Source organism: Syngnathoides biaculeatus, chromosome 23 (genome assembly GCF_019802595.1).
Source record: "Syngnathoides biaculeatus isolate LvHL_M chromosome 23, ASM1980259v1, whole genome shotgun sequence".
Classification (NCBI taxonomy): Eukaryota; Metazoa; Chordata; class Actinopteri; order Syngnathiformes; family Syngnathidae; genus Syngnathoides; species Syngnathoides biaculeatus.
In genome coordinates this window covers 12,125,399-12,702,114 of record NC_084662.1, presented here as the reverse complement: position 1 = coordinate 12,702,114, position 576,716 = coordinate 12,125,399, and the positions used below count along the sequence as shown (strand labels likewise).

The 576,716-nt window shown below is 43.5% G+C and overlaps 16 protein-coding genes, 4 long non-coding RNA genes, 1 other non-coding gene and 2 pseudogenes across 45 annotated transcripts; 12 read left to right on the top strand and 11 right to left on the bottom strand.

The window, feature by feature from the left end:
* Positions 1-7,483: 7,483 nt before the first annotated feature.
* Positions 7,484-7,602, top strand: LOC133497074 (5S ribosomal RNA; annotated as a pseudogene).
* Positions 7,603-23,600: 15,998 nt separating this feature from the next.
* Positions 23,601-221,526, top strand: fut8b (fucosyltransferase 8b (alpha (1,6) fucosyltransferase)). 4 transcript variants are annotated; one of them, XM_061812713.1, is made up of 13 exons: positions 23,601-23,674; positions 25,804-25,905; positions 33,744-33,816; positions 34,403-34,529; positions 167,593-168,169; positions 181,217-181,335; positions 183,509-183,671; positions 192,737-192,851; positions 200,484-200,721; positions 209,183-209,429; positions 217,238-217,414; positions 217,489-217,639; positions 220,879-221,526. In XM_061812713.1, the coding sequence occupies exons 5-13, from the start codon at positions 167,967-167,969 to the stop codon at positions 221,215-221,217; spliced, it is 1,752 nt and encodes a 583-aa protein (XP_061668697.1). In that variant the 5' UTR covers positions 23,601-23,674; positions 25,804-25,905; positions 33,744-33,816; positions 34,403-34,529; positions 167,593-167,966; the 3' UTR covers positions 221,218-221,526. The 4 variants fall into 4 exon arrangements, with proteins under 4 accessions (XP_061668697.1, XP_061668694.1, XP_061668696.1 ...); XM_061812710.1 differs by lacking the exon at positions 23,601-23,674 and adding an exon at positions 24,784-24,945; XM_061812712.1 differs by lacking the exon at positions 23,601-23,674 and adding an exon at positions 25,376-25,493.
* On the bottom strand, positions 40,436-40,508 carry trnas-gga (transfer RNA serine (anticodon GGA)). Its single transcript has one exon. It is a non-coding gene; the product is annotated as a tRNA-Ser (tRNA).
* LOC133496760 (uncharacterized) lies at positions 77,293-80,836 on the bottom strand. The gene is made up of 3 exons (XR_009793850.1): positions 80,411-80,836; positions 78,335-78,509; positions 77,293-77,735 (listed from the first exon to the last, which is right to left on the bottom strand). It is a non-coding gene; the product is annotated as an uncharacterized LOC133496760 (long non-coding RNA).
* On the bottom strand, positions 87,856-101,188 carry LOC133496759 (uncharacterized). The gene is made up of 3 exons (XR_009793849.1): positions 101,010-101,188; positions 89,882-89,967; positions 87,856-88,927 (listed from the first exon to the last, which is right to left on the bottom strand). It is a non-coding gene; the product is annotated as an uncharacterized LOC133496759 (long non-coding RNA).
* Positions 221,527-286,273: 64,747 nt separating the features above from the next.
* On the top strand, positions 286,274-286,393 carry LOC133497070 (5S ribosomal RNA; annotated as a pseudogene).
* Positions 286,394-291,643: 5,250 nt separating this feature from the next.
* gphnb (gephyrin b) lies at positions 291,644-391,312 on the top strand. Of its 12 annotated transcripts, none has more exons than XM_061812264.1 (25): positions 291,645-291,667; positions 294,515-294,685; positions 330,265-330,343; positions 340,632-340,689; positions 340,778-340,870; positions 345,712-345,806; positions 346,290-346,356; positions 351,523-351,795; positions 352,714-352,848; positions 368,014-368,088; positions 372,293-372,349; positions 375,050-375,092; positions 379,302-379,439; positions 381,051-381,143; positions 383,499-383,554; positions 385,068-385,187; positions 385,432-385,490; positions 385,750-385,903; positions 387,173-387,294; positions 387,410-387,497; positions 387,640-387,713; positions 387,801-387,868; positions 388,000-388,103; positions 389,151-389,247; positions 389,915-391,312. In XM_061812264.1, the coding sequence occupies exons 2-25, from the start codon at positions 294,622-294,624 to the stop codon at positions 390,046-390,048; spliced, it is 2,346 nt and encodes a 781-aa protein (XP_061668248.1). In that variant the 5' UTR covers positions 291,645-291,667; positions 294,515-294,621; the 3' UTR covers positions 390,049-391,312. The 12 variants fall into 12 exon arrangements, 9 of the variants coding, with proteins under 9 accessions (XP_061668250.1, XP_061668248.1, XP_061668245.1 ...); XM_061812261.1 differs by having other exon boundaries at positions 385,420-385,490; XM_061812265.1 differs by having other exon boundaries at positions 291,646-291,667; positions 387,801-387,865.
* Positions 391,313-393,922: 2,610 nt separating this feature from the next.
* On the top strand, positions 393,923-409,013 carry pals1b (protein associated with LIN7 1, MAGUK p55 family member b). Of its 2 annotated transcripts, none has more exons than XM_061812939.1 (14): positions 393,923-394,199; positions 396,926-397,388; positions 399,183-399,391; positions 403,235-403,312; positions 404,034-404,153; positions 404,233-404,394; positions 405,424-405,501; positions 405,610-405,793; positions 406,705-406,773; positions 406,874-406,945; positions 407,798-407,959; positions 408,026-408,228; positions 408,339-408,449; positions 408,547-409,012. In XM_061812939.1, the coding sequence occupies exons 2-14, from the start codon at positions 397,070-397,072 to the stop codon at positions 408,721-408,723; spliced, it is 1,944 nt and encodes a 647-aa protein (XP_061668923.1). In that variant the 5' UTR covers positions 393,923-394,199; positions 396,926-397,069; the 3' UTR covers positions 408,724-409,012. The 2 variants fall into 2 exon arrangements, with proteins under 2 accessions (XP_061668923.1, XP_061668924.1); XM_061812940.1 differs by lacking the exon at positions 393,923-394,199 and adding an exon at positions 394,251-394,415 and having other exon boundaries at positions 408,547-409,013.
* Positions 409,014-409,536: 523 nt separating this feature from the next.
* Positions 409,537-413,554, bottom strand: atp6v1d (ATPase H+ transporting V1 subunit D). Its single transcript, XM_061811790.1, has 8 exons — positions 413,415-413,554; positions 412,495-412,612; positions 412,322-412,401; positions 412,141-412,253; positions 411,968-412,071; positions 411,797-411,863; positions 410,607-410,685; positions 409,537-410,540 (listed from the first exon to the last, which is right to left on the bottom strand). Exons 1-8 carry the CDS (start codon positions 413,453-413,455, stop codon positions 410,396-410,398), a joined length of 747 nt encoding a protein of 248 aa, XP_061667774.1. The 5' UTR covers positions 413,456-413,554; the 3' UTR covers positions 409,537-410,395.
* A 114-nt stretch (positions 413,555-413,668) lies between these two features.
* eif2s1b (eukaryotic translation initiation factor 2, subunit 1 alpha b) lies at positions 413,669-419,010 on the top strand. Its single transcript, XM_061811789.1, has 8 exons — positions 413,669-413,810; positions 415,088-415,330; positions 415,439-415,518; positions 416,170-416,321; positions 417,095-417,201; positions 417,278-417,375; positions 418,271-418,414; positions 418,593-419,010. The coding sequence occupies exons 2-8, from the start codon at positions 415,090-415,092 to the stop codon at positions 418,716-418,718; spliced, it is 948 nt and encodes a 315-aa protein (XP_061667773.1). The 5' UTR covers positions 413,669-413,810; positions 415,088-415,089; the 3' UTR covers positions 418,719-419,010.
* Positions 419,011-419,088: 78 nt separating this feature from the next.
* rbm25b (RNA binding motif protein 25b) lies at positions 419,089-433,720 on the bottom strand. 2 transcript variants are annotated; one of them, XM_061811787.1, is made up of 18 exons: positions 433,282-433,720; positions 432,756-432,856; positions 432,064-432,248; positions 431,907-431,964; positions 430,995-431,155; positions 430,734-430,916; positions 429,720-429,803; positions 426,079-426,326; positions 424,809-424,926; positions 424,630-424,719; positions 423,565-423,696; positions 423,394-423,467; positions 422,477-422,627; positions 421,877-422,315; positions 420,737-421,017; positions 420,565-420,663; positions 420,444-420,491; positions 419,089-419,595 (listed from the first exon to the last, which is right to left on the bottom strand). In XM_061811787.1, exons 2-18 carry the CDS (start codon positions 432,832-432,834, stop codon positions 419,503-419,505), a joined length of 2,523 nt encoding a protein of 840 aa, XP_061667771.1. In that variant the 5' UTR covers positions 432,835-432,856; positions 433,282-433,720; the 3' UTR covers positions 419,089-419,502. The 2 variants fall into 2 exon arrangements, with proteins under 2 accessions (XP_061667771.1, XP_061667772.1); XM_061811788.1 differs by lacking the exon at positions 423,565-423,696 and having other exon boundaries at positions 433,282-433,718.
* A 1,183-nt stretch (positions 433,721-434,903) lies between these two features.
* hsp90ab1 (heat shock protein 90, alpha (cytosolic), class B member 1) lies at positions 434,904-442,933 on the top strand. Its single transcript, XM_061812836.1, has 12 exons — positions 434,904-435,054; positions 436,200-436,337; positions 436,411-436,617; positions 438,561-438,720; positions 438,838-438,971; positions 439,037-439,345; positions 439,418-439,583; positions 439,666-439,856; positions 439,948-440,095; positions 440,181-440,449; positions 440,736-441,069; positions 442,364-442,933. The coding sequence occupies exons 2-12, from the start codon at positions 436,200-436,202 to the stop codon at positions 442,480-442,482; spliced, it is 2,175 nt and encodes a 724-aa protein (XP_061668820.1). The 5' UTR covers positions 434,904-435,054; the 3' UTR covers positions 442,483-442,933.
* Positions 442,934-443,513: 580 nt separating this feature from the next.
* Positions 443,514-445,250, bottom strand: LOC133496817 (uncharacterized). The gene is made up of 2 exons (XR_009793865.1): positions 445,057-445,250; positions 443,514-444,170 (listed from the first exon to the last, which is right to left on the bottom strand). It is a non-coding gene; the product is annotated as an uncharacterized LOC133496817 (long non-coding RNA).
* A 1,446-nt stretch (positions 445,251-446,696) lies between these two features.
* Positions 446,697-456,303, bottom strand: slc35b2 (solute carrier family 35 member B2). Its single transcript, XM_061812837.1, has 4 exons — positions 456,064-456,303; positions 453,899-454,092; positions 453,660-453,820; positions 446,697-452,135 (listed from the first exon to the last, which is right to left on the bottom strand). Exons 1-4 carry the CDS (start codon positions 456,081-456,083, stop codon positions 451,203-451,205), a joined length of 1,308 nt encoding a protein of 435 aa, XP_061668821.1. The 5' UTR covers positions 456,084-456,303; the 3' UTR covers positions 446,697-451,202.
* A 1,590-nt stretch (positions 456,304-457,893) lies between these two features.
* Positions 457,894-466,466, bottom strand: nfkbie (nuclear factor of kappa light polypeptide gene enhancer in B-cells inhibitor, epsilon). The gene is made up of 6 exons (XM_061812838.1): positions 465,703-466,466; positions 462,197-462,299; positions 460,009-460,219; positions 459,185-459,273; positions 458,810-459,058; positions 457,894-458,724 (listed from the first exon to the last, which is right to left on the bottom strand). The coding sequence occupies exons 1-6, from the start codon at positions 466,023-466,025 to the stop codon at positions 458,656-458,658; spliced, it is 1,044 nt and encodes a 347-aa protein (XP_061668822.1). The 5' UTR covers positions 466,026-466,466; the 3' UTR covers positions 457,894-458,655.
* Positions 466,467-468,872: 2,406 nt separating this feature from the next.
* Positions 468,873-475,979, top strand: tmem151ba (transmembrane protein 151Ba). Its single transcript, XM_061812586.1, has 2 exons — positions 468,873-470,035; positions 473,661-475,979. The coding sequence occupies exons 1-2, from the start codon at positions 469,841-469,843 to the stop codon at positions 475,104-475,106; spliced, it is 1,641 nt and encodes a 546-aa protein (XP_061668570.1). The 5' UTR covers positions 468,873-469,840; the 3' UTR covers positions 475,107-475,979.
* On the bottom strand, positions 471,570-484,331 carry tcte1 (t-complex-associated-testis-expressed 1). 3 transcript variants are annotated; one of them, XR_009793842.1, is made up of 8 exons: positions 484,235-484,331; positions 483,104-483,277; positions 482,466-483,031; positions 480,759-481,208; positions 480,277-480,603; positions 480,115-480,154; positions 478,535-478,671; positions 471,570-471,808 (listed from the first exon to the last, which is right to left on the bottom strand). XR_009793842.1 is itself a non-coding variant. In XM_061812587.1 (6 exons), exons 2-6 carry the CDS (start codon positions 483,249-483,251, stop codon positions 480,116-480,118), a joined length of 1,530 nt encoding a protein of 509 aa, XP_061668571.1. In that variant the 5' UTR covers positions 483,252-483,277; positions 484,235-484,331; the 3' UTR covers positions 479,417-480,115. The 3 variants fall into 3 exon arrangements, 2 of the variants coding, with proteins under 2 accessions (XP_061668571.1, XP_061668572.1); XM_061812587.1 differs by lacking the exons at positions 471,570-471,808; positions 478,535-478,671 and having other exon boundaries at positions 479,417-480,154; XM_061812588.1 differs by lacking the exons at positions 471,570-471,808; positions 478,535-478,671 and having other exon boundaries at positions 479,417-480,154; positions 483,104-483,274; positions 484,235-484,285.
* On the bottom strand, positions 483,300-493,621 carry rnf8 (ring finger protein 8, E3 ubiquitin protein ligase). The gene is made up of 8 exons (XM_061812589.1): positions 493,364-493,621; positions 493,062-493,190; positions 491,910-492,358; positions 486,638-486,845; positions 485,434-485,493; positions 485,248-485,337; positions 485,066-485,164; positions 483,300-484,973 (listed from the first exon to the last, which is right to left on the bottom strand). The coding sequence occupies exons 1-8, from the start codon at positions 493,535-493,537 to the stop codon at positions 484,716-484,718; spliced, it is 1,467 nt and encodes a 488-aa protein (XP_061668573.1). The 5' UTR covers positions 493,538-493,621; the 3' UTR covers positions 483,300-484,715.
* Positions 493,622-494,942: 1,321 nt separating this feature from the next.
* aida (axin interactor, dorsalization associated) lies at positions 494,943-503,754 on the top strand. Of its 2 annotated transcripts, XM_061811793.1 has the most exons (11): positions 494,943-495,366; positions 495,908-495,974; positions 496,057-496,110; positions 497,242-497,296; positions 497,384-497,447; positions 498,375-498,475; positions 498,634-498,642; positions 498,861-498,983; positions 499,076-499,198; positions 499,623-499,740; positions 500,885-503,754. In XM_061811793.1, exons 1-11 carry the CDS (start codon positions 495,260-495,262, stop codon positions 500,982-500,984), a joined length of 921 nt encoding a protein of 306 aa, XP_061667777.1. In that variant the 5' UTR covers positions 494,943-495,259; the 3' UTR covers positions 500,985-503,754. The 2 variants fall into 2 exon arrangements, with proteins under 2 accessions (XP_061667777.1, XP_061667778.1); XM_061811794.1 differs by lacking the exon at positions 498,634-498,642.
* Positions 503,755-503,891: 137 nt separating this feature from the next.
* On the bottom strand, positions 503,892-520,699 carry mia3 (MIA SH3 domain ER export factor 3). 2 transcript variants are annotated; one of them, XM_061811791.1, is made up of 27 exons: positions 520,332-520,699; positions 518,932-519,065; positions 518,771-518,857; positions 516,519-518,658; positions 515,796-516,239; positions 515,592-515,722; positions 513,093-513,224; positions 512,927-512,948; positions 512,760-512,848; positions 512,595-512,672; positions 512,398-512,508; positions 512,248-512,319; positions 512,064-512,168; positions 511,083-511,205; positions 510,915-511,002; positions 510,783-510,835; positions 510,609-510,699; positions 510,379-510,517; positions 508,797-508,959; positions 508,696-508,731; positions 508,552-508,619; positions 508,357-508,442; positions 507,883-507,996; positions 507,467-507,511; positions 506,561-506,607; positions 504,967-505,372; positions 503,892-504,252 (listed from the first exon to the last, which is right to left on the bottom strand). In XM_061811791.1, exons 1-27 carry the CDS (start codon positions 520,450-520,452, stop codon positions 504,032-504,034), a joined length of 5,346 nt encoding a protein of 1,781 aa, XP_061667775.1. In that variant the 5' UTR covers positions 520,453-520,699; the 3' UTR covers positions 503,892-504,031. The 2 variants fall into 2 exon arrangements, with proteins under 2 accessions (XP_061667775.1, XP_061667776.1); XM_061811792.1 differs by having other exon boundaries at positions 504,967-505,366; positions 520,332-520,698.
* A 1,768-nt stretch (positions 520,700-522,467) lies between these two features.
* On the top strand, positions 522,468-538,777 carry taf1a (TATA box binding protein (TBP)-associated factor, RNA polymerase I, A). 4 transcript variants are annotated; one of them, XM_061813001.1, is made up of 11 exons: positions 522,468-522,624; positions 522,858-523,025; positions 523,288-523,454; positions 523,541-523,654; positions 523,732-523,930; positions 525,080-525,201; positions 525,364-525,522; positions 525,651-525,717; positions 527,224-527,347; positions 527,447-527,601; positions 538,622-538,777. In XM_061813001.1, the coding sequence occupies exons 2-11, from the start codon at positions 522,899-522,901 to the stop codon at positions 538,627-538,629; spliced, it is 1,242 nt and encodes a 413-aa protein (XP_061668985.1). In that variant the 5' UTR covers positions 522,468-522,624; positions 522,858-522,898; the 3' UTR covers positions 538,630-538,777. The 4 variants fall into 4 exon arrangements, with proteins under 4 accessions (XP_061668985.1, XP_061668986.1, XP_061668984.1 ...); XM_061813002.1 differs by lacking the exon at positions 538,622-538,777 and adding an exon at positions 528,694-529,832 and having other exon boundaries at positions 527,447-527,567; XM_061813000.1 differs by lacking the exon at positions 538,622-538,777 and adding an exon at positions 528,694-529,831 and having other exon boundaries at positions 523,541-523,636.
* Positions 538,778-548,268: 9,491 nt separating this feature from the next.
* Positions 548,269-562,329, top strand: dusp10 (dual specificity phosphatase 10). 2 transcript variants are annotated; one of them, XM_061812649.1, is made up of 5 exons: positions 548,269-548,563; positions 549,357-550,186; positions 554,511-554,879; positions 556,015-556,319; positions 556,394-562,329. In XM_061812649.1, exons 2-4 carry the CDS (start codon positions 549,403-549,405, stop codon positions 556,278-556,280), a joined length of 1,419 nt encoding a protein of 472 aa, XP_061668633.1. In that variant the 5' UTR covers positions 548,269-548,563; positions 549,357-549,402; the 3' UTR covers positions 556,281-556,319; positions 556,394-562,329. The 2 variants fall into 2 exon arrangements, with proteins under 2 accessions (XP_061668633.1, XP_061668632.1); XM_061812648.1 differs by having other exon boundaries at positions 548,272-548,563; positions 556,015-562,329.
* Positions 562,330-564,241: 1,912 nt separating this feature from the next.
* Positions 564,242-575,275, top strand: LOC133496575 (uncharacterized). Its single transcript, XR_009793818.1, has 3 exons — positions 564,242-564,507; positions 566,528-566,646; positions 574,809-575,275. It is a non-coding gene; the product is annotated as an uncharacterized LOC133496575 (long non-coding RNA).
* The last annotated feature ends 1,441 nt before the right edge of the window (positions 575,276-576,716 follow it).

Genomic DNA, 576,716 nt, shown 5'->3' with positions numbered 1-576,716 from the left:
GGGAACAAAATATTTCCCTCCGTCAGAACATTGAAGATGGGTCGTGGTTGGGTCTTTCAACATGACATTGACCTGAACCACACAGCCAGGAAAACAAAGGAATGGCTCTGTAAGAAGTATATCAAGGTCCTGGTGTGGCCTAGCCAGTCTTCAGACTTAAATCCAATAGAAAATCTTTGGAGGGAGCTGAAACTCCGTGTTTCTCAGCGACAGCCCAGAAACCCGTCTGATCAAGAGAAGATCTGTGTGGAGGAGTGGGCCAAAATCCCTCCTGCAGTGTGTGCAAACCTGGTGAACAACTACAGGAAACGTTTGACCTCTATAATTGCAAACAAGGCTACTGTACCAAATATTAACTTTAGTTTTCTCAGGTGTTCAAATACTTATTTGCAGCTGTATCACACAAACAAATCATTAAAAAAAAATAATACGTTGTGATTTCTGGATGTTTCTTTTTAGATGATTTCTCTCACAGTGGACTTGCACCTTCGATGAAAATTTCAGACCCCTCCACGATTTGTAAGTGGGAGAACTTGCAATATGGCCGGGTGTTCAAATACTTATTTTCTTCACTGTATGAGTGAAATATCTTAGTGCAAGGCAGTTATGTGTTTAGGTATGTCAATTAGTCACAATTAAGACTTGGCTATTTCGCTGCGAGCGCCTCTCATGCTGACTCATAATTATGTCACAGGTGTCACATTGCGGAATCACTTCAACATCTTTACCCGGTGCGAGTAATTAATGTGCTAATTTTCGACACAGTCGGGTCATTGGTGTACATCCAGCACCTCGGTGATGAAAGCGCGTCGGGCTCACCAGGCTTTCATATCGCAATCTTTAGTAAGATCTATAGAGCGGGTATTAACTAATTACACGTCAAGTTGTTTGATGTAAACAGTCCTGCAAAGTCCCCACAAGCAGATGGGTCCCTCTAATGAACTCCTGTTCAATTTATGTTTTTCAAACAAGTCACATGCATCCATTTCGGCAATGTTGAGGGGTGCGGAGGCAGAATTAAGATGTAGCATAAAAATGTATGGTGGTCGTTTGACAGGAAAAGTAAAATATCCCATCAGCAGACAACCATATGCGCTCGCATATTTAAAGTCATAGTTTTTGGAATGTAGAAGGAACCCTGGTTTAAAAAAAAAAAAAATACTATGCAAGGAGATGGTGAACATGCAATCTCCACACAAGAATGGAAAAAAAAAATCTGAAAGTCGATCAACTTGAGGCATGTGAGGTGACCGTTATTAAATTCCTTGAATTTATTGGACCGCTATGAAAATAAAGTGAAAGTACGAGGGTAAAAAAAAGTTTACCTGTGTTAAGTCTCGAGGATGTTGTCAAGTTACATTTCAAGTTGAACAAAGGGGAAAATCAATAACAATTTTGGGTGATTGTACTTTCACTTTCTTTGTTGGGTTTGTTCAAAAATCTAAATCAATTAATATTGGCCAGAGAACCAAGAACCCTGTCTTGTAATTACATGACTTTTCTTACAAGAAAATAATAATAATAATTCCATCCATTCAAAACCAGCATTATTTCAATCAGTGTGGAAAACACGAAAATTATAATCATTAAACTGATTATGATTTTCTGACTGGTTTTGGGCCATAATATTTAAGAAACTGGGCAAAATGTTGATTATTCTTAACCAAAGTAAAAACAGGTTTGCAAAGTTTTATTTTTATTCAGCACAAACATCGATCTGCTTTAACAAAGGACTAAAGAAATCAGACAATATTTACTGTTGGGAGCTTGTACTTCCAAGGATTTGGACAATTTAAAATTCAACAAGATCTCTCGATTATGAATGATTAAAATAGTTATCGATTAATTTGACAATCAAACAGTTGTCGATCAATTGATTAGTTGTTCCGCCTCGAATAACATGAACACACTGACTAGCTTGATCCCATTTACTACGCCCTCCTCATACTGTTTATTTGAATGGCAAAAATGAACAAATTTTCTGCAGAACGATTATGTATTTTGCTGGAATCCATTTTTTTTTTTGGAGGGGTACGACAGATCGTATGCATATATTGGCTTAAAAGGGCGTTGTTCACGTGCTCTAACCCCTCAAAATGCCACAATGAGTTTATGTACATTTTCGATTCACTCAATCAAGTCTAAAATAATAATAACCTGTAGTGCCCCCCCCCCCCCCCCCCAAACATTTGTAACATCGTCTGACAGAAGCAGGGCCCGGATTAACTTCAGTCTTTGTTGACACGCAATTTACTTTTTGCTAATTATAGTGCACGTCGGTCATAAATAATTCTGCGCTCCTCTGCTATGCATCACCCGCTGGCTTTCATCATACAAGCAGAGACGCCCATATGCTAATGTCGACTGGGTCGCTTTGCATTGAAGGGAGAGAAAAAGCCGCAAAGGGACATTGAACATCGCATCGTTCAGGAAAAGGCCATTCATAAATAGCGAGCCTTCACTCTGTCCGGCGCTAACAGATTCCGAGACTCCCGTCCCTTAAGCAATGCTTTAATAACACAAGCGCTACCAAAAAGATGGAAACATAAAATGCGTCTCGACAAGAGCAGAGCAAAGCCGAGGGAGAGGAGGCTTAGTGTTAGCCTCAGACTACATAACGTGCAACCATTCTAATTATAAGAAAGGACTGTTCACATTTCTGCATTATGCAGATTGAAAGCACGTGAGAACCTCGGAGGAAAAATATGTGATGGGGCTTTAGCTAAATTTCAATGCCCGTATGACTCATGCGTGTGTCAGCGTGTCCGCTTGGCCATTACAATCAGGCCAAAGTCGGTCCCGAGAGAAAAATTTAACACAAAAAGCACAAAGTAGACTCATAACTTGAGCCTAAAAGAATGTTCCACACACAAAATCACTGATTCTGCTCACTCTTGTTTCTTGTCATTCACTTGTGATGGGGTCCTCAGTGGGAGCTATTGGAATTATTTTGGAGTTTCTAGGTTTCCTTTTTCTTTTCATCCTGTCAATATTTTCAACAGCGGAAAAGTTTCTACTCTCAGAATTGTGACATCTATACGATTTTAAATCCCGGGTGTCATCCCCATAAACATTCTAAAATAGAGATTGTAATGAAAAATACATATAACATTTGTCACTTCAATGTCTATACGAAAAAATAAATGTGAGCGGAGCCATATTGGCTGCGTCCTCCGTCCGTGATGTCACCCGGACATTCGCAAATGGTTCACCCTAACTATGGGAGACAAACGCGCCCCGTCTTACACGGTTCGAAAAGGAGAACACAACCGAGTGAAGTTGCCGGGGCAATATTACACTATTGTTTCGAGCCCTCGGGGCAATTTTACACTATTGTCTTGAGCCATATTCAGATGATATGCGATCACGGCCAAACCTCATCCCCGTCCGATCCACTTCCGCGGCGGAGATGAGCCATCGCGGCGACGCGCAGCATTCGCAGCAGCAGTGACCGCCCAACGCGGCACCTCAGCCGATGTAGCTGATAAGGTGGAGGTGGAGCCGAGCCATGCTGCTTTTAGGGGTATGTTCAAAGCCGCAGCAGTACTTCATGAACACCGTCGAGCCGGGGCACAATACTGCCTACCTGTTATTTGGAACCCACGAAGCTCTCATCCTCTGCACCCGTGCAATCCAGTTTTCACAACGAACCGGGTCTCTTGCAAACTTATGAAGGCTAAATCCATTCTACCGAGTGTTCAAGCAATGTCCAGCAATGCAATGAGCCGGCATTTTGGCTAACACGAAGGAACAACGAGCTACCTTCCCGGAGGAAAAACTAACGGAAGCAAACGTGTTCACGAGGGGGCGCCTCTGTCCTGTACGTCACTTCCTGTTTCTTTTCGATAACAAATCCCTCGAGAGAATTTTCATGGCAGGAGTTACAAAAAGCCGTATACGTCAAAATCATGTTTTGTGGTGAAAAAACACATGGGACCATATTGGCTGTGGGTTTTTCATTAATAATATACCAAAAATCATCCATTTCATGACACTTGACCTTTAAAGTCGCAAGAAGGTACTGTAAATCCACACAATAACTGTGGAAACATTAAGGGTTGAAGACAACAAGCTCTGGTTCTGCTTCGGAACAATTTTATTGACATTCAGGGCTTTGTTCATTTATGTTTTTTTTTTTCATTTGCTCCACCTCAATTCTCCTTTCGCTCGTCTATCTTCAGGTGAGCCCATTAAAGCTGATTCTGATTCTGAGTTTGCCCGATGTGTCAAAAAGACGTCTCACTCCACAGCTGTCCAGGTTGATAGAAATAAACACTGCAAACATTTGAATAGCTTTTCTTCTTCCCTTCTTTTCGAGCTCTCATAAATGCCGAGCAAGAAAATGCTCCCGTCTTCCCATTTCTCTCACGATCCCCCCCACCCCCACCCCGCCCCTCCCGCCATACGCTCCCAATCCTTCCTCCACATCTCAGCTGTCCCGCTTTCTCCCCTATCTCACCGAGCCTGTTTGACCCGCACTAAGGGGGATACGCCTGAGCCTTCCTCACATCCCACCGCAGAGCCGACAATCTTCTCCCGTGCCCTGTTATGCCGGACGTCTGCGGTACACATCTCCCTCGGGGTCGTACGTTCAAGGCTGAGCTCACACTCCTCGTGTTTACCTTGCGAGATAGCAAGGACAAACGATCTGAATCGGAACACATAAGTCACACTTGGACTCAAAAACACTGCACATGAATGGACGAGGACCGCTTGGATAATGCTGCCCGATTTTGCCGATTGTGGAGGGATAAAGCCTAAAGGGAGTCTGCTCATTCAATCTCAACTACTTTCTTCTTCTTTTCCTTTCGGCTTGTCCCGTTAGGGGTCGCCACAGTGTGTCATCTTTTTCTATCTAAGCCTATCTCGTGCATCCTCTCTAAAGCCAACTGCCCTCATGTCCTCCCTCACCACATCCGTCAACCTTTTCTTTGGTCTTCCTCTCGCTCTTTTGCCCGGCAGCTCCATCCTCAGCACCCTTCTACCCAAATACTCACTCTCTCATCTCTGAACATGTCCAAACCATCGAAGTCTTCTTTCTCTCTAACCTTGTCTCCAGAAGATCCAACTTTGGCTGTCCCTGTAATGAGCTCATTTCTAATCCTATCCAACCTGCTCACTCCAAGCGAGAACCTCAGCATCTTCATTTCTGCTACCTCCAGTTCTGCTTCCTGTTGTTTCTTTAGTGCCACCGTCGCTAATCCGTACATCAGGGCTGGCCTCGCCACTGTTTTATAAACTTTGCCCTGTTTATCGTTAATTAAAAGCTTAAATTTCGACACTCTTCCACTCTTCCAGGCTTACCCATGTGAAAAACATACTTGACAAATATATACGTCCTTGGCATTTAACGAGCTCACCACTACTTTTTTAAACTTTACCCTTCATCCTAGCGGAGACTCTTCTGTCAGATAGAACACCAGACACTTTCCGCCAACTGTTCCAACCCCGCTTGGACCCGTTTCTTCACTTCTTTACCGCACTCTCCGTTGCTCTGCATTGTTGACGCCAAGTATTTGAAGTCGTCCACCCTCGCTATCTCTTCTCTCTGGAACTTCACTCCTCCTCCTCCGCCCCTCACATTCATGCACATATATTCTGTTTTACTCCGGCTAATCTTCATTCCTCTCCTTTCCAGTGCGTGCCCAGTCGCAACTACTTAGCGGTCTAGAAATGTTGTCAGCTAAGACGTATAACCATGCAGACCACATGGCATAACTTCCAAGGACAGCATTATTCTATCATTTGCTGGCATGGAAAGTGGAGCTCAGAGCATTCAAAGCAGTTCAGTCGGGTACACACAGACAATCGGGACGGATTTGAGTCGTCCTCCCTTTCCGATCAAAGTCAGCAAACATTTGCCTCTGAAGTATGTTACGAGTGACGCGTCTTCTCTTTTCTGTTCCCAAAAACGTCTGGGCATTAAACGTCGAATATTACGCATTCAATATTTACAGTCGCAAATGTGTGTGTGGTCAAATACCGGGTTAAGCCGAGCCAGTGGCTTCTCGACCGTGACGTGGAATGGAACGATAGTCAGTTACACTTATTCACCTGGTACAAATCAAGCAGCCCCTAAAACAGCTAACCAACACGAAAGTAGATGTCCAACTCGTGACATCAAATGGAGTGTAATATTACCAAGTGGCGTTCCAATTAATATTATGCCACCTTGGAGAGACAGCACTGAGACAGCCAGTTTCACAGATATGGATTACGCCTGCCAGACTAAATTTCCCCATCGGCGGCTGTCTCTGTTGAGCAATATCTTTGCTTAAAGGCAACGTGTAAGCACTCCCCTGCGTCTCCACGCTGAAGCCTTCTTTAGTGCGACTGTCAAAAAGCTGACACGGACTTCCGCAGCGGTGCCGCCCTTTGCCAAATGCTCGACCTCCAGATTTAAGACTTGAGCAGACCCCACGAGTTGTACGGCTCCGTCTTATTCATCATAGCCAACATCTCTGCGGCTTTTTACTCGTGGAGCGTTATCTAAATGATGACTCCGCCATACCTTAAATTAGGCCCTTGACGTATCAGCTCATAAATAGCGTGGATGGAACGACAAGCCCCTCCAGCAAAGAGCCTCCTGATGTAGTACTATGTGCTACTCTTCCATTTAGAACATGCTAGTGGGTTCAACGTCTGTGTCAGCTGAGTAGATTAGAGTAATAAAACTTGGCACTCCGATGATGTGACATTTCACCTCGCCTGTAAAATCTCTGTAGGGTGCTCGCACTTTCTTGCCCGCGGTGAATGTTAATTGTCTGCATAAACAATATTGCATGGGCATTTTTCTCATAAATGAAACAAATCCGTGCCGATGCCTGCCACGGCGTCTGACTCTAATCATGCATATATTGATACGAGACAAATGGTGAACAGTAGAACCTTCAGAGTTAGACACTTAGGATTGTAAAATACAAAAATATATATACCATAAAATATGTTTGCACAACATAATGTGAGAGGGAAGTTTCTCTCAAAGTAAGCTAAGGTCCGATTGTCAGACGTCTTCAAGAATCTTCAGACTGATTATCCTGCGGTGTACGGTGTGGCCAAAGGTGTTTGTCCGTCCCCACTCTGCACCAAAATTAAAATATTAAACGTGTTTAATATTTACGATGGTGTATCCTTATGTCTATGGTCAAAACAGTTTGGTTGAGCAACGGAGTCCATAATTCTGACAAATTACAAAAAGAAAATATTTATAATCAACCTACAACTCTCACTATTTCAAATTTAATAGAAGAGCAACAGATCGTATGTCTCCCAAATGATACGTCACAATAAACAGTCGCCAACCAGAATGTAGTTATGAGATAAGATAAAGCTTATCTTAACCTTTTCTATTTCATCTTTTACAACCACTACTGCGTTTGTTGTATTTTCCCACAGTCTGCTGACAGTTTAGTGTTAAAAAGGGCGATTCATCTGCTAACTTCCCATGAGGCCCCCCACCCCCAAGTCATGGGTTGTTCGTAAGGCTTACGGCCGTGCTACCCCGAGAACACCCGATCTCGTCAGATCTTGGAAGCTAAGCGGGTTTTGCCCTGGTTGGTACTTGGACGGGAGACCGCCCGGGAATACCAGGAGCTGTAAGCTTCTCTCACTGGCTAAATGCAGAGGGGTTGCGTCAGGCATCCAGCGTAACACTGTGCCAAACAAATATGCGTTCATCTAAGATGAGACGCTGTGGCGACCCCTAACGGGACAACCCGAAAGGAAAAGAAGATCTGTTGTTTGGAAGTCATTTTTCCATTTCTGTTAGGAATATTGGGTTCGATGGAAGGAATCGGGATAATTGCCTCAAAATCCCAAAAATCATTAGGATTCTGAATTTGTGTCCATTCTGTACAGTATTTGCTCACTTTGTATTTGTGTCGCCCAGCGTGCACGCATTGGGGCAGCATTCATCTTGCTCTCGGGCTGTGTGTGTGTGTTTGCATCTGCGCGGCAGTATCTCCAGAACCAATCGGTAGGCGTGTCAGCTGGTTGTACAAGGAAAGAAAAAGGGGGACAATGAATGACATTGACAGGCGCCATGCGTCAGAACGTCTGTTGTAAGGACACTGAACTGATCGCTGATAGCAGATGTGTGTCTAATTGCGGTGGGGTTGGGCGCCCTGAATACGTCTGTCTCCTCCGTCTCTGCCTACCAGCGAGGCGCCCTCCGCAACTCCCAATCACTGACTCTAATTAGAGGCCTTATCTCTGCCAATCACTAAGCCTTTTGCTCTTTTCCACGGCCCGCTGCGCATTTAGCAGGGTAACAGGCAGAGCCGAGGAGGCGTGGTGGTCATAGAGGACAATAGACGGGGAGGAACAGAATGAAGTGACATGCGATGCAGGAGCCCAATCTCCGTGGAATCGAGTCTGACTTTGAATGAAGAGTGGTGCACTCCGTCGAGAAGAGGGACACAATTTCGGGTTACACTGGGTAAACCCGAAACCATCTCCGAACCCTAATTTGTTCTACTTTGAGCTGCTCGTCTGTCACCCTTAAGCAAGGCACACTGGCAGTTTTCCACTTTCTGTCTTCAGTGGGAATTAGTTCTTTGCGGTGGATTGCATGTACTAGCGATGGAGTGAAAATTTAATTTATCCGTTGGGATGAATGTCTCCAATGTTAGTCAAATGGGTTGTCATGGGGATTTGCACATTAGACACTGGGCTTGCTCTTGCTGAAAATGTGTTTAGCTTTCTTTTATGTGACTTCGTATTAAACAGTCACAAGAATAATTGGTGGCGCCGCACCTTAATTTTGACAAGGTTCTTCATTGGCCCATGTTCCCCCCATTTTCCTGAAAATTAGGAATGGTACTTTGACTGAATATAATCTATTGGGAAAAGTGGATGACCAATTAATTGATTGTTGCTGCTATTTCTTTACTTCTAATCCCCAAGCAAAACATTGGTACTGTACTTTGTCCAAAAAACCCTTGGCAAGCACAACAACACAATGAGACATTTCTCGCATTTTGTCACCAAGTATGCACACGGCTCAGGAGGGATTTGCGTCCGTTCCTCTTTACAAACCTTCTCCTAAGCCAAAGTTTATTGGCTGCCGTTCGTAAACTGGAAGCTTTAACTCCTTTCGCAGGTTTTGTACTTGGTTTAGGTCTGGCGATTGACTCGGCGACTCCATGATCTTACGTTTCTTGCCACATGGACCAAAGCTTATCGGTGGGTTGAAGGGGACTAAATGCTTATTTTTGCACTCAATAAAATGCACAAATTTTCATTACATTGATACTGTGCCATTCTTTTTCAAAAAAGACTTTCATGTCTTTTCATAATCAGTGATAAACCCTCACATATTGAAACTGATCTCACTGTATCGTTACTGAGCACGATTTCAAATTCAAAAGGGGACCAAATGATTATTTCACCCTCCTTTTGGCCAATTTTCTGTCACTGAAGTGATGTTTCCCTTCTTGAGAGATTCAACTAGGAGACTGAATTAATAGCACCTCTCTCCATTTTACCTCAATTGCTTCAAGACAATCAACAATTAATTCTTAACAATCAGTCGATTAGTACGTGCATCCGTCAGTGGAAAACTGTAGTAGTTTTTTTTAGTCATCCTGTTGATGATCAGACTGCAATGACAACACCACCTCCTTGTTGTAAAGTGATGCCACGTAACCAGGATTTTCTTATTTAGCCATTCATTTTAGCGTATGACATTAAAACGATAAACAGCACAGCCCGTATTGACATCAGGATAACAATGTGAGCTTTCCTTGCAATGCGATACACCAATAAAGTAGGTTATCAGGGGTTGCCATGGCAATGAAAGAGGAAAAAAATCTCTAATTTCAGGTGATTTGCAGTTATTATAAGGTCACATTGCTACGTGATTCTCCTTTTTTGAGTGGATTGTTATGATTATCTACGAAGCAGTTCGCAGAATTTCGACATTTTACATTTTAGCGCTTTCCATTCTTCGGTGTATTTAAGACAGTTGATGAAATTTTTGGAAGACGTGAACTGGCAAAGGGGTTGTGAATTCGATGTTAACAAGAAGGGGTTTAATTAAAGGGACGGTCATGAAACTGTCCAATTGTACTTAAAGTGTCAGGGTGAAAAGAAATGTAGACATTGTCTCCTTCCCCCGTCTCAATGTCTGTCTGTGTTAGTTAGGTCAGGGAACCTCTTCAAAATCAATTTAAGAAAATTACAATTCAGCGTAAGTTCCGTCGTGCGGCTTTATAATTTCATCTTCCTCCTTCAGTGCCTTTATCCCAGAGCCACTCAGTTCATCTCTGCAGCACAACCCCGGTGAATAATTAACCGCAGTCGTGAGCGGCAAGCCGATGAACGACACAAACGTTCTATCGTTCCCCACACAGCCGCACACCTGCAGCGGTGGCGGCCTTTAAAGCTTCTTCCTCCTCCTGCTCCTTTTATCCCCCTACAGTTTTACTTCGTACTGACGTACAACGTCTCGCTTCACTCACGTCGGAAGCTCTGACACACTGAGACAAGTTCTCACGTGCTGGTGCGCAGGGCAAAAAAAAAAAATAAATAAAATGTGGCATACATGCAACTTTATCGTCCACGTACAAACCACACTCTGCTGTCTCTGCTTTTGGTTTTCTCAGCTAAGAGCACTCAGGATGGACCGGTGTGGGAAGGTTATGATCCACTTTGGAGCTCCCGCTGTGACACAGTAGGTGACAAGCCTGCTAACCTATTTGAACAAAAGGAGGGAACCATGTAGCGACCTATTTGGGATAGAAGGCCGGACTGATGGGGGAAACTTGATGGGGGTGAGGGTGCTACTGAAACAGACGGCGAGTCTTAGCTAGGCTTTAGTGTTAAGACTAAATATTGATGTACGTGTTCCTGTGTGTTTAGTCGAAAGGCTCCTGTTGGATCCTCTTCAGCTGAGCGGTTGTCAGAAATGTAGGAATGCCGTCGTGCAGTTTTTAAGGCATAATGCAAACGTGTCTGCTAATTGTTTTGCCAAGAATACGTTGGCCAAAAATATCCTGCCAAATGAAACAGAATGTTGAATCTGGCCGACTCGTTCACTGGCATGGAGACGAGGCCTTGGAGGTGTATTTCACAGACTGAGTTGAACGTGTTTGTTCGGTTTGTCTCGCTCTCATTCATGCGTATTATTAATTTTTGTCTTTGCTTCATGTTTATTATTCAAGTCAGGACAGAAATTAATCAAATGTAAAATCCAACAATGATTAGACCCAACAGTCATTGGGTATACACTTTCTCTCGGTGAAAAGACAGTTGGGGAAAGTCTCCAGCTCACCTCCAACCCAACGTGAGGATAAGCGCCATATAAAAAAAAAAAAAAGTTGCATGGATCTTTTGCAGGATTGCATGAGAGGAAATACGGATGCTCTGGGTACAAAACATCCTACAAATAATATATGAGCAAAGAAAACAATTCGGCGCTACCAGTATTTCAAATTGCAACCTTTCCGCTGAGCGTGAAACAAATTCAGGGAAATAAGTGGAAGGGCGGAAAAATCCCATTTGCAGTTTTTAGTAGTTACTAAGGCTGTTTTACTGGGGAAAAAAACAAAACAAAAAATGGCCAACTCATCCATTTACAAGACAAGATATGGTTGCATTTGTCAAGTTCATCTCCCATTCAGGTATGTTATCGGTTCACCCCCCCCGCCCCCCTTGTGCATGCTTATTACCTTGAGCCAGGAAATCTCATTTATAGTCAAATATGGATACATTTTATGACAAGTCCATGCACTATCCTGTCTGCAGCAAAATTACTATTGTAGTGTTAGTAATTCACAGTTAAGGTCAATGCACATAAAAACAAAGGAAAAAATATACACATTAGTCTGAAGTGCAGCTTTTTCATCATTAAACCATGAGCCTCAGTGCTGTTGCTACCATGTGGCGAGTGTGTTTTTGTGTCAGTCTGTTCTCATGATGCATTTTATCAGCACTAGTTACCTGTAATGAGTTTGCTGTACGCCTGCTACAGTAATACTGAATGATTGGTCTGCGGGACGTGTAAAAACTGCCTGGCCGCATCTGTTTTGACCTGCCACTCCAAAGCAATTAGATTTTAAAGATTGGAAGTGGTGCACCATTGTTACAGATAAAATTGGCTCCCCCAAAGTGTTGACTAATCGGTGCCATTAAAAACTTGAAATCTGTGGGTTAATTATTTCCTATTGCTCTATGGCGATCATTTGTCCCTGAGATGAAACGCAAGATCATTAAGCGAGTGGATTTCACAGTAGCTTTGGGCCAAGACTGTTGACAAATGATTTTGGATCTTAATGGGAAAAAGCAAACCTGACCTTTTTTGTGAAATCAATTAAGGGGAAACAAGGCAACATCTTAATTAGTTGCCCCGGACCTTTCTTTTGATAGCTTTAACAACTCTATCTAAATGTCAATAATAAACTACTTAAGTGTAATTAGTTTACTGTACGATTGCTACAGTCATACTGATCTCGTTTTCTGATCATTCCCACTGACTCTGTGCGATAGAGGCCGGGTATGGACAGAGTTGGTTTGGGCCTTGTCCGATTTGGTTCGGTGTCACTATTTGACCTGGGTGAGGCTTTGTTTACTGGGTCACTGGACTTGTTGCTTCATCTAGGTGTTGAAGGGTCAGCGAGAGTTTCAGGATGTTTTGCTAATTTGTGTGGCTGAAAATCATCCCTTTTTCTATTTCACTTTAATAAAGAAAAAGTGCGCATAGGTTTCCAGCTACTCATGTTTTTTTAATTTTGATTACATGATGGATTTGACGCAGAAAGTCGACAATTTGTTTTCCTGGTCTTAAAGTATATTGAGCAAAACAATAATATGTGAAAGATAAATTACATTCCCAGAATTATTTTATGGCTACTTTGGTACTAAACGAGGAATTCTCAAGGCTTGACAGCAGCTGCTGTATATCTTGTTTAACTAGAATGAATTATTTTGATCTCTCTGACAGATTAAAAGAAAAAACATTTGATTGCAGAACATGTCTAATAACATTGTGTACCAATTCCGTTGCACGCGATGACAAGTACTGATTTAAACGTTTTTTTTTTGGACTATGTAAACATACGCCCCTTATCTGCCGTTTATCTCTGACTATACTAACAGACGAGCAAGAATATGAAAACAAGGTTGCTTCAGTTACCTTTTCAGGCTTCTGATTCGCTTAACAGCCGACACGGACTGGGCTGCGCACCGTCCTCATGCTGTCATATACTGTTGTGCCCTAACTTCAACAAAACACCTCCCCAAAATCACGTTTAGTCGCTAATTTAATTTGAATTCAAGTAAAAGCAAAAAAAAAAAAAAAAGTGGCCGAATTCCAGCTTGTATCTCCCCCCCCCCCCCCAAAAAAAACAACAACTTAAGATAAGTTTTCCCATTCTTAACTCAAGGCACTACTGCAGTGTAAAAATACTATTTATGTATTTGTGCTCCGGTATGTCGTGCTTTCTCTGTGGAGCTTCGGCAAAAGTTCATCAGTGCAGTGAAGAGTGTAGCGCGTCTTGTAGTTTGTCACCACTATTGACAGACATCTTGTATCACTCAGCAAACACACCCAAACGAGTCCGCCTTCGCCCGATTGACCTCTTTGACTCCTCTCGACCGTCTCGGGACGCAACACCGTGACCGAGAAGTACACTTGTTCGGCCATTATACAATACGTTGTCAGTGGGCTCTCGTGGTGCGATTCCCTGCCTCCCCAGTCGCGTGACTCAGAATCTGGATTGCGTCAAAGTGAGTGACCGCTGTGATCAGGAATCTGAGGATTTCAGTTCTGCCACTCTCCTATTATGGGTGAGAGAGAGCTTTGGAAGACACAAGAGATCTAATGTTTGTCCAGACAACCATTCCAAAGGCATTTACTGCGCCGAGCCACATACCGTCAGTTCCGTCAAATCCCCAATGAGATGTTGACGCAAGAAAGAAAATCTATTCCAACAAAGTTTTAGTCATTATGAACAGACGGATGCACAACATAGTTGATATTGATCTGAGGGTAAGAATAATGTTCAAAGGCATCACGCTTGTGGGACTCCGCTGGTCAGGTTTCATTAAGCGTAAACATTCTGAAGAAAGAAATCGCTTGAAATGAGAGAAATCGAAGAAAATGGAAATAAGGGAACCCTACAAAGCCACCAAAACAAGGATGTCGAGTTTTTACATCTCCCCCCCCACATCCTCGAGTAATCCCTTTATGTTGCAGCCAACTCAGGATAAATGAGCATGTTTGCTGGATGATGAAGCTTTCCGGCCTGGTGGTGACTGGAGCTCGTGTCTCTGGCTCTGACTTGAAACCGTGGGCAGCAGCTTTCGGCCACACTGCCAGAGAGCCGCGTGGACAAAGATGAAGCACCCAACTCTGCTTTATTTCCAGTTCCAGGAACAACACCCACATAAACGGCCAGTTTGAGCCTTTAAAAGCATCAGACGAAATGGACGCTTGCATCTACTCCTCTGAAGTGGTTTAAGCCTTGTTTACACCAAGCAGTATGATTTAGTTCTGTACTAATGGTCTGCATAAATAGTGCGATAATATTGCATCATTTTCCCTGGCGGTACCCATACACACGCATCAGTTATTGATACGACTGCCGTTCAGGCGACTTTTTAATGTGAACGCCGAATCTCGGTTTTCATTTCTATCTATTGCAACATGATGTAACCAAACAACCAATGGTAATACAAAATTTGCCCCGAAATCTGATTTGGGTGTAGGAGAGAAAGAAAATGCTGCAGTACATCCATGTACTTTAAGAAATCATGTTTTAATTTGTCATTTATGGTTAAAAGCGGATGTAATCACGTGTCTGCTAACCATCAATATTAAATCTAAATCTAGTACAGTGGTGCCTTGGTTCTCAAACACAATCCGTTCCAGAAGGCTGGTTGAAAACCAAAACCTTTGAAAACCGAAGCACGTTTTCCCATTTCAATGAATGGAAAATGAAATAATGCGTTCCAAGCCTAAAAAAAATATTTTTAAAGCAATTTTTTTTGCTTTTCCTGATAATAAACTGCATAGTAGCGATACATATATAGTTTACTTTATATAATTAATTCACCACCTTGTTGCCACATACAATCGAGTCATACTCATCTATACCTTACCATGGCTAACTAAAATGAACAGTTCCATTGAAAGAGTGTTATGAATAATGGGTCGACAAGTGTTGATGATAACCGCTTTGGATGGAGTGCTTTGTGTGACTGGCAAGGCGTGAATTGTTTCATCTTTATTTATCTTTGTTTTTGCCCGGGTTTCGGGCCAATTGTAGAGGAGAGTGGCTTGCCGAACATGGATAAACGCCCTGCTGTGTTGGGAGGCAGTGGAATGGTAGCAGGAAGACGTGGAAAAACCGTGCATGAGTGAAAACAAGGAAAATCACACATGTGCGCTAACATTTGTGTGTTGACACATTCCAGTCCACTTTGTGGACATAGGGAGTACGTTTAAGGACTACATGACTGCCGGGTGAGTGTTGATGTTGCTTTTAAGTGCTACAAGGAGAGAACGGGGAAAACAGGGAGGTGAGTTGAGGTTATAGGGAGTGATGGCTAAAGGGAGAGGAAGGGGGGGGGGGACAAGTGGGGGGAGCGAGATTGAGAGAGCGAGCGAGAGAGCGAAAAGTCCTCCACAGCCCAGAGGCAGTGACACACTAGCAGATGTTTCTGCCTCTCACCGCAAAGAACATGCATCTCCCCAGAAAGCGGCTGCTGTGAACTAATCAGTCCACTGGTGGTGGCTGGAGCCTGGCTGAGGGAGACTGACTCCCCCACCCCCACCCCCCTCACCCCTGTCAGAATTGATCTACGCTGATGCTGATTTACGTCATTGTTACTGCTTCTTTCGGGCCTGCAGCACGCAGGCAGCAATCCTGCAGGACTGGCCCCATACAGCAGGGTTAAAGCCCCCGCTACGGCAGAGTTCACCTCACGCGCTTGGCAAAGATGGCGAATTTGTGCCGTTTTCGCAAAGGCCAGCAAGTAACAAACGAGAGGGGAATGCAGAGAGCTGAGCAGCAGAGTGTGGGACACACACACACTTCTCCCTGTTGCCTGCCGCATGTGTGTTCATGCCGCAATTAAATCTCAAGAGCCTCGCTTGTCGAGCGCTGCAACATGGAATGTCGAAAGCCTAACTTCGAAGTCTTTGAGCCCGGTTTAATTACAAACAAACCCTGCAATTAAAACTCACCTGACACAGCACCGCTGGAAGAAAAAAAAAAAAAAAGATTGGCGTAGCAATGCTGTCGTCTTGCGCAAACAAGCAGTAACGCAAAAAACACTCTTTATTAATCACTGTATACTTTCTGCAGCGCTATTGCGTTAGTCGAATATCAATTTCAATCTTCGCTGCCAACAACGAAATATTTCCATGCCCCGTCGGCTGAGTCACATTGTTGCATGCGTACGCGCGGAGCAAAGACCGTTGTTTACTTATTGGACCATGCCATAATTAATTAACATCTACATCACTGCAGACAGCATAAGGAGATGCATAATTGCATGAACGCACGTCTGCTGCTCCTTCCCACCGTATAAATAATCAACATGTTACACAGTGAAAAATGACAACTGCAGGACAGAGTTGAGCAAGCCTGCTTCCTGACTAATGTCGAGATGCCCTTGAGCAAGGCAACGACACCCCCCCCCCAACGCCCCCGAAGCGCCCGTCGCTCCCACCAGGAGAGGACCGCAGCTTGCACACCCCTACAGCGTCTCCCCTTGCATGCCCGCATGCGTGTGTTGTGCAGGGAAACAGATGCAGCAGAGTATGATAAAATAAAACAAAACAGCGGGAGAGTTGTTAGCACGTCAGCCTCACATTTCAGACTTCCCTCTTGCCCACCTGTCACCGCCGACACTAATGAGCTGAAGCACTATCGAAAAAGCGTCTTGAAGAAATGTCGTTTTTCATTTGGACCGCCCATCTCACCCAAAAGTCTGCCGGGTTAGGCTCCGGCACACCTCCAATGAGAACAAGCGGTACCCAACATGGAGGGATGGTTCATTTTCTATTGGGGAAAAATTAGTTTTGGAATGCAGACAAATGGGAGGGTCATGGAATTAATCATGATTTGACTCTCAGGCAAAAAAAAAAAAAAAAAATCGGTCCATTTTTGATACGTATTTCTCACATTCCCCTCTGCATCAAATTTCATATTCCCATTTCATGGCCGTTCTGTAAAAGTTACTCGCTAGGACTGCAGAATGCTGAGACAGAAAGAGGCCTTATCTTCAATAACCTTGAATTAGGAGGCATTTAAAGCGCGACTGAAGAGATACAAGCTTGGATTTAGATTTATAGATTGCTGCGAATTTATAGTGAGCGTTATTTCATTAAGCCCCAGATTGCGCCTGACTTTTATTGGGCGACCAACCTTCTCCCAAATTAATGAAATATTTGCAGTCTAGGGCAAACGGAAAAAAAAAAAAAATTGACACACAAAGAGGCATGTCCAGGCATAAAATCATCAGACCAACATATGCTCAGCACACTTACACAAATGCAGGCTCATGAACGGCACACAATACACCATCGGTATTCGCTTCCATTTGCACATTTTTTTTTTTTTTTGCAGTGATGTGAGACACAAGCGGAGCAAAAGTAATGTATTCATTACACGACACATCAGAGTCAAGAGAAATACTCTGACAGCTTTCTTACACATGGATTGCTGTGTGCACTCGCAGGTTAGTAAGGGAATACGTTTCAGTCGGATGAAGCAGACATTTAAGTGAGCAAGATCTCACAGGTTGTGAGCATTTTTTTGGATGGTAAGTACTTTGCTCTAATGGTGAAAATACAGCATGTCTTCAAAAGTAATACACTACAAAGTCGGCTTTCCTGGCAAGACCGCAACTCTAATTTTTACAGGTTCCTATACCTGCTCGTAAATAATGACTCTAAGGCCCAAAGTTTCAGCCGCGACAATGCTGGATATAAGACATGGTAAAGTTTATAGATTCGGGACTCCTTTATACTTCCAACAACTTCAAATCACATTTCTCCTTGTTTTATGACTTTAACTTGAAGGCTTGTGTTGGGTACATGGAGACAACCACTGCCGAAAGAAATGGGCCAAGTGTTGGAAAATGTGCCCGGCGATTGGCTGGCGACCACTTCAAAGTGTACCCTTCCTCTCGCCCAAAATCAGATGGGATAGGCTCCGATTAGCAATACAGAAAGTGGATAAAAACATTCACGATTGTTTTCAAGATCAGCGAGTTGGGATTGAGTTGCAGCTACTCTTGATAAAGCATATACGTTCCATGACAAAAATGAAGTCAATTTAAGATTGTGGCAATTCATCTTTTTAAATGTCTCTTTTTCTCTCATCTCCCTCTACAGAGCTTTGAGACATTATTCTGTTCACTTGTGAAAACCTTTCAGCGATATGACACGCGGAAGGACTCACACGTTTACCGACTGACTTTTATTTTCTTCCTGTGATTGTGATGTTGACAGATCCAATTCACAGAAATCTGAAACCAGAAGCGCACAAATGAATAAAAACTGTTTTAAAGGTGAAACGACTTCCTTTGTGAATGTGGCTGTAGAGGAAAACATCCCTCCATCCATTCTATTTGCCGCTTATCCTCAAGAGGGTCGTGGGGAGTGCTGGAGCCTATCCCGGCTGTCACCGGGCAGGAGGCGGGGTACACCCTGAACTAGATGCCAGGTAATCGCAGGGCACATAGAGACGGGGCAATTTAGAGCGTCCAATCAATGTGGCATGTTTTTGGAATGTGGGAGGAAACCGGAGTGCCCGGAGAAAACCCACGGAGGCGCGGGGAGAACATGCAAACTCTACACAGGCGGGGCCGTGATTGAACCTCGGGTCCTCAGAACTGTCAGGCCAACACTTAACCAGCTGAGGCATCGTGCCGCCCCGAAAAAAAAACAGGGATACTTAATTTTCAGACTAAGGATACTTGATTGGTACAATTGTGGTTGGTGGAGGTCTGAAGATGTAGCGCACACGTGCCAAACTCAAGGGCCGGGGGCCAGATCTGGCCTGCTGCGTAATTTTATGTGGCCCGCGGAGGCAAATCATGTGTATCAACTTTTATGATTTTTTTTTTCCGTTCAAATCTGTACCAAAATTTCAAATGGTCATATCATAAATGATAATGTTGTGATATTACAAGCATTTTTGTGTTACCAAACATCAATAGTTGGAAAAACCCATTACCTTGATTTATGATTCCAAAACTAGTTCAGAAATTTCGTGTGTAAATATGATGAGGCGGTTAAAGATTTTTATCGCTTCACAGCCATAACGGCCCTTTGAGGGGAAACCGCAAGTACAATGTGGCAAAAATGAGTTTGACACCCCTGATCTCGAGTATGAATGCATAAATGTATGACTACAAGGGTGGAGATATTTTGCAAGCTTTCTTCTGCTTCAATCATGTCAATCACAACTTCATGTTGTGGACATCGCAATCATAATTTGCAAAGGCAACATACATTCCCCAATCCGTCCCATCCAACAGTTGATGCATCTCGAATCGTTCGCCGTGACAAGACATCACTCACGGGGTGCTTGTTTTGCTCACAGCTGGAACAGATTGATGAATTCATCGATGGGTGTTTGGACAGAAGGAGCTGAAGTCAAAGATTTGCGCCAATAGTGGCGGGAGGGGGGCGGGGGTAAGAAGGGAGAGACTGTTATTTGTACAAACCCGTTTTTCTAATATTCCCGGGATTAAACAACGATAGTGGTATGTTCCAATTTATCTCGTGGCTCTGAAGATTCAAATAAAAATGGGATTATTGTGGTGAAATTTAGCCAAACAGCGGCACCGGAGGTCTCGACATGGAATGTAAACATGGGCACACACCCACTTGTGTCATGTGAGAGCATCGTTAATACTACGCAGCGGACTCTTTAACACCGTCCACTTGCATTCCTCAGAGTGTGCTTTGCTGCTGCTGTTTTGGTTACCAACAGCATTTAAAGTCTGCATGTAAACAACAGCATCAATGTGAAGGTGAACGTGAAATGATTACTATGTTTGTTTTTTATCCTGATGGGGCATTTACTTGTCATCAGAGGATGACGCATCCTTTGACCAATTGTGGCAAGGCATCATCCCGAGGGACCGACATTATTGGAGGAAATAAAGCCTAAACATGATACGTCTCAAACGTAGACCAGACCGTGGCGCTTGAGCTGATGTATTTGCCCATCACTTGTGTACCTCTGATAACTGCTTGCCTGGAGGGCTGCAATTGCTCCAATATTTCACAACTATCCATCTTTTACTGGCACTCGCCGTGTTTTTCAATGCGGCGGTTATAACGTGCGGATCGGTCTGTAAATGAAACTGGTTCGCTCGGGCAAATTGTCCAAAAAGAATAGAGGGGGCGGGGGGGGGGGGAGACAAAAGATCATCATCCTTGTGTTAGTGGCAAGAAAACACTCATGGTCGAAACAGATGAGGTAACATCTTTAACTGTTCTGCGGATGGGACACGTTTTTATCGCACCATAAAAACTACCACTCTCACTCGAAATGGCAGTTATCATTATTATTATTTGTTTTCTCCTTTCACAAAATCAATAGTTCTTTAGTTTGCACTGGTCTAAAAATTTTAACGCTGCTTCATTGAATACTTAACACCTAAGCGACCATTTATTTACCCAAACCAACTTTTCATTTTGGTATCTTGGGCACATAATCGTTTTGACCTTCTCCTTGAATTTTTTTTTTTTCAACAGGCTGTATGATTAAACTGTTTATTTTAAGAAATGCACTTCAACTCTCCAAGGTATAACAATTGACATTTTTGTTGTTGAATAAAAACATTTTAAATGCTAGGCTGAGATAAAAGCTCAATTAATATGAAGAGTTTCCAAGCGCTACCAGAATATAACAAATCATCATGATTAATAGGCGCATGATTTACTTGCCTGATTTTGAAATCCTTCATGTTGTCCACAAATACACTGAAATATGGATAGCCAAATGGCCCTGAGATTGTGTACATTTTTTTGTAATGTGTCTGAATTTAACTTCCTATATTCAAACATAGTGGGACGGTGGATCAGCTGGAAAGCATTGGCCTCACAGTTCTGAGGTCCCAGGTTCAATCCCGGACCTGCCTGTGTGGAGTTCGCATGTTCTCCCCGTGTCTACGTGGGTTTTTTTTTCCGGGCGCTCCAGTTTCCTCCCACATCCCATAAACATGCAACATTAACTAGATACTCCAAATTGCCCCGAGGTGCGATTGTGACTGCGACTGTTTGTCTACATGTGCCCTGCGATTGGCTGGCGACCAGTTCAGGGGGTACCCCGCCTCCTGCCCGTTGACAGCTGGGATAGGCTCCAGCACTCCCTGTGACCCTTGTGAGGATAATCAGCTAAGAAAATGGATGGAAGGATATTCGAACATACATCATCAAAGGATTTAGCAGCTCTTGGGGCTATTTTTGCAGCATTTATTGCGTAAAATAAACATACTCACATTCAAAATGGTACAAATAAATTCTCATCTATGTTGAAAAAACTTTTTTGTTAACATTGTGTGGTGTTTAATTAATTCAATAAAGATTGTTTATAAATAACGTACATCACTTGTTTTTTCTTGTCGACCATCAAGCATTGTGAAATGTTTTCTTAAAAGTGCCGTTAATCAAGATTTTTTAACAGGTGTATGTTCCTCTCAGGGATATTTTTATGAAAATAAATCCAGGAGTTGAAAGTATGACGTTTACTCAGTGTCTTGTATGCGTGTTTCCACGTATGATCGAGGCGAGCAAAGTGCCAACAAATAAAATGGCTTGCTGACGTTAGACCAGATCACAACACGATCCATAATAGATGCCTTGTTAACAAGCGCTGGCATTTCTGATCTATAATTAAGGAGTATATTATATGCAAAGAAGTTTCAGCACGTGCTGTCTGGAGGCTGCTCTCTCCCGTTTCGCTCTCAGGCCACGTTATCTGACAGTATGGCTGTTATTGACTGACCGTGCCATTTGGCCATCGATCGGTGTGGACGCCATTATGTCAGGGAGATCGTAGCCCGGCAGAGCACGGACTCCAAAGCGGGGAAAAGCAGCAACAGAGAACCGCCGCGGAAAATAAACCGGGGTGCAAGAGTGTTTGAGACGGTGATGATGCCAACAAGTTTACAGTCAGCGTGACATGAGCGGGTGTAATGCAGGATAAGACAAAGCGCTTCCATTTTGCACGTCTTGTCCCTGCCAAAAATCCCAATTGATGTTCCGGGCGCACACAGCTTTCAAGAGCGTAGTTGGTTTTAGCCTTTGTGACGGCCGACCACATTGTCTCCACCCAGTCGTACCAATTGACCACCAGTCACTATGCAGTGGTGGTGGGGGCGGGGTCGGGAGCCTGGGATGATTGGTGTGGGGGCTGAGCGGCTGCGCGGTGCCTCGGCCGGGCTCTGTGGCTTTCCGCCCGTGTATTTATAGTAATACTGTATTTAATTGAGTTTCTAGCGGCAGGGCTGAATTTTAAAGAGTGCCACAAATGGAATTCGAGGCACGCGGGAAACACAATCCGCAGCGCAATAAGCATGCAAAGTGCGCAATCGTGAAAAGCAGCTCGGTCTGCAATCGGTGCAACGCAAAAACGTCTGAAATGGAGCACGCTGGCCTGCAGTCTTCTGGAAGCCACGGAGTGTGTGACTGACCTTAAGGTTGTTTTAAAATGTTAATCAATTCCAAGACTGGTTGGGGGTGTGGGGGGGGGGGCACCTCTGTATTGTTACTGATCTAGATGATTTAATCAACTGCAGGGAGTACCAAGTGTCGAGCAGGGCTAAAGTGTACAGTACCCAAGGGGGACGCGCACATGCGCTTTTAGAATATATTTTGGCAAGTTTACATAAATTTTTAGTGAGCGTGGCTTATTCAGCGATTGCGAAATGCATCTGTTAGAGCAGAAGCCACTTCAATATAGTGTTTTAGCTTTTATAGTATGAGACAGTTCAGAGTTCATGCCCCAAGGTAACAGACTCCTTTGCAACTCGATAAAACACTCGAGAAAGGCACGGCCGATTGTGCGGCCTGACCCCCTGCAGGGTCACCATTCAAATTCATAGTCTGTTTGTCGGATAATAAATTGAGCATGATAGATTAATTTGCATTTGGCTCATCATCCCCGCAATACGAATGAGGAGTCTCTATACAGTCGAGCCCGGAGTTTAATAACCCAGAGGAAAATCTGGCGCCTCCAAATGTGATTTCTTTCAAGGGCACTGCAAAAAGGAGGGCTGTGGAAACATCTCTGCGATGATTTGCACTAAACTCTCGTCATTCACAGCCCGAGCCGCCGTATCAGACACAGTTAACGCCAAGCCGAGCATTATCGTGGGCTCAATGTAATCAAAAATCCTAATTAGCGTCATTAAAATTGACGCTGTTAAATCTGGGACCTTGTAGAAATCACAATGGGTTTACACTGTCAGGGTTGACTGTGTATTCGGAGTTATCAAAGCCAGTGACAGTGCTGTGGGCTAAAAAGCAAGAGGGTGTTTGTGTGAGGGGGGTGGGCGGGGGTGACCTCTTGTCCAGAGCGAGCCTGGCATGTGCATTTTTTCCTTCCTTTATATCGTGTGAATTCATTTCTCAGTGCAAAACAGCTGCAGCACTGAAGCACGGAGGCAGCGAGGAAGTGGCGCTGGGCGGCCACGCCGCACAGCTTTCGTAAGTAAAAGGTCGAACATTTAATCCCGGATAAGGGACCGTGTTTAGTAAGAATTAAAGTACAATATGGCGATATTTTGCAGCATTTGAGTAGGACTGCAACTTACACTAACCAAACATTGCATTTATTTTGAAATGCCTCCATCTAGGCTTTGTTACTTACCATTTCTAATGTTACTGTGAGCTGTTCAAACATTTCGTCAAACTTTGTTTTACAGCTCATACCCTGTTGCTGAAAGTAAAGTTCCAGTTTGACACATTTTTTTAATGTAATAAACGTCACAAGGCGGCACAGTAATGGGTTAAGGTATTGGCCTCACAGTTCTGAGGACCGGGGTTAAAATCCTGGCCCCGCCTGTGTGGGATTTGCATGTGCTCCCCGTGCCTGTGTGGGTTTTCTCCGGGCACTCCGGTTTCTTCCCACATCCCCAAAACATGCAACATTAATTGGACGCGCTAAATTGCCCATAGGTGTGACTGTGAGTGTGACTGTTGTCTGTGCCCTGCGATTGGCTGGCAACCTGTTCAAGGTGTACCCTGCCACCTGCTCAATGATAGCTGGGATTGGCTCCAGCACTTCTGTGACTCTTGTGAAGATAGGCGGCTCCAAAGATGGATGGATGGATGGACGGATGGAACAGGAACTGAACTTGTCTGAAACTGGGGATCCCCAAGAATCAATTGACAGTTATTGTTCGTGTGCAGCAATCAACCACTACTGTCAAAAAAAAAAATAATGGGATTTTATTGGTGCAATATTTGACACATTTCTAAAATAATTAAAAAAAAAATCTCAACTAACATGACATGGGCGATGCTATGATTTGGTAAGCGAAACCCTGATAAAAAAAAGCAAGTTCCTCACTAATGATGCATGATACTAATCTCCTCCTGACATCATTGTGTCAAAAGTTTCACATTATTATTCAACATATTTGTAGACGCCACATAAAAAAATCTGATGCTTCAACAAGAAAAGAACAAACGTGCCTTTCTCGTTGTCTGTCAGCCGCTTTGAATTATGATCGGCGTTCGGGGGTTGGTGGTCGCGGTCGTATATTTTCCCGGTGGCCCTGCTTGTCGGCGTGCGCGCGCGCGTCCGTGTGAGCAGCAGGCACGCGCGCGCTCGCTCGCGGACTATCAAAATGATCGGCTGGCTTTTCACACCACAACTGGCGAGCCACCCGAAAACACTCGTTCTCCCGATCCAAGACGATTACAAGTCAATTTGTTTAACGAGACTTTCAGCCCATTCTCCACATTCCGACGAGGTAATTATTTCCCCCCCCCCCCAAAAAAAAAAAAAAAAAAAAAAAAAAGCTCAAAGCATACAAACGTGCCGTTCACCACTAAGGTAGACGCTGGAGCGGGTAGGAAGTGACAGCCATGATAAATACGATTATTATTAGTTATTTTTTTTTTTACAACACTTGTGTTTTTATTATATTCACGCTCAACAGTGTGTTTTATTTCTCCCCCCGCAGAAATCTGTCTACCACACAAGAGAACCTAACTCTGCTTGCTTACCGTCAATGGACGACTAGTCTCTGTCCAAAGTGTTGAATCTCATTGCGGGCTCGGAAGCCAGGTTTAGTAAATCCGTTCCGAAGCTGGCGGAGAAAAAAAAAAAAAAAAAAAAAAGTAAAATAATATGTAAATGATAGTAATTTAAAAAAAGAAAGAAAGAAAAAGAAACAACACCAACACCGGTCCAAAGTAGTAATATCGTCGAGTTACACGGAGGAACGTCCCATTGTCGGTCGTGTGTTCAGATTGTACATGGCGAGTCCAATCCGCAGACTACAGTCAACCGCTTTGGGTAAATCTCTCTCTCGCTCTCTCCCTCTCTCTCCCTTTCTCCCTCCCACCCTCTCTCACTAAACTGAGGGCATTTGGCTTCTTGGCAGTGATGTGATAAAGAAGTATTCAATTTGAGCTAATTGATTTCAAGAATGCCCCCCTCCCCATCCCCACTTAAAAAAAAAAATAAAAAAATCCCCACCCATGCATGTAAAATAGACTAAGCAAGAAAGTGTCTTCCCTTCCTTCCCCATTTCCCACGAATAACATACATCCTTTGCTGGAAAAAAAGAAAAAGAATTGGATTAATGGCCACTTTGTTTCTACAGGGAGAGCAGCCATCTGTATCAAGCATCCCGCTGCACCGTCACGATGTCCTGTAGGGAGCAACAGTTTGCAAGAGAACGCACCATAAACAACGGCAATATGCTGTAAGTAGCACTGGTGGATGGATTAGTGTCGAGACAAAAGAAGAGAGGTTCTAATTAATTTGGGACAGCAAGTTCGCAAGTATCAAAGCATCTCCCGGGGTGGTAATACAATAAGATGCAAATGTCACCATTCGGGCTCATCCTCGTTTGCAAATCTGTCTCCAGTAATTCCAGTATTTCAAATTGGGGGGGAAAAAAAACTAAATAAATTGTGGCCAGTGGCCAGCAAATGTAAGGTTCCGAGTTTGTCTCTTGGGCTTTCTGTATTGGGGTAAAATCCTCTCCCCATGCTTGGGTTGGTTTTCCTTGGGTACTCCGGCGTTCCAAATACATGCATATCAACTTCATTGAAGATTCTACATTGTTCACTAAATTGACCAGATATGTGTATCTCTTGGTATTTTTTCTGAATGTACCTTTCAATCAACCAGCGGCCAGCCCGTGCTCTAGTGACAAACGGCATAGAAAATGAATGGCTGAAACGATCATTTTATAAATAGATCTTGCAATTTTTACCTGCCTGTTATGTTGCCCTACTGGTGGAAACATTATTATACCTTGTCCTGGGCTTCTCATGCAAGGTTTCTTGGCTCATATCGATTCCTTATCGGTACGCTTTTGCAACCCAACCCCCGTCTACTTCACTGTGTCCTTGAATCCTTTTGTATTGATCTGTGGACCTCCCTGCCGTTCACTGTAGGTTTATCTTACAAGGATTGCATTCTTCCAGACCTACGAAGGCTAGTTGACGGAGTTGCTAACCAGGCTGCGATACTAGATAAGAGCAATCAGGTGTACTGTATTCTACGGTTGTTGTACAGTACAATGTGTCCACAAATATGATCATGGAACATATGGCGAGCACACCAGGCAGGAAGACTTGTAGAATATCTTTTCTGTTGTTAGGCCTTAGTCTGGTTAGCAAGCTGGTCACCATTAACAATGTTTTTCTCAGTTGGTCTGTTTTCGTACCTTGGTTTCTCAATCTAGCTGGTGCGGCTTTTACTTCACGTTGAATTTTAATTGGCAGAAATCAATTTCACCACACAAAAATAACTGTCAAGCTCTCTTTAGTTATGAATCTGTTTACGATTTAGCAGTGAGCAGTAGTGAAGATAAATGTGAAGAGAATAACTAGCCGAAGGTTTAGAACCGTTTCAACGTTTCAATTTCCCGTCGTTGCATATCAGGATTTAAAAGTGTTTCTGTAGAACTCGCATCAGAAATTGAAAGGGTCTTTGAAGCCAAAGAACAATGTGATCGATATAAGGTTTAACCTGATTTTGAGGGATTAAAAAGTCTGTTCCTTGTAATCTCGTGGTTAACATCTCTGCCTTTCATTCATTTCTGGTCGGTGGCCAAATTTGTGACTGACTGGTGACAAGCACAGGGCATTTCTCACCCTAAGTCATTTGTGATAAATGATATATAAAATGGATGGATAGGACCAGAATCATTTGCCATGCAACACTAACTCATGTAATCCACATTGAATTATGGGATTGGACATTAAAATCCCATTTTGCACGCATAGGTCAAAAGATTCCGATTGAGTGCTTCAGGCTCGAAAGTGGCTGCCCCTTTTGAAATATCCTGACATGTAATAGCAGTTACGATTGGCATAGTTGATTGCTTAGGCCATTATGCCAACAGTGCCACGGTAACATAATGCTTTGTGTAAATGTTGATGAACTTCTCCCAATCCTTTTCCGTGCCACTGAACACTTTCAACAGACGTATTTTGATGGACTGGCAAAGAAACAAATGATTGAATATAGAACTCACTATGGAGCCCATTGAAAGTGAATAGAAAAGGCTTTGCAGAGGAATACTGTCACCTCATGGGATTTTAGTAGGTATTTGCTGGAAGTATATCTGGATGCAGGCAGCATAAATATGGAACTAAGTACGTGCCACCAGGATTTGAATTTGAAATGCCACAGACAACAGGATTTGAATTTAAAATGTAAAGTGATCACATTTTCAATAGTTGTATTTCAGTGTTACTTTTGAATGTCGACAATTCAACCGGCGACAATTCGCTGTCTGAAATTCAACTGGGTACAATTAGTCGCTAGTCATGTACACATACTAAGAAAGCGTAACTGGATTGGCTGGCTGTTCGGTTCTGACTTGAAGTGACCTCGCCTGGTGGCACAGACGGTGAATTTTAGACAGCGAATTGTAGCCGGTTGAATTTCAGACAGCGGGTTTTAGCCAGCTAAATTGTTAACATTGAAAACTTACCCTAACATACAACTATTGAAAATGTGATCACTTTACATTTTAAATTCAAATCCTGTTTTCTGTGGCATTTCAAATTGAAATCCTGGTGGCACATATTTACTTCCGTACATAAAGAAACATTTTGAGCTTTCATGCGTACACGCTGTTTCAGTAATTCACGCGTTTAACCATTTTATTAGATAACCACTAAATGTCAGGGATCACATCACCGAAATATTTTCTTTCCCATTTCTGTAAAGTAACCACAGAACAGAGAAACTATTTTACATTAATTGTGTTTTTAATGCAAAAGTGGTCAAATTTTTCAAAGAAAATCAACGAGCTGGCTGAGATGTGTGTAAAAATGCGAACTCACTTCGCAATTGTGGATTCCAATTCACAATGCGAAAACATCGCGAGCTCACTGAAAATAAAATAGTCAGCATTAAAGCACTTCATGAGCCTGAATGTTCTCTTCTCATTTTTATGCAGGCAAATGGATCCTTTCCTGTGTCACAGTAAATTCTATTTCCTGCTTCATGATTATCACGTTTCTTCCTTCCACTGCTTCTGTGATGGAGTCACAAAAAGCTTAATACACTTGTGGCGTTAATTCTTTGGTTATGTATGATGGTTTGAGCTGTAAAACAAAACAAAGTTTGAGGCTTAAGGCATATTTTCCAATATATAAATGATAAGATATGGCATAATGTTGAGCTCACCTCCCAAATCCACATAAGCAGTCCATTCAGTTTATATTTTAAATAATATGGGAAGGCAATGAAATCTCATTCAGGCCTAAATTCACAGTTGTGGGTGGTTTGGAGCGGTAAAAAAAAACATCACCTGCTCACTATCAACCAAGAGATAAGGTATATGAGCTAATTAAAATATACAATATATATAAAATATTTTCAAGTTCACACTAAAGTCACAGTTGAAGGAGTATTATACACAGTGTGTAGGCTGCCTGTGTTCCTGTGGTGAGTGTCAGTGTGTTCTTCTGTCAGGGATTTGAGTCTCTCCTTTTCCCCGTGGAAAAGAGTCCGCGGCTTCTCGTCAGGTTTCCAAACCCCATCCATACAGTGACTGCACATAACTTCTTTGAATTGAGTTGGCACAAAAAAGTCCTCCTGCCTCTAGTTGCCTTTATAAAGATTCAGTGAAGAAAGTAAGTATTTGAACACCCTGCTGTATTGCAAGTTCTCCCACTTACAAATCATGGCAGGGTCTGAAAGTTTTAGGTGTATGTCCACTGTGAGAGATAATCTAAAAAGAAAAAACCAGAAATCACAATGTACAATTTTGTTAACCATTTATTTGTGTGATAAAGCTGCAAATAGGTATTTGAACACCAGTCGATCACCTAGAATTCTGACCCTCAAAGATTTGTTAGTCCGCCTTTAAAAGTCCACCTCCACTCCATGTACTGTATTATCCTGAATCAGATGCGCCTGTGTGAGGTAGTTAGCTGCATAAAGACACACCCACCCCTCCTCCCCATACAAGCAGCAAGACTCAAACTTGTAACATGGCTAAGACCAAAGTGCTGTCCAAAGACACCAGGGACAAAATTGTACAACTCCACACAGCTGGAAAGGGCGGCGGAGAAAGTTCCAAGCATCTTGGTGAGAAAAGGTCCACTGTTGGAGCTATCATTAGAAAATAGAAGAAGCTAAACATGACGGTCAGTCTCAATCGGAGTGGAACCCCATGCAAGACATCAGCTCGTGGGGTCTAAATGATCCTAAGAAAGGTGAGGAATCAGCCCATGTCTACACGACAGGACTTGGTCAATGACCTGAAACGAGCTTGGACCATCGTTTCCAAGGTGACTGTTGGGAATACACGAAGACGTCATGATTTGAAATCATGCATGGCACGGAAAGTTCCCTTGCTTAAACCAGCACATGTCAAGGCCCGTCTTAAGTTTGCCAATCACCATTTGGATGATACAGAGGAATCATGGGAGAAGGTTTTGTGGTCAGATGAGACCAAAATGGAATTTTTTAGTCATAATTCCACGAACAGTATTTTGAGGAAGACAAATGATGAGTTCCATCCCAAGAACACCATCCCTACTGTGAAGCATGGGGGTGGTAGCATCACGCTTTGGGGGTGTTTTTCTGCACATGGGACAGGACGACTGGAGCCATGTATTGTGAGATTTTGGGGAACAAAATATTTCCCTCCATCAGAACATTGAAGATGGGTCGTGGTTGGGTCTTTCAACATGACATTGACCTGAACCACACAGCCAGGAAAACAAAGGAATGGCTCTGTAAGAAGCATATCAAGGTCCTGGTGTGGCCTAGCCAGTCTTCAGACTTAAACCCATTAGAAAATCTTTGGAGGGAGCTCAAACTCTGTGTTTCTCAGCGACAGCCCAAAAACCTGTATGGTCCAGAGAAGATCTGTGTGGAGGAGTGGGCCAAAATCTCTCCTGCAGTGTGTGCAAACCTGGTGAACAACTACAGAAAATGTCTGACCTCTGTAATTGCAAACAACGGCTAGAGAGATTTTGGGGAACAACCTCTTTCCTTCAATCAGAGGGTTGAAGATGGGTCGTGGTTCGGTCTTTCAGCATGACAATGACCCAAAACACACAGCCAGGAAAACTAAGGAGTGGCTCCGTAAGAAACATTTCAAGGTTCTGGCGTGGCCTAGCCAGTCTCCAGACCTAAACCCAAAGAAACTCTTTGGAGGGAGCTGAAACTCTGTGTTTCTCAGCGACAGCCCAGACACCTGCATGGTGCAGAGAAGATCTGTGTGGAGGAGTGGGCCAAAATCCCTCCTGCAGTGTGTGCAAACCTGGTGAACAACTACAGAAAACGTCTGACCTCTGTAATTGCAAACAACGGCTACTGTCCCAAATATCAACAGGTGTTCAAATCCTTATTTGTAGCTGTATCACATAAATGAATTGTTAAAAAAAAATCAAACCGTGTCATTTCTGGATTTTTCTTTTTCGATAATCTCTCTCACAGTGGACATGTACCTACGATGAAAATGTCAGACCCCTCCATGATTTCTAAGTGGGAGAACTTGCAATATAGCAGGGTGTTCAAATACTTATTTTCTTCACTGTACTTCAGAACCGACACACGCACCCATTCGACTTCCTCCACCTAACTTCCAATTAATAGCTTTTCTTTGGCTCATCAGCGTCCATTAAATTTAGGGATGAATGAAGATGTTAGGTGCACTTGCACATGATTGGGGAGTGAGAGTGGGGGACCAGCACGATTACCTTGGCCAGGTTTAAAGAGAATTTAGGATGACATGTTAATTATTAAGAATTCCTCCAGCTCCTACTTTCAGAGCTTCGTGCTACCTAACCATTTATCTCATATTTCAGAGCACGAAAGATTCAGCTCTAGACTCCAAGGTGGGGGTTTTTACGGTAGATGTGTGCTTTCTTCATTTGCAGCCAAGGCTTTAGTTTTCACAAATCGACTTGTGGGGACTCGAGCAGAAAACGGTGTGCCTGCGAACGACAGCAACAGGTGTGTCCCAGGGCAAAATGGAGCATAGTTGTGCAATGATCCTTTAAAATAGCCTAAAAGAAAATAGATTTATATAAAATTACACATATGCATTGCATTACAGTGGAACCTGTTACCTCGTAAACCGCACAACCATTTCTATGCATGACTTTCGACTTCAGTTCACTGTGTTGCCAAAGGATTAACTCGGGGCAGGAGTGATTGCAAAGAGCAAAAGTCTAATTATAACTATAGAACCATAAATGAAGCTTATTGTTGCGTAGGAATGAGTTACACGCATCTCAGTCCTGGCTTCTCAGTACAATATCGCTAAGGCATCAATAAGCTGACATCGCTATATCTCAACCTGCACAAAGCGCACATCTTTAATTCATAAAATGGGGAGAATCTTGCACTGCAGTGTGAGCAATAATTCAGTAAAAGCTTGCCTTCCAGCGAGATTGACTGGGCTTAATTTAACATGAATGAAAAATAATCTAATTAAAAAAAGAAGGACAGCATGTACAGTACAATGCTGTGGAATTATCAACTGCCTTTTTAAAAGTATTTAAAAGCGTGATATAGATGATTTTGTTTTTAACAGATGGACTACTTTTTGGCACCGATATTTAGAATCTTCGGTATTTTTCAGCATCAGTATATATAATTTTTTTTTTAAACTGCCCTGCTGCTATCAATAAGCGAATTTAAAACTGGGTTATTTTGGCGCCCCTCCCTTTCGTCCCATTTATGTGTCCAACATTGTTTCAGACACGGGGCCATCGGATTGGTTAAGCAGGGACTTTACGTGCGAGGGGCAGAGCCCATCTGAAGCTGAAGATTACTTCACAAACACAAGCAGGAGAGAGAAAACGTTTTCTCGTATGAGAAGCTCCAAAGAACAAAACTCACGTGTCGAAGGCAAATGCAGAAAACTCACCGAAAATTGTAATAAACATTCCAGTGCTCTACATCTCACAACTACTATTAAAGTTACATTACAGCGAGCAGCAGAGTAAGATTAACAGCAGCTCTGCTAGCTCTGCGTCTCTCCCGACATGTCTGAGAATTACTTGAAAGAAGGCTGCTGATAAACAAGTGAAACGGTGCGTAATATCCAAAGCGTGGCGTGTGATTGAGAAAGGGAGTGTGCAAAAACATGAATTCATTTGTTTTATTGGAGGGAAGCACGCTAAGGCGGAGGCTGATTTGCTCTTACCGTAACATTAATTCACCGGTCTGGCGCTAAACGCTCAGCAGTCTACATACATATTAGCAGCGGTGTTTTTTCCACATGAAAAACAACAGAGCTCACGACGACTACAATAATGTAAATGTGGTTCCTACTGATGAGGGTTTTGGATGGAGATTCCTCCACGTGACAGGAATGTTCCTAGTGTTTTTCTGGGATCTCCGTTTGCTGCTTTACCACCTTCTCTGAAATCAATTTGTGATGTACACTTTCTTTTGTATTAATATTCTGAAGCTCTGGACAAATTGTTTGAATGTGGATTCTTAACGCTTGATTTTCACCAGCTGCAAGTTGCCCTGGAGAAAACCGAGCCGTTGAAGCCACTGTTTACTCTGCCTTCGATGGCCTAGTTGTAGCCTGGCTTAGAACTTTAAGTTGAACACCGGGAAGGCCAGCAAAGATTGGTATAAATGAGGTTAGCGTTCATTTCACTTTGTTTCATGTGGCTAGACGCTAGTTGCGCAGACGCGGCCTCAAACCATCTGTCAATGGCCGTTGTTTTGCCAAATCACCACTTGCAGTGTGTGTCTGCCCGATTAGGTGGTGACATAATGATTTGGCTGCACATTAAAATGATTTGACATGCTCTGTTTGCCTGTCTGCCGCATTCCGCTCTCGCATTCATTGCCTTGGACTTTGTCGAACCCAAAAAAAAAAAAAAAAAAAAAATGCATCAGTACAGTGCTCTGCATGATTCTGCATCAGTAAATATCTCCTTCATAATTTGCGTCATTCTCCGTTTTCAATGCAGTTCTAATGGGGAGTCAATTTGTCCTCATCTACATTTCTATCCATTATTCATGTTTTCTGCGCACACAGCTTGCAGTTTCTCGCTTTTAGGCTATTTCTCATGTTAACTTTTTATTTCCCCCCAGCTTCCCTTCTGTGTTTCCTCTCAGCTCTGCTTTGAAGTCCTGGTTACAGCCCAAAACCAGCCGCTCGGATAAGGTACGGATTTTTTTTTCTCTCCATTTTTATTTTTGAGTTTCAAGTCAAGTAAAAATTCATTTATCCCCAGAAGGAACCCACAAGTGGTCAAGATGTTTTTGTGTTGACTGAAGTAGATCCAACCAATTAGAACACTGTTGCAGAAAAGTCATTGCGACATAGTTGTTGTGAAACTCAAAACCATGAGAGACACCATCGACGCAACCTTATGAATATTTGGATTCTCAATTTTGTCCCAAAAAAATAAAGTCAAACGTTGCTTTAAATGTAACATTTTTCCACCTCTGCATCATTAGAACATATTGTATCTGCGACATGCTGTCATCAAAATAACCAAAGAATCAAGGATTACTTTGCATGTTACACAGCATATGTATATTTTTTGTCTTGTGACAGTTCTCATCATTCCCCACATACTGCTATGCCAATGGCGAGTTCGGCTTTTGTCAACATGACAAATCGGCCGTTTACAGAAGCTTCTTCTCCCCAGCAAGTGGATGCACGACTGCGGGCTGGATCTCACCAGCAAGTGTTTTTTTAACAGCCGGAATGCACTGTGGCTGATTGCTTTCTTTTCTACTTGCAGAAGCAGATTCCAGTGTGGGGGAATAAAGTATTTTTAACTCATGGAGGCATAAGTTCAGCATATGTCAACACAGGACCAGACTGAAATACCCCCTGCCACTACTGTGAAAAATTCACCCAGCAATCAAGTAAGTGGCCCTATCAAAAGCTAATGCATTTTGAGCACTCAGTACTTCAGACAATTGCGTCTCACCTCCCAGGTGAAACAATTCAAAGGGCTCTGATACCTTTGTCACATTTAAAGTCAATGTGTATGCTATTCATCACCCATGAATACTTTTCAAAAGAACCCCTGTAATTAAACATTACAGTACATTGAAAGGGGCAATAAAATTAAAATTTAATGATCCCGGAGGGTAGATTGGGCTGTGGAGAGAGGTCTAAAAATGTAGCAATTCAGTACAAGTGAAATAGGCTACAGTGTTCAGTTTTCCCCCCTCCTCTCTTTGCAGATACATACTGCGCATAAGTACACACTCATACATAATGATGTTGCCTTCCTCGGCCTTGTGTTTCTCCTCACTTTCATCTGCGTTCAGCGGAGCTTCTTTCCATATCAAAGCTTTAACTACAACGTCTCCACTCTCTCGCGCGCCATCTGCAGCGGCATCAGGCCAGGTAGCACTTGAAACGACAAAGACGGCCACACTGAGAATGGTATTCGGTGGGTGGACCTAAAAAAAAAAAAAAAAAAAAGAAGTTAAAATACCATAATTTCTGCATTTTTGATGCAGTAATTTTCCAGAGGTATGAGGAGCCTTCAGAAGACTAATGTGTGCTCTGATTGTAAAATTATATGTCTGCGTTTATAACATGATTGCACCAAAGATGTTACTTGATTTATTTTTTACTGTTATTTCTTTGTTGGAATTTGTGTTTAACACAAAGTATGTACATAAATTACAATTCCCAATTGTAGAAGAGTGAAAGAACAAATATTTTTTTTTTCCCCAATAGTCAAAGCATACTAAACCTTTTTCTTATCTTAATTTGTTAATTAACATGAGCAGGTGAGAGCAAATTACGACAGTGCTCGCATGCTAAGTGTGAGTGTAAGAATGTATGTCTACAGAGCTCGTGCACGTGGCTGTTCTCCTGTTGGTTGTCACAACAGACGAGACAGATATTCAAAGAGATCATTCTATGGAATACCAGCAGAAAAAAACAAAAAAAGATCGATGGATTTCGGCAATTAAAAATGATGGATGGTGCCCAACCAAAATATACACACACTTGTATAGCAATCGCTTCATTTCAGGTAAGAATTATTCTTCTCAATCTCAAATTACCAGGAAGTATTTTTAATGCCAAGTTGGCTCATTTGAGAACAATGGGTTTTTAAAAAAACCGTTGGAGAGGTTTGCGGGGGTTAAGTGTGACTACGTCCTCTTTTTTTTTTTTTTTTTATAGTTAGCGAATGCGAGTTTGTGTAAAACCAGGGGTCGTTTATTTAAATATTGGTATTTGTTTTGAATACTAGCTGAAAAGATCGATGGATTCCGGCAAAGGTTAACTTGTGGCCGAACACCCTTCCGCGTTCACGAGCCGTCATCCCGTCACTATGTGGGATTTATTCTTGATTGAGAACAGAGCCAGCAACGAAGTATTTGTATGCGTCCACACATTTATATGCTTTCAAATTTTTCCGTGTAAATCACGACGACTTACTCACCAGATCTATGTGTATATCCAGTTGTCCAAGACAAGCGGAAGCGAATTAACAGTCCAATTTCTTATCAGCGAAAGCATCGACTTCGGCATTAAATATGGGTCCTCTATGCCAGGTTTATCTAATTTTTTTGACGCACCTTGGTTTATTTTCACCTTCTAAATGTCTAACGGTATCGGGCAAGACACTGGGCGTCGTGCTATAAGACATATTTTCCTGTCGTCTCCAACCGACTTAGCATTGAACAATGCTTAGCTTGATCGGCAACATAGCGACGTAAACAAAAGTCATGTGACTTTACAACGTAGGTGCACGAACTCTATACAGTGATTGTTTATGATGGTAGAAGACAACGGTCATTTGAAAGACAGCTAAAGATTTTTACAAAAGTGTGTGTGCACACGTGTGCACGTGTTGCATGCGCACTATAAGTGTGCATGTGAGGTGATATGCGCGTGGAGATAGTAATGTGCAGTATAAGCCTGCCTGATACTCTTTGGAGAGTCAGGCGACAGGTTCCAAAATAAAACTACACTTGGATCAACATATTGGAATTAATTTTTCATCTGAATTAATTTTTGGGGGAAAAATCATTTGCATACGGCGTGCATGTAAAGCACAGTGCTAAAATAGCAACTCTAGCAAGTTAAATCCTTACTCGTATTTATTCCGTCCTCGTGTTGTGTTTTTTCCATTTACGTGTTTTGGCTCGATAAGCATTTGTTGTCCTGCGCTAATGATGGAACTGAATTGCACCGATGAATTAAACGGATGTGTAGGAGAGCAGCGGAACATGTGGGAGGGCATGAGATTAAAGCAAGTGGAAGTATGGGAGAAGACGAGAGAGGGATTATTAGAGTAGGGGGTGAAAGAGAGTGTATTGCCTTGCAAGGTTGTCATTGAGGTGAGCCAAGGCTTTCAGAGATTATATGCACTGGTCACACATCAATCACAGGGAACTTACTGTCAGGAAGTTGGAGGTCTTTCACTTCTTTCAGCCCGATCACTGTTGTGACCCATCGTCGGTTTGGGCCTCATTAACCTCCAGTTGGTTCAACATCTTGTGACACTGGTTGTGAAGCAGCAAAGGTTGATGGATGTTGTCAGTGAAGTGATAAGAGTGAATTATTTTGTACAAATTCACACACACAACAAACAGAAAAAGAATCATTTATTTTTATAACAGATGCCCTGTGAAAATTAAAATGTTCAACAAAAATTCCCTGTACGGTTAATGAAATTCGACCACAATGATGAGAAGTGGTCGTGCTGTGTGCCATACAACATACAAAGCAAATTGCAATTATTGGATGAGAAAATATATCTTTGATTCCTGTACCTTGCTGCAGTTCGAGGGAGAGTATTTTCAGTATATACAGACTTTGTGTACAAATATATAAGTGGTTCCTGGTGGTTATCCAGGACCCACATTTTCTTACATTCGTGTATAATACTTTGTACTATAATAACGTTGCTCAAAAGTTGAAAATTAAAAAATGGTTTCACATTGCAGAAACAAGTTGATACCTAGGGGTGGTGTACTTTCATTCCAATTTGATATGTACTGTCTCCTCCTTTTTCTTTCGGCTTATCCCGTTAGGGGTCAGCACAGTGTGTCATCTTCGATGAACGCATATTTGTTTGGCTCAGTTTTTATGCCGTATGCCCTTCCTGACGCAACCCCTCTGCATTTAGCTGGGGAGAGAAGCTTCCAGCACCTGGTATTCCCAGACGGTCCCCCATCCAAGTACTAACCAGGGCCAAACCCGCCGAGCATCCGAGATGTGACGAGATCGGGCGTTCTCAGGATAGCACGGCCGTTGCTGTTTTTTTGTGTGCGATACACTATACAGAGCAAATTGCAATTATTGGATGAGAAAAATATACCGTATTTTCTGCACTATAAGGTGCACCGCATTATAAGGCGCACCTTCAATGGATGCCCTATTCTCAAACATTTTTCATATATAAGGCGCATAGAATAGACGCTACAATAGAGGCTGGGGTTACGTTATGCATCCATTAGATGGAGCTGCACTAAAGGCTCAATATTGATCCATATATAAGGCGCACCGTTTAAATTAAACGCTTTTAGGTGTGCCTTATTGTGCGTAAAATACGGTACTTGATTGCCGTACCATGCTGAAGTTCCATTGAGAGTATTTTCAGTATATACAGAATATCTGTACAAAAGATGTGGTTTTTGGTACTTACCGAGGACCCATACTTTCCTACAGTAGTGTATAATACTTTTTTGGGGGGACCAGAACATTGATCAAAACTTGAAAATGGAAAAAAAAATAAGGTTTCACATTGTAGGCCCAGTATTTATGCTCTGGCACATCAGCACCTCCAGTGTAGAAAATGATGGATGTTTTTTTACTGTGGTGACATAGTACGTGCTAGCAAATATATAATATAAAGTATCAAGTGACCACACCACTGCCTTGTGTTGATTTATCTCGAAGAGCAAATTTAACCTAATTGTTCTTCCAATGGTTCCATTCTTTTATTTTTGCCTTTCAGTCTCTGCTTGTGCAATCAATTCAGTTTGAGTTTGAGCGTCATTGCATTTCCTACAATAATATAAAAGACTAATGGAGCCCACAAATGGGTTTCAGAGGATAAGACTGTTTAATAATAATTGTAATGAAAAGAATGAAACACTAGCAGACGATCTTTCAAGGACTGTGCACATAATCTCTTGTGTTCTATTTAAATAAAGTTCATTTCAACTCATTTCTTAAAAAGAAAAAATATATGGGCTTTGTTGGCGTTAAAATAAACATTAGCTGGAGTAAATCATGTTTTAGTGAGATATTTCCAGGCAATGACTTATTGATAATTTCAAACAAGCTTTATCAGGTTTCCAGTTTTCGTTTTAATATTTGATGGTCTTCTTTAAAAAAAACATCATTTCCATGTGTCCAACAAATTGGAACAGACTTTTGACTGCAAACCACCACAAAGTTGTCATCTACCAATTAGCACCGTCAGCTTCATGTTTATTTTCCCTGACGCACTTTGCACAAATGGCTAATCTGTCTGTGGTTGTCATCGTCGCTTTCCTCTTTGCAGTTTCTTCCCCCTTGTTTTTTTTTTTTTTTTTTTTCCGAAAAATTCAACGCGACACACTTGTCACTACGCACAATCTGCCATCTCATTATCATGGCTCACATTGCAAGGACTTCATCGTAAGTGACTACTGTAATGAACATGGTGGGAGCCACCATTCAATTTGCATTTACTTTGCTGCAAATAATGGATTCTGTTGGACAAGACAGAACCCCTCATTAAAACCTTTTCAATTGTGGCCAATAAGTCATACCAATAATATTCTGGATCTGCAGAACACTTTGATTGAACCAGCAAAACTTCCCCAGACGTACCTTCATTATAAATTTGCAACCACAGTGGAAAATTGAACCTCATTAAGGTCATTTAATTGCATTTCAACCAAAACGTCATCCAGGGAGTATGAAAGAAGGAATTCTCTGCATGTTTGTTTTCTTTGGCTTTTTTTTTTTTCCAAGTTATTGCAAAAGAAGGATTGGCCTCAATAAAGGGGTTTTGAGAACAGGAACATTGAAAGATAAAATAACCAATCTTGCATGCCATTAACTCCCCGAGCACACCACCAATTTTCACAGCAATCCACCTGTTTGAAGTCCATGTAGTTCAAATGTACCATGCACGTCTGAATTAATGTGGAAAGGACTTTTATGTGCGGTGAACTTTTGATTAAATAGGGAGTTTCATCATTATTAATACCAATTAGCTTTTCCTATCAGGATTATATTTTCAACAGATAAGTTTCTTTTGATTGACATTCTCTTAGAAGTCTGAACTAAAAAAACTATTTTATGTTACGGAATGATCTATACTCAGACTCTCCACCCTTCTGCCGGCTAAACAATAGGTGGCCTTCAAGACTCAAGTGATCAGAAAATTATCAGATTTGCAACAAAGGCTAGCAAAGATAAGAGCTAGAGGAATATACAGTAATTATCCTTGGCTTTGTTTAACTTGATACTAAGTTTTTCAATTGTGTTCAACCCAAGTGAACTTTTTAATAACACCTACTGTAGCTTCATGGTACTGGAGTCCTACGTTTCTGATGAACAGAATCACAATTGATCGATGTGTGCTCAAGTTTGGCCATTCCCTGCCCTTTGGCTAATGGTTCTCCTTTTCCCATACCCATTCGTTTGGACATACTCTACCTTGTTGTCCATGGTGTGTGTGTTTCTTTCGGCTTGTCCCTTTCGGGGTCGCCACAGCGTGTCATCTCAGATGAACGCACATATGTTTGGCACAATTTTTACGCCGGATGCCCTTCCTGACGCAACCCTTCTCAGGGAGTGGAGGCCCCAGTGGGATATGAACCCACAACCCCTGGTTTTCCAAACCAGTGCTCTAACCACTGAGCTACAGGGCCTCCCTTGTTGTCCATGGTGCACCCCCTTATTTTTAATATTCATCTTCTTCTTTTCCATTCGGCTTGTCCCGTTAGGGGTCGCCACAGTGTGTCATCTTTTTCCATCTAAGCCTATCTCGTGCATCTCCCTCTCCAACAAAAACTCTCCTCATGTCTTCCCCTCATGACATCCATCTACCTTTTCTTTGGTCTTCCTCTCACTCTTTTGGCTGGCAGCTCCATCCTCAGCTCCCTTCTCACTCTCTCTTGCATCTGAACATGTCCAAACCATCGACGTCTGCTCTCTCGTACCTGGTCTCCAAAACATCCAACTTTGGCTGTCCCTCTTATTAGCTCATTTCTAATCCTATCCATCCTACTCACTCCAAGCGAGAACCTCAGGATCTTCATTTCTGTCACCTCCAGTTCTCCTTTCTGTTGTCTCTTCAGTGCCACCGTCTCTAATCTGTACATCATGGCCGGCCTCACCGCTGTTTTATAAACTTTGCCCTTCATCCTTGCAGAGACTCGGCTGTCACATAACAAACCAGACACCTTCTGCCAGCTGTTACTCTTACTCACCATTTTAATACTCTCGACCACTTTGCATACTGTTGCCCCCTGGCATGTGCCCTACATTTTAGCCCATACTATGACTCTTTTGTCTGTACTCTACCCCTTGGCCTCTTGTATATAGGTTTTCCAGTAGTACACCTTCCATCTCATGTTATAATCTGTTTTACTCAAAGGGCTGCTGTGGTTTAGTTGGTAGAGCGGGTCATCCATCGATGGAAGGGTTGGCGGTTTGAATCTCATCTCTGACTGTTTACTGTTGAAGTGTTCTCAGGCAAGTGTTTTGGGATTGGGGGTTGTGTGATCCCTCAAGATTGTGTTTTTGATATTCTCCCGCTCTAAACTCATCAACTTGAGAAGGCATATTTAAAAATATTAAAACCCCCAATTCACTGACTACTTCTGTATTGGAATTGTCATTACAGTATATGGGATATATTTTACATTTTGTTGGCATCCTGTCTTCTCCTTCCTCCATTTGTGCCTCCTCTAGCACCTTTAAAAGTTTGAAAGAAGTTTAAACATGAATTAATTAGCCGTGTTGCCTGAGCAGATCACGGATCAAGGGATAGGTATTGTTCAAACTTCGACAATTGCCTTTTATGTGGAAATAGTTCTTGCTGTCAATGTCAACGTAAGTACAGCCTCTACTGTAAAAGACTTTCACTCAATACATTTCAATCTAATAAGGGTTGTCAAATACGGAAGCCAAGTTTTGAAAACTTCATACATGAGTGTCTGTCTGGACTACTTAAAGTCATCATTAAATTATTACAAAACTGTATTGTACTGCATTTGACAAGGCCCTTCCTTAAACTTGGCCCCCTACTGCGGCACAGTTTTCTTTTAAATGTTTTATGGGCGTGTCAGTCTGCAGGACCACATTTAATACAAGGACACACAAGCAGACTCGCAAGAGTTACAAAAAAAAAAAAAAGAAAAATACTTTATATACTTTCTGTTTAATTAATTATGGCTTGTTGCACTGCTATGCTCATGGCAAGGCACAGATCTGGTGACTTTTGACATTTTTCTTTTTACAAAATATGTCAAAAAATGTCAAAAAATATGTTTTGGGTAAAAACCAGCCCTAGTTCTTTTGCTGATTACTAAACAAAAGCATTTAATATATTATTTTCTCATGATCATTAAAAAAGAGAGCCTCACCTGGGTAGTTTTGTTCTCTACATTTTCACAGAACATCCTCTTCTGGAGGTTTTAAAAGATCAGGAAATGTTGGTGTCTGCCAAAAACCACAATGTCTGTAGTATTTTGTGTAGCAATCCAAAATGTATGACCATTAGAATTGTTAGTTACTTCAGCATTATCGTGACACAGACGGCAGGGATTTGGCCTATGGGGCCACCACGCACATTGCTGCCCAACTGAGAGGATTCCCTCGATATATAATCAAAGATGAACAAAAGAGAATAAATTCCCCACATAGACAGAATAGTGTCCCAAAACAGAATATGTAATTAAACCTTCATACCTATTTTGTGGGCGAGTTTGGGTAATCCCCCATCCTGCTGCCGTGTGTGTTGCTGAAGCTGATTTGTTGGGACAGCGGTGCACGTTTTCACCTTGATCGGCAATAGTTTTTCATGTTTCAGAAATTAGTTATACATGACAAACTGTGGTCGTTTAATGACATAGGAATGACCTGTTTAAAAGGAGAGGCAAGATTTAATATCTACGAGTTGGACAGACAGTGGATGAGAGATGAAAATGAAGACCATAATATTAAAATTAAAGGAGTGCGGAGAGCTGGAACATTAATGTTGTGAAAAGTAAGAGAGCCTGTCCTGTGATTTAGGTCAGCTTAAGGTTTTGAAATGATTCCACAATAAAATTTATCAGTAACAGGTCAGAGTTGTGGAAACGCTGTCATGTTTTCCACCGTATAGCATCTATATTTGTCTGAGATATGCATTTGTTGCTTTGAACCCCAATCCTAAAACTTTCAGCCTTCTTGATCAAGCTTTCCATTCACTAGCCATTAATTCACTGCCATACCCTAAGAGATGAATGCTTTTGAACTTCTCCCTGATAAGAACAGGGATAGTCCCTCCTTTACTCAGGAGGATACCACAACCAAGAGAATTTCAAATTGGGACTCATCTGACCAAAGAGCACTTTTGCACTTTACCTCACTCCATTCCGTTTGAACTGTGTTACAGAAAAAGTGTCTGTGTGTCTGTGATATGTTCATATAGCGAAGTAAGTTTTGCCTTTGTGCAATAGGGCTTTAAACTGGCATTTGCAAATAGTATTGTTTCTGATTTCTGGAAGTATTCTTAAACCTATCTAGTGACTTCAATTATGGACGCATGCCTGAGTTTTAACATGGTCACACACATTCAATAGTGATTTATCGCCTTTCCTCGTTGTTTTTTTTTTGTGAATAGTTTGACTATGAATTGACTATTTTGACTACGAATTGGAATTTGCATTAAAAATGTAGCTAGTGACAGATATCAGTGATCCTTTTAAATGAGGAACATTGTTATAAATTGGATTTACAATATGTAAACAGATCTGTGATCATCTGCATCTAGGGATGTGGCTTATTAACATCATCCATCTATCTATTTTGTTTGCTGCTTATCCTCACAAGGGTCGTGGGGAGTGCTGGAGCCTATCCCAGCTGTCAAGGGGCAGGAGGCGTAGTACACCCTGAACTGGTTCCCAGCCAATCGCAGGGCACATGGAGACAAACAGCCGCACTCACAATCGCACCTTGGGGCAATTTAGAGTGTCCAATTAATGTTGCATGTTTTTTGGGATGTGGGAGGAAACTGGAGTGCCCGGTGAAAACCCACGCAGGCACGGGGAGAACGTGCAAACTCCACACAGGCAGGTCCGGGATTGAACCTAGGACCTCAGAACTGTGAGGCCAACGCTTTGCTAGCTGATCCACCGTGCCCCCCTGATTAACATCATTGTGAAATGATTTCATTTCATTTTACATTTCTAGCTTTCTGACCGGAATGCTAATATTCCTGTAGTTTTTTTTGATTTTCCTGTCCGCAACCATAAAGTCTCCTGAACGTATTGTTTTTGGACAGAATGGGTGAAATATGTGAGATAAATACACACAGGACTTTTGTCCTTATGATAGTTCTTTGTACTGACGGAAGAGTAGATGAAATCGAAGGTTGTCTGTCAGCTTTTTTGACCATTCTGATAATTGATATTGATACTCAAGTGTATCTGACCTCAGTTGTGCAAGAGCACTAGAAAACGCCCACATAGCGCCCGTCTCCATCTTCCTCCATCTCTTGCCATCTCCCCTTTGTTTTGCAGTCACAGCCTATAAGTGGACTGAAGTTCGCTTCAATATACAACCCGTCTGTTGCACCATTTTGCGTTTAATGAAAGAGGGTTCAACGCAATATGACATAGGAGGACAAAAATAATAAAAAAAAGGGATCCCTGAAAGGGTCATGGATTTTTCCCAGGAAATTGACTGCAGGTTGGTACCTTTCACTCCAGCCTGGGCAGGACAAATCACATCACTGCAGCTTTTCTGGGAGGTTTAAAAAAAAAAAAAAAAAGAGCCAAAGAGCAGCTCATTTCTTGCCAACTGTTCTTTTTTTTCCTCCCTGCTCTATTTTTTTTTCTAGCTTCTATTTCACCGCTTCACACAAACAGAAAATCCTCATTATTTACCACTCACCCTTCTGCCTTCCTCTTACCTTTTTTTTTTTTTTTTTTTTTTTTGCAACGCCGTCTTAAAAGCATGGCTTGGTGGTGACCCAATTACTCTAAGTTGTCCCTCCCTGGTAGGATGTAGCCACGTCCCTCCCGGGAGACTCTCTTCTTGCAGCACAAAGACGATCCATCATTCTCTTCTGCCACCTCCCTCTTGTCACATTTGTTACTGTCGCACAATCGCATATGCTTCCAGGCGTACACACATGCGTCCTCATGCACGCCCACAGATGGTCACGAAGACACGTATGCAAATCAATAGTAAGACAAATCTCTTCAAGTTTGGACAGACGCGTGGATTTATTTCCCATGTGTGTTTACCCAGAAACACTCCTACACACCCTACTGTACTGTTGTGTAAATATCAGTGGGCGTGTGACACACCTTGACAATTCTTCTTCTTTGTTTTGACAGCTCATCACTCCCCCGCTTGTTAGTATAATCCCGGCTGCGTTTACCAACAATTTAATAATTAAAATGTGATAAAGGCAGTAGGTCAGTCATTCGTTTTCATTGAAATAAATCAAAAACTATTTCAACCAACTACATATTTAGCCTTCATAATGTGTCATATGCGTAAAATAACATAGCAAGTACAACTCTCCTCTCTTTTAGGCTCATATCTGACAAAGATATCTAAATGAAATAGAATGACTTAATTTACCACAGCTGAATTCAGGATAATACAGACAAAGTTGAACCTCTAAAGTTTAGCACAACTGTCCAAGTTGATGCTGTTACCAACTTTTAATAACTGTACAAACAACACTTTTAATTGTCATCCATCCATCCATTCATTTTCTCAGCCACTTATCCCAGCTGTCAACGGGCAGGAGGTGGGGTACCCCCTGAACTGGTCGCCAGCCAATCCCAGGGCAGATATAGACAAACAGCCGCACTCATAATCACACCTCGGGGCAATTTAGAGTGTTCAATTAATGTTGCATGTTTTTGGGATGTGGGAGGAAACCAGAGTGCCTGGAGAAAAGACATGCAGGCACGGGGAGAACATGCAAATGCCACACAGGCGGGTCCCGGATCCAACCTGGGACCTCAGAACTGTGAGGCCAATGCTTTGTGTGTCATGAACCATGAAAGTACTTTAAATCATGTTTTTGTGGGACTTTAGAAATTAAGTTCTAATGCTGACAGCACAACACGTATTTGAGAAGACATTTTAATATACGTTTATGCTCTTTCTAAATTATTTCTATTGGTTTCTTTTCCATGTAAAACGTAGCTTTTCAGGAAATACTTGCTTTGTCAGATTATTTGACTATTTTCACAGAAGCCTTTTAGAGCATCTCTGGTGTTGAACAGCATCAATATGGCAATATTCTGTCCATCGGATGTACGTTTCAAACACGAGTATAACACAGTCATAATGCATCTCTGCATGCATGTGACACCCAGTCCAAGAAACCACACCAAGTCAATAAAGCCTATCAGATTAATGGAGACCTCCTCTTTAATCTCTAGGAATTAGTTTAATGATAGAAGTGCAGAGGCAGCCTTCAAGTGAGGTGAGCCACTGCTTTGCGCACTGGACCTCACTAATGGATACAGACCAAGATTCCATTTTCATCTCTGCGTGTTTTTTTTTCTTACTTCCAATTTGTTCTACCCTTTTGGCTGCTCAACTTTTCCTGCTCAATGCGGATTTGTGGGGAGGTAGAAAGGTTATCAGCTCATCTGACAATCAAAGCCTTCTAAAAAGCACATGTACCAGGTTGGAAGGAAATGTACTGAAGTTTAATGGATTCCCCTCACCCCTCTCCAAAAAAAAAAAAATAACACACCATCCAAGGAGGATTTTGTGAAAGGAGGATTATCACTGATAATAGCTCTGCAACGTGTGAGCAAGTTTGAGTCCATCACGGCACAGCGACAACACTTGACAGTGTCAGCATGGAACATGGACACACCCAAAATGGGGTTGGAACTAACCATCTTTTCTTCTTTGGTGTGTGTACAAGCAGCTAGGCTGATATGACGCTCAAATATGTCCAACTGAGCCCAATTTGAACCCAAACAACTGTTGTTGGGAAATACATCTCCTTGAAAACTGCATGTTTCTTAGTATATTGTATGTAAGGTATACTTGTGTGGGTGTTCTCTGCGGAATGGGGCCTTTAGTGACGAATTGATCCCTCTGCAGTTGCCACTACATTTTCAATGTAGCATATGAGCTGTAAAAAGAACAAAAACAATTATACAGCATCTGTTCCAAAACATGCATGAAATCTTTGGTAAACCTTTAAATAAAATCTTCTGGCTGTTATTTAAATCTTAATACACTCTTGTTCCTCTACATCTTACTGTGTATTCCCCTTTACAGGTGTCATTAGGCCTTTTTTAATAGGTTTCCGTTCTGTATAAGCAGAACATACGGCGTGTTAAAGGCAAATACGTCAATGCACATTTCATTACATTTATCACGATGTTTGTGCAAGAGTTAGTGGCTTATTTTTTGTTGGTGCGCCAAGGTTCCACCCCAATCTTACTCAGGACTTCCCTCCCAACCCTGGAATTAAAGACTCCATTTGAAGGGTCTTCAATGAGTAGGGGAAAATTTATGATTAAACACGCAGCCTGTTCCATATTAGCAGGGCAATGAAGTCTAGCCTTGCCATTTTATGAAGGAAACCAATTTCACCCGCAGTGATGCCAGTACTTCAGTCACTACCTGAAGCGACTGACCATGAATGAAATATCAATTTCCTGCTACATTTGGTGTTCACCATCATTTCCTGCCAAGGAAGGATGAGTGGACATCCAATTTTTATGATTGTGTGCTGTTTTCATTCTTGAAACAGTGTTCAGATTCTTAAAGTGGTGAAATCACGTTAAGGGTATAATGACTTGGAATGAGGACTTTGGGGGGTATATGAACCAAATATTGTGAGTGTATCCCTTTTGAAAAAGAGGTCTGAATCTCACTGGGCCCGCCCCCACTGTCTTCAGTGGGGAGTGTTTTTTTGAAGAAATCGCCTAGCGTGAGGACGCTGTCTCCCAGCCCGATAATCCTCTCGGCGGCTTTTCAATGGACTGATTTTGGTGTTGGGAAAATGTCGCATTTGCAAACGTTTTATGTAATGCCTCCTGAAGGCACAGATGATCTCTCCAAGGTACAGGGGACTGGTGGAGCGCTATGTTCTGTCTGTAAACACCAGTAACAAGGGAGGGGCGCCCAATGCTGATTGGCTGAACTTCTCCTACAGTGTGTCGTCTGAAAGGCGCACAATCATCTGATAAAGAGAAAAGCCTTTGCACATTGCAGAACTTCTGTGTGACACAAATCAGGGAGATGAATTGAGCTCCATTTAACTTGCAGGAGCGATTATATGATTCCTATTTTCTCTCAAATAAGCCACATTGTGTTGTCTGTGTCTGAATGGATGCAGTCACCAAATTAGCCAGCTATTTCTTTTTGTATGTGTGTCACACAAAGTCACTGTGTACACTCTTGAAGTGTGCAAATACGAGATTTGTGTGCGTCTTGCTGTCAAGCAGCGTGTGTGCGTGCATGTGTGTCACCGTGCTCCTCTCTGCACAGCAAGACAAAGAATTCATAGATTCAATGAATTCTTGACGGGGTTGGAAACATTTGCTCCTATTTCCAGAGCCCCCTCGCGCGTTTGACACGCTCACACTGCATAAAAGAACATGGCTGACATTTAACCATTGTGCAGTGCCAGCGTCTTTGCTCCTCTGGACTAATTGACTGCGTTAACGGGTCGTTTAAAGACCATGTTAAGTGGTATAATATGACAGCCCTATGAAATCAGTCGAGAAAAGGAGGCTTTGGGGAAAGAAAAAAAAAAAAGAGCAAGTTGACACCGGCATGAAATTAGGGTGCAGGTTCACACAACCAATTTGAGAGCTTCTATCCCTGCCCGTGAGAACTGTAATTTCCCAATCACGTGGATGAACAGTATGTACAAACCATATCGAGTGTTGCTATGCGACTTCAGCTGGCTTTTAACATTGTTTTCCTCTTTCCTTTTAACAGGATTGTTCTTTCCCCAATCTGACTTCAGTATCATCAGTTTAGATATAGCCCGATATTGCGAGCTGTATGTCATTGTCATTTGTTTGGTGACATATTTATACTGGTTACGTCTACCCAAACAACAGAACTTCAGTGAATGATCATGGTTCCATCCATCCATCCATCCATCCATTTTCTTTGTCCTTTATCCTCACGAGGGTCACAGGGAGTGCTGGAACCTATCCCAGCTGTCAATGGGCAGAAGGCGAGGTACACCCTGAACTGGTTGCCAGGCAATTTCAGGGCACATGGAGACGCACAACAGTCGCACTCACAAGCACATCAAGGGACAATTTAGAGTGTCCAATTAATGCATCTTTTTTTGGGATGTGGGAGGAAACCCGAGTGCCCGGACAAAACCCCCGCAGGGACGGGGAGAACATGCAAACTCCACAAAGGCGGGGCCGGGATCAAACCCGGGTGCTCAGAACTCTGAAGCCAACGCTTTACCAGCTGATCCACTGTGCCACCGCCAAGGTTACATAAAATAAGGAAAACATTGGTTTTTGGTAGCTAAGTAAGATTGAATGTTCCCTTCATTGGGGAGCGGCGAGTCAGTCTATGGAAGCAAAATTGTTGTCCTTTGTGTTTCTGTACAAGCATACGGTTGTTAATTATTGGGATTTTTCTGTTTTTTCAGTTCATGTAAGATAAACTATCAACTATTGTGTACCGCAAGGGGGATGTTATTAAACCATCAATAACCTCAGCAAGAGGCCCTATAAATTGTTGGTTTTCATGACCTGCATTCTTAATCCAATGTCACAGGTCCCCGGACAATGCACATGATAACGGAGGCAAGATTTGTCCTTAGCATTGTTTTTAGCTTTAGCTTAATAAGTCTACAAATGGCTGAATATCTTCTCATTCTTCATTTGTCTGACACTCTGTAACTTGAAAACGTGCATCAATCTCACCCACAGAATTTAAACAGAGCAGCGCCGGTCTTATTGTACGCAGTGTCAAAGTGTCGCTCTCGGTGGGTGAATGTGAGCACTTGAATCTTTTCGACTGACTTTCCATTGTGTATTCTTTACGCGTGTAGTGTGAGTTCGGGAACACCGAGGCATGTACAGCTATGACACTAACTACAAAAATCTAATATCGGTAAGAGGTAAGAGTGTAAATGCTGAGTTTGCTGAGCTGATGAGTCACCATAGCAACTGCTTTGACACTCAACTGCCACATAGGATGTCATGACCAGTGTGGTACTTGTGCCTTTTGTCAACTTTATGTATGTATAAATTTTTGTTTTTTTTTACTATGTGTGGGAAGATGATTTTTTTTTCCTCCGGCCTGCCATCACTAATTAACCTTGAGTGCTTGCAGTAATTATGCCCGAGAGCGGCTGTTTGGCAGACACCGTTACTTTAAAAGCAGGTTTCCAAACACCTCACTCTCATAATGGCTTTAAGTTACTGCCATAAGTTTCAACCGAGGTGCTCTGGGATGTGCATATGCCTGTTTGTGACTTTTCCTCAGTGCAGCTCTCCCCGGGTAAGGCGAGGTTTCAGGAAAGATTTTCGACTCAATATATGTCTTGTGTTATGTTGGAGGCTTTCTTTGCTTGCTATCAAAGGTCTGCGCTGAGCTGTAGAGAAAGACAACGAGCTTGTGCCTGCGGGTGGGTGACATCTCTGTAGTCTGACAAAATGTGTCACACAAACAGACGCACACTGATTTGTTCCCACTGGGCGTTGCCTTACCATGAAACACACTCAGATCTCAACTCCCGCGCATTAAATCTCCCAACATTTGAAGTTAAACCGAAATATTTGCAGAAAAATTCTCATTTAGTGGGTTACACAGGTGACAACTTTTAACAACATTTTTTTTTGGAATGTAAGAGAGTTCCACACGGTTCTGTCTAGCAATATTTAGTGCCTTTCGCTGTTATTTTGGAAAGTAGTTGGTATTGCTTTGTTTCCATGCAAGCAGGTTTGATGGGACATTTGCAAGAAGCAAGTTTTGATAAGTTGGGAAATTTGGGAATGAAAAAACGTTCACTTGGATATTCTGTGACTTGTACTGGGCTACCTGTAATGTTTGACAAGAACGAGTGAAATTGGCGACTGTTAAATTCGTTTCCCACGTGAGCATCTGGCGAGCAACTGTCGACTGGCAAGCTTGGGGTGAATTGTTTCAATACTTTCCATTGCATTAGTGCCTGAATTGTTTTTATTCTTGCGATTAGAATTTTCAGATCCAGCAGATGTTACTTCAAACTTTGCCTGTACTATCCCCAGTTCCTTGATGTTTTAGTTGAATTGGGCTTCTCTATTATAGAAATATTATTTTGGTCTCAAGAGGTCCACGCACATTCTCAAATCGAACAAAAAAAAGCAGATGTTACTCAGGTTTGGGGGTGAAAAAGAACTCCAATAGGATTCCTCAAAGATACAAATGAATAAATAAGATTGCTGCTGTCAAAAACAAGTCTTCCCTTATATGCCTTTGTATTTTTTTTCCTTTTTTTTTATACATACAAAGCTACACCATCGTCTTTGTTGTGTCCTTCCAACAACCGTAGGCAGGCCTTCCTATCCCACTGATTCAATAATCCAGTATACCACAAATAAGCAGCCAGACCACATTATCTGGAAAAACTAAGCCTTTGGAACCGTAGGGCCTGGGTTCAACCCCCACTGTGGAAAAAAATGAGAGACAGCTGATACTCTGCTTTCCAGCTACTCTTGAGCAAAGCAATGTCCCCATCCTCCTACTTCAAGGGGTGCAGGAATATTTTCATTTAGTTGCTTAATATGGTGAACCTTTGATTTAATAAATTGCAGAAGATATGTATAAAAAGTGGTGACTAAAATGGTGTAGTTTGGAGAACAATGGAACCTCTAAAGCTAACTGAATTTAAGCAGACACCAACATTACGTCATCCCCAAAGCATCACCAAACAAACAAAATGTTATAATAGAGCAAAAGCTGTATAATTAGTTTTTATTTCAGTGACATCATGACCTTGTACCGCATTATATTGTAACTACTTATATTTCCATGTTAATGTGAACAAATCTGATATAAGTAGAATTTGTGTACATCTTGTACTGAGTAAAAAATGTGCTCAAAACACAAAAAAGCTCTAATGAGGCTGTGGTTGTGAAATATTTTGCTTCTGTTGCATGGATGCTGATAACCCTCCCTGGCTCAAATATCTCCATATTGAGCTTAACCGCGGTTGATTTTAGCTCTCTATTTACATCTTTTATATTGCATCATCATCTGCGGAGGTTGAAAAAGTACTCCTTATTTTGACAAATAAGGAAAAGAGATGAATTATATTGCTTTTCAATATCAGAAAAACAAATACTCGAGGAAAGTACATTTTCTGCTGAATAACTTCCTACCGCTGGTTAAAAGTATGTCATCATTGTTGAAGTCAAATCTAATTTTTTTCCATTTAAAAAAATTTTTTTTAAACTACACGCCAAGCAAAGAAGAGTTTGACAATCATTATTATCGCTTTACCGTCTAAGGTTTCAGATCGTGCTATTGGGGGTTTAAAGGGAAGGTAACATTTTTTTAACGTATTTTTTTTTTTTTAGGATATTTGAAAATATTCAAAAATACACACACGTCTATGTCACAATGTACTTATTCCTGAGGCTTTTCTGTTCTGTATTTGAATCTTTTGGTCTTTCATCTCCCGTTTGACAAAGGACTCAAGAGTAAAGACGCAGACAAAAAAAAAAAAAAGTTGAGTAACACAATATTTAAGTCTTAACTCTGACAGAATCTTTCACACCTCAGCCAACTTTAAAAAGTCATGATCGGAATACCAAATACGCATATCGGTATTCTCCATGACAAGCATGTGGATATCTTTCAAATCGCAAAGAGTGACACATTTGCCTGCTGTAATTGTTTGCTGACGCCACGATCCACAAAGTGAGACGGATAGTCTTGTCCCACCTCATTGCATAATGTCAATAGACAATCAGCCATTTACTGGATTCTACCCTCAGGGTAATTGGGCCCATGCAATTAGCGCAAGGAGACTCCTAAGTGTTCCCAAATGAAGCGACGTGGCAGACATAGCAGATAGTCACTTACGCAGTCAAGAGCTGAGCTTTGGCCAAGCAGCTCCAGTCCTGAAAACACTCAGACTACACTCAAAGTGCGTGATGTCTCATTGTGGCATTAAAGTCAGGAGAAGTGGTGCTGGAAAAATATTGCGAAAGGCTCTTGGTTCTGTTTTCTAATTGCACCGCTCGAATCGCCCGTCTTTGGTAAGCAGCGCCGATGGTCACCGGTGCTTAAGCTTAAATCCAACTTTTCCAAGTCAAGCATTCCTAGCATGCTCATCCCCTTGACCTCATCTCATCTTCCAGCTCATGGCTTATTCACTCCCCTGAGTTTACTTCTAAATAGCTCATCTCTTTTAGATCCAGCTGTGATGCAATACTTTCCGAGAGTGATGTGCCTCTTCGCATCATCCTTTTCTCCCTTCACATCTGTCAATCAAAACCCTCGTTGACTCGGCCCAAATCAACAGTTCAGTCACATCGGTGCCCCGCTCTCGATCTCCCATCCATTATTTGTTGTACCGCTCTTCATCTTTCTTTTTCCCACGGCTCAGTAAGGGGCACGGATGGCAGATTCAAGTCAGCCAAGATGGCAACCCATCAAGCGAGGTAGAAGGGTGTCAACTCTGAATGAAACGGACAGTTGGCTTGAGGCGTATTGGATTTGTAATCATTGCTTTAATTCTATAACAGAAATTCAAAAAGTTCCCATTTTAGCACAACATCTCCCTCATTTGGCTCAACTAAACTCACCTCAATTGAACTTTATTCATAGAGCACTTTGGAAAACAAATGCATCCAAAACAATGTCCTGTAAATAAATAAAGATTATAAATAAAACTATAAAAATACAATACAAGTAATTATTATATTAACTAAATACTATTACTTCTACCACTCCTGCCAGCTCCACTGCGTCTTCAGATTAAATTGTCTCATTCCTTATGCTGGCAGCCTCCTGTTCCAACTGTAAGTTGTTGGCGCTCTCAAGGTCAGAACCCCCAGAGGAAGAAGAGAACCGTACGCGTACCTCACATCCAGAGTTTTATTACGAACCGTTGCAAACCTTTTTCTACGATGATTTTAATGGATGAGAAAGAGGGACATGATTAAAGTCACTACTGATCAGGAAGGAACGGTTCAAGTATTCTACCGCATTCAGTTCTGTCTGTAATTTAACTTTGCCTTAGCACCAGCTTTCATCACTCTCCATATCATGTCCGCGATGAATTCTTCGCAGAGAGTACGTCGGCCAGCTCTTTTTTTTTTTTCGAGGCAAGGCAGTCGCTCCTCACAATTGATTTGTAGTGTGAACAATTTATTACATATTACTTAAGTACTTATTAAGACCAAAATTGGGATCATTTTAGGATTACACCTGGATCGGACTACAAGACTAATTTAGTCTTTCCCGATTGCACTGTGTCAGACTACTGCCATAGAATCTCGCTTTATCTCAGTCATACAATGGCAACGCTCACACATGTATTCCAAGACCACCGTATCTCATCTTTTATGTCTTGTCTAATCAAACCTAAACAAGATGGTGCTAGCACCGATGTTTGTATGTAAACAACTCTTCGTTCTGTCCAGTCATGGGCCTAAGCTTTGGTGAACATTGGTTTGTGCATGTGGATAAATGTTGACAGCAACGCCCAAGTATGTTGACAATGACAAGCTCGACATCAAGGTGCGCTGTTGGAGAGTTGTCGTTGATACTGTATGTCACACTACATGGAAGATACCCCAAAAAACATGCTGGACTTTTCATTTTGGGATCGTAGGGCTATTGTTGGTCCGAATCGTTGGTCGGGGATTGTGCCACGCTACAAGAGGTTTGTCGTTGCCGGGTGTTATCTGGGAAATCAGACCAATATAGAGGCAAAAATCCTATAGCCTGATCTGGAAAAACTGTTTGTGGAAATAAACACATACTTTCTTTTACTGCATTAGCAGTAGAACCTCGCTGTGAAAAAGATGCCCTCCAGCGTAAAATTGAAGCTGTAGTTGCTCCTGTTGCCGAGAACCGTTACCTTTTCCCATTGTAAAATATGACCTTATCGTGAGTTATTGCCAATGAGGTGATGAATAAAGCACTGAGAGGTCTTTTGAATTGGGAAGCATTTCTCAAGTTAAGACCAGTTACCATTTACCCGGGTCATATACCGTATAATAAGATAGAGCTGTCTCCTTTTGAAATCGACCTGTGATTTAGAATTGGTGCAATCTCAATAAAAGTGTATTCATTTGGACTGTTCCATCCAAGGTAAACCTGTCTGCTCCTGATAGAAGTCCCAAACGGACTCGTTATCACCTGACACTTCATAAGTGAATCCCAATTGGACACTCTCCAGAGCTGGGACCCAGAAATCAGATTTTGAGTGGCTGCGACACAACAGAGTCCCTTCACCAGTGTGAGTGTGTATCTTGTGTGTGTGTGCGCGCATCTCTCTTCTTGCTGCCGGACATTTAGTCTTTTAAAGAAGATTGCTTTGCCGTGATTCCTGCCTGCCCGCATTAGGCTCACACAGGAATGTCAGCGAACCTCTTCCGCTGTCAATTGATAGTCCATCAAAGCGGCGCTGTGCTGTTATTGCTAACGGTTAATTGAGGGAACGTCAGGAAATGGCAGTCAACTGAGTTATAGCTCTTGAGCACTAAAAATCTAATTAAGGTAGATCTATTAAAAACATTTTGTAACATTTACAAATGCATTGTGACTCTATCACATTAGCCCCGGTTTTTGAAAGCATTTGAAAACCAAAGGACACCAACCTTACCAATATACCGCATAATATTACTCTAATAACATTGTAGTTATGTAGTAACAATATGAACTCTCCTCTGACATTAACAACTTACCTCTAATAAATACCTGGTACTCTCCACAGTTGAGTACATAATGTCGTCAGCCACTTTTCGAGGAAACTATGATGTTTCTCCGACGGTTGGAGGGAGGAGGAATAAAACAACTCGAGTCTAAATTTAGTTCAAACTATACTGATTTCTCTAACATTGTTTGTCACCCCCTCTGCGCACTCCTCGACTTCTGCACTTTGTTTTGGCTGTCACATAATGAGGAAGGTGTGGTCGTCTTGCTGCTGCGAAACTGTCAGCTCATGGCCGCAGGAAGTAAATCTATCAAGACAACAAGACTGGAGTGTGTCACCCAGGACTTAACTGTCACATGCGTCTGGAGAAGACGTCACACTGCACACAAAGCATCGCTCTGATCCACATGAAATATAAATGCTCAAAATGCCGAGTATTCAGTTTTACGCATTAGTGACTGCAAATGCAAATAAGTAACTTTTTTTGTATTTTGTCTCGCTGGAATATTAGTCCAAGTGTCGGGTGCGTTAATTCAGGTGACGCAAAAGTGGTTTTGTGTGTAAATGATTGATTCTACAAGTAGAAACAAAAACATTATTACCTTGACTTACAAGTGTAATGTAATTAGTTCTGAGACCACTTTACCAAATATGTCAAATCAATTTAGCTCACTGAAATAAATTTAAATGCCACTCATCCAAATTGTTTAATAAAGAAAAGAAAAAGAATTGAAAAAAATGAATGAAATTATTCACTTATTCATTATTTAACTCATACATTATTGTAATTTCCAATCTGAATTTTTAATTTTTGCGCTTAATGCTGTGAACTCCTATTTTCATGACAATGCATTTGCCATCAGATTTAACCGACATGCATTTATGTTCGATTAGTCGTCATGTCGTGCGAAATGCAGTAAATTCAGTTCCTGCTGACTCAATGCGCTACTTAAGCAAGATCTACTTTATGGCCCGTGCCCTCTTGCTTGTTGCCACACGTGTGCTGTTCCTTTGTTTATGGCTAACATGAATCCGCTGTGATGCTGATGAATGGCGTTGTTCCCCGGGTAGCGGCTCTCTGAGATAAAAGAAAGCCCCTCCAAGCTGTCTGAATTTGTTGGTCTGGTTTGTTATTTATCTGGAATGTGACAAGGTGGAGCGCCCGCTTAGGCGTGGACAAAGACAATATCTGTGCCAGGCCTCCATCTTGTTATCTGGCTGCAACTTCCATGTACCGCACTCTTCGACTAGTGCTTTGGACTTTGGTAAAAGTTCCAGTAGTGATTAATCATCTTTGTTGTCCATTATATTTAATGTACTTGCATATGTACGCAGTAATCAGAAATTTAAGAGATTTAAATGACTCGGAGGAGTTTGGCTAAGGTGTAGCAGCTTGAGAGGGACAAATTGATTAGTCTATTTTAGGACAGAGTCTATGGTGAGCAGAAACCCCTGCATTGTTTGTCTGTTTATTCCACGTTAAAATGCTGTCAATCTCCAAAGGAAAATTCAACTAAAAAAGGCTGTTATTAAAATAATCTCCACACATTGTCGAGGTGTCATTGATAGTGTAGTAGTACACATGCCTGCCTTTGGTGCAGGCAGCGCGGGATCGATTCCCGCTCAGTGATTGTGTCGATATCTGCCCTGCGACTGACTGGCGACCAGTTCAGGGTGTCGTCCACCTTTCGCCCGAAGCTAGCTGGGTTAGGCTCCAGCGTTCCCGCAACCCTTGTGAGGATAAGTGGCTTGGATAATGAGATGACATTGTTGAGGCAGCTTTGTGATAATTTGGAGTGAGACAGTGTCATAAATGAAAAGGCTTTGAATTCTGCTTTTCGGATGGGTTTAAACATCGAGTCATTTAAATTGCCCTTGAAGATTAAATCAGTTTCTAAGTAACCTCCTTATGGTTTTGTGAGGTTTTTGTGGGCTCTATTTTCGTGACGATCATAAAACCTTCGCGGCGGGTGGTGGGTCTCTGCACCAGAGACGAGTTAGACCAGTGTTGATAATTTCATAGACCGCCAATAGCCAGCAAATCTAAGACTGGGAGGGCCCCGCCACTGCATTTACTGTAGCATTTAAGGTCGACTCCAGCCAGCGGCTCCCTCTGATTTCCTTTCAATATGGCACAACTGACAGTCTGGAGACATGGTGCGAATTCTCTGTGCGAAATAAGATGATGTGTAATCACAGCGATCTGCGCGGGAGTGGAGCATTTTCACCGCTCTGGCCGTAGTCTGGCAAAAGGAAATGCGAGCCACATATGGTGACAGGGACAACAATTACTGTATGACGGCAGAAGGTCTTTGCTTTCATGTAACAGAATAACAGCTTTATGGTCAGCGGGCTTAGGTTTCATTCAGATTTATGACATTTGTCATTACACCGAGAGCAGATCTTCATGATTGCAGTTCATAGCAGTGTTTTGTTTTGGGTGGTGGGCCATAAACATTTGTATCATGTAAAATATGTGCCTTGGCTCAGTCAAGGTTGGGAAACACTGCCTTATTCAACGTAACTCTTTTCCTAAACATACTTTGTGGATTGCTCAAAGCTTTGGAGATTTAGCATAATGTCCTAGTATTGCAACACGGGCCCTGGTGCTTGTCTGGCTTTACACAAGCGTTTATTCAAATAAAGGCTTCCTCTCAAATAGACTCTCAGTATTGCCTGCAGTTGAGTAAATTAATACTCAATGAGGAAATACGGTATTCCTGAAATTGACTACATAGTTAATTATTCTCCTGAAAATATCACATTTTTATGTAAATACAGTATTGGTATTTTGATATCTATGGAAATTAGTGGATTTTTTTTTCTCTCTGGTACAATTGAAGACAGTCAAAGTGCATTACTGAAACATAGAAATACATTAAAGATAAGACATTAAAGTTGCATTTAAATGACACAAAGAACACAAAAGCAAAAACAAGCAAATAGTTTAAACTTTAAAATGTGTACATATTTAATGGATCATAGAGCCACAATAAACAATGTTTTACGCTTGGGTACCAATGAAAAGTTTTAGCAGACGTCAAGCTTGACTTCATTCACCTTGTTTGCTCTGTGGTATATGACCTAATGAGGTCTGGGTGCTGAAGAATTATGAGATATGGTGAGGTAAAACTATTGTCAAATTCTGTCTTTCAAACACAAAATCATAACACACTAAATGGCGGGAAAGCGATGAGCAACAATAAATGTAAAATGCTGTGCAAAAATATCAGTAAGTAAAATATAGGGGCAACTGTTACATGAGCCCTTGTAGCTGAAGATAAATTAGTTTCTTGGTGCTTGTTTTAGACAGAGGTACGAGTATGGATCCCTGAGGAACCTCAGCAGGATTTCTGCTAGCTATTTTATGTGTGTAGTTTGCATGTTCTCCTTGTACTTGTGAGTGAGATAAATTACCCACAGATGTGAATCTGATTAGTTGTTTATATATATATATATATATATATATATATATATATTATATATATATATTTGCCCTCCAATTGACTCAAAGTCAGCCGGGACAGGCCCTAGCTCGCCCATGATCCGGTTAAAGCTATGGAAAATGGATGGATACTTTTCTATACTTTATTAGCCACATCAAATGCACTTATTTTGCGGGGGCTGTGGTAACTCTACAATCCTAATTGCAAAAGCCAGTAAACAGACAGCTAGCCAAAAAAAAACAAAAAAATGCTATTGAGGTTAACGATCCAAAAACGGCGCAGGCAGCAAATCAAATACAATTAACTGGCAAAGAATCAGGTAGAAGTTGAATTGGAAAGAAACACAAGTGAAAAGCTGGACAATAAACCTCAGACTCACTGGCACGCAATAAATGGATCTTGGCGTGTGCATGCAAGTCTATAGAAACAGTCAGCTGTGCCCCGGGTTCCATTCACTTAAGACAAATAAATTCTTTGCTCAATTTACCACTGGAAAAAAATAACTAGTAGCGAGACACTATCTTTCACTCACAGACATTTAGGAGTTGTTTTGGAGCCAATGGCCTGCTGTAAAATAGGTCCATGATAAAATAATTCTATTGATTGCCGTGGAGAATGGGTAAACGGCGGTAGCAGGGCCGTAGAAGCGGGTCGTTGATAGGCGGCCGGAGGAATGGAGGCCGTCGAGACGCGAGGGAGATGGCAAAAAGCCACACTCACTAGAATCTTACTCGCAACTCTCCTGCCGGAACAACAAAACCTCCCAGTGCTTCCACTGAATTTCACTCGTGCTAGTGACAGTCTTGCAAATTATATTTGCGGAGGCAAAAAGACACACGCTCAAATATTTTTTTAATTCTCAACAAGTATTAGGGGCAGAAAGAAAAGAAGATTGTGCAAATGTCTGAGTCATTTTCAGAAAAAGAACCACACACTCTGTGTGTTCCACCGCCCAACCAGCGTAAGATCCACTACTGACAAAAATGGAGCTATATTTGTCATTAGATTACAGATGAAATTTCAGGGTTAGCCTAAAATGTGCAGTGATGGAGGCCCGGCCCTTTAATGATCCTGATGACTTTGTATTCTGAATGCCGGCTACAAAAAAACTCAATTACATTTTATTACAGACAGTTGGGAGTCCTCTGAGTGCGCCATTTGGATCCGGCCACCACCGTGAAGGTTTTATTGAAAAGTCATTTGTTGAAATATGGATGTCACCTGAGTCAAATGCACTTATCCGGGAACTCCTCCGCAAGTCATCTAAATGAATCAAATTGGATGTCATAGGGTAATTTTCAGGTTGTTAATATTGCATTTTTACATTTGGAGACAGATAAACATGTCTGTCACCTTCCTCCCATCTTTTGATGACTTTTTAGAAAAATCACTCTTACGTGCGTGAAAGGAACACAGGATTTTCACACTGTCTGTTGTTTTAAAACAAGTTACACTCAAAAATACACGGAGTAACTGAGTGATAAAATATAGATACGTTCGGCTTGTAAAAAGCGAGAGAATGCGACGTGAATGAATTCTCTCTTTGGTACAGAACCGGATTGGGAGATGTGTGTGAAACATTCATTCAAATGTTTCTGCGCACACTCTCTGGCCCGCCGACGATGATAAATACTGCATGTAAAGAGGGAAAAACAAAGGATGAGCCGAGCAAGATGTGGATGATGTCGCGTCCCATCAGAACGAGAGGTAGGACCCAAATGCAGGAACTCGGAAGACGCAAGGGAGTTCAAGAAGAGACGTTTATTGTATGCAGAGGTCGGGGATCGAGCAGGCAGTCCGGTGCAGCAGCGGTAGTTGTGACGTCGAGCGACAGGCAGGAGTCGGTACACGGGGAAACAATCAACGCAGGCAGGAGTGTCAAGGAGTCAGGCTTACAGGGTTGGTCGGAGAACGGACGAAGGTCGGTACACACAGGTTCAGTCAGGAATACGAGAGTGCTGGAACGGGACATAAAGCTCAACGAACTGGCGGCTCACCAGTTGTCACTGGGTCCTAAATATACGGGGGATGATCAGCCCGCATGAGGCACAGGTGTGTGCCTCCCAGTTAGCGCACCCGCACAGCTCGTGCTGAAGCGGCAGGATCATGACAGATGATGATTTCATTTGGCTTTTTTTTTTTTTTTTTTACACTTTACCAACGACAACGTATGTAACCCTGTTCCTCTTGACAGGATAAATCAATGCAGAAATGTTGAAGGCCTTGATTTACCCCCCCCCCCCCCCAAAATACTTCAACTTGATGCGTTCAATGCGGCACGGTTTCCACTGCTGTATTTTGATGCGATAAACTGACTACCCGAGAATGATTTTCATATTATCATACTTCACAGTCATGACAGTGCACTGCCGCTAGAGAACTAATGCGATATTCAGCAATTGAATGAAAGATGAAAGACTGTCCATCACTTCTTGGCTCATTAGACAAACAATGGGGTGTGAGTTATGTTTTGTTTTTTGGGTTTTTTTTTCCAAGAAAATTGCAAGTGAAGATTTATGTCAATTTATCATTCTACCCAACCAGGATTCAGTTACTGTAATTTGACATGGGTTATGATTTCACTGGGGACCAATCTTACGTTGGGGGGGCTCATTTTAATGCACCTTCTGAAATGATGTGCCTCCCTCAAAATGTCTTGTTGCCTGGCAACAAATTTTTGCAGACTGTCAATGCCTTTTCAAGTGTTTCCTCCAAAAACATCAATAATGTCAATGACCGGCGATTACAACTGGTTCGAGGTTGTCACATACCTCCAGTGCAGGGCTGGACCCAAATGTAGGACTCCAAGACGAGGACATGATGTTACGCTTAGTTTTATTCAAAGCTGAGGTCATAAACTGTATAAGCAGTCCGAGAAGGCAGAAGTACAGAAACTCGAAGCAAAGGCAGGATTCAAAAACGTGAACCGATGTCTGATGAATTGGAGACAAACAATAAACTAGGACTTGACTATGGTACATAAACTAAGACAGGATTAAACTGAGGTGGCACAGAAATACTGAAGGTAGCTCAACACTACACTATTTTCAGTGGTGGAGATTCCTACCGTCAGTAAATGCAACGCACTAATTCAGGGCAGAAAACACAACGAACTGGCAAATGCCAGTGACAAAAACCCCAGCTCAAATACACCGTCTAATTACAGTCCCGACGTGAAACAGCCGTGAGCGGTGACAGGTGTCACCACGCAGAGCAGTGGCCCCGCCCCTCTTGGCCGTGATCGAGCCTTGCTCAAAGTTTCAAATAAATAATCTGGATCCAAGGATGGATCTATGCTAAGGCTTAAACTTTAATTTGTCATGCTTCTGTCAGGTTATAAAAGGAGTACAATTCAACGTCCAAAAAAACTGATCAAAAGGATTCACAACCCAAGTGTTTAACTTTCTTGGACATCTGTTTTCATACAAGGCCCACCTCAGAATGTGTAACACATTAATAATCGGGATGAATTCGAACATTTACCCCCTTCCCCATTTTCAAATGCTTGGTGTTCAGATATCTGCACTTTATCCTGACTTATTATCATGTAGTGTGATGTTGTTCTACCCCCCGTCGATGTTCTGATCAGCAAAGCGGTAGACAGTAATTAATGTGTAATATCTGAATCTTTAGCTTTAGCTGTAGAATATCGGAAACTCTGCTTTGAATATGGCTGTCGGGAATAAGTTAAATGTGTGTACCCCGCTCAGGGGGTGGCGTTCTCGTTTGATTCGATTTTAGATCTAAGTTTGAAACATTTCTAATAACACACTGAAGTGGAATAGACTGATCTAGTTGCCTTATCTTCACTTCTTCAGTCTTCATTTTAGAACTCAAAAAAAGATCTTCTGGGAGACAGCGGATACATAAATTTGTTTTATTATGGCCGTTTTTGGGGTCTTCTTCCTAAAAGATTTCCACAACGGGACACTTGGCTGCCAGTACTGGGTGTCTATGAGGCCAAACCTTTAGTGGCAGATAAATTGTCTTGCTGTGTGATGTGCTGTGGCACCATGATGCGAGGGTGAGTCAGAGGTAACACTGGGAGGCAACGCTGTGCTAAAGAGAACTTTAATGATTGCGGTAATTCGGAGGGAGAGGAGGGAATAAGCGCTTCGGTGGGCAGCAGCTGGACCTGAGGGCGCTTTCGAGGGGCATCGGTAAGGGTCGGAATGTGGAACAAACTCAGCAGACATCATTATGAGTCGTCAGGAGGCTTGAGCAGATTAAGGTAAATTACACATTTTTATAACGCACCATCTCCTTTCTTCAAGAGGAGAGCGGCAAGTCCTTACTTTTATCCAGCCCACCTCTCACGCACAATTCAGCAGGCGGGTTTATCATCTTCAGACAGCTCCACCTCCATGGCAACGTGCCCTTGATCATTCCCAAGCTGGTGTTACAGTAGCTCTTCGAGAGGCTTTCTTTGCTCAAAGGTGCTAAGTTATAGAATACAAATGAGACATATTTCCAGAGTAATTACCCTCAAATCCGACTTAAACGTCTGCACCCTGTTAGACGTTCTCATACATGTAAATTAGCACCATCATGAAGTTATTAATGAACCTCACAAACTCAAGTTAGCAGAGTGAAACTGCAATTACATTTTCCATTCAGCTTTTTGTTTGTTTTATTGGCATGTCCTATATAATTGTTGAGACTCAACACACTTTTATTTTTGTCCATCAGCTTGGCCACTTGTATGTTACTGTATGTATTAATCAGCTTATGCTATGTACAGTATGTAATAACTCCATGGTATTTCTGCTTGGGGTGGCACGGTAGTTCAGCTGGAGAGAGTTGGCCTCACAGTTCTGAGGTCCCGGGTTCAATCCCAGACCCGCCTGTGTGGAGTTTGCATGTCCTCCCCGTGCCCGGATGGGTTTTCTCCGGGCACTCCGGTTTCCTCCCATATCCCAAAAACATGCAACATTAATTGGACACTCTAAATTGCTCCTCGGTGTGATTGTGAGTGCGGCTGTTTGTCTCGATGTGCCCTGCGATTGGCCAGCAACCAGTTTAGGATGTACCCCAGGTCCTGCCCGTTGACAGCTGTTTTAGGCTCCAGTACGGCCCACGACCCTTGTGAGGATATGCGACGAAGAAAATGGACGGATGGGTGGATATTTCTGCTTGTTAGTATTGATAACAGCCGGAGCACTAACAAATATCTTGGCTAAGAGCTTTTGAGCTTTTGACTGAAACTTTGAAACACTGAACGGCAATTACTCAAAATGCAAAAACGTTATGCCAACTTGACTTCGAACAAAACTTTGTAGCCTTTCAGTTCAGTTGTAAATATGAAGGCTGTAAATGATGATTTTATCAAGGATGCACACAGGATAGATAGAATTTCCCAACTCTGGGGATGTTGAAGGGAGTACATGTTTTAAATGGTTTGTGAAAAGGCTGCTTTAGATGTTTACGAGATGTTATTTGCATATGCCACATGTGATAATGGTTTAAAGTCCAAGTTTCATTTGACTGTGAGGCATATTTTTTCCCCAAAATGTTAGTTGAAGTCAAAATTGAACTGCAGTGCAATGCTGTAGTTGCATTAAGGCTTGGTGCATGGTGTACATTACAAGTAGTTATTGAGCCTACTTTGATGTAATAAAATTACTTTGCAACTTGATATTTTGACATAAGACAATGCTGAACGGTGCAGCTTCTATTCATGCGAGTTTGTGCCACTTTGCATGTGCGGTCCCTTGGCAGATATGTTAACTGTATTCCCCGCAGCAATGTCAGACAGCCAAATATTTGCATAAGCTTGTCACACGACCAGTCCCCAGATAGGATGCCGGAGCATGTAATTAAAACAATATTTTCAACATTTTCCATAAATATGGAAATTTCAATGAAGTTGGCGGTTTGAACGGGACGTGTTTGAAGGTATTTGAGGCATTAATGTGCAGCGACTCCCCAGAGGAAACGTAGCGGTGCTTGTAGTGTATTCAAGGATGGAGGATTTGGAACACACGCTAAATGAGAAACCAACTGCAGACATTCACTTGTCGAATCAATTTTCTAGTTTTCTATTCCTTTGCAAAATGGATTTACTAATGAAAATGATAACAAAACTGATAAAAATGAGTGAATCCAACTTCTTACGTTGCGTGAAACACATAAATTGGCTTGATATCATATGCTTCTGACTATTTTGTGTGTTACTGATGCACCTTCATACATAAATAAATCACAATAAATCATTCAACGTCACTCATGAAGCAAAATAACACCAATTGGCTCCTGTCAGTTGTTGTCTGTCTTCAATATAAAATGAGTAGTGATACTCATTACAAATATGTTCTTATAAAGCATGGTGTCATTGGTTTTTGGCTCACTTAAGTTTGACACAAGAGCCAGAAGAAGACAAATGATCTTATTAGTCAAAAACTCGATTTGCAAGGTTTTCATCCCAAAGTCACAACATCCACACAGATACTGGGTTCCCCCAAATTACAATTTGGATGCTTTTCATTTGGACAATGCCCTGTAATCATTGTTTCTCAAATATATTTCCATGATATAACATGACACATAATGAGATCGTTTAATTGAAACAGGCTAAATGTGCAGTTATAATATGTGGGCCTGGCTGGTTGGAAGCTCATCTCATCAGCCGCTATTATTAGCCTTAGCTAATCTAGCCGGACATTGCTTTCATATCCCTCACTGGAACTTATTTCCACTGGCTACAATCCTGCTGAACAACTTTCGTACAGATGCTCCATCCTGCTTGCCCACTGTCTTCCTTTCTTTCACAGCCTTCACAAATGAAACGTTTGTTCCTCCCTCAGAGGGTTTTGTGGAGGAGAGCAACATCTAATGCACTCATGTATCTTGCTCTGGTTTGCTGTTCAAATCTTTTTTTTTTTTTTTTTTTTTTTTTACAGCAGAATGGCCACTTTGGGATGTACATTAGCTAAATGTCAGTAGATGTGCTCAGTCTTTGTTGTAGACTGGTCTTCAAACTTGCTGCGGTGACTGATACGATCATTGTACCGCCAAAGCCCTTTTTGTCCCCATCACAACAAATGGAGCCGACGTTATGAGTTTCTATGGTGACAGAACTAGGACAACTCCGTCATCACTAGCAGCTGAACTGCAACAGGGGGGAAATGTATTAATATGTAAACGAACGTGACAGAACAAGGAAGAGACCCGAATTTGCCCTTGGCATAGGAAGTCCTCAACCTGTTTGTTCCCTCGTTATTATTATTACATTTTTAATATTACTGGATTGGAAAGACTCTGATTTGCTCAAACTTGGTTTGGGGCATTTGTTTTTCAAAACAGAGGCTGTATGTTCACAGCGCCCAAGAATGCTGGCTTGCTTTACTGTAAATGCTGACTTTCTGAACTTGAGTTTTCTTTTTGTTTTCACTTCTTGATCCCAGTTTGAGGGCAAAAATCCTTCGGGTGCATCAAGTTACTCAAGCTAAGGCAAATCAGAGGATAAACTGTTAAGGAGGACTGACTAGCCGAAATCTGTGCTTTTTGAACAGGTAGGTATCGGATGGATAAGAACCGGTACCATTATCATTACTCGGGTTTCAGTGCTAAATTCTGGAGGAGACTGAGGGCAACAAGACAACAAATTGCTACAGCACAGTTGTCACGAACCTCTGGTACCAGGGTGGACCCAAATGCAGGACTTCGAGGCAGAGGCATAATGTTCAATGTGGCTTATTCCAGAAACTGGGTCATACACGGCGTAGCAGTCCGACAAGGCAGAGGTACAGAAACACTAGGTTAGGCGGGATCCAAAATACATACAGCAAGGTTTCGATGACTCTGAAGCAAACTAACTAACTAACTCAACAGGACAGGATCAAACAAAATGGCACAGAATTGCTATGACTAGGGTTACTCTAATTTACACGTAAAAGCAGAGTCCCACAGGCAGTGAATGCAACTCACTAACACGAGGCAATGAACTGGCAGTGACAAAAACTGAAATGCCCGTCTAATTACAGTACGAATGTCAAACAGCTATGACTGGTGACAGGTGTCACCGCCCAGAGCAGTGGCTTGGCGACGCCCCTTTTGGCAGTGGCCAAGCCTTGCTCATGACAGAAGTAGAGATTATGGAGTATAGTACTGCAGTGAACTGCAAGCATCTTTGTGTCTCCTGAAAAGCACAATACAGTGATATTATTTGTCCAAAGCTAAGTACAGAGCAACAGGTATGTTGAATTAAATGTGATTCATTGGATGGGTGGTGCAAGTAGCGTGGCTTTAGTTCAGTCTGAATGGTCTTAAGCAGTATGTGCTCAGTGATTGAGGAGCAGCTCGTCCAGGATAGAGTCTGCATTTGGTCCAGTCAGCTGGGACAGGCTTTCCCAGCCCGCAGCCCTGACTAGGATAAGCGGTTACAGAAACTGGATGACTGGAGGATTATTAATGTATTTTTTGCCACGTATCCCAAATTATTACATATGAAGGAACCTGCTAGACCAAAACACGACCGGGTAGTGGTCTATGTTACCCATTTGGCAGTGACTCAGCACGCTTCAAAACCAACTAAGCCGACCAGGTTCTCAAAGTACCACATAATAATACCAGGTTTTATTTTATTTTTCGTGCGCGATGAAAATAAGGCATTATACTGTACCTGAACCCTGTGCAGTTCTGAGCCGCTACAATCCTGGGAACAGCATGGGCGGAGGAGGTACGAGACTGGACTAAAGTTCAAATGAAATTTGAGGCATAGAAGAATTGTGAACACACACACGAACCCAGCATGCTGTTGTCCGTTATTCCAGTGATCTGTCACCACCCATTGCCGAATCATCATGGTGGCGCAGGAGGAGGGCGCCCAAGCACCAACATTCTTTCCAGTATGTATTTGATGAGGCCAGAAATGAATGGGAATATTTCAATAAGTTTGGCTTAAAGTCAGCGAGAGTGAGGATTTTTTTTGATGAGCTTTTTCTCTGGTCTTGCCTCCTTTTCCTTGGTTCTGTTGCCCATTTCTTGTCCTTTTTTTCCTGGTAATGGCCACCACATGTGGCCTCGCTGGAGCAAAAATCTTTTTCGTCCCAAACGAACAGTCTCAACGTGTTTAGCCGCCTGCTTTGACACACCGTTTCCCCACAGTCAATCAGAGAAAAGTCAGATATGATCTGGCATAGTGAAGGGTTTATCAGATGTTTATGGGGCATCACTGTTTATCAGTTACTATCTGTGTACTGATGTACAATTTTTATTGCACTAGTAAAACAGCTGTGAAATTTAGTGCGGCAGTAAGGTCACCCCACTGATGGAGTGTAGCAAATGGGCCCCGGCGATGGTCTCACCCGTCTGCTGCCGATGGACCTGCTTCACCGCCGCGTAACAATAATTCAGGCGTGGGATATAAACGGTATGCAATCTCATAAATGCAGAAAAGAATTTGTTGACTTTCCTGGCGTATCCCGCAGCGTCATAGGACAGGAGGTCTGAACCGAATACACAGACGTCCCACTCGTTCGCTGACCTGAGTGAGAGCGAGGGCTTTGCTTAATCAAGCCTCTCCCCACCCGACTCCATCCAGCCGGCCCACGATTTTCGAAGGATGACTGTGAGCTGTTGCTTAAGGCGAATATATTTAATGTCGTCTGCACTATCATCACACGGCAGCCTAGATGTCGTAAACTCCCGAACAGCACTCAATACACAAAGTTTTTGTGGAGGGATGTCTGGATTTGAGTACCACAGAAAGTCCAAGTGATAGCCTGCATCCTGATCCCATTTATCACGTCAAGTACCACATTGATGCTTGCTATCTGTCGGGGTGCATCTCCCCCCCCCCCCCCCTCCTAGACCCCCTAAAAAGAATTGTTTAAATAAAATTTTTCAGACACGTTTCTGTTAATTGATTAAGGTGAGCTGTGATTTTTCACAACAGTGATTCTTTTCAGGAGGCGGCGCTCAGAACAGCTGTAAAGCTCCTATGAATTTCTTCTGACATCATTAAATAGTCAAACTTAATTAGAATGTTGGATCCGAACTACAGACGGCAGCTGCAAAATGAAATAATTGCCCATTTGTGCCTAACCCTTGTTCTACATTTTCAAGTGTTTAGTCTTCCGTTTATTGAATCTGTTAGTCATTCCCAAGTATCTACAGTAGCGCCTGCGCTAACAAAAGTTGAACAGGATTCAAATCCCCCATCCTAAAACCTTTAACGATGGGTGGAATTAGTTGGGAACAAAATAATATACGAGAAGAACTATTAAACTCAAATAATTAACACACTGACAAATGCATTTTGAATCATACTCAAAAGAATAAAGAAAAAAAAAGCTGAAAAATGAGATTTGAGTACTGTGAAGTTTAAGACAACTCCTAAAGTGGGTCACATCCATATACGCTCACCCTTCAATGCCTGGGCATGGTCCTGATTAGATGACAGACTGTCTCCGGGGGTTTCAAACCAGTCATGTTGCTGGCAGCACAATGCTATCCAAAGTGTCCTCAGTCTGAACCTGCTTTCATCTGTTCAGAGAACGAGGAGCCACTGGAGAAATCGGAAAAATTCTCATTTTTAATCTCTCGGAAACGCTAGCGTTGCGTGGTGAATGTTGGACCATAATGTCACTCTAGCCTACAGCAGGTCAGTTGTAGGGCTCTGATGTTCCTTATCCTTGGGCACTTGTTACTTGGTTCTTGCACTGCTTTGGTCCTCCCAACCTCTCTTGGCACTGGTCTCTGTCTTGCTCCGCAGTCTTGACAATATGCCGCGAGGCAAAACAAACCTTCTGAGTATGAACCTGCGTCAAGTTTTTCCATCTGGGACGAGCAACTTCTGTGGGTTGCAGGTACCGGCTCATGATACTGTGAGATGCGAGGGCACTAGAAAAATACAAAACTAGCCAGAAATCACCCAGAAAGGAGGATGAGAGGGGAATGGTCTTTGGCCAACACCAACAAAACCCTTTGCAGTGAGGTTTGTCATGATACTGCTTCACATTTCCGCCTGTTTTCTGTACATAGTTGGATTTTAACATGAGAAACATGGTAAATTATGGACTATAGTGTTTTCCGCTGGTTACTAGGTATTTATTGTTATTCTCCAGAAAGCATCTCGCTGAAATTTACAAATCGTAGATTTCAGTATCATTATCAACATTATATTTTTGGTGAAAGCAATCAAACTGTACTATCTTTGGTAGGATTTTGAGTCATAGGGCAGAGAAAAAGAAAATGGAAAAAAAAAAACACAACCCAAGGTTATAATTTTGTGCCGCTTCATCTCATTTTTTTCTACTACTTTGTCTCGTGCTCATATTGTGTAATCTCTCTCTCTCTCTCTCTCTCTCTCTCTCTCTCTCTCTCTCTCTCTATATATATATATATATATATATATTATATATATATATATATATATACACAGTTGTGATATTACGCATATACCATATTTTCCGCACTATAAGGCGCACCTATGAGCCTTTAATTTTCTCAAAAGGTGACAGTATGCCTTATAATCAGGCGCGCCTTATATATGGATCAATATTGAGCCTTTAGCGCAGCCCATCTAATACATAAATGACATAACCCCAGCCTCTACTGTAGCATCTATTCTATGTGGTGCATCTTATATATGAAAAAAAGTTTTAAAATAGGGCAGTCATTGAAGGTGCGCCTTATAGTGTGGAAAATACAGTAATCTTATATTATTACATAATATACAATGTATTTTATTGTAAATTATAATAAAGCCGGGCGGAAAGGAAAACCATATATACATTTTTAAGAAAACGCTCAAACCACATGATCGAAAATAGCACATGAGCCAAAACAGCCCAGACATTATAAAATTGGTAGAGGTAATTATGACAAAAGCCTTTCAATTTTTTCTAAAACAAGCATAACAGATTTTTTTTTTCATGATGAATAAATCATTCCAATTCTTCACAGCCTTACTATTCTTGATTAAAAAAGTCTGCCATTGTGTTTTAAAATTTGGAATTCTATTATACTGTAATAAATTCATCAGGAATTGAACAGGGTTCAGGCCATAAATTAAAGAGTCAAGTGGAAAGTAATGAGTGGATTCTGTGTTCTTGACAAGCTTTATGTAGTTGCCAAATGAATGCCATATTTAATATGAACCGCGGATATTGTCTATACACAGGCAAAGGGTGGCCTTGATTAAAATGTCACAGCATGTTTTTTGTTGCACAGGAAACATTCTAGGGAGACTTTGGTGATGTTGCGATGTGTTGATTTTTCTCTCCAAAGAGCTACTGAGGTTGTATTTGTCCTCCTAATGGGCTCTGCAAGGGGTGTATTTTTTTTTATTTTTTTTTTTTTTGGAAAAGGAAGCACAAAGTTTTTTGGAGATTGAACCAGGAGAACCAAAATAATAAATACCAGACGCCTGTTTCCTAACTGTGAGGCGGTAGAATGAAATTATCCTGGCTACCAAAAATGTCAGCAAGACACCGTCAGCGGGGAAAGGAAGGACGGAATGCTGATTAGGAAGCTGCAAAGATCGTGTGTGACGCATCATGAATATATACAAAACTCAGATCTCCGTGTGTGAAAGAGAGAGAGAGAGAGAGAGAGGGATTTGGGTTTGACTAAATTAATGTGAAACATGATCAACGTCTTAGCTTTTATTGAAGCAATTTATTTTATTGAGCAAAAACATTGAACAGCATGAACAGAGGAGGAGTGAAACTCAGCAGCGGTAATGCCTTGGCTTGAACTGAGATGACTTCTTTTGGGACAAGCACACGAATGAATTAAACCTGAGTCCGGGATCATCATCTGGGATGATTATTCTCGTCAACGAGCTGCCGAAACAACAAAAGAGTTCATCGGGGGTTAGCAGTGGAAGATTTTTGAAGGTCCAAGTTAATCTCTGACTTAAACCTTACAAAGCATGCAGTTCGTTTGCTAATAAGGAGTCGAAAGAGAATAACGTTTTGGTGGGTTAATTATGTATCGGCCCCGGATCCGCCCGTGTGGAGTTTGCATGTTCTCCCCGTCCCTGCCTGGGTTTCCTCCGGGCACTCCGGTTTCCTCCCACATTTCAAAAACATGCAACATTAATTGGACACTCTAAATTGCCCCTAGGTGTGATTGTTAAGTGCGGTTGTTTCTCAATGTGCCCTGCGATTGGCTGGCAACCAGTTCAGAGTGTACCTGCCCACTGACAGCTGGGATAGGCTCCAGCACTCCCCGCGACCCTCGTGAGGATAACCGGCGAAGAAAATGGATTAATGGCTGGATGGAATTATGGATGGGCGATGGATGGAAATAGATGGAAAAAAAATTGAAATGATGAGCTTGGGGGGGGCACGGTACATCAGCTGGAAAGCGTTGGTCTCACAGTTCTGAGGTCCCAGGTTCAATCCCTGCCCCGCCAGTGTGGAGTTTGCATGTTCTTTCTCCCCGTGCCTGCGTGGGTTTTCTCAGGGCACTCCGGTTTCCTCCCACATCCATCCCCCCAAAAAACATGCATTAATTGGACACTCTAAATTGCCCCTAGGTGTGTTTGTGAATGCGGCTATTTGTCTCGATGTGCCCTGTGATGGGCTGGCAATCAGTTCAGGGTGTACCTCGCCTCCTGCCCGTTGACAGCTGGAATAGGCTCCAGCACTCCCCTCAACCCTTGGGAGGATAAGCAGCTAAGTGGATGGATGGATGGATGGATGGATGGATGGATAGATGGATGATGAGCTTGAATCTCATCTTTTGATGTAGAACCCAATTTTTTTTTCAATAAATCTAAAGAATTGTAGCTTCACTGAAAACAAAACTTTTGGGGTGTATAAATTTGTAGCTCGTAAGAGGGGGTGAAAAAAACTCGAATTTTGTGACCTCTTAGTATACCACAACCTCAGCTGAAAAATGGAAAAAGTGGAAAAAGATGAAAGCCAAATTGCAGTAATAACGGCCATGATATCCCCCTTGCTGATAGTCTTGGTAAAGAAAAAGTGCCCATGTCAGCCAGTGGTTACAAAAACCACAGAACCAGAAGAAGGTTAAAGGCTGTTTGTAGTGTCACGCTGTAAAAATCACAAGAGTGCATGTTACACTCTGGAAAATATACGAAGAGATAGGTGAAATGGTAGGTGGCGACACAAATAACGTGGGGCAAGAAGATAATTAAAGGAAGTTTGCGGTGTTATTTTGAAGTCTTTCTTGGAATTTGAGATGCGGGATAGCGTGCCAGTATTAGTTTTGCCTCAAATGATGCCAAATTCAGGTGAGATGATGCCAGCATGTAGTAAAAAGTGTGGGAGGTGGTAGTAAAAACAACACAAGTCAAAGAACAAGATCAAATGCTGCTGACGGTGTCAGTGAAGTAGTCATGACGGTGATAGGAGAGTGCGTCTCGCTGCTCGGATTACCCAATCAGGACGTAACCTTTAAACCAAAATATGCCAAAATCTGCAAACAGATAATGATGCTGTGTTGCTTTGATGTGGGGAAAGTGGGGAAAATGGTGAAAGAGAAATGTAAATCCGTGCATGCGATGCCGATTGTTGCAACATTTTCATCAGAATTTGGCTTAAGACCAAAATCCGCCCGAATCTACAGAAAAATAAATAACAGAAGGACAAGAAGATTATAGGTAATTATCAGTATTAGGGTGGAATACTGATGACTGTGAATGGTATAGTGAGAAGCTTTAAATTGAGGATTGTTTGTATGGATTGGAGCGTGCGCACACACACACACACACAATAATATCCCCAGGTTAGTGTTGTAATTGCAGACCAATTTAATCTTTCAGTAACGACATTACAGAAATGTTGCCACATGCTTGCCTGTCACTACACTTAAAACCTCAATTAAAACTTCAAGAAATTTCCCTTTAGTCTCAGATTGAGGAAAAAAAAAATGAAACCCACAACAATTACTTTTTTCAATCCTTTCGTCACCTTCGTGTTATCTATTGGCCCCCGTTCCAGTCAACCTCACCCCCGGGAAACTTCCGGCTTCAAAATTCACAACAACAAACCTGTTATTTGCAAAATATGTAACAAATCTTTCAGGTGACAAAACAAGGCGAAAGAAAAACTTAGTTAACATAAAAAAAAATTATAAAAGCAGTCACAGTACCAGCAGAACATAATAGTAAAAATGAATAGATGGAAATGCATTTTTAGCTTTATTACAATTAGCTGGGATAGGCACTTCCTTGACCCTTGTGTGGGTAAGCGGCGTGGAAAATGGACGGATTTTGAAGTAGTGTACAAGCATGCCTCCGACCTCATTGCTTCTCCCGTCAGCGAAACTAATGCTTATTTGCGGCGCCGTCTGTGCCCCTCTTCGTCTTTCTGTCTTTCTCTTGCTACTCTTCATCTCCTTTGCTGGTAATGGATACTGAGACGTATTGATTTTTATTTATTTATTTTTTTTATATTTTTTTCTCAACTAGACCTCTCTGGGCCTCAGGCCATCTTCAGTGCTGCTACTTGAGGTATTAGTGTTTTATTGTTATTGTATGTCAGTGTTAATCAGTTATTGTTTCTTTTTCTCTTAGACCAGGGTTTCCTAAACTTCATCACTTTAAGATTATTAGAAAATTTATTAAAATATGTTTTTTGTCAGGCGGGGTTGTCAAAGTTGCTGTTGTTGTAAAATGAGCGTGTTGCGCTAGCATTTGTGAAAGTATTTGTCTTGGGAGAGTCGGTTACTGATTGGATAAACCCCGAAACCAGGATTCGTTCTTGCTTATTACTAACTAATAAATGGTGCTGATTGAAATGTATATTTAAAAAAATAAAAAAAAAAACAGATCACAATCATGTAGTGCTGTGATGATCTTCGCTCAGCGTCACAGCTGTCATGATATACAGTACAATATTACCTCCAGTGTGATCCTGTTTAATTAAACATGTCAAAACCTTGTCATGGCAGGTGATAATATGCAAAGTGATTATATATATATGTGAGAAAAAAATGCGCAATTAGACTCAGCGTTGGATTATTACAGACAAAGAAAATCCTGTAATATTCAGCATTTCAACTTTTTGTTTAGAATGTTTTCTTTTCAGTGGTTCTTATCAATATTTGTCATGTTTTGATGTGGTGCATATTTACTTTTATTTTTATGAAATATTATGGCTGCAAAGTAAGCCTGTTTCCCTCATGGTTCTGAGGTTCAGTCTTCAAATAGTGGCTCCGGGTTCCTTTGTGGGTTTTGCATTTTCTCACAGTTGTTACAAAGGTTTCACATAAGCTAGCGAGCCTCCCACATTAAAAAAAAGTGGCATGACTGGTTCATTAAAAACTCACCTGCAATCTTAAATGTAGTCAGTCAAGTGCCATTGAAAATGGATGGATGAACTCGCTCCAGGCCCGTCAATAGCTGCAGGCCACAAATGGCACACAAGCCATACTTTGGACACCTCTGCAGTGAGCAAAAACTAACACTAAAGAAGATATTAATTTATTACAGTAAACATAGATCAAAAGCCATTTTCCAAACAACTGGCCTGCTTGGAAATCAAAAGAATAAAATTTGGGAAACTTTGCGAAAGAAATTGACAAAACACTTTAAAGCTCCTCTGTCCCTTTTATCCTTGAAGCTTTTTTCCAAACCACCCTAAATTTTCCACCTTGAGCTTGAATGTCCTTGAAAACACGGCCTCTCCTCTCTTCTACTTGTGCGGGTTAATGAGAGGAAAAGGAGCACAATGCATTTTTAATTAGCGTTGGCATAAGCAGCCATATTTGATGTGATACTTACAGTATATAAGAGGAATAAAGAAACCAAGAACAAAGCCAGCAAAGATAAACCTTGGGAGAAAAAAAAATGGAATAAAAGACATCAGCATGGAAATTAATCAGCCCCTCAGCGGGTGTCCAAAAAAATAATGATCAGAGCAATGCCCGCGATCTAATTTATTTCATAATGTTTGGCTTTTGGACCCGGAGACACAAAGAGGACGAGTGCAGCTGCCCCACTGCCTCGTGCCTCCAGGCTTCCTATTTGAACGCCATGATTTTTATTTCTTGCTGCGCTGCATCTCGCTGATCATTATTCACAATGAGAGCACGGCGCTATAGCCAAGCCACGGACTATCGACAGGAGTTGTTTTTACTGTGTAGTTTTGCTGGAGGGACAGCATAATGATTCGCGCACATACTTTTCAAAGTTTCTCTTTGGCATGTGCATGTAGCTGGTTTTTTTTGGGGGGGGGAGGGGCTGTCATACTTTCATCACAGGCTGTGGGTTGTCAATAGAGCCACCTCCAAATGTCACCTCCAAATCATAACATTGTAGAAAGTTATAGAGCCTGAAGCACTAGCGTACATTCATATGAAGTTTGAACTAAATTTAGTATTTTCTTTTGCTTTAAAAAAAAAAAAATCAAATACCACAATAGAAGCGTACTTTTGAGGCAATGAAACTTAAACGGATATATTTTATGCTGGGCGCCACAGTGGGTCGGCTGGAAAGCATTGGCCTCACAGTTCTGAGGTCCTAGGTTCGATCCCGGACCCGCCTGTGTGGAGTTTGCGTGTTGTTCCCGTGCCTGCGTGAGTTTTCTCCGGGCACTCCGGTTTCCTCCCACATCCCAAAAACACTCAAAATTGCCCCTCGGTGTGATTGTGAGTGCGGCTGTTTATCTCGATGTGTCCTGCGATTGACTGGCAACCGGTTCAGGGTGTACCCCGCCTCTTGCCCGTTGATAGCTGGGCTAGGCTCCGGTACTCCCGCGACACTCGTGAGGATAAGCGGCATGGAAAATGGATGGATATTTACAAACACAAAAAAACGGGAGCCAGTGTGAGGATGATAAAACAGGAGTCAACGACAATTTGTAGTTCACAAACAATTCACCATGCAGTATCTCATCTATTCTATCGAGGTTAAAAAAAAAAAAAAGAATATATATATATATATATATATATATATATATACACAATCAAATTTACTAATGAGGCACAGTTTTGACATCATTGTATAACTTATATTATATAATATTTTTGCAAGCGTAGATGCAATTTATGGACAGAGGCATACCCTTCAATTCATTTTTTTATTCCCCTTCAAGCACTAAAATGTCACAAGCTTCACACTACCGGCTCAATAGCGTACATGTTAACAGTGTCACAAGCACGGCACATTTGTGTCAGGACCACCCCCATCCCACCCCCCCCCCCCAAAAAAAAAAGGCAGAGATCATGCAGGAAAGCTTTGCCAGGAATCAGCATTAATAAATTGTCTCGGGTTCCTCAGGCATGAGGGTTAATAGCGAGATGTGCTTTGGGCATACTTAGACTGATTAAACCAATTGCTGGCCCATCATTTTGGATTCATTAATAGCGAGCCCTCTTTTTATTTCCAAGGGCGACCTGTTGAAATTGAACAGCTCGGAACTCTGATGCGGCGTCATTGCAGATCAAACCCTTGACTCCATTTGGTGAATAACCCGTGTGAGCGCTTCAGTCATAATTTCAATCCTTCCATTCATATTCATTGTCATTGGACCGTTGATGATGGACAATAAACACACAATAACGCCAGCTGACAGGATACCGCTGTATGATGATCCGAAATCTCCAGTTTGCTGCAGGGATCCATTGTCGTCTTTCCCTTCTGTCTCGCTTTCTCAAATTGGTCAAACACCAGCCAAATTCTGGGGAAATAAACACAACCCAATGTTGGTGTTCATATGAGTGAATTTGAATTACCGTAATTTCCGGCCTACAAGTTGCGAATTTTTTTCACACGCTTTCAAGCCTGCGGTTTATGCGGTGATGCGGCTAATGTCTGCATTTTTTTTCCTAACGGCCGCAAGGGGGCAGTCGAGCGGAAAAGGTAAGAATGAGACCAGTGGAATATATGTGCCGAGGAAGTGACTTTTACCGGCTCTGTTAGCGCTGCGCTCGCGTTAGCGCTGTGCTAGCGTGTTGCTGCTGTGTTATTGGCATGTCTCAGTGATATTTACCGGTAGGTTTTATTTTAGCATTAGCAGTGTATGTATGTACCAAATGGTATTTCCTTTACAAATGTACTCAGTGAAGCTTGTAACCAGGTGCGCTCTGTAGGCCGGGAATTACAGTAATGCCTTCAATGCAGTGTTTTTTTTTTTTTTTTTTTTTTGCAGCATTAAGCATTTTTTCTATGATTCTATTGCAGATTGGCCCAAAACCAACCTTCCCACAAGAAAATAGACTAATCACAAAAAGTAAATCAGATTAATTGTCGCTACATGATGTTATTCCCGGCGTGTACCTTTATATTTGAATGCTGGTGTTTGCTGGCTCGAACGTTTCATGGCTACTAGATGTGTCATCCTCGGGCCGTCGGCCATATCAGTGTAGGAGGAGTGAACAGTGACCTTTGGCTCCATTACAGCTGATTGGATTGGTTCTCCCAGTGCCGCTGGCCCGCCACCCACATCATCCACCTGCAGCAGTACGCGGAAACCTTCACTTTTGTGTACTCACTCTCCGTCCTTCCCCTCACTTCATATCTCTCAAGAACATCCCTGTCATTGTTTCATTCATCCATCTTTGGAGCTCCCCAGTCATCTTTTTTCTCCCTATCATGTTTTATGTGCTTCTCCAACCTTTTTCTGAAACTTCTCTATCGCTGTGCTCCTCCTGACACACTTTCAAACACATAATGTTTAAATGTCTTCAATATAAAATGGTTTTCCACCTAGAAAAACCTTATAATAGGCACTGCTACAACGACTATAACTGCTGCTAATAATGGATTATCCAAAATGTCAGCAAGCAGAGTGGTGCACATGGATTTGACACAGCTTTTACAATTTGTTTTTGACACGGCGTATATAAATAATGCTGTCATCTTAATCCTTGTTTAAGAAAAATGAAATAAATAGCTTGACCTAAAGCAAGTAGTTAGTTTTTCACTTTTATCACCACCACGCAGAAAAGCTCACAATCAGCGCCACTGACCCTTTGACATTTTGATAAGGAAACATTGTCAGAAAGTGCAAAATTAGGATTTTTTTTTGTTTTGTTTAGTTTTTTATTGAACAGTTGATAGGGAGTGGTAAATGGCTTGCTAGTCTATGCTCCAATTTGCTTAAAGCTGACCAAAATTGGTTGTTTTTCACTTTCAGGCCGAATAAAAATCTCCAAAATGCTCTGTTGGAAGGAGGCACAATACACGGGTTAGCAGTTTTTTTCATATTTTTTTGCAGGTTTGTTTCTTTCAAATCATTTAGCACAACCCACGCAGCGAACCGCATGATGGCTACATGAACAATTTGGAGCAGCTGTCAGGCAGAGCAATAAGAAAATCTTGGGATGACAAGTCATCCATAGATTGCTTCGTCTGAATTAACGGGTGTATAATAATGAATTATTAATGTACTATGGATTTTTTTTTTACTGTACAGCATTTGGCAATTTGATTTAAACTAATTTTAAGTTAAAAAAAAAACTGTACCGCCGCATGGATATATTTTCCCCTTATTATTAAAGAAAGCAATGTGTTGCACGCACAAACAATTTAAATATGTCAACGATTATCTCAGCAGAAATCTACAATAAATGTAAATAAATAAATACAAGTAATTATTTTTTGGGGTATTTAACCATAGTGTTGCCGGTATGGAAGTGACAAAAATAATTAATAGATAGCAGAGACCTTTTCTCTTCCATTAATATAATTTCCTGTGCAGGTTTTCATTAAGATTATGGAACCTGGCTGCAGATATTTTCTCCCATTTACCGGAAAGCATTAGGGATGTCGTCCATGGATGTGAGTCAATAAGACGTCGCCTGTATTCCAGTTTATCTCAGGTTGTTTTGTTTTGTGTTTTGGAGGGGCACAGTGCCAGTCTGGCTGTTTCGTTACAAGATGTTATCATGCATTATTTTAGAATCACCAGAGCTCACGATAAGAGGACCTTTCTTGTGTTGTCCCAAAGGTGATACCACAGTTTTGTTTTGTTGTTTTTTTTCCTGTGTACAGTATGCAGGTATGCTGCCTGTCCAGGAGATTTGCGCCTCACATTTAAAGTACTTGCAAAGACTGAGGAGTGAATCAAAAACCATCCCCATGCCTAGAGTTTTATTGAACTTTATGTGAGTGATACAGTTACACTCTTTTTCCACACTGCGGTAAAAATCCTCCACATTCTTCTGCCCACCTTCTCATTACAATAACAATCAAAGTTGGAATTCTGCCTATGCCATGAATACGATTAGCACTAGAATGTCTCCCGGGTGACAGTAGTGTAAGACAGAAAATATTTGTTTGTTTATCCATCCGTGTAGTAGCACACCACTTCCTTGATTCAAACAGACGTGACATAGGATGCCAGGAACATACCATTTATCTGTCAGGGGTGAGAGGAATGTGTCCATCAAAACGGCAAAATGAGAAAAAAATGGTTGTTTATTTGACGATCCACTGCTGTCTGGTTCTTGGAAGCGTACCACTTCCCATTTCCCCTGTGAAAGATCGTCAGCCAACTGCATGGCACATATAGACACACACCCATTCAAATTCACAGCTATGGAAAACAAAAAAGCCTTCATACGGATGTTTTTGGAATGTGAAAGAAAGCTGAGAGAAAGAATGCGCAAACTCGCTGGAAAGCTCGATATTCAAAAAAATAAACTCAGAACTTTGCGTCCGACCTAATCACTTCTACAGTATATATAAATTAAATGAATATCCATATAAATGGATTCAGGAAGTAAAAAAAAAAAAATAAAATCATCCGCTCTCAAATGCACTTTCTAAGTCTTCTCATTTCCGGTTCCAGTTAGTTCGGGCTGTGCGTCGTGGCTAAAGTCACGACATGCTGCCATCCATCACCCGAGCCGCGTCCTTGTATTCCAGAGCCACAAACAAATCGAAAAGAGATTAGAAAAAAAAAAAAAATTGTAAGGTGATGGGTATATCCGCCTCGGTGTAATGATGAATCATTGTACGCGTGTGACATTAACACTGAATAATCAAGATGCGTCTTTTTTTTCTTTTTTTTTTTTAAAGATATTTATCTCAAATGCTAATCAAGGCTGCTGTTGTCGTATTTGGCCTCTGGAAATGCTATTTATAGGTTAGCATCGTGCCTACCATGTCGTTCTCATCAAATGATGGGACCAGTGATGCAAAAATATATTCCTCACCATCCCTGAGGAAAAAATGAATCTTTACACTCGGGAAAGGGCATCCCGCTCAAGGGCACAAAACATTAGTATCCACCCAGACAGCAAACATACGTCACGCTGATGTCGGCCCATCATAAAAAAAAATAAAAAAATCCCTTACTAGGATGTTGCAGGAAAATCGTTTACTCACTGGCAATGTGCATTTAATCTGAAATTACCACCACACCGCATTTGAATGGTTAAAAGGCGGCACGCCAGCCAGGGACGCCAGCCTCTTCATACGGCTTTAATTACGTGACCTTGGTTCATTCAAGTCAGACCTTTTTGATTGTACGGTAATGTCTGAGGTTTGTTTGCTCCTTAAAGGAAGGCACCTCATTTTGTTCTGCACCATTCACTCCACTAGCGCCGTGCTGCATTCACTTGCCTCAGGTGCATTGAAACTCCTGCTACTATAGAAACATCAACCCATGGGTCGCTTCAGTAAAAAAAAAAAAAAAGAGTGAAAGAGAGAAATACAGTAAATTAACACCAGTAAACAATCTCTGTGTGATATTCATTATATATTTTCAACAGATGGCAAGAAGTCATATTCAATAAAAGACATAATCGGATCATGAAAAGCAGTGACTGAAAGGAGCGTTAGCAAAAGTTAGCAAAAAAAAAGAAGAGGCAGGCCAACTCCAGTACCTTTTGTTGTTCTCACAGTAGCGATAATATATGCCTACGAGTAACGTTTTTTTTACAGTAACATCAGTGCTAATTTCCATTAGCTCGTCAGTGGTGTTTTGCAATATCTGCTAGCATTAAGCTAACAGACTCATGTGGTTTTGGGTGAATATGCAGTGCTTAATTCTCATTTTATTTGTCAGTTTTACAGTAACTTGAAGTGCAATATGAAGTTTGAATCTGCTTTGCTTCTTCTTCTGGAGAAGTGCGTGAGCGAGTGTCTGTTTGTCTCCACCAGGTGACTTTGTACACTAGTTTCCCTTTTCTTGACAGTGTGAAAACAGGTGCCAAGGAAATCTTTGTGTCTTAGAATAAATTTCAATGTATTAAAGCCGTGTGGGAGGCTACAACTGGAAAAACAAATGTTTATACGTATAATATAGAAAGACTGTATTCTTTCTAAATTGGTTATTTTGACCTGATTATCATGTAGGATGTGTTCCAAAGCGACTTGCACAATGCGGGGGTTGACTATGGAAAATGTTGCTGCAGCAAAATCCAAATGCAAAACCTTACTAAAAGTCTTTTCAAATCAAAAATTGTCAAGTACAAACCCCGAAAACTAAAACCGCGCTAAACACGGCTCAACCGAATGCTTCTGCTCAGCTGTCCACATGACTCCCGGTGATCGCGCCGGGATGAGCTCTCCGCTTGACAAAACCAACCCTCGCTACGTATTTTTTTTTTTCTTTAATCACGCATCCTGCTCTCTGCCATTTTCCCCTTCACTTCTCTCTTCTTCGTCTGTCTTCGCTTCACATTTTGCATTTCCCCCGCCGACTTTGTCTTTTATCTTCCAGTGTCACTCCTTCGTGAGTAGTTTTGATTCCTGACTTATTTCACCCCAATTCATCAAATGTTATCTCTTCTGTGTGCGCGGGTGTGTTGGGAGCGCTGGGTGTTGGAAGAAGGTGCAAAAAGGGTGTCGCAGCGCCAGATGAATTCCTACACACCTTGTAATTGCTGTCAGCAGTCCCTCCGACAACTCACTTAATTGCCTGTCGTTCAAGTTTTTGGTAACCTTGAGGAGGTGATGGGGGAGTTTAAGTAAGTTTAAAAAAAAACAAAAAAAAAAAAGAAAGTAAAAGATGGAAAATGTAGTAAAGAGGCCAGGTGGGTTGAAAAGGAATCAAACTTGAAAATGTGGTTGCTTGGCAATACAAATCAATGCACTGTCAAATATGGATGAAGAAAATCCAACACAGTATCGCTTTTACAATTTAAAGACGATCTTTGTAGTAAAAAAAAAAATCCAAATCCACTATGTTTTCTCTATTTGTTCCTTTTAGGCTTTCCGTGCCTGTCAGATTCACAGATTTGCTGTCTGCCGTTTGATGTCAGATATGTCTGGGATTTGTAACCGGTAAATACTATCAAACCGGGACGGTTCTTTTCCCCTGATCATTTTCACTATGTACACGGTTCATGCAGCGTTGTTCTATTTCCAAATCGCAGGACGCACAAAAATATTTGCTGCAAATATGGCTCTCAATTATTGACTCCAACTGAGGAAACTAGTTTCCTTAACCACTTTTTCATCCCCTGCATTCTAATCAACTCCACTTTTGACGATAGTGTTCCTTTTATTATACCAAACTAGTTATCACTTTTTAGTGCACACCCTGGAGAATATGAAAATAAGTGGAATGCTGGGGCTACTTTCATTGGAGAATCTAAAAATACTCATTCAATGTAATATTAATTGCATATTTCACCTCATCAGTTGAATCATAGTGTCCACCTTAATGCTTCTGAGTAGAAGAGCAAATGCATATACAGTATATACAAAACAACGTGCATGTGCAAAGCAGTGCAAACATCCATAAATTGTAATTTTTCCCCTGTATATGACAAACTGTCCACTTCCTTGCAGTCCCCAATGCAGCAACATCGGGTTTCATGAATATTCATAAGCGCATGATTGGCATCCAGGCTGATGAGGTTACTTTTATTTTTTTTCCCAGCGACCAGTTGGAGGGAGGCGACTGTTGTCAGGTGGCAGCAGGCTGTAAAGAGAGTTGGATGGAAGTCGATGTGCGTTTGTGTGCGTCTGCTTGTGTACATGCGTGCGTGTTTGTAGACCTCCTGAGGGAAGAAGCGGGCGTTGGGCAGCGAAAGCTAAATGGGCACTCGCGTACAAATAAGGCACAGATGCCAAACCCTGAAGTCAGAGGTTATAAACAGAAAATGTAAACACACCGCTGAGTTCATTTGAGAACTGCAATTCGCCGTGACAACACCGAGCTTCAGGCTGATAGAGAAGCAGCAAAAGGGAAATCGGGATTCCGATCAGCGCTGACATACTCTGGGTCAGGGGTGGCTAAGACATGGATCTTTGGCTGTCCCGGTGCGAGTCGTATGTCGGCTCGTCAGTTTTTATCTTCAGAGGACTATTGGGAAGAAAGACTTGTTTGGAATATGATATGCTTCTTTTGTAGGTCTGCGCATGGTATAAATGCCTACCAAATGCCGCCAGCTCACTTACTGTCTCAATTCTTGGGGGGGGGGGGGGGGGGGCGTTACACCACAGTTGAAATGTGCTAAGTTATACACTATATAAAAATCCATCCATCAATTTTCTTTGCTGCTTATCCTCGCGAGGGTCACGGGGAGTCCTGGAGCCTATCCCAGCTGTCAACGGGCAGGTGGCGGGGTACACCCTGAACTGGTTGCCAGCCAATCGCAGGGCACATAGAGACAAACAGCGGCACTCACAATCACACCTAGGGGCAGTTGACGGTGTCCAATTAATGTTGCATGTTTTTGGGATGTAGGAAGAAACCGGAGTGCCCGGAGAAAACCCATGCAGGCATGGGGATAACGTGTAAACTCCACACAGGCAGTTCCGGGATTGAACTCGGGACCTCAGAATTGTGAGGCCAACGCTTTACCATCTGATCCACCGGGCCGCCCAATATAAAAAATAAATTACAATAATTGTTGTTTTGCTCAACGAAAACAATGTCAAAGTTACTGATGGTGTAATGGTACTCTTGCTTGAGTTCCATGCAGGCAGCACAAGGGGAGTACCCGCAAAATGAATGTGAGTGTGAATATTTGTACTGACCTGTATTTTGCTCGGCGGCACGGTGGTTCCGCTGGAAAGTTTCGGCCTCACAGTTCTGAGGTCCCGGCTTCAATCCCTGTGTGGAGTTCGCATGTGTGGGATTTCTCCGGGCACTCTGGTTTCCTCCCACATCCCAAGAAACATGCAACAATAATTGGACACTCAAAATTGCCCCGAGATGTGATTGTGAGTGCGGCTGTTTGTCTCGATGTGCCCTGCGATTGGCTGACAACCAGTTCAGGGTGTACCCTGCCTTCTGCCCGTTGACAGGCTCCGGCACTCCCTGCGACCCTTGTGAGGATAAGCGGCAAAGAAAATGGATGGCTGGATGGATGTAGTTTGTCCTTTGGACAAACAAAAAGGAAAAAGAAGCTTTTTCAAAAGCGCATTCTTACCGCGTGCTTAGGCACTAGTAATATTCTGTGAAAGCACAGCACAAATATGCAAAGAGGAGCCACAGGACTGCCAAATTAGGAGAATCGCTTTAGTTGAAGAAACCTGGGATGCCTGTGTTGCTTTTCAGGGTTTTAAACCTGAAGTGTCATTTCAAGCATCAAAGTGAACTTTGCGAGCACAAGGTGACTGTGTTGAATTGGAACTCAGAGAGACAATATTTTTTTTTTTCCCCCTCCACTTGATAAAATAACATTTCTGTTGTTGCAGACACTTGTAAAATAATTACATTGGGATGTCAGCTTCTGAAGTTAAGCCAAACCCCAAAGTGATTGTGGAAAACATTTTTTGATTACCCTGCCAAGTGGGGGGAAAAAAGTAAGAGGTAAAAGTAAGAAAAGAGCAATTAAAATTGTTCAGCTATGTTTGGAAATAAAGACAAACAAGTCACAGTAAAACTTAACAATCATCTGCCTTTTAAAATGATAATAATGCTCACTTTTGGTCGACGCTGTCAGCATTATTAATGTAAAACAATCTTTATAATTGTGCTCAGAGGTGGAGAAGGCTGTGCAGATGTGTAGCCAAATGGTTTAAGTTACAGTTTCGGTGGCGGTTTGGTCATCCATGAGGTGTGAAGCTCCTCATGCAAATTTCCTACATATCACATGCAGCAAATCCATAGATTATATGTAAAAGTACATTGTATTTTTCACTTAACAGAGGGCTGTCAAGAATATGATTTTGGTGTTGTTAACTCACTTGATTATTGGAGTTAGTGTGCTGCCTGATTGGATCACAAACAATTTTGCTACCAAAATGATGGTCCGCTTTGGAGATGACATCATTTGTACAGCCCCTGAATTCACTCTCCTCTTTACTGCATGTTTACAATACATTTTTTATCTTTTTTTTTTTGGAAGACATGAAAAGTTAGGAGAATTTGCACTCTCCAGGGACAATTCCGGTTTTCTTTTGTGTATTCATCCAACAGAACATCAAGAAAACAACAGAACACTAATTAGCTAATTACATTTCAGTCAGCCGGGAGATAGCTAAAGATGCTACACTCTTCTTCAAGGAGCTCACACTCAAGATATTTTGTGAGCAGGTGGTCTCATGGGTTTTATGGGTGTATGTAGCACCCAATTTGAATTACAATTACCGTAAACTCGTTGTCTGTAACTAAAAGAACCTTTTTTTTCTCAGTTTCCGACATCTTGAGGTGTCATACGAGTACCTTTGGCTCCATTTTAACAGATCGGGTGTTTGTTTTCATTCATGGTGCGGTTTTTGTTTGACCAGGTGTAAACAGGGTAAATGAGCTTGGGTGCGGAGCAAAGCGATTGGTTCCAAATAAACTCGCTGGAAGGAAGTAATCCAACGCTCAAAATGAACCATCAGATTTCATACTCAACGAGGCTGTGTCGACTTTAATACAGCGACATCCTTGTTAACCCATTCACACAGCTCATCAAAATTCACAACATTTGCATTTAAACCAGCTAAACATCAAGTTCTTACTCGAGGTCCTTACAAATGAGCAACTCGAGACTCCTGCCCATATTCTGCTTCGGTTGATATAACCAGTGTAAGTTTAAGTTTCCCCTACAAAGACAATGGAACCAGAATCTATGGCCCCAAATACAGAAGTATATCTAGTCTCAGTAGGAGATGTGATGAACATTCTTCAAAATCCTCATGAGCAGGGTCCCCATGAGAGTTCTCCCAGCAGGTGTTTTCAGACCCAGCTGCAAGCGACAGCATGTTTGTGTTGACAAAGCACGAGTCACAATCAACTGGAAAGGATTTCGGCGGTGACGGAGCTCACGGCCGCGCCCCGGGGTCGGATTGTGGGACTCGGGTTTAAGTGGAAATTGTCAATCTGAATCTTCATCATCGACCGGAAATCAATTTTTGATTTAACTCAGTTGGTGCTTGATCGGAACCTCCCTCGGGAACTGCAAAGCGCAAAATGTGAAGTTTCCTTCACTCATTGGATAAAGAAAATCTATTACACCAGAGGCTTTCAAGAGGTGGAATCTGGTCCAAGTCTGAACCTGGACAACCTTTGACAAGAATCCAAGCATATTATACTTTAATATGAATAAAACAGTGTAATACTTTTTATGGGTTACATTTGCACCTCTCTGGGAGCTTTTCTCGCCACGATGGTAGTAAATGTAAAACACATCATGAATACTCAGATTTATTGGATCAAATTGGCGTGTGTGAAACAGGGAAGTCATATTGTTGGAATTATTGTTTCATCATGTTTCTATCATCCTTGCCCGAATGATTCTCTTTGGAGTGGCTGTGTGACCCAGAGTATGACCAAGGGACATCTGGAAAGGCGATTCCCCCCCCCCCCTGCTGACTTCAAGCAGATATTCCTGAACACCATAAACACGCTTTAAATCAGATGCCCTGCTAATCTCTTGCAGGTTTATCCGGACACCACTGCATCTTTGAAGAAAATCTTTACTTTAGTATCTGTTAGTGTTGGTGTTGCCATCTGTTTCAGCATTTGTGCTTAGTGAACTTGTAACCTTTTGACCTGAGAAAGCAATAAAAAGTGGTACAACGGCAAGGCTGACTAAGAACATGGTTCGGAGGTACAGCTAGTCAGCCGAACCCGTCCTCCTCATGTGCCAAATTGAAGACCTCTTTTGGCTCTGTTATTTGCATGTTAGTCCAGCAGTTAGGTGATGAACCTGACGAGTATTTAGAGAAATCCAAGTGAGGAGATAAAAATTACTTGTGAATATTATTTGACTTGGCTCATTGGAGCAAAGAATGCAGCAACTTAAAATGCTCACACTCGGACCTCGTTTCTTTAATATTTATTCCATTTTCAAGCTGTTTTGGATGCCTTTATGCGCATTTTTTGAAGGCCAGCCGGCCACTTGATATCCATAATGATTTTCCAGCTCAAAATTTGATGAGACTCTAAATGACGAGGATTGAATTTGTGCAGTATTTTCCACACCAACTTATGCCAATGCTTATTTTCTCTATAAAATGTAAGTTTGACACTTCTTTACCTCTGCCAAAGATAGTTTTTCTTCCCCCTGGTAGATCCGTTTGTTTGCATAAATTGACTCAACCAATTTCGATTAAAGTTTGTGGAGCGGCGGTGCGTGGGCCCAGAAAGAACACATTTAATTTTGGTACAATTCCATTCTTCTTTTTTTTGACTAAGCATTGAGATGGCATATTCCAATACCTTCAAATTCTCAGTGTGTAAAGCCTGAAGCGTGACATATTTCATATTATATCCGTTATCGGCTTAAGGTTAGTCAGGTATTCCTCTTTTTAATCGCTAGTGTACAATCAAAAGGACTTTGAGGATGACTTTTAGCTGTTTTTAAACATATTTGACAAAGTATTGCAGATCTGTATGGTGATGCATAATTCTTTATAGGTCCGCCTCTTCTGTAATCCACACTGTGACCATCAGAACCATCTGTCAGGTTGTAGACGGTGATGCAGGTCACCATTTGTTCCAGGTCCAGGCAGGTCGGTTGTACTTTGACGAATCTGTAACTTACGCAAGCATTGTGTGGAACAGTTGCGCACCAAACAACCTTCTTGACACTCCCCTGCTGTGAATTTCAAAGCTGAGGCACAAACAATATGTCCGCCTTCTTTGCCATGTGCTCTGCGCTTATAATTCTTGAAAAAAAAAAAAAGCCCATTACTTTTCCCACAGGGTACAGGACATGAGACGATAATAGATAAGCCTTTCTCAAATGGTTAAGGTTTCCTGCGTCGGCGACAGCAAAAAAAAAAAAAAAAAAATCATAGCATATATCCTTATGTCCTTCAAAAAAAAGTTATGTGACTGTTTTTAAAAATGGTACATAGACATAAAAGACGATACACTAAACATTGGCATTCCTCATCAAAAGGCCTGGGAATAATTGCAATATATGTTTGTCTTTTGTATTAAGTGAATTGTACTACATTGTCTGGTGGCATGGCAGGATTTCTGCAATTATCATTAAACGAGAGAAAACACAAAAAATATGATGGTCAATAAGCATGGTATTAGAATATGTAAGATAACTGGCCTTCAAATAAAAGTTATGTAAATAATGGGGTTTATGCAAATATTAAATGAGTTTATAGGCATGGTAAATCAGTGTACAAGCATGATGTTTAAAAATTAAGAAACTAGTGTTATGAATACGTTGCATGTATTTAATGATCGGGAAACAATTATTTCCAGCTGGATCCCGACTTGCGTTTGAAAGCCTGCGGCTATTTTGAAGCAAATTATCACATACCGGCGATGCGTGCGGAGAATCGTGTAAATAAAGAAGGCAAACACTGGCACAGTAATTCTGTCATTGACTGTTGCTAAGTGCTGGTCGGCTTTTTTAGAAGTCGGTTCCGAGCGAACGTAGCCGTGAGTGCAAAAGGGCTGGAAAGACGCGTGAAAATAAACAGCAGAGAATCCATTTTAGCATGGCTGTCAGACTGTCAACGAACCTGCAGTTGATGGACAGTGCGGGTCCTCGTTGTCTGTCGGGGGTGTGGTGAGGAAGCGGACCGTGCCGGCCCTGAGCATGGAAAATCTGAAGAAGCAGAGAAAACAAATATCGGTTGTTGCCATGCTGGATCAGCATAAATGTCAAGCCACTTGGGGGCAGCCTGGGGGGAGAATGTCTGTCTTTAGTTGGGGTGTTTGCTGTGTTATTTCTACACATGGGACACGTGTAGTGAAGCTAAACCGCAGTTTACATAATAACTTGGCCGCGGGCTGTACTGTTTACCCAGCCACAGTACATTTACGCCAAGGCCAATTTTGGGTCATTCACCAAATGATCTTTTTCAAGGGCACTTGGCAAAATTTGGCCATGGGCTCAGCCCACCACCCAAAAGTACTCGACCTAGACTCACTGCTGCCAACACTGCATTTCACCCAACCTACTAATTGATGTTTGAGTTGTGTATGCTCATAATAGCTTTGCTAAATACAACAAATCCACATTTGTGTGAGTGCATGTAGCTCCCATAAGCAGCTGCTTGGCACTTTATTATTTCTGTAGAACAATATATTTTCGATCATCATGCTCCATCACTTTGGTTTTTAGGGCTCGTTTTGCCTCAGGGTTTTTGTTCCAGCAGAAACGCAACTGTAAATCTTGTCATGTCCTGGTAGATATTGATGAGGCACTAATATCCTCCTTTCCCCCCTCACCCCTCAGGAGGAAACAGTTCTGGTTTCAATTTTCTCTCATCCTTCATGTGTCCCCTTTTAGGATTACAATTCCTACAAGCACGTCATACCCATGAAGACCAGAATTTTATGTCAGCAATGTCGTGGCGGCGATACTTTTGTGGTGTTCCCCCCCCCTTCACTCCTCCGGCGATATTTAGATGACCCAGTGTACATGAATCATCAAGTGTTTCCCTGTTGTGGGCTTGTCCTAAAATAAGCTGAGCAAGTCTTATCTCAAACCATCAGCGTGACACATTGCAAATTGCTGAGTCAGCGTTGGCAGCGTACCCGCTGTCATAAATTAAGCAAGTCTCAGTGGAGTGAATGGCACACACAAACAAGTACAATCAAACAAAAGGTTCACGCAGTTTATATTAAAGCCCACTTCTTGTGCAAATGTCGACTGTGATAGTACTACTTTGGTGTTGTATTTGAGTTACAAATTCCAAATTTGTTGCTGAAAATGCACACAGCGAGAAACACCTGGACGAGACACGAGTGGCTGGAGGGATCTGATTGGTCAACACAAGGGAGGCGGGCAAACACCAATAGGTGGATACAACCGAAAAAAATCAGCACATAAAACATGCAACACAGGAAAAACAACATCAACCCAGCCAAGACTGAGAAAATGACAACTAATGAGAGTTCATTTCTTCAAGCGGCCATCTATTTAATTGGACGCCCAAGCCTGTCAGGGGCATGGTCACTTGCGCCTCATTCATGTTAATTATGTCATGTATTTAAGCCTCGTGTTTCATGTCATTAGTTGCCAGTTCATTGTGTGGGTTTAGCGTGAGTTTAAACTCTTGAGTTTTTTGCCTCGTTGCCACATTCCAGTGTTCTTGTGCTGCCATAGTCCAGTCAAGTCTTGTTTTTGTCCATGTTTTTCTCACCTAGAGGTTTCTGACCTCGTTTCCTGATTTTTGGATCTTGCCTTTTTGCCGCATGTTTTGGTGCTGTCGCTTGTTTGGACTGCTTACCTGTGTATAACCTCTACCTGGAATTAAACCACCCTCGAAAATCATGTCCTTCCCTCGGAATCCTGCATTTGGGTTTTACCGCATGCCGCTTGCTCATGACAAAGCCACAGTGTGAGGACTAATACACATAAGCTGAGAAACTAAACAAAATCACGTGAATTTAATCAGGGAGCAGACTAAAGATGGGTAAAAAGTCATCATTTGGGTCAAAAACTGTGTCTGACCTTCCTGAGATTGTAATAAGTGTTATAGAAGAAAATGTTAATTAGTTGGCTAATGGCATATGTTCCTCCATTATCGCAAAAAAACAGAAGTTATAAAAATTGCTACATGTTCAAAACCTATAAAAACGAGGGTCTGTGTGCAGTCTTCAGGTGTAGGAATTGTTGCGTTTTTCCACCCTCAGGGTGTTTTTTGTGTGTCTGCGGGAAGAAAACGGGGGGGGGGGTACTGCATAGTGAGTGGCTTGTGTTGCTGCACTTGTCTGCGGGTGCGCAACAGACGAAGAGATAGATGAATTGCATATTGAAGTTGTTTATTTAGCGTGCGAGTGTGAGGGATGCGTGCGTGTGTTTTCTTTCATGTGTGCGGTTGACAGCAAGAGAATTTTTCAGTCTGGCTGTGTGTATGTGACGGGAATGGTGATTACTGGCTGTGTTGGCATGAAAGCGAGCCAAAGGTTTGCATTGTTGTTTTGTTTGTGGGTGTGTGTTTACCTCAAAGATGTGTGTATGGAGGTCTTTCCATGAACTGGAAGACCGCCAGGGGCCTCTTTTGGATGTCTTTGTGGTGATTTAGGAAGCGATCGATTTCATAGTACTGCTTTGTTTCTTAGCTCGCAGTGCAACTCGCCATCACCCTTGTTTGTTTTGTTCTCTTTTGCCGGCGGGCATTTTACACTGACATTTCCCCGTCTTTTCATGGTGAAATCCACATATCTGCACCTCTCAGAACCATCACAGCCAAGGACAATGATGACAATTTTGACGAGACGAGCCCGAGGACAACAAACCGTCAGAATCGTTGCGACTGTGAACTGAAATGTGAGTGTATGCAAAGCAGACAAACAAATGGACTCTCGGAAGAGCGTCGACCTCCTACGTGGCCAAACATGTTTGTTTGTTTCTCCATTTGATATTCATGAGGGTGCTACTTCCTGGTTCTGGTTCAGAGTAACGTACAATTCGCTATTGTGATTGTTATATACTGTGGCATGATACAGAGTAAATGCGTGATAATCAATGTCGGGGAAGAAAACATTCCATGATGCATCACGATACTGTGGATGGATGGATGTTTTTTCATAAAATGCATTTTGCATAAAGATGAAATGGACTGACAGTCAGTCCAGGGTGTATTTTGTCCATCTCCGAAAGCCATCTGTTCAAGGCTCCAATTAACCCACGACCCTGAACGTGATCCTTGATAGAAAATGAATGTACAATTTATTCTAAAATTGCCATTGAAAAACAGATGTCTAATTATTGCACAACATACTTTGAAAATATTGTGGCCCGTTCCATAAATAGCTCAATTTACACGTTATGTACGTTACTCGTAAAACAGGTTCCCGGGCTTCCTGTAAAAGTTCCGTTAATGACTAGAACTGGGGGCTTTTGACGCGATGGTTTGAACCGGAACTTGCTAAAATGGTGTTTTTGTTGTCTTCGGACAAACGTTAAATACATATATATCTATGATAATGATGTATGTAAACATAATCGAAGCCTAAATATCAGATTGTCATCTTTGGTTGGTCTTGAAGTCATGAAAACATAAGGCTTTGTCCAGGTCTCCTGCCATAGGACTCTGGCTATCACCTGAACTGGAAGGAATTACTTCAACCTGTTTTGCCAAATGCGGAGGTTGGTTGTGTCAAACCCAAATCATAGGTTTTGTTTTACGTTCCTTTTTTCCGAGAAGTGTAACAGAAATTGCAAGGAGCTTATGGCCATGCTACCGTGAAAACGCCCGACCTCATCAGATCTCGGAAGTGGGTTTGGCCCTGGTTAGTACTTGGATTGGAGACCGCTTGTGGATACCAGGTGCTGTAAGCTTCTCTCCCCAGCTAAATGCAGAAGGGTTGCGTCAGGAAGGGCATCTGGCGTAAAACTGTGGCAAACAAATATGCGTTCATCCAAGACGACGCGCTGTTGCGACCCCTAGCGGGACAAGCCGAAAGGAAAAGAAGAAGGTAACAGAAATTGCAAGGCAGTCTCTGTTCAACTTCACAAATGTTCCTCTGAATAAATGGACAAAATTCCCACAGACGCACTCCAATCTCATTTCGCAAATATTCCAAGGAGAGTGGAAGCTGTCGCAGCTAAAAGATGCTAATGTTTTGTCATGTCTCCTGGTATCTCTTGACACTGCCCTGGGAGACCAAGCGAACCTTTTGAGTGCACCATCTGAGAGGAGCCGCGCTATCGGAGCGACTTCCGTGCATTGCAGATACTCGTGCTCACGAGTACCGCGTGCAACCAGCCAGGAATCAAGTGGAAAGGATGGGGAGGAAGTAATGGTCTGTGGCAGCCACCTGCTCAAACTTCCTTTCATACGGTTATCTTACTAACTGCCACTTTCCACCCGGACTTGTACTACGATGGCTATGAAGATCCGTTCCCTTTATTTTTAGAGTACTGTACATACAACCTTCACAATCACTAAAAGGTTCTTAGTCCATGAATCCAAAAGATCGATCATATGCAATATGGCGTGTCCCCCCCCCCTTTGCTCCCCCCCGCCCCAGCTAAAACAGCTCACTGCAGCAGGCATTCTACGACTCCATCTCGATAATGATGAGGACAGTTGCGGTATTAATGGCACATAGATTGATGCCGATGAGGAAGCGTGTCGTGACACAGTAATCATACTAATGTTATAGCATGAGTAATGATGTGGAACGTGCTGGCAAATGGGCTCGTTATCATGGGAGGGGTGGGGGGGGGGTTGATGGGCAAAAGGATGATATACTCAATTATGATGTCTAGTACTGAGATGATGAAGGGAACTGGATGAGTCGGGTTCCAGCTTTCATTCACCGTCATTGCTCACCTGTATCACTTTGCTATTTGGGGAAGGGAGATCCTCGGACAGAAAACCGCAGCATTATTTTTCTGGCATATTTTGAAAGGTTTTGCTCACAATGGTAGTGTGATTGAATGCACAATATTTTCTGTTACCTGGAAATTCAAGAATCAATTGCATGGGGGTGGGGGGAGAGAATCACTGTTGCCAGACTGTCAGAGGTCACTCGACGCATTTTATCAGCGTAAGTGGATAAGGAAACTTTAGGAGAATGAAGTATGTGAAACTACTTCATGAAAGAGGTGCTTGTATTTTTGCTTTATCGGGCAGAGTATGTGTACTGTACAAAGGCAGCCTTTACCGTCGGTGCCATTTTTGAATAGGTCAGTCGTGGTATATTTGCAATGTATAAATATATACTATATACCAATGAGTAGTCTTGAAGTTGTATCAGTTTGATCCTGAGTGTGATTGAAAAATCCAGTCCTTGGCGGTTCGCCGTTTACAATGGTATTTATATACAATAGTTCAAGTTGCATTACCAACGGCTTGCCATTGACTAGTTTGCGGAGGAGGATAATAATACAGTACATCAACACGCAGCGCAAGAAAGCATGCTTGTTACCGCATACTCACTGTATTCACTGTTAATTGCAGTAAAGTTCTTGATTATATATATTATTGATTTTTTTTTTTTTTTTTGGGGTGGGGGGAGAAACATACATACGTGCCTATTGTGGAACACCCTGCTATCCATCCATCCATCCATCCATCCATCCATCATCTACCGCTTTTCCGGGTCGGGTCGCGGGGGAAGTAGCTTCAGCAGGCATACCCAGACTTGTCTTTCCCCAGCTACTTCTTCCAGCTCTTCCGAAGGGATCCCGAGGCGTTCCCAAGCCAGCCGAGAGACTTACTCTCTCCAGCGTGTCCTGGGTCGTCCTAGTCTCTTTCCGGTGGGACGTGCCCGGAACACCTCACCAGGGAAGCGTCCGGGAGGCATCCGAATCAGATGTCCCAGCCACCTCATCTGGCTCCTCTCAATGCGGAGGAGAAGCTGCTTGCCACTGAACCCCTCCCGGATGACCAAGCTTCTCACCCTATCTATGAGGGAGAGTCCAGACACCCAGTCATGGAAATCTGCTCTCTATAAAAAAAAAAATAATAAATAAATCCCCCAGTTTTTTACAGTATTTATTTAATCTAACACCCTCAAAAGTCACTGATGGTGTCTTGGTCCGCATGCCTTCCTTTGGTGCAGGCAGCATAGGATCGATTCCCGCTCAGTGATGGTGTCGATATCTGCCCTGTGACTGGCTGACGACCAGTTCGGGGTGCAGTTTGCCTTCGCCCGAAGTTAGCTGGGATAGGCTACATCTCTCTCTCGAGATAAATGCAGAGGGGTTGCGTCAGGAACGGCATCCGGCGTAAAAACTGTGCCAAACAAATATGAGCATTCATCTGAGATGACGCGCTGTGGCGACCCTGAACGGGACAAGCCGAAAGAAATACATACATACATTTATTGTAATGCCCTTGCATGTGTTAAAGGAGAGGCACAGTCGCATATGCACTTTTATACGGGTTGTTGAACGTCAGGAGAACAGGAAGACACAAACACAATGAGCACGCTCACGCATTAGCTGCTGTTAGCCACAGCTCACATCGAGACACTCACGTGCACATTCGGCAACAGACACTTAAAAGTAAGTACACTAGTTTCTATATTTTCAATCACTGAATGTGTTTAACGTGTGCGTGTGGTTTGATGTAAAACATTTATGCAATGAGTTTTCCACCCATACCGGATAGTTCCAGAATGTACACCCCACAATGAACACAGTTCACTTTACTGTATAATTATGATTTTCCTACTGCGTTGGCATAGGTTAATGATAAACTACGGCGTGGTGTATGACTGTCATCTCGGCACAAGGTGGAACTTTCGTTTTTTTGTCAAAATAAAGAGCGCAAGCGAGCAGTGTCTCATTTCCATGTCAGGGCAAACAAAGAGTACGAAAAACCGAAAGGCGACCATTTATCTCAGTCTGATATCAGCGATTGTACAAGGTCACAGATTAGTTACAAAGTTTTAGTTCATGCTTGCTTTCACCCAATTTTCAGCTGAATCACCCATCCAAATGTATCTCTCTCGAATGACATTCCAATTTGTTTCCCCTTTCAGGGGAATGGTTGGAGTTTTGGAACACAGCCCTCCTGGCTGTGCATTTGCATCTCCAAGAACACAGATGCTCTGTTGTTTACTCCGCAGCGAGTCTTTCTGATGTGCTCATTTTCCAGAGAAGGGCTGGGGAGGGAAATGACATGCCTCCGTGCAGAATTTTGGACATATTCACCGCTAATGAAATGGAATGACGAAATTTTGCCCGGGACCGCCACATTCATCTGCGTGACTCACAGTGTGTCCTCACGCCCCTTTCAACTTCTACTTCTAATTAGTTGGCAGTCAAAGGAAAATCATCACCCCACGTTATTTGCGCCATAGCACAGTTTGAAATTTGAATGGAAATCTGACCAGGCAATCCAGTTGTAAAGATACTAATTTCCAATCCAACTGAATGATTGAACTCTGCTTGACACTAACTCATCCCTCTTTGATTGCGTCCTACTCTCTATGTTGGAATTATTTCCCAGAGAGAGACGATGGCCAAAATCTCGCTGTGGGGACACACTGCCTGTAGACGGATAATAAAGCAAGAGGAAAATTGAACACCGTCTCGTGCTCTTTCATTTCGTCCGGCAGGAAGTGTTAATAAAACCTAAATTAAATCCATCCCCTCCACACCCTCCGTGCAAAACAACCAAGAAAGGATAGAACCGAAAACAGCCCTTTGTGTCACCGGTGTTGATTGTCTGCACTGGAGGGCTTTCGAGGCGGCACTGGACTGAGTTCGAAGGGGATGAGCCACAGGATTAGGTGCGAAAAATGGGAGAGTGATAGAACAGCAAGAAAAGTTTGGCCAAGGAGCGACAAACAAGGATGAAGTGAGACAGACTGAAAAGGTGATTCAATACGTCGGGACAGAGAATGAATGTTTGAGGCCACGGCTTTTTAGAAAGTTCAATCAAGCCAAATGGAAGACGGCACAGAGCGTTAAAGCCAGCAACCAGTGGGCGAGGAGGAAGCCAGTTTTCCTACGTGAGCCAGACCTCATTCATGGTGGGAACAGAGAAAAAGATCTTCTGCGTTTCATCTGCAGACTTTAACAAGGCTACAATCCATCATACGTGTAATGTGAGACCGGCTATTATTAATGTGGGCACAGTTTTCCCCCCCGCTGGCGTGACTTGGTCACAGAGCAAAACGTTGACTCAAAGTAGCGCGAGATGAAATTGTGGCAGAAATTAGCCTGCTGGGCAGCGATATGACTAACAAGATACGCACCCCCCACCACCCCCAGTAAACATAAATCCTGTCTGGTCATGTGGTGGTAATGTCGCAAGTGTCCTGCTGTGGCCTTTATGCCGCTTCCCCGGCCTTCAAAGTCAACATCCTTTGTCTTTTGTCGTAGATATGGAGCTGCTGGTGGAGCAGGATGCCACACATTTACACATGGAACTTAAAGGTTTAGGTCATCATATTGTTTGCGATTTAAAGGTTAGTTTAAAAAAAAAAAAATTCATTTTCACTTCTTCTGGTGAGCTTTTCTATTTGAAACTTCCAGAAGAGTATGAAAATGATTTCTCGTGTCTCATTTGCTCTTTATTTCAAACAGCAACATAGCTTTATTTTAGGAATTTCCACTTGGCTTAATGCTCGCAAAAGAATTTTTTTAACTATTGTGACCTAACCTTGCCCCCTCTGAAACTCAAAAACAAGACACAAATAAAACAAAGCATTGTTATTCAGCTCTCATCCAAAAATGGCAGGATACTCAATATATCGAGCAAAAAAATATATATATGCAAAAACTATATATGCAGTATATAAACGCTAAAATTTGAACAGGTGATTTGTACAACCAATGTACATTATTATATTACTGATAAGTCCTTTTTGCCGGTTTATGAAATGTCATTTCTTCCAATACAATGACTTTTTAATGGTAAAATTAAAAAATTAAAAAACTTTTTTTTTTAATAAAAGTACAAATAAACTATGTACTGTATGTTGTCAACTGTTTTCATTAGGAATGTATTTCCTACAAAATTATATATTTTTTAAATATTTTAAATGATGACTTTATTAATGTAAAAGTAATATTGCAACTTTATTTTGGTATGAAGATAGAACTATTACTTTCTTCCCATTCAATAATTCTTTTGTAATTGTTCTGTGTTATTTTTGGGCCCTCTGCAATGGATTTGTAAATAAATAAATAAATGGAGTGCACCATGCCAACATTCTGTCAGGCTCGCATTAGCTCTTCTCAAATCATTTTTTTATGTCACTCAAGTCTGTGCAAATGGTGCCATTCGCTTAAATTTGTATTGTTTTACAATCGCCGGCGCCGCTGCAGCGGCGCTGTAAGAATGTAAAGTGCCTATCGCAGTTTATGGGTAGTGATAAAACCACAATTTCATACTCTCGCTGTAGTAGGGTGATGGAAAGTGTGAAATATGGGCAAATGACCGTCCCGCTGATCCCGCTGTAGCAGAGGTGATAAAATGGCGGGGATTGTGGGCGGTGGTTGAATGTCGAGTAATTGGTTGCAACAATAGAGAATTAACCAAACGGGAATAATTCATTTACGAGTCCCACATTAATGCAGTGCAAATTCAATGCGTCCAATTTTATTGTAGTGTTAGAACAATGATTTTGTCTGCCAAGAGCATCTTGTTCATTTTTCAACGGGCTTGATGTCTTCTTGGCTTGAAAAAATACGGCATAAGATTATATTAACTTGAGAAGGCGTGAGTTGGTGTATTTTCCCAAAACTACGAGCCTGCCCCTGCTGAAAGTTTTCCCTCCTTACTCTGCACTCACCCAAAATGCTCCCATTATCGAGAGAATTCATCTTGCAGAGTTCAAGTACGTGGCTGGATTTAGACTAGAGGCTGCTGTCAAGCTTTATCGAGCGCTTTCTTTTCTTAGTGGGAAGGAAGGAGACGCCCTTGCCAAACGAGGCTGGCGTTATGACAGCCGCTCTCGACATCTTTACTGCTTCATCCTCCGCTGACTTTTTGCATATGCTCGCAGTTCACCCGCAAACACGCACGCAGTGATGAGTTTTGTCGGGTCGGTCATTTGTTAATGAGTGACTTTAGAACACTTTAATTGGGAGTTAAATCTGCAATGTTGAACACCCAGATAGTGGTAGAGTTTAGATTTCAACTCAAATATACATATCCATCCATCCAATTTCGATAGCATTTATGCTAATTGGGGTCTGGGTGAGCTGGAGCGCCTCCCGGTTAATTTTGGGCAAGAGGCGAAGTACGGCCATGATTGATCGTCTGCCAATTGCGAGGCACACAACAGTTACACTAATAATCACGCCAACGGGGAATTTAGTCTTCAATGAGTCAAACATGCGAGCACGGCAAAAACGTGCAAAGTGTTCAACGAAATAATATTTGTCAATTATGGCGCACCGCATTATAAAGCGCACCCTCAATGAATGGGCTATTTTAAGAAAAAAATAATATACAAGGGGCATAGAATAGACGCTACAGTAGAGGTTAGGGGTTACGTTACGCATCCATTAGATGGAGCTGCACTAAAGGCTCAATATTGATCCATATATAAGGCGCACCTGATTATAAGGCGCACTATCAGCTTTTGAGAAAGTTAAAGGCTTTTAGGTGCACCTTATGGTGCGGAAAATATGGTACATACATTTTCTAATTAAATTATCTTGTTCCATTCAATTAGTTACTCTACAACAGGGGTGCTCAATGCGTCGATTGCAGCGCACTGAACTTTCTCTAACAACGACCGCCAGCCACACTCTTTTTTTTTTTTTTCCTAGCTTACCTTACACCGCCCCCTGCCACTCTTAAAGACAAACACTCATAATTAAAAATGTTACAGTATTTACGCAGCCCATCAATGTGTTTTACAATGACAGCGTCCACCACCGCTGCTTTAGTCCGCAACACAGCCTGGGCAACGTAGAGCAAAGACGAGCAAGACATGTGCTTATATGAGAAAGAAATGCTGTTGTTTTAAGATGCCATGACTGTTGGAGTATGTGAATAATCGAAGAAAAAGTGGTTAAACTGGATGAGATTTTCTTTTTTCCAAGTGGGAAAGGTCTGGTCTGAAGCCAAAGTAGAACGTGCAGGATGAGATGGTGGGTAATTTTAAAATTCCACCTTGACACAGCCTGATCCATGATGAAAGCACAAATAATACAGTGCGTAGACATGACATTAGAATTGGCCACAAAGACTTTCAGTGCAAATCCAGCCAAAGACGCACCTTCCCATTTTTCCGTGCGTGGGTACGTCTGACTCATCAGTGTTGTTGTTTTCTCCAGTGGTGCTTGTTGGTCGTCATCGCATGGCCAGCGCTGCCTCAAAGCTTGTCACAGAAGGCGTAACACGAGTAGTAATAAAACACGGGTGCAGTCAGCCCTCAATGGGACCACAGACTCTCTCTCTGTGACTGTTATCTCTCAGCTGCGCCCCCACCCCCACCCCCACTGCGCTTTACGGGCGACGTGATAAGCTGCGAGAGGATTTCTCCCGTGCCTGCCTTGTGCACAAGAGTGATTTTAGTTTTTGCAACTTTGGAGATGGCCGAGAGTTTGCCACGCAGAAGGTCGGCATATAACGGATTTTATGATTACTTGAGTTTATGAAAGTTGACTGTGCTGTTTGAGGCGGTTCAAAGATGACTGACCGGTCAGAAATGCGCAAATACACTTCCCAAACTACAAATAAGTATGTATTGAATACCACAACACTGTTTGTGGTGTCCTTGGGAGCACACGCAGTTGTTGTCATTGAATGCTCTTCATAACAAATGGAATATTAAAATATATCCTGTGATTGACTGACAAGCTCACCTCACCCCTGGCTTTCCTACAAGGAACACGACTGCGGGTTTTCTTCTAGTACTCCATTTTCCTTCTGTGTCCCAAATGCATTTCAGATGCACCGAAGGCTAAATTGTCCGTAGGTGTGAATGTGCCCTGCGATTCCCCGGCGAGCAGTCTCGCTTAAGTACCAGTGACCCAAATGACGACAACCGCTATTCAGTCGAATATGAAAATATTCAGACAATCATCTGAGGATAACCCTTCAGACGGACTTATCGATTGCTTTAATGGTTTTTCCTTTAATGGGTAAGACGGTGGACTCAACTTGTTCATATTGTGTGCTTCATAATTGGTATCATGTTTGCGAACTCCTGCAGCTGACCTTAAAATTCAGTTTCTTTTCCGAGCTCCCACATGGCTTGCAATCCAAAGCAGAGAGGGAAAGTATTAAGAGTAAAAAAAAAAAAAAAAAAAAACACGAAAAAGGTTCAAAAGCGACCTCTCTTTATCTTCTGTTTCTTCTTAATTCCTCTCCACTTCTGAGACTGAAGATACACTGGCTACTTTTTTGTGCGACAACATACACTGGATGGTATCGCTGAGTAACTCCCAATACCAAACTGACACAAAGCCTTTTTCCTTCCCAAAATGAATGACAATATGACACCTGATTATATATTAGATATAAAATAGATTCATACATTGCTACAAAACTTTGAGACCACAAAGTCTGTAATTAATCTTTGTACGATGACTGTTCTTCTTTCATGATGTCATGGAAAGTTACCAGAGCTATACATTTATATGCATACATTTATAATTAATGCATTTCAGGGTCGGGATCCTAAAAATCTTCATAACTGCATAGGAAAGGTTTTAAGTGGCACTTTAACAGCCGTATAAGTTTAAAAGCAAGTTATCGCCTGTAAATAGTGAAACATAACATCCCTCAATTATTATGATGAATAACAAATGTGTAACAAACTGGTCATTTAAGTCATAATCTTTTTTTTTTTTAATGTATACTAATATTCTCAAGGGTCACACAGGCGTAAAAAGAAGGTAGTCACGGTCGAAACTGTAAATTAGATTTTGTATTAATTCCTGTTTTGACACACTTGGCCAATAAAGCTGATTCTGATTCTACTATATTTCCATACGTAGAAAATAAATGACTAAACAGTGAAATCAAACTTTTGAATTGCTTGTAAATAAATTTTGACTGTTTTTGACTTTTTAAAAAATTGGATTACACGTACGCGTCCATCGATCCGACATCAGAGTCGGCTTTGTAGGCTGTCGGTAAACAACATTTAGTCGAATCAATGTTTAAAAGTATATGATTGAGGATAAAATGTGAATATGTGATTAAAAAGTGGCAGTAGGTATATCAACTAAAACATTAAACTGAAGATGATGAAGCAAATGCCAACATCCTGACATCAAATTAGAATATTTGAACACCAAAACAGCATTTTTCTATAGTACTAGAACAGCAGAAAAGATTTTTTTTTTTCTTGGTGGGGTTGGGGTGGGGGGTGTGGGGGGTGCCAGGCCCAAGACACATTGTGCAAATTTTACACTGGATCTCTATCCAATTCTATTCTCGGCAACTCCGGCTCCCTGTCAGAGCAAGAGATCACTCAGATAGGCCGCTATCTCTCAAATTAGAATAGTCACTCAGCCCACTCCCCCTCAGCACATCCTCCGGTGGCGCCACTTTGGTGACACTTTCTGCCTCCGCCATCAACTGAGCACCGCACTTGACTGGCCTGCCGCGGTGCTGCGGTGGTCCTTAAGCGCAATGTTTTTTTTGGGCCGCTGACAAGTGATGCGCCCCCAAGATTATGGGGCTGCTCCTCGATGCAGTATTTCATCCGAGCATAGCCATTGACCTTCTGGGGCTGTTTTCCCCGATGCCCCCTCCCAAAGCTGTCGCATGGGCAGCCATTACTTTTTCACTGTGGCGTAGTTTTTGTGTCCTCGTCGAGTGAAAATGTCAGAGTACCTCGCGGATGGAGGCGGTTTCGCCTCACAACGGCAATCGCGGGTCAAGCCAACAAGCGCGTTGCGGTAACGGGTCGAGCGGATGTCAATTGTCCTGCTAATGGAGGATCTCTTAAGGTCTCATTTGATCATTTATGGAAAACACAGCTTTATTGAAACGATGTGCACCGAACACCTTTTAAAATCTCTTGTGAATACCACCTCGTAATTGTTCATTCAGCATCAATTTTTGCATTCGATAGTGGGAACATCTCCACACATGTGTCGAAAAGATGTTTTGGGGCAACGCTATTAACTGGAGACTTTAAATGTAATTGCGTACAGCCATCGATCCATTTCATCCATTTCTATGGCGCTTGTCCTCATTAGGAGCATATCCTCATCGAGTTTGGCACCAGAGGTGAGAAGCAACTGGGGCATGTTTGCACAAACAACTACACACTCACTTTCATACAAATATTTACGCTCACATTCAGCGTTATGAACAATTATGAGTCTCTCCAGTGGCGGCGCGGTGGTTCAGCCTGAAAGCGTTGGCCTCGCAGTTCTGAGGTCCTGGGTTCGATCCCGGACCCCGCCTGTGTGGAGTTTGTATGTTCTCCCCGTGCTTGCGTGGGTTTTCTCCAGGCACTTCCAGGGTCCCACATCCCAAAAACATACAACATTGATTGGACACTCTAAATTGCCCGTAGGTGTGATTGTGAGTGCAGCTGTTGTCTCTATATGCCCTGCGATTGGCTGGCAACCGGTTTAGGGTCTACCCAGTTTCCTGCCTGTTGACAGCTGGGATAGGCTCCAGCACTCCCGTGACCCTCGTGAGGATAAGCGGCTAAGAGGATGGATGGATGGATGGATGGATGGATGGATGGATGGATGGATGGATGGATGGATGGATGGAGGAAATCTACACAAGCATGGCGAGAGCATACAGACTTCCATCAGATACTGTGGAAACTGAATGGGTGGGGGCTACTTCCTGGTTCATGCTGGGCCTACTGGACAGACTTCCCCCATTTAAATTCCTTTGAGGACTGTTCCGTTCTTGGCAATACTTGTCATTCTTCTCCAGTACTTGAGCATAAACTTTCAAGCCAAGGTAGTCATTCTAAATTGATGAATTGGGGAAGGTTCTTTGCTGGGACGTTGGTATTTCCTGCTAAGAACAGATGAGTGAATTCTTTCTCAAGTTGGTGAGCAGGAAGAATGACAAGGTGGTCAAGAATTTTTGTATCAGTGGCTTTCTCTCCTGGCCGTCAGTCCACCGCTTTCCATCCTACACTTCACTTCATGTTCCGTTCTCCTCTTGTATGAATCATACACCTGTAATTACATGTCATATCGCGCCATTGTGGAAAGGATGCTGAAACATGCAGACTGTAGCGAAAAGATGCTAATGAGCATCAGTGCAACTGATGCTGACACCTGCTGGAGAAATCATGAGCCATTTGAGAGCCATCATGTTAAAATGAGGGTGGGGTACTTTATTGCAGGTCTTGGCTGCTAATTGTCTTTGGGAGAGCAATGTTTGTCAATTAGTGTTACAAGGCAAATAGGAATTCTCAAGTACGTGCTATAAAATTATGCTTTCAAAGCACAAACTTCCAACAAGCCACCAAACTCGATATTACAACGCCATCTAGTGGTTAAAGAGATTACTACAAGCAACACGAGCTTCCTCTCATCGTGTCAAACAGCAATCTGCCCAACTGAAATACATATGTTGTTTATATGAAATATACTGAAGGATATTGATATATTATTATAGGGCAGCCCGTCTCACGTGTGACTATATATGCTCGATAAAATAATTTTCATTCATGGAGGGGGGCACTTCATACAAATACTGTTCACCCCAACCACATCAACAAGTTTACTAAGCAATTATTACGTAATTGCTTACGTTTGGGCTTCTGGTATAATGTTTCAGACATTAAAGTTGAGGTTTGGAACTGTAGTGGATCTTCACCCGCCCGAGCTTCCAGATCATAGGTGGCCAAACACAGTGCGGTGTTAAATTTTGACGACCCGATACACAAAATTCCCAACACTTCCCCCACAGACACATTTGCAGAAACAGGCCAATAACGAGATGTGTTTAATTAAGTTCTCCACTCGATAGCTAACAGCCACTCCAGAGGCCCGACTATTGATATTCAAGCTATTAAAAAGTAAATTTTCCATAAGGTTTACATAGCTCACTACATATCATTGAAATACCATGAAGAAAATATTCCAGTTTCTGAAAAGAGCTTGTTGATGCTCAACCTCATTAAAAGTGCTCAAAAGCAACGTAATTACTTGTTTTTCCCATGTTTTTGCCTTGAATTATCTTCAATCATGTCATTATTTCTGAACAAACACATATTTTCTTTTATTCACTCATGTCAATATTAAATCTGCTGAACAGCGGCACTGCTCGAAAGCATGACCAAAAGAATCAGAAAAATCTATTTGTAAACGTTCGTGGAAATGTTTTGGACACAGAATAGCGCTGGTCCAATTTCAGTCATCGGACTGATGATTTGCAGACTTAGATTGATTATAAATGCATATGCGCGCATTCCATAAATGCTATTTCCTCCCAAGTCCTTGCAAAACGGTCGTTCTGCTGTATTTTCCCCGCGTTTGGAAACTCCACCTGTGCGTCTTGATCTGAAAAAGGTCACGAGTGATCGACCCGCCCGCGGCCCACTGGGCAGAGCGGCCCCCGATAATGATGTAACGCGGTGTTCGCCGAGGTGTTCCGCAGGGGAACAAACCGGCTGAGTCGTCTCCTGTGAGAGCTTGTGTGGGATGGAGCTTTACTTGTTTGAAGTAAAGCGGAACAAATCGCTTTCGCCTCTGAACGCGCAGTCAATGTAATGTGTGCGTTCTCACACATGGTGGGGGTGCCGGGCCGTGTTTACCACCCGTGACCGGCTTGAAGTCAGATTATGTTGACGGTTTGAAAATAAGAAGGTGTCTTATTGGGATGTTAAAAAACATCCATCCGTTTTCTTAGCTGCTTATCCTCACAGGGGTCACGGGGAGTGCTGTTGCCTATCCCAGCTGTCAACAGGCAGGAGGCGGGGTACACCCAGAACTGGTTGCCAGTCAATCGCAGGGCACATAGAGACAAACAGCCGCACTCACAATCACACCTAGGGACAATTTAGAGTGTCCAATGATGTTTTGGGGAGGTGGGAGGAAACCGGAGTGCCCGGAGAAAACCCACGAAGGCACAGGGAGAACATGCAAACTCCCCACGTGGAGATATGGCATTGAACTCGGACCTCAGAACTGTGAGGTCAACGCTTTCCAGCTGATCCAACGTGCCGCCCGATATTAAAAACGTTTAAAAAAAAAAAAAAAGGAGTTAAATGATACTGCTGGGCAGTATAAATCAGTACATCGGATTTTATAGTCTTGAAGGTTCAAATCCCGGCTCCACCCCGCCTGTGTCGGTCGAGCTTGCATTTTCTTTAGCTTCCTCCCACATTCCAGTCAGTCACTGATTGTGTAGTGGTACACACGCCTGACTTTGGTGCGAGCAGCGTGGGATCGATTCCCGCGCAGTGATGGTGTTGATATGTGGCCTGCAACTGACAGGCGACCAGTTCGGGGTGTAGTCCGCCTTTCGCCCGAAGCTGGCTGGGTTAGGCTCCGGCTCTCCCGTGACCCTTATGTGGATAAGGGGATGGATGGCTGGATCCTTCCAAATTCCAAAAAATATGCAAGTTTGTATGTTTTAAGAGTCTAAATTGTGTATTGTTGTTTGGGTGTTGATACTATTACACGCGTACATCTCGTATGTTGGTCTTTACACAGTTATAACCAGCGATGACCACTTACAGTATGGCAAAATATATTTCTGAATCCTTTTTTTATTTCTTCTTCTTCGCCTGTCATTTCACCAAACTGACCCGAAGCTCGTTGTCATTCCTTTCCAGTTTTTAACCTTCAAACTGCCTTCTGAAAGCACCTCAAACATGAGAGAAAATGTCTTTGCCGCCTTGAAAAAGTCACATTTTCCTTTATGCATTATAATGCAAATGAGCCGCATACTTCTGTCGTTCTCCTTGCATTACATTTCCTTTGATCACATCGGGCCCCAGCCTTTCTACAACGTTTCGCCGTGTCTGGTGGGGGGGGCGATTTGTTGTCCATTTGTGAGGTTGACGTTGATGCCGATTGAGTTACAAATTTAAAAAAAAAATGAATGTCCAATCTAAATGCAAAAGTCTCCACCAGCATTCCAAAACACGTTCGCGAGGTTCATTGAAGATTAATATCATTAATCGGTGTGAATGTTAGATGTGACGGACATCTGAGGAATAAAAAAAAATAAAAATAAAAAAGACAAACGGGCTCATTGTGACTAATCAGCTATGTCATTTTCATTAAAACAATTTTATTGAAGAGAAAAATCCACCAGTACCCAGGAACGAAGCATACACAGTATTTAAAAAAATATATATATATGATTATACTAAGGAGAAGTAAAGACGTGCTCAAGCATATTGTAGGAAAGACGTTGTTTACAGTCAATTTCCGATCAATAGCAATTCCTGCGGCCGCGTTGCTGAAATGAGAATGACTGACATCTAATCTGAATCTTTCTCTGTGGAATACTGACTAAGCAGCTGTCGCCCAATCAGGACTGCTGACTGCGGAGCTGTGCGGACTTAATACACTCATAGTTTACCGTAGCGTGACTGATGACTCGTCCAGTGGAAGAATACTCATTTTTGACCTTTGTACCTGTATAATGTCTTTTTCGTTCGTTCTATTTTTTTTTTTTTTTCCTCCAGCAGCAGTAGCATGTGAATGATCTACGTGGCACATGTACATACAGTATATACAGCAGTCTAGTGGCACCTTTAGTACTGGAATACTTGCGGAAGTGACTTTTACCTCCTTCCAAATATAATCTAGGTGAATGGATTTCATCCGAGCATGAGCTAGGAAAAGAATGTTCATCCATTTTCTGGAACACTTGTCGTTGCTCAGGTTTTATGCTGAGCAGAATACGGTTGACTGACTACAATGACGGTGCACATACTAACCGTAGTCAAACAACCATTTTTGCTGACATTTACACCTTATGGACAATTTTAGGGAGGAAAATACAGCGAAGGAAATAAGTATTTCAACACCCTGTTATATTGCAAGTTATCCCACTTAGAAATCATGGAGGGGTCTGAACTTTTCATTTTCATTTTCATTTCATGCATGTCCACTGTGAGAGAAAAGAAAAATCCAGAAATCACAATGTATGATTTTTTTAAATGATTTATTTGTGTGATACAGCTGCAAATAAGTATTTGAACACTTGAGAAAACCAATGTTAATATTTGGTACAGTAGCCTATGTTTGTAATTACAGAGGTCAGATGTTTCCTGTAGTTGTTCACCAGGTTTGCGCGCACTGCAGGAGGGATTTTAGCCCACTCCTCCACACAGATCTTTTCTAGATCAGATCTAGATAAAAAAAAGGGGGGGTTTCAGCTCCCTCCAAAGATTTTCGATTGGGTTTAAGTCTTGAGACTGGCTAGGCCACGCCAGAACCTTGATATGCTTCTTACGGAGCCACTCCTTGGTTTTCCTGGCTGTGTGCTTCGGGTCATTATCATGTTGAAAGACCCAGCCACGACCCATCTTCAATGCTCTGACTGAAGGAAAGAAGTTGTTCCCCAAAGTCTCACAATACAATTCTCTCCTTAATACAGTGCAGTCGTCGCGTCCCATGTGCAGAAAAACACCCCCAAAGCATGATGCTACCACCGCAAGCTTCACAGGAGGGATGGTGTTCTTGGGATGGAAATCATCATTAGTCTTCCTCCAATTATGGTTAGTGGAATTATGACCAAAAAGTTCAATTTTGGTCTCATCTGACCACAAAACTTTCTCCCATGACTCCTCTGTATCATCCAAATGGTCATTGGCAAAGTCAAGACAGGCCTTGAGGTGTGTTGGTTTCAGCAAGGGAACCTTCCGTGCCATGCATAATTTCAAATCATGACGTCTTCGTGTATTCCCAACAGTCAACTTGGAAACGATGGTCCCAGTTATTTTCAGGTCATTGACCAAGTCCTGTCGCGTAGTTCTGGGCTGATTCCTCACCTTTATTTCTGTGCCTGCTTAAGGGCTTTAAAGCCGAGAAAGACATCTGTTTTCTTAGGCGCTTATCCTCACGAAGGTCGATGGAGTGCTGGAGCCTATCCGAGCTGTCAAAGGGCAGGAGGCAGGGTACACCCTGAACTGGTTACCAGCCAATCTGCAGGGCACATTGAAACAACCAAGCTGTACTCATATAAACAAAAAATTATACAAACTCAGATTGACATTGATAGATCATTTTGATCCCAACTCCACACAGGAAGCCCGTAGCCGAGATTTGAACCCCAGGAGCACACCGCTTTGCGGCAGATGAGCTAAAATCGACACCGCAGAACACGAGCCACGTCGTTCGGCATGATTCCCACCGTGTTCGTTGATAGTACTCTGTGTGAAATGTAAAAACAATTTCCATTTTTTTTTTTCAACTCCTGGTCACTAACGCGGCAATTACATCGGCTAAATACTCGTTATGTGGCGATGCTTGGGGCGCAGCCGTTTGACCTTCATGCTAACAACAGCAATTCCCTCGATTTGTTTTCTACTCCTGAATGCAAGGTACATCCATTATTCCCAGTTCTTGGATGCCTCAAAGATGTCTCCAAGATGCGGGAAGGAACATGAAAGCATCCCCCCACCCCCGCCCCTACTCCAATATGTTTGAACCAATCTGGTCGCCACTCATGCAAAATAATTCATCAAGTGTAAAAATCTGTCGACGGCGGGTGACACGTCCCGAATTGAATTCCCAGTCTCCCGTGCTTGCCGCAACGGGAACGTCGTCGTCCTCATCAGTTTGGATGTATTCCCCCTCTTGTGAATTTATCATGTCGGATAACATCTCCGGAGCTGCTTTGCTTTGCCTTATCGCTTAAATGAAAAAAAAAAAAAAAGAAAGAAATGTAAGTGAGCAAATTGTTTTGAAGAAGAAAGCACTTTGAGAAGGAAACGGTATTGTACAGTGTGGTTTTAAAGGGGGAGGAAACCTTTTGCGGAACGTTCCCTTGTAAATCGTTTGTGTACAAATTTGGATTGGATGTGTGTGTGTCGGGGGGAGGGGTGGTGCTCTGCACAGTCGTGTGGGAAATTAAACAAACAACTCTTCTGTTATCTGGCGAATTCCAAAAATGTGTCTGAGTGGGACCAATCTGCACAACGGCAGCAGTGATGGGGACGGCGATATTGGGTAAATTAGCGAGTGGTGACAGGCGCCGTTCTTTCTGAGTCCGGGCACGCACGGTAGAAGTCAAAAGGTAAGCAGGGCTGCGCTATATCTTTGAGGGGTGTGCATTATAGCATTAGCCAAGCGCATTAGCTTCTGATAAGTGATTCCAGCGGTGACAAAAGTATTCTCACTCTGTACTTTAAAGCATAATTACTGATTTAACTCCTTTAACTTGAGTAAAATTTGAAAAAAGGCACCGAAATGCACTCCGGACGACTGGATAGAGCCTCTGCCTCACAGTTCTGAGGACCAAGGTTCAAGTCCCAGACCCGCCTGTATGGAGTTTGCTTGCTCTTCCTGAACCTGTTTGGGTTTTCTCCGGGCAGGTTTCCTCCCACATCACAAAAACATGCGTTGATTGGACACTCTAAATTGCCCATAGGGTTAGTGGTTGTTTGTTTCTATGTGCCCTGTGATTGGCTGGCGATCAGTTGAGGGTGTACCCCGCCTCACGCCTGAAGATAGCTGGGGCGGACTCCAACACTCCCGCGACCCTTGTGAGGATAAGCGGCTCAGACCATTCGCTGTTCTACCACAAGGTTTTACCTGCACGCGAAGTTAGAGCCTGGTGTAGATTTATGCACGTCGCCATGAAGACGTCAGCGTCGATAAATTCCGTGTTTTTGCAGGCAAACTCATGCCCACGCGTGACAAATGAGGCCTGTAAAAAGTTGCAATACCCAATTGCAGCACTTGGGGACGTGCTCCAGTTTTTCCCCTCGCCCGACGAGCCACCAGGCTCAGCATCGGTCAAGAGAGGTAACCGGAAACAAAATTGTAAAGCCTTCCAAATAAAGAGGTCGACGCTCATCGCATCAACAGTGAGGAAATGTTTCTGTATTTGTATGCAATATTGTATTCAAAATCTGTAAGACCTATACATACACACGGGAAATATGTTGGGAGATATTATTTTCAAAATTGTATTATTAGTATGATCGTCACTAAGAGCTTAAAATAATAAAATAACACCATCACCACAGAGTATTCATCCCTTGGGAAAATCCATGCACTATAAATAAAAAATGTTCACTACTGTACATGTTAATATCTCATGTAAAATCGTTGAATAGCGGCACAGATTTTCAACGTGTCCCTTTTCGCATTATTGTGAAAATCTCTTTGCGGAAGTGGGTTTCTTGCCTTCCCTGGTGTACTTTGACACCGGCAGATCTCCCCAGTCCAGCCAGCCTCGCTGTTCCGACTCTTTGCCCCGCTGTCTCAGTTCCCCTCCGGTTTCCACTCATTCCCGCCCCGCAGCCAACAGAGTTCGCCCGCCGCCTCGTCAGACCCGATCGGATGCCTGTGGAAGAAGCCGGCGTCGCACGTCCAGGTACGCTGGGGAAGATTTATCCGTCTCTGCGGGGGCTGCTATCCCGATTGTCCCGGCCGTCACCTCCACCCCGCGACATCCCCGCCGGCCTGTTGCCTGCGTCGCTGCCGCATTTCGGTGCCCGCCGAGCGGCGGCTGCGCGGAGCAGCTCTCCCCGGTCCGGTTCCGCGGGTACTCCTCCGGCTTGGCTCCCGGAAGGATGTCGCGCTCGTGCCCGGGTACGCTACTTCCCCATTTAGCGCCGCTCTTGTGTCGCTTGTTTCCCGTCAGCCAGGCGCTGAAAATCAGCAGGTAAACAATCCCGGTGCATCTGCCCAACTGTCATGGTTGTTCGGACGGAACCTTGTCGTTTGATTTTCGGCGTTGGTGTGTGCTCGATGCGTCCAAGCTGCTACAAGGCGTATAGCGAAGAAGCTAACTGTGTGTGTCTGGTGCGGTTGGCAGTCCATATGCGTGACCTCCAACCCACGCGCAACAATGCAACCGTGTGCATCGCATCATCCCCTGCATTTTTTTCGTTTGTTCGTTCCACGTTTTTTGTTGTTGTTGTTGTTACTGGATATATTGTGCATGCGGTGGTGCTTCATGTGTTGCAGGAGCTCATCATTATACAGGTCAGGCGTGCGTTTGTTGTCATTACGTGGAGGTGTGGTTCTGGTCCCCGTCTGTGCTCTGTTATAAGCACTTGCTTTGCCCATATCACTCCACGCCTGGTGTTTTTTTTTTTTTTTTTTTTTTAAATTTTGTGTGCATGTTCACTATGGCCCTCATCGTCAATTCTGTTGTTATTTTAAATACCATACGAGTGTGAGGCCCGGACGCAGGGGTAAAAGTGGCACAATTGTTATTACTGTGTTATATGAGAAGTTTTGCTGTGACCAACTAATGACGGGATGGAAAAATGCTGACGTGATGGAGGGCGATCACGCTGGATAAATTTGAATTGATTTTAAATGGAAACGAACTGTCCCGTTGCAAATTTAGTCAAAGTTACATGGGCCGGCGGGACTAATTCCGAAGGCACTCAGCAGATTGGATGGACATGCCAGCACATCTGACATTCACGACTGGAATCACCAGCACAGCCAGAAGAAACGCTATGAAATGAAGGGATAACATATCAGGGAAGAAATATCAGAATTTAGGTTGAAGAGTCGGCCTTGTGTGCGCTGATGTGGGCACTGGCTCTTCACCGCTGGTTGATTTTAAGACAACAATTTGTGTGTGTGTGTTCTGGTGTGCGGCACGGTGGGTCAGCTAGTAAAGCGTTGGCCTCACAGTTCTGAGGGCCCGGGTTCAATACCGGCCCCGCCTGTGTGGAGTTTGCATGTTCTCCGGGCACCCCGGTTTCCTCCCACATCCCAAAAACATGCACCACACTCTAAAATTGCCCCGAGGTGTGATTGTGACTGCGGCTGTTTGTCTCTATGTGCCCTGTGATTGGCTGGCAAGCGGTTGAGGGTGTACCCCACCTCCTGCCTTTTGACAGGTGGGATAGGCTCCAGCACTCCCTGCCACCCGAGTGAGGATAAGCGGCAAAAGAAAACAGATGGATGGATTTTCTGGTGTGACTTTTTCTTTTGGAAATATGCTCCATCAGGATTATTGTATCCTATGAGTGTGTGTTTAATACAGTGGGACATTAACGTGGGACATAATTCATCAAGGATGCTCCCAGGCATTTGATTTTCCCATTTGTAATAATCTGCTCTTCTAAAAATGATGAAAAAAATGCAGTTGTAGCCCTCCTCCCAAGAAAGTGTCATCATTACTCTTGTTACATTTTAAACCGAACATATAAATGTGCTGAAAATTTCCACCAACAACCCAGACTAAACCGGGCTCCCAGTCAAGATGCATCCATCACCTCAACGTGCTCAGTCCGCGACCCATTTTGGCAGTTTCAAGGCAATATTTTCTTGTGTTTATCATTTCTGGAGCCTCTTTTTTTTTTTTTTTTTTTTACCACACACTGTTTTGTTCTCCATCTGCCGTTGGTTTTGTGGCGTGCCTGTTTGGTTGCACGATTGTGACATTTCCCGCATTCTGATAACATATCGGTCAGATGAGCGCCATTCGCTCGCTCACGCTGAACTCGCATCAGATGCTTTTCCGATTCCACATGAAATGCCCGGGTCGGGCATGAAAAAATCGCAATGCAACGATTCACACTGACACGTCTGGCTTTAAAGGCATTATCCGTCAATTCAATTTCTGACTATTATGCGGTCTCCGGATATGATGAGAAATTATGCACCCAGATGGAAAAAGGCACGAGACGCTTGTGGAGTCTGTGCATTAAGGCTTCTTCACATTTGCGGCTTTGGAGGCATATTTAAAAATAAAAACAAATCTGACTGCGGAGGGCTGTAGTACAAAATATATTCCAACACACTCCATACCTTTATTAGTCTTTGCTTGATGTATTTACCATCAATCATCTCATTATAATACTGTCCGTGGCACAATGATCATATCATTTCTATTCACTCGTGACTAATATCTGTCGTACTATCACGTGAATTGATGCCAGCGCGGTGGAAAGTCAACACCCGTGGAAACGAATGCATCATTAATGTTATGTAATAACGTCCACCACGATAACATGAAGCAGACTGATTGAGTTAGCAGCCTTAATCTAGTCATGAATAAGTAAACAGTCGGACATATTGCCAAGACCAGTCAAATGCATTTCGAGTCTTCTGTGTTCTTTTACGCAAAGCAAAGATTATCATCTTTTACCTCCACCCTTTGCCAGTTCATAGCTAATAGGAATGTCCAAGAGCGGGCCTATTTGTATTGAGCAAAATGCAAATAATTACTCTGGGACAGTATATTCCTGCTTGCATAAATTTTGATGAAGCACTTAAAATCCAAGAGCTTGATTGGATTTGTGACCGGCAATCACAATTTGCTTTTGCAAGTTCTTTGTCTTTATTTTTCCGCTTAGGCTGGATTTACACCGCGGAGTCAAGTGGCCAATTCCGATGAAATGTCTGCGTCCGATTTTGATTGACTTCCTATTTTAATGCACATTTCAATTGTCACATACAGAATCACATTATGGCTATGTTTATCCTTTCGGAAGCCATTAAACAATTCACGTCTTGTTTGGGCAGATGCTTTGATGGTGTATTGTCTTTGGATTATGTCAAGTTTAGCTCGACGATCTTTCCGTTTATTCTGCTTTTCACGTTGGCAAGTATCCGATATGTAGCCCATTTCTAGCCACATTTGAAAGAGACCTATAGCAGGCCATAAAATAATTGTTATATTTGCAAATATTTTTTTTTCTAACCAGGTCAGTAATAGTAAGTTATCAATATAAAGTAAGAAGTTAATACAGTACAACCTCGGTTCTGGACAACAATCCGTTCCAGACGGTGGTCCGAGTCGCCATTTGTTCGAAAACTGAATCGATATTTGACTTTATGAATGTATCTAGCGGGACTCGTCTGCGTACGGAGGTTGTGTTATACACAATAATAACACGCGTCGTGGGTCAGCTGATCGGGCACGTTATGCTATTTCCACGTTTTTTCGGCGGCGTGGGACCTCACAACAAAGCGCATTGTGGGTCAGCTACCGATTTTCGTTCGAAAACAGAAGCAAAAATATCTCAAAATGTTCGTTCGAGAACCGAGTATTCACTGTACTAGACTTTACACCAACTTGATCGGTCTGAGGTTGGTGTGCCGTACGATTTTTTTGATTGTGACTTGGCTTCATAAAGGTAGGAAATCACTGAGCTTTGGTCCGATCATGTATTCAACAGGACGGCAGCATATTTACACAACCACGAGCGTCAGCACTAGCGTGCTAGTCTACGTGACGTTTTCTTGCCAACTTGCGAGTTGTATTGTATTAAAAGTACATGAAGACACCTCAAACAAGCCTTCCGTCCTCCCTTGTCTTGAGCGCCGTGACCACCAACACCCCCCCCCCCCACCTTCCTTTTCTTCTTATAATACAGTCAGCACATGTTGTCATCCCCACGGGAATCAATGTATCCAGTCGCATCAGATTTCACAAGATGGACAGATGGAAGATAAAGCCCAATGACTGTAAAAAACGGGACGTGCTGGTATCGGAATAAAAGATTTTATTGCAGTTGTCTATTGTGAAAAACCAAATTTGTCTTGCGGTAATCCGCGTATTACATGTAGTCTTGTCTCTCTGATGGCACCGTCGGATATTTACAGTACTATGTCAAAAGACTTTGGAAAAAAATATATAAATACTGATATATAAAAATAAACTAGTGGAGTAAATGTCTTTTGGAGAGCCAATCATTGACGTCATTCATCGGATCGGCGCATTGTGACATCAAAACCAATATGCCGATCAGCAAAAAAAATGCCAGTTATTGGCCAATTTAGATCAGGTTGATTAAAATTGGCGTAAAGTCTAGTTATTACATCATTGGCCCGTTACAGGTTCAGGACTTTTATTGTGTTATTGGTCAGTTATTACATTATGGGGCCTAATACATTTTAAAAAGGGCAAATTTATTAGGTTGTGGGCCATTATAACATTATAGGCTGGTGTTACTTTATGGGGTTCTACAAGGTCTAATTCTGATCTGTAGCTATCTAGTTGGATACTGTTTGTACTTTTTATTTATGCTGACAAATTGTGCCACTTGCCCGTTGTAAATGCCTCACTTGACCCATGCAGCGTAGAGTTGTCTACTACAAGTACTGCACTTTCTACAAAGATCTTTGCCTTCCTCCACCCTACGTCTGGGTTTCCACCCTTCATGACTCGTCAGTCTTCATTTTTGAGAAATGACTTCATTGAACTTATTAGTGCTACAGTGCCAGGGCGGTTCGATATCAAGCATGGCGAGTCCAACTGGGCGGCGACTCGCGCAGTTTTATCTGCATGAAACAGGGGCGCCCATTAGTGGCACGGCAAAAGCCAACCCCGCATTCAGCGCAGTGCCGCACGTCTCCGCCGAATGGAGTTTTATTTAAAAGCGCATTTGGATTTTGTTTTTCATTTCAATGCTGTCTGCAGTACCAGCCTGTCACCTGCACAGCAGGCGCCTCGGTTTGCATGAAAAGACATTCTAATTTCAAGCGTCACAGTGTTTTGGCTCAGTGTACTGTGTGTGTATAATTCTCGATATTGGCTCCAGTGTGGCATGTTGCGTGTGTGTGCGTGCTTTTATGTACTGCATGTAGGTATGTATGTGTGTTTTTTTCCCTCCCCACCGACCCCCTTCGTCCTTCGAAATCCGTGTTTCTTTCTCTGAAAGTGTCAGCTGGATGAGACAAGCGAGATGAATAAACGAAACACAAACAACACCTATTTTCAAAAACAAAACCCAAAAAGCCAAAGTGGCAGTACCTACACGGGTATTCTCACAGCATCGCTTTGTGGGAATTATGTTTTTGTCTGTGCAGGCTTCTCCACATATTCCATCTCTTATAAAGTTGTTGAATGGGGCTTCAGTTTGGGTCCTCGTTTTTTTGCCCAAGAATATTTTTTTATCCTTTTTATAGACTGTTTGTTTAAAGGCTTCATATAGACTTAAAAATGAGCCTCTGAGCCTGGTTCTGACTTACTTGAGATTCTTTAGGATACATTGCTCATCTGCAATTTGCCCAGCGGGCTGTTGTTCTTGTGTGTTTATTCCCAGGCACCAGACTGCTGCCTTTCAGAGGGCAAAATTGGTTGGAAAAGCCGCCTCTCTGCCATCGCTCTCCTGCGCTCATCCTTCCAGCGGCCCATTATTATCAGCGTCGTAAGACAGAGTGTCTGTATCGTAAGAGCCAATCACAGAGCGAGTGAGAGGCAGGTTTCCATGGAGAAAAGCAGTCTGGGTCTAAGGGTACTGAATTCCAGTTTGAGGTGCACGGTCTTATCCAAGGTGATAGCATTCTCTCGCACTCGAGCAAGAAAACACCCCTGTAGACCTTCCCGCGTGTCGGCTTGCCTTAGTGTCTCACTGCTTTTCCACCTGTCGTGTGATTTTATCGTTCTGTTTGGTGGTTAAAGATTTAAACCCGCATGAATCCTGGTGCCAGGGCGGCCAGGGAGGCCCCTCCGTGGACCATTTTGAAAATGTTTAAGCATTCTAATAGAGTTTAAAACGATACAATATTTCTGTCAACACCTCCCTGTAAATTTAAAAAAATATTGCCACCACATTTTGAAATATAATATGCAGCCTATTGAATAAGTTAGATGTTTATGAACTTGGGTTGTCTGTTTGATGCAGATACACCACTATTTGGCTCATTTATTTATAAATCTGACTTTGTCAGCTCCTCACCAGCCGTGAACCTCACCTCATCACTAATACATAGTCAATATACTGCATTGCCCGTTTGAAACGTAGCCCGGATTTACCCAGCTGCCTCTGCGGGCTCAGATTTGTGTGGAATCCGAGTCGAAGCTTGCACAGCTCGAGCTACACCTGGCAGGATGTTAAAATGTATATTTGTCAGGAGAGAGGGCTCCAGGGGCTCTCCTCACGGCTGCTGTGACCTGTCAGAGGTTCTGCCTTGGATGGCCCCACAAAAAGTGTGCTGCTGTTTGTCCTGTTTGTCTCTGCAGCCTGCGGTGTCCTTTCATCAGAGAGGATGTTTTTTTGTTTTTTTTTTGCACGCGTGTGGCTTATGTGCGTTTCCCGAGGAGTCATTGCTGCTGCAGCTGGCAACGTGCGTTTTTACAAAAAAAAATTTTCCTCCTCTCCGCACTTGAGATGTCCAGAAATACTCTTGTAACTATCCAAAAGCTTTCTGTTAATCTTCCTCCTTTCCTCCCCTTTTCATCCTCATTTCCAGTTGATGGGACTTCAATCAACTGGTGCTTGTTTAATGTGCTTTGAATTTCATTCGTGGCAAAGCGTCTTCAATTACAAGCTTTGTACTTGTTCTCATTTAGCTTACTTACGTAGGAATCGAAAGAATATTTTGAAATCTTGGTACTTTGGTAGTAACAAAATTCATATAAGTATGAAAAACCTTAGTCTATTTTAGTTTCTTTGGGGTTGCGCAAAAAAATTTGGTTGGAAATCAAACAAGGTACCTGTCTTTGTCACTGCTTGTTTAAGGCTGCGTCGCTGACACTCATTGGTGCAAAGTGGCCCCCCAAATACTGTCTTCAGAGGGAACGTCGGAGGCTTAACAGAGAGAATGCCATAATACTAGGACAGGGATGTGTAGTTACACCCTTAACACTTGACTTCTCTCGCCCTGTTTCATTGAAAGCAATGTTTGAGATTGTTATACTTCCTCTTCTTGATGCCAATGAAGTTTTCAAACATAATTATCTGATTGCTGTGATACTGACTAATGGGATGGCCACGTCATGGCTAGCTGTGTCAAGTAACCTCAAACAATCCAGCACATTATACAAGTCACGTTATACAATTACACGTGACATTTACATTGCAGTACATTAACTTTTGCACAGAATCCGACTCATTCGGAATTGTAAAAATGACACCCTAACACCCACCGACCCACAAAAATCTGCCAATGTCCTGTACCCACGGCCCATAAAACATCCTCCTCAGCACCACTGGGTCCATCGTTGACACCTGAACCAGAGCTGACTTGGACTGCTGGAGAAATTCCGCTAAAACCCAATTCACCTGAAAGGAGTGTAGTGTCTACTTTGTATTCGACGCACAATAGTCCCCATCCTAAGTCTGATCTGCATCCATCCTAAAACTGTCAAAAACACTGCATCCCGTCTTCGAAGCACTCTCGGTGTGGGAGTGTCCTGAAAGCACAAACGGCGTCATCCGGGCCATCCGCAGTTGGGTGGCACATATATATGGGCAGCAAGGGAGGCAAAAATCTGGGGAAAAGAGCAAGATGATAATTGGGACAGCTGCGGAACTTGAGGGGGAAACGGTCACATCGCAAAGCTCTCTCATACCCTCTCCTTCCCCAGTGAACAGATTTAAATGCGACCAGAGACCCAGATGCCGACTAACACGATGCGAGTGATGATAGTCCAAAATCGGTCCCGTGCTCAGGACACAGAATACCCGACGTCACCAAAGAACAAGACTCTGAGCTCACATGACAGAATGGGATCATTTTGTACACATTTGTACAGCAGTTGTGTGACAGCCAGGCTCTGTGTGCAGAGGGTTCCGACTATTATACCGGTCCCAAATTCTCTGCGCCCACTGCATTTCTACCCACTCTCAAGAGAACAGCTGCATTGGCTCGCCTCAATTTGAGAATGGGATCTGAACCAGTATTGAGTGACCCGCATGAAACTATCACACAAGTCCTGAAAGAGGTGAACTCCAGGGAGAAGGTGTAACCTGGACCCCGATGAAAGGACTACATTATCCGACTCACTGGCACTGTGGTCTTTTTATATCCGGTTTTATATCTGTTTTTTTATTTGCTATGTTTGGGATTTTTTTTTGTGGCAACATTGTTGATCCCCAAGGGGGAGAAAAGAAAAATACTCTCTATGACCTCCATTCATATGTCAAAATTCCAGGTCAGCTCCAATGAGCAGCCCTGGAAGGGATCCAATATTTCATTTAGCATTAGGCCCTTCTCATGTGTGTGCCAAGTATAAGAGGGAGTGTGGTGTTTTCTTGTCCCATCTGAATATATTCATCAAAGTCAAAATATATGTATTTCTATATGTGGTTCTGCTTACCGTTGGGAGAGTATGGGGAAGATCGTGAAGGATTGGCTTGATTGGATTTCAGTGGCTGGATCCGCTGGCCCAGCATGGTGCTGTGCAGTGTTGGCACAGTTACATTGGAAAAGTAACCGTTGCTTCAGTCACTGTGATTTGACGGGCACGTATGCGCCTGCACGCCATCGCGTTCGCAAATTTGCACAGTCGAGCACCAAAAATCCCGCGCGTAAAATTTGTTGCGAATAGAAATACATAGATGTTGAAAGACGTCGCGTATTTTGTGTAGTCTTGACCAATGTTCCCGCTAAGCTGCGCCACTGCGCAATCGCGGACTTGTCGCACACTCCCGGCGCACATGAAAACCGAGCCAGTGCTGCTTGTACTTCCGAGTTTACCTGACACCGCCCCTTCCGCTCTTAAAGGTCTGCACTCATAATTACAAAAAGAACACACACCTGCAACTTTATATCTGCGGGCATGACTGACCACTCCCGTACATTTTTCAAATGTGAGTGACTGGTTCCTCGACTGATTACTCTAGCTCGAAAGTGACGTAGTGACTTAAGTGGTTACTTCATTTCAAAAGTAATTGAAAAACACTAACTTTAATGAGCAGCTGTCAATTGGAAGGAATGTCAGTTATCCACAGTACAAAAACATGAGCCTAACAGTACGCATTACTTGTTGAAGATGGTCTCCAGAAGTAACTTCAATATGAGTGTATTTGAAGCCACATCATATGAGCAACTTCGTGCAGACTTCATTGACGTGCCTGATAGCCACATAAATATAGACAAGCCGATCATTCTCTGTGTACTTCTTTTGTGTGCGCGTGTGCATAGTGTAAAAGGAAGCTCGGTGTCATCATCTTTAGACAACCTTGAAGTAGTGACTGTATTTCCAGTTTCATCATGCCAATCCTCGTCACCGTTAGTTGTGATTGCGGCACTGGCTGCTTTGGCACACGTGGGTTGAAGGAAAATATGCACGTCACCTCAAGTCTTTGCCCCAAACAGCTCCATCAAGTATTTTGCCTTTTTTTTCCAATATTATAGTTAGTCATTATGTGCATTTTAGTCATGGATAGATAAGAATATAGTGTGTTTCAGCTCTTTTATGAGTCATTACTAAAAGAAAGGCTGAAAATTGGTCTATACTTGTGACCTGGACTGTGACTGAATCAAGTGTCCTGGTTATTGATATTCCTTATATTCTCAAGCACTGTAGTTCGTTTATAAGTATCTGCTGCCTGAGCATCAATAGCATATTTTGATATCTAAAGCATATTAAGCCCTGGTTCTCATGAACAACAACAAAAAAAAAACCTATTGGCTGATAAATGAAAGTACCGTATTTTCCACACTATAAGGCGCACCGCATTATAAGGTGCACCTTCAATGATTGGCCTATTTCTAAACTTTTTTTTTTTCCATATATAAGGCATAGTATAGACGCTACAGTAGAGGCTGGGGTTACATTATGTAATCTATTAGATGGAGCTGCACTAAAGGCTCACTATTGATCCATATATAAGGCACACCGGATTATAAGGCGCACGGTCGACTTTTGAGATAATTAAAGGCTTTTAGGTGCACCTTATAGTGCGGAAAATACGGCAACTGTAATCTGACAACTGTAGTATAAAAAAATAAAACGTTTGATCGCTTATGACGTCACCGGCCCACATTTGTTACGCTTTACGGACATCGCTGGTCCTGTGGAAGATTGCATGGAAACAATCAGACGGCGAGCACACTGAATGTAGGGCAAACTCTGCCTTTGTACCCGGCAGTCACAAACATTCACAGAACAGTGCAGAACTTCACGAATGTCATTTGACAGCTTTGTGCTTACGTAATGCACCAAAAGTCAAATGGAACGCCATCAGGTTTTACTCTCTGGTCATTTCAAATGTATTCATGTGCAGCGTTATGAATAATAACAAGTCATTTGCATCCATCCTCCTCCTACCGTGAAGATTTAATTGAATTTCAATGAAAAATGGGACATTAGTAGTGTAGTGATTCACATAGATGACTTTTATGCAGCTGTTGTGGTATTAATACCCGCTAAATGCCCATTCACAGCGAGCGTTATTGACTGGCCGCCAGTCCTTAGCGAAAATGGGCTCCAGTCCACTTGTTACCCTGAAAAGGATAATCGTCACAGACAATAAATGGATTTGACCTTCCTGATAAAATACCCACAATTAAAGTAACTCAGATAGTGATCCCAACTAAGATTATCCTGCCTTGGCAAGAAGTATGTGTCCTACTGATTGCCGCGCTTGTTAATATTTCCCTGCGCAAAACGGTGCTGATTGAATTGCGCACATATTAGAATTCTTACATTTTGACAAAGCAAAAAACAATTATGGGTGGTGCTCAATCAGTGCCTTAAATGGAACTCGAGTACAATTTGAGATCGATGCGTTGGAGCAGAAATCGTGCATGAGGGCCATTTGTTGTTGGAACACAAGCACTTAATATGAAACTACTCAAACTCATAACAGTTGTTCTTCCTTTTTAGATGGAGCCAGATAATGAGTTTGCTTCACGGAATGTTCATTTGTCGGGATTTTCTCAGGGGTTTGTTGAAAATATTGGGAATCACTGCAGAGTCAGCTGGGTAGCTTTTACTGTAAGAGATGTGGCTCAAATATAACATAAAAATAATTCAAATTTCACTCTAAAGAGTTTATTTTGCAACACATTCCGGCACACCCGTGTAGTCAGTTGTGAGTTTATCTGAGGAAACGATAAGGACAATGAGAATTTTGGCATGGGCAGGTAGGTAGCAGATTTTGATAACCTTGAGGAAAAATGTTGTGGTCTAAAATGCAAAATTACTTTGAATTGTTTGGATGAATAACTTTCTTCCATTGAACACGCTGCATTTTATTTTTAAACATACATAATTTGTGCACTAGTAAATGTTGAAAGAAATAAAACGTTATTCTTCTGAATGAAATAAAAATATGGCGGAACAGTGGATGACTGGTTAGGGTTAGCACTTCTACTCCATAGCCCTGAGGACCTGGGTTCGAATCCGGCCTCGCCTTTTGGATTTTATCCACCTTTCCTGCATGTATTTTTTTCCGGGTACTTCGGTTTCCTGCCACATCCCAAAAACATGATGTGAATGTGAGTGCGAATGGTTGTTTGTTTGTACGTGTCCTGGGATTGGGTATAGCCCGCCTTTCGCGCGGCGTTAGCTGTGATAGGCTCCCGTGCACTTATGCTCAGTGGTACAAAAAAATAGTGGATTGATGGAATATCAAAATTTAGTACAAGAGTACCAGTGTTTATTTTTCAGAAAACGAGTAGCTACTTCTCTGCTCTGGATGTTAGAGTGGAAAGGAGCTGCTTTTACCCATGCTATTAGCCAAATTATCTGACATGCTAACTTGTAGCTGGATGGAAATCTTCAAGAAATTATAAGAATATATCGTTACCTTGAATTTGTCAAAGTGATGGGCGTATATTGTGATATGCTATTAGAAATATTGCCTCTTCTGTCACTAACTACTCAAAAAAATAAAAACAGGTTATCCTATTAATGGGAAATTTTAGCAGTTTTCAAACTGTGAAACTGCTGTATACTTTGAAACCAGTAACCAGCCCCACACATAGTTTATACATCACCACCATTTTAGGTTTATTAAAACAGATGCAAATTAGTTTTACCGGCATGTGAGATGTGATTAACTTGATTGTTTGCTACAACTTCCAAGCCTTAAACGACATCAGCCTTATTGCAGGATAATCTGCAGTTGGAAGACATTCGATTCAATTCAGATTTGATTACCTTGATAGATTTGACTTGAGCCAGCATCCCCTTTGGATAATTGTGCAAATGTCTCCCACCGGACCTAGAAAGGTTTCTTGTTGCTTCATGATATTTCTCGGTACTCGATGTTCTGTTTACCCTGACAAGTATCTCTCCCTAATCGCTTTACTATTGATTGAGCAGTAAAATAGATTTATAGCACTAATAAAGCAAGCTTTGCTCAAAGATATTGCATTTTGTAATGCAAAAATATCAATATAGATCTTGCCTGCGGGGCAAGTTCTGATTTGTAATGTCTACATAGATTGTGAGTAGATGCACGTGGTATTGTCATAACTCATTTGTTGTCACAATGTTGCCATCAAAAAGTAGCAAATATATTTACTTTTTTCACTTCCAAGTCACTTAAAATTGTAGCGTTAAGTGAGCCACAACATTTCTGCTTGTAGAGAGTTCTTTGTGTTATTTTAGTAGATATTTTTCACCTTTTTTTTTTTTTCAAAGTTCAATGGCCTGGTGCTGTTTTTTTTTTTTTCTTTCTTTAAAAATGCCACTAGTCTCTGCTGGGTAACACAACAAAGGATCCTCTCATATTCCAAGTGTCTTTCTTCAGCCTGCCGACTTTTTTTTTTTTTTCCATGCAGAGGTCATGGGTTGCAAAAACTGGGACTGGTGCTCTGTAAAGATGGGCAAAATTTGGAAGCTAAAAGAAACTTGTTCATAGCTCACCCCTTGTCAGTCAAAGTTTACTCTAGCATGTCATGGTGTTTCCTTTGCACATTTGACTACCGCAGTAGTTTTGTGACCTTTCGTCCCTATTCAGTATCTGTATGAGTGGCAGCTTTGGCATTTACCTATGGGAAAGTCCTTGGCAAACCAGCAGGGGACCATTTGCGTCAGGCGTAGCTGTCATGTAGCCTCATGGGTTTCTCATCACATGGTGTCACCTCCTCCTTCGCGCTCTTTTTTTTTGGTATTGTTCTTATCCAGGACATATTTTCCTAGCTTTAGACACATCCCATTAGTAAAGGCGATTCCAGACAGTGTCGTATAGTATCACAGTGCGAGCAAACCTAATATAAAGGTAATATTAATGATGATTATTTTAAGTTGATTAAAAAGATGAGACTAGATTGAAGTTAATATTCTTCAGTAATTGTGTTCATTAATATTTTTTCTGGTGATGGTCTTCTGACCAGAGCTACCTGTAGGAAGTAAATTACTGCCACCAGGATTTGAATTTGAAATGCCACAGAAAACGCGATTTGAATTTGAAATGTAAAGTCATCACGTTTTCAGTAATTGTATTTCAGTGTAACTTTTAAATGTTAGCAATTCAACTGGCTACAATTCGCTGTCTAAAATTCACCGTCTGTGCCATCAGGCAGGGTTACTTCGGGTCAGAAGCGAACACCCAGCCAATCGCAGTTACACTTTCTTAGTCACGTGATGTCGCATACTAAGACTATACTACCAGGACTGTGGGCGATGGTTCAACTACAGAAGAAGAGTGAAGAAAACATGGCGAGTGTGAAAAATAACCCTGAAACTGCAGACATTACAAGCTCAATTAAATAAGCAGTACGGGAGCGTTTCAGCTCCCTGGTTGGGAACAGAAAGAGAAGTTGTTTAGTCAACAAGACTGACCTGACTATTTAGCATAAATACTCAAGAACGGGATCCCCAAGTCACATTGAATAATTTAATGCACCTTTTCAGACAACATTCTTAAATTAATTTGAGTGGAGCACAGAGGAAAACAGAGTTTACTCATTCACTGGCATGGATGTTTATATTTAACCAACTGTTTACTGCCACCAATGTTTATTTATATACATCAAGTACAAGGACGGTCTCACCCAGCTTTTCTATGAAATTTAGGTTTGTAACCCACCATACTTACTAAAATATCCCTGTAGATGGCAGCATTGCATCGCATTACATTGAGATGCACCGAAAAAACTATTAATGAATCTGGTTTATTTGACTTGCCAAGCACCGTTAAGCCTTTAGAAGTTTCTTTCAACCAATCAGGAAAGACCCCATGTGGCGCAGAGACCAGAGAAAGCAACCTATACGTATGTTTAGATAACGATAACATCCAAGATGAGAGCCCCTAACAGATGCAATGCCACGACAAAGCCGATTATCTGATTGGACATCTGGGATAAATCAGTAGAAAAATGATGGCGGACAGCTCACACACCAAAAAACCATAACGACAGGAAGCTAATACCCTGAACCGATACGATACTGTTTGTTTGTGATGATGCCTGGAGTATCTTGAGACCAGACTTTCAAATAACCATTTTCAAAATAGTCATGGTGATCACTACCTCAAGAAACTGAATGAAAAATTAATTTGCTGGATTTTTACCTTGTGACATCAGCAACGAGTAGAAATTTGACACATCCACCCTAATAGCAGCTTTCTTTGCAAGGATGATACCCCCGCACTTTGTCTTTATTATAAAACTTGATGTTTTAATAACTGGCCTTCCGTTATGTGCTTGTATTGTGATGTCATGTACGCATGTAAATGAGGAGCAAGCAAAAAAAAAGAAAAGCTTTTAGTCTGCAAATGCAAAGACTTTTAAATAAATGAACTTCAATGACGTACCTAATTATCAAGGTTACGAAATGCACGGCACAATGCAGCGTTATGAGGAGCTGTAATTGTTCCTTGTCATTAATGAAAAGCTACTTAGTCTGTCTTAATTTGAGAGCTAATTGCGTGCATATAATTTGTGTATTTGTCCTCTCAAGGAGGAAAGTTACAGCAAGATCATGGGTCAGCCACGTGAGTTTCCAGTTCCTCTGAATGCGTTCTTAAATATCCAAACAACATCCAGTGTTCTTTCAAGAAGCATCCTTTTTCTTCTTTATTTCTTTTCCTCCTCTGGCAATGCGCACCCTTAATTGAGGCTCTCTTCAGCCATGTTTATCACAGAGGCAGTGTTGCACTTTGGAGATCATTGTCTCGTGGATTAGCATAACAACAAAGAGTAGGCTTTGCTTTAATTCCACTAACTCTTGACCAAGCTTCTTTTTATTATCTTGTCTGATGGTCATCTGGATTAGCTGTTTACACCAACCAGATCCCCCTTCCCATCCTTGCCTTGATGCTTTCTAACAGACAACCTGTATAAGAGCTTGTGCACGTGACGTCACCATTTTCGCGGCGCCCTATTGCCGGTCAAACAGAGCTGCTCGATGTTGAACCAGAGGGGAATATTTACAATACCCAAGACCTCTTGTGCTGTTGGTTGTCATAACAGACAAGACAGATATTCAAAGAGATGATTCTATGGAATACCAGCTGAAAAGACCAGAAAATGTCGATGGATTTCGGCAATTGAACATGATGGATGGTAGCCAACCAAAATACACACACTCCTGTATAGCGATCGCTTTATCTCAGGTAGGAATTATTCTTCTCAATCTCAAATTACCAAAAAGTATTTAAAATGCCAAGTTGGCTCATTTGACAAAAATGCATATAAAAAAAAAAGTCTGTCGCAGAGGTTTACGGAGGTTAAGCGTGACCGCAATCCGTGTACATTCCGTGGAGACGACTCCATCCTCTTATATTTATATTGTATCATAATATTTATATAATATCATAATTAAATATATTTGAGCATTTGTGTAAAACCAGGGGTCATTTTTTTAAATATCGATATTTGTATTGAATACTAGCTGAAAAGATCGATGGGTTCCGGTCACGGTTAACGCGTCGTTGAACACGCTTCCGCGTTTACGTGCCGTCAAAACCGTCACTATGTGGGATTTATTCCTGATGAGAACAGATCCAGCAACAAAGTATTCATCTGCGTCCAGACTTTTATACGCTTCCAAACCTCTCCGTGTAAATCTCGACGACTTTCCTCACCAGATCCATGTGTAGATCCAGTTGTCCTAGACAAGCGGAAGCGGGCTAACGGTCCGATTTCTTATCGGCGAAAACATCGACTTTGAATTTTTTCCAACTATCTTTGTTTATTTTCACCTTCTAAATGTCTAACAGTATCTGACAAGACTCTGGGTGTTGTGCTATAAGACATATTTCCGTGTCGTCTCCAACCGACTTGGCATTGAACAATGCTTTGCTAGACCGGCAATATGGCGAGCTACACAAAAGTCACGTGATTTTATGACGTAGGTGCACGAGCTCTATAGTAACTACTACATCACAGCACCTCATGATACATTTTGGCCAAATTATTTCAAAATCGTGGCTGTTGATTCGAGGGAAACAGTGTTGTTTTCCCTTTTGGTTCAATGCCTGCCCTCCTGGGGCTCGTGGTGACAGTTGCGGCGACAGAATCGCACAAACAAATTTATGTTAACTTTTGGCAAGTATTTTATGCTGTACGCTCTTTGGCAAACACTTTTTCCTGTACTTATTGGAAAGCCATTTAGTCCAGGACAATCTGTTTTTGATGCGATGTCACTTGGAATCTTAATCCCTCATCAGTCTGTTTGAAGTAAACTGCATGTGTAATTGTGGTATTCACAACCCTTGAAAGGAACTTGTTCATAAACAGTAGTCAAATGAGGCGCTGTTCAGAAATAGGACACAGTGATGCCAAGTCGCACTGAAAACTATATTTTGCCTCAAACACTATATTTTACTCTCAAGGGTTAGAGAGTTGGTCTTAAGGCATTTTTCTCGATTCTAAAAGTTTTTTTTGTGTGTAAAATGGTTTTTTTTTTCTTCTGATTATTACCCCGTATACTAAAGGTTCTTCTGAATTCTTATAAAAAGAAGAATATAATATGAATGGACAGTAACAGTCAATTTGAAGGTGGTTTTATTCCCTTTTAATCAAACTATTTGAGTGCGGATCTTTGTAGTATTCCATTTATTACTGTCGTCACGTGGTACCGCAAAATGTTTCCCGGTTAGAACAACGGGTTGTGCCGTTATTTTTGGGTGGAGTGAGTTTGCTATGTGCGCAAGGGTCGGTCAGCTGGTGTGCAGGTGTGAGTCACTGACTTTCTTTTTTCACAATTGTCCAGTACAATCACCTTCGACTCTGTGCGGCGGGCTTCAGTGTACACTTTACCATCTATTTTGCCTGACTTCTGCAGCCAGCTGGACTGGCCATTGGCCATTGTTAGATAACTAAATGTGCTGCATTGTTGTTGTTTTTTTCTTTTTTTGTAGATGTGACAGTATTAGGTATGACACGGATTTGGAGCACTTGGCTTATTTCGTGGGCATGTTATGAGTGGAACTGGAGAGGACAAAGTAGTACAACAAAGGCATAGAAGGGAGTGGTGGCAGCCAATGACCTTGTAAATTCTTTAGATTAAGTAGAGTCATAAAAACGGGTCTTGGCAGCACTTTGCTAATAATGCGCGGTAATTTTAAGACACCCACAAAAGACATGCCAGTGATATGTGAGCGGACACCTTCAGTGTGTGTGCGTGCGTGTGTGTGTGTGTGTGGTGTGTGTGTGTGTGTGTGTGTGTGTGTGTGTGCGTGTGCGTGTGCGTGTGCGTGTAGAAGAAAAATAAAATCTACACATCAATAATCTAAAACGACTGGATCCTGCGGTGAAGCACTGTGGGTTTTTCCCAACAAACAAGTGGTGAGGCGTGTAAAAGGAATGTTAGGCTCTCTAAAAGCGACGACCACATTACTAACAGACCTCTTTTTAAAGATTAACAGTGAAAAATTGTATGACATACACACACATACACTCACCCTTGTCAGTTCCTTCACTGATTTGTTCTGTGGTCATGCATGGTGGCTTCCTAATTTTGCTTGCGGGTGATATTAACTAAGTATACTTTTTTTTTTTTTTCCCGAGTCTTTCTTCCTTGCTCGTTTGCTTTGTTTAAGGTTACCGGCCTTGCCACAGCCAGCAGCGTTTAATTCATTTAAACTTACATTGTCGCCACTTGACATGACTCCGGAGACGGCACGTTACCGTATAGCCAGAAGGTTGGGGTAACATTCTCTTTGAGCTGGAGAGACTGTGGTGGCCCTTTGCGGTAATTCAGCGAGCTGCATTTTAATCCCATTATCAGACAGAGCCATGCTACCACTAACAACATGGTGAGCTTGTTTTCTCCAGTGCTTTGGGGCATGTGGGCGAGCGGTGGGGAGGGCGGTGGGTTGTGCGAGGCTGGCTGCTGGAGCAGGTGACATCTGCGACCCGACACAACAGTGGACACATGCTCCTTCCTCAAAGGCTTCTGGCACCCCGTCTGCCTCATTAGGCCTCATCGGGCTACACACAATACCAGAATTTGCATTTGGAACACATCACCTGAACCAACTTTTTACAATTATTTACCAAGCCGAAGTGATTCAAAATGGGAAAACAATTCCCGTCTACCAATCATGAAAATGTTAATGTTTAAATTGTAACTGAATTTGAACTCCATCCACCAAGACCTCGGCCAGCATTATTCTGTGTAGCCTGGCATGGAAGCAGGGATGCAGTCATTTAAAGAGTAGTCATGGACGGATTGGTTGACTAGACAAAATGATCCAATCATTTTGATCTCTGGCATTTTGAAAATGATGACATGAGTGGAAAAGGCCTAATCATGAATTTATCTGAAGAGATAAATTACATTCCATGCGTTAAAAATACTCCGATAATACTCCGTCCACCAGGTAAGTAAATTGAACAACTTGCATATGTTTGCAAAAACAATCGAGTTTGCACTTCATTTTGCATGCACAAACTTGTCTATGCAATGTGCAATTCACATAATTTTAAATTTTCTGGGGGGAGATGATTCCTCGGCAGAAGTACACAAACAGTAAATTATGACAATCATTTCCGGACTATAGAGCGCACCCGATTATAAGTCACACGCAGTACGTTTTTAAAGAAAAAAACGATTTTGTACATATAGAAACTGCACCTGATTAAAAGTCGCATGTGTCCACATTGAAACATATTTACAAAGAAAGACGATACACGGAAAAAGTTTTAATTATATATATTTTCTTTCCAAACAGTGCCTGTGACGCGGCAGTAACACAGCAGCAACACGCTAGCACAGCTCTAACAGGGTCGGTTAAAAAAAAAACATACCGGGAAAAGTCACTGAGACGCGGCAGTAACACAGCACCAACATGCGAGCACAGCGCTAACAGGGCCGGTTAAAAAAAAAAAAATTATATACCGGTAAAAGTCACTTCCTCGGCACATATATTCCACCAGTCTCACTCTTACCTTTTCCACTCGAGTGCCCCCTTGCGGCCGTTAGGAAAAAAAATGCACAAATTAGCCGCATCACCGCAAAAGCAAGAAAATTCCTCGTAAAGAAAAAGGCCAGGAAGAAATTGGTGTGACACGAGGCAAAAATAAGACTTTAAAAAAGTAATTTATATTGCCTTCCTCTTCTGAAGATATCACACTTAACCACCAAAAGCCCTCAGGGCAGGAACGAGTCCCACTTTGATGATGTCAGAGCTTGGAGAAGCGAGGGGACAGGTCAGCGCATGTGTCATGGACATCAGAAGCCCTCAGCGGTTGTTTTGACCAACAAATTGGACATGAGGGTTCGACCCAGTGTCAGTATCTAAACTAATATCTGTACTAAGATCCTAAATCTCTAATAGGTATTGCATAGATTTTTCAGTTGACAAATGTTTGAGCCCTGCCAAAGGTCTTTGCTCTCTTTGTGTTCTTGTTTTATGTTTAATCGATCGAGCCTTTGGTTATCGTGGCATTAAATTATGAATACAATTACTGTAGCCTCAAGAAAATATGAAAAGACTGCTTAAAAATCGACCAATTTTGCTGGTGATTTTTCATTGGTTTTGGCACAGGGCGATGTTGATATGCAATACTAGGTTGTTGTTTCCATTGATTAAAAAAAAAAAAAAGACTTTTCCTGTTCTGATATGCTTTGTTCTGCATTCTGGATCCTTGGGGTTATAATATTTTGAATACTGACAGTTCCAATCTGGGACCATGATGTTTGCAATTATTCACAGTCCCCAACTGTCTTGTATATAAACTCTAAGCTACATCGATAACCTGTCGACAGAAAGCAGAAGCACTTTTATTAGCAGCAAAGCCGGTCGTCGATATTTCTTGTGGCTGTGAGTAAACACGACTCCGGAAAACAGCTCCTAATAAAGTTTCCGTAGCTTTCTTGTTATACAAAGGAATACAAAGCATGGAGGTTTCAATAATGAAAGGACAGGATTTTCGTGCTCACACCGCACTCTTATGTTGAGATGGACCCTTTTAAGATTGTACACGGATATAAAATCAGCATAAGTAAGAATTTTAACTGTAGGGGAAATTCTGTTTCAAAAAGAGGTCAGCCATTACAGAGTGAACATCTAGACAAACAGTCTTCAGTCTCCTTGGCAACACGCGGGCGGACACGCTCATACACATTTACACACGCGGGCTTATTACATATTTGCCTGCATTTCCACATTCCAGATGAAATTGAAACGTAGTCCGGCTTCACTCAATCAGATGATTGATCTTTTCTTCCACCGTTTCTTCGCCATTATATATTAACCAAGGCATTAACTCCTTGCGCAAATTAACTGTAAATTAAAACAAAAGGTTCAACTTTCATCTAATTGAGTTCTAATTTCCCAATACTGGACGGAATGTCGCTGAATAAAGAGCAGGACGATAACGGGTATAACAAAACTTATGTGCAATTTATATTCCCAATGATTGTCAAATGTGTTGTAGTAATCCGCCTGACTCGAGCATGACTTAAATTATCTTTTAATGAATGTCACACTACACGAGATACGTAGCGTTTCACTGTCCTTCCGCGGAGTTTCTCACTGGATTCAACTAAAGCCTTTTTAACGGCCTTATCTTTTGTCATCACCTCCAGTGCACGCAGTTTCATGCTCCCATTTCCCGAACTGGCAGGCGCGCCATCGCGCGGGTATCGCTCACAATGGACGAGAATTGTCGGAATAGCTACATAAATGCACAGATGCGCCTCTTGACACACCCCCCCCCCCCTTCTGTTTATCAAACGCGATCACCTTCAGTAGCTGTAAGTGCCTCCCATTTTGCTGCGAGTTATACTCGTGCAGCTCCGGAGCTGACTTACTTACTGTTGCTGACCGAGTGTGTGTCCCGTGTCGGCCATGCTCGGCTGCGTCAGTGTAATGCCGCTGGCCGGCACGTATAGGAGGTGAGGGGAGTGCTAATCTTGTAAAACTGAGGGTTTGATCGAGTTTATTTGCGCGCTGACCTTCCTGTGCTGACCAGACCGTCAGAGGCAACAAATCCAGACGTTCTCTCTGTAACCAGGTCAAGGCCAAGTGGTGTGGAAAATGTTTTTTTTTTTTGTTGCAACGTGTCAGTTTCTATAGTTTTCTTACATATAATTGCGTGACGAGATGGACCAAACTGTGAAATGCCACCCCCCCCCCTCATAAAAAGACATTAAGTTTTCATGATTTACTGCACCAAGGTGAACATTTGCTGCCTGAAGTATTTTATTTATTTTTTTGCCTTTTGTTTTTGCCGACACACCCTCAGACCATCTAAGGACAATTTTAATAGTGTGACAAAATAAGTCAGCTTTGTGCCACTTTGGATTGGATTTACGGTTTTACGCGATGCTGCTTTCGCAATCCACCTCCGCACCCCACAGCCGACACACCGGCCAGCCCGATCGCGGGAGACAGCCGGAACGGTGAAGTTGCTATCGATTTCAATGCCCTGAAAACGAAACAACCTGGATGAATGACAATTTTCCCAGGCACCCCGGTAGCGTGTTTCGTTCCACACCATGCCTCGGTCAATGAAACTGAACTGGACCCCCTTATACTTTATCATTATCTTTGCAGAAACACACACACACACCCACACACGTGTCCAACCCACATGCTTCCACATTGGCCTGAGCTCTGGCGTGCAGGAGGGGGCCGTCTGTTCCCACTGTTAGGTTCTTCTCTCCCACTGGCCGTCCAGATGGACCTGATCTGAGTTCTGCACCTTTTGTCAGAGGCGACAGCAGCTCTTTTCTTTTGCCATTGTTTTTGGCTTCATTGCCTTCCAAAATGCATAAAAATTGTGTATTTTGCATTGAGACAGTTGGCAGTAAAAACTTCCAGGTGGGATCTGACCAGAGCCAATGCTTGGTCCCCCAAAAAAAACTCCAGGAAAGAAATATTGTACAAATACCGTACATACAGGACTGATCATATGAATGTATGAAAATGTTACCGTTACCTGATATTCAAACATGTAGAGAATTTCATGTCAGTCATATTTTGGGGGATGTGGAAGGCCCTGAAGAACATGAAAACTCCACACAGGAAGGCCTCCAATTTAAACTTCAAATCTCACACCTGTTAAACGCGACCGCATCGTCACATCCTAGGAAATATTTATGTATATGTGTGTATATACGGACTAATTAGAGAGTCAGCTGATATAATAACTGGCTTGAGAATGTCATTTCTGTTATGGTTTGTGAAGTTTTTGTTTGTGCCAAACCTGGGCTACCAAATTCAATTATACATAATCGAACCCATCCATTAAATCTAGCCCAAAAAAAAAAAAAAAAGAAATGCTTTTTGTTTCAAGATAGATGTAATTAGGTGTACCGCTATCCTATCCCTAACGTGATTATTCATATTCATCTGTCAGCCGCATTGTTTTTTGTTTGCAGCAATTGTCACTTTTTTTTTTTTTTTTTTTTTGGATCACGTTTCAATTTTGTGTTTGTGACAGCACTGTACTTGGGATGCCCACATGGGCCAAAATAGCATCTCTCGCTGCAGTTTTGATGATGATAGGTTTGGAGATGAGACTTTCATTTGAAGTATACGTGGCAAGAGTGTGGGCCAAGGGGCAGAGCTCGGAGCGGAGATTAGGTTACAACGTCTGCTAGAATACTCTGTGTCCATCTACACACTTTCATTTCCAATTTCAAACGAGGCGTTCCTTGGAGTGTGCAATCATTTATGAATGCAGAGGAACATTTATGGTCAAAAACGTCCGATTTTTGTCACTTTTTTCAATGGAAAGGAAACAATCTGCAGTAAATGCAACCAATCAGTTAAGAGTCGTCATAAAAAGTGGTCGCCATAAAACTTTTCCGTTTTAAAGTTCATAAGTTGGAAGTGAAGGTAGTTCAAGTTTTTTTTTTTTTTTAAATTACTTTAAGCAAATCACTTCACATGACGAGAATCCGAAATACCACTGAAAATGCACACACACACAAAAAAAAAAACAGGGATCATTCAATTATTCAGTGCAACTTTGCTCTGATGTTCCGGGTTGGCTTCTTCACAGTAATAATAAAACAAGTCCAATTCACTTGAGGCTCTATGTTGCGGGAAGTGCACGCATACACACTCTCGTTGTGTTTTTTTTTTTCTTTTCCCCCGCACCTTTTGAGTGTTACGGTGCGTCTGGCGATGTATTACTTATCGTGGAACGGGCCCCTTCGGGTCACATGATCATCCTTTTGACTTGCTTTCATCTCGAATTCGATCATGATAACCCCTTTTGAAATTCACCATCTGGCCTCTGGCCTATTGTTGCTGTTGGGTTTCAGCTGCATTTACGTTCGCTGTCTGTGGTCGGTAATGCCTCCCCCTTTTTCATAAACTCTTCAGAGAGGCGAGGTAGTCTATGTTAACACACCCCCAACCAGCCTATTCTGCCTTTTCAATATTGGAGGATCCGATCCCCGGATAATGAACATTTTTCCCCACTTCTTCTTACTCCCCATCATCTCAATATTCACAATGTTCCAATCCTCTTTTTTCCCTTGAGTTGCGTCTCTTCCCGCCTGCCTCGGTCCAGCCTGCAGGCTTTAATCATCCCCGTTTCCGCTTGCCTTGTCACATTTGGCCCCCGTGCATGTCTGTCCGGGTCTCGTCACACAAGCGCGGCGCTCGCTTGGCTGACATCTCGCCACAGCGCTGAGGGCTTCTGATGTCCATGACACATGCGCTGACCTGTCCCCTCGCTTCTCCAAGCTCTGACATCATCAAAGTGGGACTCGTTCCTGCCCTGAGGGCTTTTGGTGGTTAAGTGTGATATCTTCAGAAGAGGAAGGCAATATAAATTACTTTTTTAAAGTCTTATTTTTGCCTCATGTCATACCATTTTCTTCTTGGCCTCTTTCTTTACGAGCGATTTTCAACCAAACAATGTGATTTTCTCCACATGAAGGTCCACAAGCTCAATGTTCAACGCCATTGACAGGCTAATGGAAATTAGCCTCCCGGTGTTGTCGGGAAGAGAGACCGCATCAGCACAATTTTTTTTTATCCGAGGCAAATCACGCCAAGATCACATAAAACGGACAGAGATATCTTCACATGTGCACACACACTCGACTCCATCACAACCTTGGAAGCTCAAGGTTTTCCTTGGTGAAAATGGAGTCACGGTCTCCTTCTGTTAGTGTAAAACAACGCCATAGGTGAACTTGTACCTGTGAGAGTGCGAGGCTTTGACAACCACATGCAAATTGAGTCAAAGCACCCAGAGACTCATTAAATAAAACATTGAGGTTAAGGACAAGAGTCTGCTTTATTCATAACGATCATAACGGGAAGTCTTATCACATACGGAGAGGAAGGACTTTATGTAGGCTGGCGTTATGAATGCTGCTGGGTGAAATGATTGTGTTTAGTCATTAGCACAATGAAGACAGAAGACTTGTCACCCTCGAGCAGATTTTCAAAATACAGTACAGCCTCTAAAGACGACCTTGATCCATTTGGAGACGCTGGCCAAGCTCCAGTTTGTTTGCGTTGTAAAACACATTTTTTGTCTGGGAAATAGTGGGAGTCAGAATAATCCATTCATTCATTCTGTGCTCAATAGCGTCACCGGTAATATCGAGCCTATTCCGTCTGACTTTGGCCGAGCGGTGAAGTGGTTTCCGGCCAATCATAGAGCATTGCAATAAACCTTCCAATCATAAAAAAATAAATTCCGATCTATCTTTTTTGATATACTGTCTAGTTCAATATCTTGTGAGGTGGCTCCCCCTGCTACTCAACCCCGGTTAAGTAGAAGAAAATTGATGGATGCTTTCAATGTTACAAGAAATAAGTTAATTAAGGACTTGAAAATCTAAAACATGACTCAATACCATAAATAAGGTGTGATTCTTATCGTAGAAATGTAAATATCTCATGATTGTCCCGTAAAACTCTTGAATTAAATGAGTGTACAGTTTAACTTGGTCTACAGTCTACCGGTCAGAAGTTTGGGCACGCTTATTTTTTTGTTTTTTTAATTCAAACGTTTGGGTAAAGGTGTTCAAACGTCTGACCGCTACTGTAATGTCGTTCCTTCTCTGAACTCTTGTTGAGGCTGGTACTTCCTTTGCAGTAAGTGTTGCATACAAGCCGCAAATTGTCAAAAACGAAGATACAAAAAGTAAAGTTAATCCTTCTATGCTCTTGCTCAGTCAACTGAGGGGTAGTAGGGGATGCTGAGGTTTTAGGTGAAAACTATCAAATTTTGGTTGTCTTCAGAGTTGTATTTTTGCCAATGTTTTTGTCAGAATCTGAATTGTATGACAAGAAGAGGTTCCACTCTACACAGATAATGAAACGGCCTATTGTATAATGGTGACAGTTTAGTACGTTTTTATGAACACAAATATAATATATATAAATGATCTCTTCATAATGGCACTTTTCCATTCCAAGGGAATTGTTTCAGACCCCCGCTTGACAATCTTTCAAATCTATGACGCTATCACCCCCCACAGCTTTTACAATTTTCTGTGCAGCGCACTGGGGGGGCGGAATAAATCCCACCCAAAAAATTTTAGAACCGCTGTTCTAATCATAATAAAATAAGGTAAAATATAGGGAAACTATTCAGCTGTGATTTTTGCATGGGGGCGGCTCGAGGGATGTACAATATGTTTTGTTTCTGATGTATTATGAAATAATCCCACCTCAATCCAATCTTTCCCTCGTGTTCCCACCAATTTCTGGTGATCTTAATCAATTCGCAACCACATGACACAACCACCGTATCAATCGCAGCAAAAGTCCGATAATCAGCCTCCCGGCATATGACGGGAAACAAGGAAAGTCAATGTTTCCTTTTTAATCCAATTAAATAAAACCGCAACAACGGCACGGAACACTCTTTAACTGTAGCCGCTGTTTCAAATCAATTTAAAGTTGAGGTTGGTGAGGTCTGAGTTAATAGGAAACCAAATAGTAGACTACGGGTGCTAAATTGTGTGTTCAGTTGAAGAAAATGCGTATTCTGTTGGTAGCTGCGTTGTGTAAAATCTACTGTGTGTGTTATCTTTTCCCAAGATCCCAACTTGCAAGTTGTGCATTCCTGTACTTGAACCGATTGATCGCTATTGACAACGTGCAAAAGTTCTGGAGACCGCATGACTTAAGAGGGTTTTGCACTTTAGACAGCGCCGAAGGTTTTTGACCATGGAACATTTGAGAGACCACCTCAAGAGCAATGTGGAGTTTGAATTGATGTGCACTGGACCCCCGCTATTTACTTATATGAATTGGAATTCATTTAATCGTATGATGGATTTGCTAAACAGAACGTGTTTTCAATATGTTGTGTTTGTAAATATTTTCTCCACTGGCCTTCAGAATCCTTGGGGGGGAAAGAAATCACTAACCACACCTTTCCTGCTTCCTTTGTTTTGAGCGAAACGGTCAGAATCAATCCCAGTTAATTTCTTTTCGTAAACATAGTCTCCACAACCTCGCATAACATATTTTATGTTTTGGGCTGTCAATAAAAGTTTTATTTGGCTGACACTCGCTGATGCATGTCATAAATCCCCACTTTATAGCTTGTCTTCATTAGGTTGCGGGTGAGCCGGAGCTTATCCCATCTGCCTTTGGGCGACAGACTGAGTACACCCCTGGCCGGTCACCAGCCAATGGCTGGGGCTGTTTAAAAGTGTGCGGATAATTTAGTGGTTAGATTCTTATCGGAGTTGATTTCCTTTCAAATACGATGTTTCCCAGCGTTTGTAAGATGGAAAGTAGAAATGCAGCGTGTGCTTTGACCTCCCTAGCAGAAATGATGTCTTAGTCATACAGATACGGTAACCATTGAAAGTTTTTAAATGTACAACATGGTGGGATTACAGGTAAAAGATAGATGTACATGATCCTTTTTCTATTTTAATACAAGTCCTGTGTGTTGTGTTTTTTATAAAGTCTTCTCCTTTGAAAAAGGTTAATTGGACATACCAGTTTTTTTTTTTTTTTTTTTTTTTTTTCTTCAGCAGACAGCAAAGTTATGATAACCAAAGGGTCCCAATTATAGTCAGCGGTTTCTGTTTTATGTCTCAGGGAGTGTTTTTCTCCTAATTATTGTGAAAATGTCACACTCTGATCCAGTTTCTCTTTGGTCGTTTGATGTGAAGGTGAGGGGGGCCTTTTTGAGATGCAATACTCCGGGGAGGTGAGCAGGTTGGACCGGCGAGAGGCCGAGATTAGATCCTCCCCCGGTGTCGGTGATCTCTAGCCGACAGAGCGTGCCGCTGAAAGAGAAATGGGTAAGGGAGCCCATTAGAATGGGGCCACACTGATGCATTCATCCAGATTGACGGGCGGGAGGACTGAGACCGCGGCGGGCAGGCAGTGTTCATTAATGCCGAGGCCGGGGCTGAAGAGTCCAATCAAGGGGCTGCGCACGCACAAGCACCCTCCAACGCGCGAGATCTCCACGCACACAGAACTAGTCAAGCAAGGAAGCAGGCTGGCCAAGCGTGGGCACTGATGGCTTCACTGCCTCAATTGATGGGTGCTTAGAGGAGAGTGAAATGGTCGAGCGACGGAGGAACTGGAAAGAGAGGGAGCGGCGGGCCTGCTGCATCAATGACTATCGACTTTTGTTCAACATGCCAAGTCTTCGCATTAACCCATATGGTGCCCCGTCCGTTTCCAATGGAAGTTTGAATCCTAAATATTACATAAGCTGTCACGGAGAGCCTAATAAAAGCTGTCAGGTGCTGAAGTATGCTGTAAAAAGTGCCATTCCATCAGCTTGAATGCCTCAGTAATTATTAAGTAATACAGTCAAACCCCCACAGATGAGCGCAATCTGTTCAGTGATGGTATTTGACTTCCAAGTTGTTCACGCGTCACATTTTTCACCCATAACATAAGATGTAAACTGAATTAATTTCTTCCAGCTCTCTGGATAGAAAGCTGTGCGATCATAAAACATTCACAGTTAAACATTGCTAGAATTGTAAAAAAAAAAAAATAATAAAAAAGTAACTACTCTACAAAGAAACTAAATTGAAGTGCCATTTTAAGCTTTGAACCACAGAAATTGAATTTCTTGTGACGTAGATTCCATTCCCCGATCCCTCAATGCTTTGGAAATGCAATGACAACTTACAGCAGTCTAGTTCTGTACCTGGTCCCGCAGAATACTTTTTAAAATTTCCTCCTAACATCTCACGAGACCCTGTCGCAAATTCAACCAGAACGGTCATGCAGACAAGTCTGATGGTCTGCGGAGAGCATTTATCTGTTTTAAAAATAGATTCCGCACCCGTCAAATAGTTGCTATCCTTCTTATTGAATATATATTTTTAAAAAAGGAGAAGATTTTCTGTCATCTAATCGCAAAGCTGCCATCAACGCCCCTCCTTCAAGTCTTCCTGGCTCAACACTGTCATGCAGACGCCTCGCTTTTAGCGCTGATTTTACACATGGATTATGCTTCACTCCGCTTGGAGTGCCTGGACGTGATCTCATGACACAGCGACAAATCATGTCTGTCTTTTGCAACACGTGTGTCGGGAGTGCCAAGTGGCTGGTAGGGGACGGGGGGGGGGGGGGGGACGTGTCCAAGGCAAAAAGAAGGCCTTCTGCGCTCCCTCGTGCAGAGGAATGAAATCAGAACAGGTTCTGCTCCATCCATCAGGAGCGCTGTAATGAATTCCAGGAGGCTGAGCATGGTAACAAGTTCATTATTCCAGCTTGGTTTAGGAGTAATTACCATTTTGCATCCAAAGCTATTCCAGGCCGGGTCGCGCTTGTCAAATGAAGTCAACTGTGAATCCAGATAAATATTTGCATAAGGTGCACAGGTTGGGCTTCGGTGACAGATATTAGTGGAGCTGTGTTTGTCTTGGAATGCTGCTGAGAGATCACTGAGGGACCTGCTTTAAACTTTTGCTCTCCAGTTTGCAAAGGATCCCGAGAGACATTATGAGCCTCAGTTACGATTAAAAATAGCCTCAATAATTGGGGGGGGGGATAAATCTCCATCTTTTTTTTTGTCTTTATCCAGGCCCGCGTTGCAAGTGCGACCGGAGGAAGCCAAATGCTCGCTTTGCATCCTTCGCCAAGGTCCAATCAGTTTGATTTGATTCACAACGTGGCATTTAGAAATTCAGATTGATTCTGGAAAATGCCAGTACTTTGACTGCTTTTTCCCCATCACACTTTGTATCATTGACAGCGCGTTAAATGCGAAAATATCATCTGACGTCACATAGAGAGAGTCACCCAAAACAAAGCATTTAGTCATAATTTGAGCTCGCCTACCTTTTTAGATAAATAGACCAAAGAACTTTTGGTGTTATTAAGTTGAAATGCACTACAATTATTCTCCATAATCATCACTGCTTGTGAATCCTGTGAACTGCAGTATTGCTTCTCCTTTGCATGAAAGCATATTACTGTTATAACCATGATAAATAGCGCCCCTGCAGCTTTGAACACATACTGGCGCTAATATATCGCAGTGAAGAGACATACTGTTAAAACAAGTAAAAAAAATGAAATTTTTAAAAGGTTTCTGCTTTTCTTCACAAGCTTTCAGTTTCTAATCGGCATGAAAATGGATTTTCAAATAAATGAGTGGTATTGCCAAATGCGGCGAGACACATTCTGCTGCCTTCAGTATTCATCTGTACTGCGGAGGAAACATTACCCCTGACGTCATCCGTGGGTTGCACGTCCCCGTCTCGTAGTTATTTTGCTCCGCGGACCCTCGAGCTTGCCCAGTAAATAGTGATTCTGGACGCCTGCATATGGTTCTGCCTTTAGGGGACTCATATAGTTTTGCAACTTCAGCTTGGGCATGGAAAGGCAGTTGGGGAGAAAATGGTCAGAAAATAGCTCGACTCACTTTCTACACAGTTTTCTATATTCACAAACTTCCATTTTGTAGCAGTTTTTGTAGTCATTTTATCCGGCTATACCTTCTTGAGTTCTTTTGGACTAAAAAAGCGAAATATGCATTTCGCGTTATCTTCTTATGTAACAGAGATCTCATGATTTACACTTGAGGTCACCCTGCCACGTACATAACTAAGTTTGAATTCCAAATTCTATGACCTCAGGGTCTTTGGATTTCCGAGGTGCCGCGCTAAAAGGTCACCGTTATAATTACTGTGACGAATCTCGCTTTAAAGCTTTAAATGAGGATTTTCCACCTGTCATTATGGCTCTTGATTAAACGATCCACTCAGTGCTTGAAAAGGTTACCTTGGTGTTGTGTTTGAATGCAATCAGTCTTTTTCTTCCATGACTCATGAGCGCGATCAAATGGGTGCCGTGTTATGTATACAATGTTGACCTTATGACCTTTATTAATTTGATACATACAAGTAGGGATGCAACGACGATTAAAACCAGAAGTGGGAACTAATGCAATACTAGTACTTCATTAAAGTACTTGATGATTTTTCAAGTATCTGTACTTTACTTGAGTATATTTTTGTGGCGACTTTTTACTTTTACTCTTTTTGGTTTTTAAACACAAACCTATACTTTCTACTCCTTACATTTTAAAAATAAGCATGTCACTTTTAAAACCTTGTCAAGTTGGCAACAATGCAACGTAAAAAGCAAAGCAGCAAAAAAAAAAAAACAAAGAAATATGCACATGTAGCTCATTGTTCACAGAGATTATGGCTACTTTTAGCCTCGTGCCTACAGCGACGCTAAGCTAGTGAGGACAAAGTAACAGCGTTTTCCTTGTAGCTAATCCTTCTTCTTCTTCTTTTCCTTTTGGCTTGTCCCGTTAGGGTTCGCCACAGGGTGTCATCATTTTCCATCTAAGCCTATCTCGTGCATCTTCCTCTCTAACGACAACTCCCCTCATGTCCTCCCTCACCACATCCGTCAACCTTTTCTTTGGTCTTCCTCTCACTCTTTTGCCTGGGAGCTCCATCCTCAGCATCCTTCTACCAATATACTCACTCTCTCGCCTCTGGACATGGCCAAACCATCGGAGTCTGCACTCTCGAACCTTGTCTCCAAAACATCCAACTTTGGCTGTCCCTCTCATGAGCTCAATTCTGTTCCCATCCAACCTGTACACACCAAGCGAGAACCTCAACATCTTCATTTCTGCTACCTCCAGTTCTGCTTCCTGTTGTTTCTTCAGTGCCCCCGTCACCAATCTGTACATCGTGGCCGGCCTCACCGCTGTTTTATAAACTTTGCCGTTCATCCTAGCAGAGACTCTTCTGCCACATAGAACACCAGACACCTTCCGCCAACTGTTCCACGGTTGGACCCGTTTCTTCACTTCCTTACCACACTCTCCATTGCTCTGTATTGTTGATCCCAAGTATTTGAAGTCGTCCATCCTCGCTATCGCTTCTCTGGAGCTTCACTCTTTCTCCTCTGCCCCTCACATTCGTGCGCATATTTTCTGTTTTACTTCGGCTAATCTTCATTCCTCTCCTTTCCAGTGCGTGCCTCCATCTTTCTAATTATTCCTCCGCCTGCTCCTTGCTTTCACTGCAGATCACAATATCATCTGTGAACGTCATAGTCCAAGGGGATTCCAGTCTAACCTTGTAGCTAATCCTTTGGGGTCAAAACAAAATAATGATGCCCGCGCATTGTACTGCATACAGTGGCACACACATCATACACATCAGTCATATCAATCGAACTCTAATCTATATTTTTGTGATCTTTTTTCCTAAAATGCAGCAATACTTTAGGTGATCCACGTTTGTTTTGTTTTTTAGATGGCTGGCTTGTTGAAGTCAAGATCATTCCCAGCGCATTCATTTTCTCACTGCAAGAGCAAAACTGTAAAAATCCCAAACAGAACTCAGCCAGTTTTCTTTTTTTCGACTAGTATCCGAGGCTAGGCTGCCCCCCCCCCCTCCTCGTAGGCTCTGTAGGATACCTGCTGTAGTTGATCCTGACAGTAGGATATCTATATAATCTCAAAGATTAAGCTATGCAAGTCTAAGTACAGTCAGATCTGTACAGTGAACTGCTCCACGAGAGCTAATATATACTGTAACACGCTCCATAAAAAAATAATAACCTGACCCTCACTTTTTTATTTTTATTTTTCCCCGAAACAGAGTCCAAGGTAAAGAGAAGTAAGCAACAGTATGGTAATGTGTCACTTCAGTTTTCCTATTTTAGAACTGAAAGGTTTTGTATCCAGTTAGATATTAAAATCTCAATATTGGCAAGCTGTCGCTCAAATATTATATCTGAGTGGAAAAAGTATGCTATGCTTCATAAAATAATGTGGCCATTTTTTAAACAATATTACTTTGCCGATTTTCATCTCAATCGCGAGACGCAATGGAGTTATCCAGTGTTGGTAATTGGTATCGACAAATACCGTCACGTAATCTCTTGTGTTTTGTCTTTTAAAAAAAAAAAAAAAAAAGTTGCATTGATGCGTCCCTGTTTACAACCAATTCAGTACGACATTCACCTTTCACAAATTATTTACACTGTAGCTGTAAACCATTTAACTCTCAATAGATACTTGAAGACCGTATATAGAAGTACTGAATCTCTGCACAACTGGAATTTTGGAACTTCCAATCGCAACGCTATCTCATTCCTCTCAGAAATATGACTGACTCATGGGAGGGGGAAAAAAAATGTAAATCTCTGCAAGGTGGATATTTAGTTGCTAGGCAACTGTTGTTACCATTAGACAGGCACCCACAAGATAGGCGGGGGGTGGGGGGGGGGGGGGAGATGTGCTTTGGGTGGGGGGAGGTGGGGCGACGGTGGTGCCTTTTCGAACGGACTTAGTGTCAAGGTCCCCCACCCTGAAGTTTATTTTGGCAAATTGCTCCATATGCAAAAACTTGTTTTTTTGTTTTTTTTTTGTTTTAATTGTGTGATCAACTGGAGCCACAGTAACATTTCTTCATACAGTGACTTCAGCGGGTGTGTAAATTGATAAAATTGATATAGGGTATTTAGATTTTTCATTTTTTCTTATATTTCCCCCAAGCACTTTGGTCCACGTGGGGCCTCTAATTGTGTTCATTCCTTCATTTTATTTGGCTCGTTTTCACACGAGCCCGCCTTTCGCTGCCTTTGGCAGCCAGTTCCGTCCCTGACGTTGATGTAAGATTTTCTTAACACGACACCCCATTTGCCTCCTCAGATTGGGACTCGGGATATTTATAATCTTGGGGCACCAGTTAATGGTATTTGCAAAGTTAAATCAGTTTAGTGCATGTTTTCCATAATGGCTTTGACTACGTGGCATTGCCAGCGGCTCTGTCTTGAATGGTGGAAGGATGGGTCTAATTTGGGCTAATGGGGTGAGTCACCCGTCATCGTGTGTCCCTCGGTGGACTGCAGTGCACGTGCCCACGCACACACACACACACACACACACAGACACACACACTCGTGACACAATGAATCAAGACGGCGGCACATGCAGCCCATGCTGACATTTGCGTGGGGGGAGGCGGGGTGGCTACTCAGTTACAGGTACCAAAAATGTAGACAAAGAGGTTAATCGCTGGCTAACCTAATCAAATCATTTGTCATCAGATTAGATTAAAGTGTTTAACCTTGCTATTGGCGAGTGTCTGCCCGAGATAGATGCGGCTGCCAGAGGGTTACAGCTGTCAAAAAGCTGTGAAATGGTTATGCGCCATAAACGACTGCGGCTTTATGTTCCAATCGACGCTTCTGTTCGAAAGTAAAAGGTGTGCACGTGACTTTGCAATGTGGGGTGGGTGTGTCGGAGGGCATTCGACTGCGGGTGAGTTGTTAGGAGGTGAGCAGAGGTGGGGTGGCCGTTGTGGGGATTTAACATCGGACGTCGGATCGCTAGCGGAGCGATGTGCGACTGCGGACAGCCAGGAGTGCTGCAGTGGCTAGTTTACATTCCACAGTCGGCTAAGCTTCCCCAACCTCTGCTCCGCTTAGACATGCACACATTAATGCATTGGCTCACGCCGGTATGCAGTATTTGCTACATGCCCACACCCTGCATTCAATTGTTATTTCTAGTTTTTCCTTTGTAGAATCGTCAGCTCAAATTGGAGATTGGACATCGCCAATCAAACTTGACAAGGTGGTTCCTCACATACCCAGAGTGCAAACTAGATGGACGATATGAATAGCCAGGAACTGTGTTCTTGAGTGTTCTTTATAATCAAAGAATCAACTGAACTACATGGTTTTTACACTGCAAGTTAAAACCCCAAAAAACTTGCACTTATCAATTTATTGTATCTATTATAAGTGCCACAAGAATAAGTTCATTTAGATGCATTCAGTGCAAATCACCATGAGTGGTATCTTCCACTGCAAGAACACACCACTTGTCTTCACCCACTGTGTTTCATACCTATATGATGCGGGGTCGAGGCCTAGGGTATTCCCAGCGGAACAGACCCAGGAGAGAAGCAGGCCAGTTTACAACTGTGCAGAGCAGTATAGACTCATCACCCCCTACCATCCCACGAGACCCATTACCAGGGGTAAAGATGTAGTCTCTGGGTGGTTCTGCTGCTCTGTGTTGATCCTGCCAAAGTTCAACTACGTGCGATGACTCCATTAAGGGAGGGGGTCCTGGGTGGGAACGGGGTACCCGTGGATCATCTGTACACTGAACTGAACTGAACCAGGCAGCTTGACCGAACAAAGAGATGTTGCTTTTGTCTGTATATTAATATCTTCATAAAATGCTTTATCCGGAGCAATTTTTAATATAATTCCAGTATACTTTAACGGCAACACCTGTTACATTCTGCAAACTCTCCACCTCTCTTGAAAGTAGTCAGTAAAAAAAAAAAACGCAGCATTACAATCCTCATGAAAGACTTTATTGCAATGCTACTTTGCCTTACTAATTAGTTTGGGGTTAGTGTACCAAATAAATTACAAAACTGGGTCCAACAGAGGCTGCCAATCCAGAGGAAGCAATATTCACTGACTACATGCGGTGTCAACAGAAAATACCGACAAAATGTAATCCCTACAGTGTAGAAAACTGAAAATCGATCAAAACGGTGGTCAAACAGTGGCTTAAGTATTTTATGTGTAACATAGACACAACGCTGCCTTTTGTTTGCAATATTGACCGCCTACAACATCACTTAGACTCAGTTCCTGTGGAGCCTCTGGAAATGTATGTTACTATGGTTTTGGTGTAGATTTGTGATTTTTTTTTTTTTTTGATCAATTGTAACTGGACAGGCGGCACTAGTGACTCTTGGTCTCTATGTCCTTTCTATGTATCCCAGTGTCCTTCCACACTCCCAAAAACATTTATGTAAAGTTAATTGAAGAGTCTCAAACAAAGATTCCAAAAGATCAATTGAAGAGTCACCTTAGCAGTGTTCACACCGCAGTAACATCAGATCTAATTCTTCTTAGACATACCATGTAGTCTAAAATCTGATTAAGAAGTTGAACATCAGAATTTTGAGGATATTATCTTCTACCGACCTTTGTCAAACAGCGGCACTGGAGGGAGTTTTAGTTTTACACGCAAAATGAAGGATGGTAACAGTAATAGTACACAGGGAGAGGAGTCCACACAAAGCTCTCACACATCTCCACCAAACAGGAAAATTGAATTTTTCATCATATTCTCCTTCAAATAGCTGCCCCTGAGCTGTAATAGATCTGCCATTAAGCCCAATTCTTTAAACAGAATCAGCGGAGGTGCAAAATTGCCAGACCTTTTCCACAGTATCCTAGAATCCAACTTTCAGACAGGTGACATTATTAGCCAAAGGGTTTGGTGTTATCTGTATTTAACAGCAACATTGCTTTCGACGAAACAGGGTGGAAGACTTTAGCGTCAAGTATAAAAGTTAACACCCTTGTTCTAGCATTCCAGAATGGCATTCCTGACCTCTTCAGTGTTTTATGGGTCTCGGCAGAAAATTGGTGAGGCAAGCCGGTCTCACCGTTCCTCATCAGTGCCCTGTGATTGATTGGCAATTGGTCAGTCGTGCCTCCCACCTCAGATTGATTGATTGGATGGACAGATGGAACTATGAATTCTTCAGTATGCTTGGTCTTTCTGTGTTTCTATGCATCTCATTTGCAAAAATCAAAACAAATCAGTCCAGGCTTGTTTGATTCACCCACCCCCCCCCCCCCCCCCCAACCACCTCCAAACCGCTTTTCCTGTCAGCATCTCTTTTGACAACATAACACATGGTAATAAGTGCATGCACGTATCCAGCTGAGCAGTTGTGAGAAAATCACCTGTTTGCACACACATGCCCATCCCCATGGGACATTTATTCAAAGCATTTCCCATCACCCCATGTTGTCCCACAAACCCTAGTTGAAAGGATGTGAAACCCAGCATGTATACTGTTTTTCCCCCAGGAGTAAAATTATAATGAGAAAGCGCCGTTATAGGTCCGGCAGGAGTCCGCGCCGCAGAATCGCTGCGGTCGCAGTGACTGTTCCCCGTGAGGTCCTTCTCTTTGTTAGTTAAGGGATGGAACAGCCACAGACATCCTCGCTCTCTGCTTATTACCCAGCAGTAATGACCAGGCTGGATGGAGCCAAGCAACCGGGCCAAGCCACTGGCAGGCCTGTCCTCTGTGCCGGTTTTCGGCTCCCAAACAGGAAGTGAAACAGAACCAGGCACCGCAGACGACGGGATCTGAAAGTTGGAGGAATCTAGAAGGCAGAGTGGGAAGGAGGAGATTTATTGCTATAGACATCCAAGGATCAGACTAGACCATTATCAATGTAATTGACACCTCGCACCTTTGTTGAGCTCCCTCTTCATCATGATTGATTGAGCCAAGCGAGCAGTGTTAAGATAATTGCAAACTTGAAAAAAAAATACCTTGTTGGTTTGTGCCAAGTTTCAGGATAATGTTTTGTTAAAGATAAAAAAAAAAAAAAGAGCAAAGAAAATTCACGGCCTGGGATTACCCTGCCAGCCATTCAGACCGATATATTACCCGATTCTTCCATTCTGGTCGAGGTGATTCTTCAATGCCGGATGAAAACGTTGGTGATTTATTTAAAAATAGAGGCAAACAACAAGGTTGGCGAAGGTTCAGCGCTGGGCTCTCCTGCACGTGGATCGGGACGGCGCACCGAGGCTTTATCGTAGTCTTCTGGCCCAATCACTTGACTCATTGACAAAATGTATTTAAGATGCATTCCAGAAAACTACAGTGAAACCTGTTTGAACACGATCCCGAAACGATAATGTTCAAATAATCTGTACCGGTTTTCAAAAGCATCACAAAAACCTACTAGCAACAGACACACACATCGCAGAGAAGAGTATTATTGTTCACAATCTTGTGAAATTTGAATGGATATTAAGAAAAAGCTGTTTATATGAGAAATCAGGTTTCAAAATGTACACAGTGCGGAAGGGACGACTCATGCGAGAGGCTTGGTTGCGTCATCTGGCCTCATTTGGCCACGCCCCAAAAAATCTGAACAACTGCGAAAGTGAAAATCCTATACTGTACAAAGTTCTCAGTCTTTACATGTAGTCAGTACCATAATTTCCAGCCTATGAGACGCGACTTTTTTTCCACACGCTTTCAACCCTGCGGTTTATGCGGTGATGTGGCTAATTTGTGCATTTTTTTTTTCTAACGGCCGCAAGGGGGCACTCGAGCGGAAAAGGTAAGAGTGAGATATAGTATATATGTATCGAAGAAGTGACTTTTACCGGTCCAGCCCTGTTAGCGCTGCACTCGCGTGTTACTGCCGTGTCTCTGGGATTTTTACCAGTATGCTTTTTTTTTTTTCTTTTTTTCAACCGGCCCTGTTAGCGTGGCGGGGCTAGCGTTAAATTCTCTGTGTACCGTCTTTATTTGTAAATATCTCGTCTTTCAATGTCTGTTTCAATGTGGGCACTTGTGGCCTTTACACAGCTGTGGCCCATGTATGTACCAAATGGTATTTCCTTTACAAATATACTGGGTGAGGCTTATAACCAGGTGCGCTCTGTATACCAGGGATTACGGGACTTACTTTCAAACCCATTTCATGTAGGTAAACAAAAATTAACAAAAAAAATACTTCAATGAGATTTTAATCAATCTTTTCTGATAGGATCATGAATTATAAGGTACAATGGCTTTAGTTGGCTGACTGAAAGGTTTCGCTAATATCAAGAAATTCTCTCCATCACTGTGTTAACATTATTTGGATCACAACCATAATGTAATTGGTTCAACCATCATTTGTAGTTTTGCTTAATCCAGCTAAAAAGTAAACATACTGGGACGGAAATGTATCTTTAATACAAAATACATGAACATGAACACACACCCGGACGGTGAGGTGATATGTTTTCTTCCAGCAACAAAATTGTACTGTCAATACATTTCCCATCACATTTGTCATTTTTTTTGTGTGTACTCCCGCGTTAAATGGTTCCCAGATGGACCTTCCGTATTTGTTTGCGCATTGACGGAGCGCTATTGTCACGCTTGTTTATTGTGTTTGTGTTAGATGAGTCGATCAATAATTCAGCAGAAGACACGCCGACCATTTGGATTACAAGGCAATGTAATGCAGTAACAGGAAGTGGCCTATTTCCCCCTACTGCCTTTGTACAGTCACCAGGAATGTGTGTGTCACGTCATACTTTAATAATCACATGCTGTTGCGTAGGTAATAATATATTTGAATGCATTGCGAGGGCCCTTAACCAGTATTATGTATAAGGGAAATAAACGAGTAATATGTACGAGGGGGGAAAAAAAATCTGGAGCACTCTGAAACCTGTGAAGTGACTTTTTGAAATTTTAGCCTTGTTTCACTTTGCCGAATTAAAGCCATTAATGCTGCCTGAGGGATGGATTTGCTTTTGAGGAAGCATTTCGTTCCTCATCTTGACTAGTATTGATAGGTTGCATATCTGGCAAGTATTTAACAGTCAGGGCAGAAGGACTTGTTTTTCCCGGCGTCGGCATTAAAATACATCACATGGAGTGTGCATCAGAACTGTCGAGAGTACTATGATTATTTCACGATCCCCTTCCCTCGTTCTGAGACGCATGACTCCGAGTGTAATGTTGTGTGAAGACGAGCAAACAACATCTGCAGCAGCGGCGAGTGGGCACTCCCACCGCGGCCTCGATCGCCTGCCAAGTCCGCCCACATTACCTCTCGTCTGCCCAGCCACCCCCACCTCGTTCTGCTCTTTAGAAGAGCCATCTTTCATCCAGACTATTGACGCAGGCCGGGCTGATACAGCACTACTTGACTGGAACTCGGCTGGCTGTTGTGTTGATGCAAATCAACAATAAATTGGGATACCTGTCCCTGCACCAGGAAAAAAAAAAAAAAAATGTTTTACTTTGGAACAAGCACGACAAGTGGTAATTAGTGCACTTTCAGGACTTCTGCTCTGTTTTGTTCCCCATTTGCATCGCGTCCCAAAGGGCTGCCGTGTTGTTTATGCCACCACCCCACAAAAGCTTCTGCAAATGATGATAAACCACAGCTTGAAGATCCCCGAGTATGATAAAATTCCAGTGTTCACGAGCATTCTCCTCTTCTTTATCTCCAGTGACCACACATAAATGCAAGGGGATCAAAGGAGTACTTCATGCCGGCATTGACGTCAAATGTAAGCGCTCGTGTTCACGACTCTCTTTTGAAATCGTCTTGCCCATGTATGAAAGTACTCATATTCCAACTGTGCAAAATTGGCACAACAAATGCCGTTAGATTTTCATGTGTGACCATAGTGTTGAATCTTGTTCCTTTTTGACACTTTTCACAGGTAAAAAGCTATTTTTGACACACTGGTGGAACAGGTAACGAGCCATGTGCCTTTTGTCGAGGCTAGCATTAGCATTTAAATGCAGGTCGTTCTGTTTATTAGCTGTAGCCGCCGTTGCCGCTTAATATGGTGAATACTGCCTCATGACACGTTCGAACATCACATGACCAAGGCGGAACAGTGAACGGCTGACTTCCTGTGTATGCCGTGCTAATTCTGCTATGCTGACAACTGTTCCTGTCGCCTGGGTACTTACTCAAGATAGGCTAGCAAGTATGGAGAAAGAGGAAAGCTCAGTCGGTGCAAAAAGGCTGCTGAACAAGCAACAGCCCAGGGAAAGATTGATGGACTATGCTGTCTAGAGTACTGTCAGCACCTGGTGCATAAGGACAACCGAGAGGACACGCACACTTTATGGAAGTCTTGGCATGTACCTCTTCATTGATTAATCGATTAAGGGTTGGGCAAGACCTCCTTGTTTCCTTTCCATCTTAATTCTTCATCTCCTCAAGACATTTTAGACAATTCTCAGCTTCTAACTTTGTGAGAATAGTTCAAGGATGGCCCTTATCTGTTCCGTGGTGATGGATTAGGAACAGGTTTGTTTTGGAAGAACTGCCTGACCACAACTCCCGTCAGATGTTCAGTGATCTCTGACTTCACAGACGCTGTTCTGGACAAGTGGACACGAATCCCCAGAGACTCCTTCCATCTTGTAGAATAATGTTCTAGAAGAATTTACCCTGGATAAAGCATTTAACTGCTAGGCTTCGCTGTAGAGCAGGGGTGTCAAACTCTTTTTCTCACAGGACAGATTCTTGTTCCGGTTTCCTTCAGAGGGCCGTCATGACGGTGGAACAAAAATATTTACTCATCTCATCCCATTTACATCCTCAATTTATGAACTACTTTTAGAATCAGAAATCACGGGTAATGTGTTTTTCAACTATTCACGTTTGGTCACACAAAAATGCTTGTAATATCTCAACTTATCATTTAGGATGAATGACTTTTTGAAATTTTGGTACACATTTTTTGCAAGAATCGTGGAAATTCACACATAAGATTTGGCTTCACGGGCCTCATAAAATCATGTAGTGGGCCAGATCTGGCCCCTGGGCCTTGAGTTTGACACCTGTGCCGTAGAGTGTTCTCCCGCATATTTACAATTCGCTCCTCATGTATTCACATATTTGCAGGTATTTATTTACAAACATATCCATTATTTGCTAAAAATTTAGTCTTTTTACTGGTTTTATGCTCAGGCTAAAATCCTGTCTAATATAAAATTATTACTTTGCCGCCATCTTGTGGGGGAGCTGGTATTTCGAAGTGAGAAAGGAGATTTATTTATACAGCCACAGCCCTCGTCTGGTAGGACAGTAGATCTTTGCTGCCATCCTGTTGCATCTCTGGGGAACTATCAACCTTTAGCTGGAGACTTTCGCTATAGAGCTAAGTGTATACGCGGTGTCATTTTTTTGGTGCGCTAGTCGGGACTTGACTAAATGTCCTTGATCGATTGTGGTCATAACTTGTGATGGCACAGGTCAGTCATTGAATATTCTGGTTTGCCATTACAATACCAAACTTCTCTAGACAGCAAACCAGTTAAAACAAAATAACAAAACAACTTTATTGTACTTCATTTTCTTCAAGACCTGATTAATCCCCTCAGACAAAATTGTCCAATTATTTAACCCTTCCCCAATCACCTTGGCCGCCGTGATGAAGTCTTACAAGTTCTTCGGTGACGTTACAACTATCCACATGAATGTAAATGTTTGATTGGGTATTTCTATACGAACGAGGCGCCGATTATGCCTGCACTGAATAGCAAATATCTATTTTTTTTTCTTCTACTTCTGTTTGTGGTAGTGCGGAATTCAATCCATGTTTCTCGTATTTAAAATGGGAAGCAGTAAATGGAGGAAATCTGTTTGTAGGTGTGATTGCATCAGCTGAGCCCTAACAGAACCTGGCAAGCTCTATTGAGTTTTTCACGTGCAGTTAGCTTATGTGCTGTGACCTGCAGTTCCTGCTTAGTGGAAGAGATGCAGTACCTGTACTGTGCTCAAGCTGTCTTTTTAACGCATAGGGAAGACATTGTGCAAGAAACTGTCCGTAATAAGATTCAGGAAACCACATTTTTTCCTCCTACATTGTCTTTTTTATTTTAATAGAACATAACGGCCCACCAAGACAGCAAAAGAGAGAGAGGGAGAACAAGAGAGTCAGCACAGAAGATTGTGTCAGTCGCTTTTACACTAACAACATACAATGTTGTATGTCCGAGCCAACCAAGCAAGCCGAGGGTGGGTAGTGGTGACTGATGATTATGTTCCTCCAGCAAAGCAGAAACCCTTCGGTCTGCTGACGGGACTTTTTTTGCCACAACAGATTAAACTTTTAGTGAAGCGGTCAAAAGAGATTATGGCGGCTGCCACTGCATCTTGCGGAGCAATAGCGCTTCCACACAGGGCCTCATACATCAACCCTTACACAATCCCTACAATATATACAAAAAAAAAAAAAAAAACCTACAGAGGGGTCACGATCGAGTGGAGGGAGCTTTCAAGTGGAAACTGCTGGGCTCTATGGTGCCGAGTGGGGAGAAACGGAGAAGTCAAGCAAACAAACGTGAAGCACAAAACTACATCGTGAAGGGGACAAGACGTTTCTGTCAACATTAGAGGCATGGCAGGTTTCTGTTGTGATATGTATTAGCCACATAACCACGGGTTTTATCACAAAGTAACAAGGAAAAAGATGCTGTTTGGTTCTGGCAATGAATTTGTGCCATTTCGCTATGTTTCCTACCATTACAGTGTTATCTTGACCTACAAATGTTCCAGCTGCTACGCTCCGCTTGAAAATGTGAATTATGATTTTGGTTAAAGGGTGCCGATGCACTTTCGGCCGTTTATTGAAAAGGAAAAACGGTCAAAAACACAAATACAAATGAGAACTTGCAGGGGGCAAAAAACAGATGTTAACACAAATTAAACTTGTTAATCACAAGGGCACGCCCCCGAAAACGCAAAGAGACAGATGTACAACACTTTTTTTTTTTTTTTTTTTGGGTGACTTTGGCCTGATTACATTTTATAAAAAATCAATTTATTTCTTACATTCCCTCTCATGTTTTTTGTTGTTTGTAATGCGCCACCATTTTGGCTAAAGATATTGTTTTGATGCAAGCAAAAACCACAGGAAGCGCTCGGCCGCGTACTCCATGTTGTAAACAAACGAAATAAACAGCGCGGCCGCATTGAAGAGTCGTTCATCCTCTCTGCTTTCCGGATCTGAGGGGGAACACTCGTCGCGTGCTATTATGTGTCGCCCAGGTAACGCGGCTAAATGCAATCTCCCCCGTCGTTAGTGTGTCCTTGTAAACCGAGAATCTTCTGTATGTCATAATTTTACCATGGCATTCGAAGTGGACGTTAAAAGATAAAGCCAAACCATACTGATTTGGGCCACTTTGAGAGAAATGTGGCTTCCATTTAAACATCACTGCGCACCCACTAAATCCCAACAATGTTAAGCAATATCCTGTCATTAAGAGGGACTATTAAAACATTTCCCAACCACCCTGACCCAAAGTGAAGCAATTAAATAGCACAAGCTTACCAAAGTCTTTTCTAAGCATTTCCCAAAAGGTCTGTCTTAAAAAAAAAAAAAAAAAAAAAAAAAAAAAAATCTAAGCTCTAACAAGAACCTGTAAAGATGAGCAAGAGGGAAATGAAGATGTGAGGGAGCCAGTGAGCGGAATTGAGTAGAAGCAGAGGAGGGAGGGGGGGGGGGGGACACAACGTCAGCGCTGCCGCAAAGAAGGTCCTGTCAAGCAGGTGCACGGGTACAAAGTGTGTCAATTATTTATTTCATCTTCTCCATTTATATTTATTCATAGCAGTCGCCGGTTCACCAGAGGATGAATACAGAAAGGTGCACCTTTCGGCATTTTTTCTTAAGCTTAAATTTCATCCTTTGTGCACACGTGTGAGGAAACCGGAGCATGTGAAGGAAACTTGAAGGGACAGTCAGTCTTGCTTTGGAAATGTCACATATTTAGGCGGCCTTGAGGGAAAGGCCTTATGTAAGAATTAAAAATCATATTTTCGAGTGCTTTTAATTCAAGCGATGGATGGATGGATGGAGGGGACAACGTTGTTCGGATCTGGATTTTTGTTTTCCCTCTCGGCTCAGGAAAAAAAAAAAAAGAAAAAAAAAAGCACGATTTCAAGAGTGACCGCAAAATAAATGGATATGTCACTCTTCGCTGTGGGGATTTTGAGGTCACGGAGCAAAGGCGCTGAGGTTCAAAGACAAAGAGTTGAGGTAATGTAGCAGAAAGTGATGAATCGGTGGGTGCTGTGTGTTACTCCTCTATATGAAAGTGCTTCTCTGTTTTAGTCAGGACTCTGATCCCTCAGGGAACACCCCCCACGCTGCCTTGGTTTCTACAGCCACCATCTTTGTCCCAATTACTACCTCCCAGGCTCCCACTTTACCTACAACACACTCTTTATTTTGACCCTCTTTTTTTCCCCCCTTGTACTGTTTGCCTCCGTCTGTATTCCGTCTCCCGCCTACTGCCTTCTTCTCCTTTGTCAAAGAGAGAGCGAGAGAGCGAGACCACCTTGGCTTGTGTTCGAAGGGGATGGTTTTTCCCTCAGCCGAGGTATAATGGGAGTCAACCGCACATCGTAAATTCTGGGTTAGAATATGAGTGAGGTGAAAAGGAGCGTTTAAAGGGCTCGGCTGAGCTGGGAGTTTTATTGGGAGCTTATTGCTTGAGAGGCACCAGAGCCCAATGTTTTTGTCACTCCTAACTTTCGGGATTTGCTCATCACGAGTGGAGACAAACACATTTTGATATGTTAGTTGTAACACCGTTAGGTGAGCCTCAATTGACCTTTCCGACCCGTCAATCACTCGTGCAATAATAGCCAATCAGATAGCCGCATTGTCTTGACACGCCCCTCTCGCCGTATTGTCCCACAAGCAATGCTGATTGTCACTAGCGTGCGCTTGGAAGGGTTAATGTAACAAAGAAAATGGTCCTCAGATGCGCTGGGGGAACGTGCAATTCTGATGAAAGATATCCTGCTGGGGTAAAAGGGGCCCGCTTGATTCATTTTCCAAAGCCTAATACCGTTGACGAAGTGTCTACGATGGATTAAGGCTCGCGGAAGTGCGCACGTACAATTTAATGTGGACAATATCAACAAACACAAGGCTGTATGTTCGAAGGTAAGTGAGGGAGAAGTATCTTCTCTGAGTTTCATTGAATTATTATCAGTGCTTTATACATTGCAGGAGAACAACTTTCATTTTGTTAGCGTATCATTGACCTGCTGAATGAAGTGTGTAATATTTTATGCCGAAGAGTCGGTTTAGTGATACGTAAATGTGCGGTCACATCATACTTTTAAGACAGAGCACTGGGTTCGATTACGAGCCAAGTCAAATGAATGCGCCCACTCACTTATAAAGACAACAATTATATCACTCTTGACATTTCCAAGTAAAAAGTACTCACCCTGCTTTACATGCGCTTGTACGATTCCACTACTTTATCCTGTTGGATTTCAATATGAAGTTTGTGAGGCGTCAAACATTTTTGCATCGATCGCCAACGTTTTGCTGTAACTCTGAGATTGCGTTCTGCTCCGTTCAAAATCTTAGTTCCGTGTACGTATCCTTGCGTGAAATAGTTGAGACCTCTCTATAGAACTCTCTTGGACAAGTCTGATGCGTTTGGCAAAAAATAGACCCCAATATTATCTGGAATACGCGACTTCAAACATGTTCTGTCCAATCGCCATTTTGTAAGCTTGTGGGACATGGCTAAGGGGGCGGAGCTTAAGATCCCCATCGGAAAGGTCCATTATCGACACTTGGTACTGGGATAAAAATCAATTAATTTACTGTTGACTGATGTGATCTGGAATGGGTCTGGAATTGAAGCTTGAAGCAGTTTGAAATACAATGGTTCTGTATCTGATAATTGGAAGAATGGATGTGTCAATAGCAACACGGCAGGCAGCGGCCATCTTTGTGGGATTTTGTCAGTGGTTCCCCGAGTAGCAAACCAAATGAAATACACAGACACACACTATCGCCAAGTCTGGTCAGCAAACAGCTACTTCATTTGCTCATTTAAGTGACCACAGCAATTAATGTTCACAATGTCTACATGTGTTGGTGAGTGTTGGACAGTTAAAAATTGAAGTTTTGGCAGGTTCGTGTGGACTCTATGTTATGATTTTGTTTGATGCTCATGTTCTGATTTTTTTTTTTTTGTAATTATTTTAATCAGACGTTACTCGCTAGTTCAGTTTCTACGAGATATACTGTAGTTATTCACTCGTCAAGTCATACATTATTAAGGACCATCTGTGATTTAGCATCACTGGGCTCTCTCATTGTCATCAATTGCCGTTTTCTCTGGCGTATTCCGTCACTCATTAAGCATGTCCAGACCACTTAGGGGAAGGCTGGTGCTCGCTCTGTGGGGTTGTGACGGGCCCTCCGTGACACCCCCCCCATCTTACAAGCTCACCCCGTGCACCCCAGGCCGGTAAAGGTCAGCCATCATTGGGATTCATTCCAAGGGGCAGAGAGCAGAACTGGCAGGGAGTGTTATGAGTGGGTTTATGTGCAATATAGCCAAAGATAGATGGATAACCCAGACCTTTTCACGCAGATAATGATGGCCGAGGTTCTTTGTGATATTGGCTTTCCTCGAAAATTGTGTTCCTCAAACCTGCTGCGTCTATAATAAATGATCATTTTTTAAATGACGCTCCCGTCCTATAAATTTGCGCCGGCAGCTGCCCCAAAGCAATAGACTCCTTTCTCTCCCCGTGTATCACAAACACACACCCGCCCCAATGCAGAGCCAGTTCATCACCCGCACTGACACAGCGAATTTAAAATGCTGACCTTGACGTGTCTTGGCGCCTGGATCCACCTTCACTCATCATGAGGCATCTTAGTTTGGCAGGTGAGGCCCCGCTCAGGCTCACATTTTTTATCTGGACATAAAAAGTCATAAAAGACAAAAATGATTGATGATGGGGTTTTTTTTTCAAATTTTACTGCTAATCATATGTCTCCCGGTTCTAATTAGAAACTTGTTTGCATAAACCATTACCACCAGCTTGCCCCCCCCCCTGCTAATTTGATGTGTGTAATTTTTATGCGTCTGTGTGTCAGCAATTTCTCTGCAGTGCGAACCTTGCAAGCGAGGCAAAGTGTTTTACTCCCAATGCCAAAGTGTAACCAGTCAATGATTTTGTACAACTTTTTAGGTGTATTCTTCCCAAACAATGTGTTGATGGTCTTCAACAGCCGACAATCTGGTCATTTTGTTTTCAGTACAAGATGACTATTTTAAATTACCGCATTTTCCGCACTTTAAGGCGCACCTAAAAGCTTTTTTTAATTTTCTCAGAAGCTGATGGTGCGCCTTATAATCCAGTGCGCCTTATATACGGATCAATATTGAGCCTTTAGTGCAACTCCATCTAACGGATGCAAAACGTAACCCCAGCCTCTACTGTAGCCTCTATTCTATGCGCCTTATAATGTGGTGCGTTTTATAATCCGGTATGCCTTATATATGAAAAAAGTCTTAAAATAGAAAGTGCGCCTTATAGTGCGGAAAATACGGTATTCTTGTCTACTGCACGTGGTCACTGTATTAGTTTACTAACACGGGTTCATGTCTATCACGTTTTATTGGTAATATTTATTCCTCTTAACAAAACCGTGATATTTAACCAAACTAAAATGGGAGGGACGGGACTAAAACATAAACTGCTTTGTTTAATGGACTAAATTGAATGTTTTTTTAAAACATATTTGCTCATTTTGCTGCATAATCCAGCATTCGCCTAGTTAAATTCTGTTTTTGTTTTTTTTAGTTGTAGTTACATAAAGAACTAGTGGGTTGGACGTGGGGTTGAATCATACTTGCCCTCGCTCCTTTTGTTTAATGTTTAAGTTATACTTTTCACACACGCACGTCGAATTCTCCCGCGAGCAATTAAGATAATAGAAGACAAAATTGACATTGTGTCGGTAACAATGCCCACGGCTGTGTTCTAGCACAGACTATTAAGCAACAGCTGCAATTACCTGTCTTGCAGACGTCAGGACACTGGGGTGTCACTCTGAAGACGCTTGTCTCTCATTATTCATTTACATGCAAGTCCGTCGGTATTTTATTATGTATTTAATTTCCGAGGCCAGCCTGTCCCAGTTTCCAGTTGAATGTGTTGTACGTTTCATCATATATATCGACTGTTTTGTCACTGATGGTGCAATAGTTCACTGTTCATGCACCCCAGGAGACCTTTTTGCATGGTTTCTGGGGTTGCTATGACCAAGCAGTGTATCTCTCAATGCAGTTTGACAGAGCGCTCTTGCCCTGGTGTATCGTTACCTAAAGATACTTGACCTGCAGCCCGTCATCTTTCTGTTTTGTCATCTTCAAGTCATAAGGAATGGCTGCATTCTGGTTATGGTTGCATGCATTCCCTTTGTGTTGAGAATTTTTGCGATTCATATTCACCTAGTAATCCAGGCCACATGTCCCCTTTTTATCCCCCTTCTTGAACTTTGAAATGTTATATTGATGCGTGCTATTGAAGTGAATATGAAGCTCTTGAATTTAAATGACTTGTATTGCCTTGAATGGGACATGTCTTTATAAGAGAAATTTAGAATTGACATTCCTGTAAAGCTAGCCCCGTTAATCGCAGACTGGCCTACCACAGTGTAGCCCAGGACAGAGGTCGGGGATTGTCCTGGCAACACTTCACTGGGTTCTGGAATATGTTTATATGTTATATATTTGCTTCTGAAGGGATCCGTGGTGAACTCGTGGTTAGGAGTTCTGATTTTTATGGTTTTATTCTTATTGTCTGTGTGGAGTTAGCGTGTTCTTCCTGTGAATGCACATTTTTGGTTCTGTGTATTGAGAAAAACATGCATATTCATTTAATATTGTAAATAGTCCGCAAGTGTGAATAATGGCTTGTTTGTGTGAGTGTTTGTGTTACTATGGTGCTTCAGCGAATCATTATCCAGTAAACGTTCAAGTCCTTCCTTGGTACTTGTCAGTAGCCAATCAGAAGCAGAGGAGGGTGGGTTATCGGTCTGTAAATATAACAGAGACTTTTTTTTTTGTTGTTGTTTTTTTTCTGGACTCAATAAACTGTCATTGTTGTGATAACGCCAAAGTGCTGCTCATGAAAGCAGCAAAAGCCGCAGGGCGGAATGGCATCGGCTCCGTAGATGCACACGAGTGGGGCACTTTAGGTAAAGGCAGCTTTTTATTCATGGCTTAAAGTACTGTGGTGGAGTGGAGGAAATCTGGCGTAGGATTTTATGTATTATATTTTTTTACAAGCTCGCCCTTTGTGTGTGGAGGGTTTTGGGGGAGCTTACATAGCATGCAAACGAGCAGAATACTGTAAAAACGCCAATTCATTTTCTAATTATATAATTATCTTATATTTCCCTTCCACATCTACTGAGGCGGTGCCGCTCGCTGCGGGCCAGGCGGACGGGCTCAAAGGCTTTCACATGCAAGGAGCGGAGCGGCCACAATCCTCGCAATCGATCAGTAAATAGAAGCCTACGGGGGCTGGGCAGCCCGCAGAGGCCGGCCAGGTAGCCACTCGCCGTCAAAATGAACCATATAACCGCCCGTGAGGAACATTTGAAGTGTCGTGCAGCGAGCGCGCTCGCTGGCTGCCTTCGTAATCAAGCGCACAAGCGAGCGACCCAACTTGCTGTCGCACGCTCGCATCCACATGAACTCAAGTGTTGTACACAATTTCAGTTTGGACAGACAATGGCTGAGTGTTGTTAGATGTCATTTAGGTCAAATTGTTCCTGCTGTTACAATTACCTGACAACTTCAGCCACCATCTGTCGCTGTCCTGTAAATATTTACACTTAAACACAATATATTGAGAGAGGGTCACACTTCTCAGGTCCCGGGTTCAATCCCAGACCCACCTGTGTGGAGTTAGCACGTGTTCTCCCCGTGTCTGCGTGGGTTTTCTCCGGGCACTCCAAATTCCTCCCACATCCCAAAAAACATGCAACATTAACTGGACACTCTAAATTGCTCCTAGGTGTGATTGTAAGTGCGGCTGTTTGTCTCAATGTGCCCTGCGATTGGCTGGCGACCAGTTCAGGGTATATCCCGCCTCCTGCCCATTTGACAGCTAGGCTCCAGCACTCCCCGCTTTCCTTGCGAGGATAAGCGGCTAAGAAAATGGATGGATGGAGATTGAGAGGGAGAGAGAGAGAGAGAGAGAGAGAGAGAGAGAGAGAGAGCTAGAAAAACGTATCACAAAAATATTGTATAAACAGTATAAAAAACAGAACTGTAATCAAAATCCGCAATATATATTTTGTACTCAATGGGAAGTTCCCACTGGGAGTGCTTATTAAAAGTGTCCTCGTGAAACGCCATTATGAAACAAATCAAAGGTTTTTAACAAACATAACCTCTAAAACGTTCCAGTTGTTAAACTGAAACGTGTAAAATTGTTTTGAGACTTCATCTTCGAGAGTGTTTGATTTGATAGGCTAAAGCCCAGACAAAATGTCGGGATGCGGATGTTATCCGAATACATTTTGTTAGTGTTGCCACTGTCTGCCTGAAATATGACAGAATCAAATCTTGTACTCTGATATGGTGCATTTGTGAAAAAACAAATTTTTCTTATAAACAATATTTTACAAACAGTATAAAGTATCAAGTAAAAACTGCAATAAGAAGCTGCAATATACCAGGATCGTGAAGCAAGGACCATGATGTAGTGGGGGATTACCGTAACTGGAATCTGTGGTGATATGTAGCAGGGACTCATTGCTATCTATGTACAGTATACATTTTTTCTTTCCCAAAAGATAAACCATCTCACATTGACCCAGTCCTGTAATTCTGTAATCGACCACATGTCTTGGTAGCATTTGAAAAGTATTTTTCATTTCGCTGAGAAGTCAACATTGTAGACCACTTTATATAAAGAGCTATATTATATTTAGGGAACGATGAATGAGTAAATGATTCCATAGAAAGTCTGATTGTGATATTTTCTGGTAAATGCAATGATGTTGCATTTACTGAATTACTCAGGAGACACATTATAAACATTTCAACACAAGCAGTTGCGTGCTTGTTTGTGTGCGGCAATGGCACAAACTTAAGGCTGCTTTCTAATTGGCTAATATTACATTTCACGTCACAATCATTGAGTTCCTAGCTCTGCTAGTTATGACTGTCGTCCCCGACCACTGAGCCTGAGCCGAGTTTGTTCGCGAGAGGCTGGAAATGCTCAAATTCGAGGTGATTGTTGGAATGTTTATACACCCTGCTTTAAGATTCCAGGAGGCAGCTCACAGTGATAAAGCTTTTAGACTTAATGGAGTTCTACACTCTCTAAGTGTTTTTATATTTTTTCTTTTTTCACAAGTAATGGAAAAGTAGATTCAATGTTAGTCGGAAAATAAAATGTGCCCTTTCTGCCGAGGACGGGACCGAATGCGCAGCATCTGGGTGATGATTTGCAGGCAGCGAGGAATTTGTGGTGCCCCGGCATTTTATTTATGTTTTAATCTGACACGTTTGACCTTAATCATAAAACTGCAGTTCCAGCGATTTGGATATTGCACTTTGTCACATTTCAATCATATTTTGATTAATCCTTTAGTGTCAGACACCGATTTATACTTTTTTTTTTTCTTAAACAATTTTAGGAGTTACAGTAAATCGTATACTTTCACATCCGTCCCCGAGGAAAAGACTTGAAAATATGTTGTTTTTAATCTCTAGCCAGCCCAAGAAAATAGACAGTAAAGCTGCTTGGAGTTTATTTGCGGGCAAAGTGTTGGGGGCTAAATTGGAACGCTTTTCGACACCATATTGTTGCTCAGGAATCTATTTGAGGTTGTACAATGGCTCATCTGATAGCTGCCACCTTCGCTGTCATTGTTGGTTAATGTGGAGAATCGCACATTGCTGACACTGTCGCTTGACAGCCAGCATTTTATTGAGATGAGATTTAATTAGGTTTCAGCCCAATCATTAACATTTTGGCTATTTTGGTATTACTGCTATAAAATACTGACTCTAATATGAGGCACACATTGTTTCCGTAATTTGCTATTACAGTTAAGCCTCTGAGACCTGGAATCACGGTCCGTTCGTTAATACTGGTCGTTAATCACTTTCCACGGTCACCGTCGTAAAATTGTTTGATCATAATACGGGCAGTATATTCAGCAAAAATGTTCATACAATAGTTCAAAGGCGTTATCAGTTAATAATATTATCAGCCTTTACTGTCACTATTAACCTTGTGTGATGGCAGTGCAAATATACAGTGTATATATATATATATATATATATATATATAATATATATATATATATGACGGTACTTGGTATTGGAGAGTAGTCAGCTGTACAGGTACGCTGCCTGGAACACAACAGGTATGGGTGCATCCCTAGATACATTGATATACATATAATCCACCTGGCAACACGTCTCAATACATTACATCGCATTGACATACATGAGAAGTAAAACATACATTCGTGCTGGAGAGAAATCTCCCGCGGCTGAGCCAGAGCGGTCATGCTAGTGTAATGGAAGCCGTCCTCAGCTGAGTTGCATGCATAATTCAGTGGTGGACCTCATCTCGTCGCGTATTGCCCACAGAGCCAAGCCTTGGTGATTGATGACCTCTGTTGCAAGCTGACTCACATCGAAGATTCACTTGCAGGACTGAATACAGGTCAACTTTGATGACCTGTCCCCCCACCCCATTCCCCTCGCATATTGCTATCCCCCCAAGGCCCTTGGGTGTTGGTTTGGCACTGAATGGGCGTGGCTAGTGGCACAAGCCATATACCATGGCGACTGACACGGTCCTAACTATGTCCTCAGCAGGGTGAAGGACACTGAGGGGCTCGGTGTTTAAAGTCCAAGGCTAGATTGGGTTGGTTTAATTGAAGAGCAACGCTGAAAATGGAATGTGTGTTATCCTCAGCTAATAAATGATGGTGCAGAACAGAACCATTTCGCTAATGTGCCGCCGAAAAGATTCCACCTAACGGCCTACACAATTATTAGAAGATATGGCTATTGTTAATTCTGTCATCGTGAACACAATAACCTGTCTGGAAGTAAAAAATGAAAAGCCAAGCTATTAAAGGGGATTTTATTTTCATTCTCTTATTCTTGCTGATGGCAAGAACTCGTTCCTGTCCAAGTGCACGTTACTCTGAAATTTTATTCACATAACAGAAACATATCAGGGAGTTAACTTTCAAGTAGCTATAAGTTCTTAATATTCATTCCCTCCTATTCCACTTGGCAGCTGCGGTGTGCCTCATCCAGTGGTTTTATATTTAGCAGTTTCTGAACATAAACCTCATTATGGCTTTCAAACACAGTGAAAAGCCTCCCTTTTTGTTAAGTCCCAGTCAAGTATTAGCTTCTGGAGTGCGGGCCTCTCGCGGCTCTTATTTTCCATAATAAAACACAGCTCAGCACATCGGAGGCCTGCACGCTATAGGAACAGCGGCACTTGTGTCGGCCGAGGTCAGTCGCGGCAGCAGCATCGACAACTGTTTTGATTTTCGTGAACGGAGAAGAATGATATGTTTATGGGACACTTGCAAACTCGCTATAACTTCCTGCTGTCATGACCCGACAGTCTCACGAGGCACAACAGCCCCTTTTTCCAAAGCTGTTTTCAAAAATCTAAACATCTGTTAGATGAGAAGTGTTCCAAAAACCTCAAGACAAACAATTCCTCTTACTCCTGATTCAAGTCTTCCTCAAATGCCACGACCTACATAGCTGAGAAACCTCGCAAAAACAATTTTTCCAGAGAGCGACACATAGAATTGCCGAGGTTCACCGCCAACGGCTAAGAAAAAACAGGCCACACACATTCTGACCCACCATATATGTTCAACGTAGCAATTCTGTTGCTATGGCAAACGAGACAGGCTACTGTCAGCCGGCTTCTCCGCTGCCAGGCAAATCCCGTCAGGAGCACTTTCCTCCCTGTTGAACTCTCGCAGATAGAAACACAAGAGACACTGCGTTGTTGTCAATCAACGCCACCGCCTACCACCGCCTCTCGCAGAAAGTCAAAGATGCTCCGTATTAGGTCCAGATCGGCGTGTTACACGCTGTGGGATGTTAGTACGCGCACTGGGACACTGTGCACACATATCTGCCAGTCTTTATCTCATCACGCGACAGCACCCGGTCGCCCTGGAAAGGCTTTGTCGTAGGAAATGACAGGGAAGGTTTCTACATAAACCCGGCATGCGTCCATCTCTGTCTCCCCCCTGCTGCTCGGGGATGAAAGGAAACGATAATCGAGGGATTTTTCCCTCCAGTCCCTCTGTTCCATTGAGCTCGGCCTATCACCTTGACAGTATTACGTTCTGTTATGGCTGCAAGGATGACGCTGGGTGCCAAACATCAGCAAGGTGTTGGTTGTTGATTTAGCTCGTTCCCCCAAAAATATCCATCATCAACTATGAGTGTGTTAATGTCGGAAGCTGGTTGTGTTTGAAGAGCGGAAGAAGTAAACAACCCGAGAATCCCGTTTTCTTGTGTACAGTACAAACAGGCAAGATCTGAACGTTAAGTCCTGCTGTGACATCAAAGCTGCTCAATTCAAGGACTGCACATTATCGCATAGATGCTTATTTGCAGTGTCAGGTGATGTCTGCAGAGGGTTTTGACCATCCGTGACCGGTCACTGGCCTCTTCTGGGCTTTAAGTGACTATGTTTTTATTTTTCCGTGGCTTTCACAGCATGAATACCTGATATATCTCCGTAGGTCTTCGTTTGACAAAAACGCTCGTAAAGTATTTCGAAAAACTGAACATATTCAACGATACTGATGTAACACTCTTGTCATTGTGTGTTTCTGCAGGGCACAACTTCAATAAAAGACCCCAAAGGGGCTCGAAGAAGTCTGTGAGACAGTTGGGGAAAGGTTGGCCACCACTGAGCCGGGCGGCGAGGGCGCCGGTCAGGCCGCCATCGGGGAGACGACTGCTCATGCTCACCATGCTGTAGCTAAAAGAGTGAAAGCTGGCTAACAGCTGCAGAACACCCCAAAACTTTTCATAGGCACTACGATCCCAGAAATATTTCTCATATACCAACAATGCATCGATGCCAGTGCTAATGTTGGCACTGCATTACATGTGGTGACAGGACACGAGTTGGACCATCAGGCAGCCCGGTGGGTCGTTCGGGTTACGAGCACATCACGAGGCAATTTCAGGCGGGCGTGGTCACACCATGCGGCCCTGGGCAGGTTCATGGCGGTGGATCACCCTGGTGCTATTAGCCTGGGGCACGCTACTCTTCTACATCGGCGGCCATTTGGTGAGGGACAGCGAACACCCGGAACGTTCCAGCCGAGAGCTCTCGAAGATCCTGGCCAAGTTGGAGCGGCTCAAGCAGCAGAATGAAGACCTGCGGCGTATGGCTGAATCGCTCAGGTAAAGGAACGTGAAATGGATTTGCCGAGTGAATGAGTTTACCGGCGCTTTCTGATCACGCGCTAGTTTTTGTAAAATGATATGCAAGTAAGGCGGTGCAGTATTCACATCACATGAGAGGGAGAAATTTGTGAGTACAACCTCGGGCTGTGGACGTTCTCAATGCGCTTCTGCAGGTTGCCGCTTGGTCTTCCAGTTTGCTACATTCAAAAATACGTATGTCACGATGTCTCATCTGATTGACTGATGAGGAATCTAGAGCGTATGATTCACAACAGGTCCAAATACTGCACTCTGAAAGTCTTTAGTATTAGACCCCCCCCCCACCCCCTCTCCAATTGACCCTAGTTAGGTTAAGTACTGTAATAATGCAAATGAAAAGATCAACCCCAGTTTTAGATTAACAAGGGAAAGTGTTGCTTTTCAGAAGTTAAACTCAGTGAGGCGATATTATTGGGTTGGTAATTATGACTGGACAGAAACGACAAGCTAATGAACGTTTAGTCAATGACCAACCACAGATTGCGGGAAAAAGTCACAGCTGTGCTGTGGGATTTTGCGGTCCATCATTTTCAGTTAAGCTGATGAGCATTGTACGCACAAAACACTGCAATTTCATAAATATTTCCTTACTTACCAACATTTTGTTTGTGAAAATATATATATTTTTTAATTTCCCCAAGTCCAGCAATTCAATTATAAAAGACGCTCTAGTCCCCTGGTGGTCTAATTAGTCATTTTACCCATATGCAATGATTTGATGGTCATTTTTGCTTTTTATTCACCCCCAAATTTGATCCACCTCTGATTGCATCAGTTTATTTTGCGAGGCAAGCAGTGTGCCTAACAAATGTTGCAGCAAAGTTTCACCAAACGCCAATCAGTGGTGGCGCAAACAGAGATGGATGGTCACACTCCTCAGCAGATTTTATTGTAGCTTTATTACATTTTTGGCAGACAGCAGCATTGTTGTTTAAGCCCATTAACCACGCAGCATCTTTCTCACATTCCGGATCTTCGTAATGGAGAGACAGATGGTTCTCCTCCCACTCCTCCGTGCTGACACTGTTTCTTTTTCCTCACATTAACAATGGGTCCGTGTCGGAGGGGGGCTGATGCTTCTATAAGTGTGCACGCATGGCTAGGGGAGCGCATTGGTGTATCCTGATGTGTGCCGCGTTCACAGGGAGCTCGAGCGTCAGATGTTGCCATCGCTGCTTCTCTGTGATATTCAGATTTACTTTGATGTGAGGACCTCATCCCCGCACGTGCATTGCCGCGGACAGCTGGTTCGCGATTGAATCTATTGCTTTTTTTTTTTTTTTTTTTTTTTGGATTATTCAAAATTGGCCTCAACAACAAAGGATGAATACATGGCATTAAAAAAAAAAAAAAACAAGTAAAAACAAGAGCGGATTTGAAGCAGCCAGGTTCCAGATGGGCCTCTGCCACGTTGTATGATTGTTGCTTATTATTGAGTTTTAGTTGTCTGTCTCCAACTAAAACGCAATGTTTAACTGGGGCTCCACAGTCCCTTGAAAGGTTGTATAGGAGTATAAAAAAAAATAAAAAAATCCAAAATCACAGCCAGCCACCTTAAGCCTGTTGAGCCAGTTTGTCTTGTATTCTTAGCCGCAAATTCTGTATTTCCTCAGCACAGTTTCCGCTCATCCTTGCTCAGCTCCCCTCTACTTGGCTTCAAGTTGGAGCAGTCAGTTTTTCTCTTCAAAATTGTACCACACCACATCGGATGTACCAGGAGAAAGAGGTTCTCCTCTATTTCCCTCCCGACATGTGGAGAGAGACCTTTTATTCTAGGGAAGACTGCGGACTATAATATTGCAACGTCCATACTTTTGTTATCTCCAAAAGAAGTGTGTGGCGGTCCGATGAAATGGTAAATGGGCTTTTTTTATACTTTTCCACCTTCAAAGCACTGAGAGCTCTGAAACTTTCTCCTCAGTCACATTCTGATAACGCAGCATCGGGGGTGGGGGGGGGGGCTGTCAATCCCGTATCAAGCTCAAACTTAGGTATGGTCATAAAGGTTAAGAAATTTCAGAGACAACCACTTGAAACCGAGGCTTATCATATTGACCATGACTTCAAAATTCAACACCACTTATCATCAAGAGAACAATTTATGTACAGGGAAGCATTTTTGCTGCGAGCATCATACAGTGGGGCTTTTTTTTTTTTTCACCTGGACCTTGATATTGCAGTCAGTGATAGCCTAAAGGTTTTTCTTGCAAAACAAAAATAACAAATGACGGGAAAAGCCTACTTCAAATATCATATCTGACGTTTATTTTACGTTGATAAAAGTCACTAGTGTTGGGGCAGCTGTGTGCTGAATTCGAATGGTTAATTCTGAACACTCGCACCTCCCGAGAAAAGGTTTCAGTTTGTGTGTGTGTGGGCAACAAATAATGGGAAGTCTGTCCGGGACTCCTCCAGTACCCCATCCAGGAACGCCTATTATCCTTAAATTACTGTCCTAATGGACGTGGGGCGAGCTTTATTGCGCTGCCCATCATCCCTGCCCGGTGGCTCCCCCCCCCCCCCCCCCCACCACCCTTCTCCGTTCACTGCCTCACACCACCCATCCCTCCTCATCAGCGTCGCTTCGGCACCAAACCGCAGATCGAGGCACGGCGCCCAGCCAGGCTGCCTCCCGCAGACCTTTGTCACAGACCCACTGACTTGGTAACAACTCACTAGCTTTCTGATTGACTAGCTCAGCCCACGTCTGACCCAATTCCCCGCCTGGAATGTCCTCCGGGTTTGGACTGGGAACATGAATGTGTCTGTGTCAACAAACTGAGACACACTCTTGAAAAGCATCCCACTGACTTAAGCTTTTAAAAACCTTTCTGCATGGTTTCATGCCATGCTCAGTTCCCAAATTGAAATTCAAATCCGTAAAACTTACATTAATGGAGTGGGCTTGCGCTTTTGTGTGGAGTTATTGAGATGAGCAACCTGCTGTGTCGAGAATGAGTTACGGTCCAACTTAAGTATGAACTTATTTCATTTCATGGATATTAGAGGAGTATTACGTACAGCTATTACATAAGACACTTGAAGGGGTTGTGTTTACTTCAGCTCTGTCTCCATTGGGCTATTAATTATAGTGCATCCGATGTATGATTTTGTATGATATAAGGCGGGCTTTTACTTAAATAAATTAAGGGACAATTGAATTAATCCTCCAGTGGTTCAAATAAGTATCACCTGGCTGGGCTTTGTTTATTCAGACCATTAATGAGTGCGAGGCACAAGCGCCAACTTCCCAGTGAGCCAGTAGCGTTAATGAGAGGTGAGCGGGGTGTCGAGCCTCTCAATCCATCAGGCTCCGCCCTCTGTGCAGTTGCCTCTCACCTCAGACACTGAGCCATGCCTCAAGTGTATGTAGCGGCACTTGCCGGGGGCCCGGTGGTGAGACATCGGCGAGAGCGAACGGTGACGGTGACAGCTGCGTTGAGCGATGAGCTCCTGATTGATCGCCAAGCGGAGTTGATGCAGAGGGGGCTAACAGATGGACGCGGTGAGGACAAGTGATGGACGATGTGGCCAAAAAAAAAATCAGAACACCTTCAATGTTTTCCTGACTCTTTTTATGTACTACTAGGGTGCGAAAAAGGAGGTTTCGGCTCCTGGGCTCCTCCTGCAGGTTCGTTTTGATTAACACTATATGGTCAAGTTATACAAATAAATCAGTGAATGAATATTGCAGAGTTTGGACATTTTTAACACCAGTTATTGTAAAACATACATTATCGGTTGATTATATGTTATTGAACATTAGGTGTATGTCATGAACATCTAGTGCGGGGCTGCACCCAAATGCAGGACTCCAAGACAGGGACATGATGTTCGGCGTAGTTTTATTTAAAGCTGAGATCATACACAGTGTAAGCAGTCCGAGAAGGCCGAGGCACAAAACGCTAAGCAAAGGCGGGATCCAAAAACGTGAACCGAGGTCTGATGACTAGGAGACAAACAATGAACTAGGACTTGAATATGGAACCTAAACTAAGACGGGACTAAACCGAGTTGGCACACAAACACTGTGACGAGGATAGCTGTGGAGATTCCTACTGTCAGTGAATACAACTCACTAACTCGGGGCACAACAAACTGGCAAATGCCAGTGACAAAAACTCCAATTTAAATACATAGTTTAAATAAAGTCCTAATGTGAGACAGCTGTGAGCGGTGATGGGTGTCACCGCCTAGAGCAGTGGCCACGCCCCTCTTTGCCATGGTCCAGCCTGGCTCATTACAGTGTCTGTGTGCGTCAAACAGGTGCCAACCATCGAGGCACAGGACCGAACAGGCTATTTAATACCGGGCCTCACAGATTTACCAAAAACAAAGTTTTAACAGAGCGTCCCGAGAGTATGCCCGGCAAAAATCATCTTCTGATTGCGGAAACTCTTTCTGCATTAAAACATCACGTGTTGACAAAATTTGAGTGCAAGACTGATAGAACAAGAGTGATACAGTTTTGTCCAGGCAATTTTTTTAACGCTATCCATTCTCATATAAATTCCCTTAAAGTTATGCTTGGCAAAATCAATTCTTTAAATTGCTGGATTAAAACGTCGTTACCGACCAAACAATTAAAATTAGGAGTCTTGATGTTTATTCCCACTGGCATGAAATCAATTTCCCATTCAGTTCCCAATCAGAATCGTCCAGAGACTGACAGATGGCCTGCCCGTGGTGACCTGTGTCATTTGTGAAAACCTTCTTTTCAGTCACCCGGTCGATTTCTTTAGTTCTGCTTGTGAGACTCGAGTAGTCGCCTCTTCTGCAGATTTGCAGATTTTGTTTGGTATGCCATCCAAGTGGTTAAAAAAAAAACAAAAACAAAAAAACAATGCAAACCAAAGTCTTGAGTATCGTCGAGCATGCCATGTACGTTGGGATTTTTTCTTTTATGCTTTATTGGAATTGTCCTTCTTATGTTGCAAATTGTTAACCTATCAATTAAGCTCTCTGTCAATGTGCCCTTGTGGTTTTGTCAATTTGCTTTCCAGCCAAAATGGTCTCACCGCCAGTCAGTTGTAGTATAATGGTGTCTTCTGAGCCTTCACTGCGGGATTTATTTAGTTTAACTCAGCATTGCCGACATAGTGCCGTATTTTTTCTTTTCATTATTTTCCTGACCGTAGTTGTCTTTGAATATCTTTCTTCCACCACATTTCCTGGGACTAAGTAATGATATGTGAACTATATATAGACCTTTGGTTTTCACGATCGATCGATTGTCGACTAGAAGTCCTAGTTTGTAGACTGAACTCCTGTGGTCGAAATGTACTGTCTCACTAATCAATGTTACTAAACCCGGATTTATTTAAACTGCACAGCATACGGTATATCGTTAGTTTAATATACACAGTTTTATAACTCGCCAAATGTTGCGGATTTGTCGATGGAGGAGACATTAAAACAAAGGATGTGCACATTTCTGGCTTTAAAATCGTGTTTTGCGTCTCTGCTAAATGGAAACGATCAGAAGAGGATGTGCAGCGTGACATCTGCTCCGCCGCACGAAAAATTCTGCTGCCGCAAAATCTAAACTTGCCTCAGTGTCGCTCAGCCGTGTTGAACCAAGGTCGGCGCACAGTGGGGTCCATTGTGAGGGCTGCGTGCTCTGTCAAGAAGGCCTCTGATCGGATCTGGCTGTAATAAAGCATTGTTCCGTGCAAACACAAGAATGCAGCATTCAGAATCGGTTTACTTGGGATTACAGCTGTTGAGTTTGTGGTCACATTTTGGATACAGCGAAGAAAGAAGACATGTCGTACCAAGATATCTGATTTGACAAAGTATCCGTTTCCTCGATTGTCGTAAATTATCCGTGTGTTTGCCGGAGGCAATGCCATGTAACAACAGTTTTACTTACCATGGGTTTGAAACCAATTGGATCATTTTTGCTGGTTTATGTAGGAAAGACCGAGCTTTCTGCCCATTTGTAGCGTTTACTTAGCTCACCCTTCCTTCTTGTGGTTCATTTTCTAGATTTATTGGACTCAAGTGATTTGGGCGGACTTTGTATTGGGGCGTTGTGGTAAAGAGGGAGCTAAGTCGAAAGGTGAAGCTCTCAATTTACCACTCGATCTTCGTTCCAACCCTCACCTGTGGGCAACGAGCTGTGAGTCGTGACCGAAAGAAGAAGGTCCCGGATGCAAGCGGCCGAAATGAGTTTCCTCAGCAGGGTGTACGGGCTCTGCCTTAGAGATAGAGAGATAGGGTAAGAAGCTAAGTCATCTGGGAGAGGTTCAATTTCCTCCCCGTTGAGAGGAGCCAGATGAGGTGGCTGGTGCACCTGATCCGGATGCCTCCCGGACACGTCCCACCAGAAAGAGACCCCGGGGATGACCCAGGACACGCTGGAGAGACTATACCTCTCGGCTGGCTTGGGAACGAACGAAGAGCTGGAAGAAGTGGCTGGGGAAAGGGAAGTCTGGGTAACCCTGCTGAAAATACATCCCCCGTGACCTGACCCGGAAAATTGGTAGAAAATGGATGGATGGATTTGGGTGGGTGCTCACTTAATGTGAAGGTGGACCGGATTAATTTAGCCCCCTGATACCTTCTCAAAACCCTCCCTACGTACATCCATCCCTGGAGTTTCCTAGTTTGATGATGTTATACGGTTTCATTTGTACGGAAACTACAAAACGATAACACATCCCGTTTTAATTAAATTGGGCAGGGGAAGGCCAAAAACAAACTCAATACGCAAACCACATCTTATCAGGGAGCTTTCTTTTAATCACAATAAAAGCCAGATGCACGGGGTACTTGGGCTATTCCTAATTTAAAGTTATGATAATTGAATATTGTGTCCAACACATAGGTATCATGTTCTATCGGCTGTTCTTTCATGTTGTAACCGGGGATGTTTAGACAATATACTCAACTGCAAAGGGTCACCTCGTCTAAGATAAGGTGTTTATTAGTGTGGCGTGGGAGTAAAGTATGTAATCTATTTTTATAGTTACATTATAAATTGTGGTATGGCAGCTGTCATTCACTGAAGGATCACTAAATTCATTCCTCATTGTTTGTGAATCTAAATTCTGTTGTTGTGCTAACCCAAGGACCCCCTGTCATTTCTTTTGAAGGCTTCTGGCCCGTCACCAACTATCTTCATCCCGGCACGCATGCGTGGCCGTCCAGATGTGCACCCTTTTAATTTCACCGTAGATTTAAAACTGGCCGTTAGTCGCGCACGAGTTCCGATACCGTAGCTCGGTTCCCCCCGTCGATCCCCTCATTCGCCATCTCTCCCCGGTGATGGCGCGATGACTGAAAGGATTTTAAACGATACAGTCATCTGCCCCAGTATTCCGAGTCCTGTTTCTGGCTCTGAGCACCACGCGAGACAGGTACTAGTGCGCCGCGGCAGATGTTTCCAGGTCCTCTAGAGATGCCATCTGGGATCATTTGTGCAGGGTGTTTTCTCCTTCCTGTGTCTGTTTGTTGGTTAAACCGCTGTGTGTGTGCATGCACGTGTGTGTTAAAGGATACTTGCAGTCTATTTGGAGTGTGCTTGTCAACCCCGGCACCTTGTCTGTTCTCATTGCCGTGCGATGCTATGGCCCACTTTCGCCTTGGTCAAGAGCGTTTCGTGTTGCTCGGTTACAGTTTTAGCCACTTTTTTAAAAACCCATGGGAAGTTATGTCACACTGAATGTAAGCCAACGTAATGTAGCAAGGGTATGGTCTTCGTGAGGTCATGTTATATTTTGTTTGAGAAGACGCTGTAAAATAGTAGTCGTTGGGAAATTCAGAACATCCCGCTCCTATCGCAAAGAATTTATGCCACTCACGAGGATTCGGGTGTGCCGTAGATATCCATAATTCCTTTTTTTTTTTCTTTTTCTCTTTACCCCGGGTCCAACATGAAGTTGCATAAAATAGGAGTTGTGCGTCCTCGCTTTTCTCAAAGTTACTTTCACGGCTCGGAAGGTTGCGCGGCAAGAAGCAGAGTTGCAACTTTCAAGTCTCGTCTTTATGCCTGCCAGCAGTTGATGTTCGTCACTCAGGGAGCAAATTGAGTTTGCATGCCTTGATGACTCATTAACATGGCCTTTGCAGCTTTTCACCAATGCCCCAGTGTATTTTGACACATTCCATTTTTCCTAAGCGCATCATGTAGAGGTTTGTCAGGCAGTTATTTATTTATTTTTTCCGGTCTGTTTTAAGAGTACTAAAGCACTTTTTTGCCCGTCTGTTGCGTATTTGTTGCTCTTCGCACTATATTATTAAGCTATAGAATTTGTCTGGGTGTGTTAACTGCAGATTCCCGACTCACAAATTCAAAAGCATTTGCCGTCCATTGAAAGTTAACCTTTTTTTTTTTTTTTCTGCCACACAAATCTGGAATACAAATACAGTTGGACAACAGTAATGAGGCATACGGTGTGGAATAGGAGGGGTCAGGATTTCCATTGCGGCACTTAACTAACAGTCACAGTCCGTGAGAGGTGCGCTTACAATGTAATAGAACAATTTAGTCAAGCTAAAAGTTGCAAAAATGAAATAAAAATGAAAACGCAGTCATTTGTGAGCCAGTAAATTGAGAATGCACACGAACTGAATGTGTTGAGAATATTAGTTACTCAATGGGAAGAATCTGTTTTAGTATAACTATAAGTCACTGGAGAGGTGCCATCCAATTTCAACTCAATGCGATAGTAGCCGGCGGTGACCCCTGGGATTTGGACCACCAGGGGTGGGAGTCCACTTTGGGTCCCAAACTTGCTAAAATTGAATCTTCATCACACTTCTCCACCTTACACCATCCCTGATAACCAGCCCTCTGTTCTTCAAATGTTGCCAGCTCTGTCATTTTCCGACTAAACCAAATTTGTGTTAGTAGGATTTCCATAATTTCCACAGGTGCACATTAAGGATGCACATAATTATCAAATCATCAACTAATTAGGTAGTTCAGAATTGATTGTAGATTAGTTGCATCTTGAGTGAGACAAAATCATGTGCAGTGCTTATGCAACAAATTGGTGATTCAGTTATACTAGTTTTCTGGTTAAAAAATTATATATATATATATATGTTAGAATAGTACAGGACATGTATGAGGACAGCAGAACAGCGGTGAGATGTGCCGTAGGTGTGTCAGAAGAATTTAAGGTGGAGGTGGGACTGCATCAGGGATCCGCCCTGAGCCCCTTCCTGTTTGCGGTAGTAATGGATAGGCTGACAGATGAGGCTAGACTGGATTCCCCTTGGACTATGGTGATATTGTGATCTGCAGTGAAAGCAGGGAGCAGGCGGAGGAACAATTAGAAAGATAGAGGTACGCACTGGAAAGGAGACGAATAAAGATTAGCCGAAGTAAAACGGAGTATATTCGCATGAATGAGAGGGGCGGAGGAGGAAGAGTGAAGCTCCAGGGAAAAGAGATAGCGAGGGTGGACGACTTCAAATGCTTGGGGTCAACAATACAGAGCAATGGAGAGGGTGGCAAGGAAGTGAAGAAACGGGTCCAAGCGGGGTGGAACAGTTGGCGGAAGGTGTCTGGTGTTCTATGTCACAGAAGAGTCTCCTCTAGGATGAAGGGCAAAGTTTATAAAACAGTGCTGAGGCCGGCCATGATGCATGGATTCAAGACGGTGGCACTGAAGAAACAACAGGAAGGAGAACTGGAGGTGGCAGAAATGAAGATACTGAGGTTCTCGCTCGGAGTGAGCAGGTTGGATAGGATCAGAAATGAGCTCATTAGAGACTTTCCCAAAATACAAATCCAGTCATTAATTTCCCCCTCCAATGCAAGTTCAAGTCATGTATTCAAATGTGCCCATCCCGAGTTCAAAGTTTTCACAGGGAGAATTAAATGGTCAGCGAAAAAGAATTTTGACATTTCCAGAAGAGTGACCACTCACAGCATTAAAAAAGTAACGAGGCAATTTATCCATCAGCTCTTGTTGTGCGCGTCACATTAGTGTTTGTCAATCATCGACTGGGCCAACAAAGTCTCGGGTGTCACGGCCGCTTCCAACTTTCAATTCACTGCCCCCTTTTTTTCTCTGGCATGTTTGTGAATGGGAGCTCCCCTTTCATGATATCGCATTGAATTGGATAACCGCTTCTTTGTCGTCATCCCCGTCCGAGCGTTGAAAAGAAGTCAGTGGGGATTTAATATTTGGTCTCCGGCTTCGGTCCCTGCAGTTTTTGTTTATAATGTTCTAAGAAAAAGATTTTTCAACCGCGTAGGGAATGCATTTCAAAAGCAATAGACGGCGGCAGAGCTTGTTTCATGTGTTGTGATCATTTTTACCGCCGCTGTGGTTCAAATTACACTTTGCGGCCCCGTCAGTCAGCTCACCATCACCTCGTTTTCAACTTTAACAGTAAACCGCTTTCTTTGTCTCATCCCTGCGACTTTTGTTCCATGGTTTTGCCTTTGTTGGGAACAAATTTCAAATGCAATACTGTACATTGATGTATTACTCTTATTATTATTGTGTGGTTTAAAGTCAAACTCGTGACTCATTTGACATATTAACAGTAAACTGCTTTGTTTGCATCATCCCAAAAGGCTTGGCGGTCTTTTTTCAGGCAGCATAGTTGTTGTTTTTTTTTTTTTTTTTTCTATAACCTCACAGTTTCAACCCCCTGTGGAGCCTTTCAGAAGAAAAGCATTTTGTGCACCCGCCTTTATTGACTTAGTGTTTCAGTCATTATTTATTTTGTTTTGAGTTGTCCTTTGAATATGTCTGCTACAAAGCCAAACAAAGACTTCGCATTTTGCTGTCAGATTTATTTCGCCCTTTTGCATCTTGTCATCTGAGACAATACAAAGTCCAGTAACTTGTTTGATGGTCCATCAAGTAACCAGATCCTTTGTCCGGATTCTGCTAGTTTTATCGCATCGCATCACATAAATGCGGTGATGTTATTGCCAGGAGCCTGCTGCCTTGTTTTACTTTGAAACCTGCATCCTGCTATGCTCTCTCTGATCTGTTTGTAGAATGTGCAAAGGAGTTACATAGCAGTATATTCTTCAGAAGTCATAAATTATCATAACACAAACTCTACTGGGTAGCCAGGCACATTCTTGCACATGCCCTACTTCAATATTTTAATACTTTTTGCACACAACTGCAAAATTGACAGCAGGTACTTGATCAGTGAAATTGACCAATTATTCAATTATAATTTTGTATGTATATATATATATATATATATATATATATATGTATAGTATTAGCCAAAAGCGCGTGTTCCGAGCTGCTTCACGTACTGCGAGTGGATTTACGTCGAAAGTCATCAACATCATGAGCCATGTCAAAGGAAATTCAGTTACAACAGGGGTTCTCATTGCATCGATCGCGAGGCAGTGTGATGGCGTGACGCCCCCCCTCCCCCCCCAAAAAATGACGTTAGACTATCATCCACCCCGTGGCTTCATTCAGGTGTGGGCAATAAGTCGAGTGCACGCCCGTTCTAGCAAGCCAGCCTCCTATTTACAGTAGTCGTGCCGATGCCCCCACCGCCCCACCGGTCGATCGCGAGAAGCTGGCTGCATGAAAAGTAGAGCTTGGGTGGTGGGGGGTGGGATCCGGACACCCCTGAGTTACATTGAAAATATTTCTGGAATATAACACGGGCAATGTTTCAATATCTAACTATAATAAGTATGAGATTATTTACTTTGACTTGATCTAAGTTATAACGTTAGTCTGTCCATACATCTAAATGCGAACGGTCATTTTCCCCCGTGGTACCGCGTTATCTTGAAATTGAAAACGTTTCCCCTCTACGTGCTTTACGAAGACATAGATCACGGGTGTCAAACTCAAGGCTTGGGGGCCAGATCCGGCCCGCTGCGTGATTTTACGTGGCCCTCGAAGGCAGATCATCTCTCAACTTCCATGATTTAAATTAAAAGCCATATCAAAATTTCAAATTGTCACGTCATATAAATGATAACATTGAGATATTACAAGCAGTTTTTTTGTGTTACAAAACAACAATAGTTGAAAAACCCGTTACTCTTGAGTTCTGATTCCAAGTTCATAAATTTCATATGGAAATATGATGAGGCGGTCAAAGATTTTTATGGTCCCAAAGTCATTACGGCCCTCTGAGGGATACCGTAGGTAAAATGTGGCCCGCGACAAAAATGAGTTTGACACCGCTGATGTAGATCATCCGCTGCCAGCTTTCATCGATGGATTGACAATAGATATCGCTGTAAATTATGCGAGATTATAACAATACACCATGATGACATAAAATTGATTATATGAATATTTGGTTTTGAAATTGAATGTCTATTGAGATCTTTAAAAATGTCTGTTTTCGGTCTGTGCAGTGTCAATAAATTATGATTCCGGTATGAGGTAACAACTACATACTCAAGTATAACAACTCAAAGTTATTTTAAGTTCTTGAGATTCTGTCCCTAATCACACCCGTAACTTTATCTATGGGCATGACTGACCACACCCCGTACATTTTTCAAATGTGAGTGACTGTATATACACACACGCACATACACACACACAGTCGCTCATGCCTTCACCACCCTGCCCTTTGAGTTTCGTGGAAATATGATAATGTTGTGTTCGGTTTGCGTCCCAGGATGTGTTGCGTAATCCTTCTCAATAACAAACAAATTGTGGAGGAATACAAAACCTCTTTGGGAATGGATTTTCTTGGTAGAACGGTGCGAAATAAAATAAAAAAAAAATAATAATAATAATTCTGTGGGACCCATTAACCTTTACAATTTGAGAGGGTGGCGATAACTGCACAAATTGAACAGACGAAAAATAACCTCCAGCTCGGGTGACAATGAAAGTAATCATTGTATTTAGTGCTGCACTGTGTGGTTAATTTGAATTAGGACAAGTCTGCGTTATCTTGGTTTGTCATTTCGGGTGGAAAAGATGCAGAATTTCACTGTTCCCGCGGCAGAAATACTGTATGCCGCTGACTTGCTTTGCCGACACACTGACTGTCTTATACAGCGCGTCTCCCCGTGCTTTGTTCTCCCCACAGGATACCGGAGGGTCAGGCAGAGGCCGGCTCCCTGGCCGCGGGGAGGCTGCGCTCGCTGGAGGACCAGCTAACCCGAGCCAAGCAGAAGATCCACACCTTCCAGAAACTGACAGGAGACGGTAAGGCGGCGGAGCCCCCTCCTCTGATGATTTGGCACTCGCTAAGCACTTGGAAATGGGAACGGCTCAGTCTTGAGATTACTGTGCAGCCTCCGAGTCAAACGCAATCTTCACGACTTCCGAGGCTCTCCGATTTCCAAACAGTTTACTTTATGCGAAGTAAATTAATTCGCGCCAAGGTCACTGTATAATAAAATCAAATAAAACTAGATTAAACAAACGATTTGATGTTAATGACGCGTGTAAAATGTTTGTATTTTGACTTTTCATTCCAGAATATGAGCTGGCACGCTCGACTATTCTATAACATTCCAACAACCAATAAACCCCTTTTTTCTGGCTAATAATACACAAGTAAATACAAATAAATAGACATAATGATCAAAAATATTATGCTTAACCATTTAAATAAATAAAAACTATGCTTGAAAACACATTAATAAGTATATTATAGCATTTCTTAAGATGGGTCTACATGCAGGTTTTTTTTGTCATTTTGATTCAAATCATTCTGACTAAAGATTTCTGGTCAGCGCTTTACATTCCTCTGAGCTGTTGTAGTACACGGCATACTCCATCCAAACTCTTGGTTTAACCTCCAGGTTTTGTTTAGCTTTTGAGGTTTATTTTTCATGACAATATTGGTTGAACTCCTTTGGTTGTGACTGAACATTCAACTTTGGAGGGTTTTTTTTTTTTAGCAAGAAACTATTCATCCATTCATTTTCTGAGCCACTTAAATGGAATTCCACTGGTTTGCATTAACAATGTATCCAATAGGTCATATAATATGTACACGATTTTGATAATGTGATGTTAATTCCTTTCTCATTTAATAGTGTTTTGAGAAGGTTTTTATCGGCAATTACCAATTTTCTCCCCGGCGAGCGAGCTCACAAGTGTGTATGGAAGTATTCCTCCGTCTTCCCAATCAACCGAGCGGCTGAATAAATGAGAGAGGATTTAACATCAGATTGTCAAAATAGAGTACATATTACATGACCTATTTGATACATTGTTAACGCAAAGCAGTGGAATTCCCCTTTAAGGGGTCGCGGGAGTGTTGGGGGCTATCCCAGCTATCACTGGCCAGGAGACGGATTACACCCTGAACTGGTCGCCAGCCAATCGCAGGGCACATAGAGACAGACAACAGCACTCACAATCACACCGAAAGACAATTTAAAGTCTCCAATTAGTGCATGTTTATGGAATTTTGGAGGAAACCGGATTTCCCTTTTTGAATCAGATGTATAACACACACGAAAAAAAAAAAGTCGAATGCCTTTTACAATGCGTGTTGTCAAATATTGAACCAGCGCCGAACAGGCTGTGTTATATGTGTATTTACCTCTGTAAGCGGTGGTCAGAAAGTGCAAGAAAGCTGTCAGGTGAGCGGGGAAGGTGTGAATAAAACGGAAGCGCTGCGAATGCCCCAGTGGCACAATGCGAGCGAAAGGAAAGAGAGGAGACAGACATCGAGAAAATAAAGAGGGACATGTGAGCGTGAAGGGCAGCGCAGGGTCAGCCTTTCCATCTTCCCGCAGGGGAAGATGACGCTAAAAATACCCTCTAGCTTTTTTTTTTTATTTCACCAAGGCGGGCAAAGAGAGAAAAGAGAATGCCCGATATCAAGTTTAAAAAAAAAAAAAAAAGAGAGATTTTCGGTCTCATCCGGCTCTAGGCTGTCTTTTCTTCGCCTCCCTTTTTTTGTGTTTGTGTTTCTCTGTACAGAAACCAGAGCAGGCAGCTGTGTTATCCATGTGAGTTAATCCACATTGTTTGGCTGGGGTGGGGTATCGACTTCCCTCCTGTTGTTAGAAGTATGTTTGAGAGAAGAAAAAAAAAAAAGCACTTGAAGAGAGAGAGAGACAGACCTATGAGGCACAAAACGCAGCCATCAAGGACTTCTTAATGAGGTCAAAGAAGCACCTCGGGACACAAAATGAAAACTCAAAATTGTTCTTTTCTGAAACCTCCTTTGTGTTATTACCCTCCTTATGCTCATGTATTGCACAAATATCCCTTTAAAAAAAACGCTGGCATCTTTTTTTCAACCAATTTATCTCATCTTCATTCCCTTGAAAATACTTTGAAGTCATTTTTAGGTTACCGATTTGAGATGTCGGCTTATGTTTTTTTTTTTTTTCTTCTCTCTCTCTTTCCAATGGAGGCCCGGGGCCCACTCAGGAGGAGCTGCGGCGGAGAGTGGACAACGGCGTCAAGGAGTTTTGGTACTTCGTCCGCAGCGAGGTGAAGAAACTGGCAAACATTGAGGTCAGCGAAAGGCAGAAATATGCCGAAACCCTCCTGACCGATTTGGGGAACCAGCAAAGGTGAGCACGTCGAACGAGTCATGTCCTCAGATTTCCAGGTCAAGAAAATATCCAGTTCAATATTACTATGATTGGTAATGTTATACTTCTTGAATATTGTCATGCAAATGATGGAATGAACGCTATTATAAATCTTGTGTATTACTGCTGAAATAATGAAGCAAATGTTGTAACAGCTGAACACGAGAATGGGGTTCGTGTTTCCTATGTTACGAAATTTGGTTCGTGGAAATCTGCCATCTGTCGGGGGAACAAGACAGGTGGGGGTCCGTCCACTGAAAGGAAACTTCTGCACTATTCTTAAGAACAGAGGTGTTAAAGGGTTCATTTATTTCTATATTTATTTTTATGCCAAACCCGTAAAACAAGGTACAGTAAACGTAACTTGTTTCTGGCGCTGGAATTTTCTCATCATTTTAATGGGGGGTAAAAATTGCTATGGTTCGTGATGAGTCTCGGAATAAATTACATTTGTGACCCAAGATTACACTGTAATGGTTAACCTGTTCCAGGATGCGAGGAGGTAGATTCTATCCAGATTGGATTTTTGAGCAAAAGGCAGACTGGTCTTTGGACTGGGTCCGCACAGATTAAGTCAGATTCACACTCAGTTTCACGCAGTCTCTGAGTGGGAACTGAACTCAAGACGCCTGCAAAGAAGTCAGCCAAGTGTACTACGGCACCATCCGAAAGTACAAACGTGTTTTTCTTCAACAGAGAATGACATTTTTATCAACAACAATTCTCAATTAAATGTCAAAATTGCAACAACAACAAAAAAGGAGAATAGAAAGTCAGCAGACGTTGAGCCTCTGCGAAGCTTCGCATTGAAATGCACGACACAATTGTAGCAAATTGAAGTTGCCGCTGCCAACATGTTTTTGTTTCTCCCCAAAAAATGATTTGTTTACATGTTAACAGCGTTTCCGTTCCGTCACTGTGCTGCATGTCTACAGTTAGAGAACTTACAGCACAATTACAGTATTTACAGCAAACTTATTTTTTTAGGTCAAAATCTTCCTGTTTACTTGCTCTTTTGGATTCCCGCAGCAGCCTATTTAGGAAGCAAACTTCTTTGGCCTGAATTCACTTCCCTTTGCCCCCATTTTCCAAAGACATGAAGACACTGATGATGTAGTGGTTTACTTTGCCTGACTTGGCAGTGTGGCTTCAGATACAAGTATCAAAGATTGTGTGTCTCTCTCTTTGTGCCCTCTGATTGTCTTGCAACCGGTTCAGTCTGGTCTGCATGGAATTATTGGATAGATGCTTTCAGACACAACTACACAACATATACATCCATCCATCCATTTTCTTTGCCGCTTATCCTCACGAGGGTCACGGGGAGTGCTGGAGCCTATCCCAGATGTCAACGGGCAGGAGGCTGGGCACACGCTGAATTGGTTGCCAGCCAATCGCAGGGCACATGGAGACAGACTACAGTCGCACTCACAATCACACCTTGGGACAATTTAGAGTGTCAAATTATTGTTGCATGTTTTTGGAATGTGGGAGGAAACCGGAGTGCCCGGAGAAAATGCACGCAGGCATGGGGAGAACATGCAAACTCCACACCGGATTGAACCCGGGTCCTCAGTACTGTGAGGCCAACACTTTACCAGTTGATCCACCGTGCCGCCCACACAACATATCAATCATCCAAACTTTAGGTCAATCAAATTAAAAATGAAACCTTTCAAGATGATCGATTCACTCAAATCCACCGACTGATCAAGAGTGTTTAATTGTACAATTTCAATGGCCGTCTTCCTTCCAAGGCACAACAAAAGTCACATATCTTACACGTCAATAGTCGTATCTAATCTGTCCTCATTTTCGATTCATGCGTTCAACGCTGATAAGATATCAATGTGCGCTTATTGTAATGCGCCACGCCAATTCCACACAACTCTTTGTTCACACGTTCAGTTGAATGGAATCAAGTAACCTCTGGCCAGCATTTAAATAAGTGAGGCAATTATGAGACAGTAGATGCAATCCTCAGTATTATAACGTACTGCAGCACCGACCTCGAACCAATACCAAACTTGTCAGTCCGTACTGTACGATTGAATGACGTGCCAGGCGGTACTCTTCCACCCCAGTCCTTTGTATGGCACCAAAATAATTACACAGGTACACGCCGTTTTTCACCACCTCTATTATCTGCTGGATATTGTGGGTACTGCTAAATTTCCCTTCCACTATTTAAAAAAAAAAAAAAAAAAACTATAACAAATACTGAAAGTTTTTTTTTTTTCCCCCCCTGGATCAAAATGCACCACATCACCTGAGGATTCATGGTATTTTTTTTTTCCTCATCCTGCAAACGAGCAATCAAATTAAGCGACAAATCATACCATATTATATAACGTGTCTGCAAATTTACTGCACTTAGTATATATTCATCATGATAACTCGTCGCGCTGTGAATAATCGCTCTCTGCAGTTATCGAGCCCACATGCTTGAAAGTCACACATCCCTCGCACAAATTAATGAAGTGGAGGAGTGCAATTTGCCATCTTGCAGTCCTGCAGGTGGCAAATTGCAATTTGAGCTAAAAAAGCGTCTTCCGTGCACATTTTAATGGAACGAGCATACGCCCGGTCGGTGTTCCTGCTCTCCCATAGCGCCTGGAAGTAGGACAGGCGCGCGAGTGGATGCTGAGTGGTTGCTAAGAAACAAAGTTCAAAGGTCGCAGACTCACCCTGTCTCGATGGCAGGCGTCCCACTCTGTGGAATGAAGAGAAGCCCCGTGCAACTTATCCAAGTGATTCATTGTAATCCTGCTGAAGTGGCTTATAGAGGCCATTGTCTTAGTCATTGCAGCCTAAGCAGCTTTTCAAAGACTGATTCCTCACCCTTAACACACACCCCCCACACGCACACATCATTTAATGTAGCCCATCATATACGCTCACTTTTTAAATCACTCCGAGTGCTCCAGGGAAAAGAGAGCTTCAGAAAAAGAACGCTCAGATGTTTAACTGCAATTACAAACGTCTTCATGAAGTAGTATCGCTACGTACAGTACGTGGCGTATCCTTCCCCAACGCCTCCGCTGAGTTATTTTTAGATTTTTTTACCGCGACTACGCATCAAAATGTGATCCCGAATCACTTACATAGAAGTTGAAACTCCTGAAGTTGAAAACATAGCACTTAAAATAAACTAACGACCCAGGCGAAACATAGCTCCTCCCCCAGATCTTGACCTTTCAATCAAGAGCCAATGCTTTAATCTTCTTTGACACCAATTACTATTTTCCTTTTAGCCAGCGCTTTGGTGCCATCTTTTTAGTGCATTACATAAAGTGAGAATAAGCGAATTAGTAAATAGTCAAAAGCAAATAAGTGTCACTTCACTGTATATGAATGAAGAGGTAAAACAGCGACTTTCAAGATTGTCTTCATTTTTCCAAAATGTATTGAAGCTTTATTTATTGTGGTCAGGCAAATGAGAAGCTTCTCATTTCCAATGCTGACCTGACCAAAAACAGCCGAGCAAAATAAATACAAACACACAGATGAGATCTGATCATTTTGTGTTTATTATATCAGAATAACTTTATTTCTATAGCAAGAAATGCTGTTGGCTTGGAAATACAATAAAAATAAATCAAATAAAGTACCACAGCATGACTTTTTTTAATAGTATATTGCGTAGGAAATAAATAAATAGGTAACATCATCCATTGTAAGTTAAGCATTTTTGAAAACTAAGTACTAAGTAAGGACTTATCCTTACGTCGGCTTGGGTTGTTATTGGAGGGATTGTTAACGTTTTCATGATCAATATTTTGAGGGTCCGATTTAGCTAAGTGCTACAGTCATTCGGAGGCTAATTGATGGCGCAAGACACACTGCTCTTCAATGATTGGTCACCAGAAAATAATGGCGTCGGTGTGACACGAGAAATGGCACGCTACGGCACACAAAAGGCGCATTTTTCTCAAACAAATCTTATCTTGTAACAAGCAACCACGTGCCGAGAAGAAAGACCCCCATTGATTTCCGTTGTTGTTCATTGTGTGCTGCCGTTTTCCTCGTTTTGTTTCGTTCATTGGCTTGTCGCCTTGCATATGACACGCCAGTAATATCGTTGACGCTATGCCTGCACGCCCCCATAACGGAAAGCCAGATAAGTTCGATAGCGATCTAAACTGTAACGTATTGTTGGGGGGAAACGTGTCTTAATGTCGCACGTACTGTCGAGACAACTGCATTGAATCAATGTTCGTGCTTAGTGTTATCAGATACTCCGTACATCAATTTCCAGTAGCCACATACTGTACGGCAGGGGTATTAAACTCATTTTTGTCACGGGCCGCATTGTACTTGCGTTTTGCCTTCGACTCTGAAACCACAAAAATCTTTCACGACCTCATTTATAAACTAATTTTTAATCAAAAATCAAGGATGATCGTTTTTTTCAACTATTGTTTGGTAAAGCAAAATGCTAGCAATATCTCAATGTTATTTATGATATGATCATTTGAAATTTTGGTACAGGTTTGAACAAAAATCACAGAAGTTGACTGGATTTGCCTCCGCGGGCCACATAAAATCTTGCGGCGGGCCGGATCTGGCCCCCGGGCCTTGGGTTTGACACCTCTACAGTACGGGGACCTTGGTTTGCGAATTTAAAAGTCAGTCATAAACCAAAAAAGTTTTTTTTAATTAAAATGAGTGGAAATATTAGTGTATCCCCCCTCATCTATTTGTAAATAATTTTCATTGAAATGATTGCAATTTCTTATGTTACTGTTTTAAACCATAAATGTACCATAAACTATTTACACTGTTTTTACAAGCATGTTGATTGATAAATATGGATGATCAGTCAATGCGGCTGTGTAGAGTAAGGAGTTTATTGGTTTATAATCATCATATGCTAATTTTCGTTAGCCCATCTACAACGTTTTGCATTCTCCGTTCGCATTAAGCCTGCAGACGCGCTATTAAATGGTTTGTTAAACATTTAGTGTTCAAACACATTCGTTTTAAGTGTCAATTTTAGAGAAAACTGCAATGGTCACGTATTGTGGTTCAACTTTTGCCTTCTATTGCTGCTTCAGTGATGTCCCTCTTGCCCGTACTGTCGTGTGGGCCTTTCATGATTTAAGTACGCGCCAATCTTCTGCCGGGCGTGCATCCAGCTTTCATTTTCTCCACTTAACAAATAATATTTTACAGGAGTGACAAACAGCTTGAAGCACGCACCCTTGACCTCTGTTTGCGCAAGTACCAGGACTATAGAAAGCATGGTATCGTTACATACTTGATGCCAGGGTATCATGGCACTCTTGTAGTACCAGTATAGCGTGCTACCCCACTCCATCCATCCATTATCTATCTCTTCTCCGGGTCGGGTCACAGGGGAAGTAGCTTCAGCAGGGATACCCAGACTTCCCTTTCCCCAGCCGCTTCTTCCAGGTCTTCCGGAGAGATCCCGAGGCGTTCCCAAGCCAGCCGAGAGACATAGTCTCTCCAGCGTGTCCTGGGTCATCCTCGGGGTCTCTTTCCGGTGGGACACTCCCGTAACATCTCACCAGGGAGGCGTCCGAATCAGATGCCCCAGCCACCTCATTTGTCTCCTCTCAATGCGGAGGAGCAGCGGCTCGACACTGAGCCCCTCCCGGATGACCGAGCTTCTCACACGTTCTCTAAGGGAGAGGCCGGACACCCTGCGGAGGAAACTAATTTCGGCCGCTTTTACCCGGGATCTTGTTCTTTCCATCCCGACCCAGAGCTCATGCCCACAGGTGAGGGTAGGAACTTGGATCGATCCACCCCACTCAATTCCATAAATATTTGTCTTCTGCTTATGCACCTGTTGGGCGTGTGCTTTTTTAATACTTCAAAATACACCTGAAACTCCTTACTTACTCTTCAATTCGTGGGTCAGACCTCAACCCTCCGATTCGACAGCAACGTGAAAAGCACCGTAGAACTCCCCCCGCAAGTGTCAGCCATTTGCAGAGCTGTCCTCAAGTACATACAGTATCCACCATGTATACTCAGAACTGCATGTCTCCAAATACAGTGAGCCTTCGCTCCTGTCGGCGTCGTTCACTTGATTCTCGGCATTCACCTTTCGCAAGCCAGCGAGGTTTGCTTTGGCTTCCCACAGCGGCAATCCCCGACGGCTCCCTTGTGCACACTCCTGGAAGGAAAATTGACATCCATTCATGGTCCGTGGCTCCAAATTTTAATTGGGACAATGAGTAATGCTGAAGTCATGGTTGTAAAGAAAGGCAATATCCTCTGCGCCCCAGTGTTAAAATAGGACATTTTACCGCTTGTGTGCGCACGCGTCTTTGGATGAGCTACCAAATATCTGAATAAGACCTCTCAGACACACAGGATTTGACTGATTTGGGTCAAAGAAGTGAGTAATAAATTAAGCTTGCATTAAGTGTGTGTTTGAGAGAGAGAGTGTGTGTGTAATGTGTTTGCGTTTTGCCCTTAGCGGAATACATCAGAGCTCGCGCTCTCGGGCAAGTTGAAAAGAGGATGGCCACGATATTTGGCAACGCGTGACATCCGCACACATTTTCTGTCAGAGTCTTTGCAGATAGGATTTATCCCGGAAAGAGCTAAACAACCAAAACAACATGTTGTCACTCAGCCAGACGCAGATAAAACATTTTGAGCCTTTGTAATATTACATTCACAGACTCCCATCACGGCAATATACTTTTAGTTACCTATACGTCCAGTACCCCGCAGAGGATAGTAATAAAACCCGTGTTCCACCGTCTATCCGCTGGGGTTCAAAGAAGAGAATAATAAATCTGCCATCTTATTTTATGTTGATTCAATCTGTGCGCTGTTTGGCAACTTGTACGCGTCTGGCCTGCTTTGAAATCAGGAGAGATGAAAAAGGGCCAGGAATAAGATCAAAGACACCTCCCTTCCCATCTTGTGCAAATATTCGCTTCACTTTGCCAGAATCACAAAGCCGACGGTGTTCAGCTGCATGTGCAAGCAGGCGGCTATTAACGCACTGCTACCTTGACTGACTGTAGGTATTTAATTGCTGTAGTTCTGTGATCAAGCGTGTGACTGGGACATCTCAAATCAATTTTCCCCATTTAATTTAATTGAAATGCGATTAATTCGTTCCAGCCCCCGAATACAACACGAATACATTGTTGCTCAACATAGGGGGATGGAGCGGAATCTGCCAAGTGACGAATCGTATTTTTAAAAAAAAAAAAATGTTTTTATTAGATACTCGGATAGTTTCACAATTAAAAAAAAAAAAAAAACATTTTAAATAAGGATTGGGAGTATTGAGGTCAGCGTTCTCAGTCTATTGTATCGGTTTTTACACCGCATGTATTATTTCCATATCATACATAGATACATGATAATTGGATCGTCCAGTTATAAAATTGTCAACAGAGCTGGTGATTCATAGTACACTTCTGGCTGGTGGTTGTTCATTCTTCGTTGCATAAACATAACACTGCGCAAAAGGCAGCTGAAGCATCATTAACCAGTTTTTCCTTTGAGAATCTTTTTTTTTTCCTCCCCACGTCAAAGTATTGACTGCACACAATGTCAAAAATAGTATGTAGTATAGTGCATTTTGTATTAAATGTGACAGGCTACTAAAAGACACTGAAACCTCTGAGGACTACAGTATTGTACACAACGTTGCACGGTCAGGTGTCATTCATTCATTTATTCATTCATTTGTGCAATGCTGAACATTGATTTATTGCCATAATTTCTCATGTATAATTGTCCAATTGTCAGGAAATCCATTCAGATGGACTCTGCCTCTTGACTTAAGTGGCAGATTTGAATGCTTTCAAAACATTTGACAATGGAAAAACTGGAACCATTTATTCTAGTTGAGTGGTGCCTTGAGATATGATATATATTTAATCTGCTCGGTGACGAAGCTCGAGTTTAAAAAAAAAATGCATGTTTCTTATACGATTTAAATATCTATCTCAAGTAGACTTGACTATTGTAATGGTCTTCTGACTGGAGTCCTAAAAAAAAAGAGTATTAAACCGCTGCAGCTCGCGTTTTGACCAAAACAAAGCGGTCAGAGCATATAACTCCAATCCTAAAGTCTTTGCACTGGTTTCCAGTCAGCTTTAGAATAGATTTTAAAGTTTTGCTACTGGTCTATTAATCACAAAATGATTTAGGCCCTGCATACATGAAAGAAATGCTTCCGGAATACAAAACCAGGAGAGCTCTGAGATCGACTGACTCGGGTCAAATAGTGGAGCGCAGAGTCCAAAGCAAACATGGCGAAGCAGCATTTAGCCATTATGCTGCAAAAAAATGGAATTAAAATCCAAACAGAGGTGACATCAGCCCCAACTGCGAATGTTTTTAAATCCAGGTCTTTTTTTTTCTCCTGCTTTTTACAATGTATACTTTTTGATCATATTACGAGCACTGTATGTGGGTTTTAATTATCTTTTTTTAATATTTTGTTTTATCATTTTTATTGTTTTTATCCCGTTAGGGTTTAGGGTTAGGGTTAGGCTAAATGTTTTATATCTTTGTTTTCAAATGCCTTTAATCACGTTAAGCACGTTGAGTTACCTCATGTATGAAATGCGCTATACAAGTAAATTTGATTTGTTTTTGCGATGATATTTCTGCTTTATACAGCATGCAAAGACACAAATAGTAGTAAAAGAAACAGTTTTTGTCACCCTCTCTCATTCAATGCACATTGTGCTGCTCATTCCCCTGTCTGCCTTAGCCAACTTGGCGCAGTGTAAGACAGCCATACAGTTCTGGAGACTCAGTTTCTCAATTATTGCAGTTACACGAGTCGTTCTTTGCGGAGGATAAAGAATATGTGCCTGTGATTATTGTGAAATTATCTTTCTACTTGTGTTCCTGCGTTGTTTAGATAAACATTGGAAAGAGTTGATTGGCTCTTCAACTGCCAGTGAGTGAAATGTTTACCTGCCTGGTCTAACGGCAATAAAAATCAAATATCGGTGATGGATCAGATTCTTGAATTACCAAATCCAGTTTTAAGATTGTTTCTTTCAGAGACTAACCAGTTACTATGGTTGCAGGTCTATCATGACAGACCTGTACTACCTCAGCCAAGCAGACGGCGTGGGCGAGTGGAGGATGAAGGAGGCCAAAGACCTGTCGGATCTGGTTCAGAACAGAATCACCTACTTGCAGGTACTTGCATCCTGCTTCACCCCCCCCCCTCCCTCTCTCTCTCCTTCTCTCTCTCTCTCTCTCTCTCTCTCTCACTCATACACACTCACCCACGTCAAAATTTGTCATATGCGAGGGAACCCCGTGCAAATATTTCTCTTTCGCGTCTTTTTGTCACCATCTTTCACACCCGCTTGTCTCTTTTGCACCATCCGTAACTGTCGGCATCGCTTTCCTACGAGGAGCAGGTGAGAGGTGCGATAACACACCGCCGCAGCACTCCAATGCCTGACTGGTAGGGTGCGTGTTGCTTGTCAGCGCTTTATGAAAACACACTCGCACAAAAAAAAAAATGTACACAAAAATAGAAGCGCAGGGGAAACGCACGAAATGATACGCGGCAGCATTGCGGAGCTAGTGGTTAGCATTTCTGGCTTATACTACAAAAGTTGTGGGTTTGAAACTCCATTGGAACATATTTGTGTGCGGTTTGCATGTTTTTTTGGGTTTTTTTTTTTCGTTTGGCTTTCCTCAAATTATTTTTGAAGACCTAAAATTGCTTCTTGGTATGAATTGTTGTATTGAATCAACAATATGTGCTTTATTATTGTTGTAATTTAGTACACAGAATGGATATTCTTGCACTTTTAAGGAAATGGAAAAAATATTTTGTGGGTTCAGAGGTGCAGGCGTACCTTGTGATGTGACCATCACTGTATTTAACATATAGTAAATATTATATTATATAGATATTAAAATACCATATATATTTTTATATTTGTTGTAAACCGAAGACCACTTCCCTCTGTTAGTTTTTCCAAATACAGTGGTGCCTCGGTTCTCGAACACATTCCGTTCGAGAAGGCAGGTTGAAAACCTAAACGTTCAAGAACCGAAGCGCGCTTTCCCATTACAATGAATGGAAAATGAAATAATGCGTTCCAGGCCTGATCATAAAATGCATAGTAAAAATACCCTGACCCTAGTTTAAATACGTTATATCATTAAATCATTTAAGAAATCTATTTATTTTTTGTTTAAAATGTATGCTTTAGTAGTAGAGTATTCTAGGCTATGAGTGCATTGCCGTATCTGTAGCGACTCGGCCCCCAGCCTTGTAAACCTTTCTTTCTTGACAAAAATGCAGAATAGCTTTAAACGAGTAATAATGGGGGGGGGGGAGAGACACAAATTGTTTTTTTATCTGCACAGAAAGTACGTAACGTACAAAAAAATTTAACTTGCAACTAGAGGTAGGGTTAATGGAACAAAAGACAAAAGCAATGCAAAACAACCATTTCAAATGTCTTCGGTGGGGGTGACTTGACCCTTTTTAACAAAGAAAGAATCTAATGTAGACTTTCTGCCGTCTTTTGAGCACCTTCCTGAAGTGGCTCAGAACAACGTCATTGAAATTTTGCAGTGCTCTGCAACATTCTGCTTTGCTAGGGCGATGGATTTCTACAAAATTATGGATGTTCCATTTTGCGCAGATCGCTTTTATATCTGCACTTGAGACATCCTTCCTGCCTTCAGCCTCATCAGCTAACTGCTGTTCGTTTACGAAAATAAGAAGCGACTTTTCGACTTCCTCCAAGGGCTGTGGCCTCTGCTTGGTCGACGCGGTTGCTCCTTTAGCGACATCACTTGCTTTGAGGGCATCCTCGTGTTTCAGAACGGTGCTGATCGTCGATTTCGCCACGCCATGCTTCTTCGATAGCTCAGAAACACGCACACCAAATTTGTATTCGGCTATCAAATCCTTCTCGAAGTCGACAGTTTTACGCAGCGCTTTCCTTTTTTCAGCACCAACAGTTCCACTTCCCTTTTTTGGAGCCATGATCGGTTTTAAAATTGCTCAATTGGAAGAAAAAAAGTTACAACCGGGACACGTCCGCGTGTAGAGGATTGTGTGGGTCAACTGGTTGCGTCATTTCCGTTTTTTTTTTCGGGGGTGCGTTCGAAATCACAATAACAAATCGTCATGGGTCAGCTGGTCGGTGCGTTCGAATACTGATTTTTGTTCGAAAACCGATTTGTACGAAAACCGAGGTACCGCCGTAATTGCTTGTCCTCACAAACGGATAGTTCCGGCTTACAGCTCGCCACATGCGCCCACACAAGGACGCTCACCCCCCAGTAGGCGCGCTCCCTTTCCTCCGCGGTGGTCCCGCTGCGTTTCGGGTGCCACGCTCGCACCCCGCGGCATTAATGAGTCGGCGTGTTTGATGAAGAGGACCTCGTCAGGCTGGCTGGGCGGAGACGGCCCCACTAACAGCTGCTGTCACCACTGCTGAGGGATCGCACCGCTCTACCAGCTGCCATCACTAATTTATCACACACACACACTCGCACACAAACATGGACACGGTTATGCACAGATGGGTTCGCACACACACACATACACACACCTGTGCGAGGGATTTTCCACTTGCGCACAGTGATGCCTCATGTGTGCGTCTCGTTTCGAACTGGCACACGCACTCACCTCCACACGTCCGCGTGAACACGCGGACCCCTCGCACGCAGCCTGCTGCCTCCGCCACCCGCACTTTTCTCTCCCCTCGTTCCTGTTTTAACTAATTCCGTGTCTGCCCGCTCCATCTGTCCACTCATACAGCGAACATGGCAGCTCCTTTAGGGAGTCTTCTGTCAGACAAGTTGTTTTTTTTTTTCTGGGGGGGGGCTTGGGTTTTTTGGGCCACTTTTGACATACAGTCCAGGTGAAAGGACAACTACACCCCTTATCACATCTGCCTGTAACACTTTAAGTGGACGCTAACACGGAATTCTTTCCTCTCTCTCCGTTTTATTCAAAGTTAACATCTCCTGAAATAGATGCTTTTTTTGTTTAGTTTATTTATTTATTTTTTTAAACGAAAATGTGAGTCATTTGTTTGTTTTAAACAGAAAGTTGCCTCTCTGGAGTACTCGCCCACCCGTCAAGTGTGAAATTAAACAATCCAGTCAATCTTTTGTTCGCTCTCTGGCTCTCAAAATGTGCCTGCGAGCCAGCGGCTCTCCACTTCCGCATCAATTTTACATACACTGCTACGCCCATATCACTATATATATATCTCTCCATTTACTGAGCTGCTTATCCTCACAAGGGTTGCGGGACAAGAGCTTTGGTACGTCCTGAACTGGTTGACAGCCAATCGCAGGGCACATAGAGACAGACAACAGTCACACTCACAATAAAGCGGCTCAGAAAATGAATGGATGGACTCATATACATAATTATAACGTACTGGGCGGCACGGTGTATCAGTTGGTAAAGCGTTGGCCTCACAGTTCTGAGGACCCGGGTTCAATCCCGGCCCCGCCTGTGTGGAGTTTGCATGTTCTCTCTGTGCCTGCGTGGGTTTTCTCCGGTAACTCCGGTTTCCTCCCGCATCCCGAAAAACATGCAACATTATTTGGACTCCCTAAATTTCCCCTAGGTGTGATTGTGAGTGTGACTGTTTGTCTCTATGCGCCCTGCGATTGGCTGGCAACCAGTTCAGGGTGTACCCCGCCTCCTGCCCGTTGACAGCTGGGATAGGCGCCAGCACTCCCCGCGACCCTCGTGAGGATAAGCGGCAAAGAAAATGGATGGATGGATAACGTACTGTAAACACACGTTTGTAGACCTAGACTAACAAATCCCAATACCGTACATCTGTACTCATACTCAGACTCCAAATGCGCCGATACTACGACACTGATCCAAGTTCACAAACCTGATGTACTGCATATTTTTCTGGGTAGGAGCCATACCAGCCATGTGGCGATACATTTTTGCATTTTGCACCCAGTTAGTACATCAGCTTCCACATCTGTTTGCATGAGCATTCATTTACCGTATTTTCCGCACTATGAGGTGCACCTAAAAGCCTTTAATTTTCTCAAAAGATGACGGTGTGCCTTATAATCTGGTGCGCCTTATATATGGATCAATATTGAGCCTTGAGTGTAACTCCATCTAATGGATGCATAACGTAACCCCAGCTTCTACTGTAGCGTCTATTATGTGCGCCTTATAATGTGATGCGCCTTATATATGAAAAAAGTCTTAAAGAGGCCATTCATTGGAGGTGCGCCTTATAGTGCGGAAAATGCGGTATGTTCATTTTTGGACATGCTAACAAAAAACTGGGCCCTCGACAACTTTGCAAACTGATGAGTGCTGGAGGCGACGACAAATGTGAGGCACAATATATTTGCACTTTTAGAGGAATTTATCGTCTTCCATCTGTCCAAGCTTCGTACCGTTGCCGTGTGGGCTGTATGCGTGTCTCTTTTAATGTACATTACATGTGCATTACCAGTACATTAGCAAACAAAAATGACTCTGCCAAGTGAAACCCAGCAGGGAGCCTTGGTTTGAGTCCAATATCGAGAAAGTCTGTTCGCTTTATTGTCAAACAAAGCGGACCGACTCCATCCTGGAAGTGTTTCTTGGACCAGGCTTTTTAGTTCATAGCCAAACGTCCATTTTAAGCCACGGTAGCAAGCGAAGGTTGAACTCATTTGAACTTCTGAGTTTTTACAAGAACAAGCACGTTAATTTAAGTGGGCAACTTTTTTATGGACCACCGCAACTAATAAAGTTTTTGGCTGTGAAACTAAATCCTGCTGCTAATACGGCGGACGTTTTCCACCTAGATTCTGCGTTCGAACGATGATTAATATCAGGGGCATTTATTGGCGCACTACAACGCTGACGTACAGGATCTGACAAATAGCAAACCTATCATTGTTCAAAATTATTTTGCATTTTTGCTGAGATTGCTTATGAATCCAGAAAGACTCATAGCTGATGGATTACAATGTATACATTCTAAAAGTTGAACTAGTTTGCTGGTGCAATTACTAAAAGATGTGCACTAGTGGCGTTTTCTTTTTTTACTAGGCCTGCCTTCTTTAGTCCTTCAATGGTAATAAGTGAACATTTTTTTTTCATGATAATTTTTCGTTGGGATAGTTGAGTTAATTGAGGACTTTAAATTGCTCCAAGGCACGAATGTGAGTCTGCTGGATTGTTTCCTTATAAATGATCTGTGATTACATAATATCGAAAATGGATGGCACAGGTCTTAATTTTAGGTGTCAAAAAACACCAAGTTTATATTAGATCTTAATTTTAAAAAATAATCTCCCCCCTCAGTAATCATTTGAAGTCTTCAACATGAAACGATTAAGACAACAAAGAACAACTGTCAGAAAAACATCCACCCCTCGCGTGGTGCATTTCATTTTGTGCAAAAAAATAATTTATTTCAGTCTCGTTGAGTACCCGAGCCTCGTTTGTCATATGCAGTTCCCGTTCACCATTTCGTAACCGAGCAATGTCAAGTGGCTCGCGCAAAGCGAACGACTGTGCAGCCGCGTCTGCGTTTCGCCGCGGCGTTTAAGCAGCCTCGTAAGCGAGATTGCAGCTCGGGGCGCGGACGCCGCCTGCAGAAACGCGGCACCTGTTATTCTTTAACCGTAGGCGTTATTCCACCTTCGTACCAGGTACACCGCGGTGGTGTAAATATGCATATCGTGGCTTGCTCTCCAAGGTCAGTTGAGTATCTAAGATGGGGGGGGGGGGGGTTTACAAACCCTCCTTGTGAGTCTACTACTGTACTATAGTTTATTGGCATGCAAGTCCTTCACTCTGTGAATGAATGCATCTCCACATGATTAAAAGTCAATCCGGCACACAGCAGGAGTGTTCCGTTTTTCCTTCCCTTTTGTCGTCGCACCCCATACTTTACTTTCAACATCGTCCCGCTCCTCCTCTTCCTCGCCCGCGACTAAATGCCAGCGCAATACGGTGAACGCGGCAACCCCTAATGAGGAAAACACTCCCATCGGCCATGTAATTGCTGTTTAGGAAGCTAGCTGGCAGAGGGATTGCCGAGTCGCTCTGTATCACAACCTCGCGACTCGGCTACAAAACAGCCTGTGTCACCCTGCCAGGTTGCTTTTTATCTTTTCCCTTTGCTGCGTTCTGTACGCGGTTGTTTGCCCCCGTTTGAGTGAGGCAAAAGGAGAAGTCGTCTGAGAAACTGAGGGATTGATGGGAAAATGTGACGCACACAGGAACAAATTCTGTCCCTTTAAAGTGCCTCAAAAGCAGGGGTGTCGAACTCATTTTTGTCGCAGGGCACACTGTAGTTAGTTTCCCCTCAAAGGGCCGCTATGAATGTGAAATCATGAAAATCTTTCACCTCGTCATAGTTACAGATGAAATTTATGAGCTAGTTTTGTAATTACAAATTGACGATTGCTGTTGTTTGGGCACAGAATATTGTTATCATTAATGATCTGACGATTTGAAACTTTAGTACTGATTTTTTTTTTTTTTTTTTTTTAAATAATGGAAGTTGATTCTCGTAATTTTCCTTTGCGGGGCCACATAAAATCATGTGCCAGATTCAGCCCCCGGACATTGAGTTTGACACCTGTGCTGTAAAGTATGAATATATCTTCTAAATTTGACACACAAGAGTGTTGTTAACAACCCAGCCAAATTTGAATGGAGAGGAAAAAAAATCACATTTACAAAATTAGGCTGCAACGTCATGACAAAGCTGGAAAGATGAATACGACTTTGTCTGTCATTTTTGTTATGCCTATACATAACTCCATGACCGAGCCGTGAAAGTTAATCTGTTTAAAGCCCCCCCGGGGGCTGCAATATAGTTGACCATGCCGCAACACCAAGGCGCTCGAAAGGGGGCGTGCCAGCACGGAGGCCTCGCCCATAACCTGGAGGTCACGCAGTACTTCATAGAGACATCATATTATTTATTTCTGTTCATTTTGATGCATTCACTTTCGTTCCCAAAGGAAGTTCTCTACTTTTAAAAGTTCAGCTCTATTCATGCAGCTCACAATTACATTTGGAAGTGTAAAAAGGCAATACCGCTGTTAAATGTAAGAAGAAAAACATGTAATAATAATAATAATAATAATAATGCTCATGGTGTGGGTTGGGGGTATAACGTATATTCTTCATGTGTTAATGTCACTTTCTTAACACAAATGTTGGTCGAATTTTGAATTGTTGAAGGTTACTGATGTTCAGCTTTGGCACTGTACTAAGATAGTAATCACGACGATATAAACAGGAGTAAAGAAATTCTATTTCTTTATCGCTAGAAATTAAACAAATATTTTTGTCTGCCTCCGTTACCGAGCTAGACATCTTTCAAGCGCGTACTTTACATATTTTCAGCCACCATGTAATATGAGCGCATGAAAATATGGGGAAGCAGACCTGGGTGTGTGTTAAGTGGCAAGAGGAAGGAAAAAAAAAAGTTCCATTGTCATCCTGGAACGTGACCAGATGATCTTTTTTTTCCCCGTTTTATAGTTTCAGCAGCAACAGAGATCAATGGCACAGAGGGAAAATTTGTAATTGTCTTTTGCCATTGAGTGAAAATAATAAATCAGAGTAATTTCATTTACTCTTTCAACAATAAAGTGAAGGGTAAGATTATCAGAGAGCAGAAGAAGCAAGCTGAGGTTCGGAAGACGCTTGTGTAATTTGAAATAAAGGTAACAAAGCAAACAAGATGAGTTGTTGTGTGTTATTAAAATTCAGGGAGCAGCACTTCGGGTGAGCCGAGATGAAGGTCAAGCAATAAAATATATTGAAAACATTGTGTTTTCTTCTAGAACCCCCCGGACTGCAGTAAGGCCCGGAAGCTGGTGTGCAACATTAATAAGGGTTGCGGTTACGGCTGCCAGCTCCATCACGTCGTCTACTGCTTCATGATCGCGTACGGCACCCAGCGCACGCTCATCCTGGAGTCGCACAACTGGCGCTACGCCCCCAGCGGCTGGGAGAGCGTCTTCCTTCCTGTCAGCAACAGCTGCACCGACCGCTCTGGTGCCACCACCGGACACTGGTCAGGTATGTCCAAACGCCTCCCGCCTTCCCTCGAAATGCTACACGGTGAGTCACGAGCTAAAAGAGTGGATACGTATGACTTGTGATGCTCAGATTACTGTGCTGAATTTCATATTTTACAAAAATTCTATATACATTTGGGGGAGGTTTTGGGATGCGCTGTAGGGGAACCACCAAAGTTGAAGACCCTTGAGGTTGAGATGTGCCCAAAATGGCATTTTGTCAAAATGCAAAGTCTGGTTAGAACGGCCACTTATGCAGTACAATGCAGCAAAAATTTTGTAAATCATAGTTTCGTGTGTCAGGAATTTGTGTGATATCACCTGTAGAAAATGTGGGTGGGGGAAACTTCAAATTAGAATAAAACTTCAGCATTTCTCGACATTTTCCCTCGACCGTTTCATTTCCCCCCACTACTCAGCTCCTGTTGGCTGACGAGTTTCAGTTAAGAATATCCATTAATCGGTCATATGGGTCGAAGGTCTGACATGTCGACACGTCAAAATTACTGTGACTTTTAAAACGCCACTTGCCCTAAAAACTCCACTTGATGAGAGAAAATGCAGCACTATTGATGAGAAAAGCAGGGGGTAGAATAGGCCTTGTGCTGCAGCAATTAGTTTTATTTTTTTTGTCCCCTTGAATGTATTTATCGACGATTTTAGCACCATTTGAAGAATCAAAAATAAACAACCAAAATGATTTGTTTACCATCATGTCCATGTTTTGAAATCCCTACAAACACGAGGCTGATTAGGTTCCTCGAACAGATTGAGTTCAACCCGAGACTTTCTGCCGTATCTTCTTGCTGAATTAAGAGTCCACCAGTAGCCTCTTTTGTGCTGCTACAGCTAAAAAAAAAATGGTGTATGAAGTTATTGGCTAAGCAGAACGATGCAATTCTTATAAAACCACTTTGGCAGCTAATGCATGAGCAGGAGGTTGCTGCTCAAAGCTTTCATTGCCAAAAAAACCTGTGACTTGAGAGTCCAGTAAAAAAAAAAAAAATCAAGATAAACAGCATACACAACTTTGTTGTGAAAAAGGTTTCTCCATCAACTGTGTAGCAAGGTTATTTCTCATCAAGGATGATGCACATCTTGTTAAATCCGTGCACAACTGAAAGCTTTTCGAGATAAAGTGGAAAAGGGCTGGGACATAGTTTTAAATCACACTAATTTACAGAAGACAATTGAAGAGGGATTCCCCCTTTTCCTCTGGAGCCCCCCCGCACTCACAGCTTCACTGAGGTGCCCTTGATCGTCCCGCCTCCCTCCCCATGCCAATGCCGGCCCACTTCTACAGTGGCTCACTGGATTGCCGGCTGTGTTCACTATCTTGAAAAAAACAGTATTCCTTATGTTATTTTTTATACACATTTGTTTAAAGACGTGCCTCGAGAGAAACAAAAACAGCCTTTTATAAAATGTCTCCTGCACCCAATCGAATTTATTATGAAGGACCTTGATAGAGGGATTAACGTTCCAGACTGGGGCCCTTTCGGCCGCTTGGCCTATTAAACCTTTTCAAAGTCCGCCAATAGCAAGATTAAGCCAAGTTTGTATTCTAAGTAACTTGGTCTAAGGCTGTAAAAAAAAAAAAGAGGAAAAAAGAGGAAAAAAAATCTGATTTCTTTCCTCCCAAGTGGCATAAATTCATTTTAGTCATGACAGTAGTAAAGAAAAAAAGAACACATGGACACACAAGTAGTCTCTCATATATGGATGAAACCCTGATATCAGTCTGATATGTGCCAGTTGGTGGGTTGCGTCACGGAAAACATCAGACGTTAAAACTGAGCCAAACAAAACATGCCCAACGTTGTCCCTTAGGAATTTATCCACCATGTGCAACTTTAGTGGAATCAAGTGGTGTGTGTGTGTGTGTACATTCGTATGTACTTTTTCTCTCAGCTGTCAAACGTTGCCTCCAACTTTGTCCCCCACAATGCCTTTTAAATAAATATAAATTTTAGTACATTATGTACCGTAATTTCCGGCCTACTGAGCGCACCGATTATAAGCCTCACCCAGTACATTTGTAAAGGAAATGCCATTTACCCAATACCAACACGGTAGCATGAACAGTGCCGGTTAAAAAAAAACAAAAACATACCGATAAAAATCACTGACACACGGCAGCAACACGCTAGCACAGCGCTAACGATAGCGCAGCGCTAACGGAACCGGTTAATAAAAAACATACTGGTAAAAGTCAATTCCCCGGCACATGTATTCCACTGGTCTCACACTTACCTTTTCATCTTGAGTGCCCCCTTGTGGCCGTTAGGGCAAAAATGCATAAATGAACCGCATCACTGCATAAGCCGCAGGGTTGAAAGCGTGTGAAAAAAGTTGCGGCTTATAGGCCAGAAATGACGGTACTTTGAGTCCTTATTTTTAGCAGGGGGGGGGAATTAGGTTATTTACATGTAAAAAGCGCTTCTACTTATGAAAAATTCACTTTGCGAAACGATTTTTGGAACAAATTAATTTTGTAAGTAGCGGCATCACTGCACAGTACTTTCCCCGCCTCCTGCCAATAGATAGCTGCGATAGGCTCCAGCACTCCCGTGACCCTTGTGAGGATAAGCGGCTCAGAAGATGGCTGGATAAAAGTATATGTGACTCATTACTACTCCCCTCTGACTGTACTACGCTTCTTCATAGTAGCACAAACTAATTCTTTGTGTACTGTTTGGCAAATTGACAATTTGTTTGGCGGCACCATCATAAACTGAGGACTCCAATGTTGTAGTCCTTTAGGGGGCTTGGGGTTGTTGTTTTTCTTTGACATAATCCTGCTCTTTTTTTTCTTTTTTTTTTTTTGCCCCACAGTAGTAAGTTCACTGTATCCACTGTGTAACCATTTTTTTTTTTTTTTTTTTTTTTTTTTTTAGAATTCGCCTGAATGAGGAATATAAATTACATGTTGTAAATCTTGTTGAAGCCTCCCTTTGGGATCCAGAACCAAAACAGGCGACACTGGTAAAATAAAGTGCAAGACGCTGCAGTTTTATGGCAGGATTGACATGCGCTGCTGTCTACACACAGCCTGGTGTGTATGCCCCCCCCCCACACAAAAAAAAAATATATATATATATTTACATATATATATATTTACATATATATATGTATGCAATGGGTTGGACAGATCAACAGAGTTGTTAGCCTAAAGCCAAACAAACATTTTAAGAGAATCCTTCCTTCTTAAACTGGTGCTGACACTTTAAAAAAAAATGAAAATAATGGTGATGCCTGACAAATGTGAAATGGGCAGTTGGGTAAAAAAAATTGCCTCGCAGAAATTATTTTTTTTTCGGGTCATTTTGTGCAGCTAAATGTAATTGCTCGGACAAAAGATCGATGGGTTGATAAAACGGGTCACACTCCTGTCGAGCTAGTGGCAGCATCGTTTATTAAGTGTTGAGTTCCGAATCGAAGAGGATACGGTTCCTCGACGGTCTTGCGCTTAAAAAGAAAAAAAAGAAAAAAAGTGTTTGCATGCGCAAAAACTGACAAATCTGAAACGTTTGTGAAAGGCGATAAGTGAATTGGAGGTTTTACTATCTGGGCTTGGCTGCCTCTCTGTCTGGTTCGCTATCACTTTCTCTCTCGTTGCCTCCTTGTTCTCGTGGCCGCATCCTTTCAGCGCTTCGTTTTTCTCCCAGCAACTCATTTGACTCGTGCTCTCCTGGGCTCTTCCTTCTTATCTGCTGCTCTCGGGGTGCCTTGCCTCTTTTTTTTTTTTTTTTCCGCTGCCTTTCATATGTCCTTTTCGACTATCTGGTCTCTCTTTCACCACTATCTGTCTTTACAGCCTCCTATAGATCCATATACGCCATCTGGCCGCCCCGAGCCGACGATTTATTCATTGCGTACATCCTGCATTCGTATGTGTTTTGGGGGGGGGGGTTCCGAAGCAAGTTGTCGTGGTCACCGCGGGGGAACTAGTGACACAATGGCCTTGCTAATGTAAGCCTGTTGCTATTTGACTAGTCCCCATTGTCGTGTCTGTTTCATTAACACTAAGGCAAGTGCGATCTTTGCAAAATGAGGCCGGGGGCTTAAATATGCAAAATGTGTTGGTAATTTTCCTTTTCAGCCGCGTGTCCTTATTCTCCGTGTGCCTTGTCTTATACGCTATGCCTAGCAATTCTCTGTATTCTCACAGTACGAGACCGATTCGGCCGGTGTTTTATTGGGGGGAAAAAAAAGCCCAGTTGAGTTCTATTCACAGCCCACCTTCTTCCTTCTTTATATTGTTAACCCACTTTCTGTAAAGAGTCCCCCCCCCCCCCCTCGGAGGCCGGGGCATTTATAGGCTAAGGGGAATGAATTGTATATGCATCTGAGACTGGGTATTTTCGTCAGGAAAACATATAGCTTCAGGGGGTCGGAATCAAAGATAGCGAAAAAAGTCATTATGGGACCTACTTGTTTCTTCCTGCACATGGGAAATTTCTGAGAACAAAACATGAAAAGATGGGATTAAAGTGGAAATAACATGCAATTCACCAGCCTTGAGGGTGACGACGTCTCAGGGAAGAGTCTGTCCTTGGAAATTTGGTTGGCTTTTCATACCGTCATGTATACTAATTATCAGATAAAATAGAATAAAACCACATTAGAATAGTGAGTTGTTCAGAAATAGAACTTGTACAGTGAAGTATTATCATTCATACCTCACAGTTCTGAAGTTTGGGGTTCCGAACTCAACCTTCCCATGTGAGTTCTGCATGCGTTCCCATGCGCGTTGTAGGCCAGGATCGTCGTAAACCAGTTTCTACCTTTCCATGTGTTCTGGGGCCCGACTACTTGATTTGGCCAGGATGCAAGCAAATCACACTTCCGCCATTGTAGTGTTCACCATCTGTGTCGATTGATTTTAAACACAATGATGCAGTCATTTGGCTTTGTGAGTATCAATTAATTTGTCTTCTTGGCGTAGTTACAAAATTGTTGTGCGGATAAAACAACTAATTTCTTGGATCCGGCCGACCCATTAGCTGAACGTGAAAAGTTCTTGTTTTACTCGGGAATGTTTAGGCGAACGAGGGCATAATTACAAGACGGGTAATTCCGGAGAGGATATGACTCCGTTCATTTGTAAAGTGAATGGCGAGCCGTCATGCTTGTTGCTCGGTGTTACTCGTGTCTCTTCGGATTCAGCTTCTGAAATATGTATGAAGCCTTCTAGGTGAAAGCTTTTGGATCTAATTGAGTGGCTGTGGGTGGAACATCAGTCCATTTGTGCCACGTTTTGAAGCTACTGTACGTACATCCCTCTGTGTATCCCTCATGAAAAAAATGTTATATAAGTGAGGTTTTTGTAATACTATATGCATAACATACAGAATCAGCACCTCCAAATCTGAGACTATGGTCCTCAGTCGGAAAAGGGTGGCATGCCCTCTGTGGGTCGGGGATGAGTTCCTGCTCCAAGTGGAGAAGTTCATGTATTTTGGGGTCTTGTTCACGAGTGAGGGAAGAATAGAGCAGAGATTGACAGACGGATCGGTGCAGCGTCCACAGTGACTTTGTATCGGTTCGTTGTGGTAAAGAGGGAGCTTAGTCGAAAGGAGAAGCTTTCAATCTATCGGTCGATCTACGTTCCTACCCTCAACTCTGGGCACGAGCTGTGGGTCTTGACCGAAAGAACAAGATCCCGGATACAAGTGGCCGAAATGAGTTTCCTCCGCAGGGGTCCCTGGTGAGGGGTTCCGGGCATGTCCCACTGGAAAGAGACCCTGAGGCCAACAGGTGCATAAGCAGAAGACAAATATCTATGTAATTGTGTGGGGTAGATTGATCCTACCCTAACCTATGGAGCTCATGCTCTGGGTCGTGACCGAAAGAACAAGATCCCGGATACAACCGGCCGAAATGAGTTTCCTCCGCAGGGTGTCTGGGCTCTCCCTTATAGATAGTGTGAGAAGCTCGGTCATCCGGGAGGGGCTCAGTGTCGAGCCGCTGCTCCTCCGCATTGAGAGGACCCAGATGAGGTGGCTGGGTCATCTGATTCGGACGCCTCCCTGGTGAGGTGTTCTGGGCATGTCCCACCGGAAAGAGACTCGGACAACCCAGGACACGCTGGACAGACTATGTCTCTCGACTGGCTTGGGAACACCTCGGGATCCCTCTGGAAGAGCTGGAAGAAGTGGCTGGGGAAAGAGAAGTCTGGGTATCCCTGCTGAAGCTACTTTCCCCACGACCCAACCCGGAAAAGCGATAGATGATGGATGGATGATATATGCATTTATGGAATACTAAGTTCCGACCAGGACTTATTCCATACAACAGCCCTTTGACTGCGTTATCTTTTATTACATGACACAGTTTACATTTTAATAATTTTGAAAGTTTTTCCACCATTTATGTGACCTGTTACATACAGTATACTCGTTAGATTAAAAAAAAAATGAAAGAAGGTAACGTGAAAATAAAGACCTGAGATAATGCGGTGGCACAGTTATGAACATCATCTTGTAAATGAGGTGTGGTGGTTTCAAAATGACCTAATCAGATTCAAGCTCCTGTTAAATGGGAGTCAGCACACACGCGCGACAATTTCAAGCCCCTCTGATTCCCTCCGATTAAAGTTCAGCTATCTCGTCACCTTCCACTGACATTCTTATTATTTTGTTTGTCTCTTTTCTCGCGTAAAACAAAAGGTAGTGAGCTAATGATGACTTCTACTCGGAAGTCTTCTTCACTTCCTCTACCTTGACTCAGACAGGTTCTCGGTTCCAACTGAAGAAGAACAGCCGCCAGCAATTTTTAAGTTCGTTTTTAACAGTGTATAACGCTTCTTCTGTTCCGTAATTGCCTCGTGATTCAGCACTGCGACACCCAAAATGAGGCTTGATTTTTGTTCCTGTCCTAGTCCCTAACATGATTTTATGGACCCATTGCGTTCAAGGCAGTTTTTACACATTTACTCTTTCCGCGTATTTAGAAAGTGCGCAGATGTTGTTTATCGCAGTATTAGGACTTGTCTTTGGCGCTACGTCAGCCTCCAACCCGATTATATGTAAATGCGGGATGCACATGCACACTTTATGAAGGTTTTATAACAGAAAAGAAAGTGAAGGTTGTCTTCCAGGCATATCCCTGCTGGTGAAACGAGATTATCAAGGGCTTCGTGTTTGTGCGTTTGCAGCTTACTGTTATTTTCATTGGTTGTTAAAGTTGTTTCTTTTGAGCCACCTGTTTTCCCTTTTGCATGCACGCCCGTGCTGTCTTAAAGTGTGTGTGTGTGTGTGCGTGCGCGCAGTTAAATGTGTACATATACATGGTCAGACAGTTGGCCTTGCGGTGATCGTAGCAAGTTCTGGCAGTGCTCCGAGGTTTTTTTTTTTTTTTTGCTACCCAGAGATGTGACCTTTATAATCAGTGTAGCTCAACCCTTTGCCCACGGCTTCTGCCAATCTAGACTCAGCCTGGGGGCGCCAATGGCCGACCACCCTCGCCCCAACCACCACCACCACCACCATCCTCTCCACACCCCAACTATCTTTGATTCCAAGCAACTTAACTTTGCCCTCAAGCAAGAGCACTTGGGAAAGTCTTATCGACTATCAACCTCGCAGTCAGTCGCGCTCATTAGCGAAAAAGACCTTCAACAAGGCATGAATATCCATTTGACTTGAAAATGTATTGTTTCTGTTCAGTCCAGTCTTACTCCAGCTGATTGGTCAATTTAAAAGGTAAATGTAGACTGGGGGTGGCAAAATGCGAAATTAGTTTTTGGCTCTGCAATTATTATTATTTTTTTAACTCTCCACTAAAATTGATTGGGTTCTTACCTGTGCCACAGCTCCGCAAAATTTAATGGAAAATCGTGTTAACAAACAAAATAAACAAAGTCGAGTAATTTTCTTTTCAATTTTATTTTTATAGGTTTTGGAGAAATTTGGTCAAATACATGAGTACAGTATATCATACATTTTGTGTTTTATTGTGTGGTGGGCCTCCGGCTATTATCCACATTACAGTGACTTTGATATCATTGTATTAATAGTTTTGCTTCTATTCTGTTCCCACATGAAATATTGAATACTATCCATCCGTTCATTTTGTTAGCCACTTATCCTCACAAGGGTCGCGGGAGTGCTGGAGCCTTTTCCAGCTCTCAACTGGCAGGAGGCGGGGTACAGCCTGAACTGGTTGCCAGCCGATCGCAGGGCACATGGAGACAAACAGCCGCACTCACAATCACACTTAGGGGCAATTCCGAGTGTCCAATTATTGTTGCATGTTTTTCGGATGTGGGAGGAAACCGGAGTGCCCGGAGAAAACCCACGCAGGCACGGGGAGAACATGCAAACTCCGCACCGGCGAGTTCGGGATTTTGAACCCCCAGTCCTCAGAACGCTTTACAGCTGATCCACCGTGCCGCCCTATTGAGTACTAGTTTCCCCGAAAATCAATGAGTCATTATGTGCGACGCGTTTTCTTTGCAGGAGAGGCCCACGATAAGGATGTGCAGGTTGTGGAGCTGCCTATAGTGGACAGTCTTCACCCTCGCCCCCCTTACCTGCCTTTGGCCATCCCCGAGGATCTGGCGCCGCGTCTAAACCGCCTCCACGGTGACCCATCCGTCTGGTGGGTGTCCCAGTTTGTCAAGTATCTGGTGCGGCCCCAGGCTTGGCTCGAGAAGGAGATCCAGCAGACCACTGCCAAACTGGGCTTCAAACACCCCATCATTGGGTAAGACCGCTCACCTGTCATTTTTATTGCATTCATGGGCAAATTTTGCTGCGCTGCTTCCAAGGTTTCCATTGGGCTTCTATCAGCGTTTCCGAGCAAACAGAAGGGCTGCTAATTAGCAAATAAAGAGAGCGCTTCAGGGGGTTGATGGTGGAGCTTTTGCTGGGGTTAATATGAGGTTAATACAATCGTACTAAAAGGAACAGAAATTGTTTTTTATTTTTTTTTTTTTTTTTTCTTGTCAGTTAGAAAATATACAGGTTCCCGAGTTTGGTTAATTATTTCCAATACCCGCCGCGAAAATACCAAAACAAGCAATGGGATTTTCGGACATATCTCTATCTTGAAAAACCATAACGGTGACTCATAGTCCACTAAAAGGTATTTAAACACCTGAGTTGCATAAACTGTTGCATAAACCGCCTTTTTTTTTTGTTGTAATGTGCTGCTAATGAAAGATAACACTAATTAAGCCCAAACTATATTTTCTCGTGAGTGAACAGACATGTTCTTTCATAAGATTCAATAACTTTGAAGTATATTTATGACCATGTTTTGAAAGAGTTGCAAAACCTCGTATTGGATGATGAAACTATTGAGAACTATTGCTTTTTTGTGACCGCAACTTTCAATTCTGAGATCACTTTTTGATACGTGCACTACAGGTAGGCTTACATAAAATGTAAAAATAAGCGGATTATAATTTACAGATGTTTACGGACAGAATTTCTTGATAAAGCATAGGTGCGAACAAATAATGTGGTCCTAACTAGTAGCCTCATGAAAATGTCTTTCGAAAACATTTCATTGAGTTATTATGAATCTGGCGACCTCAGGGCAAACCTGGGGAGTGCTGGACTTGGGGGTCTTTACCAATTTATTTGCACGAACTAACTTGAAATAAGTAGTCGTGAGCAATTTTGCCCTTTGGGTTGCGAGTCCTGCCTCAGGTAGTAACGTTGGTTGCTATATCAGATTGTCTTGGTGAAGAGAGAGATTGAGACAAAATGTAAATCTCTCCATTTAGGCATTGGTCTACGTTCCTACCAAAAACTTTGCAATTTGGTGGTTCAAACTGGGTCAATCCCTTAGGATATGGGTCCCCCAACCACCCACTTATTTTGAAAATGAGGTACCTCTGTCAAAACGCTCACTAATGGGGCATTGATACGGGGAGCGGGGGGAGTAAACCCACAAAACTAAACCTGTTCTGCTCGCAAATGACCCAACGAAGGCCTCAAAACTGCTCCTGCACTTGGAGCCCAAAAACAGGAAAGAAAGAAAAAAGCCCATGGAGGGTTTAAAAGATTACTCTGAGATCAGAATGGTTCATTGAGGAGAAACGAGCGCAGGGCACCCACTAATTTCAACAACTACATTTAGCGCAATCTTGCGTTTTATATTAATTAGTTTTTATTTGTGTCTGTGTTGGTCCATCATCATTTGTGTGTATGTGACCCTTGGCACAAAAAAATGCCCTCCTGGAAGAACCAGAATAGAACCGCTGCTCCTCCACATCAAGAGGAGCAAGTCTAGGTGGTCTAGATAGCTCCTTTGTCTGGCGCCAGAACACCTGTCTTCCTGGCAAGGTGTTCTGGACCTGACCAACCGGTAGGAGACCTTAGGGAAGAACTCGGAAGCACCAAAGTGATTGTGCGTCAGAGCTGACCCTCGGCTGAAATGAGAACGTGGCCGAGGGACGGGGAAGTCTGGGCGTCGACTGCCGCCACCTGGACCAGGACTCTAGGAGATAATGAACTGACGGACGGATATTTCTGTACTCGTATTTTTTTTCCTCGCCAGCCAGATGCCCAACTCGGGGAACATTTGCATTTCGCGTGCAAACCTCTCCTCTTTATGCTGCGCTTCCTGCATCAGCTATTATTGTTACCTCCTCACTTAGCCAGATGGGAGATTTTTATCATTCGACACCCGACGCGCATGATGATGAGCACGACGAGGAAGCGCCGTACACGACTGACTTTCGGCACCTTTTGCTGAGAAAGACCCAACTTTTCACACTGTCCCGCGAGTCTCCGACCGCTGGGGAAGGGAAAAGTTGAAACTAAACACCGAGACTGTGAAGCCGTCCCACCTTAGTCGCCCTCGAAGATCACGCCGGCGCACTCGTGGCGAACGATACTGGTCCCTCTCAACTTGGATGCTTTTGCTCCAAGCGATCCTCGCTCATCACGCTCCCTGCTGGCTCCCGCTCGGCTCAGTTCGCTCTAACTCTTGTTCCATCCCGCCTGCCTTTGTGTCTCCTTTCATTGAGCAGAGCAGCTGCCGTCTCTTTGAGCTCTCCTTGACTCTCCCCTCCTTTATCTCGTCTTTCTTTTCTACTTTCTGACTCATTTCTGATCGCGACTTGCATTTCATTTGTTCTTGCCGCCAAGACGTCTCTTTTTTTTTTTTTTTTTCTTTTCGACGCCGCTCCCTCCCTCTCCCCTGGCACGCATCTGTATTCACGAGCCTTTCGCTCTCGTATAGTTTTCCACACATCTCTGTTACTTGTCTCCGATGGCACCCCCTACTCCACGCGCGCACTCACACCCTCTCAATAGCTGAGAAAAAGGTTTGATCGCTTCCCCCCCACCCTTCCCCCGACATCCCGCACATCCACTCAATGAGCTAATGTAGCAGCAAAGTGTCCGTAAGCTTCTGTCAGCATTCTGGTGGGGGATAATAATGTGTGTGCTTGTGCGAAAAAAAGGGGGAAAGTTTGTGGAAGAGTGTGAAGTGTGGAAAAGACCCCACAAGTGTGAAAGGAGGTGAAAGTTGAGCATATTGGATAAAAAAAACACCATGTCAGAGCTTAGAGACATGACAATCAAGCCCATCACGTTCCATTAAATCTTCAATGTCAATGTCTTTTGGGAGAATTTATTAAAAATTGCCAATTTCGCCCACAAACTTGGGCAAAACCAACACATTGTACACAATCAGTATTTTTTTTTCCATAAAGATTAAACTGTTACACATGAGATAAATACATTGTTACAGTAGCTCACGGTGGAGTGTTAAAAATGTTATTTAAAATTTAAAAAAACAAACAGGAAATGGGTTTATCTTCCAAAGGCTTAATTCTTTGTTTGACGAATGAAAAAAAATCCATGGAAACTGTTGATATTAAAATGTATAATAATAAGCGTTAAATATAAATTCCCTGTCTGATAGTAAATTAATATGGAGGAATATATAGACCTCAAGCTTGAATGGGAATTACTAAGAAAATGGTATTGCGACGGCACGGTGGATCAGCTGATAAAGCGTTGGCCTCACAGTTCTGAAGTCCCGGATTCGATCCCGGCCCCGCCTGTGTGGTGTTTTCATGTTCTCCCCCGTGCCTGCGTGGGTTTTCTCCGGGCACTCCGGTTTCCTCCCACATCCCAAAAACATGCAACAATAATTGGACACTCTAAATTGCCCCAAGGTGTGACTGTGAGTGCGGCTGTTTGTCTCCATGTGCCCGGTGATTGGCTGGCAACCAGTTCAGGGTGTACCCCGCCTCTCGCCCGTTGACAGCTGGGATAGGCTCCAGCACTCTTCCCGACCCTCGTGAGGATAAGTGGCAAAGAAAACGGATGGATGGATGGATGGATGGATGGATGGATGGATGGATGGATGGACAGTATTACGATTCTGACTCCCATTATCGATACCGCTCATCGAGCCGATTTCTTACCAATTCTCTGATCAATTGTAATTGGGTGAGGCAGTGACAACAACACCAAAAAAAAAAAAATAATAATAATAATAACTCTTATAGGGATGGAGTTACTGGAAACTCGGTCTTAAAAAGGACCAGTTTTCCATTCCCATCTCATTGTTTAGACTTTGAAATGATTTTTCTTTCAGACATAATGGAAGTAGAAAAACTAAAATAAAATAAATAAATCATGACTAATTTTACAGGCAATTAGCGATTTAAAATTCCCAACTTCCGGTTTAAAATGTAGTTATGTAAAAACTGTTTTTACATAGATATCGAAGCCCTCGAGTATCTCACGTCTTTATTCATGTTCTTCCCATGTTGCAGTTGGTCATTTATTGTCGAAACCCCCCCCCCAGAGAAATCTATTGAATATTACGAAGGAATCCGTGCGCTCGTCTGAATTTGTGTAAATCAGAATCAAAGTTCCGTTTGAAAGCGAGGGCTTTTATCGTCTTCCTGTTTTCCTCCGCCGTGCTCGTTGCAAATTATTAACAGTCATGCAGCAAGAATAATCATAGCAAGCGCATGAGGACACATGAGCCAGATGAATATTCAGATGAAATTGGCTACATAACCGGAAAGTGCTTTTTTTGGTTGACCCCCCCCTCCTCATCTGCACACCCGAGCCAGTGCATCGTGCAACTACTGAATAAGACAATAGTGTATCTGTCTAAAGACTTGTAGAGCTCCTATGACGAGTGATGTTTAAATCCTTTTGATCGACTTCCGGAGCGCTGACGTCACGTGCGAATCAAAGATTTATTTGGTGTACATGGGTTTTGTTTCATTTTGTGTTTTTTTGGTTTTTTTTGGGTGCAAGCACATCTCTTGTGTGGGTGTGTATAAAGTGTGCTGGTGCTCAGTGCCTGTATGCTGAAATAATGACGAGGGCTGCTGTGAGCGAGCTCGGGTGTGGCATCTTTGGGGAGGGCAAGATGGGGGGAGGAGGGGAGTGATACGGACCCAGACCATTATTTAGGTGACATAAAAATGGGGTCACGCCTCCGAAACTTACAAGCCGACCTCTGGCCCAGCCTGTTTATTATTATTCTCTCTCACAAAATTTGTAATTCCTTTCCCCAAAAGTGTTCCGAGGCAGGGGGGGCAAGCTGGTGGCAGCTCTATAATTAACCAGGAAGCTGTCAGTGACCCAACACTGATGGTTGGACTGGGCTGCTACCTGGTGCAAGACACCAAACACATTTTTTTTTTGCCATTTATATATATATATATATATATATATATATATATATATATATATATATATATACACACACACACACACAGTGGAATTGCCATATTCTAACGTCACCGGAGTTGTAATTCCATCAAATCTCGTGAAATCAAAACTCACAGATTTTGCTTTTCGTGCCCCCCGCCCCCATCCAACTGCAGATAGCATATATCACTTGGTATCAAGTAGAGCAGAGGTCGGGAACCTCTGGCTCGCGAGCCATATAGTGAAGAAAATAAGTATTTGAACACCGGGCTATATTGCAAGTTGTCCCGCTAAGAAATCATGGAGGGGTTTGAAATTTTCATTTTCATCTGATTCAGGATAATACACGAAGTGGAGGTGGACTTTTGAAAGCGGTCTAACGGGACACTGAGGGTCAGAATTCTCGCTGATACACAGGTGTTCGAATACATATTTGCAGCACACAAATAACTCCTTAAAAAAATAATAAATTGAGGATTTCTGGATATTCTTTTTCGATGATCTCTCATGGTGGACATGCACCTACGATGAAAATTTCAGCCCCCCCATGATTTCTAAGTGCTAGAACTTGCAATATAGCACGGTGTTCAAATACATATTTTCTTTACTGTATATCATTTGGTATCAAGTAGAGTGTTGTGTTTTGTTTTATTTTTGAAATATTGAAGCACTACTAAACATAGCCATTGTTTATGAGTTATTTTTACACCTGCACAAAGTTATTTCGATATCCATCATTTCCAATAATGTTGCGGTTTTTTTTATGAGATAGATTGGTAGAATGATAGATTGATAAATATTTTATTCATCCCGTGAGGAAAATTACAAGAAATGTTGTGGATTGTGCCTCTAAATCACTTGTAAAAGCCGTACGCAGAAAACAAACGAATGAAATGGTGTGAAAATACATGCAAGCTAATTAGCCAATTGCGTAAGAAGCCATAAACATCATGATTGCGATGGTGTTATAACAAATGAGTCCAAACTTTTTTTTTTTTAATAGATTTTGCAATTTTCATGTCTTCCCCGAGGCCACGAGTCACAATACAGCGACGTGGCTGGCTGCTTTCGTAATGTAATAGTTCTGGATGGAATAAAAAATGGAGTTTCGGCATCCATCAGTTTGAGGCGCGCGGCTGCGTCAGGAGAGGATGTGCGTTCTCACCCATCCTTTTTTTTTTTTTTTTTTTTCCCACCTTCATATATGCAGTCTGCTCCCCGCTTTGTCCTGGATTGCTGGAAGGAATGACACAGAAATAACAAGTGTTGCTTATTTCTCCTCCTGACTTGTCCTACATACGCGCGCCAAAGCCTCTGCCTCTGCAAATACCTTCTATCGCTGCTATTCATGTGGTAGTCTATATGAGGATATTGCAAATGCACAAATAGAAGTATGTACAAGGGTGGTGCGCTCCCGCTTTTCATCAGACGCTCTGGGGACAAAAGTATTGGGACGGCTGCACGAAGGGAAAAATACGGAGTTGGTCCTACGACGTCGCAAGGTAGCAGATGAAATTGATATTGCAATGACAGTGGAAGTCAAAGGCGTGTCCTCATTAGTCTCAGGCAAGCTGAACCCGATCAGGCGGGTTTAGGGTGAGAGGCAGAATGCACATAGCATGCATTCTTAAAGGTCAAGTGTCATGCCGATGAACATGAAAAATACATATATTATTCACTTCAATGTCCATACGAAAAAAAGAAACATGAGCGGAGGGCGCGTCATCCATGCGCAAAGTTGCGAAAGTCTCATTCGACATTCAAGTGGTCGCCATATTGGCTGCATCTCCTGTCCGTGACGTCACACCAGGACATTCGCCGTTGAAAACACGCTGTGCCACCTACTATGGGAGGCGAACGCGCCCCTTCTGACACGGAAGCTCTTTTCGAAGAAGAGAACATCTCACAATCGAGTGAAGTGACCGGGGCGATATCACCCTATCGTTTCAAGCCATGATTAGATGATATGCGGATCACAGCCAAACCGCATGCAGACAAACCACCTCCAAGGCCCAGCGCCGTGACGAGCCACCCTGGTCAAAGCGGGGGCTGACAAGGCTGGTGCTGATCCACAAGGCCTGCGGAGGCCGTCCTTCAGTGGCTGCTGGTCAGAAGCCTTCCGATGCACACATCGACACATTTAGCACCCCTGATTTACGGATTACGTCTCCCCCCCAACTATTATTTTTTTTTTTTGTAGCTGTATACACACCTACCTGTCATTTGGAACCCACGAAGCTCTCGTCATTTGCACCCGTGCAGTCCATTTTTCACGACGAACCGGGTCTTTTTGAAAAGTATGAAGAATGAATCCATCCTCCCGAGTGTTCGAACAATAGCCAGCAATACAACGAGCCGGCATTTTGGCGAACACGAAGGAACAGAACTACCTTCCAGCAGACCACTGAAGCTACCAACGTCACTTCCTGCTGCTTCTCGAAAACAAATCCCTCAAGAGAATTTTCATGACAAAAAACGGACAGCTCCATTCCGGCTCCCTTTTTTTTTTTTCCTTTAATAACATACGACAAATCATGCATTTCATGACAGTGGCACTTAAAGGATGTGACAGTAAGCTGGAGGCTGACGCACCAATCAATATCCAGCTGCGCTGCCAGCGTTATTATTAGGGCTCCTATTGGCTCTCATTAGATTGTGCAAGCGATCATAAAGCGGCCTGTCTTATGTGTAATAGAGGAATGCAAACCAAATTATCAATTTGAAACTGATTTGGTGTGAGTGAGCAGTTGTCTTTTGACGATAAAATGGATCCTCAGTAACGTTTGTGAAATAGCTGACTGTCATTTCTCCGAGGGTCAAGAGCGAAAGCATCGCGACGGTCGGCTCATCGCAAATGTGTTTTTTTGTGTTCAGCGTCCACGTGAGGAGGACGGACAAAGTCGGCACGGAGGCGGCCTTCCACCCCATCGAGGAGTACATGCTGCACGTGGAGGAGCAGTTCCAACATCTGGCCCGGCGAGGCCACGTGGACAAGAAGCGGGTCTACCTCGCCACGGATGACCCCTCCTTGCTGCAGGAAGCCAAGACAAAGTCGGTCTCCAAGCACATCCGTTTTTTCCTTGAACCATTGTGACTGCCGGTGACTTCCTCGCTGCCCTCTTTAGGTACCCCGACTATGAATTCATCAGCGACAACTCCATCTCGTGGTCTGCGGGCCTTCACAACCGCTACACTGAGAACTCTCTGAGAGGGGTCATCCTGGACATCCACTTCCTTTCCCAGACCGACTTCTTGGTGTGCACGTTCTCCTCGCAGGTCAGTGCACCCTCGTTTTCCAGACGGCACGGCAAAGCGGTCGTACGGCGGCCCCTCGACATAAAACATTTCGAGGCGCGGCGATCTTCGGCGCTCATGTGGACCGTACCTTGCCGCGAGAACTTGACGACCACGGGTCCAATCCAACGATAGGTGAACCCACTTCTGGGGAATATGCGGCAGAACGCCGTAGTTTGCGCTGCGCTGTATAAAGACATCACAAAAAAGGCACGCTCGGTTAACGCCATACTTAGTTCATCCTGACCCCTGCGCTAATATTTAACATCCTTGCCTTGTTATAACCCAGAATAATTATTATTCCCTTTCAAACGTTGCGTGTTTGTAACGTTACGCGCCAAAAATGTCATCTTTTGTTGTACTCCTTACAAAACAGATGATGACACAGACACAGATCAGCGTGACTCATTCTTGCGTCAAATACCAAAAAAAAAATTAAAAAAAGTTTCCTTTCAAACATTCATAACTCGTGCATCGTGTTTTTGTTGATGAATTTACAAACTGAGCTTTTCCTTGCGTTCACCGCAGAGGTTAAAGAAATCGAGTTAAGTTTTCAGCTGCTGGGAGGAGCGAAGGGAGCAACTGTTAAAAATAGAGTTAAGGTTACTTCATTAACAAGGCAGCGACTGCACATTTGACAAGTGTTCAAAAAAGATAAGCAAATCCGTGTCGTTCACGCGGCGGGAGGAAACGCTGAGTCCAGTTGCCATGGCGACAGCTTCATTTGCCGGAATCCTCCCCGCCGGGCCGCGCTTTCAAACGCTCGTCGTTTTACGCGGCGTTCGGTGGCTGACGTTGGCCGCCGTTGAACGGAACGAGCGGAAATAACTCCCTAGTCAAAGCCGTACGTTGATTTGCGAAATGAGTCAGGAGAGCTCGTCTTTCTGATGGCGAGCATGCGGTCGGGGTGCAACAAAAGCAAGTGAAAGGGATTCCTGGAAGGCGCCAAAGACTTTTCAAGACCTGCGCGGAGCTTAAAGACAATTAGCATGTACTTTACCACCTTTATTATTATTATTATTATTATTATTATTTTGACTTAATGGATTTTCCTCGTAACCCTCTCAGTGACGTACATGCCACGCCGAGTCACTTCAGCCCACTCACTGAAGGACTTCAATCATGAGGATTTACATCCATCCATTTTCTGAGTCGCTTATCCTCACAAGGGTCGCGGGGAGCGCTGGCGCCTATCAACGGGCAGGAGGTGGGGTCCACCCTTGAACTGGTTGCCGGCCAAACGCAGGGCACATCGAGACAAACAACCGGACTCACAATCACACCTTCATGTTTTGTTGTTTTTGGGGTGTGGGAGGAAACCGGAGTGCCCGGAGAAAAGGATTTACATTTAGATGGCACGGTGGATCAGCTGGAAGGAGTTGGCCTCACAGTTCTGAGGTCCCGGGTTCAATCCCGTCCCCGCCTGTGTGGAGTTTGCATGTTCTCCCCGCGCCTGCGTGGGTTTTCTCTTACACCCCAAAAACATGCAACATTAATTCGGACACTCTAAATTGCCCTTAGGTGTGATTGTGAGTGTGATTGGTTGTTTGTCTCGATGTGCCCTGCGATTGGCTGGCAACCAGTTCAGGGTGTTCCCCTGCCTCCTGCACCGTTGACAGCTGGGATAGGCGCCGGCACTCCCCGCAACCCTTGTGAGACTAAGCGGTTAAGAAAATGGATGGATGGATGTAATATACAACATCTTCTGTACTCGCAGAAAGTTTGGGATATTTGCCTCGTAAAAAAAAAAAAGGAGACAAAAAGGAGGCAAAATTCCCGGCAGCTCTTTCATCCGCAACCTTGACCCAAATTTCTACGGCCGTCTCGTTCGATGGCTTTCTCTGAGTCTTCCAGTGTCGTTTCGATCTCACGATGTACAAAAACGTCAAACGTTTGGACTCCATTACGCTCGAAAAGGAACTTGTAACTCAGTCAAGGGGACTCCAGAAAACGTGCACATTGCGGAGCCACATCTGAAAAAGTCTTAACGATAAAGTGATAAAGCTTATGATGTTATTAAAATAGTGTCTTCGTATTTTACACGAGTTTTCTGCTAAGTCAGAGTTTTATGATGAATATACTCAAACCTTGCAGGCAAAGCAATTATCCAAGGCACTTGGTGTGAATGCTTGAGTTCGGCTCATTAAAAATCTGAAACATAACAATAATAATAATAAGTGCTTTAATATAAATTCAGTAAGAGGTTGAAAAATACAAATCATGAAAGTCCCTGTTGACAATAAAAATTATTAAAACAATTATTTTCATGACTGTGTGAGCATCCTGTATGTGGTATGTCACCTCATATTTTTGGAGCCATTTCGCATCTGAAAATAAACTAATTACTACCTTGTTTGTCCATATTGTTAACAAAATTGGAAATAAAGCCTTTTTTTTTTAAAATAAATACATATATATATATATATAAATGCACCTCTTGGGAATTGTGATGGAAAATAATTCAGAGTCGGTCTCCATCAAGTAATTGGTGGAATGCGAGTCATGCTCAGAGCGCCCCCCACTGGCCAGGAGGTGAATCGTGTCAGAGGATTTGCTCAACCCTTATTAAAGAGAAATTCCGGTGGTTTGGAGTAATAATGTATTCAATAGGTCATGTAATATGTACTCTATATTGATAATGTGATGTTAAATCCTCTCTCATTTAATCAATAAAGTGTTTTGAGAAGATTTTTATTGACAATTCCGAACTGTCAGGTCACATGACCTACGTGCTCGGATGATACGTGGCGCAACAAAGGCTCGATGACATGGGAAACCATTTATGCCCAGCGCTGATTTCTCGGGTTTATCCTCATCTGATGAAGAAATAGCAGTATCGGTTGATCGGGAAGACGGAGGAATACGTCCATACAGATTTGAACCTGTGGCTGTAATTAATATTGAATATTTGGATGGTTCTTCGGGCGGAATGACGTGGAGTCTGACGGCGGAGCCGGTACCTCGCTCGGTCGCGGATTTAAGGGTTACATTATCAAGATAGAGTACATACCACCGGAATTTCCCTTTAAATTGAAATACTGCCTTTCAGGGGTGGGTAAAAATATGTATTGAAGCGCGCTCGCAACATGAAAAATTGACCACGCAACAGCTCTTAATGTGAAAAAGTCATAAATTAGGACACTTACGTCACGGTGGCGGTGTATTTTGTCCCGCAGCAGGTATAATCTCCCTCCCTCCCCCGCACGGTATTTTCACCACAGGTGTGCCGCGTGGCCTACGAGATCATGCAGACCCTCCATCCGGACGCCTCGTCCTTCTTCTACTCCCTGGATGACATCTACTACTTCGGGGGCCAGAACGCCCACAATCAGATCGCCGTGTACCCGCACCAGCCCCGCAACGGCGAGGACGTCCCGCTGGAGCCCGGCGACGTCGTCGGCGTGGCCGGCAACCACTGGGACGGGTACTCCAAAGGCGTCAACCGCAAACTGGGCCGCACCGGCCTCTACCCCTCCTACAAGGTCAAAGAGAAGATCGAAACGGTCAAGTACCCGACGTACCCCGAGGCGGACAAACTGCTGCAGTCCCACAAGAAATGAAATGTGGCGGGGGGCAGGCGGGGGGGCGTGGATCTATTAAAAGATACAATTGAAATATCAGAAGAGGAGGAGGAGAAAGCCGTAGACTCCGGTTTCCAGGGAAGGAGGCCGCTTTTTGTACAGAACGACGAGGAGGCCCGCGTAGCCAGTTAGATGAGAAGACCTGACGGAGACTGACGGGACTGCACTCGGTGCATGTGTGCGTGAGCGCCAGCGTCTGCGCGCGTGTGTGTGTGTGCACTTGCGCGTGTGTCCGGTCGCAGAGGACTCGCACCGCCACTCCCCTGCCTCGCCTCGGCGCGCTCCGGCAGTGGGGTCTGTAGAGTCTGTAGATTTTAAAGCAACGCTTTAAAAAAAAAAAAGGAAAAATACACATAACTGTCGGAGCGGATCTTTACTGTAAAGACTGGACCCCCGCCGCCCCCGTCACTCTTCTCTCACAGGTTCGAAAGCTGGAGAAACAAGTGTTTTAATTTAATTTGGGGGTGGGGGGGGCTTTTAATTCTACATTTGCCTTTTTTATTTGTTTAGTTTTGATTCTTTTGACTGAATGTACTGTATCCTCTTTTTTTTCGCCAGACTCCACTCCATGTCCTTCCTCCCAATCTCGTCCCACGTGCAATTCATTTTTAATATACCGTGTTGTGCTTTTAATCCCCCCCCCCGTCTTAATTTTTTTTTTTTTTTTAAAGCGTGCTGCTCGCGTGTCGTGTACTGTACCGCACGTATGTGTGTATGATAGAAAGTACTCGTGTGCTGCTTTTCAAGGGGCCATGTTAGCAAGTCGCCCGGTGCCTGCTTCTTTTTCGCCACCTCCATACTCAGTTGTGTTTGTGTGCCTGGCAGCGATGCGGGGGGTCTGTGTGTGTGTGTGTGTGTGTGTGTGTATGTGTGTGTGCGCGCGTGTGTCTGTGTGTGTTTTGGGGGGGGGGCACTTTGAACAATGGAGAAGTTCGCTCACCCTCCCTCACGAACAATGCCGATGTACTGACGTACATCAACGTTCTCGCCAAATGAAGCACTCTTGTGTTCTTATGTCCATCCTACTTTTATTATTATTTTATTTTTTGGGGGGGGGGTTGTTTTATACATTGCTACTTTAAAATACAGCAAACGAGGACAACTGTGTTTTTGAAACGATAACGCTACGTCTTCTGAAAAGCCATCATTTCATGACTTCTGTTCCCCCCGGGCATTGTCTGATGACCACACATCAAATAAACTTGAGAAACCAAACACGGGTTTGCGGAAAGTTCACTCTGGGGGGGGGGGTGCAGCATGATTTGAAAATCTCGTGCACTTTTGTGCGTTGAAATCCATCCGGAAAACTAATGTTATCCGTGGTAAATTTTTTACATTTCCAATGGTGGAAAATGGAGTTCAAAACATCATCATGTGTGACATCCCGATTGTATTCCCGACGCGGTAATTAGAAAGTATTACCGTTATTTTTTTTCACACGCTTTCAACCCTGCGGTTTATGCGGTGATGCGGCTAATTTGTGCATTTTTTTCTAACAGCTGCAAGGGGGCACTCAAGCGGAAAAGGTAAGAGTGAGACCAGTGGAATATATGTGCCGTGGAAGTGACTTTTACCGGTCGGGCCCTGTTAGACTTCACTAGCGTGTTACTCCCGTATCTCAAGTGATTTTTACCGGTATGTTTTTTTTTTTTTTTAACTGGTTTACAGAGCAATGGTGAGTGTGGCAAGGAAGTGAAGAAACGGGTCCAAGCAGGGTGAACAGTTGGCAGAAGGTGTCTGGTGTTCTATGTGACAGAAGATTCTCCGCTAGGATGAAGGGCAAAGTTTATGAAATAGTGGTGAGGCCGGCCATAATGTACGGATTACAGACTGTGGAACTGAAGAGACAACAAGAAGCAGAACTGGAGGTAGCAGAAATGAAGACATTGAGGTTCTCGCTCAGAGTAAAAAGGTTGGATAGGGTTAGAAACGTGGGTGTTAGAGAGGAAGCTGCATGAGATAGGCTTAGATGGAAAAAGATGACACGCTGTGCCGACCCCTAACGGGACAAGCCGAAAGAAAAAGAAGAAGTTTTTATTTTAACCGGCCCTGTTAGCGTGGTGCTAGCATTAGCACAGCGGCACTAGCGTTAGCGCGGCGGCGCTAGCGTTAAACTCTGTGTACCGTCTTTCTTTGTAAATATCTCGTGTTTCAATGTGGGCATTTGCAGCTTTTCCACAGGTGGGGCCTGTTTATGTATGTACCAAATAGTATTTCCTTTACACATCTACTGGGTGAGGCTTATAACCAGGTGCGCTCTGTAGGCCGGGAATTATGGTCATTTTTTAATTCGTGTTTCTAAATCATCGGTTAATTTATTATTCAGAGGAAAAATACATTTAACTTTTTTTTAATCAATGGATGGGTTATAATATATTCATGAATAATCAAATACAAAAATGAGTGAGTTGCTAAAACGTTTTGTTGTTGTTGAGCATTTTGAATGCCGAGCTAAGAATTTGGCAACTGCAAAACAAACAAACAAAAAAAGTTTTAATTGGTTGGAAAGACATTTGGAAAAAAGTAATTAACAGATAATAAATTTGGTAAATTGTACTTTGAATGTCTAGCAGATACATAGTCTATTCTCAGTGATTTGAATTGCTTGTGCCTCCCTTGAAAACTATCAGCTTGTTTCATTTTTTTTTTTTGTTATTATTATTATTGTTCTTTTCGTTGCAGGCCGAAAACAGCCCAACTTGTCTTTTGACGGGCATATTAAATTGATTTATGAGATTTTAGCTTCTCGGTAGCCCTGCCGCTCTTATCTACTGGCCTACTTCCTGCTTCCTGCGCGTCTGACTCCCTTCTAATCTCGTTGTCTTATTTATGTGATGTCTTGTTGCTTTCTCACTCGCGGGGGTGGGGTGGGGGGGGCCTCGGGGAGTTTCATCAGAGATCGCGCTTTAATTTCGCTATCTGCACGCTTCATTGAATACTCATAAAAGACGCGCCGGCCGCGGAAGGTTTTCTGCACGGGCGAGCCGTAATAATCGTATCGGTTTTGTTTCCCTCCGCTCGACGAGCGTCCGCGGCCAATTTTGCCGCGTGTTGGCCAAGAAAGTGTACCGCGCTGCACGGCATCAAGCGTCTCCTTTGAAAGGGAGCCGCTCGCCGCTTGGGCTATACAAATGCACATGCTAACCGGAGGCCACTTTAATTAAAATGTGCTCATTGCTGTCACACACTCATTTAAGAGAGACGTTAGCTCACTTAATTATTCCCCTAATTGGCCGCCGAACCCGCCGGAGCCTGTCGTTTTTTTTGTTGTTGTTGTTTTTTTTTTAAAGCAGGCACCTTCTTCTTTTAACGCATTCCAAGTTCAACTTTTGTCCGCTGGGAACATAGCAGAGGTTCCCCGCGCAGTTGCAATGTCAAATGAACGCCGTCTTATTCCAAATTGTTGCTTTAAAGCCGGCGTCTCCAGACTTTTTCCTCAGAGGGCCTCAAACGGGGGGGATGCGAGGGGCGCACATTCAAACCTTTTATTCGTCATACGCGCTTCGATATTGCACCACGGTTAACCCCTTTAACAAAATGTTTATGTCACGTATTATGTGCTAAACCAGGGGGTCTCAAACTGGCGGGACGTGGGCTGTTTTGTGGCCCACGAGATGATATTTTGTGGTCCCCCATCTTAATATGAAACTGTAATGGTAGTGCAGCCATCAAGTTTTATATGGATGGCGGTTTTACAGTGCTGTGTGCGGAGCTGACGAGCAGACCAATCACGGTGGGTTAGATGGCTAATCGGGGGTGTGACATCAAACGGGCTTGGCGCTAGCAGAGAAACAATTTTCAATGCGAGAACGTTACAGCAGTGTTGTCAAGGAGAGTTGGGTTTTTTTTTTGTAAAACACCAGCATCCTTCATCTTATTTTGTATTTAAAAAAAAAAAAGATGATGGGATTCTTTTTAATTTCTAATTTAAATTCCACATACGTTGTTGTTGTAGCCAGGGAATCGCATCGTTCAGTCAACTTCTAGTTCCAGGAAGGCAGCCAATTTCTTTACGGTCGGCGTAGCGGGAGCCGCCGTGCAGTTGAAGATGTGCTGCGCGTCGTGAGGGCCCTGTCCGCATTTCGGGCAGAGGTTGACGACAGTATTGTCAACACGAGCCGTAAAGTCATTGAGATTGCGGCTTCGTCCGGAGCGGAGCCACGATAGTTTGGATCTTTTGGCCCGCGGAAGATCGATTTCGGTTTTGTCCACCTCGGGGGTAGGGTAGCCACCAAGGATGACTACCGGTTTGTAGCCAACCACCGCGTCTTCAACCGCCGTTCGATGGAGCCTACGTAGCCTGTCTCGGTAGGCTTGTTCTTCGAATACCGTGTTGATGTCTTGACTGTATTTACGAACGTCACAGCGAAGTAAACGCGATTGAGGTGGTTCGTTTGTCACCTGATTGCACAGTTGCGCAGGTATCTGGGAGCGTAGCAGATTCCTGCCGGGCGAGTAGTTCATTGTGTTGCTTCACCGGTAGGATTTTGGTCTCACGATGTAGCTGGTCTTCGCTAGCCATGGCCAGCCGGTGGTGTTCTGCCGTGTCTGGATCTTCTTCCAGTCCGATGGCTTGAGCAAGGGAGACCACACTGGTGAGCTTCTCGGCACTCGGGCCCCAGTTTGAGTTGGCGTTGAGTATGTTGGTTCGTTGGTTGACATGTTTGCCCGTTTACTCGGCGTGTGGACCGAAGGTGAGCACGGTGTCTAGTATCAACGCCCAGGATTTTTGGACGGTTGACAGTTGGGATCGTCAGGTTATTGATTTCGATTGGTAGGTTCGCCCGTGAAAGTGGTGAACACAGTGGCCGTAGTTTTTTCAACGTACAGACCGAGTTCCCGTTCGACCAGGAATTGATGTACGTGTCGAGGTAGTTGTTCACACGCTCACATTTCCACATACGTCCATGTGCGCCTAGGCCGCGGCCCAGCCTCGGCCAGACTCCGCCTCCGGCCGCCCCAAGGTGAATTGAGTTTGAGACCCCTGTACTAAACGTTTTGCGCCTGTGTAAATTTCTAACTCTTCCCAAAAAAAAAAAAAATATCAATTCAACCGACAAGATTACACATACACCTGTGTGAACAAATTTTTACCCGAGTAACTAACCACGAATCTATGGGAATAAGCTGTTTTAGACCGACTTCAATCTGTGTTACACGTGTAAAATGAATTATCTGCACGTGTATTTCGGTGTCTTAGCATGTGAATGTATTCCCTACATGCGCATAAACGTATATTTCTTTTTATTCTCAAGATTCAACACAACACAGATATGTGCTGAATATGTCAGATAACGGAATATTGCTAGATCTACACGCCATCCGGACCAAATGAATACCAACAGTGACCTCTGCCAACGCTGGACAATTCTAATTTAAATCAGTATGCATATACATGTATGAATACTGGATTTTGTCATTAACACTCATGCATTATTCATGGAGATATTAATGACAACGTCAAAAAAATGGCAACGCTAACAAAATCGAGGGGAGAAAAAAATTGAATGTACAATGTATTCTGGATCTATACGAAAGGTGACGCAGACAATAGGTGTGCAGAGGAATCCTCCCAGCGAAATCTCGGTAAAATATTATGGAATATTGCCCGTCTGAGCCATCAATCTTGACGGCCGATTTAATTCTGAGCGACTCGTGCAAAATGGGAGAGGAAATAAAAATGATTCTCGCCTCCGACGTGGCTCCGTAGTACCATCAAGTGTCACCTTTGTGGAAAGGTAGATAGTAAGGACTTGCTCATTCTGCCATCGCCCGTAAATCAACTCAGCAGTCGGTCCCTCCCACCCCCCCTCCTGACATTTATCAGATGACCATTTAAAACCTCCTCCTAGTAAACTGGGCTCTGTTAAAGGAATTCCTGGAGAGGCGTAAGCGCCATGTCGCCGAGGGGGAGCAACAACGGTTTTTGTCATCTGGCACCTGGAGTGGACCTCGATGGGATCCCTGCTGGGAAGACAACGAGGCACCCAAGGACTTCACTTTGCTTTGTCGATAAAATACTTGCCAGTAACTTAAACGTACACTTGTGTATTTCGACATAAATCCCACCTGCCTGTGTGTGTGCAGTTTCATGAGGGGAGTGTGCAACCCTGTGACTGATGAACAGCGCAGATGTTGCTCCAAATTCCTTTCAGATGTGCCAATCGCTCCGTGCTGACAAAGGGCGCTGTACTGGATTCTCTTTTCTCCCGTCTTACCTTACCTGGATTTTTTTTTTTTTTCAACTTGGGGTGTTTACACCACGTTTGGGAAATCTACTGTACAGTCTGTCGGCCATGTGGCATTGTGATCCAGTTCAGCGAGCAGTTCTTAACAAAAATAAGCCTCATATGAACTGAAAAACGTAAACCCAGATAGGATTTTCATCAATCCATCCATTATCTACCGTGTTTCTGGGTCGGGTCGCGGGGGAAGTAGTTTCAGCAGGGATACCCAGAGTTCCCTTTCCCCAGCCACTTCTTCCAGCTCTTCCGGAGGGATCCCGAGGCGTTCCCAAGCCAGCCGAGAGACATAGTCTGTCCAGCGTGTCCTGGGTCGTCCTTGAGGTCTCTTTCCGGTGGGACATGCTCCGAACACCTCACCAGGGAGGCGTCCAGGAGAGATCCGAATCAGATGCCCCAACCATTTCATCTGGCTCCTCTCAATGCAGAGGAGCAGCGGCTCGACACTGAGCCCCTCCCGGATGACCGAGCTTCTCACCCTATCTATGGCCCGGACATCCCGCGGAGGAAACTAATTTCAACCACTTGATTTTCCTGATTGGACAATGGTTCCCCGTCGCGCTTTACGCAAAAATATCCACTCAAGCTAGCTGTGGAGGACTTAATTGTTGTGCAGAACAGCTAACGGACTATCTAGGTCACAAGCAACACATTAAGCTTCCTCTCACAACTGAGTAGAATGTTGAACAAAAAACTTGGGCATGCGTGCATTTTGTCAAATAAAGCAATATATACATGCTCTGTGATAAATTAGTGTTATGAAAAGATGTTCAGTACTTTCACAAATGTTTCGAATGTACCAACGTGTAAACACTACAGAGGCAATTTTGAGTCAAATGTTAAAACAAGACTCCGGGATATCATTCAAGTCAATGTTACTATCAATAAGGATCTGGATCCTTTTCCATATTACAAAATTCATACTGAAAATTTTATGTTTTGCGCGCTGATACTAATCAGTGCTGGTCATGATGGAGAATTTAGAGTCCAGGTAGTCTGAGACAAGCCCAAGAGTTTTGGTACTCATGTCTGAGACGAGACAAACGCCTTCAAAGCGGGGCCTTTAAACTAAGACTGCGATCGAGAACACAACTAGGCAGCACTCTGGAGGAGTTCACAAATCCCCTGGGTTCCTCCCACAAGCCAAAAACATACTTCTAAGGAATAGACTCGAAATTGTCCATCGGTGTGAACGCTTGTTTGGCGGTATGCGCCTTTAGACTCACTGCCACATCTAAATCCAGCTGAGATACGATCCAGATCACCAAAGACCTTGATGAGGACAAGCGCTCTGGAAAAGGTCACAAGTGATGGAGCTGTCAAGGGATATTTTACTGAGTTTTCTGCTGTGGTTGTAAAAACTGGAGCTCAAACGAGCGCAAAATGTGCGGGAAAATGAAAAATTTGGCAAGCACACAGTTAATTTCCTCAGTTATATTTTTGTTTCCTTGTTGAAACGCCAACTTGGCAGATGAATGTGAGCATGTGTATTAAAAAAGGTTTTGTTTGTTGACGTTACTTTTTTTTTTATGTTCGCCCACTCAATCTTGCTTTGCTTTTTCTTTCCATCTCCCTCGTTCCTTCCTCGCAAAACTTTCCAACTCCGCCTTGAGTGTTTACTGTACGTGTCACACAATTGCGCGCAATTAACTCCCCACCTCCAGCCCACGAGCGCGCTTTCCTGCACCTCCTTCACCGCACGTCGCTCGTCGCCATTAAGCAGACGACAGCGATCGCTCGGGTGAGTGACGTTTTCAAGATGAAGATTTGCTGGGAAGGAACGTGTACTGAATGAATCGTCGCAACGTAGAAGTAATGTTAGATCATTATGAATGTTAAGAATGTTACATACAGTTGTTATTACATCATTACGCCAGTCCTACACCGGTTTAGTCCTTTGAACAATTACAAAAAAAAAAAAAACAATAGTACGGCTCATCTTCACTACTTCAAGGAAGTGACAAACTTGCAGCACTGCATTGTTGTCTGCCTTTTAAGTTGGTGCCACGATCTTTTTTCATTACATCTGAGTTTTTACAATGAATAATAATGACTGGAATATTCAGGTTCTTCTGCCCTACTGGGGGATATTTTTCAAGCAATTTTTTGGCAAGGTGTAAACCACAATACAACAAATGAAAAATATTAAAAGTCACCATTTTGTTCAGTGTAGCTGGGTGCAATTGGCGCGCTTATTTGGTCCCATCTCGGGGGTAATAATAATAAATAGTATCTGGTTACTTATGTCCAGAAGCATTGTGGAAGTCACGTGTATTAATTGTTCCGCAGATGCATAAGTGAGTATCGCGGTCATGTTTTGTTTTTGGACAATTATGTCTTTCATTTTTGTATTTTCTCCCAAAAATCTTGCACTTGGACAAGGGTGTGTAGACTTTTGTTCGGTTTGTTTTATCCCACATATGTCATCGCCGGTGATGCCCAAGTCCCTCCTCCTCCCCCCGGCGCCACGCCGCCTGCCAGCGGGCCTCCTGCCTGCCGTGATGACCATTAGTGTCTGGCTGCGGCTGCGGGAGATAACAGGTGATTTAGGGCCCTGTACCTTGACACAGCCAGAGAGAAATAGGCAGCTGCTGCTTATCTCACTCTTTGCCATCCTCCACTCACTTTAACATTAGGCTCCCCCTATTCAAAGCCATCTGTCTTGCCGCTCGGGCTTCGATAAAACCACTTCCAGAGAGGGCGTTCTTGTGGCGTCTTAGCGCTTCGGAGCGACAGAGGGAGGCGGCGCCCGCGGAGTGCTTTCTCCGCGCTGAACAAGAACCCGGGGCGACGCGGCGGGGGGCTCGACGGCAGGGAGAGGGGGGGAGTGGGTTGGGGGGTTTGGGGCTTGCGCTCGCAAAGCCGCTGTATCTTGATGGTTGAGTGTTCTGACGCCATCGCTGGGCTAATGCCAAATCGATGCTTTCGCTGAAATGAACTTGGCGGGGTTAATAATCGCAACGGACTGCGGTGTATCAACCCCACGGGGGGTGAACTGGCGCACCAATAAAAGCGCTGCAGACTTTATCATTTATCAACAAAAGAAAAAAATTGTCGTCATTGGGGTTTACCCCATTTATCATTCACGCCGTCGACTGTTTCGATTGTCATTGTGCGCTGGTCTATAGGCCTGTGTGTTGGTCTTAGCGTTCCCGGTGCTGAAAAGTCTCCTTGTGATTAATGCGCGTGCGTATATTTTGTAAACTTCCGATCAGCCCAGCGTTCATGTTCACTATGGACGTCTCGGAAAGACAAACACAGCGAACGTACATATTTGTGTATATCGTTTTATCGACTTTTGTTTTAAGGTTAGGTTAGGTTAGGTTAGGTTAGGTTAGGTTAGGTTAGGTTAGGTTAGGGTTAGGCTGAGGAGGATGAACCCTCCCACTCCCCTGGTTGTAGGCACTTTGCCGGCCATTGGAGCGGAAGGGAGGTGCACTGGCCCTCTGACCAAAGGGTCTCCCTCCTCCAAAGTAGGGTTAGGGTTAGGTTATAACATATGTTAGCTCCCTCGATGTAGAAGAAGGGGAACTATGAGACCGGGGGATGTCCCAGTAAGTGTCTGCTACGTACCCAGAGATCCCCTGTTAGTAACGCATGCGCATTCATCACAAGGAGACTTTTCAGCACGGGGGAGCGCTCAGACCGTCACACCAGTACTGATTCCGAGAAGCTATCGTGCAGACTTCAGGAGGAAAAGGCCTCATCCTTATTGGATAAGGAAATATCTTTAAGGCAGCAGGGATAAACAAAAATGTTGATTTGAAAGGAAGACAACGCAGAAGATTTAAAGTTAATGTAAAGATCAAAGGAAATCAAGTCAGTGGAGGAGTTTTAACGGACGGTAATCATCCTGCCTGCTGAGAAGAAAGTGGACAGCGGCAGTTTTCCTTCAGTCTTCATCTGCTCTGTAATTACGGTGTCTTAGCCTGATGGCTGAACGGCCGACGCGCCACATTCTCCCGCGTCTGGACACACGGCGCAGAAGACAAGACTGACGGCTGTGTTTTCCTTCCCTCGCCGCTAAGTGCAGAAGCAATTTGCCGTTCTAAAAGGCTCCTGATTGCAGATTATGACCCGAGTCTTAAGTGCACGCGGCCGTCGCCAAGCCGCACCGGATCGAAATGCCTTCCGTCGAGTCCATGTGAACCTTGACACCAGAAATCAGTGGCAGTGGAGTCAGGGGTGTCTTTTCCCCAGGAAGTTGGGAATATCGCTCTCGGCGATACGACCTCAATGCATTACCGTCTGAATGTAAACAAAGATTATGAGCAGGGTTTCGACAATACAGAGCAATGGAGAGCGTGGTAAAGAAGTGAAGAAACTGGTCCAAGCGGGGTGGAACAGTTGCCGGAAGGTGTCTGATGTTCTATGTGACAGAAGAGTCCCCGCTAGGATGAAGGGCAAAGTTTATAAAACAGTGGTGAGGCCGGACATGATGTACGGGTTAGAGACGGCGGCACTGAAGAGACAACAGGAAGTAGACCTGGAGGTGGCAGAAATGAAGATGTTGAGGTTCTCGCTTGGAGTGAGCAGGTTGGATAGGATTAGAAATGAGCTCATTAGAGGGACAGCCAAAGTTGGATGTTTTGGAGACCAGGTTAGAGAGAGCAGACTTCGATGTCCAGAGGCGAGAGAGTGAATATATTTGGTAGAAGGGTGCTGAGAATGGAGCTGACAGGCAAAAGAGGGAGAGGAAGACCAAAGAAAAGGTTGATGGATGTTGTGAGGGAAGACATGAAGACTACGGATGTTAGAGAGGAAGATACACGAGATGGGCTTTAATGGAAAAAAGACGACACGCTGTGGCGACCCCTAACGGGACAAGCCGAAAGGAAGAGAAGAAGAAGTGCAAGAACCCAGGTTGAGTGTTTAGCGGCCCTACCTGACAGCTCATAGGAACAGATCCTAAAAACCCAACCAATGACCATCAAGTCTGAAGTGTCCGACTCAATACCGAAAGCAATAATGCAACGTAAAATAACTTTCATCTTCCAGGTTGGCAGATTCAAACGTCCGTCTGTTTTCATTACACGTGCTGCATCCCCCCACCCTCCACCCCACATCATCTCCGCAAGAATAGAGCCAAAAAAAAAAGCTCTGATCCTTGAACATCATTGGGCATGACAAGAACTACTCTAAAATATGTCTTCCATTAAAATGCAGGAAGTGATGGACTGCAGCCTTCCAAAATAGAAGCGGCCACTCGATGCCCGTTGGAACACGGCCAGCTGGATACTTACGCGTGTTTTTATTTTTTATTTTTTTCCCGGAAATGATGACAGGCCGGGCCTGCATTTCAATAAGTAATCAGCGTTCATTGTTTTCTAGCATATAAATTTCACATACTTTCGTGGTGCAATTCCACCTTTTTCTCGCTGAGTGTTGACCGGCATTTATTTACAATATACAGTCAGACCAAAGAAAAAGGACTTCCTGCCAAGGTCGACAGCGTCTCCTCCGCTTTTGTTCAAATACCTCGAGCCTCAAACTGCTACCTGCCTTTCCCCCCCCCCCCCTTTCCCGTAGTTCCGTTTCTATTTTGCTCCGGGATTCAATGCGAGTGGCGTTTCAATTTGTCAAGACAAAAGCGCTAACTAACGAAAGCGCCCCGAGCCGTCTCTCAACTCCCTAAAGTGTCTTTTTTTTTTTTTTTTTTTTAGTCTCCCAGGAAGGTGTTATTCATCCTGTCTTTTTTTAAGGACGTCCTTCTCTAACCACTGTGCTCGGCGGCATTGTTTTTCCTCTTGACATTGACCCCGCCCCGCCTGCTTCGCGACGACGTCAGTACATCGACGCGTCTGAAAAAGCTCCTGTGAGTATTGTCAGTATCTTTGATGGCCTGAAAAAATGGTTTTTTTTTTTTTTGTTTGTTTTTTTTTTTTACAGCTTCCTTTCATCTGTCTGTTATTGAGGCCTCAGTTGTTAATGCGCTGAGTGTGTTTATGCTGCGTTGTGCAAATAATATTTTTTCTCACCGACCTTGCTGCCGCCGCCTTCGTTATTGATGGGCGCATCTGCTCCTTTTGCCGCAATTGGCAAAAGCGCAAAACCGCTCCTACGCGGATCTCAGATGTATTAATTTCCAGTAACGATTCCCCATGAGGCATCATTTATTAAATTTTTTTATTTTATTTTTTTATTATTATTTAATTTTTATTTTATTTTTTATATATATATATATATATTTTTTTTTTTTAATTTACTATTACTACTTTTAGTGTGCGTTTGGAACTGACGGCGCGGGGACACCTGCACAAAATGCCCAACACGAAGGTGGGTTGACCGTATGAGCAAATATTTATTAGCATGGGTGAGCACGTTCGATTCATCAGGCGCACAGCAAGGGAGCTGTTACCAAGGGGGGTGGGGGGTGAGGGGGGCATCAGCACAGATGTTCGGATGCGATTGCTCGACACCCGTAACAAACCAAACAGGTGACCACTCGTCTCTGAACACTAGCGATATTTTGGATTTTCGTCCACTCCCGTGTGGCCTTTTTCTTTTCTGTCGGACTTTAGAGAGTTCTCGTCGTCTTTGGGCCGTTTATCAGTTTTCAGGTGTTTTGATTTTCAACCAAAACATGCAGCACCGCTGACGGGGCTGCATTGTCACAGCGCCAAGGATGGGCCTCCTCGCCAACAGAATTTTTAATTTCATTCTGATCCTATGAACCTGCCAAATTAAAGAATCGTGTTTAACTTTATGTTCAATGCAAAATATATCCTTATTAAAGGTCCACTGTCATGAAATGCATGATTTTTAGTATGTTATTAATGGAAAGAAAAACAACAGCCGGTATGGACCCATCCGTTTTTTTCACCACAAAACATGATTTTCACGTGTAGAACTTTTTGTAACTCCCGCCATGAAAATCCTCTCCAGGGATTTGTTTTCGAGAAGAAGCAGGAAGTGACGTTAAGGGCAGTAGCGCGCTCAAGCGGTCTCGTTTTACCTGCTGGAAGGTAGCTCGTTGTTCCTTCGTGTTAGCCAAAATGCCGGTTCGTTATATTGCTGGCTATTGCTTGAACACTCGGGAGGATGGATTCGCCCTTCCTACTATTCCAAAAGACCCGGTTCGTCGTGAAAAATGGATTGCAGAGGTGCAAAGGACGAGAGCTTCATGGATGGCAAATGACAGGTAAGTGTGTATACAGCTACTAAAAAAAATAATAGTGGGGAGGGCGTAATCCGTAAATCATGGGTGCTAAATGTGTCAATGTGCCACCCCGGCCGAAGCCGTGATCGGCGGACGCAGCGCCCCCAGGGTGGCTCGTCGCGGCACCGGGCCGCGGTGGCTCATCTCCGGCGTGGTGGTGGATTGGATGGGGAGGCGGTTTGTCCATGATCCGTATATTATCTAAATATGACTGGAAACATTAGCGTAATATTGCCCCAATCACTTCATTCAGTTGTGAGACGTTCACATGTTCTCAAAAAGCACTTCCGTGTCGGAAGGTGCGTCGCAAAAATCTGAATATCTTCCGCATCTTTGCGCATGGATGACGCGCTCTCCGCTCATATTTTTCTTATCGTACAGACATTGAAGTGAATAATGTTATGTGTTTTTCTTGACAATATCTATTTTAGAATGCTTATAGGCATGGCACTTGGGTTTTAAGATCACTATAATAAGGTTTTGAACACAAGTGCAAGAGCAAATGGATGGATGATGGCTAAACGCAAAGCTACACCTTATGGAATTCACTTTTCTACTGCTGTAAAAAAAAAATATATATATATATATATATATATTTTACCAATTAGTCTTCAATGGAAAGTGAAGCCTATTAAGGTTATTGTCATTTGGCCTAATGGTTTTGCCATAGTTAATTTCTTTAAAGGCCACTAATGTGAATTAAAGTAAAAGTCTTTTGTAATTAGCTGCGTTATGTCCTGAACGTTAAATGCAGTCCTTGCGTAACATTACAATGGAGGATTATGAATGTTGAACACTGACAAGAAAGAAAAAGAAAACGCCATGAGAGGGATTTTTTTTTTTTTTTTCTGGGGCGGATATCGCAATAATACAAATAAATTGTAGGGCTCTAGGACCCCCCCCCCCCCCTCGTCCCCACCACCACCTTTAAATTCACTTATCTGGGCCTTCACTGGATTTAGCATGTTTGAAAAACAAAAACTAATAACAGAAGCAACCCCGTATTGTTTCATTTTGTGCATGCGGCGTTTGGTTGAAAAATTCGGACGGGCCTGTCTTACATATCATATAAACATCATGGCACGATGACCTGCTAGCAAACACATTATTGCCTTTCCATCGTGCTAATGGCTAATAACACTACGTGCCGTATCTGCAATGAGCTTGAGTGCGACAAACCGGCACGAAACTCTTAAAAGTTGCCACGTTCGTGGCTCTTATCTGACTTACGACTGATGGCGTTAGCTGAGTTCTGACCGGTGTGCAGCCTGCGCAGCGTGAGATTCAAAAGGCTAATCAGCGAACTAATGAGCTCTCTCTCCACCGGCAACGGCATCTTTGTGTCTTTGGCAGCCGGACAAGGCCACCTGCAGATTTTGCGATAGGAAACGTACAATTTGACAGGTCGGCCTTCGATCATGGAGCTAATGAAGCTGCTGGGAAGCCATATTCAATTACAAATTACGCTTAAAATTGTATTGGACTTTCTGTGGGCCTGTCGCAAAGTCTTCCAATGATTTTTCACACCGATGAGAGTTTATCTGGTAGTGATATCACAATTTGATTTGTTAATAACAGCACCGGAGCTCTCAGCGCCGGGCGAAATTGTCGCCGCCTCGGCTTCTCAGATCAATGGAAAAAAAGGTAAATCTACAGACGGGTTTCGTCAGCTCCCGTCCCAATTTAAAGAGTTTCTAAATGACAGCTGGCCTCTGTCGTGCTTGGGGAAACTTTTGAGTTTTTGTCAAAGCCCGTGGCAGTCCGTTTTAATGATTCGCTGTGAAATCTTTGCTAAACCTGCTTATAGAATGATGCCACAATGAAAACACTCCCTCCACGCTCTCCTGTGCAGTATAATCTACGTTAGCTCCTTGCTATTTGAGAGATAATAATAATAATTTAGCAGATTTATATTCTTCGCCGGCCAATTCCGGAGTAAAGTATGTCATTTAAACCATCACGTTTGATCTATTCTTTAGTTTTGCGTAAGTTCTTCTTCTACAAGTACCTTTTAAAATGATTAAGCAGGCGTTTAGTAGCGTGTGTCAACAATATTGTCCATCATTCACAATCAAACCATTGTTGTGACACATTTGATCCAAACTCGGTTTATTTATCTCACGAGTTCCTCGGAAACCTCATTAAAATGTGAAGATATAAATGCCAAATGATGAAATGTGTTTTTTATTGGTCATCTAGTTGTTTTAGCACAGAATGCAAAGATGAATACTGGCTATAACAATTGTATGTATGCACATGCTTTCATCTCAAGTAGACTTGACTACTGTAATGGTCTTCTAACTGGACTCCCAAAAAAAGTGTATTAAACAGCTGCAGCTCGCGTTCTGACCAAAACAAAGCGGTCAGAGCATGTAACTCCAATTTTAAAGTCCTTGCACTGGCTTCCAGTCAGCTTTAGAATCGATATTAAAGTTATGCTACTGGTCTACAAATCACTAAATGGTTCAGGTCCTGAATACATGATGGAAATGCTTCCGGAATACAAAACCAGGAGAGCTCTGAGATCGACTGACTCGGGTCAAATAGTGGAGCCCAGAGTCCAAAGCAAACATGGCGAAGCAGCATTTAGCCATTATGCTGCAAAAAAAATGGAATTAAAATTCAAACAGAGGTGACATCAGCCCCAACTGCGAATGTTTTTAAATCCAGGTTGAATACTCCACTTTTTGATCATATTAGAAGCACTGTATGTGGTTTTAATTATCTTTTTTAATATTTTGTTTTGTCACTTTTTATTGTTTTTATCCTTTTTTAAATGTTTTATATCTTTGTTTTCAAATGCCTTTAATCACGTAAAGCACATTGAGTTACCTCGTGTATGAAATGCGCGATACAAATAAATTTGATTTGCTTTTGCGATGATATTTCTCCTTCACACAGCATGCAAAGACACAAATAGTAGTAAAAGAAACAGTTTTTGTCACCCTATCTCATTCAATGCACATTGTGCTGCTCATTTGTGTCTGCCTTAGCCAAACGGGCGCAATGTAAGAGAGTCTAGAGACTCAGCTTCTCAATTATTGCAGTTACACGAGTCGTAGAGTCCGAAGCAAACATGGCGAAGCAGCATTTAGCCGTTATGCTGCAAAAAAATTGAATTAAATTGCCAACAGAGGTGACATTAGTCCCAAATGCGAATCTTTTTAAATCCAGGTTGCAAACTCTTCTTTTTTTCATGCTTTTTAGAATATATCCACTTTTTCATCAAATTACTTGGACTATATGCGGTTTTAATTATTATGCACATTTATTAAAATGATATTTAATTAATATCATTTTTATTGTTTTTGTGCCATTTTAAATGTCTTATCTTTCTTTTGAAATGCCTTTAATCATGTAAAGTTACCTCATGTATGAAATGCGCTATACAAATGAATTTGCTTTGCCTTGCTTATAATGTTACGTTAAAAAAGTCATAATTGTCATGAAGGCTGCCCGTCGACAAAGCGTCCGTCAGCCAGCAGCTCAGGTCGGGAAAATGACTCTTAACACACCCCACGCCGCAAAATATTTAGCCGGGGCAATCTTTCGGAGACATCTGAGTGTCGAGCCTTTGCTGACATCGATCAGAAGTGGAGGAAAATGCTCAAATTTTGTGTGGGTGCCCCTCAAGCAAAAAAAAAAATAAAATGAAAATGTTTCAGGGAAATTTGTGACAAGTGAAAATGTTTTCCCCGTGACTGGTCCAAGCTGCTTTGTCTTGCCTGTGGGCAAGGACAAGACAGCGAGCAGGCCCCAGCCCGGATGAATAATGCACCATTCAAAGTCCCCATGACTGATCCGAGCACCCCCCCCCCCCCCCGAGGGCCCCCGAGGTACGTCGCCACCTCCATGTAAAAGCTTTTTTGCCGCTGAGTCTCGCGGCCTGACGATTGTGTTCAGGAGCTTACAGCACGGAACGCAAATCCTCATCAAGCAGTCCCAAAAGAATTGCCGCGGAAAAAAGGAGGCCAGCCGCACACTATGGGGGGGGGGGGGGGTGTCACGATCAATATTCCTGGGAGTGCTTGCCAAGGCTCCGCCGAGATAAGGTAAAGACAGATCTTATCCGCCGTATGTGTTTGTCAAAGCAGCGGGGAGAAAGATGGAAAGAATTCAACACTGACTCAGACTTTATTGGAGATAAATGCAGGGAGAATGCGCGTTGAATAATTTACACAAGCCGAAAATAACATGGGGAGGGAAAAAGGAAAAAAAAAACAAAACATTGTTGTCAACTTCCTGGGAATCCTCGGAAACAAAGGCAGCAAGTGTGGAAGTATTGCACGACATTCAGGTCTCAGCAATAATCCACTGTAGGCGCCGTTGTGCGCCGCGTGATTCATAACATGTTTATCAGCATGTATATTTCATCGCAAAGTACATTTTGTTTCATTTGGACAAGCGAGACTTGGAAGTGCGTCATACAAATGTGATCATGCGTGTGCATAATTTACGCGTTCGTGCTGTGGTGTTCACAACAAGTGGATTTCTTTCAACCCTTTGAGCTCTAACAGTGATTTTTTTTATGTGCATGCACAAGAGCCTAATACAGTTATTACAAGCTAGTAAAGATGTTTTTTTCTAATTCATTTTTTTTTATTCTTAAGTCAAAATAGAGACAAAAATAAATCACAAGCAGGACTTCAAGAAAGAAGAAATTGACTATCCCTCAATGCTGGGGTCTCAAACTCATTTTTGCAGTTATGATTTCCCTTCAAGGGTCGTTATTGCCATAAAAATCTCCTCATAATAACCGCCTCGTCACATTTACATACATCATTTTTAAACTTCTTTTGGAATCCGATATCAAGGCTCTGGTAACAGAAAAATGCTTATATCGCCAAGTTATCATTTATGATATATGACAACTCGAGATTTTGGTACAGATTTTCACAAGAACCAAGGAACTTGACACACGTGATTTGGCTTCGAGGGTCACATAAAATCATGTGGCGGGCCGGATCTGGCCCCTGGGCCTTGAGTTTGATGCCTGTCCATTAATGGCTTACCGCATTCGAAGTCTGTCAGAAAGGTTTCGGACCTGGCGTCGCAAACGATATATCGTATTTCAAATCCAAACTACATGTCAAATCAATTTGATTGATATAGCACCAAGTCATGAACAAAAGAAAGAACTCAATTTGCCTCAGGCGGTCGGGTTGAGATGAGGCGAGAGTGAGGAAAGATGCGAGTCGGGACGAGAGACCAATGGGCACAACAACAGCCGTAATAACGAGGACAACACCGGTATGCTCACAAAACCACCGTCGCCATCGCCGTCACCACCAATGAAAAGCGGATAAATGTGAAGGCACAACTTTAGAAGGGAAGGAAGCTGTGTATGACCACGGTCATCGGCCTCATCAAAGACGGCGACGAGTCTGCATATCGACAGGAAGTGGCGAGAGTGGAGCTTTGTTGTGGTCAACACAACCTGCCGTTAAACACTCTAAAGACTGTAGAGATGATTGTGGATTTCAGGAGGCAACCTACACCACGGCTGCCCCTGTCTCCGTCCAACGGTTCCGTGGCAACTGTCGAGACCTTCAAGTTCTTGGAAATTACAGTCTCAAAGGACCTGAGGTGGGAGACGAACATCAACTCCATCCTCAAAAAAAAAAAAAGCCCAGCAAATGATGTACTTCTTGCGGCTTCTGAGGAAGCACAGTCTGCCACGCGAGCTGCTGAGTCAGTTCTACACAGCGGTCATCCAATCAGTACTGTGTACCTCCATCAGTGTCTGGTTTGGGGCCACTACAAAAAATACAACCTCCGACTGCAACGGACAATCAGAATGGCTGAATGGATTATCGGCACCACTATTGAGGACTTTCACGCAATGCGAACTCGGTCCAGAGAAGGCAGGATTCTTTCGGATCCTCCACATCCTAGCCACCAGCCTTTCTAGCTCCTCCCGTCGGGAAAGCGCTACAGATCATTGAAAGTCAAAAGTAGCAGGCATTAAAACAGTTTTTTCCCTCTGGCAAATAAGTCCTTGAATTCTTGATCAGCGACCCTACAGTTTTTCTGCCTTGTGCCATGTTGGGACGTTCACTCACATATAAATATTGTAGACCGCGCGATTCATAACTTCAAACTGCTCCCTTTGCACAATTGACATTGTCAACACACTTGTTTGTATGGATTTTACATCTTACAGGTCTTATAAGGACTATAAACAGAACTGTCTCTTGTTCTTCGTTGTTGTTGCTATGTTGTTCCTTGTTCTGTATGTCGGACCAGGGCAGCACCAAATTCCTCGTGTGTTTTTACACACTCGGGCATTAAATCCGATTCTGATCTTCAGGGAGTTTCCCCAGCAGTGGCGTACCTCGGAGATAAACCCCATCATGCCTAAATAGTCCCTGACGATCGCAGAGGAGCGTTCACTCACCTTTGCATCCCATCGTGGAGACACGTAGCAGATCAGGCGCCACAATTCCAAACCGTTTAGTGGCGCGATAAACCGCCCCAACCGGCGGAAATGCGGCGAGTGACTCCCCCGCCATCCGAATTTATGGATTCCTCAAAAGACCTCAAAGTGCTGCTCGTCATCGTTACGGTGAGAGCAAACAATAACTCTCCCCCACTTTGTTGCCCGGTCGACTTTCATCCGCCTCTCAGTATCCATTGCAAACATTACTGTTCAAGGCCCCTGGCGATTCGGAATGAAAGTTTAATGTGCTAAAATGATGCAGAAACTCCTTGAGCCGCGTGTAATGGCCTCCACAGACTTGTCTCGCTATTTCTACCGAAGAGACTTAAACCAATAAAAATGTTGAATACGAATAAACATCACCTATTAGAAAAATACCTCACATTGTTTATCATGCGTATCATTAGTACGACGTCTGATTAGCATAGTGGAAATCGTAACGTGAATGAATGTAAATTTACAGAGGGATACCCGGAATAGCAAAGAAGAAAATTGTAACCAGAAATAACTGTGACATGATAAAGTGAGGTTTCATACACTGTATATGATATGATGAAAGTGTATTTCTCTGACCTAGTGAAGCAGCATGTGGTCCACTTCTCTCCTCCTGAGAACAAGCGTTAATCGTCCATATTCAGATTCTGTTTGGTCCGCATTGCCGGCAATAAGTCGGACTCGTTTCCGGTGAGATTTTGACTCCGCCGAGACTGCCCTTTGTCACCGATTTTGTTCATAACTTTTATGGACAGAATTTCTAGGCGTAGAGGGTGTCCGGTTTGGCGGCCTCAGCATTGCATCTCTGCTCTTTGCAGATGATGTAGTTCTGTTGGCTTCATCAAGCCGTGATCTCCGGGTCTCACTGGAGCGATTCGCAGGTGAGTGTGAAGCGGCTGGGGTGAGAATCAGCACCTCTAAATCCGAGACCGTGGTCCTCAGTCGGAAAAGGGTGGCGTGCCCTCTCCGGGTCGGGGATGGGATCCTTCCCCGAGTGGGGGAGTTCAAGTATCTTGGGGTCTTGTTCATGAGTGAGGAAAGAATGGAGCGGGAGATCGACAGACGGATCGGTGGACCGTCTGCAGGGATGCGGACTTTGTATCGGTCCGTTGTGGTAAAGGGGGCGCTAAGTCTAAAGCATGCCATTGATTTTCACAGTTAATTTCTTATACGTCTTTTATGACCGTTATGGGCAGCATGTTGGGCTAGTGGTTGGCGCAGTTGGAAAGGTTCTCTGTTTGGATCTTAATCCAAACAGAGAACCTTTCAACTCTTCAACTTTCCAGGTCTTCCTCTGTGACTCCTCGTGCCTTGCGTAGCTTCTCTTCAGCAACTCGAGCTTCCTGGTACTCTCAATTTGCCGTTGGTCTGAATGAGAGTATGAACACTCGTTTGTATAAATGCGGCCTGTGATTGGCTGGTGCCGAGTCCTGTACCTACCTCTTGTCACCCAAAGTCTTCTGGGTTAGGCTCCAGCTCCCGCGTGGCCTAAATCAACGACTGATGCCAAATTGAGTTTCCGCCGATACGGGTCCCGCTTATTATTTCATGAAGCTATTACCGCAATGTTTAGTCACAGAAATGAGTTGAGAAACAAATATGATCGTGCTCAGTTGGAGGCTTCGACCATGAACTCCATGACGTGTGAGACTCCCTTCGGCTTCGAGGGGTCACCGAGTCATTTTCAATTTCCAGGCTTTCAGTGTAGAATTTTAGTCACTTTGAGAGTGAGCTAAATATTTAGACAATGCACTGGGACTTTTATTTGCTGCTTTTTCCGAACATTTCCTAAACGCACTGGCGGAGTTATGCTCAGATTGTCTTTGACGTCCGCAGTAGAAAACCCGTTTGCTCTTTCACTAATATTTAAACATCTGCGATTTGATCTCAAATCTAATGATGTGATCAAACAAGTCTTAATCCTTCCTCAGATGGAGGGAATCTGGTGTATTCTGAGTGGGGGGTGAGGAGGGGGGTGTGCTTTCGTGTTTAGTCGAAATATTTTGTAATTTTTCCTCCAAATAACATCAGAATCACCAGGATAGTTGTTGGAATGTCTGATTGACAGTTTTCAAATTCGATGTTCGATTTTAGGATCTTGCCTCCAACCCTTCCTGCGTGATGTTTGGATGTTCTGCTTGTCCTTGTGTGGGTTTAGTTTATCCAGCCATGAAAACGAAATATAACTTGCATTCACACCTACGCACAATTCAGAGTCCTCGGACAATTGTGTGCAAACCTCGGGTCAACCCCCAATACAAATTACAGTCAGGCAGAACTGGAAAAACACTAGCCTCACAGTTCTGAGGTCCCAGGTCTGATCCCCCGGCCCTCCCTGTGTGGAGTTTGCATGTTCTCCCTGTGCCTGCTTGGGTTTTCTCCTGGGACTTTCCTCCCACATCCCAAAAACATGCAATCTGAATTTTACACTAAATTGCCCCTGGGTGTGATTGTGAGTGCGGCTGTCTGTCTCTATGTGCCCTGTGATTGGCTGTCAACCACGACCCTTGTGAGGATAAGCGGCAAAAGGAAATGGATGGATAGATGGATGGATGTTTCCTTATAAGTAAATTAATGAATGAAAGACCATATTAAAGACATTTATGTTGCGTAAAACTAGTGTAAGGATAGCAGTTCTCTCAGGGAACATGAAGCCAATGTGCCAAAGGGAAGCAGTATATGATCTTTCCTCAACGGTAAATCTTTTCTTCTCCCGTCCAGCTCGCAGCGAAACATTTCCGAACGTGTCCGTTTGCGTGTAAAGGTCGCGGATGACAAATTTGTCCAACTTGGTCAAATAAAGCGAGGATGTAAATGCGAGCTCACAAAGCAATTCTCGCAACTGTGAGCAGTCGCAGCTCGGCGTATATGACTCATAGAGCATCTTGAAGGTTAGTGTACATGCTGTGGTATTACCATGTGTGTCTCGTTCTAGAGTCCCACACACATGCTTATAAAAGACTTGATTTTTTTTTTTAATTATTATTTTATTTTTTTGGTCTTTGATCTACCTGCGGAGACCCCCGTGAAGCACGTTACACACATTCTGCAAGGCTAATTTGATCACCCTGGTTTGCTCTTAACTTCCGTTAAATAAACAATATTTCATCCCTTGAACTCTCACATTTAATCATTTCCTTTTCCTGCAAGTGTTTAACTTTGAATGGGTATCAAAGAGATAAGCTAAATGGAAGCCGTCCACCTTGAAGCAATAATACAAAGTCATTTCACTTAACACTTTCAAAATGATTCATCTTAGAATATAGAAAAACGTGTCGTGTCCCTGGAACAAAAAAAAAACACCAAAAAAAAAGCTTTATGATAACTGAACAACGGGTGACACACGGCCATTTTATGAGTGGCATGCCTCAGGAGTCATGCAGAAGTACTCCACACTTGTGCAGCGTGCAAGACAAAAGCACGTCTCACTCTGGTGTCCAAGCTGCAACCTGCAAGCCCGACTGTGGACCCACAACGGCTGTTGTTATACCACTGTAACGACTGAGGGACTTTTTGGAACCTTAGGAGAAGGATGAAGCAATATTGTCTTTGCTATTTTGCAGCTCACGCATGCTAATCACCTGCACCCCAAGTACAACCTGCGCTCCTAAAATATTTGAGTCACAATCTAACTTCAGCAACATTTTTCTCATGGCTTTCCCATTGCTTGAAATATGGATCATTCCGATCCATCACGCATTCGGAAGTCCCTGCCAAACGAGAAGTACTCTTCAGAAATATAAAGCTGACTTTTTTCCCACATTTACCGTCAATTTCAATCCGAACCGGCCTTGTGCTACTTTCTTACTGCCGGGGAGACGGAGAAATACCAATGAGCGCATAATCTCTCTAGCGGAGGTAACATGATTATTGGATGTCACGCTGGATATAACTTTGTGCTCCTCTGGTACTTTGCCTTTTTTTTTTTAATGTAAAAAGCAGAAGAGGACAACAAAACCTGGCAGCAGCAGGGACAAAATTATGTTAGTGATTGGAAAAATCAATTTAAGGACAGAAGAGATCGTGCTCGGGGAGGCTATAACAGATTGTATCTGTTTGTGTGTGTGTGTACCCGGACCTGCAGTAAGATTGTCAGATAGCTGCCACTCACCTTGTCACACTGATGTATACCAACCTAATTTCATTTGCCTACTTTGTCATGTTCTGCCAAATCCGAATGCCTCCTTATTTGTCGTTGTTTGTCTGCTTGTGCCCTCCACGTCGAAACTTGTGTGAGCAGAACATCAGTCACTGTTTTATTTGGAGGGGTTCACATTTGTAGGGTTTGAATGGTACACGAGGTCTTGACATCCTCCCAAAAAAATCCCATCTTCTTCTTTAGTGTTGCTTATAAAACGTCTGTGCGATTATATCGTTTTTTTTTTTTTTTGAGGGGGGGGGGTTGTAGTTTCTGCACGGAGGTAGTTTCAGGGGTTCAGTAAAGGTAAACCGCGGTGTGGGATTTGGGTCTGAGGCCATTGTCCTCAGATGGAAAAGGGTGGCGGGCCCTCTCCGGGTCAGAGATGAGATCCTTCCCCAAGTGGAGGTGTTGAAATATCTTGGGGTCTTATTCACAAGTGAGGGAAGAATGGAGCTGTTGATCGGTGCAGCGTCTGCAGTGATTCGGACTTTGTATCGGTCCGCTAAGTCGAAAGGCGAAGCTCTCAATTTACCAGTTGATCTATGTTCCTACCCTCACCTATGGGCACAAGCTGTGGGTCGTGACCGAAAGAACAAGATCCCGGATACAAGCGGCCGAAATGAGTTTCCTCCGCAGGATCTCCCTTAGAGATAGGGTGAGAAGCTCGGTGGCTGGGCATCTAACTCTGATGCCTCCCGAACACCTTCCTGGTGAGGTGTTCCAGGCATGTCCAACCAGAAAGAGAGCCCGGGGAGGATCCAGGCCACGCTGGAGAGACTATGTCCCTCGGCTGGCTTGGGAACACCTCTGGATCCCTGCCGAAGAGCTGGAAGAAGTGGCTGGGGAAAGGGAAGTCTGGGTATCCTTACTGTAGCTACTTTCCCCACAACCCGACCTGGAAAAGCAGTTGAAAAGGGATGGGTCTAAGTTCCTACTCTCACCTATGGGCATGAGCTCTGGATCGTGATCAGAGATCGATAGACAGATCAGTGCATCATCTGCAGTAATGCAGACTTTCTATCGGTCCGCTAAGTCGAAAGGTGAAGCTCTAAATTTACCAGTTGATCTACGTTCATACCCTCACCTATGGGCACAAGATGTGGGTCGTGACCGAAAGCACAAGATCTCGGATACCAGTGGCCAAAATGAGCTTACTCCGCAGGATCTCCCTTAGAGATAAGATGAGAAGCCCGATCATCCGGGAGGGGCTCGGTGTTGAGCCGCTGGTCCTCTGCATTGAGAAGAGCCAGATGAGGTGGGCGGGGGCATCAGATTCAGATGCCTCCCGGACGCTTCCCTGGTGAGGTGTTCCGGGCATGTCCCAGAAAGAGACCCCAAGGACGACCCAGGACACGCTGGAGAGACTATGTTTCTCGGCGGCCTTGGGATCGCCTCGAGATCCCTGCGGAAGAGCTGGAAGAAGTGGCTGGGGAAAAGGAAGTCTGGGTATCCTTACTGTAACGACTTTCCCCGCGACCCACCCGGAAAAGCGATAGAAAATGGATAGTTGGTTGGGATTTGGGTCATTTGAAAACACAACATAAATAGCCATAAAGCACAATTGGGCACATAGACTGGGAACTCCAGCTATAGCACTCAGAGCGAGGAGTTTAAACAAAGCACGACAATGTCCGCGACAATACGCTCGGAAGGGTTCTCACACCGTCAAGTGTTGCTGAGCCGGATCTGTTTTTGTTTTGCGTCGTATTTCCTTGGGTTCACGTGTCGTCTTCCGCTCTTCATGCTGTCACTCAGCGCAAGAGGAGATGGAAGTCTCCACCTGGAGATAATCCCTCAAACACATAACGTCGCGAAAACCTGTCACATCCTTATTTTCCTCACCAGCGCGCCATCGTCGCCGTTTGACGCGGAAAAGTCTCTCATTTTGACACATGAATGTTGGCGGATTAAATGGACCATAACTCAGAGAATGATTTTCTCTTGGTTGATTTTTTTTTTTTTTTAAACAGCCATCACATCTTATGAAAAAAATGGATGAAGAAGTGAAGAAAAGCACTTTAATCGCCAATAAAGAGCGTAGGTATAAGTAGGACTTTAAAATAGAAATATGTTCCCTGTTTTTAATAATAAATGAAATACTATTACTGTGCAATAGTATGACTCAAGTAAAGGTAAAGGGTGGTCTTCCAAATAATTGTGTGTGTAAAAGTATCCAGTAAAAACTTACTCAACTGGTGAGTAATTTCGAATTTCTCATTATTATAAATAAATGGTGCATGATATAATATCAAGCGTGTGTATCGAAAATATATATTTTTTGGCCTTGTACTACTGAAATAATGGAAGAGAGGTGGAGGATGTATCGCCGACGTGAACACGAAGTATTATTCACTTCATACGTGTACACACAGGTGGGCCCGCTCGGCTGCCCGCCATCAATCGCCTGTGACAGCCGCTCAGGTGCTGCTCTACAATGACATTGCGGCGGGGGCCCGAGCAGGTGGCAGCTCCCCATACCCCCGCCCCATTGGATGAACACCTGTCGTCTTCATTGTTTTTCCCACCCAATCATGTGAAACACACCTTGGTCTTTGCCCCTCTGGTGGTGCCCCCTCCTCCTCTCACCGTATTGAGAAGCAAACCAAGCAGGCTCCCAGGTGGCTCCAGGATTAGGCTTATGATGCTGCTTCGCGCCTCATCAGTCCAAGAGAATGCGACGATGAGATCTGTATAATTCGCGAGTAATTCCACATCCTAGTGATCCGTCATGCTGTGTACAGAAACTCAAAAGTTGTCTTCGTACAACCTGCAGATGTGTTGCTGTGGTCCATCCATATCTTGGTACTGAAGCAGTTTTCCCCAGACGTGCAGTATTTATCCAAACCTTCTCGACCCAAAATGGATAACTGGAGTTTTTAAAAATTAACAATTGTCACATAGCTATGACCTTTATATCATCAAGCACGGACACAATTTCATTTGGTGTTTTTTTTTTAAATACATTCATCTATAAAGCACTCATCGGCAAAATCCCACCCTATCTATCTTTTCAAATGTTTGCCCCAAATTACGAAAGCGTATTGTTGTCACATAAAAAAAAAAATCTTGTTTTTTGGGCTAATTTTTTCTGTTTATCGAGCTATTTTTTTTCTGGTTTTTTTTTTGGCTATTTCTTTCTGGTTTTAGAATAATATTTTTCCCCCTGTTTTCTGAAATATTTTTTTCTGTTTTTCGGACTAATTATTTCTCTTTTTCGGGCTATTGTTTCTGTTTTTGGGATATTTTTTTCTGTTTTTGGACTGTTGTTTTTCCCCCTGTTTTCCAAAATATTTTCTTCAATTTTTCGAACTAATTTTTTCTGCCTGTTTTTCAGACTTTTTTTTCTGTTTTTCAGGCTAATTTTTTCTGTTTTTCGAGCTATTTGCTTCTGTTTTAGGGCTGTTTTTTTCTGTTTTTGGACTAATACTTTTCCCCCTGTTTTTCAGCCCATTTTTTTCTGTTTTTATGACAATTTTTTTTCCCCTCTGTTTTTCCAGTTATTTTTTTTTTTTTTTGTCTGTGTGACAACAATACGCTTCTGTAGCCAACAACTTGAGCCAGCAAACAAATGATAAAACGCACCCAATATCTGCCAAAATCATTGTTCAAAGAGTTGCACCAGTTTTTAGCTAGTCACGACTATTTTATTTTATCATCATACGCTAAAATGTAATATTTACTGTATACATCACATTGTTTTTATGCTTTAAATTTAGCTTTGTTTTTCCTTAGCCTTGAAAATTAAAATGAGTTCTCAAAGGACTTCCCTCATTTTTAAAAAAAAAAAATTACAATTTTTTTGTAATCTTGTGCGTGCCGACAATCTGGCAACATGGGACACAGCTAGGGGCAGTGGCTCCCTCGTTGTGCAAGGATCACGGAGGAAAATCCAAGAATGATGACATTATTGTATATTTTGGGGGGGGTGAAATTATGTAACACACAAGAGAGACGTGGAAGGTCTGCAGCTCAAACATAAAAGACACAACTTTCAGGAGGTGTCCCTTTAGCCGTCTGACGCAGGTAAGCTAGCTCGATGGTTAGCATCAAATTTTAGCTCACTAAAAGCCTATAAAATAACTTAACAACATGAGTTCTGCATCTAAATGAGAAGAGGAGACAAAGTGATTGACAAAACAGAGATCTGGAAACTAAAAAAAAAAAAATTATAGTAGATGTGTGTACATTGATTCCACTTGGAGGGGCTTTCCTAATAATATTGTGTCAGCCATATTGGATGTGGCAAGTTCACATGCTAGTAAATGAAGTTCATAAAGTGACAACTTGCAATGTACACAGTTTGTTTCTCATTCAATATTTACACGCTTGCGCAGAGGGACAAAGATAGACGTTTGTATCTGTAAACAGTCAAAGGCAAAGGGTAGCCCCCCCAAAAAAGTTTTTTTTTCCTAAGAATAATAAAAGCAGTAAATATACATTTATTTCATACTGTTAATTTGTTGTTCATGTTATATTTAGGTGTGTGTGTTTTGTGCATTCGTTTTATAGCTGTGGAAATGTACTTTTTGCGTGTTATGATCAGTGGAAAAACATTTGATGATTACTCCAAAAATTGTAATTAATAGTTACATATTTGAACTGACTGACTTGATCTTATGTTTATTAGTATTTTTCTTCTTCTCCAGTAACTTGCTTTAGACTGTGACGTTATGCCTTGAGACTTGTTCGTAACCTACTCCCTCCTCTGCTTTCTCCAAATTCCTTGACATCTTTCCAAGATTATTCCGTGGCGTATCGGGGAGATGCCTTTGTTGTCGCAACCCTGCAAAATTTTATTGGGGTTGAAAACTGCATGAATTCCGGAGTGAAAAATACAATCCATCAAAACTTTTGAGTGGGTTCCCGTTCTTAGGTTCATGCAGAGTTATTTTAAAAATGACGCCAGTCAACACAGAAATGACCCAAAAGGAGAGACAACCCTTTATCTTCCCATTTCATCTGACAAGGATTATTGATTTATGAATCGTTGTCAAAGTTTGATGTGTCCTTGAACGTACGCTCGCTCGCGCGCTCACATTTGCATCTTTTATCGAGTCCATTTTAGCTGCGGCAAAAGACAACTTGACACTAGGGATGGGCTGAATCCATCATGTGCTACAATATTTATATTTCTGCTGTATTTTTTTTAAAGGTTTTGACCTTCCCAAGTACGAGGATTTCCATATGAGCTCCAGATTATAGCTGTTGGTTGGTATACGCGACCATGCTGGAGTTTGAATTCGTCTGAGTTTGTGCGCTGTCTAGACAACAAGATGACAGAAGTTGCTTTTCATCCTCACAGAGGTCCTTATGGCTTAAACCTTTCAGGCAATATTATCCTGCTTACCACAGCGCTGGCATGCCGATGGCAGTTCGTCGCATTCATGGACCATCCACCTCAAATTTTCCTGGCTGTGTGCTTCGGGTCATTGTCAGGTTGAAAGACCCAGCCGCCACCCATCTTCAGTGCTCTGACTTGGGGAAAGAGGTTGTTCGCCAAAATCTCACAGTCGTCCTGTCCCATGTGCAGGAAAAACACCCCCAAAGCATGATGCTACCACCCCCATGCTTCACAGTAGGGATGGTGTTCTTGGGATGGAACTCATCATTGGTCTTCCTCCAAACACGGGCAGTAGAATTATGACCAGAAGGTTCCATTTTGGTCTCATCTGCCCACCATGATTCCTCTGTATCATCCAAATAGTCATTGGCAAACTTAAGACAGGCCTTGACATGTACTGGTTTAAGCAGGGGAACCTTCTGTGCCATGCATGATTTCAGACCAAGACATCTTAGTGTATTTTCAACAGTCACCTTGGAAACGGTGGTCCCAGCTTTTTTCAGGTCATTGACCAAGGCCTGTCGTGTAGTCCTGGGCTGATTCCTCCCCTTTCTAAGGATCATTGAGACCCCGCGAAGTGATATCTTGCATGGGGCTCCACTCCGTCATGTTTAGCTTCTTCCATTTTCCAGTGATTGCTCCAACAGTGGACCTTTTTTCACCTAGCTGCTTGGCAATTTGTCCGTAGCCCTTTCCAGCTGTATGGAGTTGTACAATTTTGTCTCTGGTGTCTTGGGACAGCTCTTTGGTCTTGGCCATGTCGCAAGTTTGAGTCTTACCGATTGTATGGGGTGGACAGGGGTCTTTATGCAGCGAACGACCCCACACGGTGTCATCTTATTCAGGATAATACAGGGAGTGGAGGTTGACTTTTAAAGGCGGACTAACAGGTCTTTGAGGGTTAGAACTCTAGCTGATAGACCGGTGTTCCAATACTTATTCGCAGCGGTATCACACAAATAAATTGTGGAAAAAAATCCTACTTTGTAATTTCTGGATTTTTCTTTTTGGATTATCTCTCTCACAGTGGACATACACCTACGATGAAAATTTCGGACCCCTCTGTGATTTCTAAGTGGGAGAACTTGCAATATAGCAGGGTGTTCAAATACTTATTTTCTTCACTGCATCTATACTTTTAAGGGGGGGAAAAAAAATCACAATGGCCTCAAATGAGTCTTTCTATGAGGTTATTTATTTATTTTAGGAGCCTGCTCTCCCTTTTCAACTGCAGCTATGAGCGGTGGTCCAGCCTTTACCGATTTGCCTTTACTGGACTATTTTTGCCACGGCGCTGGGGAATGATGGACTAATGAAGTCCATGTGGAGCAGCGACAGTCAGCGAGCCACCCTCGGTTCCACACTCGGTCTCGGTTGACACCGACGGCATTATTTGGCAAGCTAGTCCACTGTTCAGTGTGGCGGCATCCAAAAATCTAATTTGCGATCCCATTCGGGGGGCCCCGATATTACCGCCGCACCTGTTGATTGGCAACGCTGCTCTCCTCGCGCACCTCCTGATCTCGCGCGCGCGCACACGCACCCCTGCTGCCCACTCTCTCGAAAATGGTTTCTTTGCATAGTTTCCATAGCAACCGTCCACTTCTATTCTGTTGTTTCTCCACAGACGGAGAGCAGCTAATTTATCAAAGTGAGGGTCTTTGATGATGAAGGAAGCTAAGTTCCCGAGATTTACATAATGAAGAGATGCCGCAGCAGATCCAGCTGCCTTCTCCTGCTGATTATTGTTTTTTTGATGAGTTTCTGTCCCCTCATGTCCGTCGGCAGCCCAGCTGCGGCAGGCTATTGTGTCCGAAAAGAGCAGCTCAGATGTGCATCTATCTGTCCCTCTATATATTGGTCACTCTTTTTATCTTTGTGCCACTGTAGCTTTAAAATGTTGTCAAATTCCGTTCAGCCGAGGGTCTAGCGTCAATCGCCCCCTTTCACTCTTTTGCCATTTGTCATAGTTATATCATTGACAGAATGAGGGGGTTTGGTTTAGATACACATAACCGCGTCCATCACGGGAATATTCTGCTCACCCACCAGAGTTGAAAATCATATTCAAAAACTGTTTTCTGGGGTTTTTCTCCTCCCGCATCCTTGAAACACATTTGAACTGATCAAAACAAGCGTTTCAACACATTGTAAATGAATTTTAGCAAAGAAATTGCAAGCATAAAATGTTTTGATGATCCATCCATCCATTTTCTTCGCTGCTTATCCTCACGAGGGTCGCGGGGAGTGCTGGAGCCTATCCCAGCTCTCAACGGGCAGGAGAGGGGGTACACCCTGAACTGGTCACCAGCCAATCGCAGGGCACATTGAGACAAACAGCCGCACTCACAATCATACCTCGGGGCAATTTGTGTCCAATTATTGTTGCATTTTTTTGGGATGCAGGAGGAAACCGGAGTGCCCGGAAAGAAACCCACGCAGGCACGAGGAGAACATGCAAACTCCACACAGGCGGGTCTGGGATTGAACCCAGGACCTCACAACTGTGAGGCCGACGCTTTACCAGCTTTTCCACCAGGCTGCCATTAATACATTTTCGTTAGGAAAAAATAATAATGAACTCCCATAAACTTCAAGTTGTAATAAGTGTAGGCCTATTTGTTTTGAAGTCCCCTAACTGTAATGTTTTTGCAATTTAATATTGCTATTAATGCAATGTTTTATTTATTTGTCCCACACAAGTCATTGGGGACATGCTTTGAACTACTGAAGATGCTGAATAGTGATAATAATAATAATAATAAATAATCACCCTAACCCTACTCACATGTTTTATACATTACATCCACCAGATGCTGGAGACCAATCTTACAGTTTTCTGTTTTGCTGTGTGAACGTGCACATAGTTATGACAATATCGCACTTGGCCGCGTCTTCTGTTTGGGTTCTGACGTGTCTGCGTTGCGTGTCAAAAGGCTCGTGTGTGCGTGTGTGTGTGTGTGTGTGTGTGTGTGTGCGTGTGCGTGTGTGTGGATGGAATGGTGCAGTTTCTCCAGGTCGTAAAAAAATGGACCACATCTCCAAACGCTTTGAGGTCATGCTAAACAAGCTTGAGTCAGTGCTGTGCAGTAAATATAACACTTCATACTATATATTTTTTTTTTTCTAAATCCTCCCCCAGCTCAACCGTTACACGTTTCTCATTTGTCAATCAGCCGGTCCACGACGTACGCCGTGTGCACGTTTCAACTGGATGTTCCCGTCGGTGTACGTGGCAGTCAAGAGGGGAATATGAGAATTTATGTTGTGCGCCCAGACAGATGTGTGCAATATTGATTAGTGGCTTTTTGTTTTATGAGCACAGCTCCAGACCCTCTAAGAGGGAGGGGGGGACGTAAAGCCTTTTATCAAAGCAGCCTTCCCGCAGGATTAATTCCACGGCAACAAGCTGCATCCCATCTGTGGAAAGACGAGATGACAAGAGTGAGTTTTTTTTTTTATGCAGTGCAAAGGTTAGTCTGAAGTGCTTGTTGAACTGGCGGCCCCACAGTGTGCACAACTAATCTATAGTTAGAGTGAAAAAGCGATCCCATTACCTGCGATGACACTGGTTAACAACCAATTTTGTTGTTTACAATTGCATTTATTTATTTTTTTTTATGTTGGAGCACAATTGTGATGCACTGAATCCAAATGCATTCATTGGTTTATCTCAATCAGGTCAGATTTTTTAATTATGGCCACTTTTTTTTTTTTAAACATGGATTGTTATTCTGAACAATGATGTCACATTCAATTTGCAGGTACTTACTTTTATCGATGTCTACTTTTCAATTTACACATTAGCAACGTTTGTAATATTCGATTAATAAATTGGTAACTGCTTGGGATAAAAAAAAAAAAAAAATCTGACCTGAACAAGTGCAACAGATATTTTTGGATTCAAAGATGTAAAATTGTTCTGGATCAGATAGGGGTTAAAAAAAAAAAAAAAGACACCTTTCAAAAAAAAAATTCCAACCCAGTTCAACTCGATGCATTTTGAATTGATCCATATTTTTTCTTAAAAAAAAGTACTTTCGGGACTATTTCCAGAGAACCATATTTCCACGATTAAAATAAATTACAAATGTATTTGCCTCCTTTACATTTGATTATCATTAACCCATTCATGAGCAGGTTGGCAATTTTTTGCTTTATTGAGATAAAAGTCCCCTAACAGGCCACAATCAAAGAAATAACACTATCGTTTATGGTTAAGTTATATAACTTTTACTAATTTATAATCGCGTCCCAAAAATCTAACTGCTAACTTTGACCGACGAGTTATCCTCTCCTGATACCAAATTATGGCTTCAGATTAAAAAAAACTGAAATATTTTTGATATTCTGAAGGATATAATGCGTGAAAATCATAATGTCCCAAAAATGGGACGCTGCCCACAAATGGGTTAAAATGGAAGATATATATATATATATATATATATATATATATACAGTAAATATGAATCTACCTGTATGTAGTATTAATAGTTCACGGTGACAAATGTTATCTATAGATTGGCAAAAAACATTTAATTCACAAACAAAATTTGTTGGATTCTTTTCCTTATGACACAACGCATTTGACCGACCTCTTGCTACTTAATATTCATAGCGCAGAATCATAACTTCCCCAAGAGGCCACTGAAAAAAATAAAATTAAAAAACTGGTCCATCCCAGGCAAAACAAGCACTTTAAGCATTATGGGAGGGACATGTGCATTCATTATTTATTCATTCGGCATGAAATATACATTGCACCACTCAAACCCCTCCTTAAATTGTCTTGGATATTTTTTTATGACGGTTTAAAAAAAAAAATGAAAATGCTTTGAACGAGTAATCAACCAAAATTGCCCGCACCACAACCGCAGCGAGGGAGAGAACACGAGTCGAGTATTTTTGATGTGAGCAGTGATGCAAGTCGTCCGGGAGCAATTTCTCCTGACTTGTTTGCAGGTCGGGTTTGTGTCATACACAACTCTCGCGTGCTTTTTTTTTTTTTTGATGTTCTGCCCTTATTAGCTTCAAAAGAAAGCCAGAAAGTGACACCTCACCGAATGATCCGGGGCAGAGAAGCCTGTGTTTGAAGTCGTTTCTAATATCCCTTTTACCGCTAATCTTGGTGGGATGGGGGGGAGGCAGTCGGAGACGATGAGACGGGCGCTGTGATTGCAACACACACACAAAAAAAAGTAAGTTTTGGTCAGAAACGAAAGAGCAAATCCGAGTGAGTGACCGGTGAACTCGTCTCAGCAATTTAATGGCCTCCCTAATGAACTGCGATTGGCTCATTAACCCCACCTCTCCGGGGTGGCAAAACCGGCCCTATTCCACTCGCACACACTCGGCCAACCCCTCCCCCACGCAAACAAATATGCTCATTAAAAAGCCAATGGCGTAGGCAAGCGCTCACATATCATATAGATCTTCATTAGACACACAGCCAATGGATCATTACGCTAAATCTGCGCGCCGTCGAGCATGAACGTTGAACAACAACGAGCCCCTGCGTGGTGCAGTGCCACGCAAAGTTCAAATTCATCTATAGCGCCATTAAATAGTCAGAAATGCGTAGTCATCCTCAACAAAATGAATTACAGGTTAGGTCGAGGTTTTCTTGCGCTCAGGCCGTGTCAGGCACACACACACAACCGAACACCGGTGAAAAATGAAGTCGAACGCGCCGTTTGCGGTTGGTGTTAGTTGCCGTTTTGGGGAAGATTACTTTGGAAATGTAGTCGGTTACAATTACAAGTCACTCTGTTACAGTGGCTACGTTTGGCCTATTTTAGGGAGGATTCTCTTTATGGTTTAGCATTAGCAGTAAAAAAGAAAATAAAAAGAAGACCAAATGCTCATATCTGAAAAAAGGTCACCATTACTCTAAGGCAGGGGTCACCAACGCGGTGCCCGCGGGCGAATGGTAGCCCCGCGGGGACCACAAAAGGCGCCCGCAAGGTATGTTCTAAAAATACCAAAGGACACAAATTGTTACTATTATTTCTGCTTTAAATTCTGAATCTGACTTGCTTACGTGAATTAAAATTTGAAAATGCCTGTGATGTCATTTACTACAATAATTTTAAACAAAAATAGCATCATAGAATTAAAATCATAGATTGTGATCATAGATCAATATGGGCTGAAAAGTAGTTTGTCAACTATATTATTATGAACCAAATACTGCAATTCCCAGCCTACAGAGCGCACCTGGTTATAAGCCTCGGTACACAGAGTTTAACGCTAGCACGGCATTAGCGTTAGCGTTAGCATCACTCCATAAACCCCAGGGTTGTAAGCGTGTGAAAAGAGCCCGGAAATTACGGTAGTTGATTAGAGTGTCAGTGTTGTTGTCGTCCAGGTGGGCAGTCAGTTTTTCTTTGCAGTCCGTGGTGTTGAAGATTGCCGTGTATTTTCCCTAGTAAATCTCTAGGATTGTGATATTTCCGTCCTCCCTTTGGGATGTGAGTGATTTTATTTTTTTGGGCATGTAAGGTTGGTTTGACTAACCGCAGCGGGCAACAACAACAGCAACACTCTGTTGTCTGCCACCTCCAGACGTGAAAGAAATTCAGCCAATTGCCAAAAAAAGGAACCCTACTGTTTGTATCAATTTACTATTTTCTGTTTTTTTGGGTTGTTGTTTTTTTTTTTTTGCCACAAGTCATTTTCACCCCACCTGTTGGGCTGCAGCCGAGCAGACTTTCTTTGCTCGTTGCTGAGTTAAACTGATGAATGGGCATTTCGTAGAAACTGCACTGTAAATTCCACGATTGAGAAATGTGATCATTGCACATGGAATACAGTACACAAATATGACGGACAAGTCCACTGTTGCCTTGGCGCATTCCACATCGGAACCTTCACAAGCCCCTAATTTGTGCTAGCATTAGTAGTCAGAGCCTCATTTGCTTCGACACTTTCTTTCACGGTGTCAGCGCTGTAGGTTGTAAACGCTGATCTCTGCCTGTGGTTTTTTTATGCCCGGGTCGCTGTTGGACTTGTGACCTTCGGCATTTGAGGTGCGGAGCGATCAATTCTACACGCCGGGGTGGAAGTGTCAAGGTGACAAAGGTTGTTGATGGAGGGTTAATGTCGAAGCCGTTTGGTCATTTGACAATGTGTCCCGTTGTGATTACTGATGAGTGTCTTGTGACTTTTTCAATGGCTTTTTTCAAAGCACAAGCAGGCGGGGCTATTAATACCGTTGACCATTTCACGACTGCGCCCGGCAGCTGTGGTTCTGGATTGCTTTTCAGAACCAAATGACAAACATTTTTGATAAATGCAATCTTGAAAATGCAATCTTTTCAAGATGAAGCAAGCTTTTCTTATAAATTGCAGTCACTCACATTTTGAAAAATTTACGGGCGTGGTCAGTCATGCCCGCACATATAAAGTTACGGGTTGGTCCACCAGTCATGCCCGCAGATATAAATTTCCGAATGTGTGTTCTGTTTGTAATTATGAGTTTACCCTTTTAAGAGCGAAGGGGGGGGGGGCGGTGTCAGGTGAACTAGGAAGTAGAAGTAAGCTGAGCAGCAGCTCGTTGTTTGAGTGTTAGTGTTTTTATGTGCGACAAGTGCACAATTGCGCAGTGGCGCAGCTTAGCGGGAACATTGGTCAAGACTACACAAAATAAGCGACGTCTTTCAATATCAATGTATTTCTATTCGTAATAAATTCTACGCGCGTGGTTTTTCGTGCTCAACTTACTTACTTACTTACTCGCCGTTAATGATTGTTTTCCCCCAAAAACATTGTAGTGGAATTCTGAATTGTACGATTGTATGTTTTGCAACTTGTGTTTCCCTTCAACTTACAGATTTATTGATTTGACACAAGACAGTTTTTTGAAACGTGCGATATCGTCAGTGCCACGATGGCAAGTGTTGAGCACATCCACCTCACTGTTCTGAAGACGGGGGGGGGGGGGGGTTTGAATCTCGGCTCTGGTCTTCCTGGACAGACATTAGTTCGGATATTGCAAAGTGAGAAAAAGAAAATAAATAAAGTGTATCTCTTTCGTTTATATTGACTTTCTCGTCGTTGGAATTTCAAAACCTCCCTTTAAAATCCTGTTTACTCTCCGTGCTCATCCGTTTCCAGCTTCTGAGAGCGTATTTTCTTCGGCGAGGTATTTGGTGAGATTTCGTCCGCAGCCGTGGCCGCTAATTAGCAGGACGACATATCTTAGGGTTGTCAGCGATGTCAGGGGAAAGCGAATTTAATCGCATCCTGACAGATGTGTGCAATATTGATTTGTGGCTGTTTTGCGAGTAGAGCGCCAGGCCCCCAGAGAGGGCGGGTAAAGCCCCTCTATCAAAGCAGCCTTCTCGCAGGATTTACTCAAGTGGAGTTTTTCTTTATTCGCGCAGTACAAAGGTGAAAATGTAATGCTTGTTGAACTCGCTGTCGGAGGGGGGTTGATCATTTAATGTGATAAAAGTGGGTGACAACAAACTAGCTAGAAGTAAAAGTCGTTTTTTTTTTTTTTTTTCAAGAAACCGAATTGTTAATGCATATTTAAATCATGGAATTGGCACATTTTCTCCCAGTGATGTCATGGATTACAATTCCAATCATCCCGCAATTAAAAAATGTGCTCTAGTTACATATAAGTGGTTACTCCCCAAAAGTGCATTTCCATGTCCATTTTTTCATATAAATGATAAAACCCGACAGAGGTGACGTCTCGTCCACTTACGTTTGGGACAGAAAATTGCTGTGTTGACGTCTGTCGATCCAACAAACATCCTGGGCCGACGTCGTTTATACAGAATAACAATACGGAACCGTGCCGACTTTTACCCTCAATGTAAAAGATTTGGGTTACAAGGCATTTGATCTTTTTTTTTTTTTTTTTTTTAAGGAAAAATCAATGGGTAATTTCTTTTTTCTTATCGTCCACATTACAAAATTGATTACCCGTTGCAGAGGCCCGGACCTCTCGCTACAGTCGTTTTCCACATGGCTTTGTTTTTGTTTGTGCTCGGTCAGAACAATTATATCAAGTTAGTTAGTCAGTGAGTCAAACCGAATATATGTGCGTGAATGTGAGGGGCGGAGGAAGAGGAGTGAAGCTCCAGGGAGAAGAGATGGCGAGGGTGGATGACTTCAAATACTTGGGATCAACAATACAGTGCAATGGTGCGTTTGGTAATGGCCCCGTCACACCATGACGTTCTGGTCAGCGTTCTATTGCGTTTGAGGAAACGTTGGTAGTCACCCATGGTCGACGGGAAAGCGCCAGAAGAGCGTTGTTTGAACGCTAGTGAACGTCAATGATCGCTGGGAATAGGGGGAGAACGCCGGTCCGGAAAAAAAGTTTTGAACAAGCGCAAAAGTTCTCACCGAGACCAGCGTTCACCGTTTAATTTTAAACGCTGCAGAACGTTCGTGGAACGTTTTACTAACGTACGCCGAGCGTTGCGCACGTTTGGCTATTGTTAGTCAGTCGTTACTGTAGCGTTACTTGGCTGTTACTTAATCGTTTGGTTTGCAGTGAACGACTCACTGGCGACCTGTCGACCACTGAACAATCCGCTAGCGCACACAGCGTGTAACTAAAGTCAAACGAACGTCCTTTGGTGTCCATGCATATGGGTATATAAACCGATGCTTTGCATTCTTACTTGCAGCGCTAGTTGCTGAAGTCCGCACCCCACCTTTTTGCGGTCTAGGCGGCAAGATGCTGACTGTTCAAACTCACGAGAACAACTGAAGTGAGTATGAAATTTCCAAGGTTTTCGTTCCCGTTCCTCTGTAAAAATTACACGCCACCAAAACGCTGTTCTGTCGTTATTCACCCGTTTAGTCACATGCTCAACACGCTCGTCTAACGTCGACAAATCGCTCGTCGCGCGCCAGTGACACGTTAGCACACGCTAATGGTTTTTCGGGGTATCTTATTTGGTCGCTGTTACACGCTTCTCGTGCGTTAGAACCACGTTAAGTCATGCGTTAGACACACGTTAATCGCACGCCAGATGTGTCATCCGTGTTTGAGAACGCTGAAAAATAGAACGATTTAAATGTTCAGAGAACGTTGACCAGAACGTCATGGTGTGACGGAGCCTTAAGGAAGTGAAGAATCTGGTCCAAGCGGGGTGGAACAGTTGGCGGAAGGTGTCTGGTGTTTTATGTGACAGAAGAGTCTCCGCTAGGATGAAGGGCAAAGGGCAGATTGTAAGGGAGTGGAGGAAATCGTGCCTGTCACCGAGTTCTCATGAACAAAAACGGGTTTTTATTAATTGTAGCGACACAAACGGAATCTTTGTGTGCTCAGAATGGCTGATGCACTTGCGCACCAATTGATCCAGTGGCATGATCTGTATCAGCTGTTTTTCCCCATGAGGGATGAATCCATATTTCTTCTTTGAAGGGATTTGTGGCTGCGTGCATGTAGCGACGCCTGCTTCGTCACTCCTGCGTTGCTTATGCAACTTCGGTGGAGTGATCGGCACACGGAGAATTGTATGAACTATGTTCCAAAAGTGAAGGATGGGGCCATTATCAGCAAAAAGACTCCAAGTCAATGATAATCTGCCAATATGAATAACCGGATTACCACCAGGCCTTGATTGGCCGTGCTCGGTGAAGAAAGTGTCCAATAGGTAGGAGGAAACGGAGCAGGCTGGATGGAGTCATAGAGAGTCAGAGAAAATTTCCAGTGCTTCTGTATGGTCCAAAAATATGGTGCTGGTATGCTGAAATTGATTTGAATGGAGAGGAGAAGGATTTGCAGCAGAGGGAAGAGTTAGTTTAAGTGTGCGGGGGACGAAGAAGAAGAAGGTAGGTGCCCGCCATCGCCATGATGCCAATCCATGATAGGCAGGAGCTTATGCTCGGAATCGCCACGTGATAATGAGGAAACCTCGGGGAGGGCCGTGGACGTCCGTAACCTCGAAACGTCATATTCGCATCAAATATTTGTGTTGATAACACTTCCAGGCCATAAATGGAAAATGTTCAAACTGTTGCAGTAGTTTAAATGGCTTTTTAAATCCACGGTACGACATTTGTTAAGCGCAGTTGAGCTGTGTTTAACCTTTAAGTGCAACACGTTTAATTGCCTAGAACCGTGTCTGTAAATAACATTTTGGAAGTCACTGTAACATCAGCCGCAGTTATGAGGTTTCATCTGTAAAAGGCACAGTATATTTCATTTTATTACAATATCGAGCATTCCTTGGGAATAAAAGCAAGGAAGGCCTTGTTTTTATTGAGCCGACTGCATTTCAGTTGTTGTACATAATGGTGGGACTTTGCGCCTCTGTCATGGTTCTGATACTACGCGGTGGAAAAAATGCAAAGTAGTGCCAAAAAGTGCGGTTTTAACAACGTTCCGAATGTTTGTCAGGAACGTGATGTTATATGATCTAGAAAAATGTCATTACGATTGTTTTTTCTTTTACTTTGTTGCCTAAAAATATTAGTGTAATTTTGAGACAGTTAATTAAATGATTATAACTGAGCGATCATCACTTCAAATGGCCATCCCTAGTTTCAGTCCGTCATTGTTGTTTCTCAAACACAATATATGTGCGTGAATGCGAGGAGCGAAGAGTGAAGCTCCAGGGAGAAGAGATGGCGAGGGCGGAGGACTTCAAATACTTGGGGTCAGCAATACAGCGCAATGGTGAGTGTGGTCAGGAAGTGAGGAAACGGGTGGAACAGTTGGCGGAAGGTGTCTGGTGTTCTATGTGACAGAAAAGTCTCCGCCGGGATGAAGGGCAAAGTTTATAAAGCAGCGGTGAGGTCGGCCACGATCTGCAGATTAGAGACGGCGGCACTGAAGAAACAACAGGAAGCAGAACTGGAGGTGGCAGAAATGAAGATGTTGAGGTTCTCGATCGGAGTGAGTATATCCGTAGAAGGGTGCTGAGGGATGGAGCTGCCAGGCAAAAGAGCGAGAGGAATGGATGTTGTGAGGGAGCACATGAGGACAAGTGGGTGTTAGAGAGGAGGAATAATTGATGGTTCATTTTCCATCCAATTAAAATTGCCCATGCCTAGTTTGTGTACATTTTCCATACGCGTCTGTCCCGTTGCTCAGCTGAGATCAGTTTTGAACCTTTGTCCTCCTTGACCGTCTGTTGAACTGTGCCTCCATTATCTTTGTCTGCGAACCGTCCTCGCACGCACCACAGGTTATGGTCCCCCTGCCGCCATCTGCCCACTCCCCCCAACCCCCTCCCTCCCCACACCTCTTCTGGCCAGAAAATGTAGCTCTGGATCCTTGATGGCCTTCTGCACCGCGACACTTAGTTCCCGTCCATTGCCCGCTGCCCGCCCGCTAATCGGGATTGGTTGAAAAGAAAGCATCACTGCGAGACGCCGTGTCCCCAGAAGCCCGCAGAACCAGGCCAAGGTCACTCGCGCTGTTCCCGCGCCACGGCCGCCTGCTGCGACCGGCGAGATATTTACGACTGTAAAGGACAGAAAGATAAGAGCGGTCACCCTAACTTGAGAAGTTGAACATAAATGACAAGGCGGCTGCTAATTTTATTACCGAAATGCAATCCGAAGAAAAGAAGAGGAATATTATTTCAGTATCACGTTCCAGTTTTCCCTTTGTAATGAAACAATCTGTCTTGTCTCCGAGACGGAGGACGAGCTCATAGGTAACCTATTTTCTGCTCTCTCCTTGATAATCACTCATTAATAATTAACTCTCGGCCCATTTATTTCTGTACGAGATAACAATTTCAACTTGTGAATTAATGGCGCACGCAAAAGGTGAGCAGTTACTTGTCACGTCGAAAGCTTTGATGTCCCTTATAACTTTCATATTACGCCAATGGGATTTTAGTGTCACGTGGATATTGGCGGCACCTTCCTTGTGAAAATGATGCCAGTTATTCATGATGTCAGTACGTTGTCCCTTTAGAGCGGATGTGTTTTATGAAATATTTTTATGGAATATTATTTAACCTGCACTAGTAAGGTGGATACTGAAGTGACATAGACATGACAACAACATGGGTGGAAATTATATTGCTGCATGTAATAACAGCGTGTCAAAATGTTATTTTCCTAAATTTAAGGCATTAAGCACCCCAATAATTTACAACCCTTAAATGTGTGGTTCGTATCTCTTAAAGATTTGTTATTCTTGCTTTGTAAAGAACGATTGATTTAATCCTCAATAAAGTGAAAGCTCAACTTAATGAATTAATAGGGGCGGAGTCATCTATTGAGTCCAGTTGTTCGTTTAATTGAACTTTACAGCGCAAAATTGTTTTGTACTTTTTCATGGAGTAAAAATACCTATTTATCCATTTTCTTAGCCGCTTATCCTCACGATGGTCGCAGGGAGTGGTGGAAGCCTCTCCCAGCTGTCAACGGGCAGGAGGCGGGGTACACCCTGAAGTGGTTGCCAGCCAATCACAGGGCACATGGAAACAAATAACCAATCACACCTCGGGACAATTTGGAGTGTCCAATTAATGTTGCATGTTTTGGGGATGTGGGAGGAAACCAGAGTGCCCGGAGAAAACCCACACAGGCACGGGGGAGAACATGCAAACTCCACACAGCCGGGGTTAGCCGTGGTTGAACCCGGGACCAAAGAACTGTGAGGCTAGCGTTTTCCAGCTGATCCCACCGTGCCGCCTAAAAAACACCCAGTACAGTTTAAAAAAATACTGTAAATATAGTTTTAAAAATGTTTTAAAGTTTATCCAAACTTACTTCGCTGGTGGGAATTTGAGTTCTAACTGGATCTTATTTTCTGTCCGTCAAACCCGAAGTGTGTCAAATTTGGGTCCGTTAAACCACACTGTATTGTTTCTGGCTTTCGACGCAACTGAGATCAGAATGAAAGTGACTTGTCAACAATCATTGGGTTGCGCCTGAAAGGCAGGAGGAGAAATTGGCAGAAACGTCCGACCTCTAAATTTGGTTTGGGCTGAATAGATCCCCCTTTCGTTTGTGAAGTGGTTAAAACTAGAGCATAAGCAATGACTCAGAGGCCTGACGCACGCTGTGAAAGAGGCTCTTTAAACTCCCCTCAAAGGGAATTAAAGCTGTAGAATCGCATAATTATACACAAATAGGCTGTGAAACCTTGTAAATGTTGAATCACAAAATGGTGGTAATTTGAACCGCACTGAAGTGAAGTGTGGGGAAGATTGATTTGCGAGAGAGAGAACGTTGCGGGCGCATTCCTTGAGGGGACAAGAAGTAATTCATTATGATATTTATTGTTCAGCACATTCGGTTCCAATAAATGTTTGGGTAAAAATAACTTTGCTGCGGTCAGGGGCATTTGGAGATGAGCAACAACGTGGATCAAAGCAAAGATATCCTTTATGAAATAATTACAAAATACAATAACAAATGACGATCAGCACAGAAAGCAAATGAAAACAGTACAATGTATTTTGGTGATGGTTACCGTAATTTCCGGCCTACAAGCTGCGACTTTTTTCACACGCTTTCAACCCTGCGTTTTATGCGGTGATGCGGCTAATTTGGGAATTTTTTTCTTATGGCCCCAAGGGGGCACTCAAGCTGAGAAGGTAAGAATGAGACCGGTGGAATACATGTGCCGAGGAAGTGACTTTTACCGGCCCTGTTAGCGCTGCGCTAGCGTGTTGCTGGCGTGTCTCAGTGATATTTACCGCTAAGTTTTATTTTAATTGGCCCTCTTACCGTTAGTTAGCATTAGATTTAGCACTAGCTTTAGCACAGCGCTAGCATTAGCTTATGTCTTTCTGTGTACCATCTTTCTTTGTAAATAGCTAGTGTTTCACTGTGGGCACTTGCACCTTTTACACAGCTGCGGCATATGTACAGTATGTACCAAATGGTATTTCCTTTAGAAATGTACTCAACGAGACTTGTAACCCGGTGCGCTCTGTTGGCCGGGAATTACGGTAATCACAAATGACTCAGGATTTTTACCGTAACAACTTCTCGTTAGCTTTCATTTTCTGTAATATTTCACCTTAACCAGAACATACAAGGAGATATATACAGTAATATGCAATGTAGAGTCGATTCCAAACACAAAATAGACCAGTACAGTCGTTTGTAGTGATGACATTGATTATTCAGGAGGTCTATGTCAACTTCACTGCATGTTGTGATGTCTCAACTAGTTAATTTTCTGGTCTGCTGTTTAATGTAATATTTGGTGAACTTCCAATGAACTTGTTTTGTAACACACCACCAGAAATACGAGATACACTGTGTTGAGGACCTGAAAACAAGCACGTGGCAATTAAGCATAGCCCTGTGGTGTTATTTTTCAGAAGGTATAGTACAAATCATATGTAGTCAATCACATTAACATAAATGTTAACATTTTTTTTCATGCATGCCTTGAGTGGTAAGTCGGCTTCATTTGATTTTACTGGGGGTTTATTCCAACCACTTTTGGGAGAATTCTGAATGCAGTTTTACTGACAGCGAGACGTTGTCATTGCGGTACTCTGTCACCTGTACTTTGTCCAATTGCCAGGTTTACTCGCCCTGTCGTGGCATCTCCTGCTTTGTGGATATAAAGGCCTTGTATTTGCACATGTGGCCTTTGAAAGGTCTTTTGTGTTAAATTTGGCCTCCTCAAAACAGCAGATGCCCTTTATTGCCTTTGCTGTTTGACCGTGTGGCGATTTCCCCCCCTGTTGCTATTCCGCCATTATTTTTTTCAATGTTTTCGAAAGTACATCAGTGTTCACACCCGTTTTCTCGAGTAACAGCAGAACTTGGAGAATATTTCAGCTCTACTTGGCGAAAAACAATAGTGCGCTTCAAGCTACGATTCTCTCTCTCTTGCTCTCTTTTGCTCATTCTCTCCCTTTCCTGCACTCTGATGTTAAATTTGAACACTGCTGCACCTGGAATGAAAATGCATTCAGGGTGAAAGCGCCCCCTGCTGTTTGTACACTTTGACCCTGCTGGCGGTGCCACCTACATGCTCATTTCTGGCGAACTGGCCTTCCTCCACGCGCTCGTTTGTAAGCCCCCTCAAGTCTCGAACGTTCCCGCTTCCTCGCCCAGCCTTAACTCGCGAACTGGCCCGCTGCCCGCTCCTTAGCACTGTTTGCGAGCCCACTTTGCATGTCCTCTAATCTCCCGTTGGCTGTACACACTGCCTTGTCACAATGATTTCTGATTAGGTGCTTAAGACGGTTGTGTTTTACTGCTGGAAGAGCATCCAGAGATACATAATTAAGGACTAGACGGGAGCTAAATAACTTTCGGCTTGTCATTACGCCTCAGATCGGCGCCATTGCTCAGCTGACAATGGGGGAGGCTCGCTCACAGGATGCGATACGTGTGATCAGGAAAAGATGAAAAGTAAAACAGAATGCATTTTTTTTCCCGGTAGTTAAGGCCCAGACAACATGTAAGTGACATGCAATATCCTGTTGAGGAATACTCGAATACCTGCACTGGCAACAACAAAACATGACTACTTTCAACTGAATGGACTTTCCCGACCTGTCAATCACTCGTAAAATAATAGCCAATCAGATAGCCGCATTGTCTTTACCCCGGGCTTGACACGCCCCTGCCGCCATGTTGTCCCACAGGCAATGCTGGTTGTAGGTAGCGTACGCTTGGAAAAATTGATGTTACAAAGAAAATGGTCCTCAGATCCTACCACCCCCATGCTTCACAGTAGGGATGGTGTTCTTGGGATGGAAGTCATCATTAACCTTCCTCCAAATATGGTTAGTGGAATTACGAACAAAAAGTTCCGTTTTGGTCTCATCTGACCACAGAACCTTCTCCCATGACTCCTCTGTCTCATCCAAATGGTCATTGGGAAACTTAAGACGGGCCTTGACATGTGCTGGTTTAAGTAAGGGAACTTTCCGTGCTATGCGTGATTTCAAATTATGACCTTGGAAATGGTGGTCCCAGCTCTTTTCAGGTCATTGACCAAGTCCTGTCGTGTAGACCTGGGCTGATTCCTTACCTTTCTAAGGATCACTGAGACCCCACGAGGTGATATCTTGCATGGGGCTCAAATCCGATTGAGACTGACCGTCATGTTTAACTTCTTCCATTTTCTAATGATCGCTCCAACAGTGGACCTTTTTCACCAAGCTGCTTGGCAATTTCTCCGTTGTGGAGTTGTACAATTTTGTCTCTGGTGTCCTTGGGACAGCTCTTTGGTCTTGGCCATGTTACAAGTTTGAGTCCTGCTGATTGTATGGGTGGACAGGTGTCTTTTTGCAGCTAATGACCTCACAAAGGTGCATCTGATTCAGGATAATACATGGAGTGGAGGTTGACTTTTAAAGGTGAACTAACAGGTCTCTGAGGGTCAGAATTCTCGCTGATAGACAGGTGTTCAAATACTTATTTGCAGCTGTATCACACAAATAAATCGGTAAGAAAAATCATACATTGCGATTTCTGGATTTTTATTATTAGATTATCTCTCTCACAGTGGACATGCACCTACAAGGAAAATATCAGACCCCTCCATGATTTCTAAGTAGGAGAACATGCAACATAGCAGGGTGTTCAAATACTTGTTTTTTTCACTGAATCTTGGAAAGATTAAGAATGAAGATCCGCTGAGGACAACGTAAAAACCTCAATGGGTCTAAAAGTGACACGGTACAGGAACGTGTTGTCAATCTTAGCAAATTTGAATGATGAAAGGAAGGTCATGTATGGGCATGACTGCTGAATCTGTTTCACCAAAAACAGTGATGCTACTTCGTTGAGCACCTTTCTTAAGCCGAAGAAAGTTTGTTAGCCTAATATCGCTATTTGATATTTAATCGGTGCCATATGAGCAGCGGGTGTATCAACACAACAGTATCGTTATGCCCATCCCTTTCTGAAATTGTTGACATGTTGAAAACATGCTTGTTAATTGCAAAAAGCAGTCAAAGGGACTATCCAACAGTCCATTCATCTTGCACCATCGGAAAATGTCTATTTTTGCAGCTGAAGGTTATCAAAAAAAGCCCAACAGAAGCAAAAAAAATTTACGCGTCCACGAAATTCGCCATGGCAACAACTTTATACGGGTTACACATGCTTCTGCCAGCAAAGTCCGGCGTTTCGAAGGCATGCGACGCTGAGCGCCCCGTTAAATCTGAACATTACAAACAGATCTCCATGACACCTCCCCGCGCACAAAGCAGGACAAACCACACAAAGGAGTTTGCCATGAAAAGAGCCTCTCGAAATCCGTGAATATATGCGTGCGTGTGGCCGGGGAACAGTAGCGTGACTGATTTATAAAAACAAAACAAAAAAAAAAAAAAGAGAGAAGAGCAAAACATTACAGGCAGTTTGCGAGAAAATGTTGACAGGGGCGGTGGAGGAAATGGGAAGAGACACCAAGCAGAAAATTGCACGGAGTTAGCGAGTGAAAAGGATGCAGGGAAAATGGAGCAATTAGTGGAGGGAAGGCAGCGAGCGAAGACAGCCTCTCACTGCTGCAATAATTCAATTAAAAAAAGTAGCAGCTTCAGAATGGCAGACTTTTATTATTATTTTTATGATTTTTGCTTGACAACAGCCAGTGTTTGGGGGGTCACGGGCGCGCGGCTGGAGCGGACCCCCCGCCGGGCCGAGCAAGAAAGCGCGGCAACCCCTCCGAGCGCCAGCATTAATGCTAATTCAACGTGGCTTGTTGCTAGATTTCCACACCGCCATTGATGTTAATGGCAGCGTTTGGAATCTGGCCTGAAAGGAAATCAGAGGGAATATTAATGAAGCTGGCCGACTGATCGCGGGTGGAGCACATTAATATGTATCCATACGCAAACGGCGTGCGTGCCGAGTGAGAAATTCACGGTCTCACATCTATGTTTGTCTGGCACCGCATTTGATGAAATCTCGATCGCTAATCAAGCTGCTGGCGTGTGAAGTGGACGTCACGCGCATGCTGGCAGCTGCTGATAACGCGCAGGTTGCCACCCACCGTAGTATCTGGCGCCCGGGTTCCGGGGGGGGGGGGCAAAAGTGCCACGCCACAAGTGGGAGAACAATCGCTTCTGAAGAGAGTTTGATCCCGGAGGAGCACGGCGGGGCTCGCTCTGATGTCCCGTCACGCAATTACCTGCGCGCGTTGCCGTGGTTACAAGCGGGTGGGGGGGAAAATGTGTTGATGAAGGTTCGATACATCATGGCAGCCACTTGGCTCGGGCCCTGGAGTTTCGCTTCTTCGGAAAATATTCGTCCTTGTCCTTAAATACTTTTCATAGTGACTGCAACAGCCCCCATTTAAAAAAAAATAATAAATCTGCTTCTTTTCAGCATTCATCTCATATAACGGGACTTTTACTTTAAATTGCATGCAAAACATTCAAACTCATCACAACAAGGCCCGAGCCAGGACTGAAACAAATCTTATTCTTAATAACTTTAATCACCTGTTTGTATGTGCTACCGTGTTTCTACTGTGCAGCTGCCATGGCTGTTTTTATTTTTTTTTTTACCGGTATATATATATATATATATATATATTTTTTTTTTTTTTTTTAACAGCCCTGTTCGTGCTACCGCGTTGTTGCTATGTTAAGCTAAGATAACGTATTAAAACCTAGAAAACCCTTTCTGTGTACCGTCTTTGTAAACAATGTGGGTTACAATGTGGGCACTTGCGGCTTATACACAGGTGCGGCTTTATGTATGTACCAAATGGTATTTCCTTTACAAATGTACTGGGTGAGGCTTATAACCAGGTGCGCTCTGTATGACGGGAATTACAGTATTCTTATTATTGCCCCAAAAATGACAGCGCTTACAGTCTTACACGACAGCATTAAAAAGATTTTCAAAGGTTTTGTAAATTCACACATTAGACACAGGAACCCATTTAAATTGTCTGAGTGGGGAAAATGTTTTCAAAATCCAAACAAATCTGTAGTCGAACATGGTTCGATCACACTTGTTAAGCCATTTCAGAGAAGTCCACATATTTCCTATTTCTCAGCATACTTCACGCAACATGTTCTAACGCTGTCACTTTCCATTGATGTTCATGTTTAAAGAGTCAAAGTTCATTGGACGTCTTGATTTTCCAAGACAACCTTACTTACTCTTATCTCTAGCGGTTAATCAAGATGTGAGCACGATGTCGCCGACCAATCCTTTTCAAATCAATCAAAGTATACATTTTCCTCCATCCTGTGAAGGACTAATCCTACAAACAATCACATTCGGTTTTATGAGATTACGCAGCTACCCCCCCCCCTCCCCCCCACTGGGTGTAATGGATTAGACCTACTTGTGATAACAAAAAGGAACAGATTGCTGCCTTGCGTCTGATTTACCAAGTCCTTTTCTCAGTTCTATTGTGTGTGGGGAAAGCCAAAATGGAGGCGAGAAACTCTGCCCCGCAGGGTTCCGAGTTCCCTTTTTCACCGGCTTTCAGAATTAACGAGTTTCAAGTAACGTCCACGTATGAGTATTACAAAAAAAAAAAAAAAGGGAAAATAAAAGAAAGAAGGTTGATTGATTTTTGGCCCTTTATCCACATAGAAACTATATTTTAGATGGCTGGGAACAGACTTTGTACCGTCAGGGTGAAGATTTTTGGAATTCCATATTTCAGGATCACAATTTAAACTTGTAATCTTTCTTGCATCATGTGTGTGGGCACCATTATTTCCTTACGCAAGTGTTCTATTTATTTATTTTTTGTTGTGCTCTAGATTCAATTGTGACCGTCAGCGGTTCGATTTCATTGAGTTACGTTTGAATGTGCACTTCTCGCGGATGCTTATGATTCGGATCAGATGGGTTTTTATTAAATTACGTTTATCATTGCTTTGCAAGTGAGGGACTAAAAAGAGTGGAACCTCCAGCCACCATAAAACTCAAAATTTGGAGGGCGGCCATGCCTGAAAGGGGAGATAGTGTTTTTCTGGAAAATTGACTTTTTATTGCTGTATACAATTAGTTGGATCTCCGGAGTGCCTCCCCGCCCATAAAGTGTGAAATTACACAATGATGTAAATCTCTCATTAGCTGCTTATCCCCCCCCCCCCCCAAAAAAAAAAAAAATGTGCATGTGAGCAAACTGTTCCACATATCAACTTTTTATATCAATGAAACTGTGAAATAACATAACTGGCGATCTTAAGCTCCGCCCCTTTAGCTACATTTTCCACATCCCACAAGCTTCCAAAATGGCGACTGAACAGAACAGGGTTGAAGTCGATTCTCTAACATGTATTCCAGATAATATCGCGGTATGTTTTTTTCGCCAAATGCGTCAGACTTGTCGAAGAGAGTTTCACGCAAGGATATGTACACGGAATTAAGATTTTGGACGGAGCAGGACGCAATGTCAGAGTTACAGCGAAACGTTGGCGATCGATGCAAAAAAAGTTTGATGCCTCACAGACTTCAGATTGAAATCCAACAGGATAAAATAGTCCCTCACTTACTTTCGAACATACAGCCTTGTGTTTGTTGATATTGTTCACGTTTAGTTGTACGTGCGCTCTTCTGCAAGCCATAGTCCATCGTAGACACTTTGTCAACTGTGTTTTAAGCTTTGGAAAATGAATCAATCGGGCCCCTTCTAACCTAGCAGGATGTCTTTCGTCAGAATTGCACGAATTCCAGACACTCCGGAGATCCAACTAATTGTATATGACCTGAAAAGAGCTGGAAGCAGCGGTTCCAAGGCGACTGTTGGTAATACACGAAGACGTCATGGTTTGAAATCAGGCATGGCACGGAAGGTTCCCCTGCTTAAACCAGCACATGTCAATGCCCGTCCTAAATGTGCCAATGACCATTTGGATGATACAGAGGAGTCATGGGAGAAAGTTTTGTGATCATATGAGAGCAAAATAAAACTTTTTGGACATAATTCCACTAACTGTGTTTGGAGGAAGACGAATGATGAGTTCCATCCCAAGAACACCGTCCCTACTGCGAAGCATGGGGGTGGTAGCATTACGCTTTGGAGGTGATTTTCTGCACACGGGACTGGACGACTGCACTGTATTAAGGAGAGGATTACCGCGGTAATGTATTGTGAGATTTTGGGGAAAAACCTCTTTTCCTCAGTCTGAGCAATGAAGATGGGTCATGGTTGGGTCTTTCAACATGGCAATAACCCGAAGCACACAGCCAGGAAAACCAAGGAGTGGCTACGTAAGAAGCATATCAAGGTTCTGGCGTGGCCTAGCCAGTCTCCAGACCTAAACCCAAGAGAAAATCTTTGGAGGGAGCTGAAACTCCGTGTTTCTCAGCTACAGCCCAAAAACCCGTCTGATCTGGAGAAGATCTGCGTGGAGGAGTGTGCCAAAATCCCTCCTGCAGTTTGTGCAAAGCTGGTGAACTACTACAGGAAACGTTTGACCTCTATAATTGCAAACAAAGGCTACTGTACCAAATATTAACATTGGTTTTCTCAGGTGTTCAAATACTTATTTGCCGCTGTATCACACAAATAAATCATTAAAAAAATCATACACTGTGATTTCTGGGTTTTTCTTTTCAGATTATCTCTCTCACAGTGGACGTGCACCCACGATGAAAATTTCAGACCCTTCCATAATTTCTAAGTGGGAGAACTTGCATTATAGCAGGGTGTTCAAATACTTTTCTCCACTGTACAAACTTGATAGCAATAGTTTGCAGAACGTCCTCCTCCTACTCCTCCATGTACTCAAGGGATGGTTCAACGCATTCGCTGTGGAAACTCACTGGCCTCAACTCGATATCAAAATATTTGATATGAACTTAAAGAGTAGTTTTCAATAGTTTTATTTCAGTTTGCCTGCTGTCTGGGATTTTTATGCGGCAGCAGTTTGTTCAGAATTCTGAAAATGTAAGTCTGGTACTTTTGTTCATCATTCATTAACGGCATGGAGACCAATTTGCATATGATCAATGCAATATAAAAAATGAAAAAATTCTGTCATTTTGTGAACCTTCCAGGTCTCGCGTTGTGCCGCGTGTGTTGCTTTGCTTTTCCTCCAGTCTCCAAAAAGATGTGAGCGTCTCTCTTCTCCACGCTTGTAAATCTGCACGTGTCCCCGCGTAGAGGGTAAAAAGCCGCCCCGCTTGATTGTTTTGTCTGACTCATCAACCGCTTTCATTGCTCACGTGGTGTGGAACAAACGCGCGTCCCCGAGTATATGATACTAGCTGATGATTAAAAAAAAAAATGAATCCTGCTTGAATGAGTTATAAGATGCCCGGCGGCTAGACGGTCCATAAATCCGCCGCTAGGTCACGCTGCCCAGTGGAGCTCGCTCTTGCTTATTAATAGCAATTTGGCCTCCTTGTGTTTGATGCACTGCGGCTCTGGCTGGCCAGTCCGCTGCAGGCCGCTCCCCTCTGCACTGCCAGCGCTCATCCATTTTTATTTTTATTTTATTTTTTTATCTCGGGGTGCCGGGGTTGCACTGCCACCTGCTGGTTGTGTACTGCACTCCAAGTGTTTCCGCTTGAACCCGTGCGCCGTCGCCATCCACTCACTCTCCGCTGCAAAGATTTCCAAAAATGTTGCATAAGTGAACGCTCAGCGGCTACGTTCATGTGCTGATTTGGCCATTAGGCCCGGACTTGATACAAATGCTCCATTATTTAGGTGTGATGGGGGAGAGCTAAGCCTTTAAGAGTGGCTTAAAAACTCCCTTAAGACATTAAGTCATGCCCTACTTAACCCCCCGCCACACATTTTTCTTTTTTCACAATCCGCCATCGCCTTTAATAAATAAGACCGAGAGTGTCCGCAGAACAGTGTCCTACTCTAATTATAGTTATGTAACCATTTCCATACACAATATATATATATTTTCCTAGCAGATGCTATTTTGAATTAATTTAAACAGTGTAAATGTTACTCTTCCCCATTTTCTTAACTCCTTCAGTATATTGAATTTATTTTAGTCTTCACATTTTTTGCTGTAGTTAACTTTTCTTTACTTTTCTGATAGTGTTAAAATGTAGTAAAAAAAAAAAAAAACACTGCCTACCTTGGTGATTAATAAGGATTTTATTTAATTTTTAAAAGAAAAAAAAGGCACTTGGAGCCTTGAGCATATGAATTATTCCCCATGAGAGAATGCGTTCTGAAGTAAATCGGCGTCACAGAATGCACCTTGGATTTGACTTGAAAGGATTTGCTGTACAAAGTCGACATTTCCATTCGTCGCCGGTAAAATTCCCTCTTTGTGTCTTTGGCATCTTTGCATCGTGACGCCCTGAAACTTTCAAGTAGTAGTAAAGAGCTATTTGCTCTGTGGGGATTAGTCATCATTGAAATGCCTTTTGCACTCCCTGTAATCTTTCATAGCACTCATTTTGCTTTCGCTATCTTCTCTCACACGTGTCTTGCACACGCACACACAACGACCTCCCACCAGGTAAATTAACATTATTGGCTCAGAGGCAAAAAAGTAATATCATCATGTCATCACAGGGTTTTATAATAATATCAGCAGGATTATATTGACAGAGAGGATTAAATTGTCCTACACGGAATATTATGAATCTTCTGAGGAGGGTTTCTTTTGTAAATTGTTATTAGCTCTTAATGCAAGCCCATCTCTCACCCCCCCCCCCCCCACACACACACACACACGAAAGGAAAATTAACATTCTGTAATGGCCGGCTGACAAAGAAATCCACTACTTGATAAATAGGTTTTATCGATCCACGGAATGGCCCAAAGCGAGCCGTGCTCGCGGTTTTCGTAATGAGGAGGCCTAATGAATCAATGTAAATTAATTGCCGTGCTGCACCCCTTATAATTATTGACTCTATCCTATCGATGAACTTCATAACCGCGACAGAGTTACTCCGTTCCAAGCTCCATATTGACTGGGTATGAATAATTATTGGACAGACTCACAATTATGGAGAAATGGGACTCAGTTTTTGGGCAGGAGGCGGGGTACACCTTGAACTAGTTGCCAGCCAATCGCAGGGGACATAGAGACAGACAACAGGCGCACTCACAATCACAATTTAGAGTCTCCAATTAATAATGCCTTTGGCGGGGGTGTCAAACTCGTTTTTAGCACGGGCCACATTGTAGTAACGGTTTCTGTCAGAAAGCCAGTATGACTGTGAAACCACCAAAAGCTTGAATTTACCCATCATTTAATTTACACATGAAATTTAGGAACTAGTTTTGGAATGGGGCAGCAGGGTGGAACAGCTGGTGAAGCGTTGGCCTCACAGTTCTGAGGTCCTGGGTTCAATCCCAGACCCACCTGTGTGGTGTTTGCATGTTCTCCCCCGTGACTGCATGGGTTTCTTCCGAGTACTCCGTTTTCCTCCCATATTCCAAAAACATGCAACATTAATTGGACACTCTGAATTGCCCCTAGGTGTGATTGTGAGTGCGGCTCTTTACCTCTATGTGCCCAGCGATTGGCTGGCAACCAGTTCATGGTGTACCCCGCCTCCTGCCCCTTGACCGTTGGGATAGGCTACGGCACTCCCCGTGACCCTCGTGAGGATAAGCGGTGAAGAAAATGGATGGATGGATGGATGGATGGATGGATAGTTTTTGAATCAGAAATCAAGGGTAATGGGTTTTTCAACCATTGTTGACATTTGGTTACACAAAAATTGCTTGTAATCGCTTATCATCATTTATGATATGACAATTGGAGATTTTGTTACAGATTTGAACAAAAAAAAAACATGGAAGTTGATACATATGATTTGCTTCGGCGGGCCACGTAAAATCATGCAGCGGGCCGGATCTGGCCCCCGCGCCTTGTGTTTGACACCTGTGACCTAGGGGCAATTAGTCTTCAAGTAATGCATGTGTTTGGGATGTGGGAGGAAACCGGAGTGCTCGGAGAAAACCGACGCAGGCACGGGGAGAATATGCAAACTCCACACATCCGGGGTCGGGTATCAAACCCGGGTCCTCAGAACTGTGAGGCTAACGCTTTACCAGCTGCCGTGCCGCCTTATATATAATGTAATATATTTAAATCTTACCCTGCGGGCAAAAGGACTCCAATTGATTGAACACTTATAACTAACTGACTTTCCTTGAAGAAAATCTAAATTGCTTCTTTCATCCAGATGCAGCTTTTGTGTCTTTTTTTTTTTTTTTTGGTTTGTTTATTAAGGAGAGGTAAAGAGACGCCATCAGATATGTAATTTCATACTTTTGTTCCAGTGTACCTGTTGTCTAGTCAGCTGTCCTTGGGGCGCCTCTTCCGACCGCGCCGACAAAGCAGGCTCTCTGCTCTTGCCTCGATAAAATATTAACACAAGGTGGTGCTCTTGTTGTCTCCAAAAGCTTCTCGTCAGCCTGCTGATTGCAAATCTCATAATTCGCATTATTTCCATCGCGGGAAAAAATTTGTAGCGGTAGAAATGCCGTCTTTGCAAAGAGAGACATAAGGGCGTAAGGTGTGAATAATTTGTCCATTTATTTTTTAACTATGATGGCCCCATGCACATGTTCTCATGAAAATTTTAACGGAATGTCGAACAAAAACATATACCATATAATATAAAGCCCAGATAACTTTTTATTGACATAAATGTATATGGGCCAGGTGTTTATTTGGTATTGACATTCGTGTGCAGCGTCCCATTTTTGGGACATTGTGATTTTCACGCATTATATCCTTCAGTATATCAAAAATATTTCAGTGTTTTAATCTGAAGCCATAATTTGGTATCAGGAGAGGATAACTCATCGGTCAAAGTTAGCACGGAGTTATTTCCCGACCCAACATGGCTGCCTCAAGTACACATGAAACGTTTTTCCGAGAGAAGAAAGGGAGAAAGGTCAGTGCGCAACCAAGTTTGTCTTCGAAATGCTAATCCATCAGTTTTATTAATGCGTAAGTGTCGTTCTAAAATAAGAATTTATTAATAAACACATCTCTAGTATGTACCACTTCAAAGAACCGATAACATACCTGTTTTTGGACGTTGCCCGCGAGAGGGTTCATCTTTTTTGCCCTTTGTTTCATTAAACGAAAAAGAAGTGTTATTTCCTTGATTGTGGCCTGTTAGGAGACTTTTATCTCAATAAGGCAAAAAAAATTGCCAACCTACCCATGAATGTGTTAATTGTGAAATTCTTCATTAAGAACTTCCCATTGGGTGAGCGTCCAACATTGGTTTGTTTTATTGTCATTTTAACTTGAAAGGTTATTTCTTAAAACCAGTCTTTGCACGTTCCTCTGCATTATACTTTACATTAATTCCTTTTTTTAAATTGTTCTTTGCACAGCTTGGCACTGACCTTAATAGTAAATATTTGTAGAATATTTGTATTTATTCTGAGCATAGGCTAAAGAGCATCTGCAGAATGTCCTCGACCAACTAAGATGGGAAACCTTTTTAAATTCATATCAAGGCAGAATATTTGCAGAGAATAATTGTAACGCGTGGTTCGAGAAGGTCTGTGAGCGTTCCCCCCCCCACCCCACCACCACCCCCGGTCTGTTGCCTGTTGTGTCTATTTTTTTTTTTTTTTTTTTTTAACTGGGATGAGCCAACAAAGCTGTGAAGCCTCCTCCGGTGCCTCAAAACTCGCCCGGGCTTTTTCTCTCCTTCCCGCGGCCCTCGGTGGTGTCCTGGCCGTGCTCAAGTCATTTCAATCTAAATGCAAATTTCATCAGCCTCTCACCAAAAAAAAAAAAAAAAAAGATTGATATTAGTATCCAAGTCAATGTGTCGTGTGAACATGTCAGTCTCAATAGCGACTAAAGAGCGGGGAGAGTTGACATTCTCCAGCCATTTTTTTGCAAATTTGAGTTTCTTCTCGTTATTATGTTTCCCTTCCAGAAACTGGTCTGTATATTTTACCTTAAAGGTTGAATGAGTTCTGTTATAATGTAATGGAAAAGAATGTGCCTAAAATTATTCATATTTACATGCATGACAAAAAACCACGCTGTTATGTTATAAGTTATGTTTACAGGGATTAGAGTTTTCCACGGATTCGCGGAATTCTGACTTTTGTCAGCTGAAATTCTTATTTTTGTGAAAATTTACACTGTTGTTAAAATCTATCAATCTATCTATCTATCTATCTATCTATCTATCTATCTATCTATCTATCTATCTATCTATCTATCTATCTATCTATCTATCTATATCTATCTATCTATCTATCTATCTATCTATCTATCTATCTTCTATCTATCTATCTATCTATCTATCTATCTATCTATCTTTCATGATCTCTTTTGCCCTCTCGCTCTCATATAAACAAATTATTTGTGTACTTATTTCTGAAGTATAACTTAGTATAACTTGTAAGTGCAGTAGCCTATTTGAAATCAATTTCACTGTTTACATTTTTATGTCTGAAGTTTGGCAAAATTATTTAGGTTTTTTTGGACTCATATTTCAAGTTTTCAAAATATGATCGCACTGTATTTACGCTGTTAGGAGTAACCAGACGTCGCCATTTAACCGTGTGTTTTATAAAATATTTTTATGCCCAAAACGGGGATAAACCCCCCCCCACCGCTTTCAATCACCTCACCCCTCCAATGAAGACATTTTCTGTGTTTTCCCGAATTGGTCATTCTCATCCCTGTGTTTAGATTTTAATTTATGTAGCGGGATGTCATCATATCACACGAGCAGTCGGCACCACAATCAGCATAAACTCTGCATGTGTATTTGGCAATTTGTGTTTTTTTCAAGATAGCTTTTTTTTTTCTAGAATCACAAAGAAGAATGTGAGAAGAGAAGACTAACAACCAACCTAAGGAGGTAGTAAGAGACCGTGGTCAAAGCAGAAAATACGTCGACCGCTTCCAAGTAGTTTAGCACAGAAATAATATCCACTAGCTGACGTTCATTTTTGCTCTGCTTCCACTTTATTACATATTTTTGCATATTCTGTGACTGGTGTGTTTGAATCCCGTTTGTTTGACAAGTCATACTCAGTAAAGAGTTGGATTGCACTGTTAGCTTTTTGCGCTAGCTGCTAGCAAGCTACTGTATAAACTCATGTGCTTGCCTGTTGTTGTCAAAAGGTAGCAGGGGTCTGTCCCTGTACCCTCAATCCTCAGTATTGCCTGGCATATTACGGACCGTTAGTACCACAGTGGCTCACAATGGACCTTTCTGATGGCGATCTTGAGCTCTGCCCCCTTAGCCATGTCCCACAAACTTCCAAAAGGGCGATTGAACAGAACATGTTTGAAGTCGATTCTCTAACACGTATTCCAGATAATATTGGGGTATGTTTTTTGCCAAATGTGTCACGCAAGGATATGTACACGGAATTAAGATTTTGGACAGGACTTTTCCAAGCGCACACTACTGACAACCAGCACCGGTTGGGGGACAATACGGCGAGAGGGGCGTGTCAAGCTAGGGGTTAAGACAACGCGGCCATCCGATTGGCTCTTATTGTACGAGTGATTGACAGGTCGGAAAGGTCCATCGTTGTACTACACTGAAGGTGTGCAACTCTCAATTCTGAATCCGATAAAAACCCGTGGGAGTTCATCGTAGCCTATGAATCATTCGTCAGTTGATGGATTGATCGAGGTACCGCTGTATTGATCCAGATTCGGATTATTTGGCCTGTCCCTGATTACACTCCCTCATTTTTGGACTGTTTCCCCCGTTAAGCCCGGCAATGAAACCTCATTAGTCGTCCATATGTTGTGTCCCCCGCCCCGGGCACTCCCCCCCCCCCCCCCTGCACCGCCGCACCTCACTGCAACTCTGTGCATGCTTACAAAACCAACAGAAAAACACACCGCAGATAAATACATCCTCCACCCTTTTGCAGTTCTCTTCCGCTCTTCCTCCTCCACATCCTCCATTTTCCCCTCCTCTGTCCTCTTTGTTGTCGCAGTCGGGTTAGGTGAGGCGGTACAGAAGGATGACTGGCGAGGAGGTGTACGGAGGAAGCCGAGAGCCGGGGAGTAAGAGCACCCCGGGGAGGCTGCGCGCTCGGGATTGTTAACATGCAGGTTGCATATTTCTGAATTGCAGAACAGCCTTATCGCTCCACGCCCGGGTCACTCAGGCACATCCTCACGAGTGTTTCTGCATTCCAGCACAAGTTGGCAGAGTGTGCACGTGCATGCCCGCACGTAAACACAAACACGTGCATACATTTATGCTGGGAAATACGAATCTGTGATGGGGAGGGATTCTCTGTCTCTCTCTCCCTCGCTCTCTCCCCCATCTCCCTCTCTCTCACGCACTGCAGCAAGAAACACTCATCAAACCGCAACACGCTTCCAACAGACGCCCTGAGACAGAGCGGCGAGCGGCAGCGGTAGTAGCGGCACAGACGGGGCCTCCTCTTAAACTCGCAGACGTGACACGGCGACAGCCAACAGCTTAACACTCTGCTCTCGTGCTGGAAATTCTCTCAGGTGGGCCGCGAAGGTCCGCCAGGGAAAGGTCCTCACTACAGGATCTTTGTTCCAGCTAGGGAGTGACTGTCGACGTCACTTGAAATGCCTTTATACTTGCTTTATGTTTTACTTTACGTATTATACACGGTGTCTGTTGTTTGCCTGTGTGAGTTAAGGAGTCGGGTCTCTGTTTGTCCTTGGGAGGTCACGCTCCACTCAAAGCCGCACTCGACAGACTAGTCAGACATGCGCCGCACGCTATGTAAGCTGCCTTTCCCCCACAGCTTTCTCAGAGTTGTCATTGCAGCGTGGTGCCAACATGCAGAGTCGTGCACTTTGCTACCGTCATCCGGCAACTCAGTGTGCTGCTGACTGAGGGTTTGTATATCAGAGCGAGTTCACAGGATTTTCCTGGCTGAGCGCTCCTTGTGTTTGTTAAATTATCACCACCCTCCTCATATGAGAAGAGAAAATGCAAAAGCCGTCTATTTCCACAAAACATTTACCCTGTGTTTCTCCAGGGAGAAGAGATGGCGAGGGTGGATGACTTCAAATACTTGAGGTCAGCAATACAGAGCAATGGAGAGTCTGGTAAGGAAGTGAAGAAACGGGTCCAAGCGTGGTGTCTGGTGTGTTATGTGACAGAAGAGTCTCCGCTAGGATGAAGGGCAAAGTTTGTAGGCGACCCCTAACGAGACAAGGAAAAGAAGATTTACCCTGTGTTTCATTTTATCAGACATTTCAACATCCTTCAACCATGGTACGCACATACCAGTCTTGACAAAGGTTTTTAATTTGGGATCATTTCATGCTTAAAAACAACTAAATGTGTCTATTGCAAAGCAGAACAGAGCACGTCAACATCAATAATTGCTTTATTTATAGCTTTACCACAGTAGTAAGACTGAATAGGTAGGACATATTGTACTAACCACCACAGAAGTGGTCAAAGTGGGTGGTGCACCCTCATTTGTTTCATTGGAAACAAAACAAAAAGTGCCAAAATAAACACACATTTGTACACGAGCTGCTTTGGCCGCAACAGATGCCGAGGTACTCAACACGCAGACTGGGCAACCTGAGCTAACAGCCAAATATAATAATTCGCTGACCTTTACATTTCCAGTCGTTTTCCATATTTTAGTTTTATTGTACAGTAGTTGCATTTTCTTTTTATTCTAATTTTCTTATATAAAAGTGTTGTCTGTAGAGTTAATATATTAAAATCCTTGTCCAGAGCTTTCCCGATACGCAAACATTTTGCCAATCAGTCGGATGTGACAACATAAAATAATAAAAATGAATTATTTAATCAACCACAAATTTATGTAGGCAAAGGTCTGTGTGCATTCTTTAAAATTATGTTTTTTTTTAATGCTTTTCAGTATGAATGACTGATTTGTTAACACTACTCTTGTTTTTTTCTGGACCATGTTTCACTACTGTAAAAAAAAAAAAATGGGGACCTTACTTCAGTCCTGTAATTGTATTTTTTTCTGATCTCATGATATTTTGTCAACTGTCATGCAAGGCTTTCAATATTTGTGCGTGTGTGTGGTGTGTGTGTGTGTGTGTGTGTGTGTGTGTGTGTGTGGTGTGTGTGTGTGGTCCTATATTTGCGTGAGAAGTTGGTGCTCATATCAGAGGGAATGCTGTGACCTATCCCCGGGGTCGCTTCATGACTGAGTGGTCTTGCACTTTGTAAATTCAGGTTCACAAACCACAGCTCAGAATAGATCCACTTTAGGTCTGGCTGAGCAACATCGTGTCAATCTTGAACGGAACACGCATTAGCTAGTTACGTAGCACGTTGCTGCCGAATTTATACACGTCCGTCTGGGGTCCTTGAGGAACAGCGGACCACAGGCGAGGCACTCTGCTTCTGCTCAGTTGACTTCGCTCTTGATCTTTGGCCTCAGCAAACCCATTACTTCTACTTTTAACTCATTCAGGCCAGTGGGGTTTCTCAGCTGCTCGTCCCTGAAGAGACGTTGCTTGGATGGCAGCATGTGTTGCCCCCAAACCTCGATGTACATTTCAGCATTTTTGGCGCCTGCACGGATGTCCAAGTTCCCCATGCCATGGGCACTAAAACACCCCAATACAGTCACAGATGCTGACTTTTGAACAAAATACTCCCATTATGGTCAGTCATGTGGAGATGCAGTTGAAGGTCAGTTGAAACAACAGTTTACTCTCAAAACACTGAAAGTGACCATAATAAAATCTCTAAAATGAATGTGTGAACACAAAACCTCATTCCCAAAGCAAATGCATCCTTTATTCTCTCGGGGTATCAAATATATTTCAGTGAGGATCCTCCTTGGGTATCATGCTCGAGACCTGCATTTCATTCTTGAAGAAACGCCCACAAGTCAACTACTGTGCACCCCTCCCGTGTGCAACACAATCACGGGAATAAAGGTAAGGACTGCTCTCTTGTTTTTGTATTTATGGCCTTAAATTGCTCTCCATAAAAATATTTACTGTTCTTATGACGAGTGATAAAGTGTTCCGGTGTAAAGAAATTGCGTGACATCTGAAGCTGTCGTGAGACCGAGGGCCCCTCGATTCAGTTTTTGCTATATTTATGTGGTGATAAATTGAGCAAATTGAGCTGTCAAAATGTAAAGACACATGTTGGAATAAAGACGTGTCCCGTTTCGTTAGCATCCACAATTCTCACTTCAACGTGATCTTGGTGGGTTCAGTTTTGATGAATTTGAATGGTGTGCTTCTATTGGTTGCCTATTTCCCCCTCCCTGAATCACATCGCTTCTGCATGACTGACTCATTTTTGCCAAACAGCCCTGCTATGAGTCAGGACTCCGTCCTGGAAGCAGTAAAGCCCACGAGCCCACGAGCGTTGTCGGCTTGATCGGCTTACAGGGCTCCTCCGTGGAGGTGAGGCCCATCAGGAAATACAGTACCTGTGTCTATTTGACGGACGACCGCATGAGCGCTTCGGTGGGTGATGGAGCGCTAGCTTACTACCAAGAGAGGGCTTCATTGCTTCCGTGGTGCTCTTAGGTCCACCAGAAGGCTCGGATGAGTAATAAGTCATGTATTGGCTGACTGTGGACATCTCCTCCTCCCTGCAGCATCTTTACATGGAGGATAAAAAAAAAGGGGGAAGGGGGGAGCGGAGTTGCAACAGGGGAAAAGATAGAACGTTTCAGATGCTGGACCAAGAACCGTTTGCACACGTGCTTGCGTAAATGCAGATGCACGAGAGTGCATTTACGTGTCTCCATCTTTGCGGAGCGATGTGATGACGGCTAATGGGTTTCAGGAGAGAGCTTAGTGCAGGAAGATGTCTCATTGAGTCAGGCTTTGCCACTGATCTCACGCCCGGTCAGGTTCACCTTCTCTCTTGTCATACTCTCTCTCTCTCTCTCTCTCTCGCTTTCTTTCCTGCCTCTCTGTCCTTTTGCCAACACCCTCCCCACCATTTTTTAGTCAGTTAAAGAGCTGACAGCTTGGCCCCAGTCGCACACTAACCAGATTACCTGAAAATCACCGCTGTCATTATCCCACATTGCGCCCACTGGAGCTTGAAAGTCACTCCCAACTTCTCTGTTGGTTGATTGGTATTATGTGGAGGAGCGATTACATCCCAAAGGCAACATGGACTCCAACAAATCCCAGATTTGTTTTGTCTGTGAGTGTGTGTGTGTTTGTGCGATTTATTATTATTATTATCTTTTAATCCCTTCCAAACATCCATGTCAGAGGTGATGACAAGAGACGGCCAAAACTGTGTCTGGAACATTTTAATGTGCGTGTCAAAAAGAGTAATTGGTTCCACAACATGCTAACAGAGTTGTGTACCAAACAAAAATTCTAGCCTTTGATTTTGTCAATTTTGATCAGAATTATTCACAATCGAGTAGAATAGAATAGCGCACATAAGCGTGTCAACTTTGGTTTTACAATAGTTACAAAAGCAAAAAAAAAACATTATTTATATAGTATATTTCATACACAAGGTAAGTCAATGTGCTTTACATGATTAAAAGCATTTGAATACAAATAAATAAAGCATTCCAAATGGGGGCGGAAAGTAAAAATGACAACAAAATATATATATATATGTAAATTGAAACATTTAGAATTGGAGTTATAACCTGAACTGCAGCATTCTGAGTGAGCTGCAGATGTATAATGCTTTTTTTGGGCAGTCGAGTCAGAAGACCATTACAATAGTCAAGTCAAATTGAGATAAACGCATGAATGAGCTTTTCCTGGTCTGGTTGGCAAGTAAGCCCACCAGAGCAACGTACATTTTATTTGATGTTAATCGGAGGTGCTTTAAATGTTGACAGGTGTGTACTGACTCCTATGTAATGTGACTTTAAATGGGTTTCTTCTGAACACAGCAGCATACTCACTCATTAGAGGGTGTGCACACTCGCGCAATAAAACAATCTGTTGTTTATTTTTAACTCTCCTCGACTATTTTTTTTCTCATTTGAGTTGTCTAGGTTGTACGTCATGTTCATAGTGGGAAAAGAAATTTTGGACGAATTTCTTTACATCACAAAAACCTGACCATTTATATCCACTGTATATTCATATTTGTTCCTGCGGAAAGTGGATCTAAATCAGCACTGGTCTGGATGACTGAAAATATGCTCGCTGAACCACAGCTTTATTAATAAGGGTCAAAGCAAGTGTGGGAAAACGAGGACTAAATCAGAGTACCAGCTGCGGTCCTCCATACGGGCTTCATCTTATATACTGCCAGTTTGTTTGAGGTTGTTTGTAGCTGTCACTTGTGATGTGCTCAGAATGTCGCAAAGGCATCCAAGTCTGTGCCTGTACACAAACATTGCATCAGACGCGTCACTTTAAATAGGTAGAAGGCCAAAGACGGACGTATGCCGTGGCCTCGCTCTGCTAGAGAGCCACATCTGTCAGATTATGAAAATCATCCGCAATCGCCAACGCGCGTGTCGCATTTATTTCGAGACACCTTGTGAAATAGACGTTTACGAATAATTCCTATAGAGAATTGGCGCTCATTGTCCCGAACCTTCCAAAATGAGGATCAACATCCAGATTGAAATGTAATGGAAAGTGAAGACTGGGCCAATTAACAGAAAGATATTTATTTGGGGCGAGGCGTTAAGGGGCAAAATATGGAATTTTAAACACTTCTGTATTAGGAGCCAATTACACGGTTGAAAAATTGACCTGTGGTCGTTTTAGTGTCTAGGGATGACATTCTATTCTCAAATGCCAGTCTGTTAATTATGCATATGAAATGCTCCAAGGACACTCGATGAAAATATACAAGGACCTGTAATCTGTAAATACTTGCATATACATGAACAAATATATATACACCGTAATTCCCGGGCTACAGAGCGCACCTGGTTAAAAGCCTCACCCGGTACATTTGTAAAGGAAATACCATTTGGTACATACATACACCACAGCTTACGCCCACGCTAACCTGAGAACGCCCGATCTCGTCGGATCTCGGAAGCTAAGCGGGTTTTGGCCCTGGTTAGTACTTGGATGGGCGACCGCCTGGGAATACCAGGTGCTGTAAGCTTCTCTCCGCGGCTAAAATGCAGAGGGGTTGCGTCAATAAGGGCGTCCGGCGTAAAACTGTGCCGAACAAATGTGCGTTCACCTGAGATGAGACGACATACATACGCCACAGCTGTGTAAAAGCTGCAAGTGCCCACATTGAAACACGAGATATTTACAAAGAAAGATGGTACAATGGCATTTAATGCAAGGACCAGTTAAAAAAAAAAAAAAAAACATACCGGTAAAAATCACTGAGACACGGCAGTAACACGCTAGCGCAGCGCTAACAGGGCCGGACCGGTAAAAGTCACTTCCTCGGCACATATATTCCACCGGTCTCCCTCTTACCTTTTCCGGTCGTGTGCGCCCCTTGCGGCCGTTAGAAAAAATGCACAACTTATCCGCATCGCCGCGTCAACCCCAGGGTTGAATGCGTGTGGGGGGAAAAAAGTCGCGGCTTATAGGCTGGAAATTATGCTAGTTTGAGTATAAAAATGAAGAATAAAAATGGTGCAATATGTACGACGAGCCACTATTTGGCAATGTCACTTTATAGAGAAACAACACCAACTTGCTTGTCTATCCTGACAAAACTAACAATTAACCTTTATTAAAACATGAATTATATGTTAATAAGCGAAACTACTATAATAGTCCACTGATATCGTCTTACGTTACGTGTTTTGCCGACACTTAAGACGCTTTTATTTTAATACAAGCTAGCTTTTGATACAAGTCACCTTTCAAAAGCGTTCACCGGAATACTTCCACGGTGAAAGCGTTTGGAAAATTAAATATTCATCAGTTGCAAACAGTTCTGAGCAGAGACAGGAATTCCTATAGTGAGACGCGTCTGATTCACATACAAACGCACATCCGATTTTTTTTTTTTTTTTTTTTTTTCGTCTACCTCGGATGTCCCGGGGTAGAGTCGTGGCGTCTGATTACCGTCTCTAAACAAGAGGCCCAGGCAATTAAGTGTCTGCTGCTCATTCACAGATGGGTAATTGTTTTCTTTCCCACTCAGCGACTCCGCTGACATTGGCACCGATGTAGTCAGGTGTTCCGTGGAAGGCATCGGCAGGATAATATCAACTCAGCCTCGGGGTTTGTTTCTTGTTTTCCTTTCCCCCACCACCCGCCCCTTATTATAATTAAAGAACAGCTTGTCCTCATCAGCAGGGCGACTGTCCAAGACAACATATGATTGGCTAAAGAAGCAACAAGTCCAATCGTCTGCTGCAGTTAAGCAGGCCAACTAAAACTCACACACACACACACACACACACACACACACACACAGCGAGTACTACGAATATGTGCGTGTTTGACAAATCACGTGACGTGTAAATTAAAAGCAATAAACGGGCGGTAAACAAAGCGGAACGGACAGCTGCGCACGCCGCGGTTTCCCGATCCACCTCCTTTAGGAACGTGTCGCTCGGTGAGGTGGAAGTAAAGGCTCGTGGCTCTTTGGAGACATGCCCTCCATGTTTTATGAAAATAGGTGGCTGTGCAACTCTCGCCATTCTCCTGACAGGGGAAAAGTCATGGGACTGTTTCCGGAAATATCTCCCCTAATCCCTGTCGTCGAAAAAAAAAAAAAAAAAAAAATCCAGTGAAACCTCCAAACACTCCCTGTTGGGACGCTCGCTGATTTCCATGTTGTTTTTGATTCCCAAACATTCCTCCCCGAGGAAATCATGTGAATAAATTAGTAACAGGCTTACTCTGTCACCATCTGATCTTTTTTTTTTTTTAAATCCTACAGACAGTGTTAAGTATCATTTTTGCTTTCCTGAATATCATCCTAGTTTAAAAGATACTGTACCTACACATAGCCACGTAGAAGAACACTTATGGAATTGAACTCGTCTGTAGCTCATACTAATGATTGTCTGTACCTGCAATTGACTTTGGTTTTGCCCAAAGTCAGCTGGGACATCCTGCGCAATATTTGCGGTGAGTGAATTTATGACTAAATATTGCTGAAGTTGCACTGCACAAGCCGACCTGTTCCTTTTCCCCGGTAAGCTGTTTCTGTGGCCCTCGCTAGCGAAAATGCAAAGAAAAAGCAAAACACGTGACATGTGACGTTACCGTTTTCACTGCGCCATATTGCAGGTCAAAAAGAGCTGCTTGACGGCGTGGGGGACATTGAACCGGAGCAGAATATACACAATACCGGAGACTTGTTGTGCTGTTGGTTGTTGTAACAGAAGAGACAGACATTCAAAGAGGTCATTCTATGGAATACCAGCTGAAAAGACGAGAAAAGATGGATGGAGTTTGGCAATTAAACGTGATGGATGGTGCCGAACCAAAATAAACACACAAGTGTGTAGTAATCACTTCATTTCAGGTAAGAATTATTCTTCTCAATCTCAAATTACCAAGAAGTATTTATAATGCCAAGTTTGGTCAATTGAGAACAATGCATTAAAAAAAAAAAAAAAAAAAAAGACAGGGCATGGTCTCCAACGTACACGGAAACGTGTTGCGGCCACATGTTAAACTTCGTTGAACCTCTCCCCAACACACTTGTTTTTGTTTTTTTGTTCTCAAATGAGTCTCAAATGTTCATTTAAAAAAAAGAAAATAAACCATCAGTCACAGAGAGGTTTACGCAGGTTAAAGTGTGGCCACAACACCCTTCCGTGTTCGCGGGCTGAAGCCTATCCTCGTGGTTTATTTTCTTTTTTTTAAATACGCATTGGACTCATTTGAGAACAATGCATTTAAAAAAAAAAAAAAGACAGGGAGTTGTCTCCAACGTACACGGAAGCATGTTGCAGCCACATGTTAAACTTCGTTAAACCTCTCCCCAGCAGACTTGTTTTTGTTTTTTTTTTGTTCTCAAATGAGTCTGAAATGTGCATTTAAAAAAAAGAAAATAAACCATCAGTCACAGAGAGGTTTACGCAGGTTAAAGTGTGGCCACAACACCCTTCCGTGTACGAGGGCTGAAGCCTATCCCAGCGGTTTATTTTCTTTTTTTAAACACGCATTGGACTCATTTGAGAACAATGCATATAAAAAAAAAAATCTGTCACGGAGAGGTCTACCAAAGTTTAACGTGTGGCCGCCACACGCTTCCACGTTCACGAGCTGTCACCCTGACTTTTTTTTTTTCCCCAAATCATAGTTAATGAATGCGAGTTTGTGTAAAACCAGGGGTCATTTATTTAAATATTGATATTTGTATTGAAACAATCTGAGCGGCTCCATCACTATGTGGGATTTATTCTCGATTGACAACAGATCCAGCAACAAAGTATTTGGATGCATCCAGACTTTTCGACGCTTTCAAACTCTTCCGTGTAAAACTCAACGACTTACTCACCAAATCTACGTGTAGATCCAGTTGTCCTAGACAAGCGGAAGCGGGCTAACGGTCCGATTTCTTATCGGCGAAAACATCGACTTCGGCATTAAATACGGGTCCTCTATGCCAAGTGTCTCTCATTTTTCCACGTACCTTCCTTTATTATCACCTTCTAAATGTTTAACGGTATCGGGCAAAACTCCGGGCATCGTGCCATAAGACGTATTTTCGTGTCGTCTCCAACCGACTTTGTTTGACCGGCACTTCCGGCCAGCGACGTGATTTGATGACGAGGGTGCACGAGCTCAATCGATGATCGCGACGATGGTTTGAACTCCAAATTTTGGCAGACATTTGCCGCATCCTCTTTTCCAAACTAACTTTTGTGCTGCTTTCACTGTGCCCCACGTCACCCTTTGCCTCACATTCTTCCTCCCGTACATTGTGGTGGTTATTCCCCCCCCCCCCCCGACATACAGCGTGTTCCCGCGTGCCTATAGATCGGCCCTTCTCCCATTGCCCTTGGCCTTGCATCTGCATCTTGCGGAGGGGGAGAGGAGGTGAATCACGAGCGGGAACAGCATGTTTACTGCTTCCTCCGTCAGCTGGGGGGGGGGGGCTCTCCTTATTATTGTGATGGATGGCAAGGGAAAAAACGAGAGCGATGGCCCTCGCCTCCTCATCACCTATCCGTGAGCCGCGAGCAGCTCAACTGACAGGGAGGTAATTACCCCGCCGTTACGTTGCGCGCGAGCACGTGCGCAGGCATACGACGACAACACTGCCGTTGTTAAAAAATAAATAAATAAATAAATAAAAAGCCAGATGGGGTTCCTCTTGGCATCGGCGGGGGAATTCTGTTTATTCATTTTTGTTTGTGTCCTCGCAAGAGTACTTAGACTATTGTACCGTGGTTTAAATGCATAACATTAGAAATCGGTTCATGTTGAGGATAGCGTGTATCCAGCAACTATTTACTCTTTGCTTTTTATTGTTGGTTGTTAGAATGGTCTCATGCCATCCATGCTCGTACACTTGATTCATTCCATCTACCATCCGTCCATCTTCTTCGCCGCTTATCCTCACAAGGGCCACGGGGAGTGCAGGAGCCTATCCCAGCTGTCAACGGGCAGGAGGCGGGGTACACCCTGAACTGGTCGCCAGCCGTTCGCAGGGCACATGGAGACGGACAACAGCCGCACTCACAATCATACCCGGGGGCAATTTCGTGCGTCCAATTCATGTTGCATGTTTTTGGGATCAGCTGGAAAGCATTGGCCTCACAGTTCTGAGGCCTTGGGTTCCACCTCGGACCAGTCTGTGTGGAGTTTGCATGTTCTCCCCGTGCCAGCGTGGGTTTTCTCCGGGCACTCCAGTTTCCCCCCCACATCCAAAAAAAAATGCAACATTAATTGGACACTCTAAATTGCCCCGAGGTGTGATTGTGAGAGTGGCTGTTGATCTCCATGTGCCCTGCGATTGGCTGGCAACCAGTTCAGGGTGTACCCGGCCTCCTGCCCGTTGACAGCTAGTATAGGCTCCAGCACTCCTACGAGCCTTGTGAGGATAAGCGGCTAAGAAAATGGATGGATGGATAATACGACAAATCATAGCAAGATAGTCGGGGTGGTGATCAATAACTTCCGATACATTCTTGAGATATTTTGTCATATCGTGTAATAATCAAGCTACACTTTGAGTTACACTTTTTTCACTAAAGCAAAGTACAGTAATGGTAATAATTTCCATGATGTTCAGAGTCTTTGCTTTATTCTCATAGAGTATTTTTCCCCGTTTTTTTTTTTTTTTCAGGAGGAGCCTATTGCTCTTTCGCATTTACGAGCATTGTGTTCGACGGGCGCATTTTTAAATACTCATCCTCACATTCGTGGGGAGCGTCCCGTTTTTGGGACATGATGATTTTTACGTATTATATGGAGTGTTTTCCAAAAGAAGAAAGGGAGAAAGGTCGGTATGCAACCGAGTTTGTTTTCAAAATGCTAATCCATCAGTATTATTAATGCGTAAGTGTCTTTCTAGAATAAGAATTAATTAATAAACATATTTCTAGTATGTACCACTTCACAGAACTGTTAACATACCCGTCCCAGTTTTGGGACGCTGCCCGCGAGAGGGTTCATCTTTTTCTTTTTTGCCCTTTGTTTTATGCGTTCAACGAAAAAAAGTGTTATTTCCTTGATTTTGGCCTGTCAGGAGACTTTTATCTCAAAAAATTGCCACCCTGCCCATGAATGGGTTAATTGTCAAATTCTCCATCAAGAACTTCCCATTGGGCGAGCGTCCAACGTTGGTTTATTGTCTTATTGTCGTTTTAACTTGAAAGGTTACTTCTTAAAACCAGTCTTTGCACGTTCCTCTGCATTATACTTTACATTATGCATTATACTAAATACTACTTTTTTTATTGTACTAAATATATAATACTTTACATGATACTAAACTGTTTAATGGGACCGATGTCACTTTAATGGTTGATCGGAGATGCACATGGCAACATGCGTGACACAAGCCAATCACATTAGAAGTTTGCCTCCATTTTTTCCATGTATGTGCATGTATAAATATATATCCGTGCATGCGTGTATTAATGAATTATTTATATTGATACCGAAGCTAGAGCACGGACATATTTTTTTTTCATGAGAACAAACAAGAGAAATTATACACGGTGGAGGCGTGCAGCATGTCTATAAATAGCAGCCGAGCTTTTTTAGCCGGAGGATGCGGTTCCATTTTTACAGGTCAGACTGTGATCTTCATCCCGTAAGTCTGTGCTTTGAGACTTGACACACACTCTTATTCTGAGGTCGTTGGGGGGGGGGGGGGGCGCACCCACTGTATTTTTGGTCATGTAAAAATTCCGCAAGACTCCTTACCTTACTGAGCAGTCCAGAATGTAACCAGAATTCCGCTCAAAGTCAGCCGGGATGGGGTCCAACTCGCCCACCACCCCCCAGTGAAGATACAGTGAGTGCTATAAGAGAGGATGAACACATGGATGAAAGGTTGGATCCATTTTTTTTTTGTTCCTTTTTAACCCAAAACACAAACAGATATTATTGTTTTTCAGATGAAATCGGGGAGGGAAAAAACAACCTTTTCAATGAACAGTGATGATAAGCACAGTAAAATATAACCTGATATGATGAGATTTGACAACTCTGGAAGATACTATAAAATATTAAGCACTGTGAATTGCTGCAATTAGGATGGGATTCACATGCAGTCTGGGCTTAGGTCATAGATGTGTGCATACAGTAGAGAATATTATATTTGACGGGCAGATATTTGTAACCCCTCGGGGGGAGATCAGAGAAACGGACACATTATATTCATAACCGCCAAGATGCTTCATTTCTTTTGTGTGCCTCAGTTTTGAAATTGTGCGCTCACATCTCAACATGGCCAAAAATTCAAAAATTGTATGTGTTGTCTCTCTCGCATCTCTACATCATTATTATTATTGTGACATTTTTTTTTTTGGGGGGGGGTAATCAAAAGACAGCAAATTCATTTGTGCAGGCCATAATGTGATTGTTTTGTTGATCAACTTTCACAAGTGTAAAATAGAGAAAATAAACGGTATTTTTTAAAAAAATGCAGAATTCCCCGTGGGATATTTCTTGATCATCTATAAGCAGTGCATAATAATCGATTGTAAAGAATTTTAAGATAATAAATGATTAAAATGTTGTAAACTAATGTAATTTCACTTCCCTGAAAATAATCAACCAATTTGCTAGTTTATTATATTTTCCATCCATTCATTTTCTTTTCCACTTATCCTCACAAGGGTTCGAAGGCCCATCCCAGCTTTCACCGAGCAGTAGTCGGGGTACACCCTGAATTGGTTGCCAAGCAACCGCAGGGCACATAGAGATAACCAATCACACTTAGAGTGTCCAATTAATGTTGCATGTTTTTGGGATGTGGGAGGAGAAGCCGGAGAAAAACCACGCAGGCGCGGGGAGGACATGCAAACTCCACACAGGCGTGACCAGGATCGAACCCAGATCCTCAGAACTCTGAGGTCAACGCTTTACCAGCTTCTCCACCGTTCCGCCCTTATTATATTTTAGCAATGACAATATTTTCAACCGATGAATATGTTGAATTTAGTAAATTCGAAGGACTTCCCTTATATTTATGACCCGGAAGTGTTTAATGTGCAAATATTATTTTACGACTGCTTTATTGGGCGGGACATGAGTGCAACTGGTTGGTTGTTTCGATGTGCCCTGCGAGTGGCTGGCGACCAATTCGGGCTGGACCCCACCTTCTGCCCGATGACAGCTGGGATAGGCCCCAGCACTCCTGCAGCCCTCGTGAGGATAAGCCGCTCAGAAAATGGATGGATGGATGAAACAAACATTACCAGTGTTAGCCAAAGTGTTAGCTCCTGCTAACGTAGATTAGTTTAGATTAGAGGTTTGGTGCTCATATACATTCCCACGCTCATGCAAGGTACAGTATTTAAAAAAAAAAAACCACATGAATCTGATTTTTTTTTTATAATTCATTAAATGAGTGACAGCTTTTTAGCACATGAGTGTATTTCTTGAAGACGTGTTTAACGATGCTGTCCGCATGAAGGCGTGTCGCTATTTGTGGTCTCCACTGTGTCAGTGGGCCAGCTGAGCGATGCACGCCTTCATGCGGTGATTGCTCGACATTCTACTCATCTCGTCTGTCGTCATTTTTTTTTTTTTGGCCCCCACCGAGCCTTCTTCTTTGCTCCATCCCTCCTCCTCCTCGACCGCCTCCCCTCCTCTTTCTCCTCTCCCTCCATCCCAGCTTCATCCGCCTCCTCCTCTTGCTCCCTCTCCCCGGCAAGCAAGTTCGATGCGATCGGCTCTGGGCCCTGCCGTGAGTTGTCGGTGCGGGCGACAGCGCTGCTGAACATGGCGTCGGACGGGATGATTTTAACGAACCACGACCACCAAATCCGGGTCGGAGTCCTGACAGGTAAGCGGAGAAAAACCGACAAGCGATCCAATTTCTTGATTATGTCTTTGTCGTGCTTGCTTGCTTGCTTGTATCGCGGCACCTCGCATGTTCTATCTCTTAATTGTGGGAGGGGGTGGAGAGGAGGGGGGGGAGACCCACTTTCACGGCAGCGGTAGATCCAGCGTCGAGGATGCGCGGGGCTCGAGGTGCCCGGGCTCGGCGTCGAGTCCTCTGAATTGGTGTCCGTTTTTATATGGATTTGAATAATTCATGCGCCGATCTGCTTTGTCAAAGCTGCAAATGACAGCTTAGCTCGCGCGCGCCCGCTTCGACATGCATGTATGTGAATACAGCGTTTTGAAAAATTAACATTTATTTAGCTGGAGGTGTTGCTCAAGGTGGTGGAGGATGTGTGCAGGCGGGAGGGGGGGGGGATGAGCGCATCCTCGGCCTGTTCTCGTGCCAAAAAAAAAAAAAAAAAAAGAAAAAATGCCCGCGTGTGCGACTTCTGAGGTGAATTTCCAAAGGACACATGTTGGGTCCCTGGCGGGCTGGACACGCAGCACGCATGTTTCATGCCAGATATGGAATAGGCGGGCGTGTGCGTGGGGGGGAAATCCTCCAGCAGACCGGGATGACTGCGCGTCTCTCACGCGCCAATGTTGGGGGGGGTTGGATGTGTTCGCCGTCGGCCTCGGTTTTGTGTCCATGTTTGGCCTCCCCCTTGCTTTGTCATGTTATAGTGGGCTGGTGTTGATCCCCCCCACCACCCACCTCCTCCCTCAGCTAAATGATATTTTGGATGCTGACGCGAGGCTGACGGGGTGGATGCACGATTAAAAGCTGTCCATAGGAATATCCTCCCATCGCCCCCCCCCGCTCCTCCTCCCTTCTCTTTTTCCTCTCTAGACTTCTGCTTGTCCATCCTGTGTGGGGCTGCCTCAATCAATATTTCATGGAAGGCGAGATCTCTCGCATGCTGCAGACTTTATTCCCAGCACATGGATGCAGCGGTAGAGAGAGGCGGCGGGGGGGGGGGGGTTGAGATAATGACCGTGTCTTGAAATCTGCCAGGGAACCCCTCTACCCCCCCACCCCTAAAAAAAAAAAAAAAAAAAAAAAAAAAAAGTACCAGCGCAGCCCTTCATTCCAACATGATCGTCCCATCCTCCACCTGCGGCTGCGTCGAGATCGACCGCGCCGAAATCGGGCTGCGCTGACCTTAGCATGCGAGTGCCGCATCGGCCGCGTAGACCGGGATTAGCGGCCCGCGCTTCACTTCGGATCCACTTTGGCTTTACTGCACATGCTTTTCATTACCGTGGCCAAGTGGGTTATGTTTTTTTTTTTTTTTATTGATCTTGATTTGGTTGGTTGGCGGGTGAGTCACACTACGCTCGGCTACACGTGCACGTGGAAGTAAACGTTAAGCGGTCTGATGTCGGTTCATCCATGCGTCGTTTACGCTATTTAATAATACAGAGTCACACCGACGGGCAAAACGGGGTGAATCCGAACTATACATGAAGGCCGCAGCCGAGATTTCAACCCCTGAACCTCAGAACTGTGGGGCAGACGTGGCCACCGTGACATCACTGCGCTGTCCGTATACAACTCTTGTCAGTTGAAGCTAATATAATTCTTCACTCAGTGCTCCCTGCCGCCAAACAACACCGACAGATGGACCGAAAGGCACGGCATCAGTCGCAGAGAATCCAGATCACAGCCCTTTATTCAAATCAAAGTCGTTTGCTGCCGCTCGAATACCGGCCGAGAGTCCTATCAAGCGTACGGGAATGTGAACAATCAAAAAACAGAAGTCAAAAATGTACTACGATGAGACCAGTAGTATTTTATGATCAATCGTAATGACCAGGAGTTGTTTTAAACGAAGCAGCTTATGCAGGGTGTAAAAATCCTTTCTAATCACATAAAGGACATTGAGTTACCTTGTGTATGAAATGCGCTATATAAAGAAATTTGCTTTGCTTTGTTTGGCTTTTAAAACACGAGATTCTCCACAAATGATAAAAGTTTGTTTTTGCGTAACATTTTAGTGTAGCTGCATTGAGCAGAGATTATTTCACTTTGTTTTTTTTTTATTATTAATTAACAGCGAAACTTTTGACATGGAAAGTACGTGGAAAACTACAGAGAAGGTCAGAAGTAGCTCGATTGAATTTTTGTAGACCAAGAGAAAGCCTATGAAAGAGTACCAAGAGTCTGGTGTGGCAGAGAAATATGTTAGATGTATGTATGAGGGCAGCAGAACAGTGGTGAGATGCGCTGTAGGTGTGTCAGAAGAATTTAAGGTGGAGGTGGGACTGCATCAGGGTTCCACGCTGAGCCCCTTCCTGTTTGCGGTAGTAATGGATAGGCTCACAGACGAGTTTAGACTGGAATCCCCTTGGACTATGATATTCGCAGGTATTGTTATCTGCAGTGAAAGCAGGGAGCAGGCGGAGGAACAATTAGAAAGATGGAGGAATGAAGAATAACCAAAGTAAAACAGAATATATGTGCGTGAAAGTGAAAGAGTGAAGCTCCAGGGAGAAGAGATGGCGAGGGTGGACGACTTCAAATACTTGGGGTCAGCAATGGAAAGTGCGACAAAGACTTGGGGGGGGGGGGCTGTCTGTTTTTCAAAGTTGTACCCTGCAATGAACCATTTATATATTTTTTAATGGGTATTAATTGGAGTTAGACCTGTGTCCTGTTGTGGGTCTGAATGAACATTTTCAGACCGTAGAACATCCTGGAAGGCTATTACCAATTTGTACGTTTTACATTCCTCCTCCACCGAAACAGAATATATGTGCAGGAGGAGGAAGAGTGAAGCTCCAGGGAGAAGAGATGGCGAGAGTGGACGACTTCAAATACTTGGGGTCAACAATACAGAGCAATGGAGAGTGTGGTAAGGAAGTGAAGAAACGGGTCCAAGCGGGGTGAAACAGTTGGCGGAAGGTGTCTGGTGTTCTATGTGATAGAAGAGTCTCCATTAGGATGAAGGGCAAAGTTTATAAAACAGCGGTGAGGCCGGCCATGATGTACAGATTAGAGATGGTGGCACTGAATAAACAACAGGAAGCAGAACTGGAGGTAGCAAAAATGAAGATGTTGAGGTTCTCGCTCGGAGTGAAAAGATTGGATAGGATTAGAAATGAGCACATTAGAGGGACGGCCAAAGTTGGATGTTTTGGAGACGAGGTACGAGAGAGCAGACTTCGATGGTTTGGTCATCTTCAGAGGCGATAGAGAAGGGTGCTGAGGATGGAGCTGCCGGGCAAAAGAGCGAGAGGAAGACCAAAGAAGAGATTGATGGATGTTGTGAGGGAGGACATCAGGACTGCGGGTGCGAGAGAGGAGGATGCACGAGATAGGCTTAGATGGAAAAAGATGACACGCTGTGGCGACCCCTAACGGGACAAGCGGAAACGAAAAGAAGAAGAATCTTTCGACATTAAAGCAATTGGAATCACACAAAATAGTTGGCGAGTTTCTGCAAAACTTTTGGAGGAGGCGAGCACGAGCCAAGGAAGACCCCCCTCGCAGATCCAGGAATTATATTTTGACATTTGGCAACGTCGGAGGGAAAGCGCTTTTCAGCTTTTTCCCCCTCCTCTGATCCAAATTAGGATTGTTGGCCGATGTTGGTGGAGATCTGCGCTCTAGTGACTGTTGTTCTAATTCCTCCGTGCGTGGGCGGCTGTTTGCCTTCTCACCAACTGGAGATTCTCGATATACCCTTTTTTTTTTTTTTTTTTTTTTTTTAAACACTACATCAATGGCAGTGTTACATCAGAGGGGGTTAATTTGTGTGTTTCTCATCAGTGGCTCAGATCCCCAACCGGATTTCCAGCGCACCGCGGTGACAGATTGACGGTTTGATCTCGCTGTGCCGTGTTGACAGTTCCTGCATGCATACGGCAAAGTTGAGCGACGGGCGTGTTTGTCGTTTTGATGTATTCGCGTGTATGGAGTGGGGCGGCTTATATTGTCACAGAGAACAAAGCATCAAAGGAACGATGGCGGCGTAGCGGCGCTCGGTGGGATTGAGTTCTCCACGTGACCTTTAACCTGTTAAGAGTCTCATCGTGGCAAAGATTACTTCCAGGTTTGTCATCATTTAAATCATTCCTGCATGAAAACTAAAGAGTGAGTCGGGGTACACCCTAGTCCGGTTATTTGTCAATCTCAGAACCGCGACGGCTGGCAGGACCGGCGTTCGATCTTCTTTCCCGCAAAGGTGAAAGGTCAGCCGCCCACCGCCGCATTCGGTCACCGGAGGTACGAGACGAGACCTTGGCTCCCTCTCCTCCATCAGTTAGCCCCTCCCCGACCCTTCAGGCAGGTGACACACGGAGCCCGGGGGGACGTTTTTTTGTTGAGACCCCGGACACGCAGCGCGGGCGAGAGCGTGGCTCGAATAATGGACGAATATCGCCGCGTGTTTGAACAGAAGGTTTGGTTTGTTGATTTATTTGCATGGGGGGGGGGGGGGGTTGTGCTGAGCTTGAAGCGGATAACTGCGGTGAGCGTGCTGTCGCCCCGTCAAGGGTGTGACACTCATAATGCGAGCTTGCTTAGTAGACAATAAAAGCGGTTTTCTTTCTTTTTTTTTCAATGTGTGTTGACGCCCTGTTTTCTATCTGCGATACTTGACTTCTAATTGACTTTAAAATATGAGTTTTAATTGGGCCAACTCCACATTCGCTCAGCTGACTTCGTGTCGTGAGCCGGGGGAGGAGAACAACAATAAATTACAGGTCCCGTATTTTGACTATTTAAGCCTCTCTCGCGTGGGCATAGTTAAAAGTGTCCTCCGACATCTACTGCTGTTTGACCCAGTTTTGTTTCTGCTTTATCCATATTTGGCTCGGGCAGCCCCCTTTTCCTTCGATTGGTCGCTTCCGTGTAGAAGACCGACTTGTGAAAGCACACGTGCCGGCTGATCACCAAAAGAGGGGAAGGCCGTTATCATGCACAAGTGGTGGATATAAACTCGAGGATTGCGGATGACGGGGATTGCAATCTCTTAAAGTCGGGAATGTGTGCATGATTTGGATTCATATTTCAAATGTGTACTTTTTTTCAATCTCAAGATGTCAGATGGTTGGGCTTGCTGTGTACAATTTACTGTGAGATGAAAAAGATGCAGGGAAATAGTTCCCACTCATCCTCGGTCCATGATTTTTACACCCACTATAGTGAACAGAATCACCACGATGCCCTATATCATCTAAAATATGATTATTCTTGCAGTTGTACATTTGCATAGAGAGGTTGTCAAAGATACAGACCAATCAGCCGCAGTCTGCTGGTTGGAAGCATTTTTTCCCCTGTGGAAAGTCACGGAAATCTAAATAATCTGTTCCAATGTCTTACTATTGCGATCATTCAACTTTATTAACACCAGCGGTGTGCGGTCAGGGCCAGCAGGTTCAGCAGGAAATTGTATTGATTCGGTTCCAAGAGTCTGTTGTCTTCATTTCATAGCATGTGTCTCGGCTGCCCCTCTTCCACGAGGAGTTGCCGTGTCATTGTAATCTGCTCGGGGTCTTCGGAATCAGACACCTTTTTTTTTAAGCTTAATATTTATGGATTTTAGATTCACAAAACTTGGCTTTAAAGTGATACCCGTGTTTTTCCGTCCTCTGATTGGTTGAGCTACAAAAACTGGACGTTGTGATAATGGGTCGGCTAACGCCGTAGCTGGGCAGCACGTAGCAGTGCATCCACTAGCGAGAGCCGACTACACAGTTCGTTAACTAAGTAGATTTGAGGAGCAAAAAGAAAAGAAGGATTGTTTTCATTATCTACCAAATATTAGTATCTATGATGTATTTTCTTTATTAGACTCGTTTGAGGCGTCATGGTGGATCAGCTGGAAAGCGTTTTCCTCACAGTTCTGAGGTTTCATCTCAGACCCGCCTGTGTGGAGTTTGCATGTTCTCCCCGTGCCTGTGTGGGTTTTCTCCGGGCACTCCGGTTTTCTCCCACATCCCAAAAACTTGCAACGTTAATTGGACACTCTAAATTTCCCGTAGGTGTGATTGTGAGTGCGGCAGTGTGTCTCGATGTGCCCTGCGATTGTCTGGAAACCAGTTCAAGGTGTATCCCCCTGCTCCCTGTTGACTGGTGGGATAGGCTCCAGCACTCCCCGTGAGTCTTGTGAGGATAAGCGGCTAAGAAAAGGGATGGATGGAACATTGCCCTGTTACAGTGGTTATAATAAGAGAAGTATTAGGTCACTCCAGTCTCCGCTGAAGATCCACAAATATGATTCACTGCCCGCCGCTGATTAGCAATATTAGCGACGATTTAAGAAATATTTTAACATTCTTAGGTCATAAAAGTGTGAAAACAAGTGAAGCGCTATTAAGAATGAAAATGACAGCCTGGCAAGTTTCACTCTTTACCGTCTTCACGGTCAGGTTCCGTTTTACGTACAACGGCCACGGTGTATGTGCGAGGACTGCACAACGACCGCTTGAGTCCGGTTCCATCCGAAGACCGGCCCTAATGATGCAGAGCGGCGGTGCACACTGCAGGCGTGCATCATTATTAAACTTCCCGGCCATCCTCAAAACAAGTCATATTCCAATGAGGAACCAAGCAGGGAAATGTCACACGTTTGTTGTCTCAATGTCTTCGCATCTTCTATCTATCCATGTACGTAATCCAGTTTTTGCCCTCTTTCTCTCGCTCTTGGTTGTAACCGTTTGAGATCGGCCTGATCTCCAAACGTACATGTTTATCAGAGGGACGTGAATTGACGTCACGCTGACTCCCTCCCTCATGTTTTCCAATGCCGGCCTCAATCTCCTGCTTAGCTGGAACTAATACTTTGACTAGCCGTCCAATCGTGACGAAATCTGTCACATGAGGTCATCAGAGAACGAGGGAAACAAGTGAAACGTTTAATTTGCCCTCGCAGATAACTTACACGGGAGTTTGTCGAAATGCAAGGTACGCACTGCTGTAGTTTAGTGCACTCTCCTTGTACTGTCCTTGCGCTTCTCAGTCAGCTGTCTGCAACGAATACTCCATGATTGTATTTAGCTTTGTGTAATGTATTTGGCCTGTGGAAATGGTTCCATCCAAACATGGTACAGACCATGTTAGGTACCGCGTTTTGAAGTCACAAATTGGAAACGGGAAGAACGTATGGTCAGTACCACGACACTTAGTTGATTTCTTTTTATACAAAAATGTCAAATAATTATGACTTTGTTACTTTGGTATGGGCTAGTGATGGATTTTGTTTGGTCGATAGACTGCGTCGAATTTTGGGTCGAGTCGACACCGTGAAAACCAAACTCTGCCATGAATTGAAGACCTCTTGAAAAAGAATTGTTCGTAATTTCACTCACGGAGGCAGCACTTTATCGCTAAGCTTGCAAATGACACTTAGCGTGCAGATATTGAATTAAATGCTTTAGTAAACCAAAGAGTCCAAAAGTCTGACTGACAAATAATAGTCACAGAATAGGAACGTTTTTGTACAAAGGTGCTGTTACTTAATTTTGTTTCATAGGTATTACAGGAATTAATGTCTGTTTTGAAAAAAATGCTGCAAATGAATTTAAACACATTGCTGAGTGAGCAATTTGGGGAAGTTGAACTTACTGTACTGTAGTATTTGTGTGCTGGATGTGTGTTGTGAGTGTTGTCGGGAGCTGGAGTCGATCTGGGTGGTATCTCTAATCATGTATTTCACTTATCGCGAGGGTGGTCTGGAACATTACTGTACCTTAACTGCTGTTTTCCTCACTTCGCTCGATCGGCGGCATCTTCTTCTTTTCCTTTCGGCTTGTCCCGATTAGGGGTCGCCACAGCGTGTCATCTTTTTCCATCTAAGCCTATCTCGTGCATCTTCCTCTCTTAACACCCGCAGTCTTCATGTCCTCCCTCACAACATCCATCAATCTTTTCTTTGGTCTTCCTCTCCCCTCATCACCCTTCTACCAATCTACTCACTCTCTCGCCTCTGGACGTGTCCAAACCATCGAAGTCTGCTCTCTCTGACCTTGTCTCCAAAACATCCAACTTTGGCTGTCCCTCTCATGAGCTCAATTCTAATCCTATCGAACCTGCTCATTCCAAGCGAGAACCTCAGCATCTTCATTTCTGCCACCTCCAGGTCTACTTCCTGTTGTCTCTTCAGTGCCGCCGTCTCTAATCCGTACATCATGGCCGGCCTCACCACTGTTTTATAAACTTTGCCCTTCATCCTAGCCGAGACTCTTCTGCCACATAGAACACACGAGACTTACCTGTAACTCCAATTCTAGGAGCTCAAAGGTGGTTGTTTACCCACGAGGATGATTTTTGTCTCGCCCCCCCCCAACCGTTCTCGCCCGATGCCTTGTGTCTGTGTATTCGCGAGTCTCATCTCAGTGTTGTTTCCCGCACAATGACACGGCGGCATCTGTTCAACAATATGCGACGTTGACGAGACAATGGAATCCTTTCCAAAGTCTCACCAGCCGTGTTGGATTCATCTCTGAATTTCATAATTGGCGTCTGTGTTGACCTTGACGGAGATGTAAAGTCAGTTTATATTACTGGAAGAGGCATAACAACAAAATGTGAGCTTCCTTTTAAACGCTTTGAAAAAAAAATAAATAAAATGATAATAATAATAATAATAATAAATGACCTTCTTATTGGGTTGGGTTTGTACTGCAACTAGACGTGTAACACACACTGACCCTTCTTTCCCTCGTGCCCCCACTCTCTATGCATACAAAACACACACACACACACACACACAGCTGTCACAGTGGACAGCAGTAAGGTGGGCGGCCACATGGGCAGAATAGACAATGCCGAAGCAGGCACACACAAACGGAATAAGAATTAAGTCCTCTCCGCAAAGGAATTATTTTCGGTGCTGAATCAGCCGGAGTGGAGCGGAGTGTTGTTTGTTGTTGAGGGAACATTGAGGCCTCCTTCTCCTCCCACTTCTTAGCACACAGCCATCACTCTCCCTGTTCTCCATTAGTCCACGCGAGCACTCCTCCCATACCGTAAAATCGGGACGAGAGCTCGAGCGAGGAGCAGACGGTATTTGTCACTCCCGAGACGTGTCCTGTTGCGACCGCCTCCCAAAGGGACAAAGACTCAGGGGGGGAACTGTCTGTTTTTCAAAATTGCACCCTGTAATGAACCATTTATATATATATATATATATATATATATATATATATATTTTTTTTTTTTTTTTTTTTTTTCAGGGGAATTCATTTGAGTTAGACCCGTGTTTTCTTGTGGGTCTGAATGAACATTTTCAGACCGTAGAACATCCTGGAAGGCTATTTTCAATTTGTACGTTTTACTTTCCTCCTCCACCAAAACAGAATATCTGTGCAGGAGGAAGAAGAGTGAAGCTCCAGGGAGAGGAGATTGCGAGGGTGGGTGACTTCAAATACTTGGGGTCAACAATTCAGAGCAATGGAGAGTGTGGTTAGGAAGTGAAGAAACGGGTCCAAGCAGGGTGGAACAGTTGGCGGAAGGTGTCTGGTGTTCTATGTGACAGAAGAGTCTCTGCTAGGATAAAGGGCAAAGTATATTAAACAGTGGTGAGGCCGGATTAGAGACAGTCGCACAGAAGAGACAACAGGAAGCAGAACTGGAGGTGGCAGAAATGAAGATGTTGAGGTTCTCGATCGGAGTCAGTAGGTCGGATAGGATTAGAAATGAGCTCATTAGAGGGACAGCCAAAGTTGGATGTTTTGGGGACAAGGTTCGAGACAGTAGACTTTGATGGTTGGGACATGTTCAGAGGCAAGAGAGTGAGTATATTTGGTGGAAGGGTTGTGAGGATGGAGCTGCCAGGCAAAAGAGCGAGAGGAAGACCAAAGAAAAGGTTGATGGATGCTGTGAGGGAAGACGTGAGGGCAGTTGGAGTTCGAGAGGAAGATGCACGAGGTGGGCTCGGAAGGAAAAAGATGACACGCTGTGGCGACCCATAACGGGACGAGCCGAAAGAAAAAGAAGAACAAGAAGAAGACGTTCCTCCTCCACCACCACTTCATCTTAATGAGTCCTCTTATCTCTTCACCTTTGAACTTCATTGTACTCGGCCCACGTTTGTATTTATTCTAATCTGCAATCGTTAATTTAAAAGCATTAACTGTATAAGGTGAGCTTTTCCCAGAGCTACTGTAAACTGTTCTTAGCGGTTCCCTCCACGTTATTGTTGAGTTGTTAATTACAACCAGGTTAATTATCAGGTGTTCGGTTTTGGACATAGTGGGATCTCGGAAAGGCAATTTTCTATACACTATGCGTAGCGCACTTCCATTTCTTATGGTTGTGGAACAAGCATATATTTTGTGGATAAAGCATAAATAGCATTCTTAAATGTCGAAATTGGGTGACACAGCTGTAGAGTGTTGGCTTACAATTTTGAGGACGGGGGTTTGAGTCCCAGCACTGCCTGTGTGGAGTTTGCATGTTCTCCCGGTGCGATTGTGAGTACGACTGTTGTCTGTCTCCATGGGCCCTCTGATTGGCCGGCAACCAATTTGTTCGTACTGGTGCGATACGCCGAGGTCAAGCAATATGACGTGTCCAACATTTATATGATTTATATTTATATTTATACATCCCAATTTTTCCCCACAACATGAGTCAATCTACAAATTCGGAGAGGTTTAAGGTGTTTGAGAGTTGAGGTCTACCGTTGTTTGTTCCTCTTACATAGCAACAGAGAGTGTGGTAAGGAAGTGAAGAAACTGGTCCAATCGGGGTGGAACAGTTGGCGGAAGGTTTCTGGTGTTCTATGTGACAGAAGAGTCTCCGCTAGGATGAAGCGCAAAGTCTATAAAACGGGGATGAACCCGAAAAAGATTCGGGACGACCCAAAAGGACAAGAAGAAGAAGAAGTTGTTTGTTCCTCTGCGGTGTTTTTGTCAGTGTGAACAGACAAAATGATTCCTTTGCTTTAGTCAGTCCCTCTCGATAACCCCGCAAGTGCGGAGAAACCGCCGAGCGATCGCGATGAAGATTTAGATAACAGATACGGCAACTCGGTTCCCACTGATGACTTTCCCTCGCGGTCCGCTCGCCGCTGCCGCTGGATCCCGTGTCCTTAGCCGAGGTGTTAATTAGACCTGGAGGGATAGCGCTAGTGGAGAATGGAGGTGGAGGAGTGCAGTCGGGGTTGGGTAGAGGAGCGTGCACTTGCTTTGCTGTTATCAGTATTTAAAAGGTGCCAAAAAAGAAGATCTCTTGTTATATCTCAAAGTAGAGGTCACCTGGTTGGGTCACATCACCTATCATGTTCAGTGTGTGATGCGAATAATAAAAATAATCATTTTTTTTTTCCTGTACTGAAGTTATTTTTACTCATTTACTCGACACTGTGTCAAAAGTATGTAGTATGAGTATATAACCTTAATTCTATCATAGTAAAATGTCCTGTCAATCAATCCTCAGATCGTCTTGGATTATATTTTTCTGACATTCTTGTCCGTCTGGTGTTCAAATATCATTTTCACGTGAGATTTGGAGGATTTTCTTGAAGTAGTCGAGGTGTTGTGACATCGCAGCAGCCCCCCCTGGGATTCGTCATTTTGCTCGGTTTGATCAGTCCCATGTAAACATGGTCTGAAAATAAAAGGCTAATTTGTGTGGAAAGCTGCGCGAGTTTGATGTGCACGGCGGCGTCACCTGTCAAATGCTTTAAGAGCTCGTGAAATATGGAACGCAATCAACCTTTGTGGTTTGGAAAAAGATTCCTTAAACGTGAAAGCGTTGAAGCGTTGTTTCGCTTAAGTGATGTTTGCTCTTATTTTTGTTCCCATTGACGTCGCCTCGATAACGCTGTAGTTGACCAATATTTTTTGTGAAAATGACTTTGACTGGATTTGTTTTTGTTCTTTGCTCTTCCTCTCTCTTATGTGTGTGTTTGATCCATATTCATTCCAATAATGTATATGGCAGTTACATCATCGTGTTGAAAAATGATTCCATAAAGTGCTTTTTGCCACGGTCGACATTTAGATTTCTGTGAGACGTTATCTGATTTGGACAAATTATGTACGCATATTGGCGGCTGGTAAAACATTGGCGTCACAGTTCTGAGGTCCCAGGTTCAATCCCGGCCCCGCTGGTGTGGAGTTTGCATGTTCTCCCCCTGCCTGCGTTGGTTTCCTCCGGGCACTCCGGTTTCCTTCCACATCCCAAAAACACGCAACATTAATTGGAGACTTTAAATTGCCCGTAGGTGTGATTGTGAGTCCGACTGTTTGTCTCTATGCGATTGACTGGCAACCAGTTCAGGGTGTACCCCGCCTCCTGCCCGTTGACAGCTGGGATAGGCTCCAGCACTCCCCGCCACCCTCGTGAGGATAAGCACCAAAGAAAAAATGGATGGATGTCCTGTTATTGCTAGGTTTTTCAACAGAAAATGTGGGGGGAACCACCTGTATTTTCCCTGTAGTTTACTGTTGCTATGGCGATCTCCTTCATTGCCTTCGTAATTGACTAATTGCCGCAGTCATCGGCCTGCTCACAAGATACATTATTAACATTAGTAGCTGTAATCAATCCCATATCAATGATGATTAAAGTCTAGTCGAACTAATCCCAATCCACAGCTCGGGAGATAACATGTCAGCGCTGCAATTCTCCCCGCATAAGATCTGCCCCCCCCCCCATTTTATCTCCAAACATCTTCCGGTTTCTCACTTGCTATTTCTGTCACCGTCGTTTCACTTCATTCTTTCTTTCTGTACACCTTTCACACTTGTTTTTGTTTTTTTTTTAACCTTTTTCTCGCCGTCTGCACTCAACTTCATCGCCGGGGCCAGGAGCGGAAGCGAGCGGTAAGACGGGCTCATGTGTGTGCGAATAATGGAGGAGGCCGGCGTCTCCCTAACGAGGTGTGTTTGATGGCCGACCTCGTGAATGTGTGTGTGTGTGTGGTGTGTGTGTGTGTGTTGTCAAGTGTTCTCCCAAATTCCCTGAATTATTTACTGTCACGCCTTTACCGATCCCGCCCCAAAACCGTTTCAGATCATGCCACCAAATGTTAAAACACCCACCCATGTGCATGAGTATCACGTACACAAGAACCGGTCTTTGAGTGACAGGTAGAGGCCAGACTCAATGACTTTGTTGCCCCTTTGCATCATTCAGGATTTTCCAAGAGTTCTTGCCAATCTGAGCACATGACTGCTGTTGTCTACCTTTGGAAGTACGAGTCTGCGTTTTCCCGCGTCTCATTTAATGACCATCTCGGAAAACTGCATTTATTTCAGGAGTTTAAAGGTCAAACGTCATGCCTATAAACCTTCTCAGGAAGATATTGTAATGAAAAATACACAGAATATTTATTCACTTCAATGTCTGTACGAAAAAATAAATATAAGCGGAGAGCGCGTCATCCATGTGCAAAGTTGCGGAAGTGTCATTCGACATCTAAGCGGTCGCCATATTGGCTGCATCTCCTGTCCGTGACGTCACCCCGGACATTCGCCATTGAAAACGCGCTGTGCCACCTACTATGGGATATGAACACACCCCTTCTAAAACGGAATTTCTTTCAAAGAAGAGAATATCTCACAACCGAGTGAAGTGACCGGGGCAATATTACCCTATCATTTCGAGCCATATTTAGATGATATGCGGATCATGGCCAATCCGCCTCCCCATCCGGAAATGAGCCATCGCGACGAGCCGCAACGAGCCGGCCGGGGTGGCCTGTCGCCGGCGAGCCCGACACGGAAGCCGTCCAACGCACATATCGACACATTTAGCACCTCTGTCATACGTACGCGGATCTTTTGTTACGTTGTGAGAGACAGATTACGTGGTCCCCCCCCAAACTATTTTTTTTTTTTTTTTTTTAGTAGCTGTATGCACACCTAGCCGTCATTTGGAATCCACGAAGCTCTCGTCCTTTGCACCTGCGCAATCCATTTTTCACGACAAACTATGTCTCTTGGAAACTTATGAAGGGTAAATCCGTCCTCCCGAGTGTTCGAGCAATATCCAGCAATGCAACGAGCCGGCATTTTGGCTAACACGAAGGCACAACGAGCTACCTTCCCGGAGGTAGAGCTAATAGAAACAAATGAGTCCGCTGGAGGGTGCTCCTGCCCCGTACGTCACTTCCTGCTTCTTCTCGAAAACAAATCCCTCGAGAGGATTTTCATGGCGGGAGTTACTAAAAGCCACATACGTCAAAATCATGTTTTGTGGTGGAAAAAAAACGGATGGGTCCATACCGGCTGCCATTTTTTCATTAAAAAACATGCTAAAAATCATGTATTTTTTGACAGTGGCTCTTTAATTCAACAGACTTTTGACTTATTCAGGAGTCAGTCGACTACTTTTCAAGTAATCAATTTACCGAGGACTTTGAACTCTGTCTCCTGTCGTCACTGGCCAAAAATATAACACCCCCACCCCCACTTTCACGTTTCATAAAGAAGCAAAATGTCTGGCCAACAAGGCAACGGCCTTCATAACTCCATGTGGGTCCCAGATCTTTATTAGATACCGCTTTGTACGTCACAGTAGTGGCAGCATGACTAATTTGAAGTCCGCACAGATCTGCCCGATCTTTCCAGGTCACAGGTTTGATTCCCTTGTCAAGCCAGAAAGACCCGAAATGTGTTCCCTCCCTCTCCAGGGGGGCTTCCCTCTTGGTTGTACATGCATGTTTTGCCCGAGTGGGATAAGTGATGAGATGTGTGAAATAAAGCAAGTGGAGCACTCTATTAGTCGGCCCCCTTGTCTGCAGGCCACCAAACTACTACACTGGCCAGCCACAGTGGTGAGCAGTGGAGAGGAACGTCGCAGAGGCGGCGCTGCTGTCTGGTTTGGGGTCCTGGAGAGCTTTAGCTACCATTTAGAAGTATTCGACCACCTCTAAATACCCAGTTCCAGTCACTCACATCTGCACAGTCGAGCAGGAAAAATCACGCGCGTAAAATTTGTTACCAATAGAAAAAATAGATATTGAAAGACGTCGCTTATTTTGTGTAGTCTTGACATTAATTTACGTCTTTATTTAATAAATGTTGTTAACTAAACAAGCATGCTCCTAAACAATCAGTATTCACCCGGAAACAGGAAATACAAGTTAACCGTACTGAGCATGTCCGGAAGTGATGCCAAAAGCGTGTGTTCAGAGCTGCTTCACGTACTGCGAGCGCATTTACGTCGAAAGTCGTCAACATCATGAGCCGTGTCAAAGGAAATTCAGTTACACCAGGGCTGCTCAATGCGTCGATCGCGAGGCAGTTTTGGTTGATCATGTGATGGCGTGCCCAAAAAAAAAAAAGACGTTCGACTATCATCCACCTCGTCGCCTGTTTCACGCACATAAAGGCGCGTTCTAGCAAGCCGGCCTCCTATTTACGGCAGTCGTGGCATTGGGGGCGTGCACCCTCCACCGCTAACTATAATACGGATGATTTTGTGATTCACTTTGATTTGATCTAAGATCTAACAGTCGTTTTCCCCGTGGTACGCGTTATCTTGAAGTTGAAAACTTGTCCCCTCTACATGCTTTAGGAAGATATAGAGCATCTACTGCTAGTTTTCATTAATGGATTGACATTATCGATAGCGCCGTAAATTACGGTAGATTATAACAATACATCACGATTGCCGACAGGAATGTTTGTTCCAATGTATCGGTAGCTTGTTGCCACTAACGCCGATTACGTTGAACTAAACTTTCAGCATTTTCAAAACATTGCGGGTATAGAGCGTTTGTGTTTATTCCTTGACAGGCCAGTGCATTTAATTTTTCTTCAGATAAAGTTTGTCAGATCAAGAATTTTTATTGATGAAAAATTTGAAATACCGTTTTATATCATGTTCTCCTAATATCAGTTGAAATTGGAGATGAATGGAGAGGAATTTTTGTTTTCTTTCTTTATCTGCGAGCATGACTTGACCACACCGGTACATTTTCCAAACGTGAGTGACTGCAGTTCTTATTTAGTGCTTGTGTATATATATATATTTTTTTTTTTCATCGTTTTCCATGAATTTTCAAGAGACCCACATCTGAGAGTTAAACCTTTGAACCGTTTCGGTTCTGTTTACCTCACACATTAGTGACGGTCAAGTTTAGATTAAAGTGAGATACGCGACAAACGCAGTAATGCGTTCTTGAGCCTGCGCGCGCACGTGTACACTCGCTGACATTGTCCAGAGAATTGAATGTAATGAAGGTAGCTGCAAAAGAGGCCGCTTCATTAGTACAAGCCGGCCTGGGGTACTCTGGATGTGTGTTTCCGTGTGTGTTTTAGTGTGTGTTTGTGTGTAAAACTCTGTATCTTGGGAAATAAGAAGAGCCGAATGGTTCGCGCACACCCATATGCTCACGGAAAACACACACACACACACACACACACACATATTACTACCCACTCACTTGCACAAACACACAGACACACACAGCAACAAGCACTGTTGTTGTTGTTTGTGTAACTTTAATCCATAAATTTGCTCTGTGTGTCTTCTCAACAAAGGCCACTCTTCAAAAAAAAAAATGTGTGCTGCAACAAGCGATATTATTGCTGCATCTGTGATGATGCCGTGTGAATTGGGACTTATTTACAAATCTATAACTTAAAGGGGAATTCCAGTGCTTCGCATGAACAATGTATCCAATAGGTCATGTAATATGTACTCTATTTTGTTAGCCCGGGACGCCGAAGCTAGGCTAAAGGCTTCCACCTCCGCCACGGGCTGAAACCTTTAGCCTAGCTTCGGTGAATGTGGCTAACGAAGCGGGCGGCGGCAGCCATGGATGGTTCTTCGGACGGGAATGACGCGGAGTCTGTCGAGCGAGTGCCGGCGCCTGGCCACGAGCCGAGCTTCCAGGCGGCGGAGGCCGTTAGCCCCGGACGCCAAAGCTAGGCTAAAGGCCTCCGCCGCCACAGAAGCTCAGCTTAAGGCCTCCGTCGCCTGAAAGCTCGGCTCGCGGCCCGCCACCGGAGCTCGCTGGTCATTCCCGTCCGAGGAACAATCCGCGGATGCCAGCACTGAGCTCTGGGGGCCTTTGTTTAGCCCTCCGAGTAGTCACACTCCGGCGTCAGTCCGCCCGAAGAACCATCCGAATATTCAACATTATTTACAGCCACAGGTTTATATCTGTATGGAAGTATTCCGCCGTCTTCCCGATCAATCAATACTGCTATTCCTTCATCAGATGAAGATAAATCAGAGAAATCAGCGCTGGGCATAATGTAATCGAGCCTTTGGTGCGCACCTTACAAGTCACATCGGCGCACGTAAGTCATGTGACTCGCGAAAATGCAAAAAAAAATTCGTAATTGTCAATAAGAATCTTCTCAAAACACTATTAAATGTTGTCAAAATAGATTACATATTACATGACCTATTGGATGCATTGTTCATGCCAAGCACTGGAATTCCCATTTAAATGCTGGCTCATGGGTTCATTGGGTCTTTTTTTTTTTAAAGTGAAGAATGTTGTTCTAGACTCGCTTCATGCATAAAGTGCCCCGAGGCAACCTCTGTTGTGGTTTGGCACCAGGTAACTAAAATTGGATTCGCCTGAAATTGAAATGAACTGAAAATGTTAGTTAGTCAAAAGATTTGCATTCTGATACAGCAAGTTCGAACAATGGATCCAGTTGTGGTCTCGCTCAAAACCCCCCCGGGGGGTCGTGCGCAGCGTGCAAGAGCCATTGATCCGGTCTGCCGTATAAGTCTTAAAAACAAATAAAACCTCGGAATTGTTTCATCCAGAATTATTGATGTATAATTATCCCGTCCGGGGGCACGGCAACGCAACTGAGTTAGAGCACGGGTGTCAAACTCAAGGCCTGGGGGCCAGATCTGGCCCGCCAGATGATTTTATGTGGCCCGCGAAGCCAAATCTAGAGTGTGAATTTCCATGATTCTCATAAAAAAATCCGTACCAAAATTTTGAATTGTCATGTACCATAAATGATAAAGTTGAGATATTACAAGCATTTTTGTGTGTTACCAAATGTGAATAGTTGAAAAACACATTTAAAAGATATTAATATTGTAGGTCACAGGTGTCAAACTCAAGCCCCGGGGGCTAGATCTGGCCCGCCACATGATTTTATGTGGCCCACGAAGCCAAATCTAGAGTGTCAATTTCCATGATTCTTGTAAAGATCTGTACTAAAATTTCAAATTGTCATGTATCATAAATGATAACGTGACCAAACGTGTATAGTTGGAAAATACATTACCCTTGATTTCTGATCCCAAAAGTAGTTCATAAATTCATGATGTAAATATGATGAGATGATTAAATATCTTTGTTCCACCGTCATAACGGCCCCCTGAGGGAATCCGGAACAACAATGTGGCCCGTGAGAAAAATGAGTTTGACACCCCTGGATTAGAGCGTTGGCCTCACAGTTCTGAGGACCGGGGTTCAAATCCCAGCCCCGGCTGTGTGGAGTTTGCATGTTCTCCCCGTGCCTGCGTGGGTTTTTTTTCCCGGGCACTCCGGTTTTCCTCCCACATCCCAAAAACATGGATTCATTGGAGACTCTTAAATCGCCCCTCGGTGTGATTGTGAGTGCGGCCCTGAAGACTTTACCAAAGCTGAAAAAAGGGACTCAACCCCCCCGCTGTCGACTTTTTCTTTTCCACGTTTATCACGTCGAACCTTTTACAGACTTGCGTGACGCAAACGTCATTTTTAGCTTAGCATCGTGTTTCATGACAGACAGCCCGCTCAAGATAATCTTGCATTAGCTGATTGGCCTCGGTTGATTGATTTGTGCTGTATAATCCCAGGCTCCTCAGCTGTTTGGTATGCGACTAGAAATATCCACCCGCTGTCGTGCGCTGTTGATAAATCCATGCTAATTTGCTTTGGTGTTTCAGTTAGCTCTGTCCACACGAAACTCCATTTTGCTGATTCTTTGAGTACAGTATTTTCCGCACTATAAGACGCACCTTCAATGAATGGCCGATTGGAAAACGTTTCCCCCCATGTATAAGGCGCACCGCATTATAAGACGCACCACATTATAAGGCTCATAGAATAGACGCTACAAGGGAGGCTGGAGTTACGTTATTCATCTATTAGATGGAGCTGCACTAAAGGCTCAATAGTGATCCATATACAAGGGGCACCTGATTGTCGACTTTTGACAAAATTAAAGGCTTTTAGGTGCGCCTTATAGTGCGGAAAATACGGTACTTCTAAAGAGAATTTTTTTTATACTCATACAGTTGAGTTGTCCAAAATGTATCAGTATCCATGTTGGATGTGTGCCTTTTGCAGGGCATGGCCATTTTGTATTTTTGTGTAACTTCACTAAGGGCCTATTGAAATATACCTACAAATATAACTACTTGATTGAGTTTTTCTTTTCTTCCATGTGCATATCTTTTCTGCATTATACTCTCCCAGGTAGCTATTACTCCCACACTAAGAAGGAGCACCCCAATGTCAATTGAACTGAAGCAAACAATGCGGCAAACAACTGTTTATATTCTATTTAATTATAGATCACCGTGTATATGGAAATTACTCGTGATTTAGCATAATCCTGTTTACTAACAAAACAAACACAAAAGACGAGCAATTCGTCGTGTCGCCTGGCACGCCGCAGCGGCCGAAGGTATTTAATAATGGAGTTGTGTTTGGAAGTGACCTTCAGGGGAGTGCAGTCCCAGTTTTCATCTGCTCTAAGACGTCACAGTCAGAAAACCTCCACTCTCCCCCGGGAGCTCCTGCGTCATTCCGGGACCCAACGGAGTTCCGCTTCGCTTCGGTCCACAAATTTCACAACGATTTGCCGGCACGGTTGTTCTGAAACCTCGGCCGCGCCGGCCGGGCTTTTGTTTTGCTCGACCGGCATGAAATGGGATTTGCGGACAGCGAACGGGGGAGTCGGTCACACGGAGGGGCGGTCAGTCGGTGAAACCGGAGACGAGATGAGGCTGCCGTTTTTTTTTCGCCACGTGGGGATCCCGAGTGGAAAGGCAGTTTGGATGAACTGTCCAACTTTTGGATGGATCGACACAGAATGTCCAATATTTGGACTCTATTTACACCTACTTTCAAGTGACCCATATCCACTATGATTGGGCACTCTGTTGCAGAACCTAAGACCTGAAACTTTCAATAGGCGCAGACGCAAAACTCAGGAAAACACCACATCAGAACAGAAATTTAAGTAACTCTGACAACCTTTTAAGTCCACTTACTGACCTTTTTTTTTATTCATTCATTTTGTTGCCGTGCAACAGGAGAGTCTGATGTGCTTGCTCTGTTCCCGTTTGCGTTGAGATTTGTTTCTTGGAAATGCCGGCTGATACGAGGAGGTTTGAGAGGAGACGGAAAGAGCAAAAAGGGAGAACGGTTCAAAAAATAGTCAACAAGAGCAGCACGAGGAGTTAAGTTATATCGAAGGCAGGACCGCACGTAGTGGAGTACAGGAAAATAATCGATTTACGACATATCACAACACAAAATCACGAAATTATGGCTAGCTCAGGTGACAAATCGTAATTACTGTACATATGTGTATGAATAACACGTCTACACCAGGCCATTAACATAAAATAATGAAATGGAAGAACAAGAAAACAAAGAGTAAATGTTTGCCTTTTGTGCTTTAGTTTGGCAGATGATGAGACCGTCGAAAATCGAGGACTCCCCAGTCTTGGATCGCAGTCCGTACGGTTAAGTTGCACTTGGTCTGAGTCATCTCCCCGTTGATTTTGTCCAGCCGCACTGCCAAATATCTCATTCATATTGCATTTTTATCCACTGATAAATAACCGAGGCCTCATTTTGATCCGTGGACGTCACATTCCAAGTTCTTTGTTTTCTATAAACATTCCTATCAAATGCAACAATGGAGCCGCACTTTTTTTCGAACCAGATTTGGGCCACCTGAACCATAAACGAGCCAAACTCTCACCCATACCACAAGTCTTGACCTCGTCCACTATGGATCCTCCCTCCCGTCGTCCCTTTGAGTGAACCACGATAACATTACATTTCCTCTGTGACGACGTTCAATACCTGATCTGATTGTCTACGTTGACGCCGGAAAGGGTTGACGAATCTATGACCGCCCCAGGCAAGCAGATTCGTTGTGAAATCCTAACGTGGTCCGTCGCGTCCGACCATACCGTCTCAAAATCTACGACGTCTCTCGTTGGCAAACGGACATAGACCAGTTCGTCGCTACCAACGGAACAACAATACAAGCGCGGACTAACTGAAATCCACACGTCGGCCGTCACCAACACCAGGCTGGCCTACAAGCCTAACATCGTCCTTGGACGCTACCAACCGGTCTCTGCCTCGGGAAGCACGCTCCGTCCTCGCCAAACTACCCTTGGGCTTCTGTCGCCTGGTGAATAGCTACAAACACCTCCTCGAAAACACAGTTGCCGACGTCTCCACGGACTTTGGCACCGGACGACACGACACGCAGCACCTGTTCAACTGCCCGGCGCGCCCTACTACGCTCACGGCAGAAGATCTATGGCGGTTGACCGACCGAGCGGGCCGCTATCCTACGGTTATGACACTTTCGCACGATTGTCTACGTCGACGCAGCAAGACTGTCACGCTGGCTATCACAACAACAACCTGATCTGATTAGCCCTCGGCTCTCGTGTTTTCACGACGTACTGTAAACCCGCCCATCGCTAATGTTAGCCAGCACCTCCTATGATTTAATCCTTTGTGTGAGGCGCAATGACTGGACAATGAAACGAGTTCTCCGTGCGGATTCACGCCCCTCGTCAAGGACGCGGACCGGCACGTGTAGCTAAGCTCTGGACGCTGCGGGTTTCCCTGTATCAGCGTCTTGATGACTATGAAGATGTAGGTGGAAGGCGGGAGAAAGAGGAGAAGGAGGGATTACGGGATGTTAAGGGAGAAGGGGGAAGTGTACGGAAGGGAGGTATCAGAAATGCGCTGCTGTATTGATACCGGTTGGAGCACATTTTGTATTTAAATCGATAGAAGTGCTCTGGAGCTCATTTGGGCTTCTAATAATAAGCGGCCAAGAAATTGGATAGTTACTGAGATTGTAATGCCCTGCGATCCTGGCAGTAGAAAATGGGTTGATGGGTGGATAGATGATGCAACAAGGGAATAGCACTCACTCACATTTGGAAAAATGTACGGGTGTGGTCAGTCATGCCCGCAGATATAAAGTTACGCGTGTGTGTTCTGTTTGTTATTATGAGTGTGTACACCTTTAAGAGCGGAGGGGGCGGTGTCAGGTAAACTCGGAAGTAGAAGTAGTCTGAGCACTGCTGGATCGGTTTTCATGTGCGCTGAGAGCGTGCGACAAGTGCGCAATTTTTCCTTTTAGAAGGAACTTTGGTCAAGACTACACAAAATTACCGACATATTTCTACCCGTAACAAATTTTTCGTGCTCGACTGTGCAGATTTGCGAGCGCGATGGCGCGCCCATCAAATCACATTGACTGGAATAGGTTTCTTATTATAGTAAATAATTTGAGGGATAGGCTCCAGCATTCCCCGCGACCCTTGTGAGGATGAGCGGAAAAGAAAATGGATGGATGGATCAAAACAGCTCTGTCAGGGTCACATTTGTGTTAGGACGGTGTAAAACTGCCTCATTCGCACGAGACTCGACCGTCACCCTCCTCCCCCAAAAGCGGGTGACGTGAATGGAATAACTATTGATCTTTTGTGTAATTTGACCGAAACATGTTGTAAACATTCTGTTATGAAGCATAAGAAAATTGTCGACTTTCTTTGCCGGTAAACTATCCCCCGGGTGACTGCCTGCTCTTAGAAAAAAAACAAAACAACTTATGCATATTTTGTTTAGGTCTGCGTGTGTAAACAGCCGTCAGATGCAGCAGAATGCGCCGGCTTGCCGCGGGCCGTCAAAATGTAATACAAGGTGCAGAAAAGGATTTGATACCTCCCTCGCGTTCAGTAGCCACGGGAACACGTCACCCGCGACGCGCATACCCTTGCCCGACTTTGCCATAATGCCACGCCGAGCCGCTGGCACATTCATCACGCCGCAAGTCATTTCGAGCAACCCTCATTAAACACGGAGCCCGTGATTCATGATGAATATTTGCAGAGGAGCGGCCTCTCATCCGACCCCATCAATTTATTGATTCCATTGATTATGGGGAATGAGATGATTGTTGTTATCGGTAGATTGCGTGCGCATGCTTTGTCACGATTTGGGATTTGAAATTCGGGAAGCGGGCCGCTGTAGAGAGAAGTTCTGGGTGCCGTGTTGAAGGTCTCCGCATTCCCTCGCGCCGTAAATCGTCTCTGGAGCTTTGCGCTCGGCTTCATTAGTAAGTGTCTTTTCAATATTTATGGCCTTATTAATAAAACATCAAGAGGCCTTTTGTGGAGAACTGTGGGGTGTTGCGGTCTCAAAGTTGGAATGCGGGCTCGTTAAAGTCGGATGCTAAGGTGTGCGTTGTGCGCAACGTGGCGGGAAAGGACTGCGGCGGGTCAGGTGAAGGACATTTTTGGGGGATCAATTCGGATCCTGTACGGGTGACTAATTTCTGGGTGATTGGTCGTCAATTTGGAACGCATTCACCGATCGTGGAGTTTGTATTTATTTCCGAACCAGGGTGCCAAATAAATGCGCGGATACTGTGGTTAAACCTCCTTCATGTTTTATTCATGGCGGCCCGGCGGAGAGTGCCGGTGGGAGCAGGACGCGAAAACCTCGGGGTCAGAACACTCATTTTATTCCTTCTCGGTCTTTTTTTTTTTTCCCAACACGCATTCCAAGTCACAAGTTTTACGCATGCAGTTTTCCGGGGAGTGCTGACAGCTTTGGTCAGTGTTTCCTGAATTTTGAGCAAAGACACACATTTTACATATAAAATATATGTCGGTCACACAGAGGTTAGCGTAGGTTAATGTGTGCCCACAACACGCTTCTGTGTACGGGGGCTGAAACCTATTCCAGTGGTTTATTTTCCTTTTTTAAATACGCATTGGACTCATTTGAGTACAATCCATATTGAAAAAAAAAAACGTCTGTCACGGAGAAGTTTACCAAAGTTTAACGTGTGGCCACAACACACTTCCGTGTACGAGGAACCAACTCGGTATTTTTTTATTTTCCAATCATAGTTAATGAATGCGAGTTTGTAAAACCAGGAGTCATTTATTTAAATATTGCTATTTGTATTGAAAAAATCTATGTGGCTCGATCGCTATGTGGGATTTATTCTTGATTGAGAACAGATCCAGCAATGAAGTATTTGTACGCTTCCAGACTTTTCTACGCTTTCAAACTTTTACCGTGTAAATCTCGACGACAATGCGGTAAACTGAATCTTCAACTTTTCGTTTGCCGTGTACTGTGCGTCTGGTTCGTGAATGTCACTGATCAAAACGGTGGAAAACACGAGGGAGGAATGCAACCACTGATTCCATCATGCCCTCCCTCCTTCAAACTCTGATTCTTCCTTCCGTCCTCACCTGCTTGCCCCCCACCCCCCTCCCATATATTTTTATGAATCCCCTGCCCGGCATTTTCTCCCTCTTCCCTCTTTCCAATCTTTGACCACCGGTGCTGCTGGTCTTCCCTGTTCCCCCTCCTCTCATCCAGCGCAAATTGCTCTCCTCTTAAGCATGTCGGGGTTCGCTTCCACCGCAACTTCCCTCAGTTGCACTTGTCCATCCCGCCGGCTCCCCCCCCCCCCCCCCCTTCATCCTGGGACGGAGCTGCCTCTTTCTCTCCACGGAGGTACTTGGTTCGGACTCAGCTGTGAAGAACAGAGCTGTCTGGTCCTCTTTGTCTTCCTGTCTCTGCACATCTGGTGCATGTGTGCGCTGGAACAGGACTGCAGTATTGATGCCAGATTTCCGGCTGGTACTTGGGATCGGTCTCACGCCACTGCTGAATCCAAACGGATGGACTGGTTTGGTGTTGCAAGAGAATCCCAAAGGCTGAACGCAATCAGTTTTTGGGAGTCTTCATAATAGGTAAAGTAAGGCGTGCGGATTCAGTGGGCCGCTCTCTGATCTTTAATCCGTCTGACCAAGCGTTTGTTTACATTATCAAATATGTTATTCACACTTTGTAAGCGTTAAATGAATAATGGTTAGTTAATTATTGTTTGATTCGTTCATCCATCTTGGGTACTGCTTTTCCTGAGCTTACTAACAGGACTAACTATGAGCAACTCAAATGTGAATTTTTTTGTTATTATGATCAAAATGAAGTATTTTACCTATTTGACATCCATCCATCCATTTTCTTTGCTGCTTATCCTCACAGCTGTCATGAGGCAAGAGGCAGGGGACACCCTGAACTGTTGGCCGGCCAATCGCAGGGCACATGGGGACAAACAGTCGCACTCGCAATCACACCTAGGGCCAATTTAGAGTGTCCAATTAATGTTGCATGTTTTTGGGATGTTGGAGGAAACCGGAGTGCCCGGAGAAAACCCACACAGGAACGGGGAGAACATGCAAAGTCCACACAGGCGGGTTTGGGATTGAACCCGGGACCTCAGAACTGTGAGGCCAACACTTTACCAGCTGATCCACCGTGATGCCCCTATTTAACATTCACGTTTTAATTTTTTTTTTTTTTATCACATTTACCAATGACCTGGATCATATTTCTGTTTTAATGGAAATGAAATGTGACCCTTGATCAAAACCTTTGCCCACCTCTGGTCAACATTTGACTTCCAAACAATTTTCCTCATTAAAATACTTCATTTACATTCCTTATTGTCTATCACCTTTTATTCCTCAGGATAACAACAACAAATCTGCCGTACGGACGTGAGAGACGCTTGCTAACGTAGCATTCACCCCCGTTGAGGCTTTTCACTAATTAAGCCTAAAACGTTAAGTTCAGTACGGATGGCGGATTTCAGCCTGAGCGAAGGTTGGAAAGATTGAGAGGTAAACCTTTCTAAGAACATAATTCCTCTGATTTGGGAAAAACTGTTTCCTCTCAAATGAAAAGTACTCAATAAAAGTATTACGCAACTTGGCTAAACTTCCTGACGGTGCCAATAGTTAGCAAATAAATCATCGGCTTGATTCTATATGACACTTTCTGGTATTCTTTATATTCTTAGTTGTCGTGGGCATGGCTTGGCCATTGCCGTGGGCGGTGCTTCCTGTTGAGGGGCGTGGCCAGGCCACCGCCCTGGGCAGTGCCACCTCTGCTAACTGCCACAGCTGTGTTGCATTTTGGACACGAATGTTTCCAAGTTTTGCCTCGTAACCATCAAACCTCGTTTCATTTTTTGGGACTTTGTCACTAGCCTAGTGTCTGCCTTCTTGGACTGCTTAAACTGTGTATGACCTTGATTGGCAATAAAACCACTCTGAACATTATGCTTTTGCCCGGGAGTCCTGCATTTGGGTCCGCCCCCGTGATGCTGGCTCATGACATTTATTTCCCCACATTCTTATTTTAACACAAGCCGTTGAGGCTTTATTGGGAATCCTTATCGAAGCAAGCCAAAGAAAAAGCAATGTGTGCATGAAAACAGTTCTCCCGATTTGTACGACCTCAGGCATGTTTGACCTTCAAGACCACTAATATCAGTAAGACATCCTCACTGACCGCCGTACGTTGTTGCTTTCCGTAAAAATATTAATTGTAATCGTATTTTTGTCTTCCGCAGAGTGAACGAGTTTGTGTTGCGGTTGGTCTAAGTTTTCTGAGCTACAAGCGGTGCGCAATGAACTAGCTAAATCGACACGTGACACAAGAAGTCACACTTCAGGTTTTTCAATTTATTGTTTTCTATTGTCGCCTACAAGTGTTAGTAATAGGTATATTTATTCTAATGATGACTTTAAAACTGCATTAACCACTGTCGGATTGGAACTCTGTCATATACCGAGTACCACCTGCACTAAACCAATAATTAGAGCAAGTAATTGGATGGACAGTGGTATTAGTTTTTTTTATTAATATTATTGTTTTCTCCCATTGCGGCACGGTGGATCAGCTGTTAAAGCGTTGGCCTCACAGTTCTGAGGTCCCGGGTTCAATCCAGGACCCGCCTGTGTGGCGTTTGCATGTTCTCCCCGTGCCTGCGTGGATTTTCTCCGGGTGGGCGCTCCGGTTTCCTCCCACATCCCAAAAACACGCAACATTAATTGGACACACTAATTTGCCCGTTGGTGTGATTGTGAATGCGACAGTTTCTCTCGATGTGCCCTGTGACTGGCTGGCAACCAGTTCAGCGTGTGCCCCGCCTCCTGCCCGTTGACAACTGGGATAGGCTCCAGCACTCCTCGCCACCCTAGTGGGGATAAGCGGCAAAGAAAATGGATGGATGGATGTTTTCTTCCATTGTGTTCTTCAGTGGCTGACCCGGTATCAGTAGCAGTCAGGTGGAGTGTCGCTCTCCTTGCGTTATGTAACCCCGCCCAGCACCCCTCCCCGTACTCCCCACTTCACACCCCAACCCCAAATTAGATCCAACTTTAAATAAATGAAAAGCAAGGCGCTGGTTCTCCCCCCCCCCCCCCCCACTCCCCGCAGATATAAATAGCATTCTCACATCTTATCTAGAAACCATGTTGTGGAGAGGAGAGGCTTTGAAACGCGGCCCGACGATTAGGATCCCATTGTTCCGCTCCGCAACCCCCCCCCACTCACCCGACCCTCCCCCACCCCCCCCCTCGCTGCTTACAGTAAGCCCTCGGATCTGCGAGGATGCAACATCTGAGCATGGATGCATTCATCTGCATCGCAATCTCGTGGAGATGGCAGCTACGATAGCGTGTGTGGCGTGTTTGTGCGTAATCGGTGTGTGAGTCGGTACTGGGTGTGTCTTCGATGACGGGTCGGCGCTTACCCCGCTGATCCTCTACGAATCGACAAGGTTGCTATGATACATCGGGTTTATATTATATTAGTTCATCTGCCGTTTTTTCGCCGCCGCAATATTTTACTCCGGACCGTAAAAGCTCGGTTAATTTAGTAATGTAACCCGCCTCGGAATGCCGGATGGTGGGCGCGGGTTCAGCCCGCTAGTCAGACGTCCGCCCCCCACCCCGTTACAATCGAGAGGCGGATCCAAACCCTCCATTTATCATGACATCATTTAATCTCAGGCCCCGGGGCCCACTGTCTCTATTCAGAACCGAAGCAGACAAGTGATCTCATTTTGGCCGAGGCTTTTTGGCGCGGGGAGGGGTCGTCCCTCCTACCGGCGGATGTCGTCTCGATCGAATGTCTGACCTCCGCGGCGGCTTCTCCGGGCTGGGGGGCCGTTGGCGGCGTTTTTAGAAGAAAACAATAAGAAGCGGGCCTGGCGAGACCGTATTTCCTCACATAGTGGACCGGGACTAGTAGTAAATAGTCTTACCCAAGATTAAAGTCGTCATCGTTCAAAAATGACAGTAAACTGCAGCCTCTCGGATGAAAGACTATCACGGTGTTCTCTGTGCTGTTTAAAAGATGATATTAATATTGTAGGACACTGGTGTCAAACTCAAGGCCCGGGGGCCAGGTCCGGCCCGTCGCGTGATTTTACGTGGCCCGCGAAGGCAAATCTAGAGTGTCAGTTTCCATGATTCTTGTAAAAAAAGTGTGCCAAAATTTCAAATTGCCATAAATGATGAAGTTGAGGGCGGCACGGTGACTCAGATGGTAAAGCCTCGGCCTCACAGTTCTGAGGATCCAAGTTTGATCCCGGACCCACCTGTGTGGAGTTTGCATGTTCTCCCCATTCTTGCATGGGTTTTCTCCTGGAACTCTGCTTTCCTACCACATCCCGAAAACACGCAACATGAATTGGACACTCTAAATTGCCCGTAGGTGTGATTGTGAGTGCGGCTGTTTGTCTCCATGTGCCCTGCGATTAAGTTCAGGGTGCAACCTGCCTCCTGCCCGTTGACAGCTAGGATGGGCTTCAGCACTCACCATCACCCTCGTGAGGATAAGCAGATGAGAAAATGGACGGATCACGTCGTTTTTCCAAATGCCTTTAATGACACGACTATTGCATCCAGCGGGGTTGCATTATTTACTTACAGTTGGTCTAATTTGAATCCAACAGAAAAACAGAATTCAGAAGGCGATTTTTTTTGAAGAGGACATCAAGGACAAGGATAAATAAACAAGCACGGCGGCAAATGAGCACACCCTCTTGTGCCGCGTAAAAAAAAAAGTACAGTACATCGAAATGTGGTAACTACAGTCTATAGTTGTATGCTTAAAACTCACATGATGAGATTTACTTGGCATGGCATAACCTGACGAGTTAAAAAAAAATATGAACGGAATCTAGTGTTCATCAGTTCCGACAAAGTTAAATAACTGTCCAATGTGATTATTATTATTTTTTTGAGGGGGGGGGGTGGCTGTTGTTGTAGACATCAGCATTTCTTGATCTTTGCCCCTGCGTCCTGATCTCCCATGCTTCCATGCGCCTCTGCGATTAACCCTTTAACACCGCGAGTGCGCGCTCACGTTTGTGCCGTTAGGCGCAAATCCACATCTTTGTGTGAGCGGTTCTGGCCCATATCGCGCTTCTGTCGACCGGGCCGCCTCCTCCTCCTCCTCCTCCCACTGCCGTTGCCCCGGGGACCTCCAAGTTTCTGCAATCGCATACATTCAAAATCATGGTGCATGTAGCGCAGATGGAAGTCACGTATCAATTGGGTAATAATGAAATTAAATAAGCACGCTAAAATAATAAAAACGGTTGACTGGAACGGAACATAAACGTTCAGTTTCGCTTTGACTGTGCACGACCCCCAACAAAATGGAACAAAGGCGGATAAAAAGACACTTTCAATTAATTAAACCGAACAAATAACCTGAAGATTCCTTAAGACACAGGTGTCAAACTCAAGGCCCATGGGCCAGATTTGGCCCACCACATGATGTTATGTGGCCCGCGCAGCCAAATCTAGTGTCAATTTCCATGATTCTTGTAAAAATCTGTACCAAAATTTCTAATTGTCATACATCAGAAATGATAAACTTGAGATATTACAAGCGTATTTGTGTTACCAAATGTGAATAGTTGAAAAAACACATTACCCTTGATTTCTGATTCCAACACTAGTTCATAAATTGATCATGTAACTATGATGAGATGATTAAATATTTTTGTTCCACAGTCATAACAGGCCTCTGAGGGAAACCGGAACGACAATGTGGCCCGCGAGAAAAAATCGTCTGCCACCCCTGCCTTAAGATATGATATCAATAAGATTCACTTGTCTGGTCCAGAAACAGATACGAGATGAGGTTTGAGGATAGATTTTCAGCAAATAACAGAGCATAGGTTCCCCCAAAATATCAATATTCAAACTGAAAAACTCGCAGGGTTCTCCCTATAGTCAAGTATAGAGTTGTTCCGGTTTCCCTCAGAGGGCCGTCATGACTGTGAAACAAAAATATTTAGTCATCTCATCGTATTTACGTCATCAATTTCTGAACTAGTTTTGGAATCAGAAATCAAGAGTAATGTATTTTTCAACTATTCACGTTTGATAACACAAAAATGCTTGGAATATCTCAACTTTATCATTTGTGAAATATGACAATTTGAAATTTTGGTACAGATTTTTACAAGAATCATGGAAATTGACACTCTAGATTTGGATTCGCGGGCCAGATCTGGCCCCCAGGCCTGGAGTTTGACACCTGTCCTCTACATAGTCGGAACACTGGAGCCATCGTACGTCTTCCTAGAAATTTCCATTGAATTACTTACCTGGTCAATCAGAGACGGCGTGTATTCAATCAGATTAGGTTATACCTAAAAATGTATATTGTTATTGTGGACATTAATCATTTCCCTTTGTTGCAAATATACAATAGATGTATAAAGGCTCCCAGTGATGTAGACTCTCGAATGCACAGACACGCAAACACGTAGACCAAAGGTGTCAAACTCATTTTTGTCCCAGGCCAACATTGTACTTGCAGTTTCCCTCAAAAAATCTTTAATCGCATCATCATATTCACGCATGAAATTTATGAACTAGTTTCGGAATCAGAAATCAAGGGTGATGGGTTTTTCCCCAACTATTGTTGTTTGATAACACGAAAATGCTCGTAATAGCTCAACGTTATCATTTATGATATGACAATTTGAAATCATGGAAGTTGGTACACATGATTTGCCTCCGCGGGCCACGTAACATCATGCGGCAGACCAGATCTGGCCCACGGGCCTTGAGTTTGACACCGGTGACGTAGACCATCACTTGACCTATATATACAGTAATACGTGGGGAACTATAGGAGCATCACTTGTAAGGTCATAGAGTTTATAATAATTATCGGATTGCATGGGCCAGAACAAAAGAAGTCAAGAACCACGGGACGGCAGTTTGGACTCTGACCCGGTCTCGACTCTGCCAGCTGTCCGTCCGCCCTTTGCCGTCTCCGTGCGAGCGGCTGTGCAGTCACGCAGAGGAGTTGTCCTTTTAGCCTCCACCGCAGGAAATGGTGCTCTCCAGAGGGGGTGACGGGTCACTGCAGTGGCTCATTGATTCACAGTCGGATTCTGGAGCCCAACTCCGCTAGAGCGTTTTTTTTTTTTTTTTTTTTTTTTGGGGGGGGGGGGTAAGTTCTACCAATTTGATGCACAGCGGTGTTTACCTGTTATGTCCCGGAATTATTTGGACATTGAAGTGTTTTTTTTAAAAGGGTTTTAATATGATGGATGGAAATAAAAACAATATTTGTTATTTTGTATGATGCAAAAGACAAACGTTCGTAAACTGGTTCGGCAAAAGTGCCTCGTCTTTGTCAGATGATCCAGTTTAATTATCGCTTCAAACACATTTTTGTCCTTGATAGATTATGACTGATTAATCTTTTGATGGACTGTCCTGACTGATCGTGTCAGCTAACAAGCTAATCTACTCCACTAATGCAATTTTAGTAAACTTCAGGGTCACACAAACCCGACCAATTAAATATTAAAAATCAAGCTCGGTCATGTATTTTTGCGGTCAGCAATTTCTTTTTCAGTTTTTTTTTTTTTTTTTTTTCAAATTTTGAATGTTGATTGAAAATGGATAGAACGAATGACGCTACTTTAAAGGTCAAGTGTCATGAAATGGATGATTTTTATTATGTTATTAATGAAAAAACGTCAGCCAATATGGGCCCATGTGTTTTTTCACCAGAAAACATGATTTTGACATATACAGCTTTTTGTAACTCCCGCCATGAAAATCCTCTCGAGGGATTTGTTTTCGAGAAGCAGGAAGTGACGTACAGGGCAGTAGCGCACTCAAGCGTTCTCGTTTGTTTATACTCCTTTTACCTACTGGAAGGTAGCTCGTTGTTCCTTCGTGTTAGCCAAAATGCCGGCTCGTTGTATTGCTGGATATTGCTCGAAGACTCGGGACGATGGATTCGCTTTTCATACTTTTTCTCGTAGCGGCGCCGGGCCGTGGTGGCTCATCTCCGCCGCGGAAGTGGATCGAACGAGGAGACGGTTTAGCCGCGGCATCGTCGTCGCTCGCAGCGGGCGGCGTTGTTTTGATCACCCCCTCGCGGAGGTCGATCGGGCTGGGAGGTGGTTTGGCCGTGTTCCGCATATCATCTAAATATGGCTCGAAACGATAGGGTAATATTGCCCGGGTCACTTCACTCGGTTGTGAGATGTTCACTTCTACGAAAAGAGCTTACGTGTCAGAAGGGGCACGTTTGTCTCCCATAGTTAGGGTGCACCGCGTGTTTTCATTGGCGAATGTCCGGGTGACGTCACGGACAGGAGAGGCAGCCAATATGGCGACCACTTGGATGTCGTCAAATGACACTTCTGCAACTTTGCGCACAGATGACGCGCTTTCCGCTCATATTTATTTTTTTGTATAGACATTGAAGTGAATAATGTTCTGTGTGTTTTTTCATTACAATATCTTTTTTAGAATGTTTATAGGCATGACACTTGGGCTTTAACAAAGTTTCAAATCGTGAATAATGATTAAAAAAAAAAAAAAAAACATCACTGTCTAAATAGTTGTGCACTAAAATGTACCTGAGGGACAGGCGGGTTGGAAAAAAAAAAAAGTGAGGGGTGACAGACTCCCAAATCAATCGGTGTGTCTTCCACTTTCACGTTCCTTCCATGTTCCTCACCTCTTTTTGCAAACAATCCCTTGAATATTTCTTTGAACCCTGTTTCAACGGGAAACGCCACCGCCACACCCCCGCATAGCTCTTCCCCCCCCCCCCTTTCCTTGTGCCATTGTTTTCCCGAGAAGGGATCGGCTTTGCGCAACTTCTACAAACGGCTGGCAGCATTGAGGAAGAGAAGATGGGGTGGATGCGGGGGGGGGGGGGGGTCTCAATTCCATCGCCTCAACCAGGGGGTTCCCCTCGTTGCGCACGTGGAGGGGTTGTGGGCGCGCACGCTTTTGACAGAAGATGTTGATTGGTGCAGAATGGTTGCTGCCTCTTGTAAGAAAAAGGAAGGGCTATTTTTAGATGGGGGGGGGCATGGAAAGAAAGACTGAGGGGAGAGTGATGCGTTTGTGTGTGTCCGCGTGTGTGAAGACTACTGCAGTCATGTAGGAAGTTCCCCCTTTACCTGCACAAGCGCACACACGATGCCCCCCCCCCCTTTTCCTCTCTTTTCTCACCCCTTTTCTTCTTCCTCTATCACATGTCCTTCTTTGCGAGCTGGCCCCAAGTGTGCAAATGTCAGCACTCCCCCCCCCTACCCCCCTTTTATTTCCCAGCGCCCAGAGCAACGTCCCGCACACTCTTGTTTACCTGCCCCCCCCCACCTCCGCCCCCCTCAAAATGTCTCCCTTCATTTGATTCCTCGCAACTTTTCTCTTTTACGGCTTCCCGCCCTCCCTTTTTTCCGCCTCGCCTCCCGCCCCCCCCTCATCCCTCCGCGCGGTTTCCGTCTTTTACAGCATTCTTGCTTCACCTGTCGGCGGCCTCCATCCTCAGCCCTCCCCGCCTTTTTCCTTGGAGCACCGTCATGACATTTGCAGCCTCGCCTACAATTTTTTTGTCTTTTTGCTGCTCCTCCATCCTCATCCCACCCTCTACACAACGTGCATCATTTTGCCTCTATTTTTGGCGCGTGTGCACACTTCACGCCGCACCTTGTCGCGGCGCTTCACCCCCACGCCCCCGTCATCACGTCTCTTTTGGGCATCTTTTCTCGCCATTGTCCTCTCCCTCGCCGTCACACGTGATGACTCATGTGGCTCACACCTGCTCTGCAGTGACGGGACCGCGCAATGTTAGCATCACCATAAATTAAAAAGGGAGGCCGGGTGGCGGGATTATATTGAATGTGATACATTTGGGACTGAACCACCCCCCCCCCCCAAAAAAAAAAATCTCATAATACTTAATTTTATATAAGGGGACCACATTACAATAGCCCATATGACCCACATGGTCCTATTTTCCTATATTCATAATATTGAGTCTCATAAATTTACAATGCAATAGGGTGAAAATATGACAATTTTCACCCAAAAGAATACTCTAATATTCAGGTAATAAAATTGCAGCATCCCTCTCTATCTTGGTACCTTGACTTACAACCTCCTTTGTATTCATATATTAAATGACTTCTGTTCCTATTTGCAGCGACACAACCCAAATTTGGAGTTGTAACATATCACGGTCCACCACTAAACCAATCAGAATCGGCTTTAATGGCCAAGTGTGTAAAAACACAAGGAATTTTTATCCTGGTCCGAAATTCAGAACAACAAAAAAAAAAAACAGCAAAGGATGTAATTCTTGTGTCTTCTGAGGAAGGACGGCCTGTCGCAAGAGCTGCTGGACAGCGTCAGGGGCTGCTGCGGTGAAGGATGCCTCCTGAAGTCCACAATCCGCTCCCACAGTCTTTAGAGTGTTCGACGCCAGGATGTGTTGACCACACCAAAGCTGCAGTCTTGCCACTTCCCGTGGTGTCACCTGCGAACTTCAGGAGTGTCACCAACCAAGAGTGCGGGGGGGGGGGGGGTGCAGGAGTTCCAGGCAGAGGCATAATGTTCAATGCGGTTTTATTCAGAAAACAGGTCGATACCAAAAAGCAGTCCAAAACAAGGCAGAGGCACAAAAACGCTACTGTAGCCAGGATCCAAAAAGACATTCAGCAAGGTCCGATGACTATGGGGCAAACTCACGAGCTAAACAGGACTTGATCAAACCAAAGTGCACAGAATCGCTGTGACTAGGTGTTACTCTAACTTATGCACAGAAGCAGAGAGTCCCACAGACAGTGATTGCAACTCACTAACACAAGGCAACGAACTGGCAAATGCCAGTGACAAAACCCCACACTTAAATACATGCTCTAGTTCGTCCAAATGGAAAACAGGTGTGACAGGCGTCAGAGGTGGCACCGCCCAGAGTGGTTGCCAGGCCACACCCCTCTTGGCAGTGGTCGGGCCTTGCTCATGACACGGAGTTCAACAGTCGTATGTGAGGTGCAGTTGTTCGTGGAGTGCAAGAAAAGCAAAGGGGAGAGGACACAACCTTGGGGTGCCCCGGTACTGATAGTTATAGTGATGATAATTGTCCGTCTGCTCCGACATTCCACTGCAATCCGATAGGCATGTTGCTTTTTCTGTAGTGTGTATTTTTTTTTTCAAGTTTCCTTCTTCCTCTTTCTATGCAGTGAGTGACAGCTGTTACCGAAATCTGGCTGAGGACCGCAGCGGCGTCAACCTCAAAGATCTCGTCCATGATCCGTCCCTGTGAGTATTAGCCTCATTGATGACTCATAATGATGGCAAAAAAAAAAAAAAACCACGATTCACACTCCTTTGAATTTATCACCTTAAACGAACACTTCAATATCTCTCAGTTTTTACACATGTGACGGAGGAAGCCTTTTTTTTTTTTTTTTATGAAGCGCTGTAACGAGGAAACTAAAAATATCGCTTTAACACAACGCGTCGGGGGCTCAGTGTCGCCCTGTGGAGGGAAAATCCCAGCATGCACAGCAACAACAAAAGCACCGCAGCGCTCCGCTCTTTCTGTGTGGCTGCGGGAGTCGTTAATTTCACAGAGGGGAGGTGAAATTTGCAAATGTTTTTTTTTTTGTGGAAAACGAGCATGAAAAGGGGCATAAATAACATTTTATATATATATATATATATATATATATATATATATACGATCAGCATCAGTTTTTGTGCTTTCTCCCAAATGGAAAAAGAAATAATTGAGCCTGTTGTTTGATTTTATTTTTTTTTCTCTCTTCGTTTTTCAAACATAGATGCAGTAGCACATAACATTTTTTTTACAAATGATCTTTTTTGAATAAAATTCAGACACCACGCATTCCCCTCTTTGCTGCTCGGGTCATTCTCATTACGTCCATTGATTTACTGGAGCGAAGGGTGTCGGCGTCGACGCGGCGTCACCGCCCTCGTGCTCGAGGGACCCTGAAGTGCTCCTTTCTTGTCATGTCTTTGGCTGCGTGTCCACTTTGGCTGCTCGTGTATCGTGTGACGTTTGCGTGCGTGACGCACGGCGTGCCGTGTTGCGTTTGTCATGCTAGAGCGATCCCCGGCTCATGATCAGGAACTCATGACTCTGTGATTGTAACTTGAGAATATGAAACAATAAGAGTTACTTATTGGGGATTAAAAAACTTAAAAACAGCTGTGTTTTTTGTCTGGCAGGCCAGATTTAACCTACTCCTCCAATCAGCGCATTGATCAGACTCTAAACTGGCAGATTCCACCCTTGAATTGTCTCTCGAAGTCATTAACGTCGGGGTTCACATACTTTTTCCCCCTCGCGGTGAATGTTTACAGCTGTAAGACATTGGATATTTTCACTGTCTCGAAAAGGCAATAGTGCAGATGGAAGATGACTCTAAACTGGCCGATTCCACCCTTGAATTGTCTGTCAAAGTCATTAACGTCGGGGTTCACATACTTTTTCCCCTTGAGGTGATTTTTTTTTTTACAGCTGTACACAATGGATACTTTCAGTGTCTAGAAAAGGTAATAGTACAGATGGAAGACGACCCTAAACTGGCCGATGCCACCCTTGAATTATCTCTCAAAGTCATTAACCTCAGGCTCAGGGTTCACATACTTTTTCCCCCCTCGCGGTGAATGTTTACAAGTGTACACAATGGATAGTTTCAGTGTCTAGAAAAGGTAATAGCACAGATGGAAGACTGCTCTAAACTGGCCGATTCCATCCTTGAATTGTCTCTCGAAGTCATTAACGTCGGGGTTCACATACTTTTTCCCCCTCGCGGTGAATGTTTACAGCTGTAAGACATTGGATATTATCAGTGTCTAGAAAAGGCAATAGCACAGATGGAAGAAGACTCTAAACTGGCCGATTCCACCCTTGAATAATCTGTTGAATTTATTAACGTAGGGGTTCACATACTTTGTCCCCCTCGCAGTGAATGTTTACAGCTGTACACAATGGATATTTTCAGTGTCTAAAAAAGGTAATAGTACAGATGGAAGACGACTCTAAACTGGCCGATGCCACCCTTGAATTATCTCTCAAAGTCATTAACCTCAGGCTCAGGGTTCACATACTTTTTCCCCCCTCGCGGTGAATGTTTACAAGTGTACACAATGGATAGTTTCAGTGTCTAGAAAAGGTAATAGCACAGATGGAAGACTGCTCTAAACTGGCCGATTCGTGCCGTGCCGTGTTGCGTTTGTCATGCTAGAGCGATCCCCGGCTCATGATCAGGAACTCATGACTCTGTGATTGTAACTTGAGAATATGAAACAATAAGAGTTACTTATTGGGGATTAAAAAACTTAAAAACAGTTTTTTGTCTGGCAGGCCAGATTTAACCTACTCCTCCAATCAGCGCATTGATCAGACTCTAAACTGGCCGATTCCACCCTTGAATAATCTGTTGAATTTATTAACGTCGGGGTTCACATACTTTTTCCCCCTCGCGGTGAATGTTTACAGCTGTAAGACATTGGATATTATCAGTGTCTAGAAAAGGCAATAGCACAGATGGAAGAAGACTCTAAACTGGCCGATTCCACCCTTGAATAATCTGTTGAATTTATTAACGTAGGGGTTCACATACTTTGTCCCCCTCGCAGTGAATGTTTACAGCTGTACACAATGGATATTTTCAGTGTCTAGAAAAGGTAATAGTACAGATGGAAGACTGCTCTAAACTGGCCGATTCCACCCTTGAATTGTCTCTCGAAGTCATTAACGTCGGGTTCACGTACTTTTTCCCCCTCGCAGTGAATGTTTACTCCTTGTAGACATTGGATATTTTCACTGTCTCGAAAAGGCAATAGCACAGATGGAAGAAGACTCTAAACTGGCCGATTCCACCCTTGAATAATCTGTTGAATTTATTAACGTAGGGGTTCACATACTTTGTCCCCCTCGCAGTGAATGTTTACAGCTGTACACAATGGATATTTTCAGTGTCTAGAAAAGGTAATAGTACAGATGGAAGACTGCTCTAAACTGGCCGATTCCACCCTTGAATTGTCTCTCGAAGTCATTAACGTCGGGTTCACGTACTTTTTCCCCCTCGCAGTGAATGTTTACTCCTTGTAGACATTGGATATTTTCACTCTCTAGAAAAGGCAATAGTACAGGTGGAATACGATGCCAAAAAAGGAAGGTGAGATGAGAATGAAGTTGCCGCCATCTGTTTGTGAAAATCAGGGATTTAATGTATTAGCAGTCACACACGAAAACTGGTTGAGATGTTTCAGGTCAAGGATTCGCACGTTTGATATATGTCAATGAATGTCTTACTTTCTGCTATTTGGGCATCTAGAAGGGGGGCGTATAGCAGTTTTAACATGGTGGGCATTAAAGTGGTCCTGTTGAATGTACAATATTTCATTCAGGAGAAAGTCCATCAGCAAAATAGTAATATTAATATACCGTCTGTGATCATGTAGACTAGACGAATTGAGTTTTGTTTTGGTCGCACAGCTTAGCATTAGCTAACCGCAGCTGAGCATTTGGGAACAGCAGAAATTGTCGATGCGGCGGCGGTGGTGGTGGTGGTGGTGGGGATTATTTGTGATTTCTCGATGTGCGGCAAATACACCCCCACTATGGGCTTAGCACCCGCGAGTAGAAGCCACTCGAGTACCAAGCCTCGGGGTCTTCCCTGGTCGTCACGTGACCAAAAAGCTAGATAGGATAGGATAGCGCAGGCCCCTGAAAATGGGCTGATTTCAGCAAGACCAAAAAATAGGATATGTAAAGTGTAATAATGCTTGGGGTATTATGACAAAAGTAGACCCTGGCAACTACTTCAAATGATGTTTTAAAAAAGTGCGTAATTAAATGAATCTCTTTCAAAAAAAATCCAAAACAGGTCTTCTTTGATAAGCTAGTAACTTCCGGCCTACACACGCTTTCAACCCTGCGGTTTAAACGGTGATGCGGCTATTTTGAGCATTTTTTCTAACGGGCGCAAGGGGGGATTCGAGCGGAAGCGGTAAGAATGAGACCGGTGGAATATATGTCCCGAGGAAGTGACTTTTACCGGCCCTGATAGCGCTGCGCTAGCATGTTGCTGCTGTGTTACTGCCGTGTCTCATTGATATTTACCGGTAAGTTTTATTTTAACCGGCCCTGTTAGCACTAGCATGACGCTAGCGTTAGCACTAGTGCGACGCTAGCATTAGTGCTAGCTTTATCACTAGCATAAAACTCTTTCTGTGTACCGTCTTTCTTTGTAAATATCTCGTGTTTCAATGTGGGCACTTGCGGCTTTTACACAGTTGCGGCGTACGTATGCACCAAATGGTATTTCCTTTCCAAATATACTCGTTGAGGCTTCGTTGAGGAACCTCGTTTTAACCACCGGAGGTACCGGCTTTGCTCCGAGAGACGTCAGACCGGAGGTGGGTTCACTTTTTTTTTTTTTTTTGGTCATTAGATCAGAGACTGTCGTTTAAAATACAGTGGAACCTCTGAAGTCGCACATACTGTAATTTTCGACCTACAAGCCCCGATTTTTTTCACACGCTTTCAACCCTGCGGTTTATGCGGTGATGGAGCTAATTTGTGCATTTTTTTCCTAACAGCCGCAAGGGACGAGGAAGTGACTTTTACAAGTTTAGCGCTGTGCTAGTGTGTTACTGCCATGATTTTTACCGGTATTTTTTTTTTTTTTTTTAACTGGCCGTGTTAGCACTAACGCGGCGGTGCTCACTTTAGCACGGTGCTAGCGTTAGCCCCAGCATTAGCCCCGTGCTAGCGTTAAACTCTCTGTGTACTGTCTTTCTTTGTAAATATCTCGTGTTTCAATATGGGCACTTGTAGTTTTTACCGGTATTTTTTTTTTTTTTTTTTTTAACTGGCCGTGTTAGCACTAACGCGGCGGTGCTCACTTTAGCACGGTGCTAGCGTTAGCCCCAGCATTAGCCCCGTGCTAGCGTTAAACTCTCTGTGTACTGTCTTTCTTTGTAAATATCTCGTGTTTCAATATGGGCACTTGTAGTTTTTACACAGCTGGTAAATGGTATTTCCTTTACAAATATACTCGTTGAGGCTTGTAACCAGGTGCCCTCTGGAACTTGATCCAAACAATTTTAAATTTCCTTTTTTAAGTAGTCCATATTTGTTTTATCGGTCGACAAACAAAATGGAAGCGGCGTTCCGCGGGATATTTCCGAGCTCCTTGTAAAGTGTAATCGTGGGAATCCAACCCCTCGCCGAGCACTCAAAGTCCGTCCAGTCGGCTTGTTGTCGGCCCCTTCCGCCATCTCTCCATCAGTCACGCGCTGACCTCTCGAGAGGCCCCCCCCCCCTCCCCCCAACATATGGATGGGCCGTAATGGGCTCCATGCCACGACGAGGAGCCTCCAGTGGGTTCATGTGTGTGTGTGTGTGCCCCCACAATGCACTTTGTCTTGAAACCGAAGGGGAAAGAAAAGCGATGTGAGAGAGTGCCCTGCGCTGAAAGCTTGTTTATTATTAATAAAATCACCCAGGTAGATGGGTTTCATCTTAAAAGTGTCCCACTACCACGGAGATTTGCAATATGCACACACATATACACACTTTCCCCTCAGTAAGTGTATTTCTTGACGCTCTCACTCCTTTTTACTCTCTGTGTCTCATTGTGGCTTTATCCTCTCACGCTTCTCGTCTTTTATTCATCGTAAAATTGGGACGTCCAGGCTTTCAGGCCCGAACCACTATCGTACTAGACTCCCATCCCCCGGCAGACACCCCTCATTGAAGACTCTTAACTTTTCCCCCTTTTTCCTCACTCTCCCCATCCTTTTTTTTTTTCAACAGACCTCAGCCTAAAAGACTGCAACGTGAGATTTAGTTGACATCTTATTTTTATAGATTAATTTAAATTCAGAGATTTTATATAAGTGGGTCAGTCAAATTCAAAATTAAACATCTTAGCAGATCACGTGTGTGCATGACATATTTGTTAAATTGTCATGAATAAATGCCATGTCATTATCCAAGCCGCTTATCCTCACAAGGGTTGCGGGAATGCTGGCGCCTATCCCAGCTAGCTATGGGCTATGGACGCCCTGAACCGGTCGCCAGTCAGTCACAGCGCAGATATCGACACCATCACTGAGGGGAATCAAACCCACGCTGCGCGCACCAAAGGCAGGCGTGTGTACCACGACACCAGGGGTGTCAAAGTCATTTTTCTCGCGGGCCACTTCGTTGTTCAGGTTTCCCTCAAGAGGGCCGTTATGACGGCGGAACAAAAATATTGAATTATCTCATCATATTTACATCATCAATTTATGAACTAACTACTTTTGGCATCAGAAATCAAGGGTATTGTGTTTTTCAACCATTCACATTAGGGAACACAAAAATGCTTGTAATATCTCAACTTTATCATTTATGATATATGACTATTTGAAATGTTGCTACAGTTTTTTTTTTTTTTGCCAAGAATCATGGAAAATCACACTCCAGATTTGGCTGCATGGGCCACATAAAATCATGTGACGGGCCAGATCTGGCCCCCGGGCCTTGAGTTTGACACCATCAGTGACTCTCATGAGTAATGAGTAACTGTAATTAGTTGTAACTGCAAATGACTTTCGGTATCTTAGATTATGCCCTGTGATTGGCCAGTGATCTGTCCAGGGTGTCGTCTTGTCTTTTGCCCGAAGTTGGATGGGACAGGCTTCGGTTCCAGGCATTTCCTAACAGGATAAATTAGCATGGTACATTTCACGGCTGCACGTGCCTGTGTGACTTTAAACCGGATTGAATGGAATTTGGATTTGCTCGATACGCGTCGTCGTCAACCGTGCAGAGAATCCGGCGGCATGTTGCACTCGAGACTGTCAGTTGAGCCGCATTTAAAGGGAATGGGAGGAGCCCCTTTATTAGGCAGCGTCTAAAGCAGGGGTGCTCAATGCGTCGATCGCGGGGCAGTCTTGGTCGATCGCGGGACTGCGTGCCAAAAAAAAAAAAAAAAAGACGTAAGTCAAAGTTCCCTCTAAACTGTGCATGTGCGCAATTGTGCACCGCTGATGCAGTCTCTTTGCAGATATTCTTCGTTGCGTGCAAAAAAACTAATAATCCAGTGCAAATTGAAAGTATAACGTACAGCTATTCAGTTTGCTGCGTTTTGCAATGTGATTCAATGACCTCGGGATGACTGGTTGTTCCAGCCAATGGCACAATTCACATATGTACTGTAAAAAATGAAACGAAGAAGCCACTGGTTTCTTTTAGGCAGCACACGGAACTTTCTCTAACAACGACCGCTGCTCCGGCACACTCTCTTTTTCCTAGTTTACCTGACCCCCAACCCCCCGCATCCCCGCTCTTAAAGACCTACACTCATAACTACAAATGTTGCAGTACTTACGCAGCCCATCAATGTTGTTTTATAATGACAGCGTCCACCGCCGCTGCTTTAGTTAGCAACACAGTCTGGGCAACGTAGAGCAAAGACGAGCTAGACGTGCTGCTTATGTTTTACTTTCGATTTTAATGGAGAAAGTTAAAAAAAAGAACTGCTGTTGTTTTAAGATGCAATGACAGTCAGAGTATGGGAATAATCGAAGAAAAAGTGGTGAAACCGGATGAGATTTTCTTTTTTTCCCAAGTTGGAAAGGTCTGGTCTGAAGCCAAATTAGAAAGCGCAGGATGAGATGGTGTGTCATTTTCAAATTGTACCTTGGCACAGCCTGATCCAGGATGAAAGCGCAGATAATACAGTGCACAAAAATCTAATTCTGTATTTTAAATATAGGACGCAACATAACATTAACCTTAAAACGGTCTGGTACCATCATCATCATCTTCCCCCAGCTCCACCCCCATCGTCGGTAGCTCACGAGAGGCTGCCTGCTTGAAAAGTAGATCTTGGGGTAAAAAAAAAAAAAAAAGTCTGGGCACCCCTGGTCTAAAGTCGGCTGTCACCAAACCCCCAAAGCGCCCCGACCCGCCCTCTCTCCGAATCGCCGGCTCGTGCTCCCGCACAAAAATCTCAAAACAGTCGAAATTGCCTCCGGCGCACAGTCGCAACGACAATGGCTATTACTGGGGGTTAATTGGGAACCTCGTCCGCCTGTTCTTAATCTTAATTAGGCTGCAGCTGTTCCAGTAGAACTCGGTGCTGGCCGGCGTCGGTCCGTACTGGAGCCACAATGCGAAACCGGGACTTGCCTGTCGCTTAAATTTCTGGGACACAGCAGGGTTGCAAACCGTCTGGCACAATATAGCAATGGAGTACATTTTCTAGCCAAGGTACGCCATGTTGTGAACTATCAGTCTTTGGAAGTCCCACTGCATAATGTAGTGGTGTCGCAATGTTGCCAGTGAGTCTACATCCAGTGGACATGCACCGGTTTTTGCTGTTATGATCACGTTTTTGTACCAAATAAACGCGTGGTCCAGTCAGCAACCTCCCCCCCCCCAAAAAAAATACCACCCCTTGATCCGCAACTCAAACAACAACTCGGAATCGTAGACGCGCGCGGCTCGTGACGAACGGCGCGGCAAGTCGAGGCTTCAGACAGGACGGGTTGCCTAGGAAACAGCGGGAAGGAACCCTCGTTATTTTGTGTTGAGCATCTTTTCATTTGGGCTGAAACAAAGCGCCGTAAAAACCTCGGGAGACCGGGAGAGGTGATTTGTCTTGACAGCTCCTTTTACTCTGCTTCGGTGTAGCGCATGTGCACGTACACGTGATATGGCGAATGTACATGCGCGTGCACGCGTTCAGCTACACGCAAACGTGAGTACGGGGATGGCGAAAACCAACGCAAGCATATCAGAAGAAGTAAATCATTCGTGTCATCACTGAAATGTCATGGGGGGGGGGTTAGCCATGTAGCTACAGCAGTACATACATTTCAAGGGAGGAAAGCGTCATATTTAGCGGAATTATACTGTGCAACAAATGATATTTTCAGTGCGCGGATTTGATCTTGTGACAAGTCAGCCCGTGAGTGGGTAAAACCGCCTAAAAGGCTTAAAAACGGACGCTCCCGGAGTGGCTCGAGATCACGGCGTTTAAGTGGCTGTCGCAGAGGGGGAGACGTGATGCAGATCTCTTCCCGAAATAGCCCCCCCATCCCCCTAAAAAAAAAAAAAAAGAAGAAGAAGAAGTGGGGGAGTTTACATAAGAGGTGTCTGTGCTGAGGCTTCACCTGGAGCGTCTGGTTGTTTTGGGGTGGAGGTGTCATACTCGATTTGGTCACTGGAGGTCGCCAGGACTTGACAGCGGCAGCTTCCCCCTTCACTTGGACCTCGATGGAAAGTCCTTCCTTCAAGGACATTTTGTCTCTTATCTCCCGTGTCTTAGTCTTTTACTTTTATGTGCCATACTTGCACATTTTATGTTTTTTCAACACACTTTTGTGTTTCTTCCAATTTTTTTTTTCCCATGCATGTCCTCCAGTACACGGGAACATCATTTTTAATATCCTGCCAATGATAGAATGGAATATGTCGTAAGCCCATTTGAACTCTGTGGCTAACCAGAAGAGCAGCACCTACCGAAGTAAATTTATGATCTATGTTAAACGCAGACATGTTGACAGTGTTCTAGTGTCAGGTGTGTCTATGTTTATCTTTCCTGGTAGAGATCCCGCCCGGTTCTGGCCGTTTCTCTTAATTTTATTCATAGTCCAGTTTAAATTTCAGTTTTTCCTTGACTTAAATTACAATATACATGAAACATTAGTTAGTATTGATTGTAAGGCGGCACGGTGGATCAGCTGGTAAAGCGTTGGCCTCACATTTCTGAGGTCCCGGGTTTAATTCCGGACTCGCCGGTATGGAGTTTGCATGTTCTCTCCGTGCCTACGTGGGTTTTTTCCGGGCACTCCCGCATCCCAAAAACATGCAACATTAATTGGACACTCGAAATTGCCCCAAGGTGTGATTGTGAGTGCGGTTGTTGGTCTCGATGTGCCCTGCGATTGGCTGGCAACCAGTTCAGTGTATACCCCGCCTCCTGCCCATTGATAGCTGGGATAGGCTTCAGCACTCCCCGCGACCCTCGTGAGGATAAGTGGCAAAAGACAATGGATGGATGGATGATTTTAAAATGCATACGAATAAAATCTTCCCGACCCATCTGGACACTATATGCAGAAATGTTCTATTTTACAAAAGGTTGCACTAAATGCTACAATCTGCGACCAGTTCAGGGTCCACCCCGCGACCGTAGTGAGGGAAAAAAACGGTTTGGAAAATGAATGGATTAATAAATGCTAGGTCACAGATGTAGTGGCCTGCCTTTGGTGCAGGCAGTGTGAGATCAATTCCCACTCAACGATGGTGTCAATATCTGCCTTGCGACCGACTGGCGACCAGTTCAGGGTGTAGTCCGCCTTTCGCCCGAAGCTAGCTGGGATAGGTTCCAGTTTTCCCGTGACCCTTGTGAGAATGAGCGGCTTGGATAACGATGGATAGATAATAAATGCTATCGTCAAAAGAGGGAGATTAGCGATTCAACATCATCACTACATGTACGCAATCAATAAAATTAGCAGTTAGCATGACGACAGGAGGATGTTTCACTGACTTTTTCTCTCTTCCTCTTAGGTTGGGTGGGATGATCGTGGCCTACAAAATAGTGCCAGATGAAATCGACGAAATCAAGGTACAGGATTATTTATCCCGTCATTTGAACCAATTCCCCCGTACCCATATTTTAACGACTGTATGTCTGCACGCTGGCGTGTGAACAGGAGACCCTGGTGGACTGGTGCGACGAAAAGGAGCTTAACCTCATTTTAACCACCGGAGGTACCGGCTTTGCTCCGAGAGACGTCACACCGGAGGTGGGTTCACTTTTTTTTTTTTTTTTTTTTCATTAAAACGGTGATTATGTCATTTAAAATAGAGTGGAACCTCCAAAGTCGCACATATTGTAATTTTCGGCCTATAAGCCGCGACTTTTTTCACACGCTTTCAACCCTGAGGTTTATGCGGTGAGGCGGCTAATTTGTGCGTTATTTCTAACGGCCGCAAGGGACGAGGAAGCTACTTTTACAGGTTTAGCGCTGCGCTACCGTGTTGCTGCCGTGATTTTTACCAGTATGTTTTTTTTTAACCGGCCATGTTAGCATTAGCGAGGCGGTGCTAGCGTTAGCGCCGTGCTAGCATTAGCTCTAGCATTAGCACAGCGCTCGCGTTTTAATCTCTGTGTACCATCTTTCTTTGTAAATATCTCGCCTTTCAATGCGGTCACTTGCGGGTTTTACACTGGTGCGGCTTATGTATGTACCAAATGGTATTTCCTTTATAAATGTACTGGGCGAGGTTTATAACCAGGTGCACTCTGTAGGACGGGAATTACGGTAATCTCTTCCTGAGATGCCGGTACTCCGTCGATTTGTTTGGCTTTTGTATCAAGCCTCTCGCCCAAAATCCGCTGAACCAGGTGACCCGAACGCTCACGAGGACAAACGGTACGGAAAACAAATGGATGGAAAATGATTGTCTGCCTGCACGGTGACCTAGTGGTTAGCAGAACTGCCTCAGACTTCTGAGGAACTGTGTCAAAAATTCTCCGGTTGCTCCAGCTTCATCCCGCATTCCAAAAACGTGGTTCTTTGGTTAGACTCTAAACCAACGGCGTTAAACTTTGTTTTATCGCAGGCCATGTTGTAGTTTCTGTTTCTGGCTGAGGGACATTTTGACTTTGAAACCATAAAAATACGAAATCAAGGGGATTTCAACTCTTGTTGATGTTTGGTAACACAAAAATGCTCGCAGTATCTTAACGTCATCATTTATAATACGACAACTGGAAATTTTGGTACAGATTTTACCGAAAACCCTGGAAGTTGATAGACGCGTGATTTGCCTTCGCGGGCCACATAAAAACCGTTAACCACCACATCATATTTACACATAAAATAAAAGAACAAATTTTGGAATCAGAAATCAAGGTTAATGGGTTTTTCCAACAGTTATTATTCGGTAATACAAAAAATGCTTGTAATAGCTCAACGTTATCATTTATGATATGACAATTTAAAATTTTGACACAGATTTGAACAAAAAAAAATCAGTGGATACACATGATTTGCCTCCCCGGACCACATAAAATCATGTGGCGTACCACATCTGGCCCCCGGGCCTTGAATTTGACACCTGTGCTCGAAACGCGATGACTCACTGGTTGTTTGTCTCAACGAGGCACGTGAGCAGCTGATTAGCAGCCAAAGCTTAAGCAAAAGACAGTTAATTGTTTAAAGCACGCTGAGCTGAACTTTCGTGCGATAAACTGAAGTCTCGCGTGACGTCATCATGCATGCAAATGTTTGTCGACATTAATTTCAACCTTTCCGCTTTCTTTTTTTTGTTTTTTTCCAAAGAAGCAAAGACGGACAAACGTCTCTCGATGCGTTTGTCTTTCTAGCATTTTGCTGACACAAGTGTGTGTGTGTGTGTCTTTGTGAACAATGATTAACATACAGTGTAATTAGCCCCCACGGTCTCGGGGGAAATGAAGAGGCTGAAGTCAAATCCTGACTGATTCTCGCTCTTTTTTTTTTCTTTTTTTTTTTTGTCTTAATGTGGGCTCTTGTAAGCAATTAAGAGATAATGGCTGGCAGGTGTCAGTTCGTGTGTTGCCATTTTTATTTTTGATTTTTTTTGCATTTGTCTTCTGTTTAGTAGATTGTGTTTGTTTGCTCGTCATCAGCATTCAAAAAAAAAAGGACCAGCATATTATTTAAAAAAAAATGTCTTTTTTTTCCATTTCTCTATGAATAATACATCGCTTCGAATATCAAACTTCAGCCGGTTTAGTTTTGCGCTCATCCAAAATAGGATTGTTCGACCTTGGTGGAGGTCTACGTTCTCATTCGTTTCGAAGATGATGATTTGGACCTTATTCGTTTGGCATGCTTATAAAATTACATAGCATCTTTTTTCCAAATACACAACATATACATAAGCGGCATGGTGGTGAAGCTAGTAAAGCATAGGCCTCACAGTTCTGAAGACCCGGGTTCGATCCCGGCCCCACCTGTGCGTAGTTTGCATGTTCTCCCCATGCCTGCATGGGTTTTCTCCTGGTGGTCACTCTGGTTTCCTCCCATGTCCCAAAAAAAACATGCAACATTAATTGGACACTCTAAATTGCCCATAGGTGTGATTGTGAGTGCGGCTGTTGTCTCGATGTGCCCTGAGATTGGCTGGCAACCGGTTTAGGGTGTACCCCCCCCCTCCTGCCCGTTGACAGCTGGGATAGGCTCCAGCACACCCCGCGACTCTCGTAAGGATAAGCAGCTAAGAAAATGGATGGATGGATGGATGGATGGATGGATGGATGGATAATTAACTCAAGGAATATGTTTTGGGGACTTTTACATCATACCATCGCAAATCATCGTACATGACCATTTTTGAAGGCATCCCAGTGGAAACGAGTTTAGCATAATCCAACACTCTTCAGACTACAAATATTAATTATAAGGCTGTTAGGTCATTTCTTTATCTTACCCTGAAAAAAAAAATGGACATTTTTGTTTGGACTGATAAATGAACTTCCAAATGCAAAGTGGAAATTAAAACTGGCCTTGGAACCCAAAAAAGGATATTATTATTATTTTTTTTTTTTTTTTTTGCAATACAGAAGCTACAGAGCCCCTAAAAAAAACTAAACTTGTAATGAGAAACGTTCTCATTGTAATGAGTAAGTTTCTCCTTGTAATGAGTCCATCGCATCTGTGCATGTATAAAAGACCCTGATTCCTTAATCAGGAAGCTACCGCTAGCAGGTAAATAAGCTACGACTACCTGAACACAGGAAACTACCACGAGCAAGTAAATAAGCTACGACCCATAGTTAGCCGTTTTGCGACACTTTCATTGTCATGAGAAACTTACTCATGAGTAAGTTTCTCATGACAATGAGAAAGTTACTCATTACAATGAGAAACCAGTTATTTTGTTGTTGGTTTTTTTCACTGTCCCTTTAGGGGCTTTGTAAGAAGCAGAGCTACTGCACAGGAACCTTCATGAGTAAAATAATGTTTCTTGGATGCAAATATTGTCTAATTATGTACACAACGCTTTGTTCAAGACTCTACAAAATCCCTTCTGAGAATAAGGATGTCCATCAATCGATCTTCCTGTCGTCTAATCGGTCTTCGCCTGACAAATTATATGGATCATACATCTATCATTCAGACCTTCCCTGTCTCTCTCCCTCTACCTCTCTCTCTCTCTCTCTCTCGCTCTGTCGCTCTCTCCCTCTCTTCTCTCTCTCTTTTGCTCTCTCTGTCACTCTCTCCATCTTTCTCTTTCTCTCTCTCTCTCACTCTCTCTCGCTCTCTCTGTCACTCTCTCCCTCTCCCTGTCTCTCTCTCTCTCTCTCTCTCTCGCTCTTTCTGTCACTCTCTCTCTCTCTCTCTCTCTCTCTCTCTCTATCTCTGTCTTTCTCCCTCTCTCCCCCCCTCTCTCTCTCTCTGTCACTCTCTCTCTCTCTCTCTCTCTCTTCACCACTCACTCTCTCACTCTCTCTCTGTCTGTCACTGTGTCGCTCTCTCCCTCTCTCCTCTCTCTTTTGCTCTCTCTGTCACTCTCTCCGTCTTTCTCTTTCTTCTCTCTCACTCTCTCTCTCGCTCTCTCTGTCACTCTCTCCCTCTCCCTGTTTCTCTCCCTCTCTCTCTCGCTCTTTCTGTCACTCTCTCTCTCTCTCTCTCGTTCTCTATCTCTGTCTTTCTCCCTCTCCCCCCCCCTCTCTCTCTCTGTCACTCACTCTCTCTCTCTCTCTCTCTCTTTACCACTCACTCTCTCACTCTCTCTGTCTGTCACTCTGTCGCTCTCTCCCTCTCTTCCTCTCTCTGTGTGTCTCGCTCTCTTTCACTCTTTCACTCTTGCTCTCTCTCTCTCACTCTTTCTTTCTCTTTCTCTCTCTGTCTCCCCCTCTCCAGCTCTCTCCTTCTCTAGATCCCTCAATTTCCTTCGTCCAGGCCCAACGCTCATCTCCTTTTGAAATCTCATTTTCTTTTTCTTGTGTCCCACCTTCTCCCTTTACTAATGTACGTTTGAAGTGTCACTCAAGTCAAGGGCGAGTGAGAGCGCGGGCAAAAGTGGAGGAGAAGACAATATCTTCCTCCTCCATCTTTCTGGAAGCATTACGCAATCTCAAGATTAGATAGATGGATGGATGGATAGATGGATAGATAGATAGATGGACGGATGGATGCGCACGTGCCCAGATTGAGTTTAGTGATTGAACCAATCTCGATTGTGAAGGAGAGACGGGAAAAAACGGGGGAGGTCACGCAAAAGATTTTTCATCTCGTGACAGTCGACGGCGGATGATGCGGGATTGTAAAAATCCAATTTTGAAGGTCACAGGTTTGAGCGACAGTCGCGGACGTCTCTTTCCATCCCAAACAGCGGGCGCTAAATTGTGTTCATGCAATCAAATTGCGCCCTCTGTTGGTGATTGAGGGTGTCGCATAAAGATTGCGCCGCTATTGGCAACAGTCATAAAAATGGCGCAAAGATGTGTGCATTAATTCTGCGTTTTCCATTCAATGTTGCTTCAACTCAAAATGTTACCACTTTTGGGGTGTTCAGTTTCAGCGGCTCGGGATGAACGTAGCCTCGCGGCGCGCGAAATGACGACCCGTCTGTAATCGTGTCATCTCTCCAGGCCACTAAGGAGGTGATTGAGCGCGAGGCTCCCGGCATGTCGCTGGCAATGTTGATGGGCTCCCTCAACGTCACACCACTGGGCATGCTCTCCAGGTCTGACAGACATTTGGCTGACTTTCCTTCCTCCCACTGTACTTTTTGGCAAGGCGGTTCCGTCTGTTTGTGGGCACCTTCCAACCTCGATTATAAGTGTTCTTCCTAGGAAGCACGCCCCCCCTTCCCGCCCCCTTTACACTTTGGTGAGAATCCACACATTTATGATGTCGATTTATGATGACCCTCGCATACTCACAGTTTGGCACCTGTGAATTCACCTATCTTATTTTTTTTTGTCTTCAAAATTTTTGGTTTCATTTTCTTTTTTTTCTTGTTTTTTTTCTCTTTTGGAGGGGAACCAACTCCAAAAAATGCTTATTGGTTGCTATTCTCGTTCCCTTTTCCTTTGTGGATCACTGGGTGGGGGGCCGCTGCATGTGGGTGTCTGCAACGGAAATATTGTTACGCCGGTTGAAGGTCTGCGCTTCTTTTTAAATTCCTTTTCCCTCATATTTGGCCCGTATGTTTTTGTTTTTGCAGACCTGTGTGTGGAATCCGAGGGAAGACGCTCATCATTAATTTACCAGGAAGCAAGAAAGGCTCCCAGGTAGGCTTGGTTGGTAATATTGGTCTGAACCATACTGCGGAAATACTGTAGCTTTTGTTTCACTATTCTTGAACGGAACTAGTAACTTTTCACACACAATTGTATTTTTTTTTTCGGTTTAACTTTGTATAACCATCTGTGAGGGATTTGATTATAAAAGCCAACGTTTTTTTGACGTGGTCTCTATATTTCCCCAATTTTCCGCAATTGCTGGTATGTTGGTAATGTATCTGTAGATTTGAAACACAACGACCGTAATTCCCGGCCTACAAAGCGCACCGGATTATAAACCTCACCCAGTATCTTTGTAAAGGAAATACCATTGGGTACATGCATAGGCCGTACCTGTGTATAAGCCGCAAGTGCCCACATTGAAACCCACATCGAAACACGAGATATTTGCAAAGACAGACAGTACACAGAAAGAGTTTTCAAAGTTTTAATACCTTAGCTTAGCTCAACATAGCAACAACACGGTAACACGAACAGGGCTGGTTAAAAAAAAACAAACAAAAAAAACATACTGGTATAAGAAAAAAAAAACAATTGCGGCTGCTACACAGTAGTAACACAGTAGCACAGCACTAACATTCGGCTAAAAAAACAAAAACATACCTAAATCACTGAGACGCGGCAGTAACACAGCAGAAACAAGCTAGCGCAGTGCTAACAGGGCTGGATTTAAAAAAAAAAAAAAAAACTTACCAATAAAAATCACTGAGATGTGGCAGTAACACAGCAGCAACACGCTAGCACAGCGCTAACAGGGCCGGTTAAAATAAAAAAAACATACCGATAAAAATCACTGAGACACGGCAGTAACACAATAGCAACACGCTAGCGCAGCGCTAACGATAGCGGAGAGCTAACACGGCCAGTTTAAAAAAAACGTACCGGTGAAAATCACTGAGACACAGCAGCAACACGCTAACTTAGTGCTAATGCTAGCACAGGGCAAAGAGGGCTAGTTAAAAAAAAAAACATACTGGTAAAAGTCATTCCCCTGCACATATATTCCACCTGTCTCACTCTTACCTTTTCCGCTCGAGTGCCCCTTGCGGCCATTAGAACAAAATGCACAAATTAGCCACAGGGTTGAAAGCGTGCGAAAAAAGTTGTGGCTCAAAGGCCGGAAATTACAGTCCTTGCTCATCTATTCATATCCCTGCAGTAGTACGGGCTGCAGCGAGCTCCCTTATTGGCTCGCGTTCCGATTCGGGTCACAATCACAAAGTCCGCGGCTCGGCCAGACTCGGCATCGACCGCACACAGGCATATTTATTGCGCTTACGACGCTCGGCCCCGAGCGTTTTCTGAGCAAATCGCTCAAGATAATCCTTTCCAGGCGTCAGTTAATTGACCCTTTGCTGACTTTGATCGGAAGGGGGGGTGGGTGGGGGTGCGACTGTTGCTACGTGCACACCCCGCTCACGTCAATAACTTCATACAGATTTGAAGAGGCTGTGCGAGTGCGTGTCCTTGCGTGTTCGCCGGACTGATTCATCGAGTGTTAGCTACAAAGGCGCAGATCGCGGCACGTGTGGGCTCGTGTTGTTCCTGCGACGTCTCCGACGCTTGCAAGTCTGAGCGCCCGTTTTCCGCCCACTCGTCTTTATTTTTTTCCTCCGTCCGTCTCCCTCTCCGCCGTGCTGACCGCACCATCTGTCTGCGTCTCATTGCGCGCGGGCACACACTCCCGATCAATTTTTACTATTGCTTTTAATCAATGACTCACAGCCCCTCCCCCTCTCACGCGCTGCCATGTTAGCGTCTCCTCCATCATTTTAAAGGTTAACAACGCAAGCAGGACGTTGCGAGGTTTCATGACGCTGATCAAGCAGGTCCAGCCAGACAAATCCAAGCACATCAGTGACGCCTAACTATGTATCTTTTATTTTTGTGTCATCAATCTCGTTAATTTTTTTGATGTACATAGATTACGGCCCATTCCGTTGGCGATCTGAAGCTCCGCCCCCTTAGCCATGTCCCACAAGCTTCCAAAATTGCAATCGAATAGAACATGTTTGAAGTCGATTCTCTATCGCGTATTCCAGATAATATCGGGGTATGTTTTTTTGCCAAAGCCGTCAGACTGGTCCAAGAGAGTTCTACAGAGAGGTCTCAACTTTTTCACGCAAGGCTACGTACACCGAATTAAGATTTTGGACGGAGCAGGACGCAATGTCAGAGTTACAGGGAAACTTTGGCGATCGATGGAAAAAAAGTTCGACACCTCACAAATTCATATTGAAATTAACAGGATAAAATAGTGGAATCGTACTGCGCATGTAAAGCAGGGTGAGTACTTTTTACTTGGAAAGATCACGAGGAATATCATTGTAGTCTTTATAATTGTATTGATATTGTCCACATTTAGTTGTACATGCGCTCTTCCGCGAGCCTTAATCCATCGGAGACACTTCGTCAACCGTGTTTTCGGCTTTGGAAAATGAATCAACCGGGCCTCTTGTAACCTAGCCGGATATCTTTCATCAGAATTGCACTTTCCTGAAGCGCATCTGAGGACCATTTTCTTCGTAACATTAGCATTTCCGAGCGCCCGCTACTGGCAACCAGCATTGCTTGTGGGACAATACGGCGAGAGTGTCAAGCCAGGGGTTAAGACAACGCGGCTATCTGATTGGCTATTATTGTACGAGTGATTGACAGGTCGGAAAGGCGCATTATAACGCATTCCCCTCTTCATGTGATTTTCTATATTACTGTTCTGAAAAAACCTCAATGACACCATCAGTCGCTCATCAACCTCGACTCGAATTTCATCGCATTATTATTGACTTCCATTGTCCAAGGCCCTTGTGGGGGCTCACTTTTTTGCCACAGTAATGTCACGTGGGACCTACTTAGACTTAAGACTTGCTTGCTACTTACTCCCACCTCCGCTAATTATACACCCGAACACAACGGGTACTCGAACACATTCGTAGCTAACTTACAACAAGATTAATGGGCATCTATGCGCTTTGCTCCGTGGGGACGACGTCAGCCCCTTTCTGCCGCTTCTTCTCGCTCTTAATTGCGCCGCATTTCTTCCAGTCAGTCTCAGTGCTGTCCGGTGTGTTTTGACAGTGTGGTAGTACGCTGAAAAGCAAGTAACTCGGGCATTAGAACTCGACGGAATTCTGGAAAAATCAGTTCACTTCAGAATCTGGTATACCTGAACCTGATATACTCTATCAGGGATCACTTAAGATATCGAATGTTTGTCACGCCTTACCTGGCATCTCAAAATAACAAAACAGTATTTTTTTATGACATCATCGTCCCACCACAACTGAATATGAAACAAGACAAAAATCATTCGTCTCTTCTCTTGTTCCGTTGCCCTCGTGCTTCAGCCCGGAATTTAGTTCACCGGCGAAAAATCTCCCGATTCTGCTCTTTAGTGTTCTTGACAGTTGCTCGCCTCCAGGACAAAGCAGAGGTGCGCACAAAACACCTCAGCATGCCGTGAAAGTGTAAAATGCGGGAGGGTGGGTAAGAGGGGGGCGCTCCAGACAGGACACCTTCATTCTTTTTTCCTGCAAAATGTTCAGACAGCAGCACTTTTCAAATCAAGGTTACGTTCATCACGACTGCTAATCAGGCTATGCCGGGAAAATGAAGCCCATTTTGAAAGCTGTGTGGATACAGTACAAGCTTTGGCTTGATTAATAATGTAGCTTTTCACTGCTTAAAATATACAAGAAGATAAATAATTTCACACATTAGCTCTTGTCTCGGGAGAGGAGGAGAATGGAGCATTTAGCATAGCGGAGGAGCCAAAGGCACACTGACATACTAAACAGTGAGAGACCAGAACGCAAAACAAAAGATTTTTTTAAATTTTTTTATTTTTTTAGGTATCTACTTTTTACAACCCGGCATTTGGAAACGAATATCTGTACTTTCTCCTCTTCATCTTGTCAAAACAGTTATTCTTTTCAACCAAGCGTTTCCGTTTCGCTTCATTTGTTTGGGTCGCCGTTAGCTTTGGCTAACGCCGTCGCTGCTCTTCCTGGAGTGCGCGTCCGCTGTTAGCATTTTGATGTTGCGATACACTAATAATGCTAAAAAATGGAATTTTTGAATGTGAAAGAAAGCCATAGTACTAAGTGAGAACTCACCTAGCAAGCAACACGAAAGATTTTTCTGGACTTAACTTTAAATGTTGAGGAAAATATTTTGTGTGCATATTTTTCCCCCTCCATGTCAAGTTTTAAAATTTAATTTTCCAATAATTTCTATTAAAAATTCATTTCTGCTTTGTGCTTAAGTACATTTTAAAGATTTTTTTTTTAGTTAAATCAGTATTTCAGTAGTGTAAATCCTTCACTCCTTAATAAGTGTGCTCAACACATACAACTTTTATGTATTTGTACATTCAATACTTTTGATGCATTTCTAAACGAAGAACAAACAATCCTCCTTTAACCATGATCTGGTAATGCTCTCAATATTGATTATAATGCTTAGTGATCATGTTATTCATTTATGGATGAAATGAATACCGTAATTTCCAGCCTACAAGCCGTGACTTTTTTCACACGCTTTCAACGCTGCGGTTTATGCGGTGTGCATTTTTTCCAACGCCCGCAAGGGGGCACTCGAGCAGATAGGTAAGAATGAGACCGGTGAAATATATGTGCAGAGGAAGTGACTTTTACCAGCCCTAGTAGCGCTGCGCTAGCGTTAGCGCTGTGTTATCGTGTTGCTGCTGTGTTACTGCTGTGTCTCAGGGATATTTACCGGTAAGTTTTATTTTAAGCGGCCCTGTTAGCATTAGCGCTAGCATGGCGTTAGCACGGCGCTAGTATTAGCACTAGCGTTAGCGCTAGCATTAGCACCGCCCTAGCGTTGAACTCTTTCTGTGTATCGTCTTTCTTTGTAAATATCTTGTGTTTCAGTGTGGGCACTTGTGGCTTTTACACAGCTGCGGCGTATGTAATGGTATTTCCTTTACAAATGTATTCGGTGAAGCTCGTAACCAAGTGCGCTTTGTAGGCCAGGAATTACGGTAAATAAATCTGGAAAATTGACTCAGCTTTGTCACAAAGTCCGTAAGCTTTATGTTATCATATGCCAAACGCCATAGACGTGAGCGGAGAAATGAAGTGCTATAAAACAAGGATCCGCTGTACAACTTCCTCGTGGTGTCCGTGACAGGAATGCTTCCAGTTCATCCTGCCGGCGCTGCCGCACGCCATCGACCTCCTGCGCGACGCCGTGGTGAAGGTTAAGGAGGCGGCGGACGAGCTGGAGGACCTGCCGTCGCCGCCACCGCCTCTCTCGCCGCCGCCCAACAATTCGCCACGGCGTCAGACGGAGGACAAGGGCGTGCAGTGCGAGGATGAGGACGAAGAGAAGAAGGACAGCGGCGTGGCATCCACGGAGGACAGCTCCTCCTCCCACATCACCGCAGCATCCATTGCCGCCAAGGTTCAAATATTGATATTACCTGGGATATTTTGCCATAAGTGTGCTTCCTCAAAATAAGTCACAAATATTTTATCGGAACTGAATATTATACTGCTGATTTGAGATTAGTCCCATCATACATAATGTATTTTTTAAAAATGAAAACATTTGAAACCCTAAAACTGTGAATTCTCGATACAACACAAGAATACTATATATTAAATGTTGTGTATTTATATTAGTAAATGTTTTAGTGATTTTCTTTCATATTTAAAAGTTTAACATCCATCCACTTTCTAACTGGAGCTGGACTGGAGAAAAAGACCATTCACTCTCAAATTTATCAGAATTGAAAAAGAAATGTGGCGAAGATTGATAAGAGTCAGGGGATTTTCATACAGCTTTATAATATATAATATTATTAAAAGGCTATAAATTGAGATAATCCCCAAGACTACCTTAATTTCGAACTACAAGCTGTGACTTTTTTCATACGTTTTCAACCCTACAGTGATGCGGCGCTAGCGTTAGCGCGGCGCTAACATTAGTGCACTTGCTTATAAGCCTCGGTACCCAGAAAGAGTTTAACTCTAGCGTTGCGGTAACGCTCGTCTTTCTGTGTACCGAGACTTATAACCAGGTGCATTCTGTAAGCCGATAATTACGGTATGTGGTCTCCACTTCACGAATTTCACCTACTGCCGGGTAGGTGGACATCTAACCCCCACAATAAACAAGTATTGTTTATATTAAAATTACTATTTTTGGGGGGAGGTAGTTGTGACAAGTAGTGCATGAAGCTAGCTAAAGCATTTTTGATCAAATGTTCCTGTACCTAACTAGGGTGTGTTGGCTACTATTTGGGGGAAAAAATATGCTAATATGTCAAGTGTTTGATAAAGAATTTTCACCGTCAGTTTATCGTGTGTGTGATCTCAGATCCCAGACTCCATCATTTCGCGGGGCGTACAGGTGTTGCCCAGGGACACGGCCTCTCTCAGCACCACGCCCTCGGAGTCGCCCCGGGCGCAGGCCACCTCGCGGCTCTCTACCGCTTCCTGTCCCACGCCCAAAGTATGTAAACAAACACACACGGACTGGACACTCGCACACTTTCTGCCATGTGAGAGGGTTTTCACGACATGTCACCAATGCGCAACATCTCAAGATGTTAAAAATGGATCACTGAGAGTAACTCAAACAACATTTTGAATCATATCCAAGAATGAGCTTCCTCATGAAAACGAGATGTTGACATGATAACACATCTCTCCTTCAGGGATGAAATAACAACAACAACAGGCATTACCTCTTCTCGCTCTCTGTCCTCGTTTCTCTTCTCTTTCACCTCATGTGTCAGTGTCACGCCGCCATGTGTCTGGAGGACAGCAGGCAGGTGCCACGGGAATGGAAGAGGGGGTTGCCGTAGCAACGGGATGTTTGTAGCGAGAGGCTGTTTGGGTCGTGCGACACAAGGGAGCTAGGAGACAACTCTGCTTCTCCCTCCTATTTTGAGGAGTGTTTCTGTAGTTTGAAAAGTGAGTCCACGCCTCACACTTGGCTAGGATATGAAGTAGTAAAATTGGTATCATGGTGGTCTAAACCACTGGCAACAAAAGTGAAAATGTCTAGATTCCATTTCTTTTCTTCAGAACATGGTTATCTTGGACCATGTCCCGTGGTCTGAGGTCGACGTGGTTCTTGTCGTCTGTGTCGATCTTGTCGTTGTCCTTGTTTTTGACTTTTGGCTCGTCCAATCGGAGACGAAGATGACCTCTTTTGGTTCAGAGGGTTTTGACTGTGGAGTCGATAATTTAATGCAGAAATTCGGAGTTGTCCACAGGTTTTCCGTTGGCTGTTTAACTGGGCTCTACAGTTGAAGCCCTGATTTAATTTCCGTATACGAACAATATCTCTTTCATCTAAGAACTGAGATAATTACAGATACACAACACTTTTTAGTGATGGGAAAAAGATGGTGTATATTTAAAGGAATTGATTTTTTTTTTTTTTTTTTTTGGTGCCATGTGTCCTCATGGAATTCCCAACCGCATTGTAGAATTCTATTATGATATTTGTTGTTTTATTTACAGTATATCTAGATTTTGTCATGTCATTGTATCTGGGAATGAGCACACTCGCGTGCATTTGTGTGTGTAGTCACGTGTGTTTCGGTGCTCGGTTGACAACAGACGGCTAAAAGGCTTTTGGAAATACACCTCCCAGTTTATTTGTTGTCCCCCCCCCCCCTTCCCTTCACCCCCCTTTTCTTTTTAATCACCGCAACAAGGTTGACATATGTTCGTTGAAAATTTCCACATTCCAAGCTGCCGCTACTGACAAGTGTGTGCAAAATGTCCCCCGAGACGCGAGTATCCTCATTGTTCACTAATGCATTTGGTGTGACACCTTGAGCTGGGTTATTATTTTAATATTTTTTTTTTTATAACTATTATTTGGTCGTTTATTTTTAGGTTTTATATACGGGAGACAGCCTTGCGGTCGGTGCACTGGCACCACACAAAGTTCTAAAACAAGGCTCAGACCAGAAAACAAGTCCAAAACTGGTGCTTTTTGTATTTGTCGTGTTAAGTGTGTGTGTAAATATTATGTGCGCGTCTGCGTGTGTTTGTGTCAATTTTCAACAACCACAGATTCACACGCATACCCGCAAGCGGAAATATATGCAAAAAAAAAAAAAGCGCAGCAGCTTTGCAACCATTCATGTAAAACTGTTTTCTTTTTCCCATCACACTGTCGGAGGGGCGGTTGGCGGTGGTGCCCTTCCAGTCCCGTTAGCATTTAGAGCGGTTACGTAATAGCGAGGTTGGATTAATGAAGCATATGGGCGGAGATGGCTCGGACTCAGGATGCTCGGCGGCATGGCGAGACGGAAACATTTGAAAAGTCATTTTTATTGTGAGGCCATTTCAGGGTATCCTGTGGGATATTTGGACTTTGGTCTAGGTTTACAAAATAGCTGAGAGCGGGGGTCTCAAACTCAATTTACCTTGAGGCCACTGGAGGGAGAACTTGGACATGTATTATATATTTTTTTTAAATCCAATCTTCTCAAACGGTCTTTTATTTTTCACACAAAACAAGATTGTTGTGTGCAAAACTACTCATAAAACTCTCCGCGGCAACACTGGTGGAACTTTCACCCAACGAAAAATGTTTCTCTGCAAGCATCAAGACTGTCGATGTCACACTCGAGGGCCGCACTAACATTAAACTTGTGTTGATGTTAAATTTTGGTACAGATTTGAACAAAATTCAAGGAGGTTAATATACATGATTTAGCTTCACGGGCCACATAAAATCAGGCGGCGGGCCAGATCTGGCCCCCGGGCCTTGATTTTGACACCTGTGTCGTCAACTTTATCATTTATGATATGACAATTTGAAAATTTGGTACAGATTTGAACAAAAATCAAGGAGGTTAATGTACAAGATTTAGCTTCGCGGGCCACAAAAAAGCACGTCGCAGTCCGGATCTGGCCCCGGGGCCTTCGGTTTGACACCTGTGTTGTCAACGTTATCATTTATGATATGATATGGCAATTTGAAATTTTGGTACAGATTTGAACAAAAATCAAGGAGGTTAATGTACATGATTTAGCTTCGCAGGCCACATAAAATCATGTGGCGGTGCGGATCTGGCCTCCGGGCCTTGAGTTTGACACCTGTGTTGTCAACGTTATCATTTATCAGATGGCAATTTGAAATTCTGGGACAGATTTGAACAAAAATCATGAACGTTAATACACATGATTTTGCTTCGCGGGCCACATAAAATCGTGTGGCGAGCTGGATCTGGCCCCCGAGCCTTCAGTTTGACACCTGTGTCGTCAACGTTATCATTTATGACATGGCAATTTGAAATTTTGGTACAGAGTTGAGCAAAAATCACGGACGTTAATAGACGTAATTTAGCTTCACGGGCCACATAGAATCATGCGGTGGGCCGGGTCTGGCCCCCGGGCCTTGACTTTGAAACCTGTGTCGTTAATGTTATCCTTTATGATATGGTAAGTTGAAATTTTGGTACAGATTTGAAAAAAGTCACGGAGGTTAATACACATGATTTAGCTTCGCGCGCCACATAAAATCATGCAGTAGGCCGGATCTGACCCCCGGACCTTGCGTTTAACACCTGTGTCATCAATGTAATCATTTATGATATGACAATTTGAAATTTTGGTACAGATTTGAACAAAAATGACGGAAGTTAATACACGTGATTTAGCTTCGCGGGCCACATAAAATCATGCGGCGGGCTGGATCTGACCCCCGGGCCTTGAGTTTGACACCCGTGCACTCATCATTCCTGTAATTGTCTTTTTAATTTTTATAAAATAATTCCTCCATCCTGCTTTCAGTAGTAGCAGTACTGCGTAATGTAATGTAATGTCAATAACGACACGCGGCTTTTGCCCCTTTTGCTCAGCGCTCATATAGCCAAGAATTCAACGTTAATGCAGTTATTTATAATTATCAACGACTTCAGACTTCACGTTCGGCCTCCGAACTGCGATTGCGGCCCGAGGAAATAAGTCCTCCCTTTTCTGCCTTCATACACGAAGTGAGTCACAGCGCAGTCGGCGCTGGCGTGACCTTTCCGTGACGATTTCCTTCCACTCCGGTCACCGCCGGCGGACGAGCGAAGGCATCACGCTCACCTGACTCCGAACCGGCGAGCTCGTGCATAAATGTTTGCTGCTGGCGTTAAACCTTGAGTACCCCGCGTGCATTTATTCCGTTTTGAAGGGTCTTATTCCAGCTTGTTTTGGCATAAATCACAGACCCACATAACCTTGATTTGCCTTTTTTTGGGAGGAAACCGGATTGCCCGGAAAAAAACTCCACACAGGCAGGTCCGGGATCGAACCTGGGTCCTCCGAACTGTGAGGCCAACGGTTTACCGGCTGATCCACCGTGCACCCCAGTCTGCATCATGTTTACCTTTTTTTTTTAATATTTAACATCTATATATCTGCTTAACATGTAAAGGAGTTATCAAGAAAATGTTTTCAGTCTTTGCCCTCCGACTTTTGAATTTGACGCAGGCAATCCAGATATCCAACCGCTTATATGCCATCTATTAAAAATGTTTCCCGACGTCTTTTAATTCTAGGAAACAAATCGGTTTTTTTTTCTTCTTACATGATTATTTTAAACTGTAATTTTGAACTCATTTAGTTTTAGCAGAAAATTATATTCATTGGCTGATAAGAATTCAAGCGTTCAAGTACTCTGGGGATTTAACATTTGTGTGTGCGTTGTGAGGAGGAACAGTCCAAAAAAGGTGGATTTTTTTTTTTTTTTTTTCCAAGAAGGGAGATGAAACTAAATATATGATGGAAAAAATGATGTCTAGTTCCAGGAACATAATTGTCATTTCCTTCAATTTAGTGAGGGTTGCTGATTAAAGTTATTCAAGCAGTGACTTCAAGGGGGGGAGGGTGTTCTGTGGCTTTCGCATGAAATGAAATTTACTGAGCTTGCGCTTGGGGTGGACGCGCCTGTGACAGCACACAGTTTGGCCGTCGATTAAGGCTCCACTTTTTTGATATTTTGAGTTGACATTTTGATTTTTTTTTTCCACGATTCATTTATGAAAAGATAGCATTCAATCGGGGCGGCACGGTGGATCAGCTGTAAAGCGTTGGCCTCACAGTTCTGAGGTCAAGTGTTCGACCCCCAGGCCCGCCTGTGTGGAGTTTCCATGTTCTCCCCCGTGCCTGCGTGGGTTTTCTCCGGTCACTCCGGTTTCCTCCCGCATCCCAAAAAAACACGCAACATTAATTGTACATCTAAATTGCCCATAGGTGCGATTGTGAGTGCGGCTGTTTGTCCCGATGTGCCCTGCGATTGGCTGGCAACCAATTCAGGGTGTACCCCGTCTCCTGCCTGTTGACAGCTGGGGTAGGCTTCAGCACTCTCACCCTTGTGAGGATAAGTGGCAAAGAAAATGGATGGATGGATGGATAGCTTAAAAAAGCTAAAACACAGATCACCAATTTCACCAACCATTTCCTCGAAAATGTGACATTTGGAGCAATTTTTTTTTCAATTGAATGAAGTCGTGTGATAGTAATGCTAAAACTATTTTAATTATGCGATACATTGTTGTACATGATTTTTCATTTTTCTCAAAATATGAATGATTAGCTCTGTGATTCTCAATTCGTGGTTCGAGTGCGGCTGTTTGTCTCGATGTGCCCTGCGATTGGCTGGCAAACAGTTCAGGGTGTACCTCGCCTCCTGCCCATTGACAGCTGGGATAGTCTCCGCCACTCCCTGCGACCATTGTGAGGATAACCGGCTAAGAAAATGGATAGTTACTGAGATTGTAATGCCCTGTGATCCTGAACACAGGTCGTAGAAAATGGGTTGATGGGTGGATAGATGATGCAACAAGGGAATAGCACTCGCTCGCATTTGAAAAATGTACGGATGTGGTCAGTCATGCCCGCGGATATAAAGTTGCGGGTGTGTGTTCTGTTTGTAATTATGAGTGTAACCCTTTAAGAGCGGGGGGGGGGCGGTGTCAGGTAAACTCGAAAGTAGAAGTAGGCTGAGCACTGCTGGATCGGATTTCATGTGCGCTGGGAGCGTGCGACAAGTACGCAATTGCGCAGTTGCGCAGCTCTTAGAGGGAACATTGGTCAAGAACACACAAAATTACCAACGTCTTTCAATATCGACGTATTTCTACTCGTAACAAATTTTTCGTGCTCGACTGTGCAGGTTTGCGAGCGCGATGGCGCGCCCGTCAAATCACAGTGACTGGTATAGGTTTCCTGTTACGGTCAATAATTAGACAGTTTGTGGGTTGAATCCCATTTTTTTTTTTTTTTTTTTTTTTTCCGGATCATACGAAGGCCGTACTTATCCTTCGTGAATCGGTTATTAGCCGCTCTTCTCTTCTTCGTCGAGGTTTTTAAGAGTGCCTTAGAACCGTTTGTGACGCGGTGCCGTCATGTCGGCGGAACGGCGCAGTTGCGGTAAAAAAAGTGACGCCCAAAAAGTGCAACGATGGTCCGATAATCGAACCAGGGCCGTCCTGAAATTAACCTGCGGTCCGCGCCTTGGGTGAAATGTCTGGAGGTTTTGATAGGATTCCTTCATCGGTTCGCCACCCCTGGTTTTTACAGTTTGTGCCATCACCCCCAAGGTTTAATCCCCCGCTTGACGGAAAATGGCTGCTGTTTACATGCTCGTGTGTCACGTTTGTTTTGTCCTGACAGTATCGATCTGCGTGTGTTTGTGTGGTGTACAGTACAAGGAAGACAAACGAGTGCGCTTGTTGGTGTCGTTTCCCCCGGGCCCACAAACGGACTCTCTTCGTCTCCCGGCCCCGCTGGAGATGATTTACGAGATGGGGAGAAACAAAAATGGGAGGCGAGAACGTGGTCGAGTGTTCACGACGGAGCGAGGACGAGGGAAAGACGGAGGTAAAGTGATGGGAATAAATATGGAAGTTGTACGAACAGAGGTTCGGACCGTCTGCGATGAGGGGACCAGCTCGCCTCTGATTGCGTTCGTCATCTCACATTAGACAAAGCAACATCCGTCCCTTGTGTACCGTACACGCACAACGAGACCACTCGTGCGCAGCGAGAACGGCTCTGATTTCCCGTCGCCCTTTTGTGCGCCGTCGCTTCCCCCCCTCCAGCTCTCCCGCTGTCGCGCTCGCTCTCTCTCTCGCGCAGACCCTTCCCCCCCCCCCCTCCACCCTCGCTCGGCCATGCGCATTCGCGCTCTCGCTGTAAAGCATGCGCGCGTCCTCCCGGTGCGCGAGTGCCACCGCTGAGCTCATTCTGTCTCGACTCCTGGCAGAAGATGGTGAGTGGTGTTTTTCGGACTGTTTACAAGTTGTTGTTGTCGCGGATGCGAGCGGGTGGGTTTCGCGTCGCGTGCAGAAGGGGTGACGGCTTTTGAACTGTTACCCAAGTAATGCGGTGGGAGCTATTGCATGTATTTACTGTTGTTTGTTGGTAAATACAAATCTGTTGTGGTGATGATGGTGATGATGAGCCCCAAGGTGGGGGGGGGGGGCAAATTGAGTCATGTGACCGCGGACCAAATCGGCTGCAGGATGAAGACGACGATCTTTGTTTTTTCCGTCTTTGTCATTTGGATCTGCTGGTTTGTGTTGCTGGGCAGCACGGTGGGTGTCTTACTGTCAAGAGTTTCACGCATCAGCGTCACGGTTATTACGGGATTCGGGAGCCAAACAAGCATGTTGGGTTAACCATAGACTAAATTGTCAATCGATGTCCAGTCCAGGGTGTACACCAGTTCTGGTTCTCTAGTCGGCTGGATTAGACTCCGGCTCGCCCGCATCCCTGGAAAATGGATGGATGGGTCGTGTCACTGTCAATTCACGTCAAATCAATTTTTATTTATTTATTGATTTCGGTACAAAAGAGTCAACAAGAACCGGAGCAGTTTTGCAAATTTTTCACGTCCAAAAAAATAATAATAATAATCAAAATGTATGTGAGTGTTTGTCTGTATTGTCATCCAGTTCACATCATTTTGGAAGATAATTTTGTCAAACATGAGCTGTAAAGTCACCATTTGTGACAAAATTATGAAAAAGAAATTGAGGACTTTGAAATATGGAGCACTGAAAGTTTTTTTTCTACCTATAGCATTTTTGTTTTTGTTTGTTGGTAAAGCCAAATAAGGAGCATTCATTCATTCATTTTTCCGGCAGCACGGTGGATCAGCTGGTAAAGCGTTGGCCTCACAGTTCTGAGGACCTGGGTTCGATCCCGGCCCCTGCCTGTGTGGAGTTTGCCTGTTCTCCCCGTGCCTGCGTCGGTTTCCTCCAGGCACTTCGGTTTCCTCCCACCTCCCAAAAATATGCATTTAATGGGACACTCTAAATTGCCCGTAGGTGCGATTGTGAGTGCGGCTGTTTGTCTCGATGACTGACGACCGGTTCTGGATGTACCCTGCCTCCTGGACCATTGACAGCTGGGATAGGCTCCAGCACTTCCTGTGACCCTTGTGAGGATAAGCGGCAAAAGAAAATGGATGGATGGGTGAGCTGTAAAGTCACCTTTTGTGGCAAAATTATGAAAAAGAAAATGATGACTTTGGAATATGTAGCACTGAAAGTTTTTTTCTACCAATAGCAATTTTTGTTTGTTTGTTTGTTGGTAAAGCCAAGTAAGGAGCCTATTTATTGTAACATTCATTTTTCCAGTCATCATAATGCTAACTAATCTAATATAATCTGATCCAATGTTAATTTGTAAATACAATAAAACACATTGCAGCTCTGCTTACCCACTTACTTTGATGTGAGTGCTGGGGAGAATGTTTGGTTTTTCTACCCAATCGTGGCTGTCACTTGAAAGTGGCTCCGGAGCTTCATCCAGCCGAGCTGATCATGTCGTGTGTCACGTTAAACTCTGTGGGGTGGGGGGGGGGGGGGGGGGGGGATTTGATAGCGGGGGTCGTCGTCAAACCTCCATGTATACATTTTTTTTTTATTCTTGGGATTTTACAGACCAGAACACGCGGGACTATTTCTTGGCAAGCTGCAGGCGTTTCCTGTAGTCTGTCAACCGTCTCGCCAAGAGGCCAACGCGGTCGTAATGTATGAATTTGAATAGATGACCTATTTGGCAAGCGAGCAAACGAGCATATTTGCGGAGGCTTCACAAAAAGGCTGACATGATGCTTCTTGGGTGGCCCGATGAGTTGACACAGTTCTGCTCTTCTCAAGTGGATTTTATTTTATTTTTTTTGATGTTCTTGAAAAGGAAAAAATGCATTTCATTCAAGTAATTGGGACTGGTACTATATATCGTACAGTATGTCCAGTTATGTTCACAATTGTTCATACAAAGGCCAAATTTTTTTGGGGGTGATATTTTAGGTTTCTTAAATTGATTGATGAAAATGATCATGGATAATATACACATCTAAGTCTAATTAAATCAATAGTTAAGCACATTCATCACAATTTCACATTAAAAAAACATCAGGATAAGGCCACAATTTTTAGTATTGTTTGAATAAAATCCATTATTGAATCCGCATTAAATAATGTACTCTTATCTTTCTATCTTGGATCGTGATGCCACGAATTGAGATTCACGAGTGTTCTATTCATTTATATTTTGAGAAAAATGAAAAATAAAAATCATGGACAGCAATGTATTGCATAATTAAAATAGTTTTGTCATTATTATCACATCGACTTCATTCAATTGATTAAAAAAATTGCTCATGTTAGTTTCTTCATCACATTATCGAGGGAATGGTCGGCGAAATTGGTGATCTGTGTTTTATCTTTTTTAAGCTATCCATCCATCCATTTTCTTTTTGCCGCTTATCCTCACGAGGGTTGCGGGGAGCGCTGGAGCCTATCCCAGCTGTCAACGGGGAGGAGGCGGGGTACACACTGAACTGGTCGCCAGCCAATCGCAGGGCACAAAGAGACAGACAGCCGCACTCACAATCACACCTAGAGGCGATTTAGAGTGTCCAATTAATGTCGCATGTTTTTTTGGGATGTGGGAGGCACAGGGAGAACATGCAAACTCCTCACAGCCGGGGCCGGGATCGAACCCGGAACCTCAGAACTTTGAGGCCATCGCTTTACCAGCTGATCCACCGTGCCGCCACACAAAAACAGGATATTATCGCTAGATTTTTCATCTCCGAACTGCCAAAAAGGGCGTGGCCATGGAACCTGTCACCGCTCACAGCTGTTTCACATTGGGACTGTAATTAGACGGGCATTTAAGTTGGAGTTTTTGTCACTGGCATTTGCCAGTTCGTTGCCTTGCGTTAGTGAGTTTGCACCATGTTACCATGCGCGTACACTACTTCTGAAATAAAACCCAGTGGACATTATGCCTCTGCCTCGGAGTCCTGCATTTGGGTCCTCCTCCGCACCGATGGCTCGCGACAATGTCAAAGTGAAGCGCTCATTTGTTACTTCCCAAATTTGCAGCGCCGTATAAAAAGGAATCTCTCCGGATTCATTTGAAGGAAATGTTATTTGCAGCGGCGGGATGTTTTTCTTCTTAAAATATCGTTCATTTAAAAGGGAAAAAAAGAAGAAAAATCTTTTTATATGCTCCTTCCCTTGTCTGGCTCATCCTAGAAAGACCATTTGGGTCAAGTTGCTTTGGGCTTCAAGTGCAAATAACTGCGTCCTCGTTCACGTGCACTTGCACTTTTTGTGTTTTCTTCTCAAAAGCAAACAGTTATCTGATGTGTTTGTCACAGTCAGTGTTTTTCGATGTAATTACACCGTTATAAATGGACGGCGACCGCGCACGTGCGCGCGCGTCGGCTTTGCATGTGTCAGCGCGATATTACTCGCGCTGTAGCAGCTGAACCCGAACCCTCGAGGCAGGTCGGAGAGAGAACGGGGAGGAAATACGAATAGAAAAAGAATGAGATGCTGGAGGTGGAGGGGGGGGCAGGAAATGAAAGCTGACCAGCTGGATGGAACGTGCTCATTGGCCATGTGGTCCACGATGGCAAGTTGGGGGGGCGGGAGGCGAGGGGGGGGGGGGTGTCAAATGTGCTGTGTTCGCTCCCACTCTCCGCCAACGCTGGCGAAGTCGCTCAGGAGCTCATTAATTTCTATTTTCTAACCTTCCCTCTAATACGTTGGGACGCGGCGGCGGCCATGGGAGCCCCCGTGATGAATCGAGGTGCTGCAGGATAAAAGCGCTCGTGCCTCGTCAGCGTCGCTTCTCGGCTCGCTCGGCTTACCTGCAACTGCTGCCACCAAAGTACAACACAGATATTGTTTTCTTTAAAAAAAAAAAAGAAAAAAAAAACCTCTGTGACAATAAAAAAAAAATATGTACCGCTAGCTTGTTTCGGTTCTTGTAGTACGCATTGTACTCAAGAGTCTACAAAAGCAATATGACCGCACGCAACTGCAACGTTACGCATGAAAACAATTCACCACGTTGCAACCAACGTCATGAAAAGTTTGATTATGTGACACGATGATTCGGATCGATTATCATCTGGCCCCTGATTTTTAATATTTGCCGGTTCTCAGGAAAAGACGTTTAAATAAAGCATGTGGCCAATCCACACACATTTGGTCGATGTTTATCCATATTTTTTTTTTTTTGTGTGTGTAGTTAGGTTAACGACTTCCTGATGATTTTTGCGCCAGCGTCATTTTATCCGCGCGCGACGGGGACGACGTGACAATTCGCAGCGTTTTAATTTGGGCGAGCGCGATGATTATCTCTTTGACGGCGCCATTTTATTAAAGCAATTTGTTATGTAATCTAAAATGCGACTGTCATAACGGGAGCGTTGGTTTTAACTAATTGCTTTTGTAATAACTCAAAATGAGTTTGCGGTCCGCGCCGGCTATTATTTTGCCAGGAATAGATGTGATATTTTCTTTTGCGTGCCAAGGTTGTGTCAGGTTTTGAGGAAGGTGCTTTATGAGACGAGCAGATGCCGCGCATAACCGTTTTTTTTTTTTTAAATGTCGTTTCGCACTTGTCATAAATGTACAATCTGTCGAAAAAAATGATGATAGGAGTGTGAGCTGTCCAGCAATATTTATACTACAGAGTGGAGAACATATGTTGCACTTTTTTTTTTTTTGCACCAAATATGTGGCACATTTTCTCATTTTCATGGGTAGTGAAATGACGATTCTCAATCTCACGATTACTAAAATGGAGCCGTAGAAAGGAGAGAAATCATGATTTATAAAATACTTATGTGAAGGCTGAAGACCTCCACACACATTATTTTAATTGTCATTATTATACCCAACTGTAGTTTGAATTATATATCTATATATATTTTCCTTTACTTTACTATTTATATTTGATTTAGAACTTAAAGCCAGAATTGTGAATTTTATAAGTTTGTGGTTTGAAAAAAAATGGCCTCATCGTCACGTTTGCAAAAGCACAGCAAACAACTCTTAGTGGTAAGGTTAGCACCAACGCTAATGCTAATACAACATTTTTCCCGCCATTGTTACAGACACGCAGACGCAGTGACTGTGATTAGATGTGCGCCATCGCACTGGCAAATCTGCACAGTCGAGCACGAAAAATCACGCATGTAAAATTTGTTACGAGTAGAAATACATAGATATTGAAAGACTTCGCTTAATTTGTGTAATCTTGACCAATGTTCCCTCTAAACTGCGCAATTGCGCACTTGTCGCACACTCTCTGCGCACGTGAAAACCGATCCAGCGCAGTGAACCACAGCACACGTTCTCTTAACAACGAGCTGCTGCTCAGCTTACTTCTACTTCCTAGTTTACCTGACGCCGCCCCCCTCCGTTCTTAAAGGGCTACAGTCATAATTACAAAAAGAACACACACCTGCAACTTTATATCTGCGGGCATGACTGACCACACCCGTAGATTTTTCAAATGTGAGTGACGTATGTAATCCAGGGTGACTATGCTGTCGACCTCATTACAAGTATTGATAATTATTTCAGTGATTCAAGGGAGAATTAGTACATTAACTAACCACAAAATTTTCGGGATGAGCGTTTAGGTGAAATTTAAGGATGAAGCTTAAGTGCACTCAACTTTTACCGGCGTAATTAATTTGATCTTGCAACTGTTGAAACGTTTCAGTAGGACTTGCTGTCCTCCAACAAGAAGCTGAATGTCACAATTCACGGCAGGTGTCTGATCCATAAATGGAGAAATGCATTTCCCGGTTCAAATAGAATCGTTCTTTTGACATCATGGCACTATCGTGGTAAAAAGTGCTGAAGCAATGATCACTTGGACATGTTCATTCAGGAATTGTTTGAGAAGGTCAAATGAAACCCTCCCCCGTTCTGCTCCTACCTGCTGTCCTGACCTGACCTGCTCTATCCTATCTCTTTTCCTGTCCTGTCCTGTCCTGTCCAGTCTGTTCCACCCCTTTGCTGCCTTGGCCCATCTGAGACAGCCTCACCGAAACCAATTTTTGGGGGGTTGCGGGGGGCCTCCTCACTGTACATGTCAAGTCTCTGGCTGCCTCTATCCCCACTTGCTAAAACACAGCTTTGGGTCTCCGTTAACCCTCTTTCTCTTCTCCCACTCCTTTGTTTTTGTTTTGTTTTTCTTTTTGTGTCGCACCAGGCGCGGCTCCCCTCCTGTTCATCCACCCTAAGCATTGCCGAGGTACTCCTGCATGTGTTCGGATGCATCGTTACGGGGCTTCATCATCTCCGATCTCTGGCATGACTCCCCACCCAGCTCCCACCCCCACCCCCCTCTTTTAGTCTTCAACTGTATGTGCTGTCCTGCTTGTTTGTTTACTTTCCATCAGTGTGACTTCCTCTTTTGTTTTGTTTTTTTGTGGCGACTATTAAATCTCCTTCTGGGCTCTTTCTGGTACAATCTAACTTGCCTTGTTCGCCGCCCTTTCACAGCTTCCAACTAAACAGTCAGTGGGTCGGTCCTCGGTTTATGATGGTCCTGATGTACAAAATTTCAAGGTTACAAGCGGCGCTAAGTAGACGTGTTTGCGCAGCGGCGTGAGAACACACGATCACATGGCCACATACATCTAGAGCAGTTCAGAGTTAACAAAAGTATCAAATGTCAATAAAATACATAATAATGTACAGTATTAATGTGTGCAGATGACTAGAGACATGGTTTGTAGGTTTTGTCTCGCTCTGACCAACCGATCAGAGGTTGGAAAAACGGTGACGTTCAAGAAATTTGACAGTATTCCTGATTATGTTCAGAGAAGGCTTTGGTGGCCCTGTTCGCTTGCCACCGGTTAGCATACATAAATAAATGAATTTGGTTTCTGGAACCAAACTCCATCATAAACCGAAGGCTGCCAGTCCATCCATTCACAGCACTTCTTTAACTCAGGAATGACGTTGAATGACGTTTGAATGTTGACTATCGCTTGAACAAAGTGCCGATCTCACGCGCGTGCACACACTCGGCTCTCGCAAAGCCAAAGAGTCGCCGGCCGCCCGCCAGCGCCGGAAGTGTTCTCACCTCAAGCCCGAGGCCTGGCGATTGTGATCCGGAGCTGATAAAGGCACGACCGCGATGAAACGCTTGTCCAATACGCTATCACAATGCATTGATTTTCTGTTGCCGCGCGATAAGGACACTTTGGAACTGGCCGGGTTTAGAATTTAATTACTTTGCCGTCGCAGTCGCTATGTGTTCAGCTATGAATAGCGCTTGCTAACGCCAAAATGGGTTTCATGAACAAAAACTTTGAAAAATTGCTTATATTGCGGTTAAGCAGAACATTTTTAAAAATGTTGAGCGCTGTGTTATGTTATACAGCATTGGACTCCAAAAACAGCAAAAATATCATTCTTTAAATGCTATTTCACTATGATTCAAAACCTGTTTGGGATTTGCGTTGCGCCACGTGTACATCAGAGTACCGAATTCCCAGTGGTCTGAGGTGATTTTTGACTGCCGACTTGTTCAGATTCAGAAATGATGAGAATAGAAAATAATCCATTGTAGGGTTGCTATCGTCAAACCTTTTTTTAAGACAACGTAAGCATTTTGAAGTGATTTTAATGTTATTGGTTCATTGTTAATTGTTATTGGGCTTGCTGCTTTACATATCAGTCTCTATGGAAGTAAATTAATGCCACCAGGATTTGAATTTGATATGTATTTTGACCACATTTTCAATAGTTGTATTTCAGTGTAACCAAACTGCCAGCCAATCCAGTGACGCTTTCTTAGTATGTGACGTCACATGGCTAAGAAAGCGTCACTGCGATTGGCTGGGTGTTCGGTTCTGACCTGAGCTTGTCGCCCAAAAACTGACTAACCCTTGTTCAATATCGTGCAAAGTGTCGGATTGCGCTGGCTGTCTCAAATTTGTGTGACTCTGGAGAGGTTTTTTTTCCCATATTTGTCCCATGAACGCAGACTCCATCTTGTCCAATGCGGCCAATCATAGAACATGTTGCCCGACGCAAACTGACACGGTCAAGCCAAGGAAACATCGTTGTGGTTCTGTTTGCCGCGTTGGTGGCTTATTTTTGGCGACTGGTATTCTGGTTTTAATGGAGGTTGTACGGTATGTCCGGTATACGTTCGCCCGTGTTTTAAAAAGCAGCCTGCGTGTTGGAGTTTATGTCGCACGGTTTAGTAGCGGGTACCGAACAGGGTCATCGGTCGTGCACGCTCGTTCCCCTGGTTGTCTGTGTGTGATTGTGTCTGTTTGCATGAAGGTGAGTGACTATCCTGTGGCTTCCCCCAGGCCTCACGGAGAGAATTCAGGGCTCACCTGGATGAGGTCATCACGCTCAAGTCAAGGTACTCTACCTTGGACCAGGTAAACCCGCTAACCTTCTACCGACCTCTATTCCGACCGATCGGCATGCGGGCCACCGGCATCCCACGTAGTACCCGACCATGCTCATAACAAGCACTGACACGGCATTGAGCGTCTCCAGCGGGGGGGAAATAATGATCCAGGCCTCTGCCGAAATTGCAAGTTAGATATTCAGGATCTAATTTAGGTATTTATTGATTATGGTAGCCAGAACATCAAAATCATCCCGTGTGGTTGTAACATGAGCACTTTCACCTGCTTGTTAACTTGTGATCTGGAGGTGGCGGTGTTGACTTTTCACATCCAGACGCGCGAGTTGACACAAGGCTTAATTGGACGGTTTTTCACAATGCACATTACAGAGGGAGGTGTGTGTTGTCACCGGTGATACACATGGCAATTTAGTCAACAGGATATGTAAGAAAAAGTTCAAGGAGTGCAGCCCTTTATATGATTTTATTTTTTTTTTCTTTGTTTACAAAAGCTGTCATGTGCATCTCCACCGTTCGTGGTCAACAAACACTCCTTCCCAGGGCTCGTCATTAAAAATACACTACATGGACAAAAGTATTTGTACTGCGATGTCGTTGAACACCAAATTCATCCGAACGTGTCCTTACGGAACTTTTGGGGGGGTCGAAACACAGTCGCTATCGAAATTGTCTAGAATTTCCTGGATGCTCCTTTTCCACAGTCAACTTGTTATTTCCAAGCTGAGCATAAGGGTGACAAAAAAAAAAAAACACTGCTGGTTGCCCAGAAATGACCAAAATGAGCACATATGCCTTGGGGACTTAGCCCATTGCTATCTCTCAGCTCTGGACACTGCAGTATTATACAATTATACTACATATTTCCCTCTTCTGACTGACCTCAGTCACTTCTGAACTGAAATGTCTCCATAGTAGAGAGAGTTGGAGACTGTCGTTCTGCTGTTTGTTAGCATGCATCGTTTCACAGTTTCCTGCCTTAGTGCTACTGCTAAACAGAGGTGAGTATTGCCAGTATCGCACAGTGGAAAAGCAGCATAACGGTGATTTATGAATACATAACTCCAGACCCGGCCATTTTGTCCATATAGTGTATCTCTCCTGGCACTCATTTGCTTCCATTCACCACCCCTCACCCCATCGCCATTCGGTCGATGTCCTTTCCGCAGATGATGAGTGCATCATGCATCCCTTCGGTCTTCCAGTTTAGTTTGGGTTGACGCCGTCGCTTCCACTCCCCAGGTTAGACAACTCCGGTTCAGATCGCTCACGGTAGACAAGTCCGTCTCCCGAGGCCAGGCCGCTCCGAAGGGGCGTTTCCAATATTGTCCCAAACAGGCTCCTCATCCCCACGAGCAAACAGATGAATTGCCACCCACCCACCGCCCCCTCCCCCGCTCGCCGCCTTTTTTTTTTTTTTTTTTTTACATAATTTGTTCGACAGCGCCTTTAATTTTGTGCTGAGCTTAGCACCGCGGCGGTTACATCTCATCATTTCCTCGCAGCGTCTCCTCACTCGGATGGTTATTAGCGCTATCGATTTCCTGTGGTACCTGGCCAACCCCCCTCCCCCCTCCCCGATTCACCATTTTGTATTCCACAGGGAGGCTGTAAAGGGCAAATCTGAGGGGCCCGTGAATCACATTAAAAGAAATAGTTAATGGGGGCCCGGTATTATCGGTCCAAAGTCTTAAGTCTTTCTGTTGCGGTTGACAGGTTGAGGGATTAGTGCTCACGTGCACGCGTGTACCTCAGTATTGCAAACACACTGCAGTATCCCATGAGTACACGGTACAGGACCTGAGTATTGCCTCAATCAAACTTCTACTTCCAGTGATTTTCATCCATATTTTGATCACTCGTTCACTGTTTGGCGTGCGCACGTGTTCACATTTGCATTTCCACCATCTTGTCTGACTCTTTATTGAACTGTGTGACAGATATCACGGGGAGGGCTGCTGGGTAAATTTGAAACAAGCATCCAACATTTCATCTCCACAACAACACGCCATATTTGTGTTCATTGTCATACGCAGACTCTGCCTTTCCGTGACTCTCGGACGATGTCGTCTCCGCAGTTCCCCGCCCCCCCCAGAGATTTTGTTTTTGTTTGCTTGTTTCGTCACGTCACACGTGCGCCGCGGTTTCTCGCCGTAGTCCGGCCCGCAGAATTGACTTTACGATACCACGAGGGATGTATGACGTCGCTTGCTAGAGTAGATCTTATAGTGAGCCCGTTTTCCGACGCAATTTGCTCCATTTTGTCGCCGCGGAGCGCAACGTGTGTGTTGCCACGTCTGCAGTTGTCGACAGTTAGTTTTCATACATGCTTCTTCTTCGTGTTTGCAAATTTGATCTGTCTGTCGCTTTAAATGTTTTTAGCGTCCCCAAATCCTCCTTCCATTCCCTGTCTCCTCACTCATTGCAGGCTGTGCTGGTGTGACTTAAAACTAATTCGGTCAATAAACAGAAAGCAAACAACAACGATTGATATTGGCGTTAAACTGGTAAACACGCTAAGTATCATGAACTTAGGTACCGTATTTTCTGCACTATGAGGCGCACCTTCAATGAATGGCTTATCTTAAAACTTGTTTTCATATATAAGGCGCAGCGCATTATAAGGCGCATAGAATAGACGGTACAGTAACGGCTGGGGTTACGTTATGCAGCCATTAGATGGAGCTGCACTAAATGCTCAATATTGATCCATATATAAGGCGCACCGGAGTATAAGGCGCACCGTCGGCTTTTGAGAAAATTAGTCTTTTAGGTGCGCCTTATGGTGCGGAAAATGCGGTATATGTCAGTGTAGTGGGAGTTCATAACTACACAAGAAACAGCTGTTTAATTCCTATGAATTTCGTACTTTTCAAAACATTCTGCTTAATTTTGCTCTCAAGATGTTTTGGTGGCGTTTAATGTAAACTAGTCGTTGTTTCAAAAATATCGAGAGACCTTTTCAGCAGGTTCTCAGTTCATGACTGAGTTCCATTTCCATTCCCAAATTTGTACGCAAGTCAGAACAAGATGTAGTCGTTAATCTCGAATTTACACCAGTGTGATAGTCAAGTCATAATAAAAGTAAATGTGTGGATGAAAAACACTACCAGACCAATTCCTGGCCTACAGAGCGCATCTGGTTATAAACCTTACCCAGTACACAGAGAGTTTAATGCTAGCGCTAACACTAGCATCGTGCTAACACTAGCGCCATGCTAACAGGGCCAGTTAAAAAAAAACATACTGGTAAAAATCACTGAGACACGACAGTAACACGCTAGGGCAGCGCTAAGAGGGCCAGACCGGTAAAAGTCACTTCCTCAGCACATATATTCCACCGGTCTCACTTACCTTTTCCCGCTCGAGTGCCCCCTTCCGGCCGTTAGAAAAAAAAATGCACAAATTAGCCGCATCACCGCATAAACCGTAGGGTCGAAAGCGTGTGAAAAAAGTTGCGGTTTATTGGCCGGAAATTACAGTAAAAAGCAATCAAATGAGCATTTTGGTTGATTGTTTGAGTGACTTTATTTCAAAAATATAATCGACATGAAAAAAATGGAAATATAAACAAAGTTTTTTGCACATGACTTATGAAGTTTGCGATCGCTAACTAAATTCCCAAATAGCGGGCACTCAATTGTGTGTTCACCGACTTCTGACAAATGGCGCCGTGCTGTACTATGGATATAAAAATTTAATCTCAGCAAAAGACATCATCTTTGTTTCGAGTTCGTTTGAGACCAGCGAGCAGATTTCGCCAGGGAGGATCTCGCCGATGGCATGACTCCTTCTTGGGACTGACTCCATGTCATGTCAGTGTGAATCGAGAAACTCCCAAAAATATGATGTATTATAAACTATATAAATATGTGTATAAATTATAAATATTATATATTCCATTTGCACGTGTCCTTTGAAGGATGCACGGTGAGGGACGTTGTGGTCATCTGTGGCCATTGTGATACTATTTACTGTATTAAATCCTCGCTCAGGACTGTTATAGTCCCAGTCCAGCCTGCTCCTCCGTCTCCTTCTTCCTCCCTTCACTCCTTTATCTTTGTCGCTCCTGCTATAGGGATTGTCCCGTCCGTCCGTCCGTCTGTCTGCCTGTCTGTCCGTCCTGCGTGTCTCGTCTGCCTGTCTGTGTGTGGCGCTGCGGTTGCCGGGACAGATGCACTGACGCCTGTGATTCGATGCTTTATCTCCACTAGCTCCAGTGTAGGTTGGAGGGGCTTAAAGATGATCGCAGGAGGACCTTCAGCTCTCGAGTAACTATCCCGCCCCCACCCGCCCCGCTGCCCTTTGCCTCACCCTCCTGCGAGGAGCGCGCAAAACAAACGCCCCGCTCTGTGTGCCTTCTTTCTTTTTACTCTCTTTCTCTCTCTTCCTCTTCCCTCTTTTGTTTTCCTTCTGTTGTCCTGCACCACCCTCCCTCCTCCTCCTCTTCCTTGTTCTCATTCTGTCAGTTCCTTCTTTTCTCTCCATGCAATGTCTGTCTGTCTCTTGGTTCGCTTTGTCCATCTGTCTCCGCGGTTAACATGAGTCCGCTTTCACTAGCAATGTCTGGTGTGTTGGATGTCTTGTCAAGTAGATGCCATCAGGCCGCTCTAGTAGTCTTTGTTTATCCCTCTTTTCACTTCTTACTGCAATGTCTCGGCTCTGTAGTTTAGCCAAGTCTGTCCAGTCTGTGCTTCCTGTTTATGTCCCTTTATTTATTTAACTCCGCAGGGCTGCGTAGGGCCACGTCATGCTCATTCCGTCACCCGACCCGTCTTACGGTGTGTCAGTGTCTCCGCATAAATTCTCATCCGTCATCCCAGCCATCCTCCCGCCCACTCACCTTGGCTGTTTGGTGCCCGGTATGATGGCGGTGAGGGAGGGGAGGAGAGGTAAAGGGTTGATTTAGAAGAACAAACACACCACACACACTTCATTCTCTGACTCATACAATTTGTGTCCGGACAGGGAGTTTTTTTTTTTTTTTTTTTTTGCACAAAGTGAAAATTTTCTCTGAGCAGACAACGCTAGTCAGCGGGTAGTAAGAGGATGACATACCAAACATAGTAAACCAATGTAGTACTGGTAAGTAATGTACCGTATTTTCCGCACTAAGAGGCGCACCGCATTATAAGGCGCACCTTAAATGAATGGCCTATTTAAAAAAATGTCATATATAAGGCGCACCACATTATAAGGCGCATAGAATAGAGGCTACAGTAGAGGCTGGGGTTACGTTATTCATCTATTAGATGGAGCTGCACAAAAGGCTCAATATTGGACCAATGTATAAGGCGCACCGTCGGCTTTTGAGAAAATAAAAAGCTTTTAGGTGCGCCTTATAGTGCGGAAAATACGGTAAATGGTAAGTAAGTGTCTCACATGTTTTATTTAGAACAAACAGAAATAACTTTCCAATAACAAATAAGTTGGAATAATAAGAATAATTTATTTTAGATTTAGGCGCCATTTTCAGCATTCTGTATTTTACAATATGTGCTATATTCTGATTGGCTCTACACGTGAAGATGATTAAGCATATTCTGCAAAAAATTGTTTTAGATCAATAGTTGAGAATAATATCCCCCCCAAGAAAACAAAATATATGTATACATGTGTACTAATTGTAAACCAATTTCAACCAGATGAAATGTACTCGAGTGACGAAGATGAAGTACTTTGTGGTAGATGGATGTGATCAGTGTAGCCATACTTATTGTATCATTACGGGATTGGTATATTTTCAAAATGTCATAATTCTTATGGTAAGTGGCTTTATTTCATCTATTATTCATTTTTATTTTTGTACATTGGTTAAGCACAAAATAGAAGCGCTGGCACCAGTTTAAACTGAACTTATCCAATATCCGCAAATAGTGGCCAGGAGCATATCTATATAAGATTTGAACAGGATCAATGCTACATTACGATTGATTTTCTGTGAAAGCTTCAAAGAAAATTTAAAAATAGACTATTATATCATTTGTATCGCATCACCGCATGACATCATCATTAATATGATTGCATGAGTGTATGTTTAAGTGGATGTTGTAAATGGCAACCAATTAGAACACAGCCTCTATTATAGAAGTGTTTCCAAATCTTAATTGAGCCAACGAACATATTTTACACATACACACATAACATCTCCATCAAACAAAAATGTCACAAAAAGAATACACCTGTATACTGAAATAATGACAATGTCATCTGATTTTATTTATTGTATTCACAGTGAAATCCGGAGCAGTTTGAACAAAGACATGCATGCATCTTTTTCTTAGCAACTACGCAAAATTGTATACTTGTGTACACAAATGTCTGCCGACCCATTGGTTGTAAATCACTGCATCTGAGATGGCCACTATTTGAGGAAATACAATATTTGATTGGGGACATGAATTTCTTACCTTTTTCGCTTTTATTATTATTATAAAATGATGTTTCTAATTTTAATGACAATAAACTGGAGGGAGAAAATGGATGACAACAAAACGCCGTGACTTGCGCTGCTCTCCTCCCCCGTCATTTGCATCGTAGTTCAAACTCGTGCAGCCTCGATCCGAACGCAAGCCTGCACTTGAATCTCAACACGGCGGCCAGACTTTTAACGACCGTCACGCACTTAACGTCGCCGTACGTTGCCGCCTTTGTCCTCGTCGCCGCCGTCCAAAGTGCAACGCGATAGTGTCGTCGCACGTCACGCACGCATCCATCAATGAGGATAAGGATTGATGATGCGGTGCGCAGTAAGCCGCCGACGGCGATGGCGCCGCGCTCGTCTCCTCGCAAGCGGGACAAAGAGCAGACTGTATTGTGACGTGACACTTTGTCACCTCAAGTGTGTCAAAATAGCAGCACCGCTGTTTATCTCCAATTTCCACTGCTCTCTCTTTCTCTCTATCTCGTGTCCTCTGTGTCCCCACCCCCACCCCACCCCACACCTCAACCCCTCCTCTCTGGATCTTTAGGTGCAGTCACGATGCAGCAGCAAAGAGAATATCCTAAGATCAAGTGAGTGCCGATGTTTCCACTTCAGAGTCGCTGCCACTCATTTGCGTGGCCTCTTCGCTAAAGCTGAATAATGAAAAGCGGTCAAAAAAAAAAATATGAGAAAGTTGGCTTACTTTTTGAGTGTTAATTGTGAAATTCAGCAGGCGGATTTTTTTTTTCCACTGAACTTCAAATTGTAGCACCACAATCTCGATAAATAATGTTCAATGGGTTGTTTTCACGTGACGTCGCCCGTTTTGCTGCCTCTGGCGGCCGTTTTATTTCCCTGAGTTCGTTACTCGGACATTGAGGAGAAGAACTTTTCATAAGATGCCTATTTGTGTTGCTGTAAAATTATCAGTAATCAAGGTGATAAAGTGCGAATTCTCAGTGAACAGAGACGAAGGTTATGGCAAAAGACGCTCAATCGTGGCCAGGACCAGAAACAGATGATGCTACGACAGAGAGCTAGCGTAGCTAGCAAGAAACAGTAGGGAGCCATAGCCAATGTTCCCTCTAAGCTGCGCACTTCTGTAATTGCGTACTTGTAGTGCATACTCAGCGCACATGAAAACCGATCCAGCGCAGTCAACCACAGCCTGATTTTTTTCATTTTTTAGAATTCTTTTTTTAAACGCAGTCTCTAACAAGCTGCTGCCCGGCCACACCATGCCACACACTACTTCCTTCTTTACCTGACGCCACCCACCGCCCGCTCTTAAAGAGGTACACTCATAATTACAAACACCGCCCACCACCGGTGCTTTAGTTAGAAACACATTCCGGGCAACGTAGAGCAAGGTAGAGTTAGACATGCTGCTTATGTTTACTCTAGATAATCATGGCAAAAGAAAAAAATGGTTAATGAATGTCGGAGTATGTGAAGAATAATAATGGACTTGTAATGTTTGAACTGCTCTTTTGTGTATCCAGAGACAAAAATCAGGTCGTTTACTACGTCGATGTACTGTATGTCACGTCTGGGCAGTCTTTTCTCACTGTAGACAAATCCGTTCATGGAATTTTGGAAGGATCCCGTTTAATGGCACCGATCTTCTCGTCATAGCACCTGCTGCTCTCGGCCGTCAGTTGTAGTACATTTACATTGCCGATCGCAGCAGTCAGGTCCTTCGAAACACCGCCGATTGCCATCACGACAGAAGTGACTACGCGTAAACCTTTAAATTCGCTGTCTTCGGCTGCAGTCGTGATTGTGGCGTGTAACTGGATATAAAGATCTAGGGTGTATGGGTAATTAAGGAAAAATGTGACGTCAGTGTAAACAACCACTTAAAAAAAAAGACTGGATAGCGCATACACATCGAGCGGTATGTCGATTGGTTGAAGCAATTGGTCGCGTGGACGTGTGAAGGACTTGGTTTACAGGTTAGATTATGGCGGGGGGGTTCTCAAAGTTTGGCATGTAGAATTAAAACTGGTCGTGTGCGCTTGACATTTTTTCAGTTCTGGTAACATGAAGGATTTTTAATTTGATTTGGTAAGCCAAAAAAATAAAGGAAAGACATAACAGCGTGACTACGCAGAAACCTTGCATATTAGCTACGGCCCAATTTCCGTGACATGTTAACTTTTCCCAAAATACGCTGTGAAGCACTGTCATCATAGCATAGCAAAAAAACTAAGCATTTTTTGTCATAAAAACATTAAATTTGAAGTGAATCAATTAGATATATTTTTGGAAAATACATGCTAAACGCATTGTTCATTTGTTCCCTCTGCGACGTCCTATTTCGCATTTGAAAATCACATCGATTTGCAGAGTTCTGTATTATGAAATTCATCAAAAATTTCACAGAAAATGTGTTTTCTTGCCAATCCACTGATGGAGTTTGGGAAAATATTTACATAGCTTTTTTGTGAAAAACTGTCGGCCTTTAAAAGTGAAGCAGAAAGTGAACCGTGAACAACAACCGTAAACAAATCTGCTCAAGTGAATTAAGCTCAACAGAAAATTAAAAATATGCTTTACAAGCAAACATTTTTGCACAGGTCGGCATGGTTGTTTTGGGAGTATCAAGATGGCAGATGGTGACTTCAGTTTTGGTGGCCAATGAGCCATTCAGTCTTTTTTTTTTTTAGATCAGTGAAAACAACCCATTGTAGTCTCCAACAGTTCAGCATCTCATATTTTTATTTTCGTTTTCACGTGAGCACATGTTGCTTTTTTTTTTTTTTTTTCCCAGCGCCGCGTGTACTCGTTGCGCGGCTTTCATTTGCGCTTGTGATCTGACAAGCGACGCGTAATTTTGTGGGTTTGTTACGCCGCGCGGATGCTTGCGCATCTCTCGCCCAAGTGATGCTTTGCCAGGAGGTTTTTAAGCCTCATGTTGAGCGGCGGAATGTTCTGCGGAAGCGTAAGTGTATGTTTAAAGGCAAGAAATTGGGTCAAGGCGAATCAAAGCGTTGCGCCGATTTTTCGCTGTAAGGCAGCGAGAAGGAGAGAGCGAGCAGGAGGAGAGTGAAAGGGAAGAAAGAGCAGATTACATATTAGTTACACCTTCTTTGTTCTTTTTTTTTTTTTTTTTTTTACCTTTGCTATCATTAGCGGGCTATTATTAGACAAACATGGGTGCCATTAAGCGCCTCCGAACCTCATCCAGTTGCTTTGTGTTCCTCTTTCACATGCAGCAAAAGCGTCCTCAGATTCAGCCAGTGAAGGAATATTAATTGGCATATTTATCTGGAATTTGAGCTCTACAGGCAGGGATGGAGACTGAATCAAAATGTTTCATTTTGCATTCTTTTTTAACTTAAAAGCAAAGGTGGCAAACTCAGGGCTCGGTAGCCGGATCAAGTCAAGCCCGTCATTTGATGTGCCCACCTGAGGCCAATCTGTTTTGTCTTTCTTACCAAAATCTGTATAAAAAATAGATTCATCATTAGACCATACTTTGATGCGATATACTTATTATTTATTGTTTACAAAATAGTCAGATAAAACCACTTTCATGCTGAAATTCAGTCTCGAGCTCAGACTGATTAACAATTTGATATTAGCTGCTTTTACAATAGCGTCCATTTGATATCTTTTTTATAATATACAATTGATATAAAAGTCTGCACACCCCTGTTCAAAAGTTTTGTCCGGCTGTGGTTGTGTTCACAATTTCCCAATCCAATTCAAATCTATGTTGAGATGGAATCAGAACCCAGTTGATTGTGGTTTTGGAGACCTAAAACGCTGTTTTCATGAAGACAAAATCTTAAAAAGATATTTTAAGCGTACATTTTTTTCAGACAAAGAGGTACAGCTAAAAAAAGGATAATTTATTTCAGTAGTTCAATCTAAAAAGTGAAGTATATTATCCACAAAACAGGCCAAGTCATGCCGAATTTCTATATTTAAAATCATTTAGATCGGGGGAGTCAAACTCATTTTTCTCATGGACTGTGACCATAAAAATCTTTGACCGCCTCATCATATTGCCACATGGAATTTCTAAGCTACTTTTGGAATCAGAAATCAACGGGAATGTGTTTTTCAACTATTCACGTTTGGGAAAACAAAAACGCTTACAATACCTCAACGTTATCATTTATGATATGACAATTTGAAATTTTGGTACAGATTTGAACAAAAGTCACAGAAGTTAATACACATGATTTACCTTCACAGGCCACATAAAATCATGTGGCAGGCCAAATCTGTCCCCCGGGCCTTGAGTTTGACACCTTTGTCCTCAACGTTAACATTCATGATATGACAATTTGAAATTTTGGTACAGATTTGAACAAAAATCATGGAAGTTAATATACATGATTTAACTTCGCGGGCTAAATAAAATCATGCGGCCGGCCGGATCTGTCCTCCGGGCCTTGAGTTTGACACCTGTGTCATCAACGTTATCATTAATGATATGACGATTGGAAATTTTGGTACAGATTTTTTTTACAAGAATCATGGAAATTCACACTCTAGATTTGGCTTCGCGGGCCACGTAAAATCATGTGGCAGGCCAGATCTGGCCCCCGGCCCTTGAGTTTGACACCCGTGATTCAGATTGAGTTTGTTGAGCAGTCCGCTATATTTCTGTATCATCAAACTCATCACTCCGTCTACAGGGAATCTATGTTATATGAATGACTGAAATAAATGACATTTTCTGCAACGTCGTGATTTACTGAGATGCCTTTTGTTGTGAGTCTCTGGGGTCGCTAAAGGATTGTGGGGTCAAAGATCAACACTGATGCCACGGTTGCTAATCCCAGGTCACAGTGCTGTGGACATTACCAAGGTGGCCCGACGACACCGCATGTCCCCTTTCCCCCTCACCTCCATGGACAAGGCCTTCATCACTGTGCTGGAGATGACCGCCATCCTGGGCACTGAGATCATCAACTACAGAGGTGAGCGCCACGCCACCGAGTTATTTAATTTTTTAAAGCGCTGACAAACTTTTTTAAAATAAGATGTCTACTCCCACCCGTCATGTGCGACGTTTCTATCTGCATTCCTGGCTATCTCTTGACCATGCCCGATACGACACGATAACGCTAAGTCCACGTGACGACACACTGCTGGGGCAGCGCTTTATCTGCACAATTCACACTCGCACAAAAATGTGGAGTGGACAAGAAGCTCGAGCAACTTCGGATCACGTCGCGTATCAAATATTAGCAGAGCAAAACTCGGCGGCTTGAGGACAAGACGGCGCTGTGGCACGATGGCCTCATCCGGACATGGCTGATTTCACCTCAAATGAGGTGGCACAAGGGGATTTAGCTTTTTATTCCCCCCTCCTCCACCAGGTATATAGTGGACCTTTTTTTGTTTTGAGGAGGGCGGAGCGGGTTAGCCGCTGGATTTGCAGGAGCACAGCTGGCGAGGCGACAGTGCAGCGAGGGAGAGGGGATTTGAGAGATGAAATATTTAGACAGGCAACAGCTGGAGCGGCTACCCTGCCGGAATACGGTGTGCGCGCGTGTCTGCGCGTGCGTGTCTGTCAAGTCATATAATAATCAGAACAACTTCAATTTACAGCGCACACTTGGTTGCCCGGTGACTTTTTCGACCTGATGGCGCTGGCGGCGTGTTTGCGTTTGCCGAGGTGTCCCTCCGCCACATACACACAGTGTAGCATGTGAACTGCCGCCTCCATGAGTGAAAATTGTTTTATTTTCTTCTCAAGCACTTGCTTTTTATTTTTTTTTTTTAATACACTCCCGGCTATGCTTCTGTAAAATGAAGACGTTTGCTCGTCTGTTCAGTTTCATAAAAAAACAGAATCCGTTCATTTCATTGGCCCCGCCTTTTAAGGAAAAGGGGCGGGGCTAATTTCATTTCCAAGAAAAAGAATGTAAGTGTGAATAAATCCTGATCCTTGGAGTATTTTTTAAGCCTCCATAAAAATTGAGTCAAAATCTTATCAATCACAGCTAACGTTTTCATCTTCAAAAACTGTATTTACATTCCCAAGTCTGCGCCACTGTTTTGAATAGCGGATGAAATTTTTCCATTCAAGGAAAATCGGAGTTAAAAAAAAATAAAAATAAAATCATCAGGTTTTTGTGGCCATCTAAGACTGACGTGGATGTACAGTACGTTATCGTCATCGGTATCAGAGATCGTCGTCTTCAAGTTCACATCAGCTGTTGAGGCATTTGCATGCACGCACGGCAAAATGAGATGCGGTCTATAGATAGCCAAGTGCAGCAGCTTTCGGTATTTCTTTGACGGTATTTTTTTTTCGACTCCATCCACTCGCCCTCTGGTTTTCTTATCTTCCTTTGCTTCCCTTTATATCTCTGAGATGATGCGATTGTCTCAGTGTAGCTTCATGCTAATCTGTGTACATTTGTCTGCTCGCCGCCAAACCTAATACTGTAATTGTATTTTTGTTTTTATCATCTGTACAGTATTTATCTATGTATCTAGGTTGATTTTAGCTAACGTGCTAAACGCTTGTTTTTCCCGTTGTTATGTAAAACTAACGGCCATGTTGTTGTTGTCGTTCGCAGACGGGATGGGTCGAGTCCTCGCTCAGGACGTTTATGCCAAAGACAACCTGCCACCCTTCCCTGCCTCTGTCAAGGATGGCTATGCTGTGAGAGGTAACACGGTTGATTTCTACTTCCCGCGCTCTTCGTTTTATATCACAAAACAGCAGTAACTGAACATCCAGATGACCACTTCTAAGAACTACTACTACTACTAAAGGTGGTGATTTCTATCAGACTAAAAGCACAATAATAACAACAACAATGCTAGCGAGCGCTAATGCTAACTGATCAGAATAAAAGCACAATAATAATATACACTGAGAGAGGGCTTCGCTGATTGGAAATACCGTAATTTACGGCCTACAGAGCGCACCTGATTATAAGCCTCACCCAGCACATTTGTAAAGGAAATACCATTTGGTACATACATAGGCCGCACGTGTGTAAAAGCCGCAACTGCCCGCATTGAAACACGAGATATTTCCAAAAAAAAGATGGTACACAGAGTTTTCAAAGTTTAAATACCTTAGCTTAGCTTAACATAGCAACAACAAGATCGCACAAATAGGGCTGTTTAAAAAAAAAAAAAAAACAGCCTCGGCAGCTACACAGTAGCACAGCACTAATTTAAAAAAAACATACCTAAATCACTGAGATGCGGCAGTAACATAGTAGCAACACGCTACCGCGGCGCTGTCGCTAGCGCAGTCCTAACGCAAGTGTAGCGCTAACAGGGCCAGTTTATAAAAAACATACCGGTAAAAATTACTGAGACATGGAAGTAACACAGCAGCATCATGCTAGCGCGGCGCTAACAGGGCCGATTAAAAAAACATACCGGTAAAAATCACTGAGACACAGCAGTAACACAGCAGCAACACACTGGCGCGGCGCTAACAGGGCTGGTTAAAAAAAACATACCAGTAAAAATCACAGAGACACGGCAGTAACACAGCAGCAACACGCTAGCATGGCTCTAACAGAGCCAGTTAAAGAAAAACATACTGGTAAAAGTCACGTCTTCGGGACATATATTCCACCGGTCTCACTCTTACCTTTTCCGCTTGAGTGCCCCCTTGCGGCCGTTAGGAAAAAAAACTGCACAAATTAACCGCATCACCGCATAAGCCGCAGGGTTGAAAGCGTGTGTAAAAAAGTCGCGGCTTATCGGGCAGAAATTGCGGTACTGAAATTTTGTGACTTGTGGATATTTTGGGAGGTTGTTTTGTTTTTATCGAGGATTTATAGAGGATTTTCCAGCCATTATAAATAAGTGCACTCATTGTAATTTGCCAACTATAAATTGACTTCATAATATTGTGTTTTTTCAGAAGCATGTGTGTGTCCATGTTTTGTAAACATATTGCGTTAATTTGACAGAGTACAGTATAACCTCCACCTATCTATGTTTATGATATACTGTATAACCTGTGTGTGTGTTATTCCACCACAGAAGGGCACCAGTGATGGCAAAAAATATTGATAACTTCTTGGCATCTAGAAAGACAGTCCCGCAATTTCTGGCCGATAAGACGCGACTTTTTTACACACGCTTTCAACCCTGCGGTTTTGCGGTGATGCGGCTAATTTGTGCTTTTTTCTTTTTTTTTTAACGGCCGCAAGGGGGCGCTCGAGCGGGAAAAGGTAAGACTGAGACCGGTGGAATATATGTGCCGAGGAAAATGACTTTTACCGGTCCGGCCCTGTTACCGCCGCGTTAGCGTGTTACTGCCGTGTCTCAGTGATTTTTTTTATTTGTGTTTATTTTTAACCGGTCCTGTTAGCGCGGCTCAATCAGTCAATATAAGTGACAGGTTTTGTCTTCATGTGAGGGGATTTATTTTACCAGACACAGAATTATCGTCTCATTGCAGATTTTTTTTCTTTTTTTACAAATCTCCCTCAAATAATCCAAATCATCTGAGGTGTTTCCATGAACGTCCCAAATAGATTCCGTGTCGGAGGTTTGAGCGGAGCAACAACAAACCCGGTGAACAGGGCGGCAGCTTGTGTGCTCTAGGCACCTTATAAAATAATATTTAAAAAAAAAAAACACTTGTATGGAGCATCTGCTGTTAGTGCTCGCTGGTAGAGATGAGAAACTACACAACAGGTCTTCTCTGTTTTATGCATCTTTCCTGAGGGCCGACAGATTTTAGTGCCTGGATGGTGACGGTAGATGGAGCAAAAGTGTCTGTGCACCTCAGGCCGGATTTCATGGCTTGTTTAAAAAAAAAAAAAAAATTAAAGGATGACATGGTTTAGCATTCCACAATCAGGTTAGATCACACTCACACAAAATAAAAACAGTTCTCCAAGATATATAATTCAATAAACACATTTACCGTCCTCTTGATTGTTCATTCTGTAGCCCACTGAAACGGCAATGACTCACGTAAATTGCACACTCCCACACGCCAAGTCTCCGAACACACAGTTGATTAATACTTTTTCTTGCTGTTTTAGCCGCCGACGGCCCGGGCGACCGCTTCATCATCGGAGAATCCCAAGCAGGCGAACAGGTCAGCACTTATGGGCGCGCTTATCACGATCGCGCGTCGGTTGCCGTTACGAAAGCGCCCACGTAACTCGCCTGGAAAATCTGTTACTTTTTGTCCATCGCCTCTGTCGTACTGCTGCCGTGTGTGTTAAAATGCCAAAGAATTTAAAAAGAGGACTTAAAGGTCTACCGACCCGTAAAGCATGAGTTTTAGTATGGACCCATCCATTTTTTTCACCACACGTCATGGTGTTGTCGTATATGGATTTTTGTATCTCTCGCCATGAAAATCCTCTTGAGGCATTCGTTTTGGAGAAGTAGCAGGAAGTGACGTTTTTTTTTCCATACGCCCGCACTGGCGGGTTCGTGTGTTTATACCAGTTTTACCTGCGGGAGGGTAGTAGCTCTTTGTTCCTTCGTGTTAGCCAAAAATCCCGGCTTGTTGTATTACTGGATATTGCTCAAACACTCGGGAGGATGGGTTCACTCTTCGCACGTTTCCAAAAGACCTGGTTCGTCGTGAGAAATGGATTGTACAGGTGCAAAGGATAAGATTTTTGTGGGTTCCAAATAACAAGTAAGTGTGTATAGAGCTGTTGAAAGAAAAAAATAGTTGGGAGGGTCAAGGTAATGTTTATCTCAGAACGTAACAAAACATCTGTGTCATAATGACTTAATAAAGTACGTAAGTCAGGGGTGCTAAATGTGTCTGTGCGCGGGCCGACGTTATTCATTGCCATCGCCACTGGCATCGCCATTGTTCATCGCCGCCCCGGAGGTGGATCGGGTGGGGAGGTGGTTTGGCTGCGTCCGGGAGGGGAAAGGAACTCCCCCAATACCCGCCACCCCCAAAGCCCCCCCCACCACCAGCCGCCAGTGTCTGGGCACCCCTGAAGTAGTTACTTCGCCCGGCATGGGTCCTCCTGAGTATGCTACATACTGTCATACATACTGTCGGGGAGTCTGTTGTTAGTTCGAAGTGATCCGCATATCATCTAAATATGGCTCGAAACGATAGCGTTGTATTGCCCCGGTCACTTCACTCGACTGTGAGACGTTCTCTTGTTCGAAAAGCGCTTCCGTGTCAGAAGGGGCGTTGGAAAAATCCGAGAATCTGTTGTTTCTCTCCCATAGAAGGTGGCACAGCGTCTTCTCAAAGGCGACTGTCCCAATGTGACATCTGCGAATGACGTTGCAGGCGGTATGGCTGCCACTGGGATGTCGAGTGAAACTTCCGCGACTCTGACACGCTCTCTGCTCGTATTTATTTTTTCATATAAACTGATGTGAATAATATTATATGCAATTTTCACAACAATGTCAATTATAAAATGTTTACAGGGATGTCGGTAGACCTTTAATGTAGGCGAGTACATCACAACATATCGTAGCAGTCTTCTGTTAGCATCCAAACTGGGTTCTAGTGGATCTACGCATAGTGGGTCATTTTTGAATTGATTCACATGCGCAGTGACGCCTATTCCCTCACATTCAGTGTGCGTACCCTTGACTTGTGCTTTTGTGTCTCCTTACAGCCCACCCACACCGTGATGCCTGGGCAGGTGATGAGGGTGACAACCGGCGCTCCGATCCCCTGCGGGGCTGACGCCGTCGTTCAGGTGGAAGACACCGAACTCCTCCGCGAGTCCGAAGATGTAAGTGTGACTCAAATGAAAGGGAATGTCGACCACAGGCTGAACAGAGTCTTACTAACACCCCACTTTTTTTTTCTAGCTAGTAGCTACAAATCTCGCTAAAGCTCTATGAATGCATTATTAAGTACTGTTGTTAGGACCTTTGGCAAAATCCGATTCATCATCAGTTTTATTATTGTCACATTTGAGGAAAAAAAGCATATATAAGTTATAAAATACTTCTGTCAACTAGTTTGTCTTTCAGGGCACCGAGGAGCTGGAAGTTCGAATTCTAGTCCAAGCTCGGCCGGGCCAGGATATCAGGTCGGTTCCCGGAATTCGATTTCCATCTTTCAAAAGGAGAGATTGCCGTTTTTTTTTTTTTTTAAGTACCAGTTTGGAATTTTACTCTTCATGAGTAACTTTTTGCAACCCCTGACGGCACAAGCCAGACAACAACATACGGCAAAAAATCCGATTTGGTATCGCTTGTCAAGATTATGCCGGCCCACCCCCGCATATCCTTGATTCCGCATCTTTATGTCAGCCTACAAGTCATTTCCTGTCTCGTGTCCTCCATCAGGCCCATCGGTCATGACATCAAGCGTGGCGAGTGCGTGCTGGCCAAGGGCACCCACATGGGGCCCTCCGAGATCGGCCTCCTGGCCACCGTGGGAGTCACGGAGGTGGAGGTCCAGAAATTCCCCGTGGTGGCGGTCATGTCGACAGGAAATGAGGTGGGTGATCGGGAATTTGTTTTGCGTGAGACGGGATCGGACCTCGGTCTACCAGAATAAAAGCATGTCGTCTGTATTTAGAAAAAGCCTCTGCTGCAAAAAAAAAAAAAAAAAAAAAAAAGCAGCGTGTCAGGGATGTTGGCGGCGTGCCGTTGCTCATGTTTATGCGCAGTCATCGCTGTCTGCTTTGACCGCTAAATTCAGACAGCACGATTCAATCTCGGAGTTGTTCACTTGTCAGAAGCGGGCGCGTCTTTTGAGAAGAGAACCGGGTCGTTCAAAATCTACAACAGTTTTAAGCCTGTGTTCCTGTACACCACCAAGAGCCTACTATCCTTATTATTGATACATCCATCCATTTATCCATTCATCCCTTATCTACCGCTTTTCCGGGTCTGGAAGTAGCTTCAGCAGGGATACCCAAACTTCCCTTTCCCCAGCCACTTCTTCCAGCTCTTCCGGAGGGATCCCGAGGCGTTCCCAAAACCAGCCGAGAGACATAGTCTCTGCAGCGTGTCCTGGGTCGTCCTAAGGGTCTTTTTCCGGTGGGACATGCCCAGAACACCTCACCAGGGAGGCATCTAGGAGGCATCCGAATCAGATGCCCCAACCACCTCATCTGGCTCCTCTCAATGCGGAGGAGTAGCGGCTCGACCTCACCCTATCTCTAAGGGAGAGCCGCTTGTATCTGGGATCTTGTTCTTTCGGCCACGACCCACAGCTCGTGCCCACAGGTGAGGGTAGGAACGTAGATCGACTGATAGAGAGCTTCGGCTTTCGACTTAGCTCCCTCTTTACCGCAACGGACCGATACAAAGTCCGCATCGCTGCAGACGCCGCACCGATCCGTCTGTCGATCTCCCGCTCCGTTCTTCCCTCACTCGTGAACAAGACCCCAAGATATTTCAACACTTCCACATGGGGAAGGATCTCATCCCCGACCTGGAGAGGGCACGCCACCCTTTTCCGACTGAGGACCATAGTCTCAGATTTTGAGGTGTTGATTCTCATCCCAGCCGCTGTGAATCTCTCCAGTGAGAACTGGAGATCACGGCTTGATGAAGCCAACGGAACCACATCATCTGTTAAGAACAGAAATGTGTGTGAGAGAGAGAGAGAGATATTATTGATACAACAGAAATGGAATGTTTGTTTTATGCTAATTAGATTATCCTTTCGCTAAACCCCTGACAACCTGTTTATCCATCCATCCGTTTTCTGAGCCGCTTCTCCTCACATATATCGTATTTGTTCCTTTCTTCGGTCTAGCTGCTGAACCCGGAGGATGACCTCCATCCCGGCAAAATCAGGGACAGCAATCGCTCCACCCTGCTGGCCACCATCCAGGAACACGGCTACCCAACCATCAACCTGGGCATCGTGGGAGACAAGTATGACCTCGATTTCTCTCGCTCTTTAAACATCCAACGTGTTCACGTTCGACCCCACCCCCCCACCCCGGAGTCGCTATTCAACACCGGCGGCGCGTTTGTGTGCATCCCACAGCCCCGATGACCTTCTCAATGCTCTGAATGAAGGCATCAGCCGTGCTGATGTCATTATCACCTCAGGCGGAGTATCCATGGGAGAGAAGGTATCGTCGCGGCTGATGCTGTGTTTTACTGACACGTTGTGGTAGAAAATGTAAACTGCAGCTTTTCTTAATAACTACTAAGGTCCTATTCTTTTTCTTTTCTGTGGGAATATCGTTATTTAATAAAAATGTTGGTTTGTAGGACTACCTTAAGCAAGTGCTGGACATCGATCTTCATGCTCAGATCCATTTTGGTCGGGTCTTCATGAAACCAGGGTAACCGGCAGGTTCTGTGAAGTATGTTCGATTGCGGTGGATTGGCGAAATATAATTCAACATCTGCTGTTTTTATTTTCCTCGAAGGCTCCCGACCACCTTTGCCACGCTGGACATCGACGGTGCTCGTAAACTCATCTTTGCGCTCCCAGGTAGTGTGTGAAGTTGAGAGAAAGACGGGATTTACTTCGCTTTTACGAGGAGGTGGTCTTCATATCCTGTATCTCCCCCCTCTGTCCGCCCGTCCCGTCTGTCCATCATCCCTCCACCCGTCCTTCCGTCCTAGGAAACCCCGTATCCGCTGTCGTCACCTGTAATCTTTTTGTCATCCCTGCCTTGAGGAAGATGCAGGGTATTTTGGACCCAAGGCCAACGATCATCAAAGCGAGGGTAAGCACAGTCGGACAATCATTTAAAACATGATGCTCTAACGTGCTTCAAATATTTCGTGTATTCAATGTCATAAGACTCTTAAATGAGATCTGTTATGCAATTTCACAATTTACAATTTAGTACAGGTTTGCTATATGGAAGCAATTAGCAAAGGTGGTGATTTCTATCAGACTAAAAGCACAATAATAACAACGACAACAACAACGCTAGCTAGCTCTAATGCTAACGGATCAGAATAAAAGCACAATAATAATATACACTGAGAAAGGGCTTCACTGATTGGAAATACCGTAATTCCCGGCCTACAGAGCGCACCTGGATACAACCCTCACCGAGTGCATTTGTAAAGGAAATACCATTTGGTACATACATACGCCGCAGCTGTGTAAAAAGGCGCAAGTGCCCACATTGGAACACGAGATATTTACAAAGAAAAAACGGTACACAGAGAATTTAACACTAACACTAGCGCCATGCTAATGGTAGTGCTGCAGTAACACTGGCGCCACGCGAACAGGGCCGATTAAAAAAAAAGCATACCGGTAAAAATCACTGAAACACACCAGTAACATGCTAGCGAAACACAATATATTTACAAAGTAAGACGGTACACAGAAAGAGTTTAACGCTAGCACGTCGCTAACGCCAGTGCTAACACTCACAGGGCCGGATCGCTTAAAATAAAACCTACCAGGAAACATCACTGAGACATGCCAGTAACACAGCAGCAACACGCTAGCACAGCGCTAACGCTAGCACAGCGCTAACAGGGTCGGAATAAGTCACTTCCTCGGCACATATATTCCACCGGTCTCATTCTTACCTTTTCCTCTCAAGTGCCCCCTTGCGGCCGTTGGTAAAAAAATGCACAAATTAGCCGCATCACCGCACTAACCGCAGGATAGAAAGCGTGTGAAAAAAGTCGCAGCTTGTAGGCCGGAAATTACAGTAGTCGCATACAGTACATACTGAATATGATCATATTTTTCTTTCACAAATGGCACTTGGGGAGTCTGATGATGGATCGACCTGGTTTTGTCGCAGTTATCTTGTGACGTGAAATTGGATCCTCGCCCTGAATACCACCGCTGCATCCTGACTTGGCATCACCAGGAGCCTCTGCCGTGGGCGCAGAGCACAGGTGACAACCCGGGCGTTTCTCGGCCAGACTCGTAGCACAATTCCCACCCTTCAGGGTTTGCCCTAAGGCCTCTTAACGATTTAGACGTGCCTGGGACACCTCATCGGGGAAGCATCCAGGATTTAACTGTTGAGTAGCAGATGCCCGAGCGACCTCAATTGCCCACTGTGTTGCAATATGACGGAAAATCATTTCCATTTTCATATTTAGAAAAACTAATGGCAGTAATTGAACATTTCATGCTATTCCTTGTGACAATGTCTTCTTATGACCTATAGCGCTCTTAACCTCAACATTCCAAAACCCAAGTACTGTACTTGGATATACATTAAATAGTACGAACTAGGCGGGATGGTGGCTCAGCTGGTAAAGCGTTGGCCACACAGTTCTCAGGTCACTGGTTCGAGCCTGGCCCCACCTGTGTGGAGTTTGCGTGTTCTCCCCGTCCCCGCGTGGGTTTTCTCCGGGCACTCCGGCTTCCTCTCACATCCCAAAAACAAGCAACAATAATTGGACGCTCTAAATTGCCCAAAGAATCCACTTAGCTGACTTACTGTATGGTGTTCCTCAGACCGGCTCTGATTACTTGGTACATGCCACCAGTCTCCAAAGTTTCATGTAAATATTGCCGACTACGGTGAGACGAAAACCCTTTTTTTGCCCGCAGGGAACCAGGTGAGCAGCAGACTGATGAGCATGCGCAGTGCCAATGGGCTCCTGATGCTACCTCCCAAAACCGAGCAATACGTGGAGCTGCACAAGGGCGAGGTGGTGGACGTCATGGTCATCGGCCGGCTATGATGTCGTGGCCGCGGGCGGGACGGGTGGGGGTGGGGGGGTCGCCGAGGGTCGTAAGCGGGAGGCAGTTCACGGTGCATGTCCACATATCATCGACTATTCTGTAATATGCAACGGCACAGCTAGTTTTTTGTTGATTTGGAGAACATTGAGGTATAGTCGACATCTCGATCACAGCCTAGATATACTGTATAAGAAAACGTTGATTTAAGAAGATTATAGTATTTCAAAGAAAGGAAAATATAACTTTTAAACGGGGTGGGGGGAGAAAAAAATCTAATTATAAAAAGAGATTTATTCTGTAATATATTATTATGATTATTCTTCTTATTATTATGATTATTCTTCTTATTATTCTATTAAGCCAACTTTGTTCCTTTCATTGCGATTGCTTTGTGTGTTCAATGCTTAGACCTTTTATCTATAGCGGTAGCATTTTAATAGACAGCTGTAGGTGCCTGCCAGGACGAGAAAAAAAAATATCATCTTTAGTGGGGGGAAAAAAAAAAATACACTTAGCCACTTTTTTTTTTTTTTTCGGTTTTATTTATTTATTTTTTTGGAAAATAAATGAAAATACCGAGGAGGACTCCGGATTTTCCATGGTGCTGCAGTTAGGAGGTTTGAGCGCCCATCAAGGTGACACTTTTTCTCTCGTTAGTATGCATCATATTGGCTTCACAAAGAGCTTTGCTTGTCGTTTATCTTGTGAGTCTTGTTTATGTGCGCGGTGCCAAATGCCTGGGTGAGGGGCGGGGAGGGGGGGGTTGGGTGGAGGGTGGCCGGTTTGGTGTCGGGGGTCACTCAAGCTTCCTGAAGTTTGCGGTGATCGGGTGGAATATTTAAACCCCGCCCATCACCCCTCACTAAAAACCCCTACCCAGGGATAAGTTTTTGGGGGAGGGGGGGGGATATATTTTATTTGAGCAACTATTTAAGAAGAAAAAAAAAAGCAACAGAAGAAGCAGCTTCTTTAATTGCTGATGGCCTTTTTAACCGACTTCACAAAATTGTACAGATTAAAGAGGAAAAAAAATAGAATCATATTGTACAGATATGTGACCAGCACTCCTAAGGAAGTTATTATTATTATTATTATTAAGCAATGAGGAGACATTGAACAACGCTGTACTATAAACATTTTCTGTAATGATGCTGAAACTGATGAAAGAGACTACGATAATAAAAATCCTTGATCATTATGTAAAAAAAAAAAAAAAAAGATTATTGTTGGGTTTCCTTTTTTAATAAATTATATCTAAACATCTACCAAGGAATTAAATTTATTTTGCCGGATAAGAAGAAGGGAATTTGCTGTGTGTGATTGAGTGATGTACGTCTCGAAATGTGATTGCATTTTATTTTGAAAGCACCAAACTGATTCGTGCAGGCTGCTTTCAGGCTGATGTTTGAATCTCTCTATTCGGCTTGTTGAAGTGATGGCCCCACTAAAACTTGATGACCATAATTATGCATATTTAAAAAAGAAACGTCTGTCACGGAGAAGTTTACCTAAATTTAACGTGTGGCCGCAACACGCTTCCGTGTACGGAGGAGCCGACTTGCTGTCTTTTCTTTTTCCAATCATAGCTAATGAATGCAAGTTTGTGTAAAAGCAGGGGTTGTTTATTTAAGTATTGGTATTTTTATTGAATACTAGCTGAAAAAAATCGATGGATTCCGGGAAAGGTTAACGTGTAGTCAAACACGCTTCCGCGCTCGCGAGCCGTCTCCCCGTTGAGAACAGATCCAGCAACGAAGTGTTTATGCGTCCCGACTTTTCCATGCTTTCAAACTCTTCCGTGTAAATCTCGACGACTTACTCACCAGATCCATGTGTAGATCCAGTTGTCCAAGACAAGCGGAAGCGGGTTAACAGTCCAATTTCTTATCGCCGAAAACATCGACTTCGGCATTAAATATGGGTCCTCTATGCCAAGTGTCTGTCATTTTTCCACGTTTCTTTGTTTATTACCAGCTTCTAAATGTTTAACGGTATCTGACAAAACTCTTGGAGATGTATTTTCGCATCGTCTCCAACCGACTTAGCATTGAAGAATGGTTTGTTTGACCGGCACAACCGGCCAGTGATGTAATTTCTGTGACGTAGCAACCAAATCCTAACCCCCAAAAAATAATTTTGTTTGGAGGGTGATTGTCTTTCGGACCGAGTGCGAATGATGGATCTGCCAGTCCTTGAAACGTCTACGCAACCATGCTTGATAACGAAAAACAAATCTGTATCTTTTTAGGAAGCGTTCAAGGAGACGCTGGCATGAGTAAGCGTAGAGAGCAATAAAGAGGTTAAGGATTAAAGTCGGAGGGGGGGGGGATAGTTACGTCAAGCCGTGGTGAAGCGGTGCGAGGAGATTACGTCTTCTCCGCTCTGCAAGGTGAAATGACACGAGATCCCATTAACGTGGGATGATTCATAGCGCCATGAACTCGCTCGCGATTCATATGAACGGGCGAGCGCGTCTTTTGAGTGCGAAGGGGATTGCATGGAGATTGCCGTTAAAAATTAGGAAGGGTCCAAAAGGGCGTCAACGGCGCATTGACTGAATGTACGTTTACAGCATAGGTGTACAAACACGAGGCCCGAGGGGCCAGATCTGGCCCGCCACATGATTTTATGTGGTCCGCAAAGCCAAATCCAGTGTGAATTTCCATGATTCTTGTAAAAAAAAATGTAACAAAATTTCAAATGGTCTTATGTCATAAATGATAAAGTTGTGATATTCCAAGCATTTTTTGTGTCACCAAACATGAATGGTTGAAAAACAAATTACCCTTGATTTCTGATTCCAAAAGTAGTTCATAAATTGATGTCAATATGATGAGATGATTAAATATTTTTGTTCCACCGTCATAACAGCCCTCTGAGGGAAACCGGACCAACAATGCGGCCCGCGAAGAAAAACGAGTTTGACAACCCTGATTTACACCCTTTGTGGAAACAAAATTTTGTTTGAAAACACCATTTAGCCAAATTTCTTGACATTTTTGCCTCTTTTTTTTTTTTTTACCTCATACAACCACAGTTAAAAGAAGCAATATGATGATAAATAATTGAAAGCGTCACCATAGCATTGTTTACATGTCTGATCTCCAGCATGATATTATATTTCCAATCTAGTTACCAAAGAAAAACACCACTTATATTTAAGACTTAACACTTTTAAAGTTTCTGGATCTTTTAGATTCAATTATTTATTCAATACAATACAATACGCAACTGTCTCGCATCCATCATCTGGAGCAGATGAAAATCAATAATCATGTAATAACACGACAAAAAAAATTACATGATAGCAGCGATGCTGATTATTAAATGTTTTAATGGAGTCAGATCGCTACCAATGTTTTTGCTTATCAAAATGGGCTGAAGCAAGTTTTGTTTTGGCCAACCAATCTTGAAATGAACCCGATAAACTAATGGGAATAAAGCAATTGCAAAGAAATATTACAACTTTATGTCATATGCTTCTGATGGGGCAGCAGGGAAGGCCTCGCTGTCTCTGATGCCTCGCAGCTGATTATTATCGCATAATAAATAACTGTCCAAACTGTTACTGCTGCACTTGTCTGTTATTCATTTCCTTAATAGGAGATAAATTATAGATTCTGCACTTTTCTTTAAAAAAAAAAAAAAAGATTTAGGCTGTTTTATCTATTCCGTGAAGTTTGGGAGAATAGCATGATTTTACCTGATTATTTCATATACTAGCCATTTTTTTAAATTCACATGTGTTCGGGTTGTGAACAACAATGTCAATTTAGAAAACATTCCAGGATTTTTTTTTTAGGTTAGCTGAAACGTTCCTGATGGCCTCCGACATTGTGCAATCGCGCCTCTGACCGATGGGTGCCGCTGTGGTGCCTCGGTGTTGCCAAGGGAGACCGTACAAAAACACCTCGTGCACGTCTTTCAATGGCTTCGCGAGTCCGTGAACGCAACTCTCACTTCAACAGGGAGGACGGAGACCACCGGGACCCCGTGTGATTACCTTGACTTTTTCCCCTCCTTTCGTTTTTTTTCTCGTTTTTTTTATTTATTTATTCATAAAAGCGGTGGTGTATTTTAAAAATAAAAAAAGTCGAAGACTGAGGGAGCAGCAGGCTTTTCTTAAGCCGTATTCACAGACGCCGCAGTGGTGAGTAGTCTCGGCCGTTCACTGGCCACAGCTACGTAGTTGACTTTGGGAGTTAGCGGCACCCTGATACTTAGCTAATTTAGCCCATTTAAACTTCATTGAAAAAACAATTGCGCGGTTTTAATCCCAATTATCCTTCTGTTTATCCTTTCAGTGGCCAGACCGAAGCAGTTTCCTGTGCGTAATATCGCGCAAACAGGACCTTTTTACCTCTCGGTAATCGCTAAATAGTTACACGTGACGGCTGTTTTCAACTAATCTCCTCGCAAAGCAGCAATATAACTAGTTTTAAAATCACACATTCGCCTTAGCGACTAACTAAATAATTATTTCCACCTCTAGGCGTGTCATTAAGTTGTAAAGCCCGAGTATTGTTTAATGTAGATGTATCAAAATGTCAATTTTGGTATTATGCTAACAATTCGGCTACGTCTCAGCCGGTTTTCATCACTTAGTTAAGGTTTACACTGATATCACTCTATTATGTTATACTCTATGTTTTCACCAAAATATTTAGGTTACTTGAAAAAATTATAACACCCAACCCTGCTAAAAATGTTTCTATAGAACATTTCTAAAGAACTATAGAACTTTAGGACCCAAGTTCTATAGAATTTCTGTAGAACCAAAATTTCAAATGGTCATATGTCATAAATGATAAAGTTGAGATATTACAAGCATTTTTGTGTTACCAAACGTGAATAGTTGAGAAACACATTACCCTTGATTTCTGATTCCAAAACTAGTTCATAAATTGATGATGTGAATATGATGAGATGATTTAATATTTTTGTTCCGCAGTCATAACGGCCCTCTTAAGGAAATTTCTGGAGAAATTCTTTAGAAAATATCAGCCAAAGTTCTATAGAACAAGTTGTTCTGTAGAAATTCTATAGAAATAGAAATTCTATACATTTCTATAGAATATTTTTTCAGCAGGGAAAAGTCAGCTAATAAATGAAAAATGGATATCGGGAGAAAAAAATCTTACCCTTGATTTGATGATCAATTAAATACTGTACTATGATGTACTATCATAATCGAGGTCCACGTTTAAAAGAAAAATAATAATTTTTAAAAAATGCCCATTTTTGGTCATGTCTCCAAATTTGGGAGACCCTAATTTGGTCGTGTCAGAGATCTTCAAACAGGAGACATCACATGAGATGTTATATTTGGTGCAGTATCTAAATAGGTTGTGCATGTCTGTAAAAATGTTGACACTTTTTTAGGGGTGACGTGGGTGGGGGTGGGGGCGCTTTTTTGTAGGTACATCATATCCTTGGAGTGGATGTCTGTAAATTTAAAGTTTATCTCAAGATATTGCCAGTTTTTTTTTTTTTTTTTTTGGGTGGGGGGTTGTATTTTTAATTCATAGTTAGGCCTTGGTCGTATGATCAGATCGCATTTGATCATCCCCCCCCCTTACAGTATCTGCGTCGTATATCACCTTCCCGTTCAGGTACCTCGGCCTGCCGAGATATCCGAGGATTAATTAAGGCTGTGGCAACAGATGGCCTTGTCGAAGTCTCCGCTGTTTGTCAGCCGCCAGTCTAAACGAAGATAAATGCATTCAGAGCTTGGAGCAAGAGCTGTGGCGAAGGGGGGTGGGGGGGTGCGAACTAGTCCTGCCAATTGTGATTAGCTCAGGCAAATCGAGGGTAAAGGGGGGAGGGCTGCAACGAGTCTCGGTTATCAGTAGGAATTGGACGTAAACATTCAAAATTGACCTTACTGTTTATGCATGTACTTATGTGGAGTACAGAATAGGTTGTCGTACAAGCCAGCGCTAATAAAAATACAGCTGTAATTGGCTATAATAATAAGCCTTATGTAGCTGAGTATATGCCTCGTGATAGTTTAAGACCACTGACAGAGGTCCCCACCGCCACCATATTCTTGTTATAAAACAGTCAGAGTGATCCACTCGTGTTTTCGTCCCCCCGGTGGCAAGCGTATCCCTTCGCATTTGAGTTGACAAGATAAAGCCCAACGATCGTATGTATGAAATCCGCTATACAAATAAATTCCATCAGCTTTACAGATGCCATGCCTCTATGATGTCGTCTAGTAATCGTAAGAAATGTATTTACAGCCGCTTAGCGTCTGCCATGTTGATTTATTTACGTGGAGACACAGTTGATAAGTAAACATCTGTTAAGTCTGGTTGCCGCTATTTAAGCAAATGTTAACAGCACTGGTGTCAAACTCGAGACCCGGGGGGCAGATCTGGCCCGCCACATGATTTTTATGTGGCCCGCGAAGCCAAGTCTAGAGTGTCAATTTCCATGATTCTTGTAAAAAATCTGTACCAAAATTTCAAATTGTCATATTTCACAAATGATAAAGTTGAGATATTACAAGCATTTTTGTGTTACCAAACGTGAATAGTTGAAAAACACATGACCCTTGATTTGTGATTCCAAAAGTAGTTTATAAATTGATGATGCGAATATGATGAGATGATTAAATATTTTTATTCCGCTGTCATAGCGCCCCTCTGAGGGAAACCGGAGCAACAATGTGGCCTGTGAGAAAAATGACTTTGACACCCCCGGTTTACACCATTTGTGGCACGGATGCATACACCGTGTGATGACCCTGTTGAGATTTTATGAGACCAAAAATAAAATGGTGTGTGTGTGTGTGTGGTGTGTGTGTGTGTGTGTGTGTGTGGTGTGTGTGTGTGTGTGTGTGTATATATAATTTCTTCGTTTATATTGCAGGATGAATGTTTGCACCCCGTAGATCGACATCTGCCGCTGGAGTAAAATGGCCCCCGATGAGCGTCTCCGCGCCAGTTCCTCTTAACAGCCGAGCAGCGCTCAGCCGGGACTGAGGTGGTCCGAGCTGTATGCTGGGGGGCAGCGATGATCACGTCCCACATGAACGGTTACGTGCAGGAGGGCTCCGGCCACAGGGAGCGGGCGGTGGACTGCCCCGGCGACGAGAGCTGCCTGGTCAAGCCCGTGCACTGCAGCGCCCAAATGGAGAGGATTCAGCACTACCAGGACGAGCTGAGGAAGAGGAGGGAGGACGACGGACGGGGGAAGCGCGACGTCGACCCGGACGCTTCGCTGAGGCTCAAGAGGCTGGCGGAGAACCCGAAAGTGGGCGTCGACAATCCCACCTTTGAGGGGAAGGAGAACGCTACTACCAAAGACACGCATTCCAACCCTCCGCCTGCCGGTGAGTTGACGTTGAATAAATATCTCGGGGTCTTGACAGAGCAATGCAGACTTACGGGAAGTTGTGAGCTAATGGGAGCGACAACTATAAACAAAAGGAGTCGAAACAATGACGAAGGAGGAGGGAGAGCAGAGGGCAGGCATGGAAGTGACTGGTTTTGTTTAAAGGACAAGGAACCATAAATTTAAGTCGAATGTTGTCAGTTTCATAGCTTCGCTTATGTTGAAACATACTCCTATGTTGTTGCTTAATTAACTCATTCACTTACGTACCGTAATTCCCGGCCTCCAGAGCGCACCTGGTTACAACCTCGCCGAGTACATTTGTAAAGGAAATACCATTTGGTTCATACATACGCCGCAGCTGTGTAAAAGCCGCAAGTGCCCACATTGAAACACGAGATATTTACAAAGACGGTACTCAGAAAGAGTTTAATGCTTGCGCGGTGCTAAAGCTAGTGCTAACGCTAGCACGGTGCTAAAGCTACGCTAGTGCCGTGCTAAGGCTAGCAGGGCCGGTTAAAATAAAACTTATCGATAAATATCACTGAGACACGCTAGGAACACGGTAGCAACACTCTAGCGCATCGCTAACGCTAGCGCAACGCTAACACGGCCAGTAAATGTCACTACCTCGGCACATATATTCCACCGGTCTCACTCTTACCTTTTCCGCTCCAATTAAATTACGGTAGTTGTATATTTTGAATGCCAGAAGCATGTGGTTTCTTTTTTTAGGGTGACACAACACGCTACCTACACGAATCATTCTTGTAGCTCACAATATATTATCTTTGATGGAGGGGGGGGTATTGTCCTTTTCATCGTTTCATAGCTTCCTGGTTCATGTTCCCTAACATCAGTCCTATCCCTCATTTGCGCTCTCGTCTAAACACACCATAGTCACTTACTAATCTACGGTAAAACACGAGTAAAAGTAAGTTTCTTTCGGCTTGACCCATTAGGGGTCGTCACAGCGTGTCATCTCAGATGAAACGCTCATATTTGTTTGCCGCAGTTTTTACGCCGGATGGCCTTCCTGGCGCAACCTCTCAAGAGGAGTGGAGGCCACAGTGAGATACGAACTCACGACCCCTGGTTTACCAAACCACAGAGCTACGGGGACTCACACGATTAAAGACATACTTTGATTAAATATTTGTTTGAGAAACAGTTGTTGGCCATTAACAAGAATCCAGCGAAAAACGGTATGTTTGTAACCAAGCGTGTGCCGGCTTGTTCGGATGACAACGGTCGGGTTTTCTCACACCGGCGCTCAAACTAGTGAAGCGCGCAACCGTCCGTAACGCCGAAAACTCACTTTTTGGTAATGCTGTCAACAAAGACGACCCCCACGCTTCACTGATTTTGCCGTGTTTGTGGGAATTTCAGTCCACCCACCCTGAAGAGCACTTGTGTTGGCCGACAGTCTCTACCCCCCCCCCCCAAAAAAAAAAAGGTGTTTCAATGGGTTGAGTCACATTCTTGCACTCCAAACTAACCCAAGCATGCCTCGAAGGACATACATTGCGTTCCGTCTTGCCGGAACAGAAAAGGGCCCTCCGCAAACTATTCAAAATGCTTATAAAGATTTAAGCTAGCAAGTTGTTAATGCGCATTTTTAGTTGCAGTTTAAATGGCATTACAGTCATGGATGAAACACGATTGGCTCAAATCATAACCTGCTATTAGTCATATTTCCCAGGGTGTGCGACATATGAAAAGAACCTTTTAAGGGAGCCGATAGAAAAGTGGGTAAACATATCCATCTGACGTGTTTTTGTGTGTCCACCAGAGCTGGAGGAGCTGCTGCAGGCCGTCAAGTGGGCACAGCAGTGCGTGAGCGACGCGCAGAGCCAGCAAGATGCGGAGCTGCTGCTCCAGCTGCTCGGGCAGGACGACTTCAAGTGCGCCTACAGCATCTACACCGTCGTGTCCCAAAAGATGAACCGAGTCAACCCTACCTCGCCCCTCACGGTGCAGGCGCAAGAGCTTTGCCAAGAGGTATGCCTCGTCTTGCATGTGACACTCGTATCACAGTGGAGCGAGTGAATTTTTTTTGTGATGTCGATGTTTAATATACTGGACAAGCGCGATAGACAATGGATGGATTTATTTACTGACCTAATTATTCTTTTTTTTAATTTATTTATTATTATTTTTTTTTTGTTCCCTTAAAAGTCATCATTTACAAGAATCTAGAAGTGTAACTTAATTGGGTTTTTCTGACCTTTTTTTTTTCTGAGAATTTTTGGTTGGAGTTCAAATAGTTCAACCCGTGACTTGTTCAGCCATGTCAAACCGTTAATGTTGTACTTTTAATGTTAACTGACTCAAATTTATTTAATCACCGTAATTTACGGCCTATAAGTCGCAACTTTTTTCACATGCTTTCAAGCCTGAGGTTTATGCGGTGATGCGGCTAATTTGTGTGTTTTTTTTTCTAACTGCCGCAAGGGGGAACTCGAGCGGAAAAGGTAAAAGTGAGACCGGTGGAATATATGGGCCAAGGACGTGACTTTTACCGGTCCGGCCCTGTTAGCGCTACGCTAACGTGTTACTGCCGTGTCTCAGTGATTTTTTTTTTTTTTTTTTTTTTTTTTTTTTTTTTAAAACCAGTATGTTTTTTTTTTTTTTTTTTTTTAACTGTTAGCACGGCGGCGTTAGCATTAAACTCTGTGTACCATCTTTCTTTGTAAATATCTCGTGTTTTAATGTGGGCACTTGCGGCTTTTACACGGCTGCAGCCTATGTGTGTACCAAATGGTATTTCCTTTACAAATGTACTGGGTGAGGCTTAAACCAGGTGCGTTATGGTAATGTTAATCATAGCGGCACGGTGGATCAGCTGTAAAGTGTTGGCCTCACAGTTCTAAGGACCAGGGTTCAATCCCAGCCCCGCCTCTGTGGAGTTTGCACATTCTCCCTGTGCCTTTTTTCCGGGCACTCCGGTTTCCTCCCACATCCCGAAAACATGCAAAATTAGTTGGACACTCTAAATTGCCTGTAGGTGTGATTGTGAGTGCGGCTGTTTGTCTCTATGTGCCCTGTGATTGGCTGGAAACCAGTTCAGGGTGTATTCCGCCTCCTGCCTGTTGACACCTGGCTCATAGGCTCCAGCACTCCCGCGACCCTCGTGAGGATAAGGGGCCAAGAAAATGGATGGATGGATAATATTAATCACTTGCCCCACACCGCACACAAAAGCAGTTTATCGTCTTATAAAGTTAAGACATTCCATGGCTAACGAGAGAGCAAGTGCAGGGTTAGGGTTGACCCAGTACCAGTGGGGTGTACCAAAATGTGAAATATTGCAGTCAGTGAATGAAGTCGAGTGCTTCATTTGGGAAGTAGATGTCAGCCTTTAAGTCTGCTCTTTGTTTACAGGGCCGAACAGAACTGGTTGTTTTGGCGGCACAAACCCAAGGCAGTCGGTCGGTCCTTAAAGCAAAGCAGCAGTAATTGACTTATGTCCCTGCACAATTGAGCCTGGGTTGTTTCCTGTCACACAGAACCAGAGACAAGCATTGCAACATGTTTTGCTGTTATTAAATTGAATAGGCGCTCCGCTGGGGGTTGTATTAAGTCCATCATAGGTATGAGGAGGAAAACGCCGTAGCCATTGTGGCGGAATCCGCCTTAATTGTGATGAAACGGCCGGCCACGCGGCGTCGAAAGTTCATTTAAAGGCCAGCGAGCAGCACCGCCCGCTATTCCAGTCTTGCCTTGAGACAACCCCGAGTGAGCGGATCTATTTTGCTCTCAGACACGGCAAGGCGTCGTCGTCCCGCGCGCAGTAAACCGGTGCGGCCTCTCGCACGCCGGGCACGGATCCCAAAGCGCTTTAACGACGCCTAATAGCCGCGGCTGGGCCCTCGATAGACGCTCCCATTGGATCGACTAATCTCCGAGCGGTGCAGCAGGGAGCGGGCCAGAAAAAGAATCTCCAGCGGCTTACTGTAGTGCGGTTGCAGGACTAGCATCAAAGAGGGAGGGAACGCTGGGGGGTGGGGTCGGGTGTCACCTTGTTGGTGAGCTTGATTAGTGGAACGTGTACACAACAGACTCCTAACAAGACCCCCCATGGAATGTTTTTAATGCTGTTTTCACAAGCAAAGTTTGATTAAGGCCAACCGAAACTGACACATTTTTCAAAGATTCCGTTGTCGCCCTGTTACAGTTGATGGAAAATCTCCATCAAAATCTCCAAAATGTCTTTACTCAAATACCGAAAGTACAGGATGTCTTTTGGCTAATTGTAAAGGTGGAATTTTAAAATGACACACCATCTGATCCTGCACTTTCTACTTTGGCTTCAGACCAGACCTTTCCCACTCAGAAAAGGGCAAATCTCGTTCAGTTTCACCACTTTTTCTTCGATTATTCACATACTCACATTCACATACAGTCAATGCATCTTAAAACGACAGCATTTCTTTTTTTATCTTTCTCCATTAATATCAAAAGTAAAAATAAGCAGCACGTCTAGCTCGTCTTTGCTCTACATTGCCCAGACTGTGTTGCTAACTAAAGCGGCGGTGGTGGACGCTGTCATTATAAAACACATTGATGGGCTGCGTAAGTACTGTAACGTTTGGAATTATGAGTGTACGTCTTTAAGACCCTACACTTGACCTTCCCTTACATAACTGACAATTATTATTCTTGTTGTTTTCTTCTGATGGTTCATATTTGGGAGTTGTAGCTACAGAAAAATGCACTAAACGGGCTGTCAATGTCCTTTAAGGTTGACTAATGCCATCCATGTGTACAGACATTTTTTTGCCGGAGCGAGCAAATCTTCAGACCAGATGACACGGCAGTCTTATGACCAAGAGCTTGAATAAGCAAAATGGAAAAAGAGTGGCTACGTTTTCGTGTCTTCTTACCGTAGCAGAAAAATGCTTTAAATGCCTGGCATGGAGCACTTGTACTCAAAAACTCTAAGAGTTGTTTTATAGCGGGACAAGCGTAAAGGCCCTTTTCTCTGGAGTGTGAAATTGCATTAAGATTTAAAGGTGGGACATGAAGTGTTTTTATGCTCATTCATAAACCAAGCTACTAATGTGAATATATGAATGCACTGCTTATGTAGCAGATTTCACGACAGTGGCACTCGTGAAGGGCAAAAACAAAGCAGATCTTGTGTCAGCTACTTTTTAACGGACAACATGTCACTGAACTAGCTACCTACAGAGCGCACCTGGATACAAGCCTCACCAAGTTCAGGAAATAACATTTAGTACAGACATACGCCGCAGCTGGGTAAAAGCCGCAAGTGCCCACATTGAAACCCACATTGAAACGATAAAAAAAAGATATTTCCAAAGAAAGACGGTACACAGTGCGGCGATAGCGCAGTGCTAACGCTAGTGCTAATACTAGCGCCGCACAAAAGCTAGCACTAACGTAAGCGTTAAAGCTAACAGGACTGGTTAAAATAAAACTTACCGGTAAATATCACTGGGACTTGCCAGTAACACAGCAGCAACACGCTAGCACAGCACTAACGCTAGCGCAGCGCTAGCAGGGCCGGTAAGAGTCACTTCCTCGGCACATATATTCCACCAGTCTCATTCTTACCTTTTCCGCTGGAGTGCCCCCTTGCGGCCGTTAAGAAAAAATGCACAAATTAGCCGCATCACCGCATAAACCGCAGGGTTGAAAGCGTGTGAAAGAAGTCACGGCTTGTAGGCCGGAAATTACGGTATGTTATTCTACTTTGTCTTTGGCAACAAGGCTTTAGAGGCCTGTTAACTTTGTAATCATATTGTTACACAAAGATCTTTCATCGGTATTTCAGATAAATCATGATGTGACCTAATTGTGCTGTGTGCGCGTATTCAGGTCCAGAATATCCTGCAGTCCAGTCAACAGAGTGAAGGCTTGGAGCTCAGGGCTCTGCTCACCAACCCTCATCTCCAGGTAAGGTCACTCGTGTACTGTAATTCTTGGCCTACAGAGTGCACCTGGTTACAAGCCTCACCGAGTACATTTGTAAAGGAAATACCATTTGGTACAGACATACGCCGCAGCTGTGTAAAAGCCGCAAGTGTCCACATTGAAACATGAAATATTTACAAAGAAAGACAGTACACGGAAAGCGTTTTCAAAGTTTGAATACCTTAGCTTAGCTTATCATAGCAACAACATGGTAGCACAAACAGGGCTCTTAAAAAAAAAAAAACAAACAAACAACATACAAGTAAAAAAAAAAAAACAGCCGTGGCAGCTGCACAGTACCAACATGTTAGCTACCGCTACCGCTAACAGGGCCGGTTAAAACAAAACTTACTGGTGAATATTACAGAGACACGCCAGTAACACACTAGCACAGCGCTAATGCTAGCGCAGCGCTAACAGGGCAAGTAAAAGTCACTTCCTCGGCACATATATTCCACCGGTTTCATTCTTACCTTCTCCGCTCGAGTGCCCCCTTGCGGCTGTTAGAAAAAAATGCACAAATTAGCTGCATCACCGCATAAACAGCGGGGTTGAAAGAGTGTGGAAAAAACTCACAGCTTGTAGGCCGGAAATTACGGTACTTTTTCACCTCACCTCCCTTTCAAACACGGTATTTAAAGATGTTGTCGACGCGCGATCTGATCGTGAGGTTACCTCCTGACTGTTTGCTTTGTGTGCTCAGGCGCTGATGCAGGCACATGACAGCTTGGCCGTGCAGGAAATGGCAGAGGACAATGTGATCCAGTATCTCGGAGAAAGCGTTAAAATGGTGCGCTTGCACAAGACCCGCGACACGCCACTGGTGAGACTCCATTCACATGCTTGATTGTTCGACTTAAGAGGCGTAGCTTAATTTGTGCAATGCACGCGCGCGGCACCAGGGGGCGACCGTGCGCAACGACGTGGACAGCGTGGTGGTGAGCCGTGTGGTGAAAGGGGGCACGGCGGAGCGGAGCGGCCTGCTCAACGAGGGGGACGAGATCCTGGAGATCAACGGGGTTTCCGTTCGCGGCAAGCACGTCAACGATGTTCACGACCTGCTGGTGAGAACTTTTTGTTGGACCTTCAGCCTGTAATGCGGAGACAATTTTATCACGCAAGTGTGATTCAAATATATGAAATATTACATTAGACCAGGTGGGGTTACATTTTTCATGATGCTTGTCTCACTATCCATTTTGATGGTCCTTTTACTTTGTCATACCGTAATGTTGTTGTTTTTTTTTGTTTTTTTTTTTGCAAGAAACAGTATTTTTGTGACAAATTTTCTGTTAGAATTTTTGAAATACCAACTTTGGATGCACGTGGAGCATTTTTTTTTTAACTTGCTCTGGATGACAAGACTGCCGCCAGTTGAAAGTACATGAATGTATTTTCCGGTGTTTGTCAACAGTTCCGCTTTTCCGGTTACAGTATACACGTTGCTAGGTCAACTACCGTAATTCCCGGCCTACAGAGCAACCTGATTACAAGCCTCACCGAGGGCATTTGTAAAGGAAATCCTTTTTGGAACATAGGTACGGTGCAGCTGTGTAAAAACCGCAAGTGCCCACATGGAAACACGAAATATTTACAAACACGGTATACAGAAGGAGTTTAACGCTAGCACAGTGCTAACGCTAGTGCTAATGCTAGCACCGCCCTAACACTAACTAACAACTTAAAATAATAAACTTACTGGTAAATATCACTGAGACACGCCACTAACACAGCACCAAAACGCTAGCATAGCGCTAACAGGGGCCGGTAAAAGTCACTTCCTTAGCACATATATTCCACCTGTCTCATTCTTACCTTTTCCCTTCAAGTGCACCCTTGCGGCCGTTAGAAAAAAAAAAATGCACAAATTAGCCGCATCACCGCATAAACCGCAGCGTTGAAAGCATGTGAAAAAAGTTGCGGCTCGTAGGCCGGAAATTGCGGTATTTTACGATGCCTAAGACATTTGCGCAGTAAATTAAGAACCTCATCAAGGTTCATATTTCACAGCATGTCATTTTTTTTTTTTTGTGGGCGGGGGATGATGACCTAATGTTGTGTATTCTTCCATCTCCTCTCATCGTGTCTCTCAGCAACAAATGCACGGCACTTTGACCTTCCTCCTCATCCCGAGCTCTCAGATTAAACCTGCCCAGCACAGACAGACTGTGGTAAGTCTCTAACGTGGACCTGTGCGGCCCGTCTGCACGCGTGCAAGCAAGGCCGGCAACAAAGACCGTGCAAAACCCTCGCTCTCCTCCCCCCACCCCCATCCACAGATGCACGTACGAGCTTACTTTGACTACGACCCCTCGGATGACCCCTTCGTGCCATGTCGGGAGCTGGGCCTGTCATTCCAGAAAGGGGACATCCTCCACGTCCTCAGCCAGGATGACCCCAACTGGTGGCAGGCCTACAGGGACAGAGACGAGGAAAACCAGCTACTGGCTGGACTCATTCCAGGTTGGGAGTAGACTATGGACAACTATTTAAAAATAAATAAATAAATAAATTATATATATAAATTTTTTTTTGGGGGGGGGGCAGTATGGTGGATCAGCTTGTAAAGCGTTGGCCTCACAGTTCTGAGGGTACCGGGTTCGATCCCGGCCCCGCCTGTTTGGAGTTTTTATGTTCTCCCCCCATCCCTGTGTGGGTTTTCTCCGGGCACTCCGGTTTCCTCCCACATCCCAAAAACATGCGCCATTAATTGGACACTCAAAATTGCCCCTCGGTGTGATTGTGAGTGCGACTGTTGTCTGTCTCTATGTGCCCTGCGATTGGCTGGCTCGCCTCCTGCTCGTTGACAGCTGGGATAGGCTCCAGCAGTCCCCGCGACCCTCGTGAGGATAAGCGGTGAAGAAAATGGATGGATGTATCCTTATAATCTCACTAACCGTGTTTGGAGGAAGACAAACGATGAGTTCCATCCCAAGAACACTGTCCCTACTGTGAAGCATGGGGGTGCGAGCATCATGCTTTGGGGGTGTTTGTCTGCACATGGGTTTGGTAACTCAAGATTTTTTTAAAAAATGTTTTTTTTCTGAAAAGTATTATTTTAGACGGTTCCACCCGACAGCTGCGACATGAAAATTAGTGTTCGCCCCGTCCGACTGGTGCTAGGGAAATAAAACCGATATATTGTGGCAAGCTACTAACTGGCAGCAAACCCCACCCATCTGGCAAGCCCAGCAGATTAAATCAAACACCTCAGAATTAATTGAGATTACTCTTTGACCCAAGCTTGTGCCTGCTGGAAAAAGGAGGTTAAGCAGTGGAAATGGAAAGTGGGCCAACTCGTTAAAACTACGAGACAAAAAACACGGGGAATATAATCTTGAAAAAATTTTTATTATACAAATTGTCTTTGTCAGGGAAGTGCTTCCAGCAACAGAGGGAGACCTTGAAGAGAACTTTACCCGACAGAAGTAGAGAACAACAAGGTAAGAAGATCACGTCGCCCGCGCGCCACCAAGGTCACAACATGGCCGACCGAGACGGCGTTCTTGCAATCGCAAGTAAACCTCGTCTCCTTTTTTTCAGGCAAACGTTGGTACGTGAAGAAAAACAAGAAGCAGAAGAAGAAAAGCACATCTCCTCTGAGCAAGAACACTGGTAAAAAAATTAATAATAATCATTTATTTTTCATCTCTGTACTCTCACTTGGTGCGCCTGTCCAAAGCAGAGCACATTTTGTCAGTGTGCGAACTTTTGCCTGCTTCGACGCATCCCGAACGGCTCGGGCGACAGCCGACGCGACCAGGCCTCCGCTTTTCTCAGATTAGCCGTCTCCTCGCAGACGGACGGGATCAGAGGAGGCGCCACCAGGTGCCCAGCGGGGGGGGGGGGCTAAATGCCTTGCTGTGATGTCATGTGATGTCGCAGGCTTGGCCACAAAGGCGACACCGTACTGCCTGGACTTGTATGATTAGAAGCAGATTTTGAGGAAAACCTGGACACAAAAAACGAGCAAATACGGTGAACACATGAGGAACAAAATATTTCCCTCCATCAGAACATTGAAGATGGGTCGTGGCTGGGTCTTTCGACATGACAATGACCCGAAGCACACAGCCAGAAAAACCAAGGAGTGGCTCAGGAAGAAGCATATCAAGGTTCTGGCGTGGCCTAGCCAGTCTCCACACCTAAACCCAAGAGAAAATCTTTGGAGGGAGCTGAAACTCCGTGTTTCTCAGCGGCAGCCCAGAAACCTGTCTCGATCGAGAGAAGATCTGCGTTGAGGAGTGGGCCAAAATCCCTCCTGCAGTGTGTGCAAACCTGGTGAACAACTACAGGAAACGTTTGACCTCTGTTAGTGCAAACAAAGGCTACTATACCACATATCAACATTGTTTTTCTATGGTGTTCAAATACTTATTTTCTTCACCGTAGCTTAATTGCCCACATTTTCCCATTTCCTGTCCGGGATGACGTCCATTTTGACCTGGACTGACTTTCCCTTCTCAGAATGCGACGACGTCCTGACCTATGAGGAGATGTCGCTCTATCACCAGCCTGCCACCCGCAAGCGTCCCATCGCCCTGATCGCGCCCACGAACAGCGGCCACGACGAGCTGCGGCGCAGGTTGCTCGCCGTCGAACCGGAGAAGTTCGCCGTTGCCGTACCACGTGAGTTGCCAAAATTGACTTTAAAAAGAAAAATGGCGATCTCATCGGGACTCTTCGCTCGCGTAGACACGACCAGAAGCCCGAGGTTACACGAGCGAAACGGGCGCGAGTACCACTTTGTGAGTCGAGCCGCCTTCGAGGCCGACTTGTCGGCGGGGAAGTTCATCGAGTCCGGCGAGTACGAGAAGAACCTTTACGGTACCAGCACGGACTCCGTGCGGCACGTGGTCAACTCTGGGCGCATCTGTCTGCTGTGCCTGCACACCAGGGTACGGTAGCGGGCCCATTTCAGTTCACTCTTGTGAAACGTACGATGTCCAAAAAAGGCACATGCACGTTTTTTTTGGGGTTGTAATTCTTTCTGACTCGTTTTCAACAGTCCTTGAAGGTGTTGAGGTCCTCCAACCTCAAGCCCTTCGTCATTTTCATTGCTCCTCCTTCTCAAGAACGACTGCGCACTCTGCTGGCGACCGAGGGGAAAACACCTAAGGTGCTAAATGTCTTATCCTGGTCACGTGGCGGGGACGTGTCGCCAAAAGACGCATTCCCGTCGTTTAACGTTGTCAAATTTGGTGCCCCCCGCGCAGCCGGAGGAGCTAAAGGAGGTCATCGAGAAGGCCCGCGAGATGGAGCAGGACTTCAGCCACGTGTTCGACGCCACCGTCGTGAACGGGGAGCCCAACGAGGCTTTCTTCGAACTGCGCAAGCTGATCGAGAAGCTGGACACGGAGCCGCAGTGGGTGCCCACTTCCTGGCTCTGTTGAGCGCCGGCACGTTCCTGAAGACTGCAGTTGGAGGACAACTTTGCACATTTCCTCCGAGATGGATGGACTCAGGTTTCTTACGATTCTTCTCGTCTGTTTGTTGCTTTTTGTGCATGATTCCCACCTCTCTGGTTTAGCCAGTTATGAAACATAGACATATCTTAATATTTATAATTGTAAATAAAAAAAAAAAATTCTAGGGGGAAAAAATGTAAACGTTTTACTCCAAAAGTGTGTGTACAACGGGAGTGTCAAAATGATGTAATGGTATGCTCCTTTTTTTTTTTTTTTTTTTATAGACATGCAGTTATTTCTTCTTACCGCAATCAGTGTTTTATTTTGTGTCCTATTCCCAAAACATGTCTATAATGATTGGTTAATATTAAATATTATTTTAACTGCAGAATGTTTTTTTTTTTTTTTCCTCCCACTTGGGCAGCACGGTGGATCAGCTGTTAAAGCCTCACAGTTCTGAGGTCCCGGGTTCAATCCCGGCCTTGCCTGTGTGGAGTTTGCATGTTCTCCCCGTCCCTGCGTGGGTTTCCTCCGGGCATTCCGGTTTCCTCCCACGTTCCGAAAACATGCAACATTAATTGGACAGTCTTAAATTGCCCCTAGGTGTGATTGCAAGTGTACCCTGCTGCCTGCCCATTGACAGCTGGGATAGGCTCCAGCACTCCCCGTGATCCTCGTGAGGATAAGCGGTGAAGAAAATGGATTGATGAATTCATACATGACCAAAATGCGTGTTGCAAACCGGCCGCTGAGATCCAGTTCAGACGTTTCGGATGACGAGTTGATGCCAAGACAACGTTTGAGTACCCAGTATGCCTTTTTATTTTATTTTTTTATATTTATTTGACATGTTGAAATGTTACAGCATTAGGTCGGGGGGGAGGGGGTGTCAAACTCATTTTTGTCACGGGTCGCATTCAGAGGTTCGTTATGACTGTGAAACCATAATTTTTAATCGTACTTTACACGTGATATTTATGAACTAGTTTTGCAAGCAGAAATCAAGGGTAACGGGGTTTTCAGCTACGGTTGATGTTTGGTGAGACAAAACATCATTGCAACAATATCATTTATGGTATAACAATTTTAAATTTTGGTCAAGATTTAAACAAGAATCATGGAAGTTGACGCACATGATTTGCCGACGCGGGCCGCATTAAATGCGGTGGGCCGGCTCTGGTCCCCGGGCCTCAGGTTTGAAACCTGTGTCAACGTTAGCATTTATGATATGACAATTTGAAATTTTGGTCTAGATTTGAACAAGAGTCATGGACGTTCACGCACATCATTTGCCTTCGCAGGCCGCAGAAAATGCGGCGGGCCGGATCTGGCCCCCCGGTCCTCGAGTTTGACACCTGTGCATTCGGTAAACGTCTTGTAAATTTAAGCAATGGCACTCGCACACCAACCATTTTCAAATGTACGGCATACAATGTGAGGAGAAACTTATTCATCATAATTTACTTGCCAATCTCTATTTTCTCCATTTCCACTTGGTTCTGTACAAAGATGGAAATTCATGATTTTTGCTTCCCCCCCCCCCAGTCTCGACACAACAACAAATCACAACACACAATTTCCTTCACAAGAAGACTTGGACACGGCCCTGATAGGCGCGGGATAAATAGGTGTAAGGGTTGCCTCGGCAACGGGACTTTTACTCGAACAGCAGGTCTTCGTCTGTCTCTTCCGTCAGCATGTTGGCGGGCTCCGCGATGGGACCCAGCTTGGCCAGACGGGCGGCGATCTCCTTCTCCGTCCTCTCCCTCAGCTGCTTCTTCTTCTCCTGGATCTTCTTCAGCCTGCGACGACGACCCAAATGAGACTGCGAGGAATCCCCCAAAGAGGAACTTATTGAGGACACCGACCTGTAGAACTCCTCTCGTTCCCTCTCGTCCAGCTCCGTAATGATGTAAGTCAAGGTGCGGTCGATCCGAGGGATAATCACTGAAACAGACGCTCTGCCCTTTTAAAAATAGGAATACCGTAATCCCCGGCCTACAGAGCGCACCTGGTGATGAGCCTCGGTACACAGAAAAAGTTTAGTGCTAATGCGGTGGTGCTAACGCTAGCAAGGTGGTGCTTACACTAACGCGGCGGTGCTAATGCCAACGGCGGTGCTATCGCGGCGGTGCAAACGCTAGCAAGGTGGTGCTAACATGGGGGTGCTAACGCAAGCAAAGTGGTGCTTACACTAACGCGGCGGTGCTAATGCTAGCAAGGTGGTGCTAACGCTAGCGCATCGGTGCTAACACTAACTACCGCTGCCAGCGGCTGTGAAAGCCACGGCTTGTACCGGCAAGCTGATGCTAACGCGGCGGTGCTAACGCTAGCAATGTGGTCCTAACATGGCAGTACTAACCCTAGCAAGGTGGTGCTCACACTAACGCGGCGGTGCTAACGTGGCAGCGCAAACGCTAGCAAGGTGGTGCTAACATGGGGGTGCTAACACAAGCAAAGTGGTGCTTACACTAACGCGGCGGTGCTAATGCTAGCAAGGTGGTGCTAACGCTAGCGCATCGGTGCTAACACTAACACGGCGGTGCTAACACTAACTACCGCTGCCAGCGGCTGTGAAAGCCACGGCTTGTACCGGCAAGCTGATGCTAACGCGGCGGTGCTAACGCTAGCAATGTGGTCCTAACATGGCAGTACTAACGCTAGCAAGGTGGTGCTTACACTAACGCGGCGGTGCAAACGCTAGCAAGGTGGTGCTAACATGGGGGTGCTAACGCAAGCAAAGTGGTGCTTACACTAACGCGGCGGTGCTAATGCTAGCAAGGTGGTGCTAACGCTAGCGCATCGGTGCTAACACTAACTACCGCTGCCAGCGGCTGTGAAAGCCACGGCTTGTACCGGCAAGCTGATGCTAACGCGGCGGTGCTAACGCTAGCAATGTGGTCCTAACATGGCAGTTCTAACGCTAGCAAGGTGGTGCTAACGCTAGCGCATCGGTGCTAACACTAACTACCGCTGCCAGCGGCTGTGAAAGCCACGGCTTGTACCAGACCGGGAATTACGTGAAACGCGTAAATCGGAATCACTTGATAAAACTCACCGTGCTCGATTGCATTCACGCGGCGGTTTGTGATCTTTATGGCCTCATCCAGAGTGACAAAAGATGTCTGGGAAAAACGGGAATGGAATTTCTTAGTCTGGTTGTAGAGACTATGAATTAATGAGCTGTGATTTGAGTTATAACTGATATTTTTGGGGACGCGCCGCCTACCTGCAGGGAGGCCAACTCCACGAGGAGCTCCACAGCTCTGGCGTAGTTCCTCTTCAACCTGGACAGCTGCTCCCCTCCTCTGGCCAGACCAGTCAGCTCGTAGCCTGACAACCACAAACCGGGTCTCAAACATCCACTTGAGGAAAACGAATGCCGACATCGTTCTCACTTACTGTCTCCGCCTTCCTGGTAGTGCTCGAAAACGGGCAGGGTCACGCCTGCCACGTTGTCTTTTTTGGCACGGACCTTCACCTGAGCTTTGTTGACGTTCTGGATGACAGTCGTGCTGGAGACAGAATGACGCGCAGGAGTTTCACAACAAAAATCAACTCGCTCGGAAAAAAAAACTCTTACCTGAAGTCACCGGCAGCGAATTTGGCTTCAGCCAAAGAAAAAGCCGCCTCCCTCATCACCTCCCCCATCTTGGTCTTTGTCTGACGCGAGGGAAAAAAAAAAAAAAAACACATCCAGGTATCGAATCTCATTTTTGATTCCTTCTCTTCTCATTTGATATTCCGACAACCGACCTCGATGATTTTGCGAAGGATCTGACGGAACCGCATGGAAAGCGCGTCCGACTTCTTCTTGAGGAGGTTGCGGCCCGTCTGCGCGCCTTTCATGCGGGCCTTCATGATGGTCTGCGCCCTGCAGAACGAAACCGCGACAAGAGTGAGAAACACCACCACCTAGAAAGGCAAATGGCCTGTGTTGCATAAGTGTACACACCCCATAACTCGGGATGTGTCTTTGTTCCAAATTTATTCTAAATGGGAGTCAGCACGTTCTACGCAGGGTGGATCAGCTGGTAAAGTGTCGACCTCACAGTTCTGAGGAGCTGGGTTCAATCCCGGCCCCCCCCCTGTGTGGAGTTTGCATGTTCTGGGTGGGTTTTCTCCGCTTTCCTCCCACATCCCAAAAACATGCAACATTAATCGGACACTCTAAATTGCCACTAGGTGAGATTGTGAGTGCGGCTGTTTGTCTCTACGTGCTCTGCGATTGGCTGGCGACCGGTTCAGGGTGTACCCCGCCTCCTCGTGGGGATAAGCGGCAAAGAAAATGGATGGATAGATGTTCTAGTGGGCTTTTCGAGTCACGTTTTGCTTGCATTCAGTACCAAGTGAAAAAACGTCATTTATGTTATTTTGTAGTTTCCCGCAAATGTATCAGAGAAATAGTAGATGAAAATAATAATAATAATAATTGATGGCCGTGAAGACGTCAACGCAGTAGCTACAGTTCCCGCTGGGGTCGTATTTTTAGAAAGTCACATGACAAGGACTGTTCCTCTTTTTAAATTAAACAAATCATGCTTCGTATAAGATTCTTATCGACACGTGAATTGTAGAGCGTGTTTACACAATGGAGGAAGCAGACATCATAAAATCGCCATTTGGGATGCTTAAGCGTTAGCGAGCGTAGCTATGTAACCAACGGCCGGGCTTACATTCGGGATGGGAAAACGTCGATCCTGTCCTTTCCAGACATCTTGTCGGTGTTCTGCTGATTACTTGCAACACGAAGGAGGTCTTTTCACAATCCGTGTAGTCCAAGTAAAGAGCGAATGTTTCAAGCGCAGGTTGAGACGATCTCGTCAAGAGCCTCCCGACAGAGGGGAGCAGCTGACCCCCAGTCACGTGACACCTGCCCGAGCCCTCTGCGCGTGCGCAAAGGCGACGGATGACGATCTTTTCCGGGTCGACAAATTTCTCGGGCTCCGAAAAAGAGCTAGCCGATGCTAATTGCCAATCACTCCAACGAAGCCAAAGGGCGACCGAAATTGAACATTTGAGCACGCGGTGAATTTCGTTCAAGGCTTTTCTTCAACAAACACATGACACAGGTGAGTTTTAAGGGAGGAAGCTGACGTTTTCGTGGCAAGTCGCCGATGGTGCCCTCACATGCGGCGCATGTGAGCTGGTCACCCGGCTGCTAGCTCCAAGCTAGTCGTGCTACATTAGCTATTTCTTTTTTTACACTCCCTTTTTTCCTCTTAACTCATTTTCCTACCTACTTATCTTAGTATGACATCATGTGTTCCGTATGTGGTTAGCTATATGATTGTCCTTAGTCAATATTTTTTTTAATTAACCTAAATGATAAAAAGAACTCGTTTTGACCTGTTTGTTGCATCATTTTCTGCCGGACAAAATGTGCCAATGTGTGTTTTATACTCGTAAATATTCTCTTTGCCCACTGTAGGATTCTTTTACTGCAAAATATGCCCAAAAATATGTAAAAGACTTTGATACGATGCAACAGTTGATAAATTCTGACAATTTGGAACATATGTTTTCATAGTTTGGTTGGAAAGACATATTTGACAAATATTTACCTTGAAATCCACAAATGTTATATACATATGTGTATTAGTATTCACGCAGCACTTGTACTGAAATCTGATCTACGTGAACACTTAAATGGCTCATTCAAAAATCAATGACTGATATTTGGAGCTGATATTCGTTTGCTGTAAAGGGAGAACTATCTTTGTCAAAGTTTTTAATCATAAAAATTGCAACACCTCATTTAAATAAACTACATGTGTTAATTAAACAGCTTTTTAGATTTGCTAAAATAATAAACTTCCCAGTCTCAGCAGTCAGTCCTGTAAAGGGTCAAATGAAAACATGAATGGTTACGTAGCTCCCTAAAGGTTTCTACGGTAAATAAAGCATTCCATATTTCCAATAATCGGTCTGTGCTTAATACTTGCTCGTAAGGATAATGTATTTAATTGATTCAAAAGCTGTAAAATTGATTTGTACACATACATGTAAAGGGAATCCGATGCAAATGGCAACCAATGGATGAAGCCTGTAAAAAAAAAAAGTCACTAAATTCAGCTATAAAAAAAACAACTTGTGAATTTATGAGGTTAGTGATATGTGACTATTATGAGTGAAGGACACCCCCCTCACTCCTCCTCACTCCATAATTAATAATCCCAAAACACTTTAAACCACATGTCAGGTGGCATTTTAGTGCAGTACAGAAGAAGCATCAAAATATTTTTTATTTTTTTTAGTTTTAAGCTAGGTTGAAAAAAAAAAAAACGGAGGAGGAGGTCATATTTTTTTGTACAAATCTCTGAAGTCAGCCTCTCGATGCGCTCAACAGCAATGCCGAGCCTCAGCTGCCGATTCTACCAACACCGCTTCCCGGAAGTGGAGGACGTGGTCATGGTGAACGTGCGCTCCATCGCCGAGATGGGCGCCTACGTCAGCCTCCTGGAGTACAACAACATCGAGGGCATGATCCTCCTGAGCGAGCTGTCGCGTCGGCGCATTCGCTCCATCAACAAGCTCATCCGCATCGGGCGCAACGAGTGCGTGGTGGTCATCCGAGTCGACAAAGAGAAAGGTGGGCCTCTTCCCCGCCGGGCTGTTCCGTGTCGGTTCGCGGAAAAGAGCGTCAACGGCCGTGTTTCTGCCACTCCCCCCCCCCCCCCCCCCCCCTCTCTCTCTACAGGGTACATCGATCTCTCAAAAAGAAGAGTTTCGCCGGAGGAGGCCATCAAGTGTGAAGATAAATTCACCAAATCCAAAACTGTGAGTGGCGTTCAGCGAGACGCATCATTTTACGTTATGAAATCTGAATTTGTCAGATCCGTGGGAACGGATCGGATTTGACTTTGGGGCTTACACTGTACTCGTGTGTGTGTTAATACATTTCACTGACCGTTTATGATGAAGTATACTTATCCCGTGAATTCCCGACCTACAGAGCGCACCTGGTTATAAGCCTCACCCAGTACATTTGTAAAGGAAATACCCTTTGGTACATAAATAGGCCGCAGCCGTGTAAAAGCCGCAAGTGCCCGCATTGAAACACGAGAGATTTACAAAGAAAGACGGTACATGGAGAGTTTAACGCTAGCGTCGCTGCGCTAATGCTAGCGGCACCACGCTAACAGGGCCAGTTGTTAAAAAAAAAAATCCTGGTAAAAATCAAGAGACACGGCAGTAACACGCTAGCTAGCGCAGAGCTAACAGGGCCGGTAAAAGTCACTTCCTTGGCACATATATTCCACCCTTTCTGCTCGAGTGCCCCCTTGCGGCTGTTAGGAAAAAAAAAAAAAAAAATCTACAAATTAGCTGCATCTCTGCATAAGCCGCAAAGTTGAAAGCGTGTGAAAAAATTATGGTAGCACCTTTTACAAAAATAATTCATGTGATTTACTGTTTTACGCGCGCACGCAGGTGTACAGCATCCTGCGACACGTGGCCGAAGTGCTGGAGTACAGTAAAGACGAGCAGCTGGAGAGCTTGTACCAGCGCACGGCCTGGGTCTTCGACGAGAAGTACAAGCGGCCGGGCTACGGCGCCTACGACGTCTTCAAGCAAGCCGTGTCGTAAGTTCCGCCGTCCGTACGGAGACGTACAAAAGGTTGCGCCTCGTTTTTCGGGTCGCTCACTTTATCGCTGTTGCTTTGACGACAGTGGAACACCAATAATTGTGCGGGAGAGTGAAAAAAGTTGGCCCTCATGGTGCATATATGTGCGCTGCTAGAAATCAAACTGGATGAAAATGCCATCTCTATTATTATTATTATTATGACTGATATGATCATGATTAGGCGGCATTGTGGATAAGATAGTAAAGCGTTGGCCTCGCAGTTCCGAGGACCCGGGTTCAATGCCAGCCCTGCCTGTGTGGAGTTTGCATGTTCTCCCCTGTGCCTGCGCGGGTGTTCTCCGGGAACTCCGGTTTCCTCCCACATCACAAAAACATGCAATATTAATTGGACACTCTAAATTGACCCTAGGTGTGATTGTGTCTTTATGTGCCCCGCCTCCTGCACCATTGACAGCCGGGATGGGCTCCAGCACTCCCCGCCACCCTCGTGAGGATAAGCGGCAAAGAAAATGGATCATGGATGATCATGATTATCGATGTCACAATAAAAACCGGGAGCCGAAAGCATTTTGGAGTGCAAAAACATGAAATCTTTTCCATATTTTAACGGCAATGAGTAAAGTGAATTTTCACACATGCAAAATGACGACGATGGCAGGAATCCAAGCGTTTTGTTCACGTTGGACTGGCGTCCGTACCCGTGGATCAAAGCAAGGAGTATTTGTGACAAAATTCAATTCGACGCGGTAACGCGTTCCTTTGGCGCAGTGATCCTTCGATCCTGGGAGAGCTGGACCTGACGGAAGAAGAGCGGGCCGTGCTTATCGACAACATCAACAGGCGACTCACTCCGCAAGCCGTCAAGATACGAGCAGGTGACAATTTGAAAACGCCGCGTGGGTCTGTGACGCCTAAAGAAGAAAAATAAAACATTGCTTATCTCGACGGCAGACATTGAAGTGGCGTGTTACGGCTACGAAGGCATCGACGCCGTGAAGGAAGCGCTGAGGGCGGGACTGGGCTGTTCTACAGAGGCCATGCCTATTAAGGTAACGTGGAAGTACACAGCGTCCTCAGCGTAATACGCCGGAAGTGTAACCACTCACAAAGTTCAACTACAGCAGGGGGGGGTCAATGCGTCGACCAAAAAAAAAAAAAAAAGCCGTATTTTTCTGACCTTTAGCTCATTGCGCATGCTCAACAAACGACACCGAGTGCAGCAAAACACGCTAGTCAGCAAGTTCCCCCACTATTTTAAGCCCTCGCTTTTTTTCTTAAAGTAAAGAAATCTTATCAAACATGAGTATAGAGCAAAGAAGACGACACGAACGTATCACTTTCGAAGTGCGTTTGCCTCGTCTGCCGGCGTAGCGAGATGTGGAGCGGCATTTTCGAACTGTTCATGGCAAATACGACGCCGACAAGCGAGCTGAGAATGAGAAAAGTGAACCAACAAAAATCCAAATTGGCCGCATTCAACAGGAAAAAGCCGCCAGCGGAGCATCTTTCCGGGTTCGTCACGTCATCGTTATTAACAAGAAGTCCTTCCAAGATGGTAAAAGAGGCGTAGCGGACTCGTTGTTCCGATCTTTTAAAGATAAGGTGGAAGTATTATTTTCCAAAAAAGCTCTCCTGCTGCTTGAAAAGTAGATTGAAAGTTTCTTTCAGCTTGTGCTGTTCGGGGTCGCCACAGCGTGACATCTCAGACGAACGCTCATATTTGTTTGCCACAGTTTTTACGTGGGATGCCCTTTCCTGACCCCAGTCAGATACGAACTCACGACCCCCGGTTTACTAAACTCATGCTCTAACCACTGAGCTATGGGAACTCTGCTTAAAAAGTAGATCTTGGGGTAAAAAAAAAAAAAGTCTGGGGAGCCCTGAACTACAGTCTGTTGTACCAATGTCCATATGTGACCTATTAAAATAAATACTCCCCAACAGATCAACCTGATCGCCCCTCCCCGCTACGTGATGACCACCTCCACTCTGGAGCGCACGGAGGGCTTGTCGGTCCTCAACCAGGCCATGGTGGCCATCAAGGAGAAGATTGAGGAGAAGAGGGGGGTCTTTAACATCCAAATGGAGGTGAGCTGCAGTTTCGGTGTTGCGAATGACCTTAAATCGATCTCCATTGACACAAAAAGAAATCAGATTTTTAGCCTTCTGAATGCGACAAGTGTCGGTCTAGAATATTTTCTTCTAGGGGGGGAAAAAAAAAAAAAGGACGCTAGTCGCGAGCATTTATTGAAATGTCGCCCTCCAGCCCAAGGTGGTGACGGATACCGACGAGACTGAGCTGGCCCGGCAGCTGGAACGACTAGAGAGGGAAAACGCAGAGGTGGACGGAGACGACGACGCACACGAGATTGAAGTCAAAAGAGAGGACTAGGAAGAAAAATTAGGGGGAATGCGTCCGGCGAACACGAACCGCTGTTGGAAGTGCCGCATTTGGACTTTTAGCAGCGGTTTTGACCGTTACTCCAGCTTGTCTAAAGAAGGTAAAATGGCAGAGTTGTGTTCAGGGACGCAACGTGCTTCTATTTTAAAATGACATCGCTGTGATGAGGAAATTGTGCAGGCTCTTCTATCCGAACGTCACACGGTGGGGACATTTACGGGTTTTTACCGATTGGATCTCCTCTGGTCTGCTTGCTTGGCATCAATAAAAATCTTGATCTCGATTCGTGTCATCGGCGGTTTCATTTCCACAGTTGACGTCGCCGACTTTTCGCAAAACCGGAAATCACATCGATCACAAGTATTACAAAACAATTTTTATTGAAATGTTCGTCGATACAAAAGAAACAATGGGGAGTACCGTCACTGTAGCGTTTTCCTGTCGCTCGAGGTTTTTAACGAGAGATGATGGAATCAATCGTTTCCTGTCCCGGACGCGCACGCAAATCGAAAGCGACCCGCGTACACAGCACGGCGGAGGCAACTCTGCTCTCCGTTAACTTCCCCACACACACACACACACAAAAAAAAAAAATCACGTAAGCCGAATTTTAAAAACACGTACACGGTCCTGGAAGCAAATAACTGACTAAAGCATGAATGATTATTTACAACAAAATGGTTACCGGCGGGTTTAAGTCATGACAAAAACTCTCCTAAATCTAGTACACGTTAGAAGGAAGAAAAAAAAAAAAAAAAGTCATATTTAAGTGCACCTATTTTACCAGGCCAATCTTCTTGGCTTCTGTTTCATAGATGAGCAACCGCCACATCTTCACAATGAAGACTTCGGCCTCTTCATCCAGAACCTAAAAAGTGATAAAACCAAAATGAAGCCGCACTATTCGATGGCAGATTAAAGACCCACTGTCATGAAATGCATGATTTTTAGTATATTATTAATGGAAAAAAAACCACCAGCCGGTATGGACCCATGCGTTTTTTTTCCCCACCAAAAAAATTATCATTAGATATTAGAAATTTCTATTATTAAATTGTTTCTATTAGTTTTAGCTCTTTGTTCATTTCGTGTTAGCCGGCTCGTTGCACTGCTGGATATTGCTCGACCCTCGGGGAGGATGGATCTACCCTTCATAAGTTTCCGAGAGACCCGCTTCGTCGTGAAAAATGGATTACTCGGGTGCAAAAGACGAGAGCTTTGTGGGTTCCGCGTGACAGGTAGGTGTGTACACAGCCACTAAAAAAAAATAAAAAGTTGGTGTGGGGGGGGGGGGGGGGACGCAATCCTTTCAGAACGTAACAAGTAAGTCAGCGGTACTAAATGTGTCGATGTGCCCGTCGGCGCTGCGTCCGCTGATCACGGCGTTGGCTGCGCGGAAATGGATCGGACGGGGAGGCGGTTTGATCTGCGTCTCATCTAAATACGGCTCGAAACGACAGGGTAATATCGCCCCGGTCACTTCACTCGATTGTTTGAAAAGAGCTTCCGTGTCCCATATTGGCCGGGCGGACGAGCCACCGCCGAAGCTGCGCCTTGCATACGAGGTGCACGGCCTTGGCCGGGCTGGCTCGTACGTACGTATTCTTTTTATTGCACGGAAATGACTGAAAAAGATGCTTTAACACAGCGAATACTGTAATCAAATCGCAATTTCTGAACAGTAAAAAAAATGAAAGTCTCACGCCGGCGACTCACCATCGCAACGTCATCCAAGATGCCCTGCGGGGTTCCGTGGGCCATCACCTGCAAGCAACACGAGCTTGAGTGCATTCCCGGCGCGAGCGGAAATAAGAGACCCGGCGTAGGCCGTCGATACCTTGGAGCAGACGAAGTCCACTAATGTGGGCTCCTCCTCTCCAATGTACTCGATGATCTTCTTGTTGATCCACGGCCGCACGCGTCGTTCCATTAGCGTCTGCGGGGGAAAGCCGGACGCGCCGCGGCGTGAACAAAACGCTGCGTGCTTAACGGCGGTTTTTCCTCCTTACCGTGTCCACCATGGACCAATCCAGAGGGTAGGAGAACAAGTCGGGCTTGGCTGTGGGAATCTTCTCGATGAGGCTCTTGATGTGTTTGCGCTTCTCCTCCGAGTTGGGCCCCTTGGCGCCGTCCGCCCCCAGGCTCTTCTCGTCGTCGTAGTCCAGGGGCACCAGCTTCCTCTTGCGCGGCTGCTCGTCCGCCTCCTCCTCCTCGAACTTGCCGAAGACGCTGTCGACGGGCAGCTTCTTCCTCTTGCCCGCGTTGGGCTGGCTCGGACTCCCGGTCGCGCCTGCATGAGGGGACCAACTCGGACATAAAAACCTGCCTGAAGGTTTTACCCGGTCAAACAGATTTTTCTATGACATATATAGTTTGGGTCAATTCACAGGGAGAAGAAAAAAAAAAAAAAAAGTTTCAGATTTTTCACATACAAAAGAATATGAGAGCAAAATGTCTCGGTTGTAGGTCCAACTCCTGAATACCTCCGGCATGGTTTTACTCCCCGAGGGGGGTTGCGTCAGGAAGGGCATCCGGCGTAAAAACTGTGCCAAACAAATGTGAGCGTTCATCTGAGATGTCACACTGTGGAAACCCCTAATGGGACAAGCCGAAAGAAACTTACTTACGATGTAACTTGCCTTTATAACTGTACTCTAACTATAACTATACATGTATTTTTGCTATGCAGTTTATTATCAGGAAAGGGTTAAAAAAAAAAAACAAAAAAAATTTTTTCTCGGCTTGGAACGCATTATTCCATTTTCCATTCATTGTAATAGGAAAACGCGCCGTGTGCTGCGCATGTTCTCCCCGTTCCTGCGTGGGTTCTCCGGTTTCCTCCTGCATCCCAAAAACATGCAACATTAATTAATTGCCCCAAGGTGTGATTGTGAGTGCGGCCATTCGTGTCCATGTGCCCTGCGATTGGCTGGCGACCAGTTCAGGGTATACCCCGCCTCCTGCCCGTTGACAGCCGGAATAGGCTCCAGCACTCCCCACCACCCTTGTGGGGATAAGCGGCAAAAGAAAATACCTTCATCTTTATGCTGCTTATTTCAAAAACCTCCGAGGGAAATTTCCCATAAATGTTCAACCTTTTGCAAACTGAATTATGCTCAAATATTCTGAACGGAGTGAGCTCCACTCACCCAATTTGAGGCTGAGGCCAATCTTTGGTCGGTTCTCGTCTGGGGGCAGCGCGTCAGGGGGCGAGTTCTCGTGCGGGATGATGATGCCGCACGGCGACTCGTTGCCGGGCGTGTCCGGAGAGCCGTTGCCGCTGGCCGAAGACACGGAGGGGGCCGCCGTGATGGGCCTCATGGTGGGCTTGAGGCAGGGTTTGACTTCGGGGTCGTCTTCCTCATCGTAACCGCCGTCTTCGCCCTCCTCCGCGTCCTCGTCCTCCGAGCGGGCGGGGTGCAGACGATGCTCCGCTCGGTCTTGGTGCCCGCTGTGGTTTTCTCGATGGTCCCGGTGGTCGCCTCTGTGGTCCCGCGACGCCCTGCGGCGCTGCTCCCGCGGCTCTTCGGGTTGCGCTTCTCGGACGGCGGGGGGCCGCCGCGCTCGCTCCTCCTCTTCCTCCTCCATCTGGACCAATAAGATTCGCCGGAGCGCGGCAACAGCGATCAACGTGCGAGGAATGATGAAGTGACCTTCACAGAGACGACGCTCGCGCACGCTCACGCACGTATGCGGACTCCCGCCCGCACGCTCGCGTGTGAAGAATGTCGTCTGAGAGCGGCGTTTACCCTGCGTAGCTCCGCGTCTGGGTCTGGATGTCCCTCGTCTAGCAGCCGCTGTCTGATTTTCTCCAGCTCCTCCTTCTCTCTCTTCCTGTCACGCTCATCCACCTCCACCTCCTTCTCTCTGTCTCTGAGGCGCTTCTGCAGTGCACTGCCCCTAGCGGCCGCAAATGGCAATGACATCCTTCAGAACAATGGCTGCAGGTTTTTTTTTTTTTTTGCATGTCTGCCGCTAGGATGCAAATGTAGGCCACAGACGTTTTTTTTTTTTTTTTTTTGAAACTGAATAACTCTTATGGGAGCAAACAAGATAAAACAATAACATGCATAAGTAGGTACGAATCAGTACTGAAGATGTAGAATTTAACTACATCTAAACTACATATCGGCATTTTGTAAGCATAATCTGTTCAAAGGAGCTGTGATTGGCCAGGGTCTGCCTCTCATGTAGCATCTCTGATCATTATGAAATCATCTGTCTGAAAGACCCAATCAAAACTGAGCATAATTATCTTTTAAAATTCAGAAACCGTTTTTGAATTCGCTTGTGAGAGTATAAAAATGTTGTACTAGACACTATTTCTAGACTCAAAAATATCTATTGAAAGAGCAGGTCCAAGTGCCCAATTTTAATTTGACATCGTTGCCTACATCTGATTATTTTGACATATTTCATGTACGATAACCTGACCATCGTTTTTGTGGGGGATAGGAACCAGGCCGCTGAAAATCTGTGGATAATTGACACCCATTACAATTATAACGGGGGGGAGAATTTAAAAAGAAAATCATTGACTGCATTGTTTACATTGACACAAAAAATTATACATATCGCATAGGGTGGAGATGAAATCATAACTGATCAGGAATGTCAACACAGACTTTGTGACAAACTACTGTACACGGGCTTTTATGCCTCATACCTGTAATATTTGGGGTCATCTCTGTCGTCGTCGTAATCTTCCAGGAACTCTTTTAGCCGTTTGCCTTCTTTCATCTGACACAGAAATAAAATCATGTAGGAACACCTTAAAATGAGTTTTGACTATAGTATTAACTTAGCAATAACAAAAAAATTGGGCCTTAAATCTTACATAATGTGCAGGATCAGCGTACCACGTGGGATCACAATTCAGGGAAATGAATGCAAAAGAGGGCGCGTTGGGCTCACGGTTCTGAGGACTGGTGTGACGGTCTGAGCGCTCCCCCCCGTGCTGAAAAGTCTCCTTGTAACGAATGCACATTTGTTACTAACAGGGGAACTCTGGGTACGTAGCAGGCGCATACTGGGAAATCACCGGTCTCATAGTTCGCCTTCTTCTACATAGAGGGAGCTAACATACGTTATAGTCTATCCTTAAAATAAAAGTTTATTAAAAAAAAAAAGACATACACATATATGTGCGTTCGCTACGTTCATCTTTCTGAGACCGTCCATCGTGAACATGAACGCTCGGCGACAATTTGTCGAATGATGAAGCATGGATGGGAATGTTTCAGACTGGCCGGAAGTTTACAAAATATACGCGCATTAATCACAAGGAGAATTTTCAGCACTGGGAGCGCTCGGACCGTCATACCAGGGTTCATCCCAAAAACATGCATTCATCGGACACTCTAAATTGCCCCTAGAAATGAATTATGAGTGTGACTGTTGTCTGTCTCTATATGTACTTGTTTTTCCACCAAAAGTAAATTTCCTATTAATATAGATGACTCAGCAGACTTCAGATTTTTGCTGTTACGAGTGTTCATGTGCATGACCCCCCAGTCGCCGTGTGTACCGACCTCTTTTCTGTGAACGAAGGACTGAAATGCACAACACATATCATAGCGTATGTCAAACCAGTCTCTTTTGTTACTGTTGCAATTTGAAATGTTTTTAAACAAAGTGCAAGAGGAAATAGACGCTCAGTGCTGAAAACACAAAACAGGTGACAAAAGTGCAGCCTGTTGTCGTAAAAACAAACATGATGAACTGTGAATCCAAAGTAGCCTGGCGTGATATAATCATGAAAAGGGTCATCTTCATTAAGCAGAAAATACAGGTCCAAGGAAAGAAGAAGTGAGAGAAGTGGACATTTTAACTTGATTTAGCCGTAGGGGGGAAAAAAAAAAAAAAAAAAAAAAAAAAAAAAAACGGAAAATCCCTCTCTCACCATCTCTCGTTGGCGCTCATCTTCCCTCTCGAGATCTTTGGCGTAGTCCCGTGCTTTCTTCCTCTCCCTGAGCTCCCAGTTTTTTAGCCGCTGTCATAAAAATCACACATCAGACCAACAACAACAACAAATACGGAAGTGGTGCGTCATGAGCTACATGCTATTTTTTCCGTTGGTACCTCCTGATAGGCTGCTTCTTTGTCTCGGAGCTTACGTTCCAGCCTCCGTCGTTCGTGCACCTGCTCTTCATCGCCGTGGTCTCGTTTCTTTTCTCGCTCTCGGTCCCGGCTCTTCTCTCTGTGACAAAAAGAGATGCTGCATTTGTTTGCCTTTAACCAGCAGACCTCATAAACTACAACGAGTTTTGCAAATGACAAGTTTGAAATGTCAACAATTTGGCATCGACGAACTGAGGCAATAACAGTTATCCATCCATCCATTTTCTTTGTCGCTTATCCTCACGAGGGTCGCGGGAGTGCTGGAGCCAATCCCAGCTACCATTGGGCAGGAGGTGGGGTAAATCCTTAACTGGTTAACAGCCAATCGCAGGGCACATGGAGACAAACAGCCACACTCACAATCATGTGAAATGTTCTTAAGAGACGGCACATTAGATTCGTTTTTTTGTTAAAAGGGGCGAGTCACAACCCCGAAGACATTTGATATGTACAGTTGTTGAAGCATTTCTGCATTTTTCTTTGGTTTGCTAACTTGAGTTACGAATGTTTTTGTGTTACTTTTTGTAAAAAAAAAAAAAAAGTCCCCCCCCCCATTATTGTTTGTTTAAAGTTATTCTGCACTTTTTTAAATAAAAAAAAGTTTACAAGGCCGGGGGCCGAGTCGCTACCATAAGCATACATTTAAAGCAAAAAATAAATATATCTCTTAAATAATGTAATTAAAGTATATCAACTATGCATGTCTTGCTACTATGCAGTTTATCATCAGGAAAAGCTAAAAAAAAAAAAATTTTTAGGCTTGGAACGCATTATTTCATTTTCCATTCATGTAATAGGAAAACGGGTTTCAGTTTTGAAACGTTTCAGTTTTCAACCAGCCTTCTGGAACGCATTGTGTTCGAGGTCCGAGGCACCACTGTAGTTACAAAGAAAGAAGAACGCTAGCGCCGCCACGCTAACACTAGCTCTGTTCTAACAGGGCCGGTAAAAAAAAAATATATATATATATATATACTGGTAAAAATCACTGGGACACTGCAGTAACACACAATCGCAGCGCTGACAGGGCCCGACTGGTAAAAGTCACTTCCTCGGCACATATATTCGGTCTCACTCTTACCTTTTCCACTTGAGTGCCCCCTCGCGGCCGTTAGAAAAAAACGCACAAATTAGCCGCATCCCCGCATAAACCGCGGGGTTGAAAGCGTGTGAAAAAAAGTCGCAGCATAAAGGCCGGGAAATTACGGTAACAGTGGATCATTTATTTCACCTTGAGTGGCTGCGAGGGGCACTTTTATCCCGGCTTCTGTCCCTTTCCCAGTCACGCTCGCGTTCCTTGATCCGGCGCTCGCGGTCTTTGTCTCGTTCGCGCTCCCGTTCCCGCTCCCTCTCGCGCTCCTTCTCCTTCTCGCGATCCCGCCGCTCTCTTTCGCGCTCGCGCACCTTCTCTCGCTCGCGCTTCTCTCGCTCAAACTCCAGACGCTCCTTCTCCCGCTTGTCCTTCTCCTCCTCCCGTTTCTGCCGGAGGAAAACACACAGAGGTTCAGAGGACTTGCGTGGACTGATGAGAGCGTTGGCACTCAACTTGCGTCAATGGATTTCCAGACTGTGACGACCAGACGAGGAGCTTTCGTACGCTCTTACTCGTCCATGCAAATTGGATACAAATCCTCAAGCTTTACTTCCGGTACAAAAGGTCAAAAGTTTAGCGTAGATGTAACTGGAAAGCACATTGGAAGAACGAAAAGGCGTCGCAAGAGACTTTCTCACTCCTTAAGAGTGCCTCTCTCAGCACATGGAAATACAAAAACAAAGAACAGACGGCAGTCTTTGCTTAAGCTAGTTGTTTGGGACTTACAGGTGATGAACTATGGACTCAGCCCTTCGCTGCCCCTACAAGCCTTTTAAGTTAGGCCTGGGAGGAAATAAGGTCACACGGTATACATGGGAAACATTATATATGGGATTTTGTTTTTCGTCAGCATTAACAACAGAAACAACCTTTTCTTTCATTATTATTTCAGTGAGTACATTGGCAAGCTGGCAAGAACATCAGAAATATTTCTGCACAGATAAAATAAAAGTATTGTAGAAGCTGTCTTACCCTTTGCAGAAGTCTACGGCACCTCTCGGCGACCAAAGATACACACGCACTCGGACAGACAGACAGACAGACAGACACACACACACACCACACACACACACACACACACACCACACACACACACACACACAGATAACCCACTCTGCCTTTAATGGCATTAGACACAAAGCTTTTGACGGGAATCGTTCTGATTAAACTGAGGACAGCACAACCCAGAATGAGCGAAGGTGGTAAGAAAATCACGTCGAGAAGCTGTGATGGACAAGCCTTGGGTCTAATGCGGCGGTAAACAAGGATAAAAACTAAAGTTATTGTGCAAAATTGATGAAAATGTGTTATTCATTTAGTCATAGCACTTCATTTTAGAGTTACTGCATTCTACTTACCTCCCTGCAATACAGGAACAATGATCCCGGTCAACAAAAACTAAAACTATTTCCTCAAACTGTGACCTGCGGTGAGGAGCATGACTACAGTTAAATCACTAGCTGCGTCATGGAATTGAGGAAAATTTGACACCGACTCCCATGACCCTTGTGAGGATAAGCGGCTTGGAAAATTGATATGTCCAAGTAAACACACTTAATTTAACACAATTTGGAGATTTAGATTGTGATGCATTCTTTATCAAATTCAGTAAAGCCTCGGTTTTCGAACGAAAATTTCGATTTTTTTTTTTTTTTTTTGCTTCGGTTTTCGAACGAAAATCTGTACTCGAACGCCCCTGATGAAACCCGGAAATAACATATTGCGCCCGGCCAGACCAGCTGACCCACCCATGACGAGTTTTGTTATTGTCTATTCAAACACCCCCCGAAAAAAATAGAAATAACATCGCATCGCAAACACTTGACCCACCCACGATGCGTTTTGTTATTGTCAATTCAAACGTCCTTCGAAAAAAAAAATGTAAATGACATAACGCGCACGGCGCAACCAGCGCACTTTTTTTATTCTGTATAACACAGCCTCTGTACACAGACATGTCCCGGTAATGACTGTTGTTTTTCTTCTTATGAAGGACTACCGTATTAACCCCCAATCATGGCTCCAAAGAAACCATGTTGCTTGTTTAAAGTTATTCTGCACTTTTGTTAATAAACAACTTTACAAGGCTGGGGGCCGAGTCATTACAGATACGGCAATGCACTCCAAGCGTAGTGTACTCTACTACTAAAGCACACATTTTAAGCAAAAAATATATAGATATATTTCTTAAATTATTTTATTTTATAAAGTATTTAAACTATACATGTATTTCTACTTTGCAGTTTATTATCAGGAAAAGCTAAAAAAATTGCTTTAAAAATCCAATTTTCTTGGGCTTGGAACGCATTATTTCTTTTTCCATTCATCGTAATGGGAAACATCGATTCGGTTTTCGAACAAATCACTTCTGGAACCGTTTTCTGGAAGGGATTGTGGTCAATAACCGAGGCATCACTGTGCATTTCCTGGACCATCGACCAGTAAGATACTGTCCAGCTAAATTATAAAACATAAGATTCAATTTTCTCTAAATCGACCGTCTTACATTCATCAAATGCCTGTTACTTTTTACACTTGCTTTACTATCTGAGCAGACACTTTATCATTTAAATCGTATAAAATGAATTTGTGCTATGAAGCCCTCTTGTCTGATTGAACATCTTACCTCTCTCCAGCGATTTCTGCAGTTGAGCAAATGCACACCAACCGCGTCACTATTTGAGGAGACGAAGTAGTACGACAAATGCATTATTATTTTCGTTCTTAGTATCTTTTAGATAAGATCGGGAATACTTTGTTGGTTTGAATGTCTGTCTTACCGGAGGCACTAAAACTAAAAGCATAACAAATGTCACTGCCTTTTTCCTCCTAAAATGTCCCCCCCAAAAAATTTGCTGCTCTTCCTTTTTGGGTAAAAGTAGAACACTCGACCGAATCACAATGTACACGCTTAGTATACTATTATTAATGGTAAGGCAGAGTGAGTAGGGCACTGAAAGACAACGAGATGGAAACGACACCTCAAAACGTCACCACATGCGGAGGCACGTACCTTCAAAGTCTTCAGACCACTGGGCTGCTGTGAAGAGGGCACCCCCCTCTCTCATTACCCCATACATATGCATCAGATTCAAGACTAGGGCCGCAATTACTGCGGCGGTTATTGACTATGGTTTGTGCTTTAATAAACATAACCAACATTATCACGACAACGGTGTACAGAAGACTCGCAAAGGTTCACGCACTCTTCGGCCTTCGCTGCCACCAATAATGGGCGCAAAATAGTTGGGCAAGGGCGCTGGTCAAACAGGCCAAAAGTGCAGTGCAGTTGCCCCTCTGCAAGTCCTCAAGAGGGGGGCACCCAGTTTATGTAGAAAGTAAAGGAAGGCTCATACTTACATCCTATCCTCGCAACTTTTTCCAAAGCTCTGAGATTCATCTTGCTTTAGTCACCATATGATCACTATCATAATGGTGGGGTTTAATGAATAGATTAGCTTTTAAGTAACTTTACATCGTCTCCATGCATTGTTTGTGTGTGTGTGATAAATGCAGAATCTATATTTGTCACACCTATAAAGATTCACTGCACAATTCTTTTAAGGCGACTCAAAATTCAACATGTAATATAGCACTAAGTGTGAAGTCAACTGAACGCAGCGTGTATTTGAATGACATCCAATTTATGGTGGAGTCGTGATGTTGGTAAAATGTGTCAACTGGTGCTTGAGTGTGCAAAGCTACAGGAGTGAACTACGTGATCAGCTGCTGTCCAAAAACCTGTAATGTCAACTAGGGGATCAAAAAAGGGAGTTTACCTTGTGAGTGTCTCGAAATTTACTAATCTCTCTGGTAATAAGGTCTCGCTTGTCGTCCTCCATGTCGATTGCATTCAAGTCATCCTGTGGATGAAATCAAGAGTCATTCCTCACATTGTTTGATGCCTAAAGTCTTAAAGGTCGAGTGTCATGCCTATAAACATTCTAAAATATTATGAAAAATACATATAACATTATTCACTTTGATGTCTATACAAATAAATTTGAGCAGAGAGTGCGTCATCCATCCACAAAGTTGCAGAAGTCTCATTCGACATTCAAGTGGTCGCCATATTGGCTGCATCTTCTGTCTGTGATGTCACACCGGCACATTCACCATTGAAAACACCCTATGCCACCTACTATGGGAGACGAACATGCCCCTTCTGACACGGAAGCAGAACATCTCACAACCGAGTGAAGTGACCAGGGCAATATTACCCTATCTTTTCGAGCCATATTTAGATGACATGCGGATCACGGCCAAACTGTTTGCGGCCAAACCACCTCCCTGTCCGATCCACCTCCGTGGCGGCGATGAACAACGGCACTCGCGGCCGCGAGCGATGATGACAACAGCGCGGTTTGATTCCCCGTTTGATCCACCTCCGCGGCGGTGATAAACAATGCCGCCTGCAAGCGACCACGACGCCGCAGCCAAACTGCCTCCCTGTCCGATCCACCTCGCTCCAAATCCAGCGACGAGCCACTCCAGCGGCATCGCGTCCGCCAATCACGGCTTTGGCCGGGGTGGCACAGCAACACATTTAGCACCCCTGATTTATGGATTATGCCCCCCCCCTCCCCGGCTATTATGTTTTTTTTAGTAGCTGTCATTTGTAACCCACGAAGCTCTCGTCCTTTGTACCAGTGCAAACCATTTTTCACAATTAAACCAGATCTTTTTGAAAAGAATGAAGACCGAATCCATTTTGCAGTTTTTTTTTCATTAATAGCATACTAAAAATGAAGCATTTCATGACAGTGGACCTTTAAAAGAGGAACTTGACGCACCTCGTCCTTTTTATCCTTTTTTCTCTTTCGACGCAGGGCATCTTCATCCTGGGAAGGAGCGCTGAGCTCGTCAGCATATTCCCGCATTAATCCATCAATCGCACCTTTGACGACCTGATCCTTCTTCAGTGTCTCCTCATCCAGAACCTCCTCTTGACTGTCTCCATTGTCTGAGTCCGCTTTCTGGCAACAACAACAAAGTGAAAACTGAAGCACAAGGTCCAAGACCAAAATTCCTGGAAAAAAAAAATAAAATCTTACCCCATTAGCACTTTTTTTCTTGGCCTTCCACTCATCTAACTGTGCTTCTGTTTTGGGATCCACTCTCACAAGAAGGTTTTTGTCGCCAATTGAAAGGTCATGAAGAAGCCGCAGGGCTCGTAGTGTGGACTCTGGTTCTTTGTACTCGCAAAACCCAAATGCTGCCAATAGACAAACATGAGAACCTTTACAACCTCCAGCTGATAGAGATTATTCTTACTGAAGTATGATAAACAAAAGAAGACTATTAGTGCATGTCAAGTTTCTACATTACCATCAGTGCACAATTAGATAGTTTGCTTACAGTTTTTCATTTGTCTTATTTATATGGCCTTTAAGTGTTGTTTTACACAAATGTCTTATTATATACACAATTTTTTAAAGTTGAAGTTGCTTTTCTTTAAAAATACTCTAGAAACAAAAAGAAGAATGCACATTGATGGACTATAAACTCATTCCCACTTATGTACAAATTCAGGTAAAAGGTAGGCCATTTAAACCAAACTCAGACCGCATGTAATTTTTTTTTTTTTTTTGCTCTTTTGGTTAAAAGTCAAACTTTAGGAGTATTTCCTTTTTTATACACTTAAGAACGTTATATACTGCAATATTTAAAGTTGTTTGGCTTTCATCAACACTCTTGACATCAAAGATAAGGCTGAGTCCAAAGTTGCTGCAGTTTTTAAGTCCTACCATACAAAATGGTTAATGACATGACTGTTAAAATGTTTCTCAAAAGAGAGCTTATACTGGTAACAAAGTTTTTATTACTCTGAAACTTTGACCCTGCTATAGAATAATTAAAGTCCCTTCGGAAATGTTTTTTTTTTTAAAAGTTGGCAAAATAAAACTAATCGGCAATGCAGTTTGCGTTCAACCTTAGAGGTGCGATTATAATTCATAATTTTTTACCTTGTAGCTTGCCTGATGCTCCCTGAACTCTTTTCCAGCTGAGGACTATTCCACACTTCTGTAACAAGAGCGCACGATTAATCAGTTCCGCTGAGTCAGTTTAACTTTACACTGGCGAGTGGGAACATTTAGAAATATTAAGACCCCCGTCTCTTACCGCGAGCAGCTGTCGGATCAGCATGTCTGAGGCTTTTTCAGATATGTTCCCCACAAACACCGTGGTTGTGGGGCCGGCCTCGTCATCCTTCCGATGGACTGGAGGTTTACTGACCACAGGTAGAGACGATACAATTACAGGGCTGGGGGTCATGATGCCCATGTGAACTGGGATCATCGGAGCTCCTGCAATTAAAAAAAACAGTATATGACTAAAAATATAATTGTTATTCATGAAAATGTTTTTTTTTTTTTTTAATCTTGAGATGGGTACACACATATAGTCAGTCAGACCTAATTTGAGCATTGTAATGAAAGTCAACAAAGCCCCAATTCTCATGTTTCTAAGATTCTCCTGAGCGATAATCATGTGGTGTGAGGTGTTTAAATGGGAGTTATTTTCTCCCAGATCTGGTCAGAAAACTGTCAGGGGTTGCGTATCGTGAGTATTAAACCTGTTACACATTTACCCTTGCTAATCATTATGTATGTTGCCAACACTGAGTTTGGTCATCTAACAGATGTTATTATTGTGACATGATCATCAGGAGTAAATCTCTGACTATAACACCAGCAAGTACACTCGTGGCTATTCTTTTTTTCCCCCATGATCTATGAAGTTTGTCACATTTTAGAAATTTGTTAAGATGTTAAAAAATGAGTGAGAGCATATAAATCATTCGGGGGTCCTACCTGCAGGGAAGCCAGCATACTGAGGGGGGATTCCAGGAGGGGGCAACAGTGGCCGGTTTAAATGTGGGGGGAAGGACATCGTGGGGCTGAATTGGATTGACCTGATGTGAAATAGTGACAAAAATACATTACCCCAACTATACAACAGAGGACAGGTTTAGTATTAAGAATAACAGAGAAAGGGAGACCGAGTGGAACTTGTTGCAAACTGTAAAGTTTAATGTTAGCTATCGTCATTGAACGATCCCAGAACAGTTGGGATTTGTGCTAAGGAAATTGAGCAATAACTGGGTGTCAAAGTCCAGTAGTTGAGTAAAATCAGAGTCCATGGGCTCCGCCGCTTTCAAACTCCTTATTTCTGACAACAACATTCATAATTAAAACGAAGGTGCCAAGCAATAAGGTTAAGAGACTACTAACCACGCCACCCGGCATGGCTAAAATACGCTAAGCTACTATGGGCTAAGAAGCGCTAACAGTTTATCGTACAATACAGCACAAAAAAAGTCAACTCGAGAATACGTACCCAGAAAAAAAATCTCTTCAACTACCAAAGTGGCTGAAAGTTGGCCTTCGAGTGTGAAAATCTTTCTAACCCCGCGGTAGCTGGATTAGCACAATAGCTAGCTGCCGGTGCGCTATAACAAACCCAAGGGCCTATGGAGAGGTAGTGAGGTGCAAGTGGTTTTAGTTCCGGGACGTCGCAAGCGGACGGAACAACAGTAGGCTCTGTTCAGGACTTAGCAAAAAGTAGCACATTTGAACAAATCCAACAAACCCAATATGTGGATATGTTCATGAAAGTGCTCGTAAATGTATTACTTTGCTGTCGATGTTTGTACATATTTCCATACAATAAAAGCTCAATAATAGTAAGTGTAAGTATCTATTGAATAATAATTATTAAAATGAATTGATTGAAGCGATAACACTTGCACATGGGCGCCAATTACCCCGGAAGTCTGGATTTGAGAATGGGGTGAATGAATGTCCGGTGGAAACATAATTTAATGCTTTAACTTGATATTTCCGGGCCTACTTACTTCACATGTTCTCATGCTTACACACAAAGGCCATACGTATTTTCTTAAAAAAATATACATAAAAAGTAATAATAATTATTATTCAAGAACGACGTAACTTCACACGTGTCATTGTGCGCTGCTGGAACGCAGGTTTTTATTAAGCGATCGATCCTACGTAATTGCAGTATTTCAGTAATACACTTTGACGTAAACGTCTTATTATTCGTCAACACTTGTCATAATATGTCATTCGTGAATAGATTGAATTGAGTATCGACAATGGAAATTATTTAAGCGTTAATGAATTATTTATTGCGTCTGTTGGGATGTTTTCGCAATCAAAACAAACTTCCGCATCCTGACACATTGTCGTTACATACTTTAGCAATCCGGAGAATTTGTTGACACAAAAGAAAAGTGTCTACTTTAATGCATCACAAAAAATGGTTGTCATGGTGTTTGTGTTGGTCGATAGCAGCTGTGTAGCGAGGGCTGCAGTTGACACGCATGTGACGTCACTTTTAGCGCGGGTTTTATTTTTTTCATTGTAGAATGTGCTAGAAGAAACAAAGCACAGTCTTTAGTATCCCTACGCCCGATTAAAAAGATCCCGTTTTTTTTTTACTTGTTCCGATAAAAATCAACCTTATGAAATATTACTTTCAACTACGTTTATTGTGATGGTTATAATAATTTAGTTTTGAACATCAACATCGACTGTATCTAAAGAGTAGTTCGTCTCACCCCCCGCCCCCCCCCCCAAAAAAAAACGGTCTCGAAGGCAAATCGTCCTTGATGTCACAAGATGGCAGCAGCACATTCGCCACAATTGACTTTATGTAATAATGCCAGTATGGATTGTACAAAGTTACATGCAGAGATGTACGACAAATAATTTAATATTGTTTAATTTTTGATTATGCGAACTTGGTACTAAACCGCACATAACCCCGATGCAGGCAGCACTTAAAACAACCTATAAAAAGGGTGATTTACTTTTTGTAATGTCATAACATCATGTGTCTAAGCCAGTTATGTGTATATTAATATGAGTGCATGTAAAAAGAGTTACAGTTTTCGAGATTTATTGAAAAAAACAGCCATAAGGGTTTCAATGGTACACAGTGCACCGCGGATGGATATGTAAACGCGTGTGTATAAAGATTCCGGTCTATCCAAAGGAAGTCCCTTTCCTTTTCACTGCAATCAGAGAGCAGAGGGGGACATTAATTTGTTTGCATTTTATTCAAGAAAAACTCAACACAATAATCAAGGTTGGTGGGAATCCTTTCATTTCATCACTCGCTACTTTATGAGTGTATCATTTTTTTCATTTAAAAAAAAATATATATTTTTTGTATTGTGTTGAGTCCTCTGAGTCACGACTATACCCTTGGCATAATTTTGTATGCCAAGTCAATACTTTTTCTCCTTAAAACGTATAAAATGCGTGCGATATATAGAGTCGCCGAATGTTAATTTAATATTTTCGGCGAATTGTCGGGCGATGTTTGGGATGCAGCACTGCAGACCGAGGCGTTGGTTCGCGTTTTGGTTGCATAAAAGCAGGTGTGGTGGTGGTCGATCTTGAACTAATATTTGTCCCATTTGCACGAGACAAGGTCGTAATGTGACTACGCGTTCGTTTCAATGTAAAGGCAGCGCTTTTGCCTTTAAAAAAATATAATTGTGAATTTAACTTAACTTAAATTTGACTATCTTTGTTTTAAGTTGTGCTATTTCGAACTAATACTTGCTCTAGGTGGTGGACATGAGTCGTGTTTCGCCCACCCGATAGCGAGAGGACATTTACCGTGCAAGTAGCGTGTATTTTTTTTTTTTAATTTTATTAAAAGATGAGAACGTATCGAATGAATAATTTTCAGTTTCCCTTTGGTAAGCACGTGCTCTCTGAAAGCCATTGTGTGTGCGTGCTTGTGTGTGTTTGTGGACGCCATGTTGGTTAAGGGCCAACTTCCGCCATCTGGGGCAGCACGAGGGGCGACTGCCCCAAGTTTGAGAACCCGTTGAATTTTTTTTTTAGTATTGGACATTATGTTGGCTTCCAATCACCAACAGAACTGTTCCATAATAATCGTGGCTCAAAAAAATGTAAAAAAAAAAATAAAATTCCATGTACTTAAAGGGGCGTGGCTTAGTGAGTAAATACAGGAACTTGGCAGTGTCAGGTTTTTGTTTGTCCCCCCCCCCCCCCCCCCTTCAGTTAACAGCTGAAAGTGATTGGGTCAAAGTGACCCACCCCACTCCCCCGTCAACATAAAGCAGAACCAAAGTGTTTTGTTTTTAGCCATTTGTGGCTGTGGTCGATCAGTGAATTCCCCCTCCGACTCAATTTCAGCCAAGAAAAATCCGTTTTATTGTTTGCTGCAAATCTGAAATTCATATCTTTTGATTGCAGATGCCTGAAGAAATGCAACAAGAGATTGAGACCTTTGCCTTCCAGGCAGAGATTGCTCAGTTGATGTCCCTGATCATCAACACGTTCTACTCTAACAAGGAGATCTTCCTCAGGGAGTTGATCTCTAACGCCTCTGATGTAAGTCCGCCCGGTTTTGGGATTTCAGTGTCACGTGACTCAATGGTAACATTAACATTGGCTTATTAATTAGGCCTTGGACAAAATTCGCTACGAAAGCCTGACCGATCCGACCAAGCTGGACAGCGGCAAGGATCTGAAGATCGACATCATTCCCAACAAAGTCGATCGCACCCTCACCATCATCGACACGGGCATTGGCATGACCAAGGCTGACCTGATCAACAACCTGGGAACCATCGCCAAGTCTGGCACAAAGGCCTTCATGGAGGCCCTGCAGGTATGTGCTTGCAGTCAGTAGGTGACCGGACCTTGACAGAAACTCCAATTAACATTTTAAACCTGGGGTATCAAACTCTATTTAACTTTGGACCGCTGGAGGCTGAGGGTGGGCCTTGGTGCACATGGATTTGCGAATTCAAAATAAGATGGACGCTCCAACTTGTGTGTAAAACTCTCCTCGGCAACGTTACTCTTTCTCATTTGAAAATTCTCTGCTTGCATCAAGCCCGGTCGATGTCACGCCCGACAGCCATCGACCCCGCCGTGATTTGTCTGCTCCGCGCACAACACTGTAAAAGTGCCATTCGTACAAAACTCAAGGGCTGCACTACTGTTATAGTTTGAAATTAAGGTGGGGGCCGCAAAATATCTAAAAGGCCACAAATGGCCCGTGGACCGCATGTTTGAGACCCGTTTTAGTGTTTTTTTATTTTTACAGTAATTGTCTGGTAGTTATGGTCGTAAATTGATCATTAATCCTACCAGGGATCTTAAATAAATTGGCTGTAAAGTGACCAATGACAAAAGTTAAGAATTAAGTTCTTAGTTATGATCCAGCTGGTTGCATACCCATGCACCTCACCTTTATGGGTTACAGTTTATCACTGAGCTAGTCTAGTTCGGTTCTAAAAAGTCGTACTTGTGGTAATGGGTGTGTGTGTGGGGGGGGGGGACAATCCTAAGCTATAAAAAAAACATTTGGTGTATAAGGAGGAACACGCTGTATGATGTGTTTCAAAATGGAAGAAAGCTGTCAATGAGAGTCCAAATTTTTGCTATTTCTTGCAGTTGGTGGGGGGAATAAACTTCATAAATGCACAAAATGACACTTTAAATCAGAAATTGTCATCACTAAGTGTACGTTTGAATAAATTAACTGCCAATGACTGCGCTCAAAGACGGATCAGTGTTAAGTGGGAGAGCTGGCGTGGATGAATGACATTGCGAAACACGTACATCTTGTCTCGAGCTGTTGGGGGGGTTAAGACCCTCACCTTGCAACAATGAATAGCATAAAGCTCATGTCTGTGTGCCTTGTAAATTTTGCATATTTACCATAACTTTTGTTCCACTTTTGACCTGAAAAAACCATGGGTTAATCTGCACAGGTTTCTTCTTTTTCCTTTCGGGGTTGTCCCGATTCGAGGTCGCCACAGCGTTTCTTTTTCCATCCAAGCCTCTCTCGTAAATCTTACTCACAATACCCATCGACGTTTACTTTGGTCTTCTTCTTGCTCTTTTGCCTAGCAGCTCCAACCTCGGCACCCTCCTGGCAATACTCTCTCTCGCCTCTGGACACTTTCCAAATCGTTGAAGTCTGCTCTCTCGAACCTTGTCTCCAAAACATCCAACTTTGGGTGGCCCTCTAATGAGCTCATTTCAAATCCTATCCAACCTGCTCACTCTTGAGCGAGAACCTCAACGTCTTCTGCCGCCTCCAGTTCTACTTCCTGTTTCTTTAGTGGCAGCGTCTCTATTCTGTACATCATGGCCGGCCTCACCGCTGGTTTATAAACTTTGCCCTTCATCCTAGCGGAGACTCTTCTGTCTGTTTTACTTCGGCTGATCTTCATTCCTCTCCTTTCCAGTGCGTGCCTCCATCTGCTCCCTGCTTTCAGCAGATCACTATCTGCGAACATCCTGGTCCAAGGGGAATCCAGTCTAACCTCATCTGTCAGCCTATCCATTACTACCGCAAACCAGGGAGGGGCTCAGGGCGGATCCCTGATGTAGTCCCACCTCAAGTTTGACAAAAGCAAATTGCATCATCATTGAAAGTGTAGTCTAAATTGGTTTGCAGGACACATTGGGAGTCTTTTTACCTAATTTCATTGGTTCTTTGGCTTCCGTTTTGTAGTCTGTAGTGCACAAACGATAGGAAGTTGTCATCATCAAAGGTGCTTTGTAGTGATGGATTTTGGACCTGCATTCCTCTTTCAGGCTGGAGCTGATATCTCCATGATTGGTCAGTTTGGTGTGGGCTTCTACTCTGCCTACCTCGTAGCCGAGAAAGTGGTCGTCATCACCAAGCACAATGACGATGAGCAGTATACCTGGGAGTCCTCTGCTGGTGGCTCTTTTACGGTTGCCGTCGACAGTGGTACGTCAACCAGATGGGGGGGGGGGGACATCAGCTGGCCTGACACCTGTAGTCACTTGATCTAGTTTGGCAGCCCGTTGGAACTTGTTGTATTCACGGTTTCGCGGCCCTCTGCAGGAGAGCCTATTGGCCGTGGAACAAAGATCATCCTGCATCTGAAGGAGGACCAGACTGAATACATCGAGGAGAAGAGAGTCAAGGAAATCGTCAAGAAGCACTCTCAGTTCATTGGCTACCCCATCACCCTCTTTGTAAGTATTCCCGGTTTTTGTTTTTGAGGCTTCTCAACTGAACTCTGGCTTTGTGTGGCACTTAGGTGGAGAAGGAGCGTGACAAGGAAATCAGCGACGACGAGGCTGAGGATGAGAAAGCGGAGGAGAAGGAAGAGAAAGAGGACGCCGAGGACATGCCCAAGATCGAGGACGTGGACGACGACGAAGAGGATGACTCCAAAGACAAGGACAAGAAGAAGAAGAAAAAGATCAAGGAGAAGTACATTGACCAGGAGGAGCTCAACAAGACCAAGCCCATCTGGACCAGAAACCCGGACGACATCACAAACGAGGAGTATGGGGAGTTCTATAAGAGTCTGACCAATGACTGGGAGGATCACCTTGCTGTGAAGGTAAAATGCAATTGTAATTGGCTGGCATGAGATTTTGGAGACCCAATTGTTTACCCTGCCCCTTCCCTGCAGCACTTCTCTGTGGAGGGTCAGCTCGAGTTCCGGGCCTTGCTCTTCATTCCTCGCCGGGCGCCTTTTGACCTCTTCGAGAACAAGAAAAAGAAGAATAACATCAAGTTGTACGTCAGGCGAGTCTTCATCATGGACAACTGTGAAGAGCTCATCCCAGAGTACCTCAGTAAGTCTGCTCTCTTGTCGAGGTCCGCCGGGCCGCTCTGCTCCTGAAGGCCCAACGGAATGTGGTGTCTGTTTGCCTCCAGACTTTGTCCGTGGTGTGGTGGACTCTGAGGACCTCCCCCTGAACATCTCCAGAGAAATGCTGCAGCAAAGCAAGATCTTGAAGGTCATCCGCAAGAATATCGTCAAGAAGTGTCTCGAGCTCTTTGCAGAACTGACCGAGGACAAGGAGAACTACAAAAAGTTCTATGAAGGCTTCTCAAAGAACATCAAGGTAACTGTTGGTAAATTTGCCGCTACATTATTTTGGTAGTGGCCAATTAAGTTTTTGACAAATGGGTCATCTCCCCACGCTCCCAATATAGCTGGGCATCCATGAGGATTCCCAAAACCGCAAAAAGCTGTCAGAGTTGCTCCGCTACCACAGCTCTCAGTCTGGAGACGAGACCACCTCCCTCACAGAATACCTCACCCGCATGAAGGACAACCAGAAATCCATCTACTACATCACTGGTCAGTCTTCAGCTTGGCTTCAGAAGCTCTTATTTTGAAACGGCGCTCAGGTTTTTACTTCCTATCAAATGAATTCTTTCCCAAGGTGAGAGCAAGGACCAGGTGGCCAACTCTGCCTTCGTGGAGCGCGTTCGCAAGCGCGGCTTCGAGGTCCTGTACATGACTGAGCCCATCGACGAGTACTGCGTGCAGCAGCTGAAGGAGTTTGACGGGAAGAGCCTGGTGTCTGTCACCAAGGAGGGCCTGGAGCTCCCTGAGGATGAGGAGGAGAAGAAAAAGATGGAGGAGGACAAAGCCAAGTTTGAGAACCTCTGCAAGCTCATGAAGGAGATCCTGGACAAAAAAGTGGAGAAGGTAGGCACAGATAGAACTGAATTTCATTTGCATCGGTGCTGAAGCTTTTAGACGATCCTCAACAGTAGTTGTTACAACAGGTGCCTAGTTGAACATTTCTTGTCCTGTGGTGAGTCCTCGCTTGGGATTTTTGAGTGGTTCCGAATGCATTTTGACAACCTAACTTGTGGAATGTCAGTTAACATTTGCCTGGGTTTTGGTTTTACGCGAGTCCAGCAATTTGTCAAATTGCATGCGACTTTCGTAATTCTGCGCATGCCTGAAACTTAATGATTCTGCCATGCAGGTGACCGTTTCCGCCCGCCTGGTGTCGTCACCCTGTTGCATCGTGACCAGCACGTACGGCTGGACGGCCAACATGGAGAGGATCATGAAGGCCCAGGCCCTCAGGGACAACTCCACCATGGGCTACATGATGGCCAAGAAGCACCTGGAGATCAACCCCGACCACCCCATCGTGGAAACCCTGCGGCAGAAGGCCGAGGCCGACAAGAACGACAAGGCGGTCAAGGACCTGGTCATCCTGCTGTTCGAGACCGCCTTGCTGTCCTCCGGCTTCTCCCTGGACGACCCACAAACTCACTCCAACCGCATCTACAGAATGATTAAACTTGGGCTTGGTAAGAACGTGCAGTCTTTGTACATGGCGGGAATAATATAGACCTCCCGTCTTTAACGACTAGGGCTGTAATGATCATTTGAATAATTATTGGAAGAAAATCGATTATGGCAGAGACTGTCAATTAGTTTCGGATCCTTTTAACGCAACTCCACTTCTATAATTGCCAGAACAGATAATGTATCAGTTTTTTTGTTTTTTTTTTTTATTTAAGTCTACCGTCACTAGTTGGAGCATTTTTGCAAGGTTCAAGAGATGGTGGCAAGTGCACGTTAATTTGCAGGCTGAGTAAGGCCTGGCACACATGAGGATTTTTCACATTCTAAAAATGTAAGTTTTAATTAAAATTGGTGTCAGATCATGGTAGGCGCATGTCCACAGAGAATCTAAAGAAAAATCCCGAAATCACTTTTTTTTTTTTAAGTTTGTGTGATAGAGCTGCAAATAAGTATTTGAACACCTGAGGAAAAACTATTTGGTACAGTAGCCTTTATTTTCAATTACAGAGGTCAAATGTTACCTGTAGTTGTTTGCACACACTCTACTCCACACAGATCTTCTCTAGATCAGACAGGTTTCTGGGCTGTCACTGAGTTTCAGCTCCCTCCAAAGATTTTCTATTGGGTTTAGGTCTTGGGACTTGTTAGGACACACCAGAACCTTGAAATGCTTCTTACGGAGCCACAACACATCTTCAATGCTCTGACTGAGGGTAAGAGGTTGTTCCCCATACTCTCACAATACATGGCCCCGGTCATACCCTCCTTACTTAATACAGTCCTGTCCCATGTGCAGCAAAACACCCCCATGCTTCACAGTAGGGACTGTGTTCTTGGGATGGAACTCATCATTCATCTTCCTCCAAACAGAATTCTCACTGACCGACAGGTGTTCAAATACTTATTTGCAGCTGTATCTCACACACAAATTGTTGAAAAAAAATCATACATTGTGATTTCTGGATTTTTAGATTCTCTCACAGTGGACCGGCACCTATGATGAAAATTTCAGACCCCTCCATGATTTCTCAGGGGGAGAACTATGCAATATAGCAGGGTGTTCAAATACTTATTTTCTTCAGTGTATGTAATGGTTAATGCACTCAAGTACCTGCACGCAATGTATTGGAAGACATTTTTTTTTTCTTTTCTCTACTTTTAAGACTTTAAAATAAATCATTAAGTCTTAAACCTTTAAATATACTAAGTAATATTTGAAAAGAAAAATCTGCAATAAGCATCAGTGGTCTAGAAAATGGATTGGCTAAATTGTCTTCTAATCAATCCTTCCCTCAGGTATTGACGACGACGACGTCCAAGCTGAGGAGGCCACGTCCGCATCGGCCCCAGAAGAGATTCCTCCACTAGAAGGTGACGGCGAGGATGATGCTTCACGCATGGAAGAAGTTGATTAAACCCCCCCCCCCCCCCCCTTCCAAGATTTCTATGGTTCGGTCACGTTTCTATTGTTCATCCTTTAAACTGCAGTAACTTTAAAACATAGTGATTCATGTCGTTTGGTGGACCAGTGTTGCTCTTGTCGTGGAGCTTTATCTGCAAAGACCCTCCCCTCCTAAAGAAGCTTTTTTTTTTTTTCTTTTTTGGTGTAAAAGTTGGTGACCACAAACTGCGTTTTATCGAAATACCCTGTTGCACTGAGTTTTAAATATGGGAGTGAACATGGGAGAATGGTACATTCCATTGAGGCGGAAAGTTTTTGGTGAGTTCTGTTTATGGGCCGCACTGCACGCTGCATGGAGAGGAGCAACTGTAAGATTCCTTTTGCCTGAGTCCAGGCCTGTCTGTATCAAAGTATTGTTTTTGGGGAATAAAAAAAAAAAAATCGAATAAACGAGCAATACTTAACTCTGTGTGGATTTATCTTATAACACTGCGAAAGTTACATTGATTATCCACTAGGTGGCGAAGTTGTACTGCAGAACAATCAATGTTTGAAGATTGCCTAGGTTAGATGTTTGGGAGTAATTATGGCAATTTTATTACAAATTTTATGTATAAGTTTTTAGATTTACCTCTTCCATGTCAAGTTGACATTTGTAATTGTTTCCCTATCAGTCGTGTCTTTTGTCGTACTGTACGGTGTCGGAGGTGGTTGAAATGACTTCTTGCCGTGGGAGTGTCCTTGACAAACACTTTCAGTTGTTGTCGGGAGGGAACTTCAATTATAATGAAATTACATCTCCTACGTCCTCTAATATATTTGCGCCTACAAATGCTGCTTTTTATGGAACAGATTTGAGCGCACGCATCCAAATTCATGAGTTACACAACTGATGGCTCAAATGGTTGAGAATTTCTTTAATTTCACTTTAATTTCACTTGGAAGAAATGTGTTACGCCAAATAGCAAAAATATCCTCATTGGGTTTATAATAGTATAGATGTGTAAATTAGAATAAAAAATATCCTCTGAAAACATTTCATGAGTTGAAGAAAACGACTTGTATATTCACTGCACGATGAAATATTTCATGATTTAGTTTGTCAAAATGATTTTCATTGGCGTAGCTCACAGCTAATTTAAATGCAGAATTTAATGAGTTTACTATTACAAAAGAATTAAAATGATTTGTGATATAGATGTTACACAAATGTGAATACAGCACTGCACTTGACTACTGGAATATGAGCTTTTGAATTGACCTACTGAAGTTGCTTATTTCTAATTACCTTTTATGAACAAAATATTCAGCTATGTCTGTCGTACTTAAAAAAAAAAAAATCAACTGCTTTTATAAGCATCCAAATATTCACCTTATGTAACTGAACTTAATACATCCTGTGGAAACATTTGACCATTATCAAATGCTTTCCGCCCACTAATGGCCTAATTTCGTGTGGGTTGGGGGGGGGGGGTCCCTCACTGTTTCATCAGTGGGCCGTGTCACACCTTACGTTGACCTTTGCGGCCTGTCGTGTTTGGTTGCTGTCTGACTTCAAAGATTCTGAAGGCGCATCAGCTGGTGGGCCGCATGGCGCACGCGTCCTCACTCAACTCAAAACTGGAAATGGAACTGCGCACCACCAATCTTGACGTAGTCACGCTGGGATCGAGCCGCTGGTTGGCTGACTTTCAAGTTGTTCTAATTTCAAAACAAAGATACACATACGAAATAATGTGACGTGGATGAATCCAAACTAGGCGCACACTGCCATCATTACCCTTACAGTATTTACAAATAATTCATGATTGTCATACACCTATAAATATAAGTTTAAAACCATCCATCCATCCATTTTCTTTGTTACTTATCCTCACGAGGATCGCGTTGAGTGCTGGGGCCTATACCAGCTGTCAACAGGGCAGGAGACGGGGTACACCCTGAACTGGTCGCCAGCCAATCGCAGGGCACACGGAGACAAACAGCCGCAGTCTCAATCCCACCGAGAGGCAATTTAGAGTGTCCAATTAATGTTGCATGTTTTGGGGATGTGGGAGGAAACCGGAGTGCCCACCCGGAGAAAACCCACACAGGCACGGGGAGAACATGCAAACCCCGCACAGGCGGGGCCGGGATCGGACCCGGGTCCTCAGAACTGTGAGGCCAACGCTTTACCAGCTGATCCACCGTGCCGCCGTTTACAACTATATCAAACAAAAATCAAACTAAAACCAGTGACTCTGACTATTAACCATTAAAGTAACTATCAAACTTTTCACCATTTGAAGGTATCACACTCACAAGCTTCTCTTCTACTCTACCCATGCTACTTCTTTAGCCATTATATTTTCAGCTGCTGTACGTACCATTTTATTAGCAGGTCCTTGGTATAAAACAATCATGCCAAACTTGAATGTTGAAAAGAAAAACTACAAATACTGCATTTATATAAAATGAGGCTTCAAAATCATGAATTAATCATGGACATCTCTCTGCTCTCAAACTTTTGAGATGCGAGTCCGCTGAATATGCTAAAAAATGTCAACTACTACGTACCACGGCTTTCTTAAATAGCACAAAATCTTACGTGTTTGAGCTGTGGAAATACATGAATTGAAAGCTTCTTATATGCCGACGAATCGTCACTTCATTTTCCTATGCCACGATGAGAGCTAGCTAGCTCGCGAGCAAGTTAGTGGCTATCCAGCTAGCTCGCGAGGTAGCTAGTGGCTAACCAGCTACCTCGCGAGCTAGCTAGTGGCTAACCAACCTAGCTCACAGGCGAACTGGGGCTTACCATTTTATCTTCTATTTGTGTCTCTGTGTGGGTCCACATAAGTGAAGCCAAACGGAAAGTAAACTCTTGATAACACCCAACAAAATGTTATTTAACATGTTGCTCACATAACAGACATTCCATCACATGCTTCCTGCTATTTATATATACCCATAATTATTTGTGTTCCAACAACTTACCGTAGCCTGAATAATGAAATAAAGAACACTTGGGAAGTTAAATAACAAAACGGTGCTGTTCTGTAACTAGTGCCGGGCAGAGAAAATTCATTTATTGGGGTGCAGGCATAGCTAGCTGGCTAGCTCCACACCATAGTGGTAGAAATGGGCCGAGTGATTACAGCATCTTTATGCGCATCGAGGGAGTAAAAGTAAAATGTCATCAGAAAAAAATAAAAAGTATTTGTAGTTTGTTACAATGCAGCTTCTTTCGCGCCGATGAATTATTCAGGTCAGAGCCTCTGCGAAGAGACCACAGCGGCTTCTGAAACTCAAATTGGGCAAAGGTTTGCGAATCTCCATCCCATACTGGCACTATTTTACTCAAGATGGCATAGTACTGGATACAACGCTGATACAGTAATTTTACATGTGCCTGCCAGGAAATTCCCCTTAGTGAGAAGCTGTATGAAGGCCAAAGCAGGCGGGGAGCGAGTTCCCGCATATGACAGTCAAAACGCTGCCTTCAGGTTGATGCGCGGTGAATCATAAAAATGTCTTGAGGTCTGTGAGTCAGCAAAGGGTGGGATTATACGTCTTAAAATAAAATTACAATTTAAAACAAAAAGGATAACACATGATCATCACACTTCCAGGATATGAGTTTTGTGCTTACTATTACTATTGCCGCAACTATTATGTCATTCGCATTCTTCTGAAATGTTACTCGTTGTTCCTCCCACTCGCTAAAAACTGCAACCAACCACAATAGCAACTAATCTCCACCTGCAGTATCCAAAGTCACCACTAAGTCATGTGTTGACCTACGCGACGTTTTATATTGTGCTTTTTTTTTCTCAATGATTTACATGCATCCATTTTCTTAGCTGCTTATCCTCACGAGGGTCACCGGGAGTGCTGGAGCCTATCCCAGCTGTCAACGGGCAGGTGGCGGAGTACACCCTGAACTGGTTTCCAGCCAATCACAGGGCACATAGAGACAAACAGTCGCACTCACAATCACACCGAGGGGCAACTTAGTGTCCAATTAATTTTGCATGTTTTTGGGATGTGGGAGGAAACCGGAGTGCCCGGAGGAAACCCACGCGGGCACGGGGAGAACATGCAAACTCCACACAGGCGGGGCCGGGATCGAACCCAGGACCTCAGAACTGTGAGGCCGACGCTTTACAAGCTGTTCCACCGTGCTGTCCAAAATAAATCCAATTGCATTTTTTTTTTTACGACTACCATTTTCAGGCAAATAATAATTGAATCAATAAAGATTTTAATTATAAAAAAATATTTGTGTGTTATACATGTAATAGTAAAATAAATGAATAAATAAATCCTAAGTGTTGAACTACCCCAGGGTTGTCAAACTCATTTTTGTCGCGGGCCACGTCGTGGTTACGATTTCCCTCAGAGGGATGGTGAAACCATAGAAATCCTGAATTGCCTCATCATATTCACACATAAAATTTATGTAACTAGTTACGGAATCAGAAATCAAGCGTGATGGGGTTTTCAACCATTGTTCATGTTTGGTAACACAAAAATGCTTATAACATCTCAACATGATCATTTATCGTATATGACAATTTGAAATGTTGGGACATATTTTCACTAGAATCACAGATTTTGATACCGATGATTTTCCTTTGAGCGCCAGATAAAATCATGCAGCGGGCCAGATCTGGCCCCCGGGCCTTGAGTTTGACACCTGTGAAATAATCATGTTATCCATACATTTTACTCATTTATAATTTAGTGTGTTAATTCCCAACAGCAGGTTTAGGATTCCGTTCTAGCATATTAAAGATAAGTTCCATTTACATTTTAGGTATTTTTTTTTTATTAATAATCCATTTACCATTAGTAACAGAACGTTACACTGTATTACCCCCTTGAATGTGTTTGATGTTTCCCCGACCCCACATGTGTTATAATCATAATCAACATCGAGGTTGAACAGAGGATGCAGTGCAATAGTCAAGGTGGCTATAATCAGCTTTAAAGATATATTAAAAATGATTTGGAGTTTATGTATTGTCAAGAGTATGTTAAAAAAGGGAGAAGGGGAAAAAAATTAAAATAATGCAGCATAAAAAGAACTTCACACTTTTGGTCACGACAAGGGCCCAGAATTGTACCGAGTAGTACCACTGATTTAAAAAATAAGATTTGACAGCGCATACACATCGATTGGGTGAAACCAGTTGGCTGCCATCTTGGTACTCCTAAAACGGGTGGAGAACATGGTTTACAGGTGGGATTATGGCGGGGTTTTTCCCTCAAAGTTTCACATGTACAGTTAAAACTGGTCGTGTTTAGCTTGACATTTTTTCAGTTCTGGTAACGTGAAGAATTTTTAATTTGAATTGGTAAGCCAAAAAAGGCAAAGAAAAGACATAACAGTGTAATGCAACAACAACTACCAAGAAACCTTGCACAGTACCAAGGGCCCGATTTCTGTGACGCGTTAACTTTTCCCAAAATACGCTGTGAAGCATTATCATCATAATATATCAAAAAACTAACCATTTTTTGTCATTAAAAACAAATCTTAAATCAGTTATATATTTTTGGAAAAAAGGAGTCGCAATGGGAAAATACAGACAAATAAAGTCTCTGCGACGTCCCATTGCAGACCAATTTAAACTTGTTTCGTCACATTTGAAAATCTAACTCAATTTGCAGAGTTCTGTATTAAGAAATTTCTGAGAAAATGTGTTTTCTTGCTTATCCACTGATGAAGTTTGGTTAAATATTTACATCTCTTTTTTGCAAAAAAAAAAAACGTCGGCCTATAAAGGTGAAGCAGAGAGTGAACAGTGAACGACAACAACCATAAACAAAACTTTGTTCAAGTGAATTAAGCACATCAGAAAATAAAAATAAAACCCTTTACAAACAAACTTTAACTGTGTCAAAATAAATCTTTCTAATTTACTCGTGGAATGTTTTCTCACAGCCACGAAACTGGCGATTAACGCTGCACAGGTCGGCATGGTTGTGTTGGGAGTATCAAGATGGCGGATGGCGACTTCAGTTTTGGTGGCCATTCTGTCTTTTTTTTTTTTTTTTTTTTTTAAGATCAGTGAGTAGTACACACACACACACACACACACACACTCAGACCCAACAACATAGAGCAAAAAAAAAAAAAATGCACTAGGTTGTTCAATTTATAACTTCAATAAAGTATCCATAAGTGTACGTGTAGTATAATCGAGCTATATAGTTTTATAATATAAAATCCCATTTTATGACAAAAAAGACCACACTCTCTCCATATGGGAAGCACATCTGGCGACTGTGGCGGAAAGACTATTTTTATGATATTGACCGTTCATAAAGCTCACACTTCTCACAAAAGTGCTATTTGGCTTTCGGGTGGAATTTATGGATGAACCTCAAACGGAAGTTATAACTTTCACAGGGTAACTTCATTTGATATTATCCAAATGTTCAACGTTTCAAGCACTTTTTGGACAACTTGCTGTTTTCAAAAGGTCACCTAACAATTGATCAATATCGCTTTGCCATTTGAAGGCTTCAAATTGGAAGTTCTTAAAGGTCCGGCGTCACCGGGCTCGGGGTCATCTTTGTAACACACATACCGAAAGTCGCAAAAATTCTTAAAATGCATTTCAGTTCCTTGTTGGAGAACAGAAGGCTGTGCAAAGAAGTACCTGGAGATGGAACAGCTGGACACTCACTCACCCATCCATTTTCTATGCTGCTTATCCTCATGATGGTCATGGGTGAGCTAATCCGTCAGCCAATCACTATCTTTCCGCCACAGTCGCTCCAACCCCTTATTGAGGGCTTTGTTGATGACGCGATCATGAACAGTGTTTGACAGCCATCCATACAAGACGCTAAGCCCCCCCCGAGTCCACTCTGCTCCCCCAATACCCGACCATGAGTTCTGCCATATCAAGTTTGCCTGTTCCTGTGGAAGTTTGCCTAGCCATCTACCTCTGGCCTTGAGTTCTTCTTGAGAACGGTCCCAGTGGCTGTTTTGGATTCTGCCACAAAACAACAAAGTCACCATTTTCTTGTCCTTCTGTCGGTGAATTGGCAATCGAGATTTTCGAGTAACTATACAACGAAGAAAATAAGTATTTGAACACCCTGATATATTGCAAGTTCTCCCACTTAGAAATCATGGAGGGGTCTGAAATTTTCCTTGTAGGTGCATGTCCACTGTGAGATAATTTCAAAAGAAAAACCCAGAAATCACAGTGTATGATATTTTTAATGATTTATTTGTGTGATAGAGCTGCAAAAAAGTATTTGAATACCTGTCTATCAACCAGAATTCTGACCCTCAAAGACCTGTTAGTCCATCTTTCAAAGTCCACCTCCACTCCATGTATTATGCTGAATCAGATGACACCTGCCCCCCCATACAATCAGTAAGACTCAAACTTGTAACATGGCCAAGACCAAAGAGGTGTCCAAAGATACCAGAGACAAAATTGTACAACTCCACACAGTTGGAAAGGGCGACGGAGAAATTGCCGAGCAACTTGGTGAAAAAAGCACCACCGTTGGAGCAATCATTAGAAAATGGAAGAAGTTAAACATGACGGTCAGTCTCAATCGGAGTGGAGCCCCATGCAAGATATCACCTCGCGGGGTCTCATTGATCCTTAGAAAGGGGAGGAATCAGCCCAGGACTACACGACAGGACTTGGTCAATGACCTGAAAAGAGCTGGGACCACCGTTTCTTAGGTGACAGTTGGGAATACACTAAAACGTCATGGTTTGAAATCATACATGGCACGGAAGTTTCCCCTGCTTAAACCAGCACATGTCAAGGGCCGTCTTAAGTTTACCAATGACCATGAGGAGTCATGGGAGAAAGTTTTATGGTCAGATGAGACCAAAATGGAACTTTCCACTAACCATGTTTGGAGGAAAACGAATGATGAGTTCCATCCCAAGAACACCATCCCTACTGTGAAGCTTGGGGGTGGTAGCATCATGCTTTGGGGGTGTTTTTCTGCACATGGGTCAGGACGACTGCACTGTATTAAGGTGAGGGTAACCGCGGCCATGTATTGTGGGATTTTGGGGAACAAAATATTTCCCTCCATCAGAACATTGAAGATGGGTCGTGGCTGGGTGTTTCAACATGGCAATGACCTGAAGCACACATCCAGGAAAACCAAGGAGTGGCTCAGGAAGAAGCATATCAATGTTCTCCGTCTTTCTCAGCGACAGCCCAGAAACCTGCATGATCTCGAGAAGATCTGCGTGGAGGAGTTGGGCAAAATCCCTCCTGCAGTATGTGCAAACCTGGTGAACAACTACAGGAAACATTTGACCTCTGTAATTGCAAACAAAAGCTACTGTACTGAATATTAACCTTAGTTTTCTCAGGTGTTCAAATACTTATGTGCAGCTGTATCACACAAATAAATCGTGATTTCTGGATTTTTCTTTTTAGATTATCTCTCTCACAGTGGACATGCACCTCGAGTTAAAAATTTCAGACGCCTCTCTGATTTCTTAGTGGGAGAACTTGCAATATAGCAGGGTGTTCATATACGTATTTTCTTCACTGTAGCTGTTAAGGGAGAAGGACATCTTGTGACTGTAGAGGCAGGTTGTGAAACAGCTTTCATATCAAATGGATCCCTTGGAGGCACAAAATGAAAAATAAATCCCTTCCATCCGCTTAACGGACACAAAACAATACATGTGAGCCACTTGAAAAAAGGACCACAGAAAACGTGGTCTAAGTTCTCAATTTCGTGCGAATCCTACACCTTCTGCAACGGCGGCTGCGCCTGCCGCCGGCCCGACTTCATCCGACTGCGGGCGTACACCCGCAAAAAGAGGGCGATGAAAACCACGACGACGCCGAAGCTGCCAACCACCGTGATGGCGTGTCCGTAAAGGAAACAGGAAAGGAGAATGGCGATGGCCTGGCGCAGGGTCATGATGATGGTGAAGACGGCGGCGCCGAACTGGTTGATGGTGTAAAAAATGAAGAGCTGGCCGCACGCCGAGCACACGGACAGCAGCACGGCGTGAAAGGCGAACTCCGAGTGGCGCGCCATGAACGCCACCGAGTCGAAGAAGGCGCCCTGCTCCAGCAGCGAGCCCACGGTGAAGAGGCAGGAGAACAGGTTGACCCCGAACATCATTTGCACCGACGACATCTTGTACTTGAACAGGTTGTCCTGCCAGTTGGAGGTGAAGCTGTCGAAGATGATGTAGCCCCCCAGGATGACGACGCCGCTGAAGGTGGTGACCGTGGACGAGTGCTTGCCCGAAGTGCTGGAAAGCAGGAACATGCTGACGCCCACGGAGATAAGCGCGGCCGTCAGGTACTCCCAGTACTCGTAGCTCTTCTGGGAAATGAGCTTGCCCATGAGCATGACAGGAATCACCTTGGAGGCCTTGGCCAGGACCTGAGTGGGGAAGCTGATATACTTGAGCGCCTCGTACTGGCACCAGCTACTCATGATGTTGGAGAGGGAGGCGAAGGAGTACTTGTACATGGGTGTACCGTGACGTGGCTGCTTGAACAGGAGGCACCACAGGCCCGAGACGGTCAGGGCCAAAATCCGGTTCATGAAGACCAAAAACTGAGAGTCCTTGAATCGCTCGCCTTCCTCCTCTGGAGTTGCGGCGCCGTACGAACGGGTCATGACCCTCTCCTGCAGGACCCCCCATGTCAGGTATGACGCCTGGCACACCAAAACATCACAGTGAGCTGAGGGTAGTTGTGACGCGTCAACGATGGGCTTACCACTTAATCAATATTACCGTAATTTCCGACCTATAAGCCGCGACTTTTTTTCTCCCACACATGCCTTCAACACCGCGGTTTATGCGGCTAATTTGTGCATTTTTTCTAACGGCTCCAAGGGGCACTTGAGTGGAAAAGGTAAGAGTGAGACCGGTGGAATATATGTGCCGAGGAAGTGCCTTTTACCGGTCCGCCCCATTAGTGCTGCGCTACCGTATTACTGCCATGTCTTATTGATTTTTACCGGGATGTTATTTTTTTTTTTTTAACTGGCTCTGTTAGCGCGGCGTTAGCATTAGCTAGCGCGGCGTTAGCATTACCGCGGCGCTAGCATTAGCATTAAACTCTCTCTCTCTCCCTTATCCAATTTCATTAAATTGGTCTGAAAATTATTTACAATCCATCTCTGCCAGTGACTTATTTTTGATAGTTCATCCATCCATCCATTTTCTTTGCTGGTTATCCTCACGAGGGCCCCGGGGAGTGCTGGAGCCTAGCCCAGCTGTCAACGGTGCAGGAGGCGGGGTACACCCTGAACTGGTCGCGAGCCAATCCCAGGGTACGCGGAGACAAACAGCCACATTCACAATCACACCTAGGGGCAATTTAGAGTGTCCAATTAATGTTGCATGTTTTTTTGGGGATGTGGGAGGAAACCGGAGTGCCCGGAAAAAACCCACGCAGACACGGGGGCGAACATGTAAACTCCACACAATTGGGTCCAGGATCGAACCCGGGACCTCAAAACTGTGAGGCCAATGCTCTCCAGTTGATCCACCGTGCCGCCCATCTTTACCGCTCTCTTATCCAATTTCATTAATTGGTCTGACAATTATTTACTACAAACAATGCATCTTTCTCTCAGTGGCATATTTATCGTTCATTTAATCATTAATTGTAGTTATTATTTTTCGATTACAGCAATGGGCACAACAATAAATTGCTCATCCACTAGATGGCAGGTCCAATTTGGTTCCATCAATACAATATTTATACAGTAGTGCCTCTATTTGCAGTCCCTCAACTAATACATTTTCCATATTTCTGCTACTGAGTGAGTTCCAAGCGTGCTTCTGACCCTCCATAGCACCATTGAAATGAAAAAAAAAATGAAATGTTTTCCTTCACAATAGTAATAAGCCTCACCATTGTAATGGGTACTATCAAAAAGGGATTAAAAGTTTATAAATGATCACCTCTTTTCCAGGGCTTCCTGGAATTTTCCTCTCATAAAAATCAACTTATTTGAATCTAAAATAAGCAAATGACCAATGACAGAACTGCCGGTGAGCTCAGTCTTAACTAAAACAAATATGAAAAACAAACATGAAAAAAATTGTCCCTGTATCTGTGCAAATATAAGAAGCATAAAGTTGCCAGGATCATAAAAGGACAGAGTCATACCTGGCACATTTTTCATTTTGCATACATATTCTTGTGTATTTAATGGGAGGATTCTCACCTGTAGCCCAGCCGCGCAAAATATCAACTGAACGGCCTGTCGGAGCGAAGAGCCCGAATCCCCCTCGTGCCTGGACCCGACGGGCACGTCGTCCAACAGGCCCGTCTTGGCTTCGCTTCCAAAAACGCACGACTTGATGATGGGATAGCAGCAGCCGCTACCTGAAAAATACGCGAACCGCCGCGTTAGGTGCAGATTCGACGCTGTGAGGGATGAAGGCAAACCGAACGCAGCCAGACCGGTGTCGGAGTAGTTGGTGCGCTTGAGGTGGCGGATGAGGAGGTAGCCGGGGATGATGATGGTCGAGTACCCCAAGACGTTCACCAGGAAGCGGAACAGCCACACCTCGCGCCACCCGTCTAGCAGGGAGGACTCGTCTTCTTGCGCTGCGACGGCGGATGAGAAGAGAAGCAACACCAGGGCAGGAGAAATCCTGCGTGGCAAACACACATAAAGCGATACGGTTATCCTAAATCAATCCATCTATTTTCCATAGTTGGCGGGTGAGCTTGAACCTATCGCGGCTTTATGTGAGAGGCAATGCACACCCTGGTTCGGTTGCCAGGCAACCGCGGTGCACATATACCCAAAGCGAGACTGGCCTCAGTCACATTGACATCAGTGGACAATTTAAAGCAGGGTTGTCCGGACTACAACCCACGGCATCCATGCTTATCCTCACGAGCATCATGGGGAGTGCTGGAGCCTATCCCAGCGGTCAACGGGCACAAGGCGCGATACACCCTGAACTGGTCGCCAGCCAATCGCAGGGCACATTGAGACCAACAATCACACCTAGGGACAAATTAGAGTGTCCAATTAATGTTGCATGTTTTTGGCATGTGGGAGGAAACCGGAGTGCCCGGAGAAAACCCACGCAGGCACGGGGGAGAACATGCAAACTCCACACAGGTGGGTCCGGGATTGTACCCGGGGCCTCGCAACTGTGAGGGCAACGCTTTACCAGATGAGACACCATGCCGCCCAAATTAAACTAGCTACACAATATTTATAATAAGTGTATCTGTATTAATATAAATCAACATAGATAGATAGTCACCGTGTCGCCCCCCCACGGCATACGGTCCACTAAAATTAAAAAAAAAATGACACGGCCCATGCATGTATATTGTTCAATTTATAAAAAGAAGAAGATTTCTCATTTCATCTCATACTTAAATGATTTCCCCGAGCAGGACAAGCCGAAAGGAAAACAAGACGACAACATTCACGCCGATAAAAAACAGGGCCAATGCACACCGGGCGACCCAATAAACCCACATCACAGCAACAGACCTGCGCCAACATTTTGTGAGTCTAGATACACTTTTTTTTTTTTTTTTTTTGGGAACTACAAAAACAGGGCGCGATTTTCAAAGAAGGAATGGATTACTTTTATCACAACGGACTTCATTGTATTTAATAAATGCCAAATTTTAAAGACCCGAAGTCCAGTTCCAATCAAATGTGCCTGCACTGACGGACAAAAAAGTAGTCAGATTAGATGAAGAAGATATTTAAGTTTTCAAACATTCTTCAACTTCTTTGGTGACTCAAGCAGTTTTGGTGATGAAACTCCGGTTCATGGGCATGAATGAAGAAGGTGTGCTCCCTTTTGCCTCCGTGGCAGAGAGGATCAGCTTCCATTCAGGGCGAGGTCGGGCCTCCCGCTGGAAGCCCGCCGTGTCTGACTCACACAAACCGTCTTTGTGTAGGAGTGGGCTGTGGTCCGGACTGACAGGAGTTCACTGCAAGCGAGACCTGGACCTGAACAACCAGTCGATTGCATGCAGGAATGCTGTGCACAACGAGTCACAGTCGACAGAGTGCAGACTTGAAACTGCTTGTGAAGGGTACCTGTTTTCACAGATTGGACCGGTTCTTGTTTGTGGGACCTGCTTTCATTTCTCAAGAAAATGAATACATTATTTTCAGATTCTTTGGCTCGTTTTCTTTGAGGACCAGATATCAGAGCACATTTATAGGACAATACTGTTAAAGTTCTGTTCCAATGTGGACATTTCGTGGTTCTAACCTTGCCTTTGAAACATTGTTGCAAAATTTAGTTTTGTTTAGTTTCACAATCATATTAATTAAATTTGGTTTCACAATCATACTAATTAAAAATGGTTAAATCACGTCGGTGATGTTTTAAACTGGCATGTTATGAGGATGGAGAGATGTGGAAAATCTACATGATGAAAATGAGAAACATCTTTATCATAACACCCCACATGGATCTTCGCAGCTGTGATTTTTAGCAGGTTTTCGACGACACCAACAAAGGAAAAAAGTTACTAAAACGTCAAAATGTGACATTTAGCTCGTCAACGGAGACGGACTAAACTTAGCACCGGTGTACCGCTCCACGCTAACATAAACATTCGCTCAAATGTAACATTACCTCTGTGAAAAAGATGACATTTTTCCCCTCACCAGCGCCGGGCGCAGCGCCGACACACTCAAACCGCTCGGCCGAAACGGAGCATAAAGTCGGAAGGGACCAGGAAGGACCTGGAACACCAGGAAGAGAACCCGCTGGGAGGGTTTGTTCCGAGACGAGCTGCCTTTAGCCTGCTAGCTTGCGAGGGGTGCTAGTGAAAAGCCGATGTGTTGACTCAACCCGAAAAGTAAAGACAACCATCTCGACACCATGGGAAGAAGAGGACACGATGCGAGTTTTTCGATAGCGCCCCCATCGTCCCGGCATAGTTACTCCATCATTGGTTCTCTGTAATGACGTCACGTTTATTTTATTTTTTAAACAAGAGAACCCGGCTGAGGCAAATATGCTAACCAGTCACCCACCGATGTTGTTGATTATTTAAAAATAAATTACAAAATGATATAATTTGCAAGAATTAGTGATTTAATTTGTTCACATGATATCTTAAATACAAGACTGATCTATTTTCTTCAGCACAGTTACTTCAATATAGAGCTCGTGTTTCACGGCGCCATATTGCCGGTCAAACAGAGCTGCTCGACGTTGTGGGAGACATTGAACTGGAGGAGAATATTTACAATACCCAACATGTGTTATGCTGTCGGTTGTCACAACAGACGAGACTGACATTCAAAGAGATGATTATATGGAATACAAGCTGAAAACACCATAAAAGATCGATGGATTTCAGCAATTGAACATGATGAATGGTGCCCGACCAAAATACACACACCCCTGTGTAGCGATGGCTTCATTTCAGGTAGGAATTATTCTTCTCAATCTCAAATTACCAAAAAGTATTTATAATGGTAAATTGGCTCATTTGAGAACAAAGAGTATTTAAAAAAAAAAATAATAAAAACCTGTCGCAGAGGTTTACGGAGGTTAAGTGTGACCACAATCGCTTCCAAGTACGTTGAATGAGAGTTTGTGTAAAACCAGGGATCATTTATTTAAATATTGGTATTTGTATTAAATACTAGCTGAAAAGATCGATGGATTCCGGCAAAGGTTAGTGTCACCGAACACGCTTCCGCGTTCACGAGCTGTCAAAACAGTCACTATGTGGGATTTATTCCTGATGAGAACAGATTTATTTTCACCTTCTAAATGTCTGACTGCATCGGATAAGACTCTGGGCGTTGTGCTACAAGACATATTTCCGTGTCGTCTCCTAGCGATTTAGCATTGAGCAATGCTTAGCTCAAGTCAAGTCAAACTCATATTTTGTCGAGGGCCACATTGTACTTGCAGATTCCCTCAAAGGGCCATTATGGCTGAGAAACGATAAAAAATTTTAACCGCCCCGTCATATTTACATATGAAATTTATGAACTAGTTTTGGAATCAGAAATCAAGGGTAAACTATTGTTGTTTGGTAACACACAAATGCCTGTAATAGCTCAATGTTATCATTCAGAATATGACAATTTGAAATTTTGGTACAGATTTGAACTAAAAAAATAATGGAAGTTGATTCACATGATTTGCCTCCACGGGCCACATAGAATCATGCGGCGAGCCAGATTTGGCCCCCAGGCCTTGAGTTTGACAATTGTGTACTAAAGGAAACAAAGTTTTAAAAAAAGTACACATTTAGATTTTTTTTTTACACATTGATGTTCTAATGCAAAGTTTTTATGCTTGAAAAAAAAAAAAGAACCAAGTTAAAAAAATAATCTTTTTCCACCATCGTGACCAAAACCCGAACAACATCGTTGATAAATCTGTTCCTGGAGAGAAAGCAACTGGGATAATGTCGTTTCATAAGTATGCACACTCTTGTATATTGAAATGATTTATTTTGGTCTCAAATCTTATAACGCCAAAACCCCAACTTTTGAATTAGCATTATGTTGACTTTTATATTTACTGTACATGATTATAGCTAAAGTCGTCTTGTCGCATAATCATCACGCACGTTAAAAAGTGTTCTGTGCGCTCCCTCAAGCCGATATTGTACGCCGTCACATGTAATGAGTCTTTAAAGGAACATTAGGCAATTATCATTTAATCAATTTTATTACAAAATAAACGAGCGCGAAATCACTTAAGAACTAGTCAGGCCAGTCCAATTAACGCCCAAGAGTGAAGCAGAAATCTAAACTCCAAACAATGTAATGTCAAACATTACAATTCCATGTGGGGATATTTTTTCTTGCATTGGCTGGAGGGGGGAAAAAAAAAAAAAAAAAAAAAAAAAAGCTCAACAAATATAGCACAGGGTCAAATTTTGTACAAAGGAAAAGCGATTTAAATTTTGATTTTTAGTAAACAGTCTTGCTGAGAAAGAGGTAGATCTCCTACGAGATGTTAATGGGTGTGATGATGCAAAGTGTTAAGCTGAAGTTAAGTTTTTTTTTCAGTGTTCAAGACAAAGATGCGAAAAAGCAGATCGGCGCCTTTGCGACAGAGGCAAAGTTGAGGTGATGCAAGCGTTTCTCTGCGGAGCGTATAAATATGGAATCCGTCAAAGGGTCCTACAAATTGTACAGTAAGCCTCTAATGCATCTTCACGAGCCTGTGACGCAGCTCTGCAACAGCGGTGGCTCAAAAGTTGACACCGACCACCGACCTCCCCGAGATGTGAATGTCATCAAATGGAAATAAAGCCAGAATCTAAAAAAAAAAAAATAATAATAATAATGTTAGAGCAATACGGCATTGTTAATGGGAACATCTTAATGCCTCGATGCTAGCTTACATCATTGTTGCCATCGGCGAGGTCCAACGCCGTCTCGTCCTCCAGGTTCCGGAGCATGGTGTCGGCACCAGACTGGCAGAGCAGATTGGCGATGGCCGTGTCCTGCCTCCCCACGGCAAGGTGGAGCGGCGTGCAGCCGTTGAACATGGCGGCGTCCACGTTGGCTCCGCTGTTGAGCAGCAGCTTCACCGACGTGGCGTCGTGCATCTCGACGGCGAGGTGGAGCGCCGTTTTGCCGCTGGTGCCCTCCTGGGGTGAAAAAGTCCACCACAGATGTCAACGGAAGGACCATGAAGTTTTTGAGAATCGTTAACAAAACTAAATATTTTGATTTCTGTAGTCGGAACAGAAAAGAAGCCATTGATTTGCACTAACCTGGATATTAATGTCCGCGCCCTTCATGATCAAGAGTTTCATGATCTCGTGCTGCCTGCTGAGCGCTGCTAAGTGAAGACAGGCAAGACCTGCAAGTGGATTTTTGTGGTTTGAGATGTGGAACACCAATCAGTGACGTGATGTTTGTGATTTTCGAAATAGCAAAAGGCAAACAGCAACATGAGCGGGTACGTTAAAAATGACAACGGCAGACATGACTGCCGAGGCTGTGCAGCAGTTTTGAGAACCGTAATTTCCGGCCTATAGGCCTCACCCAGTAAAAGCCGCAAGTGCCCACATTGAAACATGAGATATTTACAAAGAAGGGCAGTACACAGAAAGAGTTTTCAAAGTTTTAATACCTTAGCTTAGCTTAACATAGTAGCAACACGGTAGCACAGCACTAACAGAGCCGGTTTAAAAAAAAAAAAAAAAAAAAAAAAAAAAAAAAAAAAGACCTAAATCACTGAGATGCCGCAGTAACATAGCAGAAACACGCTAGTGTGGTGCTAACGCTAGTGCAGCGCTAACAGGGCCCGTAAAAAAAAAATAAAAAAATACAGGTAAAAAAAAAATCACAGATGGGGCACTAACGCAGCAACACGCTAGCACAGCGCTGACAGGGCCGATATATATATATAAAAATACACACACCGGTAAAAGTCACTTCCTTGGCACATATACTGCACAGGTCTCACGTTTACCTTTTCCGTTCAAGGGTTAGAAAAAAGCCGTTAGAAAAAATACACTAATTACCCGCATCACCGCATAAGACGCAGGGTTGAAAGCGTATGAAGGCCGGAAATTACGGTATTTTCATTCACCTCTCCAGTTTTGGGTTTCCAGGACCAGTCCCAGCTTGCTGGGGGACATCTCAAAGGCCATGGCCTTGGCGCACATGGTCAGGCCGTGATGGCAGGCGACGTGCAGGGCTGTGTTTCCGTCCTGATCCTGCAGCTCAATGCTGACCCTTTTAGCCACTAGACTCTTGACCACTTCCGTCAGGTTCAAATAAGTCGCCAGATGCAAAGGACTCTGCAAAAATAAGTCATCAATTAAGCGAATTTTGGACCCCAAAAAAAAGTGTGCTCGTCCCCATTTTCAAGAACAAAAGCGATGTTCAGAACTGTGGAAACTCCAGAGGAATAAAGATGTTGAGTTATGGGAAAGAGTAGTGGACGCCAGACTCAGGACAGAAGTATCTGCGAGCAACAGGATGGTTTTATACCTAGAAAGAGTAGCACAGATGGATTATTTGCCTTGAGGATGCTAACTGAAAAGTACAGAGAAGGTCAGAACGAGCTACATTGTATCTTTGTAGACCTAGAGAAAGCCTATGACAGAGTACCAAGACAGGAACTGTGGTACTGCATGCGCAAGTCTGGTGTGTGTGAGAACAGTACAAGACATGTATGAGGGCAACAGAACAGTGGTGAGATGCACTCTAGGTGTGTCAGAAGAATTTAAGGTGGAGGTGGGACTGCATCAGGGATCCGCGCTGAGCCCCTTCCTGTTTGCGGTAGTAATGGATAGGCTGACAGATGAGGTTAGACTGGAATCCCCTTGGACCGTGATGTTCGCAGATGATATTGTGAACTGCAGTGAAAGCAGGGAGCAGGCGGAGGAACAATTAGAAAGATGGAGGAATGAAGATTAGCCGAAGTAAAACAGAATACATGTGCGTGAAAGTGAAAGAGTGAAGCTCCAGGGAGAAGAGATGGCGAGGGTGGACGACTTCAAATACTCGGGGTCAACAATGGAGAGTGTGGTAAGGAAGTGAAGAAACAGGTCCAAGTGGGGTGGAACAGTTGGCGGAAGGCGTCTGGTGTTCTATGTGACAGAAGACTATCCGCAGGGATGAAGGGCAAAGTTTATAAAACAGTGGTGAGGCCTGCCACGATGTACAGATTGGTGACGGGGGCACTGAAGAAACAACAGGAAGCAGAACTGGAGGTAGCAGAAATGAAGATGTTGAGGTCCTCGCTTGGTGTGTACAGGTTGGATGGGAACAGAAATGAGAGGGACAGCCAAAGTTGGATGTTTTGGAGACAAGGTTCGAGATAGCAGACTTGGATGGTTTGGACATGTCCAGAGGCGAGAGAGTGAGTATAATGGTAGAAAGGTGCAGAGGGGAGAGGAAGACCAAAGAAAATGTTGATGGATGTCGTGAGGGAGGACATGAGGACAGTGGGTGTGAGAGAGGAGGATGCACGAGATAGCCTTAGATGGAAAAAGATGACACGCTGTGGCGACCCCTAACGGGACAAGCCGAAAGGAAAAGAAGAAGAAGAAGCAACTTTTGGATGAGAATGAATTTACCCCACAACTTTATTTGCCGGCATTCAAACAAACAAAGACAAATAACAGCGTAACGGGAAGCATTTTTGTTGGCTGTTCCAACATTGTCAAACCCATTATCGAAAGCATGAAAGATCATAAAAGGTTCATCGCAGGTAGGCAACGTACTGTTGGTGGATTGTTTTTTTTTTTTTTAAAGAAAAAAAACATGCAAGCGATTTTTTTTCCGCGTACAAATGTTAGAATGTCTTCATATGACGACGAAGAGGAAATTAGGCAAGCAAAGTGCAGTGGGTAAGAGAAGAGAACTCACTGAGTCATCGCTGTGTATTAACTTTGCCTCGTCTGAGGTTTCCACTGACGGCCTGTGTCGCTTTGCCCGTGTTCACACTTCGGCTTAAACGACAGGCGACGACCTGATCAGGCAAGCTTGGAGGGCCTGCAACAATTCACCGCGCCGCTTTGCGACAGTTCTATTTCTACCGAGCAAGAGCAAGGGAGTTTCCGCTGAAAGCCACTAAGCGTGCCGGCGCTGGAACTACCTACAAGGACGCCCCGAAGGGAGGCTGGTCGTGACTGGATTCAAAAGGGGAACAATAGTTCTCTGGAAGTAAATGAGAAAAAAAAAAAACTTCCACAATGTACATGCTAACACAGCAGCCACCCACTGGAACCTTCTCGTGTTGATCAAAGTCATTTCCTACCAGAACGTACCTGGTACAAATTGTTCTGGATGTCCAGGACCTCTTTTGGGAACAGTTGGATCAACTGTTTTGCGATGAATGTGTCCTCATGGATGATGGCCAGGTGCAGGATTCTACACAAATAGTTTAAAAAAAAAAAAAAAAGGTATTCTTAATGCAGCCAAAAACATGTTTGATAAATGACGCTTATCAAAACTTATTACAGGGGAGGAAAAAAAAATAGCAAAGAAACAGAAACCTCAAACCCTGAAGGGGAAGTTGTAGCAAATTAAAATGTCGCGTTGTTGTGTGCAAAAGACAGGAAATGGAACCAACCATCAGAGCTTAATTTAGACGAAGAACAAGACAGTTTGTGACACACTTGCAAAAATATCTCTCTGCAAAACCTCCATGAGCCAAAAGCTGTTAGAATATAGCAAGTACAATACAAATACAATTCTTTTTTTTAAGAGTATCTTGTCAATGCAGCAATGGTGTACCGACGAAATTTAAAAAAAAAAAAAAAAAAAAAAAAATCACTAAATCATTGTCCTTTAGTGTTTTTCCTTTGTGTTTAAAGTGCCACTGTCATGAAATGCATGATTTTTAGTATGTTAAAAAAACGGCAGCCGATATGGACCCATCCGTTTTTTTCCCCACCACAAAAGATTTTGACATATGTGGGTTTTTGTAACTCAGTAGCGCACTCAAGCGGACTCGTTTGTTTCTATTAGTTTTAGCGCTTTGTTCCTTTGTGTTAGCCAAAATGCCGGCTAGTTTCATTCCTGGATATTGCTCGAACACCCGGGAGGATGGATTTACTCTTTGTACTTTTCAAAAAGCCCCGTTTCGTCGTGAAAAATGGATTGCACGGGTACAAAGGACGAGAGCTTTGTGGGTTCGAAATGACAGGTAGGTGTGTATAGAGCTACTAAAAAAAAAAAAAAAAACCCTCTAGTTTTATATATAATAGACGAGCACGGCTTCAGCCGGGCTGGCTCATTCAAACGGTCCGGGTGTATGTTGTTAGTTAGAAGCGATCCGCATATCATCTAAATATGGCTCTAAACGATAGGGTAACATTGCCCCACTCACTTCACTCGATTGCAAGATGTTCTCTTCTTTGAAAAGAGCTTCAGTGTCCCATAATAGGTGGGCGGATGAGAACGGCTTCGGCAGAGCTGGCTCATACATCCTGTCTGGGAGTCTGTTAGTTAGTTAGAAGTGATCCGCATATCATCTAAATATGGCTCGAAACGATAGGATAATATTGCCCGGTCACTTCACTCGGCTGTGAGATGTTCTCTTCTTTGAAAAGAGCTTCCGTGTCTGAAGGGGCGTGTCCCACAGTAGGGGCCACAGCGTGTTTTCAACGGCGAATGTCCTGGTGTGACGTCACGGACAGGAGATGCAGCCAATATGGCGACCACTTGGATGTCGACTGACACTTCCGCAACTTTGCGCTCTCTGCTCATATTTTTTTTCGGTATAGACATTGAAGTGAATAATGTTCCATGTATTTTTCATTTCAATATCTATTTTAGAATGTTTATTGGGATGACACTTGGACTTTTGAGTTTTGCTCACTTACGGGGCAGCTGCCACAGAGGTTTCCATTCCGTATGATGTGGTCGGCGTTAGTTCAAAGTCGACACTTTAAATCCAGCCACATCAAACGCGTAAAAAACAGTCAAATTTATGGCTAACACATTACTTTCACAATACCGCAGACGAGTAGATCGGCCGTGCGAGCGGAGCGCATGTGTGAAGGAAGTGTGAAGGCACGACTTCCCGGTTTGAGTCAGGATTGCGTTAATAAGTACCCCCCCCCGAAAAAATTTTAAAAAACCACAAAGGAAAACTCAAGTCTGCGCAGTTCTCGAATCTGAGCAGCAGCACAATTCCGCGCCTCACGCATTCACCTTCCCCTTCGCAGATACCGACGCTTTACGTATGCATCACAACTGACGGGCGTCGAGCGGAAACTAAACGAGGTCAGGCGCGGCGACGGCGGTTCTGCAACCGCTGCGTCGACGGCCGGAGCGGAGTCTGCGACGTCAGTCGAGGCAAAACTGGTGACACGGCAACAATGATGAACGACGAGCGCCTGAGGGCCACGACTGGAATGTTGCGCCGTGTGCGCGTCAAATTGAAAGCTGCAGTGTCAAAACGACACTGGGACTCAAACCAGTTGCAGGCCGCCTCTTGCCAGGGGTGGCAAAAACCGTATGACAGCATCCACCAATAATAATCGTAAAAATAAATGTGGGAGGAGGTGTGTGTGTGTGTGAGGGGGGGGGGATTGCACTATCTTGATGAACAAGTTTCTTAGATTTAAAAAAAACACAAGCCACGCCACCCTCACAGAGCATGCTTGCTTTGTCTGGGCCGCGTGGGGAAGTCCAGGCCTCCGATCTCTTTCACTTCTCTTTTCTCACTCGTGAGCCTCGGTGCAGTCTGCGTGCATGACAAGCCCACAGAGTACAAGAAATCCTCCTACAATACCAGCCTGCTTTTAAAATATGAATCTGATACAGTGGTTTAATATGATCTCAAATTATGTCCCCCACCTCGCTGAAAAGAAACAAAAAGCCATCAATATGTCCCAGCATACCAAAAGAAAAAAAAATTATAATATATATATATATATATATATATATATTTTTTTTTTTTAAATAAAAAATTGTGCTGCTCATTCTGGTGTGCCGTGCCTCGGCCACCTGGGGGCAGTATATGACAGCTGTACCATATCAACTCTTCTCACAACTTCTCAGTACGGCAGTACTATTAGTTGTTTTGAATAAGACTATTATTCAATTACCTATCTACACGTGTTGCATCACTGTTTGTGTTCAAACATCTGTTTGTTTCACATTTAGTTTGAAGGCAACCTTGAGATGAGAACAGAAATGAACTGCTTGAGCCGCTTTTTGAAGAATATTTACAAATATGATCTGCCAAACAGCTTGTCGTGAAGCGAGTGGATACACCTGCCATTATACAGCGCTTGGGAATCAAAGCAAACATAAATATGGATATGCTTGACTGTTTTGCCCCTCAAAGTGGATCAAAAACAGAGGCTCTCCTTGCCCAAAAAGCGAAGGCATTGCAGTACATTACTGCTCCATTTTTTTTTTTTAACATAAGAAAAACATGTAACGTGACCTAACCACTTATGGGCACTGGCTTTCGATCTAAGCAATCCGATTGGACGCTGACTCAGTGGCTATGAATTTAGATTTTCACAGTAATTATATGCTGTATTATTTTGCAGTTTTACCACCGGAAATGGCGGGACATTGTTTGCAGGAGCTCATCCTCTGTTTTCTGGTATTATATTATTAAAGCGTGTACTTGAATTACCATTTTGTTGAGTAATACTTTGGCATAGCAATATGTTTGGAAGATTTAAACGCTTCAACGTAATGTCTAATAAGAAATGAGGGGCGACGTTAAGGTGCGTGTTTTTTTTTCATATACGCCTGTGTATATTCTCTTTCAAACTTTTTTTTTTTTTTTAATAAAATGTCAACTTACGTATCTCCATCTTCAGTAATGGACGTGATAAGGTTTTCCTCGTGGTCTGCGAGTCCAGTTCTGGTCGCCGGTGCCTCCTCGGAGGCAATCGAACAGCCCTCCACGATCTCCGCCAGGCTCTCCGCGGTCAAAGACGACGAACCGTAGGCCGAATCCAAGCGCTCTTCCACGGCCGAAAACTTGTCCCTAGGCCCGCTGAGCTCGGCGCCGGCCTCCCGTTGCTGCTGCTCGTCCGACTTCGTCATGGAGCGGTAAGAGTCAATGCCCGAGTCCACGCGACTCTCCTCCAGAAAATCATCTTTGCGACAATCGCCGCTCGCCATAGCGGGGCTCCCCGACTCGCCCTCGACTAATTTCCGGGTAAAATTCGAAAAAACGCTGGCGGCGGGGACTTGGGGGACTCCGAGGGACGAAGAGACCGCCGCTCGTGGAGAGAGCCGAGGGGGGGCCAAAGAGCTGGTGCCTTTCACGCCATTGGGCGACCAACGACGTTGCTCAAAGGCGACGGCGACTCGGCGGTGACGCGTTGCTTCTGTCGCCTTTTGAGAATTTCCACGCTCATTATGGGCGCGAGGAGGAGAGCCGAGCGGGTCCTTCCGTCGTCGAACTATCCGGTCGCGCGGCGCGAGGTCCTCCGGGCGAGGAGCGTGTGAGCAATGCGGGAAAGGGGAAGAGCTGAGCTGTTTTTGTCACGCGGGGGAATCCCCTGTGCGAGTGGACGCCATAAAAAAAAAGAAAAAGAAAGAAAGGGGGGAAAAAAAAGGTAGAGCTGCGCATGCGCACTACTGCCGGAAAGGGTGTCGCTGATACTACATTTGGACTTTGTAACTTCCATTTTCTCAAGATTGCTTCAACCTGAGTGGACCTTTTTTTTCATTATTATTTTTTAACAGGGTACAGCCTGTCCCAAGCGGTGGCAAAAGAAGAAAACCTTTGGGGGTGGATGTACAGTTATTAAGAATCTTTCTTAAGACTTCTGATATCGTTGCATCGCAAAACCACACAACTTCAACAAAATGTCTTCCGAAAACAGAAAAAGGCCATTTTTTCCACAAACCCTTTAAAATCACACTGAAATTATATTGTGCTTTGTGAATTAAAATTAATAATAGGTGGACCTATCTATCTATCTATCTATCTATCTATCTATATCTATCTATCTATCTATCTATCTATCTATCTATCTATCTATCTATCTATCTATCTATCTATCTATCTATCTATCTATCTATCTATCTATCTATCTATCTATCTGTTGATTTATATTAATACAGATACACTTGTTATAAATATTGTGTAGCTAGTTTAATTTGGGCGGCACGGTGTCTCATCTGGTAAAGCGTTGCCCTCACAGTTGCGAGGCCCCGGGTTCAATCCCGGACCCACCTGTGTGGAGTTTGCATGTTCTCCCCCGTGCCTGCGTGGGTTTTCTCCGGGTGGGCTCTCCGGTTTCCTCCCACATCCCAAAAACATGCAACATGAATTGGACACTCTGAATTGCCCCTAGGTGTGATTGTGAGTGCGACCGTTTGTCTCCATGTGTCCTGCGATTGGCTGGCAACCGGTTCAGGGTGTACCCTGCCTCCTGCCCGTTGACAGCTGGGATAGGCTCCAGCACTCCCCGCGACCCTTGTGAGGATAAGCGGCTAAGCAAATGGATGGACAGTTGCTTCTAACAAGATTTGGTCGACCCACTTGATTGCCACTAGGGACGGGCGACTATCGATAATCGGTATGTACATTGGCCGTTCAACTCGTTCAGTAGTTTTTCAACTTAATTTTTTTTAAAAAGTCTCGAAATGTACGTGAAAGCACAAATTATTTTTTACTGTCAGCTACACACTATTCATTTCACATATCATTCAGAGAACACAGGTGATGGGTGAAGCGTGAAGTTTTTTTTCCATCGTTAATTTATCCGATTGGTCGAAGGGTGGTGGTGACGTCATTGGAAACCTATCCACAGTGTACGCCACAGGTGTCAAACGAAAGGCCCGGGGGTCCAGATCCGGCCTGCCACACGATTTAATGGACACGCGAACGCAAATCATCGGTGTCAAAATCTGCGATTCTAGTGAAAATATGTCCCCAACATTTCAAATTGTCACATATCATAAATGACAATGTTGAGATATCAGCATTTATGTGTTACCAAAGATGAACAATGGTTGAAAAACTCATTACGCTTGATTTCTGATTCCAAAACTAGGTCATAAATTTGTGTAAACATAATGAGGCGATTCAGGTTTTCTATGGTTTCACCATAATGGCCCTCATACTGCAGGAGCAGGCAGGGGGTCCATTTGGTACCCCGAACTTCACTTATCAGCAAATAGTGACGGAAAAATTGAGCCTTTCTGGGCTGCTCCATTTATGCCCGATCATGACAGGACATCCCAAATAACATGTTCACCAGTGGAATGTTCCAAATACCTCTGCGTGTTTTCAGTCCCAGTCTTTTGTTGCCCCTTTGTGTAACATTCTCCAGGCATGCACGTTTCGGTTTTCGCAGTAATTACACGCTACTTTGCGGTTCTGCCGACGGGATCCTGCGATCCGGGTGAGTCAACAGTTCTCAAGAACAACAACACAAATTCTCTGTTCTTGCTTGAAAATGCTAATTGTGGTTTGGCCTTTAGAGGGCTCACTTCCACAGCCGTACTAAGGGAGTCGGATTTATTTGAAGTCCTGTATTGACTGACATTATGGCTGCCAACAGGCGCCATCTGTTTTTATCCGCAGTTACGCTGGCTAATCTCATTTCATGCCAAGAGTCCATCCAGTGTTCGCACCAAATGAGGTGATATTCCGCACGTATAAAACATAAGCCGTGCGTTTATTTCGTTGTTCATGCTCACATAGTTCAGGATCAGCAACAGGCCCGCCAGAAATTCTCATCTGGCCCCATGACAGCGGCTCTGATCTGCAAAAATAAACGATTGTTTGCACCTCACATGCCCAATCTGTTCGCCTTCCTGCCATAAGGAGGGGAAAAAAAAAAAAAAAAAAGGTCCAGCTACATCACTGCCAGAACCGAACGGCTTCTGTCCCCAAGCTGTCAGACTCATCAACACGGCCAGACACCAAACTCCACAGCCAATATTATACATATACAATATAAACAATATTGTACATTTTAAATGCAATATAAGATGTGCAAAATGGCCACACACACGTGATATTAACAAAACATTTACACTGGTATTTATGTAATTAGCCATACCCTAGCAAAATGTGGATTTGAAGTCATGAAGAAAATACAACTACAGGTAAAATATTTATTTTACAATATTTGGCTAATTCATATTTGACATTTATTGAGGTACCATAGAAACAGTTTCAAGTCCCAAAATATTGTACAGTTAAATGAAAATTAAACTAGCTACACAATATTTATAAGTGTATCTATTGATATAAAGCACCATAGATAGATGGATAGACATTTAAAAATGACCACACATACGTGATATTAACAAAACCATTATGCTGATATTTATACAATTAGCCATACCCTAGCAAAATGCGGATTTAAAGTTAATAAAATATAAGTACAGGTCAAATATTTATTTTACAATATTTGGCTAATTCATATTTGACATTTATTGAGGCACAATAGAACCAGTCTTACATCCCAAAATAAGGCACCGTCAAATGAAAATTAAACTAGCTACACAATATTTACAAGTGTATTGATATAAATCAGCATAGATAGATATAGTCGGGTACATGCAGGTGGGATGATGCCAAATTAGGGGGCGTGTGGTGTTTTGGGGGGAGACGTTCACGCCGTGGCAGCTCCGCCCCCGCGTGGATGCTCGACGTGCACGCGCAACGTTGTGAGGTGCCGTGGCGATGTCTGCCCACCCGCCTTCTTTGTCCCTCTTCACGTCCTCTACCTGCAACGGGAAGCTGGGCCGACCAGCGCCGCCGCCGCCGCCGCCTTCGTCGTTTCCGAGCATCCCATGAAGTGCTCTCGACTTGCAGACGTCGCGTCGTTCGCTCTTTCGGCTGTGACACCCCCCCCCCGTCCCCCCTCCCCCTTCCACTCACCACCCTCGTCTTCCGTACCCACATGGAAGATGTTCCCGTTTAGCCGCCGGGTTCCCCTGGCTGGGCCGCTTTGTCAAGTGGCTTCCGCATGTGTTTAGATTTTTGGAACCCCAGCCGCATCCCCCTCCTTTCGTCCCGTCCCAACTGGAGCCCCCCATGCACGACTTCTTTTGTCATCATGTCCCCAGCGTCGGCCGCGGCGGCCACTGAAAGCAGCACCTGCACCGTCGCCCCAGAAGAGGAGCCGGAACCGGAGCCAGAGCCGGAGAGTCCTCGACTTGAGGTGAGCTGCGAGGGTTAGTCGTGTTTGGATGACATGGAGGCCAATTGAAAGTATGTAATTGGTGTTATAACACTACTCTTCATAATCAAATCACAATAATCAGATAAATGATCTATAACTTGCGAATTTTAACAGCATCATTGGTGTGCAAAATAAGGTTCTGGGACCTCTTACTCGACAGAACTGTGAAACAATGGCTTGTTTATCCAAGTACACATGTACGGAAGTGTGTTACTGCCACACCAAAAAAAAAAAAAGGTCCCGTTTCACATTATCATGTGGTTAATTACACGTTATAAAGTGAATCGTTTCACGTTATGTGAATCATTTGACGTTATAACGTATTTTGGTTCCGTACAACGGAAGCGTATCACTGCCATACCCAAATAAATAACTAAATAAATAAACAAACAAATAAATAAATAAAGGTTCGGCGTTTCACATTGTAATGTGAAATGTTTTCTTTCTGTATGCCACCTTGGACTGATGTGAGTGATACACTTAAGTTAAGTTACATTATTACTTGAAATGAGTCACATGATAACGTGTAATTAACCATATTATAATGTGAAACGATTCACAAGACCAAGTGTCGATGATGTGTCTCCCAATGATATTGCAATACTCAATGGAAACGATTCACATTATAATGTGAAAACGATTTACATTATAATGTGTAATTAATGATATTATATTGTGAAATGATTCAGGTTATAATGTGAAACGATTCACATTATAATGTGAAATGATTTTTTTTTGTGTGGCAGCAATACGCTTCTGTACACGTGAACCTGATTTAGTTTACTTTTTTTACATGACTGCGCGCGCAACTGAATGGAAATGCAACTGAGCTATGACAGCCACCCTAAAAATAAACAAAAAATAAATCCCCCAATTTGTAATATTTAAATGTGTATTTTATTTTTTAAAATATGTGTGCACCAGTATTGTTCTGTACACAAACGCACAAGAATACTACTTGCTCTCCAGATAGCCTGCAAACACAAACTCGGTTGCCAAGCTAGCTTAATGGTACATTGCTGGCATCAGCTGATATTTAAAATTCTCAAGACAAAAAAAAAAATCATTTTCCAGGTGGGGGTACTTGGCCTCATTCGCACGGCTAAGAATAAACAGTATAAAAAGGGATCTATAGATACAATATGTAGATTAAAAAAAAATATATATATATATATATATCAGACTGAGTGATGATGTAAAATTTGCTGACACGCTAATCACCAACCACCTTTGCTGTCCCGATTTAGCTTCCAAAAATAAACAATAATTCTGTCTTCCAGATCATAGCCAGAGGCGGATGTTGTATTCCTCTTACTGCGCAGTTGAACACAAACAGAGAATATAAGTTAATCAAATACCGAATGATGGCTCGGTCAAACTCGGAACTATGACATATCCATTACACAATCGGCTTTTTATATAACGCAGCGGTCTTCTTATATCAAGACCAAGTGTCGATTATGTGTCTGCCGATGATATTGCAATACACAGTGGATATCATATCCCCCCCCCCCCCCCTCACTGCTTCAATAGAGGCAGTAAAGTGTAACGTGAGCCGTGTCACGCTGCATCGATTTGCACTTGTAGCGGACGCGCAGATACCAGTAAGCAAATGCGGCGGTCTCACCGTCTCAACGGGGAATTTGAACGTGAATCCCCACTGCGGGGCGAACAACCACATGACCGAGGTGGAAGCGAGAAGCGTCAAGTCCCAAGGTGGATTATCGATTGCTCGGCCCGTCACTTGACGAGCTGCGGAAAAGATGGAAATGATCCAGACATGAAATTCATGCAAAATTGTTTACTTAATAAAAATATTATAACCCCTAACCATCAACTCGGCGTTACAGTTGAATAATCCGTCCTTTCTGGGACTTTTGACTCATTGCCAGGTTTGCATGGCAGCCTTCCCAAAAAAAAGCGTGACTAACTCATAATCCAGGCACGGGGCTCTCGCTCTTCCCTGAGGTGATGGAGGGTGCCACCATCTTTACGCTACACAACCCCCCACCCCATCCCACCCACCCCCGTTTCATATTCTTGGCATTGAATATGGACTTCAACGTTGGCTTCTTAGAACATGCAAAGACAGACGCGCACTGCAGTTGTGCATCAACTTTATCATGGCTTCGTTTTTCTTGTACTATGCAGACAGTGACAAGTTCGAGCGCTCATGCATAAACTATGAAAAAGCACTTAGAACATTGAATATTTGACTAAATATTGTATACGCACGAGTCTCTGATTTTTAGCCATTTTTAGCTCCAGAGAGATATTTTCTCTATTTTTTTTATGCTTCATATTTTCATGTGTTTGTACATTTTTGTTGCCTGTTTTTTTTTTTTTTGGGGGGGGGGGTCAACTTCCTGGCCACCTTTTTCTCTTATATATGCATCATCCCAGATTTATATAATAGGGGACGTTACCTTTGTACCATCTTGGACCATTTAAAGCTATCAATTTGCAGTATGAATGACAAGAGGTGGATAAACACGTTAAATGTACCTTCTGGGGTGGCACTGTGCCGCAGCTGGAAAGCGTTTGCCTCACAGTTCTGAGGTCCTGGGTTCAATCCCAGACCCAACTGTGTGGGGTTTGCATGTTCTCCCCGTGCCTGCGTGGGTTTCCTCCCACATCCCTAATTGGACACTCTAAATTGGCCCTTGGTGTGATTGTGAGTGTGACTGTTTGTCTCGGTGTGCCTTGCGATTGGCCGGTGACCAGTTCAGGTTGTACCCTGCCACCTGCCCGTTGACAGTTTGGATAGGCTCCAGCACTCCCCGCGACCCTCGTGAGGATGAGCGGCTAAGAAAATGGATGGATGGATGGATGTACCTACCGCCATGTAGTGGAAGAGCATTTAATTGTTGTAGCTGTCACTATATGATACATTAAATAGATTTTAAATGCTACTGTATATCTTAAACACTACAGTTTATGATTTAAAAAAAAATAATATTAAAAAAGTGAAACTGGATTACCGTAATTCCCAACCTACAGAGCGCACCTGGTTATAAATCTCGGTACATAGAAAGAGTTTAACGCTAGCACCGCGCTAACGCTAGCGTGGCGCTAACGCTAGCACCGCACTAAGGCTAGCGCCGCGCTAACACTAGCATCGCACTAAGGCTAGCGCCGCGCTAACACTAGCATCGCACTAAGGCTAGCGCCGCGCTAACACTAGCATCACATCACCGCATAAACCGCAGGTTTGAAAGCGTGTGGAAAAAGTCACGGCTTGTAGGCCGGAAATCACGGGATTTAGCCCATGTCTTACCAACATGCAGTGGAAAAGTGCTTGGGACTCACATTTCTGGTTTTATGGGTATGCTTGGTCCACACGCGCATTACATGACATCATCATCAAACTCCCCCCCCCAAAAAAGATAAGATACATTTTCGTAAGACGTGCTGACAGACGGTACGGACCGCCAAGTTTGTTTTTTGCCGTTTGACGCATACTTTTTGGCAGTGGCGCAGTTGTTGGGAAACAGACGCACTGTCGAGGTTACCGCTGTCCTAGTTCGAGATTTTGCTCTTGATATAAACGCAAGATAACAAATTGTCGTCGACTGACCGTGGCCGCCTTCTCTTCTGTGTGCAGCTGCGGCCTCAGAAACAGTCCCTGCTCAAGTCGTTGTGCCAGGAGACACACTGGAAATGCCTGCTGCTGTCCCTGCTCATGTACGGCTGCGTGGGCGCCGTGACCTGGTGCCAGGTGACCACCGTCACCCGCCTCTCCTTCGACAGCGCCTACAAGGGCAAATCAATGATGTACCACGACAGTCCCTGTTCCAATGGCTACATCTACATCCCCCTCGCATTCCTGGTCATGCTCTACGTGGTCTACTTGGTGGAGTGCTGGCACTGCTACACCAGGAACGAGATGCAGTTCAAAGTGGACGTGGAAAATGTGGCCGACCGCGTCCGGAGGATGAAGCAGGCCACGCCGTGCATCTGGTGGAAGGCCATCAGCTACCACTACGTGAGGAGGACGCGGCAGGTGACGCGCTACAGGAACGGAGACGCGTACACCACCACGCAGGTCTACCACGAGAGGGTCAACACGCACGTGGCCGAAGCCGAGTTCGACTACGGGAACTGCGGTGTGAAGGACATCTCGAAGCAGCTGCGGGGCTTGGAGTGCTTTGCCATCACCAAGCTGAGGTTCACCAAGTGCTTCAGCTTTGCAAACGTGGAATCGGAGAACTCTTACCTGACGCAGCGAGCCAGGTTTTTCACAGAGAACGAGGGCCTGGACGACTACATGGAGGCCCGCGAGGGCATGCACCTGAAGAATGTCGACTTTAAGGAATACATGATTGCCTTCTCCAGCCCGCATCACCTTCCCTGGTACGCATCGCATTCCACTTTCTGGACAGCGGCTGCTTTGACTCTCTCCTGGCCGTTACGGGTCCTGACCGAGTATCGGACCGCTTGCGCCCACTACCACGTCGAGAAGCTTTTCGGCTTCGACTATGTGCCGGCGATGACTTCCGAGGAGCGTCCTTGTTGCAGGCACATCCCGCGTGTCAACACCATCGACAGCACGGAGCTGGAGTGGCACATCCGCTCCAACCAGCAACTGGTGCCCAGCTACTCGGAGGCAGTTCTGATGGACCTGGCCCAGCTGTCGGGCAGCTGCCAGAACTACTCTGCTTGTCGCCGCTACGGCAGCTACAGGCAAAATTGCCAGCGGTGCCACCGCGCCATCAGCAACTCCTCCATCTTCTCTCGCAGCGCGCTGAGCATCTGCAACACGGCGAGCCCGCGCCTTCCCTTCAGCGCCAGTCGCTTCTCGCTGGGCCGGCTCTACGGCTCCAGGCGGAGCTGCCTGTGGCGGAGCAGCGGGAGCTTGAACGAGCCCGCCAGCCGCCCCACGGAAAGCACGCGCTGCCTCTCGGGCCAGCACGGCGGCGAGGAGAGCCCGCCGGCATACCAGGATGCGCTCTACTTTCCCGTACTGATCGTACACAACAACGAAGGCTGCCTCAACCACGACCATCGCTCCCTCCACAGAAATGGCTCCTGCGTGGAGACGTCTCTATAACCCTCCAACAAGATACAACGCAAGGATACATGACCTTATTGTCGGTTCAGGTACCGTGGCTTAAGAAGCTAGTTTGTCAGGTAAGGGCATCTACTGAGCTGTAAAGACAATTATCAAATAGCTAAGAAGCACTAAAGGCCCTGCAGTTGAGATATTTATCAAATTAATACCATGTAAGCTTAAAACATTTGCAAGAAATCCAGTGGAACCTCTTTAAGGTGAATACAAACACAGACTTCTGAAATATATAGATTTGGAAACCAATTTCCCCAATGATTAATCAAAATGCAATCATGCTCAAAAACATTATTATCAACAACTATTTATATGTATCTATATATTTGCTCCCAAAAGTCATTCTTTCATTAGCAATGACAATCTGGCAATAAGAAAAAGAAATAAAATTGGTAATCCTGATTGATGGCTAACGCTAACGGGCGGTGCTAATGCTAACACGGCGGCGCTGAGGCTAACTAGCGCTGCGGCTGTGAAAAAAGTCGCGGTTTGTAGGCCGGGAATTACGGTACTCATCAATTTCCTTTCTGTGTGTGAAATCTAGGTCGGTTTGGTTTCTTTTCTTTTATGATCTATGAATAGCAACGTGTGGCTATTCAGGTTAGTCGTACCTTCTGCTATCCAACGTTTGAGCATTCAGTTCTGTTAATATACATCACTGGCATAGATAGATGAAAAAGGATACCATCTTTGTCATGAATAAAAGGGAAACTTGGTAGTGGAATCAGTAATATACACAATGTTATAGGGCACATTTTAACTTGTGTTACATATTTGTAAAAATAAGTCATACGGTTGATCATAAAATGGATGAACAGAAAAAAAAAGTCAACATGGAGGATAAATGACAAAAGCATAATGTAGAGGCTACTTGCTTTTTTAACGTTCTTAATGATCACCACTGGCAAGCTTGTGCAAGCTTAGAGGTGTATTGTTTATCACAAATTTAAACAAATTTTTAAATGTACTAATTTTGAGGTTCCACAGTGTGACTGAACGCACGCTTGAGCATTCTGGGAAAAATCACTTCTTTGACATATTCATTGGCAAAGGGATACGAATTCAATGCAGGGATGACAAAGCCGGCGCGACATCAAAACCTTTCCCCAAAGGCCGATAGCGATGCAGAAATATCCCATTAGCAGAAATGGCTCAGTCGCGATGACATTACACTTCCTGGCTTAGTAAATATAGCAACACGCAGTATTAATAATTCAGCGGAGGAGCGCTAAAGGACACAAGCACTGCACTCATTTCTTCAAGGCTTTCACACTGTCTGTAAATGTTCAAAACCTTGAAACTAGTTCAGTAATTGGCACTATGTATTTTTCTAAATCCAGCCAAATGCGTTACGATTGCGCTATTACCGACAACGTCTTTCCTCTAAATCTATTTTATGCTGGTGTCTATCTGTGCACTTGTGCCCCTTTTTTATTGTTTAGGAGATCATTTTTTCGGTCTTCCCGATGGTGTAACGGAGCTGCGGCGGGCGTAGCCAGATGCTGCCGCAGCTGCTGATGCGTATCGGAGAGACAAGTGGAGAGCTGGCTCTCAAAGATGCTGAAAATAGGCAGGGGGCCCCGCACTCGCTACTGATACTGTCACATGTAATAATACGACAAGCTGGCTTTAAAGAACTCAGGACTGCGACGCGGGATGTCAGGGCGAGTTCGCTCGCAAGTTCCGAGGCGGATGTTCGTGAAAATCAGGACTGCCGCAACTTTTTAAACGCATATGAAGTCAGACGTTGCTCTAAAACGAGATCCATGTGAGGGAGCTTGCAAACCATTTAAAACGTTTTCGGTCGACATAATTTCCTTGATCATCGCTAGGGTACATTAACAATGAATTGATAGTGATTGTGAATGTAGTGCATATTTGTCTGAATGTTTTGAATTATCCCCCCCCATGCATCCGTCGTATTAATCACAATAATTTATGCTTGGATGTACCGTATTTAAACTAAATCAAAAGCGCTTTGGGTTCTTCTAGTATTCCTCCATTTTTGCATTTACTGCTTCAAGACGAGATCATTCAACAATGGATTCCACACGACCGTAGTACTGTGGCAATATTGCCTGAAAGGTTATATAATACACTTTTTTTTTGGTACATTTTGTAGGCTGAGGACATGTTGTTCAAATGATCTCAAATTTTATGCAAGAATATCTGAAACGATCATGTTTAATCCCTGCCCTAGGTTATGGAGTTAGGCTTTTTTTTTTTTAAATAATTAATGTTTTCCCACACTTTTATATACAAACTGAGAAAAAAAAGAAAGAAAAAAAGAGGGAAAAACGGTAGAAATAAAGAAAAAAAAATAATTTACATCCATTAACAGTGGGATAATAATACCTTTATAAATGACAGAATAGGACGGTTTCCTCTCATCTCCAATTATCTGATAATTATATAATAATTATCTGTTCATCCTTAACCAAGTTCATACCCGTAAGTGAGCAAAGAAATTAACCTTAAAGGGAAAACAATAACAATAATCATAGTAGTCAAAAAAAAAAGAAGAAAAATGATACCACCTCAAACCACCTTACAACAAATGTTCCAAAAACTATACAATGATTTACATATTTGCTTCAAGTAAACATTTTTTAGGTGTCAAATTTTCTTGGGTATGACAACAAGACACGATGCAATACTTATAAGTTTAAAAAAATATATATTTTTAAAGGATAATTGTTTTGATTTTTATAATCACCTTGTATCTATTCATATGATTTGATAATAGTAGTATAGGCCAGTTTTGAGTATTCAGGTTCCACAAAAATGTGGGAAATGACTAAAGCAACGTTACTTGCATAGCTGACACGCGTTAATTTAAGATGTTTGTCAGATCTATTTTTAATTATTATCAATAATTCTGAATTACAATACGCTACAGGTACCAAAATGTCTACCGGACCAGAACAGACTGGAAAATGTTTCCTATATATGATATGTGATTGTTAGCAAGCGCACTGAACAGTTTACAATTAAATAACTCAATTTGATTGTTCTTGTCAAACTTCTGTTTGTCTTTTTTTAATGTAATAAATCATGTCTGGAAACTGTCGGGGCATCTGTGCATAAAACAGAGGCGAGGCTGCAAAGTGACAACTGTGCTAAAATAAAGACATCACTTCGAGGCTATGTAGCAGCACTTTTGTTGAAATTTCAAGTTTAAGTAATTTTATCAGATGTGTTACACATCCGTGACATACAACATATCTGAAACTGCATTCCTCCCAGACCTGCGGCGCGATAATAGACTAAATAGCTACAAAATGGTCTGTCAAAAAATATGTACATTGTGCCTTATACTATAGACGACTCCAGGACCTATCTCGGAGTTCGACATTTTGAAAAGAATTTAAAAGTGTCCCCAAATGTTATACTGAGTTGGTTATTGGACTCACCGAGGTTGTGTTTTTCCAGTTCTTCTATTTATATCCATTGATCCATCATCATCCAAGCCGCTTATCCTCACAAGGGTCGCAGGAGTGCCGGAGTTTATCCCAGCTATCTTCGGGCGGGAGGCGGGGTACACCCTGAACTGGTTGCCGGCCAATCGCAGGGCACATAAGACACAAGATAATAGACCGCACTCAAAATCACATCTAGGGGCAATTTAGAGTGTCCAATTAATGTTGCATGTTTTTGGGATGTGCGAGGAAACCGGAGAGTCCGGAGAATACCCACAAAGATCCAGGTAGAACATGGAAACTCCACACCGGCAGGGCTGGGATTCGAATCCCGGTCCTCAGAACTGTGAAAGGCCAAGGCCCTGAACAAACGCTCCACAGTGGCGCCCCTTTATCTACATTTTGTGCAAATTCTTTGTGGTGCTGCGTGGATATGAGGTTGTGTTCCTAACATTGAATAAGATAAATTTGGGGTGCTTTATGATATGAATAACAGTCAGCGAGCTGCATGTACGTTGCACCTTTGAAATCCTGTGCCAGATCCTGTATTCTCATCAAACAAAGATTTTCCCATGAAGTACATTTGGTACACTAAAATGTGTTTCTGATCAATTTTACATATTCAGAAAACATCATGATAAACATCAATATATCGTAAATTATGGTATTTTTCAAAAGCCACATGGAAAACTAGGCTACAATACAGTCAGCTTCCCAGCAGTGCATTTAAAATATCCTGGGTGGGATTTTTTTTTCATCATTATTAATGATTTAAATGACAATACAAGATGTGAAAGTTTTGATATCCGAGCACGAATGAAGTAATTATTAGTGTAATTCGACAATTCTAAACTTCCAATGTGAATGAATGGAAATGAGAGTTTATAGGAATTACCGTAATTCCCGGCCTCCAGAGCACACCTGGTTATGAGCCTCACCCAGAAAAGGAAATAATATGTGCTACATACAAACGCCACAGTTGTGTAAAAGCCGCAAGTGCCCACATTGAATCATGAGATATTTACAAAGAAAGACAGTTAAACAGAGTTTAACCCTAGCGCCTCCACGCTAACAGGGCCGGTAAAAAAAAAACATACCGGTAAAAATCACTGAGACACGGCAGTAATACGCTACCGCGACGCTAACAGGGCCGGACCGGTAAAAGTCACTTCCTCGGCACATATATTCCACCGGTCTCACTCTTACCTGTTTCCGCTCGAGTGCCCCCTTGCGGCCGTGAGAAAAAAAATGGACAAATTAGCCGCATCACCGCATAAACCGCAGGGTTGAAAGCGTGTGGAAAGAAGTCGCGATTTATAGGCCGGAAATTACAGTAGGTGTATCAATCCCAATCTTCTTGGAATTAACATGTAGTAAGTGAAAAAGGAAGAAAACTTTGCAGCTGTAGTTGTCTCCGTCTGAATTCAGTTTTGCCAGTTAAGATTGCAGAGGTGAAATTACCAAATATAATCAAATATATAATAATTGAGTTATGAACCCTTTGATGAAGTTTATTTCTTTTTACACTTGAATTCAAGTCATTTGCTAATAAATGAAAATATGAAACCACGTACATCAGGTGCTGTTGATTGAAGTGGGCGCTTCAGATGGGCCCTGTTAATGCAAAAAACAGAAAACGTTTAGTTTTTTTACATTTACAGGATTGGAAAATTGTGCAACAGTAAGCCCATTTAGAGGTTTAAGAAAATTAAATACATATCTGACGTCTATTGTACCTCGTCATCTTGCTCTTGCGCCTCGTCGTCTTGCGCTTCTGCCTCGTCGTCCTCTGGTGGTGCCTCGTCGTCCTCTGGTTGTGCCTCGTCGTCCTCTTGGTCCTGTTCCTCTCGCTCTAAGCTGTCATCGGTGCACACCGCCGGATTGACAAAGGATGCGCTCTCGTTGGCGCAAATCAGCTGGTTGGTGACGGAGGCGCTCTTATTGTTGCAGACCGCCTGGTTGATGACGGCGGCGCTCTGCTCGTCCACCTCCGTCAGACGGACGTCGCATTCCGTTAGGCAGCTGTTCTGGGTGATGGCCTCCACCAGAGCTTTGCCTCCATCCTGCGCACAGGCGGACAAAGAAAGTGCCCCTCATCCTCAAGAGTTTGTGTTCTCGGTGCACGGAGCGATGTGATGCGGCGCCCCCCTCCATTAGCAGTTTCCATACACTTCCAAAAGAAAATGTAAGTTTGTAGTTTGGCGTGTACAATACTCACCACGCCCAATTTGTTGCAGGAGAGGTTGATGGTTTTTAGCGTTTGATTTTTAACCAGCACTTCTGACAGCGTGACAGCACTGGGGCCAGTCAGGAGGTTGGCTCCCAAGTGCAAATGAAGCAGGACGCTGTTGTTGAGCAAGGCCTTGCCGATGGCCTGCCCCCCCTCATCGCTCACCCGGTTGATTCTTAAGTTGAGGGACAAGAGGGCGCAGTTATTGGCCAAGGCGTCCGCGATGGCGTTGGCTCCCACGTCTCGAATAACGTTGTCGCTCATGTTGAGGACCTCCAGTTTGCTGCTGCTGAGCAGCTTGCCCACGGCCTTGGCCCCCCTGTCTCCAATCACGTTGTGGGAGAGGTTGAGCTCTCTCAGGGAGGGGTGCTCCGCCAGGTGTTTAGCCAGCAACTTACACTTGTCATCGTCAATGTGACTTTCATACAGTCGTACTACCTGCAGGAAGAGGAAGTAGATGATTATGCTTGTAGTATGCTTAAAGCAGTGTTTTCAAACATTTATTGAGCCACAGAGAAAATGACACAAAATGCTCCCAGACAGAAATGTCTCCAAAAATACATATGAAATACCATTTTTTTTCCCGGCTTACAAGCCGCAAATTGTTCACAGCCGCCCCGTTAGCACCGCCACGTTAGAATTACCACCACCGCGCTAGCGTTAGCGCCGTGTTAGCATTAACACCGCCACGTAGCCCGGGAATTACGGTACTGTAATGATCTCGTCTCAATTTACTGACAAAATGTGACTCTGAAATCTGGGGTTGTTAAGTTGACCACAAACCCACTATTCCAGTGGAGTAAAATGTAGCCAAGCTTGGCTAATTTCCCTTCCTAAAAAAACGCTTCCATCTTCGAAACCTAGCCAATTTCCCACAAATGAAAATGACAGATGTAGGAAGCAGCCAACGCACGGCAGAAATTTCTGTGCATCCTTCAGTGTTGACGCAGGCTTTTTCGCAGCCTCCCCGGCCCATCTTAGCATCAGACCGCTAGGCGCTAATATCACCTCGGTAATGATACTTTTGTACCTTTAATGGTGAGGTGCCTTAAATCAGCCTATGACTTCTGCAATGGAAAAACTACCGGAAAACCTTTCTCAGGCACTTTCAATTATTGCAGGTTACTGTAATAATAATAATAATTTTGAAATTGACGCGAGTTTGCTTGGTATTGGGCAGTTTTGTAAACAGCCACTAGGTGTTCTGAAATAATCTTGGTCTCTTTTTTTTTTACAGCAGTTTAGGGGTGTAAAGAGCAGTCACTCACATTTGATAAAAGTACGAGTGTGGTCCGTCATGCCCGCATTTATAATGTTGTGGGTGTGTGTTCTGTTTGTAATTATGAGTGTACCCCTTTAAGAGCAGAGGGGGGCGGGGTCAGGTAAACTAGCAAGTAGAAGTAGGCTGGGCAGCAGCTCACTGTTAAAGACTGTGCTTCCGTGTTAAAAATAAAATAAGACGTCAGGCTGTGGTTCACCGCGCTGGATCGGTTTTCATGTGTGCCGACAGTGTGCGACAAGTGCACAGTTGCGCAGCTTAGAGAGAACGTTGGTCAAGACTACACAAATTAAGCGACTGCTTTCAATATCTATGTATTTCTACTCGTAACAAATTTTACATGCATGATTTTTCGTGCTCGACTGCAGATTTGAGAGTGCGATGGTGTCCAGTTTTTTGTTTTTAATCCACTGTACCTTTAAGGTCTTGCAGGATTCAAGAGCCATGGAGAGAGTCTCGCAGTCTCGCTCAGCCATCTCGAACATCTTCCATTCGAAGTTCATTCCGCACTGTTTGACCCAGTAGGTCAAGTGGAACTCTTCCAGGCAGCTCAACATGCTCAGGAGGTTGCGGAAGTCGTAGTGTTCCATGTGGGCCGCGTCTGAGTCGGTTTCGCTCAGCCAGTCCACGTTGAGTCCGATCCCCACCTTGCCCTCCTTGATGGGCGGCAGCATTTGGGAAATGTCCAGCCTCTTCACGTAGGCCTCGCACAGCGGGATTTCCTCGGCGACCGTCTTGAAGGGGGTCGTTTCCGGGATATAGTGTTCGATGATATTTTCCAGGTGCCTCTCAAAGAACATCCGCTTCCAGCTGTGGCCGTAGTGAGACACGTCGCAGATGTCCCACCGTTGCTCGCAGCAACGCCGCCAGTAGACGCCGTCGTCAACCAAGTTGGCCGTCACTGATAGCGGCAGAGAGGGCGACAGTCTCTCCTGCACAAAATCTCTCTGGCTGGGTGTAAGCTCCTCATAGATGGGGGTTTCTGCCAAAGATGGAGTGCTAAGTTAGTGACTATAAAATCACGTACAGTACTGTAATATGCGATATGACCTACCCTCAAAGTTTTTCACAATACATTCGAGGCAGAGGGTGGACAAGAAGGGCACAAGGGCCAAGGACCAGTTTGGATTTTCAGCAATGATCCTTCTCAGTCTCCTGCTTTCCACCGCCAGCATGGTGGGGCCTCCGGTGAGCCTCGACATGATTGCAGGCGGGTGGTGGAGGACTACTTTTTTTTTTTTTTTTTTTAAAAAGGTCAAATTATCATAGACTTTATGGAAATGATTGTCAACCAGTGCTTTTGTTTTAGACTAGTCGGTGACAAGCCACCTGCCGCTGTTTCTTTTATACCAAAATTTTATACTCTTAGCTTAAAATATAACACTATTCACACAATAAAGCATAAATACACGTGAAAATGTCCATAGGAGCTAAAACTGACAAGAGCTTAATGTGCAATATTAAAGCTTTATGATGATATGTAAGTGACGAATGTTGCGCGTGACAACTTCCTGTTCGAACTTCGAATTGACTAAATAACAATGGAGAACAAAATTAAACATCTTGGAAAGGAGATTTTTTTTTTTAAATTCATTTTACAATTCAGGTCATTTTATTTTTTATTTTAATATTTAACAGATAACTTTGGGAGTGTTATGATTGTAAAAATAATATTTGAATCGGGTGCAATTTGCATCATATACTAAATAACATCTATAATCACTGCCACGATTTACACATGCAATACATAAGTCACACACAAAATAAGCAAATATGAATTACTTTAATTTAGACCAGGGGTGTAGATAGTAGAATAAAACTTACGTCATTGACAAACTTTGTACTGTACTGTACTTGCTCTAACCCGCTATAGTTTGCGTGCTGAACACAATTGTTATTGCGCCATCTAGCTGACGCTACCAGAACAGCACTTTTTATTGAAAAATTGCAGCTCATTTTTAGCCATGTCATGGTTTTATATTTTTTTTCTAAAAATCCTCTCGCAGGCTGGATTTAACCGGTTTGCGGGCCGGAGATTTGCCACACCTGGTTTAGACATTTGTCTCACTCCTAGTTCATTTAAGTCATCCAAAAACACACGTCACACCATAAAAGCGCATCTTAAACGCAATTCGACCCATTATACGCCGCAATACACATAGTAATGTAACTTGAAACAGAATACCTTTTGCACAGTCTTAAATCATAGCTGCGGTCCCAGTGATCCGTGCGTTTCCATAGTTACGGAAAGCTCTTCAGCAAATGGCTGAGCAAAATGCTGCCACCCACAGGACGGAAGGAGAAATCCAACGCCTGAGCAGCGCGAACCTCAAAAGCAATCAACCAAGAAATTGCCACAAACAAACGGACAAAATAATAAGTGAATGAAATAATGATTAAAATAATAATGTATTATTTTTGCTGGAAAACATTTTTTACAACCTGAAATGTAACCTGCAAGCGTTTTATTCCATTTAACTGTAAGTTACTGACATCTTTCACATCTTTGTGACATTAATACACATAAAAAAAATATGTGCTGTAATTTGGAATAAATTCATATATTATCGTTAGTGTCACTATTATTACCGTAACTGTCACCGTCATACTGACACGTATTGCTTTTCCGGCTTAAACTATGTAAACATTTTTCCCTTAAGCAAACATTATGTTGAGTTTTTGGAGTCTCTATTTTGCGGCAATTTAACGCACGTGTCTTCTTTCCGCTCGGAGATGAGCGCCTGGCGTCGGACTTTTATATCCAAACTGAGGTTCTCCACCATGCTGTCGATGCAGTTGTCCAGCGCCAGACACCGGGTCTGGGTCTTGATGGCCTGCCGGCAGATGGGGCACTCGTCTTTCTTTTTGCGCCACTGCTTGATGCAAAAGCGGCAGAAGCTGTGGGCGCAGTTCAGGATGACGGCCTAAAGATACCGAAAAGACAAAGTTTTCAGTTTTTGCTCGGGTTTTCGTTGATACGCCAAGTCAAACGTGAACAGGTTTGAGCGACGAGCACCTCTATAAAGAGCTCGGAGCAGATGACACACTGAAGCTCGTTTTCCAGAACGTCGGTTACTTGCGTGACCACTTCGTCCTTCGCCTTTTCCTTCGCTTCCTGAAAACAGAACCAGTTTGAGGCTCTTAAAAAAAAAAAAAAAAAAACTGCAGTGAAAAGACAAGTCCGGTGCAGCAACCCACCTTGGTTACTTCGAGCTCTTTGTTTTTGGCCAACAGAACCTCCTCAAACCTCGTCCGGGATAGCGCAAGTTCATCCATAATTTTCCGCTGCTAAAGGGTGTTGAGCAATAAAACTGAGCGATGGGGGGGGGGGAAATTCCAACGAAATGCATTCGGTAGCGTGACGTGTATTATTTTGGCTCTGACCTCCTTCAAGGCCTCATCCAGCTGTATTTTCATCGCCGTCTTTTGCTGCTGTGTTTGAGCCTATAAATGCATAAGAGGAAGAAAATCAAATATGGATGTGATGCTACCCTCATCTTCCTCTGAGGTTCAGCACGTCCTTTTTAGCAGTTATGATTTAAGTATAGTACACGGAAAATGACCAAGAAAGTCTTCTATTCCTCATTTTCTCCTGACAGCTTGCCTCTTTGAAACAAACGCATTTGATCAATGTCAACACAGGTCTCAAACTCAAGGCCCAGCGGGCCAGATCCGGCCCGCCGCATGATTTTATGTGGCTCGCAAAGGCAAATCATGTAAATCAACTTCAAAGATTTTTGTGATAAACTGGAACAAAATTTCAAATTGTCATACCATAAATGACAAAGCTGAGATATTGAAAGGGCGGAACAGTGGTTCAGCTGGTAAAGCATTTGCCTCACAGTTCTGAGGACCCGGGTTTGATCCCGGCCCCGCCTGTGTGGAGTTTGCATGTTCTCCCCTGTGCCTGCGTGGGTTCTCTCCGGGCACTCCGATTTCCTCCCACATCCCAAAAACATGCACCATTAATTGGACACTCTAAATTGCCACTAGGTGTGATTGTGAGTGCTGCTATTTGTCTCCATGTGCCCTGCGATTGGCTGGCAACCAGTTCAGGGTGTACCCCGCCTCCTGCCCCTTGACAGCTGGGATAGGCTCCAGCACTCCCACGACCCTTGTGAGGATAAGCGGCAAAGAAAGTGGATGGATAGATGGATATTTCAAGCATTGTGCTACCAAACATGCATAACAGTTGAAAACCCCATTACGCTTGATTTCTGATTAAAAACTAGTTTTTTTCATCTGTAAATATGAGGCAAAATATTTTCATGGATTCAGTCATATCGTCCCTCTGAGGTAAATCATAACTACAATGTGGCCCACGACAAAAATGAGTTTGACACATAGTGGTACATGCACCTGCCTTTGGTGCGAGCAGCGTGGGATCGATTCCCTGAGTTGCCCTGAGTTTAGCGCGAGCTTGATGAATTATTATGTTTAATTCTTACTCCAGAAACCCAAGATTAGCCAGAATACCTTGCTGTGATTCGTGGCGGCCCGTAACAATGTATTCCTTCAAAAACAAAAACAAAAAAAAAGAACATTCGTGGGTTGACTTCTCCTTTAAACACATCGTGCATTCTTTCACCTCTTGCCGTGTCTTAATTAGAATGAAGGCCCTCTCAAGCGTCTCCATTTGCTGCATCTGGGCTCGGAGGGTCTGCAGCTGCCGCTGCAACTCCTTGATCTGCTCTTCCTTGAACAGGTCGACCGATTGGGATCCAGCCTCGAGCGAGGTGACCTGCCTCTGTCTGCTGTCCACCTGATCCCTGAGCATCAATATGTTCTGGCTGTACCTGTGGAAAAAGAAGGCAGTGAGGTCCAAGGTGATATTTATAGCAATGGAAAATATAAAGTGCCTTGTGAAAGTATTCGCTCCCCTTGAATTTTTCAACCTTTTGCCACATTTCAGGCTTCAAACATAAAAATAGAAAATTAGTTTTTTTTGTGAAAGTATTGGCTCCCTTTGAATTTTTCAACCTTTCGCCACATTTCAGGCTTCAAACATAAAGATAGAAAATTATTTTTTTTTGTCAAGAATCAACAACAACAGAGATCCTCACTGAACATCTGGAGTGAGTTTGCTGTACTGAAAGTAAAGGGGCCGAATATTGCACGCCTTTATTTGTTAAGCCATTCATGGGCAGGGTAGCAATTTTTTGCCTTATTGAGATAAAAGTCTCCTAACAGGCCACAATCAAGGAAATAACACTTCTTTTTCATTTATGGTTAAGTCATATGATAACTTTACTCATTTATTATCTCGTCCCAAAATTAGGACGCTGGCCGCGAGAGGGTACTTGGGTTTTCTTAGTAGATCGTCCCAAAAACCAGAATCAGAATAAAACACTTATATTTTGATATACTGAAGGATATAATGTGTGAAAATCATGATGTCCCAAAAATGGGACGTTGCCCACGAATGCGTGAAAAAAAAAAGTGTAAAATATCTGATAAATTCCATTAAACTAAATGATTGTGTCCTACTTGTTGTTGATTCTTGACAAAAAAATTTAATTTTATGTCTTTATGTTTGAATCCTGAAATGTGGCGAAAAGTTGAAACATTCATGGGGGCTGAATACTTTCACAAAAGGCACTGGACATCAAAGACAGAACTGGACAAATGTTGTGCTGGATAACTACTGGAGACAATGGCTGTAGCAGATCAGAAGTGCAAAGATACAGAGGACTTACAGCATTCCCCTACTATCAGCAGGGTCCGCATCACAAACGTATGAAAGGAAAATTAAGAGCATCACAAGAGAACCGCATCATAAAATAAGAGCATCACAAACTATCTTCATCATAATGACTAAGTTGGTAATAACTGGCACATTCTTATGCCCTGGTCTCTCCAGTAAGGTTAACTGATGATTTGGCATGTGTGAGCAAAAGATACGCATCAATAAAGAGAATATACACATCGATAATGCACTTCAATCCCCTTTTCGGACTTTGAGTCCGACACCTGAAATAAACAGAATTAAAGGAAAGTTCCAGCCCCGTCATCGTCTGGACCGTGTGGTACAACGGACGGGCCCGAAGCTAGAAGCAATTCAGCCATCATATGGGGTGGAGGAACATAAATGTCCTTTATCTCAATGGCGGCAGTAATCAATCGCTGACACAAGGATCGAACACAAGGAATACAACAACAACCACACAAAGTCAAGAGAGCTGAAAAAACAGCAACGGAGATAAGAACCGAAGTTACCAAGGCCTTGTACTTGCCGAAGACACTAAGAGCATTATCCCATAAAGAGGTGTCTATCCCTGAGTGGGATTTCATCTCACTCGACAAAGACACAATTTCTGCAAAGTGTTGGTCAGGGAGCCATCGGGGGCTGTATTATTCGGAATAACTGTACAACATTGATCTCCGAACATGAAACAAACACCTCCTTTCTCTGCGAGGATCATGTCCACCGCCATGTTGGTCTGGAGTGTAATCAAAGAGGTAGCAGCCAATTGTTCATGGACAGCCTCGAAGCCGTCCCTGGTGTAATTTGCCAGACGCTGTTGGTTGTAGTGTAAATAATTCGGTCAACGTTCTTATTGGGGGTGACGGGAAAAATGGCAGAAAGCAAGGGAAAGCTTTCAAGTCCTGCAGCTATCTGATTAGTAAGTTTATATTCATTCGGAACACCACGGGTACACCTATAGCGTCTATATCAGGGGTGTCAAACATACGGCCCGCGGGCCGGATCCGGCCCGTCTGGTGGTTTGGTACGGCCCGGGGAAGAAAGCTGCATTGTATAAAAAAAATATGAATTTTCTTAAATATTTGTACTTCTTGTATTATCCGCTAGGGGGCGCAGTGTTTTAGTACGTGCAGACAACATGAAAGCAACACTGCGGCGGAACTAGGACCACCTTGACCTGGTAAAATTGAACGTCTGTACAGCGTTTATTGGCGACAATTGCATTATCTACTTTTCCGTTTGCCTCGCACCCTCATCAGCAAAATGTCTTTGTCAAAAAGGAGAAAAGTAGACACAGAGTGTCGGACTTTTCAAGAAAAATGGACATGTTCTTATATGTTCACGGAGGTGAATGGGAAACCCGTGTGCCTGGTGTGCCAGCAGCAAGTTTCGGTGCTTAAAGAATACAATATTCGGCGCCATTACGAAACTCAGCATGGTGAAAAATACAACAGTTTGCATGGAGAATTGAGAAAAAAGAAGGTAAATGAAATGATGGCGCGTCTGAAGAAACCGCAATCTGTTTTCACCCGGAGCCGAGAAGCCAGCGATGCTGCGGTGAAAGCCAGCTCCCTAATTGCGAGCCAAATAGCAATGGCATCAAAGCCGTACAGTGATGGAGAGTTCATCAAAAACTGCTTGCTGACGGCTGCTGAAATTGTGTGTCCTGAGAAACGACATGCTTTCGCCAATATCAGCTTGACAAGAAATACCGCGGCAGACAGGATTTCGGAACTCTCTGCAGATTTGGACCACCAACTAAAACGCAAAGTGGGGTCATTTGTGGCATTTTCTGTTGCGATTGATGAGAGTACTGATATCACGGACGTCGCTCAACTGGCCATATTCATTCGTGGAGTTGACAAGACTTTGAATGTCAGAGGAGTTTCTCGAGCTGGTGCCGACGATCGACACCACAACAGCTGAGGACATTTTCAGCTCCGTCGTCGGAGCGCTGGACAGAGTCGCAGCGGACTGGTCACGCGCCGTAAGCCTGGCTACTGATGGTGCGCGGTCAATGATCGGTAAAAAGGCAGGTGTTGTGACAAAGTTCAGAGATAAAGTACAAGCCGCAAATGGGGGAGGTAATTTTTGGACATTTCATTGCATTTTGCATCAGGAGGCATTATGGAGCAAATCGCTAAGAATGGATCACGTCATGGAGGTGGTTGTCCGAACTGTTAATTTAATCCGAGCCAGAGGTCTCAATCATCGTCAATTTGACAGCTTTCTCAGTGACTGTTAACATTATCCATGGTGTGCCTTATCACACGAACGTACGATGGTTAAGCAGAGGTGCCGTGCTAAAGCGCTTCTTTGATTTACGTGATGAAATCGGACAATTCATGGCGAAAAAAGGTAAACCTGTTAAGGAATTACAGTGCCATCTGTGGCTGCAGGACCTTGCGTTTATGGTTGACATCACTGAGCACTTGAATATTCTTAACAAAATGTTGCAGGGACGCAAAAAAAATCATAACACAGTATTATGACAGCATACGTGCATTCAAGTTAAAGCTCGGGTTAGGGAGACGCACGACACGACATTGTTACTATTTCTGTGATCAGTTTTATATACAACACACTTAAATATATGTTTAACTGTGTAAAAGTGTTGTTAAAATTGCACATACTTTATTTATGTTCTTATGTTATTCTCTTGTTCATAATATATTGTTCATACTGTAAAAGGAAAATTCCGTTAATAAACATTTTGATAATTTACTCATTCTTTGCACGAATTATTAGTATTAGTGATTAATACAAAGGAATAAAAGTGGGCTTATTGTTAGTTCTATGTAATTTTGCAATGAGTTTACTGGTCCGGCCCGCTTGATCTCAAATTAAGCTGTATTCGGCCCGCAGACCAAAGGGAGTTTGACACCCCTGGTCTATATAAACCGGGGAGTTAAAGAATGGGTGCTTCGGGTCATATATAGAACGGCGGTGTCGTGGTGTAACGGCCTGGTTTGTTACTTCGAGGAGACTAGCACGAGCATCTCGAGGAGCAACAAAGGTTGGCAGACACCAGGGCGCATCGGCCTGTCCAACGAGAAGGGAGAACATTGAATAGGGTGACTCCACCACAGTACCACCACACGTCCGCCCGTCCACGAGTCAAGGCTTCCGATCCCTGAACAATCCGGCAGTGTTGTTGGGGAATCATTCCAACTTTCGCTTCATGTGGGTAATACATCGATAATACACTTCAGGATCCAGCCTCGAGCGAGGTGACCTGCCTCTGTGTGCTGTTTACCTGATCCCTGAGCATCAATATGTTCTGGCTATACCTGTGGAAAAAGAGGGCAGTGAGGTCCAAGGTGATATTTATAGCAATGGAACATGTAAAGTGCCTTGTGAAAGTATTCGCCCCCCCTTGATTTGATCACATTTCAGGCTTCAAACATAAAGATCTCAAATTACATTTTTTTTGTCAAGAATCAACAACAAAGAGATCCTCGCTGAACTTCTGGAGTGAGTTTGCTGCACTGAAAGTAAAGGGGCTTAATAATATTGCATGCCTTTGTTAACCCATTCATGGGCAGGGTGGCAATTTTTTGCCTTATTTCGATAAAAGTCTCCTAACAGGCCACAATCAAGAAAATAACACTTTTATTTCGTTTATGGTTAAGTCATATGATAACTTTACTCATTTAAAATCTTGCGCTGCCCGCGAGAGGGTACTCGGGTTTTCTTAGTAGATCGTCCCAAAAACCAGAATCAGAATAAAACACTTAAATATTTTGATATACTGAAGGATACAATGCGTGAAAATCATGATGTCCCAAAAATGGGACGATGCCCACGAATGCGTTAAAAAAAAAAAAAACAACTATAAAATATCCGATAAATTCCATTAAACTTAACGATTGTGTCCCACTTTTTGATGAGTCTTGACAAAAAAAAAATAATTTTATGTCTTTATGTTTGAATCCTGAAATGTGGCGAAAGGTTGAAAAAGCCATGGAGGCACTGGACATCAAAGACAGAACTGGACTAACGTTGTGCTGGATTACTACTGGAGTGGGGGTTAAGTATAGATGATTTGAGAAACTGGTTCGACACCAGCAACCTTTACATGGGTTTACACATTTTTGTCACAATGCTGAGTCTGTTACACGCTTGGCTACATGACAAATGAGAAGCACACACTTACATCTGCAAGTTGTCCAGGTCAGAAAGACGATCTGGACCAGCACAGCTTTTGTGTGCTTCTTCTGGAAATGGATTGGGACCAGTCTCCCCCATCTGAGGGCAACTGTGGCGCTGGTGGTGCTCAACTGGAGGAAGAGGGCACGGGTGCGCCAATTGATTGTCTGAGTACGAGCAGCGGTACGATTTGGCCTTTGAGGTGGATGCCTCCGTTTCTTCCTCTCTCAGCTTCCGCTTGCATTTCTTGGGGAAGTGCACAATTTTTAAGGGCTCTATGTATCTTTTTGCCAAGTTGTGTTTAATTTCTCGGAGGGGCCGCCGCACAAGCATGTACTCGTACTCCACTTTGGACCCGATGACAGGAACGCCCAGTCGTACGGAGTCTTCAAAGGAAAGCAGGTGGGCTTCTTGAGAGGCGATGCGGATTCCATTCACCCACACACCGTTGAGACTCTGACAGTGATCACAAAAAGAAATATTTCACACGTCACAAACAACATGGCTTTACGTGCCCAATGAAATGGAAAAACTAAATATGTACAGTCGACCATTGAGCTATATTATGCTACGGGATTGTAATAAAAAGAAATGCAATTGGTCAAGCCGAATGATGGGTGGAACCAGGGCTGTTTCTTCATATTCTCATGTCATTTAACTTAATCCAGTTTTATTATACAATGGTAGCTTTGATTGTCAACTCTTTTTCCTCAAACTTTTTCTTTTTCACTCAGGAATTTCAGGTCTACAGAGACCTAATCGTAAGTTACTGGATCTCTGTTTTGCTTCTTCATCATCATTTATCATATTTCATTGCATTACGTGTGGATGTAGAAACAAATAAACACCTTTGCATACATCATAACATTTAGCCCTGACCTAGCTATATCCGTGTGTTTGTCATATTATAGAATAATTATTTTATTTTATATCTACGTGAAATTGCAATCACATTTTGTTTAAAAGAATAATAATTAAAAAAAAAAACAGTAAGCTTACAATGAGGACTGAGGACTACTAACAGCTCTCATGACATAAGTACCAACCGTGCTTGTCTGACATCTCCCCTTGCATGTGTGTGTTTGATTTGGTTCGACTTAAAACATTTTATTCTACAAATGTAACTCTATTAAACATCCTAGTCCAAGTAACTGGATACCTTGTTATCTGTGACTGTCCAGTGTCCATCTTCCCTTTGAGAGAAAGTACAGTGCAGCCTGGAAATCATTAAAGGGTGACTTGGGGACAGGAGCTGGTAGGTCACGTTAGTACCTCGACCAATAGTCACCTAAAGAGAATTATGGCACCAGTCAATAAAAATAACTCATTTTCTGTCAATTAACTGTACATTAGCACTCTGGGTTTTCATTTTCTGTGCGTGGCGCGAGAGGGGAACTCGAAATAATAAACGACAACAGGTTGTTTTGATTAGCTAGCTAACAGGCTAGTAGCAAAGTGTACCTCCGTGTTTTCGAACAAATGAAGCCAGCCCGAATTCCCCTCAACTCTCATCAAGCACGCGACTTCTGTGTCCAAACTGTCTTCGTCGGCGGCCATTGGAGAGTCCGCCGTAACTTTATCCGTGTTTATCTCACGCGGTGTCTCATCATTAACGCTTCCTCGCAGCGTGTCCATTCCGTAGCTGACGTAGCAAGGTTGCCCGCGGCCGTGTTTAGTCAAAGTACGACATTTACAGAACCGGAAACCGGTTTGGGATGTTTCAACTGTCAAGATAAGAGCACATTAAATTGATGTGATGGAATGTGTTCATATACGCGAAATTGACAAAAGTATTGTTTAACCTGCCTTGACTCACATATTATCCACCAGCAAGCCGTTTTTTTAAATTTTTTTCCCAGAGTTTTCCTGCTGTGAAGGCAATAACAACGTTTCCCACACACCACCTGAGGCGTCTGTCCTGTAGTGGTACAGAGAGGCGAGCTAGCCGCCATTTCTGCTCTCTGAATTACACTATATTTTATTTTGTTTGTAACATACTTTAAGAAAAAAAAAGTTACGTGTTCTAAATGTTAAACATACATGTATTACTGTGGGCTAATTGTTGGTAGTTTGACACTGCATAATAAAGGTTTCAATCTATAGTTTTAATGGCTCAATTTTTATGTAGCATGGCTACATTGATTTTATGTTGGATTGTCACGTCGATGCAATTTACGAATACAATGTAAAAGCAATGTTGTTTCAGCGTTATAAGACAACGTTGATTCTAAGTTAGAATGTGTCGCAATTTACAAATTCAATGTTAAAACAACGAATTTTCGACATTGGACCTGGACGTTTCAATGTAAAATCCACATCTTGTGCATGCTGGGATGGTTTTTTTTAATATATTGATGAAATCATAATGTAAATCAGGGGTGTCTAACTCATTTTTGTCGTGGGCCACATTGTAGTTACAGTTTCCCTCAGAGGGGCTGTTATGAATGTGAAACCATGAAAATGTTTCACCTCATCATATTCACAAATGAAATTTATGAGCTAGTTTTGTCGTCACAAATCAAGGGTCGTAGGTTTTTGAACTATTACTGTTATTTGGGCACAGAATATTGCTTGACGTCTAGCAATTTACAAATACAATGTTAAAACAACGAAATTTCGACGTTGGACATGGATGTCGTTTCAACGTAAAATCCATGTCTTGTGCCTCCTGGGAACTTGCGCTACAGAAATTTGGCTGTGATTTTCTATAGAATTTCTGCAGAACAAAATAATTTCTATAGAAATTCTATAAGACTTGGGTCCTGAACTTCAATAGTTGTTTAGAAATTCTTTAAAAATGTTTGATAGAAAATTTTTAGCAGGGTATACTGCGACTCATACTGATGAAAAATGAAATGATGGATAGTAATAATACTATTATTACTGATAAAAATGACGAAAGAAATAATAATACATGACGTTGTATCAATTACTGTCAAGTACTGTACTGTGTTGATTTCTTCCACTTCCACTCAAACAAACAAGAGTTCCGCCCGCCGCCCCACCCGGGCAACCCCGCGGTTAAAAACGAGCCCACCCGTAGCACCAGGCGGGACTTCCGGTAAGTTCTCCTCCTCGCGGACGGGACTTCAGTGAAGGCTGGCGAGCAGGCAAGAAAGGGTTTGGTCCGTTCCGGTAGCGGTCTCGTTGTCACCGGTCGGTGTGTGTGCGTCAGCCCGGCTCCGGACTGCTGCAAGACCTTCCCGGGCGGCGGAGGCGCCTTAACGCGGAAGCAGCCCCGTAAAAAGCCCTCCTTCCACCCACCCAACCAACCCTACATTCATCCCCGTAGATGAACGTCGTCCTCGGCTATGCTTCCCTGAGAGCGCCCGCCGGTGTGGTACCCGCCCTGCCAAAATGTCCGATGTCAACAAGACTCTGCAGAAATGGCACGCCAGTTTCAGAAAAGGCACGGACTTTGACTCGTGGGGGCAGTTGGTGGAGGCGATAGACGAGTACCAAATGTAAGTGGTGTGTCTTGCCTCTCACATGCATGCATGCATCCCCCCCCCTCCCCTTCTCCCCCTCCATAGGTGGGAGTCAACCGAGAGCGCACACAAGTTGGCCACCGAGCTGTCACTCAGACAATCGGGAACATTTCAATGAATCCTTCCCGCACATGTCGTGATGTGGCAATTTTCGCTCTACTGTCTTTCTCCGCTTGTGTTGCGTTGCGTTGCTCTGTGCAGAAATCCACCAACAATATTCCTCGGAGTATTGAGAAATATCAGCCACACCCTCTCATTGTTATGGGTGGGTTTCCTGTGGTCTAAGAGGAAATACTTGACAATAAAAAAAAGACCCATCCCGTAGGGGAAAAAAAGAAAATAAATCATACAATTTTTTTTCCCACCCAAGTGAGCGTAAAATTGCAGGAATGCAGAAATTGTAAAGGTTTGAGATGGTGACGCATTTCTCTCTGAACACCAGGGGGCGGAAAAGTGCGCCGAACATAGTGTTACTTTTTTTCCATCATTTAAAAAAATATATATTTTTAATCTCTAGTCTTGCGAGGCAGCTGCAAAAAGAAGCGCAGTCGTCAAACTCAACAGACTTCACGGAAGAGCAGAAGGTACATATTTTTGTGGTTATTGTAAACAAAAATGAGTCACATTTTTATCATCGATTTAACATTGTTTCTTTTTCCATTTTAGAAACATTTAGGGAAGATTGCAACATGCCTGGAGTTGAGGAGTGTCAGTTTGCAGGTTTGTGCGATATGCATAACAATAACACCCGCGATGTTTGGAGCCATGTAGGGAGTGTCGGGAAAGTTCTAGAATGTAACACATGTAACATAAACCTGACTGTAAAATGCATTACCTTACCGGTAATTTATGATATTATAAATGGCACCCTATTATGAAAAAATGCCCAAGGTTTTATTCCATTTTGGAATAAGGCTGTAATATTAAAAAATTTAAAAAAAAAAAGTGAAGCGCTGCGTAAATTCCAGATTCATGGTAATGCTTCCCCCGCCGAAATATGAAAGGATTGAGTCAATTTTCAATATTTCTCTTTGTAAATGAGTTCCATTATTTTACATTAATGTGACCGTTGTCACTGTTATTATATGATGCAATGTTTACCAAAGCATTGTCCTGTCATCAAATAAATGCATACTATACTCTGCAGATGTAATTACAGCAAGCAACTGTATAATGTTACGGAGTACAGAATCCATCCATCTATGTTCTTAGCCGCTTATCCTCACAAGGGTTGTGGGAGTGCCCATCCCAGCTGTCAACGGGGAGGAGGCGCGTACACCCTGAACTGGTTGCCAGCCAATTGCAGGGCACATAGAGACGAACATCCGCACTCACAATCGCACCTTGGGGCAATTAAGAGTGCCCAGTTAATCCATCCATCCATCCATTTTCTCCGCCGCTTATCCTCACAAGGGTCACGCCTATCCCATCTGTCAATGGGCAGGAGACGGGGTACACCCTGAACTGGTCGCCAGCCAATCGCAGGGCACATGGAGACAAACAGTCGCACTCTCAATCCCACCTAGGGGCAATTTAGAGCATCCAATTCATGTTGCATGTTTTTGGGGTGTGGGAGGAAACCGGAGTGCCCAGAGAAAACCCACGCAGGCACCGGGAGAACATGCTAACTCCACACAGGCGCGGCCCGGGATCGAACCCGGGTCCTCAGAACTGTGAGGCCTCACCTCCTCACAGATTTCCAAACGGTTCCAAACTCTGACTGGGGTGTCCACCCCTCCCCCTTCACAAAGAAAAAAAAAAAAAAAAAGAATCTTCTTCTGACTGTATTCATGTGGATGTGTGTATAAATATGACGGTACATCGTATATTTGTTTGTAATTGTGTGTTCAGTGCACGCAGTCGACAGAGGAGTTCAAATTGGAAGACTTAAAGAAACTGGAAGGCAGTGAGTCTTTTCGCGCCGTGCGTTTTGCAGTTTACTGACGCTCGTCATTATTCTAACAAATGTCTACCGTGTCTTTTTCCACTGTAGTCATCAAGAACTTATTGACGTACAACAAAGAATTCCCATTCGATGTCCAGCCGGTGCCCTTAAGGTAATAAAAATCTTTCTGTATACTTCTTGTTTGCGTCACAGAGTACTCTGTGAATACCGCTGGTACCGTAATTTCCGGCCTATAAGCCGCGACTTTTTTCCACACGCTTTCAACGCTGCGGCTAATGCGGTGATGGTATTAATTTGTGCATTTTTTCTAACGCCCACAAGGGGGCACTCTAGCGGAACAGGTCAGAGTGAGACCAGTGGACTATATGTGCCGAGGAAGTGAGTTTTACCGGCCTATTTTTTTTTTTTTTTTAACCGGCCCTGTTAGCTCTGTGCTAACATGTTACTGCTGCGTCTCATTGATTTTTACCTGTGTGTGTGTGTGTGTGTGTGTGTGTGTGTGTGTGTGTGTGTGTGTGTGTGTGTGTATATATATATATATATATATATATATATATATATATATATATATATATTTTTTTTTTTAATGGCTCTGTTAGTGCTGTGCTACCGTTTTGCTACTGTGTCGCTGCCGTGGCTGTTTTTTTTAAACCGGTGTGTTATTTATTTATTTTTAACCAGCTAAGCTAAGGTATTAAAACTTGGAAAAAACTTTCTGTGTATCATCTTTCTTTGTAAATATCTTGTGTTTCAATGTGGGTACTTGTAGGTTTTACACGGCTGCGGCCTATGTATGTACCAAATGGTATTTCCTTTACAAATGTACTTGGTGAGGCTTATAACCCACGTGTGTTAGCCCGGTGCTAGCGTGAGCGCGGCGCCAGCGTTAAACTCTTTCTGTGTACCGAGGCTTATAACCAGGTGCGCTAAAGCTAGCACCGCATCAAAATGTTGAAAGCGCGTGAAAAATAAGTTGCAGCTCGTAGGCTGGAAATTACGGCATTTTTTTTTTTTTGGGTGGGTGAAAATGACTTGTCTCGCTGATTTTCTGCCCCCCCCCCCCCAACATCCTCATCAGAAAAATCCTCGCTCCCGGTGAAGAGGAGAACTTGGCGCTGGAGGAAGAAGACGCCGCCGCCGTCGCCGGTTCCACGGAAGCGTTCCCCCCGAGGGCTCCCGGTACTTTTAAAGCAAAACAACACCCCCCACCCCCCCTTGCCTGGCCGGTCGTGTTGCAGTGTCGCCTTTTGATGTGGCCGTTTGTGTTTTCTGTCCCGTCCCCGTTGGCGTTTTGCATGGCTTCGCCACTCATTCTCGCCCGCCCGCTTTATTCCCAGCCTCGCAAGGTAGGACCTTATCATCAAAGTCTCTTTGTTCTGTCATTGTGTGCATGGCTGATGTATTATTATTATTTTTTTGTTTTTCTATATTTTCACTGGAAACACAAATATAGAGTAAATGTTTGACTTTGGTCACCATATTTCCGGAAATCAACAAATGCCATTAATGCACAATGGGAAATATTTTTTGTGACTTGGAATTGTGACACCGTTGTCCTCCGTAGGTACCTTGTTGCCACGGTTACCGTCCGAACCCGGAATGACGCTGCTCACGATAAGAATCGAAAAAATTGGTCTGAAAGACGCCGGGCAGTGCATCGACCCGTACATGACCATAAGCGTCAAAGGTGCTGAAAACACAATTGACAGCGTTTCCGTCGCTGCGTTTGATCCTCATCGCGAAATATTTGGCGCGCCGTCTCTGTTTCGATGCGCGCAGATTCGAACGGGGTGGATCTGAACCCGGTGCAGGACACCCCCGTGGCCACCAAAAAGGAAGACATCTACATTCACTTCAGCATGGATGTGGAGATCCAAAGACATGTGGAGAAACTACCTAAAGGTAACAAAATGGGGGCAAAATGTTTTAAACCACAGGTGTCAAACTCGAGGCCCGGGGGCCATATCTGGCCCGCCACATGAGTTTATGTGGCCCCCCAAAGGCAAATCTAGTTTTTCGACTTCCATAGTTTTTGTGAAAATCTGGACCATAATTTCCAATTTTCATACTCCATAAAAGATAACGTGATATTACAAGCATTTTTGAATGACCAATGACCAGTTTGAGTCAGTCCTTTATTCTACCTGTACACCGACTGAAGTAGAGTGTGTGAGCACTATTCCCCGGGCCGCAAACAGAAGTAATTGCTCACCGCCAGCCACATTTCCAGAGATGGTCGCCTAAAATTATGACAACTCAATAAAGTGGAGCTTGACATGCAATTGCGACGAGTGAAGTGTTGAAAATGTCAACGTGTCATCCGCAGGGGCAGCAATTTTCTTTGAATTCAAGCACTACAAACCCAAGAAGAGGTTCACCAGCACAAAATGTTTTGCCTTCTTGGAAATGGACGAGATCAAGCCCGGGCCCATCGTGATTGAGCTGTAAGTCACCGCCACGGTCAACCCTCTAGAGTTGGTCGCATGTTGAAAAATTATTCTCATGATGTAACACTTTATATTTTGGAAGAGAGGATTATGAACATACCGAAATTCCCGGCCTATAGAGCGCACCTGCTTATAAACCTCGGTACACAGAAAGAGGTTAACGCTAATGCGGCGCTATCGTTAGGCCGGTGCTATCGTTAGCCCGGTGCTACCGTTAAACTCTTTCTGTGTACCGAGGCTTATAACCAGGTGTGCTAACGCTAGCACCGCATCACCCTATAAACCGCAGGGTTGAAAGCTTATGAAAAACGTTGCGGCTAGTGTTAGCGTGCGCTAGCGTTAGCCCGGTGCTAGCGTTAGCGCGGCACCAGCGTTAAACTCTTTCTGTGTACCGAGGCTTATAACCAGGTGCACTAACGCTAGTGCCGCATCACCACATACACCACAGGGTTGAAAGCGTGTGGAAAAAAAGTTGCGGCTAGCGTTAGCGCGGCGCTAGCATTAAACTCTTTCCGTGTACCTAGGCTTATAACCAGGTGCAAGTCGCGGCTTGTAGGCCAGAGATTTTGGTGATTAAATCCATCCCCTGGTAAAAAAATGTCTATAAAAATTCAATAGAAACCTATAGAATTGCCACAGAACAACTTAGTCTATAGATCTTTGGTTGTGACTTTCTATAGAACAAAATATTCATACATCCACTTTCTTAGCCGCTTATCCTCACAAGGGTCGCAGGGAGTGCTGGAGCCTATCCCAGCTGTCAACGGGCCGGCGGCGGAGGAACACCCTGAACTTGTTGCCCGCCAATCGCAGGCCACATAGAGACAAACAACAGTCGCACTCACAATCACACCTACGGGCGATTTTGAGCGCAATTATCGAACCCGGGACCTCAGAACTGTGAGGCCAACACTTTCCAGCTCCACCACCGTGCCGCCCCGACATAATAACACCCGGTGAAATCCCACACAAGCATAGGGAGAACGTGCCAACTCCAACTGAGATTTGAACGCAGAACCGCAAACGTGCTCACCGCTATTCCCATAATCAACAATCACTTTCAACGCGGCTGTTCATAAATGAAGTGAGAAAATATTGTCATTTTTTTTTTTTTTTGGGGGGGGGGGGGGGGCATTTCCAGGTACAAGAAGCCCACCGACTTCAAGAGGAAGAAACTGCAACTTCTCACAAAGAAGCCCCTTTACCTTCATCTTCATCAAACCTTGCACAAGGACAGCTAAGGCGCTCCACGAGGCAGCCGATCACACACACACAAAATATAGCACCAGTAAATCATATTTTTTTTTTCTCTGTGACTATATTAACAGAGTCGAGGGAACTGAGCCACCAGTTGGTCGCGTCCACGCATTTCTTTCCTTTATTATTATTATTATTATTATTTTTTTAAACTGCATTCAGAGTTATTCGCAGGACATATTTCACGCAGCAACAGCGCGCCGGGTCGGACTCCCCGCCACGTTGTGTCAATATGAGGTGCTCGATCGTCTCTGTTTGCACTTGTTGGACCTTGAGACAAAAGTGTGCAAAATATGCTGCCGAAAATAAAAAGATGACGTCACGTGTAGCAAATATTAAACCGGGATGCTTACTGAATCTTTTAAAATGCCCACGCTAACAACAAAAAAGTCCACGTGGAGACATTTTGGTGCTTGTTCACGTCTTTTCCGATATTTGTTATTGTTCCATTTCAAATGGAAAATAATTCCAATAATGTAAGAGAACATGGGTGTGCAGAATTTATTTTTTTTAATCTCACCAGCTCTTAAAATTAATTCATGAATCAATATAAAATCTGCCCCTTCACCCAATTGCTAACAGCAACAATATGTAGAATTTTGCAATACATTTTTTTTAAATGGTAGTTGAACTAAAAAAAAAAAAAGCTTCACCACGTAATCAATCATATTGCTGCAAAGAAAATTTTAATTAATTAAAATGATCTGCACACCTCCTTGTTCAAACTGCTGCTTCAAGTGCAATAAATATTCAAATTATTACAAATGAAAATACAGCATGAACTAATAATGATAAATAGTAACTCCTCAAAAAATATGTAAATAATATTCCCGTTTCAAGCTCCACCCCTTCACCGAATTTTACATTTATAAAGTGAGTAATAATTTAAAATGACTAACGAGAATATATAATTACATTGCAAAAAATGATTGCCCCAGCTCACATACATTCATTGTGAGCATAAGCAGTATAGAAAGAGGATGGTTTTTATTAATACTTTGTTTCAAGCCTCCTCCAAATGTGATAAATATTAGTTTTGAATCCATAAATAAAAGGCCTAAAATGAATCAAAATTTAAAATATAAAGCACAGGTGTCAAACTCAAGGCCCGGGGGCCTGATCTAGCCCAGCACATGATTTTATGTGGCCCGCGAAGCCGCATCTAGAGTGTGAATTTCCACAATTCTTGTAAAAATCTGGAGCAAAATTTCAAATTGTCATATATCATAAATGATAAGGTTGAGATATTACAAATATTTTTGTGTTACCAAACTTGAACACCTGAAAAAAAACATTACCTTTGATTTCTAATTCCAAAACTAGTTCATAAATTGATGTAAATATGATGAGATGATTACATATTTTTGTTCCAGTCATAACGGCCCTCTGAGGGGAACCGGATCAACAATGTGGCCTGGGAGAAAAATGAGTTTGACACCCCTGATATAAGGGATGAAAAATATGTAATTAAAATGACCTTTTTGCACATTAATGAGTATAAATGATTTTGTCATCAAATCAAGAAGTAATTGAAGTGTGGACAGCACAGCTTTCATTATTACACAAAAAATATCAATTATTTAGGAATTACAGCCATTTTATGCAGTATTTCCAAAACTATTTGGACAATTGACCGGCTGAAGGCAGATCAAACATATTTGATATGTTATTAAATTTAAATCAATCTGGCAGCTATGTGACACGAGCTCCCCATATGAACATAAATAAAATCAATTTGAACGACTTTTTGGATGACGCGGTGCCATTGTCCACTCTTTGCGTCTTTCACCTTCCTCCTCACGTCAGGTGACACCGGGAGAGTAATATTAAATATATTTGCGTTAACTTACGTCGCACCTGATTTGAATGTCACATTTTTATGCACAAGATTGTGTTTCGCAACCTCACACTCAGTCCCGACGGATGCAAACGAGTTTTGGAATCTGACATTTTCCCCGGCAAACCTTTTTTTTTTTTCCTCCATCATTTAATATTATGGTTTTCATTAATTTTGATTGCAATACTTGATTTTTTTTTTTTTTTTTTAAGATGTTATTTTTGTAAGGTCCAGGACTATAAATGAACTGTTACGACACACTAACTGATGAAAATGCAGTAATTGTATGCGTGGAAGTGCGACGTGGATGCCTGGATTGATAAGACTGACAAGCGAAGATGATCAATACATTCCTTTCTAATAAAAGAATAAAAAAAAGTTTGTGAATTTATTTGCATTTTGTCCATTTGAATATACACAGATCTTGGATAAAATATTCAAATATACAGTATGTACATAATGATTAAATATTTCCGAATGGAGGGTGAGCTGGGCATGTATTTTAAAATGGTTGATTTTGATAATTTCAACTATTTTAGCAAATTTTGTGTACCGTCAGTCACAGCGTTCTTCAAAAAGTTGTATTTGAAAAACTGTAAAATAATTTTTTGTAGGGAAACTGTTCTTAGCACATGTCAGTCAGATCAATTTTTGCATTCTTTATTATTAAAAAGATTTCTACCAACATAGCAAAATAAGTTATACATCTGCCCATCAAATTACATATTTGCTTTACAGTCAGCTCCAGAGGAAACTATTTGGGGGGGAAAAAAAAATTAAAAACACGACTTGAAATGATCGTGAAACGCTAATGGCTAAACCTCTCTTATTCCCGCTTTTAAAAAATTTCCACAGGAAATGACATTGAAAAATCTTAAAAAAAAAAAAAAAAAACATGACTATTTATAGTTTTAAAATGCAAATCCTCTGACATACAATGAATTATTGCACACAAAAAAAAATGCTCAAAAAAATAAAAGTGGCAACCTTTTCAGCTCGAAACCTTGGAATCTTCCATGCGATCACTGGTGCTTTCATTTAAGGACCATGTTTTATAAATAACATTTCAGTTTTTTTTTTTTTATTTCATGGCTTAAATATGAAAGTCAAGCTATATATGGATTTAATATTGGGTAACATGACGTGTTTGTGGGGAGTGTTCAGGTCCAATAATATATATATATATTTTTTTTTTTAAGGCTCGACCATGGTTGGCCTCGCCGAGTCCTGAGAGGCCTCTCGCTTTGGGGGCGGCCCCCCTGCAGGGCTGTGGCGGTTGCCAAAGGCTTCGTTGTGACCGAGGTGTGGCGGGACACCCGGGGGGAGGTCGGCGGAGGGGCCGCTGTGCTCGCGCGGTCCCGGGAACCGCATGTCAGGAGGGAATGGTGGGCGGAGGCCCATGAGTCCGCGGGGACCTGCAATCAGGACGCAGTATTATACATTCTTTCTCGTCTTAGAATATAATTCATTTAATAATTTTGTAATATAATTACTTTTTTTTTAACGTCCTCATACGCACATTTGTTTCCTCATGTATAAAATCAAATCACAATAGTTTGTGCTATCTTATTTTAGGCGAGTATGCAAGCCAATACTGCTAATAATGAAGAAAATGAGCACGTGATTGCCCCATGATCCAGTTTTAAGAACTCTACTGCCATCTTGTGGCATTACATGTAATTACAAACCAAGGACAGTGTGGGCATTTTATTTTCTGATCCAGTGATGCCTCGGTTCTCCACCACAATACGTTCCAGAAAACGATTCGAGAAGTGATTTGTTCGAAAACCGAATCGATGTTTCCCATTACAGTGAACGGGAAAAAAAGATACGTTCCAAGCCCAAAAAAAAATGGGCTTTTTAAAGCATTTTTTTAGCTTTTCCTGATAATAAACTGCATAATAGAAATACATGTATATCTTAAATACTTTGTATAGTAAAATAATTTTAAAAATATATTTTATACATTATCTGTGGGTTTGATATGCAACCCGTTTATCCATGTTTAGAAGATGAGTGAGTCCAATTGGAATTCATTTTTCTTCCCATTTGCCACAATACATACTTCATTGTTTCACTTCAAGTATAAAGTTTAAAAATCAGATGAATGACACTAAAAACAGACGTACCATGTGGCATCGGCCCAAAATGAGGCGGACGGAACGGTGGCGGACCCCGAGGATCTATGATGTTGCCTGGACCGGGCCGGGGGTGGAATGAGTGTCCATTGGCGGGGCGGGGGCCAAAGTCTCCTCCCATCGTCCCCGGCGGAGGCATACCCGGGTGCCCGTTGGCGGGCAGAGGAGGCCCAGGAGGCGGGAGAGGCACGTTCGGAGCGTGGCTGTGGGGTCCTGGTGCTGGGTGGTAGAGGGGCGGTCTCAGAGGTCTGTAGGGACCGCCCGGCGGCAAGCGGCCGTGGGGTCCGGCAGGGAAGAGCGGCTCATGGAGTCCATGACCGGGCGGTGGCTGTCCTTGACTCAGGTGGCCAGGCGAGTCCCTGATGGGTGATCCGAGGAAGGATCCAGGACCCTGCGACCGACAAGTGTGCTGATGTGGATCAACTTGATGCGCTCAAGTAAAAAGGACAATTATATTAATCCATCCATCCATCCATCCATCCAACCATTTTCTTTGCCCCTTATCCTCACTAGAGTCGCGGGGAGTGCTGGAGCCTATCCCAGCTGTCAACGGGCAGGAGGCGGGGTACACCCTCAAATGGTTGCCAGCCAAACGCAGACAAACAGCTACACTCACAATCGCAGCTATGGGCAATTTCGAGTGTCAAATTATTGTTGCAAAGCCATGCAAGTCAAATATGATGTGCAATAGGGTAAGATGAACTAAAATATAGTTTATGTTCAAAGGTCTGTTGAGTTATAAGTGACTTGTTACACATTTCTATTGCTCGGCTAGCGGACCTTTCGGCCTCTTGCCTTACGGGGCGGAAACGCAACCCAAACGAGGATGGAATGAACCAAGCAAAGCTTCGAACTACCTGGGTGACGCCAACTATCACACTTCCTTTGAAGGAGGCCATGAAAGTTCTTCCCGAGATGACTCAAAAATATTTCAAACATGAAATTGCACAGAATGTGACATTTGACTGAGAAACTGATGCTGGCATCCCGATAAATCCCAATAAAAAGGCAAAGCCAGGTGACTGAAATCCAACCCCAAACCATGATCATTCGGAGAGAAATGAGCACGACGGACACCAGGCTGCTGCTTGTTGCGCTTGTGTTAAAAACGCTCAAAACACAACATGCAGACTTGGCCTGTTAAGCAAAATGCAGGCGAGGTTAGGACAGGGGAGGCGTCTCCTTGCGCTCGCGTCAACCCTCACACCAATCACGGGGATCAAAAAGCCGCCTCTTTACTCACTGACTCGGGAGCCTCGTCCGAGGCCTCAGCCTCGCCTTTTACGTGTGGATCTACCGCTTGGTTCTGCTTCGTGCCGAGGACGTATACAAAAGGAAGTCAATCAGTATGGATGGGCATATGCAAATACACGTTCTTGATCTCTCTCTAGCTGTAGAAGGAATTCAATTTCAATGATACCACACACATAGAAACGAACAAAATGAGTGAACATACATAATGCTCGGTACAGCAGCTAAAAGTACGTTAAGGAGCCATATTTAGTTACACGCTAACTTCAGCCACCTGGGCAATCTCACCTAACAAGGGAAAAAAAAAAAAAAAAAAGATGAGCATGTGACTTACAGAAGCATCCATGTTGGAAGGTGATGAACTGCGCGGGCCTGACATGTCTGATGAGGGGGGGGGGGAGAAAAAAAAAAAGTCACTGATAGTTTAGAGCAGTTAAACTCATTTTTTTTGCAACTGATTGTTATATAAATTACTGTATATGTTGGACAAATTGAGTATGAAATCAATAATTATAAATCATGACAAATATTAAATGTACAACTATTGTTTAATTAGTGTAATTTCCGGCCTGTAAGCCGCAACTTTTTTTCCACATGCTTTCAAACCTGCGCTTTGTGCGGTGATGCAGCTAATTTGTGCATTTTTTTTCCCCCCAATGGCCGGAAAGGGGGACTCGAGCGGAAAAGGTCAGCGTGAGACCGTGGAATGTATGTGCAGAGGAAGTGACTTTTACCGGTCCGGCCCTGTTAGCGCTGCGCTAGCGTGTTACTGCCGTGTCTCAGTGATTTTTACTGGTAAGTTTTTTTTTTTTTTTAACTGGCCCTGTTAGCGTGGCGCTAGCATTAGCACAGCGGCGCTAGCATTAAGGTCTGTGTACCGTCTTTGTAAATATCTCGTGTTTCATTGTGGGCACTTGTGGGCTTTTACACAGCTGCGGCGTATGTATGTACCAAATATTTCCTTTACAAATGTACTGGGTGAGACCTCTAACCAAGTGTAGGCCGGGAATAACGGTACTGTTGGGAAAGAATATTGTGCAAAAAAATTCTTGCAATAGCGGACAATTAAAAGTGAAGATAAATTGCTGTTTTAACAAACAAACCCTTCTACCATTAGGTACACATTTTTACTTTTTCGGGCCACAAAGTGGTCCAGATTTAGCCCCCCGGCCTCGAGTTCGACAACACCGGTTTAGCGCTTTAATGAGCAAAACCGAGCAGAATAGAGCACCAGGCTTACCCATCCCAGGATAACGGCTGTGTGGGTCCGATGGAGGTCGTGGAGCTGAGGGGGCGACAACGAAAAGAAGCTGAGTAACCATGGAGCAATAAACCCCTTACAGAAAATCCATGACGCGCTTCTTATGGGGGCAGAAAGTGGATTGGGAATTAAGCAGTTTTTACGATGCAGAAAAGAGAAAAACAAATGCACTGTGGAGGTTCTTTGAAAAGAACATGAAACGAGCAAAAGAAAATGAACACACGAATCTTCAAAGAATTAAGAAACAGGGGAGTTAAAGTTTAAGGTGCCACAGGAACTGAAGAGTGGAGAAAGTTGAGGATTTGAGGACAAGGCTGAAGTGGAAGGATGATCACGTGGGGGGAGGGGAAAAAAAAAAAAAAAACGACGTCAGCAAAAGACCCGACTGAACTCACCATACGGGTCAATTCGTCGCCCCACTGGGGCCGAGGGAGGGCGCCTGGGACCCTCGATCATTAAAGGCGGGGAGGGCGCGCCCCCACTCACTGGGGAGGGCCCGTAAGAATCGCCTGTTATAATCAAACCAGCAGTTAAGTTTTCGTTCTTGCAATTCGGCATCTGAAATTACATACGGTACTGCTTCCCAAACTTTATTGAGCCATAAAATCTCATGGCACAACACCCCCAAAAAAGTTCATTTTATTGGATTTGTTTGTTGAATTGTGTCGAGCTATACAGGGAGTCCTTGGTCTACGACTGAGATCCGTTCCTACAGTAGGGACTTTTTTATTTGATTCCACTGTTAATGTCAGAATTTGTAACTAATGGTGTGAGTTTTTCATGTCAATTTAGCGAGGTATTTTAGAAACAATCTTGCATATCAGATATGATTTACTTAAGGGAAAAGGAGCATGGAGACGATATCGTACCTTGGTGAGCGCCAGCAGCTTGTCCTGAGTTGGGTCTGAAGAGAGGAGCGCGGCGCTCATTCAGTTGCAAGGTCAGTCCGGCCAACCTGAGAGAACGGACGCAACAAAACAAAAATCAACTTTCATATTATGCCGCCAAAAACGAAAATCAATAAAAACAAAATTCATCATTCACAAGTCGTCATGTCCACTTACTTCTCGCGGAGCTTTGATGATTCAAGTTTCTCTTGATTCAAAGCCCGCTCTGCGTTACGAGCGTTCACCTAAGAAAAAAAAAATGAAAAATTTAAATCTCGACCTACTGCAGTCTCTACAAGTCGAATCCGTTCTGCAGCCTACCCAGTTGGTGTGAGTCTTGTTTTCCTGTTCTTTGATCTAAAAGGAAAAACAATGGAATTATTAGCACTGCTGTAGTGAAAAAGGCGCTCTGTTAACTCTACCTGCTCTTTGTAGACTTCTTCAGTCTTCTTCATCTGCTCCTCCATCTCATTAATGCGCTGACGCAGAACTTTGACCTGCTCCTCTGCCTCCACGGCTTTGCCTCCCACCTCGGACAGCATGCTCTCTTTGCTACGACGCTCGAGCTCCTCCTTGGTGAGCCTCCTGTGATGGCAGGGATTTAAAAAAAAAAAAAAAAATGGCTGTGCACGGCTTGTGGCGGGTGGTTGAGTAAATAATAGTGTGACAATCGCAAGGTGGTGCAACTCACAAACTGAATAAAATAACCTGACGCAATGACCAAACCACCAGAGTGAAGCCAATTTAATGTGTGAAATTTATTTTGTTTAGCTCGCTAACCTTTGGGTTTCCTCAAATGTGTGCCTTAATAGATGGTGGGTCCACCACTTACATGGGGGGGAGGGGGAGAAAAACAACCTTTCAACCATGCAGTTTACGCGGTGATGCAGCTAATTTGCGACGCCCGCAAGGGGGCACTCGCGTGGAAAAGGTAAGAGTGAGACCGGTGGAATGTATGTGCCGAGGAAGTGACTTTTACCGGTGTGACGGTCTTTGCGCTCCCGGTGCAGCAAAGTCTTTGTGAGTAATGCGCATGCGCGTATATTTTGTAAACTTCCGGCCAGTCTGAAACATCCCCATCCATACTTCAACATGTGCCATTCGACAACTTGTCGAGAGTTCACGTCCGCTGTGGACGTCTCAGAAAGACCAACACAGCCAACGTACATATTTGTGTGAATCATTTTTTAATCAACTTTTGTTTTAAGCTTAGGTTAGGATTAGGTTATAACGTATGTTAGCTCCCGCTATGTAGAAGACGGGGGAACTATGAGACCGGGAGATTTCCCAGTTAAGAGTCAACTACGTACCCAGAGTTCCCCTGTTAGTAACACATGTGCATTCGTCACAAGGAGACTTTTCAGCACGGGGGAGACCAGACCGTCAAATCGGTCCTGTTAGCGCTGCGCGAGCGTGTTACTGCCGTGCCACAGTGATTTTTACCGGTATGTTTGTTTTTTTTTTTAACCAGGCTTGTTAACACGGCACTAATGTTAGCATTAGCGCGGCGGCACTGGCGTTAAACTCTCTGTGTACCATCTTTCTTTGTAAATATCTCGGGTTTCAATGTGGGCACTTGTGACTTTTACACTGCTGCGGCAAATGTATGTACCAAATGGTATTTCCTTTACAAATGTACTGGGTGAGGCTTATAACCAGATGCGGTCTGTGGGCCAAGAATTACAGTACAAGCATATTATGGTTATTACAACAAACGTGACTCCACTAAAGCTCGCTTGAACAAAGTGGTGACCCTAAACGTCATGTTTACAAACAAACATATTGCAGTGTGAATAACTTTTCTTTTAATCGGACAAAACCCATTGAAATCTGTGACATCTGTTCACAAAACATGGACAAGAGGTCACCGGCATCTCATAAGAACAAAGGGTCATTTGAACAAAGATGCTAGTCAGGGCACAGCAAGTCAGATAGCCTCCAGATAATTTTACTTTTTGCAGTATCTTGATGGATTTAAAGAACAAAATGAAATTATTGACTTACTGCTGCAGAGCATTTTCCTTTTGCTGGTGCATTTCCACCATGATTTCATTCTTCTGCTGGAGGACCTTGAACTGGTTTTCCACGTGGCTCTTCTCACTTTTGAGGGTTGCGATGTCGTGTTCCAGCTCCTGGTGTTTCTCTGCGGCACAACAACGTCAAAATCTAAAGCGCGGTTCTCCGTGGCGGCGTTCCTCATGCTCTCGATGGTCCACACACACACACACACATACCTTCAAGAGCCTTTCGACTCTTTTCCTCGTTAAGCAGTTTGGACATGAAGCGGTCCCGCTCCTCTTCGATCACTGCGAGTGTGGTCTGGACCTGAATCATGCTAATGTTTAGTACTATACAAAAAATATGCAATCCTGCCAAAAACATGCTGAGCTTTAGTTTTATTATATTACCCTGGAGACATCCATCATCTGTTTGATTCTATTCTTCACTGCAGTCTTCTTATCTGAACAAGCCATGAGAATGACACTCTAATCACTTAATTAAAAATCCATTTTCGAAAGTCAGTTTGAGGCTCGACATACCAGGTACGATTTCGCCATTCACCAAGACCTTGCCGTCGCTTTTTTGCAGCTCGCAGGCGTCGAGGTCTGCCAGGAGCTCCGACAAAACCTGCCAGGACAAGCTTCTTGTGTGAGCTGATAATTTGGTGGAATGATTTATTGATGACTGGGAAAGAACAGATTGCAGACCTCCACGTTGTGATCTTTGAGCACCACAGAGTCCTCCAGTTCTTTCTGAGCCTTCTGGTAGACTTTAATCTGCTCACTCAGTGCCGCGTGTTTGTCCTCCAACTCTTTCATGGTTACTTTAAGCTAGAAAAATGAAAAAAGATGTACATTTTTTACACCTAGAACGTCAGGGTTTAAACATTTCTGTTGTGAATTTTCTCCGAGCACTCCGGTTTCCTCCTACATCCCAAAAACTTGCAACATTAATTGGCTACTCTAAATTGCCCCTCGGTGTAATTGTGAGTGCGTCTGTTTGTCTTGATGTGCCCTGCGATTGGCTGGCAACCAGTTTACGGTGTACCCCCGTCTCCTGCCCGTTGACAGCTGGGATAGGCTCCAACGCGGCCCGCAACTCTTGTGAGGATAAGCAGCTAAGAAAAAGGATGGATGGATGTTTAAAGGACAAAGTCCTATATCCAAAGGGGAAATTGCAATCATTTTTTTCTTTTTTCTGCTTTACTTAACTTTGCTTGGAGCAATTGGTTCTCAAGTCCACTACAAAATAATACCGTGGGAAAGGGAAAACCACACCGTCTTAAAGGCAACACTCAGAATAAAACATGCTAACAAACAACAATGGAGGAGAACAAGGCTACCCTTTAGTGGCATTAGGCTACGGTCAGAAGATTAATTTGATTCGAGAAGAGTTTAAGGGCAAGAAAGTGGACCACTAGAGCAAGAAAATGTGGAGAATAATTCTGCTTTAGGGTAGGCTATTCAGATTTAATATTACAAAAATACAATTTATTCTAGGGCACAAAACAGCAAAATGGAATTGCAAAATTCTTGGATTTACAACCAATAGTTTTACAAGCAAACTGATAGATAAGGTATTTAAAATGCTGCAGACTAATAAGTTGCATACAAACTTTAATTACTCAGAAAAAAACTAACGCTAATTAAGGCCTCGTAATAGTTTTAAGACACACAGAATGATCTTACATGTTTATTTTCTTCTTTCACCCCTGCGTAGTCCTTCGCGAGACACTTGTGCTGAACACTGCGTGCATCTTCTCGGATCTTGGCCTCGTCCAAGAGGACGGTCGTCTGGAGGAAAAACATTTTCCGTTTATTATTAGACCCCCTGAAATCAAAACCGCCCAAAAGATCATGTCACAATTTGCACCTTTGCTAAAGCTTCCTGAACCTTCTTTCTGCTCAGCTCAAGCTTCTCGTTTGACTTCTCCAATTTTTTCATCTGTTTAAAAGAGCGGTTTGCACAGTAAATGAAACAATAGTTTATAATACATCAACAATTATTAATAAAAACACACACCCGATTTCCAATTTCAATTGAGTTTTCTTTTTCTTCATCTATTAATTTTTGGTATGTCTTCTTTTCTTCCACCATACGCTCATACCTTTTTTCAGCCTCCAAAACCTGACTCTACATAAGTAGAAAAAAACTGAATATGAATTACTGTAGTCATATTAAACAGTGAGCTACATGTAATAATAGGTGTAAAGTTTTACCTCCAATTTTTGTGTCTTTTTCAATGCACTACAAACTGTCTTTGCAGACTCCTTTTGGGTTTCTTTCAGCTCTGCAGTCTTTTTAAAAATAATACAAATATAATGAGACATTTGTCCAATTAAAGCAAGTGCCACGTATTTTTTTTTTTTTAATTCCAAGCTTACTTGTTTCTGGAGTTCAGACATTCGGGTCATTGCATCATTTTTCTCCTTTTTAAGGGCTTGGATTTGATCGGCCAGCTGTTTTTCATCCACTTCAAGGAAATATAGAAGTTAGCTAAAAATGAATAGTCACATAATGCCTTTCTAGTGAAAATTTAAATAAAACTTACAAAGATACTCCCTCCTCTTGACCTGCAAAGAAATTACCAAAAGTAAGTGGTTTATCTGTAACATATTCATGCTCACACTGGGATGAATTTGATGCAACTATTGTACTGACAGTACTGAAAAAAACCTCAAACAGCCTCGCTGGCATTATTACATAAAAAAAATTACCCTGAGCACAGTTTTCCAGAAGAAGATGGCGAAGGTCAGCACGCCAACCGCAGCACTGACAATGACCGCCTGCCAAGGACAGCCAAACAAGGTTTCCCCAGGCTTCCACTCTTCTGGCAGTAATGAAATCATCTGAGGACACAACAATGTAGTTAAGGGGATTAATGAGGTCGACTGGGACAAAAGGGCCAAGAAACGCATGCAAATAAAATTGCACACACTCGTAAGATGACGCCAAACTACAAAACGGCTTTCCCGCAAACGACAGAGCACCATATTGATTATGGCACCCTTACTACACAAACTACGCAGATTGACAAGTGGCTTTGAACAGTCCACGTGGCAGTCTTGGACGTTACAAACAAGCTACATCCCAAATTAAACACAAATTCTCACGAATTATCACTCACTGCTTCAATTGCTCTCTAGCATTGCAAAGGAGCATCATTTTCAACTACCAAAACGTTGCCCGTTTTGCACATCAACGAGAAAATACTTAAATCATAATGGAAGTGAAAAATCCACAAGTGCTTCGGGTTGGAAAATCATTAGCAAAAGGGGAAGTAAACACGCATCAGCCATTATGCTTGATTGACAACATCATGTCTAACCTGTCATGGCCACATGCATTTATTTTTATACTTACGTGTTGAAGTTCTTTTAGAAAAAACATGTATACATGCTCCAATTCCATGACAGGTCGTGTCAGCATATAGCTCTCCATGTCGCTCTTTATACCAATTTAACTAGCCCAAGTATGCTAGTTTGCTAGCGGGTTAAACGAAACATGGAATTATGATCCTACGGAGGAACCGACGTTAAAAGCCTACGTCTGCGAATAAAACACGAGTTGATGCAAAAATGAGGGGAAAATGTAGTTAAATTGAAACGGGTGTAAAATTGGGACGGAAACGGCCAGCTGCGATAACGGCAATTAACGTCGAACACGGATCCGCGAAATGACACGCAGACCTGGAAAGGTTCCAACTGCGAAAACCCAGCTAGTACGACAACAGATTTGAAAAAAGGAAAATATTGCTGTGGTTGAGTGTCAATATGTCAATATGATTATCCATCGCAAATATAAGCCTGTGCGTTTCTATTAGCAAGCAGCTAAGCACCGGCTGTGTTGAACTTCAGCCTCACCGCCAGTCAACAAGACAGGAGGAGGAGACGCGTGAGACGTTCAAGGCCACTCGGAATTTGGAAACACCTTGCTTCTTCTTTTTGCACTTATTTGTTGGCGGCCATTGTCTTTTGATTATATCACGGAGTTAAGGATATTCCCAACCATTGTACTGAAAATTGATCAGCTTTTTATTTTAATTTATTCCTTTATGCGTCGGAACCCGCATAAACCTGGCCCGTCTCTATTTTACTTCATCTATTGAATACTGTCTAATTTGTGATATTATGTCGTTTAAGAACAATAATGCTATGAATGAATTTGGCAAAATTATAAACCGCTTAAACCTGTTTTGTTCAGTCATCTTTGTTCTTTCCTGTGTACATAATCGAGTGATCTGATGCCCGTTCCTGAATCTTTGTATTTAAATCCGGAGTGACAGGCAAACATTGAGCACAAAAGTGAAATATATATACAAATGTAAATTCAATTGAGCACAAGGCGATATAAATGGAACATATTACTGTATTTTTCAGCTTTGGGAGATCGATATTTCAAATTAAAGTTAGCTGTATTTCATATTTTAGATGAGACTTGGATCAACACTTGATTTGCATTTACTGATCCGATATAATTACATAAAAATGTTTTCCTCATGTTATAATAATATATTTAACGGCCTTAGCTAATACAAAACATTATTTTCGATGTTACTGATCAGTATGAGATATCAGATATGAGAATTTTATCAATCATTTTGTGGTTATTTCTATGGCACAGGTGTCAAACTCAAGGCCTGGGGTCAGTTCTGGCCCACTACAAGATTTTATGTGGCCCGCGAAGCCAAAATCTAGAGTATCAATATCCATGATTCTTCACACTTTTCCAAAAGACCCGCTCCGTTGTGAAAAATGGATTGCACGGGTGCAACGGATGAGACCTTAATGGGTTCCAAATGACAGGTAGGTGTGTATAGAGCACAGGTGTGAAACTCAAGGGCCAGATCCGGTCCGCCGCATGATTTTATGTGGCCCATGATGTTTTTTGTTCAAATCTGTGCCAAATGTGTACCAAAATTTCAAATTGTCATATATCATAAATGATGACCTTGAGATATTACAAGCATTTTTTTTGTTACCAAACGTGAAAAGTCGAAAAACGCATTACCCTTGATTTCTGATTTCAAAACTAGTTCATAAATTGATGATGTAAATACGATGAGATGATTAAATATTTTTGTTCCGCAGTCATAACGGCCCTCTGAGGGAACCCGGAACAACAATGTGGCCCGCGAGAAAAATGAGTTTGACACCCCTGCTTGATGGCGTAAAGGGTACACACTGATAAGACAAATGTTTGACTCCGATACTCACAAGAACGGTCCACTCTGCAACTCGAGCCTTGATCATTGCGGCAGCAGAACTCATAAAAGTGAACACATCCGAGAATAATCCCACTTCCTCCTCATGAAATTCAGAGACCGGCTCCACAGAGTCCAAAGAGCCTATTATAAAGAAAAGATTCAGTTACTTGGAGATACCCAGAATATTTTATATTTTAGATTTTGGATGACCAACCTGAGGATACGTGGTCCACATCGCCAAGCCCCTTGTCAACCGGACTTTCCAAAGTGGCTCGAGGAAACGTTTGCAACTCGTCTGGGGCGCTGGAACTCGGATGATTTTCTTTGTTTTTAGTGAAGAGTTCGCCAGCTTCTTCAACATCTGGTCCAGTAAGCCCTTCGTCCAAGATCTGCACTTCCTTTTCAATTTCTTCCACCTGTTTTAAAAGTTCGGTTACTGTACGGTTGTCATCACTCGTGTCTGGAACGTCAGCCTCCTTCTCGACTCCAACGATGTGAGGCAAATCGTCACGTTTCTTCTCGTCTTCGATGATGTGGGGCAAATCGTCACGTTTCTTCTCGTCTTCGATGATGTGCGGCAAATCGTCAGGTTTCTTCTCGTCTTCGATGATGTGAGGCAAACTCTCTTTGGCACTGACGTCAGGTTGGTCCGCAATGACTGAAAAGCATAGCAGTTTTAGAATAGAGATCATAATTACGGAAAGTTAAGCTGGCGTATCAACTCTATCTTGAGAAACAAAGGATGGTCATTAGCCATTAATTGACCGTTTGTGCGTTATTGATTGTTAAACATGTCTCGAAGATGAGATAAATTCACGCATACCACAGCCTTGACTGCAATATTCTGTCATAAAAACACTTGTACAATCTCATATCTATGAATTTTATTCATTTCACTCACACTCGATCAAGGAAATGAAGAAAAATAGAGGCATACCCAGGTCATGATTAACTTCGGTTTTCTCTTCTGCCAAAGGTGTGCTATCCTTTACTGCAGAATACTTCTGCCTTAGACTAAATGCCAGCTCTTGGAAATCATCCAGTATTTCCGTTTCGTCATCTATCATTTCCATTCGCTGTTCATCGTCATACGATGAGTGCCGGCTATCCAGAATCTTCTCAACTTCATCCAAGATGCCGTTTTCCCAGGTTTCCAAGATGTTCTCCAGCGCATCCTCGAGGTCTTGGACAGTCCCCGAATGTGTGTGACGGGTAGCCTGCAACTCAGTGTCCATATCCGAGAACATAGACTCGACTTTGTAGAGATTCTTGAGGCCCAGAAACTTCTGGAAACGGAGCATCTTCTCTTCAGTGTAATAACCCTGCAGCAGAGTCAGCCTCAGCACACTATCGCTGTAGACCGGCTCAGGAATTGCGGTAACATACGGACTTGGATCTGACAAGGAGTTGACAGCGTCAACATCTTTTGACTGTGAAAGGGCATTTTCATCTTCAAGTAGATTTCTTCCCTCATACTCTTCTTTATCTATCTCTGTGTTTTCTGTATCCACATGGAGTGATTCCTCAACGTGTGCTTCAACATGTTGATGACTACTTTCAAACTTAGTGCGTAGATGCTCATGGAGTAGGACGCCATCATCTCCTGCTGCTTTATCACCAGGCTTCCTAAATGAATCAAAGGATTCTGTCTCCCTTGAAGGAACATCACCGTTTGTTTCAGGAGCGATTATTTCTTCATGTATTACAATTTTATTTTCACCTAAAGCTTCTTCCAAGTCGTTCTTATCCTCTCGTACAACTCTGCTGTCATGTCTGTCTTCTTTAGCGACACTGACTTCTTTGGGGAGCTCCTTGTCCGTTAAGTTTTTATGCAATTGTGCCTGAGGTACCTCGTTGGATAGATGTACAAATGTACTCTCCCCTCGATGTGGTGGCTCATCTGTCATTTGTGGCGTTTTACCTTGAGTGCCCTCATGCTTGACTGTTCGGCCACCTCCGTCATCCTCATGATCAAACAGGAGTTTCTCAGCCTCTATTTCGCTAGGATCTACATCAAGAGAATCTGGTGAATCTGTAGGGATTGGCTCTGGGTTCTCTAGCACTGTGGAATCTCTGGGATGCTCAGAAAGAGAATTGAGTCCCCCTGTATGGAATGGATCTCTGTTCTCCGGGTCTTCATATTCTTTACGATGTACAAATTCTGAATGTGGTGAATCGCCAAGGACTGGATCGACATTCTCTGGTGGCATGTCTTCTTGTGGTTCCTCATAACCCAAAGATACTTTTGACCTTTGCTCTTCCTCCTGATCTTCTTCTGAACTTATTTCCTGCTTAGTCCACTGTGTATCACTCACATCAGCAAAACCGTCATCAGTCGACATTGGTACGACCTCATCATCAGGTTTTGAGTTGTCCTCTTGTGCAACCGTAGAGGTGTCAGTTTCTTCCTCTGAAAAGGACACCAATGGAGTTGGAGTTGGACTTGTCTCGTCAGGATCACCATGTTGTTCTGGATGATCTTCAAATTCTTCATTCTCCTCCTGTTCATATGGAGTGACTTTAGTGGTAGCTTCATCATCTGTGGCGACAGCATCAAAAGTTGACCCAAAGGTAGTTTTTAAATGAGACACTTTCTCTCCTTGAGAAGTTGAGACTGTAATCCGTTCTGACAAAAGATCATCTTTTGCTAGTGATTCTTCCTCATGTTCTTTGTGAACATCTTTGGTCTTATGCTTCTCAAACTCCGCGTCTTCAAGAAAAGTGCCCGTGGTGGTTATTTCCTCATTCGATTTGTCTTGGCTATCATCATCACTGCCATCATGTGCAACCTCCGTGTCAGGCACTTCTTGAGATTCATATTCCGAATCAAGTTGAAGAAAAGAGGCACTTTGATCATCGAGGGCCATGCCAATATCCTCAGCTCCTATTTCATGATCAGTCTCCGTCTCCACATCTGGTGCCCGTGTGTCTTCCACCGTGTCCTCGGGCACTTCGGCTTGGTCTGAATTCCTTTTCTTTTCATTACTAATCTCTTCAGCTGAAAAACCCAACAACGAATCGATCTCGTAGTTGTCAAATTGATCAAGTCCTGTGTCAAAACAGACAAAATCTGTTTCCTGCAAAACAGACAGAAGAAATTCAATTTGCAACATCACTGCTTATCAAACATACTCAAATGCAAATAATGTAAATAAAAACATAAGCACTGTTTAGGTTTACATGCTTTACCTGTGTTGGAACTTCAACTTCTTTATCTGTATAAACATGATTGACAGCCAGGAGGTCCATTGGGAAATAACCAAAATGACTTCCAACCTGTGGAATAGAGGTACACCGACGAAGTGAGGGAACTGTACTGCACGTTTAATCAAAAAGTACAATATACTCACGCTCCCTGCCCAGATGTCAGCCCTTCTTCCAGACAATTTGTAATATACATAGATAGTTTCTGATTTCTTGAACGACAAGAATCGACAATCTGGTCCTGAGAAATCCTCCACTGCTTTTCCACGACACAGGAGCACTGGAAAAAGAAAATGTTTAGATTTATGAGTGTTCAAAAAAGCCTCTGTAAAATACAATGAGAGGATTTCTATGACAAAAACGGTGAAACCAAATCAAATTTTCAAGTCAAAGAGTACAGTTATAAACTAGATATTACACTTCCAGTACAACAAGCTGTTTTCTGTTAAGCAAAAATGGTGCAAAACTAAAAAAAAAAAATAAAATACAGATATATACTCTTGTCTATGGTGTTTGTTTTATAGTGTTGAACTGAAACTCAACACCCAATTTTTCAAGGTGCAACTTTTTTCAAGAAATAACTATTTACAGGAGACTTAGCATCTTTCCACTGATGAAAACAATTAAAATCAAGCTGCAAACACTAAACTTTGATGTTCACTCCCTCGATGATGGTGGAAGGAATGCAAATATGTTTTGTGTTTTTTTGTCACCTTCGGGCAACCTGGTGCAGTCGCCTTCAGCACTCTTGTGCTTCGCTTTGCCATCAGCCTCCATGCAATAAACCAGTAATGCCAGTTGAAAATGTAATTTATTTGCAAATATCCATTTTTGCCCCCCATGTTCACCCTTCAGGGAGATCCTGTATACAAGTTGGCCAGATCGCCTTCTGATTTTCTTACACAACTGAGACAGTGATTTGCAATTTCAATAAATATTAGCTTATTCATTAAATCTCTAGGTGAAGTTCAAACGGTCGTTGTGCAGTTTAATCAGTTAGATAATAAATGACTATTTGAAAAAAAAAAGTAAATTAAGTGTATTCGCCAAATGAGTTTCTTCCTTTGCAGTTGTGTTTAGCTAATACATTTATAAAGTTTTATTTAAGAGGCTGGATTAAAATCACTAACAAAACGTGTGGTAATGTTAGCTGTTCTTAACAAAACAAAATGAAAAGTGAAAATATGAACCGCCGTTACCGTTTGACCAGGTTATTTGTATTGTTTGTGATTAGCTAATAGCTGCTAGCACAAGCTAGCCAGCAACGCAGGCCGCCGGAGCAACCAAGCAACCGGCCAACGAAGGCTGCGTCGGGGCGAATAACCTTTACCGGCGATCGGACAAACGTGCACTTTGGCGAACTGGCCGGCTTGTGCAAAGTTGCCGCGAGGATAAAACAACAGCGGTGCGGCGTTATCACGCTCGCAAATATCGACTGTCAACAGGTCAAGAGATAAGGCTCAGTTTATGGCTAGCAGCTTGGGGATGGATATAAGGATGCATCCCCCTCCGAGGTTGTGGTTCAGAATCAACGGGAAAAACTTACTGCTGCACTCCTCGTCGGCGCATCTCTTAAAATCGGAGAATCGCTTCTCCAAGGCGGCGGTTGAGATAAAATTAAATAAAAGTAATAAAAAGCCTTTTCGGTAAAACTGTTTGGCTGCCATGCTGGCAGCTTTAGTCGGAGCGCAGGAGCACTTGGGGAGGCGACACGTCAGCAGATCAGATCCGGCTGGGTGTCGGCAACGCGGCTGCGTTTTCAGTGCCTGCGTGTTGGTTCACTTTTTTGGGCTCTTTTGTTTGCTCATATCTGAGTCAATATCGTCATATAGTACAGGTTATGCTGTTAGAAATAGCAATGGACGTGCAGACAGCAGAATATGGGGAGCTTGCGCACATTGATGTGAACGTTTTTTGAACTTTCACGTTGAAACGTCATCCTGTCAACAACGAGCTGTTAAATTTATTTCACATTGCTGAAAAGGTTTTCATGTCAATTGAGATTTCCCTATAACAGATGCACACAACATCCAACTCCGCACATAATAATATGATATTACAAAACACTTGTGCAAATATTTACTCTGCATCTATGCCCTGTTTCAAGCTTCCATGTTTTTTTTGGGGGGGGGGGTGGAGGAAATGCATGTTACTGAAAACATCACGTGGTTTCTAAAAAGGGGGACACATGCAAAATATTTTTTGTGATATATTGATGAAATCATAATGTAAATCAGGGGTGTCAAACTCATTTTTGTCGCGGGCCACCTTGTAGTTACAGTTTCCCTCAGAGGGGCTGTTATGAAAATGAAACCATGAAAATGTTTCACCTCGTCATATTCACAAATGAAATTTATGAGCTAGTTTTGTCGTCACAAGTCGTCAAGAGTAGTGGGGTTTTGAACTATTGCTGTTATTTGGGCACAGAATATTGTTTGCAATAGCTCACCCCTGCTAAAAAAAATTCCATAGAACATTTCTGAAGAATTTCTAAAGAATTATACAACTTTAGGACCCAAGTCGTATAGAATTTCTATGGAAATTCTCTTGTTCTGTAGAAATTCTATAGAAAATCACAGCCAAAGTTCTATAGAACAAGTTTTTCTGTACAAATTCATGTTGAATTCTACAGATTTCTATAGAATTTCTATAGATTTTTTTTTTTACCAGGGCAATGTTATGACGATTTGAAACTTTAGTACAGAATTTTATTTTTTAAATCATGGAGTTGATTCTCATAATTTTCCTTTGCGGGTCAGATTTGGCCCCCGGGCCTTGAGTTTGACACCTGTGATGTAAATGATCAAAATATTGTCAAATAACCAGTTGTGGACAACAAAACCGTGTTTTGCTTTTATTTATGAACTATTTATTACGCAGACTGGAGCCAGCAGAGCAGTGCATGCCAAAAATGGAAACAAATGTATAACATGAAGTCAACACAATTTACTATATTTATTATTGTACTGCTATGTGCGCAGATGTTCGGCCACTTATAATAAGACGTCAGATTTTCCTTATTCTGTTACAATTTCATAGTGACTAATTCCGATGAGGACATCGTCGGCCCTCTGTGGGAATTCCCACAGATGGGTCAATATTGTGAGCACACCGCTTGTGTGTTTAAACATTGGTGGAGCTAAAATGATAACAGCACCCAAAACTGATGACTAATACAAAGAAAAAATAAATAAATACTTGTTTACATGAGTCAGCGAGATATCTTTCCTCGACTTTCACATTTAAGAGATATTCCTTGCAACCTGGCTTGTACTGTTGTCCATGACCTCAAATAACCCCCCAGGATCATGATACAAAGTCTAGAAGAGTTAACAAAATTTAAAAAAAAAATCGAATTTTTTGTTTGTTTAATTTGAATTTACTACAATTTCCGTGATTATTCCGCACAGGAGAAATTCAGCTATTACAGCAGTCTCCTAAAACATAAAATAAATGTGCTCAGATAATCAATAGATATAAAATAGCACTTTTTAAAGTACTTCAGCATCAATTTTGACTATTTTTATTTTCCAGCATCAACATATAAATTGCATATTTTACAGCAAAGAATTATTTTACTGTGTACAGTACAGTAAAATCATGGAAACTAGCATCAACCACAGTCCCACATGCGGCACTTCCCAATTTTGACCTGTAGAGGGAACCATTGTACAATTTGAATTATCACCTGCCAAAACACAGTAGAAGAAAAAAATTCTCCGTCGTGCAGTAAAACCATGTGGAGTTTTATTTATTTCGCACAAATAAACGCTATTTGACTACATTTGAAATTTCACGTGAATGAACGTGTTATTCGAAGAGCTCGCATCTAAGAGCAGGTAGGATCTAGTTTCTTTCTACAGTTGAAAAAAAAACCCGCTAATTTTTGCCACTTACCGGAAAAGATGCCTTCATAAGAACATGAACGACACTGCATGAAGTATTATGTCACGAATATATTAAATATAAGGATGTTCACAATGTCTCGGGAACTTTCCCCAGCGTTTACTACAATAAATAACTGTGTCACTTTGAACACCGTCATCTATTTGCTTATTTGTCTCTGTCAAAGCTCACGCAAAGGTAGAACAAAGTGTCTTACTGACAAAGAAAATGGACGACCTGGAAAATGAGCTTCAACCCCCGGTGGAGTTTAATGAGCCCAATGATTCATTAGACGACACAGTTACCCCTCAAAAGAAAAGGTCAAGGCTTCCACTGGCTGAACCATTCTTCGTAGGTGAGTAGAACAATCACTTCCCATCTACATGAGCCTCATCTGCACTTTTTAATTAAAGCATATTCAGTCCAGGAAGTTAAAAATAAAAATTACACCCCTGAGAAGTTGAATATTGGTCAGTTTGGATGGATGCAGTCATCTTATTTCTATTTTAAAACCATCTAGATGTCTGAGAAACTTACTTTCAATGTAATTATGTGCTTTTTATCTACTTTGAGTGGTAAGGATTTGCAATAAAATTATTCTCCGCTTGGAATTTCAGCCACGCCAAAGGAAACGGGCTTCCACCGGACAGCGAGGCTTTGCCTCGAGAGGATCAGAGAGGCCATGCTGCATCACAGATGGCAGGAGGCTGCAGAATACATGGCGTGTTATCCCCAAATGTTACAGGACACAAGTGTTGTTAGCCTGGGATTGGATTATAAAGAGGTACAGTTCGGCTTTTAAAAAACAATTTGGGACAAGAAAGAGCGACTGACCTGATGAAGGGGGAAAAAAACCCATTTGTTTTTCAGATGATTCGGAGAATCAGCATTGAAATCCTCCATCACCACCCCAAGTCAAGCATGGAGGACTATAACATTATCTATGAGCGAATGAAACATTCAGGAGTAAAACAATACTTGATGGTACATTAACATCACGTGAAACCCTCTTCCGAGACTTTGTACAGTACAAAAATTGCTTTACATCTTCGCATTTCTAGATATGTCTGGAACATTCCTTCCATCTGCTGCTCCACGGCCAGTTCGAGAATGCAAAGCGTCACCTCTCGGCGGCTCAGAGCTGGAGGTACGGCAAAGAGTCGGCACGTCAGCAACAGAAGGCCAAACTGATCCAGGCCTACAGGAGCTTGCTGGACTACATTATCTGGTGCGACAAGAAAAATGCATCCAGGAACAGCAGTAAGGCAATACTGATCACATGGATTATTTACAGTGAAGAAAATAATTATTTGAACACCCCGCTATATTGCAAGTTCTCCCACTTAGAAATCATGGAGGGGTCTGAAATTTTCATCGGAGGTGCATATCCACTGTGAGAGAGATCATCTAAAAACAAAAATCCAGAAATCACAATCTATGACGATTTATTTGTGTGATACAGCTGCAAATAAGTATTTGAACACCTGTTGATATTTGGTACAGTAGCCTTTGTTTGCAATTACAGAGGTCAAACGTTTCCTGTAGTTGTTCACTAGGATTGCACACACTGCAGGAGGGATTTTGGTCCACTCTTCCACACAAATCTTCTGTAGATAAGACAGGTTTCTGGGCTGTCGCAGAGAAACATGGAGTTTCAGCTCCCTCCAAAGATTTTCTATTGGGTTTAGGTGTGGAGACTGGCTAGGCCACCCCAGAACCTTGATATGCTTCTTCCGGAGCCACTGGTTTTCCTGGCTGGGTGCTTCGGGTCATTGTCATGTTGAAAGACCCAGCCACGACCCATCTTCAATGCTCTGATGGAGGGAAAGAGGTTGTTCCCAAAAAGCTCATAATACATGGCCGCGGTCATCCTCTCCTTAATACAGTGCGGTCGTCCTGTCCCTTGTGCAGAAAAACACCCCCAAAGCGTGACGCTAGCACCCCCATGCTTCACAGTAGGGACGGTGTTCTTGGGATGGAACTCATCATTCGTCTTCCTCCAAACACGGTTAGTGGGATTGTGACCAAAAAGTTCAATTTTGGTCTCATCTGACCACAAAAATTTCTCCCATGACTCCTCTGTATCATCCAAATGGTCATTGGCAAACTTAAGACGGGCCTTGATATGCGCTGTGATCGTCATACAAGTAAATCATTAAAAAAATGATACATTGTGATGACTGGATATTTCTTTTTAGATGATCTCTCACACAGTGGACATGCACCTACGATGAAAATTTCAGACCGCTGCATCATTTCTAAGTGGGAGAACTTGCAATATATAGCAGGGTGTTCAAATACTTATTTTCTTCACTGTACTTGTTCAATTGCAATTTACCTCGATCCGTCGGTCGACTATTTTGTCATTTTTATTTAACATGTAATTATCATGTGTTTTCGATTTTCAAGCGTTTACAGACCCTGAAAGCAGCCAGGAAATGCACAACTACTTTAGACAGGCGGCAGTCAATCTAAAGGAAATTTTAAAACTTCCTGGCGTCTGGGATCCCTTCATATTGAGCTACGTTGAGGTAAACAAGCGCTGTCTACACTTCTGCAAGATTTATACACCCATTTGCAATTCTCAGCTGGGTTAGGCACTCCCATGACCCTCGTGTGGATAAGCGGCTTGGAAAATGAGGGGTAAAATATCTCCATCTTAATATTGTTCATGTGAACATTTTTTGGGACAGATGCTCGAATTCTACGATGCTAAGGAGAAGGCAAATAATGTCCTGAACAACTACGCGTATGACAGCTCGTTCCCCCCGAATCCAAACGCGCTTGTCTATTTGTACCAGTTCTTGCAGAGACACGGCGCATCAAAGAGGAAATTGATGAAAAATTTAAAGGTAAAGCCGCCGTTAACGTGCTGCGGTGTGATCGGAAGTTCTTGTGAATTATCTTACGAGGAAACTCAAAGCAACTCTAGGAAGATTATTATGTACGTAAACATTCCTTTTTTCCAAATCTACTTTAGGTCCTCTGTCATTTAGTTCCAAGCCACGAGTTGATGTTGGACTACAGTTCCTTTCTGCTTGAATCAGGTATTTTGACATAAAAAAAAAAACATACTCACACCGCCCTCTGGCAAACAAATAATACATTCCCACCCCCCTATAGCTGATGTCTATTATCATTCTATAAAGGCCCAATGTCATGCCTATAAACATTCTAAAATAGATATTGTCATGAAAAATACATATAACATTATTTAGGACAATGTCTATACAAAAAAATATATCTGTGGAAAGTTGCGGAAGTCTCACTCGACATCCCAGTGGTAGCCATATTGCCTGCGACGTCATCAGCAGACGTCAGACTGGGACATTCGCCATTGAAAACACGTAGTGGCACCTACTAAGGGAGACGAAAAACAGAGATTTTGGGATTTTTCCGACGCCCCTTCTGACACGGAAGCTCTTTTCGAAGAAGAGAACATCTTACAGTCGAGTGAAGTGACCGGGGCAATATTACCCTATCGTTTCAAACCATATTTAGATGATATGCGGATCACTTCTAACTAACAACACACTCCCCTGACAGTATGTAGCGTACTGAGCCGTGAGCGACAACAACGCCGCGGCCTGGGCGCGAGCGTTGTTGTCGCTCGCTGAAAAAAAGGATTACGTCATCCCCCCCAAACTAGAATTTTTTTTAATAGCTCTATACCAGGGGTGTCAAACTCATTTTTGTCATGGGCCACATTGTACTTGCGGTTTCCCTCAGAGGGCCCGTATAGCAGTGAAACCGTAAAAATCCTTAACTGCCTCATCATATTTACACATGAAATTAATTAACTAGTTTTGGAATCAGAAATCAAGGGTAATGAGTTTTTCCAACAGAAATGCTTGTAATATCGCAACGTTATCATTTATGACAGGACAATTTGAAATTTTGGTACATATTTGAACAAAAAAAAAATCATGGAAGTAGATACACATAATTTGCCTCCGTGGGCCACATAAAATCATGCGGCGGGCCAGATCTGGCCCCCGGGCCTTGAGTTTCACACATGTGCTTTATACACACTTACCTGTCATTTGGAACCCACGAAGCACTCGTCCTTTGCACCTGTGCAATCCATTTTTCACGACAAACTGGGTCTTTTGGAAAAGTGTGAAGAGTGAATCCATCCTCCCGAGTGTTCAAGCAATAGCCAGCAATACAACAAGCCGGCATTTTGGCTAACACGAAGGAATAACAAGCTACCTTCCAGCAGGTAAAACTAGGAGAAACAGAAGAGACCGCTTGAGTGCGCTACTGCCCAGTACGTCACTTCCTGCTGCTTCTCGAAAACAAATCCCTGGAAAGGATTTTCATGGCGGGAGTTACAAAAAGCCATATCGGTCAAAATCATATTTCGTGGTGAAAAAACAGATGGGTCTATACCGGCTGATGTTTTTTTCATTAATAACATACTAGAAATCATGCATTTCGTGACAGTAGACCTTTAAGAATTTGGTACTGCATCAGCTTGTTTGATTGTTACCAAAAAAATAAAGCAGATAAAAGTATCAGGTTCAATATGATATCCCTTCTTGCTTTTTCAGAGGAAACGAGAGACCTCCAAAAGGGTCTTGCAGTTGTCCTTGATATGCTGGACTACGCCTGCTGGAGGACAAATTTGGACGTGTGGAAACGTTTAAAAGACATTATTGACAAATTACAGTTAAGGTGTGTTACTGCTCCAAAGACATTGACTTTCATCTAATCCCATAAGTGTTGTATGAATGTGGGTTTTAACTGTCATCTCCGATGCGTGTGTCCAAACAGTGAGGACTGGAAGGATGTTGTTGCCGAGAAGATGGCAGCGAGAAAAGAGTGGTGGGCTGCGCTGCACTTCACAAGGTTCCTTGCGACCGAGGATGCCCTGCAAAGACCGCAGCTGATGAAGGTGAAAGCGCCACTCAGCAAAATCCTCTGTCCGGGTAAGATAACGCCATAGTGTTTATATTTACATCGATTTCAATCCGTTCTAAATCAAATGATTTTTCTTGGTTCTTGTGACCCGATAAGCACCGGCTTTGCTATTTTCAATTCAAATTGGACATCGTTGAATGTTGTCGGAAATAGTCATTGCGAAATCACTGCACGTCAGTGGTGCGTCTCCTGGTGACTTGATTTATTATTCATTTTACTCTCAGTGGAGGACAAGAATCGGATGGTTCATTAAATATAGATTGAAACGTTTCCACAAAGCAGTCACAATGCAACTGTATTAACGGTTTATCCAGTCCCAAAATGAACTTTGAAAGGAGCTACACTTGGAACTGCATTCTTTTGTTCATATTATCAAAGTCCTGTTTATGGCCCAAACTTAATGCCCTTGGGATATGAAAACAGTATCGTAAGTAAACAAAAAAAAACCGTTTGTATTAAAAAGGCAAAAGTTTTTCCAACAAACAATTACTAAAGCTGCAAAGGCCTTGTTTATATACTGTAATTTCCGGCATATAAACCGCAATTTTTTTCCACACGCTTTCAACACTGCGGTGATGTAGCTAATTTGTGCATTTTTTTCTAACGGCCGGAAGGGGGCACTGGAGCGGAAAAGGTAAGAGTGAGACCAGTGGAATATATGTGCCGAGGAAGGGAGTTTTACCGCTCCGGCCCTGTTAGCCCAGCGCTAGCATGTTACTGCCGTGTCTTCGTGATTTTTACCAGTATGTCTTTTTTTTTTTTTTTAACCCGCCATATTAGTGCAGCGTCGCTAGCATTAGCATTAGCGGTAGCATGGCGGCGCTAGCGGTAGCACGGCGGCGCTAGCGTTAAACTCTCTGTGTACCATCTTTCTTTGTAAATATCTAGTGTTTCAATGTCGGTTTCAATGTGGGCACTTGCGGCTTTTTCACGGCTGCGGGCTATGTATGTACCAAATGGGATTTCCTTTACAAATGTACCGGGTGAGGATTATAACCAGGTGCATTCTGTGGGCTGGGAATTACTGTAAATATTTCAGAATAGGATGCAACAAATTTTCTACTATGTTGTACAGCTCATTATTGATTTTGTACTTCTAGAAATAACACTCACATACTCTGCTGGACAAATAATCGGCGGTGAGAAGAGCTGAAGACGGGAAATAACGTGTTTAAACAATTAATTTGGTGACGATCGTGAGCGCCACAGAGATTATTTTGGAGCAAGACAAGGTAGTACCCTCTTTTTCCACCGAGAGGTGCGCTTGCACTGTATTTTGCTCGAATAGTTTGTTGGGCTGACCACCTTTTCTGGACGGAAAGCAAATTCAGCTCTGAGCCAGCCCTCATGGGTATTTTATGGTTTATGCTTTTTGTAACATTTTGTTAGAAGTATTCCCGTGTCCTCAGCTGACTTTTGCCGCACCACTGGTGCTCCGAGTCTGCGTGTACGCACACAACGCACGCATGCTCTGTTCGCTCCGTTGTCATGAGAGATTACTCAACCGGTGCAGACCTCACAACAACCCAGCGGACTTTAATTGTGACTAGCATGACAGATTGTTGACGGCTCCATGTGTGTTGTAACAAAAGCGGTCATAAACGACTTCAAATGAAAGATTTGAAATTGTGGTTAATTCAACCTTTATGTGCTACCCCTTGGGGCAATTTTTTCAAAACTTTGATTTGAACTATCATAATCATGCAGATGACACGCGGTTATATTTAGCGGTGTCTCCAGATGACTACAGTTCAATCGAGGTGTTGTGTCACTGTCTAAAGCAGATAAATGACTGGATGAGCTAAAATTTCTTTCAACTAAACCACAACAAAACGGAGACGATTGTTGTCAATAAACAAAAGAGAATTGCTGTTAGTAAATACCAATACCAAAGACCAAGTCCAAAACCTTGGTGTTCTGAGTCAAATCAATCACAAAAACTGCCTCTTACCATCTGAAGAACATAGCTAAATTGAAAGCTTGTATCTGGTCAAGTCGACCAGAAAGAGCTCATCCATGTTTTTATCTCAATTAGACTTGACTATTGTAATGGTCTTCTTACTGGACTCCCCAAAAAGAGCATCAACCAGCTGCAGCTCAGCCGTTTTTTTTTTTTTTTAAGTTGTTTGTCATTGCATGGCAACATCACTCATGGTTTTCCCAAAATGATGTTTTCTCCTCTGGAACCGTTGCACCAAACCGTGAAATAAAAGATTGCTTGGAGCAGCGTGCCAATTTAATAAATGCGAGTGTTTTGTAATGATTCTGCTCCCTTGATTCGGCTTGCCACAATGTTGGCTATGCTGTGTGTGTGAGCGTGCGTGCGTGTGTGTTGCTTTGCAGTCATTACATAAACCAAAAGCCCAGAGCACTTGCCTGACCATAGAAGCAGCTGCCGAAGAGATCCGAGAATACAAGTCGCATGTCATTTAAAAACTTAGAACCCCAAACATTAACCGCTCGCGATTGTCTCATGCTTCATATTTTTAAACACATTTGTTTCTGTTATTAACGCCACATCTGTGGATTACACAAATATGACATTGTCACTGTAATGTCACAGATGCACCTTAAGGTTTCGTTTAGGCCGTTACATAACCAAACTCGGCTTCCCCACGGAGTCCCGTTCGCATTCAGAACTTGAAATAATTACGAAGGCGGTTAGCAGTATGTTTTGACAGCGCGTTTTATTAAAAATTATGCAAAAACAACATACTCTAGTAACTCGCGGCGAGTCAGCCAAGATTCATTGTGTCGTTTTTGGAATAAATGATCATAATCCCGAGTTAGATGAGCAAATTAATTGATTGTTCATGTTTTGAAGCAATTGAGGCAAATGAGTGCACTTCTTAGCTGCAACCTACAGGGGTGCTGTTGATTCAGTCGGAACTATTTTGCAGTCCAAAGAAGAATCAGCATCAGTTGCAGCATCTGATCTTAAAAAAAAAAAAAAAAAAGACTGGATAGCGCATCCATATCTAGCAGTGTGTCGATTGGTTGAAGTCAGTTGGCCGCCATCTTGGTACTCCCAAAACATGTGGAGGACATGGTTTACAGGTTGGATTATGGCGGGGTTTTTCTCAAAGTTTGGCATGTAGAATTAAAACTGGTTGTGTGAGCTTGATATTTTTTCAGGTCTGGTAACATGAAGGATTTTTAATTCGGCTTGGTAAGCCAAAAAAGGCTAATTGCAAGGGAAAGACATAGAACACCGTGACTACCAAGAAACCTTGCACATTACCTCGGGGCCGAGTTCCGTGACATATTAACTCTTCCCAAAATACGCTATGAAGTGCGATCATCATGACAAAGCAAAAAAACGAAGCATTTTTTCTCGTAAAAACATTCAATTTTAAGTCAATCATTTAGATATATTTTTGGGAAAATACATGCTAAATGCGTTGTTCATTTATTGTCTCTGCGACGTCCTATTTCAGACAGAAAATCTAAACTTTTTTCCTTGCATTTGAAAAATTCACTTTGCAGAGTTCTGGTTTATGAAATTCATCAAAAATGTACCAGAAAATGTGTTTTCTTGCTTAATATTTACATTGCTTTTTCGCGAAAAACCGTCGGCCTCTAAAAGTGAAGCAGAGAGTGACTAGTGAACAACAATAATCGTGAACAAAACTTTAATTGAATTAAGCTCATCAGAAAATTAAAGCAAAAAACCATTACAAACAAACTTTAACAGTGTCAAAGTAAATCTTTGTAATTTATCTGTGGAATATTTTCTCACAGCTACGAAACTGACGATTAACGCACAGGTCGGCATGCTTGTTTTGGGAGTATCAAGATGGTGGATGGCGACTTCGGCTTTGGCGGCCAATGAGCTATCCAATATTTTTTATTTTTTTTTTAGATCAGTGGTTGTAAGTCAAACAATTGAATAAATTGTGGTTTCTTTCGAGTACATCAGATTTGTCTTCCATTGAACAGGCCCAAATGTCACATGAAGTCTAAATTTGTGAGTTGATTGAGATTACAGCATCATTTTTATAGTATTAATATTCCCAGGATTTTTTTGTTTAGTTGTGTGCTGTGAAATACTTCTATTGTGAAATGCGTGGGTTAGCTTAGTAAAACTATAGAAAGATTTTCCCTTATTTTGGGTGTGTGTTTACGGTATCCTATTAAATAATTTTTCACGTAACTGTTCATTTTTCTTATGGTTTTAGCCTAATACAAATCCATAATCTTCAGCAAATTGCCATCCAATCCCAATATTAACCCGACAGTATTACAATCAACTAATTATTGTCAACAAAGAAGCAATGTTGTTTAGGATAACTTATGCAATATTAGAGCATTAGTGGAAAAACAACACGGTGACAACATATAAACAAAAGCAAACAATTCAGCCATTTCAAGGGCGTCTGCCTTAACCATAAAGGAAGTTCACCGCCGTGTTATTATATGCACATCTGTGAAAAGCCCCCCTTAGCTGCCGAATCCCGTGACTTGCACGCACTTTCTAAATCACGGGTGTCAAACTCATTTCTCTCGCGGGCCGCATCGTCGTTGGAGTTTCCCTCAGGGGGCCGTTTTGACTGGGAAACAATAAACAATTTTGACTCGTCTCATCGTGTTTGTGTCATCAATTTATGAACCAGAATCCGAATCAGAAATCAAGGGTAACGTGTTTTTCAACTATTTATGTTTGGTATCGCAAAAGTGCTTTTAATAGGTCAACTTGATCATGTATGATATAAGACAACTTGAAATTTTGATACAGATTTTTACAAGAATCACGGAAATGGAAACTCGAGATTTGGCGTTGCGGGCCACATAAAATCTTGTGGCGGGCCAGATCTGCCCCCCCCCCCCTCGGGCCTCGAGTTTGACACCTCTGTTCTAAATCTTTCTCAAAGTTAGTACAGGGAGTCCTCGTTTTACGACAGATCCGTTCCTACAGTAGCGACTTAACTCGAATTTCGACTTCAGTTGGATTCCACAATTAGAGTCAGAATTTACATCAAAATACTTTGTATAAAAAAACAAATAAATTGAAATAAACAAGATGGTGTACTTGGCATTACTGCTGAGAGGTGAATGGAGAAGAAGAAGAAGAAGGGGAACCTGGTCCTCAAACCTCTCCATCTCGACAAGTATCAAAGAACCTTGTTTTGTGATCATTGTATCCGACAGAGGAACAGAACCCTTCGTCACTTGCGCTAAAGTTCGGGCTTTGTCTTAAATAAATGTCACCACAGTCGACCGACTGAAGCCTTGGTGGTGTTGGTGTCTCTCCTTTCTCCGATCTTTTTATGATCTTGAGCTTCATTTCCATGGTGATGGATTTTCTTTTGGCTGCAGAAGAATTGCTAAAAGACACAGATTTCTTCTTTGGGGCGATAATGTCGAAAAAGGAGAGCGAAAAATGCGAAGATACTCCCGGCGCGTAAACACGGACAAGCATCAGCCAGACAAAATGGCGGATGGGGGAGGTGTTGTAAAGTGGAAACGTCTTAGGTCGAGACCGTCTTAACCCGAGGACAAACGCTCTACACCAAACTCAAGGCCCGGGGGCTAGATCTGGCCCACCACATGATTTAATGTGGCCCGCGAAGCGAAATCTAGAGTGTCAATTTCCACGATTCTTGTAAAAATATGTACCAAAATTTGAAATGGTCATATATATCATAAATGATAAAGTTGAGATATTACAAGCGTTTTTGTGTTACCAAATGTGAATAGTTGACAAATACAAAACCCTTGATTTCTGATTCCAAAACTAGTTCATAAATTGATGATGTAAATATGATGAGATGATTGAATATTTTTGTTCAATAGTCGTAACGGCCCTCTGAGGGAAACCGGAACAAAAATGTGGCCCGTGAGAAAAATGAGTTTGACACCCCTGCTCTACACACACATTTATTATTGGTCGTTCATGACATTTGGTAACCACGTTTAATTTTTTTTACATTATTCCACATTTTATTTGTTTGACACTAAATTGTAACTGTTTTTGGAGCGTTTGAGTTTGGAGGTTCCACTGTAGGCTTTTCTTTTATATTTAACTGTCGGAGGAGGTTTCAAGGTTACTGTGATGAGGGGGAAAAAAATGTGAAAAGGAAAATTTTGAATTCATTTCTAGGCCTAGAAAGGCATCGTTTTTTGTTGTTTTTTTTTGCTGTGCAAGTTTGAAATTAATTGAATTTCACCTTCTTACATTTGCACCTCATCTCCCCGACACGGGGGAGGGAGAGCAAGCAGCACTTTGCCCTCTGATTCTTGCTTGGCCGGGGGCTCGATGGATTTGTGACTTAAATCTAAACTTCTCGTTAACCGCACAACGGTTTCAAGTGCGGTACGTTCAGGGAGTGCAGGGTGTTAAAGGAGACGTGGGGGGGGGGGGGGGTGAAAACGTCTTAATACTGCCTTACAACTGGGGCTTAACATACTGATGTGCTTGGCGGTGGTGCGTGCTACAAAAGGAGAACCTTAAAGGAAAACATCAGCCCGCCGCCGGAATCTTCAAAACAGTGCAGGGGATCAAACTAGCAAACATAAGTCAAGCGAAAATCCATCAAAAGTCAGAATTAAGAGGAATCAGCGCTAAATGTTACACGATGGCCGTCTTGGACGGTTGACTCTTGGAAGCTCGCGACGCACTCGGTACTGGCAGATGCTAAGACGAAATTGCTTGAGGAGAGACGTGTCTTGTGGAACTTCGGGGAGGAGGAGAGGGAAAAAAAAAAAGATTCCCAAAATATCCGCCCTCCCCCCGACCGTGAAGTTGAAAGTTGACAACTGCAATAGCTTTGTTCTCCAAGTGCAAAAAATAGCTTTCAATAATGTATTGGAGGAATAATAACTGAGCGGATTTTCTCGGGAAGCTCAGCTGCGGTGGGCTAGGATTAGATGTTTTTTTTTTTTTGTAGTATACTGGCTACAAGAAATAATTAATATGCTTCTATCACTTGCTGGAACGTTCCAGAATGCTCCCAAAATTATAGAATTCAGGATATGTTGAACCAGACCAGTGGAATGTATGTGCCGAGGAAGTGACTTTTACTGGTATGTTTTTTTTAACTGGTCCTGTTAGCGCTGCGCTAGCGTTAGCGCTGTGCTGGCGTGTTGCTGCTGTGTTACTGTCGTGTCTCAGTGGTCTTTTTTTTTTAACTGGCTCTGTTAGCGATAGCGTTAGCGCCATGCTAGTGTTAGTGCCACTCTCGTCTCAATGATTTAGGCATGTTTTTTTTTTATTTTGTTTTTTTTACCAGTATGTTGTTTTGTTTTTTTTTACCAGTCCTGTTCGTGCTACCGTGTTGTTGCTATATTAAGCTAAACTAATCTATGAAAACTTTGAAAACTCTTTCTGTGTACCGTCTTTCTTTGTAAATATCTCGTGTTTCAATGTGGCCACTTGCGGCTTTTACACAGGTGTGGCTTATGTAAATTCCGGTGCATGTTTTGATTAAAATTTAAGGTAGAGCTTTGGTTTTATTGTACTCCAGTTTTCTCTGCACCAAATTACACAGAAGCCACATGAACGTCACTCCGACAAATGCAGTTTTTGTCGGTGTTTAGAGGGTTTTTCCATTTCACTGAGAATATTTGTGACCCTTTTCTAATTGTGTGAGAGACGAACGCTTTAAACAAGTGTGTGTTAACACAAGTGCACATGTGCATGCTAGCTGAACTGTTCAGTCACAATGTACGTAATTTCAAATGTTGGAACCCATGTGAATGGGTAGTTGGTACAGAACTATATCCATCCTCTCGCTCATCGGAACTATCTATACACTAGACCACAGGTGTCAAACTCAAGGCCCGGGGGCCAAATCTGGCCCGCTGCATGACTTTATGTCAACTTATCAACTTCCATGATTTAAAAAAAAAAATCTGTACTAACGTTTCAAATCATCATATCATAAATGGTAAGATTGAAATATTGCAAGCAATATTCTGTGACCAAACGACAGCAGTAGTTCAAAAACCCATTACCCTCGATCTGTGATTACAGAACTCGCTCATAAATTTCATTTGTAAATATGATGAGGTGAAAGATTTTCATGGTTTCACATAACAGCCCTCCGGGGGAAACTCACCACAATTTGGCCCGCGACAAAAATGAGTTTGACACCCTCCCTGCACGAGACTATCAGTGAAAAGTTTGGGCACGTTTTCTCATTCAGTACGAGAGAGCGCGTCCGGCCTATAGGCCGCTAGTGTGTAAGTACTTACCAATGTCAATAAATAGTACCTGTGGCTAAAAAGCCCAGTGGATCTAGCGGTGAAGAAGATAAGTACTGAAGATTTGTAGTCAAAGCGCCGCACGGGATCAAACGCCGCAGTCCTGCGCCTTAGCGGAGCGACGATGAAATGCAAAGTGCGTCGTCCCGACAGTGCTCACCTAAGGCGTAGGGATGCCATTTATTGCATTCCAGGTCGTAACATTGTGAATGTACTACAAAATAGAGTACATGGAGGGGAAATGATTTTTTAAAAAATGGAAGACGGGAGCGGAACAGAATTCCAGGCTGATATGAATTATTAAGATTCCACTGGCCTCCGGCCTGGCCAAATACCTGTGGTTTAGATTCAAATTTGTTGTTGAATTTAATGTCAACATATTAGAATGACAAACAATTAAAAAAAGTAGCCATAACTACCTTGCTGCCTGTAATTTTATTTTTTATTTTCTTGATTTGTGTCTCACTTTCTCAACCATTTAAAACAAACATTTTTTTTTTTTTTTTTTGCATGAAGTATGTTTCCGTTCTGTAACCTTGGTACCATTCGGTACACCCATTGTCACGGCACCTTTTTTTCAACTTCTGGTTTTAGCGCACGCGTAACCCGAACCTTGCGGTCACAGTGGGAAATTGAACGGTTGGAAAATGTTACAAAGCCACATGTATTTTCTAGTTTGCGCGAGCGTGGGAGCGTGTTTCCACCTCTCTTTTTTTCCGCTCATCTTTTTTCCTGTAAAAGATCTACATTTGTCATAGATGAAGTGCTTCTTTGCTCTGTGACATTTAAGCGATCTACGATATATGACGGTTAAGTCTTACAATTGGAGCTGTTGCCATTCATTATTTCGCAATTCAATCATTGAATACATTTTTTTTTCATGTGTACTTTTAATCCTCGCAGGGAAAATCACTCCAGTATATTTTGACAGCTGTCAGTGATTTCATTCAGAGGATTAGAATTTAATAATATACTGTATGATGTAATTACTTGGTCAATGAATTGGATGTGAGCAATAAAGATGATATACACACAAACACACACAATATATGTGTATATATCCATCCATCCATCCATTTTCTTAGCCGCTTATCCTCACAATGGTCGCGGGGAGTTCTGGAGCCTATCCCAGCTGAACTGAACTGGTCGCCAGCCAATTGCAGGGCACATAGAAACAAACAACCGAACTCACAATCACACCTAGGGGCAATTTGGAGTGTCCAATTAATCTTGCGTGTTTTTTTGGGATGTGGGACGAAACCGGAGCGTCCGGAGAAAACCCAGGCAGACACGGGGAGAACACAGGCGGGTCCGGGATTGGACCCGGGACCTCAGAACTGTGAGGCCAAAGTTTTCAAACCAATAACATTTGGTTTTGTAGTAACACAATCATGACTAAGGGATGCTAGCAATGAAGCAGGCTAACGTTGGTTTGTTTACAATGCATGTTACATCTTGTGCAAATTCAGATTTTGTTGCTTTTAAAACTGAAGACTCTTTTACATTTTCGCTTCAAAAGGTTACAGAACCTAAACTATCTCACTTATCTAACGTAACACGACAAAATGAAATGGAACTTATTGCTGGATAATTGGCGGCCGCGGAGTTATTCGTCTGGATGAAAAACGAGGAATCGGCTCTAACTAAGGAGGCCGGCATGCAAATAAATAACCAAACATCTCCCGTTTTTAGAACAAAACTGATGTAAATTAGGGTTGATAGCAGCGCAACCAACAAGCCATCCATTGTGCCTTCCAGTGAATCTGTCTAATGGTCAGTTTTCATTGCCTGACCTCAATCAAAATGCTGGTCTTTTGTGCTGGCTTTGGTCTACGCCAGCTTTTAAATGCACTGTTTGTGTTTCTTTGTCCTGACGTGTAGCGAGCAGTGTGTTAGGTCAGATTAACAAATGTTAAGGCCGGTGGCGGGCTGAATGACTTGCATTAACCGGCGGACAATGGGTGCACGGGACAAAGGCCTTTCATGACCCGTCTGACAGCTTGTAGCGTTGATGTCATCCTCTGACTCAGGCCGCTGCCGCCGTCTCTGTCACACTGGACGCTCGGACGGATGACATCACCGAGTGACACACGTCGCTATCCTCTTCTGTCTTGTTTTGGTTTTCATTTTCGCTACTTTTCCAAGGCCGCTAATGACATCATTATCTTTCCTGTATTGTTGGCTTCGGTCTCAGAAAAGAACATTTGTTCACCGAGGAGATCCGGATAAAGGACACAAAGGAGAGGGTCATGTGATTTTTTTTTTCCTCTTCTTCTTAGGGACTTCAAAAGAACAGAAAGATGACGTTTATGATTGTCTTATTAAATATTAAATGAGAGAAAGGATGTACCCCAGAAGAATAAATACCTAAATGATTTGTGCAGTCACTGACAGTTTAATACACAAACAAAAGAAATCATCAATCCCATTAGTGAATATTTGATGTATTAGTGACAAAATTATTTGTCAAAGGACATTTCTCAAGGCAAAGTGAGCTTTTGTGTTCACTAATAATCAGGAAATTTATCAACTGAGCCTTTCTAATTAAAAGAAAGAAGAGACACTTTGTCGTTGATCTACTCGATTTTGACTGCTGTGTAAAGAAATTGAAAGTATGATTGAACAAAAAAAAAAACTGCATGCAATATTTCCCATGGTGCCGCTCTCATCCACTGCAACTACAACAGTTGTAACATTTGTGAAGCGACCTTATTAAATGCCCGCACAGTCTCCAGCGGCAGGCAGGGAAACTTTACTACTGCTCTTCTCTCCCCCGACTTGTTCTGGATGCATGACGAGTAAACTGTTTTTCGCGTGTGATTTCAGTGGACTGACATTCGAATGCAACGTTAATGGTCGGCAAACCCTCGACGGTGGCGCTGAATGGAAACGACAAGGATCGACCCAAGATGCGCACTTGAGAGAATGACGGACAATGATAGCAAGGCATCGACATGCTCACACACAACGTTTCCCCGCGTGATACCAAATCAAATTTGTGCTGGGTCACAGGAGTATGGAAATTACTTTTACCATGTATTTTATTTTAACGGTAAAAACAGTTTTAGGAGGACTGCAAGCTTAAACTACAAACGCTCACACTTAACTTGCCCCCAGCCCCTATCGTGGCTCGCTAAGCCACATGGCTTTTGTTTTGTTTGCGTCACTGCCGACATCCAACATCAGTTCTACAATATGTACAATTATTTCTGATTATCACATCCGCCTCATAATACTCAGGTTAAAGGTACAAATCCAGGCTCCGGCCTTCCTGAATGTTTTTGCATGTTCTCTCCGTGGACGTGTGGGTTTTCTCTGGGTACGCCAGGTTGTGGTGTGTGTGGGTTGGAGATAACGCGAAAATACATCTTGTAGCACGACGCCCAGAGGTTTGTCTAACCCTAACCCATTTAGAAGGTGATAATAAACGAAGGTACGTGGAAAAATGAGAGACACTTGGCACAGAGGACCCATATTTAATGCCGAAGTCGATGTTTTCACCGATAAGAAATTGGACCGTTAACGCGCTTCCCCTTGTCTTGGAAACTCAATCTACACATGGATCTGGAGAGTAAGTCATCGAGATTTATACGGAAGAGTTTCAAAGCGGACAAAAGTCTGGACGCAAACAAATACTTCGTTGCTGAAGCTGTTCTTAGATCGAACGAGTCGGCTCCTCATACACGGAAGCGCGTTGCGGCCACACGTTGAACTTGGTTAAACCTCTGTGTGACCGACTGTTTATTTTCTTTTTTTAAATACGCATTGGACTCATTTGAGAACAATACATATATATGTATATATTTAAAAAAGTCTGTCAGGGAGAGATTTACCGAAGATTAACGTGTGGCCCCAACACGCTTCCGTGTACGTTGGAGACGACTCCCTGTCTTTTTTTTTTTGTTTTGTTTTTTTAACGCATTGTTCTCAAATGAGCCAACTTGGCATTATAAATACTTCTTGGGAATTTGTTATTGAGAAGAAGAATTCCTACCTGAAATGAAGTGATCATGACACAGGCGTGTGCGTATTTTGGTTGGCACCCATCCATCATGTTTAATTGCCGAAATCCATTCATCATTTCATTTCTCGTTTTTTCATCTGGTATTCTATAGAAATACCTCTTTGAATATCTGTCTCGTCTGTTGTGACAACCAACAGCACAACAAGTCTCGGGCATTGTGAATATTCTGCTCCGGTTCAATATCCCCACACTGTCGAGCAGCTCTTTTTGACCGGCAATATGGCACCGTGAAAATGGTGACGTCACGTGCACAAGCTCTATAAGTTTTTTGATATTCATGGCTGCAAAATGTTTACTGTAAATTTGACATTTCAAGTCACACAATAAACTTGTTTGTCGCCTAAAACTACGTTGTCACACAGGACAAGAAGAAATGCTCAATTACTGTCGTATTTACTGTTACATTGTTTACTACAGTGTTACTAGCGCATTAGCGTAGGTTCATGATAGAACATGACACATTCCGACTTTCCGTACGAATTCAGATTATGTCAGCACCGTACAAACTCCGTTATAAACATAGCACCCTAACAGTTTACATCTCCATTGAAATATTTATCAACTGTTTGATATATTTACTCTTGTGTGTAACCTCCCCTTTAATGGCGAACGCTCAAAATTCACAAAAAGCTTTTATTGTGCTATTCCGTGCACCTGCGGTGTCTCCTCCTCCGTCCTCCCTCTCTGTCATCGCAAGTGAAGCGTTTCACATTTCTGACAGCTTGTGTGGAATTTTCTAGGGAGTTAGCCTCGACAGAAAGAACAGCGGCTGCAGAGACAGCAGAACAAGACTGAAGACGGCCTATCAAAGTCGCCGGATCACACGTCGCAGTCACGCACAACATTTTGTGCTGAGCTAGTACTGCAATAGTTCTACATACTGTATCGTTCCCGCGTTAATTTGCAATTATGTAGCAATGCGAATCAATCACGACGCTGAGTCGCAGTGGGACAGTCCCATGCTGCCGCGCAGACATGCAGCAGGTGACCCACCCCCACACCCCCCTGCGCCCCCCCGTCCTAGATACAGTTGCTACACGCGATTAACAACGGACGCTTAGAGAGTCATTGTTATTTATATTTGAGCCCGTGTGTTTGTGTCAGAGGTTGAAGACGGCAAGTATATTCTGACGAGCTGCTTGGTTGGAGCGCAGTTAAAAGTTGCTATAAAAGTTTTTGTTTATGAAACACATCATGTAGTGTTGTTACCATGCCAAGATTCTGACTTTGACCTAGGACTGGTGAAATTATTCGAGCTGAAACGGCTTTCTTTCTCCGTACAAATTCTGGACATATGTTATGAGAGCGCGGAATGGCGGATCAGCTGGTAAAGCATTGGCCTCACAGTTCTGAGGACCCAGGTTCGATCCCGACCCCGCCTATGTGGAGTTTATACGTTCTCCCCGCGCCTGCGTGGAGTTTCCCGGGCACTCCGGTTTCCTCCCACATCCCCAAAACATGCGATATTAATTGGACACTCTAAATTGCCCCTTGGTGTGATTGTGAGCATGTATATGTATGTATGTACATGACAATTTGAAATTTTGGTACAGATTTTTACAAGAATCATGGAAATTGACACTCTAGATTTGGCTTCGCGGGCCACATGAAATCACGTGGTGGCCCAGATCTGGCCCCAGGACCTTGAGTTTGACATCTGTGCCACAGAAGTAACAACACTATGATTGATAAAATTCTCATATCTTCCATTGACTGATCAGTAACATCGAAAATTACGTTTTGTATTAGCTATGGCAGTTAAATATTTCGTTATAACGAGGCAATTTTTTTTTTAATGTAGTGTAAATATATTGGGGGCGGCACGGTGGATCAGCTGGCATAGAGAATGGCTAGATGCAACTTTTCAATGTTAACAATTCAACTGGCTACAATTCGCTGTCTGAAATTCACCGTCTGTGCCGCCAGACAGGGTCACTTAAGGTCAGAACCGAACAGCCAGCCAATCCAGTTCCGCTTTCTTAGTATGTGACGTCACGTGACTAAGAAAGCGTAACTGCGATTGGCCGGGTGCTCGGTTCTGACCTGAAATAACCCTGCCTGGTGGCACAGATGGCGAATTTCAGACAGCGAATTGTAGCCGGTTGAATTGTTAACATTGAAAAGTTACACTGAAACGCAACTATTGAAAATGTGATCACTTTACATGTCAAATTCAAATCCTGGTGGCAAACATTGACTTCCAGAAAATAGACGCCTCCAAAACCATTGTGAGGCGTCTTCGCTTGCGAGACGTGAGCATCTGTCCTAGAAGAAGAAAAGGGTAATGAGCATGTAAATAGAACAATTTTCTCAGCTCACTGGATGAACAAAGGATTAACTCCTCAAGTGTGTTTTTTTTTTTTTTTTTTTTTTTTTTTGTTTGTTTGTGATTATGTATTCCAAATGCCACCCCTGACGGGAAACAGCAGTGGCAAGCCAAAGTGGGGAAGAAAAATGGGACAATAACCAGGGAACCTGGAAATGGAACTTCAGGCAACGTGAGAAAGATGCACACCTTTCTGGTACAATCTGGCTAAATTGACGATAATAATGGAAATGCAAAATCAAACAAATACGTGGTAGGGACTCACCTTTCGCAATTAACCTCACGTTTCACTTCCCTTGCATTTGTCTTAAAAAAAAAAAAGTATCCTTTTGTTGAAGTAATTAAATATTAATTCCACTTGTTCCCATGGTGACCTCAGCCCTTATCCAGCCTTGACAGTGCACGGCATTCGAATATCCCAACATTATCTTTCATAATTGACTCGAACGGTTAAACAGAAATGATTCACATTATTTTCATTTTTTTCTGGCCTCATTATTCGCTGCCTTTCACCAGTTATATAACGACTGAGAGTAGATTTATCTTTTTCTCCTCAACCTCAAACCTTCCACGTCTCGAGACCGTCCCCTCGGCAATCCCCTCAACGACGGTTATGAAATGCGAAGGCGAGACGAGCGTTCGGTCGCGGCGGCATGCGGCGCGTTGAGTTTTCGAGCGCAAACTTTGTGGTGTCGCTTCTGCAAGATGGCTGACACACGAAATAAACAAAAGTGGTCTCACCGTAGCGTTCCCCCATCTCTGAACTCATAACAAACCGATTTACCCCGAGCTGAGCCGGCGTGCTCAGTATTATTCAATTGCGTTGGCATGTCCCTTCCTTCCCCTACGGGAAGGGCTGAATCATCCATGCGGTTACCAAGCAACCCGTAAATATTGTATAGTAGGTGATGCCAGCATTTAAATGCGCAAGAACAATCGCATGCGTTAAGGCAACCCCCGGTCATTGACACTCGCCATCCGTGCGTTCGACGTCTCGATTCAGTGCCCCCCCCCCTGTCTTCAGTGAAATGTGCGATAACCATCTCAAAAATAGCAAAATATTGTCATTCTGCCCGAGGGTGAGGGGCCAATTTAATTGTGACCTTCTCCCAGAATGGAAGCATTATCGCACACAGGGACGAATTGGAGCGGATCGGATAATGTCTGATGGTGTTTATATTCCCGCAGTGAGCACATTAGGGTTGCATTTTGTACCAGTACTAGAAAAGTACCGCGATACCGCACCACAAAAAGTGAAAGACTACTAATACTACATCATGTCAATACCGGTGCTTCTGTGCTTGCAGTTCGGTAGAAAAAGATTGTCTTTTCTAGACACTCCCATAGATGGATGTTATGGGAGTTTTCTTTGCCACTTATCCTCACAAGGGTCGTGGGGAGTGCCCGAGCCTATCCTAGCTATCAACGGGCAGGAGGCCGGGGTAATTTAGTGTATCCAATTAATGTTCCATGTTTTTGGGATGCAGGAGGAAACCGGAATGGCCAGAGAAAACCCACGTAGGCACTAGGAGAACATGCAAATTCCACACAGGCGGGGCTGGGTTCGAACCCGGGTCCTCAGAACTGTGAGGCTTTCCAGTTGATCCACCATGCCGCCTTGAAAAGTTACACTGAAATACAACAATTGAAAATGTGATCACTGTACATTTCAAGTTCAAATCATGGTGGCACATGTTTACTTCCATACTATTTTCTCATGGGGCGGCACGGTGGATCAGCTGGTAAAGTGTTGGCCTCACAGTTCTGTGGTCCCGGGTTCAATCCTGGACCCACCTGTGTGGAGTTTGCATGTTCTCCCCCGTGCCTGCGTGTGTTTCCTCCAGGCACTCCGGTTTCTTCCCACATTCCAAAAACATGCAACATTAATTGGGCACTCTAAATTTTCGCGAGGTGTGATTGTGAGTGCGGCTGTTTGTCTCAATGTGTACCCCGCCTCCTGCACGTTGACAGCCGGGATAGGCTCCAGCACTCCCCGCGACCCTCGTGAGGTCATATGTCCCTCCGATTCTCAAGCGTCGATGCGACGGTTCACCAGATAGCGCAAAGTCAATTACATAAAAATGCACATTAAGGACTGAAAAACACAGGTAATTCAACTCTATTCTTGAAAGCTTTTGCAAAAAGCATTTATGAATTTTCAGTGGTTCTGAAGCTTATTTTAATACCCCCCCCCCCCTTGCTGCTATGAATGTGACATTAAGTCTGTACCTTGTCAAAGACAGGAAGTGGTTTGTGTCTTCATTGTGGCCTGGCAAAATAGCATGTCGAATCAGTCACATTTTCCACGCTTAAAATTTAAAAAAAAAAGTTGACAGGATTTGACTTCATTTGTCATGATCTCATATTGGTGTGATCTCAAAACTGATATAGAAAACCGCATTCAGTCATGTTTTCCACTGACTGACATTTCTGTAAGCTGAAATGTGCTTTTGCAAGAGTTTAAAAAAAGGGGGGGAGGGCCCAAAAAAATGTTGCGCTGCCTGTCAACAATCAACATTTAAAATACAATAATTCCCCCCCCCCCACACTTTGAATCATGACCGAATTCTTTCAGGAACCTTCGCTGGTTCCGGGTAAGCCATGAAATCAGATTTAGGTTGTCTTATCTTTTCTGTTTGACGTTAGCCACATGAAACCAGTCATACTGGCGGGACTGGTTGAATTTACATAACTGCTCAAGGCGTCATTTTGGGACCTCGTTTGAAAAACGCCACCTTGTTTTCACTCCATTATTGAAGGGTAATTGAAAGCAACTCCGCACTGGTTTGTAATAAGGATAAATATGTATCTTTATATCTGTTCATGAAGGGCTCACTATTAGTATTCTTTAACCTAGATATCGTCAAACGCTTTCCCGCCACCATCCATGTACACAAACATTATGACCCCTTGCACAATATATTGATAGCCAATACAAATATGTAGGTGTTTAATATTTTTTCATTTTTTACATTTACCACCATGAATATTGGGAGCAGTTCTAAATAAGATGCAATACCATTATACATCACTGTAGATGTCAACTACCAACACAAAAAATAAATCAAAAAAAGTACCTCACTTATATTTAGATATGGTCATCAGTGGATAAAATATGAAAGATAATCTGTACAAAGTTCTGTATTTTTTAGCCTAGTGGAAATGGCGGTTGGCTCGCTCCCAGGAACCAAACTTTAAAAAAATGTATGTGTTACTGTGACCCGGACAATTTATTAAAACAGCAAGTCACTATACGCATGACAAATGTGAAAAGCGATTTGACAAGGAAAGTTATGCATCCAATGATCGATGCTATTCCATAAAGCATTTTGCTTTCTGGAAAGCGTTGTCTTACATAATTAAAAGTGGTCTGTCGGAAAAAGAGGGTCTCTGAGAAAAAGCCTTGTCACAATGCGACAACGTTCAATCATCAATTTGGATTTCATCCAGACGAGTAAAATAGTAGTAGACGTGATGTGGAAGATTTGATCTAATTTACTTGATGCTTTCCAGTCATTTATATTCATGGATACATTGCAATTATGTTTTGTATTTTATTTTAATATTTACTCGGCCTGACGGGGGTATGTACCGCAATTTCCGGCCTACAAGCCGCGACTTTTTTCACACGCTTTCAACCCTGCGGTTTATGCGGTGATGCGGCGCTAGCGTTAGCGCACCTGGTTATAAGCCTCGGTACACAGAATGTTTAACGCTAGCGCCGCGCTAACACGAGTTAGCGCACCTGGTTATAAGCCTCGGTACACAGAAAGAGTTTAACTCTATCGCTGCGCTAACACTAGCGCCTTGCTAACCCTAGCGCTGCGCTAACACTAGCGTGAAACTCTGCTTATAACCAGATGCGCTCTGCAGGCCCGAAATTACGGTATATACAAGCATGTGAGCAAGGTGGGGGGGGGGGGGGATGTTAGATAGCTGCAGAGAGCTGAGGTCACAGTTATTTTGTGAAGAGACAAATATATTTTCACTATATTTTGTAACACAAATCCAGTAACATTTTTTTGGCTCACAGCTCAGAACTACGTGATCGACTAGACTAGTCCTGTATAAAGAAATCATCGGAACATCTCAGCGAGGGTCACACACCTTCATCGCAAAGTGTTGCAAGAGGAGCTGGCAATCCATTTCCAATAAGCTTTTGTCCATTTATAGATAAGCGCACTAATAATAGCAGCAACAATAAATGCCCGGCATTGTTTCGGGTTCCAGCCGAGGATAAAAAGAGAGCTCGGAGTATATTTAGGGTTTAAAGTCGGAGAGACGCAGCGTGGGGCCTTTCTTATTTGACAATGGAGTCAGCCTAACGGGCTTTTTGCGAATTGACACGTCTGCCAAAAAGATCAAATTAGCAACGTTATTACCTTAATGTTGTTTTGCTATCGCTGAAAGTTCTCTAAGGTTTTATTGGGTTCTTTCAGGCATCTTTCTTGGATTACTTATGCCAATTAATATTTTGTTATGGTATTGAGACACATCTCTGTTCTATCCACTTTTCTTGTGCAGGAAAATATGCAACAGACAGAGTTTGATAAAAGAGTAGGACACTTCCAATCTCTCAAAAATACAGCTGAGACATAAAAAGCGGCATAAACTATACCAAGCGTTCCTATAATAGAAGCATACATTGTTTATTCTCTCCACCCACATTGCATATGTTTGAAAAATGGATGAAAGCGCAAAGATATCAGATGTCAGCAATGGAAAAATATGGATTGATTTTTCATATTACTTCCCGCACAAAGACCGGCATTATATTGAAAACAGTTCTTAACATGGATTCCTTCCAGATCCAGACTTTATATATATATATTTAGATAGAGTGATCTAAGCAAACACATTTTGTTAAAGCATATGTTATGACATATATATACACACAGCATATACATTTATACACTGTATATACATATTTGAGATCATGTGTATAATAAATGACATTAGCACGTTAGCATGAAACTCACCAACGCCCCGAGACCAAACACTATGAAACCCGACACCGTGTGTAATATACACGGGCTGTTAAATGATGTCTGCAGCAAAACGGTTTAACGGCGCCCGCCGAGAATTTGGATCGAAAGCTGGGATAGACGTCCTAGTGAGGATAAGCGGTGCAGAAAATGGATGGTCGGGATGGATAATTATGTAGAGCAACTGCCAATGACATTAGTTGACAGTCGTATATTAGAATGTTCACATAGATAAGACAATAGATTAGAAAATGAATTTGGTTCAGTCGTTCAAAAAGTGAAACTCGTGAAGTTTATGGATATACCATGTATCCATCCATCCATTTTCTTTGCCGCTTATCCTCACAAGGGTCGCGGGGAGTGCTGCAGCCTATCCCAGCTGTCAACGGGCAGGAGGCGGGGGACACCCTGAACTGGTCGCCAGCCTGGAGACAAACAGTCGCAATTTAGAATGTCCAATTAATTTTGCATGTATTTGGGATGCGGGGGAAACCAGAGTGGCAACCCAGAGAAAACCCACGCAGGCATGGGGAGAACATGCAAACTCTCAGAACTGTGAGGCCAGCGCTTTACCATCTGAGCCCACCGTGCCGCCTACACCATACAAAGAGTTTTGTTATTAATATTTTCAGGACTGTATCTCATGGGGCAGGGGTGCAACAAGAAAAAAAAATAGCATATATTTATATATAATAACATTTTGTTGTTTTAAGTGTTCAGCAAATCTGGATAATCCATTAAATGTCTTTTCTATGAAATTACAATGTTGAGATGCATATGGATATCACTAAAAAGAACTTCGGTAATTTTAACACTTGTAATTAGCTTTGAAATACTTTGCGGGCCTGTTGGAACCCCTCAAAACTGAAGTGCTTTTTTGACGAGCCGTAAGTGAAGGCGCCGCCTCTTGCGTTCCCACATTGACGAGCAGGACATGAAGGCAGCACGGCGGCTTCTTCCCTGATCCTCCACGTGACCGCTGATTGGCCGAACGTGACATCATCGCCGCTCGTACATGCGGCTGAAGGCGGTTTGAAGCCGGGCTTTTAAAGCGACAGACACTCCCACCCGATCCGTTCCCCACCCCTCCCCCACCCCTTGGCTCAGAACCAGACGTCCCGGCTAAAACCACTCCCACTGCAGGGCGGGACCTCACTGTACCCAAAAGACACATTTAATATTAATGAATTCGCGAATTGGCTCCAACTCGCGTCAGTCCCCGCTGCGCGACTACCGGAGGCTGGCGGACTCCCTTCAACATTATTTCTGGGTAACGGCGCAAAAAAAAAAAAAAAAAAAAAAAAAAGTAGCCCCCCCCCCCCCCAAAAAAAAATGTTGGCGACCCACTGCGCGGCGACTGGCTGAATGGAGGCAGCCCTGCCATCGAGCCGAGATCGTCAGTTCCTGGGCCAAAGACAGCGACGCACACACCGGTAAGCACAAATTCAAACGCGCAACTTGGCTAATTACAACTTGACGGGAGGAACACGCTATCGTGGAGATTTCACGTTGGTCCATAATTAATGAAACATGCCCGTGCAAGATATTATTTTATGATTTGATCACGCTGCTTTTTTGATGAAGTTTCTAATGCGGGTGTTAATTACGGATACTGATTGTATTATTTTTTTAATTAGCTCTAGTGGACGGGGCTGACGTGCTCACCTCACTTTGACTCTCGTGTTAAATTCACAGCACGTCCTCATGCCGAGTTTCTTGAATGAATTTGTTCCATGAATGATTTTCCCCTTTGCCTGTGCTGGAGGATGACCGCGGCGGGGCGGAGTGTATGCACGCATGGCGGTGGTCCTTACATAACATTCCGGGATGACATGCTCTGAAAACGAATTTGGCGTCCATCCTTACGTCTCCTCGCTTGTAGGAGAGGTCAAACTGCAGCGTTGCAGTATTTTCCGGCGTTATCTCTCCCAAGTAAAATCTTTGGATGAGACCTGCATCAGAATTGGCCACATTAAAAAAAAAAAAAATGAAGCTTTACAGTAACAAGAGGATGATTCAAATTGAATCGCCTTGAAGAGATTCACTTGAAAGACGCTGTTTGTTTTTTTGCGATTAGTGTGGGCGTCGCTGCTCGTAACGTTTGGCTCCGGGAGCTGCCGTTGATCAAACAGCCGCGTGTTGATTCACGGCCTTGATCTCGCTCAGCAAACGCGCAATTCTTTGAACCGAGCGAGGGCCTTGAAAGTCTCTCCCTTCTGGTCTCAGCGCGGCGTGTTGACTTCTCCGAAGACGTCCAGCCCTCGGCCTCCCCATGCCTCCATCTCCCCTCGACGACAGAATTGTGGTGGCGCTGCCAAGGCCGATCCGACCTCAGGAACTCCAACTGCGACTGGACACCAGCTACCTGGACTCCATCGCCTCTACCAGCAGCGACGATACGGTCATCGGCACCACCGTGGTGAAGATCCGGGCGACGGCCAATCTTGTGACGTATATGCCCTCATCCAAGGGTTCCACGCGTTCTTTGTCGTGTGGATGCAGCAGTGCCAGCTGCTGCTCGGTGACCACCTATGAGAAGGACAGCCCCAGCCTGAACCACAGTCAGGTGAGCGCCAGCAGCCCCAACCTCAGCTATGCCGGACCCCCTATGCTCAGCAACCACGAAGCATTAAGCGCCTCCAGCCTTGCCCAGGGCGCACCCAAGGCGCACGCGTCCACCACTGTGAGGGTCATCCACCCCAATGAGCTGGCCAAGCGCATCACCTGCTGCCCCATGGGTCACCCCGTCGGGCCCGTGCCGGTCATCATCGACTGCCGGGCCTTCACGGAGTACAACAAGAGCCACATCCGGGGGGCGGTGCACATCAACTGCTCCGACAAGATCAGCCGGCGGAGGCTGCAGCAGGGAAAGATCACCGTTCTGGACCTCATCTCCTGCCGGGAGGGCAAGGACTCATTTAAGGGCATCTTTTCCAAAGAAATCGTGGTCTACGACGACAGCACCGCGGACCCCAACAGGCTGGCGCCCTCGCAGCCTCTCCACGTGGTCCTGGAGTCGCTGAGGAGGGAGGGCAAGGACCCCATAATTCTCAAAGGTGAGCGAATCCGTCAAGGCGCGGCCAACGCAAACGCACGACGGGGTGGAAATGGAAAGGGGGGGGGGGTATGGGGGCTTTCCGGCATATTAAGGGATAGAAAGTGTAATTTCATGCGCCTTAGTTTGACTCCGGAGGGAGTAAATCATTCTCGACATCTGAGAGCAACGAGCGGTTTAGAGGCGCGAGGGGCTTTTAGCGCTAGTATAAACCCAGAGGAAAGCGTGAAAGGTTGCATCAGAGAGTGCAGTGTTTGTGTAAAGCCCGTTCAAAAGCTGTGACCTTTCTTGTTTTGATCAGCTGACCCGCCCTGTCGGCAGAATTGCTCATTTAATCACGTGAAACGACTTCTTTAATGTTCCATCTCGCAGAAACGCTTGCGCGATATTAAATTGCGTATTGTTATTATTGCCTTGAACAGAGTACAGTGCGGGATGGGCGAAGCTGCTGTTAGTCAAGGCAGAATGTCGAGTGGCTGACGTTTTCCGCCGTTGGCGCGTCCCTGCGCGCGCGTGTGTGGAGCTAGCGCAGCGTGTTGTGCCGGGGGCTCGGCTCTCAGTCTTCGTTGCGCGTCTAGAAGTGGGAGTGCTCAGAACGCGGCATTTGTACCGAGGCCGTTAAGCGTCATTGCTATGTATAGCGGGGGTCACCAACGGGATGCCGCGGGCCCCGGGGGGTGGCCTCTGAGGACCGCATGAGGAGCCCACGGGCCTGTTGTGAAACACGTTGCTGGTGACGGGACATTGTGATTTCCTAGGAATGCTGTAGGAGTGGTCAGTCCGGGGATGTAAATGCTCTCGAGATTTGGAGGAGTACATCAGAATGACATCCATCCATCCATTTTCTTTGCCGCTTATCCTCACAAGGGTCGCGGGGCGTGCTGGAGCCTATCCCAGCTGTCAACGGACAGGAGGCGGGGTACACCCTGAACTGGTTGCCAGCAAATCAGAATTACACTTAGATATTTATCTTTATTCCTATTTTATTGGATCATTCTTGACGATGGTTGTGAAAAATCAGGATAAGGGGCAGTAGTAGCAGGGCGGATTGTAGGGCAGGTGCCCCCCACATTTTCAGATGAGCAGTAAAATATGCTTAAATAAACCCAATAAAACCATTATGGGATTATTGACTGTCGTGTAAGCGTAAGCATAAGATTGGTGTTGTTACGAGTACTAGTAAAATGCAAAAAAGGAAACACTTATTAATGTTTAATGACATAGGTATAACGCAGTGGACGTTTTGGGGCATCTTTTTTTAAAGTTGTCACACAAGTGTACAAAAACACGTTGTTCACCACAGGTGTCGTATTGCTTTGAATCCGAGTCTGATCGTTGCACGTGGTTCCGTTGTACATTTATCCTCCTTTTCTATGCATCCTTTATTGAGGTTAGTCATTTTTTTTTAAATATAAATGTCACCCCCCGCGCTCTAAAAAATAAAAAGCCAATGAAAAAGATGAATATGCATAGTTAATCCATTGAGATGGGACGCTGCGGCCTATTGTGATATGCTAATACGCTGACAACACAATGATGGTAGAGTAAGAGGTACGTAAAGTTTTATCATTTTATTTTATTTCGGGGGCGGGGGGTGCGATATTGTCTGCGGACCATCCAACATGCAATTATAACCACTTCCTGTCTTGAGTGCAGCAAAGCACACACCTGGATCCGTTTGTCGCGTGTCAGGGAATGATCACCCGATTTTACATTTGTAGGCTTTTAATCTCGTGGACTATTTCCAGATGCCTCCGTCTCATTATTTATTCACAGGCTCGCAAACGTCCTGCGCTGCTACGCTGGCACTGCTTTCACGGCTAGACTGGAGGCAACCAAATTACGTCCCGGTTGACCGGTTTTTGACCTGGCCTACAATTAATCGACTATTCTCTATCAAAGACCCGACGTGGGACAATCACCGCGTTTTAAACTTTTATTTTTTGGGAGGCCAAAGAACTCCAAATTGCAGCAGTGAGACTGAGATTAAGCTAAAACTAAACACACTTGGTTTTATGATATGCGATCTTGAAATATTTGCTGTGGATTGGTGCATTGCTCCCGCGTCAAAAATGAAATGCATCAGGGCTCTATGTTCTGCCCATGTGGATTCAGTTTTGACCTCCAAGTTAATGCAAATAGATTTTCTAAAGAAAATCTTTTTAGTTGACTGAAGCCATGCAAAATTATACGTCTCATAGGAGGCAAACCTCTATGTTCAAAATGTAAAAATATTTACACAAACTAATACATTTGACATGATAAGACATTTTTTCAATTAAAGTGTTGCCGTTTTATTGTTTGTGGAGTTTTTGGTCTGGCATTGTCAGTAAACACATTTACATTGCTTCTATTTCATCAGTTGGATTCATAATCGTCATGATTTTAGGTTTTAGTGGTGTATAAATGCACTAAATTATTAATTACAGATGGGGGGGGCGATATTTCAATAGATCAGATCACTTTCTTCTACACAAGCGTCAAATATCCATAAAGTGCGGACAGGCTGAATCGACAATTTATGACCCCATTTGTGTTTAACTAGAATGCAAATCTCAGCATTCTTCACCGCAAATTGGCATAACCGCACAGCTAAGCAACCAATGAAAATATGATTTATTACATCACAGTTTATTACATACTAGCATTAACGTTATAGAGTCAAATGTACAACAAAGAGCAAGGATGAACTGCAGGATTCTTGAAATATAAAAAAATCAGTTCTCATGCTAAATTGTGTGTTTTTTGTTTTTAAAAATTAAATGCTTGTCGATGAAAATTTATTTTTTGATTGCTTCTGAAAAAAATTATCAATTGGATACTTTTATATTAGAAGAAGTGCGTTATGAACCGCTAAAGCTGTTCTCAATATTGTGGGCAAACTATTGCAATAATATTCCGTATTGTTGCGCCCCGATTATCGGGCGATGCGCGTGAGTGATGGTATGAGAAAGATTTATGACAATCATAAAATTGCTCCCCACCTGCCCAGGCACCAAAAGGGGAAGCTGCAAGGCTGCGCAATGACCTCACATTAAATCATGCGTCGACTCTTGCTCAGTGAACAATATGAACAATAAGTGCACTGACAATGTGTGTGTATGTCAACGGCATTACGGCCGACAGGTGCAAACCAGTTTTATAGGGGTCAAAAGTTCACCCCGAGGCATAATAAATAATAAAAAAAAACGATTCTGTATTAGCTATTGTCTCATACTGTAGCTATTGTGGTAAAGTTTCCACTCGTCTACGAAGACAATATGACGCGTGTTGGGTCGTAAAATAATGCCAATTTTTTTTTTTATACTGTCAATTGCTCATTCCTACTTGCGCACCGAGCGTGACGCATTCCATAAAAGTGGGAAATCGTGAGGAAATTTCTCAACAAGCAAGTTTGGCAGAAAGTCAACAATTCTGCCCCCCAAAAAAGAGGCCAAGTTCTTGTTTGAAGGTGTTTATTGCCACTCCAAGTTGAATTTGGCTCTCAAACTAAAAATACAAAAATTACACCAAGCTACATCACGAAAGTCCGTTAGCATAATGCTAAGATGCTAACACAAAAAACAAAATATTCCGTCGTAGTTGCGATGGTCTTCTGTGTTCCATCATCAAATCTATGTGTACTACGTCTGTATTATTTTACTGCCCTCTGAATTGAAATGTGACATCATCATGAACAAACTAATTCATTTTTTACTAATAATTATAATTATTTGTAATAAATTTTGTAACTTTTTTTCACACGCTTTCAACCCTGCAGCTTATGCGCTGATGCGGTTTATTTGTGCATATATTTCTCACTGCTGCAAGGGGGCACTTGAGCTGAAAAGGTAAGCGTGAGACCGGTGGAATATATGTGCCGAGGAAGTGACTTTTACCGGTCCGGCCCTGTTTAGTGCTGCGCTAGCGTGTTACTGCCGTGTCTCAGTGATTTTTACCAGTATGTTTCTTTTTTTTAACCGGCCCTGTTAGTGCGGCGCTGGTGTTAGCGTTAGTGCGGTGTCACTAGCCTTAGCTTTAGCACGGTAGCACTAGTGTTAGTGTTAGCCTGGCAGCGCTAGCGTTAAACTCTCTGTGTACCATCTTTCTTTCTTTGTAAATATCTCGTGTTTCAATGTCGGTTTCAACGTGGGCACTTGCGGCTTTTACACGGCTGCGGCGTACGTATGTACCAAATAGTATTTGCTTTACAAATGTATTGGGTGAGGCTCTGTAGGCCGTGAATTACAGTAATTATGCAACTACAGAACCCCTTCTCCGTCAGAACGTTTGTGGTACTTTTTGTCTAGCTCACGACCTGTAAGTTTACATCCTTCTGTTTGCAGGAGGCCTTAGCTGCTTCAGGCAGAGTCACGAGAACCTGTGCGAGCATTCGCTGCACCTTCACGAAGGTCTGGACTCGGGCGCAACTGCCGGCCTCTCGGGGCCGCTACCTCACACGCTGCCCTCCACCCCGGACATCGAGAACGCGGACGTGACGCCCGTGCTGCCCTTCCTCTACCTGGGCAACGAGCGCGACGCTCAGGACCTGAACTTGCTGCAACACTTGAACGTGGGCTACATCCTAAACGTCACCACCCACCTTCCGCTTTTTCACTATGACACTGGCCTGTTCATCTACAAGCGCCTGCCCGCCACCGACAGCAACAAGCAGAACCTTCGCCAGTACTTCGAGGAGGCATTTGAATTTATTGGTAGGTCGTATTTATATTGTGCCATATATTTAGCGACAAATAAGTCATGTGTCACAATGTTTTAACACCCATCCATTTTCCGTAGCTCTCGAGTGGGGTTCTAGATACAGTATTTTCTTATCTTATCTTTTTGTCCAGTGGCGCAAGCGGGTCGGTTAGTGGTTAACACGTCTGGCTCACTGTTCTGATTTTATGGTTTTGGATGTTCTCTCCTTAGGGAAATCAAACACTCAAAATTGTCTGTAGTTGTGAATGGTTATTAGCCGTATGTGCCCGATGCTTGATCGTTGACCAGTTCTGGGTTAGCCAAGGGAAGCTGAGGTAGGCTCCAACCCAAACATGATCTTAATAAGGACTACAAAAAACAAATTGAGGGATTTCATTAAAAATCGCCCTGTGCTGGACCCTTGACCAGTTCTGGGTCTACCTAGCGACTTGTCCAAAGCTAGCTGAGGTAGGCTCCAACCCAACTATGATCCTCATGATGAGGACTACAGAAAACAAATTGAGGGATTTCATTAAAAGATGTCCTGTGCTTGACCGTTGACCAGTTCTGGGTCTACCCAGCGACTTGTCCAAAGCCAGCAGAGATAGGCTCCAACCCAACCACAATCTTAATGAGGACCACAGAAAACGAATTGAGGGATTTCATTAAAAAATGTCCTGTGCTTGACCGTTGACCAGTTCTGGGTCTACCCAGCGTCTTGTCCAAAGCCAGCAGAGATAGGCTCCAACCCAACCATGATCTTAATGAGGACTACAAAAAAACGAATTCATTAAAAAATCTCCACTGAAGACAAAGCCAATACAGTGGAGCCTCCTCATTCTCCAGCAGGTCGCACAGACCTTGGGGGAATGTCTCCCCAGTTCTCCAAAAGGTCTCCGTTGAAATCGGACGTGTTCAAATTGGCTGCTACTCCTTGGTGAACTTGGTTAGCCTCCAGGAGATGTTGCAGAAACGCCACCAGGTTGCCAGTTCGCCCGTCTCTACACTGTATTGACCGTTGATCAATTCAGGATAAAGTCTAGGTCTAGTCTAGATAGGATCCAGTTCTCCATGACCCAAAACATGACAAGTCCTATAAAAAATGGATTTGACTGATTTCCCTTTGGTTTTTATGTTGCTGTGTTTCAGAGGAAGCACACCAAGCCGGTATGGGCCTTCTGATCCACTGCCAGGCCGGCGTGTCTCGCTCCGCCACCATCGTCATCGCCTACTTGATGAAGCACACGTGGATGACCATGACGGACGCCTACAAGTTCGTCAAGACCAGGCGCCCCATCATATCGCCCAACCTGAACTTCATGGGCCAGCTGCTGGAGTTCGAGGAAGACCTCAACAACGGAATCACGCCACGGATCCTCACGCCAAAGCTCGCGGGAGTGGAGACGCTTGTCTGAAAACCGCTCGCATCACTCGCTGGGTATTGAGTTCGGAATGTGAGTAAGCCACTTTGTTTTTTTTCTTCCCTTCTTCTGAATCTCCCCGCCCGTGCTCGTCTCGGACTCCGCAGAGCGCCAAAGCGGTGGGTCAGCAAAGCCGTGGGTCAGAACTGATGAGGAATGCCAAAATATCCCGACTGTTTGGACCTGGCCCACGTCCTGGAGGAGAGAGAGTTGAGATGTTGGGACTGAGGTGGAGGGTGGGGGGGTGCGAGAATGTGCTTGCTTGGGAAAGTTCCACGTGGGACCGCGGGGGGAGGAGAGAAAGCGTGAGGCGGGAGACGTTCACGCTTTACACTGTGGCACACATGTTGGCGGGCCTGGCAAATGGTGGTGCCGGTCAAAAAAAAAAAAAAAAAAGAGAAGAAAATAAACAGTTGAAGACACGTCTGGTGTGTTAATGTTCTATTTTTATAAAAGGGGTGACCATGACAAGCCCAATATGGCTTACTGTGCAATAATTTCTGAATGGAATTGATCTCATGTGTATATATTGGAAACATTTCCAGCTCTCGGCTGAATATCGGTGTCATGTAACGAATACTTCTTGTGTGCGGTGCTTTTAAGCACTTATTAGGGATGGGTGTTACATTTTATGGTTGACAATTAGGAAATCTACGGAAGGAAATATGTGCCACCAGGATTTGAATTCAAAATGTAAAGTGATCATATTTTTAATGTTAACAATTCAACTGGCTACAATTCGCCGTCTGTGCCACCAGGCGGGGTTAGTTCAGGTCAGAACCGAGCACCCGGCCAATCGCGGTTACGCTTTCTTAGTCACGTGACGTCACATACGAAGAAAGCGTAACTGCGATTGGTTGGCTGTTTGGTTCTGACCTGAAGTAACCCCGCCTGGTGGCACAGACGGTGAATTGTAGACAGCCAATTGTAGCTGGTTGAATTGTTGACGGCGGCACGGTGACGCAGCCCGTAAAGCGTTGGCCTCGCACTTCTGAGGACCCGGGTTCAATCCCGGACCCGCCTGTGTGGAGTTTGCATGTTCTCTCCGTGGCAGCGTCGGTTTCCTCCTTGCACTCCAATTTCCTCCCACATCCCAAAAACATGCAATATTAATTGGACACTCTAAATTGCCCCTAGGTGTGACTGTTATCTGTCTCCATGTGCCCTGCGATTGGCTGGCAACCAGTACAGGGTGTTCCCTGCCTCCTGCCCGTTGACAACTGGGATAGGCTCCAGCACTCCCCGCGACCCTTGTGAGGATAAGCGGCAAGAAAAATGGAGGGATGGATGGTTTTGGAATCAGAAATCAGGGGTAATGGCTTTTTCAACTATTGTTGATGTTTGGTAAGATAAAAATGCTTGCAGTATCTCAACGTCATCATTTATGACATGAGAATTTTAATTTTTATCCAGTTTGAACAAAAATTATAGAAGCTGATACACACGACTTGTCTTCACGGGCCACATAAAATCATGTGGCAAGCCGCATCCGGCCCCCGGGCCTTGAGTTTGACACCAATACCTGACACCTTTAAACCATCCCAATTCAAATGTTCCTTCGGGTCCAGCTGGAACGTGCACTGGCGTGGAAAAAAAGATTTGAAAATCTAATGAATGACGGGCAAAAAATGATGTGCCTCAAATGGGATGGGCTTCATTCAGCACTCCATGCGACCCTCGTGAGGATAAGCGGCAAAGAAAACGGACGGATGGATGCATGAATTGTTGAAATTGTTGAAAACTGAAATACAACTATTGAAAATGTGATCACTTTACATTTCAAATTCAAATCCCGTTTTCTGCGGCATTTCAAATTCAGATCCTGGTGGCACATATTTACTTCCACAGAAATCATCTATTTCATTCATATTTTCGTCATGTCGCCTAATCTTCCGAGCCTTGTCTCAATGTCAGAATCACGTTGCTGACGTGTTCTCGGGACAGCAAACTGGACTGAATCGACAGCATCTCTGCTATATTTTTAATCAATTGATTTAATACAAGATAAATTAAGAACGAGTTCAATCAAATTTTTGAAATTAATCCATTTAGTATGCCCATCCCTAATAGTAACAGGAACAGATGTTTAAGAGCAGTAGTTCTCAACTGTTGTCACGCCGGGACCCTTCATTATTAAAAAGTCGCGACTCACAACTCAGAATAGAACAATCAAGAAAATAAAATTTTAGAAAAATAGCCTCTAAAAGCATATGCACATCATAATTTTAAACACCATTTCAAACGAGTCCCAAAAAGTCCAAATACACTTGCACATTGATTTAAAAGAAGTTACGGGGCCGTCGCTAGGGCGCAGCTGCTGTATTTGCCAAAGATGGCCGCTTTAATGAGTGAATAAACGATGTGAATTTAAATTAAAAAAAAAATTAAAATGCAGGTTTTTGTATCTTTTGACTGGCATTGTGTGATGAAATTGAATTTCAAGTTTGTCTTAATTCTTAAGTCAAGATAGCGCGCGAGACTATACGCGCGACATTTTAGCCCGCGACCCACTTTTTGGTCCCGACGCAGCAGTTGAGAGTCACTTTTGCATCTTTTTACCAAAATAAACAACAACAACAACAACAAAAGAAAACAGGGCTACCGGAAATATTTTAATGGAACAAAACAGACGGATTTCACTGCCTGCTTTTCTTGCTTTTCTCATCTCGACTTTTTGCTTTATGCTAGCTATGTTACAACATGTTATTACTGTGTATGTGTTTGTGTGCGGCTATGTAGCCCAAATATGTATTTTAACCCCTGTCGTTACGAGCTATGGTATTATGGTATGGTATTACACGGTAATACCCCCCCTCCCCCCGGCAAGCGTGTCGTGACCTTTCAACTCTTGACACTAAGCGACAGCCGAGTGCGCGTTTCTGCCCGACGTGGGCAAAGTGTCGCTTTCACGCGCTGTTCCTCGTGCCTCGTCCGATGCCTTAACTCTCGCAGACGAATGCAGACCACAGTGAAGTCTTACCAGGGCCCGAGATTAAAACCCTGGTTTGCCCTTGAGCAGGGGTGTCAAACTCATTTTTCTCGCGGGCCACATTGTTTTTCCGGCTTCAAAAAGATTTCGTCAACTAGTTTTGGAATCAAAAATCGAGGCTAATGTGTTTTTCAACTATTAACCTTTGGTGACACAAAAAATGCTTGTAATATCTCAACTTTACCAATTATGATATGTGACAATTTGAAATTTTGGTACAGATTTTTTTTCTTTTTTTTTTTTTACAAGAATCATGGAAATTGACACTCTAGATGTGGCTCCGCGGGCCACGTAAAATCACGTGGAGGGCCGGATCTGGCCCCTGAGCCATGAGTTTGACACCTGTGCCCTAGAAGAATATGTACAACAAGAAATAACTGTAATTTGTACAATTTTTACTTTCGAGTTATGGAAACATAGCTGAACCAGTTTTTCTGCAAGTTCTAGGGGGAAATCTTGGGGCAAAGTGACATTTTTCGGCAATTCTCTGCCATTGTTTTGGGGATGTGCTGCTTCATGGAGCTCTTAAATATGGATGCACACCATTTTTGCTGCCATTTTATATCAAATTATTATGATTTCTGTTGGTAAATTTGCGGAGAAAAAAAATATAGGTAGCCATTCAGCCCAGTGATTAATACCGAGGGCAAATTTTGAGGCGACGAGAAAGTAGCAAAATAATCAAGAATTGGGAAAATAATGCTGCATAGGATTGCTGTTCCTCAAAATTGTCTAATAAGATTAAGAATATGAATTATTTTCACGCTGAAAAAAAATGGGCATGGTGAAAAACCTTTACGGGTATTTTTAACCCTGATCTCTGCGCAATATTCCTTTTGTTAGTTCCAGTTAGAATAACAATTTCAAACGTGGTCGCGATATGAATCACGTCGAGCTGAACTGCGTGTAACTGTGAGTCATTGAAATTTAAAACAAAAAACAACAAAAAAAAGATGAACTGTAAATGCATCTCTATGCTAAATAGTTTAAAAATAATACGCCCACACGCAAAGTTTTATCCTCAGCCGCCTCGGTCAAAAATGTTCATCTTCGTTGACTCATTGTGGAAACAGGTTTTACTTACTTCCTGTTTGGCGAGAGAATTACTGAAGATGACGACAAAGTGGACGATTAAAAAAAAAAAAAAAAGAAAGATGAAAGAAAAAGATGATCGCATTTGAAAGGCTTTTCATGTAAAATACTGAACACGCTGACGCCATCCTCACAAGTGTCGCTTTCGGTTCTCATCCTTCGCCACTGTTTATTTTCATTTCATTTGATGCATAAATGAAGTGCAGCCATGTACAAGTGACCAGCTGTTGCCCCCTCCCCAAAATAAAAAAGGTACCAAATATTAATTTAAAGCAGAATTCACTATAACTGTGGTCTGGCTTAGTGGTCATTAAATATAACATTCAGTCACTAAAACACTTGCTTTTGTTCCTCTCTTCAAGAATGTCAATAACTTTTTGGCCGCTCGATTATGTTAAGACAGGGCTGTCAAATTCATTTTTTTGTCGCGGGCCGCATTGGAGTATAAAAAATATTTCTTTATATCGCTTCCTCATATTCAGACACTAAATTTATGAACCAAGTTTGGAATCAGAAATCAAGGTTGATGGGTTTTTCAACTATTGTTGATGTTTGCTAACACAAAAATGATTGCGATATCTCAACGTTATCATTTATGATATGACAATTTGAAGTTTTGGTCCAGATTTGAACAAGAATCATTAAGTTTGACGCGTATGATTTGCCTTTGCAGGCCACATAAAATCATCTGGCAGTCCAGATCTGGCCCCCGGGCCTTCAGTTTGACACCTGTGTTTTAAGGTAAATTTGAAAAATCATAAATAGTATATTTTAGGACTAAAATCATTTGGCTGAAGTCATAACTTTATCATAGCTAAAAATAGGGCTGCTAATTTAGGACATAAAGCTCATTAGATGGTTTGTGTAAGAGATTTTTGAGTACTGTATGTTTTGCATACCCATACGGGGGAAAAAAGGGCATCATATGGAAAAGTACGAGATGATGTAAAAAAGCGCGACAGTAAATTTCATATTTCCCCCTGGTGAAAACAAAAGAAAAAAAAAATCATGCTATGCAAATGAAAATGTTGCAGTTTTTTTTTTTTTTTAACAAATTAATTGTCGTCGTTTTGAGGGGATGTTGCTGCAACTCTTTGCCGCATGAACGAGAGTTTGCAATCAGTGCGGATTATTTTTTTAAAAAAAAATTTTTGTTGTTGTGTGTGTGTTCTTTTTCAAATTCAAGTGTGCTGACGTGTATCATTGTGTCTGTGTCAACCGGTGCTGTGAAACTTGTAACTATTTAGCACGTTTGTAGCTTCGGCGTTTGTATTCAGCGATTAGCCTTGGGCAAAAAAAAAAAAAAAAAAAATGAGAGCTTGCCACCTGAGCCAACGTTATTTACAAATAATGTATGTTGTTCTTTTTGCTACACATGGCTTTTATTATTATAATTTTTTTGTTTTGGTATGCACTGATCTATAAGACCATGTAAACAGTGTAGTTGTGTACTTTTCTCTCTACTTGAGGAAATGAAGCATGCTATTCGCTCCTGGTGTGTGAAGGACTCTCGCAGTCCATCTGGTGCTGTCTATTTCCCGCGCTGCTTTTTATTTTATTATGATGATTATTTTTTTTTTAATGCATTACAACAATATCATACAGCGTCTCTGCTCTGGGCTTCATTAGAATGATTTATAATGCTATGCTGTACATTTTTTCTTTGTCTCTGATCAACTGTCAAGTGTATGCAGTACAACACGCGACTATATTTAAATATGTATATTTTTCTTTGTATGCATACATTATATTCTGACTATTTTTGCACTGACCTACGGACAAATGGATTTATTTTTCTCCACAAAGGGTGCTATTCTAACGGAGGCCTTGTCCCTCACCTTTATGCATGACTCGCTCTTCAACCCGTCTGTCATCCCTCCTCTTACTATCGTTACTCCTCCGACGATTCCCACTGAAGCACTGTAATTTTGTAATCTCTACTTGTGAGCTTTGAAAATAAACGGGGAGGTTTCGAGTTTGGGTTGCTTTTTTTTTTTTTTTTTAATTTCTTTTAAAAGATCCAAACGGTTACGGCGGTCTGCACCAAACGCTTTACGTGGCTTATTGCCAGGGTACTTCCTTGCATTCTTTTTGTGCAGCGGGACCAGACGAAAGGCCTTTTCTAAACTCCCGTGAATTTAATCCATCCATCCATTTTCTTTACCGCTTATCCTCACAAGGGTTGCGGGGAGTGCTGGAGTCTATCCCAGCTGTCAACGAGCAGGAGGCGGGGTACAACCTGAACTGGTTGCCAGCCAATCGCAGGGCACATGGAGACAAGCAGCCGCACTCACAATCACACCTACTGGCAATTTAGAGTGCCTAATTAATGACGCATGTTTTTGGGAGGCGGCACGGTGGGTCAGCTGTTAAAGTGTTGGCCTCACAGTTCTGAGGACCTGTGTTCAAATCCCAGCCCCACCTGTGTGGAGTTTACATGTTTACATGTGACATTAATTAGACACTCTAAATTGCCCATAGGTGTGATTGTGATTGGTTGGTTGGTCTCTATGTGGCCTGCGATTGGCTAGCAACCAGTTCAGGGTACACCCTGCCTCCTCCCTGTTGACACCTGGGATAGGCTCCAGAATTCTACGTGACCCTCGTGAGGATAAGCGGCAAAGAAAATGGCTGGCTGGATGGATGTTTTCGGGGTGCGGGAGGAAACAGGAGTGCCCGGAGGAAACCCACACACACAGGCACGGGGAGAACATGTAAACGCCACACAGGCGGGGCCAGGATCGAACCCGGGTCCTCAGAATTGTGAGGCCAATGCTTTCCAACTGTGCCGCCTGAATTTAATTCATTAAACAAAGAAACAAAAAATGCTTTCCAGAGGTCCAATTCTTACGCCATTCATGTATTAAAAAATATTTGGGTATTTTTTTCCCCAAGATTGTGATTATTTTTGTATATTTTCACATCACATCAAGGCATATTTTTAAGAAAATTGTGGACAATTCAACCTTGTTGGAGTCTGACTTTCGAGGTTCCATCTCCTTTTCGCCCAAATGACGTGAATCTACGCAATTGCTTTTATGATCGTACGTGGGGGGCCACTTGCCAGATGCGGGTCATTTCCCAAAATCATAAAGCCTCAATTAGAACGCAACAAATGGGATAGCGTGTATTTTAAAAGAAAGCGATATCATCCTCATGAAATGTAAGCGTTTTAACAGGCAGACTTGAGAATTATCTCCACTCCCCTCTTTTCGGAACACGTGTCAGCGGAGCTGCCGGGCCTATATTTATTCAGGCGCGGGGGGGGGGGGGGGGGGCAAGATCCCGCCATAGGAACAGGCACAAAAATAGTGGTTAGCGTTGTTTCTAATTACAAGTTGATGAGAGCCCCCCGCGTCATTAATCCTTCCCTATCAGCACTGGGGGCAGGCCGGGCAGCACCAGAATAGAACTGATCTTTCCAGCGAGCCCCACATGGACGTATTAGGCAAAACGGGCTCGAGAGGAGGGCCCACCTTTTCCTAAACACACGCGCGTGACCTCACGACAAAAGAGGAGGCGCTGAAACGAAACAGAGGACGGCCGAGCTGGTTATCATCAAAGCAGCCCCCCCTCCATATTTGTCACAGGAAGACCGGCTCGCACGGCATCGCCAACTAAATGTCGCCGCAGCCTCACTTTGCTCTTCAACGCAACGGTTGCGCTCCAAATGAATCCCTCGTCACTGTTTACAGTAAACTGCAGGTGTCATGTTCTGTTTTCGCTTGGGTTGGTTTTGTTTTACGTGCCGATTTTGTCAGTTGGGTCCACCTGTTGGCCGCCTCCCTCGTGTTGACCAATCGGCTCCCTCCAGCCGCCTGTGCCTGCTCCAGGTGTTTCTCGTTGTCTCGTCAAGATATGTGTATTTATCTTCCATTTTGGTTCAGGTCTTGTTGGTCCCTTCATTGTCCATGTTACTTGTTGCGCGTTATGCTTTTCAAAGTCACGTCAAGATTCTAGTATTGAAGTCATACTTTGTTACATTGCATAGTTTTTGGTTGTCACTATAAGTGGTTCTCAAAAATGAAACATTTTCGAGATTCCTCCACTCCCGCCCTGCGTCCCTGCTTCCCGGACTCGGGTCCTCCACGCCTCGCCGCGCCTTCCTCGAGCCCCGAATGTGACAGCGGTGAACCGAGTGTAAGTTATCTTCTATCAAGTTCCCTCAACGTATCCCGGATTGCATTTTAAAAAGTCATGAGCGAGACCGGTGGTGGCTGGGAAGGCGCCAATCCCATCATGCATTGCGGTGATACAAACAAAAAAATGTGATCAAAATGTCAGACAGTCAGATGAGGGCAAGCAGCGGGAGAATTCATACAAATGTTCATGAAGTGCTTTGTATTAGTTCAATATAATACACTCAGCTGGAAATAATTTGATTCTATTTTCTTCTTCTTCTTTTCCTTTCGGCTTGTCCCGTTAGGGTTCGCCACAGGGTGTCATCTTTTTCCATCGAAGCCTATCTCGTGCATCTTCCTCTCTACCACCTGCAGTCTTCATGTCCTCCCTCACGACATCCATCAACCTTTTCTTTGGTCTTCCTCTCCCCTCTGCACCCTTCTACCAAATATACTCACTCTCTCGCCTCTGGACATGTCCAAACCATCCAAGTCTGCTATCTCGAACCTTGTCTCCAAAACATCCAACTTTGGCCGTCCCTCTAATGTGCTCATTTCTAATCCTATCCAATCTTTTCACTCCGAGCGAGAACCTCAACATCTTCATTTCTGCTACCTCCAGTTCTGCTTCCTGTTGTTTTCTTCATTGCCACCGTCACCAATCTGTACATCATGGCTGTCCTCACCACTCTTTTATAAACTTTGCCCTTCATCCCTGCGGATAGTCTTCTGTCACATAGAACACCAGACGCCTTCCACCAACTGTTCCACCCCGCTTGGACCTGTTTCTACACTTCTTTACCACACTCTCCATTGCTCCCAAGTATTTGAAGTCGTCCACCCTCGCCATCGCTTCTCCCTGTACCCTCGCTCTTCCCCCTCCGCCCCTCTCATTCGCGCACATATATTCTGTTTTACTTCGGCTAATCTTCATTCCTCTCCTTTCCAGTGTGTGCCTCCATTTTTCTAATTGTTCCTCTGCCTCCTCCCTGCTTTCACTGCAGATCACAATCTCTGCGAACATCATAGTCAAAGGGGGATTCCAGTCTAACCTCATCCATCAGCCTATCCATTACTACCGCAAACAGGAAGGGGCTCAGCTCGGATCCCTGATGCTTTCCCACCTCCAATGTATTTCATATTACAGAAGGGCCATCAGCTAATGTCGAATGAGCAATGGCGTAATTAACAGCGCACCAAAGTCATTTCGGGAAACATTTTCATTCGACTGATGAGCAAACAATGTAGCGCACTGTTTAAAACTTCATTAATTACATATTACTGCATATTTTTATTGTCCTTGGGCCAATCCCCCAACCCAACAGTCACCAAGCAACCGATCAACAACATGCTGGTCATTTACTGCAGTCTCCTGCACAGCTATAAAAGCTTTTGGGAATAAGCCGCAAGTATTTTAATATTTTCCACTTTGGATCACGTTTCCCCGCTGCCGAGTTCGGTTGTGGTTATTGTTCACGCGTTTATCTTTAAGAATGTTTAGGCGAGAACTGTGGGAGCCCACCTGCGTTTTCTCTGTCACGTCTGTTTTTTTTTTTTTTTAACTGCGTTTCCTTTGCTCCGTGCGCGTGCATCTAAATAAAGAGCTGAGCGGGAACGTGCGCGGACCAAGACCAGTGAATCAAAACGCCTCTGACAGAAACGAGACGTCATCCGATCCGCTCAAGGACAGAGTCTTGAATGAGTTTCCGGTTACCATGGAAAGAAGCATAACATAACATGACGCGGACACTGCGGCCTGATACCCCGGCAAAATGCTATCAAAATAACAACGAGGCGGATATATTGGATGGATCATTTTCAGATTTTGGATTTTTGTGTGGACTGCTCTTCCAGTTGGAGGTGTAACCCACATAAAAACCATACAGCGCAGATATTGCAAGCAAAATCTTGCGCGTTTCTCTTCAAATCGGTTTCGTTTCATGATGTATTCCAAGTTGGGTGTCATATACCTGGAAAATGAATCTGAAATTGAGTTGATCGCTAGTCTCATGTTCCTTTTTTTGATGTGCTGCCCAAAGGTTCGCAGTCAGCCGCAAAGATAAAGGAATCGGCCGCTACGCTACGTTTGGAGAGGGAGCGCGGCGAGACGACCGATAACCGCGCAGCTGTTGTTTGCGGGGTCACCACGGAAACGGAGGTAATTAATGGCCCTATCGAGTTACGCGACGCGACATGCGAAACCTCCGTTTGGGAAAGTCAGCGACACTAATAGATGCCGCAACTTTGCACTCCAGCCCGCGTTCTGCGCGCACATTTTCAGTTGCCGCATGTGCCGCTACAAGGTCAGAATCTGTTAATACGCACAGGAGCAAGAACAGTTCTAAGTTCAGCCCAGCATTCCGAAAACGAACTAGATCGTAGTTCTTTTGTTTCTTCTTCGTATGTTCCTGACGGGAAGATTCCCCTTGAAATAAGGGCAGTTCATTTTCACTTGCAGCTAGCTGCAGCTTTAACTCCACAATCGCAAAAACGAGGAATTATTACAAAATCAGGATTTTGAACGATGGCGCAAGGGCATTAAGAAATTTGCATTCCTCGATCTGGCTAGCTGACAAACAAAATATTTCATTTGATCTATTCTCATACTACAAAACGAAATACATCCCAGGTCATGACAGCGCGATCGGACAGAGTTTTAACTAAAGACAAATCAGAATTTTCCGAGTAATGGATTTTTACAATAATTTTACAATTGAAGAACATATTGTCCTCCATTTACGCAGCGCACCTCCCGTTCTCACGCAACTGCGACGTGCCCGCCGCGAATGGCGACCGAGGCCGCCCTGAATCCTCGCCAAATACAGCATTTATCCGCCGACGTATGAGAGCTCCTACGTGGTGCGTTCAGACGGGTTTTTCCGGGAAGTCCCCGACAAAACCTGGCACGAAACTGGCATGAAAACGATCTCACGTTTGAAAACCTGAATGAGCGCGTTCTCGATTATGTTCACCAGCCACAAATGAAAAGTATAATAGCTAGCAGAATTGGGATGGGACAGGTAACCCGTATTACAGTCTGTACTTCTTATTTTTGGGACCACGGGTTTGTACATTTTGAGTACATATTTCTAGCAAGAAGAGTTTTGTTTTCCCTCTCAAAATGATCTTAAAACCATCACACACCAACACAGAGTCATGGTTTGATGAGAATAAAACCCTCGCATACCAACTAGCTTGTATGACTACAACTATTTACATCTTGCAAGGACACTGCAAAGCATGCTGGGAAGTAGCCTGTCTTTCACCGTTGAGTGTAACAAATCCAAATGTGCAAAAAAATGTAAACAAAACCGCTATTTGTGTGACTGCTGGATTCAATTTGGGTCAAATGATCACATCTGCAACCCTACCTATCCCTAACCCTCATCCAGGGATGACCAATCAATCTACTCTGAACTGAACTGCTACACTAACCACAGAGGTTGGAAATCAAAACATTGCTGAACACGACGTCGGTTGAGCGCGATTAACTCAAACATCTTCGACCGCAGAAAAGCGCTGCAAGTCTTTATCGATGAATAGTCCGACTACACTTGTTAATCTTCAGTGGTATGATAGTTGAGACTTTTGGTCGACCAATCGCAAGTCTTGGAGCAGGATACCAAAGCACGAGAAGCCAGGAATGTGTTTCCTTAAGATGAGTGAGTGAGTCTACTTTTCCCAGTGAACGCGCCATTTGGTAAAATGACGCAACACGAGTACCCCTGGTGAGTTCCCGCAGGTTTAAGCCCGAACCAAACGGTTGCTGTTGTCCGTACGTTAGCGGCGTTAAAGCAAAACGAGGCCAGTTGTTAAAATAATTCATCTGGAGCAGAAAAAGAAGAACGCAACCGTGTGCAATATCGTTAGTCGCGTATTTTGAGGCTGAGGATGTTTTTTCTTCCCTTATAAGGAAATGTGACTGGTTGACAAAATTCATGCACGATGGTGTACAATTTGGTGCTGATCCAAATTGGGAATTGCTCCTGCCTTGGTGGTGCTCTACTCCTTTTTTTTTTTTTTTTTGCCCCCTCCTGGTACCATGTCCCACTACCCAAAAAAGAGCCCGACTAAAGGTCAACGCCCTAAGAATAAAGCCCCATGATAACCGCAGATGTCATGGGCTGGTGATATTTATAACCTACGCCCAGTCATCATCATATCTGAAATTGACGGATGACACAATTCAATGTTAGTCTGACAAGACGTAGACCGTATTTAGGTCTCAAACGTTGGCCGCGTGATTCGCGAGGCAAATTAGAAGCGGCAACCGCAGCTCTGCATACGCGCACGCGTGTGAACGAGATGCGTAACATTGCGATCAAGTCGCCGGAGGAAGCTGGGGGGGGGGGGGGCCTTCAGATCACGTCGGCTAATCCTAAACACGGCGGGCGCAGCAAGTCTACGTGACATATGGTCGGGCGTCAGCACGCCGAGTTGTGTTCTGTGTCGTGCAGCCGTGACTCATATTCAAAACAAAACCCTGGGCGCTCGGCAAGTGTGCGAAGGCGAGCATCGTTCGGCTCGGCGGTGCTAGATTTTGATCTTGTGTAAACAGGCTGCGGTTTGAACTCATTCTGATCCTGCGACGGTTTGCCCGCTTCTTGGTCTTCAGCGTCACCGTACGTGTCGTTTCTGCATATTTACAGAGACGTCGCCCCGGTGCGATGCCATCTGTAATCTTTTTTTTTTTTTTTTTCTGTTGCACAGCGTGAAATAGGCCGAGACCGCCTGTCCCTCGCGCGCCCTCTCCGTACGTCTCACTCTTGCGCATCTCGGGCTTGTGTATCACCTGACACACTTGGATTGAAGGGATTCTCATCTCTCTGGGTGAGGGGGCACAAGTGGGTCGCGTGGAAATAAAACGGAACCCTTTCATTTTGCTTTGACTTTCCTTTTAATGGGACGATAAAATTATTTTGAACGGCTGCCATCAGAAATTTTATTTCTTCAACCTGTTTTTCCGTATTCCCTGTTCCTGAGATCCTACACCAGGGCTGTCGAACTCATTTTTGTCGTGGGCCACATTGTACTTGTGGTTTCTCCTCAGAGGGCCGTTATAGCTTTGAAACCATAAAAATCCTTAACTGCCTCATCATACTTACGCATGAACTAGTTTTGGAATCAGAAATCAAAGGGTAATGGGTTTTCCCAACTATTGTTGTTTGGTAACACAAAAATCCCTGTAATGTCTCAACGTAGGACAATTTGAAATCTTGGTACTGTTTTGGGAAAAAAAAAAAATCATGGAAGTTGATACACATGATTTGCCTCCGCGGGCCACATAAAATCGTGCGCCGGGCCGAATCTGCCCCCCGGGCCTTGAGTTTGACACCGGTGTCCTACATATGAGGCCCGCCGCGCACCACAAACAAACCGACCTGTAACGTTAATCTGTTGATTGGCTACAAAAGATAACCGCCAACCTTTGTGATGTACCACAAAAAATATAGCATACTTTATCACTTTTATTAAACCATAAAACTGTGACGTGATGGTCAAAGGAGATCCGGGTAGCTGCAAAGACGGAATGACGCTGACAAAAAATGGCACAATGTGGACATTTTGATAGGTTGCGTCGACTGACTGGTACCCAGCGCGCTCCTTTACGTCGCTAGCATGCATTTCGGCATTTAGTTATTTGCCGCATCTGACATTCTAAATTGTGGAACGCACAATAAAAAAAAAACTTTATATGCTGTATTTGTACGGCTTGGTGGCAGTGCGATGTGGGCCGCTAATGAAAAGTAGTTGCTGAATTCTACACAGTCTTGGCTACGGCGCTACAACAAAATGGATTTTCTCCGGGCACTCCGGTTTCCTCCCACATCCCCAAAAACATGCAACATTAATTGGACACTCTAAATTGCCCCTAGGTGTGATTGTGAGTGTCTTTATGTGCCCTGCGATTGGCTGGAAACCAGTTCAGGGTGTATCCTGCCTTCCCGTTGGCAGCTGTGATAGGCTCCAGAACTCCCTGCGACGCTCGTGAGGATAAGCAGCTAAGAAAATGGATAGATGGATGTTTCAACTCCAATGTGTGTGCCACATTTTGAGTGAAAGATGGAGGCCTTGTGAAGAATACATTACAGACCGGATGACATTTCCCCGAATCATACAGCCCTTAACATGTGGGACTTTTTCCGAGTGACTTATGAGCCTTTTGTTTGTTTTAGTGCCATGTTTTGTTTTTTTTTTTTTTTTTTTAACTTTTAAATTATTACCACGGAGGAGACGAGTGGCGCTGATTCAGGGCTTTTTATGGATGACTCAAAGTGGCTGCGAAGGCACAGCAGTTGAGTGCAGCTCAAGCGTCTTGCAGGCCTCACAACAACATAAAATGTTGAAAGCTGCTGCACTCTTGTGGACAATGTCGTGATGCACTGTACTGTATTTACATTGAATGCAGCGGGTAAGCTGAAAAAGTATTTTAAAGTACTGTAAACTAACACTAATTACTACAGACCATTTCACTGTTGGTGATGTCGCCATTTTCATAGCGCCACGTTGCCGGTCAAACACAACTGCTCGACATTGAACCGGAGGAGAATATTTCCAATACCCGAGACCTGCTGTGCTGTCGGTTGTCACAACAGCGATCGCTTCAATTCAGGTCGGAATTATTCTTCTCAATCTCAAATGACCAAAACGTACTTATAATCCCAAATTGGCTGATTTGAGAAAAATGCGTATTGAAAAAAAACCTCTTTCGCACTAAAGAGGTTAATGTGTGGACGCAATCGCTTTCGTGTAGTTGAGATGACTCTTTTTTTTTTTTTTTTTTTTTTTAATAGTTAATGATTGAGAGTTTGTGTGAAACCAGGGGTCATTTATTTAAATATTTGTATTTGTATTGAATACTAGCTGAAAAGATGATGGATTTGGGCAAATGTTAACGTGTCGCAGAACAGACTTCTGCGTTCACGGGCCGTCAACTCTTTTTTTTTTTTTTTTTTTTTTTTTTCCAATCATAGTTAATGAATGCAAGTTTGTGTAAAACAAGGGGTCATTTATTAAAATATTGTTTGTAATGAATGCTAGCGGAAAAGATCGATGGATTCCAGGAAAGGTTAACGTGTGGCCGAACACGCTTCCGCGTTCACGAGGCGTCAAAACTGTCACTATGTGGGATTTATTCCTGATGAGAACAGCAACAAAGTATTGGTATGCGTCCAGACTTTTATACGCTTTCAAACTTTTCCGTGTAAATCGCGACGATTTACTCGCCATACCCATGTGTAGCTCCAGTTGTCCAAGACAAACGGGAGCGAGTTAACGGTCCAATTTCTTATCGGCGAAAACATCGACTTCGGCATTAAATACGCGTCCTCTATGCCGAGTTTATCCAATTCTTCCACGTACCGTCGTTTATTTTCACCTTCTAAATGTCTGACGGTATGGGGCAAGACTCTGGGCGTCGTGCCACAAGACATATTTCCATGTCGTCTCCAACCGACGTAGCATCGAGCAATGCTTAGCCTGACCACCAATATGCCGACGTAAACAAAAGTCACGTGATTTTTACGGACGTAGGCTCACGAGCTCTATATCAACAGCAACAGGGTATACTAATTTTAGCACATGTATTACCCGGTATCACATGTATTTGCCAATGAAGTTGTATCAGGTGCAAAAATCTTGACGATATTTATCGGACACATTATGGCTCCGTCTTCTTATAGCGATAAAAGCTGTCTTGAATGCACACAAAGTGCAAATAATACCCCCCCCCCTCCCAACTTGATTTATATGCAAAACAAGTCAAACTGTGCGTAATCGCTCTTGCCATTTGCTTGTGTTTCTCAACGGGTATAACGGGAAAAGGCGTGACAGGGCCGCGGAGGGCACGGCAGGACAGAGGGGACGGCGCAATGCGCAATAAAAGTGTCATTTTTCACCTCCCCTGTAAACGGCTTGTAATGTCGAGATGAGCCATTGCCTATTATGGGCTCCATCTCGCCGGTGACATCGGTAAACAGAGCGAGGCGAGCGCTCAGCTGAACCAATGAGGAGGGCCCCCGTCCCGGCGTCTGGACTAGCTCGGCCGTCGGTAAGCCATAGGTAGACGAAGCGCTTGTTATGGTTGGGCTTTGGGAACAGACGTCTCCTTGTGAGGCGCAAACGTTTGCCGGATCATGAATATTACTGAGGTTATGGGGTTATGGGACAGCTTTATTACTTTGACGAAGACCATTTCTCTGCCGGGGCTTAGATGGGAGGACAAGACGAGTCGTATGCCCGCCTAGATTGCGTCGCAAAGCGAGGCCGCTGAGCTCTTTACTCCTCTCCGCGAATTCTGATTCACCCGTCGGCGTGTACGTCCTCGCCGAACGAGCATTCGTCTTTGGAGCCCGCGGTTCAGCCAGCAGTCACGGGTCCTGATTGGGCCGGGGGTGGAAGTCTACAGGAAGTGGGGGGAATATTGTGACTCAGATGACATATTTTGAACGTTTTTTTCTGCTATTCTTGCACACATTTACAAGTGGATGAGTCTGACAAAAACACTGCCATAAAAGCATAAATCATGACAATGAAGTCATCCTAGTTTCATTTTTTTCCTTAAACCTGAATGGGGGGGAAAAAAATCATAAACCGTGATATTACTCTGGATCGCACTGCATTTTGAAAAATGACCAAAGTAATTGACTTACTGTAGCTACTCAAATTAGGAATACTGTACTGATTAATGAAAATCTATGCTTTTAAGAATCTATGCACCTTATTGTATCATAAATTTTGCCACGCCATAAAAAGCTCCGTAGCAACTGTGTGAATTCTGAATTTACAGGTTTCCCTTGCAACTTTCCAGATGCAAAATGATGGCATAAATGATACTACTCATTAGACCAATTCACTCATCTTTATGCATTTATTATGACGGTAAAAAATGACGTGTTCTGAATATTTGTAAATATTTTGCTTTCTGCTATTGTGTGAATGGAAAATGGCCGCTGGGTCCTGGCACTTGAGATCACATGTCCCTCTGGTGTATTGCAATAATAAGGTGCTCTCTAATAGCATTAATGGGGAAGACATCTTGAGTCACATACAGAAGGAGGAAAAATTTTATAAAATAAAATATGTAACTCTTAAAGACTCAAAGATGCATCTGGGCTAGTCTTTGTGGAAATTGCATGTCAATTAATGGGGGGGGGGACATACTTTTCATACGAACATGTAAACGTGACTCTTCAGAAAACAAGTTGTGAAAATTTCACGACATATGTAAAGATATTTTGGTGTTAAAAGTGTGGAAAAATGTTACTTTACATTTTTCTCTGAAACAATTACCGTTATAACATATGTATTGCATACACAACATCAGCTTGTGCAACACGGTGAAGAGCACAACCGCCCCCTTGTGCACGATGGGAGCACTGCAATGAAAATACAGCTCAGGGGGTTCACCTTGCAGTTGCTGACAATTCACTTCGAGTCCATCTGTGCGTACTTCCTCATAGTTTTCCAGATATAATCACAGTGCATACTCGGGTTCTGAAACAAAAATGTGTATTTTTGCACAGGATAAGAACTTTTATTGACCCCCCCCCCCCCCACACACACACACACAAATTCTCATCCTAGCTTTCCCACTCTAAGATATCACTTCTACCTTTTTCCTGGTGAGCCTGTAAAACATTTAATAGAGAGGAATGTAAATATTCACATGACACGCTGCAGCCACTGACCCCGAGGGTCACCTTGTGAACCGCCGTGCAGTTAAAAACGTAGACCTCCAAGGCTCCTGTCGATGCCCCCTTGAGATTCACTCCCAGCAATACGAAACAAACCATATGAAGCAAAAACGTGATGTCCTGAGCGCTTTACTTGATTTCAAAAGAGGTTTATGGGAGCGGAATTCTCCCCAAGCTGATTTTTCCCAACAGCGAGATTGTTGTAGTCAAATTTAGTATGAAAGGGAAGGCGTTACGATCACGTGTGGCGTGCCCACGGCGCGGCAACGCAAACTCCCCAAACAAAAAAAAAACGTTAAAAAAAAAAAACCCAGCAGATCTTCTTAATTGGCTGCAGAAGCGAAGGCCGCTTAATGTCCTCCGTCCTGCTGTTAAGAGAACAGAATGATGGATTCAAGCGGGCGCGCTTGCCAAATTCGCAATTCTGTTCCACGTTGTCGAGTGCGTCGGATCTGTCACATCGCTTTAGCTGCTTTTCAACTCAACCTTTTTCCATTGCGCCGGAGCGCCGGAGCCGCCTCGCTCCATTCCTCAGCCCTTTGCTCATTTGATGCGCGACTGACATCATGCCCGACGTAATGGACATGAGGACAATGAAATGTTTTTTTTTTTTTTTTTTTTTCAGGCAAGAAAAGCCTTTTGGGACAGTGATGGATCCAATGAATATGACAGCTGATGAAATGCATCATGGCTTGTATGTCCTGTCGAAAAATACGGACGGATTTTGTGAGTGCGAGGCGGGGGGAGATGACATCATCCCGTCTGAGATTAATTACAAAAACAGTTTTGGAGGTAGCTGGAGTGATTTATGATCTGTGATGATTTGAGCGCTTATTGGATGCAATGTGTGCATTGCCCCCCCCCCCCCCGGGTGTGTAACATAAATAAAGATGTAGGAAGGAAAATTAACTTTGTAATTACTTTGTAATCAAATAGTTGGTTCTCTGAATAATGTAGTCGTGGTACCTATTTGGGGTTGCGGGGGCTCTTGTAGCTGGCCCAAGTGTCAAATGTTGAAAAAATGTTGACCCAGCAGCCAGACTAACGGGGATTCCCCCCCCCCCCCCGCACTATCGTACTGGGTGGCAGCGCCGTGGCACGCCGCTGGAAAGGATTACTCCACCGTGGTGTTAATGGACTTACTTAACTCCCGGGCCTTGACTTGTGTTTTCCACCGAATTAAAATGTCAGGGGCCACAAATCAGAGGGGGGGTGGGGTGGGGGGGAGGTGAGCGGAGGGCCTCTCGTGTCCTTTCTTAATGGTTTCTTCAACGGACGCGTGAAACCCGAGACTTTAAGATGACCCGGCGCTACTGAGGCCCGGGTTGTACTTCCGTTTACTGCGGCACACCGTGGAAGCCGTCGCCGGCCCACATCGCGTCCTTCTACGACAGCCGTCTTCCAACAAACCCACAAATTGAGTGTTTTTGCGAGCACGTTATACCTATTTCCTTTCCGCTGATTAGTTTTTCTCGTGTATGTTACACGATACCTTCTGTGGCTACAATTGAGTATTTTGTGGCGCAAAACTCGCATTGTGTGCACCGGTTCTTTTGTTGATAAATCACAATGATCAGACCAAGAAATCAGTTCAATTATGTATTCAGACAAATAGCAACCTCATACAAATAAGTTATTGACAGGAGTATGAGATCATTCACTAAAAATGATCTTTCCTCTTCCTTGATCCTGTGGCACTTTGGCCACAAAATGTGGAAAATTTCTGTTATTTCACGAGAGAAGTTTCCAATCATGAGGCGTGTGCGACTTTGCCCGACTATTAAAATACCACCCTGTGATTTTAAAAGAATGCAGGATGGTGTCTCAGCTGGTAAAGCGTTGGCCTCACAGTTCTGAGGACCCCGGTTTGAACCCGGACCCGCCTGTGTGGAGTTTGCATGTTTTTCTCCAGGTGGGCACTCCGGTTTCCTCCCACATCCCAAAAACATGCAACATGAATTGGACACTCTAAATTGCCCCTAGGTGTGATTGTGAGTGCGGCTGTTTGTCTCCATATGCCCTGGGATTGGTTGGCGACCAGTTCAGGGTGTACCCTGCCTGTTGACAGGGATAGGCTGCAGTACTCCTTGTGAGGATAAGCGGCAAAGAAGATGGATGGATGGATGGATGGATGATTTTAAAGAAACGGTATAAGGGGCAAGTGCAACGTCGATGAAGCAGCCAAACCGAAATGATCCTTTTGTCGTCCACACACAGACGCGCGCAACTCTTTTTCCGTTATATCGTTTTGGAAAAACTGTAACATTTCCTAAATGAATGGAGTAATCGAAAAAAATCCCTCGGCATCCCGGGTTACGGAAGAATTTCCATATTACAGCGTTGTGATACTCCCCCCGTTTGCACGGCAGAGAGAGAGAGAGAGAGAGAGAGAGAAGAGAGAGAGAGAGAGAGATAGAGAGAGAGAGAGAGAGAGGAGAGAGAGAGAGAGAGAGAGAGAGAGAGAGAGAGAGAGAAGAGAGAGAGAGGAGAGAGAGAGAGAGAGAGAGAGAGATAGAGAGAGAGAGAGAGAGGA

Bases quoted from the DNA above. Each gene is read 5' to 3' on its own strand.
- fut8b (XM_061812713.1), top strand. From the start codon at position 167,967: ATGCGGCCCTGGGCAGGTTCATGGCGGTGGATCACCCTGGTGCTATTA. The intron at 183,672-192,736 runs GTGAGCACGTCG...CTATGGTTGCAG, and splicing joins GATTTGGGGAACCAGCAAAG to GTCTATCATGACAGACCTGT. The intron at 217,640-220,878 runs GTCAGTGCACCC...TTTTCACCACAG, and splicing joins TGTGCACGTTCTCCTCGCAG to GTGTGCCGCGTGGCCTACGA.
- gphnb (XM_061812261.1), top strand. From the start codon at position 294,622: ATGGCGTCGGACGGGATGATTTTAACGAACCACGACCACCAAATCCGG. The intron at 330,344-340,631 runs GTGAGTATTAGC...TCTTCCTCTTAG, and splicing joins CTCGTCCATGATCCGTCCCT to GTTGGGTGGGATGATCGTGG. The intron at 387,295-387,409 runs GTATGACCTCGA...TGCATCCCACAG, and splicing joins CTGGGCATCGTGGGAGACAA to CCCCGATGACCTTCTCAATG.
- pals1b (XM_061812940.1), top strand. From the start codon at position 397,070: ATGATCACGTCCCACATGAACGGTTACGTGCAGGAGGGCTCCGGCCAC. The intron at 405,794-406,704 runs GTTGGGAGTAGA...TGTCTTTGTCAG, and splicing joins ACTGGCTGGACTCATTCCAG to GGAAGTGCTTCCAGCAACAG. The intron at 407,960-408,025 runs GTGAGTTGCCAA...TCGCTCGCGTAG, and splicing joins GTTCGCCGTTGCCGTACCAC to ACACGACCAGAAGCCCGAGG.
- atp6v1d (XM_061811790.1), bottom strand. From the start codon at position 413,455: ATGTCTGGAAAGGACAGGATCGACGTTTTCCCATCCCGAAT. The intron at 412,613-413,414 runs GTAAGCCCGGCC...TTCGTTCTGCAG, and splicing joins GACGTTTTCCCATCCCGAAT to GGCGCAGACCATCATGAAGG. The intron at 410,686-411,796 runs GTGAGTTTTATC...CGTCTGTTTCAG, and splicing joins CGTGAATGCAATCGAGCACG to TGATTATCCCTCGGATCGAC.
- eif2s1b (XM_061811789.1), top strand. From the start codon at position 415,090: ATGCCGAGCCTCAGCTGCCGATTCTACCAACACCGCTTCCCGGAAGTG. The intron at 416,322-417,094 runs GTAAGTTCCGCC...CCTTTGGCGCAG, and splicing joins GTCTTCAAGCAAGCCGTGTC to TGATCCTTCGATCCTGGGAG. The intron at 418,415-418,592 runs GTGAGCTGCAGT...GTCGCCCTCCAG, and splicing joins TCTTTAACATCCAAATGGAG to CCCAAGGTGGTGACGGATAC.
- rbm25b (XM_061811787.1), bottom strand. From the start codon at position 432,834: ATGTCCTTCCCCCCACATTTAAACCGGCCACTGTTGCCCCCTCCTGGA. The intron at 430,917-430,994 runs GTAAGATTTTAT...TGTTGTTGCCAG, and splicing joins AGAAAAAAAGTGCTAATGGG to AAAGCGGACTCAGACAATGG. The intron at 419,596-420,443 runs GTGAGTCGCCGG...ATCACTTTTTAG, and splicing joins TCTTGGATGACGTTGCGATG to GTTCTGGATGAAGAGGCCGA.
- hsp90ab1 (XM_061812836.1), top strand. From the start codon at position 436,200: ATGCCTGAAGAAATGCAACAAGAGATTGAGACCTTTGCCTTCCAGGCA. The intron at 436,618-438,560 runs GTATGTGCTTGC...TTCCTCTTTCAG, and splicing joins CCTTCATGGAGGCCCTGCAG to GCTGGAGCTGATATCTCCAT. The intron at 438,972-439,036 runs GTAAGTATTCCC...TGTGGCACTTAG, and splicing joins GCTACCCCATCACCCTCTTT to GTGGAGAAGGAGCGTGACAA.
- slc35b2 (XM_061812837.1), bottom strand. From the start codon at position 456,083: ATGTCATCTTTTTCACAGAG. The intron at 454,093-456,063 runs GTAATGTTACAT...TTTGCCACGCAG, and splicing joins ATGTCATCTTTTTCACAGAG to GATTTCTCCTGCCCTGGTGT. The intron at 453,821-453,898 runs GTCTGGCTGCGT...CGTATTTTTCAG, and splicing joins CACCAACTACTCCGACACCG to GTAGCGGCTGCTGCTATCCC.
- nfkbie (XM_061812838.1), bottom strand. From the start codon at position 466,025: ATGGCGAGCGGCGATTGTCGCAAAGATGATTTTCTGGAGGAGAGTCGC. The intron at 460,220-462,196 runs GTACGTTCTGGT...TTATTTTTGCAG, and splicing joins TCCAGAACAATTTGTACCAG to AGTCCTTTGCATCTGGCGAC. The intron at 458,725-458,809 runs GTAAGCTAGCAT...TTTTTTTTTTAG, and splicing joins TCGCCGATGGCAACAATGAT to ATTCTGGCTTTATTTCCATT.
- tmem151ba (XM_061812586.1), top strand. From the start codon at position 469,841: ATGTGTTTAGATTTTTGGAACCCCAGCCGCATCCCCCTCCTTTCGTCC. The intron at 470,036-473,660 runs GTGAGCTGCGAG...TTCTGTGTGCAG, and splicing joins CGGAGAGTCCTCGACTTGAG to CTGCGGCCTCAGAAACAGTC.
- tcte1 (XM_061812587.1), bottom strand. From the start codon at position 483,251: ATGTCGAGGCTCACCGGAGGCCCCACCATGCTGGCGGTGGAAAGCAGG. The intron at 483,032-483,103 runs GTAGGTCATATC...CATCTTTGGCAG, and splicing joins TATTGTGAAAAACTTTGAGG to AAACCCCCATCTATGAGGAG. The intron at 481,209-482,465 runs GTACAGTGGATT...CTCTTCCTGCAG, and splicing joins AATCCTGCAAGACCTTAAAG to GTAGTACGACTGTATGAAAG.
- rnf8 (XM_061812589.1), bottom strand. From the start codon at position 493,537: ATGGACACGCTGCGAGGAAGCGTTAATGATGAGACACCGCGTGAGATA. The intron at 485,338-485,433 runs GTCAGAGCCAAA...AACACCCTTTAG, and splicing joins TGGATGAGGCCTTGAAGGAG to CAGCGGAAAATTATGGATGA. The intron at 485,165-485,247 runs GTGGGTTGCTGC...TTCTGTTTTCAG, and splicing joins AAGAGCTCGAAGTAACCAAG to GAAGCGAAGGAAAAGGCGAA.
- aida (XM_061811793.1), top strand. From the start codon at position 495,260: ATGTCCGATGTCAACAAGACTCTGCAGAAATGGCACGCCAGTTTCAGA. The intron at 495,975-496,056 runs GTACATATTTTT...TTTCCATTTTAG, and splicing joins ACTTCACGGAAGAGCAGAAG to AAACATTTAGGGAAGATTGC. The intron at 499,199-499,622 runs GTAACAAAATGG...TGTCATCCGCAG, and splicing joins TGTGGAGAAACTACCTAAAG to GGGCAGCAATTTTCTTTGAA.
- mia3 (XM_061811791.1), bottom strand. From the start codon at position 520,452: ATGGCAGCCAAACAGTTTTACCGAAAAGGCTTTTTATTACTTTTATTT. The intron at 512,949-513,092 runs GTAATTTTTTTT...ATTTCTTTGCAG, and splicing joins TCTGGAAAACTGTGCTCAGG to GTCAAGAGGAGGGAGTATCT. The intron at 507,512-507,882 runs GTGAGTTCAGTC...TCGCCCCCTCAG, and splicing joins GCGACGAATTGACCCGTATG to CTCCACGACCTCCATCGGAC.
- taf1a (XM_061812999.1), top strand. From the start codon at position 522,899: ATGGACGACCTGGAAAATGAGCTTCAACCCCCGGTGGAGTTTAATGAG. The intron at 525,523-525,650 runs GTAAAGCCGCCG...AATCTACTTTAG, and splicing joins AATTGATGAAAAATTTAAAG to GTCCTCTGTCATTTAGTTCC. The intron at 527,348-527,446 runs GTGTGTTACTGC...GTGTCCAAACAG, and splicing joins ATTGACAAATTACAGTTAAG to TGAGGACTGGAAGGATGTTG.
- dusp10 (XM_061812649.1), top strand. From the start codon at position 549,403: ATGCCTCCATCTCCCCTCGACGACAGAATTGTGGTGGCGCTGCCAAGG. The intron at 550,187-554,510 runs GTGAGCGAATCC...TTCTGTTTGCAG, and splicing joins GGACCCCATAATTCTCAAAG to GAGGCCTTAGCTGCTTCAGG. The intron at 554,880-556,014 runs GTAGGTCGTATT...GCTGTGTTTCAG, and splicing joins GGAGGCATTTGAATTTATTG to AGGAAGCACACCAAGCCGGT.